Consider the following 576716-nt stretch of genomic DNA (forward strand, 5'->3'; position numbering starts at 1 on the left):
CACATCACCCAGTATCTGGGAAGTGTTTGGAGGGGAGGAGAAGGAGCGAAAATATTGGCATAATGAAGTAGTATGATTGGAATTGTAATAGGAAAAGTTACTACATTTGAACTGTCCAGGGGAGGCGTTAAAGTTTGTTGATTGTGGTTGGGATGGTGAGAGGAGAAAGAAGGCTGGGGGGGGGGACGCAGTATCAAAATTAGATATTTTAATTATCAGCCAATATGACACCTATTCATTTATACAGTTTACAACGTACTTAAAACATACACCTATCATAGCTATGTACACCCCTACCCCTAAAGTTGAATTGAAATTTGTCCTGGGAAGTGTTTGTTTTTAAAAAAGAGTGTGAGGTGTTATTGAAGAGGGCTGGAGGATGGTGAGTATAGGGAGACACTGGGGTCGGGTGTTATGTACTGAGAAAGCTTTAAACTAATTTTGAAACCCGCCCTTGGGCGGGTATACTTGCTAGTACAAAATAAGCACAAGTGCTTTAAGCATGTAACCCTAACAACAAAGATCAAACAATTAATACAAACAAAAAAGAACAAACCAAAATAACATAATGTGATTTACTTAACTTAAATATTTCTATTGTTATAATATTGCTTTAATCTCTGTTTAAAAAAACTTAAAGTGGGGGATTGTTTTTTATAGTCTGTTAAATTATTCCAAATATGTGTTCCTTGGTAGGAAATACATTGCTGTCCGACTTTGGTGCGTTTTAGTTGTGGACAGTAGTTTGAACTGTTTCTAGTTGAGTAATTATGGAATGAGGCAGATGTACTAAATAAGTTATTAAATGATTTAGGTAATAGATTATGTTTATATTGATACATAAATATAGCAGTGTGTTTTGTATAAAGTTCAAAAATATTTAATGTTTGGGTCGAAATAAAAAGTGGATGAAAAGGATGCATAAAATGAACATGACAAATATTTTTAAGTGCTTTTTCATGAGAATATGTATACGGTTTAAATTTGTAGCAGAAGTAGCACCCCATACTGTAATAGCATACGTTATAATATAAGTGCATTGTATACCGTTAACAAGATTTTACTTGATAACATAGACTTCACTTTGTTTAAGACACCAATTATTCTAGAAATACTGTTTGCTACATAATTACATGAAAATTAAACGATAAAGTTTCATCCAGAAATAAGCCTAGAAATTTAACTTCAGTAGCTTTTACAATACATTCATTTCCCATCCTCAATTCTAGTGAGGTAATGTCAGCTGACTTATTTCTAGTCTTAATTATAACATATTTTGATTTGTTTACATTTAGCGTTAATTTGTTAGCAATAAAACAGTCCGAAAGTATAGATAACTCCTGGTTCATTGTATCAAAAGCTTGAATAATATCATTGTGACTATAAAACACATTTGTGTCACCTGCATACATAATCATGTCTACATGGTTACATGCTAGACTAATATCATTAATGAATATAAGAAATAATAATGGACCCAATATGGATCCCTGAGGAACTCCAGTGTTTACTGTCATTTTACTAGATGCAGTATTAACAATAAATGTGTATTGTGGTCTTTTTTTAAGATAGTTTGAGAACCAGTTTACCGGAACTCCTCTTATACCATAACATCTTAACTTATGTAATAATATATCATGATCGATTGTATCAAACGCTTTTGATAAATCAAGGAAAACTCTTGTGTGAACTCTTTATTCTCAATAGCGTTTGTGATTTTTTCAATCGATTATATTAAAGCATGACTAGTTGAATGGTGTTGTCTAAACCCATACTGTGTTTTACTCAGTACGTTATATTTTGAGAGGTAACAAATCGTTTGATCATACACAATCCTCTCAAATATTTTGGAAAAAAAAGGGTAAAATGGAAATAGGCCGATAATTATTTATATCTGAGATGTCACCATTCTTAAATACCGGGATAACTTTAGCAATTTTTATATCAGCCGGGAGACAGCCCGATGATAATGACGTATTAATAATATGCAATAAAGGTTTTAAAATAAACGGGGAAGCAGATTTTATGAGTTGGGCACTTACACCATCATGGCCAGGAGAAGTATTCTTTGTGTTTTTAATATAGTGGTTAAGTTCATGTTCAGTAACAGGTTTAAAAAACATTGAAGAGGTAAAATTTCCCTTTAATAAAGTTCTGTGGGTGATTTGATCATTTTGACATTCATGCCTAAATTTATTATTTTTAGTCTTTCTCCAATATTAATAAAAAAAAGAGTTGATTGGATCAGCTTTCTCATCATTATCAGAGAAAGTCTCAGTACCCAATTTTATTTTTGTAGGCAAATTGGTAGTCTTTTTCCTACCCATTATATCATTTAGGATTGTCCACGTTTTTTTAATATCTTGTTTATTTTGTTCAAACTGGACCATATAATATTCTTTTTTTCAGATTTCTAATAGTAGTGGTTAACTTGTTTCTAAAATGTATGTACGTGCTTTTATTAGTAGTGGTGTTATTTTGTTTGTACTTTTGATATAATTTATGTTTTTGAGAGATAGCGTTGGCAATTTCAGCTGTGATCCAAGGAGATTTCCACTTGTTCGCCTTATTTCTATTTCGTTTTAAAGGGAAACAATTATCAATTGCTTTATTTAAAGTGTTTGTAAAATTTTGATAAGCAACATTCGCATTATTTGAGGATAGCACATCATTCCACTGATTGCTTTGTAATTTTGCAAAAAATACTCCGTTTGTTGAGGAGAGTATTGTCGTTTATATACAAATCGGGGATATTGCTTATTATGTTTTTCCAAAGTATCTACACAGAATATTGGGAAGTGATCAGAAATATCAGTAATAAGTATTCCACTTTTAAGGGTCGTAGTAAAAGAATTGATGTTGCAATAAATGTTATCAATCTAAGCACAATTATCGGATATTCTAGTAGGACTTTTTATGATTGGCTGAAATGACTGAGAAAATATTGTGTCTAAGTGTGATTGGATAGTGTTGTCGGTAGATTGTTGGAGTAAGTTTATGTTATAGTCTCCCACAAGGTAAGCTTTCTTTTTTTCTAGATTAATCATTTGCATTAAACATGTTAATTCATCATCAAACTTTTGCAAGGAACGTGATGGTGGTCTATAAACTATACCACAAATAACATTATTTCCTGATTCTAACTCAATCTCAATAAAAATAGTCTCTGCTTCAGTCATACAAGATGACAGATCATTTCTATTAATATATGTTAGTTTGTTGGTAACATAGAACGCTACCCCACCACCTCTCTTATCCTTCCTATCATTGTGAATCAAACTGTAGCCTGGTAACTGGTATAGATTAATAATATCTTTTTCGGTTAACCGGGTTTCACTGAAGGCAATGATGGAGAAGGCATGTACGAGTGAGTCTAAATAGTTTGAGATTAAGTCAAACTTATTAACAACACTACGACAGTTTAGTCCAAATATAGAAAAGTTTGATGATAAATTAGAATGTTCAAGTGAAGGAATTAAGTTATCTTCGTTAAAATATTCTGTGCTCACATTTACATTATCACAAAGGTCCCATTCAAACATTTAAATTAGACAGAAATGACAAATAAATAAAACTGAGCAAGCTGCTTACAGCAGAGAATGGTTTCTGAACCGAATACGGTGATTTTAGGACAATTGAGTTATATATCCTATCCTTAGCTATATAGCCTAAGTTAACAAGTATGTACAATAAATTACAATATATACAATGTAATATGAATTGTTTTATCATGACATACCAACAACAACTAAACGACAGGCAGTGAAAATATAATGATGATCATGAACGCCAATTAAGTATTTGGTTAACTTAAACAATTTTGATCAATCTAACTCACCGATGTCCAGAATGTATTATTATGGCAAGTTATCGTTAGTCACTGGTATGTCAAAGCATCACCGGTAGACAGCTACGTTGAAACGGTCTAGATCATGATGTCTCAATAACGGCGCTCACTTATTAATCACATCAGCCACTAAATGTTGTTATTATTTGTCATTATACATCACTAGTAAAGTACGGATAGTATAACTTAAATACATTTAGTTGTGTTGTGTTTCATTAAAATGATGTGTTTAACGTTTACGAGTTTGATCAACCCAGTAACTCATCGATGAATTACCGGTAAACAACTACGTTGAAACTTACATCATCAACAGCCACTTAATTGTTGTTGGTATTTCTCATTATGTAACACTATCGTCGCACACCTGTCGTGGGTCACCTGAAGCATGAATGGACAGAGATATCTAGAACATAACAGCCAGGTGCGCGACATAAACAAACAAACTTCGTTTATTTACAATTTATAACGGTAGAAATACTACTATCTACAATCACATAGGCTAATTAGTCTACGTTCTACAAGACAATGATAGACTGCGGTAATGTAGGTATGAAATATAATTCATAAACATTAATTAATTGTGTTTAATTGAACATTAATTAATTTGGCTTAATGACTTAATTATAGTTATTTTAGTGGTTTGTATGGCTTACCGTCGATAAACAGTTGTCCATTTCTGAATACGGGCTTACGTTTTTCGGCATATGCCTGCGCCATAATTATAGATAATTCTCTCCTTTTCTTCATGTCCGCATCAGGTAAATCTTCAGTAATAAATACGTTTTGTGATTTACTTTTTAATTTTACTTTTCCTAGTTTTAGAACTTGGTTTCTTTGTGGACGGTATAGAAATTTAGCTACTATATGCCTCGGTTTGTTATCTAAACGGCGTTTCCCGGTGCGATGGCAATTTTCAATTTCGATGTCCTCGAGTCCGAGTTCTTCGTGTAGTTTTGTAATAAGTCCTGGGTGTTTTCTATAGCATTTTCTATAACTCCTCCAAACCTTAGATTAAAACTCCTACTGTATCTTTCTTGTTTTAGGATTGAATTTTCCATGCCCGCCATTTTATCCTGATAAGCCGCCAGTTTGTTTTCATACTCCTTCATTTTCTTGATTTAATTTCCAATTTTTAATATTTCATCCTTCGTTTTGTTAGTTGAATCATGCGCATATTCCACACTTTTTTCTAGATCTTTGATAGTTGTTTCCAGTTTGGTAAGCCTTTTGTTGTAGTTTTTTTTTATTTTCTAGGACTTTATCTAGTTTACCATTAAGTTGTTCTGATAGCCTACCTAGTTGATCGGCAAGCGTTTGAGTTTCCCCCTCTCGATCGCCGGAGGCTTCGATTGGATCATCTGCTTCTGAACTTTCGGAGGGTCTAGCTTTTCTTGTTAAGTCAATTGATTTAGTATTTGCCCTAGTAGGCCTATTAGTCGCCATAATGCAGTCTTCTTTTAGTTAGGGTATACAACTTTTAAAAAAATAGTAGAGTTTGTTGGCTATATATTACTTTTAGTCTGAATTTAAGATCTTTTTCCCCTGCGTGTAAAATGTAGGTGTTGTCTTTACTCGCGCATGCTCATTATTTCATATGGGCACATCACATTATTTTTCACATAAAGTTTGATAGTGTGGACAGAGCTTTAGGTTAGTGAAACAAGATTATTATTTTACAGTGATAAAAAAGTGCCGTACCTGTTGGTTTTGTCTAATCTAATTGTACGTGGAACCATTAACGATGTGTTAAACAGAATTGTCCTGTTCGTTCCATCCAAATTTATTACTTCAATTCTCTTTGCATAACGACTTGTCCAATAAAGCTTACTTCCAGTTCCATCAACGGCTAAACCATACACATCTTTAATAATTACAAAATTAAACACTTGTGCTGTAATCACAAATTATATACGACATCTTACTCAGCTACAATTATAAAGACTAAAACTGTACTGTATTTTAATCAAAATGTTCAACTCCTTAAACCACATAAAATGTGTATACACATTTAATATAGAACAAACATTCAAAATGTAATAATTTTAACTATAAACTAATTTGAAAGAAACCTTTAACAAATATTAGTACATATTTTAGGGAAAGAAAAATTAGTATCGGTATCAGGTAGATTATGATGTAGCTCTGTGCGTGCATTCTATCATGTTAGACTTTATTCCCACTATGTGATGATAATAATCTATTATTACACAAGGGCAAAATTCGGTAAATCGCGAATGAAGCGAGCGTACTATCATCTAGTTATTATAATATTAGTCTAATCCACCTATGTTGGTTGTATTGTCGAGTATTATCGTTTTGTGATCTTACTTAATACTCAAAATGCGAGGGAAACGGTAAAAGAAAGACCGTTTTGCGAAGGGAGGGAAGTCAGCTAGGTAATTATAAACATGTCGTAAAACAGATCTAAAGTGTTGTTGTGAAAGGAGACACCTTTGAAATATTTCAGTCTATCCCGCTTCAAATCTAGTGTTACCACCCGTTCCTGCTATCTACTAAATTTGATCAATTGACAATAAGATGTCTTATCTCTATCTAACCCAAAGTGTATTATAATTATTTAATAGTTTATGTTGTGGAAACAATTATGAAAAGTAATGACAATTTTGACTATGCAATTCAAAACAACAAAGCTAATTCTTCTAATAATAAATTAATTAGTAAAATAAGCAAATGAATAGTTGTTATTACATTCTGATTCAAACGAAACAAAAACTTCATGTTGATTAGTGACAAGTGAATACCGTTCAATACTATTCCTACCGCCGCCGTCATACCAGTATAGTGTCGAGGTGTATGAATCGTAATCAAGGACGTAGAGACGGTCTGATTTAACATTATGAATGGCCATCGTAAAAGTTAAATGTGTTCTGTTGTTGGAACCTATATTTGCCATGTAAACTCCTGGTGGGCTATTGTTGGCTACGAAAATAATGTCACCTGTAAAATAATAATTTTTAATTTAATTCAATACCTAAATTACACAATAATATTGTTTACCTTTATAAAAAAATTAAATGCTACGGTATTGAAATACAATACTTACTTAGACTCATACGCAAGTAAACTGAAAGTAAAACCAAGACCAGTGTCCAGGCCATTATCAAAAAACGAAACATTCTACATCCACAGTAATCAACAGATTAAAATCCGTCCATCGGAAACGAACTCTGTGTAAGAATTGCTTATTCCCAATGAAACATTGGAGATTAGGATCTGAGTTTTGTTTTTATAGAATATAATATAATATTACCGTCAGCTAGTTTGTGAACGATGATCAAAAGCAATTCATTTTTAATAAAGAGTCCTAAAATATCAATATTGTTATTATACTCTCTTCGTGTAAAACGTGCTTTAGATAATGCATTGATGATTTTAATTAAATGCGAACACACACTATAGGCCTACTAGCCTGTTTTTAAGAGTATAACGCATGTTAGGTAGTCACGCTATCGTGAAAAGTTTAACGACGATTGTTGGAAAACAATAAAGTTGAAAGAAATATTGATAGCCTGAAAATTAATTTTCTAGCGTTGAATGTAATTTGTTTATTATTATTATTATAATTTTTGTTTTAATGTTAGAATTGAGACTTTTATAGAACATGAACCCAGTGGAATGAATTTTTGACCTTTGGTCCTAAGCTTTCAACGCCTGAGCCTCCGTCCGATCATTGTAGCGTTGTATAGCCAGTTCTTCTGTTATTCCAATTGATCGAAGTATATAAACCACAATACATTACATGATAAACTTCAGTAATAAGCCTGTGTCTGTTGGCTTTCTATAAACCCGTGTGTGCAATTTTTCCAAATCTTTGGTTATCAGCATTCCTAGGAAAGGGATTGAATTGTTCACGACAGTTTCCATTGTGAACGCTATCGCAGGATGGGTTGTGTTAAGTAAAGCTAAAAATGCATTGGCTGCTTCTAGATTTGGCATGAATTGTGTCATTGCTACACTACAATAGTCACGTTGACAACAAGTATAAAAGGTCACTTATTATAACTATGTTAAATCGGGCTTACAAACTATCGTCGACCCACCAGCTTTTTAATGATGAATGTGAAATTCTAAGGAAGATTTTTAAGCGTCTGAAATATCCAGATGAACTAATAACAACAACCAAACAGAACTTTAAACCAGCAGAGAGCAATAACAACACTGCAGAAGGTAAAACAGATTTATCCGAAATACCAGTGCGAATCATCCTGCCATTCAAAGACCAGAAATCTGCGAACTCCGTCAAGCGACAACTATGCCAACTAAGTCACAAGATAAACAAAAACATTGTCCCTGTATTCATAAGTAAAAAAGTTAAAGATAACATTAGGAAAGTCGAAAAGAAACCTACTATTATAAGTCAACAATGTGTTGTGTATAAATTTAAATGTGACTTGTGCGATGCAAGTTATGTGGGATATACATGCCGACACCTCTACCAACGCATTGTTGAACATAGTAGGTGCTTAATAGGACATCATTTGAAGGATCATAATGTGATTGTTAATCCAAGTAAAATTAATTCATGTTTTAGTATACTTAGGAAATGCAAAAACAAATTTGACTGTCTTATCTATGAAATGTTGTATATCAGACAATTAAAACCTAGTCTGAATAAACAAAGTGACTCTGTAAAAGCTAAGCTTTTCATTTGACAGGATGTTAGACAATAGGTCTTTTGTTATTTAAACTTTGACCCTTGGCTTGTGCTACTTAATTAGTTGTTGTTTTATATTTTATTCATTGGACTTGATAATGACCCCATGATGGAGTCGAAACGTCGTTCTCTTTTAAGCGTTATTTTTATATTATGTATTTACAATATTCGTAATATGAATGTTATAGTTATTAATAGCATTGGATAATGACACTCCGTCGACAAATGTACCAAGGTATGAATTTCGAAAGCCGATACCACGCAATAAACAAAATCAAGTCTACAAATAAGAAAATACACATACAATGTCTGGTTTTTAAAAACTTTCTTTGAGAGTTACATTTCAATTAACATAATGCTGAAATAAACATTTTTGGTTAACTACGTCGTGATCATCGTCCGATTCATCGCTGCTATCATCGTCCAACATTTCTTGAATCGATTCCACTGCAGTCTTGTATCCAAGTTGTCTGTTTTTAACGTTTGCTGAAAGTGAACATAGACCTACCATCTTATTGTAATTCATGCTCTTTTCTGATTTTGTGAGAGAGTTATCTTCCTCCTTGAGTCAATCGTAATGCAATCTGTCAAACGTTCTTAATTCAGAAAAAAGGTGAATCCTTCTCCAACTTTAGCATGGCGTTTTGAGACGAGGATAAAAGTCGTGAATAATTAACGTTTCGTTTGATCAACGATGACAGCATTTTCTCACCATTTCGAGTCTTCAAAGCCTGATTGTATACTTTCTGCATTTGCCTCGTCTTTTCTTCGAATTTGTGTTGCATGACGGCAATGTTACGCATGGATTCTACTAGTTCGCGCCTCACATTGAGCGAATTTATCGATAGCATACCGTATCGTACGGTATCCAGGCAACGCAAGGCGTTCGTAAGTGAAATTCAGTACACTATCACAATGTTTAACAAAACGCCTGTCATCGTATAGAAAACAAAGTCCGTCTGCGCTTGGAATTACGTCAAGATCACATCGATGAATTGTTAACGGGCCTCCTTCCGATACGAGCATGTACGAGAACATGTGCCAAATTAATATACATTTTTACATGCTTGTAACTTGATCGTCTTTATTAAAGTTTGTTCTCGGTGTCACCTTACTTAATTCTTTCACGTAATTACAGACACTTTCTACGTCCACATCGCACGCCTCCATAAATTTTCTGAACGCCATTTTGTGTCCAATGATCGACGGATCGACTTCCGTGCTCGGTTCGACAACAAGACGAAACAAATTTGCACGTTCTATATATTGAATGTCTTTGTCTATCTCAATTCTAAGTGCGATCATCAATGCGTTTGTTAAAACCAAACTCATCGTAATTGTCTTTTAATGATGATAATGATGATGATGATGATGATGATGATGATGATGATGATGATGACGATGATGATAGACATGGAAATGCAAAGAGCGGTCGGTTTTTATTCGTTCCGTTTCACTCAATACCGTAGTGACCAGATGGCGACACTCGTATCGACGGTTTTCATCTTTTATGCATCAACAATATTTGTAGCCAACGACCGTGACGCCATCCGATCGCCCTTACAATCACACATCTCTAAATTGTTGATAATCGTTCGAGAATCTTGAATGAATGTACATTTGTTCAAGCAAACAGCACATCTCGTCACAATTTAATTTCAATGTCAGTCATTGTACAACACTTGGTGTCTGTGTCGTACAAAAGACGTTCGATGAGCGCAATGCAACGTGCGTAATAATATATCCTTTTTGGTAATGGATTGTCTAAATTTCGTTTGAATTCTTCTATCATTGTCTTCAAGGAATCTTCATCGTCGTCGTGAGAGACCCCTCTATCCACCTACGTTCAACGCGTAACTTTTCCATAGTTCAAACGACATACTAAAATATGGAGGTAATCAATTGTCTTTCCTCTTCCTCTTTGTTGTCGTCCTTATGCCGACGGGTATTCGCTATTATATTGCTCAAAAGAAGATTGATTAAGATTAAAAAGTTATCGGAGCTGGTAACCGGATTGGATCGACCATGGTGCTGCAGTGATTACCGTTGGATTATGTCTTTTATTGTTTTCAAAAATGCGTCCGGCCAATTGTACAAACCAATCTTACTTCTTCAAATCTATACGCATATTTTTGCCGAAAATGACAAAGCGTGTGTCGCCTCTATGACGATACTTGCCCGAATTGTCTGAAGTAAGAAAACAAATGGGGACTCTACTTTGGCTTGGTTTCAATAGTGTCTCAGCTAGTATAAGTAACACAAACACAATCATTTTCAGTACAGTCCTATAGCCTTCGGTTTCCAAATAACTCATGATTAGGACGTATTACTAGGCCTATGATCGACAAAAAGTGTATTTTGTACTCGTCGTCGTCATCATCATCAACAACAATAACATCGCCATAATACGTCGCGTGATTATAACAGTTATTGTACTTATCACTGAAATGTTCAGTCACTGCCCATTCCAAAGACAACAATTTGAGACAACCTGAGTGTAAGTGGTAATTCTCCGATAACCCGCATTTTTTCCTTTCTGTCTTTGATAAAGTAAGTAAGTAAAGTAACACAAACGATAAAGCTGATATGGGTTCTTCACCTACTAATTCATGGATGACCTGTTTATATTCGTGACAAATTAGTTACAGATTTTAAACATTGTTTCAATAGTCTTAAATATTCATATGCAAGTCATCAAATATAAATTTGGCTTTTTATTCCTAAATTGTTTTGTTTATATATATATATATTTACCTTCGTGATATATTAGTCAGATCCAAATTTAAGAGTGAAATTAACTCTCATGACAGCCAAAATTTGGGCAGTCACCTTTGCGGCAAATCTTGCAAAACTTGTTCATTGGTTGATTCTACTGAAAAATTTGAGAGTAACCAAACTGGCCGCATTTTTCGGATAAGACAATCAATTAATTGTCTAACCAAAAACGTCATGAATGAACAAGTTTTGCAAGATTTGCCGCAAAGGTGACTGCCCAAATTTTGGCTGTCATGAGAGTTAATTTCACTCTTAAATTTGGATCTGACTAATATATCACGAAGGTTGGGAGGTCTACGAAATGCAATAATGGGTGGTTCCGGAAAAACAGTTCCTGAGACGTTCTGTGGACTGTAGAATGGGCATATGTTTCTCAATAATAGCCCGTAATGGAGGCAACCTAGGTGGTAGGTTGTGACCAATGGCACTCTGGTCAAATTTTTTGGCTGACGTGGTTTGTACGTCAGTGTTTGACATTGAGGAATATCTTTTGCTTTCTTTATAGCAGTTTCGATGTATTCCTTCTTGTAATTTCTATTCCGGAGATGTCCGGTTAGTTCTTCGGTACGATTCTGAAAATCTAAATCTGAAAAACAGATACGTCCGATACGTAATGCTTGACTGTACGGTATGTTTTTAGTACAGTGTCGGGGGTGACAATTGCTAGGGAGCAGGTACATATTTTTATCCGGCCGTGGGTTTACGGAATAGGTCAGTTTTGAGTGTACCATTTTCTATGGTCACTATAGTGTCCAAAAAACCAACGCTACTAGTGGATTTGGTAGCTGTAAATTTGATAGTTGGGTGGGCTGAATTAATATTGAGAAGAAAAGATTCCAAATTATCTTCACCATGAGTCCAGATCATGAAGATGTCGTCAATGTATCTAAACCAAACAAGTGGTTTATTTGGTTGGAGGGACAGAAAATTGGCCTCAAATTGTCCCATAAATAAATTTGCAAAAGATGGCGCCATTTTTGTGCCCATCGCTGTGCCATGAATTTGAAGGTAATGGTCATTTCCAAAAATAAAATTGTTGTTGGTTAAAATCAACATGACCAGTTCTCGTAAATGAGCTTTAGTAGGCGTTTTGCCTGGAATTTGTATGTAATTTAAAATACATGCGTCGGCTCCTTCTTCGTGAGGGATATTAGTATACAATGATGAAACATCTAATGTAGCCAGAACAGAATTATTAGGTAAATTTTGAATTTAGTTAATTTTGCGGATAAAGTCCGTGGAGTCCTGAATGTATGAAGGGAGATCAGTCACATGTGGTCTTAGTAAATCATCCACATATTCAGAAATTTTCTCTGTAGCAGTACCATTGCCCGAAATAATGGGTCTACCAGGATTGCCTGCTTTGTGGATTTTAGGTAGAAAATAAAATCTGCCTGGAACTGGATTGACCTGTGCCAAATGAGGTCCAATCTTAGGATCGATGGAGTGTTTTTTTACCATCACAGAAACAGATTTGGCCACCTTATCAGCAATTTCCGGGGTGGGATCCGTTGTAAGTTTACGATAATGAAGAGGATTGTTTAGCTGTCTTAAGGACTCCTCTTCATAAAATTTGATATCCATGGCAACAGTGGCAGAACCTTTATCAGCGGGTTTAATGATATATATATATATAAAAATACTGAAAGATGAGGGCGTATCAATTTGATCTCTGATGCGCGTGCGTACAACTGAGGACTAGTGCTGTTCCGCCGTACCACGCCGAGAATGTTAAAGAGTCGTTATCCAATCGAGTTCGAACAATACCATGAAAGCCCCAGTGGTCTAATGGTTAGGACATCTGCATATCAAGCAGGCGGTCCGAGTTTGAGTCTCGGTTGGGGCGACTTTTTCTCATTCTCACATATTTCCTCATCTTTATCGTTTCAAATTAATTAATTCAATTTCAGTATATCACCGGGCGGTTTAGAATTAATGTTCTTTGCCTCTTGTGTTTATATATATATATATATATATATATATATATATATATATATATATATATATATATATATATATATATATATATATATATATAGCATGTAGCTGGCCGCACTCCTCAGGTGAAATATAAAACATATATAAATCCAAAGGCAAATTACTGAAAAAAATGACAATGCTGTGGGTATCAATGGCTGGATCTCAATGGAGATACAAAAATAAAAAGCGAAAAGCTAAATCAAAACGATAAAGTAAACAGCCAGAAAAGTTAGCAGAGCTTTCGGGCAACACTAGCCCTTCATCAGTGCAAGTGAAGGAATTTGGATAACGTCATAGTATAAAGCTGGCAAGTGCTGCCTGGGTGGACAGGAATAAAAGAAATATAACAAAGGGAGCCAGGGTGAAGTCTGAATAAGAGTAGAAAACAAAGAAGGTAGCGTGGTAGAGATATAAACAATTTTGGAATGAGACTAAAAAACAGCTTAAATGGTTTGTTAATATTGAAACTTAAATTTTGGTAGTCAATGGAATAATTTTACCGATCTGGGAGTATGTTCCTAATGTTAAGTCCAAAAGGTTTTGTGGTTTTAAGTAGTAATTCCCAGTGGTTTTTTTTGTCTTTGCGAGTTTTGTCGTTCCATTGGACATCGTGGTCTATTGCAATAACTCTGAAATTTGCAATCGAGTGACCAGCTGAATTAAAATGTTCGGCTACAGGTTGATCACGCTTAAATGTTTTGATAGCTGATCTATGTTGTGTCATTCTCATACGGAGAGTGTTTTTTGTTTCTCCGACGTACTGTTTGCCACAAATATTACAGTATATGAGATAAATGACGTTTTTGGTTAGACAATTAATTGATTGTCTTATCCGAAAAATGTGGCCAGTTTGGTTACTCTCAAATTTTTCAGTAGAATCAACCAATGAACAAGTTTTGCAAGATTTGCCGCAAAGGTGACTGCCCAAATTTAGGCTGTCATGAGAGTTAATTTCACTCTTAAATTTGGATCTGACTAATATATCACGAAGGTTGGGAGGTCTACGAAATGCAATAATGGGTGGTTCCGGAAAAACAGTCCTGAGACGTTCTGTGGACTGTAGAATGGGCATATGTTTCTCAATAATAGCCCGTAATGGAGGCAACCTAGGGTGGTAGGTTGTGACCAATGGCACTCTGGTCGATTTTTTTGGCTGACGTGGTTTGTACGTCAGTGTTTGACATCGAGGAATATATTTTGCTTTCTTTATAGCAGTTTCGATGTATTCCTTCTTGTAATTTCTGTTCCGGAGATGTCCGGTTAGTTCTTCGGTACGATTCTGAAAATCTAAATCTGAAGAACAGATACGTCCGATACGTAATGCTTGACTGTACGGTATGTTTTTAGTACAGTGTCGGGGGTGACAACTGCTAGGGAGCAGGTACATATTTTTATCCGTGGGTTTACGGAATAGGTCAGTTTTGAGTGTACCATTTTCTATGGTCACTATAGTGTCCAAAAAATCAACGCTACTAGTGGATTTGGTAGCTGTAAATTTGATAGTTGGGTGAGCTGAATTAATATTGAGAAGAAAAAATTCCAAATTATCTTCACCATGGGTCCAGATCATGAAGATGTCGTTTATATATATATATATATATATATATATATATATATATATAAACAAATCAGGCAAAGAACATTAATTCTAAACCGCCCGGTGATATACTGAAATTTAATTGATTAATTTGAAACGATAAAGATGAGGAAATCTGTGAGAATGAGAAAAAGTCGCCCCAACCGAGACTCGAACTCGGACCGCCTGCTTGATATGCAGATGTCCTAACCATTAGACCACTGGGGCTTTCATGGTATTGTTCGAACTCGATTGGATAGCGACTCTTTAACATTCTCGGCGTGATACGGTGGAACAGCACTAGTCCTCAGTTGTACGCACGCGCACCAGAGATCAAATTGATACGCCCTCATCTTACAGTATTTTTATTCACGAGGAGGGATCTCCGAAGAGATACTTTTATATATATATATAAACAAATCAGGCAAAGAACATTAAATATATATAAACTTTTTTTTATTGGTTTTCATTTGTTTAACTGTATCATCTGCCTTTTCCAGATTCGATTTGGTGAATCAAAATTCCAAATGCCAATCAGTCTTTCTGACCTAGCTCACCAATTAGGCCACTCATCCTGAGTTCTAGAAACTACGTTGTCGGCTTTACATTTGCAACCTCCCTAAAGCTCTGTAGTATAGTTGTTCTATGGGCTGCCGTCATGTCCTGTAGCTTTTTTCATATTCCTCATGTAAACTAATATTTACGTGTCATTATCAGAACCATTATCAATCGGGTTGACGTCATATTTCTTGAGTCTTCCGCCATCTATTCCTCCGGGAAGTGTCTCCAAAATGTTGTCCCTGGTTAGTGAGTTAAGAGGTCTAAAAATAGTACACAGTAAATGATGACAAGGATTTTATACAAAGATGTTACATTCATATAAGTGGCAAATTTTTAATAACCTTCTCATCATAACATTTGCTTAAAACTAGTTCTGCTACTGCATTTCATTAAACTCTAAACTAAAAATAGTAAATAAAATAAGGTCGCTTTCAATAAATAATGGACCTGTAATAAACCTCAATATAAATAATACATGGTGGTTTGTACCTGTGTCTATATGGGCGCGTTTATACAACACGCTATTACACGCATATTCAACAGGCCTACAAGAAGTGTGTTGTAACATCGAAGAGATTCCGTGTAATGAGATTTTAATTTTCAAAAAAGACTACTTGGTTGAATACAAACATTTTGTGGATTCCCGGTTGCTGTTGGCGTGTTGGAAGTGTCCTCATGGTATTGTTTTGACCTTTTGTTAAATAAAAGTATGTGTTATGAAAATGTTGACTATATATCTAGTAGATAATTGTGCTTTTTTTTGCATATTTTAACCGATTTGGGAACTTAACCTTAACGCTAATCAAATGTTAGCATAATTTGGCAAAATGTAGCATAGTGTTATCCTAATTCTAAGTATTTTTTTTTTCTAATTTCAAAGGCAGATTTTAAAAATCAATAACTGAATAAGCTAAATTTTAAACGAAATCATCCTTTTTATTAAAATTTTTAATAAACTCATATTATTCATAATGCATGCGAGTATATATACAACTTAGGATTATGAGCTATGGTATAACACGGTATTACGATTTAATGTATAACTGCAAGTTTTTTGTGGGGTTGGCCTTGGCCCGCGCTAAAAATTAAAGACGTGTTCAAATTTGGTCACTATTTTTTTATACCTATACAAAAACGCAGTGATATATACGCCAACAAGAAGTTAACACCAAAGAGATTCCGTGTAACGAGATTTTAATTGCGAAAATACCTATTCCTAAAATGTTGTGGATTCCTGGTTGCTGCTGTCGTGTTGGAAATATCGCCATGGTTTTGTTTTGACCTCTCGTTAAATAAAGTATGTGCTGTGAACATTTTGACCAAATCTAGTAAATAGTAAATTGTGCTTTTTTGTTAACATCGCAAAAATTAAATACCTTAATAATTATATTGTATAAAGACAACCTTAGGGTATGTTCAGACGGCGTTAGGGTTAAGGTAGCGTTAGGTGTCTGAACAAGGCCACGGATTAGCGTTAGGGAGCTGTTAATAACCATAGCAAGAGAGGGTAGATTTAATAACGCTAATCAAGTGATGCATCAGTGATTTACCAATGAAAATACGAGACACGACCACGGTTAGCAGGCCAACAGCATACCTGTAAAGCGAGATATCTAAACGTCAAACTATCAGGTTTTCAATTTTAAAGAACAGTTGGCGTCAGTGATATGATAATTTCATAAATTAAATAAAATAATCAGATAATTGTCTGTGTACTAATTATGTTTGAAATTATTTTGAATTAGAATGCAATTCTGCAAGTAGTAAGAACAAATCAGTATATTTTGAAGGTAACATTATACAAATAAAAAAAAACAACTTTACAATGTAAACTGTAATGCGTTTGTCATGAATGTATACATAGGTCTGCTTAGACCTAATGATGAGTGTTTTACAGTAAACGTAAATAATTGGACTGCTCATTGTTGTGTCTGAACACATTAACATTAACGCCGTACGCCTTGCGTTATATAACAAACCTAACGTGAATCTAAACATCTCAGTTGTCCTAGTAACCAGGCTGAATCCGTGGCTGTTAAACTAGCTTCAAGTAAGCCTCAAGTAATATAGGCTTCAACCCTCTCTGTGTACAGAATATATTTATCCTATCGGTAATCATATCTACCACTCTGAACAACAGTTTAATTTTCCTAGAATTCTTAACTAATCAAAGAAAACATAATCGATAATGAACTATTAACAACGTAATAGTACGAAACAAAACATCATGAAAATAGAATTAGATATTACTTGACATACCTAAAAACAGTACACAGTAAATTATGACAATGATTTTATACAAAAACCATTCATAAGTGGCAAATCTTTAATAACCTTAGGCCACCTATAAACGTTGTCGAAGTGTATTTGGACTATTCAAAATTGGGCCAGGGTTGGCGTACTATATAGTATAGTATCCATTTCACATTGGGCTATATTTTGTACCATGCCCCTCAGCCCAGTAAATATTTGTATAATATTTCAACGCACCTCGGTAAATATTAGATTTTAGTTGATTAAGAAAAAATACTGTATAACTAGATTGTATTTATTAAAATGATCAATATAGTAAAATAAATTGAAAAAAATTGACTATACTTATTTCCTTTTAATTAACAGTAAACTAATAAAAAACATGCCGACTGCTGCCTTAATTAACAATTTTATTCATGCATATGAACTGGGCAGTTGTATTGTAGGTATGGTAAACTGCTCGCTATGTATTATTTTGTTACGGTTATAACACAATTATTTACTGGCCTTTCATTGGTGCATGGTACAAAAAATAACCCTCTGTGAGACGTACTATATCCCGATACGAAGTCTCGGGATATAGTATACAGTAGTATCCAGATCACATTGGGCTATATTTTGTACCATGCCCCTCAGCCCAGTAGATATTTGTATACTATTTCATCTCACCTTGGTAAATATTAGATTTTAGTTGACAAATCTAGTATAAATTCTATGATATTTAAAAGAAAAAATACTGTATAACTAGATTGTATTTATTAAAATTATTAATATAGTAAAATAAATTGAAAATGTTGACTATACCTATTTTCTTTTAATTAACAGTAAACTAATAAAAAAAATGCCAACTGCTGCCTTAAATAACAATTTTATTCATGCATAAGATCATCATCATTTTCATCTTCACGAGCTTGAATTGGTGGCCTCTCATGGTTGACACGAGTATGTGGACGGTTTTGCCGGTTGTCTCGATTCAGGTTAACGCGAATTCCAACAAAGATAATAAAGGCAATACAAGCCAATCCGATATAAAGGCAAGTTTCATATAGTTTGGCAGACGTACTGAAATAAAAAATAGGAGTCATGGGATATCATAACTGCTTTAAAGTATTGATATTGAAAACACAGGTTAAAAATGTTTACAATAATATTATTAGAATATAATATCGATAATAGAGACAAAATAAAACATACAGCATTGTATGTTAATATTAACATTACAATTTCGTCCTAATATAAATAGTATAAAAAAGTAAGATTTTATTATGACTGACAATTTATCATATTATTTCTATAAGCAACATCAACCAATGACCGATTATACTTTGGCACCAGTAAACTATTAAAATTAACAGTTTGCGAGTTTGAAAAAATAAATCATTAAGGAGGCACGAATCAGTAACTTGTTTGCATGTTGTTTGATTTGCCTAATTTCTAACAATAATATTAACAAATTATACCAAGTCATTAGGTAGCGACTTCCATTTTTGTTCGTCTTCTCTCACATCACCCTTTGTTACTGCGTAATGGAATTTTACAATTCCATTTACGTTATGAATTGCTGATGGAGAACGCCCTTCTGTTGAAGCGTCTGAATCGCAAGCCAACTCAATGACGTTATCAATCTTGATGACAGCGAGTAGCATACCTTTTTCAACGTGTAGTTTGTTATGAAATTGTGGTTTAATCTTAAAATCAATGGTATATATTTTTTTACTGAACAATTTTAAAACGTCAGTCAGTTAATGACATTGACAACTGTGTTGTTATTGTCTTCCCCATTCACTAAAACGTTATATTTGGCAAACTTATTTCAATACATTCACAAATGTTGTACTGTAACGTATTTTTCAATGTTTAAAATATTCGATAAATCCTCTGTATATAAAAATAGTTAACATACGTGTTTATTATTTTTTTGTTGGCCTACTTCTGAATTTTTTCCGTACTTTACTACTTTGTCCGTCATTGTGACATCAATAAAACTGTCATCTGATAATGATATTTCACTCTGGTTATCAAAAATAAAGCAACGTCTTTCTTTTTTAATGTTATCAGCAGTATCAGTACCAGTCAAAACTACACAGTATACACCTGATAAGAGAGAGAGAATCATAATGATGATGTTGATGAGCCTGATTAACATCATCTTCATCATCAACATTTTTTTAGGAGTAATAATTTGCCTTTGCATAATTTACAAAGACATACAATTTATAGTTGTTTTCAATATAGATAATTGTGGATGTGCCAAATACGATCCAAGAAACAGAAATATAATAGTAAAACTTACGTACTCATGTAAACAGTTTTTATTTCACTGTACGTATTAAATATCCAAAGGCAAATTACTGGAAAAATGACAATGTCTATTGAAATAACTCTGAAATTTCCAATCGAGTGACCAGCTAATTAAAAATATTCCGCTGATAATTAAGCTTTAATGTTTTGATAGCCGATCTATGTGTTGTGTCATTCTCCTACAGAGGGTATATTAGTTGCTCCGGTGTAGGCCTTGTTGAACCAACAGAAATGTGAAAACGCCCACACATGTGAAAAAAAAAAAATGTAAAAACGCAATACTCACTAATGTGAAAACGATCACAAAATTAATGTGAAAACGCATCAGCCACAAATGAAAACAACCACAAATGTGAAAACACCCACAAATGTGGTTCAATAATGTGTTTACTAATATTAACAATGCTCCTGCCTCCACTTACACATGTACATGTTGATAAACTAAACTTATACCTAATATCAACCTGCCATCTAACCAATAATACGAATCACTTTGTATAGAACCTGATACATTTTTTACGCCTTATTTTAATTCATTCATTTAACAACAACCTGTCTACTTCAATCGATGCTATATTTTGGAGATCTTAACTACTAGTTATTTTCTAAAGACAATGTACGATGCCTTTCTCTATCCTCTTTTTGACAAACCTACAGCGGAATCATGACCAAATTCTAAAGGGAACTACTACTCAAGTTCATTTTTATTGGATTTTTTTTGCTTACGACTCCAAACCTTTTCTCTCTCATCCAGACCTCAGTAAACTAAATTCAACTTTTAATTTCGAAATTCACCACGTCTTAAACTAGTTCAAAATGAACAAACTCTCATTAAATATTGATTAAAGTAACTTTATTAACCCATTTAAAGAAATCTCTATGGACATTTTTATAGACGATGTTTAATTAAGCAAGATGATCATATTCAGTTTCTTGGAGTGACTACTATTGAAAACAAATTGACCTGGAAGCGTCACAGTTGTCATCCCCGACACTGTACTAAAAACATACCGTACAGTCAGGCATTACGTATCAGACGTTTTTGTTCTTCAGATTTAGATTTTCAAAATCGTACAGAAAAACTAATCGTTATCTTCGGAAAAGAAAGCAAAAGATATTCCTAGCTGTCGTCAGACACTGAAGTGCAAACCACGTCAGCCGAATTCGACCAGAGAGCCATTGGTCACAACCTTATTATATTCGTGATATATAGTAAGATCTAATTTTAAGATTTTGTTTACTCTCACGACAGCCAATAGTTGGGCAGTCACCTTTGCGGCACTTTTTTATTGGTCGCCTCTACTAACCAATTTGAGAGTAACCAAACTTGTCGCCTTTTCGGATAGGAAATTTAAATCAATTAATTGTCCAACAAAAAACGTCATATACTCATATCTGTTATAGTTGTGATAACCTGTAGACCTATGTCACGAGATAAGTTAGATTTATGTTTTTCAGTTACCTTATGATCTTTTTTTACAATACAATAGAAGTTCCTCAGTGCAGAACACGCTTTATATTTCTGTATGTACCAAGTGGCAGTCTGTGATTGGATACTCACTTGCACACACGGTATCACTTGTTATGCAAATTTAGTGGCGCTGTGCAACACGGCGACACAGCTCGTCTCATTGTCTCACTGTTGTTACTCATTTTTTGACGTTATTTTCGTATATTTGGACTGTATTGTATTGTGGAAGAAGTCATTTGATTTATACATTATGTTGTATTTGAAAGTTTTGAAATTTCTGTATTTTTTGCTGATATTTTGGCTGTTCTTACTGTGTGGATTGAGTAAGCCGGGCGGTGGAATTGCGTACACGTCATCTGATTTGCATTCCATGGGCGAGAGGTCGACCTCACCGCTACCGGCACACGTTGAATTACCATCTGAGATACAACGTCGCAGGCCTCGGAAAAGGGGCAAGGCTGGTGGGGTCAGAAAGCGACTACAATAATAATAATAAAGGACGCCTTGAAACTTTCATCCGTTGGGCTGGTAAAATGATTGGTCTGGAACTGTCTTCCTTTACCGATGTGCACCTAGAACACCTCTAGAAAGATTTCGAACGCATTGAGTTGGATGCCTCTCATCCTCTCCACAAAGTGATCATAGACCAACTTAATCCAAGTGGTAGATTGAGGCTCCTCAGTGTGAAAACAAATCGATTTGCTAAATCATTTATTCCCTCCGGTATCATCCAGTACAACAGGAAGTCAAGAAGATAATTTTATATTGTAATTTTTTAGATGTTTTTATATGAATGGTTTTATGCTATATTTGTTTTTATAGTATTTTCTTTGTTATTATGACGAGCAATGAATTTCCTTTTTGAGGATCAATAAAAGTTATCTTATCTTATCTTATCTTAACAGGATAGAATGTTCTACCACGGGTTTAGATTAGCAGTTGCACAGTTCTGGGCGTAGAGAATAGTTGTGGGCTAGGAGAGTGTTGATGTACACCTTAGCTAAGGCACATTATTCCGAATACGTAGATAAAAGGTAGCTAATGCTACATGTTAAAACTGTGAACTCAATAAGCCCAAATGGGGAAATAACGACCGTGAGTACTACTATCGTTATAAGAGTAACTGTAAACTATTTATTAGTAATAATTGTGTTCTACTTATGGAATCGTAAAGATTAGAAAATGCATGTTTTATGTAACTATAGATAGATGGTCGGAGGAGAAGCTGATCTCCGTATAAAGTTATTTGTAATAAGAAGTAGTGTAGAGGCACGTCGAAGATAAAGTCTTCTAGTGATCATCGCAGTATTGGAACACGGTGGAACAATTCTTTGTGAACGCCGAAATACACGGACAGAGTCACGTGGACTGTTATTTTGCGTTGATTATATCCGTTTGAAACGAACTGTATTTGTTGGACTATTAAATCATTTAAACATATTATTATTACTAGTTTGTTTTTGTGTCTGGCAGTAATATCGTGACAAACTACAAATGTGAAAACACATCAACCACAAATGGGATGTAATAAGAGCGCCCACAAACGTGAAAACGATCATCGCCCACACAATGGGATAACGGCCACAAATGTAAATTTAAAAAAAAAGAACTCATCGGCCACAAACTAAAAAAAAGCAAGTCAAATTTAGTGATATTTTTGGAGTTTAATTGGATGAGTTGCTTCAAAACTTGTGTGTGCACGATACGAGTGCAATTATTATTACTCGTCGATGTTTGCCATTTGCTGCTCGCGCGCACGATACTACTTGGCCAGTGTTATTTGCATTATACACGTATAGTTCAAGTTGAATATGGCATCCAGAGCTAAAGCCAATGGAAACTAATTTCTTTTGTGGAAGGATTAATTGGATCGTCCTGAATATATTGTAATTTTTGCACAGTATTTTATAGGTTTTCGAAATAAAAAACCAAAGGAGTTTCAGTTGTTGTAATTAGACTAATATTCACATTGATTCTTGATAGACATATTATGTTATTATATTTGGCAAACTTAAACATAATATACACATGTTTTTGACCAGTACATAGGCCTAAAGTGTATATACCATATACCGTAAAACATCCTAAAAAATGGGCTTTTTTAGTACTCTTTGGTATGCTTCGAGATAGGATTTACCTGCCAATTTTAAGTATTGTGATCAACATTCCATTTTTATCTGTAAAAGTAATGTACGATATAATTCGATTATACATTATATCTGTATCACAAGTTGTCCGACATTATATTATGTTGTTACTTTGATATTCTATTTTGAAAAGAAGCATATACTATCTTGAAAAGAAGCTCAGTTGGCTTCTTTTTGAAATGTGCTTCTTTTCCAAATTAATCCCAGGAAGCTTTTTTGTCGAGTTTTACGCTATATTTATTTATTTTAAAAAGAGGAGAAGATTACTGCTAAAGTACATTGTTAAAACAGATTCAGAATTTATTTTGCTGCAACGACACAATAGTGATGTGACAAACATTTCTGTGTCATCTTTAAATTGACTAAAGTTTTAATTGCAAACAATAACTTTGCATTTTGTGACATACAAATCATAATGCAAGTGTAATGCAGTAGACTATATGATATGTTCATAAAATAGGTCGACTGTACTTTTTCCACCCTTGATTATTAGATTGGGTGTGGTCTAATATGTATTTTGAAAGTTTATTGATAGATACAATAATTTGTATAAACCTACTTTACTACATTACAATATACATTACCTGTGGAAAAAATGTTGAAACCTTGTGGAACTGAAAAATTACAAGCCTCCATTGATACTTTGTACCAACACGTAAAATAAATAAAACAACCAATGAAGAAAGTAGAACACCACTTAGTAAACAGATTATTGATAAAATAAGGAAAAAACATAGAGCATGGCAAAGATACATGGAAACAAAAGAGTATAATAAGTTCCTGAAATATACCAAGCTTCGAAACCAGGTTAGATCACTAACTAGGAAAAATAAAAGAATGATAGAAAACAAATATTGCGCTCCAGGATAAAACAAATCCAAAAAAGTTTTTGAGATACACACACTATAAATAAAGCTAAAGAAAGGTGTTCCTGGCCTAATAACTAACAATGACTTAGTAAACCCTGTGTATTCAAAAACAGATGTAGATAAAGCTAGAACTTTGGCAACGTTTTTTTTGCAGTGTTAATTACTGAGACGGTAGATTTTGGTATTCCTAGGCTAGCTTCCACGATGGTTGATTTGCCTCTCAGTAAAGTTGATGTAACTCATGATATTGTATATAATAAGTTGAACAAGTTAGATATTACTAAGTCACCAGGATCAGATGGTTGCTATCCAAGGGTTCTTTCTGAGCTGGCAAGAGTTATCTGTGTTCCTTTGTGCTTGATATTTAATCCTTACAATCTGGACTACCTGACCAGTGGAGACAGGCAAATGTTACTGCAATTTTCGCGCTGCTGCTTTAGCCATTTATGTCCCATGAGGACAAATTCATTAATAAACTGTTTCATAGCGGTAGCTTAAAGGCAGACAGTTTTTCGAAAATGGAAACTCGACTATAATTTATAGGTCCTAGCTCCTCGAATTTTTTGTAGCCTGAGGCAAAAGTTAATTGGATCACGCGAACGGAAATCGGGAATAAGCTGGTATTTTCAACCCCTACGAACAGGCCCTATGAGCGCTTACGGTTGAACGATTTTGGATTCTTGCCCCTTGATTGGTTGACGCGAATCAACAGATTGTGTAAGAATTTTCACTTGTAAGTCACGTTGTCTCCAGAGGGTATTCAGTTGCATGCCTAGAGTACAGGTTGAGGTCAGAGACAAAGAGGCTACAGCACATTAAAGTAAAAAATTGACCATTTTTAAATGCCATTTTTGAATTAGTAGATTAATATTTGTTGGCACATAATACATTGTTGGAAAGGTACACATGTCTTATTTCAAATGCTGTGTATACAATTAACTAGTGATAAAATGGGCATGTGAATCATAATTAAAGAACTATCTGTGATTTGTATGTATCTTTGCGATTAAAAGACATCTTTTTAATAATTAATCATAAATTAATCAAAAGAACAATGATTAATTTTAAAATGTCGAGCGGCGTTTTTTGTAAGAAATATTTCTTGATTAAAAAGAAATCAGTAGGCCTACCCGGTAACTATATCGTCTGGTTAGCCTCACAACTGTTATCTTTAAGGTTTTGGAATCCATCGTGAAGGATAGTTTTATTTTGCATTTACAAGGTAACAATTTACTTTCTGATAAGCAATTTGGATTTGTAACAGGACGATCTACAACTTTACAATTGTTAAAGTCTTTGGATCGATGGACAGAATTAATAGATGAGGGTGGATCAATTGATGTCATTTACATGAACTTTGGCAAAGCCTTTACAAGGTTCCACACCGTATGCTTCTAGGAAAACTTGAAAGCTATGGCATTCTTGGAGAAGTTGGTACGTGGATCGAATCATTTCTGTCTAATAGAACTCAGAGAGTAATAGTAAATGAAAAGGCATCAGAATGGCATAATGTTTTAAGTGGAATCCCACAAGGCAGCGTCCTAGGGCCACTTCTCTTTGTTATTTATATCAACGATATGCCAGAATGTGTACATTCTGAGGTATTCCTTTTTGCAGATGACACAAAATTGTATAGAGAGTTCTCAAATTTAAATGGTCATGTATTATTACATAAGGATTTTGAGTCTTTAAGGAAATGGTGTGAAACTTGGTTTAATTAATAATTAATGGGCTTAACTATGCAGAAAGATTAAGAGTTTTAAAACTGCCTACTTTGGTCTATAGAAGATGTCGTAATGACATGGCTATTATGGTAAATCAGTATCTGATTTGCTAAAACTAAATGTATCTAATAGAACACGGGGGCACTCTCTTAAGCTAGCTAAGACGGTTTCCCATTTGGATAAAAGGACATTTTCCTTCAGTAACCGTACAACCGATAATAGGAATGCACTACCTGAACATGTTATGACAGCAACCTCACTAAACAGTTTTAAAAATAGTCTGGATAAATTCTGGCGGAATCAACAAGTTAAGGATTCAAAGTACCAGGATTGGACCAATTTGATCTGGATATAGAGGAATTTAGTCCTGCGTCCAGTATATCACCTAAGTAAACCTGTCTGTAACAAGTCTGTTACGATAACATGTTTGGCAAGCGAGCTCAGTGTGCTATTATAAAATTTAGCCCATAAAATGTGTGTCACCAGGCTGCCACCAATTAGTGGAGTAAACTTTGATTTTCCCCTTTTGGAAATGTTACCCAACAATTAGGAAAGTTGATGTTTCCTTAGCCACCGAAAACTAAATTTATTTCAGGTTACAATACCCACTTTCTTTAGTGAAATGTGTTAATACATGTTGGCAGCAAAATAGCAACCAACTATTTGGGTAATCTGATTACACCAAAACATGGATTTAAGTTGATTTTCCTCAAACCAAAGAAGTCACCTAATTGGCTTCCGATTTTCCAAGATGGCGGCCAAAATAAAAAAGTTAAGAGTAAGAGTTACAAATATCAATCAATCAATCAATCGTTCGATTTATATAGCGCCATTCCAACATTCATTGCTCATGGCGCTGTAAAAAATCAGAAAAGGTGAGTTTTGAGTAGTGACTTAAAGTGACTCAATAATGATGTGTGTTTAATGTTCAAGGGTAGGTGGTTCCAGAGCCTAGGTCCAGCAACACTGAAAGTCAGATCTCCCCAACTATGTTTGCTCCTTGGAATGTCCAGTAGCACCTGATGACTAGATCTTAGTTCTCGCTTTCCCTTCTTGACTGTCAACAATTCTGAGAGATATTTTGGAGCGCAACTATTTAGGCATCGGAACACCAGCAGCAGGATCTTAAATTTAACACGTGACCCCATGGGTAGCCAATTTAACAGTTTGAACAATGGTGTGACGTGATCATACTTCTTGGCACACATCACCAAGCGAGCTGCCCAATTTTTGCACCTTCTGGAAAGTCCGCAACTGCTTCTTTGGCAGACCATACAGCAGGGAATTTCCCATATCAAGCCGACTGGTAACAAAAGCATGTACAATCTGCTCTGTTGCACAATCGTTCAAGTACCGTAACGTCTGATCTTGGCGATGTTACATAAATGGAAAATAGCAGATCGGCAGATTTTGTTGATATGTGATTCCATGGTCATTTTACAATCAAGTTGTACACCAAGGTTACGAACTACTGATGATGGATTGACTAGTACGCCACCAATATGTAGGCCATCAAACCGGATCTTTTTTCTCTGCTGAACAGAACCAAATAGGATCACCTCGGTCTTTTTATCATTTAGCTTGAGGAAGTTGGAGCCCATCCATTTTCTAATCTCAGCAGTGCATGCTTCAAGAAACTTGGTCTGGCAAGGCTTGACAGAAACGTAGATTTGTATATCATCTGCATAGAAATGATGACATAATCCGTGTCTTCGTATTATTTCAGCAACTGGGGCAACATAGATGGAAACAGCTGTGGTCGAAGCACCGAACCTTGTGGGACGCCACATAATAGAGGAAGGTCATCTGATGAAACATCACCAATGCAGACGGCCTGGGTTCTGTTTCTTAGATATGATATGAACCAAGACAATGCTTGATCTCTTACCCCAATATCATGCGACAATCTATGAAGAAGCAGTGAGTCATCTACTGTGTCAAAAGCAGCCGATAAGTCTAGTAAAACTAGAATAACAAATTCTTGATTATCTATTGATGTCAAAACGTCATTCTGAACACGTAGAAGCGCTGTCTCCACACTGTGGTTAGCTTTGTATGCTGATTGGTAAGTTTCATGGAGGTTGTGATTTGACATATGCTTAGAGAGTCTAACTGCAACAACACGCTCAATAAGCTTCGAAACAAAGGATACATTTGAAACTGGTCTATAATTTTTAAGAACTTCTGGATTGAGGCCAGTCTTCTTCAGCAAAGGCCGTACATGTGCTTTCTTTAAATTCTGCGGTACTGTGGATGTGATAAGTGAAAGATTAACTAATTTCATTAGCACTGGAACTATTACAGGAGCGCAATCCCTTAAAAGCCAAGTTGGAATAGGATCTAGCTCACAAGACTTTATCGGGGATGCCTTGATCAATTTCTTGATCTCCTCATCTGTGGTTGGTTCAAGAATAGACAGTTGACAGCTTAAAGGAGCCCTTGTACTAAATGTATGCGCATCTTGGAGAACAGATTGAGGAAATCCTGATCGAATTTTAGTGATCTTTTCATTAAAAAACTCTGAGAAACGTTCAGCAAGAATACTGGTTGATTTACAGGTAGGTAAGGGTGTCTTATTTCCTCTATGCAGTAACGTGTTTACAATTTTGAATAATCGCTTCTGGTCGCCTACAGCATTATTTACTAGAGCTGAGTGATATTCCAACTTTGCAGTATGAATATGTGATGATACACATTGGCGTTGATGTGTGTAAGAAGCATGCCAATCAGTTTCGAGACCTGTCTTACGCTATTTCCTCTCCAGCTGCCTTCTTACTTTTTTTTGTTTTCGTATTTCATCAGTATACCATGGAGTTTGCGGTCGAATAGTCACCAGACGTGACTTAGTTGGAGCAAGTTTATCAATGATTGAACGCAATGTAGAGTTGTACATACATCAATGTCACATGGAAGAGATACAGTCAGTGTTAGTGGTAGTAACTCGCTGACAAGAGAGTCAGCACAGAGATTCTTGTAGTTACGACTAAAAACTATTTTCTGAGTTGGCGGCGGTTTATTTAACTGTAACTTACAATTTACGGCTGAGTGGTCAGATATATGTGGGATGCCCACATTGACATCAGTTAGAAATAGACAAATAATGTACTGAATCAAGAATTTCTGAGGTCAGTAAAACCGATTCAGGAAATATTATTATCTAATGTGAGAATGCGGCAAAAAATAAAAATGGTAGTCGAGTCATTGAAATTGAAATGCATATAATCGTCTACCAAGTCACAAATAGTCCATTCCTTTAGTATTTTTTGTGGAAACCGCAGGGAAGTGCAAGCATTACATTTTTACAAAAACAATATAAAGCCTGCTAGTTATACAAATCCATGTTTTCAATCTAAAATTCTTCTTTAACCTTTGACATCAATTTTAATATTTTAATCTAATTTAAAACAAAATGATCATATCTCCGCAACGTTTAAACTAAATAAAATAATTTTAGTAATTTGCTTATAATAAAAGAAAATCTCCGTGTGTCTAGAAGTTGGCCTGGTTCCAAATCAGACTGTGGCATGCTATAGGTGGATCTGCTAAATATAGCTCACCTTCTTGTTATTATTTTTGTTAATGTTACTGACAGGCTTTTAGTAGAATCGGTCGTCTTTGTAGGTAGATCAATATTTATTAGAATTTTTTGCCGGTAAGCTAATTCAAATATATTTAATGAAAACACGTAGTACAATAACAGAGTTATTTTGGTCTTGGTGTTTTCTTAATTTAATTTTTTATTTAAAAAAATAATATTGATAATGAATCGACCATCTAGGTCGTGCCCACAGATGGTTCTCGAATACATAATAATTTTAGCGTTAAAAAACTGACAATTTCAAATGTACGTACAATAATACATGTCGTTTACAGAAACGAATAAATAGACACTGATTTATGTACTCAACTAAAATTAGCACCCTGGGAATTACTTCCGAAAGAGAAACTTGTCACAAAATGAGACCAATTGTTGGTTTTCAATTGTTTCTTAGAGCCAATTCATACTTAAGTTGGTTCCTACCCTACCCACCAAAGTTATTTTGCGTTTAGGGCATATGATGCACCGTTGGCCTATCAGGCTCTATTATGGCTTTACAACGCTACTCATGCGAGTGAGGGAAGGGTGATGATATGGGTGGTTTAACTGCAATAATAAAGATTTGTACATAATAAATATACGGCGACTGAAAACGCTAGCACCAGCTCATTATCCGTTTAATAAAAAATTATATCCAACCTCTGCAGCACAGATTGAAAAACAAATGGATCGAATTTCTGTTATGAGTATACAGTAGGCCTACTTTCCTTTACGACGCCTGAGGGAATATACACTTGTGGAACGACACAGAGATTGGAATGTTCCATTCATCGCAAATCAATACATTTGTATAAACGTATATTAAATCTATCAAAATAGTACTTTTTAAAGAAAATCGGCCTGTCTTCAAAATCATGATATTGTACTCGAGCTGTTCAACCGGTTTTCAGCTATTAAAAACAATTATCGTAGGAGGAGATAGGAAAATTCGAAGCCTCCTCCAATTTTTGTGGCGGGTATTTTTCAAGATTGACATCCATTAGACAGTGTATACCACGATCGGAAAACACCCCTATTTGGGGCAAATCGTTGAACCTAAATTCGTTTTAATCGTCAATAACTAATTATCTAACTTAATTTAATTAGTAAACAGGGTTACATCAGGTGGTTAAAATCAGTACCTAAAGTACGAACCAACTTTATATACCATCGAGTAAAAATTCTAAAAGTAAGGCGCGATTTACCGAATTTTGCCCTTACGTAAATTTATATATAGAAGCACACAACATTTTAATTCATTACCATAGCAAGATCATGGAATTCTTGTCTCTGATGGTTATAAAGTTCACGTTACTCTAATTAAACTCGACAAATTCCAAAAGAGGAGAACTTTAAAAGATCGTACCTGAAGACGTTGGATTAAATTTGGCTTCATAGTTGGAAAATGTAGTGCATTTATCAGTAGAATCAAGTAGATTGTTAATAGGAATCATTTTGCAAACTTTCCCGTTATACGTCGATAGATCCGATTCGTCCATCCAAGTCCACTTGATCACACACTCATTCTAAATAAATATTTAATAATGTAAAAGTGGAATCGTATATTATTATATTTCTAACAATGTACATTGTATTACCATGTCAACCCATGTTATTATATCAATTGCATTTCCTTAACCACTGTCTAATCACCGGTGGTCTAATTTGACAAGACCATCAAGTACTTCATGAGTCTGAATATTTTTATTTTTCTCACAAAATTCACCAAGTAAGCAGAAACTGTTCGACAGTGGTGCCTTTAACTTAACAAAAACAGGTGTATATAACCATATCTATTATTTTTAAATTTGTTTTTGTCTGCCATGGCTTGTCCCACTTTATTTGTGAAAATATCTATACAAAAAAAAACAGGCACAGAACATTAATTCTAAAGGGCTATATAGGCCTACTGCACATGTATAACTCACTATTAATATCTCTGGTGCGCGTGCGTACAATTTAGGGGCCTAGTGCCAAGAGTGTTAAAGATACTAGTGGTCTAATGGTTTGTTTCGGCTTCGAATCTGGGCTGGGGCTCTCGCTGAGAGATTTCTTCATCTCATCGTTTAAAATTAAATAATACATTTTCAGTTCATCACTGGGCGGTTAATCATAAATATTAGTACTAAAACACTTTTATTTACGTTAGTACATAAGCTTTGATAAAGTTACATTACTATTTTTTACAGGTAGGCATATAACGTTCCATATTGTTTGTAAAGCCTTTTTTCTCGATTTAATATAATATGACTATGACTTAACTTACAACAGAAAATAGAAATTAATTATGTCATGCTGTTCGTCTCTAAAATATTGAAGATTTATTTTTCTTATAAAATAAACCTATATCTACAATTTTATCATTTACATTTTCAACATTGGTGTGTGGTTACTATTTTTCTATTGATTTGGTTTACAGAAAATAACAGAATCTATGAAACCATTTTCTTTATGACTTGGGAAGAAACCCTTGATGAACTCTTATAAGCAACATGTTACTATCTTGCCTGTTCTGTATATAATACAATCGACAATCTTTCATTTTACTATTACTTTTTTTTTAATGAAAGTGTTTTATTTGAAAATAAAATAAATATTTAATATTCTTACCGATGTTTTGTCGCGACCTAAAATTTTCTGAGCAATACAAGTCATAGTTAAACAGTTTTGTCTGCTGTATCTGGTCTGGTGGTCTGCATCTATAATTACAAATAAAGATAAATTTTTTTTTTCAGTTTGTTTTCAGCTAGTTTCTAAAATATAACTGTGTATTTTAATATGTTTTGTTTTGTTTTTAGTCTCGAAATGTATAAATTATTAAAACCTTTACCGCACGTTGATTCAGCTTCATCATAGTCATCGCCATCAAATGTTTCTGAAAAAATATGATTTATTTTGTAAAATGATTGTTCCCTTTATAATGTAAAAAAAATAATATGATATGGGCCCATGACATTATTTAAAATGATTAACAGAAAAATCAATTTAAATTACATTGTTTAAATTTTTTTTATGTTAGAGTAATGTTAGGTAAACATTCATGTCCTATAACCATAAAGCAATATCATAATTCAGCTCATGTCATGAGATAGGTTCAGTAGATAGTGAGATTATTATACATTCTCTGTGACCAATTGTTTACAGGATATGAGGGGAATTTGGCAGTCATTTGTAATCATACAAATTAGGCTACTTCTCGTTGTTCAAAATGTCCTGCCTGGTGCTGCTTGTGTGTTGTTTAGAGTTATAACTCTAATAATAACAATAATAACACATCATAAAACATAATTCTTCTTTAGTTTAATTGTTGTCTAAATCTCGTAAGAAATAGCCATAGCAAAGTTTTACAGCAATTAACAGTGTAAAGCAAAGACATTGCCATAGCAAAGAAAGCAATGTAAAGCATTAACAAAGAAAGAAATAGCCATAGAAAAGAAAAACCTAATAGTCTAATGTAGTATAAAGCAGACTTAATCAAAAAGAATTGGCATGGATAAAAAAGGAGTGTAAAACATTAACAAATAAAGGATAGTTATAGCAAAGTATTAAAGCAAATATGGCTAAATAGTCTAAAGCAGTAATAAAGCAAATCAATAAAGACAAATAGTGTATTATAAAGCAAACAAAGTCTAAGTACACTATAGACCATGTTATATTTCATATGTTTTCTACCAAGCTGATAGCATTCAGTTTATTCCCCAATACGCTGTAGGCCATGTTGTGCCTTTTTTGTTTTATGTGCTTCACTCCTGTATAGTTATGTGCTGCTTTATAAGCGTATCTACTTTCTAGCAATCTCATAGCCTGCAGATTATGTCTTGACACCAAGATGGACCCTTTTTACGAGATTTTGGTTTCCTTTATGGGGGAGGAGGTGATGAGGGGATTATATAAAGCGTTAGATTTTCATGTCAAGGAAGTAGTTTTTAGATGCATGAAGTAGTTTCTATATTAAGGAAGTAGTTTTATCTTAGGCAGTGAGAGATTATTTGGAGAGTTAGGTTTTTATAGTTAAATAGAGTTTTATATTTAGAAATTAGTTTTTTATTTATGAAATAGATTCAGGAAAGAGTTTTTTTTATTTAGGAAGGAGTATTTTATATTTAGGAACGAGGTTTTTTTTAGGAAGGAGTATTTTATATTTAGGAAGGAATTTTCGCGCCGGGGCTCTAGCCAGCTAAAACCCCAGAGGACAAAATCAATAAGAAGCTTTATCAACGCGAAAGCTATTTAACATTTTGAAATTTCGACTAATTTATAGTTTCCAGCTGCTGGACCCAAAACACGTCTGGGAAAAGAGTGTCTGCGAAGGGTCACGGTTGAACGATTTTGGATTCTCGACCTTTAATTTAGACGCGAATCAACAGACTGCGAAAGAATTTTCTCACGTGTGCCGTTGTCTCTTCTGAGGACTGCATGTCCTGGAATGTCCAACACATGTCGGTAAAATAATGTATTGAAATTCTAGTAGTTGTAATTGTTAGCAAGTACGTCAGCTATCATGTAATTCTTCTTTTTTTTTAAATAAGAAGTATTCAGTGATTTATGTATTGCATACCTCCTACAAGAACATTTGCAGGCCGGAGGCCCAATGTACTTAATACGGTAGATTGTCGTATACATAGCCTTTCGTCAGAAAAATCGCGCTCAATATACAGGCTTGATCTGCATGCAAGACAATTAGGACGTTTGTATACACAGCGTATAAATGAATGATGGCGCGTGTATACAGAGCTTAGCTGTGCGTGTAACACAATAAAGGCGCCTGGTCTGCAGAGTCTGTGGTTTCCCCTTCAACAGTAATGTTTTCTATGCGGTAGGGCGCTGCCTTCGTCGGGCTGTTTATACATTTTGTGACACTAATCTAATCCAAGACACTAATCTAAGCCAGGACCATTAGGACAAAAGTTGGGTTGCTATGATGCTATCTGCTTATTTTTTTTTTTTTTTGTATTTTGTATTAATATTTGTCCTCAGTGAGGAAATTCGGATTAGGCCCTCCTCCACGGACCCACGGCAGCCAGCAGTGCAGCACCTACCAGATTAGGCAATGAGAGTAAAGCATCTTGCCTAAGGATGCAATTAGTATGGTACAGATAACCTCGAACCCATGCCTATCACATGCTAGTCCGATATTACCATTACACCATCACTTTCTAGTATATACAGCACCCGCCACGATTTCTAGATGGTCTCCCATCCAGAACGCAACTGGGCCCAACGTTGCTTAACTTCGGTGATCTGACGAGAACCGGTGTTTCAACGCAGTATGGGCGTATACTTATGCTGTGATCGCACACATAGTCTAACAGTTTTTGGTGCTAGGTACATTACCATAATAAATCAAATAAAGCAGTCTGTTAAGACTTAATCACTTAGTATAGAACATCTATATATAATTTATTTATTTGCAAGGGCAAAATTCGGTAAATCGCGCGTTACTTCTGTAATTTTTACTCGATGGTATATAAAGTTGATTTTAACCACCTGATGTAACCCTGTTTACTAACTAAATTGAGTTAGATGATTAGTTATTGACAATTAAAACGAATTTAGATTTTCCGATCGTTGAAAAATACCCGCACACAATAATACGAGGATGCTTCGCATTTACCTATCTCCTTCTACCATAATTGTTTTATGATATCTGAAAACCGGTTAAACAGATTGTAAACTTGACACAGTGCGGTTAAAACAGTGATAACCGGTGAGAACGATACCCTTAATACAATTTAAATATTCATCATTGAGGATGATAGGCTTAAACCATTCGTTTACATTTTAGACGTGGAGTAGAGCAATTAAAGACAACAATTTATTTTCAAACGCAATCAGTAAACAGTTCATATAACAAGAATAAACGCGCAAAAAAGCACTCGCATAACGAGAAATGCACTCTTGATAACGTATGTGACCCACAATTATCCAATTAAATGATCTACTTAGGTGTTTTACACATATGCAATATCAAGCTCACGCAATTTTTTACAAGTAGCCTAATAATTAATAATAATGCCATTTAAGAATTGTTTTGATAGGAACTTTTATTTTGATACTTTCGAATGATTATTACCTTTGTATATATGTAATCCTCCTGGTTTAGTAAGCCGTTTGTCGCCACTCACCCTTGACGATATTCCAGTTTTTATAGCAACTCGATGTATATCACCAGGTGTCCAATCTGTCCAATAGAGATAGTTTCCATACATTTCAAGACCAAAAGGATGCTTTTTAGCAATAGAAATAATAATCCTTCTTTCCGTTCCATCAAGGTTAGCTTCTTCGATTTGATCAGTTCCTGCATCACACCAATACATCTTTCCATCTTAACAAGAATAAAAATAACAAAATGAAAATAACAAAATGAAAATTATAACAATAACAGCATCAACAACAACAAACAACAACAACATCTTGATGAACAACAACAGCTTACCCCACTTTTTCCCACAATCGTACGAACAACGAGATGACACGTCTTCATTGCTAACTTATGTTCCAATTGCGAATTTATGTTTAAATGTTTCCGACATTAAGGTAAAAATTGTAGCTTGATTCAAATATCAAACATATTGCAAAAATAACAAAAACATAGAAAGGCATAAATAACGAACAAATAATAATGGGAAATGTACCGACAAAGGCCATTCAACAGAACAGAACGTCAAATCAAAATATTACCAGTGAATAATGCAGAGATGGCGTCCCATAACTTACACATTCAATGTTTCAGTACCAAGGTCGCTAAAACAAGTAGTCTTCTATAGCTGAATTACTAATTCGTTCAAACAGATTACTAATCCGTTTTAACAGATTATTAATTTGTTTAAACTGATTACTAATCCGTTTGAACAGATTATTAATCTGTTTAATCAAATCAGTAATTAATTTGAACGGATTAGTAATCCGTTCAAACGAATTAGTAATCCATTCATCAAACGAATTGCAACATATACAACAAGTGCCATTTAAAGTATATGTTGTAATTTGTTTAAACAGATTAATAATCTGTTCAAACGAATTAGGAATCCGTTCAAACGGATTAGTAATTTATTTAAACGGATTACTAGTTCATTCAAACGAATTACTAATTCGTTCAAACAGATTAGTAATCCGTTTAAACAAATTAATACTTTGTTTAAACAAATTAATTATTTGTTGACACAATGAGTAAAGATTATTAGGTTAGAATTCTCAGGTTTGAATAATTAAGTTATAATATATAAATATAATCTTATTGATTCAGTCAGAATATTTATTTATTAGGTTATATGCATTATCATGCATACAACCTATTGATTCTGTTAGGATCTTTATTTATTCTTTCCTTAGCACTATTTTGTCCGTCAATTATCTTGATACCAGTTTCATCTAGCTAGTTAAGTTAATTAAGTATAATTATTCATTAAGGCCAGGAATCGATGTGGTTATGTTTTCACGGTGCGCAATCAAAAATTACGCGGTCTACGCGAGATTTAACAAAATCACGCTTGTAATCATATCTTTACAAGCATGAATCACAATTAAACAAAATTTGGTACTCATAAGTTTCAGGCCTCAGGTCATATTTCATCATATGCGCGCTTAAAATTTTCAAAATTGTCAACATTTATTTTCGATGAAATTAGAGTACGTTTCAGGCAATTTTAAGCGTTTAAAAAATTGCCATGAGTGCGCAGAGTTTTGCACGCGCACTGCGTGTTAAACGTTAATTTGCACTCTTTTTGCTCGATTTCTGTTTTACAAACTTTCTTTAATAATATCATCATATTTGATTCACTTTTCAAATCGAAATTACGTTATACGAGCACGTCAAAAGTGACCGGCTACGCACGTGTAAGTTAATCGTCGGAATGCTCGGGAACACCTATTTTTCATTTCATTTTCTTGAATTGTATGTATCATATGTATGATTTAATATGAAATTAAGAGAACAAAAGTTGATTAAGTCATCATTAATAAATTAAATTTAAAAAAATTTATTCCAACAATCAAACAAATTATGACATATTCTTAGGCCAAAATAACAAACTTAACATTAACTTTCTTCCTTAAAATGTTCATATATTAAAGTTAAAAGTATATAGTTTGACAGTGCATCATTTTTTTTTATTTTTTAAAGATGTCATCATAGTAAAAAAATATAATTCATTGCGGTATGTAATAATCTATCTGCACCCAAGTGGTTACTGTATAGTAAATACACAGAGGAATCTACAACTTTTAGTCAGTTGTGTATGGCTCGGTCTGTGCTCGTGTCTATGGCATTCAAGGTACCGAGATTGAGTCTCGCCTTTGGAAACGAAACGAAATAAGATTTTTTTAAATTATCCGTATTGTGTTGTTCAATTTTATTTCTTAGTGTTTAGATTATACACATGATTTATGATGAAATCTAGATATATATTTTTTTATATCCGTATTATTTGTTCAATTTTATAATGAAATCTAGAGTCTTTATTACTATGTTATAAGGGTGGTTTATGACATATACGCCAGGGACGGAACAAGGAGTGTTGTCCTAGAGACCCGGACAACCCAATTAATTTCATACGAAATGTTGTTTCTGCCACTAAATTAAAATGTAAGTCCTATTTCATCGTATACAATATCCATATAACGTTATAGAAGTCCAGTCTGGAAGAGAAAAACTGTAAATTGGCAGAATGCACCGTAATATTTAAGCAGCAGTCCTACTATACCGCGCGCACAATACGGCGGTCGACGTATTTTTTGTAGATAAGTTTATGAGCATGCGCAGAATGAATTTCTGACTGACTAGTTGTCCTCAGTGAGGAAATTCGGACTAGGCCCTCCACGGACCCACGGCAGCCAGCAGTGCAGCGCCTACCAGATTAGGCAATGAGAGTAAAGCATCTTGCCTAAGGATGCAATTAGTATGGTACAGATAACCTCGAACCCTATAAATGCTAGTCCGATATTACCATTACACCATCACTCTCCAGTATATACAGCACCCGCCACGATTTCTAGACGGTCTCCCATCCAGAACGCAACCGGGCCCAACGTTGCTTAACTTCGGTGATCTGACGAGAACCGGTGTTTCAACGCAGTATGGCCGTATACACACTGTTTTCGGGAAAAACCCGTCATACGGATCGTCGATTTTTTCCATATTTATTGCGTTTTGTCGGAGGGGTTTCCATAATTTAAGGCCAAATCATAATAGGCCTATGTATAGTTTGGTTTTTTCGTGTAGTACCTTATTTATCTTTATTTCCGAATACATCCGTCATATTAGGCCGAAGTTCGGTATTAACAGTGTTATACAGGTAGCAGAGCAAATTTTGCTTTTTCCTGCAAATTTCATAAATGAAATTGAATTTTGGAAATTGTGGTTTTAATTAACTTAACTTACTTATTTAGCATTGAATTCAAAATAATACAATTTAACATTTTCCTCAATATTTCCAAATGAACTTGTTGTTATAATATATACAAAATTATTCAATCAAAGAAAAGCTCTACAAGATTTTTCTGCAAATTGTCTTTGTTGTATTTTGGAGGGCTATTTAAGCAACACTGTTGTACAGTTTATAGTTGATAAATGAAAATGAATTTTGGAAATTGTGGTTTTACTTTCTAACTTATTTAGCATGTAATTCAAAATTATGCAATTAAACATTTTGCTCAAATATATTTATAGCAGCAGCTTCATATTTTTTGTATAACGCAAAACTGTTATCCTATTGTTTTTAGCGTATGTTTTATTACCGGCGGAATAATAATAGGCTACAATCCTCGGTTTTCTAGCGTATTTCGCGTAACAGTTCCGGCGAACTAGCGGTTCCATTTATAAAAATGCATTTTACGTGCGAGAGTACCATTTGCGGCCATCTAGGTGTCATTTAACAATTTGCTTCGCCACAGGACCCCATCGTCACATTCGGTGTCTACAGCCCTGAACTCGTTGGGCAACCATTTTCAAATAGTCCTGCGACCGTCCCTGTATGCGGAGGGATCTTTGATCGGATTGTTTTTTATTGTTTTGTATATTGCTCGATGTTCAGTGATACCGGCTATTGTATTTGCGTTAGCAAGATCCTATCTTTACATATTATAAATAATTAAAGATTCTGACAAAATCAATCAAACAATATATATTTTAAAAATCAATTATCTTTACTTAAATTAATGCATATAACCTAGTGACGAAATAAATCTAGTTATCAGTTTGTGTTTATTTGTAAATAAATAATATCAATATTTTAATAAAACGATTAGCTCACCAGACCGTGCTGCAAAAACCACGCAAACCAATTTGGCAATTTCACTTAATTTAGCGTTACAACGACAACGAAATAACAGTCATAACAGCATGAACGGACAAGAATTCCCACATTACAAATCACACAAAATTTAAATGTAAAGCCGGCTGTAATGGCAATTGTTTTAAAAAATTTTCAACGGAAAATCAAAGAGGCGTTTTACATTAATTTAAGTTGGAGCTTCACTTAGAAACTATATAAACAAATAAATTCACTGCTAATATTATATTTTTATCTAGGCATAACTTTCACAATAGAGGTTTACTGCAGTAATATTCTTGTCACATGTTCAAATGGGTTTTTTTGGTCTCATAAGCAACTGTTTATGCAATGTATCACATAGCCTTATATGTCAATCTTTAATTATCAGATTTATATTTCAAAGGTCAATAATCACACTCTTAGTTATTTTTAAACAATAAAATCCATTAGTTTGAATTATAATTATTATAAAATAATTTGCTCCCAATTTAAACTTTCTATGCCATGTCGCTATTTAGATGAGAAGTACAGGTCAAATGCCAACATTACAGAAGAATGGTTGTTCCGGTCACTTTTTGAAAACATGTTGCATTATGGCAAATACAATAAACATAATATATTGTGAACAATTCACACAAACTCCTTCCAACTGCTCTTTTTTTACGAGGCGGTTTTACTCTATGTTCAATATTTTGTTTCTATGGAACGCCAAAAAAGCAACATTAATAGCGGGCTAAAAACTTTGTGGAATCCATCTATTTCAATAATTCAATATATTTTGCCACTGTCAATACAAATAAAATGTTACTGTTGATACTTTACACGGTTTCGTTAACTTTAAGAATAAAATCGACAAATTCATCATATCCCCTTAGGTCGCCCTTATGACTAGGCCTATGGTAAGTAGTGATGTTGATTTTAAGATTGATTAATATTTTTTGAAAAGAGAAAAGTATCAGCAGTAACATATTACAGCATTTTTTATTGAAAAATTGACAAAATGTATTGAAATTAAACCTGCATTTCACCAATAAATTAGGGTTTTAGCCCTCTATTATTGTTTTTAGCGCTTCATAAAACGAAAATATTGAAAGTTGAGTATGCGAAAGTTTGCGAGAAACACGTCTGTAAAATCACCAATTTTTATTTATAAATAATACCAAGTATTTATTTGTTACTTTTTATACTCTTTCATAAAAGTCTGAAAAAAGGCCTAATTCTAAGGTGTGGAATTCAGGATAAAGTTAGATAGGGAAACTATTGTTTTTAAGCTGTAGTATATCTTAGAATTTGTCTTGTCTTAGGTCTTAGGTTTTGTGATCTTAGGTCCTAGGGGGTCTTAGCTTAGATCTTAAGTTTCGTGACACCTGAGCTCAGCGTTCTGTTATTAGATTACCTTGTTTATACTAAAAAGCTGAACTTTATTAGAGCGCGTTTTTTGTTAGGTAGGGATAATTCCAAATGACACGTGATGCGTAATTGACTAATCAAATTGTAAGAATACAATCAGGTGTGTTATAATACTGTGTACATACATGGTAAAATTGTCTAGGCAATTTAGCTTAAAAAATAACAAAGAAACTGCAAAAACGGTTTTCTTGTGGATATCAAATTTCAAAATAAAAAAAAAATATGCAAATTACAAATAGAAATATGAAGTATTTCTCACCATATCTCACCAACCGCTGGTTGTAGTGATTTGTTTTTTGGCAAAATAGAATAGAATAGAACGTCTGTATATATATTCCTTCTAATAAAATTTTTTATCCAAACATTCCCGACAAACTTTCACGGGATTTACATAACTACTTTAAATAAATACTTTATTTTAGTCTCTAGACTTTGATGTATATTCATTCGAGAACAGAATTTCAAAAGAGCCCCGTCCTAAATCAAATCTATTGTTGATAAGAAAATTAGTATACTCTTCCAATAATGGATTCCATATTCCACACACGCACAGTAAAAACTGAAGAGAAAAACATATTTTTTGTTTTTAAAAAAGATTTCACACAAACAAGTTTAAAGATAAGTGATCTCGAATAAACAATCATAGCTTTATTAAAGTATAAAATAAAATTGTCTACATACATTAGTTATGAAGATATGTAAATCCTGTAAAATGTTACTAAATCTTTTAAATATAAAGTCAGAGGTCAATCACGGCATTACCGGTCATTTTGGGGAAAACCGTTCAATAAGAAGGAATATAAACATTTAATTCTGAAATATTTGAGAAGAAATCAACACTCTACAACTAGCGTTTGGCTTGCTACGGAGACCTTATATTCGTTACCTTAATCTGTATATTTCATTGTAAACAAAATGTGTGTGTGTTCAATTAAAAAAAAACTTTGTTTGCAATTTGTTTGACTTAAAATGGTAGATTACCTAGACTAAAATGAATTATGACTTACTGGGAACTGATAAAACAAGTCCGTTTGGAAATAGAAGATTGGTCGTTACTATGGAGGTTCTGGTACTTGGGTCTTCCAACTTTGCTCGCTCTATTATCGCTGTTGCGAGTCCCCAATCAGTCCAATACAGGTATCTAATAGAATAAAATGTTTCTTTGTAAGCAATCTTTCGTTCTCATGACGCGCTTAGTGTGCCACAATAAATAATACATCTTTGCAGTACCGTAACTGTGGCGTAGCATTCTCTTTTCACGAAAATGCTAATTCCAGAAATGTTTTGAGGTTTGACCAATATAATGGTAATTGAAATCTTGACAAAGAGAAATAGTGTTTTTTTGCTCTATTAATTGTGACCCGCTCTGGCAAAACCCTCTCTTTGTCGGCATTTCGAAATTCACGTAATCAGTCAAAATACGTTCAAATCGACTACCCTGGCAGATTACATGTTTTTGCATTCCAATTTTGTCATTTTGGTTTGTGATCGTGGCGCCCTTGTAGTGGGTAATGTTTGTGAGATACTACTTTCAATTACAAAGTGACACATTTCTCTATCTCATTAATTTTGCATATCTGGCATAACACTCTACCATTTAATTTACATAATAATAGACTTTTAACCAAAAAATAGACAAAATACCTGACCTATAGTATATCTAACATAATATGATACAACATCAGCGTCAAGGGCGGATCCAGGATTATTTTTGCGGGGGGGGGGGGGGCGGCACACGCGATCGTAGAGAGAAAATACACTGGGGGAAGCCCAGAAAAAAAATGCATTTTATGGTGTTCGAGATCACTAACACACTCCTGATTCGATCATCTGTAAAGGGTCTTGCACACCTGTTAACAGTTCCGAACTTCAGGGTGGCGAAAGTATTTTTCTCTGAAAATCCGAGAGAGGGCGTCCTATTTGTCCCATTTTAGGGGAGCATATTATGAATATGCATCTCTCTGCGCTCGCTTTCTGAATGAACATTTTAATACGCTGCGCTTTCCGAATGAATTGCCGATTCTTACAAAGGGAGGATATCGCCTTGTTGTAACTACGTATAGGCCTACGCCTTTTTCACGAAACGGAAGACATCTTCGATCGATGGCAAACAATGCCGTGCTACGAAGCGTAACCAACAGAAATAACATAACGTTTTCATGGGATTTCAGGACACCATGTTAATTTAAAAATCGTAACTCTTCAACGGAGGATCGTATGAGAAAAAAAATTACTGTAAAATGTTGTTAAAAGATTGCCTACATCACTGTGTGATTGAAAACAATTTGAAAATTGTTTTTCACTGCTTAAAATCCATCGAAAAAAACACCACAGTGTATAAGCATAGGCTGAAAATGCTATGTTATTTCTGTTGGTTACGCTTTGTTGCACGGCATTGTTTGTCATCGTTTTGTGAAAAAAGCGTATTGGTCCCTGGATGTAGCATTCAGATATCGACGCCCGCGGCGGCGTGAGCTGGGCCAACTTCTAAATATAGAAGAATTGTAACTTTAATTAATTCGTACAAAGCCCTTGTAACTTGATACAGTCTAGATATCGACGCTTGGACCATGGAGTTGCTTGGACCGCAATGAAAATAAGTTCGGATCGTTCACCTTTGTTCCCGGCCTCAAACCCCTCCCCCGCTCTATCGACAATGCCAACACAGTAACATAGGGTTAGGCCTACAACATTGAAATAAAAAAAACATTTCTGTGCGATTATTTGGAGTGAATTTTGAGACCAATACCTCTTGATATTATAAATATAATTAATACCAATAGTCTGTATATTAATCAAATCACCACCAGAAGCGATGTACTATACATGATGTATTGTTTCTTATAATTATTATGGTGCTAGGTTTTCCCATCATCAATTAGCTTTTAATGTTTATAGCAAGGAAGTGCGGAATCTTGAGTGTATACATAAAAAACAGAACAGCGATTTTACACGCGTCAGGCGTAGGCCTATAGTCCAGATCCCTATGTATTTTCGTGTGCAGATCATGGGGAAAGTGTAAACATTGTGTTTTATGAATATTTGAATCATGCTGGTTATAAAAACCGATGTTTTTCCCCAAAAATACCACATTTGTATGTGTTTTCATAAACTTGGCTGGTTATAACTTTGTTTTAAAGATTTTTTTACAGCAACCTGTAATTTACATACCACTTTTATAACATAATAATATCAGTTAGACTAGGCTATGAATGAGGTAGGTGCCACCCGGAGAGGTAGAAATTCTCATATGACTTTTCTAGACCAGTTTTTTCTGGGGAATCCAAATATATTGGGTAAACGGGCTGTAACCTGAGAACTTTCGCGTGAGGGCGCTTTTTTCAAAATGGCTGCCAGTTACAGTAGACTATGATATCTTGGCAACCACTGGTCATAGAGAGTTGATTTTGGTGTCAAATTGTTTGGAATGTACATGTTCCTATTTGATGTAATAGAACATTTTGTCAGAAAATGGCCGGAAATACCTCTATTGACCTTTGACCCAATATCTAACAGATATCATATCTTCGTAACTACTCGACACAGAAAGTTGTAATTGGTGTCAAACTCTCCAAAAAATAGATGTTTATATTCAAACTAATAGAACATTATCTGTAAAAATGACCGGAAATAACGTTACTGACCTTTGACCCAAAATGCAAGACATTTCTCCCATCTGATCACGTTAATCTTGTCAATTAATTCATTTTGTGCCAATTGGAGGTTGACATTCTCATATTATTTTCTGGACCAGTTTTTTATGTGCAATCCGAATATATGAGATAAATAAGCCATAACAAGGCCAAGAATTTAATTCTCTTTTACTACATACATGCTTCCCTTTAGTGTTTCAGACTGTATGTCGTGTATTAATCTTCAAGATTGCTCACATCACTGCAATCTGAAAAGTCTTCATATTCATTATGTGTAAACAGTTCCTGGACATCAGTGGGAATCACTGTCTCAATCCATTTAGGCTCCATTTGTTCGTTCCATCCATTGTGTGTACTGTTGTTGACAAAATCATTGACGTCTGCTGATTGCCATTTTTTAGTAATGAAGTTTGCTCTAAGTATATGAAACTCAAGGGTCTGCTGACATAGTGGCAGTAATGATATATCTGTAATCTTGTTGTGTCTGGAAAACTTTCTGTTGAAGGTATCATATCTTGCTTGATTTACACTTTTCCCCTTCACTCCATACAATAGTGAAACATACTCTTCAAATTCCTCATACAACTCTTTTGATGGAACATCTGACACTCCAAGGTTGCAGAATGCGTCAACAAATTTTGCTTTTGATTCCAGAAGCTTCCAGCAGGTACGTTTTCCTTTCCGAAAGAAAGCGGAGTTATAATCGTTACCTGTGAAAGCATGGAATCCAATAAGGGATGATTTCTGCGCTTTTGTTAAATCAATGTCACTCAATTTCAGTACCTTTCGGTATTTCCCAGTGTTTGTATCAATAACGGAACGAATTATTGCTACGCCTTGATTGTTATTTGTTAAAGCATGCTTTGCATGCAGGATGACTTTCGTGTAGGCTTCTTCTTCCGGCTACTATTAAGCTCCGGAACCAATACTATACTATATTATATATTCTCTTTAATATACAATACTATGTATTATATTTAATTAAGTTTCTCTTTTGTATATTTTGATTAAGACAGGACCACAATGTAAAACAGATACACTGTTATCTGATTGTTTTATCCTGTATAAATATATTATTTATTATTTATTATAATACAACATCTCAGTTAGTAACGTAGATGCATTCTTTGTACGATGAAAAGTAGGTAACATCAATCCTCATATCTGTTAGAATGCTTTCTTTCTTTGACACTAGTACACAGCGAATAAGCTCAATCAATCTGGTCTTGTTCTCGCCGTTGGCAAGGAAATTGTTGAAATCACGGCCGACTTTGATATTGTTGAGCTTACAATTACTTTTGGTGCAATACCGCGTATGTTTCTCTCAACAGACTTAATGCTTTTTGGCAGGTATGCATCGGTAACAATATCAACACGCTTGTATCCTTTAGGGATGCTGTTGAAAACCTTTGCTACAAGATCCTCGTACGTATCAGGGTAAGATGTAAATGTTTTGATTAATGCCATCAAGTCAACAACATAGGCAATGACAGTAGCCTTTGCTGGCAGTGCCCGACCAGGATCTATAACATCTGTTGAACTTTCGATGAGAATTTCCATTAGGACACTTTTCTGAGTTGTTCGTCTTGTCCCATATTCATTAGCAAGGCTTAGCGGGACAGGGGTAAGTGGATACTCAAAGGCTTTCTTAAAGTCAATTATTCTACCATGCTTTGTTGAGGTGGCAAGAAGCTTTTTTAAAACATCCCGATTAGCTTATATTACTTTTACTTTCCCATTTGCCTTGATTTCTAGTTTCTTCCCACTATTCGAACATAAAGTGAGATGATGTTATGGATCCTGGTCGAGCACTGCGAGAAACAGACGCAGTATTGCACCAAAAGTAATTGTAAGTAAGCTCAAAAATATCAAAGTTGCCCCGTGATTTCAACAATTTCCTTGCCAACGGCGAGAACAAGACCAGATTAATTGAGCTTATTCGCTGTGTAGTAGTGTCAAAGAATGAAAGCATTCTAACAGATATGAGGAGTGATGTTATTTACTTTTTATCGTACAAAGAATGCATCTACGTTACTAAACTGAGATGTTGTATTGGTTCCGGAGCTTAATAGTAGCCAAGAAGAAGCCGACACGAAAGTCATCCTACATGCAAAGCATGCTTTAACAACAATCAAGGCGTAGCAATAATTCGTTCCCATTCTGGAGACATTGACATTCCAGTCATTTCACTATCTCATTTCATAGATGATGGGCAGAGGGTAATTATTGATACAAACACTGGGGAATACCGAAATGTACTGAAATTGAGTGACATTGATTTAACAAAAGCGCAGAAATCATCCCTTATTGGATTCCATGCTTTCACAGGTAACGAGTATAACTCCGCTTCCGTTCGGAAAGGAAAACGTACCTGCTGGAAGCTTCTGGAATCAAAAGCAACATTTGTTGACACATTCTGCAACCTTGGAGTGTCAGATGTTCCATCAAAAGAGTTGTATGAGGAACTTGAAGAGTATGTTTCACCATTGTATGGAGTGAAGGGGAAAAGTGTAAATCAAGCAAGATATGATATCTTCAACAGAAAGTTTTCCAGACACAACAAGATTACAGATATATCATTACTGCCACTATGTCAGCAGACCCTTGAGTTTCATATACTTAGAGCAAACGTCATTACTAAAGAATGGCAATCAGCAGACGTCAATGATTTTTTCAACAACAGTACACACAATGGATGGAACGAACAAATGGAGCCTAAATGGATTGAGACAGTGATGCCCACTGATGTCCAGGAACTGTTTACACATAATGAATATGAAGACTTTTCAGATTGCAGTGATGTGAGCGATCTTGAAGATTAATACAGATACACTAAAGGGAAGCATGTATGTAGTAAAAGAATTAAATTCCTGGCCTTGTTATGGCTTATTCATCTCATATATTCGGATTGCACATGAAAATCTGGTCCAGAAAATAATATGAGAATGTCCACCTCCAATTGGCACAAAATGAATTAATTGACAGGATTAACGTGATCAGATAGGAGAAATGTCTTGCATTTTGGGTCAAAGGTCAGTAACGTTATTTCCGGTCATTTTTACAGATAATGTTCTATTAGTTTGAATATAAACATCTATATTCTGGAGAGTTTGATACCAAATACAACTTTCTGTGTCAAGTAGTTACGGAGATATGATATCTGTTAGATATTGGGTCAAAGGTCAATAGAGGTATTTCCGGCCATTTTCTGACAAAATGTTCTATTACATCAAATAGGAATATGTACATTCCAAACAAGTTGACACCAAAATCAACTCTCTATGACCAGTGGTTGCCAAGATATCATAGTCTACTGTAACTGGCAGCCATTTTGAAAAAAGCGCCCTCACGCGAAAGTTCTCAGGTTACAGCCCGTTTACCCAATATATTTGGATTCCCCAGAAAAAACTGGTCTAGAAAAGTTATATGAGAATTTCTACCTCTCCGGGTGGCACCTACCTCATTCATAGCCTAGTCTAAGTGGAACACACTGTCGTTAGTGGTGCAACCAAAATAAAACAGTATAAAAATTGAGCAAAATAATGAAAAGAAACAAAAAAAAAGCAACATAAAAATGTATACATACCGTATGTAAAGCTATACTAAAAAACTACAAACTATACATATGTTATAATATGCAAAAGAAAAATTAGTTAAAAATACAAATAAAACAATACATTTTGTGCTAGGTAAATAGGTCACATAATTTTGTAAAGCCTGTTCAAGGAATTGTCAAGGATCAAGTGGTGTTTATATAAAATAAATTTCTTATCAACGTCTTCCCAGGTAGAGTGGAGCCCGCAGTAGTTTGTTTTTAAGTTCATTATACAACTCATGTCTTATTGTGAAAGTCCAGCGAATTCTAAATAAAAGTGGTCAACTGTTTTTTTTTTATTATCGTTTTATTATCGACCATGACAATTTTCTTCCTTCAAGTTCATGGGAGTTTGAACGGACTTTAAATTTAAGGTTGATACCCAAGAAATTAGTCTGGGTACTTAGTATATGGACTTTCAAAGTTTGGTTCCTTTATATTTCACATAATCACTTAGGAATTACTTTGATTTATTTATTCATTACTCTTCTTCTCTGTTTTTTATTGTTTTAAGTGGCATCAGGTTCAGTATTGAAGTGATCCAATAAATTACACCTACGAAGATTGTCTTTTATAATACATAACAACTTCCATTTTAAATTATCCTGAACTTGCTTACTAGCCTTAAATAATAACTGGCCATCTAGTATTCGCCTTATTTTCAATTAAAATATGATAGTCTAAAGTTATTTTTTGAATGGACGTTATAGATTGCCAACCTACCATACAAAGCTTCCTTTGCAACATTTCTGGGGCCTTTTAATATAGTTTTAGCCATTTCCAAGGCATCTTCTTAATTAAAGCAAACGTACTTACTGGTTTACTACACCGCCCGTAATGCATCCACAGATTGATGCATTTACAACAGGAAAATAATTGTAACGATAAAATAATTCATTTTGCTTTTCTAAAGTTAAGTTTTATAATGCACATAGTCTAATAAAGCTCAATAATATTATGTTAGTTTTCCTTTATTTAAGGTCCTTCCAGTAAACAAAGTTTTTTTTCTCTTTTCAAATTTTTTTTTCACTACTAATTCATTTCATCTTCAACAGATCAATACAATAATTGTACTTCTCTAATAATTATAATAATGATATGTCAATGATATTCCAAAACTCTTTACCCACTCCAGATGCCTTATGTGTGCTGATGATGTTAAGCTATACAAAATTATTGGTAGTGTTGAAGATGCTGACAGGCTTCAGGTGGACTTGGACAAATTATGTTCTTGGGCAGCTTTATGGGGTATGTCCTTCAATCCAGTAAAGTAAAATATATTAACTATTATTTTGAAAAAGAACATTTTATTTCATAGTTATTTAATTAATGACAATCCCATTAATAGGGTACAATCGCAAAAAGATCTTGGTGCTTTTATTGATAGTTCCCTTTGTTTTTCTTTTCACAAACATTTTGAAAGGCAAAACAAAATCCACCTTTATTTTTCAACTATCTATCCAATTTTCAACCTTAGTTCTGTTATTTTTAATTCTATTTCGAAAACTCAGTCTACGCTCATCCAGTTTCTGCATAACCGTTTTTACGCTACATCAGCCACAACCAGAATCCTGATTTTCATTTCCATATCATTATCTAATCTTCTGAGTCCCGTGGAACATTTTATGATCTTGTTTTTTTTGTATAAATGTGTTTATTTGACTGTAACTTAGTTAGTAATTTTTATCTTAGAGTCCCTTGTCGTCATTTTAGAAGAAATCCTACTTTCAATATTCCTTTTAGTAGAGTAAATGTTTTAAAAAATGGTTTTATTAGTAGATTAAGTCAAACTTATAATTCTTTTACTTTAAGAAACCCTGAGTTAGATATTTGTTGTAACAATCTCCGTAAGTTTCGTAACATTGTTAGTAGTTTAGTTTAATATTTTTAGTCGCGTGGACGCGACTCTATAGTTCACTATGTCGGTCGGTCGGTTTGTCTTTCTGTCGGTCCGATATCAATATGCGTTTTAGCACGGGACTTATGGCTGTTGGCCTTGTTTATTGTATGTGTCCGTGTTTTTCTGTGTTCCCTCCTGTAAGTGGTGAACCATGAGTTCACTGTTAGTTGGGAAATGAAATAAATAAATAGAAATAAATGAAGTAAATAAATAAAAATAAATGAAATAAAATAAATAAATAACTATTTCATTTTATTCAAACTTGTTTTGTTTGTTTTTTTGTTTGCTTATATTTATATTTGTTATACAGTAAAACTGACCATCATGTCCACGCTGCTAAATATCGCACACACTTCCTAGTGTAACGTAATCGTGCCTATTAAAGCCGATTTTCCACTAGGCGAATTTGTTCGCGCGAATCGAACGCGCCAGCTTGTACACATGTGTATTCATGTTTACGTCTTCCAAATCCTTCTCTACGCATGCGTATTAGCTGACGCCTTCGATTCGCGCGAACAAATTCGCCTAGTGGAAAATCGGCTTAATGCTGAATTTGTTCGCGCGAATCGAAAGCGTCATGCTCTGCGCATGCGTATTCGAATTTCTGTCTGTCATACTCCCTTCTTCGACGAATTCTAGTTCCTTTGATTTTTCGCTGCAGCGAAATTTACTAGTTCGAATTGTTTCTTCTTTTTGCGAAGCGAAATATTGCGCAACCAATCAGAGCTCAGGAAATGAGCTATGACGCTTACATGAGCATTCATGCGAATCGAAATGCTTAGCAACCACGCGAGGAACATGAACGTCGCAGCTATTCGCTTATATGTAGTGGAAAGAGAGTAGGCGATTTTTTTCTCTTTGAAACGTTGGATTCGCGCGAACAAATTCGCCTAATGGAAAATCGGCTTTAGACCAAACTACCGCGTTCAGCGAGGTGAGTTTTCAGCGCGTATAAAATAATGTCATTTAAAAAAAATGTCATTGCAAACTTCAAACGCGATTTTCCCGTAAACTAATTGAATGATTTGTAAGTTTATAAATGTTATAACTTTTTCAATATTTAATCAATTTTTACGAAATTGCAAAGCTTATGATTCATATAATCCAAATACAAAAATACGATAAAAGAAGGGTTTTTGCCAGATCGGGTCACAGATAGTGGTTTAGTATGAGCCACACGTGTTGACCCTGAACAAATCATGAGAGCACGTTTTTGCAATTTAAATATGTTATGAATATTAGTCGTTCAGAGATACAACTGAACAAATTTATCAACAGTATCGACCCATGAAAGAATGGAATAATATGTTGCGGAAACTAAAGTTTTAGTTTATTCATTACACCAATATTTCTAGAAATAATATTATAAATTGTGTTCCTATGTGCCATGATAATTTGCAATTCAGAGTTATTCCGAGAAATTTGGTTTCACTGACCTGTTTAATGATGTCAATTTTGAATTCAAAGTTGACAGTTTGTTATTTTGTGATTGAAAAGAATAACATTGGTTTTAGAAATATTTTAGGATAATTTATTAGCTTTGAACCATTTAGAAACATTAGCTAATTTTGAATTCATAATTTTAGAAAGATGAACTAAATTGTTATTACTAATGAAAATGTTGATATCATCGACAAAAGAAACACAATTTAGTAAAGAAGAACAGTTTGGGAGATCATTAACATATATCAGAAATAATAAAGGACCATGGATGAAACCTTGTGGAACACCACATTTGATTTTAGAAAATGTTGAATTATACGAGACTTAAGAAAATTGTTTTCGATTGCCAAGGTAGCTCCTGAATAAATTAAGAGCAATATATCGTTCTATTGGTGGACTCTGTTTTGATAATTTCACTCCCCCCATACTAACACTTTAAATATTCGAATCTATCTGATATCTCTGTTCAGAAAAATCTTAAAAACAAACATCCATACTAAAACTGTTCAATATTGTGTTTTATAATTATAGAATACTGTAAATTTACGTATTTTTATTATTTAATTGTTACTGTTTTGTTGAACTTTTGTTGTACTTACTAGGCCCGTAGGCCTAACTGCTTCTATCTAGCCTTTTTCTCTATCACTCTCTAACTAGACCAAGTCTAGTAGGACTAGGGCCTAATAATTTGTGGCCTATAGCCTAGGTCTACTACTCATTGAAACACAAATACTGGTTTTGAAACAAATGAAAGGTTTTGTAAACGTTGCAGCCCTCAGTCTTGAAAACGCACAACGAGATTACAGTTTCAAGCTACATGCTTGTAGTAGATGGCCTAGACTAGTTGTGAATGAAACCATCAACAATTTCTATTTTATAACAGTTTGTGTTTGCGTCATATTTTTGCTTTAACATACAGTATCCTACAGATGTTGCTGCTAAAGTGGATTTTATCAAGAGGTATGTCCACACTTGAAGCCTGTAAAACATTTAATTAAAATAAATGATTTTAAGAGAAAAGTTAAAACAAGATTTTGTTGTGGTTGCATGAGTTTTGGTCTACTCATGTTGAATTGTACTGTAGATATAATATTAACCCTAATAGAACCCAGCTGTAAAGTGTAGTGTAGCCAAATAAATTGACCTCCATACTAAAAAAATCATGAGTCTTGGGTAAAAAAAAATAGGAGATTTTTATGTCAAAATTCACAATATCACGTTTTCTTTTAGATGACTTCTCAAGATTAATCCAAACAAAGGAAACACAGTTCAGCGTCAGAAGAACAAACGTCAATATACCATACCATTCATCCAAAAGTTTTGACCATGATTAATAGTCTTGCAGATTTCGAGTGAACTGCATAAGACATTCTACCTCAACTTAACAACTGAAAGAATGTAAAATAACTTACAAACAAGTGGGGTTAACTTAATAAATTTTTACTTATTGAACTAATGTTAATGTTTCTCATTTATTTACAGAATTTCACTAACATCAGGGTGAAGGCCAACTTACTAACAATGAAGGTGAATATTTGTACTGTAATTTGAAGTGTAATAAGCATTTTATGGTAACTGTTAACCGTAAATTTACGGGTTTATTTTTTGTAATTTTTACACTCTCTTTACGCCGTCTCCAATAAGGACCATACATTTTACGTGTTTTACGGTATCTCATTAAATGATTGTAAATTGTAAGGTTTTTTGATGGCATTTCAGCTGCAAGCACGTTTACCGTAAATGTTACGGGATTTCTTTTACAGTTTAGTCAAACACTTCCATTACAATTAAAATATTGTAATCTTTTAAAAATGTATTGACCCCTGAAAAAAATAATTCTTAACAAAATAGTTGTTAAACAAAATAGTTGTTAAATATGCAATTTCAATGTAACATAATAGTTATCCAATTGACCAAAAATTGGATCGAAACAAAATGTATTTACCTGAAAAAACTGTAATCTAAAGCGAAAAATGGCCAAATTGGCTGCCAGCCAGTGGATTTTTGGTTGTTAGTATGGCAAATCCACTGGGAAAAAAAAAAGTTAAATTAGAAAGTGACATACCCGTTAGTTGTATCTATCTTAATAGCACGTGGGTTCCCTAATTCTTTACCAAAAAGAATGCTTCTGTTCCTTCCATCCAAATGTATAACTTCAATTCGCTTCTCATCTGAACTTGTCCAATAAAGTTTATTTTCAATTCCATCAACAACTAAACCATCTACAACTTCATTAATGAAAAATTATTGATATTTTTAATGAATCAAGCCAGTTAATAGTATAAAGCAATTTGTTTTTTATTGAAAAGTTTTTCTGACTATTTTACTTACACAGCATTGTCATTTTTTCAGTAATTTGCATTTGGATTTATTATTATTATTATAATTATATATACTAGATGGCACGCTCGCTTCGCTCGCGTACCATCTAGGGGTGCTCACAGATGGTTCTCGAATACAGTAGAATCCACGGACGGGGACTTTTTTGGGACACTAAACAAAAACGGAAGTGTCCCCCTAATTGGGGTATTCAGAAATAGAGACAACAAAACCAATACTGGATTCCATAAAGGACAATTAATTTATGTGGATTAAAGAAATTAGGGAGAAATGGAAATGTATGTACGGGAATTGGGCGGCACGTGGTGGTGGTGATGGAACCGCAGTAATAAAGTTGATTGTATTTATATATTATAAGAACCAAACTAAATAAATAGACCTAGACATTCTGCGAAATGGAAATCGGAAATTCAAGCTCCTATTCAGTGAAAAATTAAACTGTAGTCTACCTAAATATTTAGGGCAAATCATCGGTTGTGGTGTTGAACTTCCTGTAAACATTTGTGTGAACCAAACTGGGTCGAATTTCTGTCATGAGTACTGATTTGTTGGCCTGTGATTTATGACGCCTAAGAGATCTATCTAGACTTATTTTTTAGAATAATGTACGTACCTGTCAGATACAACTGTCTTGTGTCGTATAATAAATAAGTACTGTAATAGTTACTGAAGTTACTATTACAATCTCGTCAATGAAAACACGAAAATGTATATGCACTTACTTATGAAAACGTATACAGTATTATACTCAGTTATTGAAACAGTAGGTTTAAAAAAGTTTCGTTTGTCTGTAAAATGATGTAATCAAGCTGTTTACATGAGTCTTAATTTATAAGCACATCAATAATAAAATAGTTTATCTATCCTGTAATTGGCGAGATTATGGTCGCTGTTGAATGAAATAAAGCCAATCGGTATCATATTTGTACAGAAACGTTTTCGCGGCCGAAGGGTGTAACCTAAATTCGTTGTATTATCGTCAAGAACTAACTGTAACTAAACTTACATAGAAAGTAGGGTATCATAAATTTGGCCTTAGCACTCGGGGGAGTGGCTAAGATGAAGTCCGTGGGACTACTAAATATAAATTGTAATGAACCTCGAGGGACATAAATAGGAATATTTCATGTTTCATTATCAATGTATAATAAATGGAAACTGTTTACCGATTCAAATAATAGAAATTGGTTTTTAACATTTTCCGAACCTATTGCAAGTTTATTCTCAAAGGGCCCATATATTTACCTACCGTATGTGTTAAACCAAGGGCTCATAAATTTACCTACAGTACTTGTGTTAAACCAAACTCTGGCAGACTGAGAGATTGGGATGTTCCATTCATCGCAAATCAATACATTTGTATAATCGTATATTAAATCTATCAAAATAGTATTTTTTAAAGAAAATCGGCCTGTCTTCAACATTATGATGGTGTACTCTAGCAATCTATCAAAATAGTATTTTTTAAAGAAAATCGGCCTGTCTTCAACATTATGATGGTGTACTCTAGCTGTTCAACCGGTTTTCAGCTATTAAAAACAATTATCGTAGGAGGAGATAGGAAAATGCGAAGCCTCCTCGCTATGTAACATTAGGGTTGAGGGATGGGAAAGCGGATAGGTACAAAAAGGAACAATTTTTAAATATATTCTTTATCCACTGAGTAACGAAATATTTTGTTCATGTTTTATAGGCCTATAAATAATATACCTCTAAATACAGTAGGCCTAAAACATTTGCGATTTAATACTTTGTTAAAACTGTCACTGTCATAATCGATTGAAATATTAAAGTACATGTCACGATACACCACTACGACGTTTATATTTTTGGTAATTATTAATTAATACAAACGTTGAGAAGGAACTGTCAGTATAAAGTTTATTTGTATATCTAACAGTAGAGCCTATCCACAGTCTCAGTAATAAAGTTTATTTGTATATATTTTTATATTATATCTAACAGTACGAACATTCACAGTAAGAAATGTTCGATTCAAATGAAAAATAGTTAATAGGTATTTACAGTATTGTCAAAGTATTGCAAGTTTATTCTCAAAGGGCCCATATATTTACCTACCGTATGTGTTAAACCAAGGGCTCATAAATTTACCTACAGTACTTGTGTTAAACCAAACTCTGGCAGACTGAGAGATTGGGATGTTCCATTCATCGCAAATCAATACATTTGTATAATCATAATATTAAATCTATCAAAATAGTATTTTTTAAAGAAAATCGGCCTGTCTTCAACATTATGATGGTGTACTCTAGCTGTTCAACCGGTTTTCAGCTATTAAAAACAATTATCGTAGGAGGAGATAGAAAAATGCGAAGCCTCCTCGCATTTTTTTGGCGGGTATTTTTCAAGATGGACATCCATTAGACAGTGTATTCCACGATCGGAAAACACCCCTATTTGGGGCAAATCGTTGAACCTAAATTCGTTTTAATCGTCAATAACTAATTATCTAACTCAATTTAATTAGTAAACAGGGTTACATCAGGCGGTTAAAATCAGTACCGAAAGTACGAACCAACTTTACATACCATCGAGTGAAAATTCTAGAAGTAAGGCGCGATTTACCGAATTTTGCCTTTACGTAAATTTTTATATAGATAATATATAACCAAAAACATTCTGTAAACGTTACTGTGAAACCATTTATTTATTTATTCTGGTTTATTAAAACAAAGACAAGGTAGTAAAAAACTGAATTGCGTCCAGTAACATTAACATAAAATATATAAACAAAACGAGCAAAATTTACACAAACATCCAATATAAATATATATATATATAATATAAATAAAAAAAATCAAGATCAAATAAGTTAAAACTGCCTCAATATAGATTTATTTTAACGACATGTTTCGGGCATAGCCCATCATCAATTGAAAAGAATTGTAACAAAGGATAACATATATAAGTCACAAAATTACATAATAAAACAAATCAGCCAATCAAAGATGTTAACAAACAAAAGGCATAGTTATAAAGGCACGCCTCCAAAAGCTATGGGGTACAAAGCAGGAATGGTTGAAACAAAGACAAAAGCTTCAAGTGTAAATAATTGTTAATATGTGAATGTCAAAATTAATGTTTAAAGGATCTAAATTGTACATTTATGCCGGTAGGGGCAAGAGTGCCAAGCTTTACAATTATTCTTTCTTCTATAATTCTACGAGATGTCTCAGAACCATTACATATTTTAACACCAGAAATTTTAATATCCGAAAGGGAATGCTCATTATATATATATATATATATATATATATATATATATATATATATATATATAAATAAAATAACAGCAGAAAACTTGGTTACTTCATTGTTTTAATCACTACAAATTTGTTTCGTACGACCAGCATGTAGCTGGCCGCACTCTTCAGGTGAAATATAAAACATAAGTGACACAGTTGTCTCATAGTGCTTAATAGAAGTGAGTCATCGGGAAGTCGTATACAATAGCCTATTGTTTTAGATAAACTGTTTGGATCTGCAATTTTCCTATGTCTACAAGTAGAGACTAACTCGTTCTTACGGTTCAGTGAGCATAGCTCTGGTTGACATATAATAACATACTTTTCATATATACATAAATTACATCTTTTGTTAATATTTGAGTAAGGTTTGCATTTCTTCACAATTTTCCATTTAATTGAGTAATTTGTTTTAGAGTCTTTAAGTGTCCATATATATTTACTGAGTTCCGTTCTTACTAAATTGCAGATCCAAACAGTTTATCTAAAACAATAGGCTATTGTATACGACTTCCCGATGACTCACTTCTATTAAGCACTATGAGACAACTGTGTCACTTATGTTTTATATTTCACCTGAAGAGTGCGGCCAGCTACATGCTGGTCGTACGAAACAAATTTGTAGTGATTAAAACAATGAAGTAACCAAGTTTTCTGCTGTTATTTTATTTATTTATGCTCTACCTTGGTATTGAGCACTCTATCCAAACGGTCTGAAAATTTCAACCTGAATATATATATATATATATATATATATATATATATATATATATATATATATATATATATATATATATATATATATATACATAAATGCATTAAAAAAATAAAGAATATTCAATTACAAATTTACAAACTGCGAGCAAAATTATTATTCATCCGTAGGCCTATCTATCAAAATTACGAATTTCATATATATAATATTGCACTATAAGGTCATTGTTAATCAGGAATTGGAGTGTGGACTTCTTAAATCTCTCTGTTCTACATTTAATTAGTGATATCTTGTTCGCGTTTCTGAGAGAATACATTGTACACTAGATTCTTAGAAGTTGACGTAGTCGAGTCAAACTGTTTCATTACCCCACAAAATTGCAAGAAAATGTTTTTGATGTATTACAATAAAATAAATGGTCAAAACATATATCAAAAACTGTATTGGTGTCAAATTGTTCAAAATATATATATGTTTGTATTCACATTATTTGAACATTCCATGTTGTGACTTTTGACATATATGGCACAACGTTTATGGCACTACGTAACTGCAAATCAAGTTTTGATACTAGTGTCTGTTCAGAACATACATATTTATATTTACCCTTTTTGAACATTCTGTTAAAACAATTGATGATTTGTCTTGCTCTCTTCTTCTGGCATGACCCTGATGTTCTTTGAGCCTTGCCATAGATTCTGGCCAGTTTACATTTAACAACCTAGTCTGGACGCGTGGTCTTGTTTGGCCAGTTTGAGACAATGCTAATTGTTGTTTAGCTTGTCTCACCTTGCTTTTCACACCTATCAGAAACAGTGCTCTTCTATAGCAAGTTTCCATTCACTATTGTTCATGAGAAACAATGCTCTGCTATAGCTAGTTTCAATCCCTCTCACTGTGTGAACTTCAAGTCAAGTCAAGTCAAGTCAAGTATCATTTATTATCATTTGTTTTAGGAAAAACATAGAAATTCTGTTTGCTCTGTTGGCGGAGCACAATATCCAACGGACACAACACGAACTCAAAAACAAAAACATTACAAAAAAAAGTCTACATCATATTTAAGGCTCTAATAGATCCTGGAAAGAAACTATTTGTAAATCGTGCCTTATTGGCCTTAATAGAACGAAATCGCCGACCGCTGCGCATCAACTGGAACATACTAGAGGCCGGATGAAAATGATCATCTTTGATAGCCACTGCCTTTGTTTCAGGCTTTCACACCAGTTCCACCCTTTTCACAAATAAAACAAGTTTCCTGGACTTTCTGCATTCTCACTCTTGAGGACTATCAAAGCATATTGATCGAAACGTCGAGAAACTCAACAGTTCTTTTCAGAACTAATACACGTGGTGTACTGCAAACTTTATATCAACATACTTTATCATTATAATGTCAATTTTCATATGTCTGGTTTCTTTCACTTCTTCCTCATTTCAGCTCTTGCAACTTTCAGCTTTTAACTCATTGATATCAGATGCCAATGTAATATTGCTGATTTTAAATCTATGCTCCCTTTTGTTGACATATATCTTAATGTGTATCGTGATAGTTTTTCTTTTGCATCTATGATTTTTCATTATTTTCAAAATGTATAGTTACACAAGCAAGTTCCTTTGCCATCGTTTGCTTAGGATTGTTTTCATTGCCATTTGCCTTTCCTTTCATCCATTTTCACATACAATTCTTCCAGATCTCTGGAATTATTATTACAGGCTGCTCTGCATAAAATCGTGTCAAAGTGAAAACCTTCGGTTATTTTCAACAAAGAATTCAAAAACAGTAAAAATGTAAATATGTATGGTCTGATCATTCTGACACCAATATCAAGAGCCTGTGGTTTTTAGTCAAGTATATATGAATATTATTATGCCATATATGGGTCAAAGGTCACAAAATGAAATTTCCTGTCATGTTTTTTAACAAAATTTTAAAAAAATGGTAAATGTTCTGAACATGTTGACACCAAATACAGCTGTCTACGACAAGCTGTTACAGCAAAAAAAAAATATTGGTGGCCACCAACGTTACATTTTGAGCCTTTGCGGTAGTCCGATTTGAGTACGGTAAACTTTTGATATATATTTTTTGAGACCATATTTTATTGTAATACATCAACAATTATTACAGGCTGCTCTGCATAAAATCGTGTCAAAGTGAAAACCTTTGGTTATTTTTCAACAAAGAATTCAAAAACAGTAAAAATATAAATATGTATGGTCTGATCATTCTGACACCAATATCAAGAGCCTGTGGTTTTTAGTCAAGTATATATGAATATTTTTATGCCATATATGGGTCAAAGGTCACAAAATGAAATTTCCTGTCATGTTTTTTAACAAAATGTTTAAATAATGGTAAATGTTCTGAACATGTTGACACCAAATACAGCTGTCTACGTGAAGCTGTTACTGCAAAAAAAAAATATTGGTGGCCACCAACGTTACATTTTGAGCCTTTGCGGTAGTCCAATTTGAGTAAACTTTTGATATATGTTTTTTGAGACCATATTTTATTGTAATACATCAAAAAATTTTTTAGGGTTTAGGGTTAAATAATATTTATTATTTTGTTTCAAGAGATACTCACTTATGTGTTACTAGAGCAATTTTTAGTAAATAATAAAGCAAAAAAAAAAATCACAATAATGGTATTGTTTTATTACCTCCAGATTGAAAAGACACTAATGTTTCATGCTGTTTGTTGACAAATGAATACCGTTCAATTGACGATGTCTGTACGTCAGACCAATATAGTGTTGACGTTCTGGAATCACAATCAACAGCTACTGGTTGCCTTAATTGGATATTATCTGGGATTACTGACGTTAGATTTAAAGTTGTACTGCCACTTGAAATATTGGAAATGTAAACTCCAGGAGGAAACAGGTTTGTTACAAACATAATATTCCCTGCAAATTTAACAAATACAAAACCTTAGATATTGTACAACATAAGTAATTATAAAAAACTTTTGCTTGTTTCAGACATTACATCAATAAATGATGAAAGTTTCGAATGGTAGGCTATAAGAATACTATAGTTTTAGTCGCGTGAAAACGTGACTCTATAGCTCACTATGTCGGTCGGTTGGTCAGTAAACACCCAAATTTGCGCACGCAATTGGGCCCGCCATGTATATGGCCTTGTTTTTTAAACACTTACCCAGAACGAATGAAATATATAGTTGCAGTATAATTGCATAAAATACAATTAATTTTGTCATCGTATTTGTTACTTCTGTAATAGAAAATAATTTTGAATTTTAAAAAACATCATACAGTAATTCCAGCCAGGTACATTTTTATACAACATAATTATACAAAACTCTCTTAAGAAACTATCTATGCCTACCGTACTGTAGCCTAGGCACCTAAAAAAAAAACGATTTGTGGAATCAATATGTATCGGTCACTGTGCTAAACACACACACAAAAAAAACCTGTAATACAGTAATGATATTGCTATAATCTAAGAAAGCTTGATGAAAATATTGCAATGTCTATAAGTGAGGGAACTGAAGCTTTAAAAGGGATTGGAACATTTCACTCGTAATTTAAAAAACGTAATTGTCACAAAAATATACCCAATTTCTGTTTTGTATGTAACATTAGGGTTGAGGGATGGGGAAGAGGATGGGTGCAAAGAGCAACAATATATTCTTTTTTTTTGTCTTATACGTGGGTTCATCCCACTTTTATTCCATATTAATACTTAATATAATAATTTTACAGTACAGTTCTTTTTGGGTTCATCTTTTTCATTATTATCTTTTAACACTTAATTTTTTTTTATATTTAGAGTATTTACCTTCTTTTTTTTACATTTTACAATACATAATTTATTTTTCAACTAATTATATACTTTTATGTTCAACATACATTTCTACTAATGTTATTCCATTTACATATATTTTATAGCATAAACATAATTTGATTTAACAAAAATTATGTTTGTATCATCATACATATATTTTCTGCTTGCATTTTTAAAAACAAATTTTTATTGTAACTCATAAGATACTTTATCAACATGTCTTATTTTTAACAAGGCCAACAGCCATTAAGTCGCGTGCTACAATGCATAGTGATACCGGACCGACAGACAGACCGACAGACCGACAGACAGACCGACAGACCGACAGAAAGACAGACAGAGAGACCGACTGACCGACATAGTGAACTATACTGACCGAAATTACTGAACATGTTTAAAAATGTTGAAATGTTTAAACATTTTTTTTTTTAAATTTACACGTGCGTAGCCTGTCACTTTCGACGTGCTGGTATAACGTAATTTCGAGTTGAAAAGTCAGTCAAGAAAACAGAAATCGGGCAAAAAGAGTGCGCAATAACATTTAACGCGCAGTGCGCGCGCAAAAATATGCGCACTCATGGCAATTTTGTAAACGCTTAAAATTGCCTGAAATGTACTCTTATTTCATCGAAAATAAATTTTGAAAATGTTAAGCGCGCGTACGCATGCGTTACATGCGCTACGCACGTAATTGTATTGCCATATGATGATTTATGCCCTGAAATTTATGAGTACCAAATTTTATTTAATTGTGATTCATGGTTGTGAAGATATGATTACAAACGTGATTTCGTTAAATCGTGCGTAGACCGCGTAATTTTTTATTGCGCACCGTGAAAACATAACCACATTGATTCCTGGCCATAAGGAATATACTGTGAAAAATTGACCTAGCTAGATTAAACTGATATCAAGATAAGGTCAGAAAGCGATAAAACGCATAGTGATACCGGACCGACAGACAGACAGACCGACAGACAGACCGACAGACAGACCGACCGACCGACATAGTGAACTATAGAGTCGCTTCCACGCGACTAAAAACTGGAAGCGACTCTATAGTTCACTATGTCGGTCGGTCGGTCTGTCTGTCTGTCTGTCTGTCTGTCGGTCTGTCGGTCTGTCTGTCTGTCTGTCTGTCGGTCCGGTATCACTATGCGTTTTATCGCTTTATGACCTTATCTTGATATCAGTTTAATCTAGCTAAGTCAATTTTTCACAGAATATTCCTTATGGCCAGGAATCAATGTGGTTATGTTTTCACGGTGCGCAATAAAAAATTACGCGGTCTACGCACGATTTAACGAAATCACGTTTGTAATCATATCTTGACAACCACGAATCACAATTAAATAAAATTTGGTACTCATAAATTTCAGGGCATAAATCATCATATGGCAATACAATTACGTGCGTAGCGCATGTAACGCATGCGTACGCGCGCTTAACATTTTCAAAATTTATTTTCGATGAAATAAGAGTACGTTTCAGGCAATTTTAAGCGTTTACAAAATTGCCATGAGTGCGCAGATTTTTGCGCGCGCACTGCGCGTTAAATGTTATTGCGCACTCTTTTTGCCCGATTTCTGTTTTTTTGACTTACTTTTCAATTCGAAATTACGTTATACGAGCACGTCAAAAGTGACAGGCTACGCACGTGTAAATTAAAAAAATAAAAATGTTTTTAAACATTTCAACATTTTTAAACATGTTCAGTAATTTCGGTCAGTACAGTTCACTATGTCGGTCGGTCCGTCTGTCTGTTGGTCTGTCTGTCTGTCGGTCTGTTTGTCTGTCGGTCCGGTATCACTATGCATTGTAGCACGCGACTTAATGGCTGTTGGCCTTGTTATTTTTAAAATAATCTTTTGAAAAATCATCATACACATATTTTTTGCTTGTATTGTTTTCTCTTTTATGTTAACTCTTAACATAATTTATCAACATTTCTTATTTAAAAAAAAAACATATTTTGTATTTGTTAACATTATATTAAAGTTTTGTTTTCTTCTTTTTAATTTTTGGTCGCGTGGAAGCGACTCTATAGTTCACTAAGTCGGTCGGTCGGTCTGTCTGTCTGTCTGTCGGTCTGTCGGTCTGTCTGTCTGTCGGTCCGGTATCACTATGCGTTTTGTCGCTTTATGACCTTATCTTGATATCAGTTTAATCTAGCTAAGTCAATTTTTCACAGAATATTCCTTATAGCCTGGAATCGATGTGGTTATGTTTTCACGGTGCGCAATAAAAAATTACGCGGTCTACGCACGATTTAACGAAATCACGTTTGTAATCATATCTTAACAACCATGAATCACAATTAAATAAAATTTGGTACTCATAAATTTCAGGGCATAAATCATCATATGGCAATACAATTACGTGCGTAGCGCATGTAACGCATGCGTACGCGCGCTTAAAATTTTCAAAATTTATTTTTGATGAAATAAGAGTACGTTTCAGGCAATTTTAAGCGTTTACAAAATTGCCATGAGTGCGCAGATTTTTGCGCGCGCACTGCGCGTTAAATGTTATTGCGCACACTTTTTGCCCGATTTCTGTTTTCTTGACTTAATTTTCAACTCGAAATTACGTTATACGAGCACGTCAAATGTGACAGGCTACGCACGTGTAAATTAAAAAAATATAAATGTTTTTAAACATTTCAACATTTTTAAACATGTTCAGTAATTTCGGTCAGTATAGTTCACTATGTCGGTCGGTCCGTCTGTCTGTCGGTCTGTCTGTCTGTCAGTCTGTTTGTCTGTCGGTCCGGTATCACTATGCATTGTAGCCCGCGACTTAATGGCTGTTGGCCTTGTTTTTAACACATGTTAATCTATCTATATATGTTCCTTATAATTTAACACATTTCTACTAGTATTTATTTCTTTAAATATATTTTCATAAACACTTTAACGTTGTTTAATACTCCTTTATTAGTCGCGTGGAAGCGACTCTATAGTTCACTATGTCGGTCGGTCTGTCTGTCTGTCTGTCTGTCTGTCTGTCTGTCTGTCTGTCTGTCTGTCTGTCTGTCTGTCTGTCTGTCTGTCTGTCTGTCGGTCCGGTATCACTATGCGTTTTATCGCTTTAAGACCTTATCTTGATATCAGTTTAATCTAGCTAAGTCAATTTTTCACAGAATATTCCTTATGGCCAGGAATCGATGTGGTTATGTTTTCACGGTGCGCAATAAAAAATTACGCGGTCTACGCACGATTTAACGAAATCACGTTTGTAATCATATCTTAACAACCATGAATCACAATTAAATAAAATTTGGTACTCATAAATTTCAGGGCATAAATCATCATATGGCAATACGATTACGTGCGTAGCGCATGTAACGCATGCGTACGCGCGCTTAAAATTTTCAAAATTTATTTTCGATGAAATAAGAGTACGTTTCAGGCAATTTTAAGCGTTTACAAAATTGCCATGAGTGCGCAGATTTTTGCGCGCGCACTGCGCGTTAAATGTTATTGCGCACTCTTTTTGCCCGATTTCTGTTTTCTTGACTTACTTTTCAACTCGAAATTACGTTGTACGAGCACGTCAAAAGTGACAGGCTACGCACGTGTAAATTAAAAAAATATAAATGTTTTTAAACATTTCAACATTTTTAAACATGTTCAGTAATTTCGGTCAGTATAGTTCACTATGTCGGTCGGTCCGTCTGTCTGTCGGTCTGTCTGTCTGTCGGTCTGTTTGTCTGTCGGTCCAGTATCACTATGCATTGTAGCACGCGACTTAATGGCTGTTGGCCTTGTTTATTATACAATCCCTTTTTTATCAATTTAGTTTACATAGCCTATATCCTTTGATAACTCTATACTCATAAGATACAATTTACATTGTATACTTATATTACAGATAAATAATATTGTACCTAGCCACTAATTGATATCACAACTTTGGCAATGAATACATACTCCTAAACATATATATATAAATATATAAATGTTCGGTTCAATAAATGCATACACATACTGTATACCTGTATGCATTATGCATCTTTTGTGTCATTCTCATAGCATACCTTATTTTTTCAATCATTTCATAATTTTACATTTGACTGTTCATCTATTTAGACAATATTCTAGACGATTATGATCTAATTTTTCCCATTTCTTTCTAGCCGCAAGATTATCAATTGCGTATTCAATTTTTCTTAACATTTTTATTTCTTTAGCGAATAAAAACCATGCATTTACAATTTTATTTTCTGTTCGAAAAAGAACACTTGCCTTGTAAATATAAAAAGTAAAAATTGATAACAACTCATTTACAATATTATTGGCTACACCAAGAGAATAATATATTCAAAACAAGACTAATCAACAAATGCCTGATTTTCGTTGTTACAAGAGTTTAACATGTTGTTAAAATTATACCAAAAGGATGATTTTTTTTCACAGTTAATTAGCATGTGCCTTTCATCTTCTATTTCTATTTTACATCTGTCACACATATCTGAATTATAGATCTTCCATAACTTAAGTTTCTTTTTACAACATAAAATTCTATGCAACAATTTAACATTAAATTGTGCAATTTTACTTATAGGTGCCTTAACGAAAAAAAATGAGGAAATCGTTACACGGTGGTAAAAAGCGCCAAATTTGGCATGGAGCTTCGTTGGGACCTACCAATTGATTTTTGCCTAGGAGCAACTCTGGTCGTAATTTATTCTTTCAAGATGGCGGCCAAAATCCAAAATGGCCCCCAATAAATTGGAAAATCACATTTCATTTGTTGCAGAAGTCACATATAGGCAAATGAACTATCAAAATATAAGTATTCATGGTCATTGAAACATATTTTAGACATGTTGCATGATATGGGTCATTCGTTGTTAGGATGGTGGCCTAAATCCAACATGTCTGCCAGTAGCCTAAACTGGAATATCATTCTGGTTGCAGAAACCGCATATAGGTATCAAACGAAGTAGGAAAACATGGAGTAGGCCTAATCATGGTCATTGAAACCTATTTTAGACATGGTACATAATATAGGTCACTCGTTGCAAAGATGGTGGGAAAATACAAAATGGCTGCCAGTAAACTAGGAAATCACATACAGTATCTGTGGACGGCAGAAGTATGTAAATGAAGTAGCTGTAGTAAATGGTGGAGGTGGTATGTAAATTACAAGTAACTGTAAAAAAGTTACAGCCAGTTCAGTTTCTGAAACCACATAAAATGTGGTATTTTTGGGAAAATAAAGATTGAGGGCGCTGTTCACATAAGTAAACGTACACAAGTTTTTGTCAGAATATTTTTAAAATGGTCTTATTTGAAAGATAATTACATTTTCTTTATATTAAAGAAAACAAATTTTACATTCAATATCCATAGTTCAGATAAATTTACGTTAAGTGCCTAAAATAGGCAAATATAACACATTTTAATACATAACAAATACTATTGGATGTAAAAAATTACAAATTTAGTTATCATAAATAGGATTCTTTTACATTTTCATAGAAACTGTTTTATTATAAAACATATAAATATATATTTTTCTCACAATTTCTCATAAAAAACTTTTACGACCACTAGTTTTCTAGATATAGAAATGTGTACTACCAGTACAGGTCAAAGGTCAATAACAAGAATCTGGGTCATTTTCTTGGAAAAGTTTGTATTAGACTGAATAGAAACATCAATCTTTTGATTAATTTGAGACCTATTTAAAGTTTGTCAAACTGTTAGTTACCAAGTTATATGACATGTAGGTCAAAGGTCAAAAATACCAAAAATCATACTTCCGGCCATTTTTTGACAAATGTTTTCATTAGGACGCATATTAATATGCATCTTTCAAATAATTTGACACTAAAATTATTTAATTTAATGTAAGCGTTGTAGAGATATGGTTATTTTGTTTTCAATTGGATTAAAATATTCAAATTTGAGGTCAAAGGTCAAAGAAAAACTTTCGAAATTTGATAACATGGGTTTTTATAACTGGCATTGTTAAAAAATTCATAAAATGCAATGCTTGCACTTTCCTTCTGATTTGCAGACTAAAATACATTAGGGATGAACTATTTGTGACTTTGTATAAATGTATTTCAATTTCAATGGCTACCATTTTTATTTTTGGGCGCCATCTTGGAACTCACTTTATATACTATTTCCTGAATCGGTTTTACTGACCTCAGAAATTCTTGATTCATTGATACATTTTTTGTCTATTTGTAACTTTTACAGCCAGAGATATATGATATACCAATTTACTGGCAGCCATTTTGGATTTTGGCCGCCATCTTTGAAAATCGGAAGCTGATTGGGTGGCTCTAAGGCAAAAATCAATTAGTACCCTAAAAGAAGCCTCATGCAAAATTTGGTGCTTTTGTCTACCGTGTAACGTTTTAGTCGCTAAGCCACCTGACTATTAAGTGCTTCATACAATATACTTTTCTATGCCCTATTGTATTCCAATCTAAAAATTCTAAATTAAGATCTCTTTCCCATTTCGTTTGAAAATTTGGTTCACTGGATTTATTTACCAAAAATTCTTTGTAAAAAGGTTTTACTGAAGTGTTTTTGCCATATAAATCATATTTTTCCACTTCTATTTCCTGAATATTATCTTTAACATTAAAAAGTTTTTGTTTTTCCAATGTTTGGGAATTGCTTCTTCCCCCTGGAAGAACAAGACACCGTTCGCAGTAAAATTGTAGCTATTGTAAAATCTACCACTCTACCACCTTCAAATTTAACCCCCAAAGAACGAAAGGCCATAAAAAACTTGAAGAAAGATAAATCTATTCTTATTCTCCCAGCGGATAAAGGTAGATCTACTGTCATCCTAAATACTAATGATTACAAAGATAAAGTGGGAACCATGGTGAGCGACACTAATGTTTACGAACTGCTAAAACGTAATCCAACACAAAACTATAAACGAAAAGTGGTCAACATCATAGGCAGGTTGTTCAAAGAAAAGAAAATCAACTACAGAGAGAAAGAATGGCTGTTTCCCACGGCTGAAATTGTACCTAGGTTGTATTGTCTTCCGAAGATACATAAACCAAATTGGCCATTAAGACCTATAGTAGATAACATCAACACCTTTTTTTACACCGTTGCACAATTCCTCACCAAAATCCTGGGTCCGCTTGTCGGAAACACAGAACATCATGTAACTTACTCAGGAGAGTTGGCGAGTGAACTAAAAGAAATAATAGTCAAACCAAGTGAAACATTTGTCTCGTTTGACGTAGTATCTCTGTTTACAAAAACACCAGTAGAAGAGGCCCTCAAAGTTGTCGAAAATCGCCTAACAACAGATCCGACACTTCTGGATAGAACTAAACTACATGTGACAGACATAATGAAGCTCCTCGGTTTAATTGTGAACAAAACCTATTTCTCGTTCAATGGTAACATTTATAGGCAAATACAAGGCATTGCTATGGGAAGCCCAATAAGTCCTATATTGGCGAACTTGTATCTAGAGTGGCTCGAACACCAAGCCATAAACACGGCACCCACTAACATCAAGCCTGTGTATTGGAAACGATACGTTGATGATGTATTAGCTATCATCCCCATAGGTACAGTACATACATTTAACACACATCTTAATAACATCGATATAACTGACAATATCAAGTTCACCACAGAATCGATGACAAACAACACAATACCTTTCCTGGACATGCTCATCACACTCAATGACAATGGAACAGTTACCACCTCAGTCTATCGGAAGCCCACTCACACAGACCAATATTTACATTTCAACTCACATCATCCACTCGAACACAAACTGGGGCTTATAAACACGCTTGTGGACAGAGCTGAGAAGGTAGTGGGAGATATGGATTTGAGGAAAGTTGAGATGGATAACATCAAGAAAGCGTTACACAACTGCCAGTATCCAGAGTGGTCCTTCCAGAGAGTTATGGAAAACCGAAAAAGAAAAAAGAACAAAGGACACGAACCACAGAAAGAAAAGATCAAGATGCGAGGTAGCAGAGGAATCCCCTATGTAAAAGGAATGGCAGAAAGAATACGACGCACTCTCTCCTATCACAATGTCGGAACCTATTTCCTACCCCAAAATAAAATCAAGAATAGCCTCGTCCACCCAAAAGATAAAATCGAGAAGATGGATACATGTGGAGTAATCTACGAAGTCACCTGCCGCAACTGTCCACAAGTTTACATTGGGGAAACAGGGAGGGCATTACAAACACGAATTAATGATCACAAAAAAGATGTTACAACAAACACGGGGGGAGTAATGACTAGGGCCTCCAGAACATCCACATCTTCGATCATACACAAATCTGCCATTACAGAACATGTCATAAAACACAATCATGTACCGAACTGGGAGGCTACCATCTTAACCAAAGAGCCTAAACGCAAAGACAGACAGATTAGAGAATCATTACATATAAGGAGAAATAAAGAGAAGACCATGAACCGGGACACTGGAGCCCACGAACTCTCGCATTTGTACAATGATTTGATAGACACATCACCTGGCCGAGCCCCGCACAACCTCCAACCTACAACCGGAGGCGTACAACGTCATCAACAGATGACGTCAAGAATGACCAAGCTGCATTAACACTCCGCAGTCAGTTGAGAAGGATCTCTGATAGAGATCGAAACGTTCGAGTAAGTACTCCGTTAACTTGTGCTTTTACAAAAACGAAATTTGTCATCTATACCAAATTTGTGTAATTCCAGAATCAATCAAGTTTTGATTATATAAAGATGTATTGTTTAGCACAATATATTTGTTACCCCACAAAATATGTTTATTAATTTCATCTATACCTTGTGGTTCCGTTTAAAAACAATTATTATATTGTGTACACATTGATATAATTTCTTTATAGAAAGTTGGAATATCAGCTAAAAACTTGTTTTTGTAATATCTCTTTTTATTTGTTTCTCCTTTTCCATTCCAAATGAACTTTAAAATAATACTGTTAACTTAATTTACAATAATTGTGGGTACCTCATTATAGACTAGTTTGGAGAGTACCAGTGTTTTTATCACCATTACTTTACCAAAAATACTTAAATTTCTTTTTTCCAAGGTTTTTACACATTTTTAAAATGTTCAATCTTTTCAACCCAGTTTTTTTTTGTGGCATTTTGTTTAATCATAACCAACAAAAACACCTAAGAATTTGACAGGCTCATCAACCCATTGTATTGCAAAAGGTTTATGAACGTTGTTTTTTGAAGATCCTATCCACATACCTTTTGTTTTCATTTTGTTAAGTGACATTCCTGCAACCTTACAAAACAAGTCTACTGTATTTAAACAAGCTTCAATACTCATTTCATCCCTAACAAAAATTATAGTATCGTCTGCTAACTGAGCAATTTTTACTTCCTGTTCATCATTATACCCTTTCGAAGGCAGTATAATACCTTTACAATGAATATTGTTTCTTATATTGATAGCCATTGGCTCTACAGCTATTAAAAAAAGTAATTCCGAAAGAGGGCATCCTTGTCTAATACCATTATACCCATCGATTATTTGTAGTAACTGACTCAGTATTGAAATAAAAAGTCTTAACCCATTGTATTAGGTCCTGACCAAAACCAAATCTTTTCAGTGATTTAATTAAAAACATTCTATCTATTTTGTCAAACGCTTTAGCAAAATCTAAAAATATTATAGCACCTTCTTTATTAAAATTATTGGTGTATTCTAGTACATCTTCAACAAGACTTATATTTTCACCGGCAAACCTTCCTTTAATATAACCTTTTTGATCAGTGTCTATTATGTCACCAATTACTAATTTTAGTCTATTAGCAATAACATTTGCCATAATCTTGTAATCTATATTAAGAATTAATCCAATTTTTAAAGTCTTCTCTTTTACCATTTTTGTACAGTATGGAGACTACTCCTCTACTTTGAGAATTTGACAGTTGTTTATTATTAAATGAAAAATTAAAGGCATCACAAACTAATGAGTCAATGGAATTCCAAAATGTTTGGTAAAATTCTACTGACAAGCCATCGCTGCCTGGGGCCTTATTAAGTTTTATATAAGGCATTTTTACATTCTTCTATTTTTATAGTCCCTTCACATTTCTTTTTTTGTTCTTCAGATAATACTTTGAAATTAGTTTTATTAAGATAATTTAGAGTATCTGAAGTTAAAGTTTCAGATGATTCATTTGAATTTTTTTTTTGGTATAAATTTTGAAAATAATGTACTTGCTCACGAAGAATGTTATCAGTATTGGTAGTGTATTTCCCATTACTTTTTAGGACTGCCGTGATACATTTTCTTTTAGCTTTACTTTTTTTCTAGACCTATACAAAATTTTGTATTTTTTTCACCCTTTTCAAACCATTCTATACTTGATCTTATTTGAGCACCCTTTGCTTCTAATGTATATATGTCTTCTATGTCTTTTGCGTTATTAATTAAAATTCTCTCTGTTTTTTCATCATAATTAGTTTCTAGTTTGTTTGTCAGGTCTGAAATTTCTTAATTTATAAAACAATTTTTCTTAATCCCTATTTCTCAAATGCTTTGTTTTTGCTCCATATCTGCGTGAGAACTCTTTTATTTTTACTTTCAAGTGCTCCCAAAGTAATTCTGGACTTAAATCATAATGATTTTTTTTTGACATTGTTATTATCTTAGTAATTTGATTAACATATTCTTCATCATTTAATAAGCTATTATTAAGTTTCCATATTCCAGGACCCTTTTTTCTTGATTTGTCTGAACTTTAAGTGATATTGCTAGATGGTCAGAACAAATAGCAGGTCTGATATCAGTGCTAACTATTTCACCATTTTTGCACATGGAGTTTGAAATGCACCAAAAATCTAGCCTTCTATAAACATTTTCCGTCTCCATGTATATTGAGATTTACCAATATTATTATTTATCCATATATCTATGAGGTTGTGTGTATATTCTTTATCCACTCAGTAACCAAATATTTTTTCATGTTTTATAGGCCTATAAATAATATACCACTAAATACAGTAGAACATTTGCTATTTAATACTTTGTGTTAAAACGGTCACTGCCATAGTCGATTGAAATAGTAAAATAGGACATATAACGATACACCACTACAACGTTTATATTTGTTGTAATTATAAATTAATACAAACGTTGAGGAGAAACTGTCAGTAATAGAGTGTATTTGTATATTATGTGTTTATAATTTATCAGTACCCACACTCACAGTAAGAAATTTATTTCTGCATGTGTTTATATCTAACAGTACCCACACTCACAGTAAGAAATTTCCGATTCAAGTGGCGACCGAAAATGGTTACCGGTATTACGTATTTACAATATTTTTAAAGAATTGCAATTATATACTAAAGGTTTAAGTTTAGTCTCCAAGGGCCCATCAATTGACATACTTGTGTTAAACCAAATCATTATACTGGGAGAGATTGGAATGTTCCCTATTCTATCCCATGTAATTTCTTGCAATACAGTCTAAAAATCTAAAGATTTTAAAACAAACATGAACATTATTTACTTGAATATTATATCACAAATTTTCTGGAATTATTTATTTAGATAACAGTTAGACAGAATTCTGTACATGGTGTGACAAAACTACAGTAATATGATATTTATATTTATTTACTGTTTAAAACTGTTTTAAAAACAATACAGTAATTTAATTGTGTTACTTCATTTACCATAAATACTAATTGGCATGTGTATCTAAAAATGTAAAATAGAGGTCACAAGCATTTTTAGCCCTAGCTGACAAAGATTTTTTTACAAATACTCTACTCGAATACTTTTCACACTTTTAAACGTGTACTATCATTTCAAAGTAAAGCAGATGAACATGTCCATAAAACAGCCTTCCAGTTTCACCACAAGGGGATACTGTTGCTATCTCTTTAAAATTGTTGCTTTATACACACCTTTGTGGTCAATATTTTTAATTTCTCTAAAAATATGCTGTAATATTGAGCATTTAGATATCTTGGAAGTCGCTAAAGTGAGGTTTAAAACTTAGCCTGAGTTTCGCTGTTACGGTTCACTGTGCATGCAGGAAGGACAACGTGATCTGTGTCAACGCTATGGCGGAAGTTAATATAAAAAACTACCCTGGACAAACAGGTTGGAATGAGGATCAGCCTATTGATACCCGCGAAACACCGTGACAGCTTCAGCCAGCATAGAATCTTCAAGACCTTCTGACAGTTACACACGTTCAAAGCGCAATAATAATAAGAAAAAATGAAAGTAAGTTTACAACTTAACAATAATGTTATCACATGTCTAAGTCTGCACTTTATGTTTCAAAATAGAAAAGACTTGCCATTTACGAATGGTTTGAGAGTCAAAAAGCTGACATTCTATTCATCCACACGAAAGTCACTTTTGCAAAAAAAGTGATTTTAACTGTATACTTAATGTTAAATTAGATAAAGACGGGTAAGGGGGAGGTGACATTTGGGAGGTGACCCTCTGGAAAAAAAGATTACACCACAGCTTTAAACTCCTTCTGTAATAGATTTGAGTTTATAGATATATGGAGAGTATTAAACAAAAACAAAGGACAATTTTACTTAAAGAAGACCAAAATGTCAAAACAAGGTTAGATTATTTTTTTATCAATGATTATCATAATGTAATATTATGTGATATCCGTCTAAGCATTTTAACAGACCACCTATAGACAAGTTCTATTTCCTCTGAAATATGGTGTAAGAAGCATTTTTGGATAGAAGCTGGGATCCACTTGATTTAGGATATTTCGACCTCGCTGATTACGAATATGGCGGATCCCAAGCGAAATTCGGCCATCTAAGGCCATAATTTGCATAATTAAAAATGGCGGCCATTTTTTATAATTACCCTATATCTCGAGAACCACTAGTCACAAATAATTAATTTTGGTCTCAAAATGTTTTAAATAATGTATTTTTATATTCACTTTAATGACACATTTTCTCAAAAAATAGATGCCAGTCTTATTTCTGACATTTTGACCTTTGACCTTTATTTATCGTATCTCAGTAACCAATAATCGGAGAGACACGAAATAGGGCTCAAATTGTTCAGAAATTATACATTCATATTTATTATAATGAAATGTTTTTACAAAAAATGGCCGATTCTACAACTATTGACCTTTGAACTATTAGTCAAATATAATAATAATATAACTTTGAAAATTGTGGTCTTATGAATTTTTTTTTCTTTTTAAATTGTTTAAAACATGTGTGTTTCTATCCAGTCTAATGGCACATTTTGTACAAGAATGGCCGATAGTATGGTTATTGACCTTTAAACTACAGCATAGGCCTACTGTATACTAAATATAATATAATTGCATAACTATGAAATTATTTATACACAATAATAATTAGTAAAATTATAAAATTCACTGCCATCAAATATGATGTGTTATGATTTATATAGATTTAAAGGGGGGTTCCGGGTTTTAAATGAATAGTAAAAAATGTGAAATATATTTGTTTGTCTCTTGAACGGTAAAAGTTTCAATTTATATAAGCGCCCAGTGAAGCAGAACGAAGGCTGTGAAATGAGGCCAGATTACAAGTGCAGCTACGGCAAAATCACACTGTGGTTATAGAATAGGAAATTCGTGAAATGGTCAATCTTCCGACGACTCGTTATCATTAACCATATCAATATCTTTTGTAAAATTATCTTCCCATTTATAAAGTCAATTTTCTATGAAAATCCATCAAAACAGTGAAAAATTAGATAAGTTTGCACTTTACGTTTGCCGATTTTCGCACTGACTTAGAGAAAGCCTTAAAAATCAATGAATCGTAACGTATACATTCCTGCTGAGAGCGAGGAGAGAGCGAGACGATGATACACGTGCTCTCTCTGCCCATGCCTGGCATCGTCACGTGATAAGAAGATACAGTATACAATACCAAACTGGTCGGGTCGAGTATACCCCGTCTATAATCACAACATGAACGATGTACAGTATTTGATTGAAGGTCGACTCAACCTACCGGAATGGTATAGATAATATAACTCGAATGAGAGAGTTGGAATATTTGTAAACATAAGTACAGTGTTGCTAATTTTAACAAGTGTAGCCTATAGTAAAAGGCCTGGTAGTATCAATTCGCATAGGGTCTACTACACTAGCTAGCTCAATTTTTAACTGGGCCGGATCGGCTAGGCTAGGCTAGGTCTCCTTCCTACTACCGGTCTACTTGCTTGATGCAGTATCCGCTTTTTTGGAGAGTAAACTAGGCCTAGCTAGGCCTATTTTAGGCCTACTTATTAGACGATCGGGACACCATACGTGCGGACGGCGATCGGACCTTGTTTTGCCTCAATATTTACAGCCGATTTTTGTAGAACATTTTAGGTTTAGATTGTTTAGGAGTTTGGTTAATAGGATGGGTTTGGAATCCACTGAGTTTAGTTATTTATGGGCCAATCGTTTAGTAATAGGCTAGCTAGGCCCATGAATGATGGCCCCAATGTTTTAACGTAGCCATCGTGGCATGGAATCCCTAGTCAGAAATGGCTCTCACCCCGGCATGAATAAAATGATTTAGGCTAGGCCTAGTCTAGTACGTGAAGCCGATATACGATCTGTACTATTAATTCGAGGTATAAAAATAGTATAATTTATGACTCCGTAATCTGTACTAAATTTTGTATTTCATTAAATGTCAAATAAATATATGCTACTACTGTTATTATTACACTTTAGGCCTAGCTTAGCAAATCTACAAAAAATGTATTTCACAATGATCGGGTGGTCGTCGTTTGACAGAGGAGAGAGAACACAACGTACAAGCAAGCTTGACGTCGCGAGTTTGGAATCCACTCATGACGTGATTTTGTGAATATCTCATGAATATTAATAAGCTTCCCTAAGCTGCTGAAAAACAGACTTTCCATGAATTTACCCTAAAATGTATATGAAATTTAATTTTTTTAATTTCTCGTTATTACTTCTTCATTCTGACATGTCTATATTGTTATAATATTTTTTATTTAATAAATAAACGATATTTAAAAGCAATTTTAAACCCAGAATCCCCCTTTAAAAAAAAAAATTGAACACGCAAGTTACATTTGTTGAAATTTGAAATTTGAAATTACCTGCCATCAATATGATGGAGTATGATTATAGATTTTTAAAAATGTGAACATGTCAACTACATTTGGAAATTACCTGCTATCAATATGATGGATTATGATTATAGATTTAAAAAGAATTTGAACATGTAAGCTACATTTGAAAATTACCTGCCATCAATATGATGGATTATGATTATAGATTTAAAAAAGAATTTGAACACGTCAGCTACATTTGGAAATTTGGAAATTACCTGCCATCAATATGATGGATTATGATTGTATAGTACCTGCCTTCAATATGATGGATTATGATTATAGATTTAAAAAAGAATTTGAAAACGTCAGCTACATTTGGAAATTTGGGAATTACCTGCCATCAATATGATGGATTATGATTGTATAGGTTTGAAAAAAAATGTGAACACGTAAGCTACATGTGGAATGAACATGTTAAGGGCATTAGTTTTGATCATTCATACAAAGGTTTCCGTCAACTTTGTTAGCGTTGTTACAGCAACATAAAACTGTACATGGTAGTTTTGACTTCTTGCACCTACATCTATATGGTTATGCATCGTGTCTTGCATCCACAATAAATCATCTCTAACGAAGCAGTAGGAACAGCTTCATTTTTCAGAAGCACTGGTTGAAGTTTACCATTAGATAGCTCCCAACCAAAATCTGTTGGTGATGGCAAATGCTGGATTGGCGATACAGCTTTTTTCAATACGAGTGCTTGGAAGTGTGCTCTTTTTATATGCTGGTGCACTGCATCGCTTGTTGGAGGTAATGCCTCTGGTTTTGTTTTTTCTAAAACATGGCATGCCTAACTTAAAACTGTCGATAAAGGACACCACTAACAAAGATGAACCAAAACACAGAGACCAATTCGTCGAATTATAGAAAGTGGTGAAATACCGCTGCCAAATTGCTGGTCAAACTTTTTGGCATTACAAGATAATAAAGCAGATCTGGCACGATTTCTATCAGAGGAGTTGATTCGTCAAGCTCCCATAGACAAAGAAATTGTCACAGCTGGTGGATTTATGAAAGAATCAGTTGTTAAATCATCAAAAGTCTACATGAATACGTTGTCTCTGGTCGCAGATCATGAAGAATCGGACACGAGACTTGTCATGCTGCCAATGTCCGCTACGACACAGTTGTTGTAGTTGCTTCTAGAGATACAGACGTACTAGTGATTCTAGTGTCTCACTACCAAAGCATGGTATCCAAATGAATGATGACAGGGACATCCAAAAAAAGAAAGTATCTATAAAAGACATTTTTCAAGCCTTGCCCGAGGGTTATGCAAAAGCACTGATTCCATTCCACACTATTAGTGGATCCGATACTACCTCATATCCAGGGAAGAGTTAAATTACATTAATACATACATACAGTAATTTAACTCTTCCCTGTTCATATCTAAGTGGTCAATCAAAGGCATCGGCATGAGAAGTATTAAAAAAAAATTATGAACTAATTAAAGACCTGGGAGAAACCCTATTAGTGACCAAGTTATTATGAAATCGGAAAGATTCATTTGCTACGTTTACGGTTTTGGTCAAGTTAAAAGTACCAATGAAGTTAGGCTTTAAAAAAAAAAAAAAAAAACCAGAGGCATTACCTCCAACAAGCGATGCAGTGCACCAACATATAAAAAGAGCACACTTCCAAGCACTCGTATGGAAAAAAGCTGTATCGCCAATCCAGCATTTGCCATCACCAACAGATTTTGGTTTGGAGCTATCTAATGGTAAACTTCAACCAGTGCTTCTGAAAAATGAAGCTATTCCTACTGCTTCGTTAGAGATGATTTATTGTGGATGCAAGACACGATGCATAACCAATAGATGTAGGTGCAAGAAGTCAAAACTACCATGTACAGCTTTATGCCGCTGTAACAACGCTAAAGATGACGGAAACCTTTGCATGAATGATCTTAAACTGATGCCCTTAACATGTTCATTCCAAATGTAGCTTAAGTGTTCACATTTTCTTTTAAATCTATGCAATCATAATCCATCATATTGATGGCAGATAATTTTCAAATGTAGCTTACATGTGAAAGACAAGAATAGTTGGCACTGTTCCAAGAACTGCAATTCTGTAAGAACCTACACATTCCTATGTGTGTAAAACCTATTGGAGCGAGTGACGATATCGATCCAGTATTGATAATGTTTTCAGACGCATCCGAGAAAGCTATGGCTACGGCAGATTATGTCCGATACCAAATGCAAGAAGGCGGATACATGTCCAGATTGATAGCGGCCAAGAGCAGGATAGCACCCATATAAATTGCTAGTATAGTGAGATTTGAACTAGGCGTGGCTGTTTTGAGGACTAGACAAAACCGATAGTTAAAGAAATGAATATAAGGTTTAAGAGAATATTTTACATTGTGGACAGTGACATTGTTAGGCTATGATCAAGAAACAGAGTTATGAATTTAAGAATTACGCAGCTACCCGAATTGGAGAGATTCAAAAGTCCAGCGAACCTCAAGATTGGTGGTGTGTAGCTGGAGAAACGAACATAGCCGATATAATCTCTAGAGGAACAGCAGCAACACCACCTTGATTGAACACAGAGTTTAGCAAGAAGGACCCGATTTCCTTTAATTACCTGTAGAAGAATGGCCAATTTCACAAAAGTGTAGTTCGCAAGAGATTCCTGAAAGAGTTAAAGTGGTGATCAATGTAGATGTAGAGGAGGTTCAGAGGTGTTGTATCAAAGTGGAAAGGTTTAACAGTTTAGTGAGATTACTACGAGTTACAGCGATGGTCATGGTCAAGAAGAGCTTCAAATCAGCTGCATTAGTTTTGACGCCCAATGACACTAGTTATGCTGAAACATTCTGGGTCAGAAAAGTACAAAGACCACTAATAAAACTTATGGAAAAGAAATCAACGACTTCATAAAGAACTATGGCAGTTTAGGTCCAAAGTGGGCGACAGGATTAAGGAGCATGTTTATTTTAGCTAAAACCACGAAGAAGTCCATAACATCGGCATGGGTTCGAGGCTCACTCCATAACATCGGCATGGGTTCGAGGCTCACTCACTCCATGGTTCTGGTGGTAGAACGAGTCTTCTCGGATAAGGACTATAAACCGTAGGTCCATGGTACACATCTAGCTCGTGTGCACTTTAAAGAACATAGTACATCTTTCGAGACGAGTAGGGATTACCCCGGTGTATTAGTACATCACAGCCACTGATCACCAACTGGGCCCTCTGGGAGACCAGTCTTTGACTGAAGAGGTTACCCAGTATAAATATATATTTCAATCAATTCAATCAAGTCCCATTATTGACTTATGACCATGCGTTCACCAAGCTGGTTGCTCAAACAATGCACAATAGAGGATATAATGGAGTCAACACTACTATGTCAAAGATCAGAAGCAAGTATTGGGTGGTGCGACTCAGGAAGCTGGTGAGCCATATAAGACATAATTGTGTCAGATGCAAAAGATATGAGTCGGTCAGTCAATCAACTGATGGCACCTTTGCCAATCCAACGTCTAAAGCCATCACCACCGTAGTCGTATATAGGTACTGATTTATTTGAACCAGGGGTGGCGCCAGGATCTTCCCGACGCGGGGGCTACATTCCCCGACGAGGGGGTTATGCGAGCATCACTAGGCTGGGGGCCAGGGGCGAAGGCCCCGGAAGCAACGCGTTCTAGCGTCATTTGAGGTCATTTTAATCAGATTTAGGGTAGCCATTTTTCCATTTTTTATAATGCATAAATAAAATACTGCGTGCAAAAAAACGATGCGCGATGACTGTTTCAATCCATATTTTTCAATTTAAAAAATAAAAGTTCAAAGAAAATTTAGAAAAATAGAGTTGGAGGTCCCGGAAATTGGACTTAATATACTTCAAAACATGAAACAAAATATATAAGTCCCTATCATGGTTGTGACTAAGAAATGTTTGAAAAATAGAGATGTTAGGTCCCGGAAAATGCACTTCTTGTACTTCGAAATATGACCAGCTTTATTGTTGGGGCTGAGTTAAGAAAATGTTTAAAACTAGAGCTGCAGGTCTTCAAAAATTTGCATTTTATACTTTGGAAACATCAGGCCCAGAGGCTTAAAAAACGCAAGCGTAGACCTTTTTAAGTCGGGGAAATAAGTTTATTCCTCCCAAGTGTATGCGTGCGTACTATCTGGACTTCCGAGTGGTGAGAAATTCATGACATACAGGACATTGAAAATGTAATAACTTAGCTATAATAAGATGTTGGCTAAGCGAAAATGGCATGTTTTTTTGTTTAGTAATGGATGAAAAATTTATTTTAGGTGCCCCACGGTACAGAAGGTTACTTGTAAATTAAAAAAATGGTGAACATACGAACAATTAACATAATTCGTTTTTGCTGTAGTGTAGCGGACGTCGACGCAGTACACGACGTAACCGTCAGTAAACTTCGCCTGGAAAATAACTACAGTACACATTTTGGTCCCTGGATGGAACATGATATCACGCGTCTCGACCCAATGTTGAACGATTCGTACAAAGGGATACCGCCAGACAAGTGCGTACCTAGCTATTGTTTAGTAGTAAGTTAGATCGCTGGCAATAATGAATGCATATAAAGTGCATAATATCACTCTGACGTACTCTCACGGTCAATGAAACGTCGCGGTTTTCTAGGCGCTGAAGCTAGCTACGAAGTGAACGCGAACGATTTTTACTGTATATTATATTCCCCGACAAAAAGTACCCGTGTTCCCTTCGGTAACCGTCGGTAAACTTCGCCTGGAAAATAACTACATTACAAATTTTGGTCCCTGGATGGAACTTGATATCACGCGTCTCGACCCAACGTTGAACGATTCGTACAAAGGGATACCGCCAGACAAGTGCGTACCTAGCTAATGTTTAGTAGTATAGATTGCTGGCAATAAATGAATGCATAAAAGTGCATAATAGACCTCTGACGTACTCACGGTCAATGGAACGTCGTGGTTTTCTAGGCGCTGAAGCATGAAGTGAACGCGAACGTTTTTTACTGTATATTATATTCCCCGACAAAATGTACCCGTGTCCCCCGACGGAGGGGCTCCCCGACGAGGGGGCTAGAGCCCCCGTAGCCCCCCCGCTGGCGCCACCACTGATTTGGACCGTTCTTGACGAGAGGGAAAGTCCAGAAACGTACTAGAGGGAAGGCTTATGGTATTTACTTGTTTAGTAACTAGAGCGTTACATTTGAAACTATCAGTGGATTACAGTACCGATTCTTTGCTGAAAGCCTTTCGAAGATTTGATTCAATTAGAGGATACCCTATAGAAGTATTTAGTGACTGTGGCACACAATTAGTTGCCGCAAAAGAGAGTTTACAGAACTTCGGATTCAAACATGGAGTTAAGTGGAAGTTTTCCACACCAGATTCACCGTGGCAAAATGGTGTCACAGAAAAGGCGTGAAAAAAGCATTATACCATGTGGTGGACGAACAGATATTGACGTTCGAAGAACTACAGACTATGTTATTAGAAGTTGCAAACGTAATAAACACCAGACCGATAGGTAGGCATCCTACCAACCCTGAAGACGGGAGTTACTGTAGCTATGTCCCACGATTTGTTGCTCGGTCGTGCTTCATTTGATGTACCTAGTGGTCCGTGGTGTAATCACAAGGGGCATGCGAAACGCCTCAAGTTTATCCAAGGTTTAACTGATAACTTTTGTAGGAAGTGGATGACAGATTATTTCCCTACGTTGGTCATCCGTAAGAAGTGTCATACAGAGGTTCGAAATATACAAGTCGGTGACGTTACGTTGATAAAAGAGGAAGGAGATTAAAAAAGGACGATGGAAGACTTGTAGAGTGTCCAAAATATTCCTTGATGATAGAGGTCTGGTCCGAAGTGTGGAAATAAAGACAATAACTGAAACTGGAGTCGTGAGTTACATCAAGAGAGCCGGTCAAAGATTAGTATTACTAGTCCCAGCAGATTATGAATTGGAGGTTTAATAATATTACCGTTTGAGAATTTATAGTTTATAAAAAGTATAGTTTTAGAGATTTGATATTGAAATATGTTATGTGTTTATTGCTTTGGTGAAGGGAGTGTTTCGCTGAGAAAAATTGTTAGGGCGCCTTCAGTCGTATGTAGGAGGCGAGTCGATGAAAAGAGTTAGGATAATTAGTTGGAAAGAGAGCCAAGTTATATGTAATCATCATAAGATTGTTTGTTTAAGATGCCAGAGCGTATGTTCTGAGTTTGTTTTAGTTCTTACTCATTTAGTTGACTTTTGTTAAATGTTAGAGAAATGTTATGCTGTAATTAGCACATTTAAGAGAACAGGCTTCACTCACGTGAGCCTTTTATATAATGGCAGCGTGTGCTGTCGTGATATGGTAGGCCTACTATGATTAGGAGACGGATCATACATTCGATGATTCTAGTAATTATACTAAGTTTAGCATGATTACGAGATAATGGTGTTTAATAGTATTGTTACTTAGTAGATTGTTAACCTAATTGAAGACATATGTAAAAGATATATACAAAAATTATGACATTTAATGAATAAAGGTGATGGTTAACCACGAAAAAAACCAAAAAACAGCCTTCCACATGGATATCTACAGGGGTGGATTCAGAGGTTTTTAAACCAAGCCAGATAACTGCTCTTTTCTACAGCCATTTTTTAAATTTGTCCTTGGAACGTGATGCATAAACCAATCAAATAACAATGATACTGTATTGTTGTTATTATCCGGTCGAACATCTTCTACCAAAGAGTGTTCATCTGTTACAAAGGAGTGTACCAAAACAGTATTATTATTATCACTCAGGTGTATAGTTTATAATAACAAACGAACTAGCACAATACAATGTTTGTTTTTGTTAATCTGAAAAGAAACTGCTGTCGATAATTCATTTCATATTAACGCCCTGTATCGTTAAGGCTATTCGATAATCGGCTTAATAACGAGTGTTAATTTGTAGAGCTGTAATGTAATAATAATATTATACAAATTATGCCAAAGCATTCTGTATTTTTAAAGTAAAGATCATAAATTAATTAAGTCAATTTCAGTATATCATCGGTGACAATGAGTCTGAACTTGTGAAACTACTTAAAGTAGCAAGTGATTATTCACAAACATGGGAATTAGAGTTTAATTTTGACAAATCAAATGTGCTGGTCACAGGGCAAAGAGTTAATCCACATAGAACATGGAGTCTTGGTAATCATTATATCACAGAAATAGAAAGGTATAAATATCTTGGTGTAATAATATCACGTTCATATACAGATTCAGACACTATCAATGAAGTAATCAAAAAGGGAAATAGGATAATAGCCTATATTACCTCTATTATAAACAATCAGAATTATTTCAATAGGGTATACTATGGTGATCTTTTATGGAGAACAATAGGATTACCAACAATTAATTACGCCTCTGCAATATGGTTATGTAACTCTAAAGGTTCACTAAATAAGTTAGAAAATTTACAATACCAAATGGCTAGAAATATTTTGAAGGCACCAAGAAACGTCGCGAAAGCGGCATTGATTGGTGACCTAGGATGGGAGACACTCTAAACCATCCAAAATAAAGTTAGGATGTCCTACTTTAACAGAATTAAAAATATGGACGACCAAAGGTGGCAAAAACTACTATGTAGATCTATAATGGATGTAGAAGATAAGGTGAAATGGAAGTGGATTAACCATATCAAAGATTTATTATGTAAATTTGATTTAGGAAATAAGTTTAATTTAAACCCGGAAAGCCAATGGTTTAAGAGTTTTACACATGCCAACTCTCTAGAAAATATCAAGGAATGGTTAGAAGGTGCAAAAACAAAGTCAACCCTCTCCGAATATTTGAAATATAAACATGAACCTAAAGCAGAGACATACATGTTTGATAAGGTGAATTTTGATTCCATTAGTTTAAAGTTTAAAGCGAGGTCTAACTCTCTTGATTTAGAAGGTAGAAAAAATAAATGGTCAGAAAATGAGACTGGTTTTTGCAAGCTATGCAACAATCAATTAATTGCAACTACAAACCATTTTCTACTTGAATGTTCAAATCTTAAAAATGTAAGAGATACACATTTTAACTTACTAAAATGGATTTATTGTATTGTGGTTATGATACATTCATGAAAAGCATACTTTAAGCGCAAAGAGCCAGACTTATTTCCACAACGGAGTGTATCATCTCAGTTTCCCATGGTTATTTTACGCCGAAAATACCGTGTATTAAAAAACCAACTAGATGGTATCTAGTATTTTAAATTAAGGAATAAAACTAAATGTAAGTTTCTGTCAATTTACAGTAATTGAACAACTTACTGTTAAAAATAACATTAAAATGAACGTATTTTGCTGTTTATTTAACTAGGCCCCTATTTAATTTATACATATTAGGCCCTATTAGTAATATACTCTATTTAATTATATGTAATTAATTTTTACTGTAATATAATGTATATCGAAGTTTTATTATTACAAAGCACCAATGTACAGCAATTGTCCACCTTACTGTAAATTATGGCATCGGTACCGTATTGAAAACTAAATATTAGTAAGTTGAAAAAAAAAACTTAAAAAGCTTAAAAGCTGAATTGGATTTTAAATATTTTTTACATAAGCAAATTGGCATTGTTTCCTAATTTTATTTGTTCTAAGCGTAAATGCATTTGAAATAATACTTACCCAGATACCCAACTTGATTTTGTTAACTTACTTCTCCAAGCGACCACTAAAGACTAATTGGCCTTTTTTGGATTACAACATTTTATAGAAAGAGGCAGTACATGTACATGTAGTTTGTTAGCGTTCCTGCATAATACACAATAATTGTTATGTAAATTTTGTAGTCGCTCGATTCGTTATTGTTGTGAATTAATGTACTGTACAGTCTATTCTTTTCTAACAAAATATAAACTGGCAAACATAATAATCACCAGAATATTTTATATACTATCTTTTAAATTGGTTCTTCAATAACAAAATGTACTATTAAGCCTGTGTGTTTAGTCAAATTAAATGCGTTACCCGTTCTTTTTGCGTTGCATACAATGAGAGATACACCCAACACTGAACAAAATAAATTAATAATATTTACAGATGTATTTTGCCGATTGCATGGAATGTATTAAAAATATCCACTAAATATCTACAGAAAAGGTATAGCTATATGCTGGTAAGAGGTTGTTTCATTATACGTACTGTAATGTTAGATCTGCATAACAAAGCATATTAATATTGATTGATCGTCCTTTAAACTCATAGTACATCTAGCAATTTCCTCTGAAATGGTTTTAATACAAACATTATTACTAAATAGTCTAATAATAGTGCTCGATATTGGTAAAGTTAGAATCCAATAGAAATAAAATAAAGCTTAGTTAAGCTATGGCAAAGTAGAGTCATCAAGCAAAATGTAAGCTTATTGTATATTATTAAGCCTATTATAAAAAAAAAATGAATAAATTTATCATAGGAAAGGTAGCCTACTGTAGCTAGAAAAATAAATCAGCTGTCCTGCCTATTTTAGTATTTAGCCCCATATAATGGCTAGGCATTGGTTAATAATAAATAGGTCCTATTAGTCTAAAGCAATACCTATTAATACAATGTTGACATAGACCTATGCGTCAGAAAACAATTATTCTAGGCCTACTAAGCCAGGATAGCGAATACTAAAATGACATTAGAGGTAGCCGTGTGCGATCGTCCTTGGCCGCCGATAACAGCGACATTGTGCCTATCAATTTGAGCCATTATCTGACCTAGCTTATGCATCAAAACCATTAAAATTTCTCAATTTACATGACATATTAAAAACTCAAACTTTACCAAGCAATACATTATAAATAAAAACAAAAAGTTAGAAAAATATATCGATTTCCACAATTCCACAAACAAACTCGGAATTACTGCAAGTATAATTTTACCACCAGCGAGAGAAAGAGAAGACTAAAAAGTGCTTATAGAGTAAACTTTTAAATGCTATTTTTCGTAATTGACGATTATAAACTGAAAGTAAACTTACGATATATTATTAGCAAAATATTCAACAGCAGTAACGTAGTAAAATAAAGCAAGATGAACAACTCTAAATTATGTAAACCCGATATTTATTGAGACGTATGCCTACAAAAAAGCGGTGTAAAATCAATGCGTTAGAAAATGACAAGATGGCCGACCAAACTATATTTCGCCACAGCTCATCGGTTTTTATTGATTGATATTGATCTGCAGTCAGACTTGGTCTATGTAAGACACAAAACAAAACATAAATATAGATGATAATGGTATGAATAAATATTTATTCTGACAAGTGCCTGGAGGATCATAACGGCAAAAATAGAAAATAAAATTATTGCCCTGAGGGATAAATGATTAAGTAGAAAATACAGGTATGCTCAAAAGCCAGTGGGTGCCATCTGAAATGGCAACCCAGCAAGTGAGGCGTCACGTGACATTGGGACATTACAGAACAATAAATGTGCCTACAAGTGTAGAGCGCGTAATGACACTGGTGATCTAGCCTATTTGTTACTTAAAGCGTGGTTCCCACTAGCGACGCAACGCAAGGACGTAACGCAACGCAAGTGAATTGACCAATCACAAGCGATGGTTTACGCTCTAGCGAACACAGGATATTCGTCGTCCTCTCTTATAACCGTCGTATTTCGTAAAGTCCCTATTAAGTAATAATAATAACACTAACACTAATAACTATAATTATAATTTGGTAATTATTTTAGGTAATAACCTAACAAAATAAATTTGTAGAGTATTATTACAAATATTATAAATCTTAATTGTGTTACACTCAAATTTTAAAAATGAGGGCTGAGTAAAGGGGACCTGTGGTCCTACTCTAACTTATACTGGACGACTAAGGAGGTACCCTAGTATAATCCCACCAAGTGACTCTTAAGAACAGTTCGCCATTTCCTCACAAATACAGTATCAAATTTCACTATATTTTAAAAATGTTGGATTCGCTCTAACATATTTGATTCAAGTTGGGTAAGACCAGAATGCCACACAGGAGCAGCGTATTCAGTTAAAGGTCTGACATACCCAGTGTAAATAGTTAATAAGTCAACAATTTTGATTCGCTTAAAATGGATATGAAAGGGTTCCTAGCAATATCATTTTATTGGCTCAACGTGTAGATCAATCAGTTTTAAGCTTGCCATAGTCATACTTAATGTTTTGGAGGACGACAACGCCCTCAAAACGCCCCTGAGAAACCTGTGAAAAACTTTTTGTGACGTCACTAAAAGTTATTTTTGTATTACAGAGATAGGAATTTAGCAGTAAATCATTGATTGATGCAAAAGCATGGTAGTAATTACTTATTGCTTTGATATTTTTATTCTTGGATAAGTATGTTAGCCTAATCGAATAAAATTAATTCATATTATCAACCAAGTTTTTTATAAAACGGATTTTAATTTCGTTTTTCAAGGCCATCTTTTACGAAATTCATAGCCAAATGCCTATCTTGCTGGGTACACGGAGTTATTTTGCGCATGCGTGAGAATCACAGAGTCGACCACCTTGGCCTCTCTCTCGACCCTCCTCGCGAGCGATGTTTATTTCGCTATTTATTATACACGTATTATTGAAACATTCATTTTATTATTATTTCGTTGTAATTAACTGAAATTGATGGAAATTCGTCCACATCGTCTTGTTAACACGGGTGTTAACATCGTTTTGAAGAAACGGTTGGACGAGTAAATTGTGTTTGACAATGCCATGGCCTGGAGCTAGCTAGGCCTAGGCCTTTTTAGTAGTGATGACTGCTGGATACGGTGTTTAGTCGCCCGGCCAGAGGTGAGCTGAGAGCGTATGCTCTTTGATGTATCGTTGAGGGTGTTAATGGTAGGCACAATTGTGTTACTGTATTATGTATATACACACATTATTTATAAGTACGTTTATTAATATTGTTGTGTGCTGTAGTGTCCTGACTAACGTATTATTAAAATATTTTTTTGTTATTACATGCCGCCCTACTAGCTAGTAGGCTAGGCAACACTGAATACTAAATATTATGATTCCCAATAAAATGAATAGAGTTGGATTTTCTCTAATGTAGTAATAAAGGTTATAACAGGCCAGGCCTAGTTAGGGGTATTTCAGCTTGTATCATATACAGTACAATATACAGTACAATATACAGTACAGTATACAGTAAATAAACAATTCATTTGTATTTTTACCTACCTACAGGTCTATAATTGGAGTGCAATTATGATAATTGATGGACGGGATAAGCAAATGTATTTATTGATTGGAATGGAAGCGCAAATGTTAGAGTAAAATTATAATATTAAGGTAACAGATACTGAGCATTGCTATTTTAAACTGTTGATCAAACCTACATAATACATTATACTAAATTATTATTTTGTTTTGAGGGCAGATAAACATGTGCTTATTCATTTTCTTTTTTTCAGGTGAATAGAAAGATACCCAGAGTACTTTATAATAGATGCTACTTGGATCATGCTTGCACGATACATTTATGCAGTATACTAAGACACCAAGTATAGAATGAGCGCAGACAATTAAAATTACAGAACTAAATATTTATGAAGAATAGTAAAATATGCATAATAGAATTCTTTAGACGCGAGTGCTAGGGTTACAGTCATACTGTAACTATGGTAATGTACTACCAGACAGTACACTAGTAGCAGTGCATCATATAGTGTTTGTTTTTAACCATCTAAATGGGTCTGGGTATATAAACAAATAAACCACTACTGTACTTCTTTTTTTACAATGGACATTTATGAAAGAATCCATCTCTTGAATATGATGGAGCTGGCTGGTGTTGATAGAATTAAAATGTATCACTCAGGTCTCAAAAGTAATTTATGTCCTGTTTGAAAAATCCTGCTTGTTCCAAACTCATTATGATACATTTGTTCAATAAAATTCATTCCACACACTATTTCTGCCATATAATTTGATGTTTACAATTTTATTACTAGTACTATTACAGTTCTTCAAAGCCATCTCATGTACTGTTGATTCCATAAATCTGCAAAGATAAGACCAATAAATGGATGGAAATGTACTATTATTTTTATTCAATCCTACCTCTAGGCCCTATAGTATTATATTTTATGACTTGGTAACAAACAGAAAGAGGTTATTATTTAATTACACTACAGTTACAAACTAAACTATAATAATCCTCTCGGCCTCACCTCCTCTGCTCTACTTTAATTATTAGTATTATTATATTACTATATTAGTCAATAACAAAAGTCAGAGCCAAAAACAAGTTCAACACAAGCTTACCTTTTTTATTTACGTCGCCTTTTACATACGTCTACGCCCGCGCCTTGTCCACTTCCTGGAGGTTCGTCGGTGGACCGGCGACTGCTACTCTCTTGTACTGTAGGCCATGGAGTAACTCCATGTGTAGGCCTAGCCTACTACTAGCGAATTTAGAAGAAACTATAGTCTACTAGACTAGCCTAATTTGTAGTCTGCGTGAGTGGTTTAGTGTGAGAAGTAAAAATACACACTTTCTTCTTTTCACGTACAATCTTTGCAGACATAACTTTTTATTGATTTGTGAAATTTCGATATTTTTTACGACTGCAGCAACAGGGAGCTTGCAACACGCGAGTCTCGTGTAGCATGGGTTTGTTTATTTTGTTTACGCCACACAGTCCGCGAACGAGACAAGGCGGCTGCTGCCGTGGCTACAACCCCGGGTGTTTCAAACTCTAAATTTGACGATCTCGTACGTGCGTATAGAACGTTCATAACAATTAAGTGGCGTGCCAGTTGGTCGGCCATTTTGCGGACGTTTTATACCAAAATTTAATTTGTTTATTTCTCAATTTCTACTAGGTATTTGAATCTAATTTTTTGTGTGCTCTTTATTAACATTAAAAGGATTCATACAAAGTCCTTTTTGTGAAATTTTAAAATCCTTTCATATCCATTTTAAGTACTTTCAACATATATAATCTACCATTAGCTTTGCTAAGCACTTTAGTGATATGAGAGCTCCGTTTAAGATCAGAACTAATGTTAACGCCTAAGATTGTAGTATTATTTACAATGTTCAACGGCTGTCCATCAATGTTAACAACATGATTAACATTTTCTCTAGAGAAATTTACACTCATAACTCTATACATTTGTTAGGATTAAGTTTCATATTATTAACTGTCGCCCATTGCGATAGTTCGTTTAAGTGATTTTGCATAAAGCTAGGTTGTTTCCTAAGACGGGGTTCGAGAATGGTAATATCATCAACATACTTAAATACGTCAATCGTCTTATCGTAAAAAAACATCATGGCAAGGAAGCAGAGGGGTCATAAGCTGGTACCTTGAGGGACACCTTCATGAATGTATTTCCATTCACTAATGGTGTCTAGATATCTAACGCATTGTGTTCTATCACTTAGAAAACTCATAATCCATGTAATTACAGATGGACGGACTTGAAATTTAATCAACTTACAGATTAATACATTGTGGTCAACATAGTCAAAAGCTTTTTTAAAATCAGTAACCACTACAGTACTTTCACTTTGTTTCTTATCAGCATTTCTAAAGAGAACATCCATAAGCTTAACAAGATAATGATTAGTAGATATCCCTTTACGATTACCATACTGGTTGTGGTCAAAGTTGGGATTCATGTCATTTAACAACAACTTAGACATGAAACTTTCTGAAATTTTTGCAAAGTGGTCAGTGAGGGAAATTGGTCTAAGTTTATCCCAAGTCGCACGATTAGTTTTCGGAAATATAAAAATGTGTTTATTATATTCAATATCTCTGGTGCGCGTGGGTACAATTGAGGGACTAATGTTGTTCTGTGTACTACGCGGGAGTGCATCTGCATATTAAGTAGAAGGTTCCGGGTTCGAATCTCATTCTCACAGATTTCATCATCTTTATCTTTTAAATTTAGTAAGCCTGTTAATAATATTTTCTTCTTTTAAAAATCTATAAACATTTATCGACATATGGGCTTCGTTTTTAAAAGAAGCCCATCTTGTCTACAAAAGAAATCTCGAAAAGAAGTCCGTCTCGAAATCAAGCCCCTGGGCTTCTGTTCAAGAAATGTTCAATGTTTACGTAGATGATCACGTCGAATAACGTCCTGGAAAGCATACTTTAAGCGCAAAGAGCCATACTTATTTCCACAACGGAGTGTATCATCTCAGTTTCCCATGGTTATTTTACGCCGAAAATACCATGTATTAAAAAACCAACTAGATGGTATCTAGTATTGTAAATTAAGGAATAAAACTAAATGTAAGTTTCTGTCAATTTACAGTAATTGAACAACTTACTGTTAAAAATAACATTAAAATGAACGTATTTTGCTGTTTATTTTAACTAGGCCCCTATTTAATTTATACATATTATTAGTAATATACTGTATTTAATGATATGTAATTAATTTTTACTGTAATATATTGTATATCGAAGTTTTATTATTATAAAGCACCAATGTACAGCAATTGTCCACCTTACTGTAAATTATGGCATCGGTAACGTATTGAAAACTAAATATTAGTAAGTTGAAAAAAAAAAACTTAAAAAGCTTAAACGCTGAATTGGATTTTAAATATTTTTTACATAAGCAAATTGGCATTGCTCCCTAATTTTATTTGTTCTAAGCGTAAATGCATTTGAAATAATACTTACCCAGATACCCAACTTGATTTTGTTAACTTACTTCTCCAAGCGACCACTAAAGACTAATTGGCCTTTTTTGGATTACAACATTGTAAAGAAAGAGACAGTACATGTACATGTAGTTTGTTAGCGTTCCTGCATAATACACAATAATTGTTATGTAAATTTTGTAGTCGCTCGATTCGTTTTTGTTGTGAATTAATGTACTGTACAGTCTATTCTTTTCTAACAAAATATAAACTGGCAAACATAATAATCACCAGAATAGTTTATATACTATCTTTTAAATTGGTTCTTCAATAACAACATGTACTATTAAGCCTGTGTGTTTAGTGAAATTAATTGCGTTGCCCGTTCTTTTTGCGTTGCATACAATGAGAGATACACCCAACACTGAACAAAATAAATTAATAATATTTACAGATGTATTTTGCCGATTGCATGGAATGTATTAAAAATATCCACTAAATATCTACAGAAAAGGTATAACTATATGCTGTTAAAATGGATATGGATAGCAATATCATTTTATTGGCTCAACGTGTAGATCAATCGGTTTTAAGCTCACCATAGTCATACTTAATGTTTTGGAGGACGACAACTCCCTCAAAACGCCCCTGGGAAACCTATGAAAAACTTTTTGTGACGTCACTAAAAGTTATTTTTGTATTACAGAGATAGGAATTTAGGAGTAAATCATTGATTGATGCAAAAGCATGGTAGTAATTACTTATCGCTTTGATATTTTTATTCTTGGATAAGTATGTTAGCTTAATCGAATAAAATTAATTCATATTATCAACCATGTTTTTTTTTAAACGGATTTTAATTTCGTTTTTCAAGGCCACCTTTCACGAAATTCATAGCCAAATGCCTATCTTGCTGGGTACACGGAGTTATTTTGCGCATGCGTGAGAATCACAGAGTCAATCACCTTGGCCTCTCTCTCGACCCTCCTCTGGCGAGCGATGTTTATTTCGCTATTTATATACACGTATTATTGAAACATCATTTTATTATTATTTCGTTGTAATTAACTGAAATTGATGGAAATTCGTCCACATCGTGTGTTAACATCGTTTTGAAGAAACCGTTGGACGAGTAAATGGTGTTTGACAATGCCATGGCCTGGAGCTAGCTAGGCCTAGGCTAGGCCTTTTTAGTAGTGATGACTGCTAGATACGGTGTTTAGTCGCCCGGCCAGAGGTGAGCTGAGAGCGTATGCTCCTTGATGTATCGTTGAGGGTGTTAACGGTAGGCACAATTGTGTTACTGTATTATGTATATACACATTATTTATAAGTACGTTTATTAATATTGTTGTGTGCTGTAGTGTCCGTTTCTGACTAACGCATTATTAAAATATGTTTTTGTTATTAATTACATACCACCCTAGCTAGAGCCTAGGCTAGGCAACACTGAATACTAAATATTAGGATTCCCAATTAAAATGAATAGAGGTGGATTTTCTCTAATGTAGTAATAAAGGGTATAACAGGCCAGGCCTAGTTAGGGGTATTTGAGCTTGTATCATATATTATTAATACAGTATAAATAAACAATTCATTTGTATTTTTACCTACCTACAGGTCTATAATTGGAGTGGAACTATGATAATTGATGGACGGGATAAGCAAATGTATTTATTGATTGGAATGGAAGCGCAAATGTTAGAGTCAAATTATAATATTAAGGTAACAGATACTGAGCATTGCTATTTTAAACTGTTGATCAAACCTATATAATACATTATACTAAATTATTATTTTGTTTTGTTTTGAGGGCAGATAAACATGTGCGTATTCATTTTCCTTTTTTCAGGTGAATAGAAAGATGCCCAGCGTACTTTATAATAGATGCTACTTGGATCAAGCTTGCACGATACATATGCAGTATACTAAGACACCAAGTATAGAATGAGCGCAGACAATTAAAATTACAGAACTAAATATTTATGAAGAATAGTAAAATATGCATAATAGAATGCTTTAGACGTGAATGCTATGGTTACAGTCATACTGTAACTATGGTAATGTACTACCAGACAGTACACTAGTAGCAGTGCATCATATAGTTTAACTAAATGGGTCTGGGTATATAAACAAATAAACCACTACTGTACTTCTTTTTTTATTTATTTAGCCAAATACTATGTACAATGGACATTTATGAAAGAATCTCTTGAATAAGATGGAGCTGGCTGGTGTTGATAGAATTAAAATGTATCACTCAGGTCTCAAAAGTAATTTATGTCCCGTTTGAAAAATCCTGCTTGTTCCAAACTCATTATGATACATTTGTTCAATAAAATTCATTCCACACACTATTTCTGCCATATAATTTGTTGATGTTTACAATTTTATTACTAGTACTACAGGTATTACAGTTCTTCAAGCCATCTCATGTACTGTTGATTCCATAAATCTGCAAAGATAAGACCAATAAATGGTTGGAAATGTACTATTATTTTTATTCAATCCTACCTAGGCCCTATAGTATTATATTTTATGACTTGGTAACAAACAGAAAGAGGTTATTATTTAATTTACAGTACTAACTAAACTATAATAATCCTCTCTGCCTCACCTCTGCTCTACTTTAATTATTAGTACAGTATTATTATATTACTATATTAGTCAATAACAAAATTCAGAGCCAAAAACAAGTTCAACACAAGCTTACCTTTTTTATTTACGTCGCCTTTTACATACGTCTACGCCCGCGCCTTGTCCACCACTTCCTGGAGGTTCGTCGGTGGACCGGCGACTACTACTCTCTTGTACTATATGTAGGCCATGGAGTAAACTCCATGTGTAGGCCTAGTATAGTACTAGCAAATTTAGAAGAAACTATTAGTCTACTAGACCTAGCCTACTTTGTAGTCTGCGTGAGTGGTTTAGTGTGAGATGTACAAATACACCCTTTCTTCTTTTCACGTACAATCTTTGCAGATATAACTTTTTATTGATTTGTGAAATATCGATATTTTCTACGACTGCAGCAGCAACAGGGAGCTTGCAACACGTGAGTCTCGTGTAGGATGGGTTTGTTTATTTTGTTTACACCACACACAGTCCGCGAACGAGACAAGGCCGTGATTGGACTGTATTAAAATTCATTAACCAATCACAAAACGACTGCTGCCGTGGCTACAACCCCGGGTGTTTCAAACTCTAAATTTGACGATCTCGTACGTGCGTATAGAACGTTCATAAAAATTAAGATGCCGTGCCAGTTGGTCGGCCATTTTGCGGACGTTTTATACCAACATTTTATTTGTTTATTTCTCAAGTTCTAATAGGTATTTGAATCTAATTTTTTTGTGTGCTGTTTATTAACATTAAAAGGATTCATACAAAGTCATTTTTGTGAAATTTTAAAATCCTTTCATATCCATTTTAAGAGGTTGTTTCATTATACGCACTGTAATGTTAGATCTGTATAACAAAGCATATTAATATTGATTGATCGTCCTTTAAACTCAAAGTACATCTAGCGATTTCCTCTGAAATGGTTTTAATACAAAAATTATTACTAAATAGTCTAATAATAGTGCTCGATATTGGTAGAGTTAGAATCCAATAGAAATAAAATAAAGCTTAGTTAAGCTATGGCAAAGTAGAATCATCAAGCAAAACGTAAGCTTATTATATATTATTAAGCCTATTATAAAAAAAACCGAATAAATTCATCATAGGAAAGGTAGCCTACTGTAGCTAGAAAAGTAAATCAGCTGTCCTGCCTATTTTAGTATTTAGCGCCATATAATGGCTAGGCATTGGTTAATAATAAATAGGTCCTTTTAGTCTAAAGCAATACCGGTTAATACAATGTTGACATAGACCTATGCGTCAGAAAACAATTATTCTAGGCCTACTAAGCCAGGATAGCAAATACTAAAATGACATTAGAGGTAGCCGTGTGCGATCGTCCTTGGCCGCCGATAACAGCGACATTGTGCCTATCAATTTGAGCCATTATCTGACCTAGCTTATGCATCAAAACCATTAAAATTCCTCAATTTACATGACATATTAAAAACTCAAACTTTACCAAGCAATACATTATAAATAAAAACAAAAAGTTAGAAAAATATATCGATTTCCACATTTCCACAAACAAACTCGGAATTACTGCAAGTATAATTTTACCACCAGCGAGAGAGAAAGAGAAGACTAAAAAGTGCTTATAGAGTGAACTTTTAAATGCTATTTTTCGTAATTGACGATTATTAAACTGAAAGTAAACTTACGATATATTATTAGCAAAATATTCAACAGCAGTAACGTAGTAAAATAAAGCAAGATGAACAACTCTAATTTATGTAAACCTGATATTTATCGAGACGTATGCCTACGAAAAAGCGGTGTAAAATCAATGCGTTAGTTTTAGTTAGTTCAACAGTTTTTATTGATTGATATTGATCTGCAGTCAGACTTGGTCTATGCAGGGAAGAGTTAGCGTTCTTGCATAATACACAATAATTGTTATGTAAATTTTGTAGTCGCTCGATTCGTTTTTGTTGTGAATTAATGTACTGTACAGTCTATTCTTTTCTAAGAACAATTCGCCATTTTCTCACAAATACATTATCAAATTTCACTATATTTTAAAAATTTTAGATTCGCTCTAACATATTTGATTCAAGTTTGGTAAGACCAGAATGCCACACAAGAGCAGCGTATTCAGTTAAGGGTCTGACATACCCAGTGTAAATAGTTAATAAGTCAACGATTGGCATTTTGAATCGCTTAAGTACTTTCAACATTATAATATACTATTAGATTTGCTAAGCACTTTAGTGATATGAGAGCTCAATTTAAGATCAGAACTAATGTTAACGCCTAAGATTGTAGTATTATTTACAATGTTCAACGGCTGTCCATCAATGTTGACAACATGATTAACATTTTCTCTAGAGAAATTTACACTCATAACTCTAAACATTTGCTAGGATTAAGTTTCATATTATTAACTGTCGCCTATTGCGATAGTTCGTTTAAGTGATTTTGCATAAAGCTAGGTTGTTTCCTAAGACGGGGTTCGACAATGGTAATATCATCAACATACTTAAATACGTCAATCGTCTTATCGTAAAAAAAACATCATTAACCATGTCAAGGAAGCAGAGGGGCCATAAGCTGGTACCTTGAGGGACACCTCCATGAATGTATTTCCATTCACTAATGGTGTCTAGATATCTAACGCATTGTGTTCTATCACTTAGAAAACTCATAATCCATGTAATTACAGATGGACGGACTTGAAATTTAATCAACTTACAGATTAATACATTGTGGTCAACATAGTCAAAAGCTTTTTTAAAATCAGTAACCACTACTACAGTACTTTCACTTTGTTTCTTATCAGCATTTCTATAGAGAACATCCATAAGCTTAACAAGATAATGATTAGTAGATATCCCTTTACGATTACCATACTAGTTGTGGTCAAGGTTGGGATTCATGTCATATAACAACAACTTAGACATGAAACTTTCTGAAATTTTTGCAAAGTGGTCAGTGAGGGAAATTGGTCTAAGTTTATCCCAAGTCGCAGGATTAGTTTTCGGAATAGGGATAACCATGGCCCTTTTCCATTGGGATGGGACAACACCGTTACCAAAGGATTGATTTATGATTGCAGCCAGAAGTTTGCTAATTTCATATGCAAATTCTTTAATTAATTTGGCAGGCAAACCATTAGGGCCAGATGCTTTCTTGGTTTTAATATTTTTAAGTGCATTATAAACTTCATAATTTTTGGAAAACTGGGTCTGGGTTAGGATCCCCGTGACAAAAGGCCGGAAGTTCCTCCCTTACAAGGGGTCGGACTTCATTGGTAAAATTAACAAAATTATTATTGAGAAAGTTAGCAACATCCTTAGAATTACAAATATTTAAGTCATCTGGAATGTTAATAGTAGAGTTAGCTTTCCCTTGATTGGTCATGATTCGAATCTGCTTGTACCACTGTGCCGGGTTAGCCTTTTTATGTCTCTGAACTCGGTTGGCATAATAAACAGCCTTGGCTTTTTCAATTTCTGATTTTACTGAATTCACCGAGTGGGGATCTTCATGAAATGCCTTCTGGCGATCACAAATCAGCGTTTTCACGTAAGGTGTCATCCAAGGTTTGCCTTCACTGTGCAGTTTAATAGTCTTGGTTGGAAAGTAAGTATTTGTTGTGTTCACATTTTCCTTGGACGATGGATTTTCTAATACTTCAGGCTATTCATGTTGCGCAATCAAGCTTCCACACTCTCTAATGGCAGATTCTTTAGGTCGAACCACTTTGTACCTGGTGGTATATGTCTTTGTGATTTGACTAAGCTTGGGAATCCAAAAGATGGACGAATGGTCACTCGCTCCGACAGGGCAGCCAATTACAGGGTGCTGATACAACTTGTGTACATTTGTAATTATCTTATCGAGAATCGCGTCGTTCGAGTGGGTGCATTTACAACTTGCTTGAGACCAGTGCTTGAGCATATCTGTGATGTGTCTAAATTATTGTTAAAGTCACCAATTAGGGTTATTCCAGCTTGTGGATGGTTGGTGCTTATGTCATCAATGCCAAAAATGAGATGCTCAATCAGCTCAGATTCATATCTCCAATTCGGTGGAAAATACACAATAGCATAATAAAAAATTGAAACTATGCGTGGAAGTCTATGTGGGCGGATTTTAATCCAAGCTACTTCCAAATTCTCGGGCACTTTAATGTTGGCAGAGGATGCTCCGAGGCAGCTCCGAATATAAAAAGCAACACCTCCTCCTCGCTTCTGGGTGCGGCTCTTAACCATCAAATCATAATTATCGATATCAAAGTAATTCAATGGAATGTCAGGCATAAACCATGTTTCACTGACACCAGCAATATCAACTTTCTGCTCCAAAATAATTGATCTGAATTCGTCCATTTTGTTACAAAGAGACCTGGCATTACAAACCATCACAGACGGTAGGTTATGGTAACGTAACCTTTCCTTACGGCGCGTTTCCCTTTGAATTACTATCAAGTTGGCAAGATTTAAACCTCTTCTAGGCCTACACCAAGTATAGTTATTTTTAGCTGCAGTACGTAGGATAAGTTTAATTCTCCTTATTTTGTTTCTTCCTGCACGACAACCGCGCGTAAAGCCAATGTTTAGATGCTTAAAGATGTATTGTCCCTTTAAACACAAAAAAATGAAGGTCAAAATATTCTAAATTTAAATTGGCCATATCAAAGTAATATTAAAGTTATTCACTTTAGGTTGAAAATTCGAGCCAAAAACAAGAAGTTTACGTAATTAACAGGTAAATTAATTTGATTACATGTTGTCTGGAAAATCATCGCGAGCGAAAGTAAACAAAGATTTCAAACCACGAGTATGCATTATGCATATGCTAATTAAGATTGTTTACAACTCGTCATGGTTGAGAAGGTGTTTTCACACAGATCGCAAGGAAGTTTTATGATTATGCATAGGCCTACAGAGTAGCCAAACAAGCGCGTTGCATTATAATATATGTTTTGATCGAAAACTTTGACTGGAAGTCAAAGTTATTTTTTAAACAAAAAAACGTCTGTATTTCAATTAAATGATTTTTTTTTCGACTAATTTTTGGTGAAAGTTAATAACTATTATGATACTTCCAAATGACCTACTTTTTTCGAAATATTTTATTTTTTATTTTTTTGAAATTCGACAAAGGGACAATACATCTTTAATGTTCTTCCAACATTCCACGTCAAGCAACTGGCGGGGTTTATTTAATGTCGTGTTTCTTATTGTAAATAGGAAAGCACGCCTGTAACTGAATTTTGGGAAGCACATTTTGTAATTCAAGTTGAGAAGGTGTTTTCACATAGATCGCAAGGAAGTTTTATGATTATGCATAGGCCTACAGAGTAGCCAAACAAGCGCGTTGCATTATAAGATATGTTTTAATCGAAAACTTTGACTGGAAGTCAAAGTTATTTTTTAAACAAAAAAACGTCTGTATTTCAATTAAATGATTTTTTTTTCGACTAATTTTTGGTGAAAGTTAATAACTATTATGATACTTCCAAATGACCCACTTTTTTCGAAATATTTTATTTTTTATTTTTTTGGAATTCGACAAAGGGACAATACATCTTTAATGTTCTTCCAACATTCCACGTCAAGCAACTGGCGGGGTTTATTTAATGTCGTGTTTCTTATTGTAAATAGGAAAGCACGCCTGTAACTGAATTTTGGGAAGCACATTTTGTAATTCAAGCCCGGACAATGCTAGCGGAAAATTGCTTAGTAGGCCTACTGTAGAGCGGTGCAGCAGAGTTCATTCACGCCGGTGAGCGATCAGGTTGAGCAAGCGATTGTAAGCCTAGGCCAGTCAGGTAGATTAAAAATACATTTAAAGCAGACCGTTGACAAGACAAAATCACCAAACAGAAATACAAATGTTCACCAAACAGTACAGACATCAAAAGGCAAAAAATAATCACAAAAGTTTTTACAAAATCAGGCAGAACATTTAAAAATATATGAAATGTCTCCCGCCGCTGCCTATGATGGCGCGGTAATCCTTGCCCATATTATTGCCTAAAGACATAAAATAAAAACAATAAAATAAAAAAAAATAAAAAAAAATGTTGCAAGCCGTCTCAAACGGGTCCTACTAAACACCACCCAGATACCACCAGACACCTACTAGAGCAATAAATCTTACCACCAGAGAGCAGCCACCTGTTTAGAATTGATTATTACGGGTATATTGCAAATGTCAAAGCTTAATTCTTTCAGAAACGGATAAAAATTGAAGTTTAAAGTTGAATTTCGCGCCGTCGTATTCCAGAACCGAATGCGTTTGATAAACATTATAGCAACGAAACGAACGCATTCATCCGTGCCTCATGTGTATTGTATTCAACCGTCAACTATGAGGCGCTACCGCTGAATTTATTTGGTCAAATAAAATCAGAAATTCATTTCTGTACACTATAACATTTATTAAAAATAAATAAAGCTGAATGCCAACTACTTTTTTGTCAGTAATGGTAATCGTATGTTAAAATAGAGTAAACTCATTATAGAATAGGAATGTGGAAGAGAAAATAAAATAGAAGTTTTAACTTGATATTACCGTGTATTGTATGTCTAAAGAAATATCTGGTGAGATAGAAAATATACAAAAATTTTTATTAATAAATAAATAATGACCTTGAAATTTTGGATGAGTCTGCAACAAAGAGAAATAATTAAAATTAATGTGCAAAAAAAATGTTATCGTATGCTAATTGTTATGTTGTCGTTACCGATTTTGACATACAAAACATGATAAAAACATAATGTCAAAAGAAAGACTAATCGCGCAATCGATTGGTGTATTTTATGTGACTGACAAAAAACAAAAAAGCATCGGTAGCGCCTCATTTGACATACAAAACATGATAAAAACATAATGTCAAAAGAAAGAAAGAGTAATAGTCCAGTCCCTAAGGGGAGAAAAAGGGGTGAGATGTTACCAGACTGGATACAAATTATTCAATATAGCAGTTTGGTAGAGTATAGTGTGGAGATGCCAAAACAAATTACTGAAAATCTGATTTGACCTCTGTGACCTCTGACCTCAATTTGTATATTTTTCTATTATATAACTAAAAATCGCCATATCTTGATAACGCATGGACATTTTACAATAATTTTTTTGTCAAAATGCTCGGAAGATATATATTTATATTCGCTACAATGAAAAAAATTGTACAAAAATGGCCGCAAAGGCTTTATTTTTCAGTTTGACCTTGATTGCCTAATATCTCAATAACGCGCAATCTCAGAGATTTGAAAAATGGGCTCAAAATGTTAAGAAAATAAATCTAATATTTAGTCTAATAGAAACTTTTTTTCAAAAAATTACCATAAATTAAGTTTTTTTACCTCTAATGTTTGAATATGTCGATAACTATTTGTTCTAAAAAGTTCAGTTTAGTGTCAAATTGTTTAAAATATACACATTTATATTTGCTCTTATTTTGTCAGAATTCAATTGGAAATGTCAATTTGAGCTATGACCCATCGTTTTGCATATATTTAGCAACTAATAATCTATAAAAAGAGAGCGAGAGAGGGGAGGTGGTTGCGGTGGATGGAGAGACATACTTTTTTACATGTTACACAAATGGTCAACTCTGTCTACACTATAAAATGTGACAAAAAATGTGTATCGTATTACTACCATATTTGGGCACATCACACCTTTTTTGTTAAACTAGTTTGATAGTGTAGACAAACATGTAAAACATATGTGTCTCTCCATCCACCCCAACCAACTCCCTCGCTTTTCTAATGCTACTGCATGCATCTATACACATCAAAATGACCGGAATTGTACTTGAAAGTTTTTAGCTACACTTGAAAATAGGTCCCAGAGGATGGGTGTATTGTAATGTTATCACAATTATGGCAATTGTTTGTACTGGGAAAGTTTCAAAACTACATTTGAAATATTAGCTAATAACATCACATGCTATTAAAGATATAATTATTGTCCCCCTGACAATGTAATTTTTACAAATATTTTTGTTGAATGTTTTAATATAATTGATTTAATATCACATAATAGTTATTCACTATTTCACCAAAAATTGGATCGGAAAAAAATTGTTAAAAGTTAATGTGGTTTTGGTTAAATTAACTGTTTATTTTGTCTTTTTATAAGTGATATTTACTTTTTTTAGATTAACTCTTTGATAAAACACCTCTTCCAATGCAGTGAAGATCTTAAGTGTCTCCTTATCTTACTAATCTTCCTTAACTTCTCTTTGAGTGATCGTAATCACTATTTGTTGAGGTATAATAATTACCTCTAGGTATTGGTAATACCTGTTTTACTGAGACAAATGCTTTCTGATAATCTCTAAATCAAAGATTTGTTGAAATTCATTTCATTTTTATTTTAGTTGATTGACAAACTGTATAAGATGGTCCTACTGCATGAAACCTTATATCTTGGTTTATTTACTTCTCTAGTCGGTCTCTGATTTTTTTTTTTTTATTACTTTTGTAAATTATTTGTGTACAGTACATGTGATAATGTTCGTTTGGTCGGTAATGGTTGATGTCAGTTTGTCATGTTTTTGTATATCATTGCTTCTCTTCATTTCTTCTGGTTTCAAAGACTTTGTTGTATAGTGTTATGCGCTGGATGTGTTATTGCCTCATCTTCATCATCAGTGTTGGAGCTTTGTCTTTTGCATTTGCCTTAATTACAGCCTCTTTCATTTTCTCTACAAGAATAGATGGTAATTTTTTTGACTGCTCACTTGTTTGTTTTCTTTTTATATTCCACACCAGTATGTTCTTGAAAAGAAATCAGCTTTGTAATTAATTTGTCTTTGATCCTTTTCAGATTTCTAATATTTTAAGCATAATTATGTTTTTATTTTTCACTCTTTCCTTCGGTTTTTCCTCACTGTTTTCAGCCGCACTTCAAGCAATGAATTGATAATTTAGTCATATGTTTTATGAGTATCAAAACTCATTGGTTAATTCATCTTTTCTTTCTTGAGGATCTTGATTTTTTTTTTTTTTATGTTAATCAACAAAATGTTTATCTAATTTTATGTTGATATTAAGTGTTGCTCTTACCATGCCTACTGTAAGACACAAAAAAGAATACACTGCGTCCTCACTGTTGTTATACGACTCAATCTCAAACTTTAACGCAACGTAAAATATGGTACACACGAAAAATTAGATTGTATGGTATTTGGTTCGAAATCTGTAAGATATAATAACAATAACTCGCAAATTAAGCAATTGCTATAGCGCCATCTATATGGAAATCAATCAAGCATGACGACCGATCTAGCTTCAATCAGTACGATCGGACAAAATGAGTACGCTATAAATAACTAAACTATAGGAATACCGTCAGCGGTGGTTCTAAACAATGTAACTAACCACATAACACATGAAATATAAACACTATGATTATGTTATTAAATTCTATGTTATTAAATCCAGGTGATCTGTAAATATATCTACGTTAACATGTTATTTCTGTATACTAGCTATCATTATACAAGTTTGCGTACGTAACATTTACACAAGATGGATGCCAAAATTGAAAACTACGTGCATACTCATCAACACTTATGCATAGACTACTTATTAAATATTATAACGTAGATTCTAATTATGATCTAACAATGATTACTAACTCTTGAGCTCTCAATTAACAACCGAAAATTAAACTGTAGTTAATAATAATATGCCGTGTCTCAGAAAATCACACACGTGCGTCTATTACTGCTTCTCGTTACCTACACTAAAATAAAAAATCACAACATAAATATAGACGGCGTACTTCAAAATATCCTAAACGATACACCTACCATGCGATCGAATTAAATGAAAATTTAAGAAAGAAAATTGTAAAAGTTAAACTAAATAGGATATTGAATGTAGTTCTGGTCCATTAAATCTATATTTTAGGTATATTATTATAAGTATGACACACGCACGCTTAACAGTATATCCTGGTCATACCTCAAACTGCGATAACTGAAATTTCCAGTAAAAATATGATAACATCTTCTATTAGAGCTAATATAAATGTTTACATTCTGAACAATTTGACACCAAACGGAACTTTTTATGACATTTGGTTACAGAGATGCATACATATTTAAACATTAAAGGTCAGGTCAGTAAATGACATTTCCTGTGAATTTGGAAGAACATCTTTAATTAGAGTATATATAAATGTGTATGCTCTTAACAATTTGAAACAAATTTCAAGAAATTTTGAGCAGTAGTTATTGAGGTATAGTAAGCCGAGGTCAAAGGTCAAAACATTCAGAAACTACATTTCCGATCGTTTTTTTGAAAATTATAGCTATTATAGCGAATATAAATATGTACCCTCTGATCTATTTGACACCAATATCATTTCAATTGTCAAACCCGTTGTCGAGATATGGCTGTTTAAGATAGAAATATAAAAATTGAGGTCACAGGTCACAGAGGTCAAATCAGATTTCCACTAACTTTGTTTTGGTATCTCCATATCATGTTCTATCAATATGCCAAAGGGCACACTTGTATCCACTATGGTAACATCATTTCCCCTTAGGGACTGGACTATAATCGCGCAATCGATTGGTGTATTTTATGTGACGAACAAAAGTAACAAAAAAGCATCGGTAGCGCCTCATAGTTGACCGTTGAATACAATACGCAAGAGACACGGATGAATGCGTTCGTTTCGTTGCTATAATGTTTATCAAACGCATTCGGTTCTGGAATACGACGGTGAGAAAGTTTGATCAGTTTCTGAAAGAATTAAGCTTTGGAATTTGCAATATACCCTTAATAATCAATTCCAAACAGGTGGCTACTCTCTGGTGGTAAGATTTATTGCTCTAGTAGGTATCTGGTGGTATCTGGTGATATCTGGTGGTATCTGGTGGTGTTTAGTAGGACTGGTCTAAAACGTCTTCCTTCTTAGGCCAAAACGGCTAGCGGAATAATGTATTAATTATACCAATTAGGATGGTATTTATTTGAATAAACGCCCAGAACACCTCCCCAATAAAACATTAAAATACTAATAAAATAATGTTATAAGGGCCACACACTAATACGTAAAACGCTATTATTCACAGACACTGTGAAACAGGTTAGTGAGTAGGTTTAGTTTTACGAATATCAAGCATTTCAATAATGGTAACCGACCGAAAACCTCCAGGTCAGGCGGAGAATCATTCTGAGAATCATCGTCTACACTTCCTAGATGGGGAGCGAGCGAAGCGAGCTCACCCTCTAGTGAGTATAAAATTTGATATAAAACAGCCTGTTTCAAACCCTCTCTCCATGTTTTTATATTCGGCGTGTTTGCATGAAAAACCTGGTTGGATCGACTTGGATTTTTTGTTGTTGAAAACTGATAAATATTAAATACTTCTTCAAAAATGTTTTCATCTTTTTTTATATTAATATCTCTATATAATTATTTCATTAAACCAGTAATTAAATAGGCCCACGTACGTGTGTGAATTATATTAAATACTTCTTCAAAAAATGTTTTCATCTTTTTTTATATTAATATCTCTATACAGTACAATTATTTCATATACGGTTTCAGAAAAAACTATTCCACTTCTTTTGCTTTAATTGATCTTACCAACGACATTGTGGATGCTATTCATAATAAGTGGTTTTCGTCTGGCCTATTCATTGATCTTTCTAAGGCATTCGATACCATTGATCACACTATTTTACTTTCAAAACTCTTTAACTATGGTATCCGTGGCATTACTCTTGACCTTTTTAAAGATTATATGTTCAATCGACTTCAATGCACCTATATCAACAATGTTTCTTCCTATTTTAAACCTATTGTTTGTGGTGTTCCTCAAGGGTCTCTATTAGGCCCTCTTCTTTTTTTTTATTGTATATGAATGATTTACCAAATGCATCTGACATCCTTTCTTTTTATCTTTATGCTGATGACACAACCATTTTTTATTCACACACTAATTTTGATTTCATTTTCAATACTTTTAATAGGAAATTGAAGAACGTGAACGATTATTTCAATGCAAACAAACTTTCAATAATTAACAAATGCCATTTTATGCTTTTTTGGTTTTCGACACCAAGATTTGGTTAACGACACTCATAATGTTTACCTTGCTGCCCACAAAATTCCTCTTGTTAAGCATACTAAATTTCTTGGAGTAGAAATAGACTAAGAACTAAACTTCAAACATCACATTTCACAAACTAAAATTTCAAAAAATATTGGAATTTTATATCTTCTTTCATTTTACTTGCCCAAAGAAATCCTTCGCATGATTTATTGTTCACTTGTTTTACCTTTTATTTCTTACTGTAATATTGTCTGGGCAAACAACTATGTTTCAAACCTCAACAAAATTGTTATTTTCCAAAAAAAAAGCTATTCGCCTCATCTCTGGTGCGTCACGCCTAGATCACACTAGTGAGCTTTTCTCTGACCTTAAATTATTAACTGTCCAAAACATCAATATCCTCCAACAATGCACCTTCGTCTATGAACATGCCAACTGTCTACTTCCAACCAAACTTTCTTGCAGAAAAAGTGAAAATGGAGAGTGATGCTGCTGCTAAGAAGAAAGCTGAAGAGACGCAATCAAGTATGTTGTTGATGATGAAACAACAAATGGAATTAACTCATCAACAGATACAAAATTAAAACTTTCAAATGAATAAACAAATGGAAATCATACTCCGTATAATTGAAAAAATGTAATGCTCTACCTCTTAGGCCTAAGCCTGTTTTTCTGTCAGTTTTTACAATGATTTAGTCTGAAATGAACCTCTTTACCTTGTGCTCCATCACTCCATCCATCTTATATTAACTTAGCAAATCTTCTATGGTTGTTGTATCTCATTATTGAATTTTGCCCTCAACTTTTCCTTTAATATATTCCACCGATCCCTCACATTTGTTCCATCTAAGTTGATGTCAAAAGATGGTGAATTATTGCTTGCAATGTCTTTCCATACTTTTCCACGTTGCTATGTTCTTTCTCTGTACTGGAAAGGATCCAGTATAATCATCTCCTTCAGTAGCTGGTCATCCTTTTCTAGAGACCACTTTGTACATTTAGTGCTTAGTAATATTTTTATTTACATTTCATCCAAAGACCATCATGAAGTATGGTCTTATGATATTTTTCGTACCACTCAATTAGCCTTTTCTGTATCAGACCCTCATAGGTTATGAAGTTTAATAATAAAAGTGTATAAAGTAATTATAATTGTGCAATATCAATAACTTTTAAAGTTTTCTGTAGTAAACATTAATGTGCAATATAAAATTTAAACATTTGAGTTAATTTACGGTACTATAAATGCATTTTTTTTTATTGTTATAGCATGACATTTTCCTATACTTAACTTCAATATATTTTTAACAAATTGCATATACTGTAATACACATTGTAAATAAAAGTGTATAAATAAGTAATTAGTAAATATGAAATATTAAAAAAAATGCAATAACAACTTTTAAAGTGATATACGGTATACAAAACTTACTGAGTAATCTGAATGGATTACTGTATTAAAATTAATAATATTTAAACAGTTTAAACGTTTTAAAATCATTTTTGTTTTATTAAAACCTGTATTGCTTGTGGAAATATTTCTCAAGGGCAGGCGAATCAAGTTGAAAGGTTCTTGACGTAATATTGCCATAAAGACAAGTGTGGGTATTTGACAACAGACAAAAAACTACATAAATTTTCCCAATTGCACTCGGGCCTATTTTTTTTTTTATTAAAGTCTACAAATTTACAGTTTTCTACAATGTCATTCAACAGATACTTTAACCTGGCTCATAGATCTGTTGTAGTCAACTTGAGCCTGTGTTAAATTTCCTTTAAAAGGGAGCAGGGGTCGTGAAACACACGGCCAGTCTTTGGTTCTTTTTTTGGCCAGCCTTTGGTCCGAGGGCGCTAGACTTTTGGCCAGCCTGTGGTCCGGAGGGCGCTAGCAATTGTCAGCAGAACGCACGTTTTTTTCAAAACTATAGAGGGCGCTACCCAACGTAGATCTGTTGTAGTCAACTTGAGCCTGTGTTAAATTTCCGTTAAAAGGGAGCAGGGGTCGTGAAACACACGGCCAGTCTGTGGTTCTTTTTTTGGCCAGCCTGTGGTCCGAGGGCGCTAGACTTTTTGGCCTACAAATAAATAATTAATTTAATTTTTGTTTTTACACAGAACTTTGAACTCCTTATTAAAGACATAACGAAAGAAAATAAAAAAATATTTCTCCTCGGTGATTTTAACATTGACTTACTCAAATTTGAATCTGATAACAATATTAATGATTTTGTTCATTGTCTTTTCAACAATTCTCTCATTTCGCTTATTCATAGACCGACACGCATCACCGAACATTCCGCTACCCTAATTGACAACATTTTCAATAATGATTTTGAATCATCTGTTAGTGGTATCATTATTAATGATGCTACAGATCACCTTCCTGTTTTTAACATCAGTTCAAATAAACCGAGTAAGCGAGTAATCAATACCAATCTTAAATTTAGAAATACTAGTGAACACAATATCCTTAATTTTCGTAATGATTTATCAAATTTTCCATGGAATGATGTCGTGAGTACGCAAGACACAAATCTGGCATATGACACATTTATTAATAATTTTACCACCTTATATAATAAACACTTTCCTTTAAGTGAACCATCCAAAGCTAAAGTTAAACTTAAACCATGGATAACCGATGGACTTTTGACCTCGATTTTGTACAAACAGAAAGTTTATTCTAAAAGTCTACGCCATCCAACACTTTCTAATATATCAAAATATAAGCATTATCGAAATAAATTAAACAACCTTTTTAAAACTGCTAATTTGGATTACTTTTGTGAAACTTTTACTAAGCTTAAGTTCAATATCAAGGCCACCTGGCGTGTCATCAATTCTCTTCTTAAGTCAAATAAAAATGCACCTGCCGATATTGAAATTTTAGCTGATGGAAAATTAATAAAAGAACCTTTAATAGTAGCAAATCTATTCAATGACCACTTTACAAATATTGGACCCAACCTTGCTGGAAAAATAAACAATGACTCTGATAAACTTTTCATCACTTCTTACATCCCCCTATTCCTAACTCAATTTTTCTTTCACCTGTAACCGAACAAGAAGTGCACAAAATCACAAATTCATTAAAAGCAACAAGGCTTCTGGCATCGATGACATTTGTGCTAAAGTTATCAAAAAAATCCATTGACACTATTCTCTCTCCTCTCACTTACATTTTTAATTTATCTCTTACATCTGGTGTTTTTCCCAACTCCCTAAAAATTGGTAAAGTTATTCCAATTTTCAAGAAAAGTAGCAAGTCCAATCCAAATAACTATCGTCCAATCTCCATCCTTCCCTCTTTTTCAAAGATTCTTGAAAAGATTATTTATAACCGCGTCTATGATTTTATAAGCAAGCACAATATTCTTTATAATAAACAATTCGGATTTAGGAAAAACTATTCTACGTCTTTTGCGTTAATTGATTTAACCAACAACATTATTGATGCAATTCAAAACAATTCTTTTCCCTCTGGCTTGTTTATTGACCTGTCGAAAGCTTTTGATACTATTGACCATCATATTCTGATTACTAAACTTTCAAATTATGGTATCCGTGGTGTGGCTCTTAAACTTTTAAACAATTACTTATCAAATAGATTTCAATGTACTTCTGTTAACAATCATACCTCTGATCTTAAGCCCATTACCTGTGGTGTTCCCCAAGGGTCCTTGCTTGGCCCTCTTTTATTTCTAATTTACATCAATGATTTACCAAACGCCTCAGATATCCTTACCTTTTATCTTTATGCAGATGACACGACTTTATTTTATAAAAGTGTTAACTTTCAATAAATTTTTCATACTTTAAACCAAGAATTAATTAATATTAATGATTATTTTAATGTGAATAAACTTTCAATAAACCTAAGTAAATGCAACTTTATGTTGTTTGGAATACGTCATCAAAAACTGACCGACGAGTCTCATAAAATTCTGATTGGTGATCAAGTAATTCCCCATGTTAAGCAAACCAAATTTTTAGGTGTTTTAATTGACCAAGAGCTACATTTTAAAAATCATATAAAAGGAATTGAATTAAAAATTTCTAAAAACATTGGCATACTTGTTTTCTCTATTTTGTAATATTTTTTTTAACTTTAGAAACTTTTTCGAAATTGCCTCCTTTACTGTTGGTGTGTGTGTGTGTGTGTGTGTGTGTGTGTGTGTGTGTGTGTGTGTGTAGTTATATGTTTACATTTATCTATATATAAATTTACGTAAGGGCAAAATTCGGTAAATCTCGGTTTATTTCTAGAATTTCTACTCAACGGTATATAAAGTTGGTTCATACTTTCGGTACTGATTTTAACCATCTGATGTAACCCTGTTTACTAATTAAATTGAGTTAGGTAATTAGTTATTGACGATTAAAACGAATTTAGGTTCAACGATTTGCCCCAAATAGGGGTGTTTTCCGATCTTGGTATACACTGTCTAATGGATGTCCATCTTGAAAAATACCCGCCACAAAAATACGAAGAGGCTTTGCATTTTCCTATCTCCTCCTACGATAATTGTTTTTAATAGCTGAAAACTGGTTGAACAGCTAGAGTACAGCATCATAATGTTGAAGACAGGCCGATTTTCTTAAAAAAATACTATTTTGATAGATTTAATATACGATTATACAAATGTATTGATTTGCGATGAATGGAACATTCCAATCTCTGTTTCACAAGTGTCTATTCCCTCAGGCGTCGTAAAGGCAAGTACAGCACTATATACTCGAAATTCGATCCATTTTTGTTTTCAATCTGTGCTGCAGAGGTTGGATATAATTTTTTTTTAAACGGATAATGAGCTAGCGTTTTCACTCGCCGTATATTATGTACAAATCTTTATTATTGCAGTTAAACCACCCACATCATCACCTTTCCCTCACTGGCATGAGTAGCGTTGTAAAACCAGTAGAGAATAGGCCTACGGTACATCACATGCCCTAAAGGCAGAACAACTTTGGTGGGTAGGGTAGGAACCAACTTAAGTATGAATTGGCTCTAAGAAACAATTGAAAACCATTAGGCCTACTAATTAAGTTGAGTTAGATAATTTAATATTTATTGACGATTAAATCGAATTTATGATTTTTCCCGAATAGAGGTGGTTTTCACAAATTGTTTTACATTATATTATAAACATATACACGTCGTAGTGATGTATCGTTACATGTGCTGTACTATTTCAATCGACTAGGACGGTGATAGTTTCAACAAAGTATTACATCGCAATGTTTTACTGTGTTTAGTGGTATATTATTTGTAAAACATGAAAGCAATTAATATTTCGTTACTAAATGGATAAAGAATATATTTTAACATTGTTCCTCTTTGCACCCATCCTCTTCCCCATCCCTCAACCCTAATGTTACATACAAAACACAAATTAAGTTTGTTTAAATTTGACTTAAACAATTGGTCTTATTTTATAATATAATAGGGTGCTAATTTTAGTTGAGTACATAAATCACAGTGTCTATTTATTCGTTCCTGTAAACGACATGTATTATTGTCCTGCGGTACGTACATTTGAAATCGCCAGTTTTTTAACGCTGAAATTATTATGTATTCGAGAACCATCTGTGGGCACGACCTAGATGGTACGCGAGCGAAGCGAGCGTACCATCTAGTATATATAAGTATATAATCTTCTTACATGGCTTCCCAACATACAAGTTTCAATTGGATTTTTGTTTCCAATTGATCGATACTTTCTTGGTTTTTTTTTGCCTCTTTCATTTTGTATTTAACTGAATCATCTTTTTTTTTATACATTATGATTTACTGTATTATATCTCTAAAAACAAAATATTTATATATAAAATATCAGAAATTATAATGTTTTTTACTCAAATATGAATGAAAGAAATAAATGTTTATTTGAATTGAATTGAATTTAATTATCAAATTACACTACTTTTTATTAGTAATGAACCTATTGATGTAAATTCAGCTATTTGCTTTCATAAAATATAGGCTTTAACTAGATTCTTACTTAGGCCCTGCTAATGGTTGGTGGTGACTTACCTGAAAAAACGCGTTGCATTCGTCGTCATTGTACGATGCAAGATTAAAATTATTGTAATCTTTGTACTGTACATTTATATTATTGCATCTATATATAAATTTACGTAAGGGCAAAATTCGGTAAATCGCGCGTTATTTCTAGAATGTTTACTCGATGGTATATAAAGTTGGTTCGTACTTTTGGTACTGATTTTAACCACCTGATGTAACCCTGTTTACTAATTAAATTGAGTTCGATAATTAGTTATTGACCATTAAAACGAATTTAGGTTCAACGATTTGCCCCAAATAGGGGTGTTTTTCGATCGTGGTATACACTGTCTAATGAATGTCCGTCTTGAAAAATACCCGCAGACAATAATACGAGCATGCTTCGCATTTTCGTATCTCCTCCTAAGATAATTGTTTTTAATGGCTGAAAACCGGTTGAACAGCTCGAGTACAACATCATAATGTTGAAGACAGGCCGATTTTCTTTAAAAAATACTATTTTCATAGGTTTAATATACGTTTATACAATTAATGTATTGATTTGCAATGAATGGAACATTCCAATCTCTGTTCCACAAGTGTCTATTCCCTCAGGCGTCGTAAAGGCAAGTACTGTAAACTCATAAACAGAAATTCGATCCATTTTTTTTCAACCAACCCCACCATTTCAATCTGTGCTGCAGAGGTTGGATATAAATCTTTTTTAAACGGATAATGAGCTAGCGTTTTCACTCGCCGTATATTATGTACACATCTTTATTATTGCAGTTAAACCACCCACATCACCACCCTTCCCTCACTGGCATGAGTAGCGTTGTAAAACCAGTAGAGGATGGGCCTACGGTACATCACATGCCCTAAACGCAGAACAACTTTGTGGGTAGGGTAGGAACCAACTTAAGTATGAATTGGCTCTAAGAAACAATTGAAAACCATTAGGCCTACTAATTAAGTTGAGTTAGATAATTTAATATTTATTGACGATTAAATCGAATTTATGGTTTTCACAAATTATTTTATACTAGATGGTACGCTCACGTCGCTCGCGTACCATCTAGGTCGTGCCCACAGATGGTTCTCGAATACACAGTAATTTCAGCGTTAAAAAATTGGCGATTTCAAATGTACAATAATGCAAGACAATAATATATGTCGTTTACAGGAACGATTAAATAGACACTGTGATTTATGTACTCAACTAAAATTAGCACACTGGGAATTACTTCCGAAAGAGAAAGTTGTCACAAAATGAGACAAATTGTTTAAGTCAAATTTAAAAAAACTTAATTTTTGTTTTGTATGTAACATTATGGTTGAGAGATTGGGAAGAGGATTGGTGCAAAGAGGAACAATTTTTAAATATATTCTTTATTTTGTAACGAAATATTAATTAACATGTTTTACAAATAATATACCACTAAACACAGTAAAACATTGCGATGCAAAGTATTAAATCGCAATGTTTTACTGTGTGTAGTGGTATATTATTTGTAAAACATGAAAACAATTAATATTTCGTTACTAAATGGATAAAGAATATATTTAAAAATTGTTCCTCTTTGCACCCATCCCCTTCCCCATCCCTCAACCCTAATGTTACATACAAAACACAAATTAAGTTTGTTTAAATTTAAACAATTGGTCTCATTTTGTGACAAGTTTTTCTTTTGAAAGTAATTCCCAGGGTGCTAATTTTAGTTGAGTACATAAATCACAGTGTCTATTTATTTGTTCCTGTAATGTATTATTGTCCTGCGGTACGTACATTTGAAATCGCCAGTTTTTTAACGCTGAAATTATTATGTATTCGAGAACCATCTGTGGGCACGACCTAGATGGTACGACCTAGATTTACAAAAGTAAATACTCTCATCGTCAATTATATCATCGTAAATTGCGATATTTAATGCATCTTGTACGAAAGCCATGATGATTGTTTACAAACATATCAAGCCGACCATGACGCGACGTCGTCGTCTCATCGCATATCGTAAACGAACTTTTTAAAGTGGACACGACAACCAGCATTTCACGCATTCCAGCGCGCACTGGTAATCCGTCGTCGTCCCTCTCCGTCGTGTTTCGTAAACTATCTATTTTATAACAAGGCCATAATGGCTGCAGTCGCGTGCTCATTAGTGTTTACCGACCGACCGACCTACCAACTGACCGAAATTACTGAACATGTTTAAAAATGTTGAAATGTTTAAAAACATTTATATTTTTTTAATTTCCACGTGCGTAGCCTGACACTTTTGACGTGCTCGTATAACGTAATTTCGAGTTGAAAAGTAAGTCAAGAAAACAGAAATTGGGCAAAAAGAGTGCGCAATAACATTTAACGTGCAGTGCGCGCGCAAAAATCTGCGCACTAATGGCAATTTTTTAAACGCTTAAAATTGCCTGAAACGTACTCTTATTTCATCGAAAATAAATTTTTAAAATTTTAAGCGCGCGTACACATGCGTTACATGCGCTACGCACGTAATTGTATTACCATATGATGATTTATGCCCTGAAATTTATGTGTACCAAATTTTATTTAATTGTGATTCATGGTTGTGAAGATATGATTACAAACGTGATTTCGTTACATCGTGCGTACACCGCGTAATTTTTTTATTGCGCACCGTGAAAACATAGCCACATCGATTTCATGCCATAAAGAATATACTGTAAAAAATGACTTAGCTAGATTAAACTGATATCAAGATAAGGTCAGAAAGCGATAAAACGCATAATGATACCGGACTGACAGACCGACAGACCGACAGACCGACAGACAGACCGACATAGTAAACTATAGAGTCGCGTCCACGCGACTAAAAAGAGGCGTGAATTTGTGTGTTTTTTGTATTGGTTCATGCTTTTATGTATCCATCTTCCGTGTAAGCCCATTATACCGGTACTTAAGAAACCTAAGATTAACAGCATGAATGATTTGAGACCCGTCGCACTCACGTCTGTCGCGATGAAAATATTGGAACGTATTATTTTAAAAATTATGAAACCTTATGCTGAAAAAGTGTTAGACCCGTTGCAATTTGCTTACCGATCACTCCGTAGTACCACCAGTGATGCGATATATTTTAAATTACATAAATTGTATTCACATCTAGATAATGTAAAGAAAGGCCACTCGGCACGTGTTATGTATTTTGATTTTCAGTCTGCGTTTAATACCATACAACCCCATATCCTAGCAGACAAAATGTTGAATATGGAGTTTCCCCGTCCGATTGTTCGTTTAGTTTTAAATTTCATTTGTGATAGAAAACAATTTGTTAATAATGGTGTTAAGTCAGAAATCGTAACCTCTGACACCGGTGTTCCTCAGGGTACTGTCAACGCACCTAAATTATATTCCTTGTATACGGCCGATTACAGATCTTTAAAGGGGGATTCTGGGTTTAAGATTGCTTTTAAATATCGTTTATTTATTAAATAAAAAATATTATAACAATATAGACATGTCAGAATGATGAAGTAATAACGAGAAATTAAAAAAATTAAATTTCATATACATTTTAGGGTAAATTCATGGAAAATCTGTTTTTCAGCAGCTTAGGGAAGCTCATTAATATTCATGAGATATTCACAAAATCACGTCATCAGTGGATTCCAAACTCGCGACGTCAAGCTTGTACGCTGTGTTCTCTCTCCTCTGTCAAACGACGACCACCCGATCATTGTGAAATACATTTTTTGTAGATTTGCTAAGCTAGGCCTAAAGTGTAATAATAACAGTAGTAGCATATATTTATTTGACATTTAATGAAATACAAAATTTAGTACAGATTACGGAGTCATAAATTATACTATTTTTATACCTCGAATTAATAATAATTAATAGTACAGATCGTATATCGGCTTCACGTACTAGGCTAGGCCTAGCCTAAATCATTTTATTCATGCCGGGGTGAGAGCCATTTCTGACTAGGGATTCCATGCCACGATGGCTACGTTAAAACATTGGGGCCATCATTCATGGGCCTAGCTAGCCTATTACTAAACGATTGGCCCATAAATAACAAAACTCAGTGGATTCCAAACCCATCCTATCAACCAAACTCAACAATCTAAACCTAAAACGTTCTACAAAAATCGGCTGTAAATATTGAGGCAAAACAAGGTCCGATCGCCGTCCACACGTATGGTGTCCCGACATCGTACATAAGTTGGGGACCCCTCATGAAACGTCACAAAATAAACATGAATAATTCATCAGTTAAATTATCTTGTTTCGTGTGCGTATAGCAACAAGAAGTGATTACACAACTGCGATACGATACTTTCTACAGTAGGCCTAGGATTCTAAGTCAATTCACGTGATTGCCTTCGCGCACTCTTCTTCACACGCACACCACTCTATGCAAAATGTGTCGAGTCGAGGCTAATCGACAGCTAGGCAAGACATTACACTAAGTAGTAATTCATTGGACATAGCCCAAAGAAAGCTTAGATCCAAAAGAATAAAGAATGTGTATGATTTCTGTACTTATTTTTTTAATTCTGCTATTTTATTATCAAACAATATATGCATGTACTCAAAGGAACTTTAAAAATGCGCGTATATGAACACATGAGATGGGAAGATTAGACCCACGAGAATAAAAAATGTATTTTTGTGTAATGTTTATTGTTTAATTTTGCTGACTTATTACTCGGATTGTGTCATACCTACACACACACGCCACACATACCTACACACACACACGTCACACATACCCACACAGCTACTACTAGAATAGACAGGGGTTTAGAGAAAAATAATTAGGCCTAATAGTATTAATAGAAACTATCATTTTAACACGTAATTCTTTAGTAATACATTATATTAAAAACACCATAAACTAAAGGCTGATTAATTTGACAATCCACACAAAACGCAGCCATTCTTCTATGGAATCGCACGCCGCAACAACAGCGGAGATAGGCCTAGAATCGTACCGCAATACGCTTGGGTGCACACGGAACAGGAAAATTTAACTGATGAATTATTCATGTTTATTTTGTGACGTTTCATGAGGGGTTCCCCAACTTATGTACGAAAAAAAAAATTGCGTCCCGATCGTCTAATAAGTAGGCCTAGTTTATTCTCCAAAAAAATCGGATACTGCATCAAGCAAGTAGACCGGTAGTAGGAAGGAGACCTAGCCTAGCCTAGCCGATCCGGCCCAGTTAAAAATTGAGCTAGCTAGTGTAGTAGACCCTATGCGAATTGATACTACCAGGCCTTTTACTTAGGCTACACTTGTTAAAATTAGCAATACTGTACTTATTTTTACAAATATTCCAACTCTCTCATTCGAGCTATATTATCTATACCATTCCGGTAGGTTGAGTCGACCTTCAATCAAATACTGTACATCGTTCATGTTGTGATTATAGACGGGGTATACTCGACCCGACCAGTTTGGTATTGTATACTGTATCTGCTTATCACGTGACAATGCCAGGCATGGGCAGAGAGAGCACGTGCATCGTCGTCTCGCTCTCTCCCCTCGCTCAGCAGGAATGTATACGTTACGCTTCATTGATTTTGAAGGCTTTCCCTAAGTCAGTGCAAAAATCGGCAAACGTAAAGTGCAAACTTATCTAATTTTTCACTGTTTTGATGGATTTTCATAGAAAATTGACTTTATAAATGGGAAGACCGACTAAAATTACATCAGATAAGTATAATTTTACAAAAGTAATTGATATGGTTAATGATAACGAGTCGTCGGAAGATTGACCATTTCACGAATTTCCTATTCTGTAACCACAGTGGGATTTTGCCGTAGCTGCACTTGTAATCTGGCCTCATTTCACAGCCTTCGTTCTGCTTCACTGGGCGCTTATATAAATTGAAACTTTTACCGTTCAAGAGACAAACAAATATATTTTGCATTTTTTACTATTCATTTTAAACCCGGAACCCCCTTTAAATGATGAGCTTTGCCCCGTTGTTAAATTCGCTGATGACACTTGTACTATTGGTCTCATAGTTTCAAACAATGATGAACATTATCGTAGCAAAATACAAAGATTTGTTAAATTTTGTGACGATAATTACCTCCAAATAAATGCATCTAAAACAAAGGAGATGATAATTGATTTTAGGACTAAACATAAATTTAATTTTCAACCAATCACTATTAAATGTAAAGAAATAGAAATTGTTGACCAGTACAAGTATCTAGGTATTGTTTTCAATGATAAGCTGAGTTGCGGAGACCATATAGACTTCATCAACAAAAAATTAAATCCCAGAATGTATTGTATGAGAACTTTATATAAATTTAACTCCTGTGATTTGATGTTACTTTCGTTTTATAGTTCCGTTATTATATGTAGTGTCTGGACGTACTGCCTCTCCTGTTGGGCTGGTAATGTTACCGGAGGGAATAAAGGACGCCTTGAAACTTTCATCCGTCGGGGCTCGTAACATGATTGGTCTGGAACTGCCTTCCTTTACCGATGTGCACCTAGAACAACTCCAGAAAGATTTAGAACGCATTGAGTCGGATGCCTCTCATCCTCTCCACAAAGTGATCATAGACCAATCTAATCCAAGTTGTAGATTGAGGCTCCTCAGTGTGAAAATCGATATGCCAAATCCTTTATTCCCTCCGGTATCATCCAGTACAATAGAAAGTCAAGAAGATAATTTTATCTTGTTTTTTTGATGTTTTTATATGAATGGTGTTATGCTATATTTGTTTTTATTGTGTTTTCTTGTTATTATGACGAGCAATGAATTTCCTTTTTGAGGATCAATAAAAGTTATCTTATCTTATCTTATCTTAGCGTTTTTAGTCGCGTGGACGTGACTCTATAGTTCACTATGTCGGTCGGTTGGTCGGTCTGTCTGTCTGTCTGTCGGTCTGTCTGTCGGTCTGTCTGTCTGTCTGTCTGTCTGTCTGTCGGTCCGGTATCACTATGCGTTTTATCGCTTTCTGACCTTATCTTGATATCAGTTTAATCTAGCTAGGTCAATTTTTCACAGTATATTTCTTATAGACCAGTCGTATTTGAGGTGTAGGTGTCACTTTTTGCAGAATTTACTTCATGTACTTTTTCTGGGGTAATTTTGGCTGTAGAATACGAATATGAATGTTGATCGCGACGGGGAGGGGGCATTTTTGAGATATGAAGGGTCAAAGGTCAAATTAGGTCAAATAAGTCATTTTATGAAGAGGAAATCGTTTAGATATGTTAAATGCAACAGAAATGTGTTGTCTAGTTGATATAGTCCAAATAAACATCATATCCAAAATTTATCGAAATCGGACACCGGAAAGTGGGTTAATTGGCATAAATTCAAAATGGCCGCCATTTACCATTTGAAGTTCCCATATCTCCTCAACGGTTGGTTTTAGACCACCTAAGTGCATTACGAGTAAATATAAATGTGACATTAAACTTTCAAACTAGCATATTTAAATTTCCATATGACGTAACTATGACGTCATAAGGTAGTTGTGACGTCATATATTATGTTATAACTGCTTAAATGACATTTAGACAAGTTCTATTTCCTCTGAAATATGATGTAAGAAGCATTTTTGGGTAGAAGCTGGGATCCACTTGATTTAGGTAATTTCGACCTCGCTGATTACGAATATGGCGGATCCCAAGCGAAATTCGGCCATCTAAGCCCTTAATTTGCATAATTAAAAATGGCGGCCATTTTTTATAATTACCCTATATCTCGAGAACCACCAGTCACAGATAATTAATTTTGGTGTCAAAATGTTTTAAATATATGTTTTTATATTCACTTTAATGACACATTTTCTCAAAAAATGGATGCAAGTCTTATTTCTGACATTTTGACCTTTGACCTTGATTTATCGTATCTCAGTAACCAATAATCGGAGAGACACGAAATAGGGCTCAAATTGTTCAGAAACTATACATTCTTATTTATTATAATGAAATGTTTTTACAAAAAATGGCCGATTCTACAACTATTGACCTTTGAACTATTAGTCAAATATAATAATATAATAATAATATAACTTTGAAAATTGTGGTCTTATGAATTTTTTTTTCTTTTTAAATTGTTTAAAACATGTGTGTTTCTATCCAGTCTAATGGCACATTTTGTACAAGAATGGCCGATAGTATGGTTATTGACCTTTAAACTACAGCATAGGCCTACTGTATACTGAATATAATATAATTGCATAACTATGAAATTATTTATACACAATAATAATTAGTAAAATTATAAAATTCACTGCCATCAAATATGATGTGTTATGATTTATATAGATAAAAAAAAAAAAAATTGAACACGCAAGTTACATTTGTTGAAATTTGAAATTACCTGCCATCAATATAATGGAGTATGATTATAGATTTTTTTTAATGTGAACATGTCAGCTACATTTGGAAATTACCTGCCATCAATATGATGGATTATGATTATAGATTTAAAAAAGAAATTGAACACATAAGCTACATTTGAAAATTACCTGCCATCAATATGATGGATTATGATTATAGATTTTAAAAAGAATTTGAACACGTCAGCTACATTTGGAAATTTGGAAATTAAATGCCATCAATATGATGGATTATGATTGTATAGTACCTGCCATCAATATGATTGATTATGATTATAGAATTAAAAAACAATTTGAACACGTCAGCTACATTTGGAAATTTGGAAATTACCTGCCATCAATATGAAGGATTATGATTGTAGGCCTATAGGTTTGAAAGAAAAGTGAACACCTAAGCTACATTTGGAATGAACATGTTAAGGGCATCAGTTTTGATCATTCCATGCTAAGGTTTCTGTCGTCATCTTTAACGTTGTTACAGTAGCATAAAGCTGTACATGGTAGTTTTGACTTTTTGCACCTACATCTATATGGTTATGCATCGTGTCTTGCATCCGCAATAAATCATCTAAAACGAAGCAGTAGGAATAGCTTCATTTTTCAGAAGCACTGGTTGAAGTTTACCATTAGATAGCTCCCACCCAAAATCTGTTGGTGATGGCAAATGCTGGATTGGCGATACAGCTTTTTTCAATACGAGTGCTTGGAAGTGTTCTCTTTTTATATGCTGGTGCACTGCATCGCTTGTTGGAGGTAATGGCTCTGGTTTTTTTTAAACATGGCATGCCTAACTTAAAACTGTCGATAAAGGACACCACCAGACAAAGATGAACCAAAACACAGAGACCAATTCGTCGAATTATAGAAAGTGGTGAAATACCGCTGCCAAATTGCTGGTCAAACTTTTTGACATTACAAGATAATAATGCAGATCTGACACGATTTCTATCAGAGGAGTTGATTCGTCAAGCTCCTATAGACAAAGAAATTGTCACAGCTGGTGGATTTATGAAAGAATCAGTTGTTAAATCATCAAAAGTCTACACGAATACGTTGTCTCTGGTCGCAGACCATGAAGAATCGGACACGAGACTTGTCATGCTGCCAATGACCGATACGACACAGTTGTAGTTGCTTCTAGGGATACAGACGTACTAGTGATTCTAGTGTCTCACTACCAAAGCATGGTATCCAAATGGATGATGACAGGGACATCCAAAAAAAGAAAGTATCTATAAAAGACATTTTTCAAGCCTTGCCCGAGGGTTCTACAAAAGCACTGATTCCATTCCACACTATTAGTGGATGCGATACTACTCATATCCAGGGAAGAGTTAAATTACATTAATACATACATACAGTAATTTAAATCTTCACTGCTCATATCTAAGTGGTCACTCGAAGGCGCGCATCGGCATGGGAAGTATTAAAAAAAAAGTATGAACAAATTTAAGACCTGGGAGAAAACCTATCAGTGACCAAGTTATTATGAAATCGGAAAGATTCATTTGCTACGTTTACGGTGTTGGTCAAGTTAAAAGTACCAATGAAGTTAGGCTTTTAACCAAAAAAAAACCAGAGGCATTACCTCCAACAAGCGATGCCTTGCACCAACATATAAAAAGAGCACACTTCCAAGCACTCGTATGGAAAAAGCTGTATCGCCAATCCAGCACTTGCTATCACCAACATATTTTGGTTGGGAGCTATCTAATGGTAAACTTCAACCAGTGCTTCTGAAAAATGAAGCTATTCCTACTGCTTCGTTAGAGATGATTTATTGTGGATGCAAGACACGATGCATAACCAATAGATGTAGGTGCAAGAAGTCAAAACTACCATGTACAGCTTTATGCCGCTGTAACAACGCTAAAGATGACGGAAACCTTTGCATGAATGATCTTAACTGATGCCCTTAACATGTTCATTCCAAATGTAGCTTACGTGTTCACATTTTCTTTTAAATCTATACAATCATAATCCATCATATTGATGGCAGGTAATTTTCAAATGTAGCTTACGTGTTCAAATTATTGTTTAAATCTATAATCATAATCCATCATATTGATGGCAGGTAATTTCCAAATGTAGCTGACGTGTTCAAATTCTTTTTTAAATCTATAATCATAATCCATCATATTGATGGCAGGTAATTTTCAAATGTAGCTTACGTGTTCAAATTCTTTTTTAAATCTATAATCATAATCCATCATATTGATGGCAGGTAATTTCCAAATGTAGCTGACATGTTCACATTTTAGAAAATCTATAATCATACTCCATCATATTGATGGCAGGTAATTTCAAATTTCAACAAATGTAACTTGCGTATTCAAATTTTTTTTTTAATCTATATAAATCATAACACATCATATTTGATGGCAGTGAATTTTATATTTTTACTAATTATTATTGTGTATAAATAATTTCATAGTTATGAAATTATATTATATTTAGTATACAATGGCCTATGCTGTAGTTAAAAGGTCAATAACCATACTATCGGCCATTCTTGTACAAAATATGCCATTAGACTGGATAGAAACACACATGTTTTAAACAATTTAAAAAGAAAAAAAAATTCATAAGACCACAATTTTCAAAGTTATATTATTTTTATATTATTATATTTGACTAATAGTTCAAAGGTCAATAGTTGTAGAATCGGCCATTTTTTGTAAAAACATTTCATTATAATAAATAAGAATGTATAGTTTCTGAACAGTTTGAGCCCTATTTCGTGTCTCTCCGATTATTGGTTACTGAGACACGAAAAATCAAAGTCAAAGGTCAAAATGTCAGAAATAAGACTTGCATCCATTTTTTGAGAAAATGTGTCATTAAAGTGAATATAAAAACATATATTTAAAACATTTTGACACCAAAATTAATTATCTGTGACTAGTGGTTCTCGAGATATAGGTTAATTATAAAAAATGGCCGCCATTTTTAATTATGCAAATTAAGGGCTTAGATGGCCGAATTTTGCTTGGGATCCGCCATATTCGTAATCAGCGAGGTCGAAATATCCTAAATCAAGTGGATCCCAGCTTCTACCCAAAAATGCTTCTTGATTCGTTTTTTGAGAAATGGAACCTGTCTAATTATCCTATGCTAAAAAAAATGTAGAAACCGCAGGAAAACAATTTTCTAACATTTTCCTGTTGAAATGAACATGATATGGTTAGACATCAAAAAGGTTAATTAGCATAAATTCAAAATAGCCGCTATATAAATTTGGTATTAAACTTTCCAATTAATATTTAAATTACCATATAACGTACCTATGACGTCATAAGGTCATAAAGTAAAGTATGATGTCAAAAGAATGCGCAATTGGCATATTTTAAGAAAAAATATGTTTTAAATCTCTTGAAAATAGTAAAACATCCAGGTTAAGATCATCAACTGTGTATCCGCATGGGCTCTATCCCCTCGTCGGGGAGCCTATCCCATATCTGGGAACACAGGTACTTTTTGTCGAGTCGGGGAATACTGTAAAAATCGTTGGCGTTCACTTCGTAGCTTCAGCGCCTAGAAAACCGCGACGTTCCATTGACCGCGAGTACGTCAGAGGGCTATTATGCATTCATTATTGCCAGCTATCCAACTATTACACAATAGGTACGCACTTGTCTGGCGGTATCCTTTTGTACGAATCGTTCAACGTTGTGTCCAAACGCGTGATATCATATTCCATCCAGGGACCAAAATGTGTCGTAGTATTACTTTCCAGGCGAAGTTTACTGACGGTTACGTTATGTACTGTGTATCGACGTATTCTACAGCAAAAACGAATTATGTTAATCTGATACGTTTGTAATGAGTTTAATGTCGTTTAATTCCACCCTTACCTAAAAGCCATCCTAAATCTGGAGGGGCGAAGCAAATTTGGTTAAATGACACCTCTAGATGGCCGGAAATGGTATACTCTCGCACATAACATTCATGATAAATAGCACCTCTAATTAGTCGGAAAAGACACTCTCATGCAGCATGCTACCAATGAGCAAAACGATCGTATTCGTACCTTTTTTGATCATTCACTTGCGTTCAAGTTCAATGTGAACGTACGTACGTCTAGGGGAATCCCCAAAAAAGCACTTTGTGTGAGAAGGCAAATTGTATGCTTATTATAGCTCTACCTATATTTATTTACAGCAATTTGAAGAAATTAAATATTAATCAATCTTCTAATAGTAAACCACACTCTAATAATAGTAACCCTCCTTTTAATAGTAATAGTGTAACCCAGTCAATCAATCTATAATAATAACAACCCACTACTCTAATAGTAATAAGGAGATAATGCATGTTGATCTCGGGTGTGGGGATGGATTGAGTGTTTTTGAGTTTATAAGTTAGTTAGTTAGTTCTGTTCAAACAAATGTGTTTATCCGTACTGTTTTATTATTTTGCTATGAGCTGCTGACCGGAATAGTTGGGGTGGGTTACTATTTTCAAGTAATAGTAACCCATAGTAATCCCTTTCTAGTAGTAACCCACCCTAAAAAACAATCAAAGAATAATATAATAACCCAGGGTTACAATTAGAAGATTTACGGTATACTTTATGCATGCTGACTGCCGTGATCTAAACAATATAGGTACGTACGCTATTGTCTGGCGGTGTCCTTTGTACGAATCGTTCGTGCCCCAGCTCACTTTATGAGTACGATACACGCATCAATATCATGTTACATCCAGGGATTTCAGGTGAAAATCAGCAATTCATTTGCAACTCGTAAATTTACAGACACGTATCGCTCGACATACGCTCATACAGTGAGAAGAAGGTATCGAGTTATTCACGAACGAATTTACGAATTTTTCAAATTAACCTTTTGTACTGTGTGGGGCACGTATTTGGAGGATTTTCAGAGATGAGGGTTAGGTATTGGGCATGTCGGGAATGGGGGTTCGCCCGAACCATAAAAACCCTCTGGCTACGCGCCTGTACATATACATAGAAAATGCAATAGTTCATCATCAAAATACAGTATTACTATTATGGAATCAAACCACCATACACGCAAATTCCACATTTATCAGTTGGTCTTTGACATTTTAAACCATAATTATTATATGATGCTGGCTGTTTATTTTGTAGAATACATTTGGTATGATATAGCCATGTTTATTGGAATTATGTTGGTTCAGGGACAGAGAAACATTGTTTTATGTGATTTTCTACAGCTAGTTCTTTAGGGCAACCTTATTTTCTTTTATTGTTTAAAACATGATCTCAGTCAGAGAGGAAGTATGTTCATGCTAGATGCAGCTTTCGTAATATATAATACATTCAATATCGTTGTAGTATTTTCACAATGTTTCCACCTGAACAATGATGTCACCTGTGAGAAATCGTTGGTTGATAGGGTTGCTGAATGTATTGTTATAATCAGCTGAATATACGGGTAGTAGTACACAGCATTTATTAGATTTATGTATACAAAAATAAATGTTTTAGCTGTAAGACTACACACACGACACCATAACACATCTACACCTACGCTATTATTATGCCAGCTAGTTACTACAGCAGTACTAGGCCTACTACTAGTAGTAGTAGCCTACTCTAGAAGCCTGTCAGTAATAATAATATAAGTTTTAGGCCCTTACACCACCTAAAAATCGGGGGGAAAAAATTTAAAAACAGTAGTACACATGTTTATGTAAAGCTAGCGCTGCATGCAAAATAAGCTAGAGAAAGATGTTTCATGGATACGGTCACAATACGCTAGGCTAGTAAAAGCCTACCCACTATTCACTTGAGCGAACTTTATATGCGGTCATCGCAGTTTAAACGTCCTTTGTTTACATACGTCGTACGCTGAAAGCATTCATATTCGGGCCTAGACAATATCATTTTTGATCACTGAAAACGCGAAAATGAAAAGTTCTAACTAACTTTATACTACACAGTGTATTACTAAAACAATTTCAGCATATAAAACCGATCAGATTTATAAATTATTTTCACATTTACGTGAATAAAATTAACAGCAACGAAGTCTTTTTTAATCCAATTTACTCATAATTATGTAGAAAGTGCGCCCTCTATTGTCTAAATTTGTTTTATTTTGATTAATTTCGGCTCTCAAAAATCAAGATTTTAAACGTTTATATCTTTAAAAAGCCCCCACGTTAGTCCGATCAACAACCAGATTCGTAATCTACGTCAAAAAATGCACCAGAAAAAGTTGGTTTGGAAAATTCTGCAGAAAAGTGACACCTGCCTCCAGATCCGACTGGTCTAGACCAGTCGTATTTGAGGTAAAGGTGTCACTTTTTGCAGAATTTACTTCACCTACTTTTTCTGGGGTAATTTTGGCTGTAGAATACGAATATGGTTGTTGATCGCGACGGGGAGGGGGCGTTTTTGAGATATGAAGGGTCAAAAGTCAAATGGGGTCAAATAAGTCATTTTATGTTTTTTTGTTTAGATATGTTAAATGTACAACAAAAATGTTTTCTAATGTAAATTAAGTTCCATGTTCCAAATATGATAGTTAAAATGATCAGGTGAGAGATCGTTACAACGTTATGAGGTCAAAGGTCAAATAATACATACTCTGAGAAATTATCAAATACAATATAAATGCGGCACGTTATTTATTACGTCAACAAAATCAAATCACCCATTCATGGTGGCTAATAGAATGATCATATTTATTATTATTATGAAGTCTATATACAATAAAAACCTAATGATTAAACATTGCTAAAAGCATAAACAAACTGATAAATCTATTGTAATGTTATACAGTTATTGTATGTTAATTATTCTAAAACGTAGTTACCCGCGTAGTTAACTTGATCAAATTATTTTAATAAAAGTACTGTAAAGAATGTTATTGTTTATCATTGGTTCATAAGACTTCTCAACATCCAGGTTCCAAATATTATCATAGGTGAGGGATCGTTATAAAAATTATGAGGTCAAAGGTCAAATAATACATACTCTGAAATTTATATTACAGTGTAAATGCGGCACGTTGTTACATCAACAACATGAAGTCTAGGCCTATTTACAAAAAACCCTAAAGATTGAATATTGCTAAAAGCATCAACAAACCGATAATGTTATACAATTGTATATTAATTATTCTAAAACTTATTTGAATTAAAGTACTGTAAACAATCATTGGTTCAACAGGCTTAACAGTCATCTTCACTTTCAAACACGTCATACTCTGTCTCGTATGTTAATATTATTCTAAAACATAGTTAACTTGATAAAATTATTTTAATAAAAGTACTGTAAAGAATGTTATTGTTTATCATTGGTTCATAAGACTTCTCAATATCCAGGTTCCAAATATTATCATAGGTGAGGGATCGTTATAAAAATTATGAGGTCAAAGGTCAAATAATACATACTCTGAGAAATATATCATACAGTGTAAATGCGGCACGTTGTTACATCAACAACATGAAGTCTATATACAAAAAAACCCTAAAGGTTGAATATTGCTAAAAGCATCAACAAACCGATAATGTTATACAATTGTACATTAATTATTCTAAAACTTATTTGAATTAAAGTACTGTAAATAATCATTGGTTTAACAGGCTTAACAGTCATCTTCACTTTCAAACACGTCATACTCTGTCTCGGATTCTATTTCACTTTCTGTATCACTAGTGCCATCTTCACTTCCTTCTGCTTTCTCGCTTATCAAATCAATCAGTTCATCTGACAGTGGAACATTCGTCCAAACAATCTCACTATTAGGAGTCCATCCATGTTGCTGAGGATCTGGAGCATCAATGATCGAAACACACGACTGTCTCCACAAACGGCACACATAATTTGCTCGTCTTATATGCAGATATAGACATTCTTTACATGGTGGTAGAATTGACAAGTCGATGATTTTACCCTTTTTGTTGTATCTGTCCCAGAAAATTTGCTGCCTTAAAGTGTTGACGTTTTTGGTTTGTTTCCAACCATACAACTTGCATACGAACTCTTCTAGGTTTTCCAGGACTTCATTTGCCACATCCCAGCTTTCACCAAGTACTCTAAACGTACTTACAAACCTTGAGTAATTCCTCAGCACTTTCCAGCAGCTCTTTTTGCCTTTTCTGAAAAAAGCAGACACATAGTCATTCCCTGTAAATGAGAGTAGACCGAGCACTGCCTCCTTTGTTTCTTTACTCATGTCACATTCCTTCAAATCATAAATTTTCCTGTTGTTGCCATGCCCATTGTCTACCAAGATTTTGAAATCACAATCGGCGAAAAGTGACAGAAGAATCAATATAATATCTGTATCACCAGATGGAGAACGCACAATAACCGGACCTGGTTTAGTTGTAAAGGCATGTTTCACATGTAAAGCAATCCTTGTATCTGCTTCTTCTTGGTCCGATGTCAACTCACCAACAGTACTGCATGGGGTATGTTTAGATAACTTAAAACATCCATCTCTCTTTGAGAAATAAATAACTTGACCTGTAGGCATAATGTGAGTGTTGTCTTCCATACTTCCATTAATAAATCTGTCATGCGGTCTTTGTTTGTTCCATTAGATAAAAAGGCAGTGAAGTTTCTTGGTATTTTAGTGTTTGCAGAATTTATGAAATAAGGCGTACTTGCTCCACGATGATTTCTTTCTCCTCCTTTTATGGACTTGTCATTGTATGTGTCAGCAATTACATCTATCCGATCATACTTTTTGGGGATTTGATTTAGGAGCTGTATGGCCAGATGATGGAACGTTTCTGGAATACATGTATACATCCGAATGGTGGCCATTAAATCTACAATGTATGATGAGACATGTGATGGTGAAGGAAATTGAAATTCTGCTTGAGCGATACTTGGTGTAAAATCACCTACGATGTTAAGGAGCTTACTTTAAACCGTTGTTCGTCTAGAACCATCTGGGTTAGCCAAGCTCAAAGGCACTGGTGTCAGGCAGTAAGCTAGGGCCGTATTTATATCAACCCCTTTCATGAACAACTTTCCAAAGATATCTCGTTCAAATTTTAATTCCACTACCTTTCCATTAGTTACAATTTTTGTTTTCTTCTGACAGTCAAGAAATGATCGTATCTTTTCTCGTTTTATTAGGGCAAAAAACAATGTGTCTGGTACTATTAATCGTGATGCTACAAAATCATTGTACCTCTTTTCTCCTAATACCTTGGTTTCCAAAATACCTGTCGCAATATCAGCAGGAACTGGTGCTACCGATGATAGATTGAAGAGAGATTCAGAGTCTAGGCTTGTATTGAACGGATTAAAAAATTCTTCTTCTAACACTGCTAGAACAGATTGCACTCTTTTCTCAGATCGCAAAATCTCTGATGGCCTGCATGCCTTTTTCTCATTGTTGTTTGAAGATGACAAGCCTGCAAGTTCAAATAAGGCATCTTTGAATTTCGTTAAATGCGGCCGGTTCAGCACCCATCTCTCATATGCAGATTTATTCGATGAGAATTGTTTTATGCCTCCAGGCATCTTTGCACTTCTGTTGTATGTTTGCTCTCCAGTCTGGTCCAATGCAACTCTTGATAATCCTCGGTTTACTCTGTACGCTGACAGCCCTTTTTTTTTGATCTGTGATTTTGCTCCTGGATAAGCAGCATCAATGTTCTCCAGCATATGTACATAATATGACCCATATCGTGCATAGTTTTGTTTGTTGAAGGCAAAACAATAACTTGTACCTTCTTTCCAGCATGCGAGTCGATCATAAAAGTTGTTTTCTTTGATAGCCAGGTGCAAGAGATGTTGCGTTTCCATGATATCTAAATATCCCATCCAGTATTGTGGGGTTTTTCCCATCGATCTTTTACGAACCTCATCCCGAAAAGTTGAATATTTCTTCTGGATCTCAGTTAATGCGTCAAATCTCTCAATACCATGGTGGAAAGTAGGAATTTCTGTGAACAACTCGGGCAGGGGCTCTTTTATTGCCTTTTCGTCAAGAAATCTTTTGATGAGAAGTCTTTCAAGAGCGTCAGCAACATGTTCATGTACTGTCCAAGCTCGGTTGTAATGCTTCCCTTTCATTATTGCATTCATACTGCCTGTTGCACAAAGACCTGCTTGGAAAACTAAGTCTACAAATCCGGATCCATTCCAAACAACGTGGTAAGCTTTCATAGCAGCACCAACATCCAGTGTTATGTGAGCGTACGTCATGTTGGCTTCATTAGCCATCTTTTTAGCTTCACGGAAAAATTCAACGATTGTATTGTAGTCGGTAATTGGCTTGTGGATAGGAGGGAGGTAAGTGATTGCCGTTTCGCTATAAGTATTTGAAGGATCAGTACCCACAATTGAAAGCCATCCGGTAAACGTTGGAACTATCTGGTCTCCATCATTAGCAAACCTTGAATACTTCCAGAAAAGAAGTTTTAATTTAGATTGCTGACTTACTAATCTTGCAGATGGTAATTGTGGATTTGTAGGTACCACGTTTGGTTCTTTTTTAGGATTGACTTGATAGTGGGCATTATCATCATCGATTAGGCCTACTCGATCTATTGTTAGCTTTCTTGCTTTTAGAAACGTTATCTTATCTTCTCTTGGAATTGTTTCTCCATCTTCTGCTTCTTGGTACGCAATGCCATGTGTATTGTGGATTGTGCCATGTCCAGACGATGTCTCAATATTTTGGTCAAAGTTATCGAACCAAAAAACAGTTGAGACTGTTGATAACGGCGTAGAAGGAACCAATGGCAATAGCTGACTTCTTTCTTTAAAATGCAAAGTGAGTTCTGCCAGGCTTGTTCCGATGTCACACACCTGGTCATAACTGCATCCATTTCCTAAGCCGTGAATGATTTGGATAGGTTTTTTTTGTCCGGTCATGTCGTGAAGCCCAGCTCCTACTAACGCATGTTTACAGGTTAAAAATCTTCCACGAGTGACACCATGAATGAGATCTTGAGCATATGGATTTGATAGGCGCTCTACACTCTCATCCTCTGCATGTTTAGAAGATTTCAGGACGTTCTGGAAAAAGGATGTTATGTCATCAGGCGGTGCGCGTTTTGGATTCATTATTGAATCTAATGTAGCTGGCCATTCCAACGACGGTGCATCATCAGTAAATTCAATAATGAGTTGCCTCATTATAGTTGCAGCACGTCGCATACATTCCGCATCTGTTGTAAAAAGCTCATTAATGGCGTCTTTGGTGTTTAATGACTCTGAATTTATTACAATTTGTGGTTTGTCACTTTTTACAGTAACAAAAAGAAGCTTTTCACGATACTTGTTTATTAATTTGTCCTTGAGTTTATAACGATATCTTCTGTTACCAACACCCACTGCTTCCGGAAAGAACATTTAACGTTTCAAGAGAGATTGCTTTATTATTACCAATAACATGATCATTCACCATGTTGCAAACCATATCAAAGGCATTGTTATTACCACACTCACGATCTGTACCAACTTCTGGCCTTTGAAGGCTTATCGTATAGTTCTTATAACATTTTTCATGTTTCTTGAACTCCCGAGCGATGAGATCTTCATCTTTTATTTTCAACAGCATTGCTTTGTCATTTTTTAGTACAGCAGCCTCGTTTAAAGACATCTCAACGGTCTTAGTAACAATCGCCATTGGACATTGTTTTTTCCCTTTTGTCTTTATAGCGTACTTACCGCAAATCCCACATTCATTTGGAAACAGAGGTCCTGCACCAGTGGGTCTTTGACGTTTCAACCCATAATTACTACATGATACTGGCTGTTTATTTCGTAAAATACTTTTGGCTTTTGTAAATTTTTGATAGCAAAAACGATGATAGCCATGTTTATTAGAATTGTATGTTGATTCAGGGACAGACAAACATTGTTTTATGTGGTAGTTTTCTCCACCTAGTTCTTTACGGGCAACCTTATTTTCTGATATCGTTTTAAACGTACTCTCAGTCAGAGGGGAAATATGTTCATGCTCTGTGCAGCTTTGGTAATGAATAATACATTCAATACGTTCGTCATTTTCATCATGTTTCCGCCTAACCGTTTTTTGTTCTGTCACCTGTAAAAAATCGTTGTTTGATAGTACTGTACGTCGTGAAAGCAACATAACGTCAAACGATTTGTATAACAAATGACTGTACATATTTATGTTTTGTTTATATGTTTGAGTGTACAGTGCTTAGTTCATACTTGTAATGTGGGTGATTTTTATAAGAATGCAAGGTGTTATCACAAAGAGTACCAGAAGAGAAAACCATATCAGTTTACATTATTTTGGTATATAGTATTATCTCCATTAAGTTGATGCGTTTTGTGATGCAGGTTCCATTTATATAAATTTACCTCCATGTATGTTATGGGTCATAATATGACGTTCGTCAGTCTGATCTTCCACAGGTAGGCCTACAGCTCTTTCCCTAACTATGTAGACTACGCTAGGACTACTCTATAAACACTAGCATCCAAAACAGAACAAGAAAAAAAAATAGTGACAAATTCTTTGCAATGTTTCATGACACAATTTATTAATCATACTGAAAGTTTAAACTACCAATCCATTAAAAAAATGTAATAATTAATGTTAATAAATCAGCTGAATATAATTATAATATATGGTAGTAGTAAGTACTGTACTGCACTACAGCATTTAGTTTAATTAGTGCATATGTGCTAAAATAAATGCTTTACCTGTATTGTATAACATGAAATACTACACCTAGGCTAGGCTATATTATTATGTTATTCACTAGGCTATTTCGAAAATATCCGTCTTGTATCGTTGACGTCTAAGACGAGCTAGGTCTAGTAATCCAATGAGTGTTGCCAAAGTGCGAGTCAACGAGGCACGCAATCCACGCATAATGCACGCAATCCACGCAATGCATGCAATCCACGACGGTAATTCAACGGAAAAAATAGTACAAGTGCAAGCCTTCGAATAACAATAAGCCTTCGTTAATATTTGTGTAAAATTCATAAACATTTATGAGTCACCTACCGTTAATGTAATTATGTTAACAATTTTGAATATCCAGATGCAACTTCGATGTTTACAGTTAGTTTTAGATGGTGCCTGGTCACCGTCTAAGAAGCCTAGCTAGCTAGCCTAGACCCTATAGTATACGGTAGCCCACCCGCCGGAGTAGAGACGGCTATTCGCTGTATGCTTAGTACAGTCTAGGCCTGGCAGTAGCTTCTTTATCAACGCTGTCAACAATGGACGAATACAGTGGATTACGGATATTTTAAATCTAAGTCTTGTGAAATGTATTTTTTTAAACAAAATATCATCTAGTAGGAAGCCCTATATACTCTAGTAGCTAGATCAACTTTCGTATGCACTTTGAGGTCCAGAGAATTTGGCTTCAGAAATTGGTTTAGGGTGGTCAAACAATCATTTTTGGCTTGGTTACACATTTTGAAAATGTGGCGAAAGTTCAAAAAGTCAGGGTGAAAGGTCATAAGACCAGACACCAATATGTCTTTAAATATCAACAACCACTGGTCACAGGGAGGTAATTTTGGTCTCAAATTGATCAGAAAGTATACATTTATATTCATTCTAATGGGACATTTTAGTAAAAAATGACCGGAAATGCCATTTCTGACCTTTGACCCACAGCCCAGGGCATGTATGTATCTCCGTAACTACTGGTCGTAGACACTTGAATTTGGTTTTAAATTGTTCGAAATATATAATGTGTTATTTGTTACACATTTTGAAAAATGTTACAAAAGGTCAAAGGATCAGGGTCAAGGGTTATATGAACAAATAAAAAAAGGTACTTGTATCTCGGCAACCACTGGTCGCAGCAAGTCAATTTTGGTCTCAAAATGTTCAGAAGGCATGCATTTATATTCCGTCTAATGGGGCATTTTAGTTAAAAATGATCATAAATGCCATTTCTGACCTTTGACCTACATACCACAGAAAATGTGGTTAAAAGATGAACAGAAATGCTATTACTAATGTTTCAAACAAAAAACGTATCTCTACACAACTTATCCTTAGACAGTAATGTTATGCAATAACTGATACTTTAAAATTGTTTTAATTTCAAATACTAGTTATTGCTGTCCCTGAGGACATTTTGATAGAAACGTCAAGCTCAACAGTTCATTTCAGAATGCTAGAAGTAACTTGCCATATGTATCCAATTAAATGCCCCAGGCATTTATTGTTCAAAATGGTTTTTAGGGGGAGGGGACGCATCTTTATGCGGGTATGGGGTATAATATGTTAACATGTATAATTAATAAATACCACCTAGATGTAAAAAATACAGCACAATTAATATCAAAAAGTGATAAAATTATGTCAAAATGCTTGGTCTGTAGATTATGGTAGTTAATGAAATGTGTTGTGATACAATTATTATGTAAATGCATGTGGCGGGGCGTTTATTCCACATGATGTTCTATTGGAGGGAATGGTGGCGTTTATTTGAGGGAGGCTTTTATTCAAAGTGGGTGTTTATTCGAATAAATACTCTAATTTTAATAATTATAATTTGTTTCTCAACTGATAAAAGGTATTTTACATGATTCGTTTTTCTCTTTATGCTTTTTAACGAAATGTTTCTGTCTTTTAGAATAAAAGTGACACTGTCATTAGATTCCATTAAATGGATCTTCTCCTCCAGGTGTCAGTATAATGATATAAAACAACCCTGACACGATTGCACTCATAATGGATCTTCATTCTATCATCTTTGTTTGTGACTACAATTTGACAACAATCTTTTTCATATTTTTAAATGCCAATACATAGTTTCATTACTATTGTACAATATGTCCAGCTTTCCTGAAAACACCCTTGTGTACTGTAGTACAGTGTTGTAGTATGATTTTATCATGATAACTTCTGATGCTTTTAGTGTCAATGCATTCAGTACCTAAAACATGTCAAATTTTCTAGTGGTATTGATAATAATCTCCAGAAACATATATTGTTTTATTATCTACACTTGCAACAGACGTGTATATGTATAAGTTTTGTCGTAACAGTGTTACGGAATAATGACAATGAATTATAGTTGTCTCTGATACCTTTTATTACATGATTGTACTTGCACCAGGATAGAATGAGGTTTAATCCAGTTATTATTCTTATTATATTAATTTCTTTTTTATATCTGGGGTGTATTTATTTGATTATACATGTTACCAAACAATATAAACGCCTTCCCTGAATAAATAAATGCCCGGGCCTTTTATTCGAGTAACTACAGTAAGTTACTTCTAGCATTCTTAACTGCTGACCTCGACGTTTTTTCTATCAAATTGTTTGAACGTTCTCGGGGGTCAACAATACTTTCTAGCATTATTATAAGCAAAAGCACAATTATTACAAACAGTAAAGGATTTGTTTTAATTCCTGTAATGAAACCATTAAGCATCAATTATTGCATAACATTACTGTCTAAGGATAAGTTGTGTAGAGAGATGTTTTTCGTTTAAAACATTAGTAATTAATAGTATTTCTGATCATCTTTTGTCCAAATTATCTGTTAGAATGAATGTAAATATGTGTATTTTTAGCAATTTGATACCAAATTTCAGTGTCTCCGACCATTACTTACAGAGATATGAAGATGCCCTATGTGGGTCAAAAGTCAGAAATGGCATTTCTGATATTTTTGACTAAAATGTCCCATTAGATTGAATATGAATGCATGCCTTCTGAACATTTTGAGACTAAAATTGACTGAGACGAATGGTTGCCGAGATACAAGTATCTATTTGTATTTGTTCATATAACCCTTGACCCTGACCCTTTGACCTTTTGTAACATTTTTAAAAATGTGCAACAAATAACAAAATGTTTATTTTAAACAATTTAAGACAAAATTCAAGTGTCTACGACCAATAGTTACGGAGATACATACATGCCCTGGGGTGTGGGTCAAACGTCAAAAATGGTATTTCCGGTCATTTTTGACTAAAATGTCCCATTAGACTGAATATAAATGTATACTTTTTGATTAATTTGAGACCAAAATTACCTCGCTGTGACCAGTGGTTGTCGAGATTTAAGGGCCTATTGGTGTTTAGTTTTATAACCTTTCACCCTGACCTTTTGACCTTTCGCCACATTTTCAAAATGTGTAACCAAGCCAATAATGATTGTTTGACCATTCTAAACCAATTTCTGAAGTCAAATTCTCTGGACCTCAAAGTGCATACGAAAGTTGATCTAGCTACTAGATTAATATTGTATGTTATGTTTAGAACAACATAACATAAAATAATAATTTTATTTTTTTAATTACTCCCCTCTAATGTTTGATATGAACATACTAATTTATATTAAAATTATTTAATATGTTTTATGGTGCCTCGCACTTTTGGTACAATAGTGCAGTTACACTTCGTACTGACTCGCTTGAATTGCAATTAACATGGTCACGTGGGCCGTTGACTCCAATGAATCCAATGAATCCATGGCTTGCAGTTTGTCAATACCCTAATCCAATACTCATTAGCTAGCTAGTTTAGTAGGCCTAGTAGGCTAGTAATAGTAGTACAATATTGAATACAAGGGAGGCCTAGCTAGGCCTCTATATATTTTTTTTACAGTACACCACCTAAAAATGCAATTGATAACAACAAATTTAAAACAATAGGGTATACATATATTATATTCAAATAATATAGGACGTTAGCAATGCATGAAAAATAAGCTAGAGGAATATCTTTCATTCTTTTAATTATGCATATAACGCTAGGCTAGTAAAAACCTACACACTATCCACTTGAGCAGACTATATGCGGTCATCGCGGTTTAAACGTCCTTCGTTTACATACGTCGTACCCTGGAAGCATTCGTCTTCGGGGCCTACCTAGACAATATCATTTTGATCGCTGAAAACGCGAAAATGGAAAGTTCTAACTAACTTTATACTACACAGTGTATTACTAAAACAATTCTAGCATATAAAGCAGATCCGAATTATAAATGATTTTCACATTTACGTGAATAAAGTTAACAGCAACGAAACCTCTTTTAATCAAACTTACTCGAAATTAGGGAGGTTTCGCAACCTTACGAATACGATAACGAAAACGGATACGTCATACATTTGTGAAACTTTTGAGCTGATCCCCATTTCATATTCGTAAAGCGTATTCGTGTTGACGAATATCACCAGTCATATTCGTAACTACAAAACGAGTAAAGTTTTTGATCTATTTTGCACATTTTGCATTTGAATCAGGAGGAATGATTCATGATTATAATATAATTATAGATTTATTGGAAGTAATTTACTAAAGTAATTTACTAAAATGCCAAGTCAATTTTGATAAATAGCAGTTTTTAAAGTCCTCACTCGCTTTGATGTTACGCTAGGCCTAGGCAGCCAAGCAACACGTACCTGTCGCTTTGCTCAAATTTACCGCAGTCATATTTTGGACGCGCCTCAATATTTCGTTGCCCTGCGAAACAGATGTTGTTATGGCTTACGAAAACGAATACGTGTGCGTGACATATCCGTTTTCGTTATCGTATACGTAAGATTGCGAAACCTCTCTATTATCAGAAATTACGTAGAAAGTGTGCCCTCTATTGTCTAAATATATATAATTTTGATTAAATTCGGCTTTCAAAAAACAAGATTTTAAATGATTACATCTTGAAAAAGCCCCCACGTTAGTCCGATCAACAACCAGATTCGTAATCTACGTTAAAAAGTGCATTAGAAAAAGTTGGCTTAGAAAATTCTGCAGAAAAGTGACACCTGCCTCCAGATCCGACTGGTCTATTACAATAGTAAATAAATTGTCAACATTTTGAGATTAGTAAAATAAGGTAGTGTCGTCGGCGAAGGATATCACTTGTAGCTTCTCGCTGACATTTGTCAGGTCATTAACATATATTAAAAATAAGAGTGGGCCAAGTACAGACCCTGGGGGAAACCACATGTGATTATCCTCCGTCGACGATCGGTCACATAATTTAATGGAAACAAATTGTTTTCTGCCTTCTAAATAGCTCTTTTGTTTCGACATCACTATTTCACTGAAGAATTTAATTAGCATACATCAGTGCAATCCAGGAGCTCTACACTAACACGTCTCACTCCTGTCGCAACATGAATAGGAATTTTAGATAATCGTTACACAACAATCTGTACATAAAAAATACAAATATTGTTGTTTTAATTATAAGACGATTGAACTTGTCCAGGATCTACATTCGACCTTAAATACATTGTTTTAGTCAGCGTGGAAACGATGTATGGGACTTGTTTTTTGTCCGATGAGCCATTATTTGACTTGCATCTTAAAGAAACAAGAAAAGCGATTCTTGTAAGTGTTTGGTGAATGTCAAGTCCTGCTGGTGGTATATTTTTCAAAACAAAAACCAGATCTTCAATAAACCATGCTCTTTTCTGTTCGTCATATGATTGATACCCTGTGTGTAAAAACAAAATGCCGCACATTACAACCAAATGGCGTTGTTGAATACCACCATTTGTTTGTGGGCCTTTGCAGCAATCTACCGAAGATGGTAGGTGACTTCTTACATGTTGGAATGTTGTAAAGGAAAATAAATAAGAACCCTGCTGTGCGTAGTTTGGCTTTAACTGATGATCAGACTACAGTAGAAAGGATAAGTTGAAGGATGAGATGGAAGTAAATATGCTTAAAATACTTCCAGGGGTATTTCAAGTGTATTAGACAAAGTTTTTAATTTCAATGGGCAAATGCACCGTGATAATCGTATAATCGTAAACAATGAGATAATACTATTGGGAAAAATATAATTAAGTATTATCAGGTTCAGTTTGGTTCCATTTAGGCAACAGATGTTAGTAAAGACAGACTATGGCAAAAAATATTAGAAGTATATTATTGTATTTTTAGATAGCGAGGGTCATATTGAATTGTGTATAAATAATATGTATTGTTATTATTTCACGTGTATTAGACAAAGTTTTTAATTTCAATGGGCAAATGCACCGTGATAATCGTATAATCGTAAACAATGAGATAATATTATTGGGAAAAATATAATTAAGTATTATCAGGTTTAGTTTGGTTCCATTTAGGCAACAGATGTTAGTAAAGACAGACTATGGCAAAAAATATTAGAAGTATATTATTGTATTTTTAGATAGCGAGGGTCATATTGAATTGTGTATAAATAATATGTATTGTTATTATTTCACGTGTATTAGACAAAGTTTTTAATTTCAATGGGCAAATGCACCGTGATAATCGTATAATCGTAAACAATGAGATAATATTATTGGGAAAAATATAATTAAGTATTATCAGGTTTAGTTTGGTTCCATTTAGGCAACAGATGTTAGTAAAGACAGACTATGGCAAAAAATATTAGAAGTATAATTATTATTGTGTCTTTAGATAGCGAGGGTCATATTGAATTGTGTATAAATATGTATTGTTAATAGTCACAAATGTATTATTCAACAGTTTACTGAAACATTTTTATTTATCCTTACCTGGTGCACAGGCGTATGCAAGTAGGATATCTGCTTCTGCTGGAATCTTTTGTTCATTAGAATTAACTTCATTTCCTCCACGGGAATCCGTTTCGTCCCGAGAAGCAGTAGGCCTAGATATAATTCCATGGTCCAGTTTCATTCCTCGACCAGCCTATATTATCGAATAACGCAAATAATTTATTCAAATTAACGTATTTTTATAGAGAAACCTGTATAATGGAGGAATTTGTCTTCAAATTTCTAACTTGTTTGAGCTAAAAGGACTAGATAATTAATATTCAATTGCTTTTAAACCTACGGGTCATGGTCTATTTGCTGTTTCAGCTTACTGTATATCTACAGTACAAATGAAATCAATATTCAAACTAGATTTAATTCGTCACTATGACGAATTATAGGTTATATGCATTGATTTAAATAAAGATAATTGCTTTTTAAAAGATATATTGATTGATTGTTTTTCTCAGAATCTTTAATTATTTATAATATATGATAGGACCTTGCTAACGCGAATACAATAGCCTGTATCACAATCCGATCAATGATCCCTCTGCGTATAATGTTATAAACCACATTTGTTGTTACATAAAAATAAAGACATAAGTTACTTTTTATCTAGATTTCATTATAAATCATGTGTATAATAATATACACTAAGAAATAAATTTGAACAAACAATACGGATAATAAAAACAACCTTATTTCGTTTCCCAAGGTGAGACTCGATCTCGGTACCTTGAATGCCATAGACACGAGCACTGACCATTGAGCCATACACAATTGACTAAAAGTTGTAGAAAAATTCCTCCGTGTATTTACTATGCAGTAACCACTTTGGTGCAAATAGATTATTACAAACCGCAATTTATTATAATTTTTTACTATGATGACATCTTTAAAATGTAAACAAATGATGCACTGTCAAACTATATACTTTTAACTATAATATATGAACTTTTGAAGGAAGAAAGTTAATGTTAAGTTTGTTATTTTGGCCTAAGAAAATGTTATAATTTGTTTGATTGTCGAAATTAATTTTTTTAAATTTAAAATGCAATTAATGATGAATTAATCAACTTTTGTTCTCTTAATTTCATAATAAATCATACATATGATACATACACTTCAAGAAAATGAAATAAAAAATCTGTGTTCCCGACCATTCTAACGATATTAATTTTAAAATTTAGCATATTTTCACCATTTTGTTAACTTACACGTGCGTAGCCAGTCACTTTTGACGTGCTCGTATAACGCTGTTTCGCGTTGAAAAGTTAATAAAATATGATGATATTATTAAAGAAAGGTTATACAACAGTAATCGGACAAAAATAGTGCGCATTAACGTTTAACGCGCAGTGCGCGTGCAAAAATCTGCGCACTCATGGCAATTTTTTAATCGCTTTAAATTGCCTGAAACGTACTTTTTTTAAATTTTAAGCGCACGTACGCATGCGTTATATGCGCTACACACGTCATTGTATTGCCATATGATGAAATATGACCTGAAATTTATGAGTACCAAATTTTGTTTAATTGTAATTCATGCTTGTGAAGATATGATTACAAACGTGATTTCGTTAAATCGCGCGTAGACCACGTAATTTTTGATTGCGCACCTTGAAAACATAACCACATCGATTCCTGGCTATAAGGAATATACTCTGAAAAATTGACTTAGCTAGATGAAACTGATATCAAGATAATTGACGAACAAAATAGTGCTAAGGAAAGAAACTCGTCACTTGGGGACGAGTTTGGTTATCCGCCCGTAACAAAACGTATCTTGCGCATTCAAGTACTTTTCCAAACAGTAGCCTATTCGAAATTAAAACTGCCCTTTCGGTGTAATAACCAAATAAATCCTTTAATTTAATTGTTTTCCCGTGACGGGATTCGATCCCGGTACCTGTGATACCAAAGTCGGTTGCACTACACATCGAGCCATATGAGCACCTGCCGAAGAAAATCCGAAGAAAGTTTACTCGTCCATTCGGTATGTCGTGAAGCACTCTATGCAAATAGATTATTACTTAGCAAACTAAATCATAATTTTTACTATGATGAAATCTTCACACATTTTAAACAGTGACATATTATGAAAGTGCATACTTTTAAGTTTTATATATTAACATGTGAAGTAAAAAGATAAACGTTATGTTTATTGTTTTGCTCTTTGAAAACGTTTATGTTTGTTTGATGATAAAAATTTCAAAAATTATATTTAATATGCAAATAATGTAGCCATCAAACACGTTTTAACATTCAACACTATAATAAATCAGACCTATGATTCATACACTGCAAGAAAATAAAATAAAAAATAGGGGTAACCTTGCATTCTGATGAACTGTATCGTTTTTAAAAGTATACATATTTTGCAACATTTTTACAATTTTTTAACATTTTACGTGCGCAACCAGTCATGTTTAACGTGCTCGTAGAACACCATTTGACGTTGAAAAGTGAATAAAATAATGTAAAATTGTTAACCGAAGATTGAAAAACACAAATCGTGCAAAAGAAATGCTCATACGTGTTTCCTGCGCCGTGCGCGCGTAAAAATGTGCGCACCTGGTGGCAATTTTTCAAACGCTTAAAATGACCTGAATCGTGGTCTAATTTAATCAGAAATTGATTTAGAGCATTTTAAAATTTCAAGCGCCGTTTACTCGCGCACTTTCCCATGTTACAAATTTCGGTAGCGATAAAAGAGTTAGCAATTGATGTGAAGCAACCGTGGCTGAAAATTACGTTAAAAAATATTCATCTGTTTCGAAGTTATGATCAACTTAGGATTTTCTGAAAATCGCGTGTGACTTACGCTACGCGGTTCTGCCAGCGTCCAAAAGCTTGGCTCCACATCTTCAGTTAAATGTCTAAATGTTTACCAAGTTACAACATGTTATGTTAGCAGGTTGCAGAGAAAAGCTGAACAAAAAAATCGGCGGAAATAGAGAAGAACTAGAACTTAAACTCGTCACTTGGGGACAAGTTTGGTTATCCGCCCGTAACAAAACGTATCTTGCGCATTCAAGTACTTTTCAATCATGACTTTTCCAAAAAGTAGCCTATTCGAAATTAAAACTGCCCTTTCAGTGTAATAACCAAATACATCCTTTTATTTAATTGTTTTCCCGTGACGGGATTCGATCCCGGTACCTCTGATAACAAAGTCGGTTGCACTACACATCGAGCCATATGAGCACCTGCCGAAGAAAATCCGAAGAAAGTTTACTCGTTCATTCGGTATGTCGTGAACCACTCGATGCAAGTTGATTATTACATATCAAACTAAGTGATAATTTTTACTATGATGAAATCTTCACAAATTTTAAACAGACATATTACGAAAGTGCATACTTTCAAATTTTATATATTAACATGTGAAGAAAAAATATAAAAGTTATGTTTATTGTTCTGCTCTTTGAAAATGTTATTGTTTGTTTGATGATAACAATTTCAAAAATTATATTTAATATGCAAATAATGTAGCCATCAAACACGTTTTAACATTAAACACTATAATAAATCAGATCTATGATTCATACTCTGCAAGAAATAAAAATAAAAAATAGGGGTAACCTTGCATTCTGATGAACTGTATCGTTTTTAAAAGTAGACATATTTTGCAACATTTTGACAATTTTTTGGCGTTTTTCTGCGCAACCAGTCATGTTTAACGTGCTCGTAGAACGCCATTTCAAGTTGAGTAGTGAATAAAATAACGTAAAATTGTTAACCAAAGATTTAAAAACACAAATCGTGTAAAAGAAATGTTGTTACGCGTGAAAATGTGCGCACCAGTGGCAATGTTTTAAACGCTTAAAATGACCTGAATCGTGCTCTAATTTAATCAGAAATTGATTTCAAGCATTTTAAAATTCAAACGCAATTTACGCGCGCACTTTCTAATGTTACAAATTTCGGTAGCGTTAAAAAAGTTTACAATTGATGTGAAGCAAACGTGGCTTAAATAGACATTAAAAAATATTTATTTGTTTCGAAGTTATAACCAATTTAATATTTTTCAGAAAATCACGCGTAACTTACGCTACGCGGCTCTGACATCGTCAAAAAGCTTGGCTGCACAACTTCAGTAAAATGTCTAAATGCTGAACAAGTTACAACATATTATGTTAACACGTTGAAGAGAAACAGCGTGTACAAAATAAGAAGAGTAGAATATTTCAAACGCAATTTACGCGAAAACTTTTTAATCTCCAAAATTTTACTAATGATCGAAAAAGTTAGCCATTGATGTGAAGAAAACGTAGCTGAAAACTTCGTTAAAAAATATTTATCAGTTTTGAAGTTATGACAGATTTAAGATTTTCAGAAAATCGCGCGTCACTTACGCTACGCGGATCTGACAGCATGTTATGTTAACACGTTGCAGAGAAAGGCTGAACACAAACTCTGATAAAAATAGAGCATATTTAAAAAACTCTTACAATTCCAAAGGCTTATCCGCTTGAGGCGGATAACCAACAAAGATTTTGACAGAATCAAGAGGTTATATGCATGATAATGCATATAACCTAATTACGTTAAACTCGATTATAACGTTATATTGTATGTGATTTTTAAACATAATTGTAAAAGTTATAACAAAATTACCTGTATAAAGAACAGTTTAGGTTTTCCTATAAGAAATTGGCATTCATCGCCTTTAAACTGATCTGTCATAAATTTGACAGAAATTGGACCATTCGTTGCATAGAGCCCACATTCATCACCGCGACTCATAAATACAATAAGCAAACAGGAAAAATTAGAAAGGTCTTCATTACTTGCAGCTAAAGAGAGAAGAGAATCTATGAAAACATCAGACTTGACATGCGTACACCCCAAAGCACATTTGGGAGAATATAGTCTTTGAGACAAACAGTATGATGTAGACAATATTTGTGGCGAATTGTGTTAATAATGAAACATTGCTTGATGAGTGAGAGTTGTTTGTTTTGTGGTAATAGGCCTACATGTTCATATGAAGAGTTTCTTAGAAATGTAATTTATTTAAAATGGGGATTTTTCCCCAAGTTTAGTGCTGTTTTTGATTATACAGTACGTTCAAGGGTCAATAACCACATTTTCTGTCACAATTGGACAAAATGTTCCAATATACAAAATATAAACATACATGTTCTTAACAATTTGAGACCAAAATCAAGATTATGTGACAAGTAGCTATTGAAATAACCAAAACATCAGAAATGTCGTTTCCGGTCACTTTTGGGCAAAATATTCCATTATAATGAATAGAAATATAATTTACAACTTAAGATCAAAACCAAGTCTCTATAATTGACGATTACAAAGATACAAGAATCGGCCATTTGAAAATGGCACCATAGTAAGTGTCCCATGGGCTAAATATTTAGAAATTTTTATTGGTGGTACTTCATATGAAGAATTTGCCGCAAAAATTGCTTTGTAAATATTTTTTTCCAGATTTGGCCAAATTATGTTGTTTTTAAGCCTAATTTAAGAATTTAGCAAGTACATTTGGAACCTCAGTGCCTTTATAATGAAGAACAATCCATTAAATGGAACATTAAAAGAAAATGTTTGCCTTATTCAAATCGTCACTCATCACACGAACCGGCGAATCGTCATTTTGGCGCGAAGTATTTATTCTAAAGAACAATTGCAGCAAATATCAAATGCGTATTTTATTTCATTAATAAGTTATTTTAATTATAATTTGGCGAATATATTATGATATTATAATCATTCGTCACACGAAGCGTCGAATATCGATTCGTCACTTCGTGTGAGTAAAACGCGCATCGCGCACACTAGTCCAGTAAAAATATGGTTGAACCTAGAACACTGTTTACGCGCCTCAATAAACGGCGAATATGCAATTCGTCACTAATTGCATGTGATCTGATTGGTTTATTGCATATCTGGAACATTCCATTATTTGATGGCCAATTTTCAGTCCCGCAAAGTTAGATTGAGCATAGATTATAGAATATTGGAACAGTATTTTACTCAGTAAAAACTGATTTATGTGTTTAGTTTAAATTATTTAGTAAGCTAATTATATAAATACATTTCAGGAAATTTAATTCAACGGTTCGATGTTTGTTCTTTCGTACGTTCACTCGAGCACTAGCAAGAACATTAAATTAAATTATGGCACTGACAACACACGAAACGTTACGGTAACGATTAGGCCTACATCAATGTTATAAGTTCTAACATCAAATTTCACCTCTATTGCTAATGGATAATGGATAATAACTTTCTTTTCTGTATACACATTTTTATTAAACAATTCATACATTTTGATGTTAGAGTATTTATATTTTTTGTTCTAGCTTTTTAGATTAGATAGTGACAGTATAATTATTATAATCAGTGTGTTACTAAATAACTTTGGGGGCATGGCTATACTAAATATATACTATCGTATACTATATAGGATAGTCTGCACATTATCCTGTGATATGCCATACAATAAGACCACATTGCTACAGTATCACATTAAATTAGTAAATAATTTAAATTAGCCTTTAAATACGAATACTGTATTAGAAAAGGCAGATAACACATTTAATATTTTTAATAAATTATATATTGGCCATGAATGGCTAAATGATTGTAGGCCTAATATGCTGAAAACGCCGTATTGTACAATGGACTGCCTACATTATGTTTTAACTGTTCCCGTAGGCCTACTACTAAGGGAATATTGAATTATCTAACATTGCCTTGCCGTATGTTGAGATCAAATAATGTATAAATTAATAATTAAATTTAATTAAATGAACCATGTTTACGTATTTGCTTTATTTACAAGTTAAAATGATGTTTTTACATCAGTTAGGCTACTATAAATTATATTTTGCAACTGATTTGTGATTGTTCTTTCGCATTTTTAACAGAACAATTTGTTTACTTTATATTATTATCGTTAGGGCCCTATCTAAGGTGTTTACGTGGGACTGCCTATTCATTACCACGCAATCGCGGCGAATTATACCGCATATTTCATAGTCATTGCGTAAGATTCTTGTTGTTGTGAATATGCGTCGAATATCGCTTAGCAGCAAGTTACGCGGTAAATAATCTTCACAACTCTTTAATTAATGAGTGAATTTTTTAATGGACACTTTAAAATTATTCATTTGATATACTTTTACATAATTACCACAAAAATAATTCGCTTTTTTTCTTGCAAGAAATGACCGTGCAAAAAGTGCCTTTTTTACAATCGCGATTTTCTCGAAATAAATAGAAATTTTGCGGATTCGCCGGTTCGTGTGATGAGCGACGAAATGTTGGCAAACGTTGTAATTAATGTATGTACTAAAAATATGTAATTAACTGCCAATCATGCTCACTCAACAGCAACAATTAGCTAGTATTAACATGTAGACACAAACGATATAGTTAATTAACGATAGGCAGCACATCCGTAAGCAATATACTTTTGAAAATTATCTTAATATGAAAAATAACAACGTAACTTCTTGGTCATTCATTATCTGCAGACAAATTGCATCACTCATTCACCTGAAGAGTGTGACTAGCTTGTAATGAATACCGGTATCGGGAACACATACACAGACATTAAATATAAATTATTCGTATAGTACAAACCCTTTTTTAAGACACGTTTTGTTTGAGCTATATTGGAATTAATGTGTTTTTCGACTTCAAAGTTGACTTTGACGAGGGCATCGTATATACCATTAGCGTCATCTGTTGCGCTTTCACGGTTCTCCTTTTTCCATTCTTCGTCAAACTTTATGTTGTTAAAGATAATTGCATACCCCTTTCCCTCCATGTTATACTTAAATTCCGAAGTTTTTTTAAAAATATGTTCGAAGATTTCTTTCTTGTTCAGTGTTTGCTTTGCAGGATCGGTATGTATGCTATGAGTACAAATAAATTCCTTATTTCAATTTTTATTTTTTATTAGCAACAACAATTATTTTTTATAGTTAGTTAAATTTGATCTCAAATCAACTGTGATAACAGCCTCCAATAGAGAGTTAAGGATGTATCGATATATTAATATAATTGACTCCAGGTAGGTATAATTATGAGATATTAAAATAATATTATAATATGTATTGTCCCTTCAAACACAAAAAAATGAAGGTCAAAATATTCTAAATTTAAAGTGGCCATATCAAAGTAATATTAAAGTTATTCACTTTAAGTCGAAAATTTGAGCCAAAAACAACAAGTTTACGTAATTAACAGGTAAATTAGTTTGATTAAATTTCATCTGGAAAATCGTCACGAGCGAAAGTAAACAAAGATTTCAAACCATTAGTACGCATTATACATATGCTAAATTAGGATTGTATACAACTCGTCACGGTTAAGAAGGTATTTTCACACAGATCATGAGGAAGTTTTATGATTATGCATACAGAGTAGCCAAACAAGCGCGTTTCATTATGGGATATGTTTTGATTGAAAACTTTGACTGGAAGTCAAAGTTATTTTTTTAACAAAAAAACGTCTGTATTTCAGTTAAATAATTTTTTTTTCGAAAAATGTTGGGTGATAGTTAATAACTATTATGATACTTCAAAATGACCCACGTTTTTTCGAAATCTTTTATTTTTTATTTTTTTTGGAATTAGTCAAAGGGACAATACATCTTTAAATAATGATGGGCGAGACTGGTTTCATGAAGCAGAGCAATAATTACATTTGCATTGTATTGCTGATTTCTTACCTGATAAATTCGTCCGAAAGGCCATCAACATCATCAGTCTTCTGAGGTCTGTTGATTGTTTCGTCAATCATATCTACTTTGTAAATAGAGTAGAATTAAAACTCATTCAATGGAATATTTTAATGCAGTTACAGCATGATAAATATACTATATTATTGTAGCTTTTTTGTTGAACCAAAGACAATGAGTATATAGTTGGTAAAGAAATGGTCATACGAATATTTAGCAACTTGGTCTCAACTTACTAGGAATATATATTTATAGTTACTTTAAAGGCGAATAAACAAAAGAAACCCCTTTATTTTTCATTTTTATTTTATCTCAGTGACTGTTGTGAGAGTATGGTTGTACTACGGATAAAAATATCCGTAGTCCTCGGTAAATACACTATTCTATTAATTCTAATGAATAACATCAACTGTACTATGCAATGTAGGCCTATTGTTATCTATTTTTAAAACACAGTTAAACAATAAAAACGAATCAAAGAACCGTGGTGTGACTATACTGTATATTATGTTAGAAAGTAGCTTATTGTTTATTTACTCGTCCTCCTTTTTGTTGGAATCACTAAATTATAATAATAATTTATAACTAATACTAATTAAGAAGCAACAATTCTTACCAGGTTTGTTATGAAAATTGCACAGTAAACCAAGCTAAACATCATAAATGCATCAGTGTTAAGTGATTTTAATTAAAACTAAAACTAAATATTAATATCTTCAACAACAATTCTAAAGAACTTGTTTTTGTCAGGTGTTCCAATGTTCCAAAGTACAGATACAGTAGTTAGAAAAATATCACGAATCAGAGTTTGACAATGATTTGGATAAAAGTGAAGATAATTAAGTAACAATAAGCTATTTAATGCAACATACTTAGTCATATTTTATTTATATTGTATCTTTTCAGTACAAATAAATACACATTGTAAATTAGGTGTATAATCTTTATTCAAAACCATAAGTTATTTAGGATAGTTTAATTAATATTACATTTATACTGATATACAATTTGCACAGTAATTATACAACAAATCTGGTAAGAGTTCTAGTTTTTTTCTTCTTAAATTATTAGTGATTGCAACAAAAGGGAGGACGAGTAAATAACAATAATGTTCTTTAAGATTATTATAGGATTATTTAGGATTATTAATAACATACTTATACTACGGTTTACTTGATGTGTCTTCGTCTATATAATTTGAAACACAAGGAAGAAAGAAACTGTCTAAATAAGTTGTTTTTTTAAACATTTTGTGTATTTCTATTGTATTAAAGCAAATATAGTAGAGTAATTGGTGGTTGCTGAGCTATTGACATGACCATTTCTTTTACCAATGATCAATAATAATGTGTCATGGTCAATTTTGGCACAAGTTGTCCATTATAGTGAAATATGCCTAACAATTTATGAAATATAAAAAATGTGATGCTCTAAGCCAAAAATGTTTGTGCCGTCAAAATTACGGGTTCATTAACAGTTTTATGATTTTCATTACATTAGAGCGAATATTGTGAGTACAAAAAAAATCACTTTCTGATTAGTGGTTGCTGAGGTATTCATATGGCCAATTTCTTGATCAGTGGTCAGAAAAGCGTTTCCGTTCACTTTTGGCAAAAGTTGTCTATTAGAGAGAATAGAAATACTGGTCTTTTGACATAAAAATGGTTACCAAGTTGCGCAAAGTCCTAACTTTGACCATCTTAACCTTTTGGCACCTGTACTGACCAAGCATCCCGGGGTTTTTTCGGCAAAAGCAACACATTGATAAGGAAGCAAAAAAGCATTGTTAATATACCATAGTTTGCTAGAAGGTGCAGGTAACCCCTTTCTGGCTCCCCATCTATCGACCTTAAACACATTTTTTTAGTCAGCGTAGAAACGATGTATGGAACTTGTTTCTTGTTCGATGACTCTGTAGAGTTAGTATCTGACTTGCATCCAAAAGCAACGAGGTGAGCTACTCTTGTAAGTATTTGGTGAATGTCATGTCCATGTTGTGATACAGTTTTTAAAGTGATTTCCAGTGCTTTAACGAACCATGCACCATCCTCGCTCCTAAATGAATAATACCCTGTGTAGAGACAAAAACATTTAATACATCATTGTGCTAATCTACCAACTGAACGATTATGCTTATGAACGGAACCATGGGAAGCGCTTTGATTTTCATGCAATATACATGTTATATTATATGAATTCTAGGCCTGCTGGATTATGCGTTTAAAAATCAACAAGTCATACAATGATTGACAATATAGAAACTAAGAGTAAAAAACAGAACTAGATGATGATGGGATGCAAATAGAGTTATTAATAATAATTGTTAATATCAATGTCTCTGGTAAAATCATTGTTTAAAAGATCTCAATTGTACATTTATGCAGGTAGGGGCAAGAGTATATAGCTCATTGGCGAAAGTTCCGTATTTTTAGTTAGTATGAAAAAATGTCTCTGGATGGATTTGAACCTGTGACTTCTCACTTACCGGGCGGTGGTATTATCGCAGATTTTTACCCAACAGATACATTCTCTCATACAACAAACGCCCTCACAATCAGTGGAGGCTTAACAAGTCAGAATAAATTCCAACTTTAATTCGCAACGGTTTTTTAAATAATATTGTGTATATGTAAATCAATGAAGTTGCGTAGCACTGTGTAAATTATATATAAATCATACTGTAAATTTTAGAAACAGTGCTCATATTCGGAACATGATCTCATAATCGCGTCGAGCATAGCTCATTGGCGAAAGTTCCGTATTTTTTAGTTGTATGAAAAAATGTCTCTGGCGGGATTCGAACCTGCAACCTCTCACTTACAGGGCGAGTATCATACCACTAGACCACAGAGCCATGTATGGTATTATCACAGACAGATCACAGATACTCGCCCTGTAATTATTATTATCAATCATATCTCCATAACTCGTCATTACATAACAATCAAATTCACTATACATAAACTTCAGATCAAGGGTAAAAATATTAAAAATTGAAAACGTACAATTGAAAACCCTAAATTATACAATCAACAATCTGGATTTAGGCCAAATTACTCGACATCATCGGCATTAATAAATATAAATGAAGATTGGATTGACAGTATTGAAAATGGTAAATACATAGGACTAATAATGCTTGATCTCAAAAAAGCTTTCGACACTGTTAATCACCAGATACTAATAAAAAAAATACACAATTTTAATTTTGCTAATCATGTTATCAAATGGTTTGAAAATTATTTAACAAATCGTACACATATTACTAATATTAACAATGTTGATTCGGTAAAGTCTAATAGTGTTTGTGGAATCCCTCAGGGATCAATATTAGGGCCCCTTCTATTTATCATGTATATTAATTACCTAACTCAGTTTCTCATGTAAATTTAAGCATGTACGCAGATGACACTGCGTTATATTATGCATCTAAAGACATACACGATATAATAAGCAAAGTAAATACTGATCTAAAACATGTACAACTATGGTTAGCAAGTAACAAATTAAGTCTAAACATTAAAAAGACTGAATATATGATTTTAGGAACACATAAAAAATTTAATAAATTGATTAACATGGATATTAATATTAATATAGACGGTACAAAACTTGAAAAAGTAAATAACTGTAAACATTTAGGTGTCATTATCGATGAAAATTTAAAATGGCATAAACAAATAGATCAGGTGAAAAATAAAGTAATATTAGGTCTGTATTATCTAAAAAAAATGCAGCAATATTTTCCCTCAAAATATTCAATCATTAATGTACAAATCTATCATAGCCCACCATTTTGACTACTGCAATGTAGTATGGGGTCGTTGTAACCAAACCCTCAAATATAAACTCCAAGTACTCCAAAATAGAGCGGCTAAAATAATTACACATACATCTAGGTATGACTCTAGCTCACAGGCGCTCAAAGATTTAAATTGCCCTAATTTAGAAGAAAAACAATATTACAACGAAGCAGTCACAATGTATAAATTAATGAATAACTTGACACCATCCTCTACTTAAGAAACAGATTCTATGAACGCAAACAAACATATAATACTAGATCAAAAGATATTCTAAGTTTACATAAGGCAAACACTGAGTATAAAAAGAAAAGTTTCTCGTATTCTGGCGCAAAGCTATGGAATAGTTTAAATGCTATAAACTCAAATGCAATTACAGCTCCTAATATACATATATTTAAAAAAAATGATAATTGACCAAAGATAAAATATACTTGAAACTCTATATTTTTTCGTGAAATCTTTTTTTTTTTTTTTGTTGTTTTTGTACTGTAAATGATAACTTGTGTAATAGTATAAATAGTTTTGTAGTAAGTAACGGCCTTGTGAAAAACACCAATATGGTGATTCAAGTGTTGCATCCGTTTTTAAATAAAGTTGTTATTATTATTATTATTACGCATACACAAGGGCATGGGCGTAAATCACGCGTTACAAAAATACGGCCATACTGCATTGAAACACCGGTTCTCGTCAGATCACCGTTGGGCCCGGTTACAAAATCATTCAATAGGGTTAAAGGTCGTAAGATTTAATTAAGAAGTGATATCCTTGCGTATTATTAATAACAAAGATCGGCACAACAATTATATTTCGGTGGTGTCTGATATTTATCGAGAACTGCAAATGCAACAAAATACGGACAAAATTTGTAAAAATTGAAATGAAATTATATCAAAGGTAACAAATATCATTTCCGTTCATTTTTTGTCGAACTTTTTTATTACCATAAATATAAAATATGTGTATTCTGAACAAAAGCTACGAAACCTAAGACCCAAGGCCTAAGATTACCAATAGTTCACTTGTATATTAACTCCACATTTCACATATAAATGCATTCAAAGTAAACGCATTCCCTCAAGTGTTTAGCCCTCTATTGTTTTGACGCTCCATAGAAAGGAAAATATTTAACATAGAACGAAAATTTGATATCAAAAATATTTTGGGAAGGAGATGAATTTCTTAAATTTTATCCAGAATTATATGAAATTCGCGAAAAGGATACACGTCTGTAAAATCTAATAATTTTGTAATACAACTGAATGTATTGATGCAATGTGATTGTTAATTAAGCATCACGTGTCATTTAGAATTATCCCTTCATAACTAAAAAGTGATATCTATCTATCTATCTATCTGTGGTGATAATTAACGCGCTCTTATGTACGTTCAGCTTTTGTAAACACTTGGAGAATGTTTTTGTCTGATCGCGTTTGAAAATCAACTTTGTGTTGTGCACGCCGTCTATAACTGAAACATTGATTGCTCTATTTTCAACTCGGCTCTGCCTCATTAAAAATAGAGCAGTCAATTTTTCAACTCATGAAATCTCACTATCCAATTCATAAACATGCATTATTTGTATACCAAATAAATATAGGTCTACATTATTATACTGAACAATTTATTTTCATAGGCAAAATGTTAAATGCACTTCCGGCTTATTTTAAAAGAAACATTAGACTAAATAGTTTCTAAACAATTTGAGAACTATTTTATTAGATAAATATAAAAGTGTATATAAAAAAACTTGAACATTATTTATCTGTGACCAGCGGTTTCCAAGATATGAGGTGTTTATTAAAAACTACCATTTTTAATTATGCAAATTATACCGCTAAATCATGATTTCCTAACATGTCCAAACGTTGATAGTTGTATTGTTTAATGGTATGGTCTAAATAATGTTGACACAATTAAATCAATTCAACGAATTACCATTTTTATCCTACTACTTACCTGGTGGGCATGAGTATGCAAACAGGACATCTGCTTCCGCTGGAATCTTTTGCTGTGGTTCTTGGAGGATAGGTGTCTTTCCCCCATCGGAACCTGCTGTGTAGGTAGAAACATCGACTCCTTTATCATATGCATGTCCTCGACAAGCCTGTATTATTGAATAACGTAAGTTCGTTTTAAACTAATGTTTTGTATAGACCTGTATTCAATACCTCTGATTAGGCAAATAAATAACAAGAATCCTGTCCTTATAAAGTAGGAACTACTGCTTGGCATACAGTAGTAAATAAATTTGAAAATTGCACAAAAATAAAATTACAGAAACTGTCAATCAGTACACGTACGTAAAGTACAATTTCAAATCATTACTCAAATAAAATAAAAATCATAAAAGACAAGAGTGAAGGCGTGGTAATTTGGTTACTTACAGATAAAAAAGAATCAAAATCAAAAGACACATCTCATATTTCAGTAAGTAAATTGTTTTACTGACAGCCACAAATAGACCACATGTTGCATATGTTGTCATCCGTTTATCCTACTCAAACAATTAATCAATTAAAAGAACGTTAAACTCTATATTCTATAATATTATATGTATTATTTAATTAATTATTGAATTGGTTAACATTACCTGTATGAAGAACAATTTTGGCTTTCCCGCAAGATATGGGCATTCATCGCCCTTAAATTGATCTGCCAGCTTATCCACTTTGAGTTTGCCATCCGTTGCGTAAACGATGTTTTTCTCACCATGACTCATAAACACAATAACTAGACACGAAAACTGAGCAAGTTTTTTATCACAAGCAGCTACAGTAAAACAAGATAAAAAAGTATTCAATATAATAACAGTTATCGTTATTATTCATGTAGACATGTATATGCTTTTCATAAATATATTTATCTGTGTAAAAGCTGTGAAGAAGTGTTTCTTTATCAACTACATAATTTGCAGATGACATCGTACTCTTAAGCTACCGTATGTCTACACTATAAAACTAGTTTGACAAAAAAAGTGTGATGTGCCTAAATATGGTCTTCTATGACATCATCATGTCCATATATGGGTACATCACATTTGTTGTCACATACAGTTTTAGCCGAGACGGAGGCTGCTCTCCAAATTACGCTTGATAAACTGCACAAGACCAGTAAAACCTATGAAATGAAAATTAGCAAACCAAAGACCAAAGTAATGGAATTTACTCTGTAAGAGCAAGTTACAGTTACCATCAAGCTTATTTTCTGTCTACTCTTGAAATGTTTATTTATATATTTATTTTCTTTGGAAAGATGAAGGTGTCTTGTAAATGCACTACTATACGGGCAGAAGAAGTTAGAAGCTTTCCAAAAGCGCTGCTATCTAACATTTTGTAAAATCTCCTTGCAAGACAAGGTGCTCAACGAAGTGTTAAGTAAAATCACATTAGACGGGAATCCACAAGAATTAATCACACGTGTCCATAGTTCACATTGCAAGGATATATAACAAGGCCAACAGCCATTAAGTCGCGTGCTACAATGCATAGTGATACCGGACCGACAGACAGACCGACAGACAGACCGACAGACATACCGACAGACAGACCGACCAACCGACATCCTACCCTAATTGACAACATTTTCACTAATGATCTTGAATCGTCTGTTAGTGGTATCATTATTAATGATGCTACAGATCATCTTCCTGTTTTTAACATCAGTTCAAATAAACCGAGTAAGCGAGAAATCAATACCAATCTTAAATTTAGAAATACTAGTGAACACAATATCCTTAATTTTCGTAATGATTTATCAAATTTTCCATGGAATGATGTCGTGAGTACGCAAGACACAAATCTGGCATATGACACATTTATTAATAATTTTACCACCTTATATAATAAACACTTTCCTTTAATTGAACCATCCAAAGCTAAAGTTAAACTTAAACCATGGATGACCGATGGACTTTTGACCTCGATTTTGTATAAACAGAAACTTTATTCTAAAAGTCTACGCCATCCAACACTTTCTAATATTATATCCAAATATAAGCGTTATCGAAATAAATTAAACAACCTTTTAAAAACTGCTAAATTGGATTACTTTTGTGAAACATTTACTAAGCTTAAGTTCAGTATCAAGGCCACCTGGCGTGTCATCAATTCTCTTCTTAAGTCAAATAAAAATGCACCTGCCGATATTGAACTTTTAGCTGATGGGAAATTAATAAAAGAACCTTTAATAGTAGCAAATCTATTCAATGACCACTTTACAAATATTGGACCCAACCTTGCTGGAAAAATAAACAATGACTCTGATAAAACTTTTCATCACTTCTTACATCCCCCTATTCCTAACTCAATTTTTCTTTCACCTGCAACCGAACAAGAAGTGCACAAAATCACAAATTCATTTAAAAGCAACAAGGCCTCTGGCATCGATGACATTTGTGCTAAAGTTATTAAAAAATCCATTGACACTATTCTCTCTCCTCTCACTTACATTTTTAATTTATCTCTTACATCTGGTGTTTTTCCCAACTCCTTAAAAATTGGTAAAGTTATTCCAATTTTCAAGAAAGGTAGCAAGTCCGATCCAAATAACTATCGTCCAATCTCCATCCTTCCCTTTTTTTCAAAGATTCTTGAAAAGATTATTTATAACCGCGTCTATGATTTTATAAGCAAGCACAATATTCTTTATAATAAACAATTTGGATTTAGGAGAAACTATTCTACGTCTTTTGCGCTAATTGATTTAACCAACAACATTATTGATGCAATTCAAAACAATTCTTTTCCCTCTGGCTTGTTTATTGACCTGTCGAAAGCTTTTGATACTATTGACCATCATATTCTGATTACTAAACTTTCAAATTATGGTATCCGTGGTGTTGCTCTTAAACTTTTAAACAATTACTTATCAAATAGATTTCAATGTACTTCTGTTAACAATCATACCTCTGATCTTAAGCCCATTACCTGTGGTGTTCCCCAAGGGTCCTTGCTTGGCCCTCTTTTATTTCTTTTATCAATGATTTACCAAACGCCTCAGATATCCTTACCTTTTATCTTTATGCAGATGACACGACTTTATTTTATAAAAGTGTTAACTTTCAAACAATTTTTCATACTTTTAACCAAGAATTAATTAATATTAACGATTATTTTAATGTGAATAAACTTTCAATAAACCTAAGTAAATGCAACTTTATGTTTTTTGGAATACGTCATCAAAAACTGACCGACGAGTCTCATAAAATTCTGATTGGTGATCAAGTAATTCCCCATGTTAAGCAAACCAAATTTCTAGGTGTTTTAATTGACCAAGAGCTAAATTTTAAAAATCATATAAAAGAAATTGAATTAAAAATTTCTAAAAACATTGGCATACTTTATCGTCTGTCTTCCTTTTTACCGTCTCAAATTTTACGCAATATTTACTGTTCCTTTATTCTGCCTTTTATTAGTTACTGTAACATTGTATGGGCCAATAATTACCCTTCAAATCTTAATAAAATACACGTCCTTCAAAAGAAAGCTGTTCGTCTTATCTCGGGTAACTCACGTCTTGCTCATACTAATATCCTTTTTTATAACCTTAAACTCTTAACTGTGCACGATATTAATAAACTCCAACAATGCATTTTCGTTTATGAACATATTAATTCCAAACTGCCTTCTAACTTTTCCTGTAATTTTTTAACTAACTCTGAAATCCATTTGTATAACACAAGAGCATCACGGGACCTTCATCTTCCTCAACCTAAACTAACTAAAATGAAACATAACATTCGCTATAGTGGTTCTAAACTATTCAATAATCTACCTCCCGAAATTTCATCATCGTCTTCTAGCAAAATATTCTCTTTTAAACTTAAAGAATATCTTATTTCAAATTATAACTAATTGTTTTCTCTATTTTGTAATATTTTTTTAACTTTAGAAACTTTTTCGAAATTGCTTCCTTTACTGTTGGTGTGTGTGTGTGTCTGTTGATCTATATGTGTTTGTGTAGTTATATGTTTACATTTATATATATAAGTATATAATCTTCTTACATGGCTTCCCAACATACAAGTTTCATTTGGATTTTTTTTTTTTCAATTGATCGATACTTTCTTGGGTTTTTTTGCCTCTTTCATTTTGTATATAACTGAATCATCTTTTTATACATTATGATTTACTGTATTATATCTCTAAAAAAAAAAAAATATATATATTTATTTATAAAATATCAGAAATTATAATGTTTTTTTACTCAAATATGAATGAAAGAAATAAATTTTTATTTGAATTTGAATTGAATTTGAACTATACTGACCGAAATTACTGAACATGTTTAAAAATGTTGAAATGTTTAAAAACATTTATATTTTTTTAATTTACACGTGCGTAGCCTGTCACTTTTGACGTGCTCGTATAACGTAATTTCGAGTTGAAAAGTAAGTCAAGAAAACAGAAATCGGGGAAAAAGAGTGCGCAATAACATTTAACGCGCAGTGCGCGCGCAAAAATATGCGCACTAATGGCAATTTTGTAAACGCTTAAAATTGCTGAAACGTACTCTTATTTCATAGAAAATTAATTTTGAAAATTTTAAGCACGCGTACGCATGCGTTACATGCGCTACGCACGTAATTGTATTGCCATATGATGATTTATGCCCTGGAATTTATGAGTACCAAATTTTATTTAATTGTGATTCATGGTTGTGAAGATATGATTACAAACGTGATTTCGTTAAATCGTGCGTAGACCGCGTAATTTTTTATTGCGCACCGTGAAAACATAACCACATCGATTCCTGGCCATAAGGAATATACTGTAAAAAATTGACCTAGCTAGATTAAACTGATATCAAGATAAGGTCAGAAAGCGATAAAACGCATAGTGATACCGGACCGACAGACCGACAGACCGGCCGACCGACCGACATAGTGAACTATAGAGTCGCTTCCACGCGACTAAAAACCGATTACCAACATGCATACTACTGTACTAGAAACTATTATCTGGAAGGACAGACAGACAAAACGATGGGAGAGTGATAGCATTAACAACAAAACTATCTACTCGGCTTACAGCAATGCACAAGATAGATGCAAATAGAGAGAGGACATTCGTGGAGCCAACGTCCTGTGGAACATGGTGCTAGGTTAGATATGGTATGGTAAAACATTTACGTTTTCAATCACAAATCGCATGATTCTAATTAAATTAGTATCATTGTGCTTATTTTTTTGAAGAAAAATAACATGAACTTACAAAATATTAATACAGGGTGTTAGTACAGTAAACTAATTATTTAATCTAGGTCGTGCCCACATAATGTTCTCGAAAATATAGTAATTTCAGAGTTAAAAACTGATGATTTCAAATGTACGTACCGCAGGACAATAATGTCGTTTAAAGGAACGAATAAATAGACACGGTGATTTATGTAAAATTAGCACCCTGGGAATTACTTCCGAAAGAGAAACTTGTCACAAAATGAGACCACACGTTTGAGTCAAATTTAAACAAACTTAATTTGTTTTGTATGTAACATTAGGATTGAGGGATGGGGAAGAAGATGGGTGCAAAGAGGAACAATTTTTAAATATGTTCTTTATCCATTCAGTCACGTTTTACCACTAAACACAGTAAAACATTTCCGATTTAATGCTTGTTGAAACTGTCACCGTCATGTCGATTGAAATCTTAAATTCGCTTATTAATCGTCAAAATCTTTTTATCTAACTCAGCTTAATTAGTAGGCGTAATGCTTTGCAATTGTTTCTTAGAGACAATTTCATACTTCTGTTGGATCCTACCCACCAAAGTCGTTCTACGTTTAGGGCATGTGATCCTTCGTACTGTAGGCATATCCTATAGGCCACAACCCTATCCATGCCATTTACGGGGAGGGGTGGTGGTGTGGGTTGATAAAGTTGATTGTACATATTATATAGAAGGCGACTGAAAATGCTAGCTCATTATCTGTTATAAAAATACCTATATCCAACCTCTGCAGCACAGATGGAAAAAAAATGGATCGAATTGAGTGTACTTGCCTTTGTGTTATTTACGACGCCTGAATACACTTGTGGAAGAGAGATTGGAATGTTCCATTTTTCGAAAATCAATACATTTGTATGAATGAATGAAAAAATGTAGAGAAATTGTCAACATTTTTTAGTATATAGAAAGAAAGTATATAGAAACATACACACTATAAACAATAGTTAAAACCAATTTTAAGTGTGTATGAGATAATACTATGAGGTCAAAATGACATTTTTAGTGTCTTTTATTGTCAACATTATTCGTTAGAGTATTAAATAGGAACATACACTTTACGAACAATTTAAGGTCAATCTTAAGTGTGTACGACCAGTAATTATCGAGTTCAGAGGTTAAAAATTACCTCTCTAATGACATTTATTGTCAAAGTTATTCATAAAAAAATAAAAATAAAAAAATACACTTTATGAACAATTTAAGACAAATGTTAAGTGTGTACGACTAATATTTATTGAGATATTATTATGAGGTCAATATTTAGAAAAATGACCTTTCCTGCCATTTATTGACAAACATTTTCATTAGAGCAAATATAAATATGTATGTTGTAAACAATTTCAAGCAGCCAAATAGAAGACTTTACAGTTAGCGGTTGCCAAGATATACAATCATATTAATTACAGTAGGCAATTTTATCTAAAATAAAAGAAAAAAAAGAAAAACGAGTCTAAAAATTGTCCCCAATGTTTGTGTCGATTTTGGATATTTTTATGCGGTTATTTTACATTTACTTTAAAACTAATGATGCAAAAATCTTGATATTTCATTTTCTCCTCATAAGGACTATATCTCATTGTATTATGAACACATTTTTTGAAAATTTTATATTTTGATTAAAATATCATATTTCAAAAATATTGTACATATTCAAGCATTTTATAACACATATTTTGTTTATTAAATTTTATATATATATTTCAAAATTCATAATTGTCTTATCTGCGACATTTTAATAGTAGTTTTATGGTGTTTTTTACATTTCAGTTAAAAGTATTGATGCCATAATTTAATATTTTGTTTTCTCCTTTTAAAACTATATGCAATACATTATAAACAAATATTTTGAAATTTTGGGTAAAAATATCATATTCAAAAATATATTGATGACATTTTTCGTAGGAACGGGACAGACATTTTTGTTAAGGACGGGACATATCATTTAAATCCTTTTTATTTCATAAAACCATGCATCTTGTTAACATTTTTGCCCATAAATATACTGCAGTTACTTCAACTTCAAGTAAGCTCCAATTATTCATAATAAAGTATTTCATTAAAATTGTTTATTAATTTCATACTTGCATTTCAAAATTCATAATTGTTACTTCTGAGACATTTCGATTGGGGTTTTTTCCTCACTTGTGTTTATTGAAGTAATGACTCTAAAATTGTTATTTAATAATTCTTAGTTTTAGATCTTAATTTTCAACTCCTAAGGATACTAAATTGCAATAGATTTAAACAAGTTTTTTAAAACTTGTATTTCAAAATTTATTGAATGTTACGGATGGGACAAAACGACATTTTTTTTTATGGATGTGATGACATTATTGTAATGAATTAAAAAGTGTTTTTGTACTGTAGGCTGAGAAGTACTGTACACAGGTGTTTATTAATCACAAAACATTTTGGTCTGTATTTAAAATAACAATCCACAAAAGAACAATACCTAAATCCAAAACAACATGACCAGTATGAATGGGAGTATTGGGTGTGGTCATCGCTTTGTGGATTTCATTCTTTGGTGAATTTGCAATCAAGAACCTTTTATAAATCAGATACTACATAATTAAGATTGAATTTTAATAGAAGTGGGCCTAAGTTATTAAATCCAAGCAAGAATAGAAGAAAATGTCAGATGCAACTTGGATCCACTAACAAATTCAGACGCCAACGCCAACGCCAATTTTGAAAGATTCTCCTTAAATGTGGTAATATCTTGAAGTCTTGTGCAATATGCCAAGCATAACTTTTATATTAGTGTAAATAAATATTTTGATAACATTTAACAATATTGCTTCTCTTTATAACTCTTCGAATAATTAATTTTATAAATAATATTTCATATTTATGAATTTTAATATTTTCACTTGACATAAACTTTTAAACAGTGTTTCAAAGGTTGAAATATATTTTGATTTGTAAATAAAAGATTACATTGATGTAAAAAACTTATTTTTAAATTTGTTTTATAGCAAAATTATACAATTTTTTAACGTGGACAAAGTTGTCCAGTCCGCGACGTTAGAAATGTCCCGTCCGTAACGACATATAAATCATATTTATTAATAAATTTGCAGTTAAATTTGTATAATTAACATTCAGTTATCTAAAAGAACTATCTGGAAACATAATAATATAAAACAAATTTTAAAATCTCTTTTAAATGAGGATAAATAATACAATACGTAAACCTTCTCAAAAGTCATGTCCATTTGCCGTCCCATTCGCGACGCATACAATTTTCACTAGACATGAAACTCGTCACTTTGACGAGTTAGTTATCCACACCACGACAAACGCCACGTGCACGTCATACGTTGAAATATTGCACACAGATAAAGATTATGGCATTATGACAAGAACTGAAGAATATGATATGCTGTTAGTGCTGAATTCTGTCAATTTTGTGTCATATAGTATAATCTGTATACATATTACATACAGTGTAGAATAGGTGAAATTACGGGACCCGCCATTTATTCCAATTTTTAACACGGCGACGGTATCAAAATGAAACACTTAGATAGTAATTTCAGAAGGAAATTATCTTAGGAACAACATATTAACGTGTAGAAGAAATTTGAATACGTAAAATATAGATGCGCACCCTTTTAAATGTGATGAACTATTACGCAAAATATGAAAATACGACTTTTTTATTCAACTGGCCATATGATGACGTCACAACATCCGATTGGCAAAATGTTTACATGAATTCGTATCTACAATCCAATAGTTTCCAGAAAACGTTTTAATCGTGATTATCACATTTTATTCTTACGAGCTATTACAGAATAATATTTACTGTAAAGATGAAATTAATGACCCACGTAATTAAAATTTATAAAAATTAAAATATTTTTATCTCATGCTAAAGAAAGTTGATTGACCTACACAATATATAAATGTAGGAGAAAAAGGAATACAGATAAGCGTGATGCGCTCCATTGAATGTGATGAGCAATAACGAAAGAGACAAAAATCCTATATTTTACATTCGTGTGGCCATACGATGACGTCACAATGTTTTTTTTAGCCTTATCGATGCATGATCCGATATCTACAACTCATCAACTTCTAGATTTTGTAATAAAAATAAACGGTTCACGATTTACTTTAGAAACTATGACTGTTTAAAAAAAGACAAAATTTTGACGATTTTTTAAGCTTTTTCATAAAAAACGCGCATGAAATGTTTAATTCAACGTGTTCGTGTGGCGTTATTTAAATTGGAAAAGGTCTAAATTGTTTTCAAAATTACTAGGAAAGGCTTGAAAAATATAATTCAAGAGAAAAAAATATGTTTTTAACGCTACGTGCGCACCGCGTGCGTAGAAAATTGCGCACCCGTGGGAATTTTTGACATGCTCAAAATGACAAGAAACGCATAAAAAATTGATTAGAAATTAATTTTGCGCATTTTGAAATTTTAAAACTTCTTATTTTTAATCCGTAGAAAGTTTGCCCCTGATATGACTTAAATTTTGTCAAAGTGTCAATACTAAATGACTTTTGGTTTTTAATCTATGATCAATCATTGAAATTCATAAAATGACGTCATTCAAAAATAGGAGGTGCACAACTTCACGTAAATGCCCATATGTTGTCAAAGTTATGAAATGTTATGTTTACACATTTTAGAGAAACGCGATCCACAAAAAGGAAGGATGGAAAGAAGAATAATACAGAAAAAAAATGTTGATCTCATACAATAACAAGGAGTTATCCGCTTGGTATACCAAGCGGATAACTAATAATAAAAACATTTTTGTACAGTCTTTTTTCTTTTTCTGACTCATAATTAACATTGGCCATATATGTATACATTTATTCTACTTTGAATCTTGCATTCTTTTTTATTTCTAAGATATGTCTAGTTATATTCTCAAAAATGTCTCGTCCGTAAAATACTGTGGAATGCCCCTATATGATAAACGATAGTCAAATAGACCGAGAAGACTATATAAGGAAGTGCTTCCAGCATATTCTATAGAAGACAATAACTACCATGTCCAGTAGTCATTAAGTTGATTAATTAATTGATATGTCTTGATGATTAATTTTGTAAATGTAAATAGCCTGGGTAATCATAAGGAATAGTCATGAACAGGGAGGAGATGAGCTCCCCTGCCCTTTGACCCAGAGGGAGAGTACCCGTCAGGGTCCCTACCTAGGGTTACAGGTCTCAGGTTTTAAGTTTTTTAATTAATTAGTGTTCCATGACCTTCTCATCAAAATTAATGTCTCTCATTGTTGTGCTATGTCAACATAATGTCAATGACGACATAATGTCAATGACGGCAAAATGTCCACAATAATGGGGATAGCTATGCAAACAAGTAACAAGTAAATAAGTATATGTACCAAATTATTTATTTATCTTAGACTATACTCTCAATGCATTAGGTGCTCTGAAACTAACCGTTACGGAGGGAGATATTTTAATTTATGCTAGTTAACCCACTTTCATTTGGCTTTCGTTTGATATACGTTGACTATGATGTTCATTGAAATTATAACAACGAGGTAAACAAAAGAGAAGGTATGTTGTTATGTTATTTTTACATGTTGCAAATAAGTTGGGACAAAAAAGCTATTAGCAAAATGAACCAGTAAAAGCATAGTTCAAATATTACGGTGTATAGTTAGTGAAACCGGAAGACTTACAAAGTAAGCAACAGCAACAACAACACCTTGGTAACATTTTTCAAAAGTGGCCAGCACGATGCAATGACCCAAAAAAACAATAAGCGATATGCATTTTTAAATAAAGTTGTACAGTATAATACAAACCTTTTTTAAATAAGTCTTTGGTCTTTTTAAATATGTCTTCAGTTTCATGTACAGTCAGGTTGACATTCGGTTCGGGTACCTTGAAGTTTAGCTTGATAAAGGCATCACGTAAACCATCAGCGTCATATTTTGCGTTTTCACGGCTGTCTAGTCCAAGTTCTTTGTTGAATTTAATGTTGTTGAAAATAATTGCATATCCATTTTTTTCCATGTTATACTCGTATTCCAAAGTTTCGAATATTTTATTCATTGCTTGGTTTGCAAGACCAATTCTGTTAATTGAATATGAAGGTATTTCATTATTTATTATACAGATATTGCATGTTAAGAGGTAAAATAAACAATTGGCATCATCATGGGAATGATATATTTCTCAAAGGCAATACATACAATATTTCTCTTAGCTTCGCTTCGGGAAATATAAATTCTCGTGTAAGAGTGTATTGAATAGCCATAGCTTCTCCAATTACAACGATATTGTTAAAAATAAGAGATCCATATCAATTTCATTCCGTAAATAAGCGACACGCGCGCTGTACACCTTAAAACGCGGCCAAATTTTGCAAAAATCATCATTGAAGTAGATCAAGTGTTATAACGTTCTTAAAGCCAGTTACTTATTCGCCGTAGAGGGCGTAGATGCAAAAAAAGTCACGGAACTGGGGTGGCAAATAGTAAAGTAGGTCAAGGGTGATCGATCCATACCAAAATATTGTGAAAAATTAAGTAGTTCAAGTGTTATAACGTTCGTAAAGCCAGTTAATTAATCGCCGTAGAGGGTGTAGAGGTAAAGTAGATCAAGGGTGATCGATCCATACCAAAATATTTATAAAAAAAAAAGTATGTCAAGTGTTATAACGTTCGTAAGAGCCAGTTACTTATTTGCCGTAGAGGGCGTAGATGAAAACAAGTTCGCGGAACTGGGGTGGCAAATGGTAAAGTAGGTCAAGGGTAATCGATCCATACCAAAATATTGTGAAAAAATTAAGTAGGTCAAGTGTTATAACGTTTGTAAAGCCAGTTATTTATTCGCAGTAGATGGCATAGATGCAACAAAAATTCACGGAACTAGGGTGACAAGGAGTATCTAGAAAACTCAGATCTCAGATATATCTGAGTTTTCTAGAGCTAGAAGTCAGATATCTGAGTTATCAAGATCTGAGTTTTCTAGTTCCAGAATGGAACTAGAAAACTCAGATCATCAAACGGATTGTTCCATTATTACCAGAGGGTAGCTTTTTTTGAAATAGTATAGTTTTCTTACTAATAATAATAATATTGTAACTTGTAGTAGCGGCCTACGACTTAAATCATAAAGAAATACAGTATATATACACCTTTTCAAATAGGCTTAGCATTTAGGCCTAGCCTAGCTAAGCAAACTTAATTCAAGGCTTGTGGGCGCTATCGCGATGTATCGCGAAGATTAGGCCTGGCCCTACTAGGCTAGAAGTGGTCAACTCGTACCCAAAATAACTCGTGCCTATTCCCAACTTGGCTAACTCGTACCTCAATCAACTCGTACATACCTAATTTTTAAGCCTACATTTTAACGGTAACGTGCACTGTATTTTCTTTATGATTTAGGCCGTAGGCCCTCATCTATGTGTTACAATATTAGTAAGAAAACGTACACAGTAATCAGTTTTAAATTCTAGTATTTCAAATGACCTACCCTCTGATTAATAATGGAATGATCCAAAAGACCTACAAACCAATTATTTGATGTCTGAGTTTTCTAGATCTAGAAAAGTCAGATATCTGAGTTTTCTAGACCTAGAAAAGTCAGATATCTAATTTTTCTAGATCTAAAAAACTCAGATATCAATATCTGAGATCTTAGTTTTCTAGATCTGAGGTTTCTAGACACTCGGTGGCAAATAGTCAAGGGTGATCGATCCATACCAAAAAAATTGTGAAAAAATTAAGTAGTTAAGTGAAAAAAAAAAAGTTTGTGGAACTAGGATGGAAAGTGGTAGAATAGGTCAAGGGTCATCGTTTTCTAACACAATATTTTTTAAATATCAAGTAGGTCAAGTGTTATAACGTTTGTAAAAGCTAGTTACTTATTCGCCGTAGAGGGCGTAATGCATAAAATATTATTGAACTTTGACCGGAAGAAGTAGAGCAGGTGTCAAGGCTAACATGTTGATGCAATTAGACAGTTATTACGTATTAAAATCTAATGTAAAGCCATGTGTATGTGTGTATGTATGTATATGTGTATATATTTTTTTCATTTACCGATGTCGGTACTTATTTCATTTATATCATGAAAATATTGAAATATAATTTTAAATAATTTTGATAAAGAAGATGTTAGTTATGTTATTATACTGCAATTTTTATCCTCAAATTATATAATTATAATATTCTAGGTTTATTTTTGTTTTTTACAAATGTGTTTTGTTTGTGGATCCCTGCGAGACAAGTTTTTAGTCGCGTGGAAGCGACTCTATAGTTCACTATGTCGGTCGGTCGGTCTGTCTGTCTGTCTGTCTGTCTGTCGGTCTGTCGGTCTGTCTGTCGGTCTGTCTGTCTGTCGGTCCGGTATCACTATGCGTTTTATCGCTTTATGACCTTATCTTGATATCAGTTTAATCTAGCTAAGTCAATTTTTCACAGAATATTCCTTATGGCCAGGAATCGATGTGGTTATGTTTTCACGGTGCGCAATAACGCACGATTTAACAAAATCACGTTTGTAATCATATCTTAACAACCATGAATCACAATTAAATAAAATTTGGTACTCATAAATTTCAGGGCATAAATCATCATATGGCAATACAATTACGTGCGTAGCGCATGTAACGCATGCGTACGCGCGCTTAAAATTTTCAAAATTTATTTTCGATGAAATAAGAGTACGTTTCAGGCAATTTTAAGCGTTTACAAAATTGCCATGAGTGCGCAGATTTTTGCGCGCGCACTGCGCGTTAAATGTTATTGCGCACTCTTTTTACCCGATTTCTGTTTTCTTGACTTACTTTTCAACTCGAAATTACGTTATACGAGCACGTCAAAAGTGACAGGCTACGCACGTGTAAATTAAAAAAATATAAATGTTTTTAAACATTTCAACATTTTTAAACATGTTCAGTAATTTCGGTCAGTATAGTTCACTATGTCGGTCGGTCCGTCTGTCTGTCGGTCTGTCTGTCTGTCGGTCTGTTTGTCTGTCGGTCCGGTATCACTATGCATTGTAGCACGCGACTTAATGGCTGTTGGCCTTGTTATAAGAGACTTTACTGAGGAAACACATTAAATTTTGAAACACCCAACCTATCCAATGCACTATTTTCAAAGAAAACGTCCATCACCTCTCGTAATAGATTCCGTAATCATTGTTACCATATGCCACTGAATTAGGGCACTGAATGTTAGAGAATGATATGTCGTGTTTTTTTTTCAGTTTTTTGTCTTTGCATTGTATTGTGCTGTAGAGCAACACTGTTTTTAGTCGCGTGGACGCGATTCTATAGTTCACTATGTCGGTCGGTCTGTCGGTCTGTCTGTCGGTCCGGTATCACTATGCATTTTAGCACGCGACTTATGGCTGTTGGCCTTGTTAACTTCTAGAAGGGATCCATGATAATAATGACTTCCAATTACTGCTTTATCTATGTTCACTTTAATAAATATCTCTTTTCTATTTTGTATATGTTCATTTAATATAGCGTTTTATATTATATGTCCCACATTCGTCTCTGTCTGTCTGTCTGTCTGTCTCTCTCTCTCTCTCGCTCTCATGATTTTCACCAAAAAATGTGTCAAATAGATGGATTCCACACATAGTTTTTAGCTCTGTATTAATGTTGCTCTTTTGGCGTTCCACAGCAACAAAATATTGAACATAGAGTATGCGAAATTCTCATGAGAAAAACGTCTGTAAAATCATCAATTTATTTAAAGATTTATTTATTTTATTGATTCTTCTTCATCTAATTCTAAGGTGTGGTATTCAGGATAAAGTTGAGAGTAACAAATGTAGAGTTAAAATACAAGGCAGGTGCGAAAGAGAATTATTTGTAATAGTGGGTCTTAATTTCGTGATCCTCGGTCTTAGGGGGTCTTAGCTTTCGTGATTTTGTGTTTCGTGACACCCCTATACTAGTACTAGTTATTTCTCCCAGTCCAGCCTGTTTAATTCTTAAAAAAACAATTTATCTACTATAACAGTGAAAAGTTAGTTAGTTCATCTCCAAACGAAGAATAATTGGCCATGAAAAAATGACTCACAATATTTCCTATACAGGTAGGTCGGTAAAATGAAATGTTCATCTTTATATAAGTTAAATTATTTTGTTTATACTACGATGTAATTTAAACATATTTTTAAAAAAATAATTTCATGAGATGAGACCGATTTCATGAAGCAAAGAGAAAAAATGAATCTTACTGTTTATAATTTACTACTGAAACATCATCAGGGCTGTTCTTATTTTCTTTCTTCGGAGTTTTGTTGACTGTTTCGTTATTTCCATTCATATTTATTTTGTAGGCCTATCAACAACACAAGAACAAAATGTTTATATGAAATAATAATGGTAATAACAATAATGGTAATAATAAAAATAATGGTAATAATAAATGGTAATGTTAATGATGACAAGTTGGTTTAATAAACCGTGTTTACACACACGACCGCCTATTATTGTTCTACTGATGATTATGATGATGATGATATGTCAGAGTTTGGCAACACTTGATCAACATTCATCCAAAAATAGAAGTTGAGCTAGTGCAGATCCTTTAATTTTCTTTTCAAATTAATTATTTTAAAGATATTTGGTAATTCGGGAATGCGCTGTTTCCAAATTTGTCTTTGCGATATGATGATGTACAATTATAAATACCTTAGCCTTGAAAGAACAAAGTACATTATTACAATAGATTATTTATAGGACAATTTGACCTCAACCAAATTCGCTATCCGGGGCGCATTATTTTTTTTCTATCCAATTAAGGCAGAAATCATGAATAATTCATTACCTTAATTATTTTCTATTATAAAGAATAGCTGATCTACTTCCTAAATATACTAAACCTAACCCTCTTAATAATGTCTCAACTATTAAAAAAACCATTTTCTTGAAAGTTCCGAGGGCTCCAGTGTAATAGGCTAAAGCCTTTACCACTAGACCAACATTGTGGTTGGCAAACGCTGTTTACAAAAATTATTTATTCTCTCTGTATGCTTATATAGCGCCCTCTATAATGTTCCATACTGTATCATAATTATTCGGGTATCTAGAAAACTCAGATCTCAGATATATCTGAGTTTTCTAGATCTAGAAAACTCAGATATATGACTTTTCTTGATCTAGAAAACTCAGATATCAATATCTGAGATTTCTAGTTCCATTCTGGAACTAGAAAACTCAGATCATCATATGATTGGTTGGTAGGTCAATTCATTTGAATCATTACATTATTAATCAGAAGGTTTTATTAAAACTGATTACTGTGTACGTTTTCTTACTAATATTGTAACATGTGCAGATGTAGAAGCGGCCTACGGCTTTAATCATAAAGAAAATACAGTGCAGTAGTCTTAGAAGAAATACTACTTTTCATATTCCTTTTAGTAGAGTAAATGTTTTAAAAAATGGTTTTATTAGTAGATTAAGTCAAACTTACAATTCTTTTACTTTAAGAAACCCTAAGTTAGATATTTTTAGTAATAATTTCTGTAAGTTTCGTAACATTGTTAGTAGTTTAGTTTAATGTTTGTTATTGTTTTTGTTCGTGTTTGTCTGTGTTCCCTCCTGTAAGTGGTGAACCATGAGCTCACTGTTGGTTGGGAAATGAATAAATAAAGTGCACGTTACCGTTAAAATGTAGGCTTAAAAATTAGTTACGTAGGAGTTGGTGTGGGTACGAGTTGGTTGAGGTACGAGTTAGCCAAGTTGGGAATAGGTACAAGTTATTTTGGGTACGAGTTGACCACTTCTAGCCTAGTACCCGGGCAGGCCTCTTCGCGATACAACGCGATAGTGCCCACACGTTGAGCCTTGAATTCAATTGAGTTTTCTAGGCTAGGCCTAAATGCTAAGCCTACATTTTAAAAGGTGTATACTGTATTTCTTTATGATTTAACATAGGCCGCTACTACAAGTTAAAATTATTATTATTATTAGAAAGAAAACGTATAATACTGTAGTATTTCAAACAAGCTACCCTCTGATAATGGAACGATCAATTTGATGATCTGGGTTTTCTAGTTCCATTTTGGAACTAGAAAACTCAGATCTTGATATCTGAGTTTTCTAGATCTAGAAAAGTTAGATATCTGAGTTTTCTAGATCTAGAAAACTCAGATACTTGAGTTTTCTAGATCTAGAAAACTCAGATATATCTGAGATCTGAGTTTTCTAGATCTGAGTTTTCTAGACACCTTAATTATTCTAATGATTTGTTCATTATTTCTGCCTTAATTGAATAAAAAAAAAATAATGCATCTGGGGCGAGCATGCCCAAAATAATAATAATAATAATAATAACACTAATAATAATAATAATAATAATAATAATAATACCACATTTATATAGCGCCCTTTTCATGAGTAATCATGCTCAAAGGCGCTTTACAAGCATTATTACCCCAGTATTTTTTGGGATCAAACACGTATGGAAACATACTCTCATAATGCAGCCGGTAACCAGCGCAAAGTTGTGTCTAGATCTAACTGGGTACCCATTTATACACCTGGGTGGAGAGAGGCAACGTAAGTAAAGTATCTTGCCTACGGATATACAAGCAATGCGGCGAGAGTTGGATTCGAACCTAGGTCTGACGATCGGTAGTCCAAAGTAAAAATTGTGTGGTTCTTATATCTCGACAACCACTCGTACAGATTTGCTGTTAAATTGTTCAGAATATACATATTTATATTCGGTCTAACACGAAAAATTGCTTTTACTGACAATTGACCCGAAAAAATGAACAAAAACACATTTTCGTGTTAAATTATTCTTTAAAATGTCAATATTAAATGAAAGCATATACAATATGCTACCCACTGCTACCCAATTTGTATTGAAATTATTTAATCATGCATAAGCAAATTGTTTTGGAAAATGTGCATACTTCAATAAATTCATACAAAAAAATATCTCGCTTTTGGCAGGATTGTCCCGAATATTTCCCGTTGTTCCGCCCGACCCATGACATATCCTGCTTTTAAACAAGACAAAGTAAAACTGAACTTAGTATCAGGGGTATTTATTCTCGGACAGCGTTTATTATCAATTTTCACAATAAGTAAATAATAAGATGAATACTCATAATCAGGCACTACTCATGTATCTCATGTTATTGCTTGTTATTTGAAACATAAATATTGGTAACTCTTAGTTTAAAAAAAAACAATGTGTTGAAAATAATGGATAAAGAGAGCCAGGAATCCTATAATTAATATTCTTCTCCTGCCTAAACTCAGCTGTGTTCTCTTCTTGAACTTTCTATAATGCATCCATTTCTAAAATTTAGTAGAGTATACAGAAACTCACTGTTTATATCTCATTGAGTGTTAAGTAACGACAATGTTTGGAATTGTAATTATAAAATTTCAAAGGAAATTTAAATTTTGTTAACAAGAAATTGTCAATAGATTTTAGATAATATCGAAAATTGGTCATAATATAATGGGTGCATAAAGGGTTAGCGACAGACTGTGAAACGAATTATTGATGATTGCATTGAAGCACATAAAGGCCTACCTTCCTTTTATCATTGTATATGAGTGTTTTTTTTAATGCTGGGCGCCATCCACTTAAAACTTTTTTCAAAACTCTAAATACTTCTTTTTAAATACAAATGGCACACTACAAAAAGACTGGTGTCATCAAACTAGAACGTAATATGTTATTATGAACTCATCTTGATCAGGCAATCCACAAAGGTTGAATAGTGAGGGATTAGTGTAGGCATATATAGGCTTTTTTTGTTGTTTTGATAAGTGACTGTGAGCAAATTCGGTTTTACGATAGCAATCAGAGTTTTAAAAAACAAAGAAAAGAAATCAGAGAATTGCCAACCTCCGATAAAAGTAAAATTATAAAAAGTATCAGAATCTGTTGTTTCAAGTCTGTACGGCCTAAAATTAGTAAACTAATAAAAACAAGGCCATATGGCTGCAGTCGCGTTCTCAAATTTGAGTTAGTGTTTACCGACAGACCAACCGATCGACATAGTGAGCTGTAGAGTAGAGTAAAAATACTACAGTGGATGCTGCAATTTGCTTTAAAGGAGAAGGTGTTAGATGAAAAGGGAACTCTTATAGAATAACAGAAGAGGTGAAGAGGAGAAAACCGAGGGCTGGAAAGAGAAAGCCTACATGGAGAGAGTGGAGCTGTATCATTGAGGTTGGTGTTTGCCATCCAATTCCAAGGTCCGGGGTTTAATATTAGTGCCATATATGGTTATCACACTTTTTAACTGCACTCCCTAAGCCTCAAATGGGACTTAGTTTAACTGCATGATGCCTATTATTATACTCTACGATAATCATTTGATTTCATAACTTTTGATGTTGTATGAGTAGGCCTAATAAAGTTTATTTTGTATTCTTGTTTATGTAACTATGTACACATCAGTAGGCCTAATTCGCTGGTTGGATGGTGACCGAAAACGTGAGCTATAGCCGCAAAAAATGACCTAGTTTAGTTCTTATAAGCCTAACTACACTCCCAGTTCGATGAATCTTTATTTATCGGTCGTTTGATCTAAAATTATCCGAAAGCCACTCTTAGTGTTGATTAAGTTTAACACCCGACACTATTTCTGATCTAAGCTTTTGCCGAAATAATGCGCCCTCCATTACTGAGGAAGTTGAAGCTTCAAAATACAGACAGGAATGTTCCATTCATCGCAAATTAATACATTTGTATAAACGTATATTATTAAATCAAAATAGTATTTTTTTAAGAAAATCGGCCTGTCTTCAACATTATGATGCTGTACTCGAGCTGTTCAACCGGTTTTCAGCTATTCAAAACAATAATCGTAGGCGGAGATAGGAAAATGCGAAGCATCCTCGTATTATTGTGTGCGGATATTTTTCAAGATGTACATCCATTAGACAGTGTATACCACGATCGGAAAACACCCCTATTTGGGGCAAATCTTTGAACCTAAATTCGTTTTAATTGTCAATAACTAATTATCTAACTCAATTTAATTAGTAGTTACAGTTACATCAGGTGGTTAAAATCAGTACCGAAAGTACAAACCAACTTTATATACCATCGAGTAAACATTCTAGAAGACACGATTTACCGAATTTTTCCCTTTCCAAAAGCATGAAAAATGAAGATGGTGTTGTTACGACCACTTTTGGCCTAGGCCGAAATACCTAAATAAATAGCAACAACGAGGCTTGGAACAGACAATAGTCGACACTCAGAGTATTATGCAAAGAGCACGAGCTCTATTTATTTCCTTTCACGAAGCACAAAATACATAACATCACAATTATAGATACGTATGATACCGAGTGGTTGGTTTGCCTGGCCATCTGTACACATCACAACCTCCCCATTCTTATCGTCCTGCCTCGCTTCCAGTCTCAAGCACAGTTCTAAACACAAGCGTCCTTCGCTGGCCCTGTCTCCTGAGTGACTCCCTTCTTTGTATCACACACCCAGCACAGCTTTCCAAAATACCGCGCACCACCATGCTCCATTCTGATTCGTCCACTTGACCACCGACGACTTGATTCATTTGCATGCGACATGTGACACCTGACTCTCGTCACACGTAACAGTGTAAATAAATCATACTTTGCGTATTTTTTAATAAAGTTCCGTAGAAAAAAAAATGTTTTTACTTATAAAATGACAAAATAAATGGTTAAATTCAACCAAAAACCCATTGGCTATATTTTATTGTGTACATCATAAAACAAAATTCTCATAGGTTAGGCCTATATAATATTAGATGGTTCTCGAATACATAGTAATTTCAGCGTAAAAAAACTGGTGATTTCAAATGTATGTACCGCAGGACTATAAAACATTGTCGTTTACAGAAACAAATAAATAGACACAATGATTTATGTAGTCAACCAAAATAAGCACCCTGGAATTAGCACCCTGGAATTACTTTCAAATTGAGTCCAAATTTTACCTACTTGGACGTGTTAAACCACGGAGGTATGCATCCATGGTTAAACCAGAGAGATTTACATCTCCCTGGTTAAACCAACTAATTTGGAATGTTCCAATCATTGCAAATCAATACATTTTTATAAACGTATTATTAAATCTATCAAAATAGTGTTTTTTTAAAGAAAATCGGCTTGTCTTCAACATTATGATGCTGTACTCGAGCTGTTCAACCGGTTTTCAGCCATTAATAACAATTATTGTAGGAGGAGATAGGAAAATGCGAAGCATTCTCGTATTATTGTGTACGGGTATTTTTCAAGATGGACATGCATTAGACAGTGTATACCACGATCGGAAAACACCCCTATTTGGGGAAAATCGTTGAACCTAAATTCGTTTTAATTGTCAATAACTAATTATCGAACTCAATTTAATTAGTAAACAGGGTTACATCAGGTGGTTAAAATCAGTATCGAAAGTAGGAACCAACTTTATATACCATCGGGTAAACATTCTAGAAATAACGCGCGATTTACCGAATTTTGCCCTTACGTAAATTTATATATAGAAGCAGCCATATATAGGCAGCCAGCGAAGTATTGTTTGTTCGCCGTGGTTAGGATTCCGGCACCGGAACTCAACTGCCCAGCGTTATGGAATCCGACACGCTATTGCGCATGCCATGAGCGAGGTAATCAGCGATGGATCATTTCATAGCTGCGCCACATGGCGAACTAGCCTAGATGCCTACTAATATGGGATCCACTAATCTAGGCTAGGGCTACCAGTTAGACGTGACCAGTGGGCCTATAGTATTTATTTTGTAATTAAAAAGTGGTTGCTTCATTCATATATATAAACTTCATATGAATTATATAATTACATGACTACTTTTTTGATTTTTCATAACGCATACCCGGTTGCATACCTAATGAATTATTCTCCGTTTTATACACGGGGAGTGCAACGCTTACGCTACCTATGTATTAGTAATACGGCAGCACTAAACAGAATTGTTTTATGTTTAATTATTGTTATATTTAGTTTTTTATTTTATTATATTATTGTTAACTTTTACCTAATGTTTAAATTATCTATGATACCTATAATTAATGTGCCAATCCAACCCTACAACTGATGTAAAATTTAACCCCTTTGTGGCATACGAGAACATGAATATTAACGAAAATGTTGATCCACATTCTCAATTTTATGCTAGTTTAAATGAATCTAATTATTTTGATCCAGAAACATTCTCAGAGAATTTCTCTAAGCATAACAATGATAAAAATATTTTGTCTACTATCCATTTTAATACACGTAGTCTCTTGGGCAAGATGGATTCTTTAAAACGTTTTCTTCTTACACTTGAATTTGACTTTGATGTTATTGCTATTACTGAATCTTGGCTACAGTATGACAATAATCCCCTAACAGATATGCCGGGTTATAATATTTTTTCTAGAAATAGGAAATCTAAGGCGGGTGGTGGCGTAGCCCTGTACGTACGAAACAATGTATCAGTTACTGTCCGTAATGATTTAACAACAGATGAATCAATATGTGAATCGATATTTATTGAAATAGAACAGATACATGGGAAAAATATCATCGTGGGAACAATCTATCGTGCTCCGTCTTTGAATATCAATGCATTCAATGATATCCTAGATAACCTACTTCATACTCTTTCAACTGAAAATAAGCTGGTATATCTGTTGGGTGATTTCAATATAGATATTTTGCAATATACTTATGAAACCACAACTAACAATTTTGTAAACACTCTTTTTAGCAACTTTTATTTACCGCTAATACTTAGACCTACTAGGATAACATCAAATAGTGCTACTCTTATTGATAACATATTAACCAACCAGCCTGATTTACACCTCGCTAGTGGTCAGCTCTATTGCGATATTTCCGATCACCTACCTGTTTTTTCTATATCTACCTTAACATACAAAAATACTCAAGCAGTCAGTAGACCTCCAAATAAACCTTTTAGGAAAATTAATGAAAATAACATCGAACAATTTAAACGAGAGCTTAGCGTAATAACATGGAACGATGTGAACTTATTGCAAGAACCTAATCAAGCTTATAATACTTTTGAAACTAAATTAAAACTTTTATATAATAAACATTTTCCAATGACTACGCAAAGTAAAAAAAACACAAAATTAAAACCTTGGATGTCAAATGGTCTGTTGCAATCTACTAAATATAAACACAAGTTATATGCTAAATACCTAAATAATCCTACCAATCATAATAAAATAAAATACACTAAATTCCGTAATACCTTAAATTCACTTATTAAACGTGTTAAAACCGAATACTATCAAAACAGATTCACTCAATGTCAACATGATATTAAAGGTACTTGGCGCGTAATTAACTCCTTGTTTAAAAGGTCTCCGAATTTGAATACGAAAGTTGTTCTAACAGGCAATAATGGTGAATCCATTGAAGACCCGTCTCAAATCGCAAATGAATTCAATAAGTTTTTTGTCGAAATTGGACCAACTCTTTCAAAAAAATTGCCAACCGATCAATCTGATTTTAAAACGTATTTGCCCTTACCTACTTTAAACTCTTTATTTATGTGTCCAGTGTCTGATACAGAAATTATAGATATTGTCAAGTGTTTTAAAACTAATAAAGCGCAAGGACTTGATGAATTCAGTCCAAAAGTTATTAAACAATCAATTTCCCTTTTGGTTAAACCTCTATGTCACATATTTAATCTGTCTTTAACAAAAGGAGTTTTTCCAAATAAATTGAAATTGGCAAGAGTTACTCCCATCTTTAAAGCAGGAAAAAAGGACACTTTATCTAATTACCGACCGATCTCAGTCCTTTCGCTATTTTCTAAAATATTAGAAAGAATTATCTATAATAGAACCTATGCCTTTATGGAAAAAAATAATATTCTATGCAATAAGCAATTTGGATTTCGCAAACATTTTGATACCGCAATGGCCTTAATTGATTTGTCCAATGAAATAATAGATGCATTTGAAAATGATGAGTTTGCAATTGGTGTTTTTGTCGATCTATCGAAAGCATTCGATACCATTAACCATCCCATTCTTCTTTCAAAACTGTATCACTATGGTATTCGCGGTGTTCCTCTCAATTTATTTAAGAGCTATTTATCCAACCGCTACCAATGTACCAAGTTTTGTGATTCCCAATCTGACTATTTGCCTATTACCTGTGGAGTACCACAAGGTTCATTACTAGGTCCTCTTCTGTTTCTTTTATATGTGAATGATATTTACAATTCGTCAGTATCTTTATCTTACTTTTTATATGCAGATGACACAACACTAATCTGTAAAAATCGACACTTAGAGTCGTTATTTAACACTGTAAATACAAGTTTAATTAATGTATCCGAATGGTTTCTGGCAAACAGCCTTTCTGTAAATCTAAAAAAGTGCAGCTATGTTTTGTTTAGAAGTAGTACGATGCCGATTAAATTAGGTCCATTGCAAATTAAACTAAATGGTTCTGTTCTCCCCATGGTCAATCATGCAAAATTTTTGGGTGTATCCATTGATAGTCGTCTGACATGGAAACCCCATGTTATTGAGACTGAAAACAAAATCTCAAAAAATATTGGTATAATTTGTAGACTGGCATCTTTTCTTCCACATCATATTCTCCGAACACTCTACTGCTCCCTTGTTTTGCCATATCTTTTATATTGCAATATCGTTTGGTGTAACACATTCCCATCTAATTTAAATAAACTTCAAATACTACAAAAGAAAATCATTCGAATAATTTCGAATGTTTCACCTAGAACTAGTACAGATCCTTTATTTCGTTCTCTCAAATTATTAAAATTAACAGATATTAATATTTTCCAACAATGTTTATTTATTTACAAAAGCCAAAATGCTCTTCTTCCATCTCATTTACGCGATATGTTTTCTCCCAATTATGAATTTCACGGCTATTCCACAAGAATCCTCAATAACCTTCATATTCCTAAACATAAAAAGACTTCTTTTCAACATAATATTAGATTTACTGGACCCAAGATATGGAACTCACTTCCTAACAAAATTACAACTTCTGCAAACAAACATAGCTTCGTCTTTAACACTAAACAATATCTAATACAAAAGTAAATTATTTAACTAGTTATATTCTAGGTTTCAGTTTTTTATTGTTTTCATATTCCGTTATGGTAATTACTTTATTCCTATATACCATTTATTATTATTTACTAATTTGATTTTAGTTACTTTTTGTTTTGTTCAGGCACTTTCAACACAAGCTTTTGCTTTTTAGAAATTGTGCCTCCTTCATAATATTGTTTTATTCATGTTAAAGATGAGAAAAAAAAAATTGTATTGTTTTAACTATCTTTCTTGTTGTCATGAATTTTGTGTATTATATTTTTTTGTATATTATGAAGGAAATAAATGTTATTATGATATGATATGATATGATATTAACTGTACATAACAACATGCAATCACAAGTTGATTTGTTGACGGCAGCCACCGCGTGGATGTGAAAAAACTGTTCGGGAAGTCAGGGTCGCAACACTAAAAACAGCATTACGATTCTTAGATAGATATGATACTGATACTTACTAATATCATTATAACTATTTTAACGCGTGGCGTAGTCGTATTTTAATTATTAATTCATGTATGGCATAGGCCTAGGCCAAGTTTCATCCATCGCTCTCTCGCTTGCGCAACGACTATCTAGGGTACAGTAAATCCCTATAACACTCCGACTCTCCGGCTTGTGTCAAGCTAGCCGACAAAAAGCCAGCCGACAATAAGCCAGCCCACTTTTATTTTTTCCAGCCGACAATAACTATGAAACGCCGTTTGTGTATTTTTCACATTTTCAGGTTTTTATAGTATTAGAAATTCAATATTTGTGAGAAAATGGCGGATTGCTCCTGGGAGTCACTTGGTGGGATTATACTAGGGTACCTCATTAGTCGTCCAGTATAAGTTAGGGTGAGACCACTGGTCCCGTTTACTCAGCCCTCATCTTTTAAATCTGAGTGTAACTCAATTACTATTTTTAAAATTATAGTGAAATTTGATACTGTATTTATGAGAAAATGGCGGATTGCTCCTGGGAGTTACTTAGTGGGATTATACTAAGGGACCTCCTTAATCGTCCAGTATAAGTTAGAGTAGGACCGCTGGTCCTGTTTACACAGCCCTCATCTTTTAAATCTGAGTGTAACTCAATTACGATTTTTAATATTTTAGTAAAATTTGATACTGTATTTGTAAGAAAATGGCGAATTGCTCCTGGGAGTCACTTGGTGGGATTATACTTGGGTACCTCCTTAGTCGACCAGTATAAGTTAGAGAAGGACCGCTGGTCCTGTTTACTCAGCCCTCATCTTTTAAATCTGAGTGTAACTCAATTACGATTTTTTATATAGTGAAATTTGATACCATATTTGTGAGAAAATTGCGGATTGCTCTTGGGGGAGTAACTTGGTGGTATTATACTAGGGTACCTCCTTAGTCGTCCAGTATAAGTTAGGGCGAGACCACTGGTCCTGTTTACTCAGCCCTCATCTTTTAAATCTGAGTTTAACTCAATTACGATTTTGAATATTATAGTGAAATTTGATACTGTCTTTGTGAGAAAATGGCGGATTGCTCCTGGGAGTCACTTGGTGGGATTATACTAGGGTACCTCCTTAGTCGTCCAGTATAAGTTAGGGTGGGACCACTGGTCCCGTTTACTAAGCCCTCATCTTTTAAATCTGAGTGTAACTCAATTACTATTTTAAAAATTATAGTGAAATTTGATACTGTATTTGTGAGAAAATGGCGGATTGCTCCTGGGAGAGTCACTTGGTGGGATTATACTAGGGTACCTCCTTAGTCGTCCAGTATAAGTTAGTGACCACTGGTCCCGTTTACTTAGCCCTCATCTTTTAAATCTGAGTATAACTCAATTACGATTTTTTATATAGTGAAATTTGATACTGTATTTGTGAGAAAATGGCGGATTGGTCCTGGGAGTCACTTGGTGGGATTATACTAGGGTACCTCCTTAATCGTCCACCAGTATAAGTTAGAGTAGAACCACTGGTCCTGTTTACTCAGCCCTCATCTTTTAAATCTGAGTGTAACTCAATTACGATTTTTAATATTATAGTGAAATTTGATACTGTATTTGTGAGAAAATGGCGGATTGCTCCTGGGAGTCACTTGGTGGGATTATACTAGGGTACCTCCTTAGTCGTCCAGTATAAGTTAGAGTAGGACCGCTGGTCCTGTTTACTCAGCCCTCATCTTTTAAATCTGAGTGTAACTCAATTACGATTTTTTATATAGTGAAATCTGATACTGTATTTGTGAGAAAATGGCGGATTGCTCCTGGGAGTAACTTGGTGGGATTATACTAGGGTACCTCCTTAATCGTCCAGTATAAGTTAGAGTAGAACCGCTGGTCCTGTTTACTCAGCCCTCATCTTTTAAATCTGAGTGTAACTCAATTACGATTTTTAATATTATAGTGAAATTTGATACTGTATTTGTGAGAAAATGGCGGATTGCTCCTGGGAGTCACTTGGTGAGATTATACTAGGGTACCTCCTTAGTCGTCCAGTATAAGTTTTGGGTGGGACCACTGGTTCCGTTTACTCAGCCCTCATTTTTTAAATCTAAGTGTAACTCAATTACGATTTTTTATATAGTGAAATTTGATACTGAATTTGTGAGAAAATGGCGTATTGCTCCTGGGAGTAACTTGGTGGGATTATACTAGGGTACCTCCTTAGTCGTCCAGTATACGTTAGGGTGGGACCACTGGTCCCGTTTACTCATCCCTCATCTTTTAAATCTGAGTGTAACTCAATTACTATTTTAAAAATTATAGTGAAATTTGATACTGTATTTGTGAGAAAATGGCGGATTGCTCCTGGGAGTCACTTGGTGGGATTATACTAGGGTACCTCCTTAGTCATCCAGTTTAAGTTAGGGTGTGACCACTGGTCTCGTTTACTTAGCCCTCATCTTTTAACTCTGAGTATAACTCAATTACGATTTTTTATATAGTGAAATTTGATACTGTATTTGTCAGAAAATGGCGGATTGCTCCTGGGAGTCACTTGGTGGGATTATACTAGGGTACCTCCTTAGTCGTCCAGTATAAGTTAGAGTAGGACCGCTGGTCCTATTTACTCAGCCCTCATCTTTTAAATCGGAGTGTAACTCAATTACGATTTTTAATATTATAATGAAATTTGATACTGTATTTGTGAGAAAATGGCGGATTGCTCCTGGGAGTCACTTGGTGGGATCATACTAAGGTACCTCCTTAGTCGTCCAGAATAAGTTAAGGTTGGACCACTGGTCCCATTTACTCAGCCCTCATCTTTTAAATCTGAGTGTAACTCAATTACGATTTTTAATATTATAGTGAAATTTGATACAGTATTTGTGAGAAAATGGCGGATTGCTCCTTCTGGGAGTCACTTGGTGGGATTATACTAGGGTACTATTTCGCTGTGCTCCACAACTGGTGCCAAATCGGATCAACTAGAACATAGTGTACATACGAAAATATATTGAAACTTAATTGGGGGTCCACTGGAGCACAGTGTATTAACATGGGTGTCACGAAAGCTCAGACCACGAAAGCTCAGACCCCCTAAGACCTAAGATCACGAAAGCTAAGACCCAACACCTAAGATTACAAATACTAAGATATACTACAGATTAAAAACAATACTTGTTTATCCATACATAATTTTAAACACAGTAGGTTTCATTTATTACCATAAATATAATTTAATACTACCGCAAAACATAGATAAACTCACATTATTTTCGCCCGTTGAGTAAATGCATATTTTTTCTTTACAACAAACAAACTTGACGGGTTGTTTGTTGGTATATATTTACTCCATTGTGTTGGTTCAGAGGATGTTTTTCTTACGCACCTGCCTTTCTTGTATTTTGACTCCAAATTTGTTGACTAATTTTATCCTGAACACCACACTTTAAAATTAGGACTTATAAGTACTTTCAGAAGGAGAAACACATAATAACAAATAAATAAATCCTTTAAATTGATGATTTTACATATGTGTTTCTTTGTTTACTGTAATGTAACTCCTCGAGCTCCCACCATGCTCAATGTTTTTGTTTCCATGGAGCGCCAAAAGAGCAACAATAATAGTACAAGCATAAAAACAGAAAGAAAACGAAACAAAAAAACTTATCATGATTTTTAAATTAAAATTTATTTGCCAGTATTTATTTCTTCGTACTTGCATGATTATACTATTATCATTACAATTTTCATTTTACATTGTTCCATCCACACTGTAGATGGACTCCACAGAGTTTTCAGCCCTCTATATAATTTTTGCTCTTTTGACGTTCCATAGAAACAAAAACATTGAACATGGGGTAGGCCTACTGTAGTACTGTAGGCTAGTCATTTTGTGTGCGAGAAAAACGTCTGTAAAATCATCAATTTAAAAATGTATTTGTTACTTTTTATGTGATTCTTTTTCATGAAAGTGCCAATTCTAAGGTGTGGTATTCAGAATAAATGTTGGGAGTTAAAATACAAGGCAGGTGCGAAAGATAAATATTTGTAATCTTAGGTGTTGGGTCTTAGCTTTCGTGATCTTAGGTCTTAGGGGGTCTGAGCTTTCGTGGTCTGAGCTTTCGTGACACCCGTATTAACATACGAAAAGATATTAACATTCAGTGACTTCTATTTTATATCACTGTGCTCCCCTGGTGCTAAATTAGGTCCACTTGATTATTTTATAGGCATAAAATAAACATGAAATGTCTTGTATGTAGGCCTACACGGGACGGCGGCCGAAAAAAGTATGTGGCGTATTTGGCGTTTTTTGATTTGTGTTATAGACACGGCGATTACTGCAATCATTGTATACCAAATTACATTGAGTTATTCACCCGGCTGTAGGGTATATATCTCTGAGGTTAACAGACCACCAAAACACGGTACACAACACATGCACTATCGATACATTTTCGGAGTACCGCATTACCAAATGTTCATTTTGTTTGAAGTTTTTCGATCAAAGTTTATTATTAGTTCGTCGAAAAAGATCCGTACTGTAATGTAGTTGCCGCCCTCTAGGTAAGGGTAAGCGTGTGCAACATGGACGATGTGAATAAAGTATAATATAGAAGAGTGATAAAACATTACAATTTGGCGACGAGGATAAACGTGAATAAATGAGGATAGATAAATTAGATAAATGAGAATCGTAACTATACCGTCTTATATAAGTTAAATATCGTTTGAATAACCACCATGGCTACGGCGAATAGTAATATGCCTAGCCTGCCTGCATTTGATGTGCACGCCGATCTCGCCAGCAGAGCGACGAGGTGGACCAAGTGGCTGAAGCGTTTTGAGCGAGCCATGGTAGGCTTTGGAATTACAAATGATGCCCGAAAGAGAGCACTGTTGTTATTCTATGGAGGGTTAGAGTTACAAGATGAATTTGACACCCTGCCAGATCAAGATACTGGTGGTGATGGTGGTACGTACACACAGGCCAAAGAAGCCTTGACAACACATTTAACCCCAAAAGGTAACATTGATTATGAAACGATAATTTTTCGGAGAATGAATCAGGAGCCTAGTGAGAAAATAGACCAGTACTGTAGTAGACTGCGTCTACAGGCTGTTAAGTGTAATTTCAATGACATTACCAGAGAAATTAAAACACAGATAATTTCAGGATGCAAAGACAGCCGATTTAGAAGGCGTATCCTAGAAAAGGAAAGAACATTGACACAAATTCTTGATTTAGCACGGTCTGTTGAGTTGTCAGAAAAAAGGGCAACAGAGGTTGAAGGAAATTCATCCCAATCAGCTGTAAATGCGACAACAGAATCTGTGAATGCGATGAAGTTTACAAATCGTAGCCGTTCAAAGAAATATAATGGTACAAAGAATCAAAGTCAATATAATAAATCCACTTACAAACAAAAGTCAAAACCAGCAGGAAAATCATCAACATGTAGAAAATGCGGTTTGGCATACCCACATGAGGCTGAGTGTCCAGCAAAAGGTAAAATTTGTAATTCATGTGGTAAACAAGATCATTATGCACGAGTTTGTTTCACGAAAGGCAAACAACAAGTTAGCAGAGTGGAAGAACAGGTGTGCAGTAGTGGTACAACAGGAGATACAGATTATGCAACAGATCCAGAATATGCTTTTGTTCTCCCAGGACCATCAAAAAAGTTACCAACATGTGATATGATAGTCCACTGTAATAACAAGGTACAGATGCGAGCACTTGTAGACACAGGAGCGTCAGTGAACGTGATGGATAGTGTTTCATTTGATAAGATAGTACCCAAGCCAACAATTGACAAACACAAAACAGAAATCTTTGCATATGGAAAAGCAAATCCACTGAAAGTAGTAGGAATTGTTAAACTCAAAATATCCATTGAATCCACACAGAAGTGTATAGAGACTGAGTTTTATATAGTACATGGTAATACAGGAAATTTGTTATCATGGAAAACATCTCAAGAACTAGAGCTTGTCAAACTAGCGTGTGGAATTGGTAAGAGTGAAGATAGTGTTCCTCAATGTATCAATGACTACTCAGAACTTTTTAGAGGTATTGGTAAAATCAAAGATGTAGAGATCAAGTTACACATCGACACAACAGTACCAACAAAGGAACAAAAACACAGGAGAATACCATTTCATGTTCGTGCTGATGTTGATCGAGAGCTGAAGCGATTATCAGAACTTGACATCATAGAGAAAATTGAAGGACCAACACCGTGGGTCAGTCCAATCGTTGTAGTACCGAAGAAAAATGGAGTTCGTTTATGCGTTGATATGCGTGAAGCGAACCAAGCTATCAAGAGAGAAAAACACCCAATACCAACGTTAGATGAAATTGTATCTGATTTGAATGGTGCATCAGTGTTTAGCACATTAGATTTGTCATCGGGATATCATCAATTTTCACTCCATCCTGAAAGCAGATATATTACAACGTTTAGCACACACGTCGGTTTGTTTCGTTACAAACGGTTGATGTTTGGCGTGAATTCTGCCCCTGAATTATTTGCAGCTGCAGTAAGAAATTTATTGAGCGGGTTAAATGGATGCAGAAACATATCTGATGACATAATTATTTTTGGAAGGACAAAACAAGAACATGACATAAACCTTAAAGCAGTTCTTGAAAGATTGAAGCAATGTGGAGCAACTTTAAATAAAGAGAAATGTTGTTTTGCTCAACCAAAGGTTAAGTTTTACGGACATACATTCAGTAGTGACGGATTAGCTGCTGATACACAGAAGATAGAAAGTCTCAAGAATGCTCCACGACCACAGTCGGCAAGTGAAGTAAAGTCCTTGTTAGGTATGGCTCAGTACTTGTCACGGTTCATCTACAATTACGCTTCGATTACAACACCATTGCGAGAGCTTACTCATCAAAATAGCCAATGGAAATGGACAGGTGTTGAAGAACAATCATTTAAAGATCTAAAGCAAGCTTTAATTAGTTCTGATGTAATAACTTACTTTGACATTAACAAGAGAACAAATATTCTAGTAGATGCAAGCCCTGTAGGCCTGTCAGCTATTATGTGCCAAGATGGTAAAGTGATAGGATATGGAAGCAGAGCATTATCCGATGTTGAAACGAGATACTCACAAACCGAGAGGGAAATGCTAGCTGTTGTATACGGTGCTGAACATTTTCATTTGTACGTATATGGTGCAAAGTTCAAGATAACAACGGATCACAAGCCATTACTAGGAATCTTCAAAAGTCAAAAACAGATGTCCGCAAGGATTGAGAGATGGCGATTGCGACTAATGCCATATGATTGTGAAGTGATCTATAGACCAGGTATTGACAACCCTGCAGATTACTTGAGCAGACATCCTACTTCAACAGATACACAGACAGAAGTTAGTCAAGATGTTAATATGATAGGAAGTTATGTAAACTATGTTGTACAGAACAGTGTTCCAAAGGCAATGACCAAACAAGAAATTGAAATAGAGAGTGATCGTGACGAAACATTCAAGAAATTGAGGAAAGCTGTTGAAAGTGGAAAGGATAAAGATTGGAAACATCCTTTGTTGGAACCATTTAAAAATGTGAAAGATGAAATAGCAGTAGTAGATAAAATCATATTACGAAGACATCAGATAGTTTTACCAGAGACATTGAGAGGAAAAGCTGTAGAATTGGCTCATGTAGGACACCAAGGGATCGTAAAGACTAAAGCATTGATACGTGAAAAAGTGTGGTTCCCTGGAATAGATAAAATGGTAGAACGACAGGTTAGAAAATGCCTAGCATGTCAAGCGACTGTATCTACGAATGCAGAGAAACCAGAACCATTGAAGATGACAGAATTACCAACATTACCATGGACTGAAGTGGCAGTTGATTTTAAAGGACCAATGCCAAATGGAAAATATTTGCTTGTTGTATATGATATGTATAGCAGATTTCCAGAAGTCGAGATAGTTCAGTCGACATCAGCGAAAGCAACTATTCCGAAATTAGATGCGATATTCGCAAGACATGGCATACCTAATATAGTATTGTCAGATAATGGACCTCCATTTAACAGTCATGAGTTCGAGCAATTTGCAACATACCAAGGGTTTAAACATCGAAGAACGACTCCATTATGGCCGAGAGCAAATGGGGAAGTTGAAAGATTCAATCGGACATTAACCAAAGTTCTTCAAACTGCAAGTGTTGAGGGAAGAAATCCGCATCAAGCATTATATGAATTCCTCAGGCAGTATCGAGCAACCCCACATTCAACCACAGGGAAAAGTCCAGCTGAACTATTATATGGAAGAAAAATAAAAATATGTTTTCCATCACTGAATAAAGTAGACGAGAAGAATGATGTAGAAGTTGCAAACAAAGATAATAAACAGAAGAAGAAAATGAAAGATAGCGGAGATATGTATTTGCATACAAAAGAAAGCGATTTGAAAGTTGGAGACAAAGTGCTTGTAAAGCAACAAAAGAAGAATATGTTAACAACCCCGTTTGACCCAGATCCGTATATTGTAAGTTGGAGAAAAGGAAATGCTATAATTGCAGATAGGAATGGTATAAAAATTAGAAGGAACATTTCTCATTTCAAGAAAATAAACATTTTTAATGATTATGAGTCAGACGTCGATGATGATTTAGTAGAAAGACCCCAAGATGTAAATGATCAACAAGAACCAAGACGACCGCAAAGGAATCGACGAATGCCCGCAAGATATAATGATTTTGTGTTGGACCAATAAGTTTGAAAATAATAGAAACAAAGGATATGAACATTGTTGAGTTGATTCACATTTTGATGAACATTTAAATTTGATTTTGAGCAAAGTTATTGATTTCGAATTATTGGATAAGAACATTGATTATATTTGTGACAAGAGACATTGATAAACAGTAAAAGACAATTTGAACATTTCTGAGAATTTAATTAGTAAACAATAATATATCTTGATAATTGACACTATGCAATTGATGGAGAATTACTTATAAAAAAAATATATACACTAATATGAAGCATAACAATCAGAGTATTAATAATTAAATAAGCTAGTCAATGTGATAAAAGTTAATAGTTAAAATGTTAGTTAATATTCAGTGTTGTATTTGATAGTTGTAGAACTTATCTAAAGTAAGGAGGGAATGTAATGTAGTTGCCGCCCTCTAGGTAAGGGTAAGCGTGTGCAACATGGACGATGTGAATAAAGTATAATATAGAAGAGTGATAAAACATTACACGTACAGTATTTAGGAAGGATTTATTTAAATTTACATTATGTAATATTTGTTATTAAGTGTGATGGAAACAGTTTCTCTAGCCTATTAAACAGTGTGTAAGCATCTATTTTTTCAAAAATTTTCGGAGCCCCCTCCCCCCCCCCCCTCATCAGATCCTAGATCCGCCACTGCAATAAGACGTTTATTATTTGTCAATTCCGTCTTGATTCCACTGTACATAGCCGTTTACCTGCCCTGACGGCTGACAAATAAGACATTTATTATTTGTCGTCCTTCATGGCAGGTAGTGTTTCGACTGTAGGCCTACAGCCGTATACCTGCCCTGACGGATGACAAATAAGACATTTATTATTTGTCATCCTGCAGGGTAGGTTTTGTATGATTCCACTGAAGCCTACATAGCCGTATACCTGCCCTGACGGATGACAAAAAATAAGTTTATCATACTATTACTGATTAATAAAGGCATAAATGACATTTAATTCAAAACATTTCATTCAAAACATTTCATTCAAAACATTTTATTCAAAACATTCAATTCAAAACATTTCAATCAAAACATTTCATTCAAAACATTCAATTCAAAGCATTCAATTCAAAACATTTCATTCATATATCACGCCATTCAATTCATATCGATGCATTTCATTCACACATCGCGTCATAAAATTCATATCATCGAAATGTTGCGTAAACGGCGTTCCATATAAAACGGTAATCTCTTCTTCCTCGGTCACATTTGTCCAATAGGGTTGGTGAAATCTGTCCATAATAGGTTACTTTTCTGTCCATAATAGGGGACTTTCTGTCCATAATAGGGACTAGAGGGCGCTGTTGTTTGTCCATAATAGGTGACTTTCATAATTGGCTGTCCAAAATAGGCGACTTTTTGTCCACAATAGGCGAGTTTATTGGAGTAGTGCGCCATCCATTGTTTTGTCCATAATAGGTGATTTTGTTGGCGTACTCGACGTACATACGTAGTTTATTTCGCGAGTAGAAGTAATACAGTAGTATTATTAGTTAATACTAATTTGCTTTCTCTTCAGACTTCGAGGCTACCTAGGCCTAGCTAGTAGGAGGCCTAGGCCGAATTAGTATAATTATTTAAGTCTCTCTAGCCTCTAGGCCTAGCCTAGGCTAATCCTGTTTTAGTTAGGCTATCCCAGTCGGAGTATGGTCGAAGCGGCCGCCAACCAAAGCGGCCGCCAGTTTAATATCGTCATTTGTATGGAACGCCATGTGCGCTTTAATCTTTGATTGTCGTTGTCAACGCCATGGCCTATGGCGAGTTGAGTTACAGCTGTGTGTATGGTCAAACCAATAAATATAAGCCAAATCATGTACTATCGAATCTTTATATTTCTATAATAATTAAGTTTGCCTGCGGATAAATTAATGTATTCACGGTAAATAAAAATTTAAAATCAAAATTACAAACGACTCAAAACAAAATGGTTCGTTTTATAAAAAAGTTAGGTCCCCGATCTCATGTTGGTCAATCTCAGCTAAACGACGTTGGTATGTTAAAAGTCCAAGACCGTGTCGAATTTCTTAGAGTCTGTCATGTTTTTAAAATATATAATCATTGTTGTCCACCTTATTTATGCAATCGTTTTATTAGAATTTCAGACAGTCATAATTACAATACTAGGGGATGCAATTTTAATTTTAGAATCCCAACTATCAAGCCAATGGCACATGTGACCTTTTTTTACAATGCTATTAAAGAATGGAATAATTTACCAATTAACATTAAGGAATCACAAACTGTTTGTTGTTTTAAAAGTAAAGTTAAAAAGTATCTACAGGAACGTTCACTAGCTCTAGAAACTATTTAATTAGCGCTTCTTCTTTTTTCGATTGTCCTTTTTGCTGTTTTTTGTCATTTTTATTATGTTGCTTTGTTTGTCTTTTTTGCTGTTCTTTCAAAGGACCTCATTGGAAACAAGTCCGTAGAGGACTTTTATGAGTTATCCTTGGCATCCTTGTTTTATATTGGTATTTTTATATTTGTCAATTTTAATTGTATGTCTGTGATATTTTATGTACTGATGCCGAAATAAATCAAATCAAATCAAAATCATATTTTATTTGTATTTTAATATTAATAACTAACTAAATATATTTACATTATATATTATCGAATCATTAATAATTTACGTTTGCATCATAATCTACATACTATTGAACCTCTATGTCTCATTTATTACGTACTATTTATTTATTTGTTTATTTTATCCTCTTGACCCGACGTTTCTTGAGCACTCTCCTATCGAATCTTTATACAGTATTGCATTAATAATTTACGTACGGTATTGGCGAATATTTATATCTCATTTACATACTATCGAATCTTCATACAGTATTGCAATAATAATTTACGTACGGTATTGCCGAATCTTTATATCTCATTTACATACTATCGAATCTTTTTACAGTATTGCAATATAATAATTTACGTACGGTATTGCCGAACATTTATATCTCATTTACTATCGAATCCTTATACAGTATTGCATTAATAATTTACGTACGGTATTGCTGAATCCTTGTATCTCATAGAATCTTTTTACAGTATTGCAATAATAATTTACGTACTATTAAGGTATTGCCGAATCTTTATATCTCATTTACATACTATCGAGTCTTTATACAGTATTGCATTAATAATTTACGTACGGTATTGCCGAATATTTATATCTCATTTACATACTATCGAATCTTTTTACAGTACTGCATTAATAATTTACGTACGGTATTGCCGAATCTTTATATCTCATTTACATCAAATCTTTATACAGTATTGCAATAATAATTTACGTACGGTATTGCCGATAATAACAAATATATATATTTTGATTTGATATATTTTACTGAAAAAATATATATATTATTCTTAATAATTGGCATATTATATATTATACAATAAAAACACCACAATGTTTTTTATTGACTTTATTAAACATATAGGCCTATATCATTTAGAACAGTTAAAGTAAGTAATCATCGATTCGCCATTTCGTTTAAAAGAAGGTATCACATTCAATCTGTCAAAAAAGAGAATATATTACATAATATTAATAATGTAAGTTGTTATTTACGTCCGAGGAAAAGAAAACCTGACGATCGAAACAATGACAATCAAAAATGACAAAACAACGACAATCAAAGCGCACACGGCGTTCCATACAAATTACCGTTATTGAACTAGCGGCCGCTTTGGTTGGCGGCCGCTTCGACCGTAATCCCCCAGTCAGGCCTAGGCCTAGTACTACTAGGCCTACTAGCTTAGCTGGAGTCCATTTGTTATTGTCCACTAATGAAAAGTGAGCTTTTTTTTTCTAGGCCTACCTTACAGCAGGGGAGGAATACAAATGACATGGGCTCATATTAGGTAGATAGGTTTCCTACTACAAACAACTAGGCCTATCCTCATTATCTGTTTTTTTATTATTTTATTTTTTTAATATGACTATTTTACAGACTAGGGCCTAGGCCTACTCGTAACTATACTGCCTAACTGCAGGTCAGGTCTGGCGGACTAGTCACTATACAGTCTTTTACTAATACCACTGCCACCACCGCCCACTACTATACTTTGAAGACTGAAATCAGCTACTACTAGCCTAGTCTACTACTAGACCTATTGGTAGTTTGTCTTCAAATCACAGACATCTAGATTGCTAGATTGACCTATTTAAATTTTTGTTTTTTTTAATTATTTTTTGAATGAATGAGTCTTATCCAGACAGTTCGGACAGTTAGTAGGTTGGCAGTATAGTAGAGCCAGAGCTATTGTTACTGTATGTTATTAATTATGTCACCTATTTAAATCTCAATTTTTCCATATTTTTTGCATGTATTAAAGATTGTGTAGTGTATCTTCTGATCAATGTTATAGTACAGTAGCATGCACATTAACTAGGGTAAGTAACAGATAGGCCCAACCTACAATTGAAGAATAATACTTTACATACAACCCACTAGGCCTACATCTTTTAGGACATTTTTCAATATGACCAAGATACTGTAAAATCCCAAGAAGCAGCCTATTTAGAAAAAGTATTTGTATGCAAAAGTAATCTTCGGAAAAGAAGGATACAATTTAGTCAAACATTTTCAGAGAGACAAACTGAATTTTATCAGTACCGTAGTAGAAAAACTGACAATACATGAAAATTAATTTTTAACATTCTGATTTGAAATATTCTATTCATTTGAATTGCTAAGAAATTAAAAGTAGATATTTTTTTTTCATTCATTATAAACATTACAATCACAGTACAAAGAATAGATAAATCCACTAACAAATTCATGCAGAAAATATTTCAAAATTTAATTGAATGTTATATTATTAAAGCATTCATAATTCAATAAAGCATTTGTCTTTAAAACATTTAATATCAGTTTTCATATAGTGAGTATGGTAATAATTGACTCTAACAACTGGTATAAACTTAAATTTAGTAAAACAATCCTACATATCTTTTTTTAAATGCAATAAAATATTTAAACATAACTGTTTCCCACCATACTGTTTCCCACCATACAACATGAAAATTTGTCTCAGCATTACTAAGATTGAAGTTACTTGCATTATAAAATACTTAAACATTATTATAGTATTTAAATGCTTCCTTTTTTTTTATTATAGGCATACAGATGTTTGATATTCTGCTCATATACAGTATGCTGCTGAAATGAAAAAGTACATCACTTCAACATATTATTTTTTATCATAATCATCGATCAATAATTATAGTAATAAACATAATAATTATGGTGCATTTTATTTATCCTTGCTATTTTTTAAATTGTAGTTTAACCATGCTTTTACACTTTTAAAATTAATATAATTCAGTATTTTTTAAATGTGATTTAGATTTTGAATAAACTGTTCTGAATACAGAACAAAGGTGTTGCTTGTACACTGCGTGTATGTAAACTTGCTTTATTGTCGTATTTCTTATTATTAAACATTAAAATTGATTCATTTAATTAAACAATATAATAAATGGATGAGATGTGCTGCTGTTGATACACTTTAGACTGGGATGGTTTGTCATTGAGCTATGTGGATCCAGAAGGGGAGGACCTAAAATGACGAAATGAAGTGCTGAACTGTGATGTCTTTTTCAATATTAAATTGATTTTTATTATTACTGTTAACAAAACAAAATAAGTCCAAAGAAAAAAAAATACAACAATTACATTGAAACACCAATGCATTTATAAAAATAACAGTTTACATTTTCATTATCTTAAAAAAATAAAACTTTATCAATATTATTATTAGAGTATTATGGGGTATTTTTTATTTTTGTAAAAGAACGTGTGGATTTGGTGATTTATTTAAACTTGCAATAGTATGGTAAGTTGCGTAATGTCTGTCCGTACTATCAAACCTAAAATGAAGTTCAAATTAAATTATTTGTTGCTGAATAAATTTCACATTTCAATATTATTAGTGGACAATAACAAATGGACTAGGCCTAGGCTAGTAGTACTAGTAGGCCTATAGAGGTAGCCTAACTAACAGGACTAGCCTAGCTAGGCCTAGCCTAGGCTAGAAAGACTTAAATATTTATATACTAATTAGGCCTCCTAGGTAGCCTCGAAGTCTGAACAGAAAGCAAATTAGTATTACTTCTACTCGCGAAATAAACTACGTATGTACGAGTACGCCAAAAAAATCACCTATTATGGACAACACAATGGATGGCGCACTACTCCAATAAACTCGCCTATTGTGGACAAAAAGTCACCTATTTTGGACAGCCAATTATGAAAGTCACCTATTATGGACAAACAACAGCGCCCTCTAGTCCCTATTATGGACAGAAAGTAACCTATTATGGACAGAAAAGTTACCTATTATGGACAGATTTCACCAACCCCGCTCCATTTGTCTCATTTTAATATATGTCACGCTAGGCTGAACAACACTCTCATGAATATTAAACAGTTGATTATGTCATACTATACAACTGGAATTTAACTTATAAGCAAAAATATCCTCCAATGTGGATTTAAAATGCAGTTTTAAAACGCAGCCTGTGTTAAAAATTTGGGATTTTTCAGATTCCATTTTGGCCCCCATTGGTTCAAAAAGGCGAATAATTTTTCAATTCCCACTTCTAGTGAAAATTTTAGTATGGTTTTGTCTATGTGTATGTATGTGTAAAACAATTATCTTAAAAGATACTGTACAGATTTGTATTGTATTAGTTTGACCGGTGAACTGTAGGAACATTGTAGTATATAGTCTGTTTATGATCAGATCATACATAAGAAAGTAGGATTGTATATAAAGTTGTGATAAAGTATCCATGTCTATGTTAAAGACACTTAAATACTAATATAAATGATTAGGAATGTGACTCAAGTTTCTGTCATTTTAAAGGGGCCATGATTTCATTAATTCCATAAACTAACTCATCCCAAATGTATGTGATGAGGTCATAATTAATTAAGGCACCTTAAGGGTACCATTTCTCTTTATTTAGTTATAGTTATAGCCTACCTAGAAAACATGACACTGTATTTGATGTCAGTAATTGTTTATTTAAAAAAAATGTGTTTTTTATCTGACACATCTTTTAGACTTGTAATAAAATTGTATTGAAGAAATACACAAGAAATACAGGTGTATTAGGTATAGGCCTAATCTGACTGAAAGTTCAATTTGAAAGCACTTAAATTGAAAAATGAAAAATCCAGTTTATTCATAATAATCATTACATAATATTTGATACAATAAATAATATCTTGTTTTAACTTTTCCATCCAAGTCAAACAATTACGGCCCAATACAAGTGAAAGTGAAACTTATGAATATTCAAGAGGTAAAATCCCAGTATAGTATGACGTAATCAACTGTTTATTATTCATGAGAGTGTTGTTCAGCCTAGCGTGACATTATATTAAGGAGGCAAATGTGACCGAGGAAGAAGAGATTACCATGTAAAACCGACTTAGACCCCATTTACACTTTAGCGAGCCCGAGGCCGGCTCCAAGCCAAAAGTGCACAAGTGTAAACACTCTGGGAACAACCGAGCCGGCTCAATTTTGAGCCTAGTCTGGAGTAGGCTTTGGGCCGGCAATTGCGGGCTTCGGGCCGGCACTTCGTATATAGACCGGGCGCCCGGAAGATTTATTCATGTGAAAAGATACAAAAGGTTTGATGATGTAGTTAGGTGCGTATTAGGGCGAGATGCAATATTCGACATTGCTGCCGGGTCACAGCCTGTACATATGGGCCTGTGGGGATCATAACATAGGGGGGTAAAAATGCATTTATTTATGTGAAGCGATACAAGGATAAACTTTTTTGGATATCATTTGCAGTGGGCTACTAATGATAACATCACCAATGACAGCAACTTTATCCTGTACGGGGCGCCAAACAGCAACATTTTAGGGCCACGCCCAAATGGGTTTATTCATGTGAAGCGATACAAGGTTGAATCTTTTTTTTAATGGCAGCAGTATTGGGGATGTCAAAAACACCAATGACAGCAACTTTATCCTGTACATAAGCTCAGACAGCAGCCCTAAAGGTCCGCAGTTTCCCCCTATTTGGCTATATACTCGGCGCGTATGTCGTCTAATGGCGTTCAGCTGAGTTAGAAATACGTGATACGGACTCGGACTGACAATAAATACACAGTAGAATGCTAAAACAATCAATAAAGAGAGCAGTTGTTTCCTGTACCAAATCATCAAACATCAAACTCTTAGGAACTCGCCCAAAATCGGTTTATCCATGAAGTGTGTAGGCCCTAATCATTTTTGAAAAAATGTTTTTTTTTTCACTTTATCCGGTACACAGCAGCTCAAATGCCCGAGGCTCCATTCGTGATTAATAATGTTGATAATACAAACACATTCACGATAACGAGTGACTTTTATTTTATAATTGAAATATATCTTTATTTTGGAATAATAAATAACACCAACAAAAACACTTAAAATAACCAACAGCAGATTTGTATTTTAGGGTAACATTTTGAACAATCAATATTATATCAAAATAATTATTTCGATCAAAATAATATAATTTAAGAATATTTTTCAGATAAACTAAATAATTACACTCATAATGATCGACACCGGTACCGATTATTGTACATTATTATTATAACTCGATTTAAATATTGTTTCAATTACACACTAGACACTAGTGATATGTCTATATTATGAAAAAAGGCAACGAAATCTAAATTTCAACATTTTTTAACATAACATAACATAATAGTAAAGTAAATAATAGTTCGAATTCAACATAACCACTTAGAGAATTGGTAAGGTATAGATTAGACTATCGATTGCACACTATTACTGTATTTTAACTCAATTTAAATTTTAAAAAAGTAACCGTTTTCATGTGAATTAGACTGATAAAAACCAACAAATAACTGAATCTGCCAACATTTTAAACATCGTTACTTGTCCATATCGACTACTGTATCGATTACTGCACATTGTTTTACTTTAACTGAAACAAAGTCAAATTTGTAATTGTTACTGTACTAACATTAGACAGTGATATCTGATAAAAGGCAAAATTAATTAATATTAATAATACTGAACCAAATTAAATATCGTTACTTATCCACAATGGATCGACCACTGTATTGATTATTGCACATTATTTTACTAACTAACATAAGAAAGTTATATCTGATAAAACGCAACAAACTGAATCGAATTAAATATCGTTACTTATCCATAATGGATCGACTACTGTATTGATTACTGCACATTATTTTACTATAACTGCCCTAGTCAAATTTAAAATTGTTACTGTACTAACATTAGACAGTGATATCTGATAAAATGCAACATACTCAGGACCAAATTAAATATCGTTACTTATCCATAATGGATCAACTACTGTATCGATTATTGCACATTATTTTACTATAACTGCCCAAGTCAAATTTAAAATGTTTATTGTACTAACATTATACAGTGATATCTGATAAAAGGCAACATTAATAATACTGGACAAAATTAAATATCGTTACTTATCCAAAATGGATCGACTACTGCATTGATTATTGCACATTATTTTTCTCTAACTGAACCCAGGTCAAATATTTTACATGCAGTGTAACTACCGACACACTGTAAAAGCACAATTGAGCAAAGACATCGAGGTTAGTCCAGGACTAAATCCAGAGATAATCCAGGACTAAAGTTAGTCCCCTTTCATGAATACGGGCCGTAGAGTTTAACATAATATAGAAATTCATTAAAAAAATGCTACTCAGGAAATATTTGAAAACAAATGGACAAATTTAAATTGTTTATTTCTTGACGGTATACTACAATGTATTTATTTATACAATATTCATAGTATGAAATAAAATAAAAATAAAATAAATAAAAATTTTCAATGTTAGAAGATAGCTTTTTTTAAAGTTTTTTTTGGTTCTCTGTGCTGTCATAGAAGAATGTATTATAAGGTAACTTACGCAAATAAATGATGTTACTAATAATAAAACGAAGAAAAAAAAGATGGATAGAGGAGAAAGAAAAAACTCAAAATATTTTATCAATATAGAATAGAATAATTTTAACAAAAAACATATCACAGAACTGATAAATTTAAGAAAGGTTGTTGGTATCGTGTTACGAAGATACGTATGCGAGTTTAGGTATAGAAACAACTGCTATTCTATTTTTTAATCGCATAAAATCATTTAAAAATACAGTATCACTTATATGTTTGCAGCTGTCTAAAAGGAACATGAGAAATAACCAAATGAACATGAGAAATAACCAAATGAACATGAGAAATAACCAAATGAACATGAGAAATAACCAAATGAACATGAGAAATAACCAAATGAACATGAGAAATAACCAAATGAACATGAGAAATAACCAAATGAACATGAGAAAAAACCAAATGAACATGAGAAATAACCAAATGAACATGAGAAATAACCAAATGAACATGAGAAATAACCAAATGAACATGAGAAATAACCAAATGAACATGAGAAATAACCAAATGAACATGAGAAATAACCAAACAATTATACCGTCGTCTTACTCTCTCCTTCTCTCTCTCTGGTCTAAGATAAATTCCCGATTCGAAGTCGAACAGACGAAGCAATTTCCGACCACAGATAGTCTACTTGTTATTGAAATTGGTATTATAAATTTGTTTATACATTTTAACATAAAAGGAAACATTTGAACCACAGCGATAATACTGAAATGAATTATACAAGAACATTCAAACAAATTCTTCCTTATTTCTGATATGCCAATTCTCATTGAGTAGGCCTAAACGTAGAAATTTCAACCTCAAAATGATTATCTTTAGAGTTTACAAATTTAGCCGATTTTTCCTATACTTTCTAAGTTTTTCCAATATTATGTAAAGTCCGTGATGTTTTACACTGTCCTGTATCAACCTAGCCCTAATCCCAACCTTCATGATTCATGATTGGACAGTATTGTAATAATGTGGATAGCACTGAGCGAGAGCAATGGCATTTAAACAAAATAAAAGAATGTAGTAGATTAATAGTATTAGTTACCGTAATAATTTTAAAAGAATAATTAGAGACATGATGAATGTAACATTTGAATAAAAAACGTATTTTAATTATTAGGCCTATCGATCTACTATTAACGTACATTCTATAGTAGTAGTGGATATGATTAGACCTACCGTGTAGGCCTAATTAAGTTTTGAAAGAGTCTATTCAAACTACTTTGATGTAATAAGCGTCATTAAAATATTGCAAGTAGGCCTATTGATCACATGAAAATCAATATTATTGATCAACAACTTGCCTAATTACATGTAATACAAATCTTCAACAACTGTTCTAAATAATGATTGAACTGCAGTCCTAAATATTCTAAATAATGGCCGGTTGATCTAATAAAGTAAACGATTGGTTATAAAAATAGAATTGCAGAACTCTAATAATAAAAATAAAAAATGTCGTATAACATTTCTTCATATTTGAATAAACAACCTCCACCTCAAATAAACGTACGTAGAACAATGATTGAAATACACTCCCCGTCACATACATATACTATTTCTTGAGAACTTATACAGTAAATCATAATTGATCCAAAAAAATAATGATATAGGCATATACACAATATTTCTATTTGTTACAGAATGTATTGACTTCCATGATCTACAATTTACCAAGAATTTTGATACAATTTTGACAGTATTTTATCACTTCTTGATATTAATTATGTTGGATTTTACATATCTATGGGAATGTGTTTTTTTATACATGTTTATCATTAAAAATAAACGAATAAACGCCTCCTCCAATAAAAAAAAATAAAAACCTCTCGAAAACATGTAATAATCGCCCGGAGCGCTTATTCGAATAAATATACGGTACTCTAGTATATCATCTTGATATATTCATCGGGCAATGGTTGCTTAGGTCGTTGTTTAATGGTCTGTTGACGTTTGTAATCGTCTATCGTCAAGTCAATTGATTCCTAAACATAACAAAGGAAGCAATTAAAAACGTTAATCAGTTTACCCCTCCCTTCTCATTGTTCACGTAATCGATTTAGCTGAGAGCTTGATCTAATCTATAAAAACTTTTCAAATCCAATTTAGGACTTCAAAAAGCTTTGTAAGTGTTCTTTTTTATTTTATCCTTAATTATGTAGCCATAAATGGAATGTGTAATTGTTGAGAGGGCTTCAGGATTAGACACCTTTGAGTAGTTAGGTCGATGGTACAAGTTGGAACGTCACGTAAAATCAATTCGAAAACACTCAATAACCTAAAAATCAACACAGGGTACAAAGGATAGAAAAAATATGGGAGCCATGGTAAGACACGGTTTAGGAAGTTTGTTTTCAAAGGGGCCCTTTTTATTTACTTTGTTGCGTATTGTATATACCATTTTTAACATCTTTTAACCCAGTTAGTTAGTCCTCTTTTATATGACTGTATTTATTAAAATAACTTACGTCAAGTGTATGTTTAATCTTATTATAGTTTTATACCAGTTTAACTCCATTTCACGTGTATTGCTTGTTATCTTTTTCTTGTAATTGGTAAAAATGGTTCTGATCAAATAAACAAATTTCTAAATCAATGCGAACGAACGAATCAACGTCAGAATGAATGAATGAATGATTGAACAAATTTCATTCTTTCATATTGAATGAAAAACATTTCACCAGGAAATTAACAATATCAAGAAAAATGAATGAATGAACGAACTTTTTTGCATAAAATGATTCGGCGTACTCGGATATTGATCACACTAACATGATTTATTCATGTATCGTCAGTTATTAATTGCCTTTAATAATTAATACTCATTAATGGTCTGCTATTAAGAAGGAGTCGGTTTCACTAAGAACAACAACTATTCTTTTGTTGTAGTTAATGTAAATTGCTCTTCGGAAGCGCGCATGTATTGATTGTTATGTGTGTACTACCTACAGCTGCTGTGGTTTTCCCATTATCATTTATTAACCAATGTTTAATGGAATAAATACAAGGTAGTATAATACAATTAGATGGGAATCACCGTCAATTGGCGTACCGTGGTTAAAATGCACTTTTGATAATTGCAAAGACGTTACCTTAATTTAACTTACGAAATGATTGTAAGCTAAACAGTTATAACCTGTTGGCATAATATAGACGAAATAATGTTGAGCCATAGTGCCACCATACTATAGGCTACTTTCCCGTACCAAAACATGTCACCGTCGTGTTAAGCTGCAGTAAATTCTTTATATAAATGTTGTTCAATTCTTAATATAAATTTCCTTTATTTAATTAAAGCTGTTTTGTCTCCCAAAAATATATAAAATAAAGATTCATTAAATTAAACTTTCAATAGGTTATTTTGTAGTTTTAATCAAGTTAATCTCTTCCGTAGAAAAAACCAGAAAAAATTATGATTTTTGTTTAAATTACAGTTTTTTCAGATGAATTCATCTTTTTTCTATCCAATTTGTAGTCAAAGTGGATAACTATTATGTAACATTAAAATGTCATATTCAATAAAAACATTTTGAAGAATTTTTTTAGCTTTAAGCTCTGTCTCCACTATTAAAGAAAAGTGCGATGTGCCCAAATAATGGTATTGATATGACGTCATCTTGCCCATTTATGGGTACATCACATGTGTTGTTACATAAAGTTTAATAGTGGATTGTTGAATATTTTGTTTAGGTTGTATTTCTATTGGTAAGCCTTATCTAAAAGTCAACTCAAAAGAAATTCACAAACAAAACTTATACATTTTCATATGGATTCTTTATGTCACAGTTTTAGATCAATTACTATGGACATCTAGAGCTAAGTGAATAATTGAACGATACTCTGTAACTGTACAAGCTCTGAACAAGCAATTAATTATTGTTAATTGCCATCTTAATGAAATATCATTAAAAATTTAACTGCGTACATTAAGTATGATGAACGATCGATTGACGAGAATACCATTAACACCAATATCACATTAACGACACTTGTCGTTTATTAAGAGTGTTTGAGTTCTATGTTTGCTCTTCCAAAAGCTTTCTTATTCAAAGATTTTAATTGAAGTATGCTACAGCATATTCAATGACCGTGTAATAATCGGCCTATTAAAATATTATTCTATTTATTATCCTACGTTTACATTTATAAAATCCTACGTTTGCAAGATATACCAACACATATAACGATAGGATTCAGTGTGATTACGGTAGGATTGCAGACTTTTTTATTTCACCAATGATAATATCCATAAATTATTATTTTCTTTAGAAAACACGAACCCATAGAGTTTAAGTTTTAATCAAGTTATTACTTACGGAAAAAAAAAACGGAACAAATTATGTTTTCTCTTTAAAAAAAATCAAAATATATAAATTCAACCAAAACCACATTATCTGGCAGCTACTTTGATTATTTTTTCCTTTAAATTACATTTTTTTTTCTCATAGACTTTAAACATCCATCACTTTTTTTCGATGGAATAAACTTCTACAAACAGTTCAATATTTAGTACAAATTTTAATAAAATTATCATAATTCTTCATATAAATCATTTCTATGGTGTTTTTTCACCAATTTAATACTACAGTTTTATAGGAATAGAAGAATAGCTAAACCGCCAGGTGATATGACAGTTTAGTTTAAACGGTAATGATGGAACCGATATTGGGCCAGAAAACTACAGCTTAAATGATAAGCATACTCTGCAAATAATATAACATTCTTCTTTACTATTATTCCTAAGTCTATTTAAGTGCCTACGGTGAGTTTGGAATCAATGACAGACTTATTTCAGACTAAATGGAAAAGAGTCTACATAATAGGAGAGAATTTGGATCCTAAATTATTTTAAAATTAATTTTGGTAAAGGTGAATAACTTTGAAAAGTCTTAAACGGTAACTATCGAACTACTGTTGTTCTAAAAGCATGTGACTTTTCAGAATGTTCTCTTGCTCGTAGTCTCAGAGATGCAATGCTGAAGTGTCTATGTTCTGATGATTCGCTAAATGCCGAATGTTCAGGAAAAGAAACACCAGAGGAATGCGATCCAGATACTGCACTACCGGGACCATGAAAAGCACTTAACTCGGGAACAAATCCTGAACTAGGGTCAGAAAACATTTTTTGAGAATTATTGGTTGGAGTTCTGTTTTGAATTAGACCTAAAGGCGCTTTCAAATGATCTGCAAAATAGTGCGAATACGGTGATTGAATTAGGCCATGCGTCTGTGCTAAAATATGAAATGGATAAGGTACCGATACTAAAGGTAAATGAGCTGATAGCCTCTCATGGGCAGTTGCAAAACAATTTAGAAGTTCCTTTTCAGCTTGTTCAATAATGGCTGATCGTCTGTTTTCTCGTGACACAAGAGAAATTGTTTGGCGGGAATGAATAGGCGGAACGACACCAGATTGCTTCTCCCGTTTTCTCCATTTTGCTCGCCTGTTTTGGAACCAAACCTACAGGAAATGAACAGAGTCAAACAATATGTTAACGGATATTTTTTTAATGAATATGATGAGGTGCATCGACAAGTGGATGGATGATTTATTGATGGATAAATGATTATTGTATCATATTTTGTAGTTATTTATGTAACGTTCTTCGCTATAAATATATGTAGTTTGCAACGGAAGAATGGTTGATGAATGGATTACAATTGGTTGGATGAACGGAAATCCATATTGATAGACAGGGACTAGAACATAAAATGATTGAAGGGAGTGACTTAACGGATACACTGCAGAAAGCATTCCCAAAGCTTACCTGAACTCTAGCCTCAGTCAGATCAATTTTTAGAGCTAGCTCTTCTCTGAAATTAAGATAAAATCTTTGAAAAAATGTATCAATTTATGGATATTTGGATCATTTTTAAAATAATAATATTTCAGCCTTGTTTAAAGAAGGTAATCCTTCCAGTCTATCTAAGAGGTTAACTGATATTCAGGGCCGGCCTTCTTTAATGAACAATTATATATTTAACAACTCTCATAAATTATACAACATTAAATTAAATAATATTAGTGTCTTTGTAGTATCATGTAGCAAAAAATATCTCAATAAAAAAGTTTTTGTATATCGTTATCGATACATTCAAGACCTAAACGAGACGTGTTCTGTAAATGGGAAAAATGACGCCTTATAGGAGTGTCCACTGAATAGATAGGTATAAAATAAAGAGTTCTACTATAGGCCTAATGGAATGCAAATTAACATTGATGATGTGCAGTTCTATCTTACCTTGTAAAGACATCCGGATAGTGTGTTTTACCAAAAGCATTTTCCAGTTCCTCCAGCTGATGACTTGTGAAAGTAGTTCTGTATCTTCTCTGCTTCCGCCTGTCCTCCGCTCTACCATGCGAATGAAATCTGTCTACCACATCATCGACGTCAATGGTATCACTGTCATTATCTTGAGGACTTTCAAAACTCTCTAAAGAATCTGTCAAATCTTCATGATGTTTCAAACGCTGATGAGACTCGTTTGAAGAAAAGTCTGAATCAAAAGATTCTCGAAGTCTATTCCGTGAATCTTTTAGGCCTAAAGCCTGGGTAGATTCAGTCTGTTGTGAGTCTTTCGAATTTTGACAAGAACTATCCAGATGCTGGAACCCAGCCTCCATTTTGCCACTCGCTTGAGATGTGTTCGTTTTTAAAAATATCTCTGAAGTAGTCTGGTTGTACGTTTTTCCTTTTTCTAATCTTGCTGCTTGTCGTACTTAATGTACGATTCACTTATACTTAAATCAACGTCTTAATACGATCTAGAATAATAAAAAGATTAATGTGAACAAGCGCATACAGCCGGTTGCTTTACTCTAGAAAAGAATATCCTCCTTTTAAAGTTTGGCTACACCGTGAATAATATCCTAATCAAGATAATTAACACCATTATTAATTAATTAGGTAATTAGCTAATGGAATAATGTATAACCAAGGTTGATCAATATTGTTGCCGTTACCATAAACCAATTATTGGTTTTAGAAGTAGTAGTATATCCGGTGCCCAACGAAAAATCAACAATGATGAATTCAGTGAATTAAACGCTACGATGCACACATTTTATTCTTAACATAGCCAGTAGTTCCGATATAGACTAATTATAAGAAAAAAAACCACAAAGTCATTATGACCATGCCAAAGCCTGAGGATAATCGATATAATTTACTGTTTACTAAAAGTATAGTATTGGAAAAACAAATAAGGTAGAGGAAAACATTAAATTATAATACTTCTATTTAAACTCCTAGAACACATTGATGAAAAGTTTGGTTTTAACATTGAAATAAGAAATAATTGTACAGGCTAAAAATCGATGACATTTTAAAGAAATATGAATTTTATACACGAGTATATCAACCATAGTTATGCAGTGTATGTTAATATTAATGTGATGATGTGTATGTTACAAGCATGCACCTGTAATAATACAAGTAATAGTAATAATGACGATTGTAGGTCTATGCGGGTGTAGTGGATGATTGTGTTGTGAGTTGTTTGTGGTTGCTCAAAAAAGAGAAGAGAAAGAGGTTAATGATGTTGAGAATCATTCGCTAATGTATAATGGTTACTGGGAAGATATAAGAATAAAGGACGAAGATGAGGATAGGCCTAAAATGATGGCAAAGATGAATCGATGTAGATGACTACCATGATAACGACACTGACGTCTGTTGATAATGGTCTAAAATTAAACAATAATGAGATAATGAGAGAAGTGATGATGGAAATTGGTAATTGTGTTTGGGATGGTGATGATGATGATGACAATATAAGAACTAGATTTAATTCGTCACTATGACGAATTATAGGTTATATGCATTGATTTAAATAAAGATAATAGATTTTTAAAAGATATATTGATTGATTGATTTTCTCAGAATCTTTAATTATTTATAATATATGATAGGACCTTGCTAACGCGAACACCATAGCCGGTATCACAATCCGATCAAAGATCCATATGCGTATAATGTCATAAACCACATTTGTTGTTACGTAATAATAAAGACATAAGTTAATTTTTATCTAGATTTCATTATAAATCATGTGTATAATCTATACACTAAGAAATAAATTTGAACAAACAATACGGATAATAAAAAAAAATCTTATTTCGTTTCCCGAGGTGAGACTCGATCTCGGTACCTTGAATGCCATAGACACGAGCACAGACCACCGAGCCGTACACAACTGACTAAAAGTTGTAGAAAAATTCCTCGGTGTATTTACTATGCAGTAACCACTTTGATGCAAATAGATTATTACATACCGAAATGAATTATAATTTTTTACTATGATGACATCTTTAAAATGTATACAAATGATGCACTGTCAAACTACATACTTTTAACTTTAATATATGAATTTTTGAAGGAAGAAAGTTAATGTTAAGTTTGTTATTTTGGCCTAAGAAAATGTCATAATTTGTTTGATTGTCGAAATTATTTTTTTTTAATTTAATATGCAATTAATGATGACTTAATCAACTTTTGTTCTCTTTATTTGATAATAAATCATACATATGATACATACACTTCAAGAAAATGAAATAAAAAATAGGTGTTCCCCTGCATTCTGACGATATATATTAATTTTTAAATTTAGCATATTTTCACCATTTTGTTAACTTATACGTGCGTAGCCAGTCACTTTTGACGTGCTCGTATAACGCAATTTCGTGTTGAAACCTGAATCAAATATGATGATATTATTAAAGAAAGATTGTAAAACAGAAATCGGGCAAAAAGAGTGCGCACTAACGTTTAACGCGCAGTGCGCGTGCAAAAATCTGCGCACTCATGGCAATTTTTTAAACGCTTAAAATTGCCTGAAACGTACTCTAATTTCATCGAAAATAAATTTTGACAATTTTGAACATTTTAAGCGCGCGTACGCAAGCGTTATATGCGCTACGCACGTAATTTTATTGCCATATGATGAAATATGACCTGAAATTTATGAGTACCAAATTTTGTTTAATTGTGATTCATGCTTGTGAAGATATGATTACAAACGTGATTTCGTAAAATCGCGCGTAGACCGCGTAATTTTTGATTATGCATCGTGAAAATATAACCACATCGATTCCTGGCCATGAGGAATATACTCTGAAAACTTGACTTAGCTAGATTAAACTGATGCCAAGATAATGCACGGACAAAATAGTGCTAAGGAAAGAATAAATAAATAAATAAATAAATAAATAAATAAATAAAGATTTTGACAGAATCAAGAGGTTATATGCATATCATGCATATAACCTAATAAAGTGAGGAGTACGACGATGATGATGACGACAACGACAACGATGATACCGTAATGATAATGATGATGATGATGACAACGATAACACGATGACGATGGGGATGTTATGACAAAGTTGTCCCTGTGCTGTTGATGATGATCTGATTAAGATATGATGATGTTGATGATCTATATAGATGTAATAATAACAGAGTAGTTTCAGACAAGGACAAAGATGAATACTGAAGGAATAGTTAGAAAGAAATAGGTTATATTAGATGGTGCAGTGAATTATATTATAATAAATTACGACAATTCATCATGACAAGTTAAAAAACTTACCGCTAGCTCTAACTACTCCAAAAAAGATATTTCCGAAAAAAGTACAATGATGATAGGCTGTGAGAAATAGTTCACCGATCCGACTAACGTTTTTCTTGTTCCACCTCGGAAGCTTAATTGCAAATTAGTAATTTGTCTGGCCATTCACACTAGCTTTTAGTTAGATGTGGGTAACGTATATGTACAGTACTTAATTCATCGTATAAACAGACAATAGAAATGTGTAAGGTGTTTAAGTTTGTTTAAGTCTTTGATCTAGCGCGACCCAATCACGAGAGCTTTACCCTGGTCACGTACTATCACCGTCGAACTAATCAACTTGTCAAGGGTTCAATTAAACTTGCCTTTGTATCGATTGCAGACCATGGAAGCTAATTGCGACTAATTAATTAATGACAAAATGTACATTTAGGTTATACATGTTAAAAAATGACTAGGTCCTCAATTAAGAGAACTAACATCTGGAAGAACCAAACATTAAAACACACCTGAGTGTATCCTCGCCATTTGATTAGTTAATTTCGTACTGGGTGTAGTTCAGTAGACTGCCATTAGTGCTATTACATGGTAAAAAGTTATATTGAATAGTTCTATTTTTAAACTAATTTTAATAGGAGGCTGTGGTAACTGTTATTACGTTTGAAAACTAAGTCAAAATCAAGACTGATTAGGCCTAGAGATGGAAGGAAGCGTACTTTGGAACAGTGGGTGTGTTACAATATTACACAAACCATACATATAGTTCACTATAATCTGCACACACAGTATAGTAACAGTGATGATGTTAGTACCGCTTACCTTTACCAGTCCGCAAACACTGGAAACGTCATCGTCATCATTTCGCTAACTCGTAAAACAAATACTACTGTAATAAATGTTTTGTATTCGTTCAATGGGAAGAACATTTTCATTTGTTGAAAGACTGTAAATTATTCAAAGTCATGAAAATATTCTCTACATTCACCTCATAAACAAACCCATTTAACCAGTAAGCAACCGACTCTACAGCTCACTATATCGGTAGGTTGGACGGTCGGTAAACACTATAAACACTAACTCAAATTTGAGCACGCAACTGCAGCCATGTATATGACCTTGTTTATAGTTCAGATTGGTAGTTCTAACAAAACTAAAAATGAAAGAAAATTTTCTTTTCAACAAAAAAACTTTTTCTGTGGGTTAAACATTTATTAGCATTTCTACATGAGGCATGGACAAAATTAATGTTTTTCATGTACCAACTTAAAGAAATTAAAGAAAAATGATAAATTTAGCAAGTACAGTAGTAATCAATAATGATTTGGAATAACGTAGTAGCAGTAACGTCTCTACTGTATTACATTTACAGCATAGGTTTTATATTTGCATTGCAAAAAGAATTTTACAACATTTTAAATTATAAATGGTCTGAGAAGTAAGAGATTACTGTACAGTATTTTAAAATACTACAGACACTTTACAAGCAATGAAATAAGCTATAACTTGGGAAATAATCTTCTATAAAACCCCAATCATGCTTTCTCTAAGCCTAATGTTAAGAAAGCTGTAAAATGTGCTAAATGTGAAGAAAACAAACAACTCTTTTAAAAAAAAGTTTCATACAACTTAATAAATGATTGAATCACTTCATGTTAATGATTAGCTAAGACAAATGCTAGGCAGTGAAGGTGCATTTTATTCTTATTATGTTTCATTAGAATCATAATAGTAGGTTACTGTATTACATTAAACTCAATAAGTCTTAATATATCTCAATCAACTTCAGACTACTGTATTAAAATAACTTTTAGTTGTCCATTTATGTAACAAAAACCAGGAGATAACAATATAAAAACCATTGAGAGGAATAACAGAAAAATTGCACACCAAATACTTGAGACCGCCATGTAAAATATTCATTAAAAATATTAGGACTGTAAAAACATATTCTAAAATAAAAATATTCAGTAAAAAATATTAATATACGGACTCCCACTACAGAATAAGGCATTTATCTTTCTAATCTACAGAACAAAATTAATTATTTTCTTTTATAGTAAATATGTGACCATATTTGGTGGTCATAGTAGCCTATTATTGTAGATTTTGCATTTATTTCATATTGTAACTTATCACAGAAGACGATGTTATGACTTAGGTAGAAAATATACGGAGTTCATTTGACAAATACTTATTTTTTAGGTAACATCGAATTGACAAAATATAAGTCCTATCAAAAACCACCCTTACAATAATCACCCTTCCCAAACTAAACATGCCGCATTGTGTAGGCCATAACTATTTTCCCAGCTATCCAAGTACGTTTTTTATTTTCCAATTGTAGCACCCAAGTCTATGAATTTATTAAATTATGTAAATATCTTGAGTACTAAGTTTATAAGAACATTGGTGGAACCATTGCTGGAGAAGCCAGACTATATATATAATAATTTCTCAGGATATAAATATATAAGAAAGTCATCCAAAATGATACAGTATATAACTTTTAAAGAATATTTTGTTTTTTTATAATCATTTTTAAGCAAATCTTTTAGGCAAATGGTACATTTCTAAAGCACTGCATGTTGTATTTTAATTTTGTCTTTAATTTTTATTATTTGAACGATTATTAGTACTGGATAGTGTTAGAAACGCAGCCATAAATAAAATGTAGTTAACACTCTCTCTAAAAATTGGAAACTTTCCCAAAACCAGATTTTTTAAAGTTATATGTAAAATGCATTTGGAGGACTAGACATTTTGAAAAATACTCTATCGCAGGTAAATTGCTTACCATCCTAAAATTATTCAACACAAAATGGGCAATAAAAATAAGTGTACATAGATTTGCTTGGTGATTATTGTACACACTGTTACACCTTGTTGGGGTTACAAAGGGTTACTCATCAAACAAAATGGCTTTCAAAGCCAAAATGTGTGTATTTGAATGTCATGTATAAAGATTATAGATGAAAGTTAATATACTACTGTACATACTATGTATAGAAGAATGGTGTTTAATATGTTCTATCCTTTATTATACCTAATCTAAAGATGAGCATGTATTTTATTATTCGATAATCATCAGGATTTATTTATTTTTTTCAAATAATAATGCATTGCTTTTTGTAGATTTTATTAATTTCCACCAATGTATTTTAATTATTTTTATTTTATTCTACTATAAAAAAATATGTACATGTGCCCATAGAGTTGACTTGATTGTAGCATACAGAAACTTGGTTAAGACAAGCGATGAAGCCTGCGATTATTAAGCCATAGCTTTTGTATGAATTAGCTACTATCATCATCACCTTTACTGGAGCTGATAAACTTGCATCCGATCTCACGTATAACTATCACACATCTATACACGCACTCATTGCACCAACCACACGGGACGGCGCAGAGCACGTTTTGATCCTCTGACGACGTATCTTATCACGCCACACTCGCAGACACCTTTGAATTTTAAATCGCTCACAAGCACACAGTCACATTCTCATTACCACAGATGGTTCTTGATGGTAGCCTGACATCATGTGACAACAGTAACGTTGCACAATGTCGGCATCATCTCACATGATCATCAACACAGGACTACTCTTCTCACACACATTTGCTCCAGTTGAGCACATTTTTAAATGGATACTAGAGAATAACCAGTAGTCTTTAAAAACGAGATGAACTCCTCACGACAAGTGCCAAGTGGAGATTTCTAGTGACAACCGTAAATCTTGTTTTCTTTTCTTGTTGTTGTTCGTCCTTCTCCTCGTCATCTAAAATTTGAAACCTTCCTGCGGTATTGCGGCGCTAGCTTCAAATTGAAATCCTTGAGGTTCCGTCTCTGGAGCCAGAGCAGGATCTTCGTCAGTGAGCTAAAAAATATATAGTAATCACAATCTATCTATTATTTCTAAGTTTCACAAGGTATAGGTTACCATCATATATTTTGTCAAGTAATCGAAGCAGCTCTGCAAACTATATCTATGAAATTAATACAGATTCATGGCTTAGGGTTTTTTTTTGCCATCCACGAAAGTGCACAATTTAGCTCAGTAGGCTGCAAGGCACAGATTATTCTCCCAAGTTTAAATAGCCAAATAATGCGAGAGCCACATATAACTTTATTTCTTTTTATGTGTTGTTATATTTGGAAAGGGCTGTGCCAGAAATCCCAGAGTAAATTTACCATACTCATGTAATCTTTTAGTTTTATTGAATTTAAACTCTAGAAGTATGAAATTAAGTTTAATAAACATAGTCTATCATAAATTGTTAGATGTAATGTTTTTATTGATTTTATATTGTAAAGAGTTTTAGAGTATAGATGTTTATATTTTAAAAAGGGTCCCTGTATATCAGCTGGTATGTGGGTTCAGCTGGAACGATTACCCTCTCTTAAATAAAGTTAAAATAAATAAACAAACATAACATTAACATATTAAGATTACATGACTGGTTTAAACACATAATTTATCTGTACAGTATACCATGTTAGAAATAGGTCACACTTACATTGTCCGAAAAATATGTATCTACAATTTCATATGCAATCTTGTAAATTTCACCATTCTCATGGTGTTGCAGGGCTTCAATGTTATCCAAACCTAAAAAATGAAATATACATAACAAATAAAAATGCCAAGATACTAATGATACCAAGAAATTACAATAATGAGAGTGTTAGATGGTCAAGAGTCAAGATATTACTATCACTGCTAATGGTATGATCCCTTTCTACTCTCCCAATACAGAACAACAAAAAGCAAATGATATAGGCCTAAATCATTATTGAAATGAGTAAAAAAAAAAAATATCATACGAATATATATTTACAATTAAATTAAGATTGACACATATTATCGCTATTGTTATTGCACAAAAATATTAACTACTTGTCCAAGAAATAAGTAAAAAATAAAAAAAACTACAAAACAACTACAATTTGCATTCGGAGTAGCAAGAACCCTGATTGTATATTTATATATCTATTATCTATATATTTATACTAAGTATTCTTATATCTTTTGAATTGGAAAAATAAAAGTTTATTTTTTAATAACCGAAAAATCTTAAAAAGGTTACCTTTGCATTCTTCAATGACATGTGCAACTTGACTACTTTGGTCGCCAGATGCTTTCAAAATGTTATTAATGGCATCGATGACGACTTGCACAACCTGCGTATCTTTCACTGTTAACAGATTACATAACGGTATCACAACACCATTGTCAATACAATAACGAATCTGTTCTCGAGTACCACTGATTGTTAGGTTACTAATTGCCCAAGCACCTTCCTTCTGCGTTTGAAATTCACCCTGGACAACAAAAACGAGAATAACATTTAGCAATAATCAACGATTGCTGGTGATAACTAGAATAAGCAAAATATGATGAATAGTTGATAAAGATTTGAACAAAAAGGCAAAATGTTTAAAATTTAAAATTTTGTATTTCTCTCTGGCTGTTTTATTTTATCATTTTTATTTGCATAAAATGAGTAAAATTAAAAACTAAATAAAATACAAAGCACCAAAGGGTGACAGGAAATACAATTAGTATAACAAGACTGAAAAGATAGGCTTTTACTATTATTACTTTTTTTGTCATTCAATGCATAGTAAACGTCTCTTAATTCGTGATTGCGTTTTAGTTATTTAATTTTATTCCTTTTGATTCAGTATCCCACAGTATTGTCATTTTTCCACTAACTTTCCCCTAAATACTCGATGAAAAAAACCCCTCTTTCAGGGAATACTGCTAGTGCGTAAAGGTAACGGGATGATTCGGCCCTGAAACGATTCGGCCCGGGACGATTCGGCACACTTGCATTTATCGGCTTTGATATGCATTTATAAGCATAATATAAGCTTTTTTCCCCAAACTTTATTTTCAGAGAGACTATGGGGTAGTACTACTAGGGATAAAGATGCAATAAAGCAAACATTTTGAAAACATTGTCGAAAATAATCATTTTTTAGTCACGCGAACGATGTAAACAAGTTACGCCCTCTGTTGGCCGCTTGGCGAATGCACGAAATAAACAAGGTTTTCGAAGTAATAAATTGAATATAAAATTACGTTTTTTTAGTAATTTATTATATATATTATATCTACTTTGTCAATATCAATAAAATACGGATTGTTAAACACCTTTAAAAACTTGATAAATAAAAAAAAAAAAAAATGAATATGAATTTGGTCTAAAATGAGACGTTTCGGCCCACAAAGTGGGATGTTTCGGCCCAAAGGTAGGCCGAATCGTTCCACCAAAAGTAGGCCGAATAGTCCCGGGCCGAATCATCCCTGAATCGTGCGTAAACACTTTCATGTGAAATGAATGAGGGAAATATTTGTTTTAGAACTACAATCAACCTCTATTAAGGAGACACATAACATAAGTGAATGTGTTGCCAATTATTATTATGGAAATGTAAAACCATTTTTTTATTTGGTGGTGTATTTGAGCTGGTATGAGCTATCAATGAAAGTGGACTTACAAACTCTAGAAGTGAAATAACACGAGGGATGAGGTTGGCATCAATAACTTGCTGTACTTGTTGTTGGTTTCCTGCTGTAATATTTGATAAAAACCACACAGCCTCCTAAAAGACAAAGTCAACAATTTAAAAATTAACAATGTACAACTGAGAATATTAAAGAATGGGTTAGAGATGGCATTCAATGAGGCTTACAAGTTACATATTTACTGTATGCCATCCTTGGTAAAATGACAAAAATATCATTGTCAAATTGAAGAAAAAAAAGACAGCATATTCTGCAACAATTACACAATGTATTTTTTATAGGTTTATGCAGATAATTAAGAGCTCATGCTTGAATTAGGAATTATATATTTTTTTCTCTCAAAACCTCTAAATCTAAGTATGACATGGCAATGAATGACTTTGGTTTTAGAGGTTACTAAGAACAACGGATTACAATAAAGCAGTATAAAGCTATAACTGTATAACACTTTTTTTCTTATTTTTTTTCCATTACTGTGTCAACATTTGTCAACTACACTTGTGAATACAGATGTATCACAAACGTCACTAATACCCATTTTACACTGCCTGCCAGTAAAAATGCGGAGTTGATCCGGAATTGTATAACCCGAGTCGTACCCGGGACGCAAAAATGCGGAAATGTAGGCCAGTGTAAAAAGTTACCCGGGTCGCTGAATCACCTGGGTAAGTGATGCGCAATGTATTCAGCGTCAAGTCAACCCGGGACGAACCCGTGTTTGTGGTGTAAAACACTCAGTTTGTTTACTATCCTCGCTCACAATAGTATTTAATTTACATAAAATCCGTGTCATTCCTGTGTTATGAATCGGGTGTGAAAAGGAAATTTATCCGGACACGACACAGGTTTGTTATAAGCTCGGTGGTGTAAAAGGGTTAAAATAAAAGAAGATTTAAAGTGCAGGAACTGTTTATCAAAAGAGAAGATAGGAGTTACCTTATTTATCTTGTCTCTTGTGTGGTTGAGTAATCCAGGGAAATGGCCGAGTGCATTGCAGTTTAGGACTACTTGTGTCTGTTCATCTGTTCCTGTCACTATATTCCCTATTGCTCTTAATGCTGCAGTCTAATAAAAAAAACAACGTTATTTTAAAACCAGTGTATTTCATTGGATTAATAACCTTCAGTTAAACATACACTTAACTATAAAACAAATACTTAGTACAACTTGACTGAGGACCAAATTTAACAACGTATTAGGGATGTACATGTGAATTCAGAACCATCGCGAGATTAAGGATATCGCCCCTCGTGTTCACCGTAAATTGCTGTGACGTCACAGGTGCATCGTAAAATTTACATCATTAGTTTTCTGGCTAAGTCTGGCAAATTGCGAAAATTTCTAGTAAACACATTTTGTAAATAAATCGTAAAAAATATAAATGTTGATGTTTTTTATTGCTTCTTTTGCTTATCTGGACTCATTAAGTAGATTTTGCGATGTACCTGTGACGTCACAGCAATTTACGGCAACGGCTGTACGGCGATCGCAATATCCTTAATCTCGCGATTGTTATGAAATCATATGTACATCCCTAATACATTGTAAAAATACTATCCTCGGTCAAGTTGTCCTTTAATGTTAGAAAGTCGTCAAGTGAATATGCCAAATAAAATTTACTATTACCAGATGAACATTAAATTTTGTTAGCACATGACTAGCACTGTAGCAGGTTTCAGTATGTTAAAACTGGCAGGCTGTTGTTGTATTAGGTCATGGTTCATATGATCTACTGATTTTTACTAACTATTTCGTCTCAGTCTCCAGATCACAGTAGACAATAAGTTGAACAATAAACATTATATCCTAACCTTTATTATCAAGAAAATACTAAAATATAAAATCAGACTCAGACAAAAAAGTGCCTTTGATATGGAATCAACTTCCACTTCACACTGTCAGTCCACTAGGCTAGCCTATCCTTAGGGTTAATGCAATGAAAGTCATTTTAAACTCTCTTGTTCAATTAGACCCTTGGCTAAAACAGCAGTTTAAGAGCGCTTTATAACAACAAATGCTCATTATTACTATTATCATTAGGGAGTTTTACATAAAGCATCATTAATTTGTTTGCATACCTGTACTTTAACTTCTGTGTGACTTAGTAAAGGAACAAGCAATGGTACAACATTTGAATCAATCACCATTTGAATCTGGTCATTACCTCCATCTGTTAGATATGACAATGCCCACACTGTGTCTACTAAAATCTACAAATAACAAATAGTTTATTAAATATCATCTACTGTATGTTACACACACATAAAATAAGCCAATAATGTACAGTAAATGAAATAAATCAATCTTTATTTCTATCATAATCATAAAAAATAACAAATACAATATTAAGGACATACAAAAGGCAAAGCCTGAAAAACGAAGGCAGGTTTCAGAGAGAAACAAAATGCTACAGTTAGTTTTTTTTGTACATTTACACAGTGTGGACCAAAATCTAAACCTTCCTATAAACACCAATGAGAAAGAGAGTTCTTGTCTTTTCTAGTTAAATTGACAAATGTACAGAAACAGGCCTCGAATTTGGGGATTTTAGGGGCAAGGCCATTTGGCCTCCGGTTTTCATTGATTTGAGGGGCACCAAGGCCAAATGGGAGGGCACCAAGGCCATTTGTTTTAAATCGAAGGGGCACCAAGGCCAAAATTAAAAAATATTTTAATAAATAGGCCAAAATTTAAAAATAGCTTGTTTCCGGTTGAGCGCCCAGGTGGAATTTTTTTCAAAAAAAAAAATTCTACCCGCAAACATTTTTGGGGGTATTTCCCCTATTCATCAGATTGCGTAGTAGTAGTAGGAGAGGACTGTCTACATCTTTTTGTATTTCATTACCGGTATATATAAATATTACGTGTATTTACGATCCATATAAATAATAATTATTAAGGTACGATGTTTAGCGTTCACAGTTGTTTCGTTTAGTTTCAAACAATGCGATCAAAAAAAGGCATGTGAAGCCAGGCCCAACGGGTAAAGACCCTAACAACAGCAAGCACTTAGCAGCACTAAAGGCGCAGCGGACGGAGAACACAGGTTACAAAAACAATTTGTTTGTAGGCCACTACAACTATTCATACACAGAGTGTTAACCACGGTAAAAATCAAGCCAATGACATTATGTTGTAGAATATAAATTATTGTTATTTTCCGAGTTTCAATTTCTGAAGCTTTTTTGTTAGTATAATCCATATTCATAAGAATTCAAAACACGGACGGACGGATGCCGACCCCTCTCTCTCTGTTTAGCCTTCTGCACGTGTATTGTGGACTATACCATTTCCTTGAGTTCGGTAAAAACGCGTTTGTTAATTTAGTGTACGACGTCGTTAAACAAGATTTTTCGATGATCTGTCGGCTGGATTATTGAGGTGGGTGCGATAAAATATAAATATAATATACTTCCAACGATCTTCGGGTTGAGGTACCGGTTTAACTTTAGTACTAAAAGTTGACACCCCTAATTTTACACGTATAATGGAATGGACTACACCATGCAGGAACGCACATGGTATTTTCATATCAGAGGGTGCGTGTACGTCAAAAGGAATTGTTTTTCCAACGACCGATCCTTCGTACTCACACGTACGACGACGTCGTGTGAAATTTCTTATCAGAGGGTGCGTGTGCGTCAAATGGAATTGTTTTCCCAATGTATTGAATCGCGTGTGTTTGTTGATCGGATCGGCGGCGGGAGAGGATAGGCTGGCTAGGACAAGGAGTCGAGTGCGTGTAATTTTTTTTTCAACGAAGGCGGCTAGCTCGATTATTGAGGCGGGGGTGGTGTGACTTTAATACTTTCAGTGACCTCCGATCGAGGAACGTTTTTAGCTTTATTATTAAAAGTGTACACCCCTGTATTTTAATGTACTATCTATACCATTATTTACCACGCACGGCGGCCGGGACGATATTGTTTTGGTTATATAAATATGTTCGATGTTTTCTCTAAATGCGTTTAGGGAAATCCCCTTGCAACGAAGACAGGCGATAGTTTTGCGCCTCGTCCGATATTCTTGACATTATTTTCTATCTACTTTAGTGGTTTTTATTGTGGTAAAACTCGGGAAGGGCACTCACGGCCAACACAAAAAAAGGGCAGGCCAGTAGTGGCCGTGGGTGCTATTAATTTTCGAGGGCATTGAGGCCAACTGGGAGGGCACCGACGGCACTGGCCGCGGTGGCCGCGGTAAAATTCGAGGCCTGCAGAAAATACTGACTTGATCTTGTTGAATCCGGATTTGTAAATTTGTCATTAGTTATACATAAATTTTGCAGTAAACCACATTATTAAGTTCTGAAAGAACTGTTAAGTTTCTCAATATAGCTGAATCGTCCTCAGGATTTTTATTATCACTCGTGAGGACGATCAAAGTATATTGATCGAAACATTGAGAAACTCAACAGTTCCTTTCAGAACTAAATATATGTGGTGTACCACAAACTTGAAAACCATTCAAAATTCAAGACTGTGAGGACGATCAAAGTATATTGATCGAAACATTGAGAAACTCAACAGTTCCTTTCAGAACTAAATATATGTGGTGTACCACAAACTTGAAAAACATTCAAAATTCAAAACTGATTTTACTATTCGGACTATTAAGGACTTTGGTTTGAATAAGAAAACTGAACTTTCTAACCATAAAAAATAAGCACCAAATACAACAAAAGAACACTTACATTTACATCTCTGTGTTGGATTAATGCATATAGGGCTGGCAATATCTCTCTAATTGTATCGATACTTGGTGGAGGGTTTTTATTACGGCACAAGTTAACTATCACCCACGTAACATTGCGTAAGAATGACAGAGGAATATTTGGGTTGATAAACTTTAGTAACGGCTCCACGACTCCAAGACTGATTACATAATCTCTGCATGATGGTCCATCACCTATATAAACAAAACAAAATAAAATCATTAGTTAACAATAAAATAAGCCTGACAGAGCAGGAAGAAAACAAGAGGTCTTGGTTTAGTGATTTATTCATTTATGCCACCTGTATCAAAAGCTTACTAATCTATACAAGTACCCTCTATGTCTACAAATACTTAGGTAAACAGTTTTTATTTAGTGTACCTACTCATAAACAATTAGCATGATCATTCTCCACATCCTACTAAAAAAAAACTAAAAGCTGGTGTAGATCTCCAAAATAATGTTCACTCACGATTGGTTCCCTCTATAACAACGCAAGAACTTAAGCCGCAATGCAAGCAAATTGACCAATCAAAAGTGCTCGATTATTCAAACTGTCGCTTGTTATTGGTCATTTGCAACTTACGTCCTTGCGTTGCGTCCTAGTGGGAACTAAACAAAGAAAACACATTGTATCAACACTCTACTTTCATGCTCTGGTTAAGCAAGCCAAGAAATTGATCAGTTTTATTCAACTCACCAATAATGTTGCCAAGAGCCCAGACTGCCTGTTCACATACATTCTGATGAGATGATTCTAATAGTTGTAAAAATAATGGCACAGCTCCTGCATGTACAACGGCTTGCGTCTGTGTTGATGTGCCTGATGCTATGTTGGTCAGAGCCCAAGCTGCTTCAAACTGCAGAGACGGACTGCAAGAAAATAATACTAAAGTGAAGCCAAAATAACATTAAATAATCCCCGCTACACTGTGTTCCTGACAAAGACATTGTTTACAGTACTGTAGTTAGTTGAATATATTTTTTATCATTCCAACGTACCTCCAACAAGGATCAGAAATATCTAAATGCTATTTAGGGTATTGCCAGTGTAGTAAGCATAGTCAATATGGTACACAATACCACTTTAAATTGCTAAGCAAATAATGGAATACAATGTTTCCTACACCAAACTCAAACTGATCAGCAGTTACTGATTGATTATCAACATTTTAAAATGAAAATGTTCCCTGTACCCATGCTGAAATGATAAATCTTTTATCACCAGTCAGTTTTATGCCTTTCAACAAAATTAAGTACAGTACCGGACAGAATTATTGCAGATTTTGAACGCATTCAACGCATTGTTAAAGTGTTGACAACGCGTTGAAACTGCGTTGTCCGTTGGCGTTGAAAGTGTTGAGTTCGTTGAACTGTTTATTCAACCAACACAATGTGTTGCGTTGAGTTTGCGTTGAAATAACGAACAATCGAATTCGTATGGTATTTACAAATTGCCAGTGTGTATTAGTAGTAGTAGTAATAGTATAAAATACAGTATTACAAATATTTAAGAAAACAAACATAATGTGTATTTTTCCGCGGAAACATAGCTTAATATATTACACTAGGCTAGGCCTACTACTAACGAGTAGGCCCCGTGTGTATATGAGCCGCGTCTGCCATCGCAGTTAAAAGTAGTGGTCATGTCCTCAATTACTGTGTGCCTATATTAACTGGAGTATTAAATACCAAAGTTAAGGCGGCGGTGAATCTTGGAGGCTAGGTCACATCGTAATTAATTATTTCCAAACTAAAAACTTCGCAGTACTGTACTACATTTTTCTCGATTATTTATAAAAACAACGTAGCCTACACCCGCCGCCATGGAAGGCAACAATACACCACCAACATAACGATCCAGCATGGTCGTCGTCTTTTTCACGCATGCTTTTCGTGACGTGAGGGACGAACTGATCGAAAGGTGAAGAGTTCATTCATTATGAAATAACGCGTAATTAAAAGGGAAAAAATCGTTTAGTTTTATTATTATCCATAAATATATCATTATCATATATTATATTATAAATTAATTATTGTGATGCCTAACGTAACCCATGCAGAGAAAAGCGTTAAATATAATAACCAAGAAATAGGAATGACCAATTTGATGACAATGGGCAATGTTAGGCGTTTTCTTTAAAATCAAAACCTGTGCCATACCATATTATTCACGCCAAGGTGTAACCCACAAATATTTGAATAACCAAACAATTCAGAATAAAGAACCACTTTATTCTGATGCAAGACAATATATTATTACAGGCGAGGTTTAGGCGTTTTCTCTTTAACATACTAATACTATTGTTTCTTAATATAATTATATTGGCCTCCTCCTGAAACTGTATGAATGGGATGGGAGTTGCGAGAATATGCGAGCGAACAGCCAACATTTTAATCAGTTTACAGTGTGATGCTTTTCAAAACGCGCAACGTTTTCAACGCGTTCAACGCTATGGGATTCAATTGTTTAACGTCGTCAATGAACGGTCAACGGGTTCAACACATTCAACACGCTCTATTGTTAACGTATTCAAAACGCTTGTTGTACTTAAAAATGTAATGTTGTTCGATTTATAAAGATTTAAATTGGTTCATGGGTGTCGGACACGTCAAATTTTTTAGTTCTTTCAAATTACATTACAACAAACAATGGGACAATTATAAAATAAAAACCAAAATAGAGAAACAATATTTTAACTTTATCTCTTGAATCTCGAACAGCTAAAAAATGTAGGCCTAAATAAAATTAATTACTTCGTCGTCATTAACGATCGTTAAATACGTCATAACACACGTGGTGTTTTTCTTGAGGAAACCAGGGTGGCGGCCTCGTGTGTTGATGTCAGTAATTTCCACGTTGTTTGATTTTACGACGTGAGATCGTGTTTTCCCCCGGAAGGCCTACAGTACAGTGTTAACTTGGCATCGACCTTATTATTCGATGTTTTCCTTCACTAAACACTGGGAAATATCACTGTGTGTTTTATTTGGTAACTGTCCGTTCAATACTTAAAAATATATCTAAGCTTCATATATATTTTATTTATATTAAAATATCTGGTAGTGACTGCCGATAGGTATTTTGCCTGTTGTTGTTACTGATCGTTCAGGCGTGCAATCGGCCAGTCTAGCGCTGCAGCAGCTAGCGTTGAAATAACTAATTGTTTACTTGACATGCTGATAATGACTTTCGTTGAATAAACAACTAAACGTTGAAAGCCGTTCAACGCAACGCAAACACAACGCAACGACAACGTGTTGAATGCGTTGGGATTTTTGCAATAATTCTGTCCTGTACTGTAGGCCTATGTTAAGCAAACTGACTTACTTATCATTTCGAGTGAGACACTGTACTAGGATAGGTAGGATTCCAGATGCAATAAGTTCATCAATAGGTGGGTTACGATCACTTGATAATAGTTTCCTAGCAGCTTGGATTGCAGTTAATTGTACTTCAGGTTTCGGACTTTTAGCATCGTTTACAATACTCTCTAAATTGGTATTCTGAAATGATTACAATACAAGTATAGTATTATATCATTTTCCAGCAAAAACAATAAAAAATGCTGCTTCCAAACTAATATTTAAAACGAACAATATATCAAAACAAGACATATAGTACTGCTGTACAAGACTTTGTATACTGAGGCAAAGTAAAGTAATTAAATTCAGTATGCAAACAATGTACAGTATGTATAGTTAAAATTGTTTACACAAACTTGAAATACAATTACAGTTATTCATTATCATTAATAGCCTTATTCAATCTTAACAAAAGTAAATAAAAATAGAGACAATGATTGTGGTCAATGCAAATGTAAAGCTTTTTCAAATGTACTCTAACCACAACAAAGGCTTCATGTGCATAATCAGTACAGACACTGTTAACAATCTTAACATGAGGGTTCATGCACAGTGTAATTTTCAAGGTTAATTTGCAGGCTAGAAAATGAATATGAATTAAATGCAAGGTATTCAATTTTGGTATAAAGATTTATTACCATTAGGTTCAAAGCTTGGTTTCCACTAGAGAAAAAATTCTGCCGCAACGCAACATAAGAAATCACCAAATCTATGAATTTCATATCACCCTCACCCTCTTGTATTACTTTTCGATTACGTCTACGTCTCCTACAGTAGTGGGAGCCAAGCTTTACTAAACACAGTATGTTTAAAGAAAATATGAATAATTACAACAGGTTTGTCATCCTCTTCCTCTCCTGGTTCTAGCTCTGGAACATTCCTTCGTTTTAAAATAGCTTCTACTCTTTTGTTTTTTCTAAGCTCAACAGTAACTTCATTTCGCCTTCTTCTCATCTCCTATAGAAATAATAACATGAATTGTTTACAGCATTTCCCTTATTTTCAGTTGTATATAAAATGTATATCTTTTTCTCAACTATATTGCAACATTTTATTTGTGGAAAATTGATCCACCCATTAGAATCCGGGGGGGGGGGGGGGAGGGGGATTACGACTTCAGTCTCTCCAACCCCCAAAATTGATTAAAAAATTGTTGTTTTGTTTTTATTTTTCAATAGACTAGTATGTATTTATGTGATAAGATAATAACTTCTGGAACGATAATAACTTCTGGAACGATAATAACTTCTGGAACAAAATGACATCATTTTATACGTTTTACCTGGTTTTGTAGCAAGAAGGTGCTAAAGTAGCGAATCAGAACCATGTGACAGTCGGATTGAGCTTTATTGACGCATCGCGCACAAAGCCCTTTGCCGCGATAAAGATGTCAATACAGTCGCGCTTGGGCGATGCGGCCCTACAACAAAGGTGCCGCTTTGATGGATCGTTGCATGCCGCGCTCTTGATATTCTCTTGTCATTTTGTATTTTCTTTTAATTAAGTAACTAACTATAATAAATGAAGAGTGCCGGCAGTAACTAATTTTGTTGGAAAAAATCCCTGTACTATAGTACAGGGATTTTTTGGAAAAAATGCCAAAAACTGGGAATAAATGTAGAGTGCCAGCAGTAACTAACCGGAATAAATGTAGAGTGCCGGCAACTACTAACTGTGAATAAATGTAGAGTGCCTACAGTAAATAACTGGGAATAAATGTAGAGTGCCTACAGTAAATAACTGGGAATAAATGTATAGTGCCGGCAGTAATTAAATGAGAATAAATGTAGAGTGCCGGCAGTAACTAACTGTGAATAAATGTAGAGGGGTATTGCTAAACCCCGCAAACCTCCAAAAAAACATAGCAAACCCCATCGAACCAACATAAAAGTGATTGAATCATGAAGTGTACAACCCACTGTGGGTAACTATCCATGTAAAAAAAATATTAAACTTCTACTATTAACTACTTATTTTTTAGATAAAAAATGATTGCTAATTTTTAACCAAAAAATGATGTTTTATCCCGAAAAAAGTAGTTAACAGTAGAAATTTAATAATTTATAATATACCCAGTGGGTCGTACACTACATTATTCAATCACTTTTATGTTGGTTCGGTGGGGTTTGCTATGGTTTTTTGGAGGTTTGCGGCGTTTAGCAATCATTTTTGACCAAAAAATGATGTTTTACCTCAAAAATAAGTTAACAGTAGAAATTTAATTTTTTTTTTTACATTGATATACCCAGTGGGTTGTACACTACATGATTCAATCACTTTTATGTTAGTTCGGTGGGGTTTGCTATGTTTTTTTTGGAGGTTTGCGGTGTTTAGCAATACCAAATGTAGAGTGCCTGCAGTAACTAACTGGGAATAAATTTAGAGTGCCGGCAGTAACTAACTGGAAACAACTTTAATAATATACTAATAATAACTAATGTGCATGCAATGAGATGATAAATATAGCATAATTTTATTATTTATTTTCTAATTATTTAATTTCGCATTCATCAAGAGATCGGTCGACAAAACACTTCACGTACTCATGTACTGTTTAGATTTTTGGCTATTTGCCAGTACTGTATTTGCGTCAAGCCACTATGTATGGGGTGTGCCCGATCGGCCATAAACACCACCCTAACAAGATTCGTTTGGCTTTGTATTGTATTGATCGATGTTTAATTTGTTTGCGAGACAAAGGGGTGAACTGAAAGGCTATTGTTTTGTTATGTTAGATAATAGCACAGATTTGGCTTTTTTAAGGTTAAGGACAAGGTATTTTGTCTAGGCCTAGGCTAGGTCTTAGATCTAATAATTTGTGCCGGTCGGGAGCCTGTTTGTGCCGGACGGGGCCGACCGGCGCGGTGAGAACCCTGTAAGAGTAATTAACTGCTTCAGCAATAATTGTCGTGAAAGTGAAAATAATCCTATTTTGTAAACTCTTTGAATAAAATTGTTTACTATATAAATTGCATACTTTTTGTAAATACAGTATAAACATTCACAACAAAAAACATTGTAGATTTGAAAACCAAAAGGAACATCAAACATTGGGACTGTATAATCTGTGTGATAGTTTGTTTTGGATTTAGTTTCTTTTTGGCAACGTACCAACAATACAGTGGTTAACATTTTAACATGTTGGCAGCGAACTTATGTTTAGGAAGTACAACTGTGATGACTAAACCTAAAACAGAAGGAAATTTACCCCTTCCAACACAAGTTAGTCATGAAGAATTCCCATCAACTAATTCTGACTAGTCATCTCAATGAATCATAAGCAAGTTAAAAACAAAACTTTCAAATTACTAGACAGATTGATATCTTGAATTTGCAGTACAGTGTGCCAAATTTTATTTCTACGTATAGATGACATACATTAATTGATCAATTATATAAAAACTTCTTATAGTTTATTTAATAGATTAACAAAAAGTACAGTAGAATCAAATAATTAATAAATGTAAAATGTAAAAATCTCAGAAAGATAAAATAAAACAGGACAGCAACAGATGAATATTGGCCTATGCTACAGGACAGTACCTTTTACTTTTAGGTCAAATAGGCCTAGCTAGGCCAGGCCTAGTCATCATAGACAGAGATTATAAGTTAATACTATTACTATTAGTGTTTAGTTAGGCTAGCCATACACTGCACTACAAAACATTTAACTCTTCTTCAATGAAATAAATGATTGACTTCCTTGTTTTTAATTTTCAGGTTCCTAGGCCTAATTCAACAAAATATTAAATAAACATCACATCATGTCTATATATTTATATATATAGTAAATGAAACACATTTAAGTTAAAACAGAGTGGTTGGCATAGAAAACAACTTTCTCATAGCTAAGCAATTTCTTACGGAACTTCCAAACCAAAAAACAGAAATAAGCCTGGCGAAAGTGCTCCGATCGGGCACGCTGTACGCCACAACAACGCGGTCTGCGTTGTTAATGAACCACCCAGTGCCAGGCTTTTAAAATGAACATAAAAAGCAAACCTCTTGATCTTTTCCTTTGTTTTTAAAATGTTTTAACCTGCTGACAGAAAGTCCCTCTTCATTGTTCATATCAAAAGACATCTTTGACGTTAGAATTACCAAAGACGATCTCACAAAATCCAAGTAAAGTTCAACTAAACTTCGTAAAGGAACTACGAAATAGCAGGCTATGAAATCTTCCAAAATGCCGGCCAGTAAATGACGTCATATGAAATGAGGCCAGGCGCTTTATAAACAATGATTCTATTGGACAATCTACTAATAAATTTCCCAAATTCAAGACAATTCGCGTAAGTGTAGCATCTATAAACAAAAAGGAAATTTATTTAATGAAAAAATAGCATAGAACAACATTTAGGTGGATAATTGTTCAAATAGGTGAGTTATTGACTTTTTTTTTTGACTTAATTAAAGCCCCATTCCCTACGTTTTTTAGATCTAATTTAAGATCACAAACTATATTTAATGTAAAAATAATACTATATGGTCCTATTGCGATAACTTTTTTCGTCTTTAAACGGTTAAAAATGTGAAAAATAAGTCGATTTTAATAATTATAGCGGCCCGCTATAAATCCCAAAATGCATTGCGCGCGGATTGATATTTTTGTTTTTCACCTGTAATTCGCCCACTTTTCGATCGATCGTGAGGCCAAAACAAATGGAAGACTCCTAACTTTTCAGCGAAAATATCGGGTTTTCCCCAATTTGTATCAACGGAGTCTGGCAAAAATAGAAAGACAATTAATGCAGCAACTATACAACGTCAGGCTAGGTATATAGCTAGCGTACGATGTTCGTACGTTACCGATGTTTACCAGCTAGGCCTAAAAAACTAAGCCTAGCCAGGCTAGGCCTAAGACCATCCACGAGAGGTCGATCGCCGCGAGCTACTTAGGTAGTGCATTGTTTCTCACTTTTTATCATAATTTACCATAAAACGTACATTTAAGACAAGGAATGACATGGTTTAATGTTTTTAAAGTGATATATATGTATTATTTTCCAAAAAACGTCCAAAATTGCAGGGAAGGGGTCTTTAAGCCAATCAATGACCCTGTTGTTCCAACGAATGGTTGAAACAAAAGTTGAATTGTGGGAGATTTTTAATTTTTTTTACGAAAAAGAAAAAGTCAAGGGTCGTCACGGTCTATTGATTTTCACGAGGAAAATTTGAGGTTTGTTGTTATTGTTGCAGCCGCCCATAAATAAATCATTTAATATTATTTATATTAATAGCAGCCAGGCTAGAACATAATACTAAATAGGCTAGCCCTGTTCAATAAACTTGTAAGTTATTATATAATAATTAACGAAGTTTAAGTTAGTTAACACCTACTAGCTAGCCTAGCTAGCCTAGGTCCTAGGACAGGTAGAGGGCTAGGCCTAGGCCTACCTCTCTCTAGCTAGGCTAGGCCTACGTCGTTCGTGTGGCGTAATATACTAGCTAGGCCTAGCCTAGGCAAGGCCTATTTAGGCTAGCCTAGAATCTAGGCTAGTCTAGGCCTAGTAGTAGTAGGTCCTAGCCTAGATAGCTTACCTACTAAGTCTAAACTAGCTAAGGCTGGCCCCTGGCCTAGGCTACTAGGCTACTACTACTAGGCTGGAGGCGCGCCTCTAGTTAGTCCTAGCTAGAGGGCTTTCTAGTGTAGGCCTAGCTAGTAGTAGTAGTAGTAGCAGCAGTACTATTACTATACTAGCTATGCCTCTAGGGCCTAACTATCTACTACTACACATCTATCACAGACCCCACGCATGCAGACAGTACTATAAAAATAAATGTTAGGCCTAGCCCAAACTATAATAAGTAAGGCCTGTACTCGTGTAGCCCTGTTTGTACTATAGCTATGCCTAGACCAACTTACTACTAAGTACTAGGAGGCCGCTAGTAAATATATTCATTCAATACCCTATCTTGAAGCATATAAAATTGTTAAAGATTTCGAGGGTGTAGCCAAGGATGACTTTTTCCAAATGAGAAGTAACATTAGCAGAATTACTCGAGGGCATCACCTGAGATTTTTCAAGCCTACTTTCCATAAAGGATTGAACTGTAGAAGACATACCTTCTCGCAACGAGTAATAAACCATTGGAACAGTTTACCAGCCGACGTTGTCAATTCTGAGACCGCTAATACCTTCACGAATCGCATCGACACAATGTAGTTGATATGGGGTTTAAAAAGGCACATCGCCTAAACTTTCCCATTATAACTAAACTAAACTAAACTAAACTAAACTATCTAAACATAAACTAGGCCTATAATAATATAATTGTTTTGACGTAAAAATGTTTTTACTTATATAGGCCTAAGACCTGAAAATGAATTCGAAGAACTCATCGTCATTCAACAGAAAGCGGTCATGGAGCTCCAGCAATGGAGGAGATGAAATGTCTATAGCAAATAGAAGGAAAGATTTGCCCATCTATACAGCGAAACAGCGTTTCCTTGCTGAGATACGTCGAACATACACAGCTATTGTTATAGGAGAAACTGGAAGTGGAAAAACAACTCAAATTCCTCAGGTACTGATATATGATGACATATCAAATTAGATAAAATTAATAATTGAAATTAGTAAAATTATTGTAATTTCATTTTATTTATTTGTAAAAATCTATTGACCAGAGATTGCAAAATAAAAATTTGAATAAATGTATTATTGTTCTAATTTTCACATAATAATTGACCAAAAATTGAAAAAAAACCCAAAATTTATTATCTCTAAAACACATAATTTAATGAAAGTCTGTCAGACTGTTTATTTTGCCTTTATAAAGACTATGCTGTATTTTTGGTAAATTAAAACTACAAAATTGCCTATTCAAAGTTTGATTTTATTCATCTTTAGTTTTCATGATTTGGGCGACACAATACCTTTAAAAAACAATAATTCTTTACGTTATTTGTTAAAAATAATGTTTTCCTTTTGTTATATCACATAGTATTTATTAGAGAGTGGTTTAGCTGGTTATGATGTTATAGCCTGTACACAGGTAAGAGATAATTAATATTTATTTATTGATTGTACTGTTTGAATGTTACATGTGTACTTTTCACACTGAAAAATTAATTTAATCCCTATAATTTTTAAACTTTTAAATGACAATTTTACCCAGTTTTTTAGGCCAAGCTTTTGATTTTTAACTCTACAGTATACAGAAGTACCTTATATAACCAAACAAATATGAAAAAGAGGCTCCTCACAGGGCACAGCCTTAGTCTCGAGGAGCTTCTTTTTCAGTGAAATATTGAATAATATATATTAATTATTTGGCATGTATTTCCAGCCTCGCCGGGTTGCAGCTATTACTATTGCTGAGAGAGTTGCGCTTGAACAAAACTCAGAACTTGGAGAAGAGGTAAGTAAATAGGGAGGTTTCGCAACCTTACGAATACGATAACAAAAACGGATACGTCATACATTTGTGAAACTTTTGAGCTGATCCCCATTTCATATTCGTAAAGCGTATTCGTGTTGACGAATATCACCAGTCATATTCGTAACTACAAAACGAGTATAGTTTTTAATCTATTTTGCACATTTTGCATTTGAATTAGGAATGATTCATGATTATAATATAATTATAGATTTATTGAAAGTAATTTACCAAAATGCCAGGTCAAGATAAATAGCAGTTTTTAAAGTCCTCACTTGCTTTGATGTTACGCTAGGCCTAGGCAGCCAAGCACCAAGCAACACGTACCTGCGCTTCGCTCAAATTTACCGCAGTCATATTTTGGACGCGCCTCAATATTTTGTTGCCATGCGAAACAGATTTTTTTATGGCTTACAAAAACGAATACGTGTGCGTGACGTATCCGTTTTCGTTATCGTATTCGTAAGATTGCGAAACCTCTCTATTATGTGGCATGGGTCTCATCTTATTATTTCCACAACTAAATGAATTTCCCCGGAGTTTGGGATAATAAAGGTTTATTGTATTGTATTAATAATCTACCTACCAACTGTTTCAGTGACTAATGAGTGAGACAAAATATCAATATAGCACCCTCCAAGTTTAATTTTGCACCCAATAGATACATTCATGTGCTATATGGACCATAAAAATACATATACACATAGAACTATAGGCTAAATTAATAAATAATGCCATTTTGAGAAATCAGCAACATTTTCATGGATGTGTGAAAAATGGTAACGTATGTGTGAGACCTAAAAAATCAGCCCTCATGCGTGAGACTTGTGTGATAGTTGACAAGTATATATATAGTACAGTAGGTACATCCATGGAGATTTATATTACATCTGATGTACAGGAATTCATACCAACTTTTTATTGATGTTTTTGCTTTGACTAATTGTTTAGGTTGGATACTGTGTCCGTTTTGATGATTGTACTTCTTCAAAGACACGCATAAAGGTAAATACTTAAAAACAAACAATATAATTATATTAGCATGTATTGTATAAACATTAACATCTACAGTAAATATTATTCTATTGTACGATTAATTTATTGAAATATAAAAGTTTAAAAATACTTATGCTAATGCTTATTATGCAACCTTTGTATAATATATTCAACTAACATGTTACAGGTTAAAAATTATCAGGAATTATTCTTGATTTAAGGAAACCTACAATTTTCTTTTAGCCGCCTAAACTACGAACTAGTACATGACTACACTCTTGATTCAATTAGTAATAATGTCACACTATTACTGAGTGATTTTATTTTTTAGTACATGACGGACGGTATGCTGTTAAGAGAATCTATTCTTGATCCGGTGTTAAAAAAGTGAGTTTAAATTGTTTGGCTTTTATAAATATAAACTTAAGTTCAGACACTTTACTTGCATTTAAGTCTTCACCAAGGTGTACAAATCTATCTAGTAAGATCAATTGCACTGATTACTAATTGCAATATTATAGTGTGTTCCATATGATTTTGATCCAAGTGTCAAGTCTATCAGAGCAATTTTTTAATTTTAACTTGATCTTTGACATGGCATGACCTTGGGTGGTGCCCTCCTCGATACAAAATGTACACTCACCCTATCCTCAGGTTTATTTTCCCCAAGTTTCAGCTTGATCAGAGCAATTGTAAAATGTTGACATTTGACCTTTGACCCTGACGACATAACGAATACAAACTAAAGATTGGGTAGTGAAGATTTGCTCTTTATCCATATTTACACTCCTCAGTTTTTAGGGTTGAAGGACATCATTTATTTCCTTCAACCTTTTATTTATAATACTGTAAAACATCTACATTCTAGGTATTCTATTATCATACTGGACGAAGCTCATGAACGCACAGTGCACACCGATGTCTTGCTTGGTATAGTGAAAGGAGCCCAGGAACATAGAACCCATAGTATTCTACCTCCACTTAAGGTGAAGAGAAAGTAAAGTACTTTCAGTTAAAATCCCAAACTGACACATTCTCGGGAGAAACTTTTAAAGTCTTATTTTATTGTTTTTTCCTTAAATGTATTATAATTTATCAATCAAAAGGCAAATTACTGACAAAATGACAATGCTTGATATCAGTGGCTCATTGGAAATACTAATAAAGTGAATAGCAAAACAATAATACAAAATTGTAGATAACACTCTTCCTTCCTAGTAAGTAATATAATATAATGCATTACAACTGTGAGGAAATTGTTTTAATTGCTAACATTTTTTTATATGATTTATATTATAATGATTTAACGAAGTAGGTTTTAAACTTTTAAAAGGTTAATGTGTACAAATTTAAATATCTGGTATTTGGAATGTATCTATTAACAACTGAATAGTACTTGTTTCTGCAGTACAAATGTGTCGTTTATTTCAAAATTTACAATACAACAGTAAATAAATACTCATTTAAGGTTGACATTATTTCATGTAATTATAAACTATTAGGAAATATTATTACTGCCATGGTCAACTTTGCTGATAAAAATACTAATTGCATCGTCGACCATGCATGAATAAAACTTAAAATTACATCCATGATTGACCGTGCAGGTTCATGAATGTGAATTAATTATTTTAATCATTTGTTTCATCAGGTAATTGTAATGTCTGCAACAATGGACGTGGATCATTTTTCTCGTTATTTCAATCATGCTCCAGTTTTTTACATTCAGGGACGACAACATCCTATACAGGTGTGTGTTATGCAAATTATCTTGATATTCAATTGACCCTAAAGTACTGCATAAATCTAAAAGGCTAGTTAAGAGTGAAAGAATGCAGTACCATTTTATTCCGCTTTTCTCTGGTTTAAATTACATCTTGCATAGGAAGTAAAAATATACTATTAATTAAATAATATTTGTTTTAAAGCCACTCAAAATGTTAATGTCAAGAAAAACAAGAAAGAACATTAAATGTATTATTAAATTTAATTATTTTGTGACCACAAAATTGGTGACATAAAAGTTTTATTATTAAACATTTATTTTTACTTTGGCAGATCAGCACTCTGTTCCTTTTGTGTTGATATTATTTCCTTGATGTAATTATTTATTTTACAGTTATTTTATGCAAATGAGAGCCAAAGTGATTACATACATGCAGCATTAGTAGCAATATTTCAAATTCATCAAAAAGAATCAGCAGAGTAAGTTGTGCATACAAAATGTACTAATCTGAATATTAATTCCTTTTCTTTCAAGCAGCTGACCCAACAGGGGAAGGTTGCTTTACCGCCCCTGTGTTTTCCCTCCAAGTCCCCTAGACAACATGTAATTGTTATGCAGTAATTTCCTCTCACCTTTAGAAACCTATATTCCTTTTTTAATTAACCCTATAATATTTACAGCTCCATATGTTATATACAGTAGCAAATGGTAATATGGATCCTATTAATGTTTTTTTCTAGATGCTACATGTTTTTTAATATTTGATTACTATATAATGCACATTAATTGTAAAGTTTTTATATCTGTAAAATGTTCATTTCCCTGTATGATTTCTTTGATTGAATAAATATACCTTGAATAATTTAATTTTTCTAGGGAAGACATACTTGTGTTCCTAACAGGACAAGAGGAGATAGAGTCATTGTTAAAAGCAGTCAAAGATGTTGCACAAGATTGTCCTGATGGTAAGTACAGATCCACTTGGCACAATTCCCAAATTCTTTACAACTATATAAAGACTCGGGACCTTTACATGATGGTTTGAAATGAGATTAAAGCTGTGTCTACACTATCAAAACTAGTTTGACAAAAAAGTGTAATGTGTCCAAATATGGTAATGATATACCCAAATGTGGTAGTGATATGACATCATTATGTCCATATATAGGAAAATCACATTTTTTTGTCACTTAACGTTTGATAGTGTAGACAAGGTTTAGTGACTTCACACTAAAATACAGATCTTTTCCTAGAATAGTGTTGTACTCCCTTTTAAACTGATGACATACTTGATATGTAATTAAGTAAATCAGTCAATCAAATACATTTTGAATCCATAAAACTTACAAATAAGGTACAAGGTACAGAACATCACCAAAATAAGCAAAGCTTTCATAAGCTTAAAAATAAAATAATAAGGAGTAAAAAAAACAAGAATAAAGAAAATTCAATAAAACAAAAATGAAATACTTTAATTTGATAATAGTGAAATATGTTTGAAATTTTAAAAAATAGGTCAATTGTTATTAGCATGATGACATAATGTGATTTACTGCTTGTTGCGGACCTTATTATTTGAATTTCCATCAGAAACAATAAAAACAACAAAATGATGAGTATGGTACAGGGAAACTCTCATTAGGCTGAATAAAATGTTCATACACAATGTGTAAAGTAATAGTTTTACTTTTTAAAACTATTTTTAGACTGTCCAGGTGTTCAGGTATTACCATTGTATGCATCACTGCCTCCATCAATGCAACTAAAAATATTCAATCCAGCTCCAAGAGTAAGTTTTTACAAATATATTTTTGCCTTATAGATGAATTCAATAAAAATTTCTGTAGCCATTTCATTATAATTTTCTCCACTAAATTTTTTATATATTTAATTTTTATATTCATTCATAGATTTGTTATTTAATAAAAAATATGCTAAGTGTTTAGATAAACTTGTATCATCATATCCTTACTTTTCAATCATAGGGAAGGAGAAAAATTATTTTATCAACAAATATAGCAGAAACATCCGTTACGATACCTGGGATCAAACATGTTATCGATACAGGTCGTGTCAAAGCAAAGTAAGTTCCCTGTGTCTGGTCAGAGCCATAAGATTCTGTTTTTAAGTCACATGGTACACACCAGCCATCTTTGTGTTTAATTATTACTATGTAGAATATGGAGTTGAATCCTTTGTTATAAAATATATACCGTGCAAGGCCATTTATCACATTTTTGTTAGAATAATTATGGACCTGGGTCCATGGAATAATAATGAAAAGGTATTAAGTTACTAAAAATGGTCACATTGTAAAATAATTCCTTAAATACAGAGAATCGCTCCATGCACAAACATGCGTGCATAAAGCCTTCATAGAGAGCGCAACTTGTTGTAACTCTTCATACATTGCTCTGTGTCTGTTTACCGTATACTACCCTCTATTGTAACCAATTGTTTATATAAAGAATGATCTATAATGTCCACATTGATTTGATAGGAGTTTTAAAGCAGGAAGTGGTTTAGATATTCTCAAGGTGCAGCGTATATCACAAGCACAAGCGTGGCAACGAATGGGTAGAGCTGGTAGAGAAAGAAGGCAAGTTCCTCAAATATTTCCAATGTTTTAGTAAATTTCAAAACTCATCTATACCAGTTTTATTAATCTAATAATATAACGATGCTGTTTAGTACCCATTATATCTTCATGTGTATTCATATACATTTCTAATATGGGCTCCAGCATAATAAAGTCATTACAGATGCTAATATAAAACCAAAGATTTTATATAGCCGAAGGCTAGATTGCAAAGAATATATGTTATAGCAGTTCAAAAGTGATTCTCCATGGAAAAGGAACCAACAAGATGGCGGCTGCAATCAACCAATCAGATATGCCCTACGCAGTACGCACTACTACACCTGTGTTAAGCCTATCTGCGTGAGAATGATACGCAACGCAGCGCATTAAGTGTATAAACGCGGACGCATTCTATATGATCCTCGTATACAAAAAATGCTAGATTACCAAGAAATTATTCATTCTATTGCGGTTAACAACAATAATTATATTTCATTTTGATAAGAACTTCACTGTGCTTTGACAAGAATATGTGTTGTAATTTATGTGGTCTTAATGTATTATATTAGATTACTATTTTTTATATTAAATAATATTTTTGAACACATTTACGGCCGCCATCCTGTTGGTTCCCCTCCTGTTGGAATCACTTTTCAGTCTTGAGTACACCCTCTATATATGTTCTTATTACATATCTCTGTATTAAATATATCATCCATAATTTGTATTTGTCAACAGTGGTGTATGTTGGCGTTTGTACACTGAAGAGGAATATGAAAACTTAAAACCAAACACTGTGCCAGAGATACAAAGGTTAACATTTGTTACATTGTTTACAATTAATCAACCACTTCTATCACTGCATTACCATCTCAATTAAAGCCTAGCACCATCACTAATTTTTTATTTTCTCTCCAATATTGTTTCAGGTCTAATTTAAGTAGTGTAGTTCTTCATCTTTTAACATTAAATATACGAGATGTGCTGCATTTTGACTTCTTAGATCCACCATCACAAGAGGTATTGTAGTAGAATATATCTTTCTTTCCAAATATTGAGAGTTAGGTGGCTAAAAAATTTGGGGATGTGGGGGTAGATACGTTGAGGAATGCTACAATGTGGCTTGTGCTTTGATACAAAAGAATGTGTCATAAAGTATAAGTATTATAGAAAATGTGTATAACAAACAAACATACAAACTATATTGATACATTGAATCCTATCAATGTTAATACATGAAATGTACCTTTCAATGAAATAGAATTCTGTTTTATTATTATTGACTGATAAAAACCCTTTGACTTGCAATTATATTCATGTTCTTTATTCAACCGTTTAACCTAAGTGATTGTTTTTTTCCTTCTTTCCTCTTTAGAATTTAATTGATGCTTTAAATCAGTTGGAATTATTAGGAGCCATATATCAGAGAAACAATAATGAGGTAACAAAAATTATCACACACCTTGTATTTTTGTAATTTTATTTGTTACGCATCATGTGTCATTCGACATTAGTGCTACCTAATGGAAAAATGATATACAGTATATTATGGTGATTTACTACGCTCTAATGCACTTTCAGCTTTTTTGTAAATATTTGAGAATTTTTGCTATACGTACAAGGTTGTTGAATGATCCACATTTCAAAGTTGGTGCTCTGTTTTTCAACTCATAAAATATTCTCACCATTCAACTCATAACATTCTTTAATTGTAATACTAATATATACACACTTCATTACTGAGATATTCATTTCCACACAATTATGTTTTTGTAATCATATTTTAAGATGTAGAATAATAATAATTATATACATAACAGTTGCCCTCAAATTAATAGTCTTTATTGTTTTTTAAATCTAGTTAACATCAGTAGGTAAGCAGATGTCTGTGTTCCCATTGGAACCCAGACTTGCAAAGATTCTTATTTCTTCAAGGCAGTACAGTTGCTTGTAAGTATGTTTAGTTATTTTTTATTATTTAAATTAAGTCTTTAGTCACCATGGCCAAGGATTACCAACAGTAAATTAATCACTGTCCTATCAATTAGTTGGGCTTTTTTCTTTTGTGAACCAGTTCACCAGGGTAAATCCCCTACTCGTCTAGAACGATGAACTGCGTTTTTTGCACACACTTTTAAATCATGTTTACTGGACCTATGGTTTATAGTCCTTATATGAGAAGACTTGTTCCACCACCGAAACTAGGAGCGAGTCAGCCCCTGCCTTAACCACTTGACCATTTGACCCATTTTATTTAAAAGTTCTTATTCAAATTTTAAAAGTATAAAGTAACAAATACTTACAGCTTAAAGAAAGTATGAAGAACAGGAATATGAATGTTAAATGTTTTTATATTAGGCCTATTACAGTATTCAGTGTCTGCCTGTTATTTATACATAGGCCATATTTATTTCGTTTTTATACTGATGCTGATATAGATCCGTCACTGACATATTGTGGAAATGGGCTCTGCACTGATATTTGATTAGGTTACTTACAATATGCAAGTTAATTTAAACTTTAAAATATGTATTTTATTTTATAGAGAAGAGGTATTAACTATTGTTTCAATGCTGTCTGTTGAATCCATTTTGGTGACACCCAACAACAAGGTAACCAATTAACGTTTCAATGAATGATTTAATGTATTAGTAATTATACTGTGGAGAGTGGTTTTATATTGGAAGATAAACATAGAATACTCATTTTCACTAAGAAGACAAATTAAAATAAGAATCTAAAAGCAATTTTAAGTGCTTGCCTATTATATATTTCATCGACAGAGGGAAGAGGCACATGCAGCAAGAAAGAAATTTCTATCAAGTGAAGGTGATCACATGACCTACTTAAACATTTTTAGAGCATATAGAGGGGTTCATGGAAACAAGGTATACCGTAAAGACATTTATTTTTTAATTCTGTAAATTTTGCTTAATTCTTATTGCTATGTAAAAAGAATAGATCAAAATTCTGTCAAATTTGTAAATGTAGAATGTATAGTAGACATAAAGTGGTGCATGGTTTAAAAAAAGGGTACAATCTCCACAGGGTTGTCAAAGACCTACAGTATCTGTCAATAAGTGGTCAGGTTGAAACCTTACTAACCGTACTGGTGGCTACGGCCCAAACTACTTCTGGCCTTCTGTATTTATTACATGCTACAGAAGCAGGCATACCTGTATAATCACTATTGCACAGACATGCAATTCCATTGAACTGAATTGTAAAGAGTATTTGAACATACAGTTATACAGAATATTGCAGCAGTTTGTGTTTATTATTATTATTATTATACAGTACATTTATTTGAATATTTCCATTAGGATTGGTGCCATGAAAACTTTGTCAACAGTCGTAGCATGAAGCAGGTTGAAGACATACGTAAACAGTTAAGAGATCTGTGTGTTCGGGAGAATATACCACGTAGTACTTGCGGAAAGGACACTACGTCTATTAGGTTTGTTGCAAGAATTTTTTCTCTGGAAATAAAATTTGCTCAATGCAGATGTTCACTGTCATCTCACAATTTATTAAACTTCTTTTACATAGCCATACATTCATTTGGAAAGTGTGGACGAAGTACTTAGTGATTGATGAAGTAGTTAGTCCACACATCCAAAATGACATACTGTATGGCATGGTTGTGGTGACTCTATTGCTCTTCTAGCATATGACAGTGGGCAACAATATTTCTTACTACATGAGTGCGTAATTAATATAGAAGTTTAGATCAGGCTTTCATTTACAATTTTTGTTAAAATATTTTTACTTTAGGAAATGTTTAACAGTGGGTTTATTTATGAATTCTGCTGAGCTTCAGAGAGATGGAACTTACAAAACGGTAACAATATATTTATTTTATCACTGGTATTTTTAATCATCAGAAACAATTAATACAGTATAGAATATAAATGAAAATTTTGTGCACCTAGATGTTTTGTTCAGATATCATTCTAGTCATCAGATACGAGGTCAATAGCCTAAATGTATTATTCCAGGTGAGGCTTAACAGTCATAGATTTATACATCAGGTAATCTCAATCAGAATTTCTTCTTACTAAAAATTATATGAAAATAGATATTTATTAAAACATTTTATTATTTAAAAATAATAACACTAGTTAAGTTCGGTTTTAAGTACACTATGTGTTTTCAAAATGAAATAAATTATGGTTGAGAATTTCTTGATGTTTCGGTTGTTATACTATAACTGTCTTCTGGAAAATGCTAGGCTAGTAGAGATGTTGCAAATTTAAAGGAGTACAGTCTAAAGATCTGTCTACTCTATCAAACTAGTTTAACAAAACATTTTTTTTTCACATAAAGTGAGGTCATAAACCAAGAAAATAGACTGGCAGATGTGAAACAACCCAAACTAGGCGTGTTAGTTCACAATAGGACAAAGCAAGTATTGTGACTGTTATATTCCTTTCACTGTATCTTTATTCTTTTCAGCTTGATAATAACAGGCAGACAGTTAGCATACACCCTTCATCATGCTTATTTCAATGCAAACCAGCCTACGTCCTCTATCAGGAGTTGGTACATACATCCAAGTGTTATATGCGGTAAGAAATATTGTGTGTTCTCTCTAACAATTTCAATATGGTAGGCTTGGGTTTTCTGAATATATTTGTAATTAAAATGCTTCATAGGGTCTAGTGATTTCAAGATTATTGCACTCAAATTGCATTCAAGGTAATAATGATGACTGAATGACGTTTCATACTTCCAACCATATTTGGTGTGGTCCAATCAATAATCATCTCCATTTCAACATTTTGGACATGTCACTTGCGCACAGCATGCTATCGTTATTTTTAATAGGACGGTAATAATTTTGAATGTAGTCTTAGGCTATGGGTCTGTTTCTGCTGCATAGCACTGAATAAACCATTTTCAAAATAGATTGAAAATATAATTGTTATATTAATTGCCTTTTTGTGCTCCAAAATAACCGTTTAAATCAGAGGGTGGTGGTTGTCGTCAGAAATTGTTAGCATTACCCAAAATGCAATGGCTCTGTCAGTCAATTCAAACTGCATTGTAATTGACTCAAGGGGAGTGGCTGTCAATCAAATAACTATTATTTTGTGTTGCAGCTATAAGTTGCTCAGCAATAATTAGTTAACTGGTGTTCTAACACCGATTTGATCGGGTGTTTTTTACCATTATTTTCAGGCTGCCATTCAATCAATTACTAAAAATTTGTCCCGTTTCATCTGTCAAGAAATTGGGGTTAATTTAATAACATTTGTCCCAAATTATCATCACTTTTCTAATAATTAATGTTGCAGTGATGCATTTGAAAATCGATATTTTTCAATTCAAATCAATTTTTCTTTTTTATATCTATAGTAACCTTTGTGTAGTAGATCCTGACTGGTTGAATGATGTTGCTCCAAGTTACTTTAGAAACAGATGTGTTAGTCGATGAAGTAATTAGATGTTGGAGAAGTAGACAAAAGCAGGCAAGAAGTATCATCATAAGAGTTGCGGGACAACAGCATGATGATACAAAAAACACTTGATGCATTTGCTCTAAAATAACAGACTCTAGGTTGAGAAACAGGTGTGTTTTGGAAATGTAGTTGGAGTAATATACAAAAGTAAACATTCAGCATGAGATAACTTGATTCTCATGAGACAGCAGAAAGTTGTTAATTGAATAATAAAGGTATATTGAGAAAACCGCTTTAGCACTTTAGCATACTCAGACGAAAAAGCACATTCAAATTCAAAAATTCAAAAATCTTTTATTGTCCAATTACATACAAAATACATACATGCCATTGGAAATGTGTCGTTTGATACACTACATACAAAACAATTAAAAAATAAAGAGTTATACGGTACATCATTCACAAAACATGTTACAACACAAGAAATAAAAAATTTAAATATAGAAAAGGCACACGTAACTTAAACTAAATCTTAATACATGGTGTAGTGGAAAGACTAGTCGAATAGCAGATTATTGCAAATTATTGAAGTAAGTATGTACAATATTAAAATATCATAAAAAAATACTCTCTTTAAAAAAGTAAAATATCGCAAAATCAGTCCATTCATAATTGTATATTTATCTATTGCACTGCTTATTAAAAGTTTTAATTGAACTTGGAACAAACGATTTACTATATCTCGTGGTTCGTGAGAGAATACTCCGTAAACGACACCCTGACCTTAAAAAGTTATACTCGGCATATAATGGGTGGTTTGTATTTGCCAGTATTCGTTTTACAAGTGATAACACTGACCCATCAAATCTTATATTAAGATCTGTTTCAGTAGTACAGGAAAACTATGAAATATGGTTGAAAAAATTGCAACAGAATTTATTTCACCACAATGCATTTCTATAAGGTCCCTATATGAATATACTAAAAGTCTAGAAAAATCCAGGTAGGGGAAATAGGTTTTTTTAAACAAAATGGCCGCCAATGGCGAAAATTCCTAAAAAAGGACAAAAAAACATAAATGATAGATCTAATTACCACTTTATAACAGTTTTTACAATGGTTTATATATTTCTTTACAATTTCGAAGATCTGACCTACAATAAACACATTACTTTAAGTGCTGTTAATTAGAAAATGGCCGAAAAACAAATGTTTAAGTATCTAGATATATCCCTATTGTTATAATAATATATAAAACGCAGTCCTTCCTATGCTTAATACATAGGATTACGGTGTCTATTAATAAATCAGTTCATTTACATTTGTACTGTTATAACAATATATTACAACATTGGTGGTGCCAGTGAGGAGGGGTATAGGGATGGGAGATCAAATGGGAAGGGTGAGGGAGTCTGTCCGTCCCCCCATCCCCTCTCCACAATTGGCTATTTTTTATGTATATAGACAATAATATGATGATATTTCCTAATATAAAACAATACCCCATTGAGTGCTGTTTCAAGGATTTTCATTTTTAAAAGTGAGTAAAACTACCCTTTACCGGTATAATATTATCGGAACCTCTGGGTGCGCTCCCATTGATGGCCCAGCCAATTTATGCTGGCTGCGCTATCCACCCCTCTCCCCCACCCCCCCCCCCCTCATCGGGAAAATCCTTGCGCCACAATCTATTACCGTATTTATTCGGATAAACGCTACATTTAGAAAAATCAAATAAATGCCCCGCTCCCCCTCCATAGGACATCATTTTGAATAACCTACGCCACCGCACCCCCTCCCCCGCTCCCATCGGACATCATTTTGAATTTATTTCCTCGAATGTACGCCCCGCCACATGCATATTATACACAATATTGTATTTTAACACATCTCTATTTGTAATAGAATTCACTGAATGGTGTTGTATTTGTTCATATCTAAAGGGTGTATTTATTTGATTATACACGTTTCCCACATTACACCCACAAAAATATACGCCTCTCCGAATAAACTCCTCACGACGATTACACGCCCCCACTACCCTCCTTAAAAATCAACCACCAAGGGCATTTATTCAAATAAATGCGGTAATTTCACTTTCATCTTGTCAGTATCTCATCCTCCATCTATTGGTGGGGAATTGAGCATGTGCTGATGCCGTGGCATTCTTAAAAAATAGTGGAACAGCAGTCCAAACCATATTTTCTGCAACGGCAATTCATTTTACTACAACCTTATTTATAGGTACATCTAATCAACTTTAATAGTTTCTCTGGTGCTGGTAGTCAATTTGTCATCAATACTTTCCATCCCTAGTCTGTGGGTTGAAGAGTATCTCCTATCCACTGCTATACCTGGTAATAAAGATTCACGAAATGAAATTTTGCAGCAAGGGAATAGATTTGCTTTTTGCAACTTTCTCAAAGAAAAGAGGCTGTCTAAAGTCTCCATTGACTTCCCTCCGTAATATATAGGTACCAATGCCAAATTCCTGATGCAATGTTTTCTTCTTTTTTTTAAACTGTTGGTTTACAGAATTTGACATACAATACCCCATTGAGTGCTGTTTCAAGGATTTTCATTTTTAAAAGTGAGTAAAACTACCCTTTACCGGTATAATATTATCGGAACCTCTGGGTGCGCTCCCATTGATGGCCCAGCCAATTTATGCTGGCTGCGCTATCCACCCCTCTCCCCCACCCCCCCCCCCTCATCGGGAAAATCCTTGCGCCACAATCTATTACCGTATTTATTCGGATAAACGCTACATTTAGAAAAATCAAATAAATGCCCCGCTCCCCCTCCATAGGACATCATTTTGAATAACCTACGCCACCGCACCCCCTCCCCCGCTCCCATCGGACATCATTTTGAATTTATTTCCTCGAATGTACGCCCCGCCACATGCATATTATACACAATATTGTATTTTAACACATCTCTATTTGTAATAGAATTCACTGAATGGTGTTGTATTTGTTCATATCTAAAGGGTGTATTTATTTGATTATACACGTTTCCCACATTACACCCACAAAAATATACGCCTCTCCGAATAAACTCCTCACGACGATTACACGCCCCCACTACCCTCCTTAAAAATCAACCACCAAGGGCATTTATTCAAATAAATGCGGTAATTTCACTTTCATCTTGTCAGTATCTCATCCTCCATCTATTGGTGGGGAATTGAGCATGTGCTGATGCCGTGGCATTCTTAAAAAATAGTGGAACAGCAGTCCAAACCATATTTTCTGCAACGGCAATTCATTTTACTACAACCTTATTTATAGGTACATCTAATCAACTTTAATAGTTTCTCTGGTGCTGGTAGTCAATTTGTCATCAATACTTTCCATCCCTAGTCTGTGGGTTGAAGAGTATCTCCTATCCACTGCTATACCTGGTAATAAAGATTCACGAAATGAAATTTTGCAGCAAGGGAATAGATTTGCTTTTTGCAACTTTCTCAAAGAAAAGAGGCTGTCTAAAGTCTCCATTGACTTCCCTCCGTAATATATAGGTACCAATGCCAAATTCCTGATGCAATGTTTTCTTCTTTTTTTTAAACTGTTGGTTTACAGAATTTGACATACAACTCCTACTGTGATGTGATGATTTTTAAGGCCAACACCTTTTCCTAAACCAAATTTACTTACGGCCCATAATTATAGCCATTAAACACAATAGTTTACTTTGCCTTCACATAGCGTAACAAACATAGGCCTACATGGTACATAATAAGTTTCTTGAAATGTTGCTGTTTCGGGCCAAAAGGTTTGATGTAGCAAACAGTGGGCAGTGAGATGAAGGTTTCTGAGTAGTCTAGCAGTGTGTATGGAGTCAATGGAGTAAAAGAGGGCTGCAGGAAAAGTATAGGATTCTTTTTCACCAAATGATGCATTGTGTATGACTGTCTCACATGATGATGAAATAGTATATGTGAGGGAATGTGCACTGATTCTTTATTGATGAATACTAGATGGCACGCTCGCTTCGCTCGCGTACCATCTAGGGGTGCTCACAGATGGTTCTCGAATACAGTAGAATCCACGGACGGGGACTTTTTTGGGACACTAAACAAAAACGGAAGTGTCCCCCTAATTGGGGTATTCAGAAATAGAGACAACAAAACCAATACTGGATTCCATAAAGGACAATTAATTTATGTGGATTAAAGAAATTAGGGAGAAATGGAAATGTATGTACGGGAATTGGGCGGCGGCACGTGGTGGTGGTGATGGAACCGCAGTAATAAAGTTGATTGTATTTATATATTATAAGAACCAAACTAAATAAATAGACCTAGACATTCTGCGAAATGGAAATCGGAAATTCAAGCTCCTATTCAGTGAAAAATTAAACTGTAGTCTACCTAAATATTTAGGGCAAATCATCGGTTGTGGTGTTGAACTTCCTGTAAACATTTGTGTGAACCAAACTGGGTCGAATTTCTGTCATGAGTACTGATTTGTTGGCCTGTGATTTATGACGCCTAAGGGATCTATCTAGACTTATTTTTTAGAATAATGTACGTACCTGTCAGATACAATTGTCTTGTGTCGTATAATAAATAAGTACTGTAATAGTTACTGAAGTTACTATTACAATCTCGTCAATGAAAACACGAAAATGTATATGCACTTACTTATGAAAACGTATACAGTATTATACTCAGTTATTGAAACAGTAGGTTTAAAAAAGTTTCGTTTGTCTGTAAAATGATGTAATCAAGCTGTTTACATGAGTCTTAATTTATAAGCACATCAATAATAAAATAGTTTATCTATCCTGTAATTGGCGAGATTATGGTCGCTGTTGAATGAAATAAAGTCAATCGGTATCATATTTGTACAGAAACGTTTTTCACGAAGGGTGTAACCTAAATTCGTTGTATTATCGTCAAGAACTAACTGTAACTAAACTTACATAGAAAGTAGGGTATCATAAATTTGGCCTTAGCATTCGGGGGAGTGGCTAAGATGAAGTCCGTGGGACTACTAAATATAAATTGTAATGAACCTCGAGGGACATAAATAGGAATATTTCATGTTTCATTATCAATGTATAATAAATGGAAACTGTTTACCGATTCAAATAATAGAAATTGGTTTTTAACATTTTCCGAACCTATTGCAAGTTTATTCTCAAAGGGCCCATATATTTACCTACCGTATGTGTTAACCCAAGGGCTCATAAATTTACCTACAGTACTTGTGTTAAACCAAACTGGATGTTCCATTCATCGCAAATCAATACATTTGTATAATCGTATATTAAATCTATCAAAATAGTATTTTTTAAAGAAAATCGGCCTGTCTTCAACATTATGATGGTGTACTCTAGAAATCTATCAAAATAGTATTTTTTAAAGAAAATCGGCCTGTCTTCAACATTATGATGGTGTACTCTAGCTGTTCAACCGGTTTTCAGCTATTAAAAACAATTATCGTAGGAGGAGATAGGAAAATGCGAAGCCTCCTCGCTATGTAACATTAGGGTTGAGGGATGGGAAAGCGGATAGGTACAAAGAGGAACAATTTTTAAATATATTCTTTATCCACTGAGTAACGAAATATTTTGTTCATGTTTTATAGGCCTATAAATAATATACCTCTAAATACAGTAGGCCTAAAACATTTGCGATTTAATACTTTGTTAAAACTGTCACTGTCATAATCGATTGAAATATTAAAGTACATGTCACGATACACCACTACGACGTTTATATTTTTGGTAATTATTAATTAATACAAACGTTGAGAAGGAACTGTCAGTATAAAGTTTATTTGTATATCTAACAGTAGAGCCTATCCACAGTCTCAGTAATAAAGTTTATTTGTATATATTTTTATATTACATCTAACAGTACGAACATTCACAGTAAGAAATGTTCGATTCAAATGAAAAATAGTTAATAGGTATTTACAGTATTGTTAAAGTATTGCAAGTTTATTCTCAAAGGGCCCATATATTTACCTACCGTATGTGTTAAACCAAGGGCTCATAAATTTACCTACAGTACTTGTGTTAAACCAAACTTTGGCAGACTGAGAGATTGGGATGTTCCATTCATCGCAAATCAATACATTTGTATAATCGTATATTAAATCTATCAAAATAGTATTTTTTAAAGAAAATCGGCCTGTCTTCAACATTATGATGGTGTACTCTAGCTGTTCAACCGGTTTTCAGCTATCAAAAACAATTATCGTAGGAGGAGATAGAAAAATGCGAAGCCTCCTCGCATTTTTTTGGCGGGTATTTTTCAAGATGGACATCCATTAGACAGTGTATACCACGATCGGAAAACACCCCTATTTGGGGCAAATCTTTGAACCTAAATTCGTTTTAATCGTCAATAACTAATTATGTAACTCAATTTAATTAGTAAACAGGGTTACATCAGGCGGTTAAAATCAGTACCGAAAGTACGAACCAACTTTACATACCATCGAGTGAAAATTCTAGAAGTAAGGCGCGATTTACCGAATTTTGCCCTTACGTAAATTTATATATAGATGGTTGGTTTGACCCATGTGTTCTTTCCTCTTAAGTTTATATTCTGTCACGGTTGCTTCATTCATTGATTTAATACTGTATGTTCTCGATGGGGGAGCACTGTGAATGCATGTAAAGTCTGTCCTTGGTGTGAAGCTCTGTAAAAATTAGTTTGCTTTTTATACATGGAATCCAGGGATATGATACTACATCCCATCTATTTGGTATAGGAAAAGGTCTTAAAAAGTCATAACACCTGGGCAGTAGTATGCTTACAAACTCTGTAAAACCAAACGTCTCCAAAAAAAAAAAGAAACCATCGCATCAGAGGAATTGGCATTGGTAGCTATACTGTATGGAGGAATACGTTCTGGGAGAAAGTAGCAAAAAGCAAAACAGCACTTGAAATAAAGTCTATTCCCCCTACAACAAATGCTGCAAAATGTCATTCCCTGCGTGTATATTACCATGGTACAGCAGTGGATAGAAAGTACTCTTCTTCAACCCACAGACTGGGGAATGGAAAGTTACAAATGGCGTGATGTGTCCATTGATGACAAATTTACCACCAGTACCACTGTTTGTGACGAATACCACGGCATCAGCACATGCTTAATTCCTACCTATAGACAGAGGATGATAACTGGACAATGAAAATGAATGGATTAATAGATTCTAAGATTGTATAATTCTATTGTTGTGACAGTACAAATGTAAATGAACTGTTTTATTAGACACCGTAGTCCTGCATTATAATGCATAGGACTACGTTGTCTATTATTATAACCGTGGTGATATCTTGATACTTAAATGTGTGTTTTTGTTGCTAAATAGCACTTAAATTAATATGTATATTGCAGTTTAAATGTTTGACACTAAAGAAATATAAAAAGCATTATAAAAACTGCTATCAAGTGGTAATTAGATATAAAATATATGTTTTTTGTTCATTTTTAGACATTTTTAGCCATTGGCGGCCATTTTGTTTAAAAAAACCTATTTCCCCTACCTGGATTTTTCTAGACTTTTAGTATGTTCATATAGGGACCTTATAGAAATGCATTGTGGTGAAAAAAATTCTGTTGCAATTTTTTCAACCTTTTACTGATTCTGAGCATATCTTTCCTGTACTACAGGGATATTTAGCATTTTACTAGCTCTTCGTACGATTCTATATAGTTTTCCCTTGTCTTTTACATTGAGACTATTTCCCAACACAGCATAACAGAAAGATATCACGCTAAGTACCATCGATTTGTAAAACATGGTTAGAATTTTGTTATCTACTTTAAATTTCTTAAGTTGACGCATTAGGTGCAGTCGTTGCTGACCCTTTTTATATAGCATGTTTGTATTTTTGCTCCATTTTAATTTATCATCTATGATTGTTCCTAAGTATTCTTTGACAGCTTTTATACATTCACCATCAATTACTACATCAGCATGATTACTTTGTTTCTTTCTAAAATCGATAATCATTTCTTTGGTTTTCTTAGAATTTAAAATAAGATAGTTTTCTTTACACCACTCTGTAAATAACTTTATTTCGGTAAAATAGTTCGAAAGCGATTCAGCATCTTTAATGTTACCATTGTCATCGGCATATTTTATCAAACGGCAGGAGTCAGTGGCATTTCTACAGTCGTTTGTATACAGAATGTATAACAGCAGGGGAGACAGAACGCAGCCTTGTGGTGAGTCTGTATTGGTGAATGTGGTTGTTGATGTAGCATTTCCGAATTTAACTTGTTGTGATCTATTTGTTAAAAAGTCTTTTATCCAGAGAATGATAGATGAGTTTATAGTCATGTTAATAAGCTTGGACAGGAGAATGTGAGGTTGTATTGTGTTGAAGGCGGAACTGAAGTCAATGAAAAGAAGGCGTGTGAATGTGTTGTTCTTGTCGAGATGTTGTTGAGTGTTGTGGATGAGAGTGGCTGTGGCATCGTCTGTCCCTCTGTGTGCACTATATGCGAATTGCATAGGATCTAACAGGTGGTCACTTTGATCTTTAACACGCTTACTAATTATTTTTTCCATGCATTTCATAACCAGGGACGTTAGGGCAATTGGTCTATAATCATTAAGAGTTTTAACATTATTTAATTTGGCAACAGGTACAATCAAAGAGTGCTTCCAAATTGCAGGGATAGTGGTTGTACGGAGAGAACATTCAAAAAGTTTCTGAAAGACATGTCCTATCTGAGCAGCGCACTCTTTCAAAAGTTTTCCACATAACTTGTCTGGGCCACCAGCTTTGTTTGCATTTGTTTGCATTTGTTTTTTTCAGAAGGTTGACAACATCATTCTCTGTTAAGTAATCTGCATCATCAGTTACGTCAATATTCTTGCAGGTATCCGCTAACTGCGACTTAAAGTCATGAGCATCAAACCTACTGTAAAATAAGTTGAGTTCTTCAGCTAGTTGCAGATCATTGTATCCTGGTAAAAGTTTGGGAGGACATGTTTTGTTTGATCCTCCAGTTATATATTTTATGTCTTTCCATGCTTTCCTCGTCTGCCTATTATTTATATTCTTTTCTAATCTGTTTCTGAACTTTTCTTTGCCTCTTTTTACAGCCATATCAAGCCTTTTCTGTGCTTCTTTTAACTTAATTTTGTTTTTACTTGCAAAAGCTAGCTTCTTTTCGACGATTGCTGTTTTTACCTTCTTGGTCAGCCAGGCTTTATTATTTGGATACTGCTTTACATTCTTGGTTGGTATAGTGATATCTTGACAGAAGTTTAAATATGATGTTACTGATTCCGTCATTTCATCAATACCTGCAGAAGAGTCAGTAAAAATATCCCAATCTGTCGCTTCCAGGCATCCGCGCAACTTTTCAATATTGTCTGTGGACCATTGTCTAACATACTTTATTTGAATCTTTTCAGTTTTTAATCGTTGTCTGTATAAAGGTAAGAGATGTACGACATTGTGATCTGATGACCCGATGCTTGGCTTTACCATAGATTTGTAGGCGTCTTTGATGTTTCCATAGCAGAGATATATAATATTGTCACCTCGGGTTACGCACGTGACATACTGCTGAAAATTTGGAAGGACATCATCGAGTCTGCACTTGTTGAAATCTCCTAAGACAAACATTGGACACTCTGGTGACTTTCTTTGCGCGATGTGGATTTGCTCAGCGATTTCCTCGGCTGCTGTTGATGCATTTCCGTCTGGTGGTACATATACGATTGCTACCTTAACAGAGCCAAATTCCCGTGTACATGTACTTGGAACTATATCTTGGCATAAGAAGACAATACCAGCCGCAGTTGTTCGAAGAGTGCGCACTAGATTATTACGATTGGTTGAATGTAGATTTTAATGTAAATTTTTACAAATTTCTGGTGGAATGATAGAAGCAAGTTTTAAATTAATTATTCCTTATTTTTATAAAAATGTCTGTACGTCAATACGTAAACATGGCACGCGTCAGTTATTTTTTGTTTTTAATGTTATATAAGGGGGAGACGGGGCTGGCGCGCGCCTGCAGTCATCTCAACCAATATGAATTAAAGTTATGCAGATAGTTAAAGAAAGAAAACTGCCATTTGTTGGCAGACTCAGAGGATTCTCAAGAGCTGTCTGGGAAAGTCAAGAAGGTATCGAGAACATCTAAGCTGTGGCTGTATATCATTAGAAATGGTACAACTTGCTATAGTCCGGTGGCAGGAGGGGGAATCACCACCCGAAAGTGGACAAATTGCCATCCAACCTTTCTAGACCAGAATTTTCCGTAGATTACGAATATGGAAGGTAATCGATCAGGATAGGAAGCGTTTTCGAGATATAAGGGGTCAAAGTAGAACAAACTTCGAAATTTCCCTATGCATACATTGCCTTCTGCCTATGTTAAAGTAATAATTCTTGGCATATTTCAAACGTTTCATTATGCCATCATAATCTGGAATTGGGTCAAAGTACTGTTGTTTACTCTGTATTTTTTAAATTTTTCATATCTAATAGCAAGTTATTCTCACTGTGTGTGAGTGTGTAAGGGGTTATAGACCGGGCGCCCAGAAAGTTTATTCATGTGAAAAGCCACAAAAGGTTTGATGGGCTGATTATGTAGATATATGGCTAAGATTCAATATTGCTGCCAGGTCATATCCTGTAAATTTTCCCTGGAGACACCAAAATAGGAGGGGTAAAAAATGGAATTAATCATGTGAAAAGCCACACGGATAAAAGCTGTTGGACATTGTCCCCATATGTGTTATACAATGTTAAAACAGCAATGACAGCAGCAACTTTATCCTATAAGTTTCCTGAGACAGTAGCACTAAAAAATGTTGTTATGTCAAGAGCCACACGGCTAATTCCTTTTGCATTGTAACTGTCACTCATTGGGTGCACAAAAATACCATTGACAGCAACTTTATCCTGTAAGTTTGCCCCAGACACTAGCCCAAAATGCCCGTTCGGCCACTATTCAATATGCGAAGAGCCACATGGCTAATTTCTTTTGTATTGTAACTGTTACACATTGTGATGTACAAAAATACCATTGACAGCAACGTTATCCTGTAAGTTTCCCCAGCAGACAGTAGCCCAAAAATGCCCGTTCGGCCACTATTCAATCATGCGAAGAGCCACACGGCTAATTCCTTTTGTATTGTAACTGTTACACATTGTAATGTACAAAAATACCTTTGACAGCAACGTTATCCTGTAAGTTTCCCCAGCAGACAGTAGCCCAAAAATGCCCGTGGGGCCATACAAGATGTAGTCATGCGAAGAGCCACACGGCTAATTTATTTTGCATTGTACATGCTGTTTTTTTTTTAAATAGGAATATCGTTTTGCAAAATGCAGCAAATGCACCAGAATTAAATTTGAGCTGCACAATACAAATCAAAAGCAAAAACGGCAAATACTAATGATGAAGAGAGAGAAGCATTTACGAAAACAAAAGTAAGTATGCCTACTACCTGCAGTGTGTACAAAAGCAAGACTGATTTACCATCTTTTGCTTGCGAATCAAAAGAAACGTCGAAGATGTAGAAGCTAGCCACACATGTAACTGGTGTACTAGTACATGGCCGACATGGGCACTGCTTCATTGACCTAAAATAGTTTCCACATGACTCAAATCTAACCTGCAACATTATACTGAAGGTGCTGTCAGAGATAAAAAAAAAAAAACCTCTTATATCTGCAATTGGACAATAGCGGAAAGGATAATAAAACAGATTTGTTTTGCCCTATGTGCTGTTCTTGTAGAGTTAAAGATTTTTCGAAAGGTAAATGACTATACATTTATAAATGATTTATAAATAATAAAACAGTTCACCAGGTACACAGTGCACTTTAAAAGAACCCACTTCATCATTCATTTACCCTGTTCTCGTTCACCACAAAATATCAACTGTGTTGGGTGATTTCCACCTGCTTAATTAATTATATTGGTAAAATTATCTAAAGACATGGAAATATACTAAAAATGTATTTATTTTTTTTTGCTTTTAAAAGTTTTACAGTTTTAATTTTAAATCATTACTTCTTTTACTCTTCAGATAAAGATTGGATTTTTAATGGTTGGTCACACTCACGAGGATATTGACCAATTATTTTCAGGTGTGGCCAAATACCTGAACAAATATAGAGCGTCTACGCCTGATCATCTTCGAAGTGCTGTTGAAATCTCGTACAAAAAGTTACCGATTACATCAAGTATCATTTCCTTTCACAAATACAAAATGTATGGTGACAAATAACGGATGGGTATCCGAAAGTTTTAGTATGGAACGTGGTGTAAGACAAGGATGCTCATTATCGGCTTTACTTTTTATACTTGCGGTAGAAATAATGGCTGTAAGCATTAGGAATAATCCAAAATGTAAAGGGATTGTTCTACCAATAACAGAAAACGTTCATGAGAACACTGTAAAAATTGCTCAATTAGCAGACGACACAGTCATTTTTACAAGAGAAGAAACGAGTTAAACATTTCTTTCATGAAATTGAACGATTTTGTAAAATGTCCAGCCTAAAATTAAATAAAAATAGAACCAAAGGGATGTGGATAGGTACAAAGAAGGACTTTCTTTGGAAGGATAACAATAATCAAAACGCTTGCAATCTCTAAATTGGTTTATAACGCAAGCATATAAACATACCCTTACACTCAAAGATCTTATATACTAAAGATGGGACACTCTCGGAATTTTACGTGCGATTCATGTAACACACATGGAGCTCATTTTATAGGGCGCCCTCTCGCTCAAACAAGTAGATTTATGGATCAGATATGTCTACTGTATTGTAACTGAATACTCAATTTTTTTCATCACAATAATTGCGGTAATGTGCGATTAAATTATAATGATAGACTTATTTTCTGTACTTTGTATATCTATTTGTTTTAATTACTGAATATTGTTGTTATTATTGAATGTTTATCATCATCCTCAAAATCATCATCTAGGAGTAATCATCACTCACATCACTACTACTTATTTATGCGAGTCGGTCCCTCTGGTATTAACACTAAGCGCATCGTATTCCATTTTTGTTCTTGATGTGTTCTTCTTTTTCATCCAGCAGCAAAACAGTGTAGATTAGGAAAATATATTAGTCAAATAGTGTGTTATAAACAATTAAAAAAGAACAAGAAGTCACTTTTTAAAATCACTACTTCGACTATTTTATTCGGAATATATTTATAAACAATCATAGGCTTAAGCCTACAGGCATGATATGAAACAGATTATGATAGTCAATTCTGAGACAATTCATACTAGGCATACATGTACCCATCATTAGCCATGACATTCATTTATTATTATAATTTATTTAAAACCTGAGATAACAATTAGTTATGTTATAGTAGTCTCAGTTTAAAATTAACTCAATAGCTATTGCGAAATGATGCACGGGCCACCCAGAGGAAATATAAAAAGTGTAGAAACATAGAAATAAAATCATCATATTTACAATTATTCAATCATCATACCAGACCGTCGTAATGATCATCATTTCTAGCCGATAATGCACAGACCGGGGCGCGTACAAACCTCCTACAACTTTACCATACCTCATAAATGTGAAACTTTTTTTTTTGTCTTGTGTGGGTTCGTCCCACTTTTATTATAGTTCTATAAATATAAATAATATATGTGTATATGCACATTTATATAATTCTCTTATTTATAAGGTACATTGTTAAAAAAATACATATCTTTTGAACAGTATATACATAAGACTAAGATTATTTTGATGTTAAGAAGTAACCACATTTACATTCATATACATTTTTAAAAATACAATTAATTAAAATATGTCGATGGCAGTAAACTGACGATAAAAATTGATTTTAAAAAAACCTACTTATGAAAAAGTTATTATTGTTGTTTTATTCTGTTCGTGTCCGTTATCTGGGTAGAGAGGCTATAAACTCAGGGGAAGAATATAAAGAATCTTCCCTTTTCACCAAGAAAAAAATGGATGAGATGAAAACGAAGAATGCAAAAGCTTGAAAAAAGGGTGTTTAGGATGGATAGGATGGAATGATATATATATAATGAAAACCGTAAGGTTAGAGTCCATACAAAGTGCAAGTCCAAGGTAATATTTTGGCTCTGTGTGTATGTGAGTCGCTTCATACCCGGATGACATATCTTAAAACTAATATAGTTACTAGGCCTATATACAATGTTTTTAAGAGATAAAAATAGCATTTTTTTTTTTATTTCATTAATTTAAGGAGATTTGTGAAACATAGAAATGTGAAACTTTAATTAATTTTTTACTCTTCTTCTTATCACTGATTATGTCTCTGTTGAAGAATTTAACAGCATAGAATATGCGTAAGTTTACGTACGTTTCAATTAGCAATGTTTCAATTATTGTTGGTGAACAAAGATTCAACTTCATACCAAATCTATGTAACATGGTAGCGATTTTTAACTTTATTTTTCTGATGATGTTTGATGTATAGAAGATCTTTGCTTACATATAATTCCCCTTGTTGAAAAAATACTTTATACTGTAATTTCTGTGGAATGGTCAACGTAAAAAAACTAAAAGACCTGTTCTTATAAAAAAAAAAGCATTCGATAGTGGCTTGAGTATGATAAATTTCAACTCCGTAAAATAGATTTATTAAAACTAACATGGATAAAAAGATTAAAAGAAGTCCCGATCCAGGAAAATGGAAAATTATTCCTAAATACTTTATGTATCCAATAGAATACACTTTAGGTCCTACTCAGCTTAACTTTGAAGATCATATTGACTTGAATAGAATGCCTGATTTTTATGTATCAATGTTAAAATCAGCGGTTAAGAATAATATTGTTAGTGTAGTTCCACAAAATATAGTACTGTAATATGGTACTGTAAAGTTCACAATATGAAACATTTACCAAAAGTCGACCAATTAAATTTTAAAGTATTACATCGTATCTTTAGCTTGTAGAAAAAAATTAAAGAAGTGGAATCTTAATAAAAGTGATTATTGCGAAAAGTGTTGTATAGAAATAGAAAGTGAAAAACATATGTTGTACACCTGTAATAGTATTCAATCAGATTTGAGTAAGTTCCGTAACCTGATTGTTAAATGTATTCCTACTAATGAAACACTACGGCCAGGTTTCCCCGAATGGTCAACAAGGCCAACAGCCATTAAGTCACGTGCTACAATGCATAGTGATACCGGACCGACAGACAGACCGACAGACAGACCGACAGACCGACAGACAGACAGACAGAGAGACCGACCGACCGACATAGTGAACTATACTGACCGAAATTACTGAACATGTTTAAAAATGTTGAAATGTTTAAAAACATTTATTTTTTTTTAATTTACACGTGCGTAGCCTGTCACTTTCGACGTGCTCGTATAACGTAATTTCGAGTTGAAAAGTAAGTCAAGAAAACAGAAATCGGGCAAAAAGAGTGCGCAATAACATTTAACGCGCAGTGCGCGCGCAAAAATATGCGCACTCATGGCAATTTTGTAAACGCTTAAAATTGCCTGAAATGTACTCTTATTTCATCGAAAATAAATTTTGAAAATGTTAAGCGCGCGTACGCATGCGTTACATGCGCTACGCACGTAATTGTATTGCCATATGATGATTTATGCCCTGAAATTTATGAGTACCAAATTTTATTTAATTGTGATTCATGGTTGTGAAGATATGATTACAAACGTGATTTCGTTAAATCGTGCGTAGACCGCGTAATTTTTTATTGCGCACCGTGAAAACATAACCACATTGATTCCTGGCCATAAGGAATATACTGTAAAAAATGAAATTGACCTAGCTAGATTAAACTGATATCAAGATAAGGTCAGAAAGCGATAAAACGCATAGTGATACCGGACCGACAGACAGACAGACAGACAGACAGACCGACCGACAGACAGACAGACAGACCGACCGACCGACATAGTGAACTATAGAGTCGCTTCCACGCGACTAAAAAGTGTACTTTTACTTATGTGAACAGCGCCCTCAATCGTTATTTTCCCAAAAATACCACATTTTATGTGGTTTCAGAAACTGAACTGATTATAACTTTTTTTTATCGATTTTTTTTACAGTTACTTGTAATTTACATACCACCTCTACCATTTACTACAGTTACTTCATTTACATTTACTTCTGCCGTCCACAGATACTGTATGTGATTTCCTAGTTTACTGGCAGCCATTTTGGATTTTTCCCACCATCTTTGCAACGAGTGACCTATATTATGTACCATGTCTAAAATATGTTTCAATGACCATGATTAGGCCTACTCCATGTTTTCCAACTTTGTTTGATACCTATATGCGATTTCTGCAACCAGAATGATATTCCAGTTTAGGCTACTGGCAGCCATGTTGGATTTTGGCCACTATCTTAACAACGAATGACCCATGTCATGCAACATGTCTAAAATATGTTTCAATGACCATGAATACTTATGTTTTGATAGTTCATTTGCCTATATGCAACTTCTGCAACAATGAAATGTGATTTTCCCATTTATTGGCGGCCATTTTGGTTTTTGACCGCCATCTTGAAAAATAAATTACGACCAGAGTGGCTCCTAGGCAAAAATCAATTGGTAGGTCCCAACGAAGCTCCATGCCAAATTTGGCGCTTTTGTCCACTGTGTAACGATTTCCTCATTTTTTGTTGTTAAGCCACCTCACTATTAGTTGTAGATATCAAATCATGCATCGATATGGCTAACCGGACATTGTGACGTCATCGTATGGCCACTCGAATATAAAATATAAGACTTTTGTCTCTTTCGCATAGCTCATCACATTTAATAGAGCGCATCTCCACTTATCCGTATTCCATTTCCCCCCATTTTGTTATATTGTCTAGGCCCATCAATTATCTTTTGCATAATCTACCATTTTTTAAATTGTGATGACGACATCATGTCCAAAAGCGTCAATCTAGGGTCCCTTATTTTCACCTATTCTGCACTGTATGTAGTACGTATACAGAATATAGTGTATACCGTATATACTTTGACGTGACGCAAAATAGAGAGCGCACTAACATTTTTTCAATGGCATAATCGTTTTTCTGCGCGCAATATTCTAACGTATGACGTGCACGTGGCTTTTGTGACGCGGATAACCTAACTCGTCCGTAGTGACGAGTTCAAATCTAGTTTAATTTGATCATATCCGATAATTAACCGATTAATTTTATTTTAGCTGCGGAAACACGGCCTAGATCAAATCAGTATAGCGCCAACAATAGTTGGAAAAAGTTGATGACCTTGTTATGACTTCTACCACCGAGCCTATTCCCAACTGATTCTCCCAGTAGTATAGTACGTGCATCATGCAGCAGGATCCTCCTCTCTCGCTTTTGTGTGATGTGTGACGTAGAACGCGAGAGTTTTCAACATATGACGTCGTACCGGCCGTTTTTACTACCTCTGCCTCTAGTTGTTGTTAGTCATTTCTTGTTTATGTTGTGCAATTGTGGTGTAATACGTTGGGTGATGCAACGTGTGTGTGAATACATTTGAACTGTCCAGTTATTATTAGGCCCTATCTAGCCGGCCTACTACTACTAGCCTAGGCCTAAATTTCATATTAAATTAAATTGATTTGTGAAGAGTATTATTATTTCGTCAAAAAAGGACCCGCATTTCTTATTTATTTAAGGTTTGTTGATCGATGGATGGATAGACCTAGGCCTAGGCTACTAGCTAGGCCTCCTAGCCTAGGCCTACTACTACTAGGCCTACCCCTACTAGCCTAGCTAGGCTAGGCCCGGATGGATGGATAGGCTATCTAGGCCTAGGCTAGGCCTCTAGAGGCCTACTAGTAGGCTAGGCCTAGAAGAACTAGGCCTATAGGCCTCTAGGCTATAGATAAATATAGTACTCGGCCTCGTACGTTTGTAGCCTAGACAAGGCCTAGGCCTAGCCTAATCTAGACAGTACTAACCTAGATAGGCCTGGCCCCTTTTTATAAGGCTACACTAGGCCTAGATAGGCTAGCTTACTAATATAAGGATACCTAGCTAGACTAGGCCTAGAGGCAGGCATATAGGCTACTTTATAGACCTATAATAGGCCACAAGTAGTAGCTAGGCCAGCCTACTCTAAGTAGTATCGTAGGCTAAAGAAAGAGAGAGTGCCTAAATTATAGCCAGCAGTAGGCCTATGTGTTTGTTTATGGCTCCTACCTAGTAGGAAGGCCTACTAAGGCCTAAAGTTTTCAACAGATAGGCCTATAAGATTGTATTTGTAGTATGCTTACAGTATATAAGATTTATTGCAAATAGCGTGCACGACAAATGGTGGGTATGATTGGTGAGCAAACATCACGACACGATGTGATTTGTTGTCTGTACGTACGCGCTGTGCAATGAAATCAAGCAATTTGCGATTATATTATTATCCTACTAAAAACTAGCTAGATAGGACTAGGCCTACTCGTTATTTGCCTGCCCTACTAGTTTAGGGCTAGGCCTCTGTAGACGTAGGCTTTTCTAGCTACTAGGCTAAAGTTATATTAATAGTATTTATTAATTAGATGATATCAATTAGGTATGGCATAATAGGTCTAGGCCTAGCAGGCCTACTAGTAGGTCTTAACATATTATTTACATTTATTTAAGTAAAAACTTGAATCTAATTAATTACAAATCAAGAGCATAATAACATTATTCTACAGTGATAATTTACAAGCCTATTATACAGGCCTAAGTTCTGATATAGTTTTTTAGGATTATTGATTATTTCTACCTACTGTAGTGTAATACAATGTTTTTTTCATGCATTTACCTGGATTTGCTTCTGAATACAGTATGTAACAAAATTCAGCCTGGATATAAAAATATTATCTACTTAAAATTTAGACACTAGAACTATTGAATTATGGTCAATTGTTCTCCATTTTAAAGGATGTAATATCACAATTTCTTCACTTATATTTCATGCACATCATGTTCTACTCCACCAACCCAATTTTATCCTTTCCAATTATTGTTGTTCATTGATCATCTTTAGATGTTCTCTTTTCAACATCATTCACAACTGCCTCTATAATACCCCTGTTGAGTTCGTTTGGCCTATGTTTCTGAGCAGGTACAAACTGTAACTAGGAATTCCCTTGTTAAAACAATGAACTTCCATTCCAACAAGAATCCAGTATTTTAGGATATGACATATACTTATTATACAGTACAAGTTCACAATTAACTCTCTCAATTGATAACAAATATCCTATTTTTTCCTATTACCATTCAATCCATCCAATCCCTTTGTTATGCAAAACCAATTTCAAACACAATCACACCTTTTTATACCTGATTCAGTGATCCAGAAATAACTCTATAGCTGCATGTATTTTACATTTCACATGATAAGTAAATAAAATGTTTTGATGTTTAATCAATATTTTGATTTGGTTTTGTAGAACAATCTAAACATGGCGATGACACCAAGTTTGAAGAGGTGTATGAATGATGAAGAATATAAAAACTGGATAAAGTTAAACCATGGACTGATGTTACTAAATAAAAGTGTTTATCCATACTGTGAAAAAGAAATAACTAATTTTCATGAATATTTAAAAAAATCTATTGACCAAAAATGCAGTTCATGTGAGGCAGGAGAAAACACAATGTGTGAAAGTTGTATAAAGATGTGGACAGCTGAAATAGAGAGTAAACTTAAACAAGGGGGGAAAAGGGGAGGAAATAAAAAAGGAAAAAAGGAAGAAGGAAAAAAAGAAGAAACAAAAGAGAAAAAAATAGAGTGGAGTAACGTAAACAAAGGTTACTGGCGAACATACAATTGGGAAGTCGCAAAGGCTTATATGAATCATGGACAAACCCCTAAGCTTAAGTACGAGCCAGATACAAGTTCTCTATTTAGTCTCATGCGTAATTGTAACCTATTTAAAATAAAGGATGATAGAATTAACAAGGTAAATATGATTTTAATTATATAATTCTGTATATTTATTGGTGTAAAAGCCTCATTTAAAAAATATATTCGTTTTCTATATAAATTTACGTAAGGGCAAAATTTAGTAAATCGTGCGTTATTTCTAGAATGTTTACTTGATGGTATATAAAGTTGGTTAGAATCTTGGTACTGATTTTAACCACCTGATTAAATTTAGTTAGATAATTTAGTTATTGACAATTAAAACGAATTTAGGTTCAACGATTTGCCCCAAATAGGAGTGTTTTTCGATCGTGGTATACCTTGTCTAATGGATGTCTTCTTGAAAAATACCCGCACACAATAATACAAGGATGCTCCGCATTTACCTATCTCCTCCTACAATAATTGTTTTTAATGGCTGAAAACCGGTTGAACAGCTCGAGCACAGTATCATAATGTTGAAGACAGGCCGATTTTCTAAAAAAAATACTATTTTGATAGATTTAATATAAGTTTGTACAAATGTATTGATTTGCGATAAATGGAACATTCCAATCTCTCAGACTCCAAGTTTGTAGGTAGCCCTTGGTTTAACACAAGTAGGTAAATTTATGGACCCTTGGAGAATAAACTTAAAACTGAGATAGTATTGCAATACTTTGACAATATTGTAATACATATTAAGCATTTTTGGTCGCCATTTGAATCAAAATTTTATATAAACACCTATACACAGAACATTTATTACTGTGACTGTGGGTAAGGCTCTTTACTGTGTTTAGTGGTATATTATTGGTAGGCATATAAAACATTTAAAACAATATTTCGTTACTGAGTGGATAAAGAATATAATTATTTAAAAATTGTTCTTCCCATCCTCTTCCCCATCCCTCAACTCTAATGTTATTACAAAACACAAATTGGGTTCGTTTAAATGAGTTCAAATAAAAAATTTGGACTCATTTTTATGACAAGTTTCTCCTTCGGAAGTAGGCCTAATTCCCAGGGTGCTTTTAGTTGACTACATTAATCATCGTTTCTATTTATTCGTTTCTGAAAACGACAATGTATAGTCCTGCGGTACGTACATTTTAAATCATCAGTTTTTTTACGCTGAAATTACTGTGTATTCGAGAACCATCTGTGGACACGACCTAGTTTTTCATAATTACAGTAGGAAAAATCTCATTTATTCTGATCCTGTTTAGCTCACTTTTTTTTAACATGAGAAGACTTTTATTAGGGTCTTCTTTGACACAGTTTGGATGATGGGAAGTGTAAGAGAAAGCTTCGAATGTATTTAATGGTTAAATGTTATAAGAAAACGGTTTTCCTAATCTCAATTTCAAAGCAGTTTTTAGCATTGGTCCTGAGTGTCTATTTTCCACTTGTTGCATTACTTTTAATTATCAACTGGAGTTGTCAACTTATTGGTCTCCATTTTAAGTGTCTGTATTTTGTTTCATTTTGCTCTTTTTTATCTTCATGTTGTGTGTTAGTATCCTCTTGGCTATGGGCGGCCATTAGGGCCAAAATAGACAAACGTTGCTGTACGAACAATTCCACTCCCGTAAGCCAAACTAATGGTGTTAAAGACATAATTCCTCGATTGACAAAACAATTATTGCGCTGCGCAATTTGTTGAACACAAAATAATATTAATAACACAAAACTACCTAGGCCTAGGCATAAACTAACGTTCAGTAAACTCTGGTCCGCAACCAAATTTTTGTAGGGCCGCAAAAAATTGGAAAAAAACGGCTTTATTTTAAAGCAATACACACCTTACATCAAAATAATAGTGAAGTGTGATGAATGTGACATTTATTTGTCACACATGTAAATTATTATGACTAAATATAACTGCAATTCAATCAAGCTGTAGTGGACAATTTTAATTTAATAATTATTGCAATAGACCATGATATTGAATGAAGCAACAAAACTCGCAAATACAAAGAAAACCACTGGGAATTACTACTTAAAACCACAAAACATTTTGGACTTGAGATTAGAAACATTATATACTCCCAGAAAATAATTTAGCTCTATCCATTTTTGTTTAGATTTGTTTTGTTAGAAATAAAGTAATGCACAGCGGCATGACAGTGTCAACAGAAAATTTTAGACATGATCTAAACGTAATTGAGGGCATGTTAAATACAGTATCCACGATGTATAAGCATGATCCAGAGACAATTAAGACGATAAAATGTGATTATAAACAGGTAAGATTTCATAATTTAATATGTTTTCAATACAGCAGAGTTGTAATGAGTGTTAAACAATGTTACGGACAAATGTTCTGGTAGGAGGTTTAAATTCTTTGTATGTTTTTTATGCAAGAATACCACATACCCACTTTAAAAAAAAAATTTGCGCCAAAATATCCTGTTGCTAAAAATAGAACAGCGAAAATATGAACGTTACGGACGGACAAGATAAAATTGACAGTTCCTAAATATTAAGATTTGAGTACAATTTCTATCTAGGAAAATAAGACTAGACCATAAATTTGTATTAGTAAAGTAAATTTAGTGATATGGTTGTACAAATATCTCAAAGATTTTTTTGAAAAAAAAATTGTATTTTGAAATAATCCAAAAACTAAATTGTTACGGACGGACACTTTTTTGTGTTACGGACGGATACTTTTGCTCCTAAAACATTGACCCACTTTCATAATAAAAATTGCCAATATGTTTTATTTTCTGGAAATATATTGTTTAATCAATAAGTTTGCTTGTACTGCGCTATGTATTTAGGTTTTTAATATAATTAAATGCCAAAGTTACGACCTGTTAAAGCTAATACGTTCAAATGACTAATTGGCTACAAAAAACATGGTAAATGCCTAGATTCATTAACATAGTAAACAATTAAAAAGTTGTTATATGATCATGAAAACAGTGTATTTAGTTATTTAGTTCACATTATGATTATCTCATTAGCATTGGTAGTTACACTTTTACAGGAAAAATAAACTTTTTTTGTTGGCGCTCCTATTATTTTTTTTTGAACCAATTAAATGTTGTTTTGTTACGGACGGACATAAAAAATGCCTATATATTGTGTGTAATATGTCCGTCCGTAACAAAAATGGAAGGACATACATTTTAATTGGGTAAAAAAAAATAACAAGAGGGCTTCCAAAAATATTTTTATTTTTTTCTGTTACTATGAAACCCAATGAGATAGTTAAATGTGTTTTTGAGATGATATACTTTTTTACAGGATCATTTAAAAACTTATTTACACTTTTTATTTTACGGACGGACATTTTAGCATTAGTTAGTAATCGACTAAGAATTTGAGTCAATAAACATCATTTTTTGAAATTTTTTTCAGTATATAAATTTTAACTATTTTAATCTTTATTGTTATTGACAAGTAATTTATCTGTTAGTTATGAGGGTTTTAACCTATACTGATAGAAAATTCCGTAACGCTCAGATTTATACCCCTTGTTAAAAAATGGTACATTCCTCAATTCAATTCAATTCAATAAACTTTATTGCCAAACTCATAAATGGCTTGAAACTTTGGCTGAAAGTACACACATTAAAATTGTCTAAAAGTATTGTCGCACAAACAGTAAAAAGAATAAAATCACATAAAACAGAGAACAAGGTGTTATATAAAAAATTTAAAAGAGGACACAAATAGTACAAATTGAGTTAAAAATACAGCTAAGATACTTATTGCAGTTATCGTAATAAAATGCCTCATAGCAGATGGGAGAAAGGATCTAAGTAGGCGTTCAGTGTTCCAGCGAGGATATGTAATGCACCAAGTAGAAAATTGACTGACATTATCAAAATATGACTTAGGGTCATCATGTTTTATCAGGCCGGTGTCATCAGCGTATTTCACAGTAAAGCATTTGGTTAAAACTAGATCATCTGAACATTTAAAATCATTAGTATAAAGAAAATAAAATAGGAGATAAAACACAACCTTGTGGTGCACCAGTATTGCACATAAGTTTTTCTGAAAAATTATCAATAAAACAGACGAATTGTTCCCTATCTTTTAAAAAATCATTGATCTATAAAATAGTAGCTGGATTTATTTAAGGATTTTATCCAGATTCTAGGAATTTCAAATGTACGCAGTGACCAGTTGAACAACAACGAAAACACTTGCGAGAGTTGCTCATTGCACTCTTTTAGCACCTTCCCACTGACTTTATCCGGCCCTACTGCTTTCTTGATGTTAATTTTCCCAAACATGAACTTGACATCAGATGTGTCAACCACCACAGGGTTGTCATGTAATCCGCTATCTACTATCTCGTTAACAGTTTGAGATCTTTTTGTACTAAAGTCCTTGTCGTCAAACCGAGTGTAGAAAGAGTTTAACTCGCTCGCCATTTTTTTCCCATTTCCTGCTGTAATATTATTACCCATCTTATTTCCATAACCTGTCATGTAGCGCATACTATTCCATACCTGCTTGCTGTTTCCAGACTTAAACTTTGCCTCCACTTTTTTTTCCATACTGTTTCTTACTGCGAGCTACTTCTTTTTTTAATTCCTTCTGTATTTTTCTCCTTTCATCATGGTTAGCACATTTTTGCTTTCTTTGCACTAATTTCTTAATATTTCCATTTAACCAAGGTTTATTATTAGTAGGTATCCCAATGAAGCGGATTTTCGTTACCGCGATTTTAACACGTTCGTGAAATTTCAAAAAGTGACGTGTCTTTGAAGTTAAAAATATACTATTTCTTATATACACATGTGAATAAAAATTATATGTCTGGAAAGATCTTGTTTAAGGGATTATTTTCATATATTTTTAATCTATGTTTATTAAATATTTTAATAGAAAACGCGAGTTAAAAATGAGGTACAAAAGCCGGCGAGCCGAAATCCGCGCGCTAAAAATAACTTTGGAAAACACCTACCCATTTTCAAAACACGATCGCACGAGGTCCATAATAGGTGGTGGAGTAATTTTTGTTGCATGTTATCAGGCTTTAAATACTCTTTATTTTGATATGTAAATCGGTTATTATTATTATGTACATCCGCCTCAAATGTCAATTTTAACGATAACAATTTAATTTTTTAGTCTTTCCCATTATCAAAATCTGGCTAATTTAGTATTGAATTGAAGCTAATTTATATTTCTGTTTGATAAACCACATCGTTTTATTTGACTTTGCGTGGACCTCGTGCGAAGAGGCCAACAAGACCAACCACTGAAAAAAATAATCCCTACCATAAATATCAGTGTTTACCATTTTCCTTACGGGGGGGATTCAGTTCTCCGCTTATTACTAAATTACCGTCGCCCAGACAATGTGCATGGTATGCATGTTTAGCGCGTTAATTAATGATTGGATAACCCCTGCAGTGGACTGTTCCATTTTCTGAACTAGTCTTCGCCGCACACGAGGCATGTCGAAAAATGTCGCCTCTCATGGAATATTTGCTTCGAAACGTCAATTTTACCGATTTATTAAATTATTTAATAAGTGGAATATTTATAAATCTACTATATAAAGCAAGTACGTTAGGAAGAAATGTACCGAAGAAATTTAAGAAGCTTTGATTTTGCTATGCAGCGGCTGTAAGCCATTCTATGTAGGCGGCCGAAACGCGCTTTGGCCTGTGTTGCCGTTGTATATCTACGCTGTTTCTAGGCCTAAATTTTATTCCGTATATTTCAATTCAAAGTGCAACTTTTGGTTAGAATAATCGAAAGGGAAATAAAATTAAACATGTTACAATTATACCATTGAGGTAATTACTTTGTTAAATAAAAAATTTCTTCCCGATATTTCTTAGGCAGAATTTAGCGTCAGGCTTTTATTTAGACCTTTAGCTAGGGGCCTATATAACTTAACTTGTAGTAGGCGCGGCCGAGTCTACGTTCGGCCCGGCGGCGCTCCAAATGGAATCGAACACATAATAAGCACGGGCTTAATTCTTATTTTTGGCGGTTCGAAAATCAATTAAAATAATATATGATTATAAATATAACTTGTTATATTAATATTAACATAAAAATGTATACTTACGAAAAATAATATTTAATGAAAAGAAACAATACCCACACAGTTTTTTAACGCAATATTTTTTTTTCTTCACATTTTAACATTTTTTAACAATATTTTATGTTGTATTTCAGAATTACCTACCTGTCAATATAAATAACCTTACTAAAATACATATTACATTTTATGCAATGCAAAAAAAAAGAAGTTAATTCACACATTGGTTCAAAAGTTATGAATCATTTAAAGACAGGAACTTTTTGGGCTTTTTTGAGACATTGGGAAAATCACGCGTAAAAAGCCCTCGGACGAATTTTGGAGGGCGATATCTAAAAAAAAAAATGTCGAGGACACCCAAAAAAAAATATTCTTGTACAACTCTGTTGTATCTATGGGTTTGGAAAAAATAAGAACTTTAAAATTATTAGTATAAAAGTTATAACCCTTCAAATATGGGTTCAAATATAATTAGAAAAAGTGCCATTTTTCAAGCAAAAATCACTGTTTTTTGGGCACTTTAACGGACCATAACTTTTGAATGGATAATCCGATTTCAATCATTTAAATTGCAAAAGTTTATGTTCAGTAAGTTCCTTCTGATTAACTGAAAGAAAAAGTACCATCATTAATTTGAATTTTTACATTGGGATACCTATTATTAGGGAACAGCTTAATTTTCCTTTCCTTAAATAATAATTCCAACACAAAAATCAATGTATCCGGATATCGCATCTGTCGCATCATGAATTGTGGCACCTTCTATAAAAATATTCCAGTTGGTTGATTCAAAGCATCCTTTAGAAGAGTTGAAGTTTATCAATAGTGCTATCTGATATGAAGTATAGAGTACAGTAAAGTTTTTCTGTATTCCAAATGTGTACACATTAACCATACTTGTTCATTTTGATTAAATGATAGAAGCTTAATGCAAAACTTCATGCACACAAAAAAATGAAGAAGAAAGGCCTAGCTTGAGAATAGCATATGGTGTTGATGAATTCCATCCATCAAAACCTTTTGTGTTTTATTTCAACTATTTTTTATATAAATTTATATTACTTTTGAAATGATTTTTAGAGTGGTGGAGTAAGTGTAAGGCTGCAAATGCAGGGGCGGACATATTTTTTGTCTAACTTTTTTTAATTATTAATTGATAATAATAATTAATTTTTATTTATTGATTATATAATTTCCAGAATGTATTAGCTTACCAGAAGTACCTTCGTCGAGGACTTCCTCTGAAGTTAAAAATGTCGCATGTGATTTACCGGCGGAAAAAATAGGCGGGATACGATGGTATTGCTGTTTGGTAGCCCGATATATACTATGTGGGGCCTGTGTCCTGGACTTCTGGGCAACCCCCTTAAAATAGTTCTGCGACCGCCCCTGAAGATCTGTGGTAGATGCTATTTAGGTGATCATTTAGAATAAAATGATCACCTATTGTTATTGTATGAAATCTTTATTATTGGTTATCCGCAACGAAGTTGCAGGATAACCTCTTGTGATTGTACGAAATCATTCTGTATGATTTTTGTGTAACGCTTTTCTCTAAAACTCGCAAACATAACATTTCGGTAACTATCTTAACATATTGACATTTACGTAACGTCGTCAAGCGAAGCTTTTCATGACGTTTACAATTGCGCAACGTGACTTACGCGCAATTTAACGATTTTGTCGTATTTAACGTAGCTCAACAACCAAATAACATTTCAACTTGAAACTTTGCAAAAGTTTAATTTATATCATGCGCTAACTTTCTGTTGAAAAAAAATTGCGTGTTTTACACAAAGTTACGCGCGCACGCGCATTTAAAATTTCAAAATGCGCAACAATAATTTATAATCAACTTTCTACGCGTTTCATGTCGTTTTAAGCATGTCAAAAATTCCCACGCGTGCGCACATTTTTATGTGTGCGGTGCGCACGTAGTATTGAAAACGTACTTTTTTCGCGTGATTTATATTTTTCCAGCCTTTTCTAGTAATTTTACCAAATTTTAAACAATTTCGACTTAAAGATACGTCATACGAGCACGTCGAATTGGACAATTTGCGCGCGTTTTTTATGAAAAGGTTAAAAAATTTGTTTAAAATATGACTTTTTTTAAACAGTCGTAATTTCTAAACTAGACGGTCAACTTTTTGTGGATGGCATATTCTGGAAGTAGATGAGTTGTAGATATCGGATCAGGTATTAATATGGCTAACCGGACATTGTGACGTCATCGTATGGCCATGCGAATATAAAATTTAGGATTTTTGTATCTTTCGTCATAGCTCATCACATTGAATAGAGCGCATCTCCACTTATCCGTTTTCCATTTTCACCCCGATTTTGATTTTGTCTAGGTCAATCAAGTATCTTTCGCATGAGTTAAAAATATTTTAATTGTTTTGACGTCATCATGCCTAAAAATTTAAATCACGTGTGGCATTAATTTCATCTTTACAGTAAATTTTAATCTGTTATAGCTCGTAAGAATAAAATGTGATAATCACGATTAAAATTTTTTTCCGGAAGCTATTGGATTGTAAATACGAAATTATGTAAAAATGTTGCCAATCGGAATTCTTCTACACGCTAATACGTTGTTGCTGAGATAATTTCCTTTCGGAATTGCTACCTTCGCGTTTCATTTTAAAACCGTCAACATGTTAAAAATTGCAATAAATAGCGGGTCCCGTAATTTCACCTATTCTACACTGTATGTGATATGGATACAGATTATACTGTGTATATACTATATATGAATTTAAATAATAAAATTCAGCAATAACAACATATCATATTCTTCAGTTCAGGTCATAATGGCAACGTGAACACTTCCTTTTGTCCTTAACCTATCCCCTTAATGTTAATGTTGCACCACTTGCGCGGCGGATAACCAAACTCGTCAAAGTGACGAGTTAAGTTACATGTCTAGTTAATTGATTAATTCTTGATATGTTAAATGGCATAATGAAATGTATACTGAAAAAAGGCCAAATACATAGAATTTAAGCAATGGTACACATCTCATAAAATACGTAATCAAAATTACACTGAATGAAATACTACTATAATAATGCAATGAGAACCCACTATGGTAAATAATCGTAAACTTTTGTAATTTATATCCACTATATGGATTTATATAAATATAGTTATAGGGAACTACCTTTATAACAGTGGTTCATGACTAATACTTCACATAACAATAGATTCATAATATTAAAACAATTACTGGAAAAATTATAAATACAGAGAACACTAAGTTAAAAGAAAGAAAGTAGGCCTACTTGGGAATGTAATCCTTCACTATATGGATATGATACACCTAATAATAATAATGTATTAAGTCAAGTCAAGTCAAGTCAAGTCAAGTCAAGTATCATTTATTATCATTTGTTTTAGGAAAAACATAGAAATTCTGTTTGCTCTGTTGGCGGAGCACAATATCCAACGGACACAACACGAACTCAAAAACAAAAACATTACAAAAAAAAGTCTACATCATATTTAAGGCTCTAATAGATCCTGGAAAGAAACTATTTGTAAATCGTGCCTTATTGGCCTTAATAGAACGAAATCGCCGACCGCTGCGCATCAACTGGAACATACTAGAGGCCGGATGAAAATGATCATCTTTGATAGCCACTGCCTTTTTCAGAAGACGATCCGAAAATATGTTCTCCAAAGGCAGTTGTGTAGATCCAATTATACGCGATGCGGTCTTGACTATTCTATTTAGGTCACGCTTTTCATTTTCGGTAGCGCTACCGAACCATACCGTTAAAGAATACGTTATTACACTCTCTATAACTGACCTATAGAAGGACGACATTATTTCAGAGTTTATACCAAATGATTTAAGTCTACGTAGAAAGTAGATTCTTCTTTGGGCCTTTCTAATAATGTTACGTGTGTTAATATGCCACTTCAGATCATTTGAAATATAAATACCCAAGAATTTAAATTCTTCTACAAACTCAACTGATATACCATTAATAAATATTGGATATTTGACATTAAGTGATTTACGGAAATCAACAACCATTTCTTTAGTCTTAGATACATTCAAGAACAGATTTTTTTCGTTACACCAGTCTACAACTCGTTTAACTTGGTTGCGATAATTAGACTCATCACTGTCATCATTGATTAGACCTACAATGGTAGTATCATCCGCAAATTTGAAGAAAACGCTCCCCAAATTGTTTCAACATGTTACGGTTGCTGACATATTGGTGGCATACTTCACACTACAATATAAATATAGTAATAACAATTACTGGTAAAATAGTTAATACACATACATAAGGAAATATAGGTATTTTTAAGTACTTGGGTGGGTAATACTTATTGCTTAATAATTTTTAAGTTCGCGTTCATATGTTCTTTCATTGAATGAAGTGAGCCCTCTGTTGTTTATAGACAAAAATTGATTTCATATCCATAAATTAAGCAATAATATTTTTTTTATTTAGTCAATTTAAAGGCCTGTGAAATAGGACAAATCAATTCTTATATTCAGGGGCGCACCCAAACAATTGTCCGTTTTATTGATATCTCATAAAAATATAATAAAATTGTTAGTCTTACAAAATAATTAAATTATTATGTGGAATTTATGCATAACAATGGAACATAAAAATTGATTTAATAACGACAAAGTTTGTCAAATATTATGCTACTACTGGTGTACTATACATGAATATTGGTCCTACTGACATAGCATGCAAGGCCGTAAAGCAAGATGCTTTAAATATAATTATATACAATATAGACGATCTGTGCAGGGGAATTGGGGTGGGTGGTGAAAATTAAAAAATTTCAGACGAGGCTATAGCGCCTTGTCTTTCTCATGCTGGCTACATCCCTGGCACCGCATTTATTTAGTAACTACTAAGAAAAGTAACATGCTGTTTACACTGTAAACATAAGAATGTCTCATATGCATTTCAAATTGAATTTACAATTAATAAATTACACATTTTGTAGTGCAGTGACACAGGTACATTTGTGCACTGTTTTCACTCTTAAGCTCTGTCTCAACTATCAAACTTTATGTGACAAGAAAATGTGCCCATACTGTATATAGACATGATAATGTCATATCACCACCATATTTGGACATATCACTACGCTATTTGGGAGCATCACACTTTACCGTTGCCTAATGTTTTGCATTTATCCGATTCCTCAGCCCCACATTTTTACCAGTAATCAGTCACAGAAGTATAGTCACAATAAAACTAAACGAAAGAAATTAAGCAACAGCAAAATTTGCAGACATTTTTTTAATACATGTAAAGTATTACAAATACGTCGTAATAGATTCCACTGATTGGTTAGGCATTAGCTTATGTTTGGGATTAAGATGTAAATCTTGCTATAATAAAAGGGTATTTCTAAAACTAGGTCAAAAACCTTAAAAAAGATATTAGAAATTGTGGCCCACCACATCCATCTCCTCCCAGCACCCAACTCTTGAGTATAGATTACTTAAAGATGTTTGATTCATATAATAATATAAGTAGTTCTTTGATAGTAAACCAATAAAACTTACGTTGGCAAGAAGAAGAAGAAAAAGAAGAAATGTTTTCATTATGTTTGATTCAGTTTATTTAGGTGTTTAGGTGTTATTTTTAGGTTGAATGTTTAGGTGTTTAGTTGAATGTTCAGGTTAAATGTTTAGGTGCTTAGATGTTTGATTCAATTTATTTAGGTGTTTAGGTTGAATGTTTAGGTGTTTAGGTTACTTAAAGACGTTTGATTCAGTTTATTTAGGTGTTTAGGTTGAATGTTATAGGTTAAATATTTAGGTGTTTGGGTTGAATGTTTAGGTGTTGCCTAATTATTTTAGGAATTAGGTTCAGTTGGGCCTGATGGTCTAGGCATGGGCCCGATCTGACAGCATCTCAAAAATCTTTTGTATTAATTAATATGTGACCATGTCTGTTTTCAGGACCAGATGACGAATATGAAATAATACCAAGTAAGTTTTTATCGGTTACAACCAAGGCTTATTGATGGTGATAATAGGATTATTAAAAATAATATTTACATTGATATTTTCCTTGAATTAATAATTAATATTTAACCTTTTATTTGTGCCTTATTTTTTTGTTGGTTTTGGTGATGGGTTAGATTGATTTAAGATATTGTGTTAAATGTATATTACAATGTGCAATTCTAGTTCCTGCGATCACCATATTAATTTGACTACTTTTTGAACTATTTTTCCCCTCAATGTTTCTGCTATTAAATACCCTTAAATTAGTGATTTCAACTTTACAGCAGTTATTATGGAATTTAACTATGACTAAGTAGTTTTTCATTTTTTTAATAAAATGTATTTTAGAAAATGGGTTTCAATATAATATCCAATCATAACTTTATTTATATTATTCTTACTAATTTATTTCTTTCAGATGTTTTATTTTGTATAAGTAGTTATAAATATTAGGTTTATTATATCATGTATATAATGTTATATAAACACTATTTAACTTATTTCATACTTTTAGTTGTATTGCCATTTTTTTTTGTCTAATATCGAAGTAGGCCTACCCAAATTTTCTTTAGTGCATGTAATTACATTTGCTAGTGGATCGATAATCATCAACAAACTCAAATTGCTGTTTCCTTTTTTTATTTCACAAAAGAACCAGCAATGAATAAGAAACAAGCATTTGATGGCAAAACATTTTCATAAAATCAATAGGTATTGTTTTCATATTATTCGAATTTCAACCTAATAAACGTGAGAGTCAATTGGGTTGTTTTACAGTCTTTGAGAGCCAGTTTTACTCTTTCTAATGCTTTTGTTCCTTAAGGACAGTTGGAAGAAGCTGATTGGCCAATCAACAGGTTGATCATTAACCAATCACACACCTCCACCTTCTTCTTAACCTTCATTCAATTATTGATTGTTTTCCATGATATTTGACAACTCATGTTCATCAACCAGCTCTTTTGTTTGTTTTTATTTAACTTCATATGAGGATCTTTTGTTAATTTGAATTAAACACCTGCTTTTGTCAAACGAAATCATCATCATTTTGAGGACATGGACTTGAAGAGGAATATTACTCTTCCATTAAATCATTTGATAATTTTCTTCCTTTTATATTTACCTTCTATTTCTTATTTTAATTGAATTATTCAATGTAAAGACCATGTTTATAATTATTATGATATGAACCCTTCAATAAAAAAGTAGAAGAAAATTATTATCAAATTACAAAAGTAATTTAATTTTTTTACGGCTCTTCTCTTTCATCATACTTGTTGGTAGTGTACCTAGGTGATTGCCATCAAATCTCAAGGTCCAGGGTTCAATCCTGACCCAGCAACTCATGGCTGTTTGTACTCCACCTTTAAACCTCAAGTCGGACTTGATATTCAATTCAATTCAATTCAATTTCTTTATTGCTGCAAATGCCATCAAGGGCTAATATCGGCTTAAACATACTACATCATACAAACATACATATTTACATTTAAAATTGTTGTTATCAATACTTTAGTTAGATTTCAAATTAAGTATGTATCTTATTCATCCTGTAAGTGACATTAGTTACCTGCTTTAGATGTGTATGAAATTTTTTTTAATAGTTAGTTCTACGATTTCATTCTGTGATACCATTAATTTTATTTCTGTGCCAAAAAATAATATTAATTTTTATATAATTATAATGGCTGATACGCTGCAACGGATTCAAGTCGTTGAAAAGCGAAAGCTCTCCATTAATGTTTTCACTCAGAAACATAGAATTACCAATATTATTGTTTGCGCCATGTGTGTGGTAGTTAATAAATTATCTTGGAAGAACATGAAGATGAATTTTATATGAAATTTGCTTTTAATTTACATTTTGAGTCAAAAAATCATCATCATTTCGAACCGTGTGTTTACATTATAAATTTAAGTTAATGTAAAGTGAAATGAAAATATGGATAGAATAGGAAACAATCTGACCGAATTATGATATCGAATAGAATTTAATTTCATGATCAGCATTATATGTACATATAAATTTTATGGCTTGTAATTTTACCGTTATTAAACTAGGACTTTCATTGTTTGTAGTATTTCCACGGATATGTTGAAAATTTTACGATCTAGGTTCTATAATGGAGAACATTTTATCGTTTATTCTCTTTGAAAACAAAATAACTTTTCATTTTTCTTGTACAAGTCCTTGGATTTTAAACGTTTTCACTGTTTTTAATACTCCAGTCATTCATTTTTCCGTTTTAGCTGTTTGAAATATTGGGTTTATTGCGTGAATAAGTAAATGACAAATTTAAAGTTCTGTTCAATTCATGCCTAGTAGCCCAATAGTTAATATTTACCGCCTTGGTATAAAGGAGAGCACCCTCTGTTAAACATGTTTCACTATTATAACAAAATGTATTTACCGTATTAATAATATTAATAATATTAATAATGGTGCAAAACCTCCATATAAAGTTTGTAATGAATCATAGAAGCTTTAAATAAATACTTCTAGAATATTGTTTTATGTCACTATTTCAAACACACATTTTCTGCACATAATTTTGTGTGAAGATTCTTGATAATGAATATAGCTTTCATTGTGTCCTCTGCCGTACCGCTATGCCTTTGGCAGTAATCTAAACACATCTACTTTGAAAATGGAATCTGTTTTTTCTTCATACTGTATATAAGAAAATGATCTCACTCGGATATCTAGGTTGCCGTACGAGTGTTAAAAAAACATAAAGATGGTATGATGTAGCGTAAAGTAATCGGCTTGATTCGTAATATCTGTAGAAGTTCTTTTTATGTTTTGTTTCCTTCGTCACTGTCAATTTATTTGATAAAATTCTTTACAAAATGATTGATAAGAAAATATGATATTTCAGTTTTTATTAAGATATCATAATTTATCTACATCAAATTGAATTTTCTCTTATATTTAATGATTTTTGCAATGCCTTGTATTTTGATATGTTTCCAGAAAATTTTATTTTTGTATTTTATTTGGCAGGTACATTTTTTTTAACTGAAGATGATTAAGTGGGGTGGTGGGGGAGGGGTTATGTATATTCAAACTAGAGCCATAGTGCACCATATCACTCTTTGCATATTAGTTCAGTTTCCCAACTTTGCATATCATTTTGTAATAATGTTTTAATGTTCAGTGCCTCTGTATTTAGTTACATTAAAATCATGCACTGAATTGATTTTATAAAGTTAATCAATCATTTTATATCATTATTTTATCATAATTCATAAGGAACAATATCAAACATTCATCAACAGAAATTCATGAGATTATTATAATCAATTACAATTACATCAATACGAATATATCAGCAACAATCTCCATCATGTTTATCAGCAGTAGCATAATCATTAACTTTAATCATCACTTTTAGTAGACATCATCATCACAATTATTAAACATCACTTTCAGTAGATATTGTTGTAATCATCATTATTATTATTATCACAATCATCATCATTATCACAATCATTAATAAAAACAACATTCTTCAGTTTTTATCATAATCATTAATCATCACTTTTAGGTGATATCATCATCAATCATCATCATAATCAGTAATCAATCACTTTTAGTTGATATCATCATCAATCATCATAATCAGTATTCAATCACTTTTAGGTGATATCGTCATCAATCATCATCATAATCAGTAATCAATCACTTTTAGTTGATATCATCATCAATCATCATAATCAGTATTCAATCACTTTTAGGTGATATCGTCATCAATCATCATCATAATCAGTAATCAATCACATTAGTTGATATGATCAATCATCATCATAATCAGTAATCAATCACTTTAGTTGATATCATCATCAATCATCATAATCAGTAATCAATCACTTTTAGGTGATATCGTCATCAATCATCGTCATAATCAGTAATCAATCACTTTTAGTAGATATCATCATCAATCATAATCATTAATCATCACTTTTAGTAGATATCATCATCAATCATAATCATTAATCATCACTTTTAGTTGATCTCATCATCATCATCATCAATCATCATAATCATTAATCAGTCACCTTTAGTTGATATCATCATCATAATCATTAATCATCACTAGTAGCACCAAAAATCTTTAGTTATCATAATCAAAGATCTTCATCACTGTAACCAACATTAGCACGGCTCAACTTGATATTTGGTGTACTTTTACTAACAGTAACATCGTCGTCGTTTTCTTTATTATTAGGTGATCATTTAGAAAATGATCACCTATTGTTATTGTATGAAATCTTTATTATTGGTTATCCGCAACTTAGTTGCAGGATAACCCATGTGATTGTAAATAATGCCCTAATCTTATTTTGTGTGCAAAGTTCTAACGTATGACGTGCACGTGGCGTTTGTCGTGCGGATAACTAACTCGTCAAAGTGACGAGTTTCATGTCTAGTTATTTTTTTTCTTTTTATTGTTTCTGTACACTATTTTGTGTAACAATTATCTCAAAAAGTTTAATGACAATGATTACCAAAATTTCAGAATATCTTTCAAATAATATAACTTAATCCTAATGAGCTTTCCAGCGTGATCACTCATCCGTGACGTCATTTATACGCCATTTTGTGAAATCATATTATCAATCATATCTCCATAATTCATTATGACATATTAATGAAATTCACTACAGGTAAACTTCAGGTCAAGGGTAAAAATATTAGCAAATAAAAAGTTGCGCGTTTCAAGGTCATGCACGTGAAATCGCGAGTTAAAAATTTGAAATGCGCAAAATTAGGTTTTGATCAATTTAGAGCATGAATTAGGCCATTTGCGCGTTTCAAAAAATTACTGCGCAAAAATGCGTTTTTGTGCGCACGATTCTTAAAATGCGTAAAAAATAAAATTTGATGTATAAATCACATTCTACTCACAATCCTTAGTACATTCACCAATTTTGAGTCCATTCCGACTTAAAATAACGCTATACGGGCACGTTAAAAATGACAAAATGCGCACACTAATTGTACAAAAGTGCAAAAAATGGTAAAAAATAAGGACTTTTTAAAATGAATATAACTCTTCAGAATGGCAGATGACCCCCAATTTTTTTAACTTATTATGGAAGCCAATAAGATGTAGATACAAATGTATATACACATTAGACGTACAAAATGGTATGACGTCATCAAATGGCCACTTGAATTTAAAAATTAGGAATTTTTTTCTTTTTGTGTGGGTTATCACATTCAATAGAGCGCATCTCCGTTATTTGAGCCCGATTTTCGCACAACTTTTAGTATGTGCTTGCTCAATTAATTATTCTTTTAATGAGTTGTCAACATTTTTATTTTGATGACGTCATCACGCGTAAAAACTTGAATAACCTAGGTCGTGTAATTTCAGCTACACCATACATTTGAATATCTTATAGCTCTTCAGAATTAAAGGTGACCTTGAAGATTATAACTTATTATGAAAGCTGATGAAATGTAGATATGAATTCATATTAAAATTAAGCCTATCGGATGTTGTGATGTTATCATATGGCCAGTTGAAGTTAAAAAGTAGTTTTTAAATTTCTTTAGTCAAAGTTATACAAATTTCAAAGACCGCGCATTGCGCTTCTACGTGTCAAATTTTCTTCCAATCCTTATATTTATTTGCTCAATTCATTATCTTTCGAAATTGTCATCTTCGAGTTTATTTTGATATATCCATCATACCAAAAAATTATAAGATGATGTGTGTCCCGTAATTTCACCTATGCTACACTGTATATAGATATACAGTATATACTGTATATTGTATATGGCATATATACCGGTAATAGGCACAACTCAACACTATACATATAATAGGATGGAATGTATCATCATTTTCCGATCGTATGATAACGTACGTGCATGTTTATAACAAATTATTTTCAGTAATTAATTAATTAATGTCAATAAAATGATAAAAATGATCACCTATAATTCGTCAAAGTGACGAATTAAATTCTAGTTCTTCATTATGATTGTATACACTATTTCATATTTTTTCAGCTGTTAAAATTGGATTTTGAAATCATTGATGGCAAGTCAGTAGAAAAGGGGTATGTTTTTTATCTTTGAAGTTGAAGAATGGGTTGTTTACATGTATCAATTTTCATTAATATGATCCAAACATTATGACCATAATTTAAATATGTTGTTCTTATAAATGTTGTTTGTGTTATTAAATTCTGTTTATTGATACAGTTCTGCAAGTATAGAACAAATTGAAAAAGATGTTATAAAGCAGTATCTTACTGAAATGACAAAACAACTTGGTGGTATGGAAGACATATTCAATAAGGTACAGTAAGTGCTTTATTTCCAGCCAATTCACTATGAGGATACTGTAGGACATTTTTTAGTCCTGATTACTTCTTAATATCAATCAACATAATTTCATAATGGCAATACTGTACAGTAAATATACTATGTTTGGTTTTGGCCCTTTGCATTATGTTTAAATTTGCGTATCCGGATATTCACCCCCTGGACATTTACCACCCGGAAAACTACCCCCCGGACAACCACCACCTGGACCACTACCCCCTTAGGACAACTACCCCTTTAGGACAACTACCCCTTTAGGACAACTACCCCCCGGACAAATACCCCCGGACAACTACCCCCTTAGGACAACAACCCCCTTAGGACAACTACCCCCCGGACAACTACTCCCCGGACAATTACCCCCTAGGAACAATTACCCCCCGGACAATTACCCCCCGGACAATTACCCCCCGGACAACTACCTCTGACACAATACTCCCCGTAGGACAACTACTTCCTGGACAATACTCCGAGGGCAAATAATCTTTTAGGACAACTACCTCCGTAGGACAACTAACCCCTGGACAACTAACCCCCGGACAATTGCCCCCTAGGAACAATTACCCCCGGACAATTACCCCCTAGGAACAATTACCCCCTGACAACCCCCCCCCCCCCCCCCCCCGGGTAATTACCCCGCGGACAACTACCTCTGACACAATACTCCCCGTAGGACAACTACCTCCTGGACCTGGACAATACTCCGAGGGCAAATAATATTTTAGGACAACTACCTCCGTAGGACAACTAACCCCTGGACAACTACCACCCAGAAAACTATCCCTTTAGAACAACTACCCCCCCGGACGGACAACACCACCCAGACCATTCAACAACCTGACTCTGCAACAGTGTATAATAGGAATTAATAACTATATTTTAATTCGTTACTTTGACGAATTACTATTCATTATTGTAAACAATAGTAAAAGATTGAACATAAATATATCCTGGTTTAAACTGAAGATTGTCACACATGATCATAGGATAGTCGAACGTATTATATAGTACTCCCTGTATTTACTGTAAAGACTGGGTTCGCTAATAATAATAATAATGTTTGCGTCAGGACAATGCTTCGATAACCACTGGTCTTAAAAGAATTAATTTTTGTCTCAAATTTGTCATATAGGCCTATGTATTTTTGTACACTTGAAGAATAATATCACTTTTGATATTTGACCTCAATGTTCACTCACCGAATAAACGGCGATCTTTAAATAAATTCCCCTCAAATAAACGGTGATCATGTCACTCCCATAAAACATCATATGGAATTAATAATCGGCGTCTATTTCCATTAGATTATACCCCCTCCCATTGAATAAACAACTTTCTTCCAATAAATGTCCACCTAAAAACCACCTAAACAATAAACAGCCCAGGCCGTTTTGTCAATAAATACGGTACTTTAAATCTAGCACATCTAGGGTCTAGCGTGCTGTTAAACAGAATAATCGGTTAAAAACGGGTGTTTCGAAACTAGAGATCCGAGACCCAATACGAAAAGGGAGACCTAAATATACGAAAAGAGAGACCCACGTACGAAAAGGGAGACCCCACTATACGAAAAGAGAGACCCTATTATACGAAAAGGGAGACCTAAATATACGAAAAGGGAGACCCAAATATACGAAAAGGGAGACCCCACTATACGAAAAGAGAGACCACACTATACGAAAAGGGAGACCCTAATATACGAAAAGGGAGACCCAAATATAGGTCTCCCTTTTCGTATTGGGTCTCGTGTCAGGTCTCTGGTCTCGGGTCTCTAGTTTCGAAACACCCGTTAAAAACAGATGATTTCATTTTTACAGAAACCGTTTGTCTACTTTTGGATTGGGGGGGGGGGGGGTAGTTGACCGGGGGGTAGTTGACCGGGGGGTAGTTGACCGGGGGGTAGTTGACCGGGGGGTAGTTGACCGGGGGGTAGTTGACCGGGGGTTAGTTGACCGGGGGTTAGTTGACCGGGGGTTAGTTGACCGGGGGTTAGTTATCCGGGGGGTAGTTATCCTAAGGGGGTAGTTGTCCTAAGGGGGTAGTTGTCCGGGGGGTAGTTGTCCGGGGGGTTGTTGTCCTAAGGGGGTAGTTGTCCTAAGGGGGTAGTTGTCCGGGGGTAGTTGTCCAGGGGGTAGTTGTCCGGGGGGTAGTTGTCCGGGGGGTAGTTGTCCGGGGGTAGTTGTCCTAAGGGGGTAGTTGTCCGGGTGGTAAATATCCGGGGGGTAACTGTCTAGGGGGTAGGTGTCCTAGAACCTTAAATTTGTACATACCAATAGAAAGTGCCTTTTATGGTGAGGTTTCGTTTAACAGTTCTTTATTGTATCTGTATTTGTATTATGCTGACTAATAATTCAAAGTTCACGCTTAAACAATTTCACAGAAAACAGAAAGTCTTCAGTCGAGTATGAAAGAGTTCTTTGAGAAACATGATGATTTGAAAAGAATGTTTATAAAGGAACTCTCAAAAATACACGATATACTGAACAAACTTGAACAAGCTGCAGTTCCACAGAATCATAGTAAGGTTTAATTGTATTTAAAGAAACCATTTTGACATATTGTATTGTTTAATACGAAAACAATGTTTATAGAAAAAAATCCTACTTCTGACATTGACAATAACAGTTTCTGGGAACAAAATAATATTTTAGGGGGACCTGTTGAAGGGATTGGAAGTACAGTATATATTGAAAATAGCTTTCATGAAACAAAATAATTTTAGATGAAAGCATTTGAGAGAAAAAATTCATGAACATGAAGGCTTTTTTATTCAGCTTGTAACATTTTGCAAAAGTTTGGAATATGAAATAATTTTTCTTTGCAGGTGTCACAACCGCAGGAAATCAAAACATCATTGTGCAGAATTCAAAAAATGTGAATATTAATATTGATAATACAATTCAAGGTAGGTCAATGTTGCCATCTGTTTAATATTCTTCAATTTGTGAACCCTTTGATTTTTATGTCTGAATACCAGGGGCCGGATTTATCAAACTTGCTTAGCAAAAAAATCGTCTTAACTTTGCCTTAAATCCTTGATTTTGCCTAAGTCAGATTTATCAATATATCTAAGCAAAAAAATTTGCTTAATTTTGTCTTAAATCTAAGACGAAAAACACCCTGCCTTAAGATGAAAAATTTCGTCTTATCTCATTTCTGCAACAGAAACATTCTTTTTTGACAACGCGAGCGCGCTAGGCCGGAACATTGAACATTCGGAAAGGCTACGCTAGTGCGTTTTACGCTGTACTACGGACGCTAAAATAATGATATCGATTTTCACAAAGATGGCCTAGAAATTGGACGAGCAAAACTAATATTTTCGGGATAGGTACGACCCAATTGACTAGCTTTTAGAAAACTGTATCGGCTGCCAAGGGTCGCTGTCATTGATAAAAATAAATAAATGTTGATTTGATTTAAGTTTAGAGCGAATGATTTTCGTATATATTTCCGACTGTTGTGCTCTTTCTCTATTTCAAGTAATAAAAACAATAGTAGCCAGAATGCGCCCTCTCTTGTTGGGAGTGAAAATACGGAGATAAAATGTTATAGCGCCGCCATCGCTAAGAGAAAAAAGCTAATACGCATGCGTAAGCAAGAATTTTTCGTCTTAAGACATAATTTGCTGCCCTCTAGAGTTTAATTTTGCGCATGTGCAAAGTAAAATTTACCTAAGACAATTTTTCTGCTAAGACATTGCTAAGACGGTTTGATAAATAAGATTAAGTTATTTGCTTAAGCACTTCTTAAATATTTCACCTTAAGCAAAAATATAAGCAAATATTGATAAATGCCAACCCAGTGGAATTTGAGAAATATTGGCAAAACAACTATGGCATTTGAGTTATTGAGTTATTAGGGTTAAGATTATTCTAAAGACATAATTTGATTTTCTTCTACTTTATCTGCAGAATCCAAATCCAATGGCGGTGTTGCCTTGAATGTTAAGGACTTCATCAAAAGTAAGTCAGCATTATTATAATACTTTACCTTCAAAATTGTTTAAGATTAACAAACCAACGTGGCAAATCCTATTTTGATATCCTTATTGCACCCAATCCCCTATTGGACTTTCAGATTACTGTATTTTGTATAAAACCAAAACTACAAATTCCAATGACATGGGTTATTTACACTGCCATGGCAACTCATGTTAAATCTTCTCGAAATATCGTTTTTATACATACCTAATTGCTTAATATTATTTTAATTAAAGAATAAAAATAGATTTAAAAGTACAAAACGTTCAACCTAGTAAAAAAAATTTCTGCTGCCCGGCCCACAGCCAGAATGTTTATGGAGGGGTTCAGATTTGAAAAAAATTATTATAGGGTTAACCGACAAATTAATTGTAATAACGTAAAAATATAATTAGAAATATTGGGCAGGATGTCAATCAGGGCCGGTGAAACGTTTCTGAAATGAGGAATGGGGGTAAAGGTAATAGTAGGTATCCCAATGTAAAAATTCAAATTAATGATGGTACTTTTTCTTCAGTTAATCAAAAGGAACTTACTGAACCTAAACTTTTGCAATTAAAATGATTGATATCAGATTATCCTTTCAAAAGTTATGTTCAGTCAAAGTTGCCAAAAGGGTTATAACTTTTATATTAATAACTTATAAGTTCTTATTTTTGCCAAACCCATAGATACCACAGAGTTGTACAAAAAATTATTAAAAGTGAATTTTCCCAGCAACCAAACCTGACTGGGCTCCAAACTCACATCATCCTCAGAAATTGCACTCTCATAATGGTTTTTTGTAATTTTGCAATGTTATTTTAACCTCTCCACCTCAGCCCCAGCTGGCTGCTAGGTGAGAGAATTTTAGGAATATCGTGGTCGGGATAAATTGATAAATAGGAAAAGGAAAATATCGTGCAAACTAGAGTTGATAGACTTCAGTCGATCGTTTAATAACAAACTGAAGGAGAATGGCTCTATCAAGCTATAGGGCCTGTCGACAAATTGTCTGCGGAGTAGCAATTAGGCTGGTACATCCCCTGTCATGTGGTACACAGTAGTCTAGCATTACTGAACTTGCTGTTATGTTTCCGGCAAGGACGCGTTGGAGTATCTGGAGATCGACGTACAATATGTTGCGCTCCTCTGGTGGGATGACGAGATGGATACTTGACTTGTGATGGAGTGGTTGGTACTCTGGAGCTGCCTGTAGCCTTTGCTGCGCAACATTTGCCTTACAGAAGGTGGCAAATGATAGGCCACCTGAGTTTCGTGTTGGCCAAATGCAGAGTAGCACAAAAATGCCAAATTTCTATACCACACCTGCAATTACTTGGGGCTCTTCTTGGTGCACAACTAGCTCAGACTATCACCAGTGCACTCACCCTGGACGTGGAATATATTATTATGTGGAGTGATTCAACAACAGTTCTTACATGGATACAATCGGATTCCTGTCATTTTGTCGGGACTCGGATAGCTGAAATCCAGACGTTGACATCCGACAGTGTGTGGTGGTATGTGCGAACAGATGAGAACCCTACAGATGACATTACTCGAGGTCTGTCAGTTACAGAGCTTGCGAAAGGATCCAGATGGACTGATGAACTTCATGGCTGCTAGATGCAAAAGATACACGGCAGAGGTATAGTGCCTCGATGCTGGCACGAACCCGAGTCTAATCATTAAATTCATCTGCAGATACCAACGAGATAAAGAAGTCCCTATTCTGTGGTGTAACCTTGGCAACTCCAATACAGGATATAGACTTGAAAGAATTCCAGACTTGCCAGAACTTGTATAAGCACTGGGGGAGAAACTCAACACAGTAGATGGACAAGATACGGTTGTATTAAATGCAGAACAAGTACATGATGCCAAATATAAACTCTTACAATCATTTAAAGAAGAGATCGCTACACTCACAACCCAGAAAGAATCACAGAAGAGTAGTCGTCTGTTGGAGCTCTCTCCGGAGCTGGATGAAACGATAAACATTAAATTTGTATAGGTATACTCAGGAAAGTGGATAAACAACACTAGTGTAGGACCACATCCAATTGTCCTCCCACCATCATATCCAGTAACCAAGCTTCTTATCCAGGATGCGGATAATCATTTCAACCACCAGGCCGGAACCGAGCAAGTTTTCGCCTTTCTGCGTTGTCGCTTCTGGATATTAAGAGGACGAACCTCTGTCATAGGTATACTCAGAAAATTCTATTCCACAGGGAGGGTATTGCTTTGTCCCAATTGCAGTGAAAGTTAGACGGTCACAAGAAAAGTGTTGGGGCCTTGTCTTCAAGTGTATGACAGTTCATCTGGAACTGATAGAGTTTCTTGATGTGGATCTTTTTCTGATGGCATATAGGCATTTTGCCTCTATGCAGAGAAGTACCATATGAACTCTGTAGTGACTGTGGAACAAACTTCAAGGGCACAGAGAAAAGGATTGAGACTGCACCGAAAGCAATGGAACTGGAGTCTGGCAACATTTAAAGTGAGATTTTGCTTTAACCCTCCAAGTGCTCCTCTTTGGTGGGTTGTGGGAGTGGGAAATGAGGTCTATCAAATGTGCGCTGAAAGGAGTTCTACGAGACCGAGTATTACCTGATGTTGTGCTACGTACCATTCTGTCGGAAGTGGAAGGAATTATGAACTCTAAACCTCTTGGCTACGCATCCTCCGAGATAGCTGATATCAACCCAGTTACACCAAATATGCTGTTGATTGGGCAGCAGGATCCTGCTCTACCCATGGTTGTGTACAAGGAGTCAGAACTAAAAGGACGGCGTTATTCCCATGCAATTCTGGATCTTGTTAACAACATCACCTCATCTCTTGACAGTTTTTACTCTCCGTTTTTAGACTTGTCAAAAGCGTTTGATGTCATCAATCATAAAATTCTTTTTGGTAAATTATTTAATTATGGCATTGGAGAAATTGCATTAAACTGGTTTGAAAGTTATTTAGTAAACCGTAAACAGTATGTTGCGTTAGGCTCATTTAAATCATCAGTGGAGGCTGTAAATTGCGGAGTGCCTAAAGGGTCGGTTTTAGGACCACTACTATTTTTAATTTATGTAAATAATCTTTCTAGATCAAGTGACACTCTGAAAGTCATATCCTTTGCTGATGATACTACGATTTTGTATTCTCATTCTGATATCAATGTCTTATATAACACCGTCAACACTGAACTAAATAAAATGACTGACTGGTTCATCTCAAATAAGCTTATTGTTAATGTACAGAAAACTAATTACATTTTATTTCGTACTCAACAAAGACAAATTGATTTCTCTAATCTTAATATTTACATTAAAGATGTATTGTCCCTTTGACTAATTCCAAAAAAATAAAAAATAAAAGATGGGTCATTTTGAAGTATCATAATAGCTATTAACTATCACAAAAAATTTTTCGAAAAAAAAACAAAATTTGACCTTCATTTTTTTGTGTTTCAAGAGACAATACATCTTTAACAATAATATTATTGAACGTAAACCCGAAGTATTATTCCTCGGAGTTTATTTACATGAATACTTGAGATGGACCAGTCATCATGTATCTAAAAAGATATTGTAATTGGCATCCTTTGTAAATTAAGACATTTTTTTCCACAACATATCTTACTCTTGTTTAACACCCTTATACAACCTCATCTTCTTTATTGCAACATTATTTGGGCAGCCGACTACCCATCAAATTTAGAAAAACTTAATAAACAAATTAAACGTGCTGCCCGTATTATTACTTTCTCTCACTATCTCGCCCCTTCCCAACCTTTACTTAAAAAACTCAATATTCTTAGTAAACATGATCTATTTACAACACAAATTGCTTCCTTTATTTTTCAATTCTTTAATACCAGACTCCCTGTGACAATGTCTAATCTATTAAGTCATCATACAAAATCACACAAGTACAATTTACGTATCAACAATAAATTTCAGCATCTTGAGGTACCTCTTTTTAGACTGAAAATTTCCGAATATTGTATTTCTGTTTCAGGGCCGCGAATCTGGAATGATCTTGATGACAAACCTAAAGCATTTTAAATCTCTTTATACTTTTTGTAAAAATTAAAAAAAATATCTTATTTCTTTATACTAATTTTTTTAAATATTATTATGATTGTAGTACACTGAAAGTATCTATTTTTATTTCATCGTTTTTGTTTTTATTTATTATTTTATGTAGTAAAATGTATTAGTTTAAATGTATGTGTATTGTTTCTGGGGTCTTTATCGAGACAAGAAACTTGATTTCTTCTAGAGAAGACCCCAAATGATGGCTTATTACTAATGTTTTCATTTATGTACACATCTATATATTATACTGTATAATGCCATTGTTGAACAAAATAAATGTTGTTGAACAAAATAAATGTTTTTGAACTTGAGTTGATCAGATCATGGAGGTATCCTCCATGATCAGATCATACAACATCGGCAAGGGTTCGAGGCCGACTCGCTCCTAGTTCTGGTGGTGGAACAAGTCTTCTCGGATAAGGACTATAAACCGTAGGTCCAGTGTACACAGTTATAACCTGTGTGTACTTTAAAGAAACCCAGTTCATTATTCGAAAAAGAGTAGGGGGTTACCCCGGTGAACTGGTTCACACAATAGCCCCTGTATCAGGGGGATTACCACCTATCTGATAGGACAGTGATTAATTCACTATTGGTAATCCTTGGCCACATTGTCTAAAGACATAAAATAAAAAAAAAAATAAAATACTTACCGACTCTGTAAAAGCGCCAGAAGTGGCAGAGATCGAGAACTTGAAGTTGGAGACGTGATGATAGTAGTCCACAGTTGAGCCAATCATTACGCGGACCAGGCTACTTTAGCGTTACGTTTGGCATCCACTGAATCAGTGGATGACCTATCCCCTCAACATGTCAATTGTGGTATAAGTTGACAGGAATAATACTCTGTGGTGTAATAAAAATGCCAGCGTGTTTATTTAAGACTGCAAGTGTTAAGAATAACTTGCTCTCCATTTTCAACTTCCTCTTACCAATGACCAATAGCAAACAGGCACTGCTTGTCAATCAGGTCCTCACTGACTGGGTATTAACCAATCAATTTACTATTAGATAGGTCACTGATTTTATAAAATAGTTTGCGGGAAATTTGATTTCTGACCTTGTACAGGAATAAATACTTTAGTGGTTGTTTATAATAATAATCTAAATATTTCTCAATGCTGCTTTATGCAAAGCAATTTAACTAGAACTACAGACACATTAAATAAATACTTTTAAACATGAACAATAGTTTTGTTAGGGAATTGGGATGGCCGTGTGATATTCAATTTATTAAATTTAATGGGAAAGTATATATCTTTCACAAAATTTCGTATGTCATCAGGCAGCGTTTTAAAGGCTGGAAGCCCTTTGATCGATTTTGGGAACAAAATGGATTGATAGTCAATCATGAGTACTTCCGAACAGTGCTAATGTATCACGAAAGTATATTAGTGTTTCATGTTTTATTCACCTGTTGTTGGGTGGTGGACATCTTGTAGACAATGTACAGCAGCAACAAACATACATAATTGATACAAATGAACACAATTTAAATTTGATAACTCTACGCAATTTTATACGAGATAAATGCGTAGACTCGGTCATCAATGACCGTCTACTTGATAATATAAACGACGAGCCCGTGGAAGAAAATGTAGCCTACAACAGAACTATTAGAAAGAATTAATCGCAAAAGGGTTAGGCCTTAGCCAGATATACCACGGAGTTCAAATATCCCCCGCCATTCCTCCTGATGGATTGAGGTGGCAGGCATCAAAGCGATTTTAAAATTGAATGGAAGCGCATCGAAAATAAATAAAAGATCTTTCTCGGAAGATTCATTGTGGAGGAAAATCTGACTTGCTGCATGCGTTTGCATGGTAGGTAGAAATCAACGTTCCGATAAAAATAAAATAATTCACAAATTCTTATCAGATAGATCTACGTAAACGTGTGAAGTAGAAAGAGGTCTTATTTACAGTATATCAGTAGGCCTAATATATATTCGTATAAAATATCCTAATTTCCACAACTCAGGATTATGTCCATAATGATATCAATAGTAAGAATCTGTTATAGGCCTATGCGTAATTTTTTTTAATTAAGCCACTCATTTTTCATTATCATACATTAAATTCAATTATACCATACACAATTCAGTGATTATTTTACAGTTATTTTCTTATTTTCCCAATTGTCTTTTCTCTTACAGGTAATAACGTGGTACGTGCTTCATGATTGATGGTAAAATTAATTTATACCAGTAACAATAGATTATGGCAAGGCATTTCGGACCGGACGGAGTAGGCCTACTCCTTTAAAGTTGTCATCGGAGGAGAAGATTAGGTGGAAGAAATGCTTTCCATGGACTGCACCAGAAGTAATTTCTGGTGTCGAAGCACCATCAGAGCACAGCGCTATTTACGCGTTTGGATACATGTTCAGCCGCATATTTACCAAAACGAACAACATAAGAATACGGGAAACTGGCGAGATATGCATGCGGCGGCCGTCACCTGCAGAGCTAGCTTGACCACCACCTTTTATGTAATAACGTTAGATCATGAATAATTAGAAGTCATATGTTTTTCAGAATGGATTTTTAAAAAAGGGGAGCAATAAATTGTAGCTTTTTTTTCTTTTATTTATTATTAGTTTATGTATATATATTTTTTTATTTTTCGTATTTGTATTTAATGTTATATTTCGTGGTGGGTCAAACTTACTGACTGACTTATTATGACTCTCTCCCCACATGATTACTTCATTGCATTTATTATCCTGTATGTATGTTATTATATTGTGGAAATAAAATTAAATTGAAAATGAAATTATATTTATTTGCAATTATCACGTATTTTGTTCTATTATACATTGTATAAAATTGTTATAAAACGATGACAACATTACAAAAACAGTTTCTGGGTACAACACTTGTAAAAAAAAATTGTTTTGTACAAAAACATTGACTGGGTACAAAAACGGAGGCAGGGTATAAAAACAGTGGCAGGGTACAAAAACACTGGCAGAGTACACAAACAGCGACAGGGTACAAAAACGGTGGCAGGGTACAAAATCGATGGCAGCTGGGTACAAAAACAGTAGCAGGGTACAAAAACAGTAGCAGGGTACAAAAACAGTAGCAGGGTACAAAAACAGTAGCAGGGTACAAAAACAGTAGCAGGGTACAAAAACAGTGGCAGGGTACAAAAACGGTGACAGGGTACAAAATAGATGGCAGCTGGGTACAAAAACAGTAGCAGGGTACAAAAACAGTGGCAGGGTACAAAAACGGTGGCAGGGTACAAAAACGGTGGCAGGGTACAAAAACGATGGCAGATGGGTACAAAAACAGTGGCAGGGTACAAAAATAGTGGAAGGGTACAAAAACAGTGGCAGGGTACAAAAACGGTGGCAGGGTACAAAAACGGTGGCAGGGTACAAAAACGATGGCAGATGGGTACAAAAACAGTGGCAGGGTACAAAAATAGTGGAAGGGTACAAAAACGGTGGCAGGGTACAAAAACGATGGCAGCTGGGTACAAAAAAAGTGGCAGGGTACAAAAAAAGTGGCAGGGTACAACATCGATGGCAGTTGGGTACAAAAAATGAGCAGGGTACAAAAAATGAGCAGGGTACAAAAACAGTGGAGGGTACAAAAACGGTGGCAGGGTACAAAAACGGTGGCAGGGTACAAAAACGATAGCAGCTCGGTACAAAAACAGTGGCAGGGTACAAAAACGGTGGCAGGGTACAAAAACGGTGGCAGGATACAAAAACGGTGGCAGGGTACAAAAACAGTGGCAGGGTACAAAAACGGTGGCAGGGTACAAAAACGATGGCAGGGTACAAAAACGATGGCAGCTGGGTACAAAAACAGTGGCAGGGTACAAAAACGATGGCAGCTGGGTACAAAAACGGTGGCAGGGTACAAAAACGGTGGCAGTGTACAAAAACAGCGTCAATGATTTTATACAATAGTTCGCGGGAAATCTGATTGCTGACCTTATACAGGAATAAATACTTAGTGGTTGTGATATTCCATTTATTTAATTTAATGGGAAAGTATATCTTTCACAAAATGTCAAAAATATCTTTGTATGTCAGGCAGTGTTTAAAAGGCTGGAAGGCCCTGGTGGAAGGGTACAAACAGTGCCAGGGTACAAAAACGATGGCAGGGTACAAAAACGATGGCAGCTGGGTACAAAAACAGTGGCAGGGTACAAAAACGATGGCAGCTGGGTACAAAAACAGTGGCAGGGTACAACATCGATGGCAGTTGGGTACAAAAAATGAGCAGGGTACAAAAACAGTGGAGGGTACAAAAACGGTGGCAGGGTACAAAAACGGTGGCAGGGTACATAAACGATAGCAGCTCGGTACAAAAACAGTGGCAGGGTACAAAAACGGTGGCAGGATACAAAAACGGTGGCAGGGTACAAAAACAGTGGCAGGGTACAAAAACGGTGGCAGGGTACAAAAACGATGGCAGGGTACAAAAACGATGGCAGCTGGGTACAAAAACAGTCGCAGGGTACATAAACAGTGGCAAAGTACACAAACAGTGGCAGAGTACAAAAACGGTGGCAGGGTACAAAAAAAGTGGCAGGGTACAAAAACGGTGGCAGTACAAAATCGATGGCAGCTGGGTACAAAAACGGTGGCAGGGTACAAAAACGATGGCAGATGGGTACAAAAACAGTGGCAAGGTACAAAAATAGTGGCAGGGTACAAAAACGGTGACATGGTACAAAAACGGTATCAGGGTACAAAAACAGAGACAGGGTATGACAAGCAGTGGTCTATGGTACAAAAACTTGTGTTGTATACAAAGTGTCTGGGAAAAAAGACGATGACAGTGGTACAAAAAACGGTGGCAGGGATACAAAAACGGTGGCAGGATACAAAAACGGTGGCAGGCTATAAAAACAGTCGCAGGGTACAAAAACAGTCGCAGGGTACAAAAACGGTGGCAGGGTATAAAAACAGTGGCAGGGTACAAAAACAGTGGCAGGGTACAAACACGATGGCAGCTGGGTACAAAAACTGGGGCATGGTACAAAAACAGTGGCAGGGTACAAAACAGTTGCAGGGAAGAAAAACGGTGTCAGGGTACAAAAACAGAGACGGTACGACCAAGCAGTGGTCTAGGATACAAAAACTTGTGTTGTATACAAAGTTTCTGGGAAAAAAGAAGATTGCAGGGATACAAAAACGGTGGCAGGGATACAAAACAGTGGCAGGGTACACACAATTGTGTTGTACTAAAACAGTGGCAGGGTAAAAAACATACACACTTATTTGTAGCATTTTACGAAAAAAAGTATCAGAGTAACATCAGCAGAGCTAAACAAATGATGAAAGGGTCAGAACATTTGACTCTGGCAGATAACAGATAACATTACTTTTCAAGAGTGATAAGAAAAAAGGAAACATATTATATTCAATTTGTTAACCTAAATATATCTTTCATTTTTAATTTAAGATAATTATTTACATAATGATAAAACTTTTTAATGTGTATTAATTTAAATTGGTTATCATCACTTGGCGTTTATTTTTATTTATATGTTTATTTTAGGGTTCTTTCATAGGTCAATCATTTTTTCCATTCAAACTTAAAAATTGGCTATTTGTAGTTTATTGTATTAATCTTTATGGTTTATTTTACATCATTTATATCTCAATGTATATTGCATTATTGTTCTTATCTTTGATTAAATATTAATATTATGTACTGTAGTAGGCCTATACACATTTTTAAAAATGCTCAACAAAGTCTCAAACCACATAAAATCTAAAAGTTGAAACTGAATATTTAATGGCCCATGAGAATTCTAGGTAGCCTGCGCAAAGGTCATCGAGGCCAAACTTAAGAGGATGACTCAAGCTCTTCCATGTGAATCATCTCAGGTTAGACCAACCTCCAGTGGGCAGGACTTGTAGTTAGAACTTGTGGCTCAAATGACACTCCAGGGCAATAAAATCACAATAACTTACAAAGCACTGACAGTAATTGCTTGTCAAAACCAAATTGCCTAACCGTAACGCTAACGTAGCCTGGTCCGCGTAATGATCTCAGTGGCCAGTCGGCATTGTTTCGGCGCTATATCCAAGCAGTGACAATCGAGTGAGAGTGGTGGATGTTTGTGTCAACAAAGAGGTTTATCGATCTTGTGAAATTGTTGAAAGTAACGATAAAGCCGAAGAATCTAGAGCATAATTATTAGTTATGGCTTTAAAGATATGTAATGTTTGAAACATAAGCCACGATAATGTTAAAAGAAGTTTAATCCATTGATTAATGATACAGGAAAATTGGTATGACTTGTACCTTGATTTTATTAGGCGAATTTCATTAAGAAATTCTGAGGCCGACTGTTAAGACAGCGCAATATCCAAAAAGTGTCATTGCGCCCTCTGTTGTGGGTTAGCTTGTTGAAAAATAGCGATTGTATCGTCACAGTAAAGTTGATTATTTTTTAATAAATAGATGGATGTTGTTATAAACAATTCATGATTGATACTTATTTGCAAGTAAAGATTCAACTAAACAAACCCAGCAACCCACCAAACAGAACAATTATTGTCGCTGACTAATGATGAAAATTCCCCCTACTATGTTAAATACTGTTATAGTGGGGAACCTAATGTTCCAAATATCAATTATGTAAGATTTTAATGCTCAAGTTGAGTTGTTGGCAGTTTTGGAATCCTTAGGACTAGTAGAATTCATTGCAACTGGTGGCCAATTTTTCCCGACCCTATTTTGGCCGCCATCTTGGATTTCAAAATGGCCCCCATTTTTTACTCAAAACTCATAGTAGCTCCTATTTTAAACAACAGTCCTAAAATTTATAGCATTTATGTTACCAACCTCAACCCTGCAACCCTCCAAGTAAACACACTCACTATATTATAAAATATATTATATTTTGGTTTTTGTGAATAGGTTGGGAACCCCTCATGAATGTCAAAATAAACATGCATAATTCAGTAATCATATGCTTAGGTCTTGTCCAGGTCCCTAATTTCCAGAGGCGTGGCCATGTTTTCGAGAACTATTCATGTACACTCACGCATATAGACCCACTAGAGGGTGAGCGAGCAAACCCTCTAGTAATGAAATGAGAATTAACATTTATAGTACACATTTATATTTTCAGAATTTTGGAGATATACTTTTGGTAAATTGTGGAAAAAATCGGTTACTGCTGAGAACACGCCTGATCACCAGGATAGCAAATGTGATATAGATGTACGAGTAAATGAAACTTTATCACAGAAAGAAGCTGTTAACGATGACTGTGGCAGGAAACTATTAAAGAAAAATTCAAGCATACACTGTCAGAGAGGTTATGATGAAAGAGCGAAGCAGAATTTAAATCTCCTGCCAACTGTATGCGTTGACAAAGAGGAAGGTATTTTTGCTGTTCATAAAAATGAGAAATCTGCTCATCCCATTCATGTTGTAAAAAGGACAATTGCCAAAGGAGATATGCCAATGAATTTGTTTTGTGAGGTGGAAGAGTGCATGATGGCAGTCAATCTGGCTCGCTACAGTGGAATAACATCCTTCGAATGTATACACCTTTTATCAGTTGCTGACAGTGAACCGCATCGACAGCAGGGAATGCTCAGTAAGGACAAGTTGCTAGAGTTGTCTCAATCTCAATCACAGCAGTACTCTAAGGAAATATTACATTCTGCAGATGCATTGAACCAGGCAGCTAGAACATGTGCTAAATGCAGTGTATATCCCATTTCGCAGATGACAGAAGATAACACATTTTTGTTCTTCTCAGTTTATTGCCCCACAGTAAGCTACTACAATAAGGTGAAAAGAGTGATAGTGCATTATAAGGCGATTGACAATTCATGGAATTGTAAATGTCCAATGGGTGAGCGGTCATGTGTACATAAAGTAATGGCAAAGTGGTATATGTTAGAAAGTGCTCCGCAACTGTTAATGAAAACACTGACCACACCAACACAAACTGAACAAACATCTAAGCCAAATGCAAGCAATTATCCTCCACCTACTGCAATGAAAAGAAAAATGGTTTCCTATTGGTTAAACAATGCCAGCAAAAGAATACCGTATCCTGTTCCAAAGAAATTCACTCAAGTCAACTTAAATTCTCTGGATCTAGTTCCTACAGAAATAAGGTGTTCACAGTGTCCAGGAAACCCAACATTGGGTCTACGAAAACTGATAACAAGTCACGCTTCAATCATTACTATGCATAAAATTATTAAAGGCAAGTTTATGGCAATGATATGTTCAAATCATGACAATTATAATAAAAAAGTAACACAATTTCTTTCTTCGAACACAAATTGCATTGACATGTTTGAAATGGATGAAATTACTTATTAACAACTAGAACAGCCCTCTGAGAGTGCATATACCTCCCCCTACTGTAAAATTCTCCTACATAAGATTTTTTTTTTTTGGTGTTTTAATGTTGTGTGTGATTAGGCTAATTTCACTACAACCTTGTGTATGCGAATTTCGTGTAATGGTTATGTAACCAGCCTTTCAACTAACAATAGTTTCAGTTGACTAACAATAGAACAGCAATGCCAAAAACAAATTGAAAAGAAGTCGGTTTTTTTTAAACTACTTGTATCCAAAAACCTGTACATTATTAAATCAAATTACAAATGCCAAATTATAACTCTTGCCTCTTAATTGTACCTTTTTTGGACAAGTAGTTCTTGAGAAAATGCCATTTCAGTTTACTTGTTACTTTAAGACTGTTCACCGGCTTTTGAAAATTGTCTCCTATCTTTTAACACTAGTAGGTCTGAAAATAATACTAAAAGTGGTCCAGAATTGGGATCGTGGTTCGGATTGCTTCCAATGGAGTGGTCCTTGACCACATATCGATCTGTATTTTCATTTTGGTAAAGATCTTGCAATAACTTTTTGAGTAGTCCTGCTAACAAACAGACACACGCAATCGACTACATATACCTACTTGTCGGAGGTAAAGTTAATTATTGTTAATAACAGATAATCAAACACTCCCTAATAACATTGTAATTTGTGTTTGAATAATAATTGAAATAAAATAGTTGAAAATGCCACAACTATATAATTTTAAATTATCATTAATTATTTCAGATGTTAAATTGTACATCAGAGAGTGTACATTATGTTCCTTGCCTTACCGATATCAAGAGTACACGGACGGAATTCACAATTTCGATGACAACTGGTTAATTTCCTTGGAACTACTTGTGTTTTTGCGCCACAATCGGATGGTGAGTTATCCCATCCCATGGACAATGAATACAAGGACTTGCATCGGCGGCGAGATAAAACGAGCTTGCCTATAACAATGTATCTTGCCTCAGCCCTCTATAGACAGTTTCAAATCAACTGTTAAAATTTTAAAATCATTATCAAAAACAAATGTACTCATGTATACAGTAAATCATATATGCAGCCTCATTGCTCTATTGACTCCTCCACGGTAGTTGCAAACAATTACAACAATATGTTGCTGAACTCGATTATTTTTAATTTCATCAAAATCGGGCGACAGAAAACTTATTTTCTTTTAATACAACCATAGCTTTTAGGTATTTTATATTATTGAAAACATAAAATTTGAAGTATTAGAATTATTACATTGTTCCAAAACCATGTAGTGATGTGCAGTGCAACAATTGTTTTAAATACATGGCTATAGGCAGCATTTTTTTCCATGAATCTCCTTAATTTATTTATCTATGTGATCTGGTGATTGTCATCTACAGTACATCACCGGGCCAAATCAAATCTAAACTGCTGCTGGCCAGTTGCGATACATGACTGACCACACACTCGTGCTCGTTTTGAAAGTAGACGCATGCCATACTTTCTCTCACTTTTTTTTCAGAGTTATATGGCTCTCGATGGTGTACTTACTGCTTTAGAAAATATGATAAATGAAAAACTACCATCAAAGGTATTACTACGTGGTTTGGAGCACTTCGAGGCCTTGAGTGAACGATCTTATAACTTTACATGTGTTGCATGTGGTATTCATCCACCTATCCTTATAATGGAAATGCAGAAAAACGCTTGCTTTTCATTGGATGGTAAGTTTGTAGAGAAACTATTAATAGGCACAATTCATTATTGTTGTTGGTACACTTTTCAAAATTATTTAACATCATTTTCAAATTATAGTTTCAGAGTTAGAGCTTCCAGATCTAACAGATGAAAATGACTCTGTCGATATTGAGGACTTTTGGACAAAAGTGAAAAAAGAAAAGCTGATAAATGGGCTACTAATAAGTAAGTGAACATTTAATTATGTTACAGTTATCATTGTATTCACTCAAAACAATATTAATGCAGTATAATAATATTAACAATAATTACCAGCACATACAAAATAAGTTATCGAATGCCAAAATTGAGTTTCATTGGATCAGATGTTGAAAATATTGACTATAATCTTCAACAGAGAATGAACGAAACCCATTAAAAGTCAAACCTACATATACAAATTGGGCCCCATTTATTGGTAGACGAACCTGCTCTGCTGTTAAAGCTATCAACACTGAACATCGAAAATTTGTGCGAGACACCTCTCAACTTGAAGTTGATTGCCGGGAGACTTGTAAAAAACAACTTTTAGAAAGGCTGCTTTCACCACATATAAAGGCAGGTTTTGTAGTTTTATAAGAACAGTAGCAGAAAAATTAATTAAATGACCCTTGTTTTTTTTTTTTCTTAGTACAATATAGTTGAGTACAACTTTTTAGATTTGCGTATATTATTTTGTTCTAACTGTGGTACTTGTTTATTTCAACATCCAGAGACTTTTTAAAATTTAATTAAACCAAACAACATTTTATAAAACACAAATTTTGCAGGTTCATCAAGTGAAAGATTTGTGCAGGGTATGTGATGTGAAACCAACCGGGTCCAAGCTTGACATGGTTTTGCAAATACAGGGCAGCAGTGTATGGGGCACTTCAGGTAAACCTTTTCAGAAAGGCATTTATTTTTTGGGTGTATGGTAACAAATAAATAAATGCCACTTGATATAAAAAAAATACAACACAATTAATATCAAGAAGTTATAAAATACAGTAAAAATTATATCAAAATACTTTGTAAATTGTAGATCTTTGAAGTCATGAATTCTACTACAAATAGAAATGTGTTCTAATACAGTATTGTGTGTAATGCACTTATTCAAAGCGAGGCATTTATTTGAATAAATACGGTATGTCTAATTTTCTAGTAGTATTACAAACAGTGATATTGCTGATATTCTGGAAATATTGATATTTTCTTTGTTACTTAACAGGTGGTTGGCTCTCTGCAAGTTGTCCACATCAGATTGTATATGGAGTAAAATTCTTGCTCCTGGCCGAAAGTCCAAGGGACTATGTAGACTTGATTATGTCTTTGGCAAAACAACCACCAATTATTGTATGTGATATACCCCAGATGGTTTCGAGACATGGTAACCGACGTACAGATGGAGTTATGTTTCAACCAAACGAAGGAAGATTTGTGGAACCAACTGAGGAAAACATAAAAGCAGCCAAAGAAGGGACACTGCAAGTTCATCTTAAGACACTAGATGATGTCTATCCCAACATGAATCCTACATCCGTCACTGTAGATACAAAAGCAACACTTTGCCTCTTCAATACTTTTCATCAATTTGATACAAAAATGGAAAGGGAAGTACTACGAAAAGTTTGCCTATGCCCACAATTAAAAGGAATGTTAAATTCCCAGGTTGCAGAGCAGCTCCACAGATCTAGAGATTTCTTGAACAGCATGAACCCATCATCACACATTTTCTCTGTTTTGAATATACTAGACAGCAACAACACATCATTAAACCAGATATATGTTTCAAATATGAAGAAAGTGTTTAAGAAAGAAATAATCATCGATGACTGTAGTAAAGCAGTCATAGATACACAAAGTCACGGTACGTTTTTGCAACCATATAACAGTTTCAGGAATTGAAACCAGACATGATACAATTACCATCATTTTGTAGAGTGACATGTATGTTACACTACAGTTCGTATCTAAAATTAACCCATTTATATTGCAAATAGCTCATAATCGTATACTATCAACATTTTATCATATGTAATAAAGGAAATAAACAATAACCTCAATGAAAGTTTTCCTTTTTAAATTTCATGCTAAGAATACCAATTCCCTTTAGCCCTTATTTATATTTCACCATTGTTTTTTCCAGTTATACCAATGCCCAGCAACATAAAAACAGAGAAAGCCACTGAGCAGAATGACGATGTCACCCATTCTGGTCAGTTAAACTTATATTAAAAACAATTTTTTCGATCCAGTTTTTGGTCAAAGGAATAATTATTATGTGATATTAAAATGGCATATTAAAAAAATTGTTTTTAAATATTATATCAGGGGGACAGTACAGTATATCTTTAATAGGGGTTCTACTGTATTTGAGAACCATCTGTGGGCACGACCTAGTTGGTGTGAGCGTTCCATTCAAATAAACACAATGATAAACCAAAAATTAAATACAATATGTTTAATTTCATTATAGAAACTGGAGAAAGAGATGTACATTCAGAGGACATCAATAATATTTATATTCCCGAAAAATATATAAACGGTAATAGAAATAAAGTAACAAAAAGCTGAATACATAAAAACACATGTAAAGTACAATTGTAAATTTTTTTTTAAATTGTTAAATTATATGAAGTATATTTAAATATATAGAGCGTATGGCATCGGTTACCTGTGTCACATTTGAGGAACTCCAAATTGGCCATATAATTATAATTTTATAAATAATAATTTGCAAATGACGAAATATATAATATAGACAACTTGTGCTGTCATAGTAGGGCATAATTATGACCAAACCTGATTTTTTTCAATCTGAAATATATACAATGAACAATACAGTCCAAACAAGTATCTAAGGACAGGAATGTTGTGTATGCACAGACAATTTTCAAAATAAAATATTGATAATCATCAATTTTAGATGAGGATGAAGATATAGCAACAGACGAAACTGATGCTGTTGCTAAAGAGTGTGACTTCAATACAACACCAGAAACAAAAAATTTGCATCACATCATTGAATCACTCCCAGAATCATGGAATGATGATATGAATGGTAAGGAAAAAATTGATCTCTTTCTTATGTACAGTATTTTTAATTTATGCCTTATTTCCAGCTAACCCAGCTCTGAAAATTCAATGATGAAAAAGTTTTGTTATATATACATTTACATAAACATTTTTTTTTTCAACCAATTTTTGATCAAAGTGAATAACTTTCATGTGACATTAAAATGGCCTATTCAATAATTGTTTTCAGGGGGACAATACATCTTTAATGACGAGCAAGAACAAGATGAAGAAAATAATGATATTAAGGAAGAAGATGAAGAAGAAATCATGAATGAGAAAGAAAAACAAAATGAAAACAATAAAAAATCAACACATTTGACGCAAAGTAGGTTAACAATTATGTTATTGAGGTAACAATTAACTGACTTATACAAACTTTGTTTATGCCATTATAACAAATATTATATAACACCTAAATAAATTCCTGTCATTTGATTGGACGAATGTGGGTCACATGGCATGCAATAGTATGCACTATTAAACGATCGTTTAATAGTACTTTTTTTGTGTACGAAAAAAAAATCTTTTCGCATTTGGAAAATATTTTGTTTTATACTATTGCTTTTCAAAAAACAACAGCGCCACCTATTTTGTTTCTTTCCCGGCGATTTGAATGTTATGACTGGTTTTAGTACTTTTCTGGAGAGATATAATATGTACTAATTTAGATCGAAAAGACATTTAAATTAGCTTTAGATAATTTGTAGGATTTTGATAAATTAATGGGAACATCTCTACAAGACGTGGAATCCATATGGTGGAAACCATCATTAGCCTAGATAAGTTCCAATTTTCTGTCGAAGTTTTGCCTTTCAGCCAAGCTAGTACTAGGTCTAGCCTAGGCCTGTTAGTATTAGGCTAAGGCCTAGCCTAGGCATTTTAGCCTTGCTAGGCTTAGGATTGTTTGGTCGTTTGTTGATATAATTAACACTAAAGTAGGTGTGTTTATAAAATACATATTTATTATACAGTAAATATAACATTTAATATAATATTAAAAACCAAACGTTACTGTTTTAATCAATGTGAATGAAATGTAAATGTAGGCCTTGGCTAGGCCTACCTTTTATTTGATTCAAATGACAGGATTCTATTTAGATGTTATATAAAACAAATAATGAATGTTTTATATTCGTGTAATGGTACAAATAATGGCATTTGGTGAATGATGAAAGGTTAAATATCAACTCGGCGTTGCCTCGTTGATATATAACCTTTCATCATTCACCTCATGCCATTATTTGTACCATTACACTCATAAACATTCATTATTTGTGTCTATGCCATTATAACAAATACTATCTATGCCATTATAACAAATACTATATTCTAGGTTTATGCTGTAAGTCATCCAATTGCTATGGTCTCATATTTTGAAATATTTAAATTGTATTTCTTCTGCCATATTTTATTGTTATGCATTTTTCATTTGTATGTCTATGCTGTTTTTAAAGGACCCCATTGGAATTCAGTTGATTTTTCTTTCGACTTTATGGGCTATCCTTGGTTTCTTATTTAATGTATTTGCTTGTAAATTGTTTGTTTTTATATTGTCTAGTAATCTTATGTTGAAAGCGAATAAAATCAAATCAAATCAAATCTTATTCAGATTGAACCAACCAATTTAATCTCTATGAAATAGTTCATTTGACATTTATTAAGTTTTCCTTTAAGCAGGCAGGACTCGACTTGTTTGTACTGTGTACTTGAGCAATTAATGGCTATTTTAATATTAAAATTATTGGCTTCTTACCTACTTATGTTTATTAATTATTTGTTATAGGCTATGTTACTTTTGTTCCAACCAGGTAAAGGTAGCCTGAGTAGGCAGTGCAGTTTTTATTACATGCCAGGTTAGTTAAAAATCGAACCCACTATATATTGAACTTAATAACAACATTGGATTATTATTATTTTCTTTTTAAAGATATATCAGCATTAACTGGTTTTCTGCAGACAAGACAAACTGAGATGAAACAAATTGAAGAAAGCCTTAACAAAATAAGGAAAGACGAATGGCTGAAATTGCCAAAGTTCAGCGTCAACCTGGATGATTTGCTGTCACTTATAAGTCCAGGGTGGATCAGTGATGCGGTAAAAATGTGCTATTTGTTAAATAAATAAATACATGCAAAATGCAAAGACAATACAGCATTATTACCTAATTATTTTGACACCACAAATAATCACCTATCTACAGCAGCCAATTGACTGCACTCATTTTCTAATAATTTTTAAAAACATTTCAAACTAGAAAGAAGGGCACTTTATTTATTTATTTATTACCATATTTACTGAGGGTAGCCTATCCAGTTCCTAATAGAACTGATCATTCAGGGCCCTCGATAAAACATACATACAGTACAACACATAACATATTAAATATTCAAATGACATAAAATATATTAAAGGCTTAAAAATTTACAATGATTATATAAAATTCATATAAAAGTTAAAATCGTTGACAGATAAAAAAAAATATATATATATATGCAAAGTGCATACCTAATGTATAATTCCCCTACATATTATTTCCCCTCGAGTGTGATTAGGCTATTTTTGCACTATAACCTTTGTGAATGTGAGTTTGTTGTAATGGTTATATATCCTTATACATCCCTGGTTCAATTCCCGCTGAGGGTCTTTTTTAAAGATATTTAACATTTACTATTTATTTCTATAGATCGTAAATGCCTACCTGAGTTTAATTGCCTTCCAAAAAAACTTGCAAGATGAGGGGCATGTGTTTGTATTACCGACACACATTGCCACAAGGTGGAACAACCCACACATTTCACCGTGGTTGGCAAAGAAGGTATTGTTTCACAGTTATTTGCTTTTTGTACCTACCGAAATTGAATTGTTTATTCTTTTTAAACAATGGTCAGTTACAATTTAGTTTTTCTCTTTTTGATTATTCTGTATTATAGTAGTTAAAATGTCCATCTTTAAGCTTATTATTATTATTTTTAATTCAAGAATATATTGAATATTTATATATTATTTGTGTACATTCATATTTTTTATCACTATTTAGGCCTGCAAAATGTTATGTTGGAGAAACCTGACTCTAAACGCAAATTTGCTCAAAACTTTGTGATCAAATTCTGTGACATGGATAGGATTAGAATAATAATTATATATTTTGGACTTAAAAATCCATTTGCCATGTTAACGATAAATAATCAACTGCATATAAATGATTTTTTATTTCTTCTACATTTTATTATTATTATATATATATTATTATATGGTTCAGCTTATTTTTTGATCATGATTCAATTTTTGTTTTAATGTTTATGATTGAAGAATCAGATGTTTTTTTTTGTTCAAAGTGAACATTTTAGAGAACATGTCATCAGTAAATTAAGTTTATCTTTGTTCAACCAATTTCCTCTCTTTAGTTTCCATGTGAAAAGCTTAAACTGTGCAGCAAATTACCTGTAATTAGAAATTCAATCAATGTACAATATGTCACTTTACCATTATACTTACTTATACACACATAAATTTTTATCAATTTATACAGGTTGTCCTGTTTAAGTATGAGTGGATTCTTGTGCCAATTCATGTGCCACAACACTGGATCCTACTTGTGGCACATGTGCCATCGAAATCAGTGAGTGTGTTGGATTCTTTACAGGGTAATAATGATGCACACATCCAGTACTTCAGGTAGTTTATTTTCTTTAATGTTCTAAACATTGAATCATTATGCCAACAATATATTAATATCTCAACCAATCTTTTGATCTAACATGAAGTTTTGGTTTATAATTTACATAAAACTAAACGTTACACAGTTATTTAAAATAATATGTAATATTTTTATCCCATTTAAGCAATTATATGGAAAAAAGGTCATCAGAAACAGGTGAACTAGGTGGCCCATGGAAACAAATTGAAATGAATACGTGCAAACAAGCTGATGACCACAGCTGTGGTTCTTTTGTTATGTTGGTACGTACTAGGTTTTTAAAATTTAGATGTATAGTCTGTAAATTATAAGATACGATTATTATCTTTAAAACACAGAAAACCATTTTGCTTGGAAGTTTGTTACACATTTAAATTAAACAAGATAACAACTATACTTACTATAAATCTTTTAAAGGTAAAGTGTATAGACGGTTTTATATGTATAAATATATATGCTATATATTGACTAACAATAAAAGTATAGTACTGTATTAAAAAATGTGGTAAACCAATGTTGACATACTAGACATTTTAGAAAACGGATCAGCTGAACGTCAACACACCTCTGTGTTAAAATAACAAAATTGTAATTAATAATAATAGTAACTTTAAATTGATAGATCATTATACGTTTTGTTAAACATAATAATAATAATAACTAGATTTGAACTCGTCACTACGGACGAGTTAGGTTATCCGCAGCGCAAACGCCACGTTCACATCATACGTTAGAATATTGCGCACAGAAAAACGATTATGCGATTGAAAAAATATTAGTGCGCTCTCTATTTTGTGTCACGTCTAAGTATATACAGTATAACACTGTATACGTACTACATACAGTGCAGAATAGGTGAAAATAAGTGACCAAAGTTATTGACGCTTTTGGACATGATGACGTCACAAAAAATTTAAAAATGGTAAATCATGCGAAAGATAATTGATTGACCTAGACAATATAAAAACATGGGGGGAAAATGAAATACGGATAAGTGGAGATGCGCTCTATTAAATGTGATGAGCTATGACAGAAGAGAAAAAAATCCTCTATTTTATATTCGAGTGGCCATACGATGACGTCAAAATATTAGGTTAGTCATATCAATTCATGATTCGATATCTACAACTCATCTACTTTTAGAATATGTAATAAAAAATAAAATTCACCTTGTAGTTTAGAATCTATGACTGATTAAAAAAAGGCATAATTTTGACAAATTGTTGAACTTTTTCATCAAAAACGCGCGCAAATTATCCAATTCCACGTGCTCGTATGACGTGATTTTAAGTCGAAATTGTTTAAAAATTGGTAAAATTACTAGAAAAGGCTGAAAAACATAAATCACGCAAAAAAAGATGTGCGAGCGTGGACATTTTTGAAATGCTCAAAATGACATGAAACGCGTAGAAAGTTGATTAGAAGTTGATTTTTCTCATTTTGAAATTTTAAACGCGCGTGCACACGTCTATGTTAAATACGCGAAATTCATAAAATCGCGCGTAACTTACGCTGCGTGACTCTAAAGTAAAAAAACGAACTTTCCTGCACTTCTACAGATAGAGGTCAATCTTCTGACAAAGTTATACAATGTAATGTTGATAAGAATTTGAGACAGACTGACCTCTAGAGGTCAGTCTGTTTGATGATAGATCGTCATTATTTCTGAAGAAGCTGTCCGATCAGGACAGCGAAACTGTCAAGGTTAGTTTTTACTAATTATTGGTTTGGAAAAAAGAATATTTTCAAGATACATACACTGTATATGTTATATACAGTGTAGCATAGATGAAATTACGAGACCCATCTTTTAAATCCAATTATTAACACGATGACGTCATCAAATTGACATATAAAGATAACTATTTTAGAAGATAATTATCTAAATAATTACATTAATACAAATTTGAAGAATTTTGGGCACGTAAAAGTCAGATGCGCTCTCGTTTAAACGCAATGAACTTTTACGCAAGAGATGAAAATACGACTTTTTTATTCAACTGGCTATATGATGACGTCACAACATCTGATTTGAAAAATGTTCACATTAATTCGTATCTACAATCCAATAGCTTCCAGAAAACGTTTTAATTATGATTATCACTTTTTATTCTGACGAGCTATAACAGATTGAAATTTACTGTAAAGATGAAAATAGGTGACCCACGTTATTTACATTTTTAGACATGATGACGTCATAACAATTAAAATATTTTTAACTCATGCGAAAGATAGTTGATTGACGTAGACAATAATAAAATCTTGGGGGAAATGAAATTCGTATGAGCGAGATGCGCTTTGTTGAATGTGATGAGCAATAACAAAATAGACAAAAATCCTATTTTTTACATTTGTGTGGCCATACGATGACGTCATAACATCCGAGAGTTAAAAATTCTGCATAAGTTCATATCTACAATTTATCTTCTTGCATAATAAGTTAAAAATATTGGGGGTCACCTTCGATCATGAAGAGCTATATTGGCATTATTTTGACAATATTTTCTAACTTTTTCAACAGAAACGCGCGCAAATGGTCTAAAATGGTCTGATTTTAAGTCGAAATTGTTTAAAAGTTGGTAAAATTACTAGAAAAAACCTGAAAAAACCTGTTTTTTTAACGCTACGTACGCACCGCGCGCGTAAAATATTTTGCGCGAGCGGTAATTTTTGACATGCTCAAAATGTCATGATCAGCGTAGAAAGTTGATTAGAAATTAATTTTGCAAATATTAAAATTTTAAATGCGCGTGCGCGCGTAACTTCTTGTGAAACATGCCATTTTTAATCCATAGAAAGTTCGCCCTTGATATGACTTAAATGTTCACCAAGTGCGAATACAAAATGACTTTTGGTTTATAATCTATGATCAATCATTGAAATTCATAAAATCGCGCGTAACTTACACTGCGCCACTCTAACGTCATAAAAAATATGGAGGTGCACAACTTCATGCAAATGTCCATATGTTGACTAAGTTATGAAATGTTATATTTACAAGAATGACAGATATGCGTGACGCAAAATTCTGGGAAAGAAAGAAGAATAACAAAGAAGATAAAAAAGATCGTGACAATAACAAGGGTTATCCGCAACTACTAAGTTGCGGATAACCAAAAAAAAAAGATTGTGACAATAACAAGGGGTTATCCGCCAAGTGCGGATAACTAATAAAGTATATCTTAGTTTTCAGTATGAATGACAAATATTATGTACTGTATTTGTCATTTTTTTGTACTGTAATATAGAAATTATCTTTTTTTTTATCTTTTTCAGAATGCTTACTTCATCAGTGAAGGGGTGCATCCCTCTTTAATCACACCAGATATGGCAGCCACAATGAGGGTATGGGTCCTAAAGAAATTACTAGGATATGGCAAAAAGGGAACCCAAGTGCAATGTGATGCGGAACCATGTCTGGGGACAGATGACACATGGATTGGATGTGATGTGTGTGGCCGGTGGTTCCACAAAAATACTTGTACCACCACCATTGAAACTCCATCTACTGAATGGGAATGCGATATTTGTGTTGCAAGATATCGATAATGTCACCTATGTTAATGAGTTGATGGAGAGAATATTTCATGAATATTGACTGCTCTACAGTATTTGTAATGAGGCAAGTCATTTTTTCATTGAATGAAATTTATTCATAGTAAAATTATTAACAAATACTAGGCTGGGAATCTAGGCCATTCAAAACAGCAGTGCTCCGATTTTAGACACGGAGTAGACCAGTTATAAATGGCGTGCACAACAAGTTGATCAATCAATAAAATTTCATGACAAAAATAGGCTTAAACTTTTTTTTAAACCTGAATGTGAAATGATCACTATTAGATATCACTTTTTCATTAGGTATGGCTAATTTTAAATTACATGTGATGTGTAATGAAAACCAAGTATAAAATCAGGTGTTATACTCAATATAAATCATGTTGCAATACTTTCCTACATGATTATCTCGGGAAATGAAAAATTAAAGCTGTTACACTAATTCGATGTCATTAGTGTGTTACAATATAAACTTTTATGGTAGTTTCTGTATAACAACTTGTTTGCGTCGCAACTAATTTACCTGCAAAGCAATGGTTGTTTGATTTTATTTTTTACTTGCAATGCGAAAACAGGGCATATCGAGGATCTTGATAGTTAAACTTATACTAAAGTATTTTCACACACTGAAATTGTTATTATAAATATAACCAGATAAATGTTACCAATATTTGAATGAATTGTAAAACCAATAAGAAAAACTGTATTTATCTTAATAAGGAGACCTTTTTCATTGTACATTTAAACATTTAGAAAATTAAAATGTTGACCTTTTGACCTTGGTCACGTGACTTGTTTTATTGTTAAATATAGATATCGATGTAATAGGATAAAATGATCAGTATTACATTCCCTTTCCGATGATACTATGGATGACAAAGTTCAGTGTGGAATGTCGGCCATTTCAAAATACAAAATGGCGGCTGAAGGAATGGTCGAAAAAAATGGCACCTAACTTTTTTTAATTCAGCAACTCAAGAATAACAAAGTTAGCCAATAAAATCTATTTTGGCACAAATATCAAGCTGGAGCTAGTTTTCCTTACATATGTGACTGTGCTACTTTGATATCTGGAGCTCGGCATACTGTTGTTAGATTGCCTTGTTCAGAGGTACTGTAAGATTTAGTTAAAAGTTAAAATTGTTATTATATATTTAAAATGTGTGAAAATTGTAATGAATCTTTCATTTGATGTATAGATTTGTAATACTTCAGTTTCAGTAATTGTTTCCCAGTTGCTTTGCTTTGTGTGTTATTTGTTTTTTGTAGGCTACTTTTTAAAAATATTTTAGCAGTTCCAAGGAATGTTACTGTTATAGTACAATTGGTATTCAGAATTGTTCAGCTTTACTATATACCTTGATGGAAATTTATTAAGAAATATCCAATTTAATGTATGTAAATATAATATGACAAAAATAGACATTTTATTGTTTTTCCAATACTATGTACTTTAATAACACGTTCAATTTCTGAAACCTATATGCTACAGTACTTTTGTACATAATGTTTTACATAAACTAAAGTCTTGATCTAATAGCTATGCATTTTTAAGTTTCTAGGATAACCACACCCAGGACAACTACCCAACTAAACCCCAGGCCCTTTCAATATCTAAGATACTGCTGTATTGCCTGGTTAATCATTTTCATAGTGGGTAGTTTTCATTTTGGTATTTTATCCTATAGGATAATTGTTTTTCATTATCGGGTAATTATGGATACATATATTTTATGACATGGTACAAAATACAGTTCTACTCAACTTCTGATTCTGAGATTTGAATAAAGAACCAGAGCCTAGTACAGTTGCTACAGTATGATTTCTTTTTTCTACAGTTATTAGTTTTCAAAAAGACTTTAAGTCTTTATGATGGGTGGGTACTGTAATGCTTAAATTAATATTTTTGTTAAAAGAAAAACTAAGAAAAAAATTAAGCATAAATAAATGAAGAGGTAATGTGGAGCCAGTGGGTTAAAAAATAAATAAATAAATATTATATTTTGTTTTAAATTTAAAATTATTGTTATTGCTGTATTCAAAGATCTAAATAAAATTTAACTAACAACATACAGAACTACTGTACACAATTTAATAAAACATATTAATGTGTGAAATTGCACATTTAAATTAAAGAACAAACAATACTTGAGAAAAGGATTTTGGTAATCAAATGTAAATTATTAATATTTATTTTAATTGATTGGTGGAAATACCATAAATTTGATAAATATAGGTATTATGATAAAATGAAAATGAACAAATATAATTATGTATTAATTTTCTGATGAACAGTAACAATAATAACAATTAAAGGCTTAAGACTTTAGAAATTTGGAACAACTAGAAAGTGGTAAAACCAATCGTGGGGAAAAACTTTTTGCATGCTAATGTTGAGATACTACTGTATATTCTCAACCTAAAGGGTCTCTCAAAATTATTTTTTAGGCATTGTAATTTTATTTTATTATACAAATGTATTATTTCTGGCTGCCGCTTATGGGAGGTGAATTCAACAACAAAAAATGTGTCCATGTAGACCGGCAGCCCAGATAAATTTGGTTAGATGAAATAGGTTACGATTCTACCATTTGTTTTGGCCTTCACGATCGATCGAAAGAGGATGAATCACGGAAGAAAAATTAAAATATCAATCCACGCGCAATGCATGTTGAGATTAGAAACGACTTATTTGTCACATTTATAACCATTTAAAAACAAAGAAAGTTATCGCAATAGGATCATATAGTATTTATTTTTACAATAAATATAGTTTGTGACCTTAAATTAGGTCTAAAAAACGTAGGGAATGGGGCTTTAATAAATGTCTCTTTCTCATCGTCTAAAATACTAACGCCCGTATTCTTAAACCGGACTTTAGTCGTAGTTCAAAGTTCGACTTGAAAAAGTTGTAGTTCGAGCTATTACTTCAAATTCGATTCAAAAACGAAGTAGTCGAAGTTTGCAGTTCGACTTAATGAAGTCGAGCTTTTAGTCGAGTTGCACACGTCTGGGTAACAAAGGCTATACATTGGCCAATGACAAGAGAGTATTGAGGAGCAGACAAAATTTTGCGCATTGATATCACTTTCCATTTTCTTACAAAACTTTTTACGCATCAGGACTATATACATGAAAAATAATTTTAATCGTTAATTATTAGAACAAGATCAGTATTAATTTAACAGTGAAGTACTTTTGATTAACAACAAACAAAATCTTCAAAATATATTTAGGAACCATGGCGGTACGGTAACTTCCATTTTTCTAGGCCTCCAACAAAGTATGATCGCGACGAACCATGCACTTCCTAGCATGACAAGAAAGCGCTAGGCCCCCTAAACATTCCATCGCGTGGTGAATTGCCGCATCTCCCATTGTCGCTATGGCGTGACGTAGTTCAAGTCGGACTTGCGCAAAGAAAATAATGTAATTTGTATACAGTTGTAAATAAAGATGATTTTCATTATTATAACTTATACCAATGTATATTTAATTAAGCTAATATAAATATAGATATTTCATTCTTCAATATCTGGCCAATATAACAACTCAATGACTGTTCCGTTTTTTATAAACATCGTTTAAAAACCATTTAGTCGAACATTTAGCCTGCCCCCTCCAGGACTAAAAAAATCGATCAAAATCCGTCTCGATTTAGTCGAGGTTGGCCTGATTTAGTCGGTGATTTAGTTGAAGTTCGGTTTATGAATTAAAATGACGTCATTTTTTTAGTTTTAGCTCGAACTACGACTAAAGTCCGGTTTATGAATACGGGCGTAAGACTAAAGGAAGCCATCATAATGCTCCTAGGGTTGCATTAAACTATAATGCTAAACCAGGGCCTTTACTGAAGTGCATTCACCTCCATAACACTTTGTGCACGTTCGTCCTCTTTAAAGTCACTCTTCAAAGACTCCTCATCCATTTCATGCTCAATGTTCAGTTCCTCACATGGAGTGCTAAGACCGGAGCCTAAGCCATCGTCTTGTACTATCCCTAGCTGGTCCTCATACTCCCCATCAGGGAAATCTTCCAACATACTGAGTCTGGATAAAGGACCATCAACTTCTGCAAGACAGGTAATAAATTGTTATATGTATTCGATTGTTACAGTAAGTGGTCCTGTGACTGGGTGTGGTTTTAGGGTTGCTTCGTAATTTGTGGCGTGTCAAGGGCAAATACACTTGGCATAGCCTATCCCTCTCAAGGTACAGTAGTGTGTGACAATGGCTTTTACAAGCATTTTGTGTACACTGGACCTACGGCTCATAGTCTTTATCCAAGAAGACTTGTTCTACCATCAGTGAACAAGTGAGCCTCGAACCCTTGCCGATATCATGGCCAAGTATATTACAGTTCCACTGTCTTAATCGCTTGACCAATCAATCAATGGTACGTTACCAAAAAATAGATTTTTTTCCATGAAAAGGACTCCCTCACAAAAATAAAGACTCATCGACTAATTAATGACATAATGATAATGATCATACTTGCGAAATATTTTTTGCTATTAACTTTTATACTATAAAACTCAATTTAAAGAAATTACAAAAACAGTAAAGAAAATAGTAAATGACATGAAAAACATAAACGTATTAAAGGTTCTATGTGTTTACCTGAATTTCTTCCCGACTCTAGCTCTAATGCAAGCTGCTCTAAAGTATCTTCATCATCAGCTGTAACTTCTTTTCCAAGTTTCAAATAATCTTCATCATAGATCCTAAAATCATCTCCCTCGATTTCAATACAACTCTTAGGCCGGGAGTCCCCGCCATTTGGAGGTGTTCTATCCATATTCTTACTGGGCTTTCTCTGGGTAGGTGTGGCTGACTTCCTGTCCAGGCTCCCCGAATAGTTTGTCTTATCTTGGCTTAGCTTATACGATATAGTTGACCGAGATTGTTGCTTGCGTGAGGCTTGATTGCGGTCTTCTGCATTGAATTGTGTAACAGTTGTGTACGTAACATCTACTGTAGAAAGACTGCTATCTGGACGCCAATAGCCAGCTCCTAGACACATGAATATTATACAAAAAAAGATTCAGTGCATTGAACACTTACTATGAAACAAACATTAAATAAAAATATTTCTAAAATATTAAAATCATTATATAGAGTTGCAACACTTTTTGGTTAGATTTATTAAACAATCAAGCTTTGAATAAATCATATTAAGTTTGTTTTACTATATAAGTCAATGATTGTAAAATAATAATCTAAGACAATATTTATGTTTACACATTTGTTATTAAATCTTAGATGATGAAGATCATTCAATAAAAAAAAGTAGTTTGATAAAAAAAAGGCCTCAGTTTTCACTTAACCACTGCTTAACTAACTTGACTTAAGCAAACAGAATGATAAATGCTTGCCCAGACATTTTGTTATTCAAATGATTTTTAGGTTTGGAATCATTATAAAGCCATCATATCCAACACACCTTGAAATGAGCACTTTGGAAGACTTGTACTAATTGCATTGCTAGGCTCAATGGTTCGTTGCACAGGTTTTGATCCCTGACCACCCATTCCTGCTGTGAAGAACTCATCAAGACCATGCTGATACTGATGCTGGGCTTTCCAGGCTAGCTTGCTTGTTTTTACCAAGTCTTCACTTGGTTTCCTTGTTATACCTAAGGAAAACAATACTGAATATTACAAAGAACAATGTGTGTGGTGTATGTTTGTCATTTTTTTCTTTAAAAACTGTACATAATACTTTGATAGCATCCTTTAAATAAAATACAAAGTGTGAGAAATACCGCCCCCACCTGCAGATGCTGCCCTCTTTTTCTCACTTGCCGCTCTGACATTATCTTTTGATGCCCCACCAGAAGTTTTCTGTTGATTTTGAACAGAAACAGGTCTTTTTGGCAACTTCTTGCCAACTCTTTTAACATCTTGGTTTTGTTGATCACTTTCCAGTTTCTTATAAGGGCCATCATTGTTCATGATGTCAGGTGATATTTTTAACTTTCTGTTTCTGCTACTTGTTCTCCTCGGTCCATTAACATTGTGCCTGTTTTTTTCTTTGATATCTTGCTTTGAATCGCCCTTATTTTCGATCTTGTTATTCACTATTTTACTTTCTGTAGATTTTCTTTTAGAATTATCAGACGGAGGCCTTGGAAGATACCTCCTTTGATTTTCTGATGCACTTTTCTTTTCACGCTGTTTCTTTACATTTTTTCCATTTTCATCTTTTCTATTTATTTTTGATGATTCTGAAGTTTTTTTATTATTTCTAGCAAAGGAAATAAATTTAATTAGTACATTTCCTAAGAGAAGATTGTTGAAGAAAACCTAATTAATATCATTATTTGTACAAACTGATCACAATAATATTATGAGATAAGCCTGTATATTTTATACAGGCTCATCTCAAACAAAACCAGAGTAACACTACAATCTATGTAGGGATCATTCAACCACTTCATTTTGGTACTACAATCTTTTTTCTAACCTTGACCGAATTTGTGGGCTTATATTCAAGTTAATATGAAATATTCAAGTTGGGTGTGGTTGAACCTAAAGCTACAACAAAATAACTACTGTCGTATAAATAGAAATTAAAAGAAATTTAAATGTATACTCGTGAAATACATTAAGACTTAAGGATTTTACACTTAAAAAAGAGTTTTAGTGACAAACCCTTTGGTGGTTGCTATCTGTGGTTGTTGAGCAGTGTACATAATGGGCTCATCATCTGGTTCTTCTTGTACCAAATATGAAGTCTGCTCCTCAATGACACTGGTATCAATATTCTAAAAAGGAGGAATGTAAAATATATGTGATTGTAGCAATGACTGATTAAAGAATGTAAAATATGTGAGGCATAGAGCCTGTTCATACTTTACAAGTGTAATGGTTGCATGTCGTGAGGTGGTTTCCCGATTAATCGTACGATCAAAACGGTACTGGGTATGATCAACTAGCGTTCGTGTTCCCACCTAATCATCCATTCATAGAAGTACTGATGAAGATATCAATCTGTGGCGACAATAGAATGGACCCGAGACCTGGCTATCTTCGACTTTTAAATAATAGAAAGTTTAGAAAATTTTTTGTTAGACTAGAAATGTACGTTGTATGTATATAGAAAAATGGTTGTAGTTTTCAAAATTACGTTGTATAAGTTTTCAAAATTACGTTGTATAAGTTGCGATGTGAAAAACTGTTATTTGATCGTTAGTTGTCGTGTACATAAAGCAAAAACATAAATATAATAAAAAAAAAAAAAATAAATAAATAAATAAATAAATAATAAAATAGAATAAAATAAAAATCGTTAGTAAAACTTTAAAAAAGAGTAAAGATATAAGGAAGAAAAACAAAGAGATCATGGAGCGGCTGTACCAGAATATACAACACTAAGTATTGTAAAGTTAAAACTAAAAAATTAGGCGATCTTGTCAAAGGTCAAGCGCCTTCAGCCTGCCACGTTTCGATATTCAATATTGAACTTGTTCAATTACACCTTAAACCAAAAGCTGATTAGCCACACGATAAGGAGAAATTTGACCTTACTAGTGTAAACAGATACATGAAATATGACCTTGCTGGGTAAATTTTTTTCAGTTTACATATGTAAATTGTTTATAGTCCGAACAGTTCATCTGGATAGTCCAGAGAGTAGGTTACACATGTAATTGAGTTTGAAGTCCGAACACAGCCTTAGATTAATACATAACAGACCTACAGTATGTTACATTAAGTCTGTATGTAAGGCAATTTACTAAGAAAGTAGGTAAAAATATGACTATGCATGTGTTTTCAATTGAACTATTGGAAAATAGACTACATGCAGAAATCATGTCTCTCTATGCATCCACCAATTCTTTCCTGAAAACTGTCAATAATCCTAGTTGAAAGCACATACAGTACTTAACATCATCATAAAAAGAACTTACTTCTGGTAGTGGGGTAATGGTGACCACACTATTGCATCTGATCTCACCATCAGCTACTGGTGAAGTTGTTGAAAACATACTTGCATATCTTAAGTGCTCTTCCTGCAGTTCGAGTTCTAATTCTTCATCATCGTCAAAATCAACCAAGCCTAATACAAACAAACATATAGTATTATTTAAAAATAACTTCCTTAAATAGTCTAGTATAGAACAGAGCTCTGGAAGTCACTTTCAACAGTATATTATGCTTTTGTATTTATGGATTAAGGTATTACAATAATATAACAATACTTGATTCATAAACACATTCTATTAACCTCCATCTGCGGCACGATACTTGATGTCTGGTACGCCAGTATAAATGGGAGCAAGATACAAATATTTAAGCACACGTTCCACTTTTTTTAAATTTTTTATTTTTAGAATGATTTTTGGACAATAATGACATTTTGTATGCTATTAATCAAAAGAAAAACAGTAATAAAACCAACCATTTGAAGAACTAGCATTTAATGTTTCTCTTGGACTAACACTCTGAGTGTACATTCTGGAGTTGGACTCTCTCCCAGTCTCGAGTCGTGGTGTTTGTATCTGAGGTAATTCAGTACGCCGATGCTTCTTCAGAAGTAGTTTATCAGCATAGCTCATGGATTCTTTAAACTCAATCTTTATCTCATGTTTGGGTTCTTGTTCAGTTCCTGTACCCTCATTCACTGTTGTTACACCTAGTTGTGAGAAAAATATAGTGAAAATAAATTGAAAACATTCAATTTTACGTAATATTATAGTAGCATCCCACAAGGACTGGTAAAGAAAGGTATAATATGGTACATTGTGTGATTTTAAAAAGGAGGTAAAGTTGAGAAAATCTTGATGTTTCAGTTTCTGGAGTAATGAAATTCTCAACTTTACTTTCTCCTCTTGGAAATCACATGTACCACACACCTAAAGCTCTGTCTACACTATCAAACTAAAATATAGTAGTAGACATCATCGTGTCCATGGGCACATCACATTTTTTGTCACATAAAGTTTCATAGTGTAGACAGAGATTTAGTTTACTAGTGTTTCTTCCCCATACTAAATTTACATTTACTGTACACATCTATGAATGGTGACACATACCAGGTTTAGATTGATGAGGACTTGAGGTGGGCTTAGAGGTCACTTGTGGCTGACCTCTCCACTCAGCTAATGCTGCAGCAAAAGAGGCAGAGCTTTCTGCTTCATTATAATCACCATCTAACAAAGAGGGCCCATTTGATACCTGAAACATAAAAAGAAAACATTTTATGAATTGCAAACAATGATTACAGAGAACCCTAGAAATTAAATGAGCGTTTTGTAAGTTTTCGTGACAATATAAAAATTATACCTTTCGTCACTTAGTTTTTTATTTATATTAGATATTACAGTTACAGATTTGATCTGTACCGTGACTTGAATATGTACGTGTATTCAAGACTAATATTTTGTAGGTTAGCAGTTAATTATGACAAAACTAAAAATAGCAACGAATGAACTAAACAAAAAATAAATCAACAACAGTATTATCATGATGAAGAAATACCTGTTGATTGGATAATGAAACTGGCGACTTCTTTTGCTGACGGGATTCAACAGAAGACATGGCTTCGGGTGCGATTGTGGAATCAATACTACTTCTCTCTGTTTGCTGGTTTGATTTCAATGCGATAGCTCGATCAGGACTAAGTGGACTATCACTAAAAAAATATATAATTACTGGAAGATAAATATTACTACTTTATACAGTACTCACAGTATGTAGTCAATTCTGGTGAGAAAACCAAATTTAGTCTGACCTGTCAAAACTGAGGAAATTCGGATTAGCCAGAAGTGCAGTACCTACCGCGCCAGAGAGACGATCCCCTACTCTTTCTGAATAGTGTACCAAGTTCTTTAACAGACACTATAGTACACAGGACAAACGGCTTTACATTCGATTCAAGGCAATGGGAGTAAAGCATCTACAATATAGATAGAATTGAACATGTGCCTATCACATGCTAGTTCGATATTATCATTACACTATCACTCTCCGGCCACGATTCCCAGATGGTCTTCCATCCTGAATGCACCCGGGCCTAACGTTGCTTAACTGCGGTAATCTTACGAGAACTGGAGTTTCAACTCAGAATGGTCAAGAGCTAGGATACAACATACCATTTTAGTATGACTTGAAATCCAGCATACCATAGCAGTGGAATACTAATAAATAATCATTTAGGGTGATGAAAGACCTTAATGTTAGGATGTTACTTTTAAAATCCTACAGCTATTTTAAGGTATGGAGAATTCCTAAATACTGTAGTCAGAAATAAGAATCAGAAACTTACTTTTTGCTTCGTCTTAGTTCTTGGCCAGCTTGATATGGTACAGAGCGGTGTAGTTTCAGTGCACCCTTCAAGTGGAATTGTGCAAAGCATGCAGCACAGTACAGTTCAGCACATTCCATACATGACTGTTGAATACAAAATGAACTCGATAAGGGGTGTAAACAAAGTCTTGTAATATTATAATATAAACTATGATAATATACTGTATGATATATAATAAATGGTGTTGCTGCTGATATTCATTATTGAGAAATTCATTCAAAATGTCTATACTTTATTAATCAAACCACCAATAATAATAATAACTATAACAATATCCAAATTACTCTTCCCTCACTTAATTAAGAAATTCAGTATGAAGAAAAACAACAAATGTCATGTGATAATATTGTTGTCATTCTTACAAGTGCTCCAGCCTTTTCTTCACATTGTCCACAAGCAGGACCATCAAATGTCTTTCTTGCAGTTAGCTTTGGTCTCACAGCTCGCTTTGGAGCTTCTTTAACGGAAAAAAAATGTAAACATTTATTCAATGAATACAATTGTTCTAAAAATATGGACCATATTTATATGTTCAAAGACGCAGATCTGTTTATGAATACTTTCGGAAATGAAAGGTGGTGGTAGGGGAGAGGGGGTTAGGGAGAGAGAGGAAACAGTGGAATATGAGAATAAAAACAAAACGCTGTGTACAAAATGATGGGTTTGAAAAGAAAAGGGAGGATAGATATATACCTTCACACCCCCAGGGTTTGTAATAGTACACATACAAATTTAATTTAAATTTCTATCTTCAGATAGCTTTAGGTATAAACATGTTTTGAGATTGAGCAGCCTTTTAATTGTTGTAATAATTTAAAAAATGAAAATAAAAAAAATTAAAATTAAAAAAATATGTCTGTTTCTATGTAAATGTTGTCTAATTGGATAGATTCATGGTTTGAAGAATTTAATTTTAAAAATACTTACTGATAGGACCATCTTTCAAAACTGTTATTTTCTTTGGCTGAAAAACATTTAAAAAAAAACAGAATATAGACTAGAAATTCATCACTTTTTGCTTTTCTCCTGCATATCGCATTCCTGCATCCGGGTATACATTTTCTATTGTTTATTATACAATGTAAACCTTTTTAACAACATTGATAATAACCACACTTTTTTTTCATCACCGGTAAAGGAGAACGATCATGTGAAATAAAAAAAGTGGTGGTGGTAGAGGACTAGAAAATATGAAGTCCTACTTATATATTAAATGTTTATACACTATTGAAAAGGGGAATTGAAAAGATTATTAAAGATATAATTGTTCCCTTTTGTCTCCTCCACTCCAAATCTTTTATTGAAGGTCGGTCCATTTCTCATGTTTCTGATGTTTCTGAGGGAATACATCTTTAAATTAAGTGCTAAAATCCACTACACTTTCTTACCTTAGTGGACCTAGGCATTTCAGTATAATTTCTGGTGTTCCTGCTGCTATTAGGCCCATGTCCTGCCAAAGCTCCTTCCTTGCCAGACCGCCAGTAACCACCACTTCCTTGACGTCTATATAAACAGTTTGAAAAAAAAAAGCTAAGATTATGTTGACCTGATACTGAAAGCATCCCAATATCGACAAAGAAGAACTCAATCAATCGTTTCTTAGAGTCTTAGAGCATTTCTTCTTACTTTGGTTATCTTTTTTAAAAATCTTTTTTTGATTACTTTTTTTTATTGGACAGAATAGAGCTTAGTATGTGAATTCTGTTCCGACGAGCTCTCATATGGGAGTTTCAAAGTTCAGACGGTCTTAGAGACAAAGACACCCCTGTTAGTTAGACCATTGCTATAAAACAGTTTTAATTAAGACCGCGTACAGAATTACGCATAGAATACCAAATAAGGTAATGTTTGTCACGCTTGTTCAATTCACAATTATAACAGTATGTACAATTATACGCATGAATCTATTCTAGGCCTATAATAAGAATAAAATCACCGTTATTATTTGATTTAACACTTAAAACTTGTTAAATTGGTTGTCTTTCACAATCAATAATATGTATAATAAGCAACAAAAAGAGAGGTTTAAGACTGTTTTAAGACTCCTTCGAGCAGGCTTTAATTTTAAAGACTGTTTACAGGATAGACCGCAGTATAGCAATGGTCTATAATAAAGACTACTTGCTACGTCACAAATTATAGCCGGCTAGGCGCTAAGACCGCTTATAGCAATCCGCTCCTGGAGAACGGAGCGGTGAAAATGATTACTCTGCATCATCTTCGTTTTTGTGATTTTCTTAAGATATTTTATGGATTGATTTTCTGTAAAGTGCTTAGAAACATTGTATTAGGCGTCATAAAATAGAAGGCTACCATTATAATTATATAATATAATTAGCAAATTATAATTAGTAAACTTACTCTCGTTCCTGTTTTTCCTGGCTCATTGTCATTTTTAACTCGCGGAGGCGCTCTTCCATTTTTCGGCTATCAATCTCCAGCTGCCTTGTTGCTGATTTTGAAGCATTGAAGGTTCTTTAAAAAAAAAAATGAATATAAAAACATTTATTCACTGTATAAATAATGAAGAATTTAAAATTATTTAATCATTAAATTAATTAATTGTGATTTTATGTTACGCAAAATGAGAAGCAAACACTTGCTTATTTAAACCTCTATGGTCAATTACATAGCTTGTATATATTTGCTGTTACTTCTTTATTAAGATATACAAATGGATGGATATTAAACATTGATATGCGCTGCAAAGCCTTACCTTAGTTTAGTTGATAGTGGGTTTTTGCTTGATGTATTGAAGGCCCTCTTTGAAGTCATTGTCATCTACTTGATCCTCAGAGAGTTGACAAAATACTGGACAGTAGATGGTATAAAATGTGGAAAGCTAAAAAACACAGCATATCATAAACAACTATTTTGTTTATAAATGTGCCTACTAGTACTAACTAATAGTCTACAGCTTATTAACCTTATAATAAGTTATTATTAATAGTAATACTTAATAGTTAGGTGTGGCATGTATTAGGAGAAAGAACAAGGCAGGGCAAAGCCCTTCCTTATACTAGGCTATACTGTTACTATAGTAAATTTTATTCAACTAAATTTCAATAATCTAGCTAGGCCTAGGCCTCTATAGGCCTATTAATATTTAACTTTATTAATTCAAGTTAGGCCCTAGGCTAGGAGAGAGGCTATTAAATTATGATATATGGGCTAGGCCTAGGGCCTTAGTACTTACTCTAGGCCCAGGGCCTAATAGGACTAGGCCCCCTCTAGGCCTACTACTCTAGCTAGAGGGCCGGTCTCGTAGGCTAGCTAGGCCTAGCTAGCCTAGTAGCTAGCAGGGCCTATAGCTAGCAATACATAAATAAATAGAGTCCGGGTATTCCCAGTCCTCTAGCTAGGTCTAGTACTAGTAGTAGGGGCTATTAAGGTATCATGCATTTATGTATTATTGCTAAAAGGTATTTCGTTTCCTACAAATAGGTTTAATTTTTACGCACTTTTGTTAACAAATGTTTGTTTTGGTTGAACAGTTTTCGGCGTCTGGCTGCTAAGACAACTATTCAAAATGGCGCTGTTGTAGGCTGTTGATATTGAGGGGGCTATATATATTATTATCTATTCTGAGGTGGGCATCGAAAAAAGAGAGGACTATCTGTCCATTCTGTCAATTTTTCTTATTATAGATATCCAGCTGAGCTATCCAAATATTAAATGTTGTTTGGACGTTTTAGTGAGTACTAAAAATTAACCATTCATGAGTAAAGTGTTAATAAACTGAATAATAAGGACACCGGTTAAGTGGAAATAAGTTTTTAGAGGACCCATGGAAATTAGTTTTTTTTACTTTTTTCTTGCCCCGTTTTCTGTGCAATTGTTTTTCTATTTCTATATTAACATTGATTATCAAATAAAAAAAATAAAAATAACTGATCAATTTTCGTTTTCTGATGATGAATATTTAATTAATAATAATAATAGACAGTGATTTTGTGCCCGACGACCACCTCCACTCTGAGGGCCTTGAAAACAAGTCTATCTCCCTCTACTGTTATCTTACTTTGAAAAAGAATGTGTATATGTACAGATGGGGGTACACAGTATTTCAATTGTAGTATAGTAGCTCTGGTCCAATCGTTGTGCTGGATTTTTGTTAGAATACAGTAGGCCTACTTGTAAATTCACCAATCAACGACCTACATCAACGACATGACGGAAGATTCAGCCAATCGAAATGACACGTAAGTTATCATGTAATTTGCATTATTAATAAAAAAAATTCACGTCAAGAACTCAGCCAACACGTTAACACGGCGACGAAAAAACTGCTGCCTGAATCACCACAATCGAATTTATCGGTAGGTATGACACCCAAAACTTACAATTTCAATTACTATCTCTTTAATTAAGATTCGTTCCCTCCCAACTGGAACAAAAAATCACAATATTTTTCTAAAAATAATATGTATATCTAAAGTGAGTGTGTGAGTGGGTCCTACTACTCTAGAACTTGCAGGCAGCGCAGGTGCTTTTTGACAGAGGACAGCGCGTAGTGCGTGCGTAATGTCGTTTTGCTAATTGACACATTTTATTTAGATGCCTATTTTGTTTTAAATATAATATGGGCCTAAATTATTATTAACCATTCTGTTTGTTTGTATATTTTCTATTTGTTATTACCAACGTTTTTTTCACACCAATTAAGGTGTTGGATCCTTCCGAGATAATTAATAACAATCAATGTATGCGTGTTACATTTCAATTAATATTTATTTATTCAAAGTAGTATTCGTGTTCCCCAGTGGCTCAGTCGGTTAGCGCGCCGTACTTATAAACAGTACATGGCTTCGCCCTTACTGGTTAGGTAATGCGGAGGTCGAGAGTTCGATCCTCTCCTGGGGAATTTACGTTTTATAACATTACACCATATTCAAACATTTTGATAGTATTTAAAATCCTGTCTGATGAACCGAATGTAACTACCTCAGTGGAATGTATTTGTATCTTTACTGGAGTTTTTTTTAGTTTTCACTGGTGGCACTAGTTCGAGAGTGAATAAAATCAAAGAATTAAGTCACCCCTTCTTAGGTTTTTTAAAAAATTATTCTAAATGTACGTTTCGGTCACAAAAATAAAGTGTGATATGCTTAAATAAGGTAGCATCACAAGTTTTTTTTTTGTTACATAAACTTTGAATAGTGTAGGCAGAGCTTATTACTTTTCGTATTTAATGAAAAGATAAAAATGCCAAGGTATTATGTATATTCAACATTCTGTACTTACTATGCATTGATGATAAAGCATCATTGGTCAAAGGTCACACTTTATGACGGATATGCTACTAGATTTATATAAAATATAAATTTTGTGGAGAGAGCAGCAGTAGACGACAGTCTTTATACTGTGTAATGATGAAGCATCATTGGTAAAGGTCACACTTTATGACGGATGCTCCTAGATTTATATAAAATATAAATTTTGTGGAGAGATCAGCAGTAGACGACAGTCTTTATACTGTGTAATGATGAAGCATCATTGGTAAAGGTCACACTTTATGACGGATGCTACTAGATTTATATAAAATATAAGTTTGGAAAGAATACAGAAATAGATGACAGTCTTTATACTGTGTAATGATGAAGCGTCATTGGTAAAGGTCACACTTTATGACGGATGCTACTAGATTTATATAAAATATAAGTTCGGAAAGAATACAGAAATAGACGACAGTCTTTAGGCCTATACTGTGTAATGATGAAGCGTCATTGGTAAAGGTCACACTTTATGACGGATGCTACTAGATTTATATAAAATATAAGTTAATTCGGAAAGAATACAGAAATAGACGACAGTCTTTATACTGTGTAACGATGAAGCGTCATTGGTAAAGGTCACACTTTATGACGGATGCTACTAGATTTATATAAAATATAAGTTCGGAAAGAATACAGAAATAGACGACAGTCTTTATACTGTGTAATGATGAAGCGTCATCGGGTAAAGGTCACACTTTATGACAGATGCTACTAGATTTATATAAAATATAAGTTTGGAAAGAATACAGAAATAGATGACAGTCTTTATACTGTGTAATGATTAAGCGTCATTGGTAAAGGTCACACTTTATGACGGATGCTACTAGATTTATATAAAATATAAGTTCGGAAAGAATACAGAAATAGACGACAGTCTTTAGGCCTATACTGTGTAATGATGAAGCGTCATTGGTAAAGGTCACACTTTATGACGGATCCTACTAGATTTATATAAAATATAAGTTCGGAAAGAATACAGAAATAGACGACAGTCTTTATACTGTGTAACGATGAAGCGTCATTGGTAAAGGTCACACTTTATGACGGATGCTACTAGATTTATATAAAATATAAGTTCGGAAAGAATACAGAAATAGACGACAGTCTTTATACTGTGTAATGATGAAGCGTCATTGGTAAAGGTCACACTTTATGACGGATGCTACTAGATTTATATAAAATATAAGTTCGGAAAGAATACAGAAATAGACGACAGTCTTTATACTGTGTAATGATGAAGCGTCATTGGTAAAGGTCACACTTTATGACGGATGCTACTAGATTTATATAACATATAAGTTCGGAAAGAATACAGAAATAGACGACAATCTTTATACTGTGTAATGATGAAGCGTCATTGGTAAAGGTCACACTACTTTATGACGGATGCTACTAGATTTATATAAAATAGCCTATACGTTCGGAAAGAATACAGAAGTAGACGACAGTCCTTGAACTGTGTAATGATGAAGCGTCATTGGTGAAGGTCACAGTTTATCACGGATGCTCTATATAAAGTATAGGGCCTAAGTTTTGGAAACAGAGCAGATATAGACGATAATCTTTGAACTGTGTAATGCATCTGGAGAGCTTTCTATGACGCATGTTCTTCGAGTTATAAGAAAGGTACATACGGATTGTTAGTTATTCAAATCCCACTCATTATAACAATCATTAATACGTTAAAGGCAAATTATCATGGCTGCTGTTGGAAATGATACCTCGCGGTCTAGTGTGGAGTGGCAACATCTATTGGTACTGGTGATACTCCAGTGGCTTGTTGCTTCAACAGGTATTATTGCAAACTGCATGGTTATTGGTGTATTTGTTTACGACAAAACGTACAAAATGTCTTTGTCGATTAAACTAATTTTAAACCAGACTGTGATTGATCTCTTGGGATCGGTATCATTTTGGACGTTTTATGGTCCTAATAATTCTGGCGAAAGATTATGTAATGTAAGAGCCTTCTTTTTTTTGTCATCAGCGTCTTCATACAACTTTGCCATCCTTAGTATCGAAAAATACATCGTTATCGTTCATCCTGTAAGTTATCGAAAGTATTTTGTGTAGTGCATCTGTATCAATGCTGGTAGGCCTGATGTTGAAATAAATAGATATACTGTAGGCCTATGGACTGAACTGAACGAAGTCAATGTGTCGTATAAGTATCGATTCTGAACTTAACTTAAGAAAACTTCATTGACATTATGTAAAATGTCTTTTTTTATTACAATTATAGCTCCAAGGCCATAAATGTGATGTTATGTACTGTACTGTATGTGTGAAGTAAATGGTTACATGTAACGTACCGGTAGGCCTACTTAATAAATGTATTATTGTAAAAAGTACTTGTTATTGCTTTTTGTGATCACATGTGCAACTCGTCCTCCAGTACCACCGTCCAAGAGATTTACTACCAACATTCTGATTAATGTGTCACATCATGAGTATTAACCCAGACACACATCCTCTTTGGAGGTGGAGTTGCAGAGCAGAAGCACTGCAGAATGAGCATGTATTCGTCCGGAAATTACTACCCCTTAAGACCAAATTACACAGACGGTAGCGTAACGGTAAACAAGATATAGAATTTACACACAACGCGGAGCGGATGGGTTGTTTCCGTACAGATTCTACCTGGAACAACAATCTACGCGGTTTTCCGCTTATACCGTTACCTTACATTAACAATTTAATCTCGGCTATATTGAAAATCTCATCCATTATGATATTATGATAATTATTATTTTTTTATCAACTTGTTTTTTTTTTTGCATGTTCTATACGAAATTAAATTAAATTTCTTCTTTAAATTATTTTCTTCAGACCACCTACGCAGCTGTTCTGTTTGTCTCGATTCAAACCTTAGTTCATGATTTTATGAGCGAAACGTCTATTATGTAGATCATACAATCATACAGCCGGCTTTCAATTCTCCTCAGTACAAGCAATCTGTCTTGAGAATCTCCTTCATCCAAAACAGCAACATAAACTCTCATCATCATTACATTTTTGTTTTCATGAACGTGAAGTCGTGACAGGCTTGATATCCACTCTCTGACAGAAGTTTATAGAATAAAAACTTGCTGAATCCTTAACATAGTCGTCGTCGCCGCCGGCGTCGCTGCCGCCGTCGCTGCCGCCGTCGCCAGTCAACAGGTTTCAGATAGCTAATGTAAGTAAGTACTAATAATAATAATACATGGGATATCAAAAGTTATATTTCATTTCGTTTTATTTAGTTTTATTTCAAACTACCAGCATGGCTATGCTAATAATCAAAGTCAATATTATCTTTTCCAAGCTCGATGTATCGAAGAGTAGGCCTAATTTAAGGTTAACAGCAAATTAAGTTAAGTCAAGTCAAATTGTTTTGGTTTGAATTTTTTAAATTTTTTAAACATTTTTATTACGAAAAGAAGAACTGCAATTACATGTAAGATCCACTCGGAACTTTCCTTCTGTTTGTTTCGGCTCAACATCTTGATTCATGTTTTCAGCTGAGAGAAGTCATTAACTTCATTATATATTAAGGCTATCAATGCCTACGCTACGTGTAATCCTGATTGCTTGGTTTGCATCTTTAGTGTGCTCTGTGCTTTATAGATTACTGCCTCGGTACGTATAAGAAATGTGTCATAATTGTTTTGAAAAGTCTTGAGAATCTTCTAAAAAAATACATGTTTCAATCACCAAAGCAACAAAATAAACTCTTGATGCGTTGTAATACCCCACGTTCAAATTGTTTAGTTTTAAATTTTTTTTTTTATTTTAATACGAAAAGAAGAACTGCAATTACACGTACGATCCACTCGGAACTTTCCTTCTGTTGGTTCCGGCTTAACATCTTGATTCATATTTTCAGCTGAAAGACGTCATTAACTTCATTGTATTAAGGCTATCAATGCCTACGCTACGTGTAATCCTTATTGATTGGTGGTTTGCATCTTCAGTGTGCTCTGTGCTTTAAAAAATGTGTCATAATTGTTTTGAAAAGTCTTGAGAATCTTCTAAAAAAATACATGTTTCAACCACCAAAGCAACAAAATAAACTCTTGATGCGTTGTAATACCCCGCGTTTTTGTTTAATTTGCGAGCTCTCATCACCATCTTCTATATTTACAGCGTTCACTTCGTTCCTCTTAACCTCATTCTCTTTACTAACATTCTTCTTCTTTCTGAATAAGTTGCATCTCCTTTTCTTTTGCTTTTTCTGTGGTTTTTGAAGAACCACTGGAATATTACTTTCGATCACTTCTAACTGCTTTTTCTGTGTTTTTGGAAGAACCACTGGAATATTACTTTCGATCACTTCTAACTGTGGTAAGTCTTCAGTTGTGGCGACAGAACCATTTCGTCTTCGTACTCGGTTAAATTGGTAAATATCTAATTTGAAACCAACAAGGGAAGTCTAAATTATACAGATGTCTATACAGGCCTATTATATTAATTTTGATATAAATATTAATTGAAACTTCACATTTTTCGAATGTGAGTATTTAGTGGGAAAGAAACATGCCAGTACTTGAGTTATGACCAGGAAAGAGTGACTCTTTCCTAGTGATAACATTTTATTTGAGACTCAGGAACTTTGACAAAATGTGTTGGTAACCAATATTACAATGTATTTTTCATATTTTATTAGGCCACATCCCTTTTTTAAAATAAAGAATTACCTGTGAACGTGAAGTCGTAGCATGATTGATATTCATATTCTGACATTGAGGTATCAACAGAATAAAAACTCGCTGAATCATCATCATCATCATCTTCTTCTTCTTCTGACTGAATATCTGGAGTTTTCTTAGGAGATGTTTCTCTACTAGAAAAGGATCGCTCGATGTCATATACAGATTCGTTAGTGTAATCCCTTTGCATCACCCAGACACACTTGGCGCACATTTCACTGCATGCACGATGTCGGACCACTTTGGTCGATCGGCTTCGACATCGGCCTTCAATCGGGTCAGTCTTCGGACAGTTTCGGTAGTACCAAAATGGTCTTGGATCACCGTCCAGATAACGAGTTATGGAGTACGTCAGAGGGGATTCAATTTCCGGATCCTTCCACGAGTCTGCATTATGATCTGATAATTCTATAATAATAAATATATACAAACATGCAGTGTAGCAATAATGTGCTTTTCTTATAATATAACATTTTGTTTATTAATATTTATCTTGTAAGCCTAACCCTCCTTGTATACTAATTAATAATGTCTAAATAATAATGACACTTAATTAATGTTATTTCCTAAGTACATATCATACATTTTATGAATTACATATTCCCATCCCGATCTATAATACACACAACACACAGCGGAAGAATAAAATTTTTTGTTCAATCAACTCTACCTCAACAGTGATCAATCAAGCGCCGTAAACTTGCAAAGCAATATAGCATATTTAACTAAAAACAATACAATGTTGCATACCTGTTTTCATCATTGTGAATTCAATGGAAGTTTTTCAGCTAATACAGTATAAATTCGTTAAAAACAACAATTTCGCGAGTTATTAAGTTTGCCTGATATTATAATAATAATAGACTAAGTTTGTTTGTCAGGGCAACGAAAACGATGACAACGAGACAGCGCGTGCGTACAAGGCGCATTTCCGATGTGACGTGTGCATTTCATCGCGTAAGATAACGCGCTTCCGTCTATCACATGATATTATAATAATGCACGAACTCGATCTGTAATAACCTGTAATTATACTGTAATAATACAGGGCCGTAGCCACCAGTACGGTTGGTAAGGTTTCAACCTGACCACTTTCCACACAAAGCCTTTGACAACCCAGTGGCTTGAACAGAGATAGTTCCCTTTCATTGCGTAAACCGCACCACTTTATTTCTTTGTGGCTACATCGCTGTAATACACCATATTTATTTATATTATTATTTATGTTTACTAGCTGCTAGCTAGAGACAATGCAATATAATAATACACAGGATCAACAGTTAATGTTTTATTTTGTTTTATTTACAATGTTATCATTAATGTCTACAAGGCGATAGGATGGAATGTCAAACTGCCAGCATGGCCCACCGAAATCATAATTTCCATGCATGTATGTGTCGGCGGAATAGTTAAAAGTTAACGACAACAGGTCGTCACATGATACACCAGACGTCATTCATCTTAGAGATACAGTATTCACACTAGAACAATTTAACTGCGCAAAGCACAAAACGTAGTGTGCACCAACTCTATTACGACAGCAATAGTACCTTCTAATGAGATGAGTATGCTACAATATTAATCCAATGACGTAATTTGAACATGCTGATATTTTTTGTTATTAATAATCACGCTTCTTTGGCTGCCAATACTTGGTTTACTTATGTATTTGTTAAGTTCAAACTGCAGTAATGGTGTAGTAGAGGGCACTATAATATAACTAACCACTCCAACACTGAGTTTTACACTCACTGCAACAATTATACAGATTTTTTTCTTTACTTTTTCAGTACGAACCATCATTAAATTTCTTATGGATTTATAGCAATTAAATTAAAAATAACCTCACTGAGTTTAAAGTATCATAAACGTTGAACAAAGATATTATTGTTATTATATTGAAAATTCCAATTTGCAGATAATTTTAAATAATGCATACAAAAAATAGGACTTAACTTTTAACACCAATTTCTATTATAAATTATAATTTAGTTTATGATATTCCACAAAGGAGTTCTTTAATTTTTAATTTAATTTTTATAAATATTTTTTTATTTTCTGAGAAATACATCTTGAATGTAGTTCCAACACTATCATAGTCTTATAAATTTTACTTTTTTTTTTATTAATAACTATTTTCCGATGATTGTATCATCATCATAAATTATCTTCATGTAGGCCTCTAACAGACTATGGAACCATAAGCTACTGTATTAAACTTTTTTATTCACTTGGATTCCATCAATAAAAAATCAACATAATTTATATTTTAATCATAAAATATACCTCTATCATAACATAAGAAATAACAATAAAACATTTTTTTCCACAAATAAAAAAATAACAAATAAATTTCTGCCCCTAATGCATTTGTTTAATACTTGATTCACACATATGGAAATGTAACAAAATGTAAAAAACACACAGATTGTTAGCGTTACCTTTTCAGTAATCGATCAAAAAGCCAACTGCATATCTTTCTGAGTATTTTGTTTACAGCTCAATTATATTACTCCGTGAAAAACTTAGTAAGAATATCACAGATGATATCCATGCAATAATTTATTACATTTTGTTACATTTTTTTGTGAATCTGGTACAAATAAAAATATAATCATAGGAGCTTGTAGATTATTTATAAAAGTAAAACATTCTTATATAATATAAATATTGTTTTTCCTCCTTTCAAGTTTGATGATAGCTACGCGATTTCTGTGAAATACTACTTGCCAGCCAGTTACCAGCTTTTACTTTGATGAAAACAACATCATATTTGATTAAAAATAAACACATATTATTATTAATATATAAGTTAATCATCAAAAACCGAGGGTTTCTTCCTAAATTTGTACACAATATATATATATATAGATATATACCCACTACAAAAGAACACCGTTACCAATACTACACCTCCCTTTTAGGCAATGCTAATAATATTAAAATACAAGAACTTAAAATCACATCATACTTTATAAATCTTAGAAGAGGAGCGAAGTAATTTCTTAAATAGCAACAAAAATTGACTGGATTTAGCATTGTTTATTAATAAACAAACAAGGCAAAAACATATCTCTCAATTTTACCATAGATTGTATACTAAACTGATTTAGTATGATGAACAAAAGATGAAGTATTCAAAATACAAGAAAACGGTTATTTTACTTACATTTTAAATATCAATTCTACATTTATTAGCCATTAATACATTTTTGTTTGCTAAGAAACAACAACATGCATGTTTCCATAATATCATAGCAATGTTGATGTTTGTTATTCCGTTGCTATGCCATCATCCACTCCTTCTAAGCACCAATTTCTAAAGAAATCACTCTTTTCTAATATCAATTTATTACAAATAATATTTACATACTCGCTTGTTTTTCTTTTTATATTCATAGATGTATATACATTATATTGAAACAATCCTAATGAAAGAGGAGTGAAGAGCAGTTAACACATATAAGCTATCATGGTAGGTATAGCCAGATATCCATGCTACTTTTACGTAACTTAGTTATATTATAACATATAAAACCATTAAAACAACCCAAATTTTTATTCAACCTTTATACAGATCAGAACACCTTATATATCTTTTTATAGGAGTAATAATTTGAAGAGTTTTATTTTGATTTAGCAGAAGTGTACCCCACTTACGAAAGCAGGTTGCATTTAGAATTTCAAGCCCAGGTTAGCGTGGTTGCCACTTGGATGCAACTCAAACATGTAGGCACAAGCAACAGTGATCAATTGCGTCGTGATTTGTCAAATTACTTACAGCCTACTTACGTCGTTGCATTGCTTTCTAAGTGGGAACCAAGCTTTAGTATACAAATAATGAATGTTTATGAATTGAATTTGGGGATAATATTATGAAAACTAAATATTCTATTTCACATCTCTCATTAAATATATGATGTTTACTACAGATATTTAGTCATCAGCAAAGTTTTACCAAAAGCTGACTGTTGAATAACATTACCATTAACCATTGAAATGGAAGAAAATAACCCACGACACATGATACAAATACAACCAATCAAATGGCAAAGATTTACTTAGGTGTGTTATTAAAGATATGGGTACTATTGTAATTGACAGATTCAAGAATAGATTACAATTATTAAATAAAAAAGTATATTTAATATACAGTGTAAATTTAAGACAAAATTAATCAGCATCTAAAATTGCAAATACTAAATATTGGGTGGGTCTGTCCGTCTACTATCAAAGGTGGGTTGTCAAAATGTAAAATGAAGTCTGTGAAACACTCTTCAGTAACCAGCGGTTACTTGTATTATTACCAAATATGGGAAGATCTTAGTAGTTGCTCACACCCACACAAATTGTATAGATATTTTTTAGTTTATTTCTATTTCATAATTTTCCTTGTATTAAAAACAATTACCAACTCTTTTTACTGTACATTGGAATCTAATGTTTACAATTTGGGTAACTTTACCTTATATGGAATGATACTAATTTTAAACTTAATCTAAGTATCATTGCCAAGTTTAAACATAACCTGTTAAAGTATTTATTAATTTTTTAATTATCCTACAAATAAGGTAGGCCATATTTTGTTCGAAAATAATTATTTTAATCAGATTGTTGTGTTTTATAGATATAGTTCTGGTGAAGCACATGCTATTAACAACAAACCTTGACAATCTTAAAATAAATTGTAACACTATTTGCATATGTAACTACGACTTGTATACTTAACAAAGTATTGTTTCTGACTGAAATGACACTCTAACTCAATTCATTATCTACTTGTGAAGTAACAATAGCCAGTGCATTTCTTAATGGTAATGTTTTCCTTATATTTTCATCTGCGTATGTATATGTTTAGGTTTTCTAATTTGACTACACCATAATATTGTGCAATCCCACAAGTAAGATGTCAATAAATTAAATATTATAATACACAGTAACGACATCAACTCAGCATACATACTTTTTAAATGCAGGAATTTGATTTAATTTCATACTATAAATAACCTCAGTGTTTATTTATAATTTGATTATTAGATGTAACCAATTAAAGGAACATAGTTAATACAGTAGAACCATTCCCTTTGGGACCCTATTAGGGGACACTTTCCTGTCAGACAAATTTGTAACATACACTAACAATACAGCCAACCCCTATTCAGGAGGCACCGTTATTTAGGTGACACTTTGTTGGGTTCTGATGGTGTCCTCTTAATAAGGGTTCTACTCTACTACAAGTGCCTTGTGTTTCATAGTGCTAAACAAGAATTGAATAAACAGTCTTTTTCAAAGTTTTTCTGTGACAGAGGTTACATTATGTTAGATTCTTGCCACATTTACTATAGAATACTATGGTACTATACTGGGTATTTATTTGGAACACAGTGCATTGCAGCTCCAAGATATAAGTATAGCAAGTAGTTCAATAGCCTTGCTGGCCAAATCATAACACAAGTATACTTGCTAAGAAATAACAATACATGTTGGTGATTCTTTTAATATGTTTCCAAAAGTTTACTGCATACCACATGTCACAGACTTCTGCTTAAATATATCTTCCAAACAGTTCACCATTTAAAATATTTGTTTTCTCAGTTCAAGTTTTTGCTAATGGTTTTTTCCCCCAAAACACACATGACCTGTGTAGCAAGTCAGATATTAGTCTTCCCACAAGAAAGCTTTCAGTCAGACATTCTTCTTGCTACTGTAGTAGACAGAGTTACATGTTGTTCACACTGAATATTCTGATGTTATGCTTAACATGGGCTGCTACCACTTAAAAACGCTGACGCTGCACTTCTTGATGTTGTTATTTAAATGACCTGTTCGCACTAAAAACTCTGATTTTGCTGAATCAAATACTCTAGATCTCAATGCATTTTGGAGTGTTCACATTACTTGTAGTCTACATGGATCTTGAAGAATTGAAGATACTCAAACTAAAATATGTTATTTTACTAGTGGGGCATTCACACTACAAAGGTTTTCCGATTCTGGTAATATTGTTGGGTCTATGCACTATTTATGTTGACTGGTCTTATTATGGGATGTTCACACTATACCTATTTTGAAGCTGGTTCATAACTGTCTCTTCTGATTGGTTATTTAACTTTTGATGATGACGATGATGTTGATTGGCTTGCACCACTTCTAAAATATGCAGGAAAAACAAAATTCAATTAATTTACTAAATCATACTAATCATAACTTTCATAAAACGAAATATCATTATGTGTAAATAATAAAGAGGATAGAATGTGTAAATTATCTGCTGGTCGTAGTTACCTTCTTTAAATTAAGTCTAAATTAACTAACTATTATGCATGTTGCGGGGCGTTTATTCGAGGAAACAAATATAGAACCCTGGGGCGTTTATTCAGGGAGGCATTTATTCAAAGTGGGGCGTTTATTCAAATAAATATGGTATGATTATTCTTCTTCTTTAATAACTTACTGTTGGACTCTGAGAACGACTTTTTCAACTAGTTTATCACATATACCAGGACTAGATTCCTCTGCTAAATCAAACGCATTGCCGAGCTCCTTGATTGCTGAAGACCCTTCTCGTGTTGAAGACAACTAAAAAAAAAAGAAAAAATATTTGATATACATACTGGTGGTGTTAGTAGTACTGTGTATCTGGACAAACCACAGCAGTGAAATAGAAGAATGTTTAAATTATACAAAATAATAGTAAGTCTGTAAACCATTGCCTTAAGTGGGAGAATTCTAATGTACATAATCATCTTTCTTAAGGAGAGGGCTATTGTGGATTTATTTGTGTAAAGCTAGGCATTGTTATTTATATGGATGTGTTTATTTTTCAAAACTGATATTTGCAGCTCATATTTTTAATCTTGACATATTTTTAAATCTTTTATCATGTTTTAATTAACATTTTAACCTTTTAAGTAATCTTCTTTTAATGTTGTGCTTTGTACTGTATTCATAAACTTCTGTCGTTTACAATAAATACCTCAAATATGGGTTATAGGTTAGGGTTCATGTTGGTTGTGGATTTGGCAGTAACATAATAATATTTCCTACTTTCTAAATAATGAAATGCATGTTTGCCACAACTTATTTTTTTCACATCATTCAGAGTCTGATTTGAAAACTATTGTTTTCAAGCAATGTTGTTCGGGGAGTGAATGATTGATGTTGCATAAAAATGTATACTATAGCCTAGCCTATGGACAGAAACAATGTGATGATGCATATGGGAAACTGCAGCATGGCCCTTGAGGCAGTATATCACACAGCATTGTGACTCCATTGCCATTCATTTCTAACACTGTATAATGGTGTTGACAAATAATTATAGACTCATTTTATTTTATTACAATTTTTAATTTAAAATGGAAATGTTTTATTATCTTATTACCAATATTAATTTGTTTTTTATTGTTTAATTTCCGTGTATTATTCTTTTAGTTTGTGGGTCAAACTTAGTTCACCTTCTAATTATGATCCCATTGTTGGATTTATTAGTTTTCCCAAGGAATACCATTGTCATTTGAATTCAATAATAAGGAACGTTTGTATTTGTCCGATTGTTTCTGTTGATTTCAATTTAAGTTGGCAAAGAAATGCAGTAGCTAGCTATGCTGAGCAGATTAGTATTTAGTAAACCTTATGTATGAATAATAGAGGAATTATCTGAATTTAAAGTCTGGTAAACTATGTTTTGATTGGTTAGTTACGCATCACATGCCATTTGGTATTAGCCCTAACTAGCAGTTCAGCTTTTTGTAAACTTTTGATAATTTTTCCTACGTATGGTCAATGGTTGAAGATCAAAGTCTATAACTGTTCTACTCCACGTCAAAAATATGAGCACTGCCTTTTTGAATGGCCTAGCTTCCCGGTCAAGCATTGGTCAATGATTGCAAAGGATTAATTTAATGTTTTTGTATCTGTTGAATGGAGAGAATATTTCATTTGAAAAAGTAATTTATTTCTCAACTCATATTCTCACCATCCAACTCATAAAGATTCATTATTTGTATACAAACTAACCTCTTCCAGTAACGGCATTAACAAGGTGTGTAGATTTTCTGATTTGGGTTGCTTAGGCCTCCTGTCGTCATCTGAAGCAGCTACTTGATGAACCACTGCACCTGGCCCATTGCGCACTGTATCAAATATCCAATCGTCTGATGAGTTATTACTGCCACCCTCATATGCTTCTCCATCACTGACGAAACACAAATAAAGAGTATTGAACTCAATTCAATTAAAACTCATTATTATTCCTTACAAATTTTATATTTACTGTTAAATAGTTTTATTACAATTCCTGTGCCAGACAAGTAACTTTTCCCAACAAGCCATCGAGGTATCATAGATTGGCTAGAGGGTGGACTCCAATGTTATTGCAGTTCAAATTGTGATTTTTTTGTGCAATCGACCATTTGATACGCTAGTTAAGCACCTTATGCAGTCACGCACTACACATGTGTTATACCCATCTAGGGCGTATAAATGTTATGAGAAGATGTTTTATATGATCTTCGTATCCAAAAAGCTACAAATTATTAGAAATTGTTCATTTCACTGTGCTTTAAGTAACAAACATGTATATGATATTTTACAATATTCTTATATACTGTACTGAAATATTATTTAAACTACGCTGGCAATCTTGAGTGGTTCTTTTGGATCCTGATCTAGTATTATTGTGCATACTGTACTCATATGCTTTTGAGGACAGAATGACATTTATACTCAACAGTCCAGTGGTGCTTCAATACAACTCACTTTTCTGAGCCTGAATCTGAGTCGCTCTCATTGCCTTCTGCTTTCCATTTCTTAAACCTGTCTATTAACTCTGTAAGGTATGATGTCTTTTTCGCAGTCCTTATAAACTTGTGCTTTAAAAGATCCTTAGCTGCTGGTCGCTTTAAAACAAAAAAGACAATCGAATTCAAAGTATTGCATTTCAATGATGATAATGAAAACATTTCCATGGTATTGGTAAATATGAAGATAATTTTAAGAATTGTAATAATGACACGCAGTAACGTAACGCAGAGAGCCTGACACCCCTCGTTTAAGGACCCTAAGTGGCTCTCCAACACTGGAGGCCTCAGGCTTTTATAAAAACCTTGTTCGGCATATTTTAATGCCTGATTTTTCCTGTGGGCCTTGCTCAGGGGTCCCCATAAGTTCCAGGGCCCCTAGGTTTAGCCAGTGAGCGCTCATAACCGTTACGCCACTGGTTACATGTGAACATAAATCTCAGGTGGAGTGAGTCACGATGGTCCAAGTCTGTGAACAGGTTATAGTTGCTATAACTCTATTTGACTCAACTGATTTGTGGCTGCCAAATTCAACCTAACAAACTAGTCCAGCTTGTTTCAAACTTTTAAATAATTTGATTTTGGTGATTTTGGCTATTTTTTATCTACAAAAAAAAAACCATACTTACAAACTTAGGATCTTTATTGAGACAGGAATCTACAAACTCTTTGAAGCTCTTTGAGTAAGAACCATCAAGCTGCGGGGGGTTATTTTTAGGAATCAGGAAGAGCACCCTCATTGGATGGAGGTCTGAATTCGGTGGTTCACCTTTGGCAAGTTCTATTGCAGTAATGCCTAGCGACCAGATATCAGCCTGTTGGATGCAGAAAATACAAAAAGTTAAATATCTTTGTTAAATTACAAGATGGAAAGAAACTAATACATATAAAATGAATGAAGAGGCTGTGCATGTGGTATAAAAAATGAAAAAATATGTAAAGTATAATAAAATATAAAAAATACTTATTACATACTTATTAGACAAGTTAACTACAGTATTTTCATAAAAAACCCCACATTATTTTTAAACTTTTAAATCACAGTAGTGATACAAATACCATCACTTCAAATCAAGAAAAATAATTATGAAGTAATCAATCGTTATAGTTTCCTAACAGTAACAACATAGTCTAGTCATTTTTTCCTGAAGTTCCTGGTAGATGTGTTTTTCATGGAGATATTAAGGAACATATTTGAATGTACTGTACAGTAGTATACTATGTACAGTTAAAATAAGTATACTATATTTTAATGTACCAGGGTGCCACCTTTTAACACTAAAATAATGAATTAATGTTTGATACCGATAACTAGTACTGTTGAAAAACTAATTGTTAATGCTCCACTGTTTAAAATCCTGGATCTGTTCCTGATCTAAACCCTCAGCTATACAGTTTTTCTATTTTTCTTGGATTCAGCCTAAAAATGTTCATTTCAATTTCATTCTTATCGTATATAAAAATTAAAAATAAATTATCTGTATGATTTCTAAAAATTTGTCTGGACATGAAATCTCAATCCCTTCCATTTGAATAGGATGGAAAATGAAAGAGTATATAAAATACATTCATTCAACTCATCACATGCTATCATTGTACAATATAAAAGTGCAAGCAAACGAAAGATTAAATACAAATAATAGCAGCCTTGAGTTTTACTAGAATAACAATGATCTATTGTACAAAAGGATAATGTAATAATAGTATGAGCAATATTCCTGCAGGCACTATTGTAGGGCGGGGAATAATTAATTGTTATATTGGTACCACCCAAAAAAAAAAAAAAATAACTTGATTGAATAGTGTTAATAATATATTATTATGCAAAATGAGTTGACTGTACTTTATTAATAGATAAATGTAAAGTTTATTGTATTAGATCACAAAAAGGCTTCCTATTTGGAAACAAAACAGTATGACTAACTTAATTTGGTTTAGAAATATTAAAATAAGTTGCACTTCACTAATTTGTATGCTGTTTTTCTTGAAGTGCTCACTAAAATTGGCAAATATAAAAGTCAATGCTACTGTTTTCTGATCAATTTGAATGGCTAAACTTTGTAGCTCTTTATACTTGCCAATCTTGTTGTGCTGTTTGATTTAGTCCTTTTTTCTATAATTTCAATGAACATGTATCCAAAACAGCAGTTACATTTGAATAAAACACTGAATTAAAAAAAATATTGACCATATTCTTACTATTTTTAGGGGCGTATTAGCAGTAATGCTTTATAACCTTCATCTCAAGGTTAATTCATTTTGGCATCATCCAATAAAGCATTATCAATAAATATAAGTAATATTGTTTTTCTTTTTTTTAGATTGATTAACAGTTAAAGATACCTTCCCTACAATTTGTGACGTTTTGTAAAAATAATACATATATTACTTTAAAAACATTAAACCAGGTCATTCCTTATCTTGTACGTTTTATGGTAAATTATGATAAAAAGTGAGAAAAAATGCACTACCTAAGTAGCTCGCGCGAGTGACCTCTCATGGACGGTCTTTAGGCCTAGCTAGGCTTAGTTTTGTAGGCCTAGCTGGTAAACATCGGTAACGTACGAACATCGTACGCTAGCTATATACCTAGCCTGACGTTGTATAGTTGCTGCATTAATTGTCTTTCTATTTTTGCCAGACTCGGTTGATACAAATTGGGGAAAACCCGCTATTTTCGCTGAAGAGTTAGGAGTCTTCCATTTGTTTTGGCCTCACAATCGATCGAAAAGTGGGCGAATTTACAGAAGAAGAAGAAACAAAAATATCAATCCGCGGGCAATGCATTTTGGGATTTATAGCGGGCTGCTATATAATTATTAGAATCGACTTTTTTTTTCACATTTTTAACCATTTAAAGATGAAAAAAGTTATCGCAATAGGACCATATAGTAGGGTGTGTAGAAAGCGACGACCTCGAATGGGACGACCCCAACGACCCGGGCGACCTCGAATTGGACGACCCATAACACGAAACCAACGACCCCTTTTACCTAGCCTAGCCTAGGCCTAAGTATGGTATAACATCCCGAAGCCGAACATAGCCAAAGATCTTTAAACCATACCTTATATAATACTCGCAAGCAAGCAATTGATTGAAAAAATACAGAAATATCGCCATTTGATACTGAATGTGTCGACACGAACAAACGAACAGATATGGAACGCCAAGAGTATAGCGGGTGCTGTATATGGAGCTGGGGTCCCGTTGAGCATTTGAAATCAGCACTGCTGACTCTTATGGCAGCCCCTGCATCCCCTGATCAATGTCAGGAGCAATCAAGGCTGTGCTTTAAACAGTCCTGGCTTCGTTTGTATCAAACCTGTTAGTGGCGGTAATTATCGCTGTTGGTTTCGATTGAATAAAATAAAAAATAAAAAAATAAAATAAAAAAAATTTAATAAGGAAATGAATATTATAGTAATTCAATTTCAAATCTATACTATTTTGTATTCCCATTTTTACTTACTGTATAATAATATTATTATTATACTGGCATATTGAACATAGAAAGAAATCGAAGTACAGTATCCAGAATAGAAGGTTTAATATATCTTTGATACCCCACTATATAACTTTTAAAACAACTCACCACATCAAGTTGCTATTATTGCTGTATTTATTCTAAATTGAAAAGACCAATCGCACTAAACCAACATATTCTTGTGTATTTGTACTTTTGTAATAGTATTACAGAACAAAAGAATAAATGTATTCTAAACACTAGGTGTATATAACCTTGAATGTACAGTATTATAGTTATTTTAATAATAAAACAACAATTAATCTAGTCTTAATAATTTTCCTGCTCTGGGGTTTAAAAGGGCGGGAAAAAATTGCTTATTGACCGCCTAATTCAAGGCCAAGGACCACTTAGGGAAATTGCATGAGAATTGAAATAGGCCCAGAAGTGGGTTTAAAATATAAAATAGATAATATTAATATTATTATTATTCAAATTATGAAACCACTGAATTTTATTTTATAAATGAATGAATTATTTATAAAATTATTAATTTAATTTTGAACTGAAACAGAGTAAACATTTGTAATTTGATTAAATTACCAAAAAATAATAATATTGTAATTTAATTATTTCAGACGCTGTGAAGTTCAAACATTTAAAGTCGTCAACGGTTATTAGTTAATAGTGGCTCACTAAACAATAGAGATAACAATTACATTACATGGGTTTGAGTTGTATCGAGTTGACACAATATAGTCTCATGGTTTTGGATGAGGAGAGTTGCATTTGCATTCAGAATATCACAAAAATAATGTGGATAATTAAGACCTGTCTGTTCCTGTATTAATAAGTTAACAATTTGGCGTGCTTGCTGTATAAAAACAAACTGACATTATGGCTTTTCAGCCAGATCTAAGTGAAAGGGTAATGGAGGCAAAAATACAGGCATTAGATCCTACACGCCAATAGTGTACACGGCTAACATGAGCAAAAATGTATTCAAGTTAAGGATTTCTAATGCTATAGTGATTCCTGCTTCCAGATATACCCTATAAGATGCATTACGGTATATTATTATTACAGAAATTGGTCTCATAAAAATGTACCTTATATATCGATACCATATACTGTATATACAGTCTTAATCGTTTGTGGATAATATAGGGTACTCTACTCTATATTATATACCGCATTTGTAATTCATTTGTGCTGCCTTCAAAAGGAAGTTTATAAAACAATCTGAAATGTTCTGATGGACCGAAAACAAGTTAACAGAAAACTAAAAAATAATGTCCGTAAGAACTACAATTAAAAAAGATAGGCTGAACAAACTTCTAGCTCAGGAATAGCCGTTTTGGTAAAAAAATTATTAGAAAAAAGACAACATAAAGAGTACTTTTACTAGACGGGGTAGCTCAAAATACAGTATACCATATTTTTATACTTTATTTTGAGTCATTTGCAGAAGAAACTAGGCCCTATGAAGAAATGTTGACGATAGATTAAATTCAATACATTTAATGTACTCCCTGAAATTGAAAATAAAATTGGCATGCTTATCAATCATCACAAATTGGCTATCTATTCTGTGTGAAATGGGATTTTAAAAGGCATGAAATATTTTCCACAACATAGAATCATGTACAGTGAAAAATCCCATACCATCCATCAGATTTCCTAGCAGGGTAAAAATCAACCATTAACTAATATTCCTCTCAGTTCCATACAATCAATCCAATCAATTTCAGTGCGTAGTTCAGATCAATCTCACTTATCAAGCCTAGCAATGTAAACATTTAGTTTTGTTAAAATGTGATAAAATCTGTAAATAGTTTCCGGCTGAGTGAAATGCAATTGATCAAAAGGTTAGGGTAATAAATGGTAATCATTACACTGCCAATAATGTCACACTTGTTGTACACTGGATAAACCACTCTTTAGGGTTACAGAGCTGTGGTTTGGAAATAAAAATCAAAGGAATAGTTGTATATCATTTCTTAAATATTCTTTTTTGGTTTTATTACTACTAATACCAACACTGATCATTGAACCGTATGGGAGTACACTACTGTATATCAACATTTGGAAAATCTATTTTCTACCTTTGTTCAATTATTTCAAAGTATCCTACAATTAAAATTGAAAATTATACTGGGTTGAATTCTACCATTTCTTTACTAATACATCCAGTAGACTTCTATAGTAATCCCAGAGTGGTTTATTTTCATTTACACTTGGTAGGAAATAGAATAAATACTGTACATTACTTGTTTCCACGGATAACACAATATTATAATGGAGAAATCATTTACCAGTGCAGTACATTAGATGGTAAATTTGAAATCGGTTTCATGCAGTAGTAGTAGTAATTCAAATCTAAAGTCTGCTGTACTGTATGACGATGGGGACAACCAATCAGCATCTTTACATAAAATCACCTTGAATTTGAGACATTTGGGAATGAGGAAGGGAAACCCCCGCTACACCACCTCCTCCAATGACATTTGGCTTCATATACAATAGTTACTGTGTAACTTACTGGTGTATTGAGTGATGTTGAATATGTTGAGTTTGCTACGACTCAATAATTTCAGACTTTGATTTTAGACTTTACTGTTGAATAACATCTCTTTGATCATTTTCTACAGTCAATTCTTTCTTCTGATGACACTGGTTACTTATACTGATAGTGACATTGTCTGTGTTCTCACTGTACACTCATGCACCAATACTACAGAACAGACTGTGAAAATCTTCTAATGTTGGTATACTATAGCGACTACTGTACTCTTTAGCTGCTCCCACCAATTATTAACATTTATAGTCTATTTCTCTTTATAAGAGTATCAATGCTCTAATCTTGGTTATTATACCTCTTCTACACCATTTATTATGCACTATGCAGTAGTTCAATAGTGGTGTTGTGTGTATTTTATTGCAGTGCAGATTTTAAGGAAACAAAACCAAATCTGTGGCAGGCAGTTAAATAATGATTAATATTTTTTGAACATGAAAATATTTAGGTTTACAAAGCTTTACATGTTGCAGATTTACACCAACAAACACTGGGGGTTATTTTATGGGGTTAGATGTAGGTGACTGTAAATATGGCATTCTTTAACAACAACCATTTCAGTTTCTTAGAACAATTATAGTCAATTGTATATCAATCTCAATACCAGACAAAACATACTTTTAACATACTTTATGTTTAATAATGTTTTTTTTTAATAATTTTATTTAATAGGTTGACCTTAATTCAATCAAAGTTTAATAAATAGATTGATTTATGTTTAAGTGTTATTTATAAGGGTTAATGTGAGTGAACATTTATAGTAAATTATATTACATAAAGGATTGAACTTACATTATTTCATTTATAAAACATTAAATAATATTTATGTTTTTTTTGTACATTTAACATCATGTGAATTATTTATAGAGGAGAATGCATTACTTTGCAAGAGCTGCCATATATTAAATATGGTCTGACCTACAGGCAACTGACAGTTGAAAATCAGATGAATTACTCATTCTTTAGAAAACAGAGTATAATTCCTGTACAACAAAACAATGCAGTGCCTATAGTGTAAGCACAGCACAAGATGGATAGTCCCTTGATCTCTTACAAATACAGTGTCACCAAGATCTTATTGTGCAGCACAAACATTCCATCCGAAGGATGAGGCAATGATATTAAACCATCTTTCTAAAGTATACAAGTAATACAGACTGAAACCCATAACTTTATAAACATTTAAAAATCTTTCTTTCTTTACCTTGGAATCATATGCGGATTGTTTAATGACCTCGGGTGCCATCCAGAAAGGTGTTCCTACAAAGGTGTTGCGTTTGTTGAGTGTGTCCGTTAGTTGACCAGCAACACCAAAATCTGCAAGTTTTACTTCGCCATTTTCTGACATTAATACATTTGCAGCTGAAAAAATATTGTCTTTATTATCTTTTACTGTTAAAAACCAGTTACATCTTTTATAAGTGTGATAAAGCCCTTGTATGCTGATTGATAGTTACTCCATAGAGATATTATATCTCTATGGTTATTTATTCCATATATCATATGGTTATAAATATTGATAGTAGTTTGTACCAAAGGCCTAAAAGATAGTCTTTACTTATTAGTGGTGCTGTACCTCATTGTGATGTGTCTACATTGTATTTAAATGAAGATTTTTGCTTCTTTTGAGTTGGTTAATCCGATAATTGATAATTTAATTACTGGACTAATATTAATTTGAGCAATTTTCTGCACATGATTCAAGGTTTAGACAATCAAAAGAGTGAATTCTATTGTTCATTGTGTACATTAATACAAGCTTTAATTTTTACTCGGGGTGCCCGAGTCTAGGACTCTCTCATCTTCTCCTCCATCCGACACTATTGAGTAAAAAGTGCGATTTATATAAAAGTACTACTCCTTCCTTGTTCGTTGTAGTATTGAGCCGGATTTTAAAATTTCAAACCGGATGCAGCCATATCATGTCTCGAAGATGCTACCGTATAGCTGTATTTGGTAGCGAGGTTATTGATGTGTATGTGACGTTACTGTACATCCGGTCTTATGATGTCATTAAAGCTTCTTTTGCTGCTGTACCCCGAGTATCGCACATTCGTTTTTGTTATCATTGATTTGTTATTAAGTCTGGACTAAACTTTATATTTGGTGTGAATCTGCCTTAAGGTACATAGCATGTAAAATTACTTCACTTACTTAATTACACTTTTAACTGACCACAGCACAAAAGTCCAACAAATGAAAGTGTATACCTCTAAAACATAATTCAGTGCGAATCTGCCTTTAGCTATAGCCGATTTTACAATTAGGACGCATTCACTTAAATACCATTTGAACTGACCATAAGAAAGCAAATGAAAAGTATATCTCTAACTTAATTTATGGTGCGAATGGGCCTTTAGCGTAGTAATATCTCAGGTAAGACCACTATGCATTACATCTCATTTATTATTACCTTTTATATCTCGATGCAGCTTCCTTTCTGAGTGTAAATAGTCTAAACCTTTTAGGATTTCTCTTAATATGGTTGAGATATAAACTTCATCTAGCGTTCCTGCTTTCATGAGATCCAGAGCTGAACCACCTCCTAAATACTCCATTATAATCCATAATTTTGTTCCCTAAAAAGAAGAAAATGACATGAGTACCTGGTCATGTAGAGAAAGCAACTTTATGTGGTTTACTAACAAATCTAGATGCAGCCTAGCAAAATCATCCTGTTGAATTGCTACTAGTACTATAGTCACAAACAAGTATCTACCCATTGGTCTTGACCATTGAGATAGCTTAATATAAACTACTGTGTTACAACTACAGTAGTGTGTGACTTTTACTTGTAAACTAAAACTTCAAATTAATAGTAATACAGCATAATGCAGCATATAAAGGTTTGTGTATAGCATTGTATTGAATTTGTAGTCATGTAATGTGCTATTGTTCGTCGCGCATACTGTATGTTCATCATTTTTGCCCATTGCGCTATTGCTTGAACTTAACAGTACATGCTGTTAATGCAGGTTCATACTGCTCTCATAGAATGAATGAGCACTGCTTTACAGGCTATAAATAAAAACTCATTTTAATATACCAAGCTTGTCTTAAAACTTTGAATGTAATTACGTATGATTATTTATTACGTTTTTTTAACATGAAATAATATACATTTATTATACTATGGCAGTATTAAAAGAATATGAATAGAGGATGGCAATATAAAGGTAGTGCATGTAGATTAATTACTCATAGAATACGATGGTACCTGCCTGCCTGTAACATTCAAAATTTAGCTGGGTTAACTTACTTATACAGTATTTATAGGTTAACCTAGCTTTTAACTACATTATAATTATAATTAACTATTAGTGAACAAAATGGTTAAAGTATGTTTAACCTCCAAGCATTTAAGTTTTCTGGAAACTGTACGAAATGTAAGAAAAATTATATAAAAATTAATTTTAATAAAGTAAACTCTAAAACATACGCAAATGACTCATAATAGAAATGAACTGATACACACATGTCGTATCAATAAGAGTTGGGTGGAGTCCTGTCCATTTCCTACAATTTACCAGGAATAAATTTGATATATCCAACAATCAAACAATAACAGATGTTTGAATAACATAGTGTTACTTTACAGTAGGAAGTTACTAAAGTCTAGAACTGTACATCATGCTATTGCTCACTGTGACACTGTACAGTATACACATGTGCCTAAAAAGTATTATAAGTGCTGTGTTTATTATAAAATACAGTAAATGACCCGCTTTGAATAAATGCCCCTTCAAATAAACACCGTCTTGAACATCGTCCGGAATAAACGGCTATAAAGATTTATTTTTTTAATAGACACCCCGCCACTTACATACTGTACTGTACACATATTATTACTGTATTATCAGTGGGAAAGCCACTTCGCGTTTTGACCGTTAAATCGTGTAAAATCGACTTACTTCCGCATTGACGATTTTGAAGCGCCACCTATCGTTGAAAACTGAAACCACGATTTTTCGTCGCCTAGCAAATAAGTGCTGTTTTATTTTAAGCTCTCATGAATATTTAAGAACCGCCCAACATTACCTATTATGGTAAAAGCATTTCCTAATAAGTATTATTGAATAACCAATCGGTTTCCTTCAAAGAAACCGAAACTAATACAATACATTCGGCGACTGAAGTCGGGACTCGTGAAATTTATAAATGTGGTACGATTTGACTACTGTTTTGTTGTCCATTTTCTGAATAGTCGGAGGTGCATCCCAACAAATTAAAAAGATTATAATCAATTGTTTTATCAAGAATAATATTAGTTTAATCGAGTATGATATATTTCTATCCTGTTCAAAATTTGTTGGTGTATTCTCAGGCCTCGAAAGGTAGGTACATTTTCTAGCTGTGAGCGTGGTTTCGGCAACGCGAGACACGTGTGTCAGTATAGGCGCGATAGCGAGACGTGTGTTGTACTTTGTTGATGCTGATCCGATAGTCGTTAAGTTGTACTGATTACGAGTATCATTGGTCCTGGCCGGCCTAGCCTGGTGATCTGATCCCCGCAAAAAAAAAAACTTTTTTTCAATCAGTATTAATATTATTATTTTATTTTTCATTTATTATTTAATTTATTAGGCTGAATAGATGCCTAGCAGGCTGCTAGTACTAGTAGGCCTAGATTATATAAATAATAATAGTAAATAAATACTGTAATTTAATTAATAAAATACAGCTTCCATTTGCCTTACTTTTATGTCATCATATATTATAATAATTATATATACAACCAGACATTAACATTTTTTTTAAATAATATTTATTATTTTTTCTGACACTTTCAGGAATCGTTGATGATGCAGAGTTCTTTGTCTTTGTGACTTCAAACTGAGAGTGAAGTGGATAAAAAGATGACACCGGTACCTACCGACATTGTCATACCCAAACTATAATTTAATTATTTAAAACAAAATGTTGAATTACAAATATTTATGTTGAATGCAAACCTACTACACTATACTCTGTAAATTATGTTATTGTCATGTGGTAGACCTTAAAAATTGAATATTTATTGTATGTTAGGCCTATTTTATATTTTATTAATACTGTATTAGCTTAATATTACTAATATTATAATTTATATTATACAGTAATAGTTTGTACATGTTTTTACCCAAAAAAAATGAATAAATAATTTGTTATTCAATCTAATTGCTTGTTTGTTCATCAATAATAAAACAATTGTTTCAGGTCATATTATTAATATTAGCTAGGCCCGACGCGCCCGATCACAACGTCACTAAGTGACTTTCCGCCCCTGGAACAATCGGTCGCTAATAGGGCTAGGCCTCGGACTCGTATAAAAGCTATTATAATAGTTATGATAAATATTCCTCAACTAAAATGTATACTGTGATAAATAAACAAGTAATAATATACGTTGTATTGGAATGTATTTATTTATATGAATTCTTATACGCGGACAATTATAAACATCGCGTATATCGTTCGATATAAATAAATTCATAAACACGATGACGATGTGTTTACAAAATGGCGGTTTCGCTAGTTTTCGATAGAACAAATAGTGGTACATTTAGTTTGAATAGTCGGAGCTGCATCCCAACCACCGAATTTTGTATCTTATTATCGTATTCTGTAGATTATTAATTTTTCTAACAGGGATTTTAAATTCAGGACTGTTCAATTTTTCTAAATATTTTATTTTAATGATTTTCTAGGGTACAATTTCGAAAAAAAGACATTGGTTGATTTTGCCGTTAAATTACAGATTATCGTTTTGTTCAAATACATTTAATTTTACATGACAATATATTAAAACCATTTATGAATTTATTTCACTAACAATATTTTTCCGATAATCAGCTAAATTTACAAATATTATGTTTTTCCAACACCCTAAAATTTAGCAATTTTGAACTAAATTAGAAAAGTAGGGCGCCCTCTCCGAGTCGAAATTTGACACGATTTGTCGACTGGCTGTCCCACTGTTATGGCACATTTTTGATTTGATAATACAATTCATGACACCTTGTTGGATACAATTTACCTACCATTTTGATACAATTGTTATAGAAAGACTTACAAGGACAAGTAGACACTAACACATTTAGAGAGGTTTCGCAATCTTATCAATACGATAACGAAAACGGATACGTCACGCACACGTATTCGTTTTCGTAAGCCATAAAAAAATCTGTTTCGCATGGCAACGAAATATTGAGGCGCGTCCAAAATATGACGTGTTGCTTGGTGCTTGGCTGCCTAGGCCTAGCGTAACATCAAATCGAGTGAGGACTTTAAAAACTGCTATTTATCTAAATTGACCTGGCATTTTAGTAAATTACTTTAGTATTAATTATTATTACTTTCAATAAATCTATAATTATATTATAATCATGAATCATTCCTAATTCAAATGCAAAATGTGCAAAATAGATCAAAAACTATACTCGTTTTACAAATATGATGGTGATATTCGTCAACACGAATACGCTTTACGAATATGAAATGGGGATTATCTCAAAAGTTTCACAAATGTAAACCTTATCCGTTTTCGTTATCGTATTCGTAAGGTTGCGAAACCTCCCTAATAACAAACCATCCTGCCATAAAAAGACAAAAAATGGAAACAAATTGTGGAAAGCATAATGTCGGAAGACGGAAAACGTTAACAACAATTACAATATAGTATTTTATTATTTCTTGATATTAAGTGTTATATTTGTTTTATTTAGGGAGCATTTATTTGATCATACAACCTCCCTCGAATAATGCTCCCCTAAAAAGGTGGGTGTCGTTGCCAAGAAAGATAAAATGGTTAAAAAATGTTTTATCGCGCCAAGCCATTAGGCAGTTATATTCAAGAGGATGGATGGAAGCATTAGGCATTTTTTTGTAAGAAATGAAATATTTCTTGTTTTTATTTTCCATTCTACATCATCTTCTCTTCAACAATATAAACATTATTAGTTTAGCAGTGAAGTGCAATTGAATATCTACTGTACCAGCATTTACATGAACTGTTTGCAAGCTATGAACAATTTGTTTATTTATTCGTTTAGTTTTTATTACTGTACTTTGGTTGGTTTTGTTTATATTATAACCAACTTTAAAAAATATATACAGAAAATGTACAGTATCCTTAAAAACATAGACCAAAGTTTTTTTTATAACTATTTAGACCTAAGGTTATATTTCAATGTACTGTACAGTACAATAGCCCAGGTTCAGCAAATTGCCAAATACAGGCCAGAATATGATAAAAGTGATAATAAAGAAGAAGAAAAAAATACACCCCCAAAAATAGTAATACAGGTAATGTAATATTACTTTAAATAAACAGTTTTTTTAGGGCATCATAACATTTTCATAACCCGGACATACAAAAAAAGCATTACAAGGAAATCCAATATAATCATGATACTCACCACAGGAATATTGAATGAGCCTAATAGGATGGGAATACTGGGAATTTATTAAGAATGTCAATGCCCTCTGGAAAGGGTTGTCGATCGACATGAAATACAGTAAAGGGTCTATGTAACTTGGGGGTCACTTTTTCAGAAATGGGGCAAACATCATCACTAGCTTGGCTACTTCCTCTGCTGGTCTCTAGTTGAAAAGGGAACTTTAGGCAAAGAAAAAAAAGGGGATGGGGAATACAGGCTTGTGAAGAATGGTATGGCAATTTGAACTGAAAAAACATCACCATGTACAGAGAGCTGTAGAATCATTGAACTTTAACAAAATAATAAATAATCCTTTGGAATTACATAAGACTGTCTAGTTGTCATCCATCTTTCAATTAGATTTTTGATCAATCGATCAATTTTAAATTGTTTGTTAAACAAACATAATTTACTTCATAATACACTGCCTCAGAGAAATGTATACTAAAAATATTGTAGACAAATTGAGTGAACTGACACAGAATAAATAACACATTCAGTTTTCAGTAACCAATGAGGGAAATGAAATTTAATAGGAATTCAAATGACAGTTTAGTTGTACCATTTTGATTTTCTGAACCAGAAATCATTTGGTGAGGTGTGTGACAGACAAAGGTTTCCGATTAAATGGATAAACAAATTAATTTTTTAAATTCTTTAAATTTCAATATTATAAAGTATAGAAACAATATCTGTATATAAATTGTGTTTTTGTTGTTGTTACTTTTAACAAGAATTCTTGTTTAATACCATATTTTACTAAAAAAGAAGCTACTACGGTACTGTATGTACTGTATGTACAGCGTGAAAAAGGGTACTTATTCCATTATGGTCTTATTTCTACAAACAAAATAGATAAGACGCATACTTTGATCACTAGTAGAATATTGCAGTTATGGCTTAAACATTGGACTGGAGAAAAAATAGAGAACTTTTTCTGGGTGGTTACACCTTCCTATGCCTAGGCCATATCTTCCTTTCCTTTAATTTGTTTAATAGCTGTCTTTCAGTCCATATTATGTCAGCTGTAAAGCTATGTGTGTAGGCCCATTTATGTAGGCCTATTGCTGTCAAAGCATTTGGTATGCAATGTTAAAGGTTTGGTATGTAGACTATTAGGCCAGGTTTAATAGCGACCAATAACAGTTGAATATTATTTATGAATTTTAATAAAGGTATGAGCAGATAACTGATGTTGGACACTAGGTGAAAGTTGTTTTATGGACTGTGGCCTCATCTTGGCATATTCTATCAAACAAAACATTTTACCAGCCTATAGTCTCAAAATATAAAATGCCTTTTCAAACCATTCTTTACTATAGCAATATCTGTATGGATTATGTTATTAAATATTATACTGTAGGACTGTCTATCAATAAGTGCCTGCTTAGCATTGTCTATTGTATTTAATATTAGTAAATAACCACTACAATACTCCTCCAGAAAACAAACTATAGTCACTAAACAGTATGCGACTCAAAATCTTACCTTTAAATAAGATCCATGATATTTGGTAACAAATGGCGAGTCACACTGGCTGAGGACTGTGATCTCCTGTTGAATGTCTTCTATTTCATCCTCAGCCTCTTCTAGATCGATGATTTTAATAGCGACAACTTCTTTAGTTTTGTTGTCGATTCCTTTGAATACTTCACCAAATGAACCTTTGCCGATCTTCTCAAGTTTTGTGTACAGTTGTTCTGGATCTGCTTTCTGCAATGACAAGTGAATGGAAAAAAATCCAAATTTATTTAATTTTCTCAATTTATGAAATTAAAAACAAATGTACAGTCAGTATTAATATTATAATGAAATGCCAAATTACATACACAAACCAAAAGTTCATGGAATGTACAATTATCTGACACTGACAGGGTTTTTCAAATTTGTGTATATTCGAGTTGTAGCTCTCTTCTCGGCGAGAATAGGTCATTGTCAGTTTATTCCGGTAAGCTAGGCACGAAATAGACTAAAGTGACCATTTGTAATGGTTAATATCATTTAGTTGTTAATAAATAATTTGTTGGAAAACGTGGTGGTCTGTAACCAGAGTCAGTGTGTCGGCATTGGACTTTTCTTGGTCAATTTAGCCGGTGACTTGTTTAATTTGACCATAATAAAATTCAGTTTGATCAAGGCTTTGGTGAAAGAAGAAATTATTGTTGATGAAGAAAGTCTCGTGACAATTTCACAACAATTAATCATGTGGTAAACTGTAATTATCAAATCCTTTAATATCTTGAAACTAAAACATGGGATAGATACTGAAAGTGCAATAATAGTGGTAGGGCTCCACCCATGCTGTACAGAAGCTAAGCTTTTAGAAATACAATTTTATAACAGGGCTAACCATTTTTTACAGTAACTACTGTACAGAGTAGGCCTACAGTACATTATTATTTTGAATGTGAAAATGTTTTTCTAGGTTTGCAAAAATTATTTGACTTCATACCCATTTTAATAGACATAAATATTTAACATACACTTTAAAATAAACATTGACAAATTTGATCAAATGTCCTAAACGATAAAAATTATAATTAATTAATTTTGTATAAATATCGGATAATAAACTAAATCCACTGTGGATACAGCCTGTATGCATCTACTGTACGTGTTTGAAACCTATCTGGTGCTTCCTTACAGTCAAATTTTAACTCTTTTTTTTAGCCTGTTTCAGACCTACTTATTATTTTTACCATGTATTAAAAAAACATTAAAAAAAAATCATCTCCATGTACAAATACAGTGTACTTTGCATTGTCTTTAGAAACATTGAAACTGTAGCAAGCAGGTACCTGGTCATGTACTATCTTGCACACTAATTACAACTTCTTTAAAATAAAGAAGCTTAACCTTCTGCATTCAAGGTACCTACAGGTATTCATATTACATTATGATCCATTATGTCATAATGGATCATCATGATATCCATCAACAATCCAAGGGTGCTGAACTGCAGATTTGACATCCCAACAACTTGACCCTAAAGAGTACATTTCCATACAGTACATATGGTACATTTTTACATGCAATAAGATTGCATTCACAACTGATTTATAAACTGGTTTTATCCATGCCCTTGTGAAGTTCCTTCTTTAAACACTTACATTACAACGCATTTATAGGGTTTTAACAAAAAAACCAACTTTACAAATTACATCAAATCTGTCAAGAGATGAAAACACACAAACCTTAGTCTGTCTACTATTACTATGTGATTTAGTCCTTCCAAATACCATCTTGAACATGTAAAATAAATTAAGCTACTCCAACAGAAGAAAAAAAAAATAAGGGATCAGTTCCCAGAGTGTTTCAACTATGCAGCAGCTTCCTAGCAAACTAGTCACCAACTTTGCAGCACTGTACTGTATTACATAATCTCATGCTGTATGAATCCGCTCACATGAGGTGTAGGTCTAAACAGTATAGGCCTACTGCACAATACCTCAAAACCACAAGCTTCTATTTAAAATATGTTGTTACATAAAATATATCAAATTGCGATATATTGCAGTATCTCATATAATATCAAGATTATCATCAGCGCAACAATATGAAAAATATATCTTCAAAATATCTTGATATCAAAATAGGAAGATCCTTTAGTAGAAAACAATATCTTGGAAAAATTACATTCAAAAAATTACATTCAATTATAGTACTGTATACATTTTGTATTAATAGAGGCAATCAAGGACGTATTCTCACATGCACACACTTGCCAAGTCTAGTGAAGGCAATTAACTGAGCAGTAGGCCAATGGTGGTCTGATGGCCTGATATTTTTGTATTGGTCGTTACGCTCCACCGAACACTCTACAATGCTGTAACAGGATACAATAGATCATCTTGAGTGACTCATAAATATTAATGACCTGTTTTATAAAAGTGGGTGTGTCTACATTTATAGGTCAATAGGTCAGCATAAATTATTAATCTGGACATTTTGATTATGTAAACATAACTGTGACAAAAACATGACATGCAGAAGTATCTGTACAATAGTGGAGACTGTCAAAAAAGCATTAATTCATGAAAAAAATAAATGCAAATACTCAGTGGAAAACATATATATTTTCCAGTGAGTACAAAGAATATTTAGAGGAGATTAAACATATTGAGACACAATATTTGTTTACAAACAATCAATCAAATGATGGATGCGTGCACGTACTGTAGCGTTAAAAACATAATTTTTTCATGTGAATTACGTTTTCCCAGCCTTTTCTAGTAATTTTACCAAATTTGAAACCATTTGGACTTAAAGTTATGAGCACGTCAAATTAGACAATTCGTCCGCGTTTTTGATGAAAAAGTTTAAAAATTTGTCAAAATGATGTCTTTTTGGCCAGTTGAATTATAAAAGTCTATTTTCATTTTTTCAGGACATTTTTAAAAGAGCGCACATCTACAGTATATTCTACATATTCAAATTTCTTCAACATGTTATGTTTTTGGTCAGATAATTCCCTTCCAAAATTGCTATCTTCGTGTTTCAAGTTGATGATGTCATCATATTAAAAATTGGAATAAATTAAAAGGTAGGTCCCGTAATTTCACCTATGCTACACTGTATACTGTAGTACTGTATGTACAGTACAGTATAGTGTATTGTGGACTGATATACTTAGACATAAAATAGAGAGAACACTAACAACATTTTAATTTCTTTAGGTAACAATGGCATATTCTTTTTTCTGTCCACAATATTCTAACGTATGATATACACTTGGCATTTGCACGGCGGATAACCTAACTCGTCCGTAGTGACTAGTTCAAATCTAGTTATATTTAAATCTGTTTGTAAAGTTACTATAATAATTATCCTCCTTCAGTCATGACACGATTTCATTTATAAACTTTATACTCAAAATCAAATGAAACCAACTACTACTACAATAGTACTACTGGGTTTTATAACCTCTTCAACCATCATAAATCCTATTGATTAAAATTGCTAAGTATTTCAAATAAGATCACATTATCAATGAACCAGGATGCACTGTACAAACTGAACGGTACTCAGAAGTGTAATTGTGGTCATTTTGAAATAAACTATACATTTCAAAATGTGCCGACAGACACAAACTTCCTTTGAGCTTTCACTTAAAAGCAATTGGAACTAATCCTCCTAAAAACAATTTACTAAATCCAAGAAATCAAATCGATTGTTTTCTCTGAAAATATTAAAAGAAAATGTGCATAATCCTAGAGCTAACAATGAACTGTACTATTATTTTTGGTTATCATTTAATAGGGAAATCACATAATAATATCTGTAGCCAGGTTACTGTAATTTATCAATAAAGGCCCTGGGTCGGCAATTGATAAGTGTAAATACTCCAAAAAGTTAGGCCGGCCCTGGGCCGGACGCAGATCTGGGCCACCTCTCCAGGTAGGTTCAGGAGCGGCTTTTACGTTTGGGCCGGCTTACGCAGTGAACCGTGAACAACGTTTGACCTTTTTATGAGGTTGTTGTTATGACGATCCGACATTCTCAGTACATACCTTCCTCCTTTTCGGGCGACAATTTGTTTTCTTCATTATATAGTTAAATTTATTTTCAGACATCTTCTTTCAATAAAGTATTCCTCCGCTTGTTTCGCATATACATAAAATATAGCCATATTATATATAAAACAGTGGGGTTCATTTTGTTTTTAATGGGACAAAAAACAACAATACAGTATAAATATAAAACGGTCGGTTCGCGTGGAGAGTTGAATTGATGATCGAGAGAGAAAAATGTAAACAAACTGTACTTCGTATCCCAGCATGCAATGGTACTTCCGATAAAATTATTTACGACCAGTAATCTGCGTCGCTATGTGTAAACGCTCTGGGGCCGGCCTAAAAGGTAAATATTTGCAACCTGCCCAGGACCGGCCCTGGACCCAAACGTAAATGTAAATGGGGTCTAACATTGACGTGCAACTAAGCAGGTTTGATTTCACGCAGATGGAAGCAAACACAATTATTGGAAGGGCATTATTTATTAAAGTTAAATCCATTCATTTTTTTCTTGAATCTACTACTATAAAAGTAAGTGCACAATTGCTATTTCTATACAATGGTGAAAACTGTATGTTAATATCAAGTTGTAGTATATAGAGGGCAGTAAATACTTTTTTCTATGAAATGTGTCCATACTTTAATACTAATCAATTTAAAACTGAATAGATCTACTTCTTACAGAGGTAATTCAATGATTTAAATGTCATTGTCAGTGTCAATCTCAGGGGTGTAAAAAATGCCAATTTAAACAAAAATGAAGACAAAATCACATTCCTGAAACTATTCATATTTATCTTTAAATTATGATAAATAATTCAAAGCCTATTAATTGTTGTGATTATAATTTTGTGTTGCCTTTAATATGCAACTCATAGAACTCTAGAGCTGTTTTTTTAATCCACTAAAATTTTACCCTTGGGTTTCCACCTACTGTATCTTTTTATACTCTCTTTCATGCAATCATTGCATTTTACTACGTACTGAAAGTAACCTGGTGACACTAACTGTATTTCTCACAAGAAGTTTTGACTTTTTTTTTAGATTGTTTTTCATACACACACTGAATGTCAGTTTGTTAAAGGCCTTATGGTATTGTGTTTTATTAAACTTAAAAACCTGAACTTATAACCAATCTATAAACTGAGATTGTTAGAATTCAAACTGAAAATCATATTAAACTTACACTGTTACAGTACATTACAAGGTTTTTACCCAGAGAGTGGAACATACTTTACCTGTACAAAACTTTTAGGTGGTTCATGTACCAGTGATTTCTTCCGTTTACTTCCAAAAACGGAGGAAAGAAATCTTCCTGGGCTGCTCATTGTATGTGACGTCATCCACAAAAGACAGTAAAATCCAACAAAGCATATAAAACTATGTATTATTCCAAGTGTTATCCATTATATAAATCAAACTCGGCCAATGTTAGATAGAAGTGAGTACAAAATATAATGTTACTCCACCTATTTCCAGGTCATTCCTGGTCCATAGTCCACAATTAACAAGACAAATTATGACGATAGTGATAGTGATGATGATAATACAGTTTATTGTTTACTGTTGATATAGTTACATCACTGCATTGAAGAGCTATTAGGTTGTACTCAGAAATGAGGGCACTGCACTACACTGTTTGTTTTCAGATTTTTTTTTATGATCAAATTATCTGTAAGACTGTTAAAACATATGCTTAGCATTTATTGTTTCAACAAAGTACAGTACAGTATCATTTTGGAAGGGCAACAGTTATTGCTTTAACTTTCAAAAAAAGTTTCCATCTGAGATTACACAATTCAGTTTTAGTAAACTACAGTACTTACTGTACTAACTGTATGACTATGTGTTACTGTGTCAAGCTAATAAAATATTTTCTTACTAAATAAAATTTCATCTTTCTACTCATTCGATTGAAAGATTAATACTAACAGTTCTGTATCAGAGAATAGTGTATTGTCTCTTTTCATCCAACATCAATTGTACAGTAGAATGAAAGGCAACTAAAATACTAGCAGCATTCAATCGATGTTTGCAATGTACTGTACTCCTATAACTTCCAGGGAAAATATATCCTATTATTTACACAGAAAGGTTCCATGATCCAAAACATGAATACTATCGTTACAACAAAATTGTATTCATTTTACTGTATAATAAAGGAATTCTGATACAATGCTGTACACATAGTGTAGGCCTACCGATGTGTGATACAGTATTCACAAATTAAAAACCAATTAAAAATAACAAAACACAGATGATACAACCAGCAAGATACAGCACTGCAGAATCACAATGACATCATTACCAAGAAACTAACTTTACTTGTGTCTCCAATCCAATTCTCGAACATAAACAACAATTTTAAATAAATTAAACTTTGCAATATCAAGCTGAACAGAATTCCATATTGAATGTGCAAGACTCTACCTCAGCTGTCCTGGGTTATACCATACTCAGTGAATAATACCATGTTTATGATACCATACACATAGACAATAACAAAAGGCAGTGAAGCTATGAAAACAAAGGATTTATGAAATCTAGAAACTAACTGTAAATGCATTGATTGTGTGCGATATTCTGCGCATGACTTGCCCATTTCATGAGCCGTTGCCTTTGTACTTTTTAAATAACTTTTGTTTCCTGAAAGTTCTTTATTTTTTATTGCCAGATGCCCTTCACAATCACACGGGAATTCCATATTCCTTTTAATGAAATCTCAATTGTTTTAGAACATTGCTAAACTTTCACTTAACTAATAATACTAATAGCATTAACTGATTTTACCTAAAATTAAACTGATTAAAAAACAGATTGAAACATTAAGGAGCACTGATTTCAGATAATTTTTTAACAATTAATTATTAATTGATAAAACAACACAAAGCCATTAATGATTAATCATTATTTATGTTGTACAGTGACCCAGATCAATCTGTACGTATAATTACAGTAAGATTTCCTAGTGATTATGAAATATATTATTACTGTAAATTAATGATTATAGGAAAAGACTTTCACCATGCAGTGTACTGTATTTGTAAGAAATGTGTCCTACTGTACACAATGTATTATATAGGCATAATTTAATATTAATAATTCATCTTCTACAGTATTTAAACAACACTGTGAAACATAAAAAGTGTAGTTTCCACCCGTGCCATGGTGTTGTGCAATCCTCATGAAACATCTACTACTGTACTGTACACACGATCGATTACATACAGTATACCTCCTTGGCGGAGTTAAATTATATTAAATCAATAAACATTTTACAGTATATTATATTTAATTTAAGGAAATGAATAATGGGTTCATTTTGTTTGACACAACCTACTAGTAGTACAGTACTACAGTAAACAGTACAAATTGCATTAAAGAAAACCACTCCAGTCCAAAGTTCATCTATGAACTAGTAATAGTATTGGTCATTAAGAGATTTGAAAGTATTTTGATAGCCATTGATTTCCTAATGCCAATGTATCATGTTAAATGAATGAACTGTTGTTTAGGATTACTAAAAATATTGAAGAAACTGTTTAGGGTATACAATTATTGATCATATGTTTTGAATAAGGTCAAACACATTGTCCTGTTCAATGCTGTTGTCTTTTGATATATATAATTGTTAATTAATAAACGATGGTTATTTTTTCGCAGCAGAAATAGCACCAAAAAATACATGGAATCCGATTAACTGGCGTCCTAATCCATTTCTGGTCACATTTTGCAAAAATGTTTCATAATAGAATGAACAAAACTTTTGTTCTGAACAATTGCAATACCATACTCTATTCATAGTTTTCAAGATAGAATAAGGTCAAAGGTCAATAAGAAAATATTTCCAGTCACTACTGTATGTTTCAAAAACATTTATTAGAGTCCCTTTCTCACAGATGTGCCTGCAATATACCGGTATTATGGTGGCGTCGTGCCGGTATCGTTACCGGCATATACCCATTCTCATCGGACTATCGTGCCGGAAATATAACCGGTATATACTGTACCGGCTTTCTGTGAGAAAGGAGTCGGGCATATTCGGCCAATAAAAAGTCTTTGACAAAATAATTATTGAGGGCGTCCTTTACTGTTATTATTTTTGTCTAGCGATATATGGCGGCGAATTTTAAGTTACAGATTATTATCTTCCTTTATACTAGTACTACAGTATAGCATATTTATGCAATACATGCTATGTACAGTATATTGTGCATATATTATACAGGTATAGCAATTAATTAGCCGTAATCGGCAATCTGTAAAAAAACCTTAGAAGGCTGTACGCCCGTACAATTTACAAGGCGACGAAGGGTCAGGCACCAACAAATCAAAGAGCTATGGCCTAGCCTAGAGGCCTATAGATTATGCTACAAATTTCTTCTTGGGTCTTATTTAAGCAGCTCTCTTATCTCATTATCCACCCAGTTTGACAAATTATTGTTAATTGAATTGAATCGGCGCCAAAGTGATACACTTGACCGCGCAAGGTGTAAAAGCCTTGACAGGGAATTAAATATAACCCCGGAATTTAACGGTGTTACGTTCTCACAGAATGCCCGTCTGGCATTGCGGGGAATATCCCTAGAATATTATTAGGTCTAAAGCAGGTCATGTCAATGCCGGCATGATGCCAGCATGATGCCAAGACGACCCGTTCTCACAGAAAACCCTACCGGCATGGTAATGGTATATTCCCGCAATATTCCTGGCACACAGCTCTGTGAGAAAGGGGCTTATGTGAAATATTCTATGGTCAAAGTTTCAAAGTGCAATAAATGTTAATTTCGACAAAATGTTGTGCATACATGTTAGTGAAAGAATTTGAGATGAGATACAAACATTTTTCTGATTGGGCAATACAAAAACAATGTTTTCAATCTTAGGATCAGTAGTCATACAGTACATGTGATGCAATTTTGACCAATCACATTACATGCTTCTAGTGCAAACTCAGTAAACAGTAATTACTGTAGCTATAGACACTGATGATAGTGTTGGCCTATGTTTGTACTTTAATGGTATCAAAGGTTAACGATCTACAGTATGTCATCACAGTTAAAGTGAAACACATTTGAAATTTATAATTTAATTAAGTAACAATAAATAATTACACAAACCAACAGTGGTGTTGGTAGTCTATGAGTGCCGCTTACCTGGATAAACCAACATAAGCCTCTCTCTCCGACGAGAGGTAAACATTACGAAAAGAAGAACATTAATAACATTAATTTTTCCCCACCCCCGTCGGATAATGGATCAGTCCGCCACCAGTACGCCCTCAAGTGAGACACACCCACTTATCATCGTCATCATTTCTCAAGACCACCTGCCTGAGGGGACGGTAGGGAGGGCGTTTATCCAGGTAAGCGGCACTCATAGACTACCAACACCACTGTTGGTTTGTGTAGTCTATATCGTGCCTAGCTTACCTGGATAAACCAACATAAGCCAGTGTAGCACCGGACTAGAGTCTAGTCGGAGGCGGGAGGCAAGGTAAACATTGTCATACATACCTAGTGTCTGGGCTTCAAGATTGAAGCTGCCACCGTAGACTGGTTTGCGGAGGTATCCGACAGGTAGTGGGATGTGAAGGTGGACTGTGATCGCCACCATGCCGCTTGCAGGATGTCTGGAAGGGGCACCCCAGCAAACAGCGCCCATGAAGCGGCTATGCCACGCACTTGGTGCATATGTGCCGGAGGAGGCGTATTTGTGGAGTCGTAACCAGCCCGGATGGCTGCCACGACCCAGTTTGCCAGCGTCGACCGAGCAGCCGGTCGGAAGGGTGCAACTGTCGATATGAACAGATGTGACGCTGAGACCCGAATGGACTCTGTGCGTTTGATGTAAAACTTTAGTGCCCGCACCGGGCACCAAAGTCTGTCTTCCTCAACCCCTGAATATGCAGCAATGGTGGGAATAAACACAGTCGGCGGCGAGAAGTTCAATGTCTGAGATTTTGCAAGGAAATCTTTTCTAAAAACCAACCGCGCGCCACCCCGTTCAAACCTGATGTGCCCTGGCTCCAGAGAAAGAGCATGCAGTTCACCTCTGCGCTTGCACGAGGCTAGTGCAATCAAAAAGGCAGTTTTGAGAGTCAGGTTGTAAAGTGATGCCCTACTCAGGGGCTCGAAGGGTGGACGCATAAGAGCGGCTAGGACGACATTGACGTCCCAACGTGGAATCAGGGCCTTAGTAGGAGGCCGTTCTCGAAACATCCCGCGAAGCAAACTGGAAATTGCAGGGGATGAAGAGATGGTCGAGCCGTCTTTAAAATTCGGAATTACTGCAGCCAAGGCAGACCGATAGCCGGATACGGTGCGAACCTGCAGACCTGACTCAAACAGGTAATGTAGGAAAGCGCAGACCTGGCCCAAAGTCACTTTCATAGGGTCGGTCTTCTGGCGCTTGCACCATTCGAAAAAGTGTTTTAATCGGCTATTGTAGACAGCAAGAGTGGATTCCCGTCGGGATTTCGCCGCGAGGGCGGCCGGACCATCTGGAATGCCTGAGTCTCTGAAACGATCCCTGACAATGGCCATACAGTCAGGTCGAGGGATATGAGGTTCGGTAGAGCAAACCGAGCTCGGCCCTGCGTCAGCAAGTCGTTCCGAATCGGAAGACGTAACGGCTGATCGTACAGAAGGCCTAGAAGCAGTGGAAACCACGGCTGCCTGGGCCAATACGGCGCTATTAGTAGGACTCGGCATTGATGGCGCTGAATGTGCGTCAGGACCAGTGGCAGTATTGAAATCGGTGGAAAGGCATATGCCCAAAGGTTGTCCCATGGTATGGACAGGGCATCCACCGCCCACGCATGTGCATCCCGATATCGACTGCAGAACGTCGGGAGCTGCGTGTTGCCTGACGTCGCAAACAGATCTACATGGGGCCGCCCAAAGTGGTTGAAGATTTGGGTGGCGATTATTGGAAGGAGACGCCATTCCGTAGGACGTAGAAGTGGACGGGACAGTGCGTCCGCCACTATGTTCAGACGACCCGCAATGTGGGCCGCTGACAGTTGGATGTTGTGTCTTATACACCACATTAGCAACGTCCACGTGTGGCAACATAGCGTGGGGGACCGTGTACCCCCTTGCCTGTTTATGTATGCCACGACGGTTGTGTTGTCGGAATTGACGAGAACATGGCGATTCGCCAGATGGGGAAGAAGAGCCTCCAACGAGCGCTCGACTGCCCAAAGTTCGAGCAGGTTGATGTGGGCGCGCGTCTCCTCGGGCGACCAGAGGCCGGAGACGCGAATGTCCGGAGACGGTATGTGACCGCCCCAGCCTACCTCGGATGCGTCCGTTTCCACACGGACATCCGGAATTGACCTTTGTATAGGTGTGCCCACAAGTAACCTGTCTTCCACGAGCCACCATTCGAGATGCGAGATAATGAACGCATTCGTTGGAACCACTTTGTGTAGAGAGTCCGATCTTGGGCGGTATGCTGCCAGAAGGTGCAGATGTAGAGGCCGCATCCTTAACCGGCAGAACGGAACGAGGGCGACGAAGCTGGCCAGTGACCCCAAGGTGCGTAGCCAGTCGTACGCCGTCGGAGCCTGAGCATTGATAAGATGCAGCACTGCAGTTCTTGCCTTGGCCACACGCTCGATGGATGGGCACGCACGGCCCGTAACCAAATTTATTTGGGCTCCGAGATACAGAGGGTTCTGAGAAGGGAGAAGACATGACTTCTCCTCGTTTATTATGAACCCTGCTTGTTCCGTCACGAGGCGGACAAAAGATAAGCTGCTCAGCAGCTGGTCCCTGGACTGGGCCACGATCAACCAATCGTCTAAGTACATGAAAACTCTGATGCCGTGTTGATGAAAGAACGCCGCCAGGGTTCTCACTAGACGAGTAAACACTCGTGGGGCCGTTGAGAGGCCGAACGGCAGAGCTACGAATTGGTATACCTGATCGTGAATGCGGAAGCGCAGCCAACTCTGGTGTTCTTGCGCAATAGGCACGTGAAAGTACGCGTCTTTCAAGTCTATTGTGGCTGCCCAGTCCCCTCGTCTTAGCCCCAACAGGATAGATGAGACAGTCTCCATCCTGAACCTGCGGGGCCGGATGTACCGCTTGTTCAGACTTTTGAGGTTTAGGATGGGTCGCCAATCGCCCGATTTTTTCTGGGCGAGGAAAACGGTGGATTCGTGTCCCGGGATCGTAAGTTGTTCTTTTTGAACATGCACCACAGCTCCTTTCTGGAGCAGTGCTTCGAGGCCCGTCATGAGCGCTTGACTCTTTTCCGGCTCTGACGGAATCCTCGTGTGCCGGGCACCTCCGCTCACCGGAGGGCTCGAGAATTCGATACGATACCCGTGTGTCACGGTGGAGAGAACCCATCTGTCTGTGGTCAGGGTCTCCCAAACCCGTGAAAACCGTTTCAAGCGACCCCCCACCTGCCCGCCCTCGCTTGGAGGGACGGGCGTCCCCGGGCCGTCACCGGCGCTTCACATTATAATACCGGCGACCACTTCTGTTGGTGGCGCCTTTGCCACCCCTATTTCGCATTCCGCGAGGGGGGTGTGAAGCCTGTCTTGATGTAGAAGCCTGACTTTGCATAGGCTGAGCCGGTGGCGGCGGGGGAGGCTGCATCTGCTGAGGAGCAGCAGGGACAGGCGGCGGTCGTGCGGCTGTCCTTGAGCGTGAATTGCTAGCTCGGCGTTTTTGCGGGAAGCGCGCTCTTGTCTCCCGACGAGCTTCCCTCTCACGAGCCCATTTATCCTCCTTCTGTGAGAAGGAGCCAAAGAACAAGTCCTGCGCCCCGAAGGAGTCAGACGTAGTAAACCTACGGAAATCGGTCGGTGCGATGTCAGTTGCACCCAAGACGTTAACGCGACGGGCCGCGGCCGCAGATAATGAGATCGTTGCCTGTTGATCAACAACCAGGCCCATGATCTGCTGTAGTAGAGCTATCACGTCCGAATCGCCCTGAGGCGGATGTTCTGGATCAGCCAGAAAGGATAGCAAGTACCCGGCCATAGAGGCGGCTCTAAGCGTCTCGCGTGCGGCCCTGTCGACGGACGTAAGGACATCCTCTGTCCGGGATTCCGAAGGCTTCAAAAAATTAGTCCTGGACGGGTCCAGGTTCTGGTCCTCACGGACCCGTTCCTTCGCTGCCTCCGGGACGCTCGGCGCCGCGATGTACAGTTCGAATTGTTTCTGCGGCACCGGAAAAGCCGATGACAGGCTATAAGGCATAGGCCTACGAATCTTGGACTCCTTAGCGATCAGCTCCACACGTTCCACAAGTTCTGGATCGAGAGGCGTAACCGGGCACGAAGATACCTTCTTAAAGGGCGTGCGTACGCCAAAAGTGGAAAACCGCTTAGACGAAGGAGTATGCTTAGGCTCTCGATACGTGAAATCGACGCCGAGAAAGGACAGCACCGCGGGGACCGTCCGCATAACTAGCGCCTGCAGACCTTCCTCCCCTGGCCCGGCCTGCTCCCGTAAGCTATCTCTATCATCGTCAGAGAGCGAGGCCATCGTCCTGTCACTATCGTAATCCCTTTGCCGGACGGACGAACCATCGAAAAACGAGGTCTGCTGTGGGCCAACATCAATGTATGGAATATGGGGAGGAGGTCTAATCTGAGAGGGTACCTCAGGCTCATCCCTCGGCAGAGCTCTCACAGCTGCAACAATGGCTTGCAGTAACCCCGGAGAAATCTCATTCACCCCCGGAACCGCAGAGGCCGCAGCCGGTGCAGGCATATCTGGAAGGCTAACTTCCGGCGCGACGGCAGGAGGGCCTGCCGTATCGGCGGTACCCACCTCCGGAGGTGGTACAGCTTCCGTGCGCTCCTTAGGCTTAGGGAGCGATTTGAACTTGGACGGTGTCCAGCGGACACAAACATCGCACGGCGACAACTCGGTACACGTGCGGCAATGTATGCACTCCAAGTGGCGGTCCCACTTCACGGTAGAGCGGGGACCCCTACATTTAACACACTCCTGCTTAGGCATGGTGATCTAACAGACCTACTTCTACCCACTAGCCTAACGAACAACAAAAGATCTTCCAGTATTTCTATCCAGGTGAAACACACTGGATAACGGCTTACAACGCTAAATTTTAACTCCTGGCAACTAGCCAAGGGTAACGATTCTAAACGTATCCAACCACAAGATAACGATCTACTACACTTAGCTTCGTTTTCTTGCTCTATTCTTCTCTTCCAGTCTACAGTATAAAAGTCTTTATCGCAAATTCCTCAGGAATTCCAGGAATGTGTTCAGAAAAAGACGTACGTACACAACGACGTTACGAAAAGAAATGATGACGATGATAAGTGGGTGTGTCTCACTTGAGGGCGTACTGGTGGCGGACTGATCCATTATCCGACGGGGGTGGGGAAAAATTAATGTTATTAATGTTCTTCTTTTCGTAATGTTTACCTCTCGTCGGAGAGAGAGGCTTATGTTGGTTTATCCAGGTAAGCTAGGCACGATATAGACTAAGCATGTTTATTAAAGTAGAGCAAGCGAAAATAATGATGATGAAAATGGCATACAGTACTGATACTGTATTCAAGTCTTTGTCAACATGGGAACTGAATTGAGAACCTGTAGATTAAGCAAGTCTTAACACAATGATGTTTTACTTTTAGAATACAGTTCATGAATGAAAATGTCAACATTGTATTCTATTCCATGAGGCGTATACACAGTATTCAAACTACACTTCACAACAATAACATTTGATTTATACATGTGACCATATTCCTGAGATAAATTAATTCGTCTAAAAATTGTTCTAATTGAAGACAATAAAAACATCCAAATTACTGTAATACACTGTAAAATACTGTTTAAATAAAGTTATTAATGTTCATCAGTAACTGTTTTCTAAATCAATTAATAACATTCATTTTTATTTTTCGAATTTTTCACTCAAATGAAATTAACTCAGTCATAGTCAACACACATTCTTCACCACATTTATGAAACGAATAAAGTTGTAAAAACTGAATCAGAGAGGCACAGGATGAACTATCTCTGAACAGGAACTCTTTCTATGGTGGTTCAAAATGACACCACTGTTAGTTTTCTGAATCAAAAATTATTGTATAATGTATTACAACAAAGGTAGGCATTTTCAATACCGCCTGGTATTTCATGCACCATTGACTTCACAAATGCTTTGATAATAGAAATTTCTTGGGTACAATTTATGGTTCACTGGGTAAAATAAAAGTGAAAAGTCAGCCATACTTTACAGGAACAAATCATTTTTATTAACCAAACTAGACATGACAATTACAGAAACCTAATGATTACTTTTGCCTGTTAATGTTCTTAGTTAATTTTTGTTCATTAAAAATAAAACCTTAAAATCCAGTACTATTATTAGATTGTCCGATTTTGAAGAGGTTGGGGGTGGTTGGAAATATAATTTAAATAAGCCCATATGACGGTTTATTCCGGTATCCTAATAAAACATAAACTTAATACCATCATGTCGCTAACATTTTTAAGGAATAACACATTGCTGGAAATTTTCAAATGACTTACCTTATCTGAAGCAGATATGCTATTCATGTTGGTAGTTACCAGTGGGCGGTGAAGCCCTTCACCATAACCTCTTCAGCTGGTCTAATGATGTTTACTCCTTGTCAGGCCTAGAGTTTGTATTTAGCTTTACCAGCGGTTATAATCTTGTCAGACTATTCCAAATAAACTGATTGTGAGATTTAAATCTGCAGGAATAACACATGATGTATTTAATTACTCAACAGGAATTTGTAATATACTTTATAACATTTAAAAAAAATGTTAAATGTATACTGTTATAAACATACCTTTGTACTTAATAGCAATTGTGATCTTCCTTTAGCAAATTTGCTGTGGTTAATCAATTAAAGGCTCAATTTAGTACATTACCTCAGTGTTCACTGTCTAGTAAAAACCACTTTGAGCTTGCTAACAGGGTCTTCCTTTGTGTGTGAAAAATTAACACCATTTCCACCAGACGATAATTGATAGTTTTTTGTTATGTTTCAGAGCAAAATGGAATAACTACCTGTATGTAACTTCATTTAAAAAAGCTAAGCTACTGATTGCACAACAGAAAAATAATAATATCAACCAATTCCTACTTGAGTTTAGAAATATAATTATCCCAATTGTTCAGATATTTGTTTAGCTAGCATTGTAAATTAGATTCAGAGAAACAGCTAGGAAGGACAGTATGAACATTCTTCAATTCACTAACTATCTACAGTTGGAAATATACATTATAAAAAGAAACTAATTTTATTGCAAAACAAATCTTTCAGATTCGGTTCATAAACATTAATTTATTTTAACTAGAAATTCAGAGTTTTGATTGGTATTTCTGTTCTTTTTATTATTTACGCAAAGTGCCCATTTAGATTATAAACAGATATAATGCATTTATTTGTCCACATAGATTTTTAAATAATTTTTTTTTTGTTTAACTTTCTAGTTTGATCAGGAATTGTTTAAAATAAGCTACCTGTATGACAATAGAACTTCAGTATTTCACACTTTCCTTAGTAGGAATTTAACATCGTGTAGCCGGTTTACAGCCGAAACGGCCGCCCATTAAAACAAAGTAGTACAGTATGTATGGAGCGCCACACATATCATGTGCTACAAACAAACTCAACATTGATAACATACTAACAGTACACTCATCATTTAAAGGAAGAAGTGACGTTTTAAGAAATAATTGCCTTGCTTGTTTTTCGCCCGTCTCTGTATTGTCAACATAATTAGTGTGCTTTCACATCGCGAGAGTAAACGAAAGGGGACATTAATTCTATACAAAATAATAAACTGCACATCATGGGTATAATTATAACGCCGTGGTTAGGATTCCGGCACCGGAACTCAACTGCCCAGCGTTAGGGAATCCGACACGCTATTGCGCATGCCCAGAGCGAGGTAATCGGCGACTCTATTAATAGTATAATACTCTATCATCTACAGACTAACAGCATCACAATACACTATCTTTGCTAACCGCGATGGATCAATTAATAGCTGCGCCACGGCGAACTAGCCTAGCCCATTCATATATAAACTTCATGAAATTATGAATTATAATTACATGACTAGTTTTATGATTTTCAAGTACAAAATAAAAGATTTCATATAACGCATTATACAGTATACTGTAATAACATGTACAAGTTGATTTGCTGACGGCAGCTGCTGCGCGGACATGATGTGAAAAAAGCAGAACTGTTCGGGAAGTCGGGGTTGCAACGCTACGCTATATTCACTTTTCGTACATTTCTTGAAATACGCAAGCGTTATACCACTGGGTAGGCCTGTGTTGTTCTCCCGTTCCGAACTTCATACTTCCTCTGTCTAATAAAATTACTCTCTCGGTGGTGTGGTGCGCGGTCTGTGGCACTAGTGCAAGCTATAATTACTTCGCTCTGGGCATGCGCAATAGCGTGTCGAATTCCCTAACGGTGGGCAGTTGAATTCCGGTGCCGGAATCCTAACCACGGCGTAATTATAAACCCAGTAGGCCTAGCTAGGGATACGCCGTTCATTATCTGTGTTGTATTTATGTACTTTACTACTCTAGCCTAGCTAGGCTTTAGGCCAAGATGAACGATATAGAGATGTCAAAAGCAACTCCTACCAAGACAGACACTGTCTAGGCTAGGCTATCATCTAAGACCACAAGTGCCGACGGCCGGAGGAAAGAGGAAAGAGAGAGGAGCAGCTCCATCATGAAGTTCCAACTATACAGTAACACCATCAAGTCAAGTACAACAAACGATACAATCCAAACACGATACGGGCCTGGTTTTTGCGATAAACATAACACTCCTGTTTACTACCTATTTTCATTATATTTTTTATTGAAAATGGTATACATACTTGGTAAAACGATGCCTGTTGTTAGACGAAGAAATATTCCATAGATGGTCAATATTATAGATAATTTTACCGTGTTAGCTTCCTGATTACATACAATCGAACGCCGCCATTTTTCTTTCAGGGGTGATCGACCCTGGCCTCAACAACAGAGGGTGTGGTACATAAAAATCGTGCGTAATCAACCGTATAATGTAAACAATTGAATATGAATATTATAGGCCTATATTTTTATGTAGGGCGTAAAAACCTGCTAGCGATAGGCCTATTTGCTCATGGAAAGGCCGAGTTTGAAGAGAGAATACAGTAATAGAATTATCAATTACATTAAAAAATAAACATTATAACATAAGCCTAGATATTTTTTTATGTTCGTATATACTCATACATAGAAATTAATCTAAAATTAATTGTCACTTAATTAGTATAATAAATTTGGCCCTATACTATAGGCTGTTCTAAGAAGTAGGTAATTAATTAATAAATAATATTTTTTTATATAATTATTTATAAAAAACTTTGTTATCGGATTAATAACGGTCGTATAGCGCAGCACAGTACGAATGGAGATCATTATTATTTACGCCCGGGATAGCATGATAGGGTATAATTCCCCAAGTAATATCATTATGCCTTTGATGTACCGCCGTCGGCTTTAATTTATAATAATTAATTGTTAATTAATTAATAATATGCAATTAATATTTATATTCAATGTCTTTTGAGATAAGATCAATTTTTTGTCTGAAAAGGGAAGTAAAATTACCGTTGTTTTAGTCTTCCTGAATAGCAATTGGTCAGCACCTTAAAATACATGGAACCTACAATTACGTATGGCTAGTCGGGCATTAACTATTATATTATAATTAAATAAATAAAATAGGTTGAGGACCGGCATAAATTACAATCTGCATATGTATGTAGTACTTTTTGTTTATTATCGATACAGAAATACGTCAGTACAGTTCGCCACAGACTCCGTTTTTTAAAATATGTGTTATTTATATAATACATTTTAATTACATTTAATTTAATGCATTTATTATCTGTATTCACACTGAATGACATTATATTTGCTAAAGCATGATTTTCTCAACTAGCAAAATTGTTAAATACTGTAGGCCTAGAGGCCTTTTAAACATACAAGCCGACAAAAAATCCAGGCCTAATTGAACAAACTAAACTATAATTTAGAATTATCCTTTCAAAGAAAAGAATAATCAGTTTCTGGCTTCAAATTTCCTTGAGTTCCCTTTTGGAACGTAGGCCTATTACACAGAATAATATGAAACAACATTAAATGATGAACATCCGTAAAAAACAACTAAACTCAAAACAACTAAAAAGTAAAATTGTTGAACTTGTTATAAATGGTTTGTTCCAACAACAAACTTTGACCTTTTGTATTCGCGCGCAATTCGAGAAAACATGATCGGTGGCGACAAAATGGAAACAGCAACAGAAGAACCTTCTTCTCAAGTATCTGAAAGTCAAGGAGGTAAAATATAAGTTATCATACAGTATGAATAATTCAATAATAATGCATTATTAGTATCATGGCCTCGCCGCCTAAGCTATGCCTAACAGCAGAGATTGTCACCGTCTCATGTAGGCTAGCTAGTTAGGAAGGAGGCTAGCTAGCGCAGGTACTGCTGCTGTTGGTAGGGGTGGCCTAGATATGTTAGGTGGGATAGGAAGCCTCACTTAATCTAGGCCTAAGTGAAGAGGCTTACCTGGCTTGACGGCCTAGTAGCCTATACCTGCTTCTACTAAAGGTAATTAATACTATATCTAGGCCTAGGCCTAACTAAACTTATTCTATGCCTCTAGCTAGTATTTAGCTAGAGGGTGTAGGCCTAGCCAAGGATGACTTTTTCCAAATGAGAAGTAACATTAGCAGAATTACTCGAGGGCATCACCTGAGATTTTTCAAGCCTACTTTCCATAAAGGATTGAACTGTAGAAGACATACCTTCTCGCAACGAGTAATAAACCATTGGAACAGTTTACCAGCCGACGTTGTCAATTCTGAGACCGCTAATACCTTCAAGAATCGCATCGACACAATGTAGTTGATATGGGGTTTAAAAAGGCACATCGCCTAAACTTTCCCATTATAACTAAACTAAACTAAACTAGTAAGTAGGTTAGGCCTAGTCCTAGACTAGGCCTAGGCTAGCTAGGCCTAGTTAGTTGCTTCACAATTTATTCTAGGGCCTAGGCTTTTTCAGATGTTGTTGGTGAAAATAATTTATAAAATCATGATTCAGTCACAACAATAAAATCAATCAATCTTTATTAATTATGCTAGGAGATACATTTAATATTTTTCCTAGATTCTCTTGCAGCTCGACGGTCAAGAAGATCAAATCCTAAAGGAAAAAGTGGACGCCTTGCAGCATTAGAACAATTGAAGCGAATCAAGAAAGGAGAAAAAATAAAATATGAGGTTTATGTTTAAGATATTTTTAATAAATCAAATTGAAAATTTCAAAATAAAATTGATAAATCAAGAATTTGAATTGAAAACTAGGAATACTCTAATACCCTTTTCACATCTGCAAAATGTAACAACTTGTAACCAGGTTTGCATAGTGTGAAATGTCGGGAGAAAAACACACCCAACAAAGTAAAGTCAGTCATACAATTGACAAGTGCATTAGACTAGTTCCAATTTGTGTATTTTATTGTATATCATGCCTACTACTTACCTGGTTTGTGTCATTTTTTTATCAGGTTGAAGAAATTCAGAATGTATATGATGTTGTCGATGAAAATGAATATTCTGATGTTGTAAGAAACCGCCAGGATGACGACTGGATTGTCGATGATAGTATGATAATAAATATTTTATTTCAATTTACTTGTGAGGTTTTACAGGCCCGTCATGAGTTAAATAATAAACCCTGTAAAAAGAATGGTGTAGTGGACATTAATATGATCAAACATGTCCAACACCAGATTTTCAGTGGTATTATATTTTTCCAAGAATCTGACTACATTTTACTTTTTGTCCTTTTTCCCTCAGCCCCTCCTGCAGCACACCCTCTCTCAACTTCCAACTGTGCTTTACTTAAATTATTCTTGAGCTTCAGCTAAGGCTATTTAACTAGCATATTCATCATCACAGTACCTTGCCTGTAGTGTTGACCACCATGCCTAAAAGTGCTACTACTTTTAAAAACTACACAAATGATCCAGCTTGAAAATGTCACTCCTTTGCCTACACCAACTCCTTGTTAACTGTGGCTTCGTGGTTGATTTGCTTGATTACCTATCCCAGAGTCCTTGAGTCCTTTTCAATCCTATCCAGTATTTAAGCTTGGTTCCCACTTAAGCACAACGTCTGTGAGTTGATGATGATCAATCGTGTTATGATTGGTCAAATTACTTACGGTTTGGGCTTGTGTTACGTCCAAGTGGAAACCAAGCTTTCCATCCTGTTATTAGCTAGTTGGATGGTGTGTAAATTAAAAAAAAGGAGAGCTGCCTAATGTTTTCTCAAAGATCTATATTGTTAACATCTTTTGTTTAACGCACAGATGGAGCAGGTTATGTGGAAGATGGACGTGAAATATTTGATGATGACTTGCTTGGAGATGAAGATGATGTTACTGCAGGTATTAAGTTTTTGATAATTATATAATAATTTAGTTGAAACATAATGCCAAGCATTTAACAATAACAAAACAATAAACTGAAGAAGGATTCTTTTATTTATTTAAGTGAAAGAAACGAAGAACAATATGTCTGTGCTAATTGTCACATAATTGCATAGTTAATATATAATATTCCAATTTGTATTAGGGCCATTCGATCCAACGATAATTGCTCTGTAGCCTTAGATTTTACCCTTTTCAACTACATGCTTCTCTCCTAAGGGTCATGTCATGTCAGTGCTACCAATTCTAGCACTCATTTGTCTTTTCATGATAGTGGCTGTGTGGGGTAACTCCCTACTCGTCGCAAAAGATGTACAAGATTTATTAAAATGTACTTATGTACATTGGACCTGCAGTTTATAGTCCTTATCTGAGAAAACTTGTTGTATCACCAGAACTAGGGATCGAGTGAGCCTCGAACCCTTTTCATAAGGCCATGGATTACGGTTCCACTGTCTTAACCACTCAGCAACACACTCTCAATTTTGTTCTACATCAATATAATACATTTTTAAGTTTAAGGTATATTATAAAAAAAAAAACTTAATGAATTTTCACATCATTTTTTAGAGAATAAAAATAAGAAAAAGAAGTTTACCTCCAAACCAGTAAGTATTTTTTTTATATTGTGACAATATATTTGGCCAATGGCTTTATCATTTTTTACAACATGATTATATAGCAGTATATTTTCCATTTGATTTTAAAGAAGGAAAAGTGTGGCATATGCGGAATTTCATTCTGAATAAACATCTATAGCCTTTTGGAATGGTAATGTCTAAAGCTTAAACGTAGCATACCTGTTCTAATTTCTGGATGTGGACCATAGCACTAATCTATGATGTTCCTTCTTGATTATGGTCATTCGTCGCCTATTTTTAAGTTGCTTGCCTCACATGTGTTGGTATCATAGTACCTATTCTTCCTTTTCATAATATTTAATATTTTCAGCTTACTCTCTTTCAGGCAGGATATAAGCGTTAAGTGTTTTATTTTGTATTCATTACACTTATTTTGTGGTTTTCTTTTAGAATGTCAAGAAGGCTGTTAGTGTGAAACCTGCCAATAACATCATGTCAATGTTTGCTGCTGCTGGAGCGAAGAGCAAAAAATCTGACAAAGATGCTAAGATTGGAAACGATGACCTGTTAGATGAAATTATGAATGACCTTGGAAAATCAGTATGTGAAATGAATTATTTTTTGATTTAATTCTGAGAGTTTCCCAGATCAAAGAATTTTCCAGCAAAGCTCCAAAAGTTTTTTCAACCAACCTAAAGTTTTTTTAGCATGCTTAATATTCTTCCAACTAGCCTAAAAGTTATCATTAAGCCTAGAGTTCTTTAAATTTTCTCTAGCCCAGCTTATACTACTTTAAACCAACCTAATTTCTTTCACCAGGCTTAAGATTCTTCCAATTAGCCTAAAAGTCATCAAAAGTTCTTTAACTTAGCCTAAAGTTCTCCACTCAAGCTTATACTTTTCCTAACCAGCCTAATGTTCCTTCACCAGACTGTATGACTTCCACCTAGTCTACAGTTCTTCCAAACAGCATGTAGTCCAGTGGTAACCTTACAATGGCTAATTGCTTTACAATCATTTACATTAATTTTAATTTTTTTTTTTTCAGGCTGGTGATATTGCTGTCAAACCATTGTCAATGAAACGCAAAGTTCGAAGGTTAGGTTTTTTTTTATTTTATTCTTTTCTCATTCGTATAAGTAAAATAATATTGTTCTTTTAACACCTATTTGAATTATTGGTGATTCAATAATATATTATGGGAATTCGTATTGATAGTTTTAAATAAAAAGTTTAAAAGATGATAGTTTATAAAACAATTTATGTAATAGTTTTTTGTTTTTTTTTCCCAGCCATGGTAATACACCACGCAACAACACACCTCGAAATCCATTTAGCAATAAAACTCCTAAAAAACCAAATACCCCAATGATGCGGCCTCGTCAAATGGTGCAGGAATTGGCGCCTCCAAAGAAATTAATGAGCACTTTCAATAAAGATTATTCCAGTCAAAAGCCGGCTAAGAAACCAAGATTAACCGAACATGTAATTGAAGTGAAAGAGGAAACGGAGAATGACTATGAGGTGGAGGATGCAGAGATTGTCATGAACAATGATGAGGAGGAAGGTTGGTGGGGATGAATAACTTGCTACCGTATATGACCGAGTATAATCCCATGTTTGATGAGTATAGTCCCATCTAATTCAGACTAAATTCAGACACAATACTCTAGTAAATCATTTATTGATTAGTCTGAGTATAATCTGACCCTAATTTTCAACACATTTTGGAACCAGACCCACTGGGCTATACCCGATCATATTCAGTAATTTTTTTCCAATTGGACCTCTCCTAAGCAGACACCCTCTGATCCAAAATATGTAACCGCATTGGGCTAAACTTTTTAGCACATCTGTCATCTAATTTCATGCAATTGTAAACTTAGAGGGCCTCTGAAATTTTAAGACTTTTTCATTACATTGTTTCACGAATTTTTCCAATTGGACTTCTCTTAAGCAGACACCCTCTGATCCAGAATATGTAACCGCATTGGGCTAAACTTTTTAGCGCATCTGTCATCTAATTTCATGCAATTGTAAACTTAGAGGGCTTCTGAAATTTTAAGACTTTTTCCTTAGTTTCAAGAATTAAACCTATTCCTTCTAACAATTGCAGTGTAAATCCAATTCCCATGTACAAACCCATAGATACCAGTAAAGTTTACCAAAGTGTAATACCTAGAAACCACTCTAGTAATCTTTTACCATTCGCAGAAATTCACATAGAAATTGACCTTGTTTCACATGATAGCAATTTCCTTAACTGTTAAACATTTTTGATATAACAATCTTCTATTTAGTTGCCGATGCTGATATGGCTTTATTGGATGAAGAAGATGATGACATACCCGATAACTTTGAGGATGAAATTCAGAAACAAGAAATACAAGTTAAAGAAGAAATGGAAGTCAAAAAAGATGAAGAAAAAATGCCAGAGTAAGATTTTGTTTTTGATATTAAATTGCCATCACATATTTACAGTTCAACAGACAATCAGGTACAAACCAATTCAAATCAGGTTTAGATCCAGGAAGCGTCATCATGCATACTGTACACTGATGCCATACGGTACGCCTAAAATGGAAATTCCTTATTTAGCTTTAACTTAAAGTAAATAAAGAATGTTTATGCCAGACACAATTTTCAATCATCACAGTCCAGTAGAGGTGTGAGACACAGCAACACAATTGTAATTTAATAATAATAAACAATTTGTTGATATTTTATTTTTTTTTCTCATGTTGTTTTTGTAACTTTAGATACGATGTTGAAGCTTTAGCATCTACTGGATGGGAGACTATCAAAGGTCAGGTGAATGAGATCAAGAAATACCCAGCAGATGGCGTTCAAATTGATACATCCAGTTTACCCCTCACAAAGAATGAGGAAGGGGAGCAAGTATTGCGGTTTTATTGGTTCGATAGTTATGAGGATCCTTATAAGCAACCAGGTATGCATGTTATGATTATGCATTATGTTTGAATTTTATTAGGCTAATTGTAATGGCTTAATTTATAATAATAATAATTATAATAGTTCATTCTTATATAGCGCTCTACAAGCAAGCTTCTCTTAGCGCTGAACATTATTACCCCAGTCATTTTTTGGATCAAAAACATATGGAAACATACTTCCATAATGCAGCTAGTAATCAGCGCAAAGTTGTGTCTTGATCTATCCGGGTACCCATTTATACACCTGGGTGGAGAGAGGCAAACATAAGTAAAGTATCTTGCCTAAGGATACAAGCAATGCAGCGAGAGTTGGATTCGAACCTCGGTCTCATGATCAGTAGTCCAACGTCCAACACTCTGCGCCACATGCCCTCATCAAATGTCTGGTATTTTGAATGCACTAGTAAAAAAAAACAGATTTGGTTTTTGGAGGGTTTAACTGTACTACAGTAGAACTCCTATTAAGGGACCAAACAAAGTTTGTGTTCTAAAACAAATATATCTCCACTCATTAGTTTCACAGGAAAGTGTCCTGTTAATGGGGGTATTCCCTGAGGTGTTTCCCCTGTATACAACAGTTTAAATAACGTTTTCCTTACATTTCGTCTCTTTATCAAAGCAATATGAAAATGAAGTATAAATATCTTTATGTTTATATCAGGTGTTGTGTACCTTTTTGGTAAAGTTTGGATTGATTCTGCCAAAACTCATGTTAGCTGCTGTGTTCCTGTTAAGAACATTGAGAGACAGGTGTTCCTTCTGCCTCGAGAAACTGTGAGTAAACATTGTCATAGATTAGTTTGGTAGATCGAGCTCAGTGAAGTGGTTGTAAGACTACACAACAAAAACGGGTTCAATGACGATGCGAGAAATGATAAGATACTTTCAAAATGTATATTTATTTATCATTGAACTATTTTTTTAACAAAATAAGTTACAGTCATAAAATTTGAAAAGCTAGTCTCAAACCGGTACATGTCGGCCTGGGCTGGATAAACTTATGTTGGACAAAACCAAACATTTTAGATGGTCCCACGGGTGTCTGGTTTTGAGAGATTGCATGTATATATTTGATATGTTATTACTAATGTGCAGACATAACAGTTTCATTTTTTTGTCTTCTGTTTTTGTAGAATCTACGAACAAATGAACCAGTTGGTTTCCGTGATGTTTATGAAGAAGTTAATAGTAGGGTTTCAGAGAGATTCAAACTTATGAAGTTTAAATGTCGAGTGAGTTTATTTTTTTCCATTGTTTATTATTTGAGTTGAAATCAGAATTTATAAATGAGAGTGACTTCTTTGGTAGAGCTTCTTTCTTTGATATATGTATCATAAACACATGGAGTTCTCTACCTTACTACATTGTCCAACACTCAACATTTTTAAATGAACATATGACTCGCACATAAAAACTTTGAGTAGAGGCAGCCTATACAAGTAATACTCTTTGCCTCCTTATTTCACTTAAGGTAAGCAAATCAAATTAATTTTTTCTGTAAGCTCTAAACAATACATATATTATTATAAAATGATAGGACATCATACGGAAGGTTCCAGATTTGAATCCTGATTTGTACTGCTTTTTCCCATTTTCACAGATTTCCTCATTTTTATTGTTCCTAATTTAATTTCCAGATGGTGAAGTTTCTCCATCCCTGTGAATTTATATTATAAAATGACATAGTTTTTATGTATTCTCTATTTAGAAAGTCACAAAGAAATATTGTTTTGAGCAACATGATGTACCAGCTGAGTCTGAGTATCTGGAGGTCAGATATGCAGTAAGTTTAGATTTTATTTAACTAGTGAAACCATGGTAAACACTATTATTATTACAACTAGTCATAATGAGACCCTCGCTGTGCTATCCTTACACATTATTGACACATTAAATTAATGCCCAGCTTCCCCTAATGTTAGGCCAGGGTGCGAAACCCATCAGTAGGCCTGATTTTTCTTTCAATTTAGCATCAATGGAATTAGTAATTTGTATGTTCGGATGTGAAAAAACACATTTTTTTCTTAATATTTATCAATCTATATAACATCTCCATCCAATCCATATAAAATTTTTTTTTTCTTCAGGCTGACTTGCCTCAGCTGCCTTCAGACCTTACTGGGGATACATTTAGTACTGTGTTTGGAACCAACACATCATGCTGTGAGATATTGCTGATGGAACGTAAGATCCAGGGTCCATGTTGGCTAGATGTCAAGATGCCACGTAAGTTGCAAACAAAATGAAAAGAAATATTGGTGCTAAAATTGTGTATTTACCCTGCTGTAAGTTTTGGCCCATTGAAAGTTTAAAACTACAGGTTATGACCCGTGTCTTATCACTAGGACACCAGCCTTCATTCAGAACATTAAAGATCAAGCCCAGGCCTAAGCCCTGTTTACTATAAGGCGTCATCTACAAATTATTTCAGACCACAAATCAGCGTCCAGACGCGTTTTCTATTGTTTACCCAAAAACGCGTCTCAAAACCCGTCTGATTTGGCTGCGTCTAGACGCCAATATGCATGTTCGACTATGGCCCCACCCCTATATACGGCTGACTGCACATTGTTATACTGTGTACTGGTGTTAAATGCGCTACATACAAGTGAATTCATTGAGAGCGTGTGATATTAAATTATTATTTACAACCGGCAGTAAGACAAACAAATCAGTACAGGTATACCCTTTTACCGCCGACAGAGTATGTAAAGCGCAAATTTTCGTTTCTATTTATTCGCGACCTTTTATTTTTTGCGATTTTATTTTTCTTGTGGTAAAGAGTGAATTTACCACATGCAAAAACGTTAAAGTTAACTTTTGGAACATGGAATCACTCAAACTATTGACCTACAGACAGTACAGAAAGAAAATACTGCAACTTTACCTACGAAGTAGCTTGATCGTAGGCTACGTTGTTGGCTTCGTAGGTTCCATTGTTTGGCTTCGTAACCTCAATAAACAACTTTCAATGAACTACATTCTGAACTTCGTAGGGAGTTCGTAACCTAAATAAACAACACTACGATGTTCTTAGTGAAGTAAGGTGTGAAATTAATGTGTTAAATTTAACTGGCGGAGGACCAAGTTGTAAATATAATATAATATTTTTTAATCGTAATCGTTTCCTTCGTGCGTGTTTACCTACTCAACGGCGAATATAAATATAAATTTCCCACGATGTAAACGTAGAGACACGCGATCCAACACAGGTGAACCTCAACGAACAGGCCAACTAATAAACATATTATAGCAAACGTCCAGTCCATCCAGAACGATGCCGAGAAAAAAAGATCGTAAACAATTCATTCTAAATATAGTATCAGAACAACATTTCGCTCAAAAAGACTGCCGACAGAAGACCGTAATAAATACAGACCTAGTTTTTTTGGGCACATGGCATGAAACGCGATACTCTGGTGGCTGCCGTCTGACGACGATAAAACAGTAATTAAGATAGTGTACCTGGATTTTGTGTCACATGACATGAAACATAATACTCTCTCTCTAGCTCTAAACTGCTCACATGTTTTTTCCCCTCCAAATTCTGGTCGAGCCTTTTTCTTTACACATGTCATAATCATTTTAAACGGCCTATGTTAAATCTTAATATGGAATATATATTTATTTTCATATTCTAGCCTAGGCGTCATTGTTTTTATAATTCGCTAACCCAAGGTAGGAGCGTTAAATAATTTATAGGCCTAGGCTAGGAGGCCTAGTGTAGGCCGCCGAAACTAGGCTAGCCTAGACTTTCTTTCTCTCTCTGCATGAGCTGAGGTCCACAGGCCCGATGTCGTCTCATCGGCGAATTTCCGTCCAAATTAGGATAACCTAGGCCTAGTCTCAGATTTGTTGGTTCTGTGAAATGATACCAATGTTGTTTCACCATACAAGCAATACAGACGGGTTTTAATCACTCAGACGCGTTTTCTATTGTTTTACCTACTAACAGCGAAGACGGGTTTTAATCACACAGACGCGTCTTCGCCGCGATTGGGTAGCTCATGAATATTCATAATAGATCGTTAATGAGGTTCAGCATTGGACAGACGCGTCTGATGGGTTGCAAGTTTTCAGACGCGTCTCTGTGGTCTGAAATAATTTGTAGATGACGCCTAACCGGCCTAGTGGTGGAATAGCTCCACTAGTGCTACTAGAGATTGCACGGTCAGATCCCAAGGTCACGTTTACTGGCCTGTAAATGTAAATGTCTGCTTAATGTAAACGTTCATATGTCTGTAGACGAGTAACACTAGTCTACAACCCATGTGTATGTGAACTTCATGCACATAGTAAAAACATTTTCCTCTCGTTTCGATTAGTATATTCATATGTAGTTAATTGATAGTAAACCATTCATTTTAAATTGCGTTTCATCTAGACTTTATCAATTGTTACGAAGCCTTGAAACGTAAGGTTTATTATGAATGAAATACATATCAATATAACTTCTTGCACGTTCACTCAAATCTAAAAGTTTGTATTGCTAACTTTAGTGGGTAGATCCGAACTTACATGGGTAAATAATTATGTACAGGCCCTGATAGAATATGCTAAAAAAGGAGAAAAAAAATGACATTGATACTATTTTAAATGAATCTTTCAGAGCTTTCCCCTAAACCAATAACATGGTGCAAGGTAGAAGCGTTTGTTACCAGAACTGATCATGTGACTGTTGTCAAGGACATCACTCCACCACCATTGGTTGTCATGACAATAAGCCTTCGAACAGTGTTGAATACAAAAACGCATCAAAATGAGGTAACACAACCTATATAAACTAACAAGTAACATGCATCCTGTGCAAGCTTATGAACAAATTTGTGTTGTGATAGCTACCATCATGACTCCAATCTCTGAATTGCTGCACATGTACATTGTTATGCTCCTGTTGCTTCATAATATTTGGTGTTGCATTCAGTTTCTTCTCATGTTGTCATTATATTCATTGTTAGAAAGAAATGTATATGATTTTATATTGGAAGATTACCAATATGATGTAAAATCATACACTTGCAGTGTTTTGAATTAATACAGTATGTCTTGTGTGTGGCATTTTCCATGTGTGTATTGTACTAGTTTTGTCAACAGACTCTGTGAGTCTATACTAAATATGTTATGGATTTCCATTTTTTTCCAGGTAATAGCCATTGCTGGGCTAGTGCACCATGAGTATCACATCCACAAAGCACCTCCAAACCCTCCGTTTCAACAACATTTTTGCGGTAAACTTTGATTTATTCCTCTTATATAATAATAATATAATAAGATAATTTTTAGAATTTGTATACAAAACTAAGTTTTACCATTTATTTTCTTATGTAGCCATTGGAAAACCAAGTGATTGTATATTTCCATTTGACTTCCAAGATGTTGTAAAACGATCTGTAAGTACTTGACAAGCAGAAATATATTTGTTAAAACTGACAGTAGCCAACTGCTATTTAGAGGATGCACACGTATCAAGAGAAACCTTTGTTGGGTCCTGAAGGTTCTTCTGTAGTTTGTGAGTGGCCAGACTTCAGAAAGTGGAACAGTAATCCATTGCCTTACGGCAAGGGTTTGAGGCTTACTCGCTCCATGGTTCTGGTGGTTCAGTAGAACGAGTCTTCTCGGATAAGAAGTATAAACCATAGGTCCAGTGTACACAAAATGCTTGTGTGCACATTAAAGAACCTAGTACATCTTCTGACATGACTCTTAGGGGAGAAGAATGTTGTTAAAAAGGTGCAAGTCAACAGCGTTCTGATCTTCACGAAATCATTATTCATTCATTATATTAGTAGACCTTCCAGTTGTTTGATTTTGTCTTGAATTTAGTTCAAATGCAAGTACTAATAGATATTAGACATGATTTATACACATACAAATAGAACCAAATTTTAATTGTTACTGTGCTTATGTGTTTGTTTTTTAGGATTCCAAGTGTGAAATGATGCCAACTGAGCGTGCTCTGTTGGGCTATTTCCTAGCTATGGTTCATCGCATGGATCCTGATGTTATTGTGGTAAGTATGCATGCTAAATATGAGCAATGTGTTTATTACCATATTTGGGCACATCATACTTTTTTTTGTCATATTAATTTGATAGTGTACAGAGCTTTAGAGGCGAAATAAAATCTATGAGGGAATGATCTCCAGTTGCAATTTTGTCTGTTGAGTGACGATTGTACTCATAAATATTCATTATTTGTATAATATTATAACTACTGAAGCTGAATTGCAGTAATTATATACGTAAAACAGCATCAAACAAACAATTCAACACCCATTTCCGCTCTGAAAGTGAAGTAATAAAGAAATCTATTTATGTTTTATCCAGGGGCATGACATTTTCAGCTTTGACCTAGATGTTCTGCTTCATCGAATCAATACATGCAAAGTCCCTCAGTGGTCAAGAATTGGAAGACTAAGAAGACAAGCAATGCCAAAGCTATCTGTAAGTACAATGTATCTAGGATGTGTAAGTAGGAGTACGTCATCTCAAGGTCATTAGTATTGTTGTCAGTATACGAAATAAAAATAAGGCATTCATTCATGCAACTTTTGACCAGAAAGGTCCAATTAATTTCCTATTTATTCTTTTAATTGTAACTATCTATAAAATTTGGTTATAGTTTGTTGATTGAGTTTTATGATACACATAAAGAGATACAATACAATTGATAGATGATTTTATAAGTTGCTTGGCTCCGATGGGGTTTAGATGTTACTTTAGTCGATATTAGATTTAAAACGCAAACCCTCACCTATTTTTGTTTTTTAAAATATGTACAGTAATACACATGCCAATCAATTAATCTTTATTTTTCATCATAAAAGCATACAAATATTAAGAATGTTTTTTTGAAAGAACAAAATGAAAAATAGCAGTACAATCACATACACAATAAACATTGAAATAGCAGTACAATCACATACACAATAAACATTGAAATAGCAGTACAATCACATACACAATAAACATTGAAATAGCAGTACAATCACGTACACAATAAACATTGAAATAGCAGTACAATCACATACACAATAAACATTGAAATAGCAGTACAATCACATACACAATAAACATTGAAATAGCAGTACAATCACATACACAATAAACATTGAAATAGCAGTACAATCACATACACAATAAACATTGAAATAGCAGTACAATCACATACACAATAAACATTGAAATAGCAGTACAATCACATACACAATAAACATTGAAATAGCAGTACAATCACATACACAATAAACATTGAAATAGCAGTACAATCACATACACAATAAACATTGAAATAGCAGTACAATCACATACACAATAAACATTGAAATAGCAGTACAATCACATACACAATAAACATTGAAATAGCAGTACAATCACATACACAATAAACATTGAAAGAAGACCAATAAATAAATATTCACAATTTGCATTACTGAAATTAATAATAACCAAACAACATAGCCATAATAAGTAATACTGTACTGCAGTGTGTAATACATAATAAATTTTCTATATTGCCATAATTTACTTATTTATTTTGTATACATTAGACTGGAAGATCCGGATTTGCTGAAAAGAATGCCACATGTGGACGTATGGTTTGTGATGTTAAGATATCTGCCAAGGAGCTAGTCAGGTGCAAAAGCTATGAGCTTACAGAATTGTCAAGTTCTATACTGAAAGAAAGTCGAAGAGAAATTCCTTTTGAGGAAATCAAGAACATGTACACGTGAGTAGAGTACAGGAGAGTCCCTACTATGAAACAGAAATATCCCCTGGATAGGAGTTTACCATACCGTTTCACAGGAAAGTGTTCCCTAAATAGGAGTATCCCAAAGGAGGGGTTTTCCAATATTTACAAAAGCAAAATTATAAATTAACCATGCCAATAACATACACCAGGCATAAATCATTTAAATATATATCTTATTTTTTATAGATCTTCCAAGCAGTTAATGTACCTTGTAGAGCAGACCTGGGTCGATGCATCGTTAATTCTACGCATCATGTGTGAACTGAATGTTTTACCGTTGTCCCTTCAGATCACCACGATATGTGGAAATGTCATGGTAAGGAATAAAATGAAGCCCTCTAACCATAGTCAAATTTAGTATCCTTTAGCTGATTTTTCACTACCCGAATTTGTTCGCGCGATTTAAAAGCGTCATGCTATGTGCATGCGTATTCGAGTTTCTGTCTGTCATACTTCTTTCTGCGACAAATTCTAAATCCTTTGATTTTTTGCTACAGTGAAATTTACTAGTTCGAATTGTTTCTAATTTTTACTAAGCGAAATAGTGCGCAACCAATCAGAGCTCAGGAAAAGAGCTATGACGCTTTTCTGAGCACTCATGCGGAGCGAAAAGCTCAGCAGCCACGCGAGGAACATGAATGTCACAGCTATTCACTCAGTAAGTGGAAAGAGAGTAGCCAATTTTTCTTCAAAACGTTGGATTCGCGCAAACAAATTCATCTAGTGGAAAAAGCGGCTTTAAACCCTAACACTACTGATATTAACTCATACGGAGTATTCCAAGCTGCTGAATAAAATCGTGGTCAACTCGTGAATTATTTTTCTCATACGTAAACATTTATCATTTATACATTTACATTTTTGTATGTTTACAGTCAAGGACATTAATGGGTGGAAGATCTGAGAGGAATGAATACCTACTTTTACATGCATTCCATGAGAAAGGTTTCATATACCCTGATAAATCATTTAAGAAGAAGGTTCAACCAGTGGTAAGTAGTTTTGAAGTGAAACATAAGTATTTTTAACAACTGAACTAACCTTATGCATTTTCTAACATTTTTTTCTACTTACAGCAGGAAAATGATGAAGAAATTGCACAACCTAAAAAAGGACGCAAGAAACCAGCTTATTCTGGTGGGCTTGTGTTAGACCCAAAAAAAGGCAAGTTTTAACAGTCGATCTTGAAAATGTCATTTGTTGTGATTATTAAAATTGATTTGTGGCAGTCCTTTTCACAAAATAAATAAACTCGCTAAAACTAAGACCCCTATTTACGCTCAAAATTTGAGCTGGCTCTGAGTCGGCAATCGATAAGTTTAATACTCAGTAAGGTCGGCCATCTGTGGTGGATGTTGACCTGGGCTGCCTCTCAAGGTACTGTTTGGGCTGACTCGTGCTGTAAATTGTTAACAATGGTTTGGACTGTAAGTGTAAACACACTGGATCGGACCCAAACAATGTAATCTAGAGCTGATCATGGAGTGACCCAGGACCTAATCGGAAGTGTAAATTTGGTCTTTATCTCAAAGAATTCCCTTACGAACTAATTAAGTGTTTGTTCAGACCTAGATAAAGCGTAAAGCTTTGTAGTTGAAGATGGCCATCGTACCAGCTAGTTTCACTCCACTAAAGATTAATATTTTCTTATTTCTTTTACAGGTTTTTATGATAAGTATATCTTATTATTGGATTTCAACAGTCTGTATCCATCTATCATACAAGAGTATAATATTTGCTTTACAACAATTGATCGTACGCCACCAGAATCACAGGTACAGTAAACCTTTGTGGATCAGAATTGCATAAAAAAATATAATTAAATTATTTAAAACAAAAAAACAGTTTGGATCAACATTTTTGATTCCTTAACTTTCTGGTTCTGTCTCATTTTAATTTCTAGTCATTTTATTATTTTAAGAGCCTTATTTTTTTCTTTTAGGCTGATGATGAAGATTGGTTTCCAGAACCCCCTCCAGCTAATTTGGAACCAGGAATCCTTCCAACTGAAATTCGTAAACTTGTTGAACGTCGGCGGCAAGTTAAATCATTAATGAAAGACAAGAATATTAGTAACGATCTCAAAGTTCAGGTAAATTGATTTGCGTATTTAGCAATAACAATTGTGCTGGTTTTATATATAAAGATATGTCCTAAAGTTGTTATGCATCCGGTGTTTTTAATGGTAACATAAATGATCTGATGGTATCAGTGCTCAGTGGAAACACCTTTATACCATGGAGCAACACATTGCTCCATGTTTATACTAAGTTTGACTTTCATTGGACAGCCTACAGCATCCATTGGGAAAGAAGATATATCTACCTTGTAAATATTGCTTGCTTGTTACTTAGAAAACCTGTAAGGAAGTTGTTGTAAGCATTTAGGTTTAGGATGTGTTACTGACATATAGATCAGATAGACCTATTATTAGATCTCTCAGCAATGTTTTGGCAAATTCTAGATACCGTACAGCGAAGTTAAAAAAATCCTAGAGTTTATTGATTTTTTTTTGTATTGTTTGTAATCTTTATTTCTAGTTGCTGACATTGTAGGTGTGAAATTTAATGTTTTTAAACAGTAAAACAAGTAGATTTAAAATGTATAGGAACAAAACAGTATTCTCATTTATAAAAATCATGTGATGTTCATACATGTTTCTTTTTTTTCAGTATGACATCAGGCAGAAGGCTCTAAAGCTCACGGCCAATAGTATGTATGGTTGCCTGGGATTTTCTCATTCTAGATTTTATGCAAAGCCACTGGCTGCCATGGTTACGGGTAAAGGTCGTGAGGTAAATAGTTTCTTTTCATATTTGTAATCATTTTCAATGTGTTTGTGGCATTAACATTTAAATCTAGTGTACTTTTTTAAATCAGGTAGTAGTATTTATTATTTATTTATTTTACTATTTTTTAGCCATTTGCCTTATTAGGAAACTTTCAATTTCAAAATGACTAGAACATTGGACTTTGGAAAATTAGTATATTTTTTAACCCTGATGCACATTGATACGTTACTATTAATACATCAATAAAAATAAAAAGTTTCTATAATTTTTAATTAATTGACTGAAAATTATTTTTGTTTTGTTTTATAGATTCTTATGAAGACAAAGGAGCTGGTGGAGAAGGTATTGCAGTATTTTAAAAAGCCTCTGTTTCAAATGTGTGTGAAACAGTACTAGTAATAATAATTATTTTTAGTGGATTGTTAATTCTTATTTTATTTGTATATGTATTATTTATGTATTTGTATTAGATGAATCTTGATGTAATTTACGGTGATACCGATTCAATCATGATCAACACGAATACAAATGATATAGATGAAGTCTACAAGCTGGGCAACAAAGTGAAAAATGAGGTCAACAAACTATACAGACTCCTTGAAATTGACATAGATGGAGTATTTAAATCTATGCTCTTACTAAAGAAGAAAAAGTAAGTATTTATTTTTTGAAACTTGACCAGTGTCCTAAGCACAATGCAGGAACATAAGTGCAACGCAGGTACGTAAGTGCAACGCAGGAACGTAAGTGCAACGCAGGTACGTAAGTGCAACGCAGGTACGTAAGTGCAACGCAGGTACGTAAGCGCAACGCAGGTACGTAAGCGCAACGCAGGTACGTAAGTGCAACGCAGGTACGTAAGCGCAACGCAGGTACGTAAGCGCAACGCAGGTACGTAAGCGCAACGCAGGTACGTAAGCGCAACGCAGGTACGCAAGCGCAACGCAGGTACGTAAGTGCAACGCAGGTACATAAGTGCAATGCAGGTACATAAGCGTAACACAAGGGCGTAAGTGCAACGCAAATGATTTGACAAATCACAACCTGATTGATTATCCGAACTGTCGTTTATTATTGGTTAACTCACTCACATTGCAACTACATCGTTTTGTAGAATCCATGCCTGTACTGAAAGCAATATTTTAAACATTTTTTTAACGACTTCCTGATAGATCCAAACAATTGTTTTTATTCAAAATAACATTACGTGTTTTTATCAGGTATGCTGCCCTCGCTGTTCAAAAATCTGCAGATGGAAAATTGACGACAACACAAGAATTAAAAGGTCTTGATATTGTGAGGAGAGATTGGAGTGGAATTGCCAAAGAAGTTGGAAAGTAAGTTTGGGTTTATTTTTAATGTGCAATGTGTTCACTTGGTGGATATGATTTATATAGTGACATCTTCTAAGTTTACTGTTAATTGTTAGTAATTCTTGATATTTATACTTTAAATTTAGCTATGTCATTGGCCAGATATTATCAGCAGAATCTAGAGAGATCATAGTCGAGAACATCCACACACATCTGATTGATGTTGGGGAGAAGGTCAAAAACAACAAAATACCTATGCATATGTATGAGATACATAAGGTTAGTATTAAATATTCATGATTTGACAAACATTAACTATATATGAAATTTTGTAATTTGTTATTAAAATATATATGTTTAGACATTTATTACATTAATATCCCACCTCTATTATAGGGACACTTTCCTGTGAAACAGACAAGGACAAATATATGTTTTAACATTTTGGCCAACCACTATTTAAGGTACATTACAATATGTCGGGTCCCAAAGTTTTGCCCTTGATAAAGTTTCTAATTTATAGTTTTCTTTGCTGTACCACTATCTGATCAACCATGCCCTAACATGAATTTGTGTGTAGGGCAGTCTTTGCCGCTATAATTTAATTTTTTTTAATATAAGGTTATATTTTAACTGTTTGTATTGTATGGAGTGAATGCAGAATCTGTTTGGGCTTTAGCCTATTCTCATTCCTTTTTCATTGGTGACCGAATAAATATTATTATTATTATCTTAAGTTACTCCAACTTATTTATAAATATTCAAATAAATATTTGATTACTATACAGAGATCTAGATAAACCTTTTTACTAATATTTATAAATATTTATTTATATATTAAATTATCAGTTAAACAATCTTGTTTCTAGAGTTTAACAAAATCTCCTAAAGATTATCCAGACAAGAAAAGTCTACCACATGTCCATGTAGCTCTCTGGATGAATTCTCAAGGTGGCAAAGAAGTAGGAGCTGGTGACACGGTGGCTTACGTCATATGTGAGGTAAGCTATTAGTTAGACTGAACTTTTTCAGTTTGACTTGAACAGTTCAAATATATTGTTGTTGTGAACCAGGCCTTGCCTAGAATCTTATTCATAAACTTTAAACTTGACACAACTTGGGATAGCACCTACCAGATTGCTAAGAATTAGTTAGCAAGGGTTGGGTCTGGTGTGATATTTAGGGGTCTGGAGTTTCAAGGTATCAAAATGACCAGAATTATACTAAAAAACGTTTAAAAAAAACAACTTTTTTTGCTACTTTATTGTACCGTTTAAAAACCATTTTTAGTTTTATTTATTTTTGTCTTTTCTATTTAGGATGGCTCAGCATTACCGGCAAGTCAGAGAGCATACCATCCGGATGAAGCAAAGAAGCAGAGTCATTTAAAAATTGATGTCAAATACTATTTATCACAGCAAGTACACCCAGTAGTGTCTCGGTTATGTGACCCCATTGATGGCACAGATGCTGCCCATATTGCAGAGTGTCTGGGTGAGTCTTTATTTACCTACCAAGAGAGGCAGAGCAAAATGTTATGGGAGCACTAATGGGGCAAAGATGGCCATAATGCTCAATTTCATAGTGTGTATTGGATACTTCAATACATTCATCCATGTCCCCTGAATTCAGGTGTCAAAATGCTAAGGCCTAGACTTTGAGAGATGCAGTGATTTAACTTTTCCTTCAGGCCTACCCGGTAGCAGTGCGGCTTCTCATCTAAAAAATCCTAAAAGCATAAACCTGAGGTATTCTGCTTTTTAATGACCCTAAAATACATTTTGATTGCATTCAAATATCAATTTAAAATGTCACTAAACCAACTACTATTGACTGTTACAGTTTTATCAAATGTAAATCTAAATTTATTTGAACATACAAACAAAAATAAGCGAACACAAGCTATATTATTCCAAACTATAATGCAAGACCTAATCATGTTTTTCTATATGTTTTTTTCTAGGCCTGGACCCTTCTGGTTACAAGCAGGCCCTAAGGCAACAGGAGGTTGATCATGATGCTTATGAAGGCTTTGAAGCCCAAATGACAGATGAAGAGAAATACAAAGACTGTGAATTATTCAAATTTGTCTGTCCTGCCTGTAAAAAACAAAATATAATTGATACTGTAATTACAAGCTCTGTAAGTGTAATATCACACTTAGGCTAAGGGAAATACTTGCACTTAGAATTTGAAAATGTGGATACCACTTTAAGTAAAAAAAACTTCTATTTATTATTATTACTTAAGTGAAATTTATCACTTAAGTGTGATTGGAGAATACTGGATTTTAACTTGAGGCCATTAGTAAGGCATGTAACTAATCATGATTAATTATTTCTTAATTTCTTTCTTCATTTTGTAAAGAATTCCTGCCGTTTAGAAGCATGCTCAAATGAGGAGTGTGGGAAGCCTCTGTACAAATATGAAGCGCAGATGAAAAACCAAATACGTGTGATGATACGCAGATGTGTGGCCAAGTACTATGATGTAAGTAGTTGTATGTAACGTTATTCTTTTACGTCTTGCTAATGTGCTTTGAGCAGCCATGTTGAAACACTGATTCTCATCAGAACACCAAAGTTAAATTTGATAGTGTAGGCAGAGCTTAACAAGGGATATCAGAATAGCATGGGTTTGAAACCTGTCTATGCCTGCCATATTGCTTGTATCCTTAGGCAAGATACTTATTTTGTTGCATCGTTCTTCGTATGGGACAAAAAGTTGTTCATTCTGTGTATATATATATATATATATATAAATTCAAAGGCAAATTACTGAAAAAAATGACAATGCTGTGGGTAACAGTGGCTGGATCTCAATGGAGATACAAAAATAAAAAGCGAAAAGCTAAATCAAAACGATAAAGTAAACAGCCAGAAAAGTTAGCAGAGCTTTCGGGCAACACTAGCCCTTCATCAGTGATATATATATTGATCATGTGCATGAGACAAAGAATTGTCTATCTTATTTGAACAGAGTAAGAGATAGTCTCCCAATGTTCTGAACATGTCTTTGTCAGGAGTGTAAATATGGAATCTAATGATTGCTACTACTATTATTATAAAAATAATCGACAGCAGTTTATACAAGAATAAAAGTGGTTTTGTTTTAATTTGCCAGGGTTGGTTGGTGTGTGAGGATTCCTCATGTGCTCACCGTACACGATGTGTTCCCATCAATCCACAACGCCATGGCCTTCCATGCTCAGTTTGCCAACGAGCTCTACTCAAGCCCGAGGTTTGTTAACTGATTACTTTTTAACATTCAGCTTATTACATAACAATTGTTTAAACTAGGGTTAAAGGCACTATCGCTCTATGGTTCTGGTGTTAGAACTTCTCAGATAAGCTCATGTGCACTTTAAAGAGCCTAGTACATCTTTCGAGACGAGTAGGGTTACTTCGGTAGCCACTGACCATAACTGGACCCTCTATGAGACCAGTCTTTGACTGAAGATGTCACCAAGTAAAAAAAAAATTAACAATTCACAAACAATTTAGAAACTGTCACTTCAAAATTAGAAACTACTGATGGTGCATCGTATATATTTTATTTTCAAATCTTGTAGTTTCTTATACCACCTGTATTCTAAGTAGTGCCCATGACTGTGGCAGCCAATATACATAGTTAAATCGACTTTATTTTAAGCTACAATTAAAGGTTTGCTAGTGAATAAAGAAATGAATTTCTAACCTTGTTTTTCTAATATAATAATATGTTTTTCAGTACACTAGCAAAGCACTTTACACTCAGCTAAGATATTTCAAATTTATCTTTGATACTCATCATGCCCTTGAAATGAACAAGGATAAAGGTAAACACTTATTTCATTAAGTTAATGAACATTGTATACAGAGAAAAAATGTATTCTTCTAAACTCAACACATTGATTTCCACCTTGTGGATTTCAGGCTCAAGACATGAGAAAATATAAGAAAGTTTATTTCTGTCATAAACATACAAACCATAACTGAATTATATAATGGGCAACCTAGAAACAAAATAGAAAAGAAATACACTACAAATACTCATGTGGGCTATACAAAATGTATTGCTTAAAAAAAACCACACATTTTTTTATTTAAAGATGTATTGTCTCCAAAAACATGAAAAATCAAGATTAATTAAATCGGAATTGAAATAGGTTATTTTGTAGTTTTAATAAAGTTAATCCCTTCCGTAAAAAAAAACCCAAAAAAAATTGTGTTTTCTCATGTAAAATGACAAAATAAATGATCAAATTCAACCAAAAATGACTACCTCCTGACTAAAGTCACCAACCAGCCAATTTTTCTATATTTTGCTTTAAATTACAGTTTCTTGAGGTAAATACATTGTCTTTCGATTTCAAATTTTTGGTCAGAGTGGATTACTATTCAGTGAAATTAAAATGGCATATTCGACAAAAAAATTGAAAAAAAAAAAATTTTTCAATACATCTTTAATAGAGTATGTTTAAAAAAAAAAATGAATATCAGCTACTGCCTTTTCAACCTTGTTCAGTTGTTCCAAACGTCTACATTCTTGCTCGGTGACTTTATTCAGAGTGTAGTCATTAACTAGGCTACTAACCTTTCTAACAGAAACTTAAAATATTATAATTATTTTACAGGTGTGACTAAACAAATTTTTGAAAGAAATCTTGAAGTACGAAATGCATACGACAGACTTCTACAGACAACAGATTGCGCTGTTCGACAAAGTGGTTACTCTGAGGTTAATCTCAGTCGATTGTTTGAGAATCTCTTTACAATCAAAGTTTGAGGGGATTTATATACAGTATCATAATATTCAGTATGCAAATAATGAATATTTTTTAGTGGAATTGATATAATATTTTCATCAGTAGAAATATAGACTTTCTATTTTACAAAGCGATTCCAAGTTAAATATACCTGAACATCAAATATTTGTTTTATAACACACCTACTGAAGGCTGAATAATATTATAAAAGTTGCACGCTCACAAGTCGTGAGATGAATACAAAATAGTACAGTACATTACATTTAAACCAACCAATAAAATGGTGTGTTATAATATGCAATAAGTATACAGTATTAAGATTTAAACATCAACCATGAAGTATACAGCATAATTTTATACCACTGAAAACCTTTGCTATATATTTTCTTGATTTTCATTGCATTTTTTGTAATGCAGTATTTTGCGACCCCTTAGTCTAGGTCGATGTAGCATTTTGAAGGGACCAGTGTATGTATTGAGGTTTAGGGATTGTACTTGTGTGATTATGTAGGAGGGAAATGGTTACAACATTTTTTTATAGCCTCCTAATATAATAAATTGTAATTAATAGGCTAAATCAAATTGTGTTGATTAATCTTGAAAATAGAAATGTAGTATTTCTTATACCATGGATGTTTTTTCATGTAAACTATGTGTTTGGGGTGTGGGGGAAATTTGTTAAAAAATGATACTAATGCTAGGCCTCGTATCCGGATATTCACCCCCTGGACATTTACCCCCGGACAACTACCCCCCGGACAACCACCACCTGGACCACTACCCCCTTAGGACAACTACCCCTTTAGGACAACTACCCCCCGGACAAATACCCCCCGGACAACAACCCCCTTAGGACAACTACCCCCTGGACAACTACCCCCGGACAATTACCCCTAGGAACAATCACCCCCCGGACAATTACCACCCAGAAAACTATCCCTTTAGAACACCCTAACCACCCAGACCATTCAACAACCTGACTCTGCAACAGTGTATAATAGGAATTAATAACTATATTTTAATTCGTTACTTTGACGAATTACTATTCATTATTGTAAACAAAAGTAAAAGATTGAACATAAATATAGCCTGGTATAAACTGAAGATTGTCACACATGATCATAGGATAGTCGAACGTATTATATAGTACTCCCTGTATTTACTGTAAAGACTGGGTTCGCTAATAATAATAATAATTTTTGCGTCAGGACAATGCTTCGATAACCACTGGTCTTAAAAGAATTAATTTTTGTCTCAAATTTGTCATATATGTATTTTTGTACACTTGAAGAATAATATCACTTTTGATATTTGACCTCAATGTTCACTCACCGAATAAACGTCGATCTTTAAATAAATTCCCCTCAAATAAACGGTGACCATGTCACTCCCATGAACCATCATATGGAATAATCGGCGTCTATTTCCATTAGATTATACCCCCTCCCATTGAATAAACAACTTTCTTCCAATAAATGTCCACCTAAAAACCACCTAAACAATAAACAGCCCGTTTTTTCAATAAATACGGTACTTTAAATCTAGCACATCTAGGGTCTAGCGTGCTGTTAAACAGAATAATCGGTTAAAAACGGGTGTTTCGAAACTAGAGACCCGAGACCAGAGACCCGAGACCCAATACGAAAAGGGAGACCTAAATATACGAAAAGGGAGACCCACGTACGAAAAGGGGAGACTCCACTATACGAAAAGGGAGACCCCACTATACGAAAAGGGAGACCCCACTATACGAAAAGGGAGACCCTAATATACGAAAAGGGAGACCTAAATATACGAAAAGGGAGACCCAATTATACGAAAGGGAGACCCAAATATACAAAATGGGAGACCCAAATATACGAAAAGGGAGACCCACTATAAGAAAAGGGAGACCCCACTATACGAAAAGAGAGACCACACTATACGAAAAGGGAGACCCTAATATACGAAAAGGGAGACCCAAATATAGGTCTCCCTTTTCGTATTGGGTCTCGTGTCAGGTCTCTGGTCTCGGGTCTCTAGTTTCGAAACACCCGTTAAAAACAGATGATTTCATTTTTACAGAAACCGGTCCTATATATTTGTCTACTTTTGGATGGGGGGGGGGGGGCGGTAGTTGACCGGGGGATAGTTGACCGGGGGACAGTTGACCGGGGGACGGTTGACCGGGGGATGGTTGACCGGGGGTTGGTTGACCGAGGGTTGGTTGACCGGGGGGTGGTTGTCCTAAGGGGGTGGTTGTCCTAAGGGGGTGGTTGTCCGGGGGGTGGTTGTCCGGGGGGTAGTTGTCCGGGGGGTAGTTGTCCGGGGGGTAGTTGTCCTAAGGGGGTAGTTGTCCTAAGGGGATAGTTGTCCTAAGGGGGTAGTTGTCCTAAGGGGGTAGTTGTCCTAAGGGGGTAGTTGTCCTAAGGGGGTAGTTTTCCGGGGGGTAGTTGTCCTAAGGGGGTAGTTGTCCGGGTGGTAAACATCCGGGGGGTAACTGTCTAGGGGGTAGGTGTCCTAGAACCGCTAGGCCTATATCTGAAATAATAATGAATAATGTTAAATTGTTGGCTATATGTGAGGATTAGATTAATTTTAAAATAATGTTGAACATGTAAATATAATTATAGCATTGAATTAATTGTCTTAAAATAAAATTGTAATGATCCCCCCACATTAAATTTCAACTGATATTTCTAGTCTTAACCATCAACAGAGTTCTTTCTGTTGTTATTCTTTGTGTAATAATAATGTAATTTTGCTTAGAATTTAAGTTCACTTACTTGAAAATTGTAAATTCCCCAGAATTGTTTAATTAATAATATAAAATACTGAATACTTCTCTATGTGTATAGTTTTCGTACAATTATTAATAAATTGATGATTACCAGAATTCTGACATTTTATAATCTTGTGTTACATTTTGTCTTGTTTAGAGTGTTTATAATCATCATTTTATCATTTAATTATTTTCTTCTCATCACTTTCAAATAACATATTGATGGGATATTTTCCTGTTTTTCACAATACTTGGACATTTCTGTGGTAGTCATGTAATACTGTATGAATAAACCAAGGTGGCCATGTGGTGTTTTATGCAAATATGAAAAATCACGTGGGTAGATTATGGTTGACTGCACATATCCAGGTCAAGTACTTTCAGATTGTAAACAATTCTAAGCCGCCGTTACTCAGCAATTTTTGTTAACAAAACTATACCGCACCTAGCTTTTAGGTTCATTTCAGATGATCAATGTTTTGAAAAGACCTTTTTCGTCGACAAGTTCAGTAATGGCAGCAGTCAAAAGCTACGATTATTTGGTTATCGGTGGTGGATCGGGTGGCATTTCTAGTGCACGCAGGGCTGCAGAGTTTGGTGTTAATGCTGCGGTGATCGAACACAGCCGACTGGGAGGAACATGTGTAGGTAGCCTAGCTAGGCCCCTAGTAGGCCTAGCCAAGATATCATTGTTTAAATATAGTTCAAAATCCTTAGAAAGCGATATATAGTCTGAACCTAGACCCCTAGAAAAAACTAAACATAAACTACAGTTAAATCCACATTGTGATGGAGGTAGTACTACTACTAGGCCTAGGCCTAGTACTACTAGGTAGGCCTGTCTGTAGTAGTAGGCTTACTAGCTAGGCTAGGGTAGAGGTAGGCTAGGCCTACTACTAGTACTAGTCTACTAGAGGGTAGGCCTAGCTAGCTAGGGCCTAGGCCTAGCACTAGCAAGCAAGGGATTCACCAAGCAAGGAGGGTGGGTGGGTGGTGGTGAGAGGGAGAATGAGGCGATTTATTATTATTAAACACTGACTGGACCTTTCATTTTTTCAATTTTGGAACAAATCTAGACAATTTGCTATGGAAGGGATAGGCCTAGTTGATAGACGAAATCGTTCGCAATAAAATCATCTTCCAGTATTTTGTATTAGTAGGAACTAGGCTAGAGAGCGCCAGAGATAAAGCTTCATTGTTGATATCATCTTACACTGGGTTACACTGGGTTTACCATAATAATTAATGTATACATTTTTAGTGTAACAGTTTAAAAGTACTGATGAGTACAGCCGATTCACTGAACTTTGCTTCAGTGCCTCCACACAAACAGATAATGGCACATACTAATTATTTTTTGTACAGGTTAATGTAGGATGTGTACCAAAAAAAGTAATGTTTATGGCTGCAATGCAGTCGGAGATGCTGCATGATTCAAAAGATTATGGATTTGATATTGAGAAGAAAAGATTCAACTGGAGGTATGAAGTTACCCACCCGAGGAGTCTTGTAAACCTACTACAGGGCGCCTAAAAGCCAGTGAAATGAAGTGCTAATTTTATGTCCTATCTTTTGCATTACAATTTGTGGGCCCCTTGAATACGCCTCTGTACTAAATTTTACCTAATAAATAATGCAGCTAAAAGTACATCCGTGAAGTGAATGATCTCTGGTAAATAACATTTCTCAAACCCACATCTTGCATCATCATAATCATTATTATCATGATAATTATCAGTTACTTTTGTATTATTTTGTTTGAATCTTGAAGTTTAAATCTGTGATTTCTCCTAATATTTACAGAATCTTTAGTATTATGATTCCAACAACAACTCAATACTTATTTCACTTTACTCAATTGAAAATACTTTAGTACTATGTTAAAAAAGTGATTTTTAATAATTGAAAAAAAGAATTATAGCAACTGCTGGTACAACATCATTTTACAACAAATGTATATTTTTTTTCAAAGTAAAATAAAACAAAGTCGTGATGCGTATATTGTACGGCTAAATGGAATCTATGACAAAAACCTGGGAAAATCAAAAGTTGACGTGATTCGTGGCCATGCTTCATTTACAAGTGACCGATGCATTCAGGTCGGTGATCAGCTCTACACTGGTAAACACATTATGATTGCTACGGGAGGAGAACCGGTTGTACCTAATATTCCAGGTAAATAGTTTTTTTTATTACTGTAAACTAAACAAAATCTATCGTATGTGAAATTTGATTCCTAATTTCAAAACAACCTCTAAAAAAATTCCCATGCATCATGGTCATGGTTAATCCCACTAAGAGGCAACACAAGGACGTTAAGTGCAATGCAAGTAATTTGACCAATCGGAAGCAATTGATTATCTAAACTGTTGCTTGTCAAATTGCTTGCGTACCTGTTAATCTCTGTCTACACTATCAAATTTTATGTGCCAATAAAATGTGATTTGCCCATATAAGGACATGATAATGGCATATCACTACCATATTTGGACACATCACACTAGTTTGATAGTGTGGACAGAGCTTTAGTTTAACATTTTCAAAGAAATGATTGATCAAATGTTGTTTTCACAATATATTAGCAATAGGCCTAGTAGCAATACAAAAAAGCCTTTTATATTTTCAATATTTCATTAAGTATTTTTATTATATACAATTATAGTATATATATTTTGGGATAATTTAAAAATATTATTATTTTTTTACATTGTTGTATAAACAGGAGCTGAACTTGGTATGACAAGTGATGGCTTCTTTGAACTAGAAGATTTACCAAAGTAAGTACAATTTATGATTATTACAATTTTAAAGATTAATTCAGTCTTTAAGGTAAGATAATAAGATTATAAAGCGCACATATCCACAAAGTGCTTAATGCGATTGTGAAAACCATGAAAAATACTAACTTTGAAACTAAAAACAATAAAACATTTTGCAAAAAAAAAAAAAAACGAATAAAAGCAGACCAATCGAACCCACATCACTGCTTCCGTTTACCAGCAATTTAAGGTGCACAGACCTGCCAGTTCATTACTCACAGGTGTTCTCAGTAATGTGGGTATCTAGCTAAACAATAACCTTACAAATTTCCAAAGGCAGCAGACAGCAGATGTGTCTTAAAAGCACTTTTGAACATATCAGTAAACTTGCTAAATCTAATATGGGAAGGTATTGCATTCCAGAGACGAGGTGCTGCAACAGCAAATGACCTATCACCCCATGAATGCCTGGACCTAGGCACAAAAAGCTGTTGCAGACTAGACCCAAGATTGCGAGCTGGCGCATGCCTGACCAGCAAATCATGGAGGTACTGCGGACCTTCACCATTTAATTTAGCTGCGATTTTGATATTAAAATAGCTTAACCAACTTTTATTGACACATTTTGAACATATTATTTTCATCTCAAACCTTGTTTACTTCAAAGGTAAATTCCAAGAACATTTTGCCATCATTCTTTTCACAGAAAAACTGCAGTTATAGGAGCTGGTTATATTGCTGTCGAATTAGCAGGCATATTACAAGAACTAGGAAGTGATGTTTCTTTGTTCATTCGAAAAGAAAAGGTAAAAAATATCTATGAAAAGTAAATACGTTTACAATTACTTCATTGTTAGATTCATCAAGGTCACATTTTCAGTGGTTGAAGAGTGAGATAATAATGCCTATAGAAGAGTCCTAAACACCACACTCCACGCAATGCTATACATAGTAACAAACATGCTTAACACTGTAGAGTACTAAAAACCTAGGCATGCCTGTTACTATTATGTATAGCCTTGTGGTGTTTTAGGACCTGAAGTACTGTATGCCAATTAAGAATGAACTAATATTACCATTAGATTCTCACACACATACAAAAAAATCATATTCCTCATATATTTTCATATTGAATGACATGACTAATTTATTACAGATATATTATCCCACTCACTCTCTCACAGTTCATGGATAACATTATATTCAGTATTGTAAATCTGTTTTTTTATTTTTAGTCTTTTTTATTTCCCAGGTTTTGAGAAACTTTGATAGTCTGATTAGTGACAACTGCACAGAAGAAGTAAAGAATTCAGGAATGAATTTAGTAACCAACAGCACTGTAAGTATGCATAATCTACTTGAGGAATACCTTAGTATAATTGTTGGTATTTACACAGTGTTAACATACTAAGCATAATCCAACAGGTTAATAAAACAAACTATAGCAAAGAATATCCACCCAAAATAAATAAGTACAGGTCTATAAGTATAAATTAATTGATGCACCTTTTAGATACTGTAGATCTCTACTGTTTGTGTCTAATTAATAGGCATAAAAAAAAACTTTTTAAAATGTGAACGTCATTCATTTCTCTGTTGTATTAGTTAAGCTTTAGAAACCATAATCTGTATCCTGGTTTGGTTATATGAGGTCAAGGTATATATATAGGCATTACTTTAAAATATTGAGCTGTAGATTGGCATGTGATGTAAATACAAATAACAATCACTATTATACCCAGTGTATGCATGCACTTCAATTTGGGCAAGCTCTTCAGTTTGAGTATACTCCCCGCTGTGAGCATGCAGCCCAGTGTGGGCTTGTACCCCGCAGTAGAATCGGACCCCAGTAAGGGTATTCACTCGGAGTAGACTTACACCAAAGTGTGCACTTTTACCTGAGTGTGGACTTTCACCCCAGTGTGATCAGGCCCTTGTGGCTTGTACCCTAGTGTTGACCTCCTCCTCAGTGTGGGTATGCACCCCGTTGTGGGCTTCAAAAATAGTGTGGCCTGGACCCCCAGAATATGTACATAGTGTAGGCTACACTCCATGGATTTTCAGTTGCAGTGTAGCAATCGAACGTTTTTTGGTATTAATGTCTAGATTATTTATTATTATTTTTTCCAGTCTGTTTCCTTATCAAAAGAGGCTGATGGTAGTCTGACGTACACTACAAGTCGAGGAGCTTTTGCTGGGTTTGATTGTGTCATTTGGGCAGTTGGCCGCACACCTAATACAAATATAAACTTAGATAAAGTTGTAAGTGCATTATTTACATATATTACATAGCCTATGTAAATACGCTAACGTGATTGGTTGAAACTGCATCACATGACTACCGCTGCGAGGATCGTAAATCGTATATATCCTCGAGAACGATGATATTGACTGTGTAATTTTCGCGTAATTATCGTGTCCCCTGTTATTAAACATATAGATTCTCGAGTACGATGATATTGACTGTGTAATTTTCGTGTGCCAACACTCGCGTTGCCGATAAATAAACAAAAGTCATCTACTCGATCTTGAACTCGGGTGGAATTGTCACTCCATCGCAAGACAACGTTTCATCCGCTGGGCCACGGAATTTGCTTGAAGAAATTAATCTTCTAAACTATTTAAGCTATGCATACATAGCGCCCTCATTTGTTATAAGTCCACCCTAAATGTGATGAAACACCGTTTATGATTGGTCAATACTCACGGTAGTAACCTAGTAACTAGTACGCGCTGAACATCCGGTGATTCGGCTCCTCGAAGATCGAGAAGACGACGAATTGTTTATTCGGCCTACCTGATTATAATATTATTATTAATAGGCTTATTGATGGAAATTCTTCTGTTAATTTAAACGACCTAGGCCTAAGTGAATATTTTATTGCCAAGGAATCATTAATTATTATCTGTATATTATTCTTCGCAAGGTAAGGTGTCTAGGCAGGCTTGTTTTAAATACAATACAAATACTAGGCCTAGTATAAGGAGGCCTAGGCCTAGTAGCTAGCCTAGCTTCACCCAACCCAGCAGACTTGTTCTTGGCTATATAATATAACAGATATTGCCTTTTATATCGGTTAAATATATGATTTGACATCCCCTCGGGAATGATATTAGGTTCTCGGGGAATATATATTTCCCTCAGCTGGCGCTTCGGGAAATATATATTCCCTCGAACTTAATATCATTCCCTCGGGGATGTCAAATCTTATATTTAACCTCTAAGCAGTCAATATCTGTATAATATACCCAGGTGGAATAATTTATACAAATTCCAAACCACCTGGAATTAATGCAGATTTTTTTAATTGGCCCTTGAAAATCAAGCCTGTTTCTTGAATATAATGAGCACTTTTCTTGTGGCTGTCTAGTAAGGTAGCAGTTTTTATAGTGTTGGTTGCAGATGATCAGGAAGTGATGTTTTTGAGCCTCCTACGTCTATTTGCTGTAGTCTACCTGTAGGTCATTAATATAAGTTTGAAAACAAAATTTGAAATTTAAGGACATAGGTCAATGGCAAATGGATCAGTTGAAAAGAAAAGTCATGGCAAAATGATATCGTGTCTTTTTTTTTCTTGCACAAATGTAATGCAGTATTATATATTTATAATGTGCTTTTTACCGATATCATTTCTCAGGGTGTTGAGCTTACAAGTAAGGGTGACATCAAAGTTGATGAATTTCAGAACACAACTGCAGATAAGATATATGCACTTGGTGATGTCTGCGGGAAGTTCTTGCTCACCCCAGGTTTGTGCATATAACATTTGATTTTATTTATATTTTCTTATATTGTATAAATTACTTTGTTCATACACATTGATCATGAGATGTGCAATTAATAAATAAACATTTTTTTAGTTAGTAATTTTAAGGACGGAACTTAAAGAGAAAGTAAATTCTCACCGTTATTTGAGGTCACTCAAAATGTTTTTCTGACTTTGACTTAACCTTCATCTTCCTGATCTTGAAATGTAGGAGCATATACAACGAACAAACACCAATTTCACAAATATTTAAAGTTGGTGACCCTTCTAAGACAACAATAAAATTTACAAAATGCATGTTTTACAGCTGGTTTATTTACTCTATATGAAAAAGTGGGTGTTCAAAAAATTCTGTGGTTTCTGTACCACAAACATTTATAGTAACCTTTGACCTGTACATCACCAGATGTTCAGAAAATTAATTTCATTTGACCTATGAGACAGTGAAATGATAAAGAATCGGGATTGGTATGCAAGAATGTTGCTTAGTCATTTTTACTGCTCATCAAGCTGTTTGTTTTAAATAAATAACTAAATAATCTATGTCTGGAGTAGGGGACAGTCTCTCTGTGTATGCTGATTATATCGTGCACAGTAATCTAAATTTCTTCAATTCTAAAAATGTGGACCACAAAAGTACATTTATTCTAGATACCTACATTTTGTCAATACAATTTTTCTTCAGTGCTATTCATTTCGCAAGATAGTATGAACAATATATATCTAGACTAAATCAAAATGTGTAGAATATGTCTACAATAACTATTTTATCATAGTAGTGTAGTAGCCATTAAAGATGTATTGTCCCTTGAAAAATAATTCTTAAACATTTTGTTGTTGAATATGTCATTTTAATGTCACATAATAGTTATCCACTTTGAACAAAAATTGGATCAAAACAAATGTATTTACCTGAAAAAAGCAAAAATAAAAATAGTCAACATCTGCCAGCTAATGGATTTTTGGTTGAATTTAACCATTTATTTTGTCATTTTATAATTGAAAACATTTGTTCTCGTTTTTTAGCCCTCCCCAAACTTCGCTCAATAAAGGTACTTTTTTTAAATTTTCAGTTGCAATTGCTGCAGGTCGTAGGTTAGCTCATCGTCTATTTGACAACAAATCTGATTGGAAGTTAGACTACAGTAACATCCCAACAGTTGTGTTCTCTCATCCACCAATTGGAACAATCGGCATGACTGAAGGTATGCGTTTGTTCTTGTTTCGTTCATAAATACGTATATACTTAAACATTTAACTTGCAAGCATTAGTACATGTTATCTTTTTTTAAGTGTTAATAAAAGGTTCAATAAAAAGCACATTTTATTATTCAAAATTCAAGATATTTTATTGGTCCACTTAAAAAGAAATTCATTTTGCTGGGCATAATTAAGACAAATTGCCAAAACGCTATAGGCCCATGTCACATGTATTGTATTCACATCCAATCTAAAGGATCTTACCTAAGAATATGTCATGCAAGTACATCCTTAAAGTTACCATTGTGCCACTCTCACAATTTATTAACTCCTTCCCTCAATGAATTTGTAATCATTAAATAATAAAACTTCATTCAAACATTTAATAAATGTATGGTTTTAGATAATAAAAACTGTTTGGAATACAATATTTTAAAATGTATCGTACATTGTAGTATTAGGTATTTTGAATTATGTATGGTAAGTACACATGCTTTTGAGATTTCGATCCAAGTCGGCCCTAAACCGTCTCGGCCAAAGTCAAGTCGGCCCCAAGTCAACTCGGCCTCAAGTCAACTCGGCCTCAAGTCAACTCGGCCTCACGTCAACTCGGCCTCACGTCAACTCGGCCAAAAAATAATCGGTCTACTCGGCCCTGTTAAAGTATGGAATGCAAAAGGTGCAAAGGAAAGGGATTGATAAAATAATATTTCTTCACATTTTTTTACCTATGAATAATTCTGACTTTTAATGAATATTAATGTTTAGACAATAATACATTTAGCAAAAAAAATAAGAAGGATTTCACCAACTTTCCTTTATTTACGTTTAATAAAATTTCAAATTGCACACATTGTTCTGAAATTGCGCATAACAAACAATTGATTAATAATCTAGCATTACTATTATTAATGATTACAATATGAACATTTGGATAATAAATAGGAACACATTGTAGGCCCAATAATGATGATGCACGTACGTGGGCGCGTATGTTCGTTCGTGCGTCAAAATTCAATAAACATGTCCGATGCGAGGACATTTATTAGGTGTAATAAGATTGTTTGGTTGGATTGTTTGGTTGAATCATTGAGCTATTAAATAATGTTAACTCCATGGTTGAATTACGCTTAGATTTCTTCAGTATATGCATTTGATTAGGCGACAATCTGAAACCAATTCGTAGCTGCGCCTTGGGCAGCTATTTCAATAACTACAACTGCTACGTGTTTTCGCTGACCGGGGATTCCCCTTTTTTAAAAACGCAAATCATGGACAAAAACGATATGTTCAATCATTTTTCTATGGCCAAATGGTGGAACCATATAGCTTCATGGTGGGACGTAGGCCTACGTCTTAGATTTACTAAAATGTGGTACCTGCACGTGTTTTTGTAACACGCGGGTACTTCTATTCATATCGGCAATGATATCATTTTTTTATATGAGTATTTTCTTAATTCTTAATATTTTTAAAGAGTGGATAGTAATAATCATAATAATATTAAGCACTTTTTGCGTTCCATAATTTATTGTGGACGAGTTGACCGATTAGTTTTTGGCCAAGTTGACGTGAGGCCGAGTTGACTTGAGGCCGAGTTGACTTGGGGCCGACTTGACGTGGGGCCGACTTGACTTGGGCCGAGACGGTTTGGGGCCGACTTGACCTGCACCCGCTTTTGAGAATCATCTAAAAGTTTGTTTTTTTTCTAGCTGAAGCTAAAGCAAAATATGGTGAGGATAAAGTTAAAGTATACAAGTCAACCTTCACCAATATGTACTTTGCAGTGACCGAAAGAAAGCAGAAAACGGTGATGAAGTTGGTGTGTGCTGGGCCAGAAGAGAAGGTTGTAGGCCTTCACATGCAGGGCCTAGGGGTAGATGAAATGCTACAGGGGTTCTCAGTGGCGATTAAAATGGGAGCAACAAAGAAAGATTTTGACAATACAGTTGCTATACACCCCACCGCTTCTGAAGAGCTAGTAACTTTACGTTAAAAGAAGTAGTGAAAGACTGTGTTTTGAGAATTTAAAAGCTCCGTCTACACTATCAAACTTAATGTGACCCAAAAATGTGATGTGCCCATATGGACACGATGACATCATATCACACTTTTTTTGTCAATATAGTTTGATAGTGTAGTCAGAGCTTTGATACATGCTATCCACATAGGATAGTTCAGGATATTTAATTTTGAATGCATTCATTTGTACTGCCTTAAAATAATGTTCAAAAAGCACAAATATAAAACTTATGCACCATGAAAAAAAAATCTTATTTAACGTAAGGATTTACGGTTACTGCATAAAATATTTCTTCTGTTACTATTTTGTGCGACCAGCATAACAAATGTGTGACAGTTCAGTGGGTACACCCTCTCTGCTTTGTCAATGAAGCAAAACAATCTGACTGAATAATTAATCATAAATGCAAGAATACTGTACTTTTCGATTTGTTTACAATTGAATCATGTTATCAGTATTGTGTCACATGTAGTGGTTCCAGTGTAAACATACCTTTACTGGAAAGAGGATATATTTTGAAGATATTAAAATGACTGTGTATTAATCTTTTGATAAAATAATTATTATTATTAACACTGCACATAACATAAATTTCAAACAAAATTCAGTACTTTATAGAGTTTAATTTATCATAAATTGTATTTTTTATAAATGTTTATTAGATAATAATAGTAACATTCCAAAGAATGATAATGGTAAATGGTAGTTGTGAGTGAATTGTAATGCCCTTAGTCTGTCATTTTGAAATGTATACATTCCATGTATAACATTTCTATTGTTTATTATACAGTGTAAACCATTATATTAAACAACATTGATAATAACCACACTTATATTTTGTTAGTGATAAAGCAGAACGAACATAATACGAACATAATTGATAATGTTCTTGCAAATGCCTTTTTCAGCTCACTATGTCGGTCGGTCGGTTGGTGTAAATCACTAACTCAAATTTGAGAACGCGACTGCAGCCATGTATATGACCTTGTTTACATAAACAATAGACATTTTAAACCCGGATCTACCATTTAAGGACTCTTTTTCCTTATAAACGAATGGTGACTTCACTGAAAGAAAAATGTTGTTAACGATAGGCCTAAAGCAAAACGAACACATTTTTTTTTTAAAGTGGTGCTACAGGGATTGTTTGATATAGATGTTATGAGATATTAATGTCACTGATTTTCAATTACATATAAACGCTAATTGGGTTAAGTTATTTAAAAAAAATATATTTTCCTTTGTAAAACAAATTCAAATTATATATCTAAGAAAAATGACTCAAATTGACATACGGTAAATGACAAGTCAATTGTTGTGAATGTTCTATTTTATAACATAAAAAAAGTCATGTAGCACCACTAAGGCGGCTTATTTCATGACGTCAATGTTGCAAATGGGTTTTTTTTTACATAAACAATAGGCATTATAAACCCGGATCTACCATTTAAGGACCCTTTTTCTCCTCTTTCAACGATTCGTGACGTCACTGAAAGAAAAATGTTTTATTCTCGATCAGTTGATAATTTGCTTCTTTTTATACGATCGTGTCTTGGTTCATTTGTTCTTCGTTTAAAAATATAACAATTATCAACTAATAGCTAGTTTTTACAGGCGTGATGAATCATACATTATTTCTGTTTCAATCGACGGTAATTGAATTCGGGTCTAACATCTAATTTTCCATGACTCTGTTGTGGAATATAGAAAATAAGATTAAGGAATTTTCTAGTGCGTTAGAGGAGAATTCCGTAGAATTATCTTCACTCATTTCCAAACGAATAAACATAAATAAACACATTGGAATCTCTAGAACTCAAATTGCCTAGCAAGCCAAATTAACTAACTTTCTATTACTATTAGTCTGGCTCCTTTCCAACAAATCATCGATTAAGTTAGCTATCCAGTTGTCTTTTTTCTCGCCCCAAACCAAACATACACGTGCTAGTCAAATTGGAGATGGACCACATATAAATAAACTAAATGTGTATGCTGTAACGAGTATCCGGGATCAGCCTAATGATTTTCTACTCAGACTAGTAAATTAAACTATAATGATCGGCTTTGTGACAATTTGTCTGAATTGAAACAAACCAAACTGGTACCGGTAATCGTTTAATTGCGGAATTAATTTGCCATGACTGTCATTATTAGTAATGGACAAAGATTGTTAAAATGCAACAAACTTGTATTAATGGACATTGTACTCGAAATATATGACTACATTTAAAAACACTTTAGCGTTGAAGAGTCCATTCCAGAAGGTATTTCTCAATTTAATTGAGATATCTCTGTTAATAGAGATATCTTTATTAATAGAGATATCTTAGTTTTTAATAGCAATACCTCTATTAATAGAGATATCTTTAAAAGTTTAAAAATAAGATATCCTATTTCCGAATAAATGACAACTTGGCGCGCCATACATTAGGCCTACTACCACCAGTACTTTCAATTTGACATAACAAAGCATGGCATAACAGTCAATGTTTCGCTATATTTTTGGTCAAATTAAAAGAACTGGTCTACTTTGCTATTATGTTTACTAGTCCCTAGATGTTGTAATGGGTCTAGACATGAAAGGAAGTTTGTATAATAAACATACACTTTTCATTTGGCAATTTTCCATGGTGTAGTAAACTTAATGAAGTTTTCCTATCAAACACTAAATATAAACGTGTAACCTTCTCAATTCATTTTTACTCAGACACAGACAGTCACATAGTAGTAATTTATAAATAATTAGGCTACCGAACATAAATAAACAAGAAATATTTCTTATTACAAAAAAAACGGCGAAAAAACGACTTTATGACTAACAATTTTAATCATTGTTATTTCTTCAGATAAAATGGTTTAATTATTTTTGTTTAACAATCAGTAGTAAACATTTTGTGTAAATATTATCATAAACTAATCTACAGTATATGTAGGCCTACATATTCCAGCGTAGGAGCATCGACCTATCTAATTTATCGGTCCATGGTAAGGAGCATTAATTACTCCCTAATTTGACCAGGCCGACATGTATGCCTACTATCTAGCCAGGGATAGCGATGCAACAATAAAAGTTAATAGCATACATTGCCTGTTGATATTTTGTATCAATATTAAAATAAATAAAGAATTATGAAAATCTGACATATAGTTTCGAAATATAGGGTCCAAAACATCGCCAAAAATAATCATTTTTAGCCACGAACGAAGTAAATAAATTGCGCCCACAGTAGCCAATTGTATGAACTTTAAAAATTACGGTTTTTAGTAATATATTTTGTATATCAACATTGAAAAATTCAATCAAATATGATATTACCTGTTTATAAAATAAAAAAGAGTGTTTATTTAAACTAAAATTCAAAGAATACATTATTTTCCCGTGTGTTGGACATGCAGTCCTCAGTATATCGTGACTTGATTGACGTCAAGTCAACCAATCAAAGGGCGATAATCCCAAATCGTTCAACCGTGAGCCCTCATAGACTCTCTTTTCTCAGAAATTTGTTGGGTCCAGCAGCTTGGACCTATCAATTAATCGAGTTTACAAAATATCGAAAATGTCAGCCGTAGATTTCCGCTTGATATAGCTTCTGAATGAGTAGTCCTCTGGGGATATAACTGGCTAAAGCCGCGGCGCGAAAATCACTTTTTTAATCGTGTTATAACTTTTAGCAATGCACATTATTACTGATGTTTGAAAAAAAGATGTATATTCTGACATCGGTCGTCAGAAAGAGAATATAATAGACTATAGTTTTTACTTCCTAAATAATATTCCATTTTTTTTTGCAAAGGGGCCGTAAATATATCGTGGATGTGGACAGCCAGGATAAGATTTTCAAAAATGTTTTACAAAACAACTATAACGTTTGAAATCAATTTTTAAATATTATTATTAGGGTTTCAAAAATATGTTGAGATAGTGTCTTGTGCGCACCCCTTGTACTATTAAAGTAAGAAAAAAAAACAATCGATACGAAAATAAACGACACCTCCCGTGTGGTAAAACCCACATGACGTTTTTCGAAGAGGACGGGAGAGGGAGGATATGTCGATAGAGATTCAGCTGGAGCAGCCTGCACAAATCGTATAATATAACTTATTCTAACATGTTTTTTTGTCTATTATCCTCACCGGCGGCGGCACTTAGATATTTGAATGTTGTATCAATCCATCCTTTTTCTACCAAGCTTACTTTTAGCCTAGATGCGTTATCGGAGTTCAACTAGCTTGAGTGTTGCTGGTCTAGTGTTTGTTTAAATGGCACTATCTTATCTTATAAAAGTTATAAATAAATAATGAAAGAGTGCGACGTTGCTAATAGTACCTGTTGATAAACATATACAAGATTTCCATTGATCACATGCTTATGAAACTTGTTTACATTACAGAATATATTTGTGTTTTGGTAGTATTTATTTGTAGGGATTCGGAAGTTCAAGTTCCACAATTAATTAGAACACTCTACAGTGTTATTCTGCACAATTAACGAAGTTCATACTGGTGAACAGTAAGTAATCGAACGGGTATTTATGTTAACTAGCAGTTTACCCGTTTATTTTAAGTTAATAGTGATGTTTTATTGTTCAATATCTGTGAGTTTGAACCAGAACTGTCTACTGTTCTTTGTAGGTTTGTGTGTTGCAGTTTTTGTTGCAATACATTTTTGCAAATAAAAATGGCTCAAGCTTGGTTGCTGTGTCTGTTATTAAGTTTTTTTTTAAATAGAAAATAAATGTCATTCAAGCCACCACATACGGGAGTTAATAAATGAGTTTATTGGCCATTATGTAATTTCCGTTTTATGCTCTGATAAATGTTGAAAAGTTAACATAGGCATAACATTGATTAGGTAAAACTATAAATCTCGATGATTCAGGAACAGTGCTATGACCTCTCAAAGAATTTTGAGACTATTAATTGCGGAAGTAGTATTTATCACATAGGCTAATTCCTACTTATACATTTCTAAAGAAGACTGAATTTCAATATTTATTTTTAAGGGGATTGAGGGGGTGGGGGTTAAAACAAAAAACTGGAAAATATTTTGTTTGTAGTAATATATAATATAAATTATTTTATTTATATTCAAGATTATTATTACTAGATCATTCGGACGTTGTAGAGGCATGACCAGGCGTGCATATCTGTAATTTAGTTCATTCACATTTTCATTAAAAGAACATTAAAATATAATGATGTTAATATACGCAACTAGGGAATACGCGTGACGTAAAAGAAAAGCCAGACCCTTCAAATCTTTTATCCAGACTAACTTTTCCATGAATTTAATTATAAATTACATATATCCTAGACATTGTCATAAAACATTCTTATGAGAATTGAAATGAATTACGTCTGCGAGGGTTGTTCCTGGAAAAAGTTGACACGCATGATTACAACTTCTCAAAGTAAATTTGAACTTTACACAGATTATTCAAAGTATACAAACTTCTTATATAGGTTCTTACGAAGTGTTTTTTCCATACAGACTGTAGGCACACGCATATACAAACTTTACAATACAAACTTGATTACGAAGATGGATTTGACAAAGATGGCTATTGCGATATGTGAAGTTTTAATCTGCTTCAAGATTGCTGCAGCTGTTAACTTAACAGGTAAAGGAACCGTACCAAATCTCAGAGAAATTATTATCGGACGTTGTATTGAGTACCAAACTGGTTTGGTGGTCCAGAATGATAACATGGATCTAGAAGAACTCGGGTAAGACGCCTTTTTAAATTTTGTTTAATGTAATAACGTGCATTGTTGAATTAAATTCAAATTACTGAAAATTAAAATGCCGTGAATATCGTTGGCTGAATCTAAATGGAATTTGAGATACAAATTAAATAAGGAGAAACTCTAAATAAAAAAGATAGCGTAAAAACAGCAATAAATAAAGTTTCAAGCTTCAGAAAAACACTATTCCTATTACTTTGTATGTCTTGCCAGTTTGTAATGCGAACTGTATTCTTTTTTGTTTGTGCGGGAAAACAAAACAGTTTCCACTAAGACTTGTATGTGCGGGAATGTAAAGACAATTTTCACGAAGACTTCATTATAATTCTTATATAACTGTGATGCATTCCTGCCGTCTCCCTTTGTCAGTTCAAACAATATCTGGCTATTAGGATCAGGCATTTTATATACCGTAGTTCACCGACCATGATTATTAAGTCTAGATATAACATGGAATGTGGCTTTATCTATGGTATTGACCTGTACAGTGCCATCTTTAGATATTTAAAACATTATCATCATACATTATCATCAAATATTATTGCATTCTATCTTAAGACAGATATAATGGATCACAACCAAAACTAAAATAAACTCCGCAGATATGTTAAATAGAGAATAGAGTGTATTTTTAGCTTGAATTTAAAATTGAACACTAACATTATAAAATTCATTTTAGCTTCAGAAACATGTATAATTCAAAAACTATAATAGATAATTTATTTATTTCACTTAGACTATGTAACTTAACATTTAATTCTATCATGATATTATGATCCTTTTTACCCAAGAGACATTTAAATGTAATTTAACATTGAACTTATAAAATTTGAACATTTCGTGTAAAATTAATTTTGAAATTGAATACAGTAAACCTTTTTTTTTTTGCTTGATGTAGGCTACACTGTAAAATTAGGAAACTTAATTGTGTTCGCTTAACGTATTTAAATTATGCCTATTATGACATCCGATACATTTCTTTTGTCGAGTACATTGAACTGTAAAATGTCATTGAATTGAAAAACACCCAGGGGAAAGAGATTTAATCAGAAAAGATTATACAGTACTTTTATTCTTTCCTTATAACATTTCATAGTTACACCTGTTTTTTGTTTTTTTTAATAATGTTTTTATGACATATCAACGCAGTTTATTACTTAATTACAATCCTGCCTTTCCATTTTTTACTAGTTTTTTTTAAAATAAAATAATTCTTTTTCGACAGAGGGAAGCAGGCTATAATGTTAAATCAGCCTTTAAAAATACGTATTATTTTTGTAGGTCAAAAAATTGTACAAGAATCTGGGAACACTTTCGTGATTCATTTGCGTATCGTCATCCTTGTGACGTCAGCATGGAAGACTATGACGAATTCTTAGAGGCCTCTAAAACTAAAATTCCAAAAAATATGGTGAGTAAAATAAAGCTGTCTATGATATATGCTATTATAATTATATGTCATTTGTGCTGTTAAAACTTAGAACGGTTTTCTCTAGCACTAGAATCGAAGGCCTACTATCTGACCGATTGGAATGAAAAAAAGATAAATAACAATTTGATTTAGAAACGGTTTCGTGGATCAATTGTTAGCTTCAACACAATGTTTAATTTTTGCTTCTCTTTGGATAATTATGACTTCATTATACAACCATCCAATCGATATAAGTATAATGATAAGATAACACCGCTATTGAATTTTCTAGGACTTTTATTACCAATTTATTAACTAAACTGTGTTTTGTTAAGAATGGAAAATATGGGAATATGAAAAACTTTAATAGAATTTTTTTGGGAAATAGGTTAATTCCAACTCTCCCAAATGATGGGAGTCGTTGTGTACGGTGGTCCTACAAACTTTCCCGAGTGGAGTCTGCTGATATTTCGTGTCATCTTCCGCTCTCCCGATAAAATATAGTTTTTCCAGATATTTTGATAAACATAAAAAATATCAAGACAATGTATAATTTATATAGAAAACATACTAATATCGGTCCATAAGATGAATATAAATTGATGCATTTATTAATAGCAAAGTATTTAGTTGGTAGGCTATGACAACAATACCCATTTTCTTATTATCAAAGATATTAATTTGCTATTTAGATTCCAATATCTTATTGTCTTTTAATAGCGTCCTCTGTGGTTTGGTGTTATGTTCAAAAGTTGGAGGTCTGAATATCAATATTCTGATATTTACTATAAACACAACAATCCTAACTTTTCTTTCATTTCCAGGCTACATATTGGGACGGATGGGACATTTACACAATCGTAACTAATTATGCAAATAAGGGCCAACGATCAGTTACCCTAGAAACTACCTTACCTGGTTATTTGGGAAACGGTATTTCATTTTGTGGTTCACCAGAAAACGATGGTCTGGGATATGAAAAATGTGCAGCTGAAGGTGATTGTGGTTTTGGAAAAGGAGCACTGGAGGCATTTTGGTCAAAGTTATCAACATATGTGAGTTATTAACAACTTATTAATGATATTAAGACAATAATATCCAAACGGAGCTGCCTTAACACACTCATTTTACATATTAAAGATAGCCATAATATATCGTGCTACCTAGCTATATTATCCTAATTTGGACATAATCGTCTAAATGCAACATATTCCAATCAATTTTTCCTTCCAGTAACAACCGAATAAAATAGAATTAGCAAATAAGGTAAACAATTAAAAAAAAAAAACACATAGGGTTTTCGTTACTATACTGTATCTAGATGTGCCCAATATCACAGGAAAATCTTATTCACATTCACATTTGATCGCGTCGCTTAGTAGGCCTATCATAGACGATAACCTAACCCTTAACTTATCCTTACATGATACAAGCACCACATGTAATGCACATGAGATGCGTTATCCCGTAATTGTTTATTCCACACACACAAAAAAAACAAGACCAACAGCCATAAGTCGCGTGCTCTCCACGCGACTAACGACCGACATATTTAAAACTTGTCTGTACATCAAAACAGTTCAAAAAGTACAGAAAAGCGATAAAACGCATAGTGATACCGGACCGACAGACAGACCGAAAGACAGACCGACCGACCGACCGACCGACATAGTGAACTATTGAGTCTCGTCCACGCGACTAAAAATTACACGAATAAATAAACTGAAACCCAGTGGTATGCGCTATTTTGTTTGGTCATTGGTATAATGCAATGTTTTCCTTTGTTTTATTTAAGTTTGGATCGGAAGGAGAAGGTAATGTAAAAGTTTTCTTTAATAGTAATCGAGAACACGGATCTTTTCAAGAATATAACAGGTAAGTGGTGCAGTTAAATTATTTAACCCCACATTAAATCTTGTGTATAAGCAGAGAGTTGTTACATCAGGGAGTTGATAACAACTCCCTGGTTACATTAGTTAATTAGCTGTCTGATCTAACTCCCTGATATAAGAATTATAAACAAATAATCTTTCTTTTCTTGAAATATGATATTCAGTAATATCACAACATTATACTTACATTTTACTTTATTAACTCATCGCTTATTGATGACCCCATGGATGAAACTACTATGGTATTAACGGATATTTATTTACTTCATTTTATTTATATCTACAGCTTTTTCTATCATTTTGAAGTACTATATTTAAATTCAACACGAGTAAACCACATGGATATATTTGTTGTCACCGAACTCAATCAAACTAGAGGGTAATGTAGTGCCTTATTCATAAATATTTAGCTAGTTTATGTGTCTGAAAATAAACCAAATTTAATGTTACTAGCCTATATTGAGTTACCAGCATTGTGCTATTGAAGCAGTTATGAATAACAACTTTTTAAAGAAGCGAAACATAAAACAGGCTATTTAGAAAATAAAATCGTCAATTATATATCGATATCATGTATAAATCATTCTCATAAAATAGGCTGTTTAGAAAATAAAATCGTCAATTATATATATCGATATCATGTATAAACCATTCTAAAATTGTCGGCCTACACTATATTAGTAATTGTGTTTTCTTTTATTCACGTAGAGATACTTGTGAATCGCCATCTCTAATCAGACTTGGTGAGCTTCTAGATGAGCGACACATTTCTCACAGCTGCTACGAGCAACCAGAGTAAGTTTAATCCAATATCATTCATTCATAGGCCTACTTATACAGTGTACTTATTGAATAACATACTAGTTAGCAATTCAACCAAACTGACTGTATCAATATCGCGATTTTGCTTGAGAATTACACTGAGTAAAATTATATATGGATATGAAGCTTTTTTTTCCGTCCCCCTTTTATTACAACTGGAAATTAAAGCTTGCATTTATGACAATTAAGTTGTTAAGCACATTCGTACGTTTCTCTCATTCGTATGTTACACAAAGATTGTTATCGTGTTAAAGGTAGTTAAAAAACAAAAGATACAAATGAGATTATTTATTTCAAAGTTTCATTGTTCTTCATTTACAATTTAAGGAAAAGGTAATACAAATATATAAATAAAAAACATTGCAATAAAGAAGACGATAAACAGTGATACTTTTTCGTGTTCGGCGGGTAGAGTATAAACCCAGGGGGGGGGGGGGATGGGGTATAATATCCTCTCTAGATTCGAAACTAGAATAATCAAGTAACGTACGTCTATAATATGTGACAGTCCTCATCAATGTCGTCGGTAAACGCAAATCGTATTTATGCAAGCATGACTCGAAATTTATTTCACCTGAGTCGTTACCACAAACATCAATTTTACAAACTATTTATGCCTATTGTTGGTTTTTATTGCAGAGCTGTTATGCATGTGCTTTGTGCGGATGAACCGGACCACGCAGACTGCCAGTTTAAAGTGCGGTCAGGAGGTACTTCAGCTTTATGGTTTTCTTCTTCGCGGCAGACAACCTATCTATATTGTTGTTTCTATTTCCTAACATTTTTTGCGTACTGGAGATTGACACACTTTCCTTAATTATAATTTATAAACTGTTACTTTTTGTAAAATTGACCTAATGCTTTTCATGCATTGATTGTAATGTTGGCTCAAATACCCATTTCACACAAGATTTTGATAATTACTGTTATTATGAAAATCTGGATCTGCGCATGCTCCATGTTTCCATAAACTTGTTTTTACGCTATAGGGGGCAGTCTAAATTCGGTTTAATGCATCCGCATTCCATGGAGAGACACAGAGTCCAGGGAAAATTATCTACATCATTCTCATTTTCCTAGCGTACGCATAATTTACTGTAATTTTGCTCAAAATTAGCAACTGACGAACCTATAATACAGCAGTCTAGTTCTCATTGTGCTGACAATCCTGACATACTCAGTAAATAGGCCTGGCTAGACTCAACTAGCCTAGCAGATTCCACATGCTGGGCCTGTTATAATTTTATTTTGTAAAATGTATTCACCCTAGTTGGTCTTCATCGTGGCTATTTATGTGATCGCATCGATTAATCGACGATTAGCAAATTATATCTGTAGGACATATACTAGCAGTTTAATTTGATGTTTACAATGTGTGTGTGTGTGTGAAAAATAATTAAACAAACCTATGGCCTAACCGTATGTTGTAGGCATAGGTTTATAAGTGTAGTGAATATTGAATATACTTATAATGTAGTATTCAAAAGTAAGGTGTTTTGACGATTTTACTGCATCAAGTAAGACTTAGATTATAAAATAATTACACTTTATATTTATATGTAGTGAGTAGTAGTATGTGTAGAGTAGTTAAGTAGTTTAAAAGTAGGCATTCTACTCGTCTGGTACAATAAAACAGTGATGCTTTAGTACACTTTAAATAGGCTAGAAAATAATAGTAGTACTAAAAATAATCAATGCATTTTAAACTATATTTATGTCTATGTTTATGACGATTATTTTAAATTAAGAAATTTTGTTTTGTAAATTACTTGTGACGATTTCTATTGAAAAAAAACCTGTTTTCAATTAAAAGATGAATAAAATAAAAATTGAGTGAAATAGACGAATATGAAAATATTACGGCTTTCCATGTATTCAGTACATACCATGTTTTCTGTAGTGGAAAAAGACAGTCAAACAGTATCAGGTATTTTCTAAACTGTGCATAATTATTAGCATCCAATTGAACCGTGGATGTGCACTATTTTTCCTCTCCCAAGTCTCCAGCACAAATTGCTAAAGATGTATTGTCCCCCAAAAACATGACATTAAAATGACATATTAAAAAAAAATTATTAAGAATTATGTTTTCATGGGGGACAATACATATTTAATGCATTATGGTATTGTACAGACTATCGACGATTTTGAAATAATTTGTTGTGCCAGACCAAATTCATATTTCATAATAACACAGAATTACAGAAATTTAACACACATAACAAGCGAGTGTACATTATATTAAATTTATAAAGTAGGCCTACATAATATCTTTAATGCAATGCATTATTTTGATTATATTATACTTATAATAATTTGTAATAGGCCTATTATATATCACTAGTCAAATTATTGGAAGCATGAAATACAAAACCAATGTCATTCACCCCGACTTCGTGCATAACTTTATAATTGCTTCCTTGTAGGCCTACTGTTTTTTAACTTTTCAATATCCTTTGATGTGGTTGATTCTTTAATATGTTTTTAATAACAATTTTTTTTATATTTAGATTTATTTTATTTTTTTATGAATAATACCAATATACTCCAGATATGAATAATTATTATTAATATTTGTTTATTCTATTTATTTATAAAATCAGTAAAATTCTATCGCTTATGCCAATAATGCACCAATGCTTTACAACAATTTCTACAGTAGGCCTATATCTAAAATAATGAAACAACGTGACGTGTCATTTATTTCGGGTGAATGATTAGTTTGTTTTGTACCTTTTGTTACTCAAATCCGTGGAAGCTGTTACCTAAGCTTTTCTTTGTTTCAAGAAAACAATAGACTGGTATTGATATAATATTCCTACTGCTGCTGTACCAACGTAAAACTGATTAGCAGGTTATGACGAAGAATGAACCGACATACACCGTGTACACACATGTTTTCCAAATACGTTTAAGATATTTGACTAAAAGAAATTCACGTCGTTATTCTTTATTTCATTCCATCATCGCCACTAACAGGCTGGTTAAAATATAATATTACAGGTTAAATAAGTAAAATAATAGAACGGAAAAATATATAGAGAAACTCCAATAAGCAGGTTTGCGTGCATTGCAACGTGGAAATAATAATGAATGAATTAACACGTTAATATTTTATATCTGATAAATACCAGAATATTTTCGTATTGCCATTCCGACATCCATAAGCTTACATTAGACGTCAGCTCTAGGACGTTTTTCTCTCATCCTGAGAGTATCATAGTGAAATTCGGCATATAGTGCGCTATGTATACGAATATATTGCATTCAATACACGGATGCACCTTCTATTTTATTTTATTTTTTATTTCTTTATTCGAATTCACAAAAAAACACTACGTATAAAAAACAAAGAGTGAATTCAGGGTAACACAAAAAAGTAACCAAAGGTCAAACTTATTTCCATTGTGGCCCTTAAGGATGAAAAAACCTAAGAATAAACATTTACAATAAACAAAAACACAAGAACAATATATATATATATATATATATATATATATATGAATTATAATCTTTCAAGCATAACCTCTTTGAGATGTTTCCTGATATTTCTTTTGAATTGATTGATGGTTTCTGAACACTGTATCAATTTTTGCAGGTGATTCCATGACGTTATTGCCGTGTTAACAAAGGTTAGTTTGGGAGTGGTTACCTAAGGTCTATAAATTGATTGAGTTACAAATCTAGTAGTGTACTGGTGAATAACATTTGCTCTACTAATTCCACTCATAAACGTAGGGCTTATTCCATTATTAATGCGATACATGTGACTAAGTTTTATTTTTTATTTTATTTTTTATTTTATTCAATCAAAACCAACAGCGATAAATACCGCCACTAACAGGTTTGAAACATAAAACAATACAACATCAAAAACGGTTAACAATAAAATACAGATAAAATAGATATATATATATATAAAACATAGATTGGCATGCCATAAACAATTTCAATTAAAACAGGTTATGCAGGCTGTTCAAGAAGTGAACACATCATCGTCCTCTTAAAATAACCAAGTCTATCATTAAAAATATCGATATGATTGCTATTTAGATTATTAAATGTATAAGGTAGTCTATGAAAAAGTCCCCTCTTAGTACAGTCGACACGGCTAAAAGGAATATGCAATAAATGTCTATTTCGTGTACGACCAGGAACATTTAAACTAAATAGTGAAATTAATGAACAGTCATATTTAGAATTTAAAATATTATATAAAAAAACCATATCAGATATCGTTCGACGATTGCTGACAGAATCAATGGAAAAGGCAAAATTAACACAGTTATAAGACAGGAATCGAACAAACTTCCGTTGAACAGTGTCGATTCGACGGGCCTGACATGGAGAAATTGAATTGAAAATTGCGGAACAATATTCAAGGTGAGGACGTATAATAGATTTGTATAAAGATAAAAGTGCCCTGCCGTCGTTCATAAACCTACAATTTCTCCATATTAAGCCCATCATTCTATTAGCTTTTGACAACACATGATTAATATGTGAACAAAAATTTAATTTACTATCAATAAAAATACCTAAATCTTTCCATACATAAACCATCTCAAGATCATGTCCACTCAGATTATAATTGAAGAGCACAGGCCTTTTTTTAAGTGTTATAGATAAATATTTGCATTTATTAGCATTAAGTTTTATCCCCCACTTCTCCGTCCATTCCACGAGACCATCCAGATCCTCCTGAAGTGAAAAAGCATCCTGTGGAGTGGTAATCACTTTAAACAATTTCAGATCGTCAGCAAATAAAAGAGACTCGGAATGATTAAATTTTAAAGGAAGATCGTTGATAAATAAATTAAACAAAAGCGGGCCCAGGATCGAGCCCTGCGGAACGCCCGATAACACAGGGAGCCAATCAGATGTCTCTCCCCCAATGACAACACGCTGTTGTCTATTAAATTCAGTTAATGTATTCAATGTAAAACTTCAGTTTGTTTAATTCATTATCCCCAATGTGCTCCCTTGGTTCAAGACCAAGAAATACATTTATTTGTTTTTACAGAATTTAAATTGACCATTTCTTCAAATTACAATTTATATATATAATGTACCTGTATATACTCTAACTTCATCAATTTAAGTCATTATTTTAGTCTAAATTATAATTACTATACCTACAACACGAGAAATAGCCAAAATACATTTAGAAAACCTTATCCTTACTGCACAAAATTCAGTTAATGTATTCAATGTAAAACTTTATTACTACTTCTACGTTAAATCATGATATCTAACCAAAACAGCAACATCTAGTTTTAACAGTATTGTAATTGTTCTGGAAGGGGTTCGATGAACAATTATTTCAACAAAAATTATATCAATTGTCAATACATGTTATATGCATAATGCACAAGTATAATGCATAATGTTTGCGTTTCGCACATTCATCACATCAAGTCTATTAAATACTGTAATATTTTTTATTCATTTGTAGGTTTAGTATCCGTCATCATTATTGGTAATTTATTAAGCTTGGTTCCCACTAGCGACGCAACACAAGGACGTAACGCAACGCAAGTGAATTGACCAATCACAAGCGATGGCTTATTCGCTTGTGATTGCTAACTAACTTGAGTGAGTGAGTGGCCGAGCGGTTAAGACAGTGGAACCGTAATTACGTAGCCATAACATCGGCAGGGGTTCGAGGCTCACTCACTCAATGGTTCTGGTGGTAGAACGAGTCTTCTCGGATAACGACTATAAACCGTAGGTCCAGTGTACACATCTAGCTCGTGTACACTTTAAAGAACTTAGTACATCTTTCGAGACGAGTAGGGGGTTACCCCGGTGTATTAGTACATCACAGCCACTGATCACCAACTGGGCCCTCTGGGAGACCAGTCTTTGACTGAAGAGGTCACCCAGTATAAATATAAATTTCACCTGTCTATAACTTCTCCTGTCATTGGTTAAAACGCTTGCGTTGCGTTTACGTCCTTGCGTTACGTTTTAGTGGGAACCAAGCTTTAGTATACACAAGCAATATTAATTGATTTACTTTAGCATCATCCTATTGTTATCTATGTAAATCTGCTCAACTTAGCGTACAAAAATTGAACACCAATCAGATATTCGGTAGCTGTGATTGGAATTACAATACCACCGCAACCCAGTTCAGTGCCGTATGTGCACATGCGACTCTGTAGAACTTCACTGTTTTTATTTATGATATTCTTTAACAAAAATGCAAAAAACAGTGGTAAGTAGGCCTACACATTGTATACATTTATAGACTTTAACATCGGCAGGGGTTCGAGGCTCACTCACTCCATGGTTCTGGTGGTAGAACGAGTCTTCTCGGATAACGACTATAAACCGTAGGTCCAGTGTACACATCTAGCTCGTGTACACTTTAAAGAACTTAGTACATCTTTCGAGACGAGTAGGGGGTTACCCCGGTGTATTAGTACATCACAGCCACTGATCACCAACTGGGCCCTCTGGGAGACCAGTCTTTGACTGAAGAGGTCACCCAGTATAAATATAAATTTCACCTGTCTATAACTTCTCCTGTCATTGGTTAAAACGCTTGCGTTGCGTTTACGTCCTTGCGTTACGTTTTAGTGGGAACCAAGCTTTAGTATACACAAGCAATATTAATTGATTTACTTTAGCATCATCCTATTGTTATCTATGTAAATCTGCTCAACTTAGCGTACAAAAATTGAACACCAATCAGATATTCGGTAGCTGTGATTGGAATTACAATACCACCGCAACCCAGTTCAGTGCCGTATGTGCACATGCGACTCTGTAGAACTTCACTGTTTTTATTTATGATATTCTTTAACAAAAATGCAAAAAACAGTGGTAAGTAGGCCTACACATTGTATACATTTATAGACTTTAACATCGGCAGGGGTTCGAGGCTCACTCACTCCATGGTTCTGGTGGTAGAACGAGTCTTCTCGGATAAGGACTATAAACCGTAGGTCCAGTCTACACATCTAGCTCGTGTGTACACTTTAAAGAACCTAGTACATCTTTCGAGACGAGTAGGGGGTTACCCCGGTGTATTAGTGCATCACAGCCACTGATCACCAACTGGACCCTCTGGGAGACTAGTCTTTGACTGAAGAGGTTACCCAGTATAAATATAAATTTCAATTCAATCACCTGTCTATAACTTCGCTTGTCATTGGTTAAAACGCTTGCGTTGCGTTTACGTCCTTGCGTTACGCTCTAGACTTTAAAATATCTATATTATTTTTTTTATAAATAATATTAAATTTAGTTTAAGTCTATACTGGTGTAATGTGTTTTGTACATTTAACCGAGAGCGAGAGTTCGGTCGGTCGTTTTTGCGTCTACTACGTATTTGCTTTGCGTCTCTGTAGGAAACATAGACGTTCCATGTGGGAACCAACACCCTTTAATTCGTACTTTTACACATTTTAGCACATACAATTATTATATTCTTGCGGTGTAACGACTTGTTCTTTCCACCATTGTACATGTATGTTGAGATGAATAGTCCTACCATACATCATTTTTTATATCACACCTCGTTTTATTTTGGTTTTAAACGTATACCGTAAATCTCTGTCTACACTATAACACATAACAAGTGTGATATGCCAAATATGGTAGTTATTAGACGTCATCGTGTCCATTTATGGGCACATCACACTTTTTCTGTCAAATTACTTTGATAGTGTAGACACAGCTTAAGGTAGCCTACAGTACATCGAATAAGTGACTCAATCAATTTTTTAAGGTAACAGGTGTTCGTGGGTTTTTTAGGTGATAATCACCAATTAGTTACAATTTTGATTTAATATTTTATTTATATTATTTCTTTCCCTTTTTTTCAGGTAAAATCAATATTTGCATCAGCATGTCTTATCACCTTGAGTATATTTTATGCCTTCGATCTCAGAAAGGCAATTTCTGAGCCCAGTTTATTTTTATCTAATACATTTTATCCGTCACAAGGTCGACAGAATGAACCAAATGAAACAGCCATATTATCTATATCTACCTTCACTCTATCTTCTACCGTTACGTTACCAACTCTTATGGGGTCGAGTTTATCGTCAAAGGCATCCATTTCGTCACCAATATCGCAGCGAAATCAAGATGGAAAACGTATCTTGGATTTAGATATTTCTGATAGCTTAAAAAAGTGTATTGGAAACGAGGTATGTTTATATAGTACCGATTTTATTTCTACGTTTGTTTAACTGCAAATAACGCTTTACAGATCGGTATAGACGTAAATATAACAAACGTATCTTAATATTGTAGTAGGTAATTGTAGTATTATATAATACGCTCCTAAATTTAAATTAATGAAATCTCTTAACTTTGGTATAAGTATAATTATGTTTTATTGAGGGATATCAATGTAACTTGTAGATTTCAATTATTGTTATTATAGGTTCTTGAATCAGTACCCCAGGTATTCAATTCGACATTCAAGAATCCATGTTGGATAAACGATCAAAATAATCTTCGATGCCTCCCTTATTTTTATCTTGCTGGGACGCCGAAATCTGGAACGTCAGACTTGCTTAGTAAAATAAATTCGCACCCAGACGTCATGCCGACTACCAAAGAATTACAGTGGTGGACTAGAGTCCGATTTAGTAAGTAATTACCTTGAAGTCTTTTTTGTCTTATATCTTCGTTTTGAGAAGTAAAACAGTTATTTTTTTATATCGTTTTTCCTTAGAATATCGTTCTTTAGCATGGTATTTGAATAAGCAATATTCATTAGTTCAGGAATTAACCAATGGAAATCAATATACAGCCGAACATTTCGTTATAGGTAGGTAGCAATTAAACATTTTTTTGCCAGCGTTTTTACTGTACAATGGTTAATGAATTTGCCAAATTGATTTACGAAAACTTAATTTATTTTATTTTATTTCAACTTTATTTACAGACGTTAACTCTTCCAGCCGAACCACCCACGGCTGATATTCAGGAGGCCCCTTTTAAACCAATGTAGTTGTAAACATATTGTTTTTAAAATGAAATTAATATTTGTTCTCCGAAATTTAGAATATAAAAATAAATAAATAAGATAATGCAAAAGTCCACCTTAAATGTCATATACTTGTTTAAAGTGTAGACCAACGTAGACGCTCTTATAAAGTTTCAATTAAACGTTAAATGAAAACCTTTTTTATTTCATTATTGTAAGTTTCAGCAACGATGACAACCTTATTATTCGCATCTGACAAATTCCATTAAAAAGTGGTAATACTTTGCTCAATGAATGTATAAACCATCGTCAATTTGGAAAGACTAGTCATCTTCTTAAGAATTCGTTGTCTTATTTTACTTTAAGTATTGTTCAGTAAAGTAAATACATTATATGCCTATATTGATTCGTTTCACTTTGATGTTATTTATTCTTAAATTTATTATTCTTATAATTATGCTGTCTGGACCCCTCCTAAAGATTTGCTTTGTTTAATGGTATTATTATAGGATTTGAAAGTTTATTTAAGGAATATATTTATTTTGTAATTGAATTGAATCAGAAATCAATTAGTTTTTTTTCTTCTAATAGGCGATGGTTCAGCTTCGACATTGTGGGATAATTATCATTTCGCAGAAAAATTCGGTAGTCTTGAACATTTAGGCTGTGACGTTTTACGAGTTGTACAACCAGATGTTAAAATTATTGGTATATTTAGAAATCCTGCGGACAGGTACTTTAATTTAATTATTTATACTAGTACAGTGGGACTACATGTAATTTTGGTCTAAACAATTACCTAGAAACTAACAACAAATGTTAGAGAATCTAATGTGTTAATAATGTTTTTATTTTTTTAGAATTGCTATTCAAGTTGTAAAACTACACATTTAAAATTAGAAAAACTTAAAATAGAAACATCTGCAATTATAAGTAACTTCAGATAAACTCTAATGAGAGAACTTTATGATTTAGGCCTACAAGGTGATTTGAATAGTCATCACACTAATTATTTGTTTCTATTTTTTTCTTACAAGATTATATTCAGGTTATAAATTCTTCAAGCGGAGAAATAAAAAGTCACCAGAGGAGTTTCATTCGGGCGTTTTAAGTTCCATCAAGACATTCAACGAATGTCTTAAGAATAATGACAACAAAACATGTACATATACATACCGTGGAGAACTGGTATATAACATTTATTTTGTTTATTTATTTAAGTTTAGAGGATGGGATAGGTCACAAGTAAGCGTCATGATAGGACCGCTATAATAAAGAAGAAATTATCCTACACTGTCTACTGTAAACCAAATCAAAATATAATCGCTATATGAAAATTTAAAAAAACGACGAGCAACGGAAATGTAAACAATTTAATAACAACAGGATATTATATTGATGTTGTTATTTTCTGTATTATTATGTATAGAGACTCAATGTTGGTGTTTACAATATATTTGTTCGTGATTGGATAAAATGCTTTCCTCGTCATCAAATGTACTTTCTCAGAACCGATGAGTGGAGAAATTGTACATCAGAACTCCCAAAGATATATCATTTCCTAGAACTTAGTAAGTAGTTGTTGGATTATCATTTTGTAAATTATTTTGAGCTATTTAAAACTATGTACAGTATACATAAATTAGACTAATAAGAAACATTTATTTAATAAGATTCATTTTTTGTCAAAGTGAATAACTATTATCTGACATTATTATGAAAATAAATTAAACCAATATGTTTTTCAGGTTAAAAACTTATCTTTGAAATTACATTTTTTTTACACAGATCCTCTGTCAGACGATCAAATTTTGTCGATATGTAGTGAACAACAAAGGAATACGAATGCTGCCAAGAAAGTCGGCCCCATGTTGTCAAAAACACGTTTACTATTGAATGAATTTTATAGACCTTTTATGGAAGACCTAGCCGAGGTACTTGGAGACACAAGATATTCTTGGAATTTATAAAAATACAGCATTAACAACAATTTTGGCATACAACAAAGAATAATAACCGATCGACAAAATGTGTTAATCGATGATTAACGTCTGTCACAATATATCAATTAACCGCTATCTCCAATGGTTGCTGTGCTATGCTCATTTACTTTATTTTGTAAAGTTTTCATTCATTCATTATCATTTTCAATGTGTTTAATAATGTATGTCTTTTTGTAATCGATTATTTGAAAAATGATCAATTCAAATATAGGTCAAAACAAACCGAGAGTGAAATAAATATAAACTAATATTATTGTTGTTTTATTTAAAAACTTGGATAATTAATTATTCATGCTTATAATGATTATGCAATCGTCCCGGTCTAGGTATGTTATTGCTGTTATTCTATCAGAAGAAGAACGGCATACAACTACTAAATACACAAAAGAGACAAGTACAAAATAGTAGAGAAGGTTATTGGAATTATTTTATTTATTCAAGTATATAAAAAAACATTACAAAAAGCAGAACAAGTCTGAAATTATTACATTACAGAAAAAAATACAGAAAAATTTACAATATGCATAAAAAATAAATAAACTGTACATTAATCATCAAAATTTATCCAGTAGAACAATATTGCAATGTCATGAAAAAATAGATAATTTCTTCATTAATTTTATCAGTACAAAGTATCATTAATTAGGTTCACTAGTATTTTAAATATATTTATCAAGGTTTTAATTTATTTTTAGCAATATATACAATAGTATTAATATAAATGTATTTATTTATTTACTTATAAGAATCCTATATAACATGCAGAATGTCCATCATGAAAAACAAATATTTATCAACAATATGGCAATGTCATAAAAAATAGATCATTTTTCATTCATTTTATCAGTACAAAGTATCATTGATTAGGTTCACTAGTATTTTAAATATATTAATCAAGGTTTTAATTTATTTTTAGCAATATACAATAGTATTAATTTAAATGTATTTATTTATTTACTTATAAGAATCCTATATAAAATGCAGAATGTCCATCACGAAAAACAAATAAACATCAAAAAGTTATTTAAAATATGAAAAAAAAAACAGCACATTTTATTGAGAGTTAAGCAGATCAACAATATAAGGTACAGCAGACCATTTATATCTGTCGGTTTTACATTTAGGCACTTCAAGATTTCCACCATTGGATCTAAGGTTTAATTTTCGCTTGGAGGGAGCATATCCCTGTGCAAAGCCATATTTAATCTAGGGTAAAGAATAAGACAGAAAATGTTAGTACATTACTAGAATTTCAGTCAAGATTAACACGTGGATTGAATTTCTATCAGTGGTGCATTGTAAGTGCTTTAAAACTAAATCCTATCAAGCTGCTTTCATCGGATAATTAATAATAATAATTGATTTTCCACGTAAAATTGAATGTACGCCTAACGCCTAAAACAATACCATGATTTGACTAGGCAGTCTATTGCAATTCATTTTCTACTATATTAGCTGAAAAACAATTTCTGACATATTGGTGATAATATAAATAATGTAGGCCTTTATTATTTTAGATAGGCCTACTTATTCGTTCTATTATGATTGTTATATTAATAATAATAATAAATAACATTTATAAAGCGCAAGAGACAAAGGTTTCAAAGCGCTGTGTTTTCCAAGATCAGTGCAAGTAGTAGCGTGCGATTATGCTTCTCTGAAGAGATGAGTTTTGAGTTTAGTTTTAAATGTGATAACAGATTTTGATGAGCGTATTTCGAGTGGTAGAGTGTTCCAGAGTTTTGGGGCTGCGACAGCGAAAGCACGATCACCGTAAAACCGAGTTCTGGAACGGGGTCCAGGTTTTAGAAGAAGTCTGCTGGATGAACGAAGCGAAGAGTTGGTTGACGGAGTAATGATGTCACATATGTAGGCTGGAGCACATCCGTTGATGGCCTTATATGTCAGCAACAGGATTTTAAAACGAATGCGCTGATCAACAGGCAACCAGTGTAAGTCACGTAAAACGGGAGAAATATGTTCATGTCGTTTAGTGCCAGTGATAAGTCTTGCGGCGGAATTTTGGATTCGTTGAAGAGGAGATAGATAAGAAGTTGGTAGGCCGTACAGAAGCGAGTTATTACAGTCCAGACGAGATGAAACAAAAGCATGAACAAGACGTTCAGTTGATGTTTTGTCAAGGTACTTACGAATCTGGCCGATCTGGTAAATTCCAAAGGAAGCACCACGGCAAACATTACGAATGTGTTCTTTTAAACCGAGGCTGTTGTCTAGTTGGACGCCTAGATTTCTGGCTGAGCTGGAGGTAGAGACACTAGTATCTCCGATATGGACCAAAGGAAATGATGATGCCTCACGGAACTTTGAATGAAAATGGATCATTTCAGTCTTGGAGTCGTTGAGCATGAGTTTATTTTGAATGGCCCATGAGCGAACATCTGCAATGCATGATTCAAGGCTGTTAACAGATTCAGAGTGATGTGTAGCTTTCATGATTAAATATAGTTGAGTGTCATCTGCATAGATCATATGACGAACTTCCGGGTGGGAATCAATGATGTTGCTGAGTGGTCCAGTGTATAAGATGAAATCGAGTGGACCTTTTACGGATCCCTGTGGTACACCCCAGGGTAGAGCGAACTCATCAGACATCGAATCACCCACAATGATTGCTTGTCTACGATTCTCAAAATATGAAATAAACCATTTCAATGCGGTTCCGCTTATGCCGTATCTTTTATGAAGACGTTGAAATAATAAATCATGATTGATAGTGTCAAATGCTGCGGAGTAGTCGAGTAGAATAAGTACCGCTTCATTACCTTTGTCTAAAGCAAGTAGTAGATCGTTTGTAACACGTAATAAAGCGGTTTCAGTTGAGTGGAAGCGGCGGTAGGCTGATTGGACTCTTGAAAACAGGAAATGTTCATCCATATATGCTTTTATCTGAGCAGTTGCAATTCTTTCCAAGACTTTGAAAAGGAAGGGAAGATTTGCTATTGATTCGCGAAATTGATTAATTTCGCGATGACAAACCACCTAATGTAATGTTTATGATAATCATTTTAAACAATCATTAAACAAGAATCAATGAACAAAAATGAATGAATTGTAGAATATTGTGAAATATTAAATGAAGTACGTAATGTACAAACAATTATCTAAGTATTTTCACCTATACTATTACACGCCCAATCAGACGTCGGGAAGCTGTGATGTAATGTATCCCTTTCTAGTTACAGCCTGCTGCCAGAACGGTGCCTTAGATTGATTTAATTTTATTTTCTATATTTTCATCTGATTTTAAATAAAAGATGACAAGCACTCATAAATAAACTATTTTTTGTATGTACAGTACATTCTTCCTGTGTAGCCCAGAAGCACCCGATAAAAACGGAAACAACTAAACAATATTGAACTTGCTTCGATTCAAATGACAATAGTCTATTATTAAACTTGTGAAATCAGTGAATTATCCTACATTACAGGTGTTTTCATCTCATTGCTCTCACGAATATAGATTGACTGTTAAGCTTATAATACACTAGTATAGATCTATGTGTGGTGACAAGTTTATGGCGGATATTAGTTAAACATGCAGAATAAGGTAAGACTTATTTAAAATCATTTTATGTGTATGACGTAGAATAGCAAGACATTATATTGCAGTTGTGTTAGTATTAATTTTTCTGATCGAATTAACTGGATGAGTAAACATAAATATAATAAACCTCTTCGTAAATCTAAAAAAATAACTTTTTCCAAATTGTATTATGTTTCTATAGTTAAAGAACAACAACAGATAAAGCTATACATTACGTATTATTATAATACCTTGTTTTCACATTGATTATATTTTGTAGAGTTAATACTGAATTTCTATCCTGCTGTGTTATTTGTTGTTTTAATTCAGCAGACTGGTACATAATCCTGTCATAAAAAGTCTTACAATTCACACCCGTAATAATTGTAGTGATAAATACAAATGTAGATTAAAACAATTGATGCTATTATGTATTTTGATATTTGAACAGGGGAAGTCTTTATTTGTTTCCTGTGTCATCTTTGCTTTTGTATTACTGTATATGATAGACATCAAAGTTGAACTAAAACCGACTGGACCAGAATTAAGTTTCTCCCAAAGACTTATATACTCACCGTCAATACTCAATCTGAAAAATCTATCAAATTCAAGCATTCCGGTTTATGCGTCACATTCTCCTACGTCTCTAAATGATGGAATATCGTTTCATACCGATTATCAGCGAGTTAAAGGAAGATTTCTCTCTGAATTAAACATTCCACAGGGTCTGCGTAAACTCACTGGAGAGGATGTAAGTATGCATCATAATTGACGTTTAGTGTTTACGAAATGTCATCATTTGAACACACGTTATAAAATAATGCAAAAAGACTCGCTCCTAATTCTGGTGGTGGAACAAGTCTTCGCGGATAAAGACTATAAACCGTAGGTCCAGTTTACCGAGTTTATTCGTGTGTACTTTAAATGACCCAGTTCATTTTCATTCGGGATGAGTGGAGGGTTACCTCGGTGAACTGGTTCACAAAATAGCTTCTGTGTTTGTGGATTACCATTTATCTGATATGTATGTTTGTATTTACTTGTTTTTATTTACTATTGGTAATCCTTGGCGATATGCTCCTAAATTAAAGATATGAAATAATATTCCATGTATTTTTGTAGGTACTGAAATCGACACCCCAAGTGTTTGATTCACGATACAAGAGCCCGTGCTGGATTAACGATAAACATATACTTCGTTGCCTTCCATATTGTTTCTCTGCTGGAATACCAAAATCCGCAACAACGGATATGAATAGTAAAATAGTTAGTCATCCTGACATTGTTGATGGCAGAGGAGAGCATTGGTGGACCAGAAACCGTTATAGTAAGTTCTAAAAAATGTATAGTATTAACTGTACTGTCGTTGTATTAGCTATACTGTCGTAGTAATAGACTTTCAAATATAGGCTACTAAAATTAGGGATAGACCTGTTCATAAAAAAGATTTCGAATATGTTATAATGTAGTGCATGTTTATTAGAAAGAATGTGATAGGTATATTAATCTAAACAAAATAACATTTCAAACGAGAAAACTTGTTAAACTTATTTCTATATCTTTTAAAACGTATCTTAAAGGATAGTATGTAATGTATGCTGTGACTAAAATAAAATAACAAAAAATAATAACAAGAATAAATATAGAACATGTAACACTATGATATTTTCACAATTTAGGTACCGTCCGTAATCTGAATCTGAAGTCCCACTATTTACAGTAGTAGACATATTACTGAACATTTTTATTTTTTAATAATAATGAATTATATAATTGTTGGTCTACTGTATATAATTATTTGGATTTTATCGTAAATACTTATTTTTTTTTCTACTAAATGTGTAGAATCTTTTGGAATGATCAGATTTTCTGACTTCTTGAGTTATACTATCTTGGTCGATTTTGTTTTATAATGTTTGTTTGGCTGGCCGAGTGATTAGGACCTTGACTGTCATATAAAGAGACCTTGTCCGAAATAGCACGACCACTCTTCGTTTTTGTGTAAATGATCATAAGAGATAACATAGATTTTATATTTTTTATTACGGTTACCGCTCGTTTGTATGATTGGCATTTAAGGCTTATATACTTGAATAATGATGTAACTAAAAACCTGTATTTTTTTTCCTTATTGAATTCAGATGGTTATAAAAATATCTGGGCTACAGAAAGGAAAGGTAATTTCAATTCAATTCAATTCACTTTTATTTCAGAACAAAGTCAATATCATAACACATAAGAATATTCTAATAAATAAATGTAAATAAGTAAAACATCTATACCATATGTCGCACATAATAATGCCGTCGGAAAACCGTCGGTTTTCAACTGGAGTGAAATAACATTATAATGGCTATACTGATACAAGTTAACATACGTAAAAGTATACATGACATTATGTATACAGAAGTTCAATCCATTTTCTGTCCAACTTGCATTGCACCTGTTGCAGGATTTAGCTTTTTTATTATTTATGTTTTAGTTTTTTAGGCTAGTTAGGGACGTAGGGGGACACAACTAATCAAGCTCTTTTGAGTTTTTATGTGTTTCCTTTTCATCTTTTTTATGTTCTCATATATTGTTGTTGTATATTTTCATGATTGAGGATGAATAAAGAATATTTGAATTTGTGAAAAAAAAAAAAAAAAAAAAAAAAAACTTTGAATCTTTTAGAATTCGAGACAAAACACATGTTATTAAAGTATTACAGCTTTTTTCAATTTTTTGTTTTGAAACAAAAAATATATTTCCGAATGTACTCATAGAAGGAGGGAACATGGTTATCAACAAACTTAACTTAAGTCCCATTTATTTGTCATTTTTATACATTTTGCGTCCATTGTACGTCCATTTATCTGTGGCTGGAAAACACGATCAATTCCGCTCCCCCTGAGAAACACAGTGCCGCGGAGAATATGTACATAGTACAGTAGGCCTCTGTTGGTATTTGTTGCAGTCAGACATAAGATCAATGGACTATTACGTGTTCTTGACAAGGCGAGCTCAGTGCGCTGTTGTTATATTGCCTTGGTTATCCTCACTAGTATTGTAATTTATTCTAGGATCGGTTGCATTCGAAAGATATTTGAATGGATTTGGTTTGTTAGCAAACAAGTTACATATAGGACTTTCGGACTTAGCTGCTCATCTTATTTCAGGTACCGCTTTATTATTTACGTTATACAAATAATGAATGTTTATGAGCTGAATGGTGAGAATATTTTATGGGTTGAAAATTGACGAGTTTTAACGAGTCGGAGCCGAGTTTAAATTAAATAGAGCAGTCAATTTTTCATCGAATACTTCAACGAATACAAAACATTCATTATTTGTTTGTAACACACCTATACCTTTTTTCAATGTATCCATCGTAAATCATTGACGAATGCTAGGCCTTTCAAAACAGCAGTTCTCTAACTTTGAACACGAAATAGAACAGGTATAGCGGCAAGCACGCACAACCAGTTGATTTTCAAAATATAAAATAAATATGTTTACAAACGTGCATTATTAATTATAACCATTATTAGATACAACTTTCGCTAATTCCAAATGACACGTGATACGTAATTAACCAATCACATTGCAAGAATACAATCAGGTGTGTTGACTTATATTTGTGATCTTCTAATATTTGACTGAATTTTTTTTATAAACACTCAACTTGTCATCTGTTTGAAGTGCACAGGAAATTAATAATTTACAATTATAATGATTAATATAGTAGATAGATCAACTTCGCTGCTCTGGGACAATCATATTTTAGATGGTGTTGATGGTGGTCCAGAATATACACATGCTGATGTCATTCGACTTGTACAACCAAACGCAAAGATAATCGCTATTTTCAGAAATCCATCCGAAAGGTATTTAATCTGGCTTTGTCTACACTGTCAAACTTTATATGACAAATAACGTGATGGGCTGCCATATTTGAGCATATCACTACCATCTTTGGGCATATCACACTTTTTTGTCAAATTTATTTTGATAGTGTAGGCCTAGAAGAGCTTTAAATATCAAAAACGATACGTGCCTATATCTATACCGTATTTATTTGAATTAACGGCCCACCACATGCATACACACATTTTAATTTTAGTAGAATTCATTGACTGCCATGATCTACAATTTACAAGTATTTTGATAACAATTGCTTTTGCAATCTGTATTTTATCACTTCTTGCATTGTTTAAAAATCTATTTAGGCATTGATGTATACATGTTACTATTACACATAAAATAAACGCTTGCATCGAATAAACTATAAATATACATAACAAATATCTTGCTGAACAATAAACACCCCCAGGGCCTTTATTGTAAGACCTCAGACATACTTTATTAATCACAAACTCGCCGTCAAAAGTAAGTAACTTAATCCGCTAAACATTTTGTTTACATATTTTTAAAAAAGTAAATAGTATTTCTATATACATAAGTTGGACTATATTAATTTCATAATTTCATTATATGTTATTTGTATTTAATTTGTGTTTAATTTGTTAACAGATTATACTCGGATTATAAATATTTTAAACAGATGCAACATAAATCACCTGATTTATTCCATAAAAAAGTAGTGAACTCATTAAGGATATTTAATAATTGTCTAAAAGACCACGATATAAGGAAATGTACATATACATACAAGGGTGATGTGGTGAGTACAAGCTAGGCAATCTAACAACAGGACACTGCGCTCGCCTTGCCTAGATAGGAACATTCCTTTGATCTTATGTCTGGCTGCGACAGATACAAACAGTACTGTACTATGGTGGCGCGTGTTGTATATTAAGGGGCGTGGAACTAATCGTGTCGCAGCCACATATAAAACTTTTGAACTCCGGAGCTCAGCATCCTGGTGTTAGATTGCATTAGTACAAGTATATCTTCCATAATACGTTTAGTTTTCTCCTTCTAAAGTTTCGTTTCCACTAGGACGCAACGAAAGGCAGTTAGCAGCGAGAGATTATTTAAACTGTCGCTTTTGGTTGGTCAATTCGCTTGCTTTGCGTCCTAGTGAGAAAGAAGCGTTACGAGTACAGCAACCAGTAACATTCAGTAACACCTTTAATCACGCCTCGGTTAACAGTGATTACAGGCAACATATTCGAATGTTTTGAGCAAACGTGAAAACATCAGCAGAGATTCTGGTGATTTATGAAAAAATCAGTCTGTCCGCCGATTCTTAAGTATTAAGCATTTTTAAAGATTGAGTAGCTCTGTTCACAGACAAGTTTAGTAAGTCTTTGTGAAACATATATCTCTCTGTCAATCTTACAGCTATCTGTACATGTTTATTTTCAGAGACTTCATATTGGAAATTACAATATATTTGTTCGTGAATGGATGAGAGCTTTTCCACGTAATCAATTGCATTTTCTCCGCACTGATGAATGGAAGAATTGCGCAGTAGAATTACCGAAAATATATGATTTCCTCAATATTAGTAAGTCTATGATGATCACCAGAACCTGGGTTTACTTCAATGACTAAAGATTCTGCTTTGTCTCCACTACCAAACTATATGTGACAACAACGATGATGACATATCACTATCATATTCTGCACATCACATGTAAAACTAGTTTGATAGTGTAGATAGAGCATTATAGTTATCATAATGTTGCATGAGAAGGAAACATTAAAAGCGATGTATCAAAAGAAATAGTAGTACATTATGGTGCATTCATTGGCCAAACTTTCTTGCGTTGCGCTCTAGTGGGAACCAAGCTTTAAACTCCATGTTATTCACAATCTTCCAATCAATGACAAGAATCTATTTTCGTGTTTTGCAATATCATTTGTGTACCTTCCAATATCAAATTGGTATATATTAAATGAGTATAAATAATATGTTGATAAATATTTATGTCTTTTGTAACTAGTTTCTTTTTAATTTAGGAGTTTTGAATGCCAGTGAACTTACATCAATCTGTAATGGCAAATTAAAGAATGTGAACACATCTTCGAAAAAGCTTGGCCCAATGCTTACAGAAACTCGTATTTTATTGGACGATTTCTACAGACCTTTTTTGAAAGACTTAGCCAACATATTAGAAGATGATCGTTACACGTGGAACTAACGAACTTAAAGGATGCAACTACGTCAACTAAAAATCTAGTGCGTTAAGGAATACGTATTTCATTGGACGACTCCTAGGTACCCTTTTCGAAAGATTTAGCCTACATGCTTACACTTCACCAGGCGATGGATACAAACGGATATATGCCTACATTTTATGACGAGCAATTAGTATTAGACATGTACTCCGAACACAGTTTAACCAGACATAGAAGTTGAATTAAAAATATTGCCACCTCAGACTAAACAGAGTAATGATTTTAATGCATAGTAGCTGTTGAAAAGGAATTTCTCAAAAGGCAATAAACCGCAAATAATATTTGAAAGATTATATTCAGTTATTATCATCGTATTTTTGTCGTGCTTCTGACAATAATTTTTTGCCTATAATACAATAAACAGTTTCGACAAGAGGTTACATTTGTCGCCGACCTTACACAATGAGGTCTATAATGCTGAAGAATTGGGTACCTTGCAAGCAGTGGAAAAACAAGAGGGAATTAGAGGGAATGTGTATCTCAAAGGTGTCTCGTTCTATTGAATTCCTAAAACGACTCGAGGAGCGATAGTAGCATGTATTATTTACAAGTTCACATGTATTCTGTCCTTAAAAATTGGAGTAGTTGTTCAAGAAACCTCGCCATGGGGACCAGCAAAGCTGAGAGCTATGTTAGACCTATTATTTTAGTTAATTTTTCATGAATTTAAATAAAACGCAGTTTCCTTAAATTTTATTTTCATCATCAGTGTATGCCTATAATCATTACCAATTATGAATATTTAGAAATAAAGATAGTTCTGACGTAGTATGCTGAATAATTATAGATCCATTTTCTTTATTTTCTTTGCGTTGAATAACTGTGTATACGCATACAGTACACTTGTCATTGGTCTTTATACCGTACTTAGCCTACTCCAGGAATAGGAACTTCTGGTATAATGTCTTTGTCAGGCTTGACCCATGGTTCGTAGTAGCAATAATGGAGGACATGATTGTTTCTGTCTCCAGAATCATATGGATGTTTACCTCCGGCATCGTTATTGTTTGTACTGTCTTCGTCATCCCAACGGAAGAACTCTTCAGTTACGTTTGTGCCATGAACCTGTAATAAACATTAAATAAATTCATAATGATATTGCATAAATCTTTTTCCACCTTAAACTTTTCTCAAATCGTCAATGAATTTCAATAATGTAATATCTAGATTTGCTTTATGCCCACATAGCGCTCCATACATATAGCGCCACCATAATTATATACATTCTATGCGAACATGGCGGAATGCAATAAAGTACCACAGTTACGTACTAAGCGAACGTGTCCATTAATATACCGTTATTACAAATAAGAGCTACTAAATCATGACCTAAACCTTTTCCATTTTATATGTTTGATTACCATTTCCTGTCTGTAATTGTGTAGGCCTACTATACACCACAAAGAAAGGTAATGAATATTTATGTATGTTAATGGTTTTATTTTGTTGTGAATGGAAATAAAGAAACAAACTAAACTAAACTAAACTAAACTAAATGTTGAACTTCCACTATTAAGTGTTTCTATTACCACTGAAATAAATTATGACGAGTACAGAAAAGAAAATATGACACACATAAGCCTCGCAGTATATTCTTGACTGTTCACTCTTCACCTACCTTTTGACATCCCCTTGATTCCGAGAGTAGGTAAAATGGTGTATCTGTCGGCAGGTAGGCAGCGCGCGAGATTTGATCGGTCTTACAACAATACTCGATAAGGGTGTTATCGTCATAATTTCCTTCGGGCATCGATCCACTGTAAGTGTTCTTGTTCTTTCGATTCTCATCATCCCAGTAGATATAACCTTCGTCCATTCCTGTTTTAACATTAAGATTTCTCTAGTTTTTATTTTACATTTGCACATTGAATTAGGCTGAGGCTTGAAGTTCTTAAGCTCTGTCTACACTTCATCAAACTTTATGTGACAAAGACATGTGATGTGCCCATATAGGAACATGATGATGTCATATCACTATCATATTTTGGCATATTACTACCATATTTAGGTAAACCACACTTTTTGTCACACAAAGTTTGATAGTGTACATCTTAATGTAGTCAAACGTTTACTTTATTTGAGTTTATTTTCCCTGCACTCCTTAATATAGAGACCAATTATATTTGAATATAATGACATTTAATTTATTATAATAGGCTTATTAATGTACACAAATATTTAAAATATAGTCGAATCAAATCAGCATACATACCATCTGGACATACACTGCCTTTCTTGAATATGCAATAAGAACCCTCTGGCCACGTCCAGTCATATTCACTACCCTCAAACTGAGTCTTCATACAGAAGTCTTGCTCCATACCAGTTACATCGTAAGGTCCTTCAAAGTGAAGTGGGTCTGACCAATAGTTATTACCCTTGCTATTTTCAGTGTCTTGGTATCGAGAGCCTTCATGCCACGGAAAGTCAACGTCTGCAGGACAACCTACAACTGGCTTTGGAAGTCCGTAGTAACCTTTAGGCCAAGTTATTGGAATCTGTATAACGGGATCTGAAATACAACGTTTCTATTTCTATTACGTGTTCTATAGCATGGCATGTGTAAGATAACAGTGCCCTCACACCCATTTGCTTGTGCTTATGTTATTCTGTCTCGAATATATCTCTCGGGTAATTCAAACAAGTTCTTTATTTTATAAATTATATACTATTTTCGAGTGAAATTGTTTTCTATACTTCAAATTTGTGGTTCTTTTATAAACATTCCATGCATTTTTGTTATCTTTATACTACGCAGGCGCAGATACAGACATTGGTATAGGTGTGGCTATAAGAAAATATGTAGTCTAAATATGTAATTATAATGTTAGGTCTATTACCAAGAAAACTTAAAATAGAATAATAATATTGATATTTCATATAGAGCGTGCTGAGAATCCACCGTCTGTTAGACCACCTATGAAATTGACCATTGTCATGAAGAGAGTCAATAACATGTTTCTGATGAAATACTTTTAATTTGTTTGCCCGAGCTTTTTGTCACTCAGCTTTGAGTGCGCGTGATCGCGTCATAACTCGTTCCCGAGCTCTGTTTGGCTGCCCAATGTTTCACTTCAAAAACAATACGAAACTATTCGAACTACTAATTTCGCTGTGTCAAAGCGAAACAATTTCCGGAAATCGAACTAGAATTTGTCGCAGAGGTTTGAATAGAACAAATATAAATACGCATGCTTATAATGAATGCACATTTAAAGTTTGTCCAACTGTTAGTTACGGAGTTATATCGTATGTAGATCAAATGCCAAAAATCATACTTCCGGCTATTTTTGGACAAACTTTTCCATTAGAACGAATATTAATATGCATCTTCCAAATTGTTTGACACTAAAATTATTTCATTTAATCCAAGCGTTACAAAGATATGACCACTTTGTTTTCAATGGGTCAAAATATTCAAATTGAGGTCAGAGGTTAAAGATGAATTTTTAAAATTTGACAACATGAGTTTTTAAAACCAGATGCTTCAAATATTCATTAAACGCAATGTTTACACTTTCTCCATGATTTGCACACGAACATACATAGGGAACTAGACTATTCGTATCTATATATAAATTTACGTAAGGGCAAAAATCGGTAAATCGCGCCTTACTTCTAGAATTTTTACTCGATGGTATATAAAGTTGGTTCGTACTTTCGGTACTGATTTTAACCGCCTGATGTAACCCTGTTTACTAATTAAATTGAGTTAGATAATTAGTTATTGACGATTAAAACGAATTTAGGTTCAACGATTTGCCCCAAATAGGGGTGTTTTCCGATCGTGGTATACACTGTCTAATGGATGTCCATCTTGAAAAATACCCGCCACAAAAATGCGAGGAGGCTTCGCATTTTCCTATCTCCTCCTACGATAATTGTTTTTAATAGCTGAAAACCGGTTGAACAGTTCGAGTACAGCATCATAATGTTGAAGACAGGCCGATTTTCTTTAAAAAATACTATTTTGATACATTTAATATACGTTTTTACAAATGTATTGATTTGTGATGAATGGAACATTCCAAATTATTTGGTTTAACCATACAGGTATAGATTTAGATTTATGGGCCCCCTTGGAGAATAAACATAAATAGTATTGCAATGCTGTACAATACTGTTAAGGTATTAACCACTTTTGATCGCAATTTGAATCGCAAATGTCTTACTGTGAGTGTTGGTACTGTTAGATGTAATATAAAAATATATACAAATAAACTTTATTACTGTGAGTGTGGGTAGGCCCTACTGTTAGATTATAAACATATAATATACAAATAAACATTCCAAATTATTTGGTTTAACCATAGAGGTATAGATTTTGATTTATGGGCCCCCTTGGAGAATAAACATAAATAGTATTGCAATGCTGTACAATACTGTTAAGGTATTAACCACTTTTGATCGCAATTTGAATCGCAAATTTCTTACTGTGAGTGTTGGTACTGTTAGATGTAATATAAAAATATATACAAATAAACTTTATTACTGTGAGTGGTAGGCCCTACTGTTAGATTATAAACATATAATATACAAATAAACATTCCAAATTATTTGGTTTAACCATAGAGGTATAGATTTAGATTTATGGGCCCCCTTGGAGAATAAACATAAATAGTATTGCAATGCTGTACAATACTGTTAAGGTATTAACCACTTTTGATCGCAATTTGAATCGCAAATTTCTTACTGTGAGTGTTGGTACTGTTAGATGTAATATAAAAATATATACAAATAAACTTTATTACTGTGAGTGGTAGGCCCTACTGTTAGATTATAAACATATTAATATACAAATAAATAAACGTTATTACTGACAGTTGCTTCTCAACGTTTGTATTAATTAATAATTTAAAAATATATAAACGTCGTAGTGGTGTATCGTAACACATGTACTTTACTATTTCAATCGACTATGACAGTGACAGTTCTAACAAAGTACCGTATTAAATCGCAAATGTTTTACTGTATTTAGTGGTATATTATTTATAGGCCTATAAAACATTAAAAACAATATTTCGTTACTGAGTGGATAAGAATATATTTTAAAATGTTTCCTCTTTGTACCTATCTTCTTCCCCCATCCCTCAACCCTTAATGTTACATACAAAACACAAATTGGGTTTTTTTAAATGAGTCCAAATAAAAAAATTTGACTCATTTTGTTTCTCTCTCGGAAGTAATTCCCAGGGTGCTAATTTTGGTTGACTACATAAATCATTGTGTATATTTATTCGTTTCTGTAAACGACAATGTATTATAGTCCTGCGGTACGTACATTTGAAATCTCCATTTTTTTCTCGCTGGAAATACTGTGTATTCGAGAACCATCTGTGGGCACGACCTAGATGGTACGCGAGCGAAGCGAGCGTGCCATCTAGTAATAGTATAAGTAAGCATTGAATTTTAAATAAGTTTGTATACAATCTTGCTGCTGTTACCTGACGCCTTGTCAACCAATCGCCACAGTGGATATGTCAACATAGCCCGTTGTACGTTTAATCTTGTTACTCGTAAGGATGACTTCCACGCCTTTGAACAAAGACCTTCTTTGGTGTAAGAACTGAACTGCGCCCAGAATGCGTTTGTGAATATCTGAAAAAGATACGTTAATTAAAGTAACTTTTCTTATACAATAATAGTGGTGGTGCCAGGATTTGTCTGATTATCTGAATCTGAATCTGAATCTGAATCTGACGGAGGTGCCATGAGTGCGAGGATAGGATCCGTCTTAGGGCCGTCTAGGGGTCGGCGGCCGAGCACGCGAAAACTCCGACGATATAAGATAATTACTTAAGTATTTAAGGGTAACTTTAGTCGCTTTTAAAGAGGAAAATCCGTGATTGGACATACTCGTATTTTGTTGTATTTCTATCGGGAAATATCATATTTACTCACAAACTAATATTTTGTATAGAGTTTATACTGTCGATACACGTTACTCTTTACTACTATGGTAAAAACAAAATTAGTTGCAAATACCTCATCTGTTCGGATCAATCTTATCTTTATTGGTTCTGAGAGCTCGTCGTTACCGTTGGTGATAACAACTTTGTTTGATCCAAACTTAGTTTTGCTTGTCATGCTTTCATGGAATCGGTCGATGTCCACAACAAGAGATGCGGACCATCCTAGCAATGATGCGCCAACGGATACGCTAGCTTCCGCCTAAACAAAATGTAAAAACTAAATTCTGAAATTTACACAGTAATCACATTAATTAAATATGAACACGAATTCATTTCTAACTAAATTAAGTGAACATGTTTAACTGCTACTATCCACAGACAAGTTTATCGTCTAACATAATGTATACATATTTATGAGTATAGGCCTATAAATTATTTTATTCAAGGATCGTTTTTCACAATCACGATATTATTTTATTGAAAAGTATTCAGAAAATTATTTAAACTTGCAGTAACGATTACTAAAGCTTGGTTCCCACTGGCGACGCAATGCAAGGACGTAACGCAACGTACGTGATTTGACCAATCACAAGCGATGGATTATTCAAACCGTGGCCTGTCATTGGTCAATTCGCTTGCGTTGACGTCTCTAGTGGGAACTACGCTTTAATGATATAGTATATTGAAAACAAACATATAAACAGAACAGAAAAAGTACCCCATCAAAACAATTTAACATGTTTTAAAATAACATAAAGTCCGTTAAAAGAGTAACTAAGTCTAAAACGAATGTATTTATAACTCACCTCTCGACTTGCATATCGCACAAATTCATTCCTAGAACTAGTGTAGCGTTCTGATTGTCTTTTACCAAGTTCTACGCCAACTACCGTGTGCTAAATAAACGGAAATAATGTATTTAACTAATTAAAGTCTAATTTATCGTTTCAAATGAGGTTGCTTCAAAACCATAATGATTATTATTATAGTTCACTAAAATGTATTTAAAGCATTGTGATGTTTTTATTTCATTCATAAACATTAGTTTAAAGTATATGTATTGTGTAGTTTTGGTTCGTACACTTTTGCATTTCTACATTAAACCCAGAAAATAATATATAACTATTTCTAACTATTTTATAACTAACTACGTATTACACATAAAATGCTACAGTCGCCTTTTTCAGAAAGTATTTCAATGCAACTGATATTGAAAATACCCGAGTTTACTCCTCATTTCGACGGAAAAACAGTGGAACGTTGTCCCGCTCAATCTAATTGATATATCGCACAAATTTGTAGAAAACCACATCTGCTCGTTCTACGAACTACAACGTAAGGTGGTTTATGACATTGTGTGCAGGTTGGGGAGGTCAGACAATATTGTCACAAAATGTATTCATGAATTTGCTCTTCCTTCATCCAATCTACATGGTAGATGGATGAAGCTATTGTTGTAACCACGTGACTATGTGGCGTAGGTTTATATATATATATATATATATATATATATATATATATAAACAAATCAGGCAAAGAACATTAATTCTAAACCGCCCGGTGATATACTGAAATTTAAAATCTGTGAGAATGAGAAAAAGTCGCCCCAACCGAGACTCGAACTCGGACCGCCTGCTTGATATGCAGATGTCCTAACCATTAGACCACTGGGGCTTTCATGGTATTGTTCGAACTCGATTGGATAGCGACTTTTTAACATTCTCGGCGTGGTACGGCGGAACAGCACTAGTCCTCAGTTGTACGCACGCGCACCAGAGATCAAATTGATACGGCCTCATCTTACTTACAGTATTTTTATTCACGAGACGGGATCTCCGAAGAGATACTTATATATATATATAAACAAATCAGGCAAAGAACATTAATTCTAAACCGCCCGGTGATATACTGAAATTTAATTAATTAATTTGAAACAATAAAGATGAGGAAATCTGTGAGAATGAGAAAAAGTCGCCCCAACCGAGACTCGAACTCGGACCGCCTGCTTGATATGCAGATGTCCTAACCATTAGACCACTGGGGCTTTCATGGTATTGTTCGAACTCGATTGGATAGCGACTTTTTAACATTCTCGGCGTGGTACGGCGGAACAGCACTAGTCCTCAGTTGTACGCACGCGCACCAGAGATCAAATTGATACGGCCTCATCTTACTTACAGTATTTTTATTCACGAGACGGGATCTCCGAAGAGATACTTTTATATATATAAACAAATCAGGCAAAGAACATTAATTCTAAACCGCCCGGTGATATACTGAAATTTAATTAATTAATTTGAAACGATAAAGATGAGGAAATCTGTGAGAATGAGAAAAAGTCGCCCCAACCGAGACTCGAACTCGGACCGCCTGCTTGATATGCAGATGTCCTAACCATTAGACCACTGGGGCTTTCATGGTATTGTTCGAACTCGATTGGATAGCGACTTTTTAACATTCTCGGCGTGGTACGGCGGAACAGCACTAGTCCTCAGTTGTACGCAATATAAGAAAAAGTTCTTACTGTTCCCCAGAAATCAATAAAGTCAAAATATGTTTGTTGATCATACAGACTTGGTAGAGAACAAGCGGACACGGCGAATGATCTACTTAGGTAGTACTTGGAACTCTCGAATTCGTCAAGCTTTAACGCAGCCGAAGCCATGGTACATTCTTCGCTTTCAGCGTAGTATACATACTCCATATCCCGGGTACCTTCCAGTACAACACCAAATCCTTTAAATGGGAGCATCAAACGTTACAGAAGCAAAGTTTGTCATTTATTATGATTGTATAAAATTTAAAATTTAAAATGTTTAAAATTACCCAAAATGATACCTTCATTCAAAACATTATTATCATTATTATTATTATTTATTCAACTTTTATACAATTGTATAAATAAATATAGTTTATAATCGTTTTTAATTATTCGGCAGTTAGTTAATACGATTTCATAGATAAAATATCGAATCGCATTGCTTCAAGGATGCTAAAATCGCAATTATGTGACTCTAGCTAGTATAATATTGGTCGTTCATGAATAGAATGTTATAGTTTTTTAATACTAGAAAAGAACTCGATAAGGTATAGAGTAACATACAGTAAAAAAATTGTCTAGATTTAGAAATATGTACATCTTCACCTACCTAAACTCCCTGTAAATTCGAATCCAATGAATGCAGCTTCCATTGTTTCATTGACGTCTGACTCTGTAACATAATAATTAAATCATTATTTCATTATTTTAGTTTTATTCTTATAATTCGTATTAAAAAAATTCTTAAATCACTATGCAAACAAAAAAACATTGTAAATACTGAACTTGACTCGTACCATTTGCTCTGACTTCACCAATATCAAACTTGAGACCTTTCTGATACTCCCATCCTCCACTTACAGCCTGTTGTCTCGTCCTGTTTTTACATGTTGAATTCATAGAAAGCGTTATCTCGTCTGGGATTGCATACAGACCATCGTCCGACAAGTTGTCATCTTCATAATGCATCTCAAATACATTTCTTGTTGGTGAGAGCCCGGGGTCTGCTCCACCAAAGTCCTTACCACCTTGCGGATTACCATCTATGATGTTGTACACAGCACCGATGTAGTTAATACCATATGGCGGTGCATTTGCTGCACTTGTAAAGCCCAAAGCGATTACGAAGAGTACAGTTACATACAACATTTTAACTGAAAATATATTATGCACAGAAATTTCAAAAAGGAGAAAAGTTGAAGAAGCAGAATTATTATATATTTATTATAAGCAGTTTCTAAACAAAATGTATTATGACGTTTCTGGGAATTTATTTTAATCTCACAAAAACACAACATAAACAAAGTTTTAAATAAATTAATCAGAAAACAAAAAGTATAATGCAGTTATAATGCTGCAACATAAATAAATCCCGTTCAATTGAAATACCATTTCCTTATTACCAACTATGTATCTATCGTATAGGCTTCAAACATTTATACTTAAATTAAAAAACACATACGTTGCGAATGGATTAAAGTTTAAAGAAATTAGAATATTTGTTGCATAATTATTTAGAATTTACAGAATAATTTGTAATACTTACATAATTTACAAAATATAAATGAATACATTGATACTTACATTTCGAAATGTTGTAGCTAAATAAGATCTATCAGAACGCCATACGTGAGGTGATGAGGGCATTGATAGATAAGAAAATAATTAATTTATTTAGTTGATATGCCATATGGTTAATTCACAGGCATTACTTATCTAAAATGATAATTATAATCGGTTTCACAATTGTATTCATTTTTGTTTACTTTATACAATTTACAAAACAGTTTAAAACTCAGTATAACCAAAGTAAAGTTGAACACTATGCAAATATGTGAGAATACCTTTCTTTTTATAATATGGATTGATTGACATGGTTCTAGGACACCTACCCCCTAGACAGTTACCCCCCGGATGTTTACCACCCGGACAACTACCCCCTTAGGACAACTACCCCCCGGACAACTACCCCCCGGACAACTACCCCCCGGACAACTACCCCCTTAGGACAACTACCCCCTTAGGATAACAACCCCCCGGACAACTACCCCCCGGACAACCACCCCCTTAGGACAACTACCCCCTTAGGATAACTACCCCCCGGGTAACTACCCCCCGGTCAACTACCCCCCGATCAACTACCCTCCCCCCATCCAAAAGTAGACAAATATATAGGACCGGTTTCTGTAAAAATGAAATCATCTGTTTTTAACGTGTGTTTCGAAAATAGAGACCCGAGACCAGAGACCTGACACGAGGCCCAATACGAAAAGGGAGACCTATATTTGGGTCTCCCTTTTCGTATATTAGGGTCTCCCTTTTCGTATAGTGTGGTCTTTCTTTTCGTATAGTGGGGTCTCCCTTTTCTTATAGTGGGGTCTCTCTTTTCTTATAGTGGGTCTCCCTTTTCGTATATTTGGGTCTCCCATTTTGTATATTTGGGTCTCCCTTTCGTATAACTGGGTCTCCCTTTTCGTATATTTAGGTCTCCCTTTTCGTATATTAGGGTCTCCCTTTTCGTATAGTGGGGTCTCCCTTTTCGTATAGTGGGGTCTCCCTTTTCGTACGTGGGTCTCCCTTTTCGTATATTTAGGTCTCCCTTTTCGTATTGGGTCTCTGGTCTCTGGTCTCGGGTCTCTAGTTTCGAAACACCCGTTTTTAACCGATTATTCTGTTTAACAGCACGCTAGACCCTAGATGCGCTAGATTTAAAGTACCGTATTTATTGAAAAAACGGCCTGGGCTGTTTATTGTTTAGGTGGTTTTTAGGTGGACATTTATTGGAAGAAAGTTGTTTATTCAATGGGAGGGGGTATAATCTAATGGAAATAGACGCCGATTATTCCATATGATGTTTCATGGGAGTGACATGGTCACCGTTTATTTGAGGGGAATTTATTTAAATATTGACGTTTATTCGGTGAGTGAACATTGAGGTCAAATATCAAAAGTGATATTATTCTTCAAGTGTACAAAAATACATATATGACAAATTTGAGACAAAAATTAATTCTTTTAAGACCAGTGGTTATCGAAGCATTGTCCTGACGAAAAAATTATTATTATTATTAGCGAACCCAGTCTTTACAGTAAATACAGGGAGTACTATATAATACGTTCGACTATCCTATGATCATGTGTGACAATCTTCAGTTTATACCAGGCTATATTTATTTTCAATCTTTTACTTTTGTTTACAATAATGAATAGTAATTCGTCAAAGTAACGAATTAAAATATAGTTATTAATTCCTATTATACACTGTTGCAGAATCAGGTTGTTGAATGGTCTGGGTGGTTAGGGTGTTCTAAAGGGATAGTTTTCTGGGTGGTAATTGTCCGGGGGGTAATTGTCCGGGGGGTAATTGTTCCTAGGGGGTAATTGTCCGGGGGGTAGTTGTCCAGGGGGTAGTTGTCCTAAGGGGGTTGTTGTCCTAAGGGGGTAGTTGTCCGGGGGGTATTTGTCCGGGGGGTAGTTGTCCTAAAGGGGTAGTTGTCCTAAGGGGGTAGTGGTCCAGGTGGTGGTTGTCCGGGGGGTAGTTGTCCGGGGGGTAAATGTCCAGGGGGTGAATATCCGGATACGGATTGACATATTTATTCCTTTGTTCATTTGTTCGTTCGTTCAATCTCATTCATTGATTCGTTGTAAATGTAAATGTTCGTTCAGTTGTTCGTTCCATTATTCATTTATTCGTTCATTCATTCATTCGGTCATTCGTTTGTTTGTTCTTTTGTTGGTTCATTCATTCAGTCGTTCGTTCATTTATTCGTTCTTTGTTTTATTCATTTGTTCGTTCATTTATACGTTGGTTTGTTCGTTCATTCATTCGTTCGTTCGTTCCTTTATTCGGTGGGTTGTTCATTCATTGATTCGTTCGTTCGTTCGTTCGCTCATGTGTTCGATTATTTGCTGGTTGGTTCGTTCTTTTGTTTATTATATGTTAGGCATTCATTCTACTTTGACAGTACGAGCGATTTTTTGTTGCTTACTGAATAGGGGAATATCATGCATTCTTGATTGTAAAGTAGAGGGCGTATGAGTATATTGCCTGTTCCGCATGCGTATGAGGACAGTGCATTTCCATGGTAATTCTTTTAACACATTTACTATCTGAACGGAAACAAATTTAGGATGCACAGCACAGCTACACTTTACCTGACTTACAAACGCACTACCTTCATGAATAGTATACAAATAATGAATGTTTATGAGTGCAATGGTACAAATAATGGCACGAGGTGAATGATGAAAGGTTATATCAACGAGGCAAAGCCGAGTTGATATAACCTTTCATCATTCACCAAGTGCCATTATTTGTACCATTACACGAATACAAAACATTCATTATTTGTTTTATATAACATCTAAATAAATAAAAAAAAAGTACTATTTAACGATCGTTGAATAGTGCGTACTATTGCACGCCATGTGACCCACATTCGTCCAATCAAATGACAGGAATTTATTTAGGTGTTATATAATAATGAATATTCGAAGTGAATAGTGAATTTTCATGTCATTGCATAGCATCGATGTTGATTATATTATTATTTTGTCTATAAAAAAATATTGTTTAAAACCTATCGAACTTGGTAGGATACATAATAAGTAGCAATTAAACTAGCTATTACAAAAAAAGACATATAAACAGTCACATTTAACCAAAAACCCATTGACTTCCAGACAATGAGCTTCCATTTAAATATTCTGTGCTTTAAATCACAGTTTTATCAAGTAAATTATTTATTTTTAATTTAATTTTAAGTCAAAGTAAATAACTATAATGTTAACATTTGTTCAAATTATCTTTAGTAATTACTGTATATTCATTTAAATTTAGAAAGGACACAAATAAAGGATCGGTGTTTCAATTTGGAAACTGTGTTATGTAATGCACGGGTTCGGGGAGTGCCATTTCCGAGTCAGAGGTAGCCTATCCCAAAACAACCGGATCATGGAATCTGGCCACACCAGACTTGCTTCCGGTATGTCTTTGATTATATATGTTAAATATATTTGTCTTGTTTGATACTTAGTTAATCCAAGTACTTTGTAACTAACTAAAACAGGCAAAGGTCGCTGATAAGCCTGTATCGTTAGTAAACAAGAACCTGTGTGCAAAACTGTGTATATTTGTAGGCCTAGAAATGTCTGTAAATAGGAACAATGCTGGCGATATTCGACGTAGAAAGAAAGATCAAGAAGTAAAAAATGTATCTGGAAAAGATGTTGAAGAGACTGGAAAGGACATATCTACAAAAGAAGGCATGTGGAGTTGGCTGGCGGATCCAGTTGATCCCATGTCTTTATGTTTGTTCCGTATGTTATTTGGCCTGGGAATGGTCGTGTATATGGTTCGGTTGATGCAAAAATGTAAGTATAACTATAGATAAAGTAAAATCAATAATATTAGTCGTTATTGTTGCAATTCACCGACATGCCATTAATGAGTTATCGAGATTATAGTACCTTAGACATTACTGTACATGATTAACATTTCTGTATTTACACATATGATAATATTTTGTTCAATATCACTGGAAAATTCCATAATACAGCATCTCATATGTATCACATGTAAATAGTATTGTGGAAGGCTAATATGCTGTAACATGGAATGTGCACCTATTTTATTTGTTTGTGCCAGATTTAGATACAGTTCTCTAGAATCGATAAGAGTGTCATTGATTCAAAATATGTATGTATAGCCTACGTATTGTAGAAAGAATGGCTTAGTTTTCGATCCTGTAATAATATGGTTTGTTTAGGATGTATTGGACGAGAAAAGAACTTGGTTATTCATTCTATAATAACAGTCTGATCTCGTTTTACTACAATTGCCTTACTTAAACTGTTTTAATAAAACTTTTATACAAATCCTGTTCTGATTAATTTTATAATATATATATTATAATGGATACATTGTAAATCTTCTTTTCTATCCTCTTTTAGCGTCTGTACCGGCAAACTTTAATTTTCCGGAGTTGAACTTCCATTATCCTGTTGCCAGGTATTATGTGACAACTCCTAAGATTGAATACGTGTACATAATGACATGGGTAACGTTGATATCTGCTACTACAATGATGATAGGGCTATTTACTAAAATCTCCGCCTTGGTGTTTTTTATAACATTTATGTGGTTCAATGCATTGGAAAAGTGTCGTTATAACAACCATTATTATTTTTATGCAAATCTGGCATTCTTGATTGCTGTAACAGGGTGTGGTCAAAAGTTTTCTATCGATAGTTATTTTGGTAGAAGATCCACTGCCAAAAACAGTGTAGCTCGTTGGCAGTTATACATTTTTCAGTTCATGATATTTGTCTGCTACTTTTTCGCTGGAATTGCCAAAATGAACTATGACTGGTCTCTTAGAGGTGAGCCGATGACTCTATGGGCATCTCAAAAGATATATTCCGAACATTATGCAATCACACCATTTATGATTAAATGTATAGGATATTTTTTAAGTATTGGTGGATTATTTTTTGATACATCCATTGGATTTATTCTACTATCACCTCCGCCGTTTAAATATTTCGGATTCTTTTTAACGATGATATTTCACGTTTCGAACCATTTCTTTTTCACTATTGGTACGTTTCCATGGGTAATGTTGGCAACAAACGTTCTGTTTGTTTCTCCTGATTCCATTTCAAAAGTATTTGCAAAATTAAAATCGACATTTAAAAATAATGATACCTCTGCTCAACCAGAAGGTGAAGACAAAATTAATAAAGAACCAAAAGGTGATGTTCCTAGGAAAGTTAGGTTTTTTTTGGTATGCTTTGTTTGTTACCATCTTCTGATGCCATTACGTCATTGGGTGTACATGGAACACAGTACCGTTAACTGGACAATGACAGGACATCAGTTTAGCTGGAGAATGATGTTAAATGAAGAAGAAGTTCTCTTGAGGCTACATGCCAAGTTAGATGTGAACAGTGAAGAAGAATTTATTCAAAATATTTACAGTGTAAGTGAAGTATTGTAACTTATAAAACAGATACAACTGAAGTAGAAATTATATTCACATTTTAATGTATTTAGGATAATTTAGGTCGCATGGTTTCTCTGTCAAGACACATTTGGTAAACGCTTATGATCGAACATTTATATTATCGTTAAAACATTTTTTTCCTCGTTTAAACTATAATATTATTTGTTTAAGCGCGGCCTAAACTTATATTATATTATTTAAAAAACAATTTTTAATATTATTATAGATGCGAATGAACACTCGACAAGTTAAACGAATGATAACGGATCTTGACCTAATTTTACAATTCGTCGACTACTGCACAACTGTCTCACCTGGAACAACCGAAAATCCCGCCAACATAAAAGCAGAAATTTGGAAATCTTTAAACGGAAGGTATGTTTTCCATCTGTCTCATTGTTCACGTTCAGGCGGATGAATCTCATCTGAATATTGCACGTGCTCAGCGTCTTCTTACTAGAATAAATTTTACTACATTACGTGGTATATATATTATGATGTAAATACAACCAGGAGATTAAATTGACTTTAAGTTCTAAATGAACCTATTTCAATGTATTAATTCAAGATTAATATTCCAACATTTTGTTTTCACTTTTTGTTTATAGACATATTATCAATTTTTATTCTATTCTAAAAACTGTTAAGAATTATTAATTTCATTCGTTATGCATACTTTTAGACCTTTTCAGCGCTGGGTAGACTTTGAAGTATACCTCAATAAAATAGACCCAGATGACTGGAGCCAGGACTGGATCCTGCCAATGATTCCTGATGAAGTCTTTGATTTTGAAGAGTTAGAGAAAATTCGAACAATAAACAGAGAAAAAAAGATTCCAACAGCATTCTTCATGGAAAGGCCAAATGAGGTAGCTATTGTAAAATTGTAGACATTCTAATATGAGTACTACAGTATTTTGTTTCTTTTGTTATAATATTTAATTTCTCTCAAAAAATAAAACAACTAAGGGCACTCGGAGAGCGAAAACCTCAGTCTATGCATATGGAAATTAAATCACGTTTTCCCATACATGTTTGAGTAATCCTGCTAACTAACAAATATAGGAAAAAACTAACACACACCCTAATGACGTCATAATCTCTCACCATTCTAGCGAAGGTAATACCGATTATATAAAATAATAATAAAAAAGACACATTACTAGGCCATTTTGATGTTTAATGATGTTAAAATATTGAATAATAAAGATTTCGTTTTTCGAAAAAGACAAAATAAACAATTAGATGTAACCAGAAACTCTTTGACTTCCAAATAAGCGGCTTCCGGGTTAACTATTTAAAAAAAAATGTTATGTAAAGATTATAAAGGGAAAACACAATTTTAAAAAAATGTTAAAAGAGACCAGTCTCTATTTTTGTTTAAGTCCTACGATTCTTTTTTCCCTTTTTTCCACGGAACTAGCAAAATAATATTTTCGACGATAATATCATACTAATTCTCAAAATATTAGATAATATCGTGTGCTATTAAATACAGAATCTATGCATTTTAGCTTTTGTGCGAATTTATGAATATTGAGTATCATTTTTAACATAGGCATTTTCAACATTCCACCATGAATGGGCTGGATGTGAGAGGATAGATGTAACGTGTTTACGTGGCGAGCTATTTTATAAAAACGACCAAAATTTTGAAGAACAGAAGTTAGTTCCAGGAATGAGCATCAAAATACCGCTTAGCACAAAGTATGCGTTATACACTGCAGACTCGCCAGCGGTTTGGATGTACGAGTATTACTGTAATGACGGGAATTTCCACATTGGCATGGACATGATGAGTGTACCCGGTTGGCTCACCAGTTAATATATTATCATGATATATCATCATAAACTTAAATAAATAAATAAATTGGTTGATTGGTTGTTCTATTTGATGAATTAATTTGTCACGGCAAACAATATATCACATTAAGTTAATAAGTCACATTATTTGATCATTTTAGATTCATAACATGCCTGGAATGATCATGTTCATTGAAAACATGACCAACGGTGAATTTCTAATCCTAAATTTACGTTGATTTGCCAGATGCCAAATAGAAATTTTCTTGTGACCCGTATTCCCTCTTACACTTTTTGAGAATTGAGGAAAAAGTTGTCTCTATTAAAAAAAATGAATGTTTGTATTAATTAAATTTTATTAAAAGACCTAATAAACAACTAGTAATTTCAGATTTTTAAAGAGGATTTGTTAAACTTAATGTATGTATAATTCGCATTGCCAACAATAATTAATTATCATTATTAGTAACTTAACTAACATAATAAATAGGTATGGTGGGCAAATGGAGACAAAGAAACATTGCATTAGAATTTTTGATTTGCCATTACCATACATAATATTAATATAATTAAAAGTATGCTTTAGATATTCATATGGTTTTGTAGGCTAAAAACGGGTTATCGATAGCTTTCTGATATCAGTAATTGGTAAAATGTCTGCCCTACTTTGACGTAATTTGTACTTTATACTAAGGACATTGGGAATACTTGCGAAATAAAAAATTGCAAGTAATTATCGGGTAGGACTCGAACCAGCGACCTACAGATCACTAGCCTGGCGTTCATACCTCTAGACGACTGAGCTTGCGCTCACATCTGGCGAATTACTCATCGCCCTGACGTAAAGCTACTCTTCAGTAGTACAAACAATTACAATTACTGATATCAGTTGCACAATATCCTCCGTTGATAACACCTCCAATGTGAATCTGCATATGCTTCAAATATTGCAGACGATTTACGTCATACAACACAAATATAGATAACAATTTGATAACTTTTTTCTTAATTAAATTACATCAATAGAAAACACATGTCTTGTTTATTGTTTGTTCAAAATGAGCATTTGTTTTCATTTTGATAAAGTAATGAGTCACGTCACCACCACTAGAATCGTATTGGAAAAGTACAATATCTACTACAAGTAAAATAATTTAACATGAAGAAACCATTATGTTGTGGTTTTGATTTCTACTCTTTCGGTATTTATTGTAATTTTTACAATTAACACATTTTAAAACCATTTTAAACATAAATTTATAACCCGGAAGTCATCGTCGTCATCATCATTAGCAGCACTAAGCAGAAGCAATACACACATTTGTAAACTATTCCGTGTTGTTTCCAAGATCGAGTGTACTGGAATAACTTTTGTTTTCTGACTAAATACCGACAGCCAGTACCATAATCATGATGAGTACAACACTGTACAAACCTTTTCGCATCTGTTAGAATGGTTTATAAACAAATCAATCGAAATAAAATTATTATTGTTATTGTTCTTACTAATTTAATGATTGTGAAACAACTGCTGTATTGTTTTTTATTGTTTCAAAATAGCAATCTTAAAAATATTACTTCGGTTTACTAAATTATTATTAAATATTATTATTATACTAAATACCGACAGCCAATACCATACAATGATAAGTAGTACATCTGTAAAATTAAACCGGTGGAAATTTTAAGTCGGAACCAACGAGGAAGCTATAACCGGCAGATAATACAATTACAACATTGAGTAGACCTACAACTGTAGATAATGTCGCAATACACAAGATTGTTCGATCCAATATACTTTCTAAAAGTATACTTTAATTTAGAATGTAATATTTAGTTTAACCCATGTTATGTAAATTTTTTATATTGTTATTTCTTTATTTTTTAAATTTATTTATTTATTTATTTATTTTCTTTTTCCGTGTTGTTTTTATCTAATCTTTGTTTAGGCATGTCTGTCACAAGCTTTTTGCTTTTTTGATCATGCCTTCTTCAATCATTTTACCTTTCTTTACACCATTTTGTTGACTGTTTTATTTTGAAGAAAATAAATGTTACTTTGAATTGAATTGAATTCACAATTATGTTTAGCAAAAAAGCCTCCACAACTTCATATACAATTCAGGTCTCAGTGTTTGCTTAAATCAATACAAAAAAATGTCAAATAAATTTTGTATCATGTTTTGAGGCAATCAGAATTTAATCAACCCCTGATGGCATTCTAAACACAAAATAATTTATATACAATACATAAACTGATATTACTTGATTTTTTTCTTTCACATCAAGAAAAAACATGTCGACCGAACTAGGTAACATAATATTAGACATTGAAAGTTTAACCAAGATGTAATTATTATGTTAAACATTATGTAAACGTATATTCTGTTAATATCTCAGAATAAAAATTTACTGACGAAGGATTTCACAACAAAAACATGACGACTAAAAAGTATACTGAATTAAGTAAGGCTCATTATTTTACAATTTCGAACACTACAAACTGTTAAACTTGTTGTTATCTTATCGTATGTTTGCCGACTGCTTCAAGCACAATTATTCCAACATAAGGAAAGAGATAACCAGTATCAAATTCATTTATATTCTTCGACACTAAACAGCTAATTAGAATATATGGTTATAAGCCATAGATTATATCCATACATAAACATCTGTAGGTTCCTTAGCAGCTTCTGACATCAAAAGTCAGACATGTCACAGTTCCTCGTATTCACCCTTATGTCATTTCTGGCACTGACAGCCCTTTCGTCTGAGCTTGACAGTGTGCAGTATTTAGGCGTCGGTTATAACCTCTTGTACGGTAATCCTGATGGTGACCTCTACGATTCATCTGATTCTGGCATCAATTTTGATCGACGTATTTTTGAGTTTAGCTATGAGGAAGGAAAATTGACAGACGACAATCTTTATTATGTACCAGACGAGGTTATCGCTAGTAACGGCGAAAGCTGCTCTTCTGTGACGTCAGTTTTCTACTCACCATCTTCGTATCAAGAGAAACTCAACAAAGACGTAGGCATAGATGGTATGTCTTATATTAAATTTGTCTTTATTTAAAGTCAGAGCCGAACATCCAGAGTGATTAGGGTGGTCTACTTACCTTAACTTGAATATCCATATCGTATATTTCGTTCGACTATGGCAATATGGCCTTAACATCACGTTGATCGTGGCCAAATGTGATTCTAGAGATGTATGCAACCGATACGAATATTGTACCACCTGTTAATCAATCAATCAATCAATAATTTTTATTTCTCAATAAAATCAAATTACAGTTAACATTTTCTAAAAATAATAGATAATAAATGAGAAAAAGGGGTACCATTGTTAAAAAAAGTACACAAAGTTAAATCTTTGTGTACGTTGTCAGTATATAGTTAATTCGTCATTCCATAGAAAGTAAAAATGGTTAAAATAGTTAAAGTTTATATTATGTATACATTAACTTACAACTGCAGCAAAATAATTGGTTTCAAGAAGCCACATGCAATTTGGTGGTACTATAGAACGGAGTTTCTCTCAATTTGAGGGAATTGCTATGAGTTTTATTTACGATTATTGTTATAGCTATATGTTTCAAAAGAAAAGACAATTTACATTTTTATTTTTAGGATCATCAGAACACTGTGGGCTTCTGGGGTATCAGTTCATGATGAGTGATCGTAAGTATAATTAATACAATGTAATGTTATTGTTGTCGATTTAAGAAAGTGATACGTGCATTGTCTAGATAGGTGTACATCTCATTGCCAGTTTTGTCACATTACACTCCAAAGGAATGCTTCTGCCTTTCTAGATCGTTAAAAAAAAAACCAATTGTTCAGTTTACTTTATTTCCAAAATTAATAAAAAGAAAATATAAATGTATAATATTGCATTTAAAAAAAATTATTGTTAAAGTGTCATAATTGTTATTCCGATTAAGGTATGAGTTTAGTGGAGACACAGACCGTTCAAGATAGACGTGTGTTAAAAGAGTATCGTAACGTATGCAATAAAGGTACGGCTCGGTACCAGTCCGAATTAGCAGATATCGACAGCTATAAGTTAAACATTGAATTTGTTAATGATGTATGCGCACTGCCAGCCCGGTATGCCGAGACACAATACGTAGATTTCATTGATAAATGGGGAACAGTACGTGCATTTACCTTTTTTGTGTGTAGTACTATTAATTAACGCGGTAGAAATAGTAGGCCTAGTAGTAGAATTTGTTTATTGATCGTTTTTAATGTCATATTCAAAAACATCATACTGTATGTCAACATTTATTATCGTTACGTCATCGTCTGTTAAACCCAACGCATATCTATTATTTTATACCTAAAAACCTATTGTGATCTCTACAAATAACAGTCTTAGTAAAGTTTTAAAACATACTATTTGGAATAACACGATTATCATTGACCAAAGACGATTATGGTATTATTGCATACGTAGCATTATTGTTATGCGCACATTTAACAAAAACAAAAATGTAAAGGCTACTGTACTGTATTGTTTTAGGATGTCATAGTAGAAGTGGATGTCGGGCAGAAAACATTAGAAAGGTACTCGGCATCTCAAACTGACATTGTGCACTGTGCATTGAGTTCGGTAGGTCCATGTTATCTTAGTTCTATACGGTACCATATGTCACGTTTAAAATTAACCTGAAATAATAAATAACGATTTTTAGTTGTATTTAAAGCATTATACAATAAAAAAAAAAGAACAACTAGACATTTATTAATAATATTTAAGTTAAAAATCTTTCTAAATTTAATAGATAATAAAAAATGCTACAACTCATGGTGGGCCATACAACGGATATTCGAGCTCTGTTCGGGTGAATATGGACAATTATGACGTTGACTTATGTCCGAGTGAGAAATGGGAACTGGAAGAGAACATTGTACTAGGAGCAGAATCAAATGCTGAACCGATTTCCTTAAAATTGTTATGCATCTCATCGGTATTTGAGAATGTATATTGGAGTAGCTTTGATGAATATGTAATAAATGGAACTTGCCGATCCGGAGACATCAGTGATTTGGAGAGCAAAAGGGCTAACATAAAGGATGCGTTGGCAGTTTATCCAGCTTTGAAATCTGCTAACAAGGCCCCAGGTAAGATTAAATTAAATTAATAACTTTACAAAATTAGCGTAATTCATCGCTTAGAACACATTCGAGTAGAAAGTAACTGGTTCTACCATTAACCAAAAACTAGTGATTATATATAATATCACATATATAACAATAATATAGACAAATATAATACACCGTACAAGAAGAAGAATTTATGGAAAATAATATAGCGTAAATTTTTCTTACTAGTGACAACCGTAGAGATTCCCGTCACATGGCCTTTTGGTACTTACACTATTCCAATGACTGACACTACGCCAAACGGTTGTCCAGCTGCGCATTTTTACTGGAAAATTGGCTCCCGATTTCACGACACTGAAAATAGTTTGTCTTCAAACGATTGGTCAGATCCACTCCATCTCATAGGACCATACAAACGCAACAACATGCAGCAGAACTTTTGTTCAAAAGGCGTGGAAGAAGAGGATAGCTATAATTGGAAGTTCGAAGCAGGGCAGTACTGTATTTTTAAGAAGGGTGTGGCTTGTCCCTCAGGTATTTTGACTTCTATTCATGTTATTAAACTTTTTGAAACTACTAATAGTTGGAGAACGTGTAGTATGTTTGTATTTGAATCGGCACATTATATTAAAGAAATAATTAGTTTAATGTTATGACAAGTTACCAGGCGTAAGTGATACTGATGCTTCCATCGGGTATATGCCATGCCGAAGGCATATGTAAATTGATGGCATACGAACAGACTTCACACTGAATAATTACATTTTGAATATTAATATTTGTAGTAATTTTGTTACAGGGTTTGATGAAGGGTGGATGTTTTGGAATGATGAAGACACTTTAAATTCAAACAGTGTAAACGGTGAACTACCAGAGGGAGTATACAACAAAGATACCAAGATTTACTACTGTTCCCGCAATGATGGTTTTGCTTCTAATCCAATAACCCTTCCTACCGATGATCCATTCTTCCTTCTGAAGTCCAGTCATATGTGTCAAGAAGTTTACGGAATGAATGTGGCTGAGGAATGGTTTCATTGGGATAACGATGGAGAATGGTTTAACTCCGACTATTATGATGGATCGTACCCATACAACACTGGTAGAGGAGAAGATTTTACTCTTCACTATTGCTACTACAAAAAGCAATAGACACATCCGAATAATCAATATCAAAACATAGTATACTGAAATAGCCTAATGATCACAAATGAAAATTGAAAGTAAGAATAAAATGACAGTGATAGTGCAAAATCTTATTGATTAGTTTACGGTCGACAAATTCAGAGAAAAAATAATAATGTTCAAACATCAGCTTCTTTTAAATTAAGCATACAGATATAATGTTAATTGCATTGTAACAGTTCACTATGTCATGTAACTTATACAGACAATTTAATTGTTATTATAATTCTGGATTCATCATTTGAATAAAAACACCGTGATTTGTACGTCAGAATTAGTGATAAACAAAACAATCGAAATAAAATTCTTGGAATTATTATGGTTATTCTTCTTATTATATTATTGTTGTTTTTTTTTTGCAAAACAACACAGTATTTATCAATATTCAAATCGAGAACATAATTTTACTTAAAGACGTATTGTCCCCCTGAAAAAATAATTCTTAACTCTTTGTTGAATATGCCATTTTAATGTAACGTAATAGTTATCCACTTTGACCAAAAATTGGATCGGAAAAAAATGTATTTACCTGAAAAAACCGTAATTTAATGCAAAAAATGGCCAAATTGGCTGCCAGCCAGTGAGTTTTTGCTTGAATTTAACCATATATTTTGTCAATTTATAGGTGAAAACAATATTTTGTTTTTCATTTTTTTCTATGGAAGTGATTAATTTTATTAAAACTATAAAATAACATATTCAAAGTCTGATTTAATTAATCTTCATTTTTCATGTTCTTGGGGGACAATACATCTTTAACTAATCATTATAGAACTAAGTTAAAGGAGCACTGCGACAGGTCAGCTAATGGTCACATACACCAACCAATCAGCGATGCACCAACCAATCTGCGATACGCCAGCCAATCAGCGATACACCAGCTAACCATCGATAAGTGTCTGTTTAGTTAATATGCAAACGATTAAACATTCTATTTGGCTGTATAATAAAATATATTAAATAAACACATGTAAGCACCTGTATCAGCACATATCTACGACAATTAACCGTATTTAACCCGGAAATGATCGCATGTCTTATTTTACCTAGTGTGGACTTGAATTTCTTTCTTTAAATAATAATGGTAAACATACTAAAGGAGGATAAGTTGCCGTTTTCATATAACAACTGAATTGATATTTAATTATGCATAAAGTTAATTTTAGCTATTCGGCCTTCTTGAGTTTTCTTGATTTTTCTATATATATATATGCTATTTTTTATATTGTATTATAACAACACGCGTTTAACTAATCACCTCTTAGTACTTTATATTTCCAACACTACGGAATGTAACTTTGATTGTTATCTTACCGTATGTTTGCCAACTGCTTCGGTCATAATTGTTCCAACATAAGGAAAGAGATAATTGTATCATATTAATTTATATTCTACGACACTAACAAGATAATTAGAATATATGGTTATGAGCATTGATTGTACCCATACATAACAATATCGATAGGTTCTCTAGTAGCTTCTGATATCAAAGGTCAGTCATGTTCCTCGTATTCACCCTTTTGTCATGTCTGACACTGGCAACCGTTTCGTCTGAGCTTGACAGTGTTCAATATTTGGGCGTCGGTTACAACCTCTTATACGGAAATCCCGATGGTGACCTCTATGGTTCATCTGATTCTGGCATCATGTTGGATCGACGCATTTTTGAGTTCAGTTATGAGGAAGGAAAACTGACAGACGATGATCTTTATAATGTACCAGACGAGGTTACCGTCAGTAACCGCGAAAGCTGCTCTTCTGTGACGTCAACATCAGTGTTCTACTCACCATCTTTATATCAAGAGAAACTGAACGTAGAAACCGGAATAGATGGTACGTGTTACGTTATTTTACTTTTAAAGTCAGAGCTACCATTGCCTAACAGAGATAGTTGATCAAGCCCCTTCACTGGATTAGTCGCTCCTGGGCTGGTGTGGGTTGGGTCATCTAAAGTAGGCCTACCTTATTGGACATACATCCAATGTTTACATAATTCAAGTAGGCCTATAATTATGTTTAACTTGTATCGATTATGACAATAAAGAAAATAGAATCGTCAGTAAGAACTGAGACGTAACTAGTGTGCAGGAGTTGATGCGATTTTTTGTATTAGGATTAAATAAAGTACGGTAGGCCTATTTATCTTATTTATTATTCACATTCAGTGAAGTGACTATAATATCAGTAATCATACTACACATTAGTAGTTTAGTAAATATTGAGGAATACAAAATAAAGAAATTGTTTTGAATACCAGGAGTTTTAGAAAACAAATAAGTCAAAATGAGTACTTTGGGTCATTTCTAATTCACTTGATCATTGCTTTATGTTATCTTGATCAACTTATGTTTCAGGATCATCAGAGCACTGTGGCTTTCTGGGATACCAGTTCATGATGAGTGATCGTAAGTTTATTTTATGTCTTATTATCGATTACGGTACATTACAATTTGTGTTTTGTTTGCTTATTTAATGTTAGTACGTTGTGTCTTTATCAGCTGATCTTGCTTATCTCCGTAAGACCAGTGTGGTGCCTAATTAACCATGCACGGCCGTACCACTTTACTGAGATGTAAGTCTTACAGAAACATATAAACAATTTCAATTCTGGTACTGAAAACAAAAAAAAATGCTGAACATAATAAAATCAATTTTTAACTAACAATAGTTTCAGTTGAATAACAATAATATCAACTGTAAAATTGAAAGACAAAGGTCAAAGAGGTGGGCATCGTTTCCTATAGTATAAACGCGTGAATTTGAAAATTTAAATCAAATTATATTTTTACAAATCAGAAATTATATCTCTTGCATCTCGTATAAAAATGAAGTTTTGTTAGTTTTTGAGAAAATACAATTTTAGGATTACTTTACTTACTGCTTAGTACCTAGATCGCTGGCTTTTGAAAATGTCTCCTATCTTCTAACACTAACAGGATACAACTACAAAGCAAAAAAAGGGGTGTGCCGGCAAGCATTATCAACCAATATAATTTTTTTTTTTATAAACAATAACAACCAATCTAATTATTTTCCAGCTCAAACTTGATTGTTCCGTTTTAGCATGGTGAAACAGCCATCAAAGTCGGAGAACTATTATATGTCAAAAGTTATAGACGTTTTTGTATCAGGATCAGAAAATGTTACGAATATGCATATACTTTAAAATAAGACGATTTTGAGATAATTTATCTTAAAAATCAATGCCGACGATGTTTCCTAAAATTAAGGATTAAAACAACATGACATTGTATGTATAAACAAATTAGGTATAACAATGCCGAAACAGCCATAAAATCGGTTGAATAATAACAGAGTTACATTGAAAAAAAATCCCTAAAATAGCTGTTTCTCTGTGATTTCGCGCCGTTCAGCGGAAATCGCCCAGATACATAAAACAAAATAATTGTAATGTCGTATGTAGGCCTATTGATCAACTTGATATAAATAAGCTATGAAAATCACATTGATACATGTCTAACTTGAATAAATATTGAAAGTAGCCTTAGCTAAAAAAATAATAATTACTATAAATAATAAAAAAATAACATATTAGGATTTGGTTTTTATTAATTTTGATTAAGTATTATAATATTTTGACACGTAATGAGGCACCAAAGGAAAGTGACAGTGATGCGCTAGGATGCCACGGATGCCAAAGATAACAGCTGAATGCATTTTAAAATGTCTTTAAGAAGGCAATGAATGGGCTTTTATAACCAATAAATTTGATCAGGTAAAGTAAAGTTTATCGAGGATAAAAAGATTAAACATTGTACTTGAAAAATGTCAACTTGACACAATTGAGGCTGTGTAGAAAGAAGAGGACCATCAACTGCATCCCCCGGTCAAACAAATGATTGAGCACTCAATCGTTCGTTTTAGTTATTTTTAAAAATGTTTATGTGGTATAATGTACACTTTCGCAAATTGTTGATGTCTAGCACCAATTCTGCTTTAGATTGCAGTCATTTTAAATACATTTCTTTTAAAAAGTAAATAAATAGAATATATTAATTGTACATAGACTTATTGATCTGCTATTTTGCAACATTATTATATTTTTGTTTTAATCAAGGTATGAGTTTAGTTGAGACACAAACCATTCAAGATAGACGTGTATTAAAAGAGTATCGTAACGTATGCAATAGAGGTACAGCTCGGTATAAGTCCGAATTAGCAGATATCGACAGCTATAAGTTAGACATCGAATTTGTTAATGATGTATGCGCACTGCCAGCTCGATATTCCGAGACACAATACATGGAATTCATTGATAAATGGGGAACAGTACGTACATTTATTTGTGTATTTATAACGTTATTACAAAATACGGCATACATTATTTATTATAAAATATGACAGATCAATTAGTCACAAAACAATGACAGAAGGATATTATAAAATTGCACGATAGCTCGGCTGTTAAAATGTATATAAAATTACTTACAGATTAGAATTAATATTAATACTACACCATATTTAACGAAACCAACAATATACATGCTACTGTTAGGCTTAACTGTATTGTAATGTTTTGTAGGACGTCATAGTAGAAGTGGATGTCGGGCAGAAAACATTAGAAAGGTACTCAGCATCTCAAACTGACATTGTCCACTGTGCATTAAGTTCTGTAAGTTCATTTTTTTGCAGCATATGTGTTATTTAAACATATTTTATTAAAATATACTTTTATTTTTATATTATTTATTTAAGTAGCCGAGTTTAACTCACTGATAAATTCAGCTAGAGCAAAACATGTTCCTTATTTCATTGCTTTAGAAAAAACAATAAAACAGTCAAACCAACATTAATAATATTCAACCTATACATTTTCTTTCTTTAATAGAAGATAACCGGTGCTACAATTCACAGTGGGCCATACAACGGATATTCGAGCTCTGTCGAAGTGAATATGGACAATTATGACGTTGACTTATGTCCGAGTGAGAAATGGGAACTGGAAGAGACCATTGTACTAGGAGAATCAGATGCTGAACCGATTTCCTTAAAATTGTTATGCATCTCATCGGTATTTGAGAATGCTTATTGGAGTAGCTTTGATGAATATGTAATGACTGGAACATGCCAATCCGGAGATATCAATGATTTGGCGAGCAAACGTTCTAACATAAAGGACTCATTAACAGTATATGCATCTTTAAAATCTGCAAAAGAGCCCCCAGGTAAAGAGTAAAAATTAATTCTTTACAATATTACCGTTAATCATCGTTGAGTAAACTTAGAAAGTAACTTTTTTTCTATTCTATCATTGACCATTATTATTATATTATTAGTTATATTAATTTTTCTGTCCGTATTTTTGTCCACTATAAATTGTATAGTTAAGACGAATATCATGTCTACCTTAGTTTACCTTTTAATGCATAATTACAAATAGGTTACTTCCCCAAGTTACTATTATTATAATATTAACCCATATTTTAGCCTCTATACAAAATAATATTCAATTATAAAACAATCTAGCAAAGAAGCCACAAAAAAGAGACAGAAGGTAAAACACTGTTTTACTCAATACTGTTGATCATAGCTGGCCGTGTAAATATTAACTTTGTATGATGAATGCATGGGTTTTTTTATAAACAGCAGTTATCGGACACGTTGTATTTAAAAAAAAGTATCACAAACTATCATTTGCACTTATTTTAGTTTTAGTTATTATCGTACGCACAATACCGGGTCGTAACATTATCAGTAACTTTTGCGTCGGTATTATCACCTCCCGCCATCAATTAGCTTTGCAGCATTTTGAGACACCCCTTTGTATAGGGCCCGAAGGTGTCCCTTTAATATTGGTTTTACTGTAGTCCTATCGTCATTAGCATTAATACGGACAGCAGCACAGAGCAAGAGGTAAATGATAATTATAATGCTTCTACTTTTTCTAGTGACAACAGTGGAGATTCCAGTCACATGGCCTTTTGGTACTTACACCATTCCAATGACTGACACTACGCCAAACGGTTGTCCAGCTGCGCACTTTTACTGGAAAATCGGTTCCAGATTTCACGACACTGAAAATAGTTTGTCTTCAAACGATTGGTCAGATCCACTGCATCTTCTAGGACCATACAGACGCAACAACATGCAGCAGAACTTTTGTTCAAAGGGAGTTGAAAAAGAAGATGACTATAAATGGAACTTTGAAGAAGGACAGTACTGTATTTTTAAAAAGGGTGCATCTTGCCCCTCAGGTATGTTCACTTCTGCTCCTATTATTTAATTACCTGAAATTGGAAAATGTTTAGTAAGTTTGTATTAAATTATAAGAGACTACTACAATTAAAATGTTCTATCTCACAAACTGTAAAAGATTTAAATTTGAATAAAATGTTGCAATTATCAATCTTGAAGGATTTGATGAAGGGTGGCTGTACTGGAACGACGAAGATACTTTAAATTCCAACAATGTAAACGGTATACTACCAGAGGGAGTATACAACAAAGATACCAAGATTTACTACTGTTGTCGCAATGATGGTTTTGCTTCTAACGCAATCAACCTTCCTACCGATGATCCATTCTTCCTTCTGAAGTCCAGTCATATGTGTCAAGAAGTTTACGGAATGAATGTGGCTGAGGAATGGTTTCATTGGGATAACGATGGAGAATGGTTTAATTCGGACTATTATGATGGATCGTATCCATACAACACTGGTAACGGTGAAGATTTTACTCTTCACTATTGCTACTACTACTCAAAGTGATTAAAATATATTCAATAGACACACACAAACCTAATATCAAACCGTATTTTTTCTTCATTAAATTTAAATAAATGTAAAATGAATGTAAGCAAACACTGTACTGTAGTTACAAACGACCACGTTTTAGTACATCACTGACAAATTCCAAAAAACCACCTAATTCCATCACTGTACACAAAACATTTTTTCAATTAAAGAAAAAAGATTTAATACAATTCTGTCTAATGTGTTTATAAAAATTTCATGAAATTTAAAAAATAAGAAAACAAACACCCGTAACTTATAAGTAACAATACAATACTAAAGTTACTGATCTTTTTACATTTTCGTTTTTTCTGTATTGCTTATCAGTCCAACATTTTACAAAACACGAACCTAAAATCGAGGGGAAAATCGTACATATGTTTTTGCAATTCCGTAATAATGGGGATACAAATAAGATTAATTACGGCAGTGTGGTAGGTTGGTTCATGGAGTTATAATCCATGGTTGGTTACTGGTCCGGTCATATACATCAACCAATCAGAGCGATATTCGTATGTATACAGTATTTTTATTTTTAACATTGCTTTTTCTATCAGAAAAACTGGTGATTCTAAACCCAGGACCAAGTAAGCATGTTGACCACCAAGCTAAAATGCTCTAATCTTTTAATCCTTTAATAATCTTTTAAGTTACACACGTATTATACTAGGAATGCAACCGTGCTAACCGTGACAGGCCTAAAAACATATGGGCAGTCACTTAACTTTTCACATGTTTTATCATATTCTGCCATCGAAATTAAAGATCTTCCTGTCGTAATTGGGGCCATGATGGTTTAAATTGATACTATACTGTTTGCATTTGGCAGATGTTTGGTAATTACCGAATTGAAAAACGCATACGTGCACATATGCTGATATGATAATACAGTTGATACTGTACAGTAAGCGTGATCAATATCTAAGATATAATCAAATGTTTACTGTGTGATAATTATCATTTTATAAATAAAATACATTTGATCTGGTATGAGAAGAGACATACAACAGTTATAGCGACACACAATATGGCTGCTAAACTGTTTCTAAGCCTCTTTGTTTGGCAAATTTTGTCATGTTATGTCCATTCTTGGACACCAGCTGGAGTGAGTTTTGTCGGCGTGGGTTATAACATCTTAGATGGTAATCCTGACGGTGGTGACCCTAGCGCGGGAGGGGTGGACCCCGGGTTGCTGGTAACACGACGAATATTAGAGTTCAGTTACGAAGACGGTAACCTTTCGGAAGACGGCCTTTACCCAATCCCTGATGAAGTCCTCTTTAGTCCGCGAGACAGCTGCTCTGAAGTAGAAAGCACAGAAATATTTGAAGGAACAAAAAGTTATCAGAAAAAATTAGATCGAGATGTTGAATTTGTTGGTGAGTGTTTAACTTTTCTAATTATATTAATCTGTTAAGATAACTCCATTCCTTAGCATAATTTTACCGACATCTTAGGCATAAATAGTATTCGTATTATATTATTATTATTATATTCGCGATTTGTTTACGTTTACATACAGGCCAAACAGTGGTAACTAACCTGTAAAATAGCATAGATATGATGTAAACCTTTGGGTTTATAGGTACATAAACTGTATGACTATTTTGTCGCATGAAATACAATTTTGTTCAAAGAACTTCCAATGTATTGTCAATATGGTGGTTTTTTTTCTTCAAAATGTTATGTGTTGTTTCTTTAATGGTGAAAGGTCAAAGGTGAATAATAAATACATTTTGCAGTAAACCATGTTTTCTACGTTTTATGTTCTGCAAACGTGGTATTTTTTATATTAATTATTAGAGTAAAAGGACACTGACATATGTTTTAGTAATTTCAAATTGGTTATTTATTTCTAGGAAAGGGTGATCACTTTCTGTTAGGTTATGAATTTTCTTCTAGTGCAAGTAAGTATGATATATTTTTATTTATTATTTACTTGTTAACTACATCTGAAATTAAATAATTATGGACATTCAGTAGGCTACGTTTGGATATAAGTACGTTTCATCAAAATGTAAATGAGAATACATGTAGGCCTAAGAGGAATAATAACCATATTTTGTTATGTATTCAGGATATCAAAAAATCTATGAATCGACTGAATACCAGAAGAAGGTCTTTCATGATTACAAGAAAGTATGCAACAAAGGACAGGCACGATACATGACTGAGCTGGCAGCCATCGATGGATACTACTTAGCACGTGACTTCGTGGCGGCAGCTTGTTCCCTACCGGAGGTTTATGAGGAAGACGTGTACATGCAATTTCTTGATCTTTGGGGAACGGTATAATATTTTTTTTATAATAATTTTAGTAAACAAATGCGGTTATGTTCTTTATCGCTTGATTCGTCCGTATTCAGGGTCGTAAGCATAGTCAAAACGTTTTTGAGGCAATGACGTATCGACTTATCAGACCTACGAAAAATTGAAAATTATCGTAAATAAGTCTTCGATGACAAAAAAAAAAAGATTCGATTATTTTGTAAACGGTATAAACTTTCAAATTCACATTCTGACATCTTTGAAATAAGTAATATCATTTTAATGTAAAACGTTTAATCTAAAACTATTATTATATACAGCATTCATTCAAAGATCAAACCTATACAAACAGATAATAATTTTAAAACATCACAATTCACAGGATGTTGTAGTTGAAGTTGATCTTGGAACTAAGTTGTTGAATCGTTCCGATATATACCAAACCGAATTTGTATTCTACGCAATGAAAGAAGTGAGTTTTTATTTTGTTTGTTTTTTAAAATAGGTAGAGGTTCACATGATTGTTGATGGCTTTTATGCTGATCCTGGATCTTCCTAGGAATTGCTATTTACCTTTGTTTGTATGTTTATAATAAATAAAATAAAATGTTGATACAAATCTGCGTTCCAAGCAGTATATGGTCTGATTAAATTTAATAAACATTTGTACCTATTACTATAATGATCTATTTACTTTTCAAGTATTTGTTTAATTTTCGCTATATTTAGATTATTTTTATTGTTATTTGTGTATTTTTTAAAATTATTGTCTAATGATCATAATGCATTTTAAAAATCTGTAATTTGTTCCAAGGTCAAATTTTTTTACAATTATTGTATAGATTAATTTGTGTAGGTTAGACAATGTACTCTGTAATTATGTTCTAATTTAAATGTGAGGTAAATAAGAGTGCTACAATACTAATATACTTTGAGAAAGATCGTCATTTAAAGTCATTTTTATTGTTTAGTTAACGTTTTTTGTTGTGTGTTTGTTTCTTTATTTCCATTCACAAAAACATAAATATACATAAATAATAATTACAAAACAGTAGGGCGAAAGCAAAACAAAAAAGAATTATGTTCTATTATTTTGGCAAAAAACATGTAGGTCTAGTTATTATAAATTCGTACTTTAATGTGTTGTTTATTTGTAACATGAAATAAAAAAAAACATCAATTATCTTAGTGTACTATCACATTTCATAAGCATATGGTTGTTATTGTTTCAGAGAAGTGGTACTGTATCTCCAAGTGGTAATTTTTTGTCTTACGAGGCGTCTGTCATTGTTGACATGGATAAATTCCGCACGGAGTCTGGAACGGAAACTACTTTTGGATCGTATCAAGAATTGATCTCAGTTGGCACGTCTAGCCTTCCCGAACCAATCTCCATCAGACTCATGTATATTTCAGATGTGTTCGATTCAAAGTACTGGAGTCAGAACGACTATTACGTCACCAGTGGGTCTTGTAATGCTGAGCATTTGGGACAGTTGGCCAATAAAGAACAAAATATTGTTACAGCATTGAAGAATTACGCAATTTGGAGAGGACGAATAGAATCAGAAGGTGAGTTACATTCTAAACACCCGATGTTTATGGTGGTTCAAGATTGTTGACAACCTGTTTTACATTGTGTCTAGTAAAAGCTCTTTTATATTATAATATAATATAAGTTTAGCACATGTACTATGCATAATGAACAAATGTAAACCACGCTCTTTTGAAAGACAATAGCGACACCACAAGAGGTTTAGTTTTTTAAATATTTAATAAAACCAAATAGTATCTTGAAATTGCAAGCATATAATACGACGATGATGATATCGATGTTGTTGTTAAAAACTTCAATACATTCAAATATTAATACATAATCCATCACCTATTGCAATTATAGATCCTCCAGTTCAGATCCCTATTACGTGGCCATCTGGTACCTATTCCCTTCCTATGGTAGCATCACCTGATTCTGGATGCCCAGACTCTCATTTCGTGTGGAAGACGGGCTCAAGATTCCAAGATACTGAGAATACGTTATCAGATAACCACTGGTCTGACCCATGTCATCTAGAGGTAGGCTATGTACTTGTATTGTATTTCATCTAAGTATAATATCAGAGTAATACTTAGTTCACACTAGGAGGCAACGCAAGGACGTACGTTGCGTTACGTTCTTGTGTTGCGTCTCTAGTGGGAACCAATCATTAGAAACAAACAATGAATTAAAGAAAATGATAAACGTATTGAAACCCGAGAGGAGAGGAAATTGATCGAAACTTTCTACTGTATCACGCAACGATGGTACCTAATGTTATCTGTGTCGTTTTGAATAAATAATGGTAATGTTATAAACAATTGTGCGATTTGCTTCGTTTTACCAGGGACCTATAAAACGGAATGACATCACTCAGAATTTTTGTTCTAAAACCGTCGAAAACGCAGACAATTACCAATGGACTTGGGGAGAGGGATCTTATTGCATTTTCAAGAAAGGGTCTACTTGCCCAGCAGGTAATTTAATATATTTAATATAATCTAATTTATCTTTCCTAAATAGATCAACTATGTCCACTATCATTTCAAATTAAAGTATTAAAGGGGGCCTCATCACTTCAACATTTACTTGCTTTCTTGTTTGCATGTTTTCTTTATTGTTTTTTTTTCATGATAGCGTTCACAATTTTTAAATTATCATCCTGAATTTTTGTGTTAATAGTATATACTTACATGCCATGCCTATTGAATTGCACAAAACAATCGATATATTGGTATAACGTCATAAATAAATAAAATCTCAAGTTGTCGTTTTCTTCAATATGAGCCGATATAATCTATTTATTTTACCAAACTTATTTCACTCAGTTTTTTAGCTCTTAATTTATTATTATTATTATTAAACATTTTAAATTGTTTCATTTTTGTTCACTTTGAGCAAGCAATAATATTATTTTCGAAAAATCCCTAGAGGGCTGTAGGCCTACAGTGTTCCAAACATATTATGCAAGTTAACACTGATATGTCCTGGCCAAACAACAGAGTCCAACAATCGTTCAATTTACATTGTGGAAATTTCTTATTTTTACTTTTTTTCTGTAAGGATTTGATGACGGATGGATATTCTGGAACGACGAAAACACATTTAACAGCAATTGGTTGAGTGGAGAACTTCCGACTGGCGAATACGACAAAGATACTAAAATCTACTACTGTTGTCGTGATGATGGTTTTACTTCTAACCCCATCTACCTTCCCACCGATGATAATTTTTTTCTGTTCAAGAAGACCCACAACTGTCAGGCGGTGGCCGGTATGTCATACATTGAAGAGTATTTGGAATGGGATAACGAGAATGAGATCATTGACGGAAGAAGAATGTACGGATCATATCCGTACAACACTGATAAATCAGAAAATCATATCCTTCATTACTGTTATTACTATTCAACAGTTTAATAAAAGTTATAACACTTTATTCTAAGACATGTTAATAAAGTTGATATAATAGAATATATAACTCTAACGCTATCATGTGATTATTTATGTATAAGTAAATTCGCTATAAGTCTGTCCAATAACTTTGGCTTCATCTTAAATTTCTTAAAATGTAAATTTTTTCCGCAAATGCAGATTCTTACATATACGTTAATAGTACTGAAATGCAAAATACCCTCTTCAAACTCCCATTTTTTAAACATTGTCGTACACGCAGGTTTATTTACATAATTTAAGACCAAGTGATACATGTGATAAACGCCTACTAGAATAAACCCTTTCCTCCTCTCCATCTCCTATAGAACGTCGTTTTTACTTTCCTGTCCATAAACGTAACCGTGAGCTTAGAATAATCAGTCCTATGGAAATAAAACAACTTTCTAACTTGACACTATATTGTTCAACATTTTTTGTTACACAACTTAGTGAAGCCAACGAACACCACGTGACAATTTGAGACACTTCAAATTAAAACAGCGACATTAAATGAATCTATCAGTAATTAACTACAGAACAAAATAACTTGATGTACAGTTTCCTGTATACCACGTATGATTGAAGAGAAACTCAATAGTTCTTTTCAGAACTACATACGTGGTATATAACAAACTTTACATCAACATATCGACGATTTTGCCATGCAAGCAAACTTTCAAACAAAAAATACAACTTAATTGTTAATATCATGTTTTGTACACATTATGTGTCTTACAATATCTATTTCAATCCGGATTATTCCTAAACCCTAAAAAATGTTCTTAGTATTAATATTAATATCAAGCTTTTGACAATAAATAACAGTTTGTAATGCTTTGAAGCATACTTACATAAAGTAAGTACAATGATAATATCTAATCTAAAGACAATCTGTTTAAAACAGATTTATGTAACAAACCAGGCCCGTAGCCAGAATGCATCAGAGGGGGGTTTTCTTGACACCAAGTATTTTGCGAGCGCAGCGAGCAACTGTAGGCTGGGGGCCAGGGGGCCGCCAAGGGCCCCCGGTCGGGGTCCAGGGGGCGAAGGCCCCTGGAAGCTTTGGCTCTCAGAGCAATTTCGGTTGTTTTAATAAAGCTTAGAGACATTTTTTACCTACTAAAATCTGAGTTATGCAGAGAAATTATATAGTACAGTATTATGGAAGTTAGTAGTACTGATCATGAAATACAGCTTTATTGTTGCAAAAAAGTATATTATATTAGGCCCTTAAATAATTTCTTATCCTATAAACATAAAAAACAAATAGTACCGTATATTTCGGTGTACAAGTCGCACCTGTGTATAAGACGCACCCATAACGGAGACTGAAATATTAGTATTGTTTATGTAGTCGATGCATAAGACGCACTTATTTCTTGGCCGAAATTTAAACATTTTACAATCAAAACAATGGTATTTTAAAAATAAAACAACGATATTTGAGACATATTTATTAGAATCAAATGATATAATTTTGTTTGATTGCCTTTATTACATCGTAATCAGTCTCTACTTCAACTGAACGTTCAATGAAAAGGGAAATCCCCATATTGTTTCAGTTACGATGCACTTTAATTTCATATTATTTAAATATATACCTTCTTATTGTGTGTATGACCATTATAAAATCAATCCAAATGATGTTCAGTTTTTTGGGCTGATAATGAACCAGGAATATCATGTTGGGTAGGCCTATATGAAAATCTTTCCTATTTCCATGCATGCATTACAGCAATATGAGGAGAGGAGAGCACTAACCATGTGCTCCTTTCCTGGTGGCCAGCACTGTTGGCCATATACACTATGAGATTAGGGGAAGCTACTTAACACAATAACAACACACTCTTTTAGATATCGCTTGACATACGAACTATTGCCTACATGATTATAAAAATTATGTGATTGTTGACATAGAGATGTAATAAAAATAAACCACCGTGATCAAGGGAAATAGTTATTGTGTAATTAAAATGTTACACCACCGTAGTTAATGGACTCTTCCATAAATGTGTTGCGCTGTGATGCTGCATGCTGCTAGAATACACACCCGCGAGTTCAGAGAGTATTACTAGGCCTGGGTAGAATATCTAATGCGTACTGTAATATTAATTAATACAGTCGAGGATGACAATTTACCTTAACTAAAAATTCAATAAACTTGTTACCACACTGTGGTTAGACAGGAGTGAGTAACTAGCTAGGCCTACATTGCAGAGTAGTACACTATTTTTAATTAATTTAAGTATTAGTAGGTAATTAAATTACTTAGGGTAACATTTAGAGGTCAAATTTGCGTGTCAAAAGTGCGTCTTATACACCGAATTATACGGTAGGCCTACGTACACGTACCAATTTAACTCAGCACCATTTTTATTCAAGTTTACACAGTGAAATTCTTTGGTTTAATGACAAATATTTCCAGGAAAAAAATAAAAATCCCCAAAAAGATTGAACTGAACTGAACGTGATCTTGTGCGTTCCGAAAAGCCCGACCGAAGCACGCGATTGGTCAGTCCATTTTTCTGTCATATTTATAACCATCATCTCTCAACAATCTCTCGATCTCACGCTCAGCAGTGACTTTGACATCGGACAATCTGTATAGTCGATCAATTTAAACATAGTCAATAGAAGTAAAATGACCCAAAAATCTGCTATAATTGATAATTAAATGCACGATTTTGGAAGTGGGGCCTTTGTTTTTCAAGGGGGGGTTCGCTGGTAAAAGGGGGGTTCGCGCAAAAGGGGGGGGGGGGGTTCGCCCGAACCCCAAAAAAACCCCCTGGCTACGGGCCTGCAAACATTGCAATAAAATAGTTTGAACTTTGAACTTTTAGCTTAGCTTATGCCTCATGCTTAGGGAAGTACAGCTTCTTTCTTAAAGTATACTGTGGAGATGGAACCTGGCAGCCGGTCATCTTGCTTACTTCATAATTCACATGTGTTAGAATATCTAGAATGTGATCGGTATGATAACGATCGATTAACGCCTTTGTTAGGTTTCGAATGTAAAATGTACCATGATTCTTGTTCCTATATGACATCGTAAGGGGCGCTGTCGAGTATCCATACAGAAAATCGGCGGCATTCGGGATATTTTCAGGTGCAGCGTCGAATTTTAGGCCAAGCTTTCGGCACGCTTGTATAAAGAATACTTTTGGTTTGGAGCGAAGACTTGTACATTTATGTGCTTGAAAGCCACTGGTGAGTTGAAAAATGCCACAAGGTACCCCATCACTTCCATTAATATCTGTTAGTGTACCATGAGACAATATGCAGCAAACAAAGCAGTCGTACTGTGAATGATCACGTGTTTGCATTTCGTTCATCACATGCTCCATCTCATGCGCAGTTTGATTGTGTTTGCACTCAATACGAAATCCCAAACGACTAAAAACTAGCTTCAAATATTCTGTTGAAAAAATAAATGCAGTATTATTTTGTTAGCTTTATGCAATTTTTTAATTGCAACAATAAATCCACCCTCTTTTGTAAATTCAATATTGTTTACTTAAAAGTATAACATTATTTTATTTATTTTGACAAAGAAAATACAACAAACATTAAGATAGAGTTATAGGGACAGGAGATAGACACCAACAATCCATAGCCATACAATTGACAGAGGTTCAATGTTTTTTTTTTTCGTTTCATGTTAAAATTATATTTGTTACATACCTTCATCAACTTCAGAACCAGTTCGTTTCCCGAATCCGCTCTCTTTTGTAAATTCAATATTGTTTATAATTAAGCATATCCCACGTGGAGAGCTGGTCATGTTATACTTAAGTATTTCCATTTCTGAATCAACAAGTTCAAACACAAAATGTTACTTATTATATAAAAGATATATAGATACAATGATTACAATTATGTATTTGACAATGGCGATGGAGTTTACCATGATAATGAGAGTATTCGCATTCTCATCATTCTTATTCCTGTTACTTGTAATAGACATCACTTTATTATTACAATCATGGATTGAAGTTCAGGTGACGACCATCGATACATACGTCCTAGGTCGACAAAAGATTCCAAATAACAACAACATCCCTCAATATTTTTTACAATATATATATATATATATTTTTGTTTTTGTATGAAGAAAAAAAGCATTACTGTATGTTCTCATAGAGACGCTCATTTTACGCGCATACTACGCAGGGTACGCACACCTAGATTACATTTAATTTGGGCATAATTAAGATCAGCATTTTGGGTGCATTTTCACTTTTTACCACTTTTCGCAGGTTGAAACTCTCTGATTGCTCTTGTTGCAATTTGCGGCTGAATTAAAAGTAATTTCATGAAAAATATATAAAATACGTTGGCTTTCCTTTTTTTCTGGTTTTTACTTAATTTAATCAATTTCTGGATAAGGTGCTGTGATTCTAGTTGCCATTCCATTATTGTCATTAGTAAGATCATTACAAAAAATATTTATAATGGCCTGTTGTTAGTTACTGTCTGTGGGACTAACCCACGTAAGACAAAAAAAAGCTACTTTCTGTTTCTGTACAAAATTAGGCCTACATCATAATGTAATTTGCGACTGATCGTTCGATTCTGATATGACCCATGTAGGCCTACCGTGGACTGCAGTCCTCTGCACACCGACATGCAGATTAGATCATTAGTATTCAATTCAGCCAGGCGTCATTACATAATACAGTACATACCAAACACTGCCTGGAACTTCACGCAACTGGGTATGTCAACATTGAAGAAGATTGTGATTTCAAGAAAGCCTAAATTGTCAACAATATTGCTTTTATACAATTTAGTAGAATTAAACTATCATCTATTAACAGTTACGCGGGTATAATTTAATTTGTGACGTAATCACGCTGTTATAAGCCAGTGTAAATGGCGTTCTCATAATCCTATTCATGACTAATGTACTTTTTTTTTATCGACGATTGACTACCGGAGTCTTTAATTTTTAATTGGATTTATATTGCATTAAAGTTGTTTGAAATGGATTTATACACAACATAGCACAGCTTTTATGAAGGTGGATAGACAAAACAGTGGATTTAGGGGTAAGTTAATTTTACCGCCCGATAATAATGTATTAACACTATGTAAGAATATTAGTTAAATAAATAAATAACCAACATGCAAAATGTTTTAAAGGAAAACGTTCCACAAGTTGAACAATATGAATCGGCGTTGTTTTTTCATTATAAATTCGAGGTCTTTGCAATGCGCTTGTAATTTTACACATTGTGCCTTGCATTTATACATATTTATATAGCTATTTTCTGTGGTTGAGGTTATTCGATGTAGTATTTGTTTCTGTTTGTAAAAGTCATTTTGATAATATTTTGTCAATTATTCTTCATTATTATCTATTAGTATACATTCTCGCATACTTTTGTATAAGGTCTAACGCATCTGAATGTAGGTATACCGAGGTTGAGTAAATGTTATGGTTGATTTGATAATTATGACTGAACCGCCTTTTAATAAAATACACAATTACTAGACTTCTAGCTATCTAGACTAGTAAACTATTTTGTACTATATTTTACATAGAACTACCAGCAAGCATTTTGATTTGTGTTTAAAACTGTCATTGCCTTAGTAAGTTCTTACCTGAGTTCGGTTCCCACTTGGATGCAACGCAACGACTTAGACACAATGCAAGCGAGTTGACCAATCACAAACGTCAGTTCGGATCAGGGTGTTTCGAAACTAGAGACCCGATACCAGAGACCCGATACCCAATACGAAAAGGGAGACCCTACTATACAAAAAGGGAGACCCCACTATACGAAAAGGGAGACCCTACTATACGAAAAGGGAGACCCACTATACGAAAAAGGAGACCCCACTATACGAAAAGGGAGACCCCACTATACGAAAAGGGAGACCCCACTATACGAAAAGGGAGACCCCACTATACGAAAAGGGAGACCCAGATATACGAAAAGGGAGACCCCAAATATACGAAAAGGGAAACCCAAATATACGAAAAGGGAGACCCCACTATACGAAAAGGAGACCCCAAATATACTACGTAGCCTACTTGTGCTTCGTCCAAGTCGGATCCAAGTTTAGGCCTACAGTAAAGAAGCTATTATGAAACTCGTAAGGTTGTTCTATAACATGTTGAATGTTGATTTGGCAAGGTGGTTAGTTTTTAATTAATTTTACATCATGTAGTGAATTCCATTTGATAATACGTCAAGGGGGAATTGATTACGTTTATATTATTTCCATCTAAGATTTTTAATTTTAATAACGAACAAACGAGTGACGGTAGTCGGGTTCAGATGTGTAAAAATGAAAATTAGTTAATATTTATTTCAATGTTAGTACGTACTTTCCTCTGTTTCAATGTTGGTGGTAGAACTATGTGTTCTTCGTATGATATATTTGTAAATTCAGGGACATTGACCTCTTATCCCAGAAAGGAATGAGAAACTTAAAGTAATTCCAAATTAGTTGGTATTTGTAATATTCAAACAAGATAATAGTCTTACCTTTTTGTTTTGGCATTGGTTGCACTGAAATACATCCTCCGTCTACTGTTTCTTCGCTTTCCCTGTCTAAAGAAAGACATGAATGTACCCTTACCAATACGAGTGTGTTAAATATCATATGCAGTATCACGTCATTTGATCCCAAATTCATCCCATTTGGAATTCTGTATACCCTCTTCTGACAATATACAGTATCTATTCTTCAACAGCGTTATGCCACCTAGCTTTTAGGCCGATAGTACATGATACCAATGCTTTTCTATGAGCAGACACGATACTGTAGGATGGTTATTGTCACATGATACTGTATACGAATTGGCTGTGTAGATTGACATATTTTATTCCATATAATAACTATCTTGGAGAATCTCATCTATGATATTCAAAGTTACCCAGTCAACTTATTATTCCTATGACTAGTGGTGAAAATGATATCCCTGATAAATAATAATTTATTACCTTCATGTACCGGAATCAAGTCAAATAGTTTGTCTGAAAAAACAAAAAACACAGTAATAGTCGTAATCAAGTCCATATAGTTCTTAAACATAGGTAGTTTACGCCTTTGTTTGTTTCTTTTTTTTAAAACATACTATTTCATTAGTTGTGGCTCCATCTTCAGTTGTCTGTCGCTTAGACTCAATAAATATCATGATATTTTCAATCATAATTTTATTCATTTATGGAAAAGAAAGCAAGTAGCAGAAGTTAGATTAACAGAAATGTAACTATGGTACCTGTGTCTTCACGAGCCGTATCTTCTCCATCCGCATCTCCGTCTTTAAAAAAAAAACCAATGCAAAACTGTTTTAGTAATCTTATATTATACTTTCGTAATTATTTGATTGTAGAAACTTAAGGTAACATCTTACACGTCCTATCAATATATTAGGTCGGGTAATATTGCAGAAAAATTGAACAATAATGGATGATTAATACAGAATTAAAGAATTGATGCATGCAGAAACAGCATTCTCCGGCAATTGATAATAGAAAGAGCTATTTACACCATTTAAAATAAAGTTAGAAAAGGACACGATTACGATTACGGTTTAGGTGCTCGTTTGTACCTAATGCTATACACTTACAATGCTATACACTTACAAAGGTAAAATGTAACCGATAATTTTTATCTAATTTTAACAATTTTTAGCCTCTTAACTTTTTGTGTGTGTTTTTGTAAATTGTATTTTATAGTCTATATCGTGCCTAGCTTACCTGTATAAACCGACAATAGCCCGTGCTCTCAAGAGGGAGGGCTTAGATACGAAAGTGAAAAGTTCCTAGAACACCCCTGCATTATAATGGACCCGTCCGCAACCACACCCTCATGTGGGAACGTACCAACGTACCACCGTCATCATTTTCTTTCGTAACGTGAGAGCGTTACGTCGTATGATACCAAGTGTTAGGATTGTACACTGTACTACTGGTTTGTGTATTTTTGTATTTTGCCAGTTTTCAAATCACATTTCTGTTTTTTAAATGGACAATAAAGTATATATGACTATGACTACTATGACCACTACTTTACTCTTGATAAAGAAAAAAAGAGAACGTATGCTAAATATACTGTAGGTGTGCAAGGTCAGTTTTTAATAAATTAATGTACTCTTGAATAAGTGAAATAATGAGCTAGCATCGAATTTTCCGCCTTTGGCTATTATAAATACCAATACCTTTGAATTTTATATAGCGCCCTTTATGGTGTTGTGCATTTTTCAAAAACATTTTAGCGCCCACTAAAAGTGCGGATATGATTTCGTAAAATCTCCTGATATTTCATTTGTCCAAGTTGTTTATAGTAAGAAGACGACTTCCATGACATGGACGTTAGACGTAGGATTTAGTGAAATGAACGATGGTGTCCCCTTAATAGTGTAGTAGACTTAATATACGTGAATGGTGTGTGTGTTTTCAATGAGATACGAATACTATGTATACATACCTTTTTGAATAACCAACGTTTTCAGCCCATCTAAAAAGAAGGTATTATAATATACACACATTAATTAAAGCTACAATATCTCGAAAAATATGTAACAGAAACATATGAATTTATTTAGCTAATACACGTTAAAGGGCATTAGTTGAAGTCCGTTTATCATAATGATCAATTCATCACGTCATTCACTTATGAAAGTGGTGACCACAGTAGACCATGTTATTTATTTAAATAAAAATTAATGTTGATGGCTGGGAGGTTGGAAGTGTGGTAGATGTAATGTCTATTTGTTAAAAAATCAGCAAACCATCATTAGTAGCTATGTTCCAATGACCCAATGCAGAAGTGTGAACTTCTTGTTTGGTTGAAACATTATAGTATGAAAATTATGTCATGTGAAACAATACTAATTGTCAACCGATTCTCGGTACTGTACATCAATTTCTCAAGTATCATAATTAACTTTAGCAATACATGTATCGGCTATTATCTAATGCTCATTAATTAATACAACCTATATTTTTAACAAGTCATACCTTTAATTATTGACTTAGATTTTCCACTGAGACGATCAGCAAACCTGTTCAAATCCTTTCGTGTAACCAAGAAGTCATTTACTTCTAAATATAATACTAAATCCCACAAATCTTTAATCTCACTGTTTTGCGTTTGAGAGTAAAACGCACGTGCCTCGAAGAAATCGCCGCCAGCGTCTGCATTTTCTATTCCTCTAAAGAATATACTTCGGTACGGTTTTAATCCCACGCCTTTGTGTAAAGACGATGGATCACCCTGAGATAACTCATTCAGTAGATCTTGAACATAACCCAATTGCGTCAGCTCACCGATATCCTCAAAAAGTTTCAACTTGGTGGAGGAAGCAACAACTTTGTTTTGTTCCCTGTATTTTGCAAGTTCACCCAACAAATCAATTGCAGTAACTGAGTTGTTTTCCAATGTCGAGTGAGAAATGTAATCGGATAAGAGAAATTTTAACTGTTTTATGTTATCTCCTTGGAAACTCTTACCAAACTCTGCTGAAAATTCTTTATATTCAATGTCAAAATTAGCCATAGTTCTAGAAAATGTATGTATATGAATATTTAGTTATTGTTGAATTCCACCTTGATATTCCATCACACTTTAATATGAAACTATGCTTTTTCTGATACCTGATACTATGATCTATAGCATATTATATGTTAATAATGAACACCTATAGTATAGAGAATCATTATTGAATCGCAGACCGGAAAATGGTAATTGTACGCTTGTGTAATTGTGCTTCCCCCTAGTGTTCGAGTTTGCGCATCAGCCAAGTAATATTTTATTTTAAGCAAAAATATTAGTAAATGCTAACCCTGGACTCTAACTTTTATTATTAACATCTTTATTTAAAATGACTACTAGAAATATCGATAATTGGCAATTTGTAAATATAATTGTTATTGAACTGAAAAATATTTCATCCTCGCGATATCAGGATTTTCCTCCATTGCATTATTTTAGTTAATTTTTAAGTGTATGACGTCTGAAGTCTACTGGTAAAAACGAACGGCAAAACGCCACTCAACAAATTCTCAAATTCGGGAGTATGATTGTTTGTCGAATTGTCGCATGCACTAATCCTGAATAATACGTCATAGGGTATCAGTGAACATTGTAGACGTGGAAATAGAAAAGTCTCTTTTTTGGGACGACTGCCCATTATCTTTGGTCATGTTTTTCCTTTAACTGTAACATATTGCCTGATTATGTTGGCGCCTTTAACACTCATGGATGGAAAGTAGGAAAAATTAAAGCATCATTTAGCGATATAAAACGGTTCATATTCTACCTATTATACCGTTGTATCATTTACAGATATTTAGATTATTTAGATAGGGTTTTATATAGAATATAATAATTATTATTATTACAAATAAAAGTTAAAGATATATTGTCCCCCTGAAAAATAATTATTAACGAAATTTTTGTTGAGTATGCCATATGTAACATAATAGTATAATCGACCACTTTGACCAAAAATTGGATCGAAAAAACTGTAATTTAAAGCAAATAATGGTCCAATTGGCTGCCAGCCAATGTTTTTTTTTGTTGAATTTAACCATTTATTCTGTCATTTTATCAGTGAAAATATAAGTTGTTTTCGTTTTTTTGGAAGACAATACATCTTTAAAGTAAAACAATATAATTTGTCAATCAATTGAAAATACATTTCGTTATTTTATTTATCGACATTTTGTATTGTAGGTCAAGTAAGTCGAAATCGGCACACAATTTTGTTCATGATTGTGGCGCTTTTGTGATTTATTGAATATCGGATACATTGCTCCCTTTGCTTGTCATAAACAAATTGTTTTTGTCCATGCCTTAATTGCCTCTCAAATACGATGTATTAGTATTGTTATAAAATAAAAAAATAATTAGTTTACCTTCTTTGATGGAGAAACAGCAAAATGTGTTTAGTTATTATAACTTCGTTTCGTTGTAAGGAAATTACAATAACACCTCTCACGTCATAGTATACAATAGCAAAAGGAAACTATTATTAATAACGACTTCCTCTTTCAGACAAAATACATATTTTTGTCATGACTTTGAAACAAGAAAATCAAAAACCAGTAATAATAGGCATGCGTAACGCATTAGTATAACGTTATTTATAACACATAATGTTGTTGTCAAGTAACGTTTTAATAATTTGCCTTGTCTAAAAATGTAAGGCGTTTACGTAAATAATCATATACACGCACATTTCTCTCACACGTTGGTCCTTTTTCTTCCTGTGCACATAATTGTTATTTATTGGAATAAACGCCCGGGCCATTTACTGTTCATGAGTGGTTTTAGTGGCATTTATTCGAGGGAGGCGTTTATTTTTTGGGTCTAATATGATAACATGTATAATCAAATAAATACCCCCTAGATAAGACTACAACATAATTAATATCTAGAATACATAATTGTATAAACAATACTTGATACATTGTAGACATGTCAATCAATTGATTCTTCTACAAATAATACACTATTGCGTGACGCACAGGGCGTTTATTCGAGGGACGTTTATTCTAAATGATATTATATGGGGGTGGGTGGGGGCGTATATTAAAAAATGTTGTTTATTCAAATCGGCGATTTTATTCACAGCCGGGAGTTTATTAGAATAAATAAGGTAATCTCACATTTGAAACCAGCATTAGTAAACAGATATCAAAAGACCATGAATAGGCCTATGTAGTTACATGTCGAGCCTTTTTTCCAATTCCATAGGGTTTTTTTAAGTTGCAGTGAAAAGTGACAGGTCAGCGTAGATACTTACATCAAAGTATAACATAATAGTAAGACAATATTTCACTTTAATAAGCTACCAATAATTTAGAGTAAAGTTGATCTGAATACGGCTTTACCACGTTGAAACACCGGTTCTCGTCAGATCACCGAAGTTAAGCCACGTTGAGCTTGGATGGGAGACCATCTGGGAATAACGGGTGCTGAAAACGGAGCTGGGGTCCCGTTAGGCATTTGAAATCAGCACTGCTGACTCTTATGGCAGCCCCTGCATCTAGTATCTGCCTCAGACCTCTGGTCAAGGTGGGCACTGGACGAGAGAAGCCCTTGATCAATGTTAGGACCAATCAAGGTGCTTTAAACAGTCCTGGCTTTGTTTGTATCAAACCTGTTAGTGGATGTTGATGCAGGCTGAACTTTACTCTTTTCCTTGATTGTCTATGACGGTTCCGGGTTATACAAAAGTATGGTTGTGACGTCCGGCCGGAATTTCTGTAATACTTATTGCCTAATAATAATAATGGCAACTTCCCATACTAACCAATGACAACAGGTCTTGTAACTGACGCCAATAACAGATGGATATCACCTCCGCTACCCGTGGGAACTGGGATATGCACTGCACTCCAATTATAAGGGAATGTTTTTTATGTCTATTTTTGGAAACTCGATAAAACAATTTTTTAACGGTATAAGAAATTGATACCAATTTACAGGTGGTTGTTTACCGTAAAAAAACACAATAAATTTGCGCACTACTTTTTAATTTACCGTGATTCTTTATTTTAAAATTGTTTTTTTTTTAATTCAATGCAACAGGTCACCGTAAATTATAACATAATAATAAAAGAATCTATCGTTAGTCAAATACCAACTACTAGTTTAGGGTAAAGTTACAATTCATTTATTTAAAACAATACTATATTTATCTAGTTCAATATTAATGCATACAATATTCGTGAATTAAACCTTCCACAACAACATAATCTAAAAGTGTAACCATGTTTATTTAATCGAAAGTTAATCTGTTTGAACATTATTATACCCTAAGGAAAGTACAGAGCTTTTCTTAAAGTGTACCGGGGAGCTGGTACCCCGGAGTTGGACTGCTGGCTTACTTCGGCATTCACAAGTGTTAGAATATCTAAAATGTGATCGGTTTCATGACGCTCTTCCAAAGCAAGTGCCAGGTTTCTAATAAAATAGGAACCATGTTTTTTGCACCTATACGAAACAGATAGAGGTACCGCTGAGGTTCCGAACAGGAAATCGGCGTCTTCAGGTATGTCTTCCTTTGCATCTTCCTCTATGTTTTGTAATCGACACGCTTGTACAAAGAATACCTTTGGTTTGCTGTGAAGACTTTTACACTTATTTATATTGAAGTTGCTGGCCAGGTCTAAAAGATCACAAGTTTCCCCGTCACTACCATAAATCAGGTCGCATTGACCGTAAGACAAGATACAGCAAACAAAGCAGTCAAAGTATGAATGATCCTTGCTTTGCATTTCTGTCATAACATCCTTCATCTCTTGTGCACTTAGATTGTGTCTAACATCAACATGGAATCCTAACTGATTAAAAATACGGTCCAGATAAGCTGTTGAGAAAATGATATTCAAAGAATACTTTTTTAACAATTTGTTTTATTGTAGAATTGCAACAGTTTGAATGGTGATCAAGTGCATTCTTGCAGCGGCAGCACAATTTTTAATCACCATTTTCAGTCGACTCTACAGCTCACTATGTTGGTCGGCTGGTCGGTTGGCGGGTAGATCAGCCGATAAACACTAACTTGAGCACGCGACTGCAGCCATGTAATGACTTTGTTTAAAAGTTAAAACGTATTTTCTTATGTACACTTATTGTATAAAGTATAATCAATATTGCCACTACGGTATACTCATACACCACCAAAAAAAAAAAAAAAACAACAAACAAACAAGAACAACAAACACACACAAACTTAGAAACTATTCCGCTTTACCTTCATCAACTTCAGAGCCAGTTCTTTCTTTCAATCCGTCATCTTGAAACATAATGTTGTTTATAATGAGGCATATCCCACGTGGATTGTTAGTCATTTTGTATTTGATCCTGTCTGGTAAAAAACACATTTAAACCAAATACATTATTATTCCTTCTTTCGAGTTGTTCTTTATTGGTAATTCAAATTTAGTAGTAAATAGATTTAGCAGTCTATTAATAACATCCATTCATTCCTGGCATTTATTTAAGTGATTATAAAAACAATATAAATTTAAAAATAAGAAAAGATAAACAATGAAATGAAACTAAATGAAGAAAAAAATCACTTCACATTAAAGCTATATTCTATTTTACTAGCCATTTTTTTTAAAACAAAATCATTTGATGTATAAATACAAAATCAGCGTAGCATAGAGGTAATTTAAGATGGGTTTATAATGAAATATTATAAAAAATGTTAAAACCTTCTTTTTTTTAAACAGGGCGCTTCAAAATATATTTGAGTCAACAATCTGTTTTGAAGATTTGACTTAAGTTTTGATAAGGCTTAAGTATGAGGTCAACAAGTGGACACAATTTGTTTATAATATCCAGTTTCATAACACATTTTGTACATACATAAAATACATTTTTCCCCAATTGGCCTTACAAAATGAACATTTAACGGAAATGTACAAAATACATTGCATCGATTTGATTATCGACATTTTTAATAAATTCTATAAGGAAGTATTATAAAATTATTGCCAGTTTAGTTAATTATAACATTTGACATCCTCGAGTGAAAAATTGTACCAGTAATTATCGTCTTAACTTAGTTGATAGATTTATAATAGTCTATGTGACTTCAATAATGTGATTGATCAAAATTGCATCACATAACTACTGTACGTAATAATTTCTTGAGGAAGTTTATAAAAGAGGACATAATACCCGGTATACCGTCACTGGATTGATTACACCCAATACAAAACATTTTGTAAAATAATTGTTTTTAAATTATAGTCTAAAATGATATAAGTCGTGTAATAATAACATAACTCAGAACAGATATTGTTGTAATATCAATAAAACTGTATGGATATGAAGAATGTTAATAGGCTTAGATTACATAACATAAAACATATAATAATAATAATAATATAAATATACTATTTTACCTTCTTGCATCTTGGGAGAATTGATCAACACGTCTGACAAAAAGAATATCAAGAATAATTATATGATTCTTTCCTTTTCCAAGATGTTCGACCTGTAAAAAAAACCGAAACGAGTTTGCATCAAGCTTAAGTATATTTTTGCTACTCGGAGACTGCGGCAATTAACAAACTCATAGAATAATAAATAAAGACGCATACAACATAAGTTCTGGCTTAAATAGTTTAATTAGTAAATGAACATTCACCCATGTAAAACTGCACATAAAAGTCATAAGCAAATAGAAGTTAGTATAGAAATAATTTTCCAATTCTAAGTAAAATAAAAATAAAAATGTGTTGGTTAATCGCAAAAATACGCAAAATCTAACATAGCTCTTCAATTATAAATCACATCATGCCCATTTTTTCACCAGTTAGTCGTTATCGCACGACATATAAAAATGCATGTGCGAGTCGTTCATCGCACGACATATAAAAGTATATGTGCGGGTAATGTCTGTGTCGTTTATATCTTCCTACAAGAGGATTTATGTATGGGCCTTGTCTTCGACTAAGGCGAAAGTAAATGTGCTAGTCGTTATCGCACGACATGTAAAATTTGTGTGCGAGTAATTAATCGAACGACATGTAAAATTCGTGTGCGAGTCGTTAATCGCACGACATGTAAAATTCGTGTGCGAGTCGTTAATCACACGACATGTAACATTCATGTGCGAGTCGTTAATCGCACGACATGTAAAATTCGTGTGCGAGTCGTTAATCGCACGACATACAGTATAATACAAGAGTATAATTATGTGCAGGTAATGTTTGTGTCGTTAATGTTTTCCTACGAGAGGACAACATATAAAAGTATACAGAAATATATATATATATATATAATATATATATATACGGTACGTATAAAGTCGAAAAAACTTGTGTTAAATCACAATGGCGGCCGAACAGTTGGCCCTCGTGTAAACTGGAATCACACCAGTAGCCTGGACACACCCTAAAATACACTCACGTTACCACACATAGCCTACAGTACATAGGTAGACTTTCCATACGGAAAGGGCTGTATTTGTAGTCGTGGTAGTTATGAGTAACTGAGTTGCATCGCATAAGGTGCCGGATTGTTAGAAAACTTACTTGTAAAAATGTTGTCGTGTTAGGATGGAAATCGGTGATGGAAAATAAGAAAAGTTGTCTTCAACTTAATGTGATCGTGTTAACAGAGAGGGTGCTTGATCAAAGAGGTCGAAAACCCGCCCTCTCAGTTCTCAAAATAGAATTGTGTTCCCAGCCCAATTCTTGATTATATTTTCGCTATTTTTTTTTTTTTTTTTTTTTTTATTTAGGCAAATTGCCAAGGATAACCATAAGCGAATTCATTCACTATCCTTCTTAAAGGTGGCAATCCATTCACGAGACAAACATATACACACGATGCTCTACATTAACAAAGTCTTATTACAAGTCTTTGGGAGTGGAGTAATTTGGTCCTTAGAAAAAATCCTGACATGTGACGGGACTTGAACCCAGGACCCTTGGATTGGCAGCCAAGCATCGTAACCACCAGGCCACAACTCCACTCCACTCCACTATTGATTTGACATGCTTTATGGAAAATTGATAAAGAATAGAACAGATTATTTAGAAAGTGTAACTATGAAAAGAAGGAACTTATATTTTATAAATGATGAAGTTCCTTCTTATCATAGTCAAAGAATACCTAAATAATTTGTATATTATACTACATTGTTTAGCTATTTTTTAAAGAGGGATTTTTTATTTGTTTTTGTTTTATGCAAAAAACAAAGCATGGACAAAGATACAGATGTATATTAAATGTTAATGTATTAACGAGATTCTCTTTTTTGTGACTGCATGTTTTCAAACATTTATTTTACAGTGAGCACTAATATTCGTGAAGACTCTGCACATTTATATTTCTTGCTTTAGAATTGAAACAAAATATACACTGAAATATAAAGAACACAGTATGCCTATTAACTTTTTCTACCTTCTAATATAAATGCTGTATAATGTAATTTAGTCTAGGCACTATACATATATTTATAGAGTTGTGTCTACTGCATTGTACTATAATACTGTACTATCTTTTTGATTACCCAACCTTAAAATCGTTATAAAGGTACCTGCTATATATACAGTTGGTTTTGTAAATAGGAGTGAGTTTTAAGCGGCACGTGTATGTATGTCCGAATTTTGTTTGAAAGAGCATTCCAAGACAAATTAGAAAGAGGAATTGAGTTTATTGATTCACAGACAAAAACACATTTTTAAATTCTATTAATTTAAAAAACAGGATGTTATTTATTAATTAAAAAAATGAGTGAGCAAAGTAGAGAACTTGAAATTGAATTACCTTTCAAGAAGTTTTTGTTAATTTAAGGGATGATGTTTAGCTCAAACGAGAATCACAATAAGTAATCAAAATTAGTTTCTTTTGATTTATCTGAATTTTCAGTTTTTAAGTGTTTATTTATTGCAAAGGAGTGGAGCTGTAGCTTGGAGTGGAGCTGTAGCTTGGTGGTTAACGTGCTTGCCTTCCAATCCCAAGGTCCCGGGTTCAATCCTGACCTAGTGCAGGGTTCAATCCTGACCTAGTGCAGGGTTGTAACTCATGACTCTTTCAACTCCACTCCCTAAGCCTCAAATGAGACTTAGTTTATAAGCACGATAAATTATTAAATAGTTTATCCGTCCTGTAATTGGCGAGTTACTCGCTGTTGGATGAGTATGAAGAAAAAAAATTCGGAATAAAGATTTAGTTGTAGTGTATTTTCATTTACATTTATAAATTTGATAAAAGTAAAAGTACTTATTAGTAATTATAAATCGGGTTACACCAAAATTATATTAAATGGCATGCCATCAACAAAATAATAATTTAAATTTTCTCCATTGTGTCGCCTAAATACTGCTTTATTATTATATTATTACCGTATATGAGCTGTGTAAGTATAATTATAATAAGGAAAAATATTTTACCTTTTTTTGTAGACAAATTGTGTTTTTAGATATAGGACTGATTTCCACTTCGCTGCGTTTGATAAAAACAATAATTACTGAACACCCATCACATATATATATAATATTAAGGAGGAAATAAGATAATAATAGTTTCCTCTATTTTAGAATAAACATATGTATGTATGGCTGGATTTAAACCACAGAAATAGAACCAGTAACTAGGATTCAGTGTGACATGCGCACTGGCATATAAATACATTTTGTAAAAAGTATTTGGTTATGGCCTATTTTTTGTTTTTGTTTTTTAATTTCATATAATGTAGACTATTAAAGATGTATTGTCACCCAAAAACATGAAAAATGAAGATTAATTAAATCAGAATTTGAACAGATTATTTTGTAGTTTTAATAAAGTTAATCACTTCCATAGAAAACAAAATGTTTCCACTTTCAAATAACATAATAAATGGTTAAATTTAACCATACATTTTTTATATCCAATTTTTTGTCAAAGTGGATAACTATTATGCGACATTACAATTGCATATTCAACAAATAATATATAAAATAAATAATATGAAAATAAATAATATCAATATATATAATAATAATAATAATATAATGTTAGTTGGTGTTCAAATCAAATTAACTGATAGCATTACTTTAAACATCTGTTTTTTAAATTGTATTTGTTATAGGTCTACATCCTGTAATAAGAAATACTGTATATGTTGATGTTTTGTTATTCACCTAGTGTATTCCCACTAACTTAACGTATTTCAAGTTCGCAAAACAGTATAATCGTTTAGTATTATTATTAAAGCTATTGTTCTGAGAATAGTTTAGTATATTTGTTCACAGAAGAGCATATATTATCATAAATCCGGAAAGTTTGAAATATTTGTACCATTTAGTACATCAAAAAATTGGTACTACAGATGTACTAGCATATCCTATAACACTAGGTCTATTGTTCCTCAGCCATGTAAACGGAAAAATACATAATGTGTCTATAATAAAAGGAAACTATCGTTTCGAAATTCAACCGTCATTATATTGCTTTATCCTACATTTGCAGATGAACTTTGATTTGCCTTGTACCATGATTGGAATTAACCTACCTCGCTGAAACAAAGAAAGATCAAATTGATATCCCTCATCTTTTCAGTATTTTTATTTACGAATCAGGATCTCCGAAGAGATACTTTATTACCATATGATCACATCAGGCACAGAACAAACATTCTAAACCCGCCCGGTGATATATTTGAAACAATAAAGATGAGGAAAGAAAGAGAGAAAAGGTCGCCCCAAGCCCATGTTTCGCTCTAATTTTTCCTCCGAGTTCTTTATCATTTCGTCTGTAATCCGTTTGTACTTTGAGGTAGTAGTAATAGTACTTGTCTGCACTTGGGTAAAAAATAAACCTCTAAACATACTTGGCCCAGAGTTGTGTAATTGCGGTTGGCGTTACCATTCCCAGCGGAAGTAGAATGGGTATTGGAAATGTATTCAACCGAATCAGGCAAGGGTTGATCCTGTTGATTGACTTTATTTTAATTATCAGCCTTATCTACGAAGATGGTTTCTATAGTTGAAGCTTGTAAAAACTCTGCATCTGGATTAAATGGATATATACCTGTTGCATAAAACCAGCTTATAGCATACGCGTCTTTCAATATTCCGCGAAAGTAAACCGTGTTATTTTTCTTGCCTGGACTTTTCTTGAGCTTTTCACGTGCCTTGTGATATTCGGATTTCAGTGACCGAAAAAAACAATTATCCAGAGGTTTGTTGTGTGCGGTGGGAGGCAATACACATGTATGTCGTTTTCGTTTGCATACTTGATGAGTTGAAAACTAATAATTGTGATTAGTAGCACAGGCGAATAACACCAACATGGGGAACAAAACACTTTCTAAATCACATGTCTAACAACTCAGTATCAATGAACCATCACATTTCATTTTATTTAGTCTCAAAACGATAGATACATTTACAAGGAACAAGATAAAAAAAGACAAACACAACCAGACAGAAAAAAGGATTACCAGAAATTTAATCCTTATCTAGTAGGTCTCCTGCTATTGGGTCGCACTGATTCGGGAAAACAAAAACATTTAGAATATAAAAATGTGTATAGACATTAACAAATATAACTCTATAATTAATAAGACATAGCTTAACAAGTTTGTATGCATTATTCATAATATTTGACTTATTCAATCTGATAATGAAGGGAAGGAAAGTTATCACAAATTCATAAATTAATTATAACATGTAAATGTATGTATTGCTATCATTTACAGTGTTTGCGTCCAATAATTCGACAGGTAAAGTGATTATTTATCACAAACGTGAGACAAAGAGACAACATAGACTGCTGATGCTTTGAAAAGCAGCAGAACAGCTTGATTATTTATACGCTGGGGAAGTATAGATCTTTCCTTAAAGTGTACTGTGGAGCTGGAGCCTGCTTCTTATCCTCTAAACCCCATTTACCAACTTCATAATTTACTTGTGTTAGAATATCTAGTATGTGATCGGTGTCATGGCGTTCCTCCAAATATTTTGTCAGATTTGTAATGAAGTGTGAACCAGTCTGGGGCCGAAATGATTTCTTTAGAGGTGTTGTCGAGTATCCAAATAGGAAATCAGCGTAATCAAAATATTTGTGAAGAGAACCATCCCCCATTTTTTTGTCTCGGCACGCTTGTATAAAGAATACTTTTGGTTTTGCATTCAGACTTTCACACTTATCTGCTCGTAAATTGCCGGCAAGTTGTAATACATTGCACATTTCTCCATCACTACCAGCAACTTCTCCAAGTCTACCATGAGACAACAGACAACAAACAAAGCAATCGTATTGTGAATGATCTCGTCTTCGCATTTCGTCCATCACATTCTTCATCTCCTGAGCAGTTTGATTGCGTTTCACTTCGACAATGAATCCCAAATTTTTAAAAACACGCTTCAGCTTATCTGTTGAGAAACATACTATACAATTATTATCACAGCAGGTATATTGTTTTATTTTATACGGATACCTAAATGTCTTAATGTCTTTTATTTGTAAATTGAATGCTGGAAAAATATTGTTTACAGCTTTTTAAGTGTCTAAATAATATACTTTCATTTATTCTTATTAACACGTAAAGTATAACGCCTATTGGTAATCAAACACAGGATTACAGGACGCCTGTTATTCCCAAAAAGAAATTCAACATTCCTTATACCTTCATCAATTTCAGAGCTAGTTCTTTCTTCCAGTTTTCTTTTTCCTCGAAACTTAATGTTGTTTATTATTAGGCATATTCCACGAGGAATGCTTGTCATTTTGTATTTAGGCCTGTCACCACCTAGTATAATGTAAAACGTCAATTATTCAATAAACTAATTAAAAATATGATTGATCTGTCTTAAATTGACAATTATAATGTTCGTGCATGCAGTTAAAGTTGTAGACATGAACAATTAAAATCAATAACATACTTTGAATAGACCATTTTGTAATTTTAACAAAGTTAATCACTTTTCAAGAAAATACCCGGAAAAAATCATGTTTTCAATATACAATGACAAAATAAACCAAAAACCCATTGGCTGGCAGTCCATATTCTTTGCTTTAAATTACAGTTTTTTCTGGTAAACAATTTTTTTAGATGCAATTTTTGTGTATAACTATTATGTGATATTAGAATGGAGTACTCACTAAAATATCTTTCAGGGGACAATATACCTTCAAACAATTTATCTGTCTAACTGTTGTTTAACTCGTTTAGATGTTCATAGTTATAGCGAAATGACCAATTGATAATTATTCATTTTTTTACATAATTACTATAATCACTTCCGTACTCTGTTTAACATGAATATGCAGAGTCTCCAATAGAAAGTAAAAACATATTAATACTGGAGGTTCTAAAATTAAATATATTAACTATTTCGCAAATACCAATGCTATGTGTAAATAGCCACACTCGATAGGCGCAATGACATTGATGGTAACAAGAGTTATTGACAACGGAAAATATTATTTAGAATATTTAGAATAAAATAATAATTTTCTGTTCTCCTTATATACTCATAATAATTATAGAATAAACTATACTTATTTTATGATACTAAATAAGAATAAAGATGGTTAAAATATTTAAGGCGACAGACACTTTGATTTAAATGTTCAAAAAGAGAGAAAGTACTACTTTATACCTTGTTGGGTCACCGTGGATTCAATCGACAACTCATTATGGAAGGAATGCACAAGATCGTCTAAGTCTGTTGTTATCTCGCTTTGGCTATCTATGAGAAGTTAAAAAACAAATAAACATTTCAATTAACTTAACAAAAAGGAAGTTACGTAAATTATATTGTACCTTTTAAATGAATACACCATTTAGGAAAATAATCGGTTGAATATTTTTGATTCACCACTACTATCGTACGTAGGAAGAAATAAAATAATGTGCACTATAATATTGAGGGTTGAATATTATGGTATTTGTTTTCGTCATACACACAATTGTTATGTATGTAATTTACTAATAGTTGGTTTTAATATTAAAAGATACCGTTTCTGGTGAATTCCTAAAAGAATTTTTTTTATTAAAAACAATATACTCATAAACATTCAGTATTTGTATAATATATAATGTAGAATCAGTGTGTATATGATAATGACAACAGCCTACAATACATTACCTTGCTGCACTGGATTGAAATTACCCATGTTATCTGAAAATATATAACATACCATACATTTAAAAACTTGTTTAAGAACATTAGGAACATACAGTTAAGTTGGCATACGTCAAGATAGCCATTGAAACTGATCTATTTTTTCTTCTTCATCTTTCCCCATTAACCTGCTCAGTGTATTTTTTTTTCTCAGAAAATCAATGGAACATGATCAATAATTCACGTTTATTTTGTAAACGTCGTTAAAATTGGATAAATTAGCTTGACGAATTAAAAATCACAAACTGTGTTCATGCTTGTCAGAAAATGTCATTGCGGTTAACTGGGATTGGAAATTTGGATTCAGAAATTAAATTCTACGTGACGCCAACATTATTTTAATACCAAGTATAAACAAAATCTTTTTATAATTATTTTTAATGTTGTAATCCTACTTCTAGAACGATATAATTATCAATCCCATATATATTTTGTTTCAGCCTTGTTCATTTGAGTACAAAGGAATAATTTTTCTTTAGCCTATAGCGATTTACAGTATCATATTTGGTAATAACAGGCAAAATAATGTACTTTAAGGCTGTGGCGTTTATATACAGCTTTTAAGAATCTGATTATGATAAAATGATAAAATAAATCAATATTAACTAAATAATCTTTTTTGGAAAACCTACCAGAGTCTGCTGAAAGATCCCCACAAGAATCGTCAAAACTAGCCATATTACTACAAAAGTATAGAAATGGTTTATTAAAGTGAATTTGTATAGCCAGGTACAATCCAAGCTTTGAATTGGCCATTTAGTGTAGGCTGGTATGTCGTTTATATGAATGTCGTGTATATTTTTTGTTAAAAGCAAACTTTGACTTTATTTCATATCTTGATAATATAAGGAATGAAAAAAAATATGTTGCCATTTTTTCAAAAGACCTTTAAAGGACCAAATTCAAGATGGCCGCCAACATTCAAATAACCCTATTAAAAATCAGAATATCACCAATAATACAAATTATGAATGTGGAACAAGTCCGTTTTGATGGTATTACTGTACCCATTATACAATCCTAACTATGTAAAGCGATAATCTGTCGGCCATCTTGGATTTCAAAATGGCCGCCACTAAAAATTAAATTCTTTAAATAATTTTTTTTAAATGTGTGCATAAATTGTTGTTTGTACACAATGTTCTAAAATTGTTGTCACTTCTCACAGGATTGTAAACTGTAAATATAAGGCTAAAGTTGTCAATGTCCTGTATAACAGATATATAATACCCCACTATGACTATTAAATTAAATAATCGTTCAAAGTTGGAGTTGCAAAAGTATGGAACAAATTAACAATTTATATCAAATATTCAACATCAATTACGTCTAACTAGAGGGTTAGACCTCTAGTTCGCTAGCTCCCCTCTAGGAAGTGTAAACGAAGGTTCTCGGAAGGATAATGACTCGGGTAAAAATGTTTTAGAAGGACGTTCTCCTTGTACGTTTTCTGTCGGTTACCATTATTGAAAATGCTTGACATTTGAAAAACTAAACCTACTCTGTTTCACAGTGTCTTAGATGATTAATAACATTTTAAAGTATAGTCTTTATTGTTTAATAGGGCGGAGGTGGGGAGGCAGAGTTCATTTGAGGGAGATGCTTATTCGAGGAATTTTTTAGTTTTAATAATATCGTAACATTTATAATCAAATAAAATCCTCTAATAGATATGAAAAGTGGTAAAAAATTATAACAAATGCTTGGTAAATTATAGTTAACAGTGTAATGAATTCTATTATAAATAGTATATACAATATTGTGTGTATAATTAATGTAGATGGGCGTTTATTAGATAGTTGGGTAGGTGGGGGGGGGGGGGTGTAGGCGATTATTATTCAAAGTGATGTTTTATTGGGAGGCGTTTATTCAAATAAATACCATCATAATACATTATTTCATTTAAACATCTTTTAAAACTAACTTCCGCGACAGTGTAGGCCGTTTCGGCCCAAGAAGGAAGATGTTTTTAGACTGCTTGCAATATGGGCCCTAATGGGACACAGATAGCCTACAGTTATTCCTGCCAGCTTACTCAATAAAACTCGGCTATCGGGATTTTATTTTTTAACTACTGTACCTTCACACGCGCGGTCCGATCCGAAAATAAACAAAAAACTAAAATAGCTATAGCCACTAACGACCAACTTAACTGAAACCAGGTAGTTGCAAGGTGAACCTGTGAACTCATCGTGAACCTGGAAATTACTTTGACCGCGTACAATTGAAATTGAGTTGAAAATCTACCGATGAATCAGAAATTTAGTTTTAAAACTCTTTATAATATATTCCTAAGATAGAAATATGGAACAATATCGTAATAGTGAAAACTGTTTTACATTTCGCGGTACACCTGAGATAGTTCAGGTAGGTATCCAAGGCAGAAATTTGTTCCAAAGTTTTTCCATTGTGCTCGCCTATGTCAGAATTAACCATAATTTATATATAGATTCTAAATTACAGATCTCATTTCTTTTCATGAACCTGAAACTTGACAGGAGACAGGACCACAATATACAACAAGTGCATTTATAACTTATTGTGAAATCCTGTATAAATATGTTAAATAATAAATGCGTTATTGCTATGTAATTCAATGTCTGAACCTTCAGGGCCATAGTCACCAGTATGGTTGGTAAGTTTTCAACCTGTCAACTTTTGGCAGAAGCTTGAAGGAAATACAGATACACCTCTGCCTATAAATAACCTTGTAAATGAATGAACTCCTACTTCTCATCTTCTACAATCTCAACCAATTTCATTAGATATGTACCCCCTACAGAGAGACCAGCATTATACACTGGGTTGATGAGTGCACATGGTTGTGGTATAAAAACTCATGTACTAGGGAAAGACAAGAATGCCTGGTGATGACTCTTGCCCAAGATGAGTGGAGGTGGACAGAGATGACATCAAAAAGCAATTAGTATGTCGACCCGGTGAACTATATGGCTTTTGGACATGTAGCATTGTGAGAATAGTGTTGAGGCAGGTGCTTTTGTTGAAACTGAACTTGTATTACCTATACAACCAGTGACACAAATCGGGACACAAATATCTTAAATGGAAAACATCTGTAAAGGACAAAACCACACTAATTCTGCTTTCTCTCTACAACTTGCTTCTACAAATGCAGACGGAGAAAGAGATTCTAAGTTAAGTATGTATATGAGAGGACATGTATGTGTGGGACTTGCTGGATTTACACCAATTGATCAGGGTCATTGAGCATGGTATCATTGGAATAACACAAATTAATGATTTCATCAGAGCTGGCAAATCTAGTTAACATTTAAAGAGAGATGATATCCCGGTTAATGAAGAATGCTGCAATTCGCACAAAGGTGTTTGTTGGCCATGGCATGATGAAATTGGACAGAAAATGTTTGAGGCATTGGTAAAAGTCTTGTAGAAGGCAAACTGTCTATATGGGATCCTAAGAAAAAGACGAATATTGGCAAAAAAATATATATGACGGTGAATACAGGTGACAAACTTATCAAAGTAAAAGAAGACTCCTATAGAGATTATTTGCCGGTGAAATGAGGTCTTTCAGTTATTTTGCCAATTTGTTTCTGAACAAGGTTGTTGGGAACGGAGATCAGTCTGTGGAAGTTTGATGGATACAGTAGTAGAGAACGAAGGAAGGTCAACTTACTGTATCGCATTCAAGATTAGAAATATTTCATTGAAGGACTTTGGCAGAGTTAGTTGTCATTTAACTGAAGAAGTTTATGAGATGTTTTAATATGAAGAAGTGTACAGTCAGTACTATAGACCTCCTGATGGTCAACATTTTGTGTTAATCACCATGTTGTTGTCATAAGCATATCATTTTGTATATTTCAATCTAATTTTATTTAACAAGTTTTAATAAGAAATTTAACCCATTTAAAAAAAAAATGTTGTTTTATTTGATTTTATGTGATTTCAATCAACGTCATAACTTGCACATGTTTTAATAAGAAATTTAATCCATTTTTAAAAAATGGCGGCCATTTTGAAATTCAAAATGTCAGAATACTAATGAATATAGGTTTATAATAATTCTTATATAGCAGAGAACCCATATGAACTTAAAATATTATTCATAATGGGTGTTACTTTGTCCAATATGGTACATTTATTGGATATTTTACGTATTGGCGGCCATCTTGGATTTGACACCCTTAAGCTTTTTTAAAAAAATGGCAACATATTTTTTTCATTACTTTACATCCTAAAGACACTAAATCAGCTGGAATTTTGCTTTTAACAAAAAAATGACACGAAATTACATAGTGGCCTACACTAATTGTTTTTTGTTTTGTTTTACGTAAGTTTCATAATAATTTACTTGTTTTAGTTTTTGTTCTCATGGCTTGCCGATGATAGAACGGAGTAAATGTATAATTACATCCTAATATGAGATATATTTGCTAAAAATTAATAGTTTTACCTTTTTTGTAGAGAATTTATGTCTTTATAGTTATAAGAATGAATTCCACTTCGTTCCGTTTAAATATAACACCCTGACGACAAAATACCATGGATGTAATAAAAGATATTAATAATTTCCGATCCTTCTTCCGTTGGAATAAGGATATCAGCTTTGAACCTGACAAATAAAAACCAATAATACACAAGCCCCAGTTTATGTTTCAGCTCACGGTGTAACATCGACATATTATTAATATAGAACCACCGTTGTTCGGAAAACCACAAAATGAGTAAAGTAATGAAACGCAATTCTGTCAAATATAAACACAAAATAATAATAACCATGGATACACTAATTGTACAATAATCCAGTTTGACATTTGACCGGAAATATTTCTAATGAAACACATTGAGACCTGATTTATTAGGTCAAGTTCAATATTGAATATCGAAACGTGGCAGGCTATATGCGCTTGGCCTTTGACAAGATCGCCTAAAAATTAATAAATTTAAATTTACGATACTTAGTATTGTATATTCTGGAATAGCCGCTCCATAATCTCTTTGATTTTTTTCCTTATATCTATATAGCCTACACAACTGGGTGTCTAGAAAACTCAGATCTAGAAAACTCAGATCTCAGATATCTGAGTTGTCTAGATCTAGAATACTCAGATATCTGATTTTTCTAGATCTAGAAAACTCAGATATCAATATCTGAGTTTTCTAGTTCCAAAATGGAACTAGAAAACTGGGATCATCATATGATTGGTTGGTAGGTCATTTAGATCATTCCATTATTAATCAGAAGGTAGGTCATTTGAAATACTAGAGTATTATTAAAACTGATTACTGTGTACGTTTTCTTACTAATATTGTAACATCTACAAGCGGCCTACGGTTTAAAATAAATTGCACGTTACCGTTAAAATGTAGGCTTAACAATTAGGTATGTACGAGTTGGTGTGGGTACGAGTTTGTTGAGGTACGTGTTAGTCAAGTTAGCCTAAGTTGGGAATAGGTACGAGTTATTTTGGGTACGAGTTGACCACTGACCATTTTTTAGTCGCGTGGAAGCGACTCTATAGTTCACTATGTCGGTCGGTTGGTCGGTTTGTCTGTCTGTCGGTCTGTCTGTCGGTCTGTCTGTCTGTCTGTCGGTCCGGTATCACTATGCGTTTTATCGCTTTCTGACCTTATCTTGATATCAGTTTAATCTAGCTAAGTCAATTTTTCACAGAATATTCCTTATGGCCAGGAATCGATGTGGTTATGTTTTCACGGTGCGCAATAAAAAAATTACGCGGTCTGCGCACGATTTAACGAAATCACGTTTGTAATCATATCTTCACAACCATGAATCACAATTAAATAAAATTTGGTACTCATAAATTTCAGGGCATAAATCATCATATGGCAATACAATTACGTGCGTAGCGCATGTAACGCATGCGTACGCGCGCTTAACATTTTCAAAATTTATTTTCGATGAAATAAGAGTACGTTTCAGGCAATTTTAAGCGTTTACAAAATTGCCATGAGTGCGCATATTTTTGCGCGCGCACTGCGCGTTAAATGTTATTGCGAACTCTTTTTGCCCGATTTCTGTTTTCTTGACTTACTTTTCAACTCGAAATTACGTTATACGAGCACGTCAAAAGTGACAGGCTACGCACGTGTAAATTAAAAAAATATAAACGTTTTTAAACATTTCAACATTTTTAAACATGTTCAGTAATTTCGGTCAGTATAGTTCACTATGTCGGTCGGTCGGTCTGTCTGTCGGTCTGTCTGTCGGTCCGGTATCACTATGCATTGTAGCACGCGACTTAATGGCTGTTGGCTTTGTTTTTTCTTACATAAGTTGGGACCCCCTCATGAAACGTCACAAAATAAACATGAATAATTCATCAGTTCAATTTGTTGTTCCGTGTGCACCCAAGCGTATAGCAACAAGAAGTGATTACACAACTGCGATACGATACTTTCTACAGTAGGCCTAGGATTCAATTCACGTGATTGCCTTCGCGCACTCTTCTTCGAGTCGAGGCTAATCGACAGCTAGGCAAGACATTAAACTAAGTAGTAATTCATTGGACATAGCCCAAAGAAAGCTTAGACCCACCAGAATAAAGAATGTGTATAATTTGTGTACTGTAATTTTTAATTCTGCTATTTTATTATAAAACAATATGCATGTACTCAAAGGAACTTTAAAAATGCGCGTATATGAACACACATGAGATGGGAAGATTAGACCCACGAGAATAAAAAATGTATTTTTGTGTAATGTTTATTGTTTAATTTTGCTGACTTATTACTCTGACTGTGTCATAACTAAACTAACACACACGTCACACACACCAACACAGCTACTACTAGAATAGACATGGTTTAGAGACTATTAATTAGGCCTAATAGTATCAATAGAAAGTATAATTTTAACACGTAATTCTTTAGTAATAAATTATATTAAAAAACCATAAACTAAAGGCTGATTATTTCGACAATCCACACAAAACGCCGCTATTCTATTATGAAATCGCACGCGGAAACCACAGCGGAGATAGGCCTAGAATCGTACCGCACTTCTGTAAACTGTAATCACTTCTGGTTGCTATACGCTTGGGTGCACACGGAACAGGACAATTTAACTGATGAATTATTCATGTTTATTTTGTGACGTTTCATGAGGGGGTCTTCAACTTATGTACGAAAAAAAAATCGCACCCGGGTCAGGCCTACTCTTCGCGATACATCGCGATAGCGACACGTTGAGCCTTGAATTGAGTTTGCTTAGCTAGGCTAGGCCTAAATTCTAGGCCTACATTGAAGGTGTATACTGTATTTCTTTAACATACAGGTCGCTACTACAAGTTACAATAATTATTATTATTAGTAAGAAAACGTATAATAGGCCTACTGTAGTATTTCAAACAAGCTACCATCTGATAATAATGGAACGATCCATTTGATGATCTGGGTTCTCAGATCTTGATATCTGAGTTTTCTAGATCTAGAAAAGTCAGATATCTGAGTTTTCTAGATCTAGAAAAGTCAGATATATCTGAGATCTGATTTTCTAGATTTGAGTTTTCTAGACACCCTACACAACTATCCGTTTTGATTTCGATTATTCGGGAAATCTTATCATTACTTTATTATTATTTATATTTTTAGTGTAACTGAAACGTAAACAAATCTAAAAAAAAAAAAAATAGGTTAAGGGAGTACAGGTATTACATGTGAATATTAATTATTAAATTAAATTTGCAATCACACTCGAAAATCGACCACTATTTTGTAGCGTTTTATGCTTATAGATACTACGAATAATAACATTAATGTTTTCATTTGCGAGTAAGCCTACCACTTTTATTTCAACCTAAAATCATACATTACAATAATGCTAACAAATAAAAATACGTAACACTCTGAATTGTTTTTCATCTATAATAATTTCCTTTATTAATTGTTTTTTCTCATCATTTTTGTTTTAGTTATTTTTCTCGTAACTATCATATTGCACATATCATATCACATGTTTTTGTATTATAATACCACAATATATCACGTTATAACCTTGTACATTTTACCTCTAATTCTTATTTCCATATTTTTAAAAAAATGTGAAAATTACTTTATTTTTGCTTCTACCTTTATACATGATTCGTAAATTGTAAAAAAAGCTATATAAGTTATTTAATGCATGGTTTTTAACATGAACAATATTAATAACGGTTGGCAGTTGTCAAATGTTTAGATTTTCTTCTAATCGACTGTGTAATATTAAGTTTGCAATATTTTCTCAATATTCTTTAATATAGTTAGTTTAATATAATAAAATATAATTTGTGCTACTTTACAAAGGTAACAATTTGACTTTATTTTATATTACATAGGATTCTTTAAGGAATTACTTTTTTTAAATATTTTTTGTTACTGTTTGTACCTTATTAAACCAAGTTAAGTTCCAGTCATCCATCCTTGGCTCAATTGATTTCTTTAGTATGTTTTTTAATTTAACTTTAACAGGATACTTCAGTAATAAATCGGTGAATAGGCTAACCATATACATTTATGATACAAAATAATACCTAAGTGGTAGGTGATTTCTAAAATAAGTTATATGTTAATAATTAAATTAAATGATCAAAAAAGTATACTATAGGAGTCAGTCACGTCGACTATGACTTCGAAATGATTTCATTATTTGAGGCATTGCACATGCGCATCGTGTTCTTCCTCGGTCTTCTTATTCAATGTACACCTCAAAACATGTTAAAATTAACGGCGTCCACGTTCGGATTATTTAAAAGTTCCTACATACATTAAATCATATGGTAGGTTGCCATCGTTTTTGGTCGCCATTTAACGCATATCTAGGGGCAACTTTTTAAGGTTTTTTTCTTCTAGTTCATCAACAATATGCGTTTTTCCCATAGCCTCTAATATTTTCTTCACATCTGCCCACTGGTTCACGCTGCTGTCCTGTCTTTCTCGCCATCGTACAAGTGCATCAGTTGTTGATTCTACAATTTCATTGCGAAACTTTACTGCGATCTGGCATAATTCTGCATCATCAATAAGAAGCCTTGTGCAAAAATCTTTCCAGTGCTCGTCCATCATTTCAGAAATTATTAAGATTGCTAAGTCTGTTAAAAATCCTGTGGAAATAAAGCAAAGGAATCAGATTTGTATATATTTTTAATTATAAAACTTTATAATATCATAGTAGAAAATTAGTCAAATAAAAGTTTAAAGATATATTACAAGAAAGCTACCGACGAATCATTGATCCACACACCTAGGCTAGTCAAAAGAAACATATGACCATTATTAACCAACCTTCGTTTAGGCCTAATTGTTCTGTAAATAAAACAAGTTTTCCTAAACATCCTTCATTATATTTATAGGCATGTCTTTTGCAAAGAAGATCGCTGAGAGCAACACATTTTTGTTGTCTTAAGGCATTGATCATTATAGGAATCTGGTCTGAAGGTTGATTATTTCTCCAAGATATCAGGACTTCCATAATGCTGTCTTTGACGTCATAGTTATTGTTTGTAATATTAATAATGTCTCTCCATTCAATTCCAAGTCGCACTGCTAGCCTTCTCCACTCTGACTTTAAATTCTCGCAGATAAATAAGACATCCTGGTCATCAAAGCAATCTAGATAAATTATAATTTGGAAGATTAAAAGCATCAGTTAGATAGTTTAAAATATTTTCTCAAATTCTAATAGTGAGACTAATACATGTTAAAAAGAAAAATGGATCTTCAAACGGACTTCCATTCACATTTTGTTCGTTCTTAATTTAATTTTTACAATAATTTATACAGAATTATTTGGGTTTTTTCTGGGAGCGGAAACTAATTGTAATACCTGTTCAACTGGACACATTATACAAGTAGGTTGGCTTTACTACGGTGCCAATAATAAGAGTATACAATGTCTATTGGACCAGTACTAAATCTAAGTACTTGTACACTGCCTTAGAAAAACATGTGAACAAACTAATTGCTTGTACAATTCATATTTCAGAAAGTTTTATCAAATTATACATCTCAACATGAATACCTGCATTTTTTAAACTTTCAGATTTTTCTTTTATATCCTCTATAAACGTGGAAGCAAGTTTTCTGTTGCCATGTTCAATAAGAGCAATACAAACTACTTCAAGTTGATTCAGTTCATTAATACAGTTTGTCCTCCAACATTTCATCATTTTTTCGGCTGCTTTAATTGACTCCATTTCCCTACCAAATGTATGTTTTACTTCAGTCCAACTCATCCCCAAACGAACACCAAATATTTTCCAGTCATGGATCTCCTCAGCTACCTTTCTAATTGTTTTATCATCCACATAACCTAGATTAGATAGCAAATACATCTCCACAAATTAGCACCTACTTTTTAAAAGCCACTGCCAATTCCAATATCTTTCTCAGTCAGTAAAGTCGTTTATCAACAATTTTGTTTAACTAGATGGTACACTCGCTTCGCTCGCGTACCATAGGTCGTGCCCACAGATGTAATGGTTCTCGAATACACAGTAATTTCAGCGTAACAAAACTGGCGATTTCAAATGTACGTACCGCAGGACTATAATACATTGTCGTTTACAAGAAACGAATAAATAGACACGATGATTTATGTAGTCAACTAAAATTAGCACCCTGGGAATTACTTCCGAAGGAGAAACTTATCACAAAATGAGTCCAGATTTTATTTTTTGATTTGGACTCATTTAAAAAAACCCAATTTGTGTTTTGTATGTAACATTAGGGTTGAGGTATGGGAAAGCGGATAGGTACAAAGAGGAACAATTTTTAAATATATTCTTTATCCACTCAGTAACGAAATATTTTTTTCATGTTTTATAGGCCTATAAATAAAATACCTCTAAATACAGTAAAACATTTGCGATTTAATATTTTGTTAAAACTGTCACTGTCATAATCGATTGAAATATTAAAGTACATGTCACGATACACTACTACGACGTTTATATTATTGGTAATTATTAATTAATACAAACGTTGAGAAGGAACTGTCAGTATAAAGTTTATTTGTATAATTATAATAATGTGTTTATATATCTAACAGTAGAGCCTATCCACAATCTCACTAATACAGTTTATTTGTATATATTTTTATATTACATCTAACAGTACGAACATTCACAGTAAGAAATGTTCGATTCAAATGAGGACCAAAAATAGTTAATAGGTATTTACAGTATTGTCAACGTATTTCAAGTTTATTCTCAAAGGGCCCATATACTTATTTACCTACTGTATGTGTTAAACCAAGGGCTCATAAATTTACCTACTTGTGTTAAACCAAAGTCTGGCAGACAGAGATTGGGATGTTCCATTCATCGCAAATCAATACATTTGTATAATCGTATATTAAATCTATCAAAATAGTATTTTTTAAAGAAAATCGGCCTGTCTTCAACATTATGATGCTGAACTCTAGCTGTTCAACCGGTTTTCAGCTATTAAAAACAATTGTCGTAGGAGGAGATAGGAAAATGCGAAGCCTCCTCGCATTTTTGTGGCGGGTATTTTTCAAGATGGACATCCATTAGACAGTGTGTACCACGATCGGAAAACACCCCTATTTGGGCAAATCATTACACCTAAATTCGTTTTAATCGTCAATAACTAATTATCTAACTTAATTTAATTAGTAAACAGGGTTACATCAGGTGGTTAAAATCAGTAGGCCTACCGAAAGTACGAACCAACTTTATATACCATCGAGTAAAAATTCTAGAAGTAAGGCGCGATTTACCGAATTTTGCCCTTACGTAAATTTATATATAGATATATGGTTAACGCACATTCCAAGGAGAGGAATGTTGCAGCGCCCATGTGGCGGCTCTATATTGCTCTGTGCATAACAACTTCGTATCTGTTTGCAGATGGTTTTTTTTCATCAAATAAGTTTTACTGGATGCTGGATTAGCAAATTGAGCACCATATATTCACAAATTTCTTATGTGGAAATAATCGTATCTTGGAGTAAATCGCAGTCGTTTTTCTTGTTGTTTCCTGAAGTTCAGCTAGGCCCTGCTTGTGCCTTTATTGTTTTAATTCAAACTCATCACTGCCCAAGAACAATGGTCTACTAGCATCAGTGGGAAGCTAGCCCTGTACTTTCAATCTGACTGTGCATATTGTTATGTAAATGACCTTGTACACCTCATGCTTGAAGATCTGTTGTTGTCATGCTAATTAGCTATAGCTCTGAGTTTCTTCATGGTTTACAGGGCTGTGTAACCAACAACAATAACAGCTGTGAACTTCTTGAAGAATCTTGCTTAATTATACAATCTTTTAAGTTGAACTCCAGTAGCTGTAGTATCCACCTATTACCAAGGAGGCCAAAAAGAAAAACCAGGCGTGGTACAAGAGCTGGGCGTGACAAACACACTAAAAACAATCTATCATTTCTGGACTTATCATCAAACTCTCTCTTATCTAAAAACAATATTAAATTTTGCAGTATTAATACAAGATCCGTTCGGAACAAAACAACAGAATTTGTGGATTTCGTTATCGAACATAATCTGGATGTTGTTGCCCTTTCGGAAACGTGGCTTAAACCAGAAGACACATCAGTTATAGGAAATATTACACCCAACGGATACTCTCTCAAACATGCTCCCCGTGCTGGTACTAAAAGAGGTGGTGGAGTTGCACTTCTTTACAAGGAAAGCATAGCGGTTAAATGTTATGACACGGGATTATTACCAAAATCATTTGAACTGCTAAATGTGGAAATAGTCAGCAATGAATCCTCAGTTTTCCTCGTAGCAGTATATCGTCCTCAAAGCAAATCAACGGGTTGCAGTCTAAATGTTTTCACTGAAGAATTCTCAACTTTGGTTGATCACTGAAGCCGGCTCCCATACTATTCGTTGGAGACTTTAACATCCATGTGGATATGCCAAATGATGCAGATGCAATTCATTTTCGGAATCTACTTGTAGCAAGCAGTCTTCAACAGCATGTGTCTACACCTACACACCGACATGGTCATACATTAGACTTGCTGATCACTCGTTCATCTGATCCTCCTGTTTTCTCAAACCTTAATGTCATTGATGGTATATCAGATCACTATGCAATCACATGTAATCTCCTTATCAAGAAGCCACCCGTAATCACTAAATCCATCGAAACTCGTCATTGGAATGCTATAAATTTTGAGACATTATGTAAAGATATCACACAGTCTGATCTCGGAACTTCGCTCTCAAATCTTGATTTATCAAGTAAAGTACGACTATATGTCACCACTTTGAGTGAACTTCTTGACAAACACGCACCACCGAAAAAGAGAACAGTAAAGGTCCGACCAAACACTAGTTGGTATAACAGTGACATCTATGCTGAGAAGAGAACAAAGCGTAAGCTTGAAAAGAAATGGAGAATCTCTCATCTGGAAATAGATCGTCAAGCTTACATTGCACAGAAGAGGAATGTCAATTCCATGGTAAGAAAGGCAAAGGCCAACTACTACATTGGCTTGTGTGAAGAACATGCAGCAGATCAGAAAGGACTTTTTAAAATTGTTAACCAACTCCTTCATCATCGCCAGGTATCACCTCTCCCAGATAGTCTTTCTGACTTAGATCTTGCGAACAGGTTCTGTCAGTTTTTCACAGACAAGGTCAAGATCATCAGAGACGACTTCAAGATTGATGACATGTCATTTAATGAGCCTGTGACAGCTGTTCATCAGCATCTCACAACATTTACACCAGCATCTCAAGATGAGATCCGCAACATTCTGATGAAATCACCAACAAAATCATGCAGGTTAGATCCAGTTCCTACTTCTATACTGAAGAAGTGTATAGACGCAGTCGTTCCAATAATAACGGAAATCATTAACCATTCTCTTAATACCGGCATAGTGCCAGATGAACTGAAAATTGCTCACGTTCGTCCTTTAATAAAAAAGCAAAACTTGGATCATAACACGCTGAAAAATTACCGCCCGGTGTCGAATCTTTCTTTTCTTGGAAAGACTCTGGAGCGTGTAGTGACATCACGCATTACTCCATATCTTCAAAAGCATAATTTAAATGAGAATTACCAGTCGGCATATCGTGCATGTCATAGCACGGAGAGTTCCCTTTTAAAGGTACAGAATGATTTGTTACAAGGAATGAATGATGGGAAAATAACGCTATTGGTGTTGTTGGATTTGTCAGCAGCGTTTGATACAGTTGATCACCAAAGACTGATAACCCGTCTGAGAAATCGCATTGACATAAATGGTGTTGCTCTTAACTGGTTCCAGTCATATCTTACAGGAAGACGTCAGCTAGTCTGTATCAATGATGCATTCTCAGATGAAGCTTGCCTGGAATATGGTGTACCACAGGGGTCAGTAATTGGGCCTGGCCAGTTTTCCATTTATACGCTTCCCCTTGGTGACATTATTCGCAAACACAGTCTACATTTCCATTTCTATGCAGATGATACACAGATTTATGTGTCAGTAAATCCAGTGCAAAGGGATGTTGCTGCAGCAATCAGTAAGATGGAAGCCTGTATAGAAGATGTTCGCAATTGGATGACAACAAATTACCTAAAGTTGAATGATGGAAAGACAGAGTTTATTATCGTCGGGTCTAAATGTAGCATCTCCAAAATCAACATCACACATATTAGAATCGGAAACTCTAACATCGCTCCCTCATCGGTGGTCCGGAATCTGGGAATCATGCTGGATAGTAATCTCACTATGGAAGCACAAATAACAACTGTATCCAAAGCAGCATGCATATCGATTAGGAACCTTGGTCGTATTCGCGGTAATCTTAACAAGAAAACAGCTGAATTGATTGTACACTCATTTTTCACTTCTAAAATTGACATTGGTAATGCCTTTTTGTTTGGCTTACCAAAATCTCAAATACAACGTTTGCAGCGCTTGCAAAATATGGCAGCTAGAATTGTAACTTATACAAAATCAAACGCTCACATAACTCCTGTCCTGATGGATTTGCATTGGTTGCCTGTTCAACAACGTATTAAGTACAAACTTGCGTTGTTTGTATTCAAGATCCTAAATGACAGTGCTCCTGCTTATTTATCTGACCTTGTGGATCGTTACGAATCATCCCGCAGAGGCCTACGATCATTGTCACAAAACCTTCTTCAAGAGCGTAGAGCGAAAAATCAGTGGGGTCAGAGATCTTTTTACGTTGCGGCCGCAAGTGTATGGAACAGCTTACCAGCAACAGTTAAATGCTCAACTAGTCTAAACAGTTTCAAGACCAACCTAAAGACGTCGCTATTCGCTGATGTTCTCGCACGTTGTTAATGCACAAAGCGCCATGAGCGCCACATGGGTGGAGGATACCGGCGCTATATAAGTTTTCATTTATTATTATTATTATTATTACTTTTACATAATGTAACCATTTCTCTTTGGAACAAATTACAAACATGCTCATTCAATCCTCATGTTTAAAAGGCTTTACTTTTCGAGAAAAATGTATACTCTTAATTGTAAATTAATGCTTTGGTCTAGTTAGATGCTCAAATAATTGAGAACACGTACCTGTTACATAAATTAGTAAACGGAATGCAGTGACTCCACACTGTGTCGGTCGGTTGGTCGGTCGGTCGGTAAACACTAATTCAAATTTGATCACGCGATTGCAGCCATGTATATGGTCTTGTTATTTTACTGGAAACTTGGTTTTTGTGATGCACATTCACATGTATTGGAGTTATTATTGTTTTGTTGTTTTTGTATGTAATACTCAAAATTCTATGAAACTGCTTACCTTTGAGATGAGACTTTGTTGATATAGCTACAAAAATAAATAAATATAAATTCATAAAAAACCTACTACCTTCATTTATTTTACGTGGGAAGTATAATACTGCTTACTAAACGGTGGATTAGAGCATTATTATAGCACAGCACAGTATTTGGATGATTATAAATTGTTATAAAAATATTAAACAACTTAAACAAATTAACATGACATACGTAAGTTTACAGAATACACATTCTTTTTATTTTTGTAAATTTTTCCTAATTAAATCAGAACCACATACTGTAATTATTATTATCTACTCTATACACTACTTACCATCATCTTGAGACTTGGAATTATCTATAAAAATATAAATATAATTATAGAGTAAATTGTTTGTTGTTTTACTGTTTATAGTTTCTTTTACTGCAGTTGAAAAAATAAATTTGTAAAGAAATCATAATGGCCGATAACATTACATTTTTTTTTTAAACGTTTAATTGTTTTAATCATGTGTATAATAAATACACAAATAAAAAGTACATTTAAATTACCTTTTGGTAGTACATTTTCGCCAAACAATTTACGGTAAAGTTTTACTTCCATTTTATTGCTTCTACAAGGTAACTCATCTTTGTCAAACTTGCGAATATTGTGCATATGAGCATTTTGAATGTTTGGACTACATGTACAAGGGATGCACATCCTTACTTCAAGACCTCGCGCATCCTTCTGACTAAACACTTTCAATTCTTCTTGAAGGAAACAAAGAACCTAACACATAAAGTATCATTGTTATTTTCATTTTTTTTTTATGTATTACTTGTGCTATAATTTATTTATTTGAGAATGGTCCAATAATAGTTTCAAAAATGAGAATATAAAGAGTTCTTAGAATATAAAAAAAGAAATTAGAATAAGCTGTTATGTATCACTTTGTTATGCCTACCTTTTTACATGTGTCAGGTAGTGGCTTGTCATCTTCAGTACACTGTTGTTCTGGAAGACAGGCAGTGAAACTCTTAGTTCTTACTATTGTTGTCTGAAAAAAAAACCCAAAACTGAACCTTATGTATGGTAGTTTGGCACAATCACTGTAAATCTATATTTTGTATCCAAGAGCTTGTTATTTCACACGTTAGTAGAAGATTGAATGAGTTTTCTTGACCTCTATAATCCATACAACTGACTGAATACTAATTACATTTGAATCTATTATTATTTTACATATGACTAAGCTGTTTAAGAAACATTTTTTAATTTACAATAATGTGTAGAATAGATTTAAGTTGTATCGTTTTCAGTTTTAACATGTTTCTATTACACAATATATGATAAGTCAGTCCTAATTTGTTGACAGTATGCAGTATAATAGTACCGATTATAATATTTACCTGTAACATACGACAATGCTTAATGGTAGCAACATATAGAATAACTAGATGATCAGCATCAATATTCATTTCTACATGCTCGTAGGAGAGTTGAGGTTCATAATCTTCCATTTGAAATTTTTCAATGAATTTGGTTGCAGCACTTTGAAAGAGATCATCTGGAAGATATCTACCAAAATCATGAAAGAGAGAAACTGCACGCTTTTCTTCAAACTGTGGTAGTCCTTTGGCTTCTGGTTTCAAACGTGGTAGAACATAGAACATGCGTTCGCCATTCTGTAAATAAAACAATAATTAAGGAATAGAAAATGGAAATACGAGTTTCAACAGAAAAAAATTTTGTTTAGTATTATAAATACCTTTGTACTTTTTCGTTCAGTCATTAAACCAAACTTTTGCATGAGAGACACAAAGTCCTTCAAAGTCACATACTCTTTGAAATTTTTCAACAGATGTTCCAACAATTCACCTTTTAAAATACCGTATTCAAGATAATCCCAAGCGTCACTCATGTCTGGGTCCTATTATGGTTAAAAACGAAGTTTAGTTTCACCATGTCAATTATGAGTAACTAGAAAGATTTCCATATCACAGCTAGTTTACCAAAACCCTAACCAAATCTAGTTTACAACATTCTAAGTAAAAGTTCAGTCGTTTTGATTCCCCATGCGTACAATAGAAAATAAAGTATGATAAACAAACGTACAAACTTTTTTTCTTGTTGAGAACATTTCATGATTTGAAAGATTGACTACTTTATTTTCAACGAGGCGGAACCGCGTTAAAAATAGAGCAATCAATCTTTCATCAAATGAAATATTCTTTCCATTTAACAAGGAATACAACATATTCAGTATTGCTTTATTACACATCTGATTGCATTCTTGCCATTTCATTGGTTAACTACGCATCATTTGTCGTTCATTATTTTGTACAAATGAACAATGAGCGGCACTACGTTGTACGATAAACGGCGCTATTGATTGTTGCTGCTTCTTATGAAAATTCGAGTCTCTGCTGTACACGCCGTCTATAACTGTTCTAATCTCCGTCCAATATTAGAGCCCTGCCTGTGAATGCTTCTCGGCATAGATTGAACGATGATTCAAGATAGACTTTTTACAGTAGTTTAATTTATAATTTGAATTTATTTAGATTTAGCTTAGAATTTTGTAGTGCTTTTTTTGCACAGAAATGTTCTACTGTCAAATTGTTTCTTAACTATTGTATTGTGAGGCAATTTCAACACAAGCTTTGCTTTAGAAAACTGTGTATCTTTCATAATATGTACCTAACCTGAAACTCTGGATCTTTAACAGTGATGATTGTTTTAAACACGTCAACAAGCCGCATCAAATCTATAACAATTATATCTTTTAGATTATTGTCATCGGGGTAGTAAAGAATCTCGCCAATGTCATGTAAGTACTCAAGCAGAACTCTGTGATCTTTTGTTACTCTACAGTTGTTTAACAAATCAAAGATCTAAAAGAAGTAAATTGGTGAAAAATGAATTAAAGACAATCTAAAAAAGGTTAGTGGGTATAACAATTGTAGATATTGTATAGTTGAGTACTGTTATACTGTACTAATCATCGTTTATTAAACTTCTGGTATATTTTGTTTATGCTATTCGTGCTTTGTGTAATGACATATTAATACGTTTTTGATATAGTTCAACAAACTTGTCATACAAAATATTAAAAATACAAATACTTGGAAATAGGCACAATTAAAATAAACATTATTTAGAAAAATATGCTTGTTTCTACCTTAGCAGTTGGTATATAGATGAAGTTCCTCTTTAAGCCTTGGATTTCCTGTTGGACTTGTAACCATTTTATTGGCAAAGTACGGATCATTTTCTTGGACAAATCAAGTATTTTTTCGATGATGTTAAAACCGTTGCTCTTGGCAAATGGTAGACTGTTTTCAATTGTAAAAATAATTGAACACACCATTGCCCTGTATGGTTTGCCTTTTAGAGCTTCTTGGATTGTTTTCTTTATTTCTGCAAGCTGTAATGAAGTGAACCAGGGTGTCATCATTATTATCTAAATGTACTGTCATAATATAAACACGTGGCGGTAAAAAGATGTTTTGACAAGATTTTGAAAATATCAAAACAAAAATGAAATCAATTCTTCAGTTTGACAATTGTTAACAATAAAAACATACTATCTAAAAATACTTTCTCTATTATTTTACCTTGCGTTTCTTTTCTGCTTCACTACCTTTAAGGCCATTTAAATGTGTACCTATCAATAATACATGAGGACAAAGGAGACCTTCTATTTTCTTTGCGTCAGATCTACTGTTTGTGTATATTGAACAAATCCAATAAAGGATGAAATCTAGATTTGTCATTCGATGTTTGTACATTTTACCCTAAATACAAAATTAACATCGTTAGATAAGTTTGAGACTTGTATTTCCAAGAGAGTTGTAGGTATATCCATTTTAGTTGATTATTAATACATTACAATAAAGTGAAATTGATCACAGTCTATCACTTTAGGTTAAGTCAGTCATTGTGGGTTATCATTGAGAAAAGCATTCCTATTCTACATTCCACAACTGAACGTCTTTAGGGCTGTTTTTCCCAGTACCCTTTGTTGCATTTCCTAATAACAGCCGCATTTCCGGCAAATATTTCAAAACTTGTTCATTGGTCGACTCTACTAAAAGATTTAAGAGTAACCAAACTCGCCGGATTGTTTTGGATAAGAAATTTGCAAAATGCAACAATGGGTACTTCCAAAAAAAGTTGTTGCCTACCTAGGGTAGAGGCTTCCCTGATTTAAACAAAAAAAACCTGTATTTATCTATACTGTCAGATTGTGGTAAACATTCTTCGTATGAGAATGGCACAACTCATATTAGCGAAACACAACATCACTCAATAGCAAATTTCAGAGTTATTAACTAAAAGTATGAATAGAGTGACAAAACATCCAGACAATTAAAGTAGTGGGATCTCCTATGGTAATAGAGTGCCAAGACCAATTAGAGAAGTGGAAGTTTAAGAGAAATATGGATTTCTAAATCAGTCATTGTATGCTTAACATGTTGTTGTGAATAACCAAAGTGCTGCCTCAAATAATAGGCGTTATGTTTTTATCAATTATCAATTGTGACCAATTACAAATAATACAGTAAATAACTAAACAAGCACAAAATATGCTACGCCTTACAGTTGTTGGGTCCAAGACCATAGCTGGTGCCTCCAGATCATGACACAGGTTGAATACTACACAAATAACAGCAAATGAAACCATGAAGATCTACCGGTATGATATTATTATTATTATTAATTGAATTTTACAAATGATGTGTATTGTTGTGTATAAAAAAATGTACTCGATTTGTTTAATGGTGCGCGGCAATTGCGAACTGCACACTGTCTAGCACATTCTATGTGAATACAAGAGAAAATACTTTACCCGCTGTATCACATGATAAATTGGTTGTCCTCCGAAGTCCCAAATATTCATCACAAACTTGTTATTAGACTCCTGGTTGTCACTCCCTTCTTTCTGAAACTCAATCTCTAATAATTTATGGATGTTAGGAGGAATCTCTGACTGCATTTTTTCTTTCCCTTCTTCATATGCCAGTTCTAGTTTATAATTTAATAAAATTATACATTTTAATTCTTTTCAAATTCTGCAAATATGAATCAAAATTGCGCATTTGCTTTACATGTACTATGTTCTTTTTTTCTATGGGTTCAAAAGGAAACTGCCTCCGCTCGAGTGCAGTTCAGTCGGATGTTGCACTGTTAACTCTACGCACACATAACCTTGATATTGTGTTTAAAGAAAAAACAAGGACAACACGTAAGGAATGAGACAATTGTGTTATGAGTTAGAACTCAATATCTCTACTACACTTACATTTTAGCTAGATTTCTTTTTCTATATCATTGAAAGAGTATATACTTCTCTTTGTTTGCATATTTGTAGTTTGTATGCATAGTAGCTAGATAAAGGCGATTCCAAATATCAAGAATCTAATTGCCTAAATTGTTTCAAATATAGTATTAATTTTCGAACGAATGTAATTTTATGGGATGGAATTACACTAGACTTACCTCCACATTCTTCATCTGTTTTTGTGGATAGGTCTGGATTTTGTGTTAACTGTGTTTCAACATGTGATTCTACAGTAGCATTTGTTAAAAGGGTTTCAGGTTGTTCTTCTCTTAAATCGTTTTCTGCGGATATTGTTGTATTTTGTTTTTCTTTCACCCGTTTTACCACTTCTCTTGCAATGACATTCTCGTATAGGCCTATGTCAGAAGCTTCAGCTTTAAAAAGTTGTGTTTGTTTCTTTATTATAAGTCTTGGTATTGTTGTTATACTTATTATTTTCATTATCAATACATACTCCCGAAAATACTATTATGTTCACATTTTTGCTGGTAATGTGAAGCGTGTGTGTCAAGTTTCATTAAATCACATTTATTGTTTTTAAATGTACAATTAAATTCAGAATTTCAGAAAATCGACGTACTGTAGTTACGGTCGGCAACATCAGTTCATAAAATAAAAGTTATGTGCACAACTATTATAATATACCTGCTAGTCAACATTTGTGAACATTTTCCGAAAAACTGTGAACAATTAAATAGAAAAGTGGATAGCCTAGTTATAGTATTACAGGTAGTATAGTTTGAGAATTAAAATTATTGTTATAAGATGTCGCTCTGTTCGCGCGTTTTTGCGCACACGTCTCTTGCAGACAGATCATTTTGTGCACGTAATTTAAGACTAAAGCATGGTTCTTAGGACACAACGACGTAATGTATCAACGCAATGTATCGATGCAAAGTGCCACTGTGTAATTATAAGTTGGAACCGAAAAAGAGATTGCAATATTTGAAAGCTTGTTACGTATCGTTGTACGGTATACTTACCAGTCTCTTGTGATTTTTCTTCCAAAATGATATCATCAACACTTTCTTGAGTGCACACCCTTGTTGTTGCTATGGCATCGGTAATGTCATGCTTTGGATTAAAACTGTAAAAGAAAATGTTTACTGCATTACAGTATATATAACTTAAAAACAAACAAGTAAAAATATGCAATTATTAAACCTCAATAATCACAGAAATAACGGAAATAAATTATAAATGTTGTCAAAACTAAGTATTATCATGCGTTTAGAGTACACATGCAGGCAATCATTATAACCAAACTTAAGTTCCACATCATTTTTCGGTAACTAAAATTTAAAATTACAGTTATATTAAACTAAACTTTTACTGTATATATCACGTGATTTGTTAATACTACGTTATGTATGACAAGTGAATATGTTGAATTGTAATTGAATAATGGTTTGTGGAAGTGTTATGTGGAAATTCATCTAAAAATACAACACAGTATACATTATGAAGCTGGAGATGCCAAAACTTTTTAAAAATAATAATCTTGTTTACAAAGTTTGAACTACAAAAAGGATAACATGAATGTTATTTTAATAAATTGTCAGCGTTTGCATAATTGAGAAAGTTTAGTGTTTTTACTAGTGAAAACATATTTGATTGAAAAAAAAATATGGTAAAAACACATTGTTGATTGGGTAATATATTTCAAATATAATCTCGACTAACACTTTTAATTTATTTGACTGTTTAAAAGCTATGTTTACCTTTTCCTTAATAAGGAATTGATTGTAGAAGTTTTTCCAACTCCCTCAAGGCCTACAAAAATAGTTCTGCCTTGACTAACTTCAGTTTCCCCTTCTAGCAGTGCTTCATTGAATGCCTTTACTGCTTCTGGTCCTCGAGCTTGTATCTCCCATGGAGCTAATAGTGAAAATAAAAGGAAAAATGCTGGGTAGATTCATGAAAAAAAAATATTTTGCTTCGTTTACACTATCTACATAAATTATTCAACAATGTTTGACAAGCAACAGTAATCACTCGAAATTTACTATAGCAAGGCGTTTGACTTGATTGACCATGACTTAGCTATTTATTTATTTATTATTATTTATATTACTTATTATTCCCTGTATCTGCGATTGTTTAATTTAGCACCAGTTATAACGTGTAAGCGTGTGGGTCGATATGTGCCACAAGAAACGGCGTTTTGATTGATTCAAGAGACAAGCTGGCCGCTTTAATTTACAGCAGAATTCCATGTGACTCACCTACAGGAAAGTATAGATCCTTTGTTAGAGTGAACTGAGGAGATGGTACTTGACAGCCGGTTAGTTGGCTTACTTCTCTATTCACACGTGTTAGCATGTCTAGAATATGATTAGTTTGATGACGTTCTTTTAAAACTCTTGTCAGGGTTCTGATAAAAACCGAACCACTTTTGGTGTTGCTCATTTCTTTGGTTTTAGGTGCCGTAGAGTATCCAAACAGGAAATCGACATCATTGGGAATGTTGTCAAACGAATCATCTTTCTCCTTAGTTCGGCTAGCTTGTATAAAGAATACTTTTGGTTTGGAATGAAGACTTTCACATTTATCTGCTCGGAGATTACTGGCAAGTTGTAACATATTACACGTTTTTCCATCACTACCAAAAACTTCTCCAAGTCTACCGTCAGACAATATACAACAGACAAAACAATCGTATTGTGAATGATCTCGTCTTCGCATTTCGTCCATCACATCCGTCATTTCCTGCGCAGTTTGATCGCGTTTCACTTCGACAATGAATCCCAAATATGTAAAAACACGTTCCAGCTCAACTGTTGAGAAACATACAGTACCAGCATTATCACAATATTACTTTATTAAATTATGAAAGTCTTTTATTTTGACATTGAATATTTTTGATGTTTGAATTGTGTTTAATTGCTTTCATTCTTCTAAACACGTTACTTGTAATGTCTTTGATATTCAGATATAATTTAAATCACTGACTAATGAAACTTATACCTTCATCATCAACTGCAGCACCAGTTCTGTCTGACAAGTTTTCTGCAAAGCTAATGTTGTTAATTATTAGGCATATTCCTCGTTGGTTGCTAGTCATTTTGTATTTAGGCCTGCCTCTACCTGGTATAACAAAATAATTTAAAAATATAGTAATACAAATGCCATTTATTAAATGAACTAATTATAAAGTACTATAATGTAACGTGCGTAACATTTAAAATGACATCTAGTCTATATTTTACGTTTGGATGTCCATATTTATATTGTCATGAGCACATTATTTTTAAATTTGACAAAGAATTACAATTACCATTATTTCCACAATCTATTTTGCTAATATCAATTTGTAAAAATAGGCATTATCGGTGGTGACGAGGGTAACATTAATTATGTATTGTGTACCCTACCGCTGAAGTAGTGCCTAGAATTTACTGTTACCCATAATTCAAAAACCAGATTGGCCACTAAGACCAATTGTGGACAACAATAATTCAGTATTTTATTACGTCTCCGAGGCAAAGTTGGTGTGATTTAACGGATAGCATGTAACTAATTCAAAAGAACTGGCAGACAATTTTAAACAGGTTAGAGTGATCGATAATGATTGATGACCCAATTTGACGTTGTTTCCTTATTTACAAACATTCCCACAGCATAAGGTAAATAACATCGACCCATCTAATAGCATCACGTTCACTACAGAGATAATGTCGGGGAACAAAATATCATTATCATGAAAACATGATTTAATAACAAACAGCATTCCGACCAATCCAATAATCACACACCACAGAGATAATATCGTGGAACAAAATATCAATCATTCTTAGACATGATGATCACAATAAACTTAATACATTATTTACCACTAATCAATTTAAAAAATGGTCTGGTTCATCCGAAAGTTTAAATTAAAACAGAAGACGTTGGAGAAAAGGGACGTGCTCTTAAGATAAGAATAGGAGACCATAAAAAGGACTTCACCACACATAATCAAATGGTGAGAACAAGGGTTAATAGTTATATCGTTCCAGGTGTTTCACAAATCGGCTATCAGGGATTATGCAATAAGAAATGACCATGTGCCAAATTAAAATTAATTAATACACAACATAAGAATAGAAAGATGTGTATAATAATAAAAACGAGATAATGTTTGATAATTCAAATGAACAACAAACTACTTTACCTTGCTTCTGGGTCGCCATATCCACTGACAAATCCTGTGAGACTTGCACAAGATGGTCTATTTATGTTTTTTCTCGCTTTCGCTGTCAAATAAAAGATTACAAAATATGAGTCAATTCAATTCAACATCAATAATAGTATTTACAATTACAAACCCATTAAAATGAGTATCATTTGGTCGAGGAACGACATAGAGATACAAAGAAGTATGTTACTGCCACACCTTATCATAGATACATACAAAAAAAACAAAGTAAAAAACATTAAAAATCATTATACATAACCATTAAAACAATTAATGACAATTGTACAACACAAGATCAAATTATAAATAGTAAACTTTAATTTAATTAATGTTTTTAAATTTTATATTTTTTTAAATTTAAATATCCAATAATACACAATTTATAATATAAATATATTTATTACAATACAATTACAATTACAATTACAATTACAATTTACAATTTATTATTGTTACTCACATTGGCATTTTTATGGATAATCAATTTGGTTTTGAATGTTGAACGTGTTTTTGCAGATTGTTTATATTATTGTGACATTGAGTCATCTACTTAATGGAATGTTTCCTAGAAGTTAGGAAACGACGCTCTTAAATTGCTGCCGGTTCCTTAAAGAATATGTCCATCAATAGTATCTACATTTTTTTTCTGTCTGTTAGGCATACCTAATGGTGATAACATTGACTCTAATGCACGTTATTATAATACTATAAAAATGCTTTAGATACGGTAGGCTGTATATATATTTTTACGTGATTTTCATTGTATTTTCATTTGTAACAAATTGGTTAATTAATTTGAAATAATTTCATTTATAACGAGTTGTTATATCGATTATGCTTCTCAAGAGTTTTCATCAATTTTATATTGTGGACATTTCTACATTTTGTGTTAGTCCAGTTAAGAAAACTACTCATTGAGCCTACCTTCTAACGTACAAATATAGGCGCGCCTGTTATAATTTTAAACGATGTGAATGAGTGGCCGAGCGGTTAAGACAGTGAAACCGTAATCACGTAGCCAAAACATCGGCAGGGGTTCGAGGCTCACTCACTCCATGGTTCTGGTGGTAGAACGAGTCTTCTCGGATAAGGACTATAAACCGTAGGTCCAGTGTACACAACTTGCTCGTGTGCACTTTAAAGTAGTAACTAGTACATCTTTCGAGACGAATAGAGGGTTACCCCGGTGTATTAGTACACCACAGCCACTGATCACCAACTGGGCCCTCTGGAAGATCAGTCTTTGACTGAAGAGGTCACCCAGTATAAAGATAAAACAATAAAATAATAAATAATAATAAATAAATAAATAAATAATTCCGAGGTTTATTTATTTTTGTATCTAATAAATGTATTCCTAATAAAAGAAGAAAAAATACAATAAAAAAAGAAGAAATATTTTTTGATGAGTATTTTGTTTTCACATTTTTTCATCAATTTGATATTGTGGACATTTCTACATTTTGTGTTACTTAGTCCAGTTAAGAAAACTACTTATTAAGCCTACATTCTAACGTACAAAAATAGGCGCGTCTGTTATCATTTTAAACGATCCCGAGGGTAACTTTATTTATTTTTGTATATAATAAATGTATTCCTAATAAAAGAAGAAAAACTACAATAAAAAAAGAAGAAATATTTTTTCATGAGTATTTTGTTTTCACAAGTTAATATTTTACTGGCGTCAATTAAGATTAATTTAAATGTAAATATATTTCATTTCATTTATTTATTCGACCAAAAAACAGACACAGAACAGAACAGAAACAAAGCACAATGGCCAGGGGCAACTAAAGCAAACAATTACTATAACTCAAAGAGTCAGTTGCCCCTTAAAAAACATCGAAATACAAAAAGTAAGTAAAGCATTGTATAAGCTTATAAAAAAGTCTCTTAATACTCAAATTTAGTATAAGGGATCGCTACATAAATATACAAAACTAGAGGGTACTCCGAGAGTAGAAACCTCCGCCTACTGTAAAATGCCCCTACATAAAATGTCCCCGGAAAATATATATATATATATTTTTTACCTTTTTTTTTAGTCCTAAGTGTAAATAGGCTAAATGCACACTACAAAGTTGTGGAAGAAAGATTGGTGCAATGGTTACGTATTTTTGTTTTTTAAATCATACTAACAAAAGGATTTTCTTTTTTGTGAAGAAACAAGACATTCTGCATTTATTTTAGTTTGTAAGAATAACTTACACTTCGGCGTTAATTCTACAGGTTTCAAATAAGAATAATTTAATGTAAACTAGATGGTACGCGAGCGAAGCCCACAGATAAACGTTCTCGAATACACAGTAATTTCAGCGTAAAAAAAACCTGGCGATTTCAAATGTACCGCAGGACTATAATACATTGTCGTTTACAGAAACGAATAATTAGACACGATGATTTATGTAGTCAACTAATAGTAGCACCCTGGGAATTACTTCTGAAAGAGAAAGTTGTCACAAAATGAGTCCAATGTTTGATTTGGACTCGTTTAAGCAAACGCAATTTGTGTTGTATGTAACATTAAGGTTGAGGGAAGGTGAAAAGAGGAACAATTTTTAAATATATTCTTTATCAACTCAGCAACGAAATATTTGTTTACGTTTTATAGGCCTATAAATAATATACCACATATAAAACATTTGCGATTTAATACTTTGTTAAAACTGTCACATGTGACGATACACCACTACGTTTATATTTTTTGTAATTATTAATTAATACAAACGTTGAGAAGCAACTGTCAGTAATATTGTTTATTTGTATATTATGTGTTTATAATCTAACAGTGGGGTCTCCCACACGTACACTCACAGTAATACAGTTTATTTGTATATGTTTTATTATTATATATAACAGTACCAACACTCACAGTAAGAAATTTGCGATTCAAATGGCGACCAAAATTGGTTAATAGGTATTAGGCCTATTGCAATACTATATCTTAAGGTTTTAAGTTTATTCTCTAAGGGCACATAAATTGTGTTAAACCATGGAGGCAATTGGTTTAACCAAATAATTTGGAATGTTCCATTTATCGCAAATCAATACATTTGTATAAACGTATATTAAATCTATCAAAATAGTATTTTTTAAAGAAAATCGGCCTGTCTTCAACATTATGATGCTGTACTCTAGCTGTTCAACCAGTTTTCAGCTATTAAAAACAATTATCGTAGGAGGAGATAGGAAAATGCGAAGCATCCCCGTATTATTGTGTGCGGTGTTTTTCAAGATGGACATCCATTAGACAGTGTATACCACGATCGGAAAACACCCCTATATGGGGCAAATCGTTGAACCTAAATTCGTTTTAATCGTCAATAACTAATTATCGAACCCAATTTAATTAGTAAACCCGGATTACACCAGGTGGTTAAAATCAGTACCGAAAGTACGAACCAACTTTATTATACCATCGAGTAAACATTCTAGAAATAACGCACGATTTACCGAATTTTTTCCTTACGTAAATGTATATATAGATACATGGTACAGGGACAGAAAGGGACATTCATGTTTCCACAGTATGCAGTAAGGTTACGTTGCTTCTAACAGTTATTTGCCATAAAGAAAATACTAAATTTGCTTTAATTTCCTACATGTCTCAATGTTTAAAACATGTATTACTACTATTGGTATTAATATAATAAAGAAATCTTAATAAAATTGAAATTGCTTTATTTGGGCTTACCTTTTCTTGAGAAACAAGAACTATGCCTTTAGTCCATTTCGTTCCGTTTTTAATAATGCCCCACAATATGCATGCAACACCATGAAGGAAATAGAATATTGATAGTTTCCTGTTCAAATACATCAAACTAAGCATTTGAAACTACACATATGCACACCAACGACTGTGCATATAGAGTTTTACTAGTGTAGGCCTACTGTTCTTGAATGATTATGCAGTTTGTAAATTATTTAATGTATTTTAGATTTGTATAATGGTCTCTTAGATGATAGATTTTTTTTGTAATTTCATGTGTATGTTTAAATATTTTCTACCATGACCAATGGAATTTTCCAGTGTGGGATAACAATGTTTTATAATATTCCTAAATAATATTCTTGTCATTTTATTGGACGATTGTCACATGGCGTTCAATAGATCATATTATTTAACGGTCGTGTGATACTTTCCTTTTTTTCTTGTACGAAAAGCGTATAGTCCAACGCAGCGGAACTGACACTTTATTAGGTTTATATGATTTTAATTTATAATATGAGTAATTATACAAGACTAGATGGTACGCTCGCTTCGCTCGCGTACCATCTAGGTCGTGCCCACAGATGGTTCTCGAATACATAATAATTTCAGCGTTAAAAAACTGGCGATTTCAAATGTACGTACCGCAGGACAATATAATACATGTCGTTTACAGGAACGAATAAATAGACACTGTGATTGTGATTTATGTACTGAACTAAAATTAGTACTTCCGAAAGAGAAACTTGTCACAAAATGAGACCAATTCTTTAAGTCAAATTTAAACAAAGTTAATTTGTGTTTTGTATTTAACATTAGGGTTGAGGGATGGGAAAGAGGATGGGTGCAAAGAGGAAAAATTTTTAAATATATTCTTTATCCATGTAGTAACGAAATATTAATTGTTTTTATGTTTTACAAATAATATACCACTAAACACAGTAAAACATTGCGATGTAATACTTTGTTGAAACTATCACCGTCCTAGTCGATTGAAATAGTACAGTACATGTAACGATACATCACTCCCGACATCACTACGACGTGTATATGTTTATATAATGTAAAACAATTTGTGAAAACCACCTCTATTCGTGGAAAATCATAAATTCGATTTAATCGTCAATAAATATTAAATTATCTAACTCAACTTAATTAGTAGGCCTAATGGTTTTCAATTGTTTCTTAAGGCCAATTCATACTTAAGTTGGTTCCTACCCTACCCACCAAAGTTGTTCTGCGTTTAGGGCATGTGATGCACCGTAGGCCTATCCTCTACTGGCTTTACAACGCTACTCATGCCAGTGAGGGAAGGGTGATGATGTGGGTGGTTTAACTGCAATAATAAAGATTTGTACATAATATACGGCGACTGAAAACGCTAGCTCATTATCCGTTAAAAAAATCTATATCCAACCTCTGCAGCACAGATTGAAACAAAAATATTTCTTACAAAAAACGCTGCTCGCTTATTGTTATTGCTAAGGTCAAGTCTGGGGGTCACTTCATCACGCCCAGATACTTCAAGTATCCTATTACAAACAAAAACTTCAATGAACTGTTTTTATAATAATTCAATGATTATCTGACAGCGAATTATAGTAATATCATGGGATTCATAAATACCAGAAATGCTTTGGGATTTGTTGTTAGACTCTTTTCCCAGCCGTTTTTTTTTATTCAACAGGTGGTACCTATAAATTATAGTCGAGTTTCCATTTTAACAAAAATGTCAAAGTGTTGTACTATAAAGCTGCTTGATTTCATCTAATGAATGAGTCATCTCGTGTGACGTAGCGGGCTAGAGCAGCAGCGGCGTGAAAAAATGGATCGAATTTCTGTAATGAGTATAGGCCTACAGTACTTGCCTTTACGACGCCTGAGGGAATAGACACTTGTGGAACAGAGATTGGAATGTTCCATTCATTTCAAATCAATACATTTGTATAAACATATATTAAATCTATCAAAATAGTATTTTTCAAAGAAAATCGGCCTGTCTTCAACATTATGATGCTGTACTCGAGCGGTTCAACCGGTTTTCAGCTATTAAAAACAATTATCGTAGGAGGAGATAAGAAAATGCGAAGCATCATCGTATTATTGTGTGCGGGTATTTTTCCATGGACATTCATTAGACAGTGTATACCACGATTGGAAAACACCCCTATTTGGGGCAAATCGTTGAGCCTAAATTCGTTTTAATCGTCAATAACTAATTACCTAACGCAATTTAATTAGTAAACAGGGTTATATCATAATATAAAAATAACGCTTAAAAGAGAACGACGTTTCGACTCCATCATGGGGTCATTATCAAATCCAATGAATAAAATATAAAACAACAACTAATTAAGTAGCACAAGCCAAGGGTCAAAGTTTAAATAACAAAAGACCTATTGTCTAACATCCTGTCAAATGAAAAGCTTAGCTTTTACAGAGTCACTTTGTTTATTCAGACTAGGTTTTAATTGTCTGATATACAACATTTCATAGATAAGACAGTCAAATTTGTTTTTGCATTTCCTAAGTATACTAAAACATGAATTAATTTTACTGGGATTAACAATCACTTTATGATCCTTCAAATGCTGTCCTATTAAGCATCTACTATCAGATAGTTAAAATCAGTACCGAAAGTATGAACCAACTTTATATACCAATTTGGAGCAAATCGTTGAACCTAAATTCGTTTTAATCGTCAATAACTAATTACCTACCGCAATTTAATTAGTAAACAGGGTTATATCAGATGGTTAAAATCAGTACCGAAAGTATGAACCAACTTTATATACCATCGAGTAAAAATTCTATAAATTAACCTCGATTTATCGAATTTTGCCCTTACGTAAATTTATATATAGAAGTGGAATCGTTGACAAAATACAGAATTAGCCTAGAACACTAGGCCTAGCCTAGCTAGTAGTAGGCATAATAGGTGGGTGTTTTATACAAACAAATGAATGTTTTGTATTTGTGTATTGGTACAAATAATTCATTATTTTTGTATACAATTGAATTGAATATATTAAATCATTTAAGTAATATACCTAACATGTGTGTTTCTAAGAAGTATTATTGATTGGTTACACCGGCCAGACCACATATTCTTCTTTTTTTAATTAGGTGATCATTTAGAATAAAATATTCTAAAATGATCACCTATTGTTATTGTATGAAATCTTTATTTTTCTTTTTATTGTTTCTGTACACTATTTTGTGTAACAATTATCTCAAAAAGTTTAATGTCAATGATTACCAAAATTTCAGAATATCTTTCAAATAATATAACTTAATCCTAATCAGCTTTCCAGCGTGATCACTCATCCGTGACGTCATTTATACGCCATTTTGTGAAATCACATTATCAATCATATCTCCATAATTCATTATGACATATTAATGAAATTCACTAGAGGTAAACTTCAGGTCAAGGGTAAAAATATTAGCAAATAAAAAGTTGCGCGTTTCAAGGTCATGCACGTGAAATCGCGCGTTAAAAATTTAAAACGGGCAAAATTAGGTTTTGATCAATTTAGAGCATGAATTAGGCCATTTGCGCGTTTCAAAAAATTACTGCGCAAAAATGCGTTTTTGTGCGCACGATTCTTAAAATGCGTAAAAAATAAAATTTGATGTATAAATCACATTCTACTCACAATCCTTAGTACATTCACCAATTTTGAGTCCATTCCGACTTAAAATAACGCTATACGAGCACGTTAAAAATGACAAAATGCGCACACTAATTGTACAAAAGTGCTACAAATGGTAAAAAATAAGGACTTTTTAAAATGAATATAACTCTTCAGAATGGCAGATGACCCCCAATTTTTTTAACTTATTATGGAAGCCAATAAGTTGTAGATACAAATGTATATACACATTAGACGTACAAAATGGTATGACGTCATACAAATGGCCACTTGAATTTAAAAATTAGGAATTTTTTTCTTTTTGTGTGGGTTATCACATTCAATAGAGCGCATCTCCGTTATTTGAGCCCGATTTTCGCACAACTTTTAGTATGTGCTTGCTCAATTAATTATTCTTCTAATGAGTTGTCAACATTTTTATTTTGATGACGTCATCACGCGTAAAAACTTGAATAACCTAGGTCGTGTAATTTCAGCTACACCATACATTTGAATATCTTATAGCTCTTCAGAATTAAAGGTGACCTTGAAGATTATAAGTTATTATGAAAGCTGATGAAATGTAGATATGAATTCATATTAAAATTAAGCCTATCGGATGTTGTGATGTTATCATATGGCCAGTTGAAGTTAAAAAGTAGTTTTTAAATTTCTTTAGTCAAAGTTATACAAATTTCAAAGACCGCGCATTGCGCTTCTACGTGTCAAATTTTCTTCCAATCCTTATATTTATTTGCTCAATTCATTATCTTTCGAAATTGTCATCTTCGAGTTTATTTTGAAAATTCCATCATACCAAAAAATTAGAACACGATGTGAGTCCCGTTATTTCACCTATGCTACACTGTATATAGATATACAGTATGTACTGTACATATTGTATGACACATAGGTAGAACTCAGCACTATAAGTGTATATGCAATCATGTCATAGGATGGCGTACATCAACTTTTAACGATCGTATGTTAACGTACATGCATGTTTAAAAAATGTTAATTTTATTAAAATGATAAAAATGATCACCTATAATTCGTCAAAGTGACGAATTAAATTCTAGTTTTCTTTTATATTTATTTGATTTTTTTATGGACAAACACTCTCAACTTGATCATTATGACGGTCATTTTTTGGGATCGAAATTGTTTTGATTGCCTAATAGTAATACTAATAGGTTTATAGGTAATTTCTGTAAGTTTCCTTTGTAAACAACACCAGTGCTTATTTTGGAGATAGACCAGCAATATACAAGTTATTTTAACTTATACTTTGTTTTTAGTCGCGTTCAACGCGACTCTGCAGCTCACTATGTCTGTCGGTTGGTTGGTTGGTCGGTCGGTCGGTCAATTGGTCGGTCGGTCGGTCGGTCAGTTGGTCGGTAAACACTAACTTGTGCACGCGACTGCAGCCATGTATATGGCCTTGATAAAATAAAAGTTTTCTGACGCTAAATGTACAGTATGGTACATTTATACATGAACTCTGATTTCCTTTCCAGTAATAATCTTTTCAGATCACCGAAGTATAATTTGGCCCTATTACGTTCTTTGATGGGAGACCATCTGCGAATATCGCATCGGGTGCCGTATTGACCAGAGAGAGTGATGGTGTTATGATGAGGTAAGCATGAGTTCAACATACCACACATCGTAGCTTGTGTTGACTTTACAGCTCACTACGTTGGTCGGTCGGCCAGTCGGTTGGTCGGTAAACACTAGCTTGAGCACGTGACTGCAGCAATGTATATGGCCTTGTTATTTATTACATAAGCTGTTGGTGTTTCTACATTGGCTGGAGGTTTTAATACATTTTAGGACTAACTATTCACTTTCAAGTTTGAGGACAATAATACTACCTTTATCGCATGACAAATTTTATTAAGAAAATAATACATGTATAATATAATACATTTAAATTATGTTAAATATGATATTTTGCTGACCTGAAATTCGTTTGCACTGGCAGTCTCGGCAATTTTTAAAATTAGAAAGCATGATGTTGATATGTTAACCGATGCCTAGTTTCCTGTAACAGTCAAGCTACTGAGTAGTAGCACGAAGTCTACTAGAGTGTAGGACCTAAAAGCCTAGCTAACAAACCATTGTGTTTTAGTACCTGACATAGAATTTTAGGTCGTTCTGGCTTGTTGGCAACATAATTATTGTTTGCTTAATCATAAAACGTTTTCGTACCGTGTCGTATTTTTAAACAGTAGTAAACTATAACCCAATTATCCATTGATGATAATTATATAAATGTGTTGCTCAGAATCATCTTTGTAACTGAAGGTATCAATTATTATTAAGTTACCACATATTCAAACAAATTTATTTCGATTAGTGTACATGTATTTTTGCTATAATTTATTGTCTATAATCCCAAACTTATTTATATTTTATATTTAAAATGACAACTTTTACTTCAGCAGCGTAGCTTGCATATTATGACACACCTGATTGTATGCTTGCAATCCCATTTGTTAATTACGAATCGCGTGTCATTTAGAATGAGCCCTATCTAACGAAAAAGTGATATTATAATGGTGATAATTAACGCGCGCTCTAATGCACGTTCGCGTTTCTGTAAGCATTTTTGAGAATTATTGCCACGCGAATGTTCGTGTTTGGAAATGAACTTGTGTGCGCGCCGTCTATAAATGTTCCGCGCCGTCTATAAATGTTCCGTCCCGTCTAAAGTTGGAGCACTGCCTTGTTTTAATGGTCTAGCTTCCAGGCCTACCATTCGTCAATGATTTACGATGGGTAAATTGTATACAAGTAGGTGTGTATAAAACAAAATAATGAATGTTTTGTAAATCGTTGAATGGAGAGAATATTTTCTTAGATGGCTCCGCCTCATTACAATTAGAGAAGTCAATGTTTCAACTCATGAAACATTCTCACCTGCATCTAACTCATGAATATTCTTTATTGTATACTAATTTATATGCTGGGGAAGTATAGATCCTTTCTTAAAGTGTATTGGGGAGATGGTGCCTGATACACTTTATCTATTTTACATACATTATAATTCACTTGTGTTAGAATATCTAGAATGTGATCGGTATGGTGACGTTCTTTCAAAACCTTGGTCAGACATTGTATAAAATGTGAACCAGTTTTGATCTTCAATGATTTCTTTAGAGGTGTTGTCGAGTATCCAAATAGGAAATCAGCGTAATCAAAATATTTGTGAAGAGAATCATCTTCCATTTTTTTGTCTCGGCACGCTTGTATAAAGAATACTTTTGGTTTTGCATTCAGACTTTCACACTTATCTGCTCGTAAATTGCCGGCAAGTTGTAATATATTACACGTTTTTCCATCACTACCAGCAACTTCTCCAAGTCTACCATGAGACAACAGACAACAAACAAAGCAATCGTATTGTGAATGATCTCGTCTTCGCATTTCGTCCATCACATCCTTCATCTCCTGAGCAGTTTGATCGCGTTTCACTTCGACAATGAATCCTAAGTATTTAAAAACACGCCTCAGCTCATCTGTTGAGAAACATACTGTACAATTACTACCATAGCAGGCATATTGTTTTTTTTATTTATGAAATATAGATATCCCTATATAAAATTAATGTCTTTTATTAAAACGTAATTCTGAAGAATATTGTTAAAGCTTTAAATTGTGTTTAAACTAGATGGTGTGCTCGCTTTGCTCGAGTAGGCCTACCATCTAGGGCGTGTCCACAGAGGGTTCTTGAATACACAATAATTTCAGCGTAAAAAAACTGGCGATTTCAAATGTACGTAACGCAGGACTATAGTACATTGTCGTTTACAGAAACGAATAAATAGACACGATGATTTATGTGTGAATTAGGCCTACTTCCGAAGGAGAAACTTGTCTTAAAAATGAGTCCAAATTGTTTATTTTAACTCATTTAAACAAACCCAATTTGTGTTTTGTATATAACATTAGAGTACAGTAATTCAGTAAAACATTTACGATTTAATACTTTTTTTATAACTGTCCCTGTTATAGTCGATTGAAATAAAAAGCACATGTAACGATACACCACTACCGTACAACGTTTATATTTTTTATAACTATTAATACAAACGTTGAGAAGCAACTGTCAGTAATACAGTTTTTATTTATATATTATGTGTTTATATATCCAGCAGTAGAGCCTACCCACAGTCACATGTTCTTTGTATATGTGTTTATATATCTAACAGGAACCACATTCACAGTAAGACAATTTCGATTCAAATGGGGACCAAAAATGATTAATAAGTATTTTACAATATTGTCAAAGTATTGCAATACTATATCTCAGTTTTAAGTGTATTCTCCAAGGACCCATAAATTTACCTACTTGTGTTTAACCAAGAGCTCATAAATTTACCTACAAACTGGGAGTTTGAGAGATTGGAATGCTCCATCCATCGCAAATCAATACATTTGTATAAACGTTTATTAACTCTTTCAAAATAGTATTTTTAAAAGAAAATCGGTCTTCAACATTATGATACTTTTCAACCGGTTTTCAGCTATTAAAAACAATTATCGTAGGAGGAGATAGGAAAATGCGAAGCATCCTCGTATTATTGGGTTTTTTTTCAAGAGGACATCCATTAGATAGTGTATACCACTATCGGAAAACACCCTATTTGGGGCAAATCGTTGAACCTAAATCCGTTTGAATTGTCAATAAATAATTATCTAACTAAATTTAATTAGTAAACAGGGTTACATCAGGTGGTTAAAATCAGTACCGAGATTCTAACCAATTTTATATACCATCGAGTAAACATTCTAGAAATAACGCGTGATTTACCGAATTTTGCCCTTACGTAAATTTATATATAGACTCGAGCTGTTCAACCGCTTTTCAGCTATTAAAAACAATTATCGTAGGAGAAGATAGAAAATGCGAAGCATCCTCGTATTATTGTGTGCAGGTATTTTTCAAGAGGACATCCATTATAGTGTATACCACGATCGGAAAACACCCCTAAAGGAGTCGTCAAACACACGGCCAGCCTGTGGTTCTTTTTTGGCCAGCCTGTGGTCCGAGGGCGCTAGACAATTGGCCAGCCCCTGTGGTCCCGAGAGCGCTAGCATGAAAACACACAACAGCCCGTCTCAGCTCTGTGACATACTTGCCAGCCTGTGGTCCCAAGGGCGTTAGACATAACTTTTCTATGCTTTTCTAAAGTGAGCCCTCTACAACTGTTTTCATTTTATAAAAACTTCACTGTGCTTTGACAAGAATATATGTTGTAATTTATGGGTCTTAATGTATTATATTAGATTATTATTTGTTATATTAAATAATGTTTTTAGACATATTTACGGCCGCCATCTTGTTGGTTCCCCCTCCTGTTGGAATCACTTTTCAGTCTGCAGTACGCCCTCTAGTGTTCTTATTACATCTCTCTATCTTTGGCGGCTCTCTGGCTGACCAAAATGTCTAGCGCCCTCGGGACCACAGGCTGGCCAAATATCTAGCGCCCTCGGACCACAGGCTGGCCATAAAAGAACCACAGGCTGGCCGTGTGTTTGACGACCCCTGCTCGGGCAAATCGTTGAACCTAAATCAGTTTTAATTGTCAAAAACTAATTATCTAACTAAATTTAATTAATAAACAGGGTTACATCAGGTAGTTAAAATCAGTACCGAGATTTTAACCAACTTTATATACCATTGAGTAAACATTCTAGAAATAACGCGCGATTACCGAATTTTGCCTTTACGTAAATTTATTCTGTTGATTCTGGTCAACACTTAACGTATACATCATATTGATGCATATGATTACAGGATGGATGCTACCCAAAAGAAATTTCTTATACCTTCATCTATTTCAGAACTAGTTCTTTCTTTCATTTGGCTTTCCTCTTGAAACTTAATGTTGTTTATGATTAGGCATATTCCACGAGGAATGCTGGTCATTTTGTATTTAGGTCTGCCATTATCTGGTATAATAAAATATTAAAATATAACTTTATTAAATGTCAATTATTCAATAAATAAAAAAACTTTACATGCGCACATTTATAGCGACATTAATATCATTAATTTTAACAAACATATTACAGAATTACTATTTCTGTAATTTGTTTAATAGAAAATACATGTGGAGACTTTATTAAATAAATTCCGGAAAAAAAAAATTAACTATTATACTAATACCAATGTTAGCCTACATGTATACATAGCCATGCTTGCTGTGATAGGGGAAATGGTATTGGTGGAAACGAAATTCATAATGATAATGGCAAATATCACTTTTTTCTTTAGAATATCTATAATAAAACAATAATAACATTTTTGTGCTCATTTTCTTGATGATAATCAATGTTCAAAAAGAGATAAATTACTACTTTACCTTCTTGAGTCACTGTGGAATCAGTCAACGAATTCAATGAATGTATTGTCCCCAAAAACATGAAAAACAAAGAAAAAAATCAGACTTTGAATATTTTTTAGTAGAAAAACATAAATAATGTTTTTACATATAAAATGACAAAATAAACAGTTAGATTCAATGCTTTAAATTACAGTTTTTCAGAAAAATTGTTTATATTTTTAATTTTTCTTTACGTTTTTTTATTTTATGCTTACAGCGTGGTACCTTTTTTCTCAAGATGTTAGTTATTGATTTTCCTGTTTATATTTAAAAACAATAGATTTACTTTGAATGAATATAAGTTGTGATGTGGAAGTTGTTCCCATTTTATCGTTATAATTTTAATGCAATTTCGCTATGAAATCATGAATCATTTTAATAATTTGGTTCATCTCTAGTAATTATGTTGCATCACGGCACCCCTAGTTAGCACTGAATTAGCATACGTTGTTGTTAACATTATACCTCACGGTTATAAATAATTCACTATTTGTCTACTAGTTATCGATTCATAGAAGCGCTGGTGGTGACTATAGATTGTTCCCGTTCGACAATGACTTATACTTATGAAACGCCATATGTGCCAAAATATTTATCTTTTTACTAATATTAAGTCAAAACTCCGTCTGGGACCAAGACTGTACAATGACTACACTTCGGCTTTAGTTAATAATATAGGCCTAATATTGAAATATTTTTTTTAGAAATAGAGTACACAATGTTTAATTATATTAGTGTATATAGTTGGATATAATGATCTTGTATATAGATTTGACTGTCGTTTGATGGATTAGTTAATTCATTATTAAATATATACATTAGGTTATTTTTACGAATTATAATATTGATTAAAAATACAAAACAAAGATATATGTCAGTAAATAATGTTACATTATAAAAAGAATATATAGATAAAATGAAGAAAATCACAGAGATTATGAAGCGGCGTTTCTGAATATACAATACAAAGCATCGTAAATTTAAATTTATAAATTTTAGGCGACCTTGTCAGAGGTCAACCGACAAGCCTGCCACGTTTTGATATTCAAACGGTTTTAATCATTCGGCTTAAGTTTTTAAGAATATAATTAAGATATTGTTTGTTCATTCCTCATGGAAAACCTACCCGAGTTTTCAGAAAATCCTCCAGACGAAACGTCAGAATTAACCTAAAAACAGATTTATAAATAATTATTTAATTAAATTAAGTATTCTGTTTTATAACACACATGCGTGTATTCTTCCAATTTTATTCGTTTTATTTGCAATTAACCCTTCTATCTAACATCTAATGGTGATGATTAGCACAATCTAATGCGCATGAAGCTTTCTGTGCATCGTGGCATTGCTTGTATCCTTGGGCAAGTCACTTTACTTAAGTTTGTCTCTCTCCACCCTGGTACACATGGGTACCTGTTTAGGTCCACACATAACTTATTACTAGCTGCATTGTGGAAGTATGTGTCCATACGATGACGTTTCACAACATTAGGCTTTTTATAAATCTAGAATATATTTATTATTATCTTTGGTTGACTAGCCGTTGTAATTAATAAAGATCTCAGAATGTTATTTACTATAGTTTTTAAGCAGCTATTGGCTAATTGCTGGGAAAAAATAGTACTTACTAGTTCTTTGTCGTCTGACGGTTCGGGTAGTTGCTCAGTCGGGTTGTGATCGGCAGAGATTTGTAGGTCAGGTAGATCAGTACTACCTGTAGTAGTAGGATGGCCTTGATCGTCATTTAAACCATCGGCAGACTGCAATTGGATCTTAGATTTTACGTTAGATCGTTTAGGTCCGGTGGCCGATCTAGCTTCCATTTCGTCTTAGTATGTTCAATATATCAGTTTTGTTGTTAACACTATAGATATACTAGAATAGAGTGGTGCAATTTTAATTGTTTTCCTGAGTGGCTGTGACAGGTCATGTCATTTTAAACACCATTAGTAAAATTGTTTTTTAAAGTGTATTTTTCTGGCAATAACAAAGCAATACAAAAACACAGTTGAAAGGCAAAAAACATAAAACATAAACATTAGGTGCTAAACCTCTACGGCAGTAGCGGTCAACCCAAAATTCAAATCTATCTAAATTATTATCTATCATATCTATTATATACGATCTGCAAACATTTTGGACATATTAAATTAGTATTGTATTGAAATAATTATGACTTTTTGAAAAAAAAAATATAGAAACATATATTTAAATTACGAATTTCAACGCGAAATGTATTCCAACATGTGGAACGTACGTTTTAAATGATTACGGTATTCCTGCAACGACGAACATTAAAAAGGGTACCAGTCAGTTACAAGTCATAAGTTATGAATTAAGAAGGCCTAATTAAATTAGACTTTGAATAGGTTATTTTGTAGTTAAGTTAATCACTTCCGTAGGAAAAAAAAGAAAAAAAATAATGTTTTCACTTATAAAATAACATAATGATGGTTAAATTAAACCAAAAATCTATTAGCTGGCACCCAATTTGACGATTTTTTGCCTTAAATTCCGTTTTTTCAGGTAAATAATTTGTTTTGATGCAATTTTCGGTTGAAGTCAATAACTATTTTGTGACATTAAAATGACATACTCACCAAAAAAAAAATTAAAAATTATTTTTTCAGGGGACAATACATCTTTAAAATAATTAATAATTGTGGTGATGACGCCTAGAACATAAAGGAGGTAAATTGAAGTCGACATTTATCTAATGTATGTATCTTAATATAAAGTAATCTTACTAAAAATTGGTTTACCTTTTTGTAGAGAAACAATTAATTCGGCATTTAGTTGAAAGAATGAATTGCACTTCTTGATAACACCCTCACGGCATAATGAACAACACCATGGAGGAAATAAAATATTGATAGTTTCCTTCTTCGAATACATCATACACAGATTGCTTTGAATCTGCACAAAATAAAAAGCAATGACTCTGCGTATAGACTGACATGCGCACTGGCCTTGAACGAGTAACATATGTGCACTGTTTCTAAACAGTTTTAGTGGCTGGACCACATTATCGAAAATCTGTCTTTCATTTTTCTCTCCTGCTTTTTTATTGTACATCTTCTCGAAGTTGGCAATGGCAACAAGATTTGAATTAATATATAATGATTGACTAATAATAATGAATTTAAATTGTCTTTTAATTTGTAGACAATGTTAGCACTTCGTTCTTAATATTTTTCAAACACCATTCTTTCTGGTAAATAATTTTTTTGATGCAATTTTCGGTTCAAGTCAATTTTTATTTTTGACATTAAAATGACATACTCACCAAAAAAACAAATTAAAAAATATTTTTTCAGGGGAACAATATATCTTTAAAAAAATTAGTAATTGTGGTGATGACGCCTAGAATATAAAGGATGTAAATTGAAGTCGACATTTATCTAATGTATGTATCTTAATATAAAGTAATCTTACTAAAAATTGGTTTACCTTTTTGTAGAGAAACAATTAATTCGGCATTTAGTTGAAAGAATGAATTGCACTTCTTGATAACACCCCTCACGGCATAATGAACAACACCATGGAGGAAATAAAATATTGATAGTTTCCTTCTTCGAATACATCATACATAGATTGCTTTGAATCTGCACAAAATAAAAAGCAATGACTCTGCGTACAGACTGACATGCGCACTGGCCTTGAACGACTAACATATGTGCACTGTTTCTAAAAAGTTTTAGTGGCCGGACAACATTATCGAGAATCTGTCTTTTATTTTTCTCTCCGGCTTTTTTATTGTAAATTTGTTCGAAGTTGGCAATGGCAACGAGATTTGAAATAATATAATGATTGCCTATATAGTAATGAATTTAAATTGTTCTTTAATTTGTAGACAATGTTAGCACTTCGTTCTTAATATTTTTCAAACACCGATTTTTTCAGGTAAATAATTTTTTTGATGCAATTTTCGGTTCAAGTCAATTTTTATTTTTGACATTAAAATGACATACTCACCAAAAAAACTAATTAAAATATATTTTTTCAGGGGGAAAATACATCTTTAAAAGAATTAATAATTGTGGTGATGACGCCTAGAACATAAAGGATGTAAATTGAAGTCGACATTTATCTAATGTATGTATCTTAATATAAAGTAATCTTACTAAAAATTGGTTTACCTTTTTGTAGAGAAACAATTAATTCGGCATTTAGTTGAAAGAATGAATTGCACTTCTTGATAACACCCCTCACGGAATAATGAACTGAAATTATTATGTATTCGAGAACCATCTGTGGGCACGACCTAGATGGTACGCGAGCGAAGCGAGCGTACCATCTAGTCTTTTATAATTATTGAAAATATTATATTTCAAAGATTTACAGTTATTGAACGGATATATATACTTCTAATATTTCATAAACCGTGTGTCGTTTTAACAAATTTGAGATTTATGCATGCTTTTTTAAGTCATAATTGGTGTGTTGTAAGAGGTTTTGAAGATTTGTGGTGTGCTCTTCCTTTAAACCTACTACCTACCTTGTATTGACAAACACAATTGACGATGATGATGTGATTTATTATCGTTTATTCTTATTACAAACATACGAGAACACACGCGTACAAACTAATACTTTTATACATATTATTTCCTCATTTTTCATTTTCATTTCATTTGCATTTTTATTCCAAAACAAGACAAAATTCTACATAATAAAACAAAATAGGAAAATAGAATGGTATAAAAACTAAACACGAAAGCTTTAAACATTTTAATTCAAAATAAGCATTACGAGTTGTATACAAAGTGACAAGAAACAATAAAATCCTAATAACAAAAGAACGTGTTGAAAGAAAGTTGTGTAAGTAACATCATGGAACTATATATATATATATATATATATTACAGTTCCATGGTAACATAAAACAAACATTAACTCTAAAGCGTGATTTCATGGTATTAACCTGTCTTTACCTATTATCACAAAACAATTCATTACATGGAATACATTTGATACAGCACAAAAGGATTAAACTAATATGTCATATATAACACTTGAAATAAGAGAAAATACACAAATTAGCTTAAAAATTATCTGAATAAAGCATTGAAATCAAAGTAATAACAACAATACAGTCTCACAGCTAAGTAAAGTGTACTTTTTACCAAAGTTATCGAATTACCGAAATCAATTTAATGTAATGATATTGTTAATATTAGTTGTAAATACTTTAATTTAGGACTCATGCATAACGAGATAGTGAGTAAATTAATTGAGTGTTTTATCAATGATGAACGGACATTTCAATCGGCACATAAGTTATAGTTTATTGGTCTACGCTAGAAAAGTATAGATCCTTTGTTAGGGTGTACTGGGGAGCTGGTACCCTGGTGCGGGTAACTTTATTTACCTGATCATTCACAATTGTTAGAATATCTAGAATGTGATCTTTATGATGTCGTTCTTCTAAAACCTTTGTTAGATTTATAATGAAATGCGTACCTTTATCCGTGTTTCTAACTGACTTTGTTAGAGGTGGCGTCGAGTATCCAAATAGGAAATCCGGATCACTAGGAATTGGTTCAACCCCATCTTCACCTGAATTTTGTGGTCGGCATGCTTGTATGAAGAATAATTTTGGTTTGGAAATAAGATTTGTGCATTTATCCTTTCGAAAATTGTTGGTCAGTTCCACAATCTTACAACTCTTTCCGTCACTACCATAAACAATTCCAAGACGACCATGAGACAATATAAAGCAAACAAAACAATCATATGTTTTATGTTGCTCACGTTTACTCATTTCGCACATCACATCTTTCATCTCTTGAGCAGTTTGATTGGATTTCACCTCAACAACAAAGCCTATGTTTTTAAAAACACGATTTAGATGAGCTGTTGAGAAACGTACCAGTATATTTTATTTACATTATAATTATTTGGTAAATTTATCGATTCAAATTAATCAATTAAATGTCTAAACCACCCGGTGATATACTGAAATTGAATTAATTAATTTGAAACGACAAGATGAGGAAATCTGTGAGAAAGAGAAAAAGTCGCCCCAACCGAGACTCTCTTCTGCTTGATATGCAGCTGTCCTAACCATTAGACCACTGGAGATGTCATGGTATTGTTCAAACTCAATTGGATAGCGACTCTTTAATATTCTCGGCGTGGTACGGCGGAACAGCACTAGTCCCTCAATTGTAAGCACGCGCACCAGAGATCAAATTGATACGCCCTCATCTTTCAGTATTTTATTCACGAAGCGGGATCTCCAAAGAGATACTTTTATATATATAAACACATCAGGCATAGAACATTAATTCTAAACCACCCTGTGATATAATGAAATTTAAATTTGAAACATTAAAGATGAGGAAATCTGTGAGAATGAAAAAAAGTCGCTCAACCAAGGCTCGAACGCGGAACCTTCTCCTTGATATGCAGAATACTGAAAAATTACAATGATGTGGGTATCAGTGGCTGGATCTCAATGGAGATACAAAAAAAGCAAACATCAAAACGATAAAGAAAAACAGCCAGAAAGTTATCAGCGCTTTCGGGCAACACTAGCCCTTCATCAGTGCAAATGAAGGTACTTGGACAAAGATAGATAGATATATAAGGCAAGCACTGCCTGAGTAGACAGGAATAAAAGAAATAAAACCAAAGAGGCACAAGGCTTGTGAATAGAGGGTGGATATAGTATTGGGTTAGAAAACAAAGAAGATTAGATAGCTTGCTTATAGCTTAACAAAAATAGCTTAATAAACAGCTTAAATGGTCGTTAATATTGAAACATAAATTTAGGTAGTCAATGGAGTAATTTTAAGTCCAAAAGGTTTTGTGGTTTTAAGAAGTAATTTCCACTGGTTTCCTTTGTCTTTACGAGTTTTGTCGCTCCATTTGACATCGTGGTCTATTGTAATAACTCTGAAATTAGCAATCGAGTGACCAGCTGAATTAAAATGTTCGGCTACAGGTTGATCAAGCTTTAATGTTTTGATAGCTGATCTGTGTTGTGTCATTCTCATACAGGGCGTGTTTTTTGTTTCCCCGACATACTCTTTGCAAGATTTGCCGCACAGGCTTTGGCTGTCATGAGAGTTAATTTCACTCATTTGGATATTACTAATATATCACGAAGGTTGGGAGGTCTATGAAATGCAATGATAGGTGGTTCCGGAAAAACAGTCCTGAGACGTTTTGTGGACTGTAGAATGGGCATATGTTTTCAATAATAGCCCGTAATGGAGGCAACATAAGGTGATAGGTTGTGACCAATGACACTCTGGTCGAATTTGGCTGACGTGGTTTGTACATCAGTGTCTGATATTGAGGAATGTCTTTTGCTTTCTTTATAACAGTTTTAATGTATATATATATATAAAGAGTCGTTATCCAATCGAGTTCGAACAATACCATGAAAGCCCCAGTGGTCTAATGGTTAGGACATCTGCATATCAAGCAGGCGGTCCGAGTTCGAGTCTCGGTTGGGGTGACTTTTTCTCATTCTCACAGATTTCCTCATCTTTATCGTTTCAAATTAAATTATGTAATTAATTAAATTTCAGTATATCACCGGGCGGTTTAGAATTAATGTTCTTTGCCTCTTGTGTTTATATATATATAAAGTATCTCTTCGGAGATCCCGCCTCGTGAATAAAAATACTGAAAGATGAGGGCCTATCAATATGATCTCTGTTTCGCGTGCGTACAACTGTGGACTAGTGCTGTTCCGCCGTGCCACGCCGAGAATGTTAAAGAGTCGTTATCCAATCGAGTTCGAACAATACCATGAAAGCCGCAGTGGTCTAATGGTTAGGACATCTGCATATCAAGCAGCCCTAACCATTAGACCACTAGGGCTTTCATGGTATAGTTTTTTAACTCTATCGGATAACGACCCTTTAACAATTCTCGGCGTGGTACGGTTGGAACACAACTAGTCCTCAGTTGTACGCACGCGCACCAGAGATCAAATTTATACGCCCTCATCTATAATTCAGTATATTTATTCACTAAGCGGGATCTCGAGAGATACTTTTATATATATATAAACACAACAGGCATAGAAATAAATATATATAATTTCCGATTTATATCTTTATAGCAGTTTTTATATCTTTATAGTAGTTTCAATGTATTTATATATTTCCAACGATTTATATCTTTTGACAGAAATACGCTGAAATTCCCGAGGAAAAACATAAACCGAGTAAACTATTACTATTATTACTATACCTTCATCTATTTTAGAACCAGGTCGTTCTGACAACTCGCTTTCCTGATTAAAAACATAGTTGTTTATAATTAGGCATATTCCAGGTTTGCTTGACATTGTGTATTTAGGTCTCTCCAAGCCTGGATATGTAAAACAAGCAAAAAATAAAACAATATAAAACAACTAAACATTTAAATAATGTCGACTATGTTTACAGTCCAGATGTTAAAAGTATATAATTTGGAAGTTCAGGCTGTTTTCCAGTCGACGTTGATTTGCGTTGAATTGACCGGATTCAACGATTTTGAGGTAAAACGAAAATGAGGTAAAAATAAACGTTAAAAATCGTTAAACCTGCTTTTCAGTTGACGTTAAGTCGCCTTGATTTGCTTTGACATTTAAATCGTAAAAAGGTTTAAAACAAATAACGATAGCCATGATCGAGCCGGACCAATGTACAAAAAATGCAATGTTTTTTTGGGGCAACTAATAATAATAATAATAATAACAACTTTATTTAAAAACGGATGCAACACTTGAATCACCATAATTGTGTTTTTCGCAAGGCCGTTACTTACTACAAACTATTTATACTATTACACAAGTTATCATTTACAGTACAAAAACAACAACAACAACAACAAAAAAAAGATTTCATGAATAAATATAGAGTTTCAAGTATATTTTATCTTTGGTCATTATCATTGTTTTAAATATATGTATATTAGGAGCTGTAATTGCATTTGAGTTTATAGCAACTAACTCTATGAGTAATTGTTTTGCTTTAGTTGCCCCTGACCATTGTGCTCTGTTTCTGTTCTGTTCTGTGTCTGTGTATTGGTCGAATAAATAAATGAAATGAATGAAAAACATCGTCGCGTTGTATACATTCAAGATTGTCTGCTAGTACGTACTTTTTCAAAAGCTATAATGACATAATTTGTGAACCATTTGGTTGGTCAGTTCTAACGATCTAACGTTGAAGTTGAACTCGGGTAAACTTCAACGATTGCATTGATTTTAAAGTCTATTTTCTAGTAGATTTTAGCTGAATTGACCGGATTCAACGATTTTACAGGAAAATGGAGTTATAAACACTGAAAATCGTTACAATTTGCAATCGATCGTTAAAACTAATCAATTAATTCACTAATTACGTCAGCATAGTTTGTGAAAAGAAACCGCATTTATTTTAGCGTTACGAACATAACTGATTATTAATAACGTGTTTTAAGTAAACAAACACTCTTCATAGGCCTATACGTTGTTTTAACAACTTATGATGAGTTGATCAAATCAAAATGTTCTGAGGATGTCGGGTAAAAGTGTTTAGTATCTATCTGGAGAATGATTGCTATCATCAATTCCAAAACAATAGTAGTGCTGTATATATTAAGATACATTTTAAAAGTAATTTAACACTTATGTATATATGATAGTGAATGTTTTCTTACATTCTTTTTCCAATATCCCATGAGTTTATAACCTCTTTATCCCAACACGAACAATTGTTCTATCCCGTTTTACTACTTTACCTTGTTGCGTCTTCGGATTTTTCTTAAAGGGAAGCGCATTTATACGCGCTTGTTCCTCTCTTGTCTCACTTTCTTTGTCTAAAGAGAAGAAAATAACCAACAAGTTAGAAACTTTGGGAGTAGGATTAAGAATAAATGTAAACATTTTAATCTGAATATTAATGGTTAATACACTGCGCCTTACTAAAAATGAATTAGTGTGGTGATATCATTATAAATCAACATGTTGACTATAACTACTCGTGTTTTTTTTTATTCCCGCAAAGTAGACTTTATTTGATTTCGGAATGATTACTCTATATTAATTGCATTGCAAGACATTATTTAGATAGATATATACACAACTCAACCCAGAATCATCCGACTTTAATCTTGCATTTGACACTATGACTAAGTTAGTAATAAGGAATTTCTTAAAAATTGTAGGAAGGAAAAGAAAACCAACACTTAAATTATAGGTTGATTAGTTCAAAGTGTATGGGTTACAGGAGGCCTATTTATTTTCGATTGACTACTATGTTGTAGGTAGGTAAAGATGCTAAAAACCGCTATGGCACTCTTGAATACTGTCCAGTCTGGCTTTGCACCGAACAGGTGATGTTTGACTCTTCTTCATTGTTTAGGTTGGAACCTTTCTTGTGCAGAGTATAGATAGTTTGTAACAATTAAAACCGCTCTAATCTTCACGAAATAGCGCTATAGAAATATCTCATTATTATAATTATTATTAAGAAATATTTATTTGAAAAGAGGAATAGAAGGAAGAAGGATTATTTGGGCAAACAGTCTTCAGAAAGTAAAGGAATATATCAAATATATGAAAGAACTGAGAGTGGTGCGATTCCAAGAAATGAAATGTTTTGAAATAGTAGTAGAATAAAAGCATCCAATTGGAACAATTTTGATATCTATTTTCGTTACTGCTAAAGACAAATATATATTTGTGTGTATGTGTTATATTATGTAAAGGATCAATAAAGCCAAAAAGAAAATAACGACGCTTTACCTTTTTTTGCCGGAAGCAAGTCAACCAATTTGTCTAAAAATATATAACAATATAATTTAGTATTATATCTTCCTTGTTTATAACATTATCTTCTATCTGCATCTTTTCAACGTTGTGACCTGCCTGGTGAAGTTTCTGTTCACTCAATTAAGACAATCACAACGTGACTATGGTATTTGAGTTATTCGCTTTTGTTTAAAAAAAAATAATAATAATGTACACAATAATTTGTATAGTTGAAAGTAGACTTTAAAAACACTGCTCTTTATGTCTAATTGTTTTTTTCTAATTGATATATTTCTACATCAAAATCATTACCAACAAAGTAGTACCGTAAATGTAACTTAGAATACTGTACCTTTGTCATCACGCTTAATATCTGCATCTGAAGAAAAAAAAACTTATTAATGAATAATTTATTTACAAGTAGAAATTCTCGTGAGTTCAACTCACATACATAACATTTTACATGCCTGATATTGTTTAGACTATTCAGTATAATCGATTCAATAGTTGAAGTCAATGGAACTAAAGGCGGGCTACTACCATCAACCATAACGTAAGCAACACGTTTCTCACGGAAGTTTTAGTGGATATATTACTTTGCCTCTGACAATTACAACAAAGTACATCGACAAATGTATACCATTCTTGAAAATTTGACTACAGTACCTTTCACTGTAACAACAACTTCGTCTGAAAGAAAGAAATCGTACATTGTATCTGTGATATATCATGTTTATTTGCATATATTCGTTATGATTCTTTCTAAAATCCTGATAGCGCATGTTGTTTTAGACCATGTAATTACGTGGCATAAACATTAGAAGTCCGTTTTTAAGTCAGGAAATCCTACATCATGTTTAATGATTAAAACTTTATTCACTTTATTATTTATTTATTTTTTAATCTAACACATGGTTTATTATTACGGGTGGGGTTAGTTCATGTTTATGAGTGGGTGTTTTTTTAAATTAGACTTGGTGAACATAGAGAAACAATTTTAATACCTTAAAATAAGCTTTATGGTAGGTGAAAAAATGTTAACGTTGTCCCCACCTCTGCCCAGCACAACTACATCATTACAAATACTCCCACCCCATTGTAATATTGGAAGTTTGACATTCGTAAACAAACTATTTTAATTGTCACATAATCTGTAGCTTGATTGTCTGTATCCTGATTCAGTTAAATTAGTTTATAAACGTACCATAGTATATAAGACATGTATACAGTAATAATAAATAAATATAATAATGAAGTACAGTACATACCTCTTCTGAATACCAAATTGTTCAGCCCATCTAAAAATAAGAATTAATTAGTTCATTGCTATGCTTTCTTGACACATTAAAATTACAAGCGTATAAATGTAACATAAACGGAGATGCGTTAAGGAGAAAAACAGGTATAATGTTGATTCAGGGAGATATGGTAACTCGTTCCAAAAGGCTTCAATTAATTTTATTTCATATATACATTTATTCGATTACGTATAACGACCACAATAGTTGGAATTGTTATGTTAATTTACAGTATTTAAAGTTAAAAGCTGAAATAAAAAGTCACATCTATTTTGAAGCTTTATAAGTTTGGATGCGAAGGGTGTTGTAATGGTTTTTAATGAATAAACATGTTAGAGTTTGTATAGTCGACCCCATTAAATACTTAAACTGATCATTAGTAAATCTACGTGTTGTATGTAGCGCCTATTCTCACCTTTAATTATTCCTTTTGCTTTTCCACTGAGACGATCAGCAAACCTGTTCAAATCTTTTCGCGTAACCAAGAAGTCATTTACTTGTAAGTATAATGCCAAATCCCACAAATCTTTAATATCACTGTTGTGCGTCTGATCGTAAAATGCACGTGCCTCATTGAAATCTTTACTTGGATCAGCTTGCTCTATTCCATTAAAAAATAAACTACGATACGGCTTTAATCCTACGCCTTTGTGTACAAATTTTGGTTTGGGCACAGTGACTTCAGTCAGGAGATCTTGAAGAGAACCAAGTTTCGTCAGCTCACCAATCTCAGAAAACAATTTCAAGGCATTGAATGAAGCAATAACTTCGTTCTGTTCTCTGTGCTTTGCCAAGTCATCCAGCAATTCGATTGCAGTCACTGAGTTTTTTCCAAGAACCGTACTGCTAATGTAATCCGATAGGAGAAATTTTAATTTTTTTAAATTATCTCCCTGGAAACTCCTACCAAACTCTGCTGAAAATTCTTTATATTCAAAGTCAATATTAGCCATAATTCTACAACAAAAAATAATTTAGTTACATTTGTATTAACCATAACCCGTTTTAACTTACATCAAATGTATTATGTATTCACTTCTCACAAGCAAAATAGATGAGAGATACATATAAATCAAATAACACAAAAAAACAAGAAATCATATCAATACTAATATTTGGTGTTATTTTCTTGATTGACTCCCAAACACATTAATAAAATCAGAATTTGAATAGGTCATTTTGCAGTTTTAATAGTTATTCAGTTCCACAGAAAACCACAAATTAATAACTATTTACTAAAAATGTTCTAAAAACCATTAAAAAATAGATAAGATAATATTTAAAACATTCGTTTAAACGGACACTAAAACTTATTTTTAAAATATTGTAGCGTCTAGTTATGGCGTTCAGTTTGATAGAAGAAGTGATTAATAAGGGCATCATCTGATGGATTCAATTAGGTTAATATTGGCAAGTTCACAAACACGTTCAAAATTTTGCTTAGTCATAGATATTCCAATGTAATATATATATATGATAATAACAATAGTCATTTATATTCTATAGAATGTGGCCATAATAATACATTGTAAAATGTGAATTATATTTGTTTCAATACGGCAACATTAATGAACGACAAACACTATATCGTTAATTTTAATAGATTGAACATATACTTTTTAATTTCTTTAAATCTGTCTTAAGTTAATAAAATCAAATATCTTTAGTTATTTTTATTTAGCTTCTGAATTACATTTGGATGTATGCAATGTTTTTGTAATGATAATATTATTGGGTCATCAGAGGTAAAACTACATAGTTTTCCTTTAATCAGCCTGAACAAAAGAAATGTGACAGAGTTATGCATTAAAGCCCACACGTCGATGGAATTCTACTTTACAAATCAATATTCAATTAAAAGAGGGAGGTAGAGGAGTAATCTGTTTCGTAACCAGCTCATTTTCATTATGGTTTACTTTAAACTTTGGTTTATGATTTTCAATCAGATATCTCTATACGTATTGTTTTGTATGTTAATATGTTTCCGAGCCTTTTAGTATTTACAACTGTCCATATTACTGTAGGTATATGTATTTACAGAAAATCTGTTGAGTCAGTTTTTCTCGTCAATACTACCCTGATTTATATATATATATATATATATATATAAACAAATCAGGCATATAACATTATATATATATATATAAACAAATCAGGCAAAGAACATTAATTCTAAACCGCCCGGTGATATACTGACATTTATTTAATTAATTTGAAACGATAAAGATGAGGAAATCTTTCAGAATGAGAAAAAGTCGCCCCAACCGAGACTCGAACTCGGACCGCCTGCTGGATATGCAGATGTCCTAACCATTAGACCACTAGGGCTTTCATGGTATTGTTCGAACTCGATTGGATAGCGACTCTTTAACATTCTGGGCGTGGTATAGTACGGCGGAACAGCACTAGTCCTCAGTTGTACGCACGCGCACCAGAGATCAAATTGATACACCCTCATCTTACAGTATTTTTATTCACGAGGCGGGATCTCCGAAGAGATACTTTTATATATATAAACAAATCAGGCAAAGAACATTATTTCTAAACCGCCCGGTGATATACTGAAATTTATTTAATTAATTTGAAATGATAAAGATGAGGAAATCTGTGAGAATGAGAAAAAGTCGCCCCAACCGAGACTCGAACTCGGATTTATATATATATATATATATATATATATATATATAAATCCAAAGGCAAATCACTGAAAAAAATGACAATGCTGTGGGTATCAGTGGCTGGATCTCAATGGAGATACAAAAATAAAAAGCGAAAAGCTAAATCAAAACGATAAAGTAAACAGCCAGAAAAGTTATCAGAGCTTTCGGGCAACACTAGCCCTTCATCAGTGCAAGTGAAGGAATTTGGATAACGTCATAGTATAAAGCTGGCAAGTGCTGCCTGGGTGGACAGGAATAAAAGAAATATATTTCAATATATACACATTAGGCAATGAACATTAATTCTAAACCGCCCGGTGATATACTGAAATTTAATTAATTAATTTGAAACGATATATGTTTTTTAGTCTCATTCCAAAATTGTTTATATCTCAACCAAGCTACCTTCTTTGTTTCTACTCTTATTCAATTTTTCACAGTATATTCCTTATGGATTGGATAGCGACTCCACCGTCGGGCTGGTAAAATGATTGGTCTGGAACTGCCTTCCTTTACCGATGTGCACCTAGAACACCTCCAGAAAGATTTCGAACGCATTGAGTCGGATGCCTCTCATCCTCTCCACAAAGTGATCATAGACCAACTTAATCCAAGTGGTAGATTGAGGCTCCTCAGTGTGAAAACAAATCGATTTGCTAAATCCTTTATTCCCTCCGGTATCATCCAGTACAACAGGAAGTCAAGAAGATAATTTTATCTTGTAATTTTTTAGATGTTTTTATATGAATGGTTTTATGCTATATTTGTTTTTATTGTGTTTTCTTTGTTCTTATGACGAGCAATGAATTTCCTTATTGAGGATCTATAAAAGTTATCTTATCTTATCTTATCTTATCACCCTGGCTCCCTTTGTTATATTTCTTTTATACCTGTCCACCCAGGCAGCACGTTCCAGCTTTATACTATTACGTTATCCAAATTCCTTCACTTGCACTGACGAAGGGCTAGTGTTGCCCGAAAGCTCTGCTAACTTTTCTGGCTGTTTTACTTCTCGTTTTGATTTAGCTTTTCGCTTTTATTTTGTATCTCCATTGAGATCCAGCCACTGATACCCACAGCATTGTCATTTTTTCAGTAATTTGCCTTTGGATTTATATATATATATATAAACATTAGGCAATCAATGAACATTAATTCGAAACCGCCCGGTGATATACTGAAATTTAATTAATTAATTTGAAACGAGACTCGAACTCGGACCGCCTGCTTGATATGCAGATGTCCTAACCATTAGACCACATGGTATTGTTCTCGATTGGATAGCGACTCTTTAACATTCTCGGCGTGGTACGGCGGAACAGCACTAGTCCTCAGTTGTACGCACGCGCACCAGATATCAAATTGATACGCCCTCATCTTTCAGTATTTTATCTATAGTTCACTATGTCGGTCGGTCTGTCTGTCGGTCCAGTATCACTATGCGTTTTATCGCTTTCTGACCTTATCTTGATATCAGTTTAATCTAGCTTAGTCAATTTTTCACAGTATATTCCTTATGGCCAGGAATCGACGTGGTTATGTTTTTACGGTGCGCAATAAAAAATTACGCGGTCTACGCACGATTTAACGAAATCACGTTTGTAATCAATATCTTCACAACCATGAATCACAATTAAATAAAATTTGGTACTTATAAATTTCAGGGCATAAATCATCATATGGCAATACAATTACGTGCGTAGCGCATGTAACGCATGCGTAGGCGCGCTTAACATTTTCAAAAATGTATTTTCGATGAAATAAGAGTACGTCTCAGGCAATTTTAAGCGTTTACAAAATTGCCATGAGTGCGCATATTTTTGCGCGCGCACTGCGCGTTAAATATTATTGCGCACTCTTTTTGCCCGATTTCTGTTTTCTTGACTTACTTTTCAACTCGAAATTACGTTATACGAGCACGTCAAAAGTGACAGGCTACGCACGTGTAAATTAAACAAGGCCATATAGATGGCTGCAGTCGCGTGCTCATTAGTGTTTACCGACCGACCGACCGACCAACCTACCAACTGACCGAAGTTACCGTACTAAACATGTTTAAAAATGTTGAAATGTTTAAAAACATTTATATTTTTTTAATTTGTTTGAAGTTCAACGAGAAACAACCAGATATTACCTCCTATTTACATGCTTTCATGAAGGGAGTCTCCAGAAATTTAGATTAGAATGCTATACAGAGTAAATAGTTTATTTGATTTGTGTTTATTTTGTTAAGTAGGCAATACTTCCGAAATCTAACATAAACAGTATTTCCAACAACATTTTGTGCGTTAACATTATTTTTCCCATTATTATTTCTAATATGTAATAAAACGACCTTAATTTCTAGATCTATGTTGTTTTTAGAAACTAGGCCTATTCATGTTCCAAACTGATGCTTTTCATGTTGTAAATAGTAATTCTAGTTTACGCATATGAATATTAATATTATTAACATTTTGCTGACGAACAATAGTTTCAGACTTATGTTCGACTATTCTACGTTTAGGCACAAAGATCATTTGTTATTCTAATTTCCTTTTTACTTTTAAATAGTGTTTAGATTATTACTTTAATATAAACATACAAAATATGACAAAACAAAAAAATATTTACCTTTTTTTGTGAATAAACAAAAGATTATACCAGTGTCGAGTTTAAAAAGATTTCCACTTCGTGCCGTTTGTAATAGCAATACTAGGCTAAACACAATACATACAAGTTATGCATGACTGACTTTCAAACTAATGACATGCGCATTTACCCAAATGATTATTCAAGTTATATCGAGTGTAATGTATGTGTTATTTCCTATTTTTTCTATAAATAATTCGCTCTAATTCGGCCAATCATGTATTGCAAACTTCGTGCCGTTTGTAATAGTAATATTAAACAGAATACACACATGTTATGCATGAATGACTTTGAAACTAATGACATGCGCATTGAAACGAATGATTATGCAAGTTATATCTTGGAGTTTACCCCATGGTTATGATGTGCAATGTATGCTTTAATTTTTTTCTTTTTTTTCTTTTGATGATTCGCTCTAATTCGGCCAACCAAGTAGGCCTATTGCAATTGTCGAAAATCTGTCTTCTTCACTCTTTCTTTCCTACTTGTTCCCGTTCTCAAATTTGCTATTTGTACGAATAATTTGCCATGGTCTGGTATATGAAATGTGAGCTTTCTGAATGATTATTTTAGGTTGGCACTAGCACTTTAAAATTGACAGAATCATTCTTTTTAAGCGGGAATAGACAATACAAACTAACATAAAGTAGCCCGTAAAGTAAGCCATGTTACAACAATCTTAATTTAGTAGTAGGCCTAATTAAAGTTGTGTGATCTCTGTCGGTTACTTAAGCCATGTCACGTGTACGGTAGCATTTTGCTACTGTATTGCGTTGCAGCTACTGTTACGCCTACATGTCAATGTGAACTGAGTATGACCTGTATTGCCTATTAACTAGCTGTGACTTTCTGTATTAATAACTAAACAACAAAGGGGTTTGTCGTTGCTGTCAAAAAACTAGGCATAGTTAAGCGGGTACAGTAATAGTCAGAAACATTGTGTCTAATGATAGTAGCCTACAATTGTTTCTGCTCATGTACGATTTGAAAATTAACGTTTTAAAGTTCAATCGTGTTTACTTCTACATTTATATAAAATATGCTTAGTTCTTAGATGTTTTTATGTTTAAATGTTCGAAACGAAAATAATTTTCCTGCTAATGTCGCAATATTCTGTCTATTGTCTTTTAAGATTAATGAATGACTGTTCTGAATTTTTTAAATCAGGATTATTATAACACTTATAAATAAATATTGTATGCCTGCCATCGGTTTTATTTAGTTTAATGTCTTAATTGTTTTCCATTTTCTTGACCGAACTCTAGATCTTATGACGCCAAGTTATTGTATATTTCTAGTTTCTCTGTTTTTCATGGTTTGACTGAAACAAAATATCTATCATATTTATTACAGTATGGTAGTTTATATTTATTGTTCAATAATAAAACATTACATGTTTACATTTCTAAGATGTTTACATTGTTTTTCTAACAATAACATACTGTATTTATTTCCAAGTAAAATGATCTCATTGTGGTAATAGTTCAGTATTGAATCCGGAAAATTGATATAGAGAAAATCATTGGAAGGTTACTGAATTAATTCGTAGAATAAACCAGAATTTGCAAATTCAGAAGTTTTACCATTCACATCAACAAAACGATGTGCCGGAAGTACTAAAAAATCTTACAACACTATTTCAATTGTATATAAGTCACGTAAACGGAACAATATATACCTGCTTATTGAATCAATATTATGCATAGTATCTTTATTCATCCTTCAGAAGGAAATTATTAAAAATAACATATACACTTTAAAAATAAAAACAATCCCCACTGAGATACCCACAGCATTGTCATTAATTTCATATGCATATAGTATGAAAACATAAATATTATATTGTAAAACATAGTGTATTATTTAAATATTCGTATAAATAGCGACATAACGATTACATCCAATTACCTATTCAACATAATGTTTTTTTTCTCTTTCGTGGTTGTAGCCCACTTTTATTCATTCTTTCATTCCATGACGAAAATATAAACAATAAAAAAAATATGTGTTTATAACATGTAATTACGTACTATATCTTTTTTTAATGGCCAACGTGTAGAAGCGTTTATTTTTCTATTTTTCCTTTTTTCCTTTTCCATTTTATAGATAAAATACGATCAGTGTTTAAAAAAACTAAAAAACAGTTAATACAATATTCTTTAAAGACAAAAAGACGAGCTTGCATTTCGATTTTAAGAAATGTGATTCAATCATTAATTTCTCTTTTACATTAAACAATTTATTGTGAACTTTGTTTACATTATAAGCATATTGATAGCTATTGCATTTCTGAGTTCTACTCGGAACAAGCTCAAAATCATTGTTGATCGTTTTGTATGTTCAACATAATGTTCATGCAATATCCGATTTCCGAACAAAAATGGGCCTAAAAGAGCATATAGGCCTACATACAATATTTAAACAAATCTAGGCATTGAGGAGGAATTTCCAAATTATGTCCTAACCATTAGACCACTAAGACTTGCATGGCATTTTTTGATAGTGAATATTTAACCCTCGGGGTGGTACGGCGAAGGTTGTACGCACATGCAACAGCTTAATCTGAATATTTGTACTGCAAAAAATTAATATTAGATGCAAAGTATTGTATTCTTATATTTTCTGATTGTATGGATCACATGTTGTAGCATTATGACATTCAATCAACAGTCGATAGGAACATTAATCAAAACAGGTATCTGGTGCTAGTCAATTTAACATCATGCTTATAATTAAATTTAATAAAATTTAAATTCAACAAAATAGTGAAAGTTTATGGAGTGAAATATTAGTAATCCGTCAAAAACAATTTGGCAACAAGTATAATTATCTACAAGAACAATCAAAAGAAAATGTTATAAAGATTGGTATATAACATATTTAATGAAATGTTATCACATATACTATTAATGCTATAAATGTATATTGTAGAGGGAGTATAACCTCTTTTTTTGTTTTAAAGTTTGACTATATTAAACGAGCTTTGTCGATATTGAACGAGTTATGATGGCTATTATCTAAGATGAAGTGCAACTGATCTTACACTATACTTAATCAATCTCTAACCCAGGAAAGTATAACCTCTTTGTTAAAGTGTATTGGGGAGATGGAACCTGACCGCCACCGCCGCTGGTTTTCTTGCAGCTGGTAATCTTGAAGCTGGCAATCCTGCGGCTGGTAATCTTGCTTACTTCATAATTCACATGTGTTAGAATATCTAGAATGTGATCGGTATGATGACGTTCTTCCAAAGCTTTTGTAAGATTTCTAATGAAATACGAACCATGTTTCCTGTTCCTCTTTGCCTTTGCAAGAGGTGTTGTCGCGTATCCAAGAAGAAAATCGGGGACGCTGGGATTGTTTTCAGGAGTAAGCTTGTCTTCCTCTGTTTGTTTATAATTTCGACACGCTTGTATAAAAAATACTTTTGGTTTGCGGCTAAGACTTTCACATTTATCTGGTCGAAGACCATCGGCGAGTTCTATTATATTACAAGTCTCTCCATCACTACCCGCAACTGTGCCAAGACCACCATGAGACAGTATACAGCAAACAAAACAATCATATTCTGTATGATCACGTTTTTGCATGTCAGACATCACATCCTTCATCTCCTGAGAAGTTTGGTTGCGTTTCACCTCAACCAGGAATCCCAAATATTCAAAAACACACTTGAGATTCACTAATTTGATAATGGAAATGATGGCAATTAAATCTTACATATTTATTATAATAGCAGTTTCTGCTAAGAAATTTGACATGCCTGTCACATGGTTAACACATATCAATATTACATATATTGCATAGGCCTATTATCCTTCTACAAATAGAATTCAGTTAAAATAAATACAAAGAAAAACAATATTTTGTATATACCTTCATCGACTTTAGAACCTTTTCTTTTCTTCAATCTTCTTCCTTGTGTAAACGTAATGTTGTTAACAATTAGGCATATTCCACGTGGAACGCGGGTCATGCTGTATTGGGGCGGTCTTTCGCATTCTGATAAAAGTAGAAATGAATTATTATTGTTAAATAAAATAATTATTACATTATTATTATTATTATTATTATAAATTAGCTTTAAGTATATATTAGGGTTTTAAATTGAAAGTGGAATAATTATATTTAAATCAGTAATTATGATTATAAATCATTCGAATAAAAGTAGAGTGACATTCCAATATCATTTAAATTGACCACAGTAAAATAAGTATCAATCTTACCGACAGACGAAAATGTGTTTTTAATGCGTTGACAATTCAACTATAGAATAGTTGCATTGTCATTCAAACGTTTAATACAAAGGTAATCGGGTAAGAACATTGTAACTTGTATGTTGGAAATACCTACCGACATCTTCTGCTTTTGGTATAACGTCAGCATTAATGCTATAAATAATAATTTAAATACATCAGCAAAATAGAATGATTTATCTAATAAGCTTTACATATTTTTCCATATAATATACTTCATCTATCAGAAGAGTAGCCAATAATATCTCTTATGAAATGAAATTATGGATAGAACGTTAAAATACCGTTCGTTAAAAGATATACGAAAAACAATCGATCAATGTAAATACATATCGGTAACGGTTATTATCGGTATTCATATCATATAAAGATAATTGATTTTCAGGTAAATATTTATTTCTGATTATTTCGCGAAATTGTCATGAAAAATTTGTCAGGCTGTACCAACCCTACCAGCCAAAAGCAACGTTATATTTTAATTTTCTTCCTATTTAATTCCTAATATGTGATATAAAAAATATTACTAATGACTTAAATATGTTTACAATAACAATTTGATTACCTTTCGTTTGGGGAAGAGCATTGATTCTGCATTTTAGTTGGTAAGAATTAATTCCACTTCGTTCCGTTTGATTTTATTATTGCCTAACTATAATATTGATTATTCATGCGTGTAATGTGTTGAAATGCATACATTACACGCATGAATGATTTTGAAAATATAAATAAATATATATACCATGAGAGCCCCAGTGGTCTAATGGTTAGTACATTTGCATATCAAACAGAAGGTCCGGGTTCGAGTCTCGGTTGGGGCGACTTTTTCTAATTCTCAAAGATAAGTATAATAAAATATGATATCAAAAGTTCACATATACTAAAGTTTAGCAGGTTTTACGGTTCTGCTTCACAAACGAAAAGATGTGTCCATTATATCATAGTGAAATTCGGTAATACATATCTCATGTGTGTATCATATGTGCTTTATCATGTAAAGTTAGGTTAAGGTACATAATACAAGTGATACACATTGTGCATGATTTTTGTCCAGGTTTACGTAGGCTTCGTGAAATGACAAATGCCATAATTATATATACATGATAGCTATGTTAGTTATGGTGGAGAGAGTCGCCGTATTCCTTTAAAGAAATTTCTATATTTTTCTGAAGAAATATATGTCCACCCGATTTTGCTACTGTCCACAGGTGCTATCTGTAAAACTATAGCAAGTTATACACGTTGCTGTCTGCTATAAATGCTGTACTTTTAACACACGGTACACTGTCTGTAGCACAGTGTGTGTTGACAATTTATAATGATGTACAACCATAGGCAGGTTTTCGTACTGCCATGCAAGAATGGATAGGTGTTTTCCGCCGCTTTTAGGCTTTCTAGTCAATTATTGTTATTATTATACGAATTACGTAATTAGTCTAGTAGCTCATCTACCTTTTTAGCAGGGCATAATGAATATTGTAGCTAGGCTAGGCCTACTAGTCTAGCGGGAAATCAACCAATTATTTGGTTGGATACGAGTTTAGGGTAGGAAGTTAAGTACGAGTTGGCATGGGTACGAGTCGACCAGGGGTGAATCGACCAGAGTACACCCGGCCGCCCTACTAGAGCATAGGCTACAGGCCTGCAGGAATGGGAAATCTGTCCTAGCTATAGGCATAGGCCTACATTGGGACGCCCAAAAAAGCCATCCTATGAGCATAAAAAGGCCTCGTAGAGCCAGACATGTTAACATATACTACACAGTACTAGTACGTCTACCATTTATTATAGTTCCATGGTACTACGGATCACTACAATCTAGGTCTAGCAGGCTAGGGTAGGGTTCCAGTAATTTCGGTCGCGTTTTTCCAGGGGGGCATGTGAGAGGTGAAGTAGGTTAGCCCAGCTAGGCTAAACTAACATGTAAGTAGTATTCTACCATGGGATGGGAACGAGTCGGCATGGGGGTACGGGTTGATCTTTATCCGTATTCTAGGGTGCTGGTCAACCCGTAACGTACCCATGTCAACTCGTACCAAACTTGGCTAACTCGTACCCAAATAATTGGTCAACTCGTACCAATAGCTTTATGGCTTTATTGATAGCTGGGTTCAAATCTAGGTTGGGACGGTTTTTTCTCATTCTAAAACAGATTTCCTTATAATAATAAAATAATATCGACCTATAAATTTAACTGTAATATTGTATTGTATACATAGGCCTAATATTAGTAGTAATAGTAATTCCCATTGCATTATTTTATTATTATAATATATTTTACGGTTACCCCTTAATTATACTATAGTATAACTTCCTTGTTATATTTTACAATATTTTCTTCATAATTCAAAAATTTTTTTTCACTTATCAAACTGAATCATCACACACCAAATCTCATGAAATCTCTAGTGTATTTCTCCAAGCTAATCCAGCTACATGGTATTGCCTTGAGGCTAAACTACACTGTATACTGGGCACTACCATCATTCCTGGCCCGTCAACTTGGACCACATTATGGTTCAACACAGTCGTGTACTACTGATTCCAAATAGTGAATTACATCCTGTGGTCAAGGATTTATTTGCACTTATGCTTATTTCCTCCAACATACAGAGTACGTAGGGCTTTTAATTTGCTTTTATACCTGTTAATTAAAAAATCGTTTATGCCTATTGTTGCATAAAGATCAAATTTAGACTGTAAATACTGGGATGATCACCCTAAATTTTCTTTTTCATTGAACAATTTTATATTTCACAGCCAGAAAAAAGCATACAGGTTTTTTTTTATTCATAACTGTTGAATTGCATCCCAATACATGGTACCTATTGGTATTATATCTATAATAATAAAGTACTCTCTTATAAATAGATGTATCTCTCCAAACTACTCCAACTACCTAATCTAATAATAGTACTATTAGCATACTAGGCCTACTGTACACTTTGTAGACAAGAAATAAGTTGTATCCACCTAGAGGACTTATGTTAGTACTGTACAGTCGATCGTCCTCTCACTGGTCTGGTCAACATAATCTACGCCTAGATTATTACAGTAATTAAAGTACATTATTACAGAGATTTTTTTTTTTCAGAAATCAAAGTTATGTGTATAGAAAGCAGTACTCGTATTAAAAACTAAGCAGGTTGTACTCTTGAACGCAAACTGGCAGGAAAATTTTGAATATTTGTTGTTGTTGAAATGATGGAATCCTAACTTCAATTTCCACGAACTGGAGACGAAGACATATTACAACCCTTATATTTAAATTTTTTTGGATAGAGCTCCATGTAAATTCATTAAAGGCTATATGATTGTTTTATATTTTAATATGTGATAGTAGAAAATCATTGTGTATAATGAGGACTATGAATCTGATATTTACTTGCATTCTCATCTTTTTAAAATTTTATTTATAATGCTGGTAATGAATTTACTATTGAAAAAGTCATGTGTCCACTTATCTCAAATTGTGGCACACCTCTAACCTTGGTAATAATAATAATAATAATAAGATTTTTATAGCGCACATACCACTCCAGAGTGCTCAAGAACTGACTGTGTTCTATATGAGTACATTTAATTTGCCATATAGTAGTGTTTCCACCATACTTCAACCTGGTAGTTGAATACATTTCATCGGGGTAAAATTATCACCTTTAACATAAAGTATCCTCCTGAAACATGTATTTGTACTGTACTGCATCTACTATTCATTTAATTACTTAATACTAATTTGGGTGATTTATGTCTAACTTCAGGAATGATCTGAGGCTAGAAGAACGAATTTCTGCACATATAATTTATATAAAAAATAAACCAATGTTTTCCTAAAAATTTAACCCCTAGGTTGATAACTAACAAAGAAATTATTGAAATTGTGTTCTCACAATATATGTGTACTGTATCTACATATGCATACTGCTGTACTTGTTTTTAACCGCAAAATGGCATTAAAAAAAAGAATGTTTTATAATTATTATGTTGTTTCCAAATATTAAAGGTCTGAAACAGAAACTAAATGTTACCAAACTATGTTTTTGAAAATCTCTATGATATAATATAATAATATGAACATAATATTAAATTATATTGACTATTTTTGATAATCATCATGTCCTTATAAATTCATTTATATTTCTTTTGTGTAATATAGTTCATATATTATGTATTAAATAAATTGGTAAGGCCCTATACTGTTTATATTTAAGGAAAGTTTATATACACTATTATTTTATGCCTACCAATATTAGTATTAATTGTTTATGTAACTATTTTGTCTAATTGCATTAATTTTTTGTATAGGCCAATGGCATTAATGTTTTCTCAAATCAAATTAGCCTAATAATGCCATATTTAGAAACATAATTCATTGATTTCTGATATTCTGTACTTGTGTATGCATTACTAAAATAGTAGTTATTTTATTTCATTTATAATGTATGTATAAACTTTTATTCAGTTTTTTTTTTTACATTTTTAAGTTTAAAAATTATTAAAATACCTATCTACCTTTCTGTTATTGTTACTATTATAATATTTTTTGAGGCAGATTGATTTCAATAAAAAAAATTTAAACAATCAATTTGATTTATACTGTACTATGTTAGTTCAGTGTTGGTAGAATCTGGTGTGTTGGAGGTTGGTGATGTGAGGTGTATTTTTGTCACTTTAAGACCTAAATTAGATGTTTTCTGAAGAAAAGAAGTAAGTGGATAGGCTTTCAAACAACTCCAAGAAGATTCACACAAAAATAATTACTTCCCAATAAAATAGTATGTAACAGTGTATATTACACTACATTGAATAAACTCGAGCGGAAAAATAACACGCATAAAAAAATCATTCATTTCCTTGTCGAAAAGCGCACTCTCTAGTTTTCTATTAATTTATTAATAATTATTATTAATTAATGAGTAATATAAACTTATTTTTAACATTTAATGCTGGAAGCTGATTCTACTCCTAACAAGGTGTCATACCTCCAAATTTCGTCAACGTATTCAAAGCAGTTCAATAAATATCACATTGAACATTAACAAGGCCAACAGCCATTAAGTCGCGTGCTACAATGCATAGTGATACCGGACCGACAGACAAACAGACCGACAGACAGACCGACAGACAGACGGACCGACCGACATAGTGAACTATACTGACCGAAATTACTGAACATGTTTAAAAATGTTGAAATGTTTAAAAACATTTATATTTTTTTTAATTTACACGTGCGTAGCCTGTCACTTTTGACGTGCTCGTATAACGTAATTTCGAGTTGAAAAGTAAGTCAAGAAAACAGAAATCAGGCAAAAAGAGTGCGCAAAAACATTTAACGCGCAGTGCGCGCGCAAAAATCTGCGCACTCATGGCAATTTTGTAAACGCTTAAAATTGCCTGAAACGTACTCTTATTTCATCGAAAAAATTGAAAATTTTAAGCGCGCGTACGCATGCGTTACATGCGCTACGCACGTAATTGTATTGCCATATGATGATTTATGCCCTGAAATTTATGAGTACCAAATTTTATTTAATTGTGATTCATGGTTGTTAAGATATGATTACAAACGTGATTTCGTTAAATCGTGCGTAGACCGCGTAATTTTTTATTGCGCACCGTGAAAACATAACCACATCGATTCCTGGCCATAAGGAATATTCTGTGAAAAATTTACTTAGCTAGATTAAACTGATATCAAGATATGGTCATAAAGCGATAAAACGCATAGTGATACCGGACCGACAGACAGACAGACAGACCGACAGACAGACCGACAGACAGACAGACAGACAGACCGACCGACCGACATAGTGAACTATAGAGTCGCTTCCACGCGACTAAAAATTAGGGTTATGGATAGAATTTTGCTTAAGCAGATCCTCAAGAACTCCTATGACGTCTTTTCTCGTTTCATTTTCATTTTCTTGTACATCATTTGCATGACTGTCAAGTTCGATTTCCTCACTACATTCGGCTGAATGGGTTTCTTCTTCGTCACTGACACTAGAAATGTGAGAGAATTGTGGTAACTGCTGTTTTGTTTCTAATGTTTGATGCTGTTTTTCTGCTGCATCGCTTGTGTTGTTTTTACAGTTCTTTGCTAAGTGGCCAGTTTTATTACAGATGTAGCATGACATTTTCTCGAGTAATTTTGGACATGTTTCTGTATAGCGAGGTGTTGGCGGTCTTAAATTGAACACCCCTCTAAGAAATCTCTTAATCATTGGTTGATTACCAATACTAGTGAAATGTCACATCTAATGTTATAACTGATGTCACAGCCAGAGCGCTCTTTGCTGTGTTGATGGCACTATATCCGAGTCCATTTTGGTACTGTCTCCAAGGAAAGTTAGGACTTCGCCAGGAGTTGTTTGCATCGGATTAGTTTTCCTTTCAACGCAAAACTGCATCCATTGTTTGAGGTAGGTTTGATACTGTTTCCTCGTTGATCCCCTCTATGATTCCAAAATGATGGCTTGAGCTGAGCTTGGTATTCAATTTGTCTTGAGTGATTCCAGGATAATCTGCAACATAATAATTGTAATTTATGAGATAGTGGGTGTTCCGCATTTGACCCCACCAAACCCAGTGTATTTTTTCCCTTCTGGCAACACCACCGGGTCATCAATTAGCATTTTTTAATAATCTTGGGAACCATGGCTGAGTTGGCCATTTTGGTACTATTAATGTACCCTCTGCCCGATCCTGGGAAATTGTTGGTAAACACCTATCTATTACACTAAATTATGGCAATGCATACAACTTTAGATCACCTAAGTTTACTGTAAAAGCATCTACAGCCACTGCTCCTGGGTCAGTGTGCCAAGATATGTAACATGGTAGTTGTTTATTTAGTCTGGTTGCGAATAGGTCAATATTTTCTTCGCCTATAATACTCTTTTTTGGGTTATTAATTTCCATAAAATTATGTCTGTATGAAGCGTCCATTCGGATTGCTTCTTAAAAACCTAGATTATGTTTTACTCGTGGTAGGTATGCAGCTGATACCCATATTTGTCTAGCGGCACACCATTCCCACAATGATAATGCTAATAATTTACATTTTGTGGATTTTATTCAACCCATGTTATTTATGTAGGTCACGGCTGTGACATTATCAAGTCGAAGGCGATAATGGACATTGTTAACATGTTTACAGAAGGATTGTAAAGCAAAAAAGGCTGCTTGCAGTTCCAAATAATTTATATTTGGTCCTATAACTTTAATATCTTCATTTGCTTTCCATCTGCCACCTATCTAGGCCGAGCAGTTTGAAGCTCCCCGTCCCAAACCACTGGCATCAGTTTCTAGAATTATTACTGGGATTGGTTTGTGAATGTGCCTATTTGACTGCCTTATATTAACTAGCCACCATCCAGCTTCCCTTTTTATATTCGCAGTTACTCGTATTTTTGCATCGTAGTTACCCTTATTAATTGTTAGGGCTTTTTCCCCTTGCCAGAAAAACATTAAGTATTTTCGGTGTAATTTGTGTATCAAAACAGAGTAGTATGCATCTTTCAGGTCTAATGATGCCATGAAACAGTCCTTTCTGGCAGCCTTATCAAACGTATCCATTTTAAAATGGTGATATTGGACATAATTCAAGTATCACTCGAATACCCCCACCCTTTTTCGATCTCGTAAATATATTTGAGATGAACTCTCCAGTTTCTAATGTAGTTTGTTCTATTACCCCCTTTTTTGTGAGTAATTTAATTTCATTATTAACGGCCTCAATCTCATAAGGTTTGAGTTTATTTATGGGTATGGAACCCATGTTGGTACAGGGGGGCGGGGGACACTATCAAACTTTTATAGCCTTGTATAATAGTCAGCATATTAGGGTCTGACGTATATTTTTTCCACTGTTCTAGCTTTGATGATAGTTGTCCCCCTTGAAATAATATTTCTTTCCCTTCTGGGTAGTTATAGAGTATACATACCTCATCCCCAGCATTTACTTTCCTGGAGTTTTGGCTTTGAAGGTCTGCCTTGTCGATAATGGTTTCCTCTTGGTTAGTTCATGTAGCTCTTCCCTAAAAAAGGTGTCCCTTGTTTGGGTGATTTCTATATGCGCCCCTACCTCGATAAGGTACTCGAAAAGACTGTGTTCCTTTTGAGTGGCTATATCTTGTGACAGTAGCGCCAACACCTCTTCCTGAACCGGTGTTGTTTGACCCTGCTGAGTCGTTAGCAGTGCAGTTATACCACTGATAAGAGGTATCTGAATCCTCTGTAATCAGAGGTCTTTTGACCTCGAGCTAGCAGTTACATTTTCCCATATAATCGGGTTCTCCTTAGGAACCAATAAGTTCGGGATATTATTTCCCGGAGTGGGGTATTTCTCCATGGTTTTTGTCATGTCTCTTCACCCAATTTTTCTGAAATCTTTACCTACGGCTGTTTGCCAGCTTGTCGTAAACGTTTGGCCCAGTGGGCATGTTGACCTTGAATCTATTTTCAAACCCAATAGATTCGCTTTCTATAGATTTATCATATCTATGATTGTTGCCCCCACCTCTGGGCATACGCTCCCTGTGGGAGACTTGGCCTGAATCCCTGTGGGAGGCTCAGCCGCAGAACCGGTTAATTCTACCACATCATTTGGGTCTTGAATTACGTTCCCAGTAGGAGACTCAATTCTAGGCCTATAAGCATATGGGTTCTTCCCGTAATACTCGGAGTCATCATACATACGGGTGTTGCTAAACATAACGATAATTAAGACTTTAATAATGCCCATGCTTACTTTCTTGTTTACTGTGATAACCAATCCACCTATATCATTTTTTAAAACATTATATAAAATTCTGTACACTTTCATTTGGAATCGCAAACCGGGTAAAATAAAGAGAAAAGTAATTATAAATACAATAGAAAACGATTTCTAGATTAAGACAACCGGGGTCGTTGGAAAGGCATATGGCGAGAGTTTTTACACCCGGCTTGGGGTAGTTTGATTTGGTATTGTAATATATCACATAATGACTCAATTCTCAATACAATAAGTGACAATGTGTTTTTATCTCAAGTAATTAAATGTTGGCTCTCTGTTACTTTTAAGCAAATAAATGAGGTTGTAACGTTCCACAATGAAATGTTATGGTATAAGGTGAAACGATTTTTTTTATAAATTGCTATATGATAGGGGTTTTACGCGTGTTGCTAAACTGCGCAAACCTAAAAAAAACCTGCGCAAACCTCCTCCAAATGGCTTCTTATTGGTTCTATCATGACTAGGAATATCATAGCAGGTAATTTTCACTAGATACGATAACGACACGATAACGACACGAATGACGTTGTCGTGTCGTCGTCGTAACAGGTCCGCGTTTACATTAATTGAACGATTTGGTAACGATTGTCGTGGAGGTGATGACATTGACCGTGATACGCTTACTACTATGCAATGTTACAAATTGATAATTTGTAATTTATACAATAATGTTGCCAATTTTTTTTTTAAGATGGAGAATCATGAAACAACTATTTTTTATGTAACAAAATTTAATGACAAAATTAATTTTATAACAAAATTAATGATAAATTTAAATTTATGTAAAAAAAGATTCTTGATAAATTATTTTTTATGTAACGAATTTCATGACAATTTTTGTTTCTTGTGTAACATGTTTCTGAATCTGAAATTAATCGACATACTAAATAAAGAAGAAATCTATAATTACGATTAAATTTATAAACAAATATTGATTCCCATACAAAAAAAAAGTATAAATAAATTCAATTATTTACGAAAAAAAAAAATGCATACATGATATTTACAAAATAATTACAAAGGTTAAAAGTAAATTCTTTTATTTACAAGAATATTACACAAACAAGACTTAACAACTTAAACAAACTACTGAGCAAATGGACTGAATTACAAAATATTTTATTCAACAACATAATTTTTCTATGTTACATAAGTTTGATAAAATCAATTGATGCAACTAATTCTTTGCAAAATAATTTTCTGTTACAAACTTCTTGTAAAAAATAAATTTATGTAACAAATTTCTTTACAAAATTATTTTTATGTAACAAATTTATCTTCACAAATATTTTTATGAAACAAACTTCTTAACAAATTTATCTTATGTAACAAATTTCTTTACAAAATTATTTGTATGTAACAAATGTCCTTGAAAATATATCTAACATGACATAAATTAAATTTAAATATGTTTTATTAACATAATGACAGGTAAATAAAATTATAACACTGAATCATTATTTTTTTTTTTTTTCACAATCATAAATGAACAACAAACCTAATTACGGCCTAAATTAAATAAATGTACAAAGTAAATTCAGTATAATATATTTTATTTATTTTTTGACAACTATCTTGACAAAATTTAATTATGTTATGCGGTATTTATTCTATTCAAAGTGTGTCATCCTTTGTAAATGTCATTAGCTTCTGTCGGAACAATGGGTTTCTTTTCTTTGATCATGTAGATTTCCAATTTCAATCCATTTCTATATGTCTAATCTGCAATCATTAATTTCCGTTCGCTCTTTTTTTGTTTATAAAATCTCTCAGTATACTAAGGATTAAAAATTACAATCGGCTCCGTATATTCACATTTTTTTACCAAATTAAATGTTAATGTTGTAACTTTCTAAACACAAATAAATCACATACATAATAAAAACACATTTCCTGACAAAATTAGTTTCTATGTTACAACTTCTTTTTAAAAACAAAAATAAAGGTTTTAAGTTGTAACTTTCTTGGTAATTACATCCATTATCATTTGTTTTGTCGAGCGTTATGGTTGATTTAGAGGAAGTAGTTTTAGCATACATTGAATATAAAATGACGGGGTTAGTTGTTTTGGATTCACCCATCCTCCAGAGTACTATTCGTGCTTGTAAAGAGTTGGAAAACAATTTTAATGTGTTAGAATTGTGTAAAGATATTTCTTTGGAAGCGCTGTATTATGTATTAGAACAAATGATGAGCGATAGAAAAATAAACGTCGGCAGACTTGTGACAGGACTCGTTGTATGTACATGTGTTGCGACACAATGTGACACAGAATTGCAGTTAGAAAATGTAAAACGTGTCTCCTGTGGATTTTTCAAGAAAAAGTTTTCGTTATTTGAACTTCGTAATGACGATGAGTCGGTTAGTATGTTTCGTTTTTTGTTCGTGGGTAGTTTAACAAATATTCTTAAATTATTCATTTTATTTATAATGCGCGTGTTTTGTTTACTAATTATTTTTATTTATTATTTTCGTTCAGAATTTGTCTCTGTGTAGGAAGGGAGATGTTTTTTTCAAAGCAGTTGCATTTTTAGTGACTGGTATGGTGTTAACGCTTGTTCTTCGTTGAATGTCTTCAGATGTTTCCTCTAGTCATCAAAACAAATTATTATGAACACCATATTGTATTGATCTCTCTAATTAATTTTAGATGTGTTATCATTTATCTAAAATGTATATTTCTCAATAATAAGCATTTACTTTATAAATTTGGTAAAAATACATTTATAATATTCCTTCTTATTGAAAGTGTCGTTACAAACCGTGCGTCTCAAATTTGTTTCCTTTTGTGTGCGTTTTTATATCAGTACGTATTGTGTCTTTCTTAAAAGATTTAAAATTGAAAACACGTATAAAATGAAATTCATTTTGAAATAAAGAAATTGTATTTAAATTTAATAAGTCTATGCTTTATACATTTTGTATGTTTATTTTTGTAATATTATACCTATATATAAAATATAACTACTGTTAAAAATACTACTGTTTAAAATAAAAAATAAAAAGTAAACAGAATATTTTTAATCACAATCATTTAATATGTATGTTTGCAATTACATTTAACAAATTCAAAAACTTCATACACGAGTTAAACAACACGCAAAGATCAAATTTCATTTTTGTTGTTGATGTTAAAAACAAAATGTATTTCAATACAAATTCTATTGTAATACACTTTACAAAATATAATTTTTAATCGCAATCATTATTATGTATGTTTGCAATTACATTTTAACAAATTCAAAAACTTGTTTTCTTTTTTTCTTTTTTTTGTATAAATAAATTAGAAAAACATCATACACGAATTAAACAACACGCAAAGATAAAATTTCATTTTTTGTTGTTGATGTTAAAAACAAAATGTATTTCAATAAACATTCTACTTTTAACAGAAAAGAAAAAATTAAGTAAAGTCAAGAAATAAACTTATCATGAATTAAAATAGGAAAACTACTTTTACAAATTTACACTGACATAAATTAAGTCAAAACATAATTAATTTATTTTATTAAACAAATCTATTGCAATACACTTTACAAACATAATAATAATAAAAATTCAACAGAAAATAAAACAAATTAAATTAATTCGAAAAATAAATTTACCATGAATTAAAATAGGGTAACTACTTTTACAAATTTATAAAAAATAAATATTAAGTGAGATTTTGGTTTACGGTTTATTTTGTTAGGATTAGTTGTTGTTATTTTTTCCAGTCCGATTCCTCGTACCATGCTACCAACTATTTCAAAATTGACTTCCTTTGATTTTTGGAAATCTAGAGTCAAACCTTTGATTTTGCAAACAGTTTGTCTGAATCAAATTTTATACACGTTATTTTTCCAAATCCATTCCCCATTGTTCATCAATAGCACTTACAAGTACCCAGTTTTGTTTGAATTTACGTTGAATGGATGTGTGTAATGTATTGCTTGTTCAGTCAGTCTTGAACTTGTCTCTTGGTAATATTTAAATCGTCTTTTACATTTTGATAAAGTCGGTCCACACCACCAAAACTATCAGGATGCTTAGGATCTTAATATACTTTTCTTAAGTACTCATTCATATTCATTACCCTCATTCACCCAAATGAAAATTAAAAAAATAAATCAAATACTTAAATAACACGCAAAGATCAAATTTCATTTTCGTTGTTGTTGCTTTTAAAAGAAAAAAACACAACCTTTATTTTAACACACATTCTATTTCAATATAATTTATAACCATAATAATAATAAATTTACCGAAAAGAAATAAGAATTATAAAATTATGTTACTAACATTAATTAAAAAAGTGTTAAGATATTATTTTAAATTTGTACAAATTACAATTGGTAAAGAATCTTATTAAAAAGTTCTGAATCATTTGTAATCAACTTTATGGCTTTATCGAACGCATCAAAATTGATACAACGTAAATGAAAGTAGTTTAGCGCCCATTCAAAATGGGTAGCGCTATTGTCCACAAGTTTCAATGCCAGAATTGGTCGAAAAAATGTTGGGAGTTGTTCATATCTTGAGCCGTGAAAGTTATAACGTTCAACCATGTCCTTCAGAATGAATATAAATTCTTCTATGAAAACCTTCTCAATTGTTCTCATTATTTCTTTGTACTCAAGTTCGGTAGTTTCTTTCTTAATCTCCGCCTCCAGCACAGGGTTCAGGTACTCTTCTGCAAACACCTCATCTTCTACCTCATCCTCTACATCGGCTTTTCTTGCCAGAAATAGGTGGTAGTCAACTACCGATGACGTGTCGTCGTATACAATCCTCTCCTCTTCAGAAATTATTCTCGATCTATAATGTTCGTCTTCTTCAGTATTAGATACATTATTGAAATCAACGTTCATTGGAGGTGGGGGTTGAATCGCCATTAAACACGTCATACAATTTGAAGGTACTGCTGTGCCGTGTTGATGTGAAACTTTGTGTATCTTTACTCGATTAGATACAGCACTCTGTCCTTTTGAAGAAGAAAAAACTCTCTTACTACCGGATTGATTTTGAGTAGAATTCATCCTGATAGATAATAACAGCAGGATAAAAAACAGATGACTAAATGTTAAAAATCTAAAGCAGGAAAACTGTACTGTTTTCAAATTAACAATCTGTATATATATAGTAAATCAGGTACCGTGTTAACAATAAAATAATTTAAATATATCATACTTAATTCAATAATTCATAGAATAAATACCAACGCAATTACTAAGTATTCATTAAAACACTCTCATATTAATAAAAATATATTAATATTCACGAATATTAAAACATCTCATTACTTATTCATTGGACTGAGATCGCTACGCTTACAAAAACAACGAATTATGATTGGTAGATTAATTCATTAGCGCTATGTTTATAAGGAATCTTATTGGTTCATTGCCTGATGACGTCACATACCCGCTAAAATCACAGGATTTGAAAAAATAGACAGCGGATTGATGTTATGATTTTGTTCTTATACAAACATAAAAAAAAGCAGTAATCAAAGCTGATTAAACTTGTAGATTTTATTCATTAAAATATACTATAATATCAGACTTCTCAATGAAGGTAAGCACATTATTTTTAATTTTTATTTATTTATTTATTTATTACCATCTTTATATATTGAAGGAATACCCTTAAAAAATAATGCGGTTATGTAACTAAACGAAAAAACAAAAGGATAAAAACTAATAAAATAATTAAACAACTTTTAATATCTTTGAATATCTCAACAAGGACAACGAATTCTAATTTCATTAGCATTATGCTTATAAGGAATCTTATTGGTTCATTGCCGGATGACGTCACATACCCGCTAAAACCACAGAATTACAAAAAATGACCTGTCCACGCCTCACATGTAAACTAATTCCATGGAAAGACAGCGAATTGATGTTATGATTCCTAATATATACAAACATAAAAAACAGTAATCAAAGCTGATTAAACTTGTGGATTTTATTCATTAAACTGTACATCAGACTTCTCAATGAAGGTAAGCACATTGTCTTTAATATTTAAATGTAAATATTTATTTAAACATTATGTAATACATGTATTACGTTTGAAAATTATACTTAAAACTATCACTCATTTACTAATTATTCATTAAAACACCCCTCATATTAATAAAAATATATTAATATTCATGAATATTAAAACATCTCATTACTTATACATTGGACTGAGATCGCTAAACAAATTATTAATTAATTCATTTATTCATAAATAATACCCTTTAAAATATTAATATTCATAAAAACTACTCTTCATAATTAATTCATTTATTCATAATAATACCTTTTAAAATATTAATTATTCTTAAAAACTACCCCCTCATAATTAATTAATTTATTAATTTATTAATAAATAATACCCTTTAAAATATTAATTATTCATAAATACTACACTCATAATTAATATATTAATATTCATTAATTAATTTATGAATTATTCATTGGACTGTACGGGATATTATACTACTTAGGCCCAAGCTAGGCTTAATTAATAATAGTATTATTATTTAATTGTATAGCTGGCCTAGACCTAGCTAGGCTAATAACAATACTACTATATAATAATATAGTATTAGCCTACAGGCCTAGTAATAGTAGGCTAGTAGTAGTACTGTACCATTAAAACAGTTTATATATAGTTAAACCTCTAGCTAGCCCCCCACCACTAGCCTAGAAGGCCTACTACCAAATGTAGCATATCACAGGTCTGCTGCTGCTTGCTAGCCCTATCCGTCGTCAGTCAGCAATGGAATGCATGTATAGGTATACCTTTACTAGGCCTCAGTCTAGGCGCGCTAGGTCTAGCCTAGACCTCTAGGCCTAGCCTAGGCCTAGTAGGTAGGGGCCTAGGCTAGGCTTAGCTGGCCTTGGCTAGCCTACTCCTTTCTATCTAGCCTAGCTAGGCCAGGCCTTTATAATAAATAGCCTATCTATACCTATGACTTAATTTGATAAGATGATAGCACGTAAGATATTGGTTCAATTAAGGCTAATAAACTGTATATTCTATTAAATTTGTAGCTGAATTTACGTACCATTTTTAAACGTCGCGGTGCACAAACCAAGTGACGTCTTTGACATTATAGGTGCATCCTGATTGGCTATTATAAAATCGTGTCGTGTGTCGTGTCGTGAAAAATGTGTTGTAAGTAAGTAAGTAAGTAAGTAAGTAAGTAAGTAAGTAAGTAAGTAAGTAAGTAATATTAATAATACTTACTTACTTACTTACTCCTTTCTATCTAGCCTAGCTAGGCCAGGCCTTTATAATAAATAGCCTATCTATACGTGTCGTGTGTCGTGTCGTGAAAAATGGGTTGTAAGTAAGTAAGTAAGTAAGTAAGTAATATTAATAATACTTACTTACTTACTTACTCCTTTCTATCTAGCCTAGCTAGGCCAGGCCTTTATAATAAATAGCCTACCTATACGTGTCGTGTGTCGTGTCGTGAAAAATGGGTTGTAAGTAAGTAAGTAAGTAAGTAAGTAATATTAATAATACTTACTTACTTACTTACTCCTTTCTATCTAGCCTAGCTAGGCCAGGCCTTTATAATAAATAGCCTATCTATACCAATGACTTAATTTGATAAGATGATAGCACGTAAGATATTGGTTCAATTAAGGCTAATAAACTGTATATTCTATTAAATTTGTAGCTGAATTTACGTACCATTTTTAAACGTCGCGGTGCACAAACCAAGTGACGTCTTTGACATTATAGGTGCATCCTGATTGGCTATTATAAAATCGTGTCGTGTGTCGTGTCGTGAAAAATGGGTTGTAAACCCATTCAGTACGACCGATTTTTTCCCGTACACGACACGGTTGTCGGAGACGGTTCTAATGTAAACGTTTATATTCTACAACACGTAACCCAATTTATCGTGTTGCCATCGTGTCGTTATCGTGTCGTTATCGTATCTAGTGTTAATGGCGTTTTACACTGTAAAATCTGACATTTTACCCACAAAAATTATGTTTTCCCCCAAAAAAAAGCCAATAGGCCTATACAGCAATTTTATTTTTTTTTTCATAAATTACTTGATATGATAGTCCCAGTCATGATAGAACCAATAATAAGTGATTTGGAGGAGTTTTGCACAGGTTTTTTTAGGTTTGCGCGATTTACACTGTAAAATCTGACATTTTACCCAAAAAAAAGATGTTTTTCCACCCAAACAAGCCAACTTACAGCAATTTCATAATTTTTTTTTCATAATTTACTTGCTGTCATAGTCCTAGTCATGATAAAACCAATAATAAGTGATTTAGAGGAGGTTTGCGCAGGGTTTTTTTAGGTTTGAGCGATTTACACTGTACAATCTGACATTTTACCCCAAAAATGATGTTTTTCCCCCAAAAAAAAGTCAACTTAAGAGCCATTGTCTGTAAGAATCAAAGAAATATCAAAAAGAGTGGCAGACTAAAAAAATGGATTTCTTTCAAATTTTGCACATGGCTATATATGTGTTGAGAGAAATCAAATATGAAGTATTTTTTATTTCACACGTATATTGCCATGGCAACGGCCAAATTTGTGTTTTTGACAAATTTTGTCCTTTTTTAAGGTTTTTTAAAATGGATATTGGTACTACTTTGATGATCGATATTTTTGTTTTGTTCATTTAATTATAAAAAATAATTAGTGTATGCATAATAACAATGCATTGTGTACCTGTTTCAAATTTTTTTATTTTTTTTTATTTCATACTTTGGGAGATACCATTTATTTAAAAAGGGGTGTTTTTCACTTTTTTTAAATTGTTCAATGCAACTAAACTTTACTTCACCATAACGCCCAAAGTGGTGTATTTTTTTAGCTGATTTATTACAAATAGGTAGTTCTAATGTTTAATAATTGATTTCTAAAATAAAATACTGGGGTAAATTTAAAATCTACAAGCAGTGTTGCGAGAAACATAGGCATTTTTATAAAAAAAAAACATGGTATATTAGTAAAAACATTTTATTTTCTTTGATTATTTGATTTTAAACTCATTGGTCAGAAAAAATTCTTAATGTTTTATATAGTTCTAGTTGTGTTGTGAGAAAAAAAATTAATTCTTAATTATAGATTCTGTAATTCCCAGTTTTAATGTCATTTTATAGGTTATATCCTCTGGAAATTTGAATAAATTATCAGATCGTTGTGAATTTTAATCTTTGCAACAGATTACTCCTCTCTTATTTTGAAGCTCCTCTTTCATTTGTTTACTTCTTTTATTTGCTAACCTAAGCAGATCCCACATGCCCATCCACCACCACTTTCGACTACCACCCCTCCCCCCCCCCGCCCACCCCGACTATAACCACAAAAAGATAAACTTTGGTCGACCATCCACTATAGAGTGTCAAATGCATGCATTCAAGCACCACCCACACTGCCGCTACTATCGCCCCAATGAATAGACGGATTCAAACTCCTCCATCCCACCCCCAAGTTAAAAATTGCAATGCAAAAGATAGGACATAAAGTTAAGTTTTTAGACCCTCGCCTTCAACCCCCTAACTATTTAAAAGTCCTGGGTCCACCACTTTCCCCTCCCCAAAATAGAACCAATCAAAAGTCAATAATATACTCGGGTATGTTAATGCTACATAACAAATATTGAAGCCCTGATTTGAAATTTCATTTCATTTAAGGTCAGCATGTAAAATATCACACTTTATTATTAAATATTGGTTTTAAATTCTATATTTTGTTTACTGTGATGGTTGGATTCAGTACTAATTATTAATTAATAATTATCTGATAATTATTTAATTTCCCTTAGTTATGCATAGCAACAGTTACTATGGTAACTAAAAATGAGATATTCTTTAGATTTTGCATATTTATCTCATACAAATTTAAATTTGTAGATTATTAGCAGGCATGCCTTATTTGCATTTTCAAATTACCGTTTCACATGGTCATATTCGTAAGCACTTTCTTCTGTGATTATTTTTATTAACGGACGCACTTTGAAAAGCCTGTTTGTTCTTCCTATCAGTATCTAATTAGTGCATTTGGTGCTTACCGTAAGCAGCTGCGGGCACCTTTTTATACTAAAAATGAGATTTTTTGTAAGCGGCCAATCGAAAAATGTGATACTTATTGCATGGACCTATGAATTAGTGGTGCATGTTTATTGTATTTCTTTATATATTAGCTTTATTTTGAAGAGGTTTTAAAAACATTACTGTGAAGAGATGAGAAAACTACACAGATTTTGACCGACCATTTTTCATATGATAAAAGTTTTTAAAATTTGTCTGAAAATGATAAAAAATACTAAACCACCTGATTATATATAATAATAGGCCTACAATTAGCTGGAAAATTGAGAGGCTCGTTTCGTTAAGAATGTCATATATAGCCATAATAAGTGATTTTGGCCCTTACCTCCTGTAAGGGGTCCCGAGGGTGGCCACTTACGGGAGGTTCAACTGTATTTAAAAGAACCATTATCCTTAGTTATGCATAGAAACAGGTTCTAAGATAACATAAATAAAACATTTTGACATAACTTGACCCAACAAATGACCCTTTCACAAGGTCAGACATTTTCTGGGATTCAGTAGATAAGTAAATTTGGGAAAAGGTAGTAAAGCTATGTAATCAATTGTTTGTAGTCAAATGACCCTTTCACAAGGTCAGACATTTTCTGGGATTCAGTAGATAAGTAAATTTGGGAAAAGGTAGTAAAGCTATGTAATCACTTAGTTACGTATAGAAACAGTTGCTACAATACACTATTG

The 576716-nt window shown here is 33.7% G+C and overlaps 28 protein-coding genes, 4 long non-coding RNA genes, 1 other non-coding gene and 1 pseudogene across 43 annotated transcripts; 16 read left to right on the forward strand and 18 right to left on the reverse strand.

Moving 5' to 3' along the window:
* Positions 1 to 15339: 15339 nt before the first annotated feature.
* On the reverse strand, positions 15340 to 85979 carry LOC140049807 (uncharacterized). The gene is made up of 12 exons (XM_072094756.1): positions 85948 to 85979; positions 61515 to 61589; positions 61016 to 61261; positions 54094 to 54256; positions 42445 to 42578; positions 35830 to 36081; positions 32587 to 32631; positions 32367 to 32455; positions 31123 to 31282; positions 19571 to 19761; positions 19128 to 19355; positions 15340 to 18729 (listed from the first exon to the last, which is right to left on the reverse strand). Exons 2-12 carry the CDS (start codon positions 61573 to 61575, stop codon positions 18709 to 18711), a joined length of 1590 nt encoding a protein of 529 aa, XP_071950857.1. The 5' UTR covers positions 61576 to 61589; positions 85948 to 85979; the 3' UTR covers positions 15340 to 18708.
* LOC140050619 (5S ribosomal RNA) lies at positions 38723 to 38843 on the reverse strand (annotated as a pseudogene).
* On the forward strand, positions 68793 to 80171 carry LOC140049808 (uncharacterized). Its single transcript, XM_072094757.1, has 2 exons — positions 68793 to 69729; positions 79882 to 80171. The coding sequence occupies exons 1-2, from the start codon at positions 68793 to 68795 to the stop codon at positions 80169 to 80171; spliced, it is 1227 nt and encodes a 408-aa protein (XP_071950858.1).
* Positions 85980 to 88690: 2711 nt separating the features above from the next.
* LOC140048806 (uncharacterized) lies at positions 88691 to 90037 on the forward strand. Of its 2 annotated transcripts, none has more exons than XR_011845148.1 (3): positions 88691 to 89139; positions 89491 to 89595; positions 89718 to 90037. It is a non-coding gene; the product is annotated as an uncharacterized lncRNA (long non-coding RNA). The 2 variants fall into 2 exon arrangements; XR_011845147.1 differs by having other exon boundaries at positions 88691 to 89091.
* A 3864-nt stretch (positions 90038 to 93901) lies between these two features.
* Positions 93902 to 95158, forward strand: LOC140049452 (uncharacterized). Its single transcript, XR_011845257.1, has 3 exons — positions 93902 to 94196; positions 94532 to 94636; positions 94764 to 95158. It is a non-coding gene; the product is annotated as an uncharacterized lncRNA (long non-coding RNA).
* A 109721-nt stretch (positions 95159 to 204879) lies between these two features.
* Positions 204880 to 206960, reverse strand: LOC140048912 (ALX homeobox protein 1-like). Its single transcript, XM_072093713.1, has 3 exons — positions 206578 to 206960; positions 206104 to 206149; positions 204880 to 205796 (listed from the first exon to the last, which is right to left on the reverse strand). Exons 1-3 carry the CDS (start codon positions 206958 to 206960, stop codon positions 205236 to 205238), a joined length of 990 nt encoding a protein of 329 aa, XP_071949814.1. The 3' UTR covers positions 204880 to 205235.
* Positions 206961 to 211093: 4133 nt separating this feature from the next.
* LOC140049553 (importin subunit alpha-3-like) lies at positions 211094 to 228702 on the reverse strand. The gene is made up of 11 exons (XM_072094453.1): positions 228521 to 228702; positions 225350 to 225475; positions 224484 to 224659; positions 221853 to 222025; positions 221132 to 221346; positions 218517 to 218648; positions 217375 to 217503; positions 216411 to 216515; positions 214994 to 215228; positions 214424 to 214515; positions 211094 to 213783 (listed from the first exon to the last, which is right to left on the reverse strand). The coding sequence occupies exons 1-11, from the start codon at positions 228599 to 228601 to the stop codon at positions 213685 to 213687; spliced, it is 1563 nt and encodes a 520-aa protein (XP_071950554.1). The 5' UTR covers positions 228602 to 228702; the 3' UTR covers positions 211094 to 213684.
* Positions 228703 to 228949: 247 nt separating this feature from the next.
* Positions 228950 to 244260, forward strand: LOC140049555 (ATP-dependent RNA helicase DHX33-like). Of its 2 annotated transcripts, none has more exons than XM_072094459.1 (23): positions 228950 to 229417; positions 230828 to 231046; positions 231467 to 231517; positions 231812 to 231883; positions 232853 to 232906; positions 233229 to 233284; positions 233766 to 233883; positions 234549 to 234647; positions 235017 to 235102; positions 235500 to 235588; positions 236330 to 236412; positions 236609 to 236706; positions 237124 to 237222; positions 237943 to 238017; positions 238134 to 238224; positions 238580 to 238645; positions 239066 to 239154; positions 239750 to 239816; positions 239988 to 240092; positions 240528 to 240661; positions 240979 to 241045; positions 241660 to 241772; positions 242563 to 244260. In XM_072094459.1, exons 2-23 carry the CDS (start codon positions 230843 to 230845, stop codon positions 242639 to 242641), a joined length of 1995 nt encoding a protein of 664 aa, XP_071950560.1. In that variant the 5' UTR covers positions 228950 to 229417; positions 230828 to 230842; the 3' UTR covers positions 242642 to 244260. The 2 variants fall into 2 exon arrangements, with proteins under 2 accessions (XP_071950560.1, XP_071950561.1); XM_072094460.1 differs by lacking the exon at positions 228950 to 229417 and adding an exon at positions 229686 to 229809.
* Positions 244261 to 259920: 15660 nt separating this feature from the next.
* Positions 259921 to 297241, forward strand: LOC140049088 (uncharacterized). 3 transcript variants are annotated; one of them, XM_072093910.1, is made up of 9 exons: positions 259921 to 260034; positions 262013 to 262525; positions 264555 to 264716; positions 280516 to 280565; positions 280711 to 280807; positions 283214 to 283352; positions 283658 to 283738; positions 284748 to 284798; positions 296005 to 297241. In XM_072093910.1, the coding sequence occupies exons 1-9, from the start codon at positions 259957 to 259959 to the stop codon at positions 297216 to 297218; spliced, it is 2385 nt and encodes a 794-aa protein (XP_071950011.1). In that variant the 5' UTR covers positions 259921 to 259956; the 3' UTR covers positions 297219 to 297241. The 3 variants fall into 3 exon arrangements, with proteins under 3 accessions (XP_071950011.1, XP_071950013.1, XP_071950012.1); XM_072093912.1 differs by lacking the exon at positions 259921 to 260034 and adding an exon at positions 260071 to 260092; XM_072093911.1 differs by lacking the exon at positions 259921 to 260034 and adding an exon at positions 260096 to 260251.
* A 1604-nt stretch (positions 297242 to 298845) lies between these two features.
* LOC140049809 (uncharacterized) lies at positions 298846 to 299522 on the forward strand. The gene is made up of 3 exons (XM_072094758.1): positions 298846 to 298930; positions 299022 to 299129; positions 299302 to 299522. The coding sequence occupies exons 1-3, from the start codon at positions 298894 to 298896 to the stop codon at positions 299520 to 299522; spliced, it is 366 nt and encodes a 121-aa protein (XP_071950859.1). The 5' UTR covers positions 298846 to 298893.
* Positions 299523 to 299665: 143 nt separating this feature from the next.
* On the forward strand, positions 299666 to 310701 carry LOC140049559 (uncharacterized). The gene is made up of 11 exons (XM_072094464.1): positions 299666 to 299819; positions 300154 to 300792; positions 301072 to 301140; positions 301402 to 301470; positions 301852 to 301986; positions 302191 to 302328; positions 303931 to 304097; positions 304687 to 304818; positions 305533 to 305678; positions 305846 to 305963; positions 308977 to 310701. The coding sequence occupies exons 1-11, from the start codon at positions 299777 to 299779 to the stop codon at positions 309247 to 309249; spliced, it is 1929 nt and encodes a 642-aa protein (XP_071950565.1). The 5' UTR covers positions 299666 to 299776; the 3' UTR covers positions 309250 to 310701.
* A 279-nt stretch (positions 310702 to 310980) lies between these two features.
* On the reverse strand, positions 310981 to 321065 carry LOC140049558 (uncharacterized). Its single transcript, XM_072094463.1, has 13 exons — positions 320957 to 321065; positions 320496 to 320532; positions 319931 to 320025; positions 319527 to 319651; positions 318740 to 318893; positions 318295 to 318436; positions 317661 to 317894; positions 317170 to 317318; positions 315911 to 316023; positions 315031 to 315503; positions 314701 to 314892; positions 313878 to 314270; positions 310981 to 313329 (listed from the first exon to the last, which is right to left on the reverse strand). Exons 1-13 carry the CDS (start codon positions 320972 to 320974, stop codon positions 313106 to 313108), a joined length of 2349 nt encoding a protein of 782 aa, XP_071950564.1. The 5' UTR covers positions 320975 to 321065; the 3' UTR covers positions 310981 to 313105.
* An 864-nt stretch (positions 321066 to 321929) lies between these two features.
* On the reverse strand, positions 321930 to 323068 carry LOC140049478 (uncharacterized). The gene is made up of 3 exons (XR_011845272.1): positions 323030 to 323068; positions 322285 to 322379; positions 321930 to 322043 (listed from the first exon to the last, which is right to left on the reverse strand). It is a non-coding gene; the product is annotated as an uncharacterized lncRNA (long non-coding RNA).
* Positions 323069 to 324324: 1256 nt separating this feature from the next.
* Positions 324325 to 324432, forward strand: Trnai-uau (transfer RNA isoleucine (anticodon UAU)). Its single transcript has 2 exons — positions 324325 to 324362; positions 324397 to 324432. It is a non-coding gene; the product is annotated as a tRNA-Ile (tRNA).
* Positions 324433 to 328075: 3643 nt separating this feature from the next.
* On the reverse strand, positions 328076 to 330362 carry LOC140049601 (uncharacterized). Its single transcript, XM_072094529.1, has 3 exons — positions 330286 to 330362; positions 329524 to 329943; positions 328076 to 329233 (listed from the first exon to the last, which is right to left on the reverse strand). Exons 1-3 carry the CDS (start codon positions 330296 to 330298, stop codon positions 328875 to 328877), a joined length of 792 nt encoding a protein of 263 aa, XP_071950630.1. The 5' UTR covers positions 330299 to 330362; the 3' UTR covers positions 328076 to 328874.
* Positions 330363 to 331636: 1274 nt separating this feature from the next.
* LOC140049560 (serine/threonine-protein kinase 25-like) lies at positions 331637 to 371301 on the reverse strand. Of its 2 annotated transcripts, XM_072094466.1 has the most exons (10): positions 371193 to 371301; positions 368844 to 369028; positions 353285 to 353509; positions 346792 to 346957; positions 345583 to 345740; positions 338966 to 339151; positions 338296 to 338435; positions 337555 to 337732; positions 335990 to 336114; positions 331637 to 335685 (listed from the first exon to the last, which is right to left on the reverse strand). In XM_072094466.1, exons 2-10 carry the CDS (start codon positions 368868 to 368870, stop codon positions 335637 to 335639), a joined length of 1254 nt encoding a protein of 417 aa, XP_071950567.1. In that variant the 5' UTR covers positions 368871 to 369028; positions 371193 to 371301; the 3' UTR covers positions 331637 to 335636. The 2 variants fall into 2 exon arrangements, with proteins under 2 accessions (XP_071950567.1, XP_071950566.1); XM_072094465.1 differs by lacking the exons at positions 368844 to 369028; positions 371193 to 371301 and adding an exon at positions 354991 to 355686.
* A 1316-nt stretch (positions 371302 to 372617) lies between these two features.
* LOC140049810 (DNA polymerase alpha catalytic subunit-like) lies at positions 372618 to 397078 on the forward strand. Its single transcript, XM_072094759.1, has 37 exons — positions 372618 to 372687; positions 373526 to 373638; positions 373926 to 374022; positions 374732 to 374809; positions 375422 to 375459; positions 375883 to 376032; positions 376481 to 376530; positions 376725 to 376999; positions 377733 to 377868; positions 378192 to 378382; positions 379048 to 379160; positions 379520 to 379618; positions 380095 to 380169; positions 380474 to 380612; positions 382996 to 383150; positions 383530 to 383614; positions 383715 to 383776; positions 384307 to 384396; positions 384713 to 384829; positions 385936 to 386114; positions 386325 to 386454; positions 387014 to 387130; positions 387215 to 387302; positions 387801 to 387913; positions 388081 to 388230; positions 388811 to 388933; positions 389240 to 389272; positions 389401 to 389582; positions 390151 to 390267; positions 390390 to 390522; positions 391113 to 391244; positions 391563 to 391737; positions 392207 to 392385; positions 392611 to 392733; positions 393367 to 393483; positions 393973 to 394060; positions 394859 to 397078. The coding sequence occupies exons 1-37, from the start codon at positions 372618 to 372620 to the stop codon at positions 395008 to 395010; spliced, it is 4464 nt and encodes a 1487-aa protein (XP_071950860.1). The 3' UTR covers positions 395011 to 397078.
* A 1069-nt stretch (positions 397079 to 398147) lies between these two features.
* Positions 398148 to 408660, forward strand: LOC140049563 (glutathione reductase, mitochondrial-like). The gene is made up of 10 exons (XM_072094467.1): positions 398148 to 398395; positions 399117 to 399232; positions 399724 to 399926; positions 400474 to 400528; positions 401217 to 401316; positions 401763 to 401849; positions 402641 to 402772; positions 404149 to 404260; positions 405351 to 405482; positions 407190 to 408660. The coding sequence occupies exons 1-10, from the start codon at positions 398219 to 398221 to the stop codon at positions 407471 to 407473; spliced, it is 1398 nt and encodes a 465-aa protein (XP_071950568.1). The 5' UTR covers positions 398148 to 398218; the 3' UTR covers positions 407474 to 408660.
* Positions 408661 to 413031: 4371 nt separating this feature from the next.
* On the forward strand, positions 413032 to 419592 carry LOC140049009 (ADP-ribosyl cyclase/cyclic ADP-ribose hydrolase-like). The gene is made up of 7 exons (XM_072093819.1): positions 413032 to 413227; positions 414527 to 414656; positions 415481 to 415711; positions 416452 to 416531; positions 416835 to 416927; positions 417257 to 417343; positions 418010 to 419592. The coding sequence occupies exons 1-7, from the start codon at positions 413043 to 413045 to the stop codon at positions 418185 to 418187; spliced, it is 984 nt and encodes a 327-aa protein (XP_071949920.1). The 5' UTR covers positions 413032 to 413042; the 3' UTR covers positions 418188 to 419592.
* A 4530-nt stretch (positions 419593 to 424122) lies between these two features.
* LOC140049375 (carbohydrate sulfotransferase 15-like) lies at positions 424123 to 428892 on the forward strand. Of its 2 annotated transcripts, XM_072094248.1 has the most exons (8): positions 424123 to 424201; positions 425206 to 425532; positions 425772 to 425979; positions 426066 to 426161; positions 426912 to 427053; positions 427358 to 427508; positions 427750 to 427891; positions 428109 to 428892. In XM_072094248.1, exons 1-8 carry the CDS (start codon positions 424187 to 424189, stop codon positions 428288 to 428290), a joined length of 1263 nt encoding a protein of 420 aa, XP_071950349.1. In that variant the 5' UTR covers positions 424123 to 424186; the 3' UTR covers positions 428291 to 428892. The 2 variants fall into 2 exon arrangements, with proteins under 2 accessions (XP_071950349.1, XP_071950350.1); XM_072094249.1 differs by lacking the exon at positions 426066 to 426161.
* A 3334-nt stretch (positions 428893 to 432226) lies between these two features.
* Positions 432227 to 439317, forward strand: LOC140048707 (carbohydrate sulfotransferase 15-like). The gene is made up of 8 exons (XM_072093478.1): positions 432227 to 432618; positions 432990 to 433194; positions 434009 to 434044; positions 434930 to 435025; positions 435592 to 435733; positions 436380 to 436530; positions 437178 to 437319; positions 437775 to 439317. The coding sequence occupies exons 1-8, from the start codon at positions 432289 to 432291 to the stop codon at positions 437954 to 437956; spliced, it is 1284 nt and encodes a 427-aa protein (XP_071949579.1). The 5' UTR covers positions 432227 to 432288; the 3' UTR covers positions 437957 to 439317.
* On the reverse strand, positions 438861 to 447593 carry LOC140049812 (uncharacterized). Its single transcript, XM_072094760.1, has 9 exons — positions 447242 to 447593; positions 447055 to 447117; positions 446430 to 446641; positions 444712 to 444801; positions 443979 to 444164; positions 443421 to 443591; positions 440206 to 440521; positions 439612 to 439811; positions 438861 to 439058 (listed from the first exon to the last, which is right to left on the reverse strand). Exons 1-9 carry the CDS (start codon positions 447591 to 447593, stop codon positions 438861 to 438863), a joined length of 1788 nt encoding a protein of 595 aa, XP_071950861.1.
* Positions 447594 to 454116: 6523 nt separating this feature from the next.
* LOC140049813 (uncharacterized) lies at positions 454117 to 456349 on the forward strand. Its single transcript, XM_072094761.1, has 2 exons — positions 454117 to 454317; positions 455007 to 456349. The coding sequence occupies exons 1-2, from the start codon at positions 454117 to 454119 to the stop codon at positions 455271 to 455273; spliced, it is 468 nt and encodes a 155-aa protein (XP_071950862.1). The 3' UTR covers positions 455274 to 456349.
* A 1614-nt stretch (positions 456350 to 457963) lies between these two features.
* On the forward strand, positions 457964 to 461648 carry LOC140049814 (uncharacterized). Its single transcript, XM_072094763.1, has 7 exons — positions 457964 to 458297; positions 458887 to 458937; positions 459201 to 459412; positions 459782 to 459871; positions 460044 to 460383; positions 460594 to 460899; positions 461165 to 461648. The coding sequence occupies exons 1-7, from the start codon at positions 457964 to 457966 to the stop codon at positions 461515 to 461517; spliced, it is 1686 nt and encodes a 561-aa protein (XP_071950864.1). The 3' UTR covers positions 461518 to 461648.
* Positions 461649 to 463049: 1401 nt separating this feature from the next.
* LOC140049815 (uncharacterized) lies at positions 463050 to 474119 on the forward strand. The gene is made up of 16 exons (XM_072094764.1): positions 463050 to 463383; positions 463905 to 463955; positions 465629 to 465840; positions 466094 to 466183; positions 466400 to 466736; positions 467460 to 467765; positions 467926 to 468274; positions 468860 to 468867; positions 469403 to 469681; positions 470162 to 470209; positions 470380 to 470591; positions 470953 to 471042; positions 471803 to 472142; positions 472471 to 472646; positions 472955 to 473084; positions 473671 to 474119. Exons 1-16 carry the CDS (start codon positions 463050 to 463052, stop codon positions 474024 to 474026), a joined length of 3318 nt encoding a protein of 1105 aa, XP_071950865.1. The 3' UTR covers positions 474027 to 474119.
* On the reverse strand, positions 474039 to 484957 carry LOC140049571 (caspase-8-like). Its single transcript, XM_072094473.1, has 8 exons — positions 484916 to 484957; positions 483017 to 483558; positions 482484 to 482513; positions 481273 to 481314; positions 480995 to 481027; positions 480536 to 480601; positions 477723 to 477845; positions 474039 to 477456 (listed from the first exon to the last, which is right to left on the reverse strand). Exons 2-8 carry the CDS (start codon positions 483552 to 483554, stop codon positions 476888 to 476890), a joined length of 1401 nt encoding a protein of 466 aa, XP_071950574.1. The 5' UTR covers positions 483555 to 483558; positions 484916 to 484957; the 3' UTR covers positions 474039 to 476887.
* Positions 484958 to 486565: 1608 nt separating this feature from the next.
* On the reverse strand, positions 486566 to 492013 carry LOC140048766 (caspase-8-like). Of its 2 annotated transcripts, none has more exons than XM_072093547.1 (4): positions 491924 to 492013; positions 488924 to 489015; positions 487762 to 487875; positions 486566 to 487374 (listed from the first exon to the last, which is right to left on the reverse strand). In XM_072093547.1, the coding sequence occupies exons 2-4, from the start codon at positions 488931 to 488933 to the stop codon at positions 486821 to 486823; spliced, it is 678 nt and encodes a 225-aa protein (XP_071949648.1). In that variant the 5' UTR covers positions 488934 to 489015; positions 491924 to 492013; the 3' UTR covers positions 486566 to 486820. The 2 variants fall into 2 exon arrangements, with proteins under 2 accessions (XP_071949648.1, XP_071949649.1); XM_072093548.1 differs by lacking the exon at positions 491924 to 492013 and adding an exon at positions 490058 to 490490.
* Positions 492014 to 493840: 1827 nt separating this feature from the next.
* LOC140049016 (caspase-8-like) lies at positions 493841 to 501777 on the reverse strand. Of its 2 annotated transcripts, none has more exons than XM_072093826.1 (7): positions 501584 to 501777; positions 501085 to 501156; positions 497278 to 497329; positions 496610 to 496642; positions 496121 to 496210; positions 495145 to 495267; positions 493841 to 494890 (listed from the first exon to the last, which is right to left on the reverse strand). In XM_072093826.1, exons 3-7 carry the CDS (start codon positions 497321 to 497323, stop codon positions 494325 to 494327), a joined length of 858 nt encoding a protein of 285 aa, XP_071949927.1. In that variant the 5' UTR covers positions 497324 to 497329; positions 501085 to 501156; positions 501584 to 501777; the 3' UTR covers positions 493841 to 494324. The 2 variants fall into 2 exon arrangements, with proteins under 2 accessions (XP_071949927.1, XP_071949928.1); XM_072093827.1 differs by having other exon boundaries at positions 501085 to 501242.
* A 2724-nt stretch (positions 501778 to 504501) lies between these two features.
* On the reverse strand, positions 504502 to 515672 carry LOC140049574 (uncharacterized). Its single transcript, XM_072094474.1, has 11 exons — positions 515531 to 515672; positions 515055 to 515243; positions 514118 to 514279; positions 513759 to 514034; positions 513314 to 513406; positions 512919 to 513138; positions 512701 to 512724; positions 512389 to 512415; positions 506649 to 506939; positions 505913 to 506239; positions 504502 to 505731 (listed from the first exon to the last, which is right to left on the reverse strand). Exons 1-11 carry the CDS (start codon positions 515618 to 515620, stop codon positions 505436 to 505438), a joined length of 1995 nt encoding a protein of 664 aa, XP_071950575.1. The 5' UTR covers positions 515621 to 515672; the 3' UTR covers positions 504502 to 505435.
* On the reverse strand, positions 515655 to 525608 carry LOC140049816 (uncharacterized). Its single transcript, XM_072094765.1, has 12 exons — positions 525568 to 525608; positions 521850 to 521931; positions 520661 to 520780; positions 519919 to 520470; positions 519415 to 519571; positions 518677 to 518780; positions 517852 to 518067; positions 517202 to 517377; positions 516953 to 517042; positions 515967 to 516146; positions 515717 to 515776; positions 515655 to 515684 (listed from the first exon to the last, which is right to left on the reverse strand). The coding sequence occupies exons 2-12, from the start codon at positions 521866 to 521868 to the stop codon at positions 515655 to 515657; spliced, it is 1704 nt and encodes a 567-aa protein (XP_071950866.1). The 5' UTR covers positions 521869 to 521931; positions 525568 to 525608.
* A 5496-nt stretch (positions 525609 to 531104) lies between these two features.
* LOC140048712 (caspase-8-like) lies at positions 531105 to 536408 on the reverse strand. The gene is made up of 3 exons (XM_072093484.1): positions 535589 to 536408; positions 535053 to 535175; positions 531105 to 532738 (listed from the first exon to the last, which is right to left on the reverse strand). The coding sequence occupies exons 1-3, from the start codon at positions 535647 to 535649 to the stop codon at positions 532179 to 532181; spliced, it is 744 nt and encodes a 247-aa protein (XP_071949585.1). The 5' UTR covers positions 535650 to 536408; the 3' UTR covers positions 531105 to 532178.
* A 120-nt stretch (positions 536409 to 536528) lies between these two features.
* Positions 536529 to 539823, reverse strand: LOC140048713 (uncharacterized). 2 transcript variants are annotated; one of them, XR_011845127.1, is made up of 5 exons: positions 539749 to 539823; positions 539060 to 539214; positions 538372 to 538525; positions 537238 to 537484; positions 536529 to 536778 (listed from the first exon to the last, which is right to left on the reverse strand). It is a non-coding gene; the product is annotated as an uncharacterized lncRNA (long non-coding RNA). The 2 variants fall into 2 exon arrangements; XR_011845126.1 differs by lacking the exons at positions 539060 to 539214; positions 539749 to 539823 and having other exon boundaries at positions 538372 to 538669.
* A 413-nt stretch (positions 539824 to 540236) lies between these two features.
* Positions 540237 to 552998, reverse strand: LOC140049575 (uncharacterized). Of its 2 annotated transcripts, none has more exons than XM_072094476.1 (9): positions 552919 to 552998; positions 548061 to 548602; positions 547616 to 547645; positions 547014 to 547037; positions 546700 to 546726; positions 546342 to 546374; positions 545336 to 545413; positions 543821 to 543940; positions 540237 to 541435 (listed from the first exon to the last, which is right to left on the reverse strand). In XM_072094476.1, exons 2-9 carry the CDS (start codon positions 548596 to 548598, stop codon positions 540897 to 540899), a joined length of 1389 nt encoding a protein of 462 aa, XP_071950577.1. In that variant the 5' UTR covers positions 548599 to 548602; positions 552919 to 552998; the 3' UTR covers positions 540237 to 540896. The 2 variants fall into 2 exon arrangements, with proteins under 2 accessions (XP_071950577.1, XP_071950576.1); XM_072094475.1 differs by having other exon boundaries at positions 540237 to 541465.
* A 2988-nt stretch (positions 552999 to 555986) lies between these two features.
* On the reverse strand, positions 555987 to 557786 carry LOC140049817 (caspase-8-like). Its single transcript, XM_072094766.1, has 4 exons — positions 557755 to 557786; positions 557290 to 557327; positions 556813 to 556938; positions 555987 to 556618 (listed from the first exon to the last, which is right to left on the reverse strand). Exons 1-4 carry the CDS (start codon positions 557784 to 557786, stop codon positions 555987 to 555989), a joined length of 828 nt encoding a protein of 275 aa, XP_071950867.1.
* Positions 557787 to 576716: the final 18930 nt, after the last annotated feature.

The sequence above is a fragment of the Antedon mediterranea genome, chromosome 5 (genome assembly GCF_964355755.1).
Source record: "Antedon mediterranea chromosome 5, ecAntMedi1.1, whole genome shotgun sequence".
In the NCBI taxonomy this organism is placed as follows: Eukaryota; Metazoa; Echinodermata; class Crinoidea; order Comatulida; family Antedonidae; genus Antedon; species Antedon mediterranea.

What these genes read in the sequence shown, in the direction of transcription:
- LOC140049814 (XM_072094763.1), top strand. Translation starts at nt 457,964, where the DNA reads ATGTCACAGTTCCTCGTATTCACCCTTATGTCATTTCTGGCACTGACA. An exon ending in TCAGTTCATGATGAGTGATC is followed by an intron (nt 458,938 to 459,200) that starts GTAAGTATAATT and finishes ATTCCGATTAAG; the next exon opens with GTATGAGTTTAGTGGAGACA. An exon ending in TCATTGATAAATGGGGAACA is followed by an intron (nt 459,413 to 459,781) that starts GTACGTGCATTT and finishes GTATTGTTTTAG; the next exon opens with GATGTCATAGTAGAAGTGGA.
- LOC140049812 (XM_072094760.1), bottom strand. Translation starts at nt 447,593, where the DNA reads ATGTTGTATGTAACTGTACTCTTCGTAATCGCTTTGGGCTTTACAAGT. An exon ending in CGAATTTACAGGGAGTTTAG is followed by an intron (nt 446,642 to 447,054) that starts GTAGGTGAAGAT and finishes TCCCATTTAAAG; the next exon opens with GATTTGGTGTTGTACTGGAA. An exon ending in GATTGATCCGAACAGATGAG is followed by an intron (nt 443,592 to 443,978) that starts GTATTTGCAACT and finishes TATCTTTTTCAG; the next exon opens with ATATTCACAAACGCATTCTG.
- LOC140049809 (XM_072094758.1), top strand. Translation starts at nt 298,894, where the DNA reads ATGGAAATGCAGAAAAACGCTTGCTTTTCATTGGATG. An exon ending in CGCTTGCTTTTCATTGGATG is followed by an intron (nt 298,931 to 299,021) that starts GTAAGTTTGTAG and finishes TTCAAATTATAG; the next exon opens with TTTCAGAGTTAGAGCTTCCA. An exon ending in GATAAATGGGCTACTAATAA is followed by an intron (nt 299,130 to 299,301) that starts GTAAGTGAACAT and finishes AATCTTCAACAG; the next exon opens with AGAATGAACGAAACCCATTA.
- LOC140049555 (XM_072094459.1), top strand. Translation starts at nt 230,843, where the DNA reads ATGAATTCGAAGAACTCATCGTCATTCAACAGAAAGCGGTCATGGAGC. An exon ending in TGCACAAGATTGTCCTGATG is followed by an intron (nt 235,589 to 236,329) that starts GTAAGTACAGAT and finishes AACTATTTTTAG; the next exon opens with ACTGTCCAGGTGTTCAGGTA. An exon ending in GAGATGGAACTTACAAAACG is followed by an intron (nt 241,046 to 241,659) that starts GTAACAATATAT and finishes TATTCTTTTCAG; the next exon opens with CTTGATAATAACAGGCAGAC.
- LOC140049016 (XM_072093826.1), bottom strand. Translation starts at nt 497,323, where the DNA reads ATGGCTAGTTTTGACGATTCTTGTGGGGATCTTTCAGCAGACTCTG. An exon ending in ATCCACGGTGACCCAACAAG is followed by an intron (nt 495,268 to 496,120) that starts GTATAAAGTAGT and finishes ACATTATACTAG; the next exon opens with GTGGTGACAGGCCTAAATAC. An exon ending in TAGCTCTGAAATTGATGAAG is followed by an intron (nt 494,891 to 495,144) that starts GTATAAGGAATG and finishes GTTTCTCAACAG; the next exon opens with ATAAGCTGAAGCGTGTTTTT.
- LOC140049560 (XM_072094465.1), bottom strand. Translation starts at nt 355,047, where the DNA reads ATGTTCAAGATGGTATTTGGAAGGACTAAATCACATAGTAATAGTAGA. An exon ending in TCAGATTCAGGCTCAGAAAA is followed by an intron (nt 337,733 to 338,295) that starts GTGAGTTGTATT and finishes GTGTTTCGTCAG; the next exon opens with TGATGGAGAAGCATATGAGG. An exon ending in GTCGTTCTCAGAGTCCAACA is followed by an intron (nt 335,686 to 335,989) that starts GTAAGTTATTAA and finishes TGCATATTTTAG; the next exon opens with AAGTGGTGCAAGCCAATCAA.
- LOC140048707 (XM_072093478.1), top strand. Translation starts at nt 432,289, where the DNA reads ATGCTATTATGTATTTTGATATTTGAACAGGGGAAGTCTTTATTTGTT. An exon ending in GTAAACTCACTGGAGAGGAT is followed by an intron (nt 432,619 to 432,989) that starts GTAAGTATGCAT and finishes GTATTTTTGTAG; the next exon opens with GTACTGAAATCGACACCCCA. An exon ending in TTCAGAAATCCATCCGAAAG is followed by an intron (nt 435,734 to 436,379) that starts GTATTTAATCTG and finishes ATTTGTTAACAG; the next exon opens with ATTATACTCGGATTATAAAT.
- LOC140049575 (XM_072094475.1), bottom strand. Translation starts at nt 548,598, where the DNA reads ATGGCTAATATTGACTTTGAATATAAAGAATTTTCAGCAGAGTTTGGT. An exon ending in AGTTGTTGTTACAGTGAAAG is followed by an intron (nt 546,727 to 547,013) that starts GTACTGTAGTCA and finishes TTTTTTCTTCAG; the next exon opens with ATGCAGATATTAAGCGTGAT. An exon ending in TGGTTCTAAAATAGATGAAG is followed by an intron (nt 541,466 to 543,820) that starts GTATAGTAATAA and finishes GTTTCTCAACAG; the next exon opens with CTCATCTAAATCGTGTTTTT.
- LOC140049553 (XM_072094453.1), bottom strand. Translation starts at nt 228,601, where the DNA reads ATGTCTTTTGATATGAACAATGAAGAGGGACTTTCTGTCAGCAGGTTA. An exon ending in ACAAAGGAAAAGATCAAGAG is followed by an intron (nt 225,476 to 228,520) that starts GTTTGCTTTTTA and finishes TTATTTCTATAG; the next exon opens with GAGATGAGAAGAAGGCGAAA. An exon ending in GGCTCTTGGCAACATTATTG is followed by an intron (nt 221,347 to 221,852) that starts GTGAGTTGAATA and finishes TTGTTTATATAG; the next exon opens with GTGATGGACCATCATGCAGA.
- LOC140049808 (XM_072094757.1), top strand. Translation starts at nt 68,793, where the DNA reads ATGTTTGGGAATTGCTTCTTCCCCCTGGAAGAACAAGACACCGTTCGC. An exon ending in ATTAGCTATCATCCCCATAG is followed by an intron (nt 69,730 to 79,881) that starts GTACAGTACATA and finishes AATTACCTGTAG; the next exon opens with AAGAATGGCCAATTTCACAA.
- LOC140049009 (XM_072093819.1), top strand. Translation starts at nt 413,043, where the DNA reads ATGGATTTGACAAAGATGGCTATTGCGATATGTGAAGTTTTAATCTGC. An exon ending in CTAAAATTCCAAAAAATATG is followed by an intron (nt 414,657 to 415,480) that starts GTGAGTAAAATA and finishes TTTCATTTCCAG; the next exon opens with GCTACATATTGGGACGGATG. An exon ending in GGTCAAAGTTATCAACATAT is followed by an intron (nt 415,712 to 416,451) that starts GTGAGTTATTAA and finishes GTTTTATTTAAG; the next exon opens with TTTGGATCGGAAGGAGAAGG.
- LOC140048912 (XM_072093713.1), bottom strand. Translation starts at nt 206,960, where the DNA reads ATGGAGGCTGGGTTCCAGCATCTGGATAGTTCTTGTCAAAATTCGAAA. An exon ending in TATCCGGATGTCTTTACAAG is followed by an intron (nt 206,150 to 206,577) that starts GTAAGATAGAAC and finishes TCTTAATTTCAG; the next exon opens with AGAAGAGCTAGCTCTAAAAA. An exon ending in TGACTGAGGCTAGAGTTCAG is followed by an intron (nt 205,797 to 206,103) that starts GTAAGCTTTGGG and finishes CATTTCCTGTAG; the next exon opens with GTTTGGTTCCAAAACAGGCG.
- LOC140049810 (XM_072094759.1), top strand. Translation starts at nt 372,618, where the DNA reads ATGATCGGTGGCGACAAAATGGAAACAGCAACAGAAGAACCTTCTTCT. An exon ending in TGAATGACCTTGGAAAATCA is followed by an intron (nt 376,033 to 376,480) that starts GTATGTGAAATG and finishes TTTTTTTTTCAG; the next exon opens with GCTGGTGATATTGCTGTCAA. An exon ending in ATACTGTAATTACAAGCTCT is followed by an intron (nt 392,386 to 392,610) that starts GTAAGTGTAATA and finishes CATTTTGTAAAG; the next exon opens with AATTCCTGCCGTTTAGAAGC.
- LOC140049601 (XM_072094529.1), bottom strand. An exon ending in CTACGACTTCACGTTCACAG is followed by an intron (nt 329,234 to 329,523) that starts GTAATTCTTTAT and finishes GTTTCAAATTAG; the next exon opens with ATATTTACCAATTTAACCGA.
- LOC140049815 (XM_072094764.1), top strand. Translation starts at nt 463,050, where the DNA reads ATGTTCCTCGTATTCACCCTTTTGTCATGTCTGACACTGGCAACCGTT. An exon ending in TTCTTGATCTTTGGGGAACG is followed by an intron (nt 470,592 to 470,952) that starts GTATAATATTTT and finishes CACAATTCACAG; the next exon opens with GATGTTGTAGTTGAAGTTGA. An exon ending in AGGGTCTACTTGCCCAGCAG is followed by an intron (nt 473,085 to 473,670) that starts GTAATTTAATAT and finishes TTTTTCTGTAAG; the next exon opens with GATTTGATGACGGATGGATA.
- LOC140049375 (XM_072094248.1), top strand. An exon ending in AAAAGTGTATTGGAAACGAG is followed by an intron (nt 425,533 to 425,771) that starts GTATGTTTATAT and finishes TTGTTATTATAG; the next exon opens with GTTCTTGAATCAGTACCCCA. An exon ending in AGCCGAACATTTCGTTATAG is followed by an intron (nt 426,162 to 426,911) that starts GTAGGTAGCAAT and finishes TTCTTCTAATAG; the next exon opens with GCGATGGTTCAGCTTCGACA.
- LOC140049558 (XM_072094463.1), bottom strand. An exon ending in TTTCATTATCCAATCAACAG is followed by an intron (nt 318,437 to 318,739) that starts GTATTTCTTCAT and finishes TTTATGTTTCAG; the next exon opens with GTATCAAATGGGCCCTCTTT. An exon ending in TCCTCATCAATCTAAACCTG is followed by an intron (nt 317,895 to 318,294) that starts GTATGTGTCACC and finishes TCTCACAACTAG; the next exon opens with GTGTAACAACAGTGAATGAG.
- LOC140049807 (XM_072094756.1), bottom strand. Translation starts at nt 61,575, where the DNA reads ATGACAAAATTAATTGTATTTTATGCAATTATACTGCAACTATATATT. An exon ending in AGGATTACATATATACAAAG is followed by an intron (nt 32,632 to 35,829) that starts GTAATAATCATT and finishes ATATTTTTTCAG; the next exon opens with AAACATTTGATGGCGATGAC. An exon ending in TAGGTCGCGACAAAACATCG is followed by an intron (nt 31,283 to 32,366) that starts GTAAGAATATTA and finishes ATATTTATTTAG; the next exon opens with AATGAGTGTGTGATCAAGTG.
- LOC140049574 (XM_072094474.1), bottom strand. Translation starts at nt 515,620, where the DNA reads ATGATCCGTACTTTGCCAATAAAATGGTTACAAGTCCAACAGGAAATC. An exon ending in TACCTGACACATGTAAAAAG is followed by an intron (nt 513,139 to 513,313) that starts GTAGGCATAACA and finishes TTTATGTGTTAG; the next exon opens with GTTCTTTGTTTCCTTCAAGA. An exon ending in CGAAAATGTACTACCAAAAG is followed by an intron (nt 512,725 to 512,918) that starts GTAATTTAAATG and finishes ATATTTTTATAG; the next exon opens with ATAATTCCAAGTCTCAAGAT.
- LOC140048766 (XM_072093547.1), bottom strand. An exon ending in TGGCTCTGAAGTTGATGAAG is followed by an intron (nt 487,375 to 487,761) that starts GTAAAGCGGAAT and finishes TTTTCTCAACAG; the next exon opens with CTTATCTGGACCGTATTTTT.
- LOC140049817 (XM_072094766.1), bottom strand. Translation starts at nt 557,786, where the DNA reads ATGCAGAATCAATGCTCTTCCCCAAACGAAAG. An exon ending in TGCTCTTCCCCAAACGAAAG is followed by an intron (nt 557,328 to 557,754) that starts GTAATCAAATTG and finishes TATTATTTATAG; the next exon opens with CATTAATGCTGACGTTATAC. An exon ending in AGGTTCTAAAGTCGATGAAG is followed by an intron (nt 556,619 to 556,812) that starts GTATATACAAAA and finishes TTATCAAATTAG; the next exon opens with TGAATCTCAAGTGTGTTTTT.
- LOC140049088 (XM_072093910.1), top strand. Translation starts at nt 259,957, where the DNA reads ATGTGTGACGTAGAACGCGAGAGTTTTCAACATATGACGTCGTACCGG. An exon ending in AGGATGATAGAATTAACAAG is followed by an intron (nt 262,526 to 264,554) that starts GTAAATATGATT and finishes ATTTTTGTTTAG; the next exon opens with ATTTGTTTTGTTAGAAATAA. An exon ending in TAAAATGTGATTATAAACAG is followed by an intron (nt 264,717 to 280,515) that starts GTAAGATTTCAT and finishes ATATTTTTTCAG; the next exon opens with CTGTTAAAATTGGATTTTGA.
- LOC140048712 (XM_072093484.1), bottom strand. Translation starts at nt 535,649, where the DNA reads ATGTTTTTGGGGACAATACATTCATTGAATTCGTTGACTGATTCCACA. An exon ending in TTCCACAGTGACTCAAGAAG is followed by an intron (nt 535,176 to 535,588) that starts GTAAAGTAGTAA and finishes TTATTATACCAG; the next exon opens with ATAATGGCAGACCTAAATAC. An exon ending in TAGTTCTGAAATAGATGAAG is followed by an intron (nt 532,739 to 535,052) that starts GTATAAGAAATT and finishes GTTTCTCAACAG; the next exon opens with ATGAGCTGAGGCGTGTTTTT.
- LOC140049563 (XM_072094467.1), top strand. Translation starts at nt 398,219, where the DNA reads ATGATCAATGTTTTGAAAAGACCTTTTTCGTCGACAAGTTCAGTAATG. An exon ending in GCCGACTGGGAGGAACATGT is followed by an intron (nt 398,396 to 399,116) that starts GTAGGTAGCCTA and finishes TTTTTTGTACAG; the next exon opens with GTTAATGTAGGATGTGTACC. An exon ending in AACAATCGGCATGACTGAAG is followed by an intron (nt 405,483 to 407,189) that starts GTATGCGTTTGT and finishes TTTTTTTTCTAG; the next exon opens with CTGAAGCTAAAGCAAAATAT.
- LOC140049559 (XM_072094464.1), top strand. Translation starts at nt 299,777, where the DNA reads ATGGTTTTGCAAATACAGGGCAGCAGTGTATGGGGCACTTCAG. An exon ending in ATCAACACATTTGACGCAAA is followed by an intron (nt 302,329 to 303,930) that starts GTAGGTTAACAA and finishes TTCTTTTTAAAG; the next exon opens with ATATATCAGCATTAACTGGT. An exon ending in CAGGGTGGATCAGTGATGCG is followed by an intron (nt 304,098 to 304,686) that starts GTAAAAATGTGC and finishes TTATTTCTATAG; the next exon opens with ATCGTAAATGCCTACCTGAG.
- LOC140049571 (XM_072094473.1), bottom strand. Translation starts at nt 483,554, where the DNA reads ATGGCTAATTTTGACATTGAATATAAAGAATTTTCAGCAGAGTTTGGT. An exon ending in TACGGCTCGTGAAGACACAG is followed by an intron (nt 481,028 to 481,272) that starts GTACCATAGTTA and finishes TTGTTTTTTCAG; the next exon opens with ACAAACTATTTGACTTGATT. An exon ending in TGGTTCTGAAGTTGATGAAG is followed by an intron (nt 477,457 to 477,722) that starts GTATGTAACAAA and finishes TTTTTTCAACAG; the next exon opens with AATATTTGAAGCTAGTTTTT.
- LOC140049813 (XM_072094761.1), top strand. Translation starts at nt 454,117, where the DNA reads ATGCATACTTTTAGACCTTTTCAGCGCTGGGTAGACTTTGAAGTATAC. An exon ending in TCATGGAAAGGCCAAATGAG is followed by an intron (nt 454,318 to 455,006) that starts GTAGCTATTGTA and finishes TTTTTAACATAG; the next exon opens with GCATTTTCAACATTCCACCA.
- LOC140049816 (XM_072094765.1), bottom strand. An exon ending in TGGTCTTGGACCCAACAACT is followed by an intron (nt 516,147 to 516,952) that starts GTAAGGCGTAGC and finishes TTTTGTATTTAG; the next exon opens with GGTAAAATGTACAAACATCG. An exon ending in GCAAACCATACAGGGCAATG is followed by an intron (nt 515,685 to 515,716) that starts GTGTGTTCAATT and finishes AATTGAAAACAG; the next exon opens with TCTACCATTTGCCAAGAGCA.